The following is a 492,296-nucleotide window of genomic DNA, read 5'->3' as shown; positions in this document are numbered from 1 at the left end:
GCCTGGCAAACCCCACAATTCATTTCTAGGCAGCTCAGGTCCCTGAAAAGGCTTTCCAGAAAGCCAGGCAACATCCAGGGGTGAGGCCACAGCTGCCCCATCCTCGATGGATTTTAACCACTGCAGTATCCCAATGCAAGGGTGGTGGAGCAGGAAATAAATCAGAAAGCAGCTGCACTTCAATTTCAACTAAATTCCTTTAGACTGTCCCTGAGGTCTTTCACAAGGATCAGTAACTGAACTGCTACTGAAAAATGTGTTACATTTTGATGACGGAAAGTGACCCTTTCAATTTAGCCACATCCTTTTGGTGTTAGAGGCTGAAAAAAAGAGACAAAAAGAAAAATCCCTTTAAAAATTTTGTTTATGTAATGAGCAGAGTGACAAATTAATATTTTAAGGCTAATTGGAAACCAATTCTAACCAGACTGTTCAAAGCAACCCCATGGTTAAAAGTGTTTGAATATACTCAATGAAACAAATTATGGTAATATGGTTTTACTTTGAAAGGGAAATAGAATAAATGGAGTAAACACAAAGCCAAGCTAGAGCCTAGCTGAGGATGCCACCAGGTACAGTAAGCATCCTCCCCCAGTTTGGAGGAGACAATGGCTTTGAAAAGGGTGGAAAAATAAAATTTATAAATCTGCTGCTGCTCCAGCATAACCCAGTGCTGATTATGGTAGCCCCTAGGTGACCAGAAGTAGCAACAGCCACATCTCTATCTACTCCTTCTCTCCTTTTTTATGATTTTGATCTCGTTGAATGGTAGTTTTGTGAAGAAAAATAAATGAGATTGTAACTTTTTTTTTCCCCTGGCAGAGTCTTTTAAATCTTCATTAAATGAGAGAAAGCAGAACTAAAGAAGTTGTTAAATGTGCAAAAAGACTCAACAGGATGTTCTGTCAATAGTTTAGTGCACAGCTGATACAATAAAACACAGGATATCTTGAGGCCTTTATTAAGCATCTATTCCCAGAAGCAGGATTATTTTGGGCCAAATCTAACATGGGTTTTTACCCTGCTTTTAAAAACCTCCCATGAGGTGCCTGTTCTCTTCAGGCGGCTTGATGTGCCCATCGACTGATTTTGTGCAAGCCCCTCTTTCTGTAAATTAACCTGATTAAATTTTGTCTTCCTCTTTTGACTGTGGAGGATGACTGATGTTATCCTATTTATGACAAACATTTACATATACGTCTAAAGCTATAATGAGTTATATTTTCTATTCAGACTTTACTTTTTGGTTCAAATTGCCACATTTTTCTCTAATTTGTATCATTCTTGTTGCTCTCCTCCAGTCATTTGAATGTAACATCCACAATAGGACACTGTAGACCAGCCAAGCCTCAGCAGTTTTGAAGAAAGTAGAATAATAATTGGTGACTTGCATATAGAATTTTTGCCAATAAATCCCTCAATGTGACTTGTTTTTGTGGCAATGGCATTTTTCATGCTGACTCATTCTTAAGTGGATCAGTGCCAAAAGCACCCTTTCTTCACCAACTTTTCATACACATGTATGAATTTCGTGTCTTCCTAAATGCCTAGGAAGCACTTGGGCCCCTTCTTGTTCATTTTGCATACCAAATTGAGAGTATTTTTTAGTAGAAATAGTTTATCAATGTACATTCTGAAGTGGCTTATTGGTCTTGCAGCATGGATCATTAATTTTGCATTTTTCTTAAAAAAATTATTTCTCAATCAGTTTAATGAGGCTTAGTCAATATTATTCTACTTGGAAAGGTGCAGCCTAGAAAACTGATGAGAAGGCAAGACAAAGCTAAATACTATTAACCCTTTAATATTTGCAGGGATTTTTTTTGTCTTATTTGTATTATTAATTTTTACTACAAATGTACCACAAGGACCAAAGGGGGGGGGGGTGGTTTACCGTTTAAACAAGATGTTTGAATAGAACTATCCATATTTTTTATAAATTATATTCAGAAATTATGCTGAATTTTTCTGAAGCTTGACAGCTTATCTGTCAAATCTTTTAACAGAACATGAGATCCGTGTTTCTAGTCTCCATTATCGCCTTCCCTGCTACACCAGCTGTACCGCCGGGGCTTGCCCTGAAGCTGCCCACTAGCCATGCAATCCAGGGGAGTCCTACGAGCTTGCCCACAGATGGGGCCAGCGCACGTCCATTTTCCACCAGCAGCCATCCCCCGCCCAGTGGTGCCCTCATGTGTCTCCACACGTGAATTTCAAACACCGGCATTCCAGGAATTCGTTCGACTTAGGTTTACCTGGAAACCCGGCATACGCAATCTCTGTGCTGTGCAGTGCCTTTCTCTCTAGCCTAAAATCGGTTTGGGAATTTCCTAAAAGGGAAGGATGTATGGACTGAAATAACTTGAGCCCATACCGGCATAATCTGTGTTTTATTTGCTTTTATATAAAAATGGCTACCGAGAAAATCCAACAGTCTGTTTCAGACCATGGCAAACTCCTAAACTGAGATATGAATTCTCTTTGACCCTTTATTTTCAAGGCTACCAGTAAAAAGAAACTTTACAAATTACTCTTTTTTGTATCTGTATATTCATGTACTGCAGGAAGGGAAAGTTGGCATGGTTTCACTGACATTATGCTTGTCTCCACAAGTTAAGATTAATTTGCTGTTTCAAGGGCCATCAAGCCAGTTCAAGCCTATGTCATTTTTTTAAAGAATAGAAAAATTCAGCTGAGTATCAAGTTTTCCTCTGTGTGGGCACCTTTATATGTACATACAGTGGGCAGTAGGATTCATAGCTAGGGCCATCATTCATTCTTTTCCCTATATTTTTTTAATAGTGAGGAGAAAACACGAACTCATGCAAGTTAACTGCACAAATATTTTATTATTAAATGCTGGAGCTGAAGATTTCCATAAACAATTCACCCAAAGTTTATGCAATACCATCATCCAAGGAAACAAAGTCTGCAAGCTGCTGGTTCTGCACAAGTTTTGCAGCATCTTTTTTTCATGTATGCAACATTAAATTTGTTCATACGACAACTGCAGCATCTGCCCCATCTGTTCAGGATGCTCTTGGGAAATAGCACTTCAAATACATTCACGATACATTTATTAGGGGCTTTTGCAGTCTTTCATTATTTTAGCACTCAAGGCCGTATTGAATCAATAGATTACAGATATACCATGTGCCATGTGCTATTAAATTTTCTCAAGGCACAGCCACAGACAGCCAGCCCAATGACATTGTTCACATCTTCAGAAATTGCAGCAGAAGTTGTCTTATCCCACAGCAGACTGAGCTTTGCATGCTACGCTCAAAGAAATGGGGAAGATGAAGTTGACCGAAGGCCTGGTGGGGGCTGGCTTCTTCTTTAATCTGTAGAGGTGCCATATTGCCAGATGGTCCTAGGAGAAAACCATTGCCCTATGCTTTAAAGGAAGATGGAATACCCCTGACTTGGAAGCAAATTATTTCCCATTTATAGATTCGTTGCGTTCTTTGGCACTTCATCCACTGTGTGAAAAAGCTGTAGAAGACAAGCATCTGAGAAGAAAGTTTCTCCATATAATTGCAGAAAATAGTGCTTCGCACCAATATTCCAGCTCATTTCTAGAGTGTCAGAGTAACCCTCTACCCACAAAGTACAATTGGGCTATTGTGCACCAGAAAGAAGTCTTTCCATACTGTGACAGCCAACCAGCTGAAGCCCAGACATACAAGATTTTAATACATTCATTGTCTTAATGAAGAGCTGTAAATGTAATGAACATGCTCAGGGCAATACAGTGCTCACATCCTCCAGCAGGACTGCAGAGGTACATCTCCATGCTATCTACATATGACTCGACTCTGACCCTGACTCTGCTGACTTGACCCTGTGGTCGAGTGACACTTGGTGTTGCTTGCACAGGGCTAAACTTTTTTCTATGCCCCTTAAAGCTGACTGCATTTGTTCTGCCTGGTGTGCACAGTTATTCCTTGATCTTGGAACATGGTGTTGGGAGTTTGCATGCTCAGTATCATCTGAAAGTGTGTCATGCAACGATACCATGTGGTAGGTAGTCATTAAACAGTGTAGACCAAAGCAAACTGCCAGTGCTGAACCTGTACTCTTGCCCTGTGCAGTTTACTTCTGTATAACATCATGGAGTTTTCTGATCCCAGGTTTTCTATTCTATACATACAGCTAATGTTGCCTGATCCCATGTGTAATTAATCGTATTTGGCCTTTTTAATTTGACTTTTTTTTTGTTGGATTTTGGCTCTTAGTGAGATGATCCACACTCACTGGCAGAAGCAGTACATGCTCTGCAGGATTTACTACCCTCTGCAGACTTTGCCATAATATTTTATGTTGTCTAGATCATTGATTAAAGTATTAAGCACAAAAATAAGTTTCTAGGGGGGGAAATCATTACAATAACTTCTTTTGTTTGTGTCTTTTCATTAATAATAACATTTGGAGATCAAACAGCAAGTCAGTTTTTAATCCATGTAATGTTAATTTCAAATAATGGAAGTTCTTTTAAATCACAGTGTTATTGCTGTATTGACTGGGAAGCTTTGAAGGAATCAATGGCTGTCATGTGAACACAGTTGTCTCTAGCACTTGGAATCACACAGTTTTCTAAACAAAGGAGGAAACACAGACAAACTCCCCAGCAAAAGAACTATAGTAACTACTTTCTTGGATGCTGTGTTGACAGACCTTGATTGTATTTTGACCTCTTAGTTTTGCTAATAAGTTCTAAAATTAGCAATCTCTTTGCTATGGTTAAGAATAACACCATTAGTTATTCAACCAGTCTTTTCAAGCTTTTCAAAACTGATGCAATTTGGACTCTTCTGGAATTACCAACGAGCTAGGACAATGCCTTACTAGCAGCTGAGGACAGATTCTTGCTTAACTGTTAGGACTGAAGTTTGATTTCAGCAGAACCTGGCCTCTTAGCTTTCTTGCAGGAGATTTTTTTTCTCTCTCTATCTTTCGCATGGATACATAATCCCTTTGTTCCAAATACCAGAAAGGTGTTGTATTGTTTACCTACCGTAATTCATGTGTACTTAAGGTAAGATTCTTCCTGGCTTCTTCTCCTAATATTTATGTAAAGTGCCCTTTTACTGCATTTAATCCGGTTGGCTGCTACTACTCCAGCCAGTAACTTTTTCTTTTCTTGCTACTTTTAATCCCCATCATTAATTACTTTGTTTCCCCACCTGAGTCTTTACAAATTGATTTTCTATTTTCTCATTTCCTCATTTAATTTTTTTAACCAGGGTGGCTTTCTGCCCAGTAAAAGCTTTACATGCTAATGAAATCTTGTCGATCTACATATCCAAGTGGCTATCTTTGAACGACTGGCAGTTTCTCTTAATGCTTTCTACTTCAGTGTTCTCTGTCCTTTATGCGGACAATTAGTCTAAGCTTTGAGTAATTAGCTCTTTTAGAGTTTCACAGATGAATATTGGTGCTACCATTGCCTGTTTAGGCAAATGGAGTGTAATCAGATTTTAATGAGAAATACATAAACAACAGGGTAATTTTTAGAGTGACAATTAACTATTCTTTGTCAAGAGAAGGTCTTATAATGAGTCATTCCCTTTGGGAGGAGGCATACTGCATTAAGTAGCTTTGAAAAGAAAATAATCCTTCTCCTTGAAGTTCATCACTTTTTTTTTTTTTCTTTTTTTTTTTTTTTTCTTTTTTTTTTTTTTTTTCTTTTTTTTTTTGTCCCATGCAAACTATCTAGCAAACATTCCCTGGTTAGAATTAGCCGACTGTATTTATTTTCCACCTCGATGCTTCATTTGTAGATCATAATCTTTAGCATAAAACATATTGTCATTTGCTAAGATCCAGATGTTTTGCCAACTCATATATAGGAGAACTTACTTCAGGTGTGCTTTACCCTATAGCTTTTTAAGGCCAGTAGAGACAACAGGTGTGAATCCTACCAGGTGTGAATTAAAATAGGACTTACACCCAGGCCACATTCACCTAAATTTAGAGCATCAAGAAACCAAACATAGTCCTATGCTGATGACATTATATAAAACAGGATAGAAGTCAGTGCTGTAGGTTCTCTGCTGAAGAAGTTGTGTTTTTAAAATAACATTATTTTATTTTTATACGAAACTTAATGGTGTATCTGTTTCACCACATGCCTTTTTAAAATACCATTTTTGTACTTAAAGGTAACCCAGCCACTTAACTCTTTTAAATGACAGCTCACATATTTTTAAATATTGTTAGTCCTTGCCAGAGAAGTTCTCTTATACCATTAGAAAGGTTGCTGAAGTTCATACTTTACAGTTTCACCTACATCTATTTAATAATTTACAGGATGGGAATTGCAACACTGAATTCGGTTTCAACAAAGCACTTAACTTTAAGGATTTGTTTAAGTTTATCGCTATTTCTCAGACCACTTAAGTATGTCTTGAAGTTCCAGTGGAGCCTTGGTATGTTTAAATGGTTTGCTGACTAGAGATGAATTTAAGAATACACGTTTGTTTTCTGGGGTTTTTTGAATGTTTGGGTTGGGTTTTTTTTCTGGAATAGAAACTTATTCTGCAATTTAGCATACATTTTCAGCATTTCTCCTATTCAATGTCTAAGAATGATAGCTGTTTGAGAACTGTGACTTTAAAATTATCCAAGAAAAATATGCAAATATTTTTATAGTTTATCATTTGAACTAGAGAATGAATCCAGAGATCCAATGCCTTATAAACTTTAGCAATTTTTTAAAATGTACAAATATTCCTTATAGGGGTATGCTTAATGAATACATAACAGATCCCTAGAGCTACTGGCATAACTTCACAGGAGTTATGTCAGAATTTTATACCTATACAGTATTTTTGCAAATGAATAAAGTTTCAATAATTAATTTCCTTCTACATGCAATGCATTGACAAGCGTAGGTGCCCTCCTATCTACCTGAGCCTCAATTACTGTGTGAAAAAACAGGGTGAGAGTTTCTAGAAGCAAGAAGGTACAAAACCAATATAATCATAGAATCATAGAATCATTTGGATTTCAGAGACCTTTAAGATTCTTAAGTCCACCTGTTAATGTCCACCAATAAACCATGTACCTAAGTGTCACATCTACAGCCTTTTAAATACTGTCAGGGATGGTGACTCAACCATTCCCATGGCAGCCAGTTGCAATGCTTGACAACCCTTTCCATGATGAGATTTTTCTTAATATCCAATCTAAACCTCCTCTGGCATGCCTTGAGGCCATTTCATCTTGTCCTGTTGCTGGTTTCCTGGAAGAGCGATCCTGACCTGGCTACTCCCTCCTTTCACGTGGTTGCAAGGAGTGATATGGTCTCCCTTGAGCTTCCTTTTCTCCAGGTGAAGAACTCCAGCTCTCTCAGCTGCTCCTCACAGGAATTGTGCTCTAGACCCTTCACCAGCTTCATTGCCCTTCTCTGGACACACTCCAGCACCTCAATGTCTTTATGTAGTGAGGGGCCCAGAACTGAACATGGAATTGGAGGTGTGGATTGGACTCGCCAGTGCTGAGTACAGGGGGACAATTAATGCACCTTTCCAAGCCATGAGCAGCGTTTTCTTTCCAGGAGAATGCTGTGGGAAGCAGTGTCAAAGGCTTTACTAGAATACAGGCAAACAACATCCACAGCCTTTCTCTTTTCCACTAGATGGATTACCTTGTCACAGGATGAGATCAGGTTGGTCAAGGAGGACCTACACTTCTTGAACCAATGCTGGCTGGGCCGGATCCCTTGGCTGCCCCACATGTGCTGCATGTAGCACATAGTACTCAGGATGATCTACTCCATGACTTTCCCCAGTCTCTGGGTCATATTGACAGGTCTGTAGTTCCCTGGCTCCTCCTTCCAACCCCTCTTACAGCTAGGTGTCACACTGGGTAGCCTGCAGTCAAGTGGAACATCTCCAGTTAGCCAGGACTGATGATACAGGATGGGAAGTGGCTCAGTGAAACTTCTGTCAATTCCCTCAATACCCTGGGATGCATCCCACTGTGGCCCATAAACTTGTGTGTCTCTAAGTGCTATAGCACGTCACTGACCATTTTTCCTTGGATTATGGGGGTTTCATTCTGCTCCTCATCTTCCAGCTCAGAGGGCTGGGTGCCCAGAGAACAACCGGTCTTACTACTAAAGATTGAGAAAAAAAAGCATTAAGTACCTCAGGCTTTTCCTCATCCTTAGTCACTATGTTTCCCTTCACATCCAATAAAGAATGGAGACTCTCCTTAACCATCCTTTTGTTGCTAATCCATTTATAGAAACATTTTTTATTATCTTTTGTGGCAGTAACCAGATTAAGTTCTAGTTGGGCTCTAGGTCTTCTAATTTTCTGCCCTGCATAACCTCATGACCTGACTTAATGAAGTAAGTAATGTAAATTCTGACATGAAAAATGACTGTTGAAAACAAGAGGCAGCTAACCCATTTAAATGTTTTAATCCATTAAAATAAAATAAAATAAAATAAAATAAAATAAAATAAAATAAAATAAAATAAAATAAAATAAAATAAAGCAGAAGTTTCCCAACTGCAATGAACCAGACTCACAGCCAGGTGATTCTGAGTGCCTCCATTCCAATTACCATCTGAACTGGGTGTTACAAATCTATCTGCAATGAGAGAGAAAGGGCTCATAGCAACCAGTTAGGAGCTGCAGATGAGACAATCACATTGGGTGACCCTAGTAGAACATGGAACTGGAACTAAGCAACTATTTGAGCAATAGCAGAATTTTATTTCCAAATCAATAGAGCAATACAAAGTGAAGCAGCAGATGGGAAAGTGTTACATGCTTTCACATCTACATAATTCACCACTAATGTGCAATACATATAAACGCTTTCATGTGGATGAATTCAACGCTGCACTATGAAGAAGCAGCACATCTGCGGGTTAACTTACAGAGTATCTGTCAGTAAACAGGAAAATCTTGTTCTCGATTTCACATCTTGTTCAGATGTTACATATGGAATAAAAACCTGATTTGGCAGCATCCTATTTCTAATTGTGATTTGGCTAGTCTGGACCAAATTTACAGCATGTGGGGTACAAACAGTGCCTTAAGTATGTTGAATGCATGCCTTGATACTTAATTGTCCTTCTCTACTTTGTTTTGCGAATCTGAGGAGCATTTTATCTTTGGCTCTTCTATGTTTTGTTGAGTGTCCTTTTTTTTTTTTAACCAACATAATGCAAAGGAACTTAACAGTGGGAGTCCTCTACTTATGTTAGAATCTTCTTTATGATCAAAATTTTAAAAAAGTATTACTGGGAGAAACAAACCAAAACCAAACAACAAAAAAACCACCCCCCCCCCAAAAAAAAAAAAAAAAAAAAAAAAAAAGAACAAACCCTCAAAAAAAACAATTTCAAAAAATGCAGCTGTGAAACATGTTTCTCCTAGAAGCATTATGGGAACATGGTGCTTCACCATGACAAGTTCAGTTGTGGTTTGGGATGCTAGGCTACATTATCTTAGATACAATATAAATATACAATATAAATTAATTTGGCTTAATCTTACGCATAAATCACCCATCTTTAAAGAAATGTTTATTTTGTAGAGCAACATATCTTAAGAGAACTAGGTAGGGTTGAAATTATATAAGAATATTTCAGTAAGTTCTCATTGGATTTAAAACTGGATTGCAAATCCAGCTGCAGCTAAAAATTGCAACCATGTGAATTCCTAGGTAATGACAAAGGTCATCAGAATTTAGCCTTTTTATTGTGTTGTTTTACCTATCATTAGTAAATGTCCCATTACTATGGCACTTGAGTTCTCCCCAAAGCAAGTTCAACCCACTGGAATGATAATACAAAGTATGAGTGGCACCACAGGAAAAATGAGTCAGGCAAAATGGTACAAAATCACTGGATAATAAGAGAATGTACTGTGTACATATTGACGGGATTGTTACAGAACAATTTCTCTTACTAATCTTTCTAATAAATTTGGAAAACTGAGGATTATAGGGAATTACTAAATTGGTGAAAATCTGAGGTTTGAGTTTCATTTTATCATTGTTAAAAACAAGAGCTCAAGACTGATACTTTCTTACTCCCAAAGAAAACTACCACAGTTTTTTAAATACTCAATGCCATCTTTTTGCTGCATGATCAATACTTCACACTCTGAGGACTATGCCTCCTCAAAGAGCAAAGCAAATGCTATGAATTCAATATGTTAGACTAAAGTTTGGTAGGCTAAGGATTATATTCATTTAAGAGAATGCTATCAAGTCAGAAATTAAAGTAAATCCTCTTGTTTGTGTCATTGATTAGAACTATGTGGGTTCTCTTTTAAGGCTTCTATGCCCACCTATGTGGGTCTTGTCTATTTTAATAAGGACTAACACCAATCCTGTACCGTCTGATTTCTTCTACACTTTCCCTGACTGAACCATCAAAGAGTTTGCACACACTTCCTACCAATACTGCAATACTAAGACTTGTGCCTTAAGAATCTGCACATAAGTTTCTTCTTTGTACTGAATATTTATATTTATATATATATGTATGTCTGTCACACCATCCTTTTTCTTCCCTGTCTTTTGATATGGATGTCTATGTCTATACTAAAGGATTTTCCTACTTGTTCCCATTGAGCCTGGAGTAAATACAGCAAATACTAGTGGTGAATATTACTGGTTTACTATCTTAGGTATAGGTTTCCTGAGATGGTGCCTCGCATGTCAGGAAGAAATGGCAGCAGTGACATATTTCCCTTGAGGACAAGACATAAAAGCTGCCTGGATCATGGCCAACCAGCCTTGGCACAGACACCATAGGTATATGTTCTCAGTGCATGAGGCTGCTTGGGCTCAAGAGAAGTCTGAGCAAAAGAAGGACTTTACTTCTAAGCCCTGCAAAAATGCTAACAAGAAATATACTAAGCCAGGTCCAGAAAGCACAGATACAATAATGGATTTAGAAAACATGTATTCTCCAGAGGAAAGATGAATGTGAGTGACAGAGGCTCTGGAAAGAAAACAGTTTATTCCAGATCTCCATATGTGCTGGGCTGTATTAAGGATATATACTGGATTTTTCCCTTTCCTGTATCTGAAGAGGACCACCCCTGTAGTTAGATGAGACAAAAATGTGTATAGGTTGTTTGCTAAAAAAAAAAAAAAAAACATTTTCTAAGCATCATTTTATTCAATTTGCTAATAATTTTCAGTTTGCTTTCAGAAGGCATTTTTCTCATTCCTATCATGATTACTGTGACAATGAGAAGTTGACCCAGGAGATATAGAACTATCTAATTGCAGTCAAAGGGAGTAAAAAGTATTTATTTTCTACCTCACAAAAAAGTTTATCTTTGTGGTTCTTTAGAAATTTCTTGGCCTGCTGTATTTTTCATTCCAGCACTCAAGATCAGAATTTTATATCCCTTTTTTCCTATAGCAGTCTGTACAAGATCATCAGTGCCATTTCATCCCTGTATTTCAGTCCCCACCTAAAATATTTTCTCTGGTAGTATTTTTAATAACATTGAAAGCAGCACCCATTATACTTGTGTGCTCTCACTCTTGCAGATAATGCAGAAGACCCTTACATGCACTTTGCAGCTGTGTACGAGCACTTTAATGCTTCCAGAGGATCCCTCAACATTCAGTACATACACTCATAGAGAGTCTGATTCATAGTCTCAGTCCTTTAGGATTAGGGTTTTTTGGACAAACAGAAAAGTGGATATCTACTACCATTTCAGGTTCCCAAAGAGACATGTAAATGAAGCCTGTTTTACAATTTCTCATTTCTCATCAGATAGATCCAGAAAAAAGCATAAAGAAAAGGATAGATTTGGACACAACATTGTATTATGCTGGAATTCCTTACAAGAGGAATATGATACCACAGTCTTCTTCAAATTGTCTTCTGAAGCGTGTGAAATGGCAATGAGCAGTGACTGATATTACACTTGCATTATTTACAACCCTTTAAAAGGCAGATTTAAATTATTCTTTTAGTTACTATGGTAATCTAGGAGACCTTTGCAGCCTCCAGCTTTCTGAGTAAGGAATGAACTGTTGCTTCAAAACACTTTCAGTATTGCCACGGAAGATTATTTATGGTGCTCTTTTTTTTTTTAATCTTTCCCTTTTTTATTTGTTTGGTTGGCACCACATTAGATTTCTGTCATCTGGAGTGGTGATTTCAACAAAATAATTCTACCACCAGACCTGTAGACAACATGGGTTAAAGACTTTTATCTTCATGTATAAGGATGTAAACCTAGAACTGCCTCATGTCAGATCATAAAAATACTCCTGATTAATAAAAGATGAGGCAAAAATTTGGAATTTATCTTATTGTATTGTTACATAGACTTTTTCTCTCCCTTTTCCTATTTTTTTTAAGTCTTCTTTGGAGGATTTGCACGGGAGGTAAAATCTAAATTATTCTTACAGATATGCTTTTTATTTTGGAACTTATGAAAAGTATTGACAACTACTACCCTTGAACTTCACTGCATAGTACTAAAAATTGATAAACTGCTTTAAAATGTTACTCTATCATTCAATTTTCGTGCAACTTGTGTGCAAATAAATAATTTATTTGTTTTAAAAAAGAAATGGCACAGCTGTGAAAGGTGAGAGTTTGGGAGAGCCATGAGACTCAGAGAGAAGGTGTGATGGTAGGTATTTTGGCGCTGCAGGTTTGTGTGTGTCCTCACCAGCCTGCCCACACCTCAAATGAAAGCATCAGCAGGATAAGAAGGCATTTCCTGTCTCTATGCTCCTCCACCTGCTTACTGTCCAGATACCTGAGTTACCTGTTAGGTGTGGCAAAAGTGGGTTGGAGTTTTGTGATGCATGCGTCAGTCTTCAGGGAAAGCAGCCTGACATCGCCTGTATCAGGCAACGGTCATCCCAGTGATAACAGCTTTCACACATTATTGACTTGGATTTGATTTGAATCACAGATAAAAGGATTAGCTTGAAACTTGTTTTCTAGTTTATTCTTTCTTGTTTCAGTGTCAGTGGATATAATTTGCATTCCTTTCATACTAGGCATACCTCTCAGTGTTGATTAGAAAATTATGGTTTCAATTAAAACATATGCTTTTAAATCTTCTACTGTTGCACTTTTTCCGAGTTTGTAAAGGTAGATGCTGCTAATTATTCAAGAAGCTTGAGTAGGTTTTGCATTCAAATCACTTTCTTCATCTAAACTCCTCCATATACCACTTGGAAGAAATCACAAAAATATAACATAACTTTTAAGTTTATGTGAACAATCATGTTTGCAGTGGAAGCCACAATTTCAGGACTTCTGGTAGCTTGAGTTGCTTTCCTGGAATTTAAATCCATTACTTATGCAGCATCACAATGTAAGTAAAATTCATATTGATACAACCCACGTTACTTCCTAGAGAATGGCATTGAAATAAAAGTTTGGATTTTTCCACTTCATTATGTCTCATTCTTCAATTTCAAATTACTCTAACATGCTCTTTAAAGAGAAAGCATATGGCATGACACCGGATTTTGAGTTGTACATAAATTGTACACATCTTGTTGATCTGAAGGAAATGTTGAACAAGTGAGCAAATATAATTAGAAAATTAATTAGGCTGTGTCTATGCTGAGAATTTGGCTTGAACCCTCAAAGCAGTTTTGAATCAAATTCCCCAGTCGTTCATACTTGCTGCACATTGTTGCGTAAAAGGAATGGGGCTTGTATATACAAACTGTATTTCCTTTGGAGAAACTGAATCTCAAGCCCCACACCAGGTGCTCCCCAAATGTGCTCCATCCCCACGTGGGGGTCCAAATCACAGCATCCTAACATCAGACAGCTTATAACCACGTGTGTGCCAGACACGTTTGGTCCAGAGCGCCCCATTAGACCTACTCAGTGAGAAGTTCAGACCACATTTATTGAAGGAGACTCTGCACCTAATAGTAGATCTATTGATCTTCTCCTAATGCATCACGATGCTGGCTGATATCCACATGGTCTCTGTTCTCTCTGCATGTATAGGCCCATGCAGCCAGAGGAGGGGATGTCTCCGCGTGCCTTTGCAAACCATTGTGGAACCCGTGTGCTGGGACAGTTGCTGTGGTTGACTGAACCACAGCTATTAAACCTTGCCCTGGGACGTGCTGATCATCGCTCTAGCAGTGCTGTGGGGCTCCTGTGTTCTCAGCAGGCCAGCTCATGCCTGCCCACCAAAGCCTGCGTGCCCATCCTCAGGGCACTGTTCCACGTGCTGGATGTGATTCTGCACGGAGCTTCCTTAAGAGCAGGAAGATCATCCAAAGATGCCGCTCCCAGGCTCCAGGCCTGTTCCTTTTCCCCTCGGAGGAATGTTCTAATGATGGCATGTGAAATTATACAACGCTATCAGATTTCAGTCAAATCGGACCATAGGTCACGTACAACACAGAGATGTCTGGAAAACAGATGCTCCTTGTAGCTTTGGTTATCTAAATGTGTGTGGCTGATTGCCTTTTTCATGTTAATGAATAGAAATCATGGGAAACCTCCACATAAGAGTTCAAAATAGAGGTCCGAAGATGTTTTGCAAACACACTTAAAAATGCAACAGCTCTGAAACTACAGTGAATACTTGACACAAAGATTCGTCTCCGTCAGTATGCATAATGTTCTCCTTATTGTTGTTGATGAGATATTCAGAATAAGATTCTGAGGCTTATTTTTAAGCCTATTTGTGGATTATTTTTAGCAAGCCGGTTTTACAAAACAATCCTAACAAAAAGCACACAGTGTAGCTCTTTATAGCCTATATTTCCTATTCCTCCTTTTTTATAGCTACTTTAGAGTATGCCCATCTTATCACATAAAAGGAAAAACACTTTCATTACTGGGAGCTGACTTTCATATGAAGTAGCTTAGCTCAATACTTTTCCACTAAGTAGAAAAATTAATCCTCCGTTATTAAAAGAAAAACTGTTTTCATTTTACTCTTTTCTCTTTATCAGCTGAAGAAAAGATGAACAGAATTCAAACATATGTTCAGTATTTCAGCTAAAAATCTACAAGTGTATTTGAAAAAAGTCAAACTTCAAACAGGCCAGAAGATAGTTTCTCTCTTGTGACACAAGTTTGAAGGACACTTGCCAGACACTGACACACCCACTTCTTCAGCCAGAAAATCTTTTAGTGACTAGAAATTACAGTTCAAGCATAGATTTAAGCGCTAAGTACTAATGCCCAACATTAATGCTCAGCCATCTCTACAGCCACAATGCAAAAGGGCTTTGCTTTCTCTTTTTCTGTCTTGCAGTTAGTTCAGCTGCTTGCCTGCACTCATCTTTCCCTTTCTTATCAGACATAGAGACATTGTAAGACTAATATCTATAACAGCTTGTTCAAAAAATAGCTTTTTCCTGCAGGGTACAGAGGATTGGATGGCCAAGCAGTAAAATTTTCTATTGTGAGATCTATTCCTATCCTAAATGAGGGAGAAGGGAAGAAATTATTAATCTCCTTTAAAAGATAAATTCTGAACAAAACCTTGAAATACTTCCTAGCATTTCACAGAGTTCCATTTTCATAAAATTGATCTTACTGCTTAAAACATCAAGCAAATAAAAGGAAAAAAATCTTAAGTTAGCAACTCTTGACTTTCCCAGCCTAAGAGAAGTCACCTTCAGTGTGCTAGAGACCTTGCTGGTTTTCAAAATGTCTTAAATCAGCTAAAATAGTCCCGTTGGAGTCAAGCAAAAATTTACACCACCTAGTCCTAATGTGACCTCAGCTGGAGTCCCGTGGGCAGCTCTGCCCATCCATGCTTGAGAGAGAAGGGCTGAAATTCCAGTAGTTGCAAATGATATTCAGATAATCCAAGGAAAGGAGAGCTTGTTTTACGAGAGTAAACTAAAAGGCCTTGGGTTGCTTAGTCTAGCAAAAGGGTGACTGTCGGGGAATGTGATTCATATCATGTGCTTGGACTTGTTCCAGGCTGTGTGGATTCTGACCAGCAGGCCAGAACACACGTGCTCGTTGGTTAATGGGAAAGCTGAACAGATCAAAGTCACACTGGAGTCTCTCCAACAGTGGCCTGCTGATGTGCTTGCCTACCTAGCAAAGCTTTTAGTTCCTTAAAACTCACAAAACCTCACTTTTCAATCCCTTTTACAAATTCAGCTGAACAGGAGCCATGGCTTCAAAAGATACTGAGTTTAGAGAGGACTGAAACAGGCCGACTGACAGGCACAGACAGAATCAATAGTTTCTTAGGAAAGCAGCTATGGACACCTCATTAAAAATGTATAGTGACAGTAAGCATATCTAAAACAAGGAAACAATGGGGAGACAGAGAGGTGAGGGGAAAAACAAGTGATACTTGCATACATTGAATAAGCCAGGAGAGAAAACAGCTCATTTATGTCTCTGATCGGCAGGAGCAATGTGTTACCTTTTGAGCTTCTCCATTAAACAAGTGTAGACAGAAAGAACCTCTACATAAAAGATACAATAAACAGCATACTGCATCATTATTTCATATTACAGCAATCGCTCTTTAAGGAATTGCACTGCTGGAAAAAAAATCAGCAGTGTGGTTTGTGAATCTGCAACACTGTTTGCCTACAGTAAGTGGCAATACATTTACATTTACAATACATCTTAGCATTTACACACTTGTTTTATGAAGGCTGGTTCACTGAAGTACCTAAAAAGAGAAAGACATGGGTGTCTGTGAAGACCTCTACCCCTTAACTTCTTAAAGAGCCTTACTTTGGGAATGGTTATTCAACAGGCATCTAAAATTAAGCTACAAGTCTGTTTTCCAAGATACATGAATTGAATGTGAGACTTACAGTGAAGTATCTTCTCAAATCCTCTATTATTTTAATCAATACCTTACTAACTGTAGGAAAGCATTTAGTAAGAAACTGTAAAAGTAAACACTTTAAGAAAGCGCTTCCTTACTTTTTACACGTGCACTGTGAACAACACAATTTCCTGGTCCCCAGCATTGTAAAGTGTAGATCCCTCCCACATACATTCAACATTTTAACGTCCCACTGAGACTTTTCTATCTAGTTAAGGAGATGACTTGAAAGGCTGAATGATCAAATAGATTTAAATAGCTGCTGTCATTTGTGAGTTTACATAAGAAAATGTTGAGGTTTTCTTCCTTACATGTCATGAGGGAATTAAACAATCTTTGCAGTCAGATTAATTTACAGAAAAGAAAAAAAAAAGTTTAAGACTCTATAGAGTGCAGACTTGAAGGACTTGTAGTCAAGAGTTAAAATTTATTTGAAATACTGAAGCATTTGTGTTGTGCGTATGGATTTTAATCAGCAAGAGGCATGGGTGACACTTTCTGTAAGTGTCCAACTTTTACTTAGCACTAGATATCAATTGTAACAGATGTCAGTAACATACAGGAAGATTTTCTAAGGGTGATGAAGGCAATGAACAATGGTAAAAGACAACTCAGTGAGCGGTGGGGGGGGGGGGGGTCCTGTACCACCTGCAAGAGGTGGATTTCCAGGTGGCTTCTACATGTTTCTGTGGAGCATGGCTTCTGAGACATACACTCACATCAGGGAACTGGAAAAAAAAAAGAGTGCAGGGGATCCCATGTAACTCATGGTCAAGTACAAGGAGGGTTGTTTCATCATGTCAGTCAGCAGGGTGATGTATGCAGCACTCCAGGTGGCTCAGAGACACCTACCTCCAAATTGCTGAAGATGGAAGCTTCTCTGCCTTCCTATTGCCAAAGCCAGTACATGCCAAACAAACTGAAATATAGATGCTGGAACTCTCTGTGGTCCATGTCTTCTGGATTTCTACCACTGAACACAAGCATAAGAGTGAACGTACCATAATCATCTAGAAAACATGTCCCTGTGAAGAAACCATACGGAGATGCAGAATTGCAGTTTGACAGTTTTTATAAAGGTGGGAACTTCTTTTCAACAAAAGCCTAACTCCTTAACAAGAAACAAAACAAAAAAAGTAAAGAAAAAAACATTAAGACCCAAACATTATATTCTAGGCTGTTTTGCAGTCTAGTTCTCCACCGAAAGCCTGTCTAATCTAGCAATTTTCTCACAGTGACTTCGGGCCAGTAACTGGAAATGGTCAGGAAGACCAGCTCGCTGCCATAAAGCCCCCACTGAACTGGTCCACTGTTCAAGATCAGGTCTACCTAGCAGCATAATTACGGAAAAGTTTTTGGGTGTACACAGTGTATTTCAAAGAGAATGATCTATTTAATACTTACAGTATTCTAGCACTTCTGTGAGACATTAGAGACTGGGCAGCAAAGCATAGTCTGGGCAGATGGACTGAATGATTCAATATAATGAAATCCTTTCATTTCCAACATCTGTAACAATGTCTCAATTTCAGGCATTTGTGACAGTGATCTTTACTTGCTGTATTTTGGATTAGTTCTCCATCTGATGTCCTTTCCAAGTATTAGCAGACAGAATAATAATAGCTCATCGTTATAGATGGCAGCAGGCGTAAACGGTAGGAGACACTAATTATCACCCTTTTGGTTTACAGCAGCAGAGACCACCATTAAAAGAAAAAATCCCAAGTAAAATATAATTCTTCACTATGAAAACTTCTTTTCCTCAAAAAAAAAAAAAAAAAAAAAAAAAAAAAAAAAATTTGAGATTATGGCAAATTTTACTTTTTTAGTTTTAATGAAGTATAGAGGCAGTCAGGAAAAAATGTTTTTGATCCTCCAATTGGCAGATTACATTTGAAATGATGATTTGTGGTATGTGGAGAACAAAAGGAATGGTGGTTTGAGATGTACCAGTAGAAAGCAAGCACAGGAAAAAGGAGAGTACTAACTCAGATGGAGTGTCCGCCTATATGTTGGTAGCAGCAAGTTCAGAGTAAACTAGGACAAAAGGTCAGATGGCACAAAGCCTAAAATACTCCTTACACCTCTGTCAAAACCTAATTTTTTGATGTAGCCATGTTATCTTTTGCTTTTTGCTGTCACTTTGGTGTGACAGTAGACTAATATCAACTCTTTGTTGCCGCAATTGCTGTCTCTTATTTTCATTATTACATGTATAAATCTGTATTTTATGCCACAAGTATTTGGGACATTATTGCAGGGAAGATGTTCAAAAGTGTAGTAATTCGTGGTATCAAATAAATTCAAAGCAATTGAAGAACTGTTACATTCATCATAAGCATAAGGTTCTCGATCAGTGTCGTGCCTCCCAACTGTATTACTCTTTCTATGATTAGACAATTTTTGTCAAGGTTTTAAAAAAAGGTAATAAAAAGATCATGACAGTCCTGAAGTCCCCCTTAGAAAGACATGGTTTAGGTAATCTTCTCTCAAAAGGAGATGTGATTAAAGCTGAGGCTAAAAGAATATACTAGAAACATTTTTAAATGGTTGAGATAGAATTGAACTTAAATCATGTAATGCTGATTTACTCTGGAGATCTTTCAATGCCAAATCTGCATCTTGAGGTAATCCTGCAATAATTCTGTTTTATCAGTTTCATCTATTTTAGATTTTTCTATTTGTAATCCTGAAATTGACCAGAGGTGTTAAATATAAAGGCTGCATAGAAGCCATTTGGGAAAGACTATGCATTAAAACCAAAATCTTTTATCCCAAAGAAGATTTGACACTGATCCAACTGACCTGTCACAGCATAAACAAATTGCTGCTATACCACATCATCTTCTACAAAACTGACCTGTGTGATTTATTGGCTTGTGTGTTTGTAATCTCATCCTCGAGGTTTTCAAGGCTAATGATTCTTCATCTGCCTATTGCTGGAAGCTCCTAACAGCCTCAGCTATGTATCTGATGTTTGATATATACTGAACCAATCCAATTTGATTTTTAATGCAGCACTCCAGCTCTGCTTTTCAACAGTATCTCATATCAAAAATTGGATGAAAGCTCTTGAAATCTCCCTTCTGATGAGACTCCAGGAAGGAGAATTCTGGGGCACAGGGAGGCACACACGCAGCAAAGCCACCTGTGGCAGGGGCTTCAGCTGAAGTGTTCAGCCTGGGTATCCTCAGGCTATTTGTTGATTAAAGATACTTCTGCATAAAGCTTGTTCTAACACAATTTGCCGTTCTTGAAAAAAGCTGTAAGTCACAGGTTGCTTGACAGTTTAAGAAAGCACTACCACTGGAAGAAGGGGTCCCCAGTCTCCTCCGCTCTCAGTGGCTCATTCCCACCTCTGCGCCACCCTTTTGTGGACACAGCTGCTTCCAGAGCTCCGTGCCCGGTGGGATGAGATGGGCTCAGGTCTGGGCCTTCGCCGGGCCTGTCACCCAGCCTGGCGCATGGCGTAACCGCGCAAACATGTGCGGCCTATAAAGCAGCCAGCGAGCAGCTGGGGACTAGTGTGAGCTTATTTTGGCTTAAAGAGTTCCTCAAGTTACAGGCTTGGCGATGAGCCACACGCTGTGATCGCTATGAAGGCTGGTCAAATCCTGAAAAGACCCCCAGGAACATCACAGGGACTTTCCCTAGTGAGGTAAACAAATAACATAATGTCAGATTAAGCTCAATGTCTCTAGATAACAGGCGTGTGAAGAGAAACTTGGAGTTATTTGGAATTCTTATTCAGGAAGGTCACCTGTTTACCACTAGGGACAGCTCAAGTGAAAGCCTTTCTTCAGTATGCAACTATATTCAGAATCAAAACCTGTCCTTATTTTGCCTGTGCATTGAGAAAAAACACGCACAAAAAAATTTTAATATGTACCCATTATATTAAAGGAAAACAGGCTGCAGCAGTACTTTCACCATCTGTCAACAGAACACAGTACAAAACAGAGGTTGTGGGTATTGAGAGGAAGGCAACAGGACTGATTAGGAGTGCAGACAACCCATGCATGAATAGATTGAAATGATTGGGAGAGTTTGTTTCACAAGGCAGACATTGAAAAGAGAACATGATAATAGTAGTTAAAGTAAAGAATGGTACAGGCAAGATACATAAAAAACTTTGTTGAGACAGCTCTGTTCACTGGCTCAACACACGACTATGGAGACTTTCAGTGAAATTGTAAGGTAGCAAATTAAAAGCTGATAAAAATGAACACCTTTTAGCCCAATATGTAATTAGAAGATGTGGTGCTGATGCAGGCTGTGGGGTGCAGGAGGTAATTTGAGGTTTCTTACTCCTCAGTGAAAGAATAAGCTACTTAGCATGCAGAGTAAGGTAAAACCCCATGAAGGTACAGTTACTACAGAGCAACACTGGCTGCCACCAGCTGCCATCAGACACGAGTTTGCTGTCTGCCCCGACTTGTAACCATCTACCTCTTGTCTACTTGAGGAGCTTGCCTTTTAATAAAGAACAAGGCTTTCATCTTCTGAATTCTGTGAGAGATGTCTACTCAAAGTCATGTACATTCACATTATGGGATTCATTGCATGCAGGCATGGAATCGCGTAGAAAAGGATTTCCTAAGACAGAATCATCTACAAAGAGGCTTTTGCTGCACACAGAGGAGATGCATCATCACAGCATGTGTCTGTTCTGCTTTAGGACAGGTAAAGTGTCATGTCTAAAGATTTAGGCCAAGTTGATGTACCCAGCTCTGGGTACAGATCTGAAGTGACAGCTCCCATTTTCCCACTGTTGGGCCAGCAGTGAAGACCAACACATGAAGTCATCAAAACAAATCACCTTGGAAAACAAGATGTAAGTCTGTATTTGTCATAATTAAATAAAAAAGTCAGTGCATAAAACACTTCATGGCATGAACACACACATACACATACACGTTTCAGAACAAACTGCTGACAAGTGACATTATCCTGTAGACAAATGACTCGCTGCACACAGCAACGCTGGATGCAGCTGCACTTCACCCATGGGTTTGGGATAGAGACCTCACAGACTCATCACAGCATGTGTCCATCCATGAGCTAGGGTTTTCAGATCTCACAGGACACTCCCGGGGGGATGGTCAGCAGGATGGCAGAACAGGGTGGTCTGTGCACTGCTTGTCCACCACTCCTGCCCTGCAGCACCTTTCCCCTTTGAGAGAAAGGAAAACAGCAATCTCTATAATTTTAGTCATGAATTAACTACTCTGTTTTGGGGGGGGGGGAAGTGAGACCCAGAGAAGCTGTAGGAGAAACAGTAAATCTATATTGGTTTCTACCAGTTTAAAATTCTGTCACATCAGCATGGCCCACTAGTTCTCTAAACCCCTTTTCCTCTGTCCAGCTATAACAGGCCAGACATGCTTCTCCCACTCAGTCCCCTACACTCATATGTCCAGCAGCCACGGAGGTTCCTCTTCCCCCTGCCTCATATAAAAATGAATGATCGCAGAAGCAATCAGGTTGGAAAAGGTCTCTTAGACCTCATTGAGTCCAACTTATGACTAAACACCACCTTGTCAACCAGACCATGGCACTGAGTGCCATGCCCAGTCTTTCCTTAAGTGCCTCCATGGACAGTGACTCTATGGCCTCCACAGGCAGCCCATTCCAATGTCCAATCACGCATTCTGTGAAGAAATTCCTCTTAATGTCCAACTTGAACCTTCCCTGGCACAGCCTGAGGACAGTTCCTCTTGTCCTGTCACTAATTGTCTGGGACAAGAGACCAACCCCTACCTGGCTACAGCCTCCTTTCCCACAGTAGTAGGGAGCAATATGATCACCCTTGATCCTTCTCTTCTAGAGGCTAAACAACTCTGGTTGCCTCAGCCACTCCTCATAAGATTTGTGCAACCTGACTTGTGGCAGCAGCTCTGTTGCTTCATTTTGGAATTACCTGCTGCTGTCTGTTTATGCAGCATAACCTTTTGTACATGGCAATCTCCTCTCTTCTTTAGACCAATTTATTTATCTTAAATAATGTTTGGGGTTTTTTCTTTTACATTTCTCTGATGATTTGGCTTCGGAAGGCATAGAGTTACCCAGTCTAGTTATGGTCAAATTTCTGCCTTCCTGTGGTATAATTTTGAATGCATATTTTCTGACTTCTACCTTTCATCCTCCATGTTTGTGAGGAACAGAGCAGCCTTGTGGTAATTTTTATATATGACATGCAAAGTGGACCCATGCTCTTGTAAGTACTGAAGAATTTTTAACAGGGCTTCAGTAGGGCTGAAAAGGATCTTGACTTGAGGATCTGAGCTTAGTTTTTAGCACAGTCTCAGCCAGATCATGTCACTTTAGTTTGGTATCAGTTTGTTGACATTCTGTGAGAGCAGAAGACAAAACAATCACCTTTAGCAGAGTCCTGGCAATTTGATACAGACCACAGCAACTGTCCATAGAAGGCTAGGACCTATTTGTCGGAGAGTTTACCAAATCATTTTTTACTCTCAGGGTAAAAAAAATCTATGAAATGAATCAGAAAACAATCTCAATTGATGAGAATCATCAATTTTTCTACGGAGATCTGTGGAGCTGTTTGCACAGACCAGGAACCTTCCTGAAAGTCTGCAGATGACTGTGGAAGAGTATATTTTTGGGATTTTATGATGACAAAGTTTTGCCAAGCTAGGTACCGATATTGTCATTATAGCATTTGGTGAATGGCAAATCCTTCTAAATTATCCTCTCCTTTGAGTGTTGAAGCTTAATCTCAGGATGATGTTTTGATAAAACAATCTTGTGTTCACAGACTAGTGAGGGGAAGAGTTACACCCAGACTGCCAGTATGTTGGGTACACAAGTTGATAGAAGAACTGTAGAATTGGCACCCTGAAGTTGTCAGACCTCACACTTGTGAGACAAGATACAGCTCACTTGGTACTAATGGTGTCTGTGCCAAGGACTGTTGAAGTGTCTTGAGTTTGTGGAAATGTTGGCAGTAGCACTGAACAGCATCTTTGTATTTACAGCAGTACTAAATCCAAATGACCTATTCAGAAATGTAGAGGTCATCACATTAATTTTGTAACAGTTTTTGTTAAGTGATATTAGCTATAAAAAAGTGCTCAAAATTGATGTTATTTTAGGCATGTTTCTCTCTGAGGAGAGCTGAAGACCATTTTTTGCTCCTAATCTCAATGTATGTCCTGTCACTTTTTGAAGGAGAGCTACAATAAGCCAGTGAAGTCAAGCAGAAAATACTGGACATAAGTGAGAAAGATAAAAAGAAATCCACTATTTCTCCACTTGGCTCAAATAAACTGAAACTGTTCAGCAGTTGGAAAAAAAAAAGGCTGTGTGTTTTGTCAGCAGAAGCACAAGGTTCAGGGTTTACCAAAAGAACCAAAGCAGAGACAAACTGCCTAACTCTGCAATGTCAACACAACTTACATTCAATAATTAAGTGTGGGACTGACCTAATGAGACAGGCAATAACCATATTTCAGGTTCAGTGGTTCTCAATAACCGCACTGGAAGAATACAGCTGAGACTGGAGACAAGAAGGTTATTTTTAGAATCACTAATACTAGGGCAGTGATTAGAAATAAGATCCTTTTCTCAGGTAATAAGTGCTTTAACCAAGAAGTGCAGTTCCCAATGTTTTGAGTCACGATTGTGTGATGGAAGTCAGGACCAAAATTTTATATGGGGACATACCTTTGCTAAGCAACAAGCAAAGATTAACTGCTTTCCTGCTTGAGGGAAGAGAAAAAGGATATTTACTAAGAGACTTTCCATATTTTCTACAGTATGATTAAGAAGCCTCTATCTACTCCTTTGGACAGGGAAAAAAGGAAAAAAAGAGAGGTTTTGGTCTCTCTGAAGAGTTTGTAAAAAAAAAAAAAAGCCAATGCAATGATCAATATTTTTGATGAGATATTAAAACCTGTCTAGATGTGTGTGTATTGTTGGTTTGTTGAACTTAAGATGAGGTTCGAACTAATCCATTGAAGTTTTGTGAACTGCTGTTTATATGCGTTCATCAGTAGAAGCATTAATGGCAACTAGAACTGCTAAAAATTTGATACATTGGATATTGCAATGGCACTTCATGTAAGAAATAAATTCTGTTGACCCCAATGACTGTAAAATATCTCTGGGTTTTTAGTAGTACACAGTGGGATACAAAAAAGCCTTCCTGCTGGTATGCTAAACTGTTCTATGATCAATAAAACTGTATGAGAACATGAGACTGGATAAATAAAACTGTCCCTATAATTAATGTATTTCTCTTATCCCGGAGTATTGCAGTGCTCTTCTCTACCTCTGAACTTCTGTGCTCCCCCTGCACCACTGTCACCATCTCACATTTTTATCATCTGCTATTTTGTTCTGCCTTCTCCCTTGTTGTTTTTTTGCAGTGTGTCAGGGACACAGGAGGAGGGAAGTAGTGCTGTGTTTTTATCAAATGGCTACAACTGGGGGAAAAAACCCAAACCCACTAACCAAAACAAACATCTTAGCTCTTACCAGTGACCCATTGTGAGAGCAATAGAGAGGAAGGAGACCTTGAGCTATTAACATTGCGGTAATTCTCTACATCTACTTGTTCCAGCTGTGCAGCTCATCAAGATCCAAAGCACTTTTGATACAAAATCCGAGGTCTGACAAGAATTCATACTGTGCAAAATGACATTTTGTCATGGGTTTTGTAAAGAGCGTATTATTCTATTCCGTCTGGGTGGAGCAGAATTGCTTATCTTTGCTCAAATGGGTCAGTGTCACTTATCAGATGGTGGAGTGCTACTTATCTCTCTTCATTGTTTCACTACTTCCATGGGAATGTCTTCTGCTAATGGACCATTAAGAGCTCATCAATGACATTACACATTACACTGCACTATTGTAAGCTGCTCCTCACAGGGAGGAGGAGCCAAACCATCTTAACCTAGATAAAAAGGAGCCACAGTCCCACTAGGAATCCAGTTTTTCCACCAGATCCCTGGAGGAAGACCGGACCCATCTGACCACTACTGGACCCTTTTTCTTCAACAGGACCATCTCTACTCCAACAGAACCACATCTGTCACTCCAGGAGGGCTTACTTTGGACTGCTTCCAACACCCTGATCAACAGGGTGTCAGGTTGTATTTCTGACTCTGTCAGGGTTTTCTAGGATTTCTTGTTTGTTTATTTGTCTGCTTATTCTTCTGTACTACAACTTCTGTATTTTTATATCCCTAGTAAAGAACTGCTATACCTATTCCCAAAATCTTTTCCTGACAGCCTTTTAATTGCAAATTTATGATAATTTGGAAAAGGGGGGGAGGGGCTTACATTTTAAGGGAGACTCCAACCCTCCCTGGCAGATACCTGTCTATCTAAACCAAGACACATTTGCCAACCAAAATATTAATGTGTCTTTCCTTCCCTCTTGCTCTTCTGACACTCCTTTGCCAGTCATGTTTTCTCACCTGTGGGTGAGTGAGTGCATGAGTGTGCCCCAATACTCAGCACATCCACTCCTGACAACAATGCCCTTTAATGACATTTCCTTTTAGACTTTAGAAAACAGAATCCATTGAAAATTCACAGACTTGGAGCAGTGTAATCTTCAGAACAGCTGATTTCCTGTGCCCATTTAACCATATGAAATGGCCGTACTTTAACAGAGATCATTGGTACTCACGGACAGAATAGCCCTGCTCAGCAGTAATCTCAACACATCTAGTAAACCTTACTGCATACAAATTACCCTAATTCTCAGTGTAAGTTGTGTTGTGATACTGATTTTCATTGTTTTGACCTGTTGTGGAGTAAGGATAGCTCATGACTGCTTACAGCATGCAGTAGCCTTGCAGAAAGGAGTATGTGGAGAGAAATCCTCAGGTGTCCTTAGAAATAAAGTTTGTTTTTGTTTTATGTTCTCAAGAAAACCAGGATTTATTTTCAGCCGCTACAATGCAGAGATAATGCCCTCCTCCAGAAGGGAAAGATTGGCTGCTCCCCGAGGCTGGGACAGTGGCTCCCTGAGCTGGGTGGGTGGCAGGGCAGAGCCTTGTCACCCAGGGCTGTCCCACAACCCCAGGCAGGAGCAGGGCAGCCAGGGACACCGGGGCAGCCCCAGCCCTGAGCATCAGGCACCTTCCCAGGAATGGGCTGAGGCTGGGATAGGACTTCAGCCCCGGCTCAGTGTGCCCCAAACAGCATCTGGCAGGGTAGAAATCTTATCAGCAGGATACTGAACCAAAGCTAAAGTACAGCAGCATCAGGTTTTCCAAACTTCACAACTGTGAATTCTTATGATTTCAGAAACATCCTAGAATAAATACATTTAATTCCATTCAATGCAGTTCCTTTAAAAACTCTTTTACGTATATCTAAATAAGTGATCCTGCATATGACATGAAAGTGTTTGCTAACCTCTGGACCAAAAGCCATTAAAGAGCTGCAAATACAGTTAATTTGCTACTGAAAGTAGTTTGTCAATTGCTAGGAGGAGGTCTCCAAAGGTTAAAGAGATATATTTACAGGAATTTAAACAGATTCATTATTGCTGGGACTGTTCTGAAAGTCCTGGACGTGTTGAAAACTAGCGTTGCCTACTTAGTTTTACAGAGTGAAAGACAACTGAGGTCAGTTCTTCCTTTACTATGCATTAAATTTTATAATTATGGTAACACAGAAAGAGATTTTATGGGGAGCGGAGGTGGAGAGAGTTGCTATTTTGAAAAGATTTATATCTGGCCAGCTGAGAGCAAGGGTAGGGGCATAGGGAAGTTTCTGTCAGAGAGATTTCAGAGAGTTTAGGACTGACTGAATGGATGACAAAAAAATGTAACTTTACAAGATAGAAAATACTAAAGAACTGTACATTAGACAGTATATTATGTAGTTCCTTTAGTCAATGGAATGAAAAAAAAATAAAGCAAACAAAAACTTTGGCTTTTTCTTCTGAACCACTGTTATGCTGAGCACAAATGGCAATTCACTTTTCCTACAGGAGCAAAAGTCCGTGGTGATGTACGTAATTGTGCATATACTGTGTACTCAATACATAAACAATTCCTGTCTTCTCTCCACAGGCACATTCTCTCCATGTTTTTCTGTTCTGCTGAGTGTGCAGCATGGCAGTTGCTGTACAAGTTCTAAAGGGAAAAAGATTTGAACTAAACCATGCCAGACCAGATACTGATTTGCTTCAGTGTTAAGCAAAAGTATGTTTCTTCATCACTTACTGAAGAGAATGGGTGAAGGAAGCCTCATTCTTCCCTCTGTTTGAAGATGCACTTTGGTTTGCTGGAAGACAGTAGAAGTTTGTCCTAGATCTCCTGCAAATTATCAAGTTCAAAATCTAAGTAATTTCCTCCATATACCAAACACGAAGCAGTTTAGTGTCTGGTTGAAGGCATCTAAATGAAGCACCTCCACTGAAAGCTTAGTTCCCCAGGGTCCCTGTAGGGAAAGTGGAGGGAGACAGCCCTCTAGAGGTGTCTGTTTTGCCCTATTGAGATATGAATTCCTTTCTGGAGATACCATTATGGGAAATATCAAGAATCTGCATTGTCATTCAAATATTTCAGTAAAGTAGCTAAAATGAGATGGCATGAACTTTTCCTGAACAGAAATTCCCTCCCTGAGATTTCTGTTATCCAAGACTTTGAACTGTTGTTCCCAGATGTCTTTAGTCTTTAGAACTTAGTGCAGGTGGAGCATGTACACACACCTTCCCTAACATCCCATCGTCACCTGCACCTCAAGGACCCCTGAAGTGAGCACAAAGAAGAAGCTTGCATGGCCAGGTCAGGGTGATGTGTGAACAAAGCAACCAAGGCTCTTTGCAAGTTTTTCTAGGGCAAGGGGAGGAGAACAGCGATATTAAAAGGTATATTGTTCTGGAATGCCTTTGTGTATTCCATACTCTCTGTGAGCAGATCCTCCAAGGCTCCCAGTTGATGCTGAAGTCCCTGAACATCTACGAAAACCTACCTTAGAGTTAGAAGCTTGATTACTTCTGTATGTCATGGCCTAATGACACTATGTTCAGGGACATGAAAAGCTTATTATCTATTTATGAAAGGCCATGTTTACAGCCTTGTAAATAATGCAGATAAATTTTATTTAATAAGGACAATAAATTTTAGTTCTGCTTCCTGTATTAACAGTAAATGGCTGATGTTTGGAATTGCTTGTGCAAATGGTGGTTCCCACAGAACAAATAGATCCTAAAAGGTCAAATTAAATTAATTCAAGGTTCATCTTGCCCTAAGGGAGTCGTACAAGATGGCAACACTGTGATTTAGAGTCACAGAGAGACTGAAAATAAGGAGAAATAACGCTACTTGTAAATCATACCTCAAAACTGTGTAAGTTCTCCCCTTCTGTATCATCCTGGCTTGAAAGTCCAAATGATTTTTACTGAGAGTTAGACTGCGTGGTGTGTATGGCATCCCAAAAAATATAGCCCGTATTCTTAAAGCTTTAATAAAGCAGTAAAAGCCCTAAAGAATCATACCAGCACAAAACATTTCCACAGAGTTGCTTGCTCTGGGGAGGAAACAGTGATTTGGGGTATTGCCATGACCTGACTGTACATGAGTGCTTGCTTCAAAGCCGAGTAGTGCAGAAGAGTGCTGGGCACTGATGCAGCTCTGAGCCAAGTTCACGGAAAACATTCCACTTGTCTTCAGTGAAAACTGGACTGAGGCCTTGATTCTGTGATAAGAGGATGGTCTTTCTCACCCATGGTAAAATGGCAGGCTGAGTTGTAGTCAGCTTGATTATATTTTTCCCTTTTGTGGTTTTTCACTTTGTAGATGCCCTTGCAAGCTTTTATCTCTTCTAGGAGTCCCATGAGACAAGAACATTCATGCTGATTTCATGGAATGGACTGAAAAGTTTCAAGAGAGTTTCAGAGAAGCACTTTATGCCTCTGGCTAAAATCTGAAGTACAAATCTACAACAGAATAGGGAATTAGCTAAGAAAAACACACAAAAAAAGAAAAGAAAACAAAAGAATTTTACAGGAGATGAAAACATGGCAACAGCAACAAAAACACATTTATCACTGAAGCCATGAGCTATTAAATTTTATTCTCTGTAGAGGGAAGAAAAAATTAGAATTCTACTTAGGTAACTACAATTGAAAGGCATGGAAGTAAGGGTTTGAAAACAGATACTAATGGATCTAAATATTCACTTTTCAAGATAGGGATTAGAAAGTTCATCCTGTAATGCTCTCAGAAAACTTCTTACCTAAAGTCACCATCATTTTAAGAGGAACCTCGTTACATGTTTGTTACTTGAGAAAAATACCCAAAACTACCCATATAGACAAAGTTTAAACGAAACTAGAAAAAAGTGAGCAAAGAATAGACCCTGATTTTTGTCTAACCACTTTTTTCTGAAGATCTCCATCACAACAACATCTGAGCATTCATGCATGGCAGCCAGACCTTCAAAATATCCATGGTAAATACTAGAGGTTCTCTTATTTACTCTTAGAGGATATTATTATTTCCTATCACAAATTATTTCAGACTGGAATTTAACCTCTTCCAAATGTGTTCTTTCTTTCACTTTCCACTGTGGACTGTATTAGTAGCTGGAGAGCACACTGGAAGGAAAAGTAGCAGGATAAAAATGAATGGTGTTTATTTTTCTTTGATTAGATCGAACAGCAAACAGTTGTGAATTTGGGTAGACAAAGAACTTGTTGTTCCATTTTTAGGTGAGATTAACTGCTACATAACATGAAAGCTTGCACAGTGGTCTAGAAAACTGCTATAAGACTAAAAAGATAATAAAATGTTTTGGACAGAAATACAAACAGTGGTGAATAATGAATATCTAGTGATCTATAATTCTGACAAAGGTTTTTCTTTGAGGCAATGTGTTAGAATTACATGCACATACACATAGCCTCAAAATACTGCAGTACTCAGCATGATTTATGTACTTGATAAAATGCCTCATAGTAGCCCAAAAATAGAGTTGCACCAGGTGCACAACAAACAGACATGCTACTTTTAAAAAACTGAAATAAGCCAACTGGAGTGGGAGCCAATGAGAGCAGATGATCGACATATTTATTTTGAAAGCAGCCAGAATGCCTCAACCTTCTTCAGTCACAATATCTAAACTAAGTCATGGCAATCCCAGATTCAGCTAATCCCTGTTATGACTCTGTTATCAGGTGAGAGTAAGAGTAATTCTTTTACTCAGACCATCTTTCTTACTTCTCATGACTCTTACCATTGTTTACTTTTACAGTCCGTGGTCAGATAAACCTGAGGCTTCTTTAAGTCATGACCTAAGTTCATCTAATTTGATCTCTAAATAAAAACACAGAGAAGTAGACAAGTAGCTCAAATAGCCCCAAGCTCCAGGAATACAGGGAAATAAGACAGTGACACAAAGAAATGAATTGATACAAAGTCCAAGGTAAGGGGACGTAATTGATCTGCTAGGGCTGAAAGACAGGAAATACTCCTCCTGCCAATATAGAATTTTCTGTGAATGAGGTGGACCATACTGTGAATTAAAATTGGACATTCCTTCTCACTAACTTTTCCTAAACAAGGGAAAATATCTTTGAATATTTATATGAAAATTTCAGATTTTAATTTAAATATTTGAGAAGTAGAAAAATAGAGTAATTTTAACTTATCGACGAGATGCAAATTTTTTAAAAGAAATAATCTGGGTAGCAAAATTAAAAAAAACAAATCAAAGAATTATAGAATCCTAGAATCATAGAACGGTTTGAGTTGGAAGGGGCTTAAAGAACATCTAGTTCCAAACCCCCTGCCATAGGGAGGACACTTTTCAGAAGACCAGGCTACTAAGGCCACCATCCAGCCTGGCCTTGAACACTCCCAAGGGATGGGGAGTCCACAACCTCTCTGGACAACCTGTTCCAGTGCCTCACTGCCCTTATATAAAGAATTTCTCCCTAATATCTAATCTCAACTTACTCTCCTTCATTTTAAGGCCATGATCCACATGATGTCTAAGTAAAGGTAATAGTAGAAAGGAGGGGAACAGAATAAGCCCAGATCTGGTGATAAATAGCAGTTTTCCAGAACGTAATTCTAGTATCAGACTAAGATTCAGCCAAGTAGAAATACTGCTGATGTAAAGTTATCATTACTAAAAGTTTGAAGGGAGAAAGTGAGTGTCTTGTTTAATAGCTGTAAGGACAATGTACTACTTATACAAATTGGTATCTTGACTTTCAGAATTTATGGATGATGAAAGCAATTATTGAAAAACTAGACATGTGGAGGTATTTTGTAGTGAAGACAAATTAGGACAGGATCAGAGAGAAGAGTCAGATAGGAAAAGAAAATACCAGAACAAGAAAAAAAATTTGGACTTGACAGAGGAAAAGCAGAAATCAAAGGTTTTACGTGAGCAGAGAAAAAAGTTGGGGGAGTGTGACAGGTAGGTGAAGTACAGGAATCAGACACAGGAGGCAGCTTCATGGAACACCTTAACCATGACACAGTGATTTTACCTTGAGAATAGGTTGGTGGGTGTAGGTAGAGAAGGTTAGGAAACCAGAAAGAAATCAGAAGCACAAAGCAGGTACAGGGAGACTGGCAGTGCACAAAGTGGGCATTGTAGACTTGAAAAGCAAGCTGTTGGTGTGGGTTTCAGTGGATGTGTTGTGTTTGCTATGAGAAAGGTATCAAAATGGAGACCCGTTTAACAATGTAGATCTCTCCTGGAACTGTGGTAGTGTACTTTTGTTGATTAGCATTTTAATGACTCATAATAAAATATAATATGCGGATGTAATCTGTGCACAAATGCTTGAGGAAATGAAAGACTGACTAACAACCATTGCATAATTTCAACATGGAGAAGTTATTGCCCAATTCAGATGTTAAAAACCATGCAAATAGAAATGCCTTGGTCCTACTAGGTTAATGTTCAATTTGTTTTATTACCATTTCAAACATAAAGGAACACAGGCAATAATATTTCTGATTTGGATATTTAACCTTTATTCCAGTAATTTCTCTTCTGGATGAAATGAAGCCTAGAGCTAAAGCAATCTAATTGAGAACAAGGTTCGTCACCTAAGTTCTGTGATTATGCAAGCATCTTCACATAATAAATCTGGCAACACTTTCCCTTAAATCAATATTTCCAGGACAGAAAGGTCTGTGGTAGACCTTCAGTTCCTAATTTATTGAACATAGCCATTCTCAAATCCTGAGTTCCCTTAGATCAACAGAAGGCAAAGCTGAGAACCACCATTTTTTCAGTAAAAAACAGTGAATTTATTGAAACCTAAGCTATATCTGACTACAGCAACAGGGCCCCCAGCTGAAGGTGTCATGTCAGCTCCTAAAAAGAACAAAAGCATCCTGATTTAAAAAAAGGCACTTTAAAAATAATCCTTTTCCCACCCCTCAAAATATTTGATTTGCCTGCTTCATCAGAGTAGAAATGGATTTTGAAATCAGTTTTCCCTAAAGCTGGCAAAGGTTGTGTCTTAAATGACTTTCCTTGCAGAATGGTATTTAATGTTCCCATGAATAGCATGAAGAGAAGGGAATACAAAGTACCAAATCAGGGAAGAGATAGTTGAGTAAATAGGGAATTTAAGACAAGGAACCATTAAGCACACTCCTATTAGTTCAGGAGTGAGTCCTTTTCAAGGACAAGGGAAAAACAAAATGTACAATGCAGCTCCGTGGCAGTAGGTTTAACATTTTAATAGCTGGCACGCTGCCTGTATCTGATGCACTTGTTCAAATAGGCAGATGCTGGATTGGATAAATGGAAGGGCATGTAAGGACAGGGAGTCTAGCTCCTTGCTGCATTTATTATCACAATAACTCACCAACTACAGAACGTGGGAAGAAAATTCCCTGGATGTTAAGAGAGGCTTTACACTGACAACCTGGGGTGGAGGTTGGTGCTGTGATTAATGGACACCAGAGTCGCAGAACAACTGGAATTATTCCAAGTCCAACTCAACCACTGCCTGCAACACTTACTGGTAGTAAAGACTCTTTCTCCCTACTATCAATTCAAATGCAACTCATATGATTTATATTCTCACACAGGTAATTCTTTACCACCAAATTCTTTATTAACAGGTATTTCTATTCTGTACACTTTAGTTTTTATGTAAAAGCCAAATACTTATTTTTGTTGGGTTTTTTTTTGGGGGGGGGGGGGTTGGGGGTTGGGGGATTTTTTTTTTGACTGGTTGTGCTGGATGACCTGGCTCACTAGAGACACCAGATCATCATATTGCCCTATAGCATACAGCTGGTAAAGCCTGGTAATCAGTAAACTGATGACAAGCCAGATCACAATTTTAGAGCAGAAAGATGTCAGGTTTTCCACATTTTTTATTATGTTTTAGCACTGACAATAACTTTTGTCTTACCAAAGCCACTAGGGATATGATTTTACTTTAAAAAATGGAAGACTCTCTATTTCCTTGGATGTGATCCCTCACACAATTTTGTTTGAGTGGATTTGAAACGAAAGCTAATTTTTAACCAGTGTGCATTCTTCCAGTCTTTGGTGGTATCCCACACATTTTCTTTACCTATGATGCTCGTGTTACTAAGAAATAAGATAAAAGCGCTGCCCGTATCACCTGGTTTCTAGGGAACGGCGCTGTGATTCACAGAGCTGCGGAGCGCCTGCTTGCGCTGGGGTGAATCGCAGTCACGGAGGGGGCCACAGCAGCCGCACAGGTACGCAAACCAGCTTCTTGGGAAGTACATCCTCCAGGATCTGTTGCTGCCATGACCAACGTCACAAGTGTCCGTGAGTCAGCACTGCAGTCCGTCCTGTTTAACGCAGAGGCTGAATCAAAAACTTCCGCAAGAAAACAACGCAGCGGCCAACCCGCGGCTGTGATGCGCGCAGGGATGCTCCCGCCGGCTGGCGACATGAATTAAAAAGGAAAGAAAATGTTGATTGGCCCGTGCAGCCCTGGAATTTGGTGGGGTTGGGTTTTTTTTTTTTTCTTTCGTTGAGTAATGACTGCTCTCTGCTACTTGATAGCCGAGGCTGGCAGCGCTATGGCAACCGGGCTGCGGGAAGGGCGGAGGGGAAAAGTCGCTTAGCAACTGGAAGCTTTAGGCAGGCAAGGCTGGTTTAAAGCACGGCAGTTGGAAAAAAAAAAAAAGAAAAAAAAAAAGGCAACAAAAATCCTCTCCTCAAAACAAACCCACAGTTGCTAGCAGAGATTACTAAAATATGGATCTGAGGAGTTAAGAATTTAGAAGAAAATAAGAGAAAAAATGCATGACAAAGCAAATAAAAAAGAAGATAACAGCTTGGGGGGGGGGGAAGTAGAAATATTTCACACTGATCATCCTAGATACAAGCTTCATCAATGCAAACAACAGCTCTAAACCAGCACAGGCTATTCCCTGTCAGATCTTTATAACCTTCCGCAAAGCAGAACTCCACAGGCGTCATCTCCCTGTCCCCCCAGGCCTTGGCCAAGCATGCAGGGGGCTGGTTGCATCCCTAAGCCCGCGCACAGCCCCCGGGCACGGCTCCCGTGGACTCCCGGCACACCCAGCCCACTGCCGGTGGGGCCGCCGCTGCTTGAGGAGGTGGAGGGAGCAGCAGCCGGCATAGTCTTACCCTCTCTGCTTATTATTTATAGGCTTCCTCTGGCATGATAAGGGCTCTATGGTCAAGAAAAAAAAAGTTATATGAAAGGTTATGCAATGCACCAATTCAGATTTTTAGTAATAATTTTTCCGAGATGTTTTTCCAGTGCTCCAGGCACCCTGGCACTTCATTAATAATGCAGTAAAATCCCAGCAACATTACATTAATCACTCCGGTGGGAACCCAGCCAGTCAGGCACCTCTTTTTCAGCCCTCCATCCTCAGCCTTCTCTAAGCACTGTCTCAAACAGAAGTCTTTCACTGCATGCTTGGAAAGTTGCCCAATTTGAGCTATTTTGGACTAACAAAGGGACAATTTCATCCAAAGACACAGAAACCCCACAGAGCTACTGCCCTCCCCCTCTCCAGTGCAATGGGGGTTGGGTGTTTCTGCTGACCATCGCCCAGGCAGGGAAACATGAAAGGAGAGACTGCGTTGGTCTAACCTTCCCCTTTGAAGTCTACCTGGAGGCCAGTGGGAAGCTAACTCACATCTGCAGGTATGCAGAGCCACAGACTCCTCCTGGAGTGTGGGGCCCAGCGGCTGAGCTGCAACATTTGGCGTTGTTTTGTTAATGCAGAGAAATCAGTTTTCCATTGGAAAAGCCTGGTCAGGCAATAACATCAAAATAGAGGCTGGGAATGTGTCAGTCCGGTCAAATATCAGCATAGTCAGCCACAGGCTGGTTGGCAGGCAGGTCTGGATGGCAGAGGTTTTTTCCCAGCCAAGCGACCCAACCGGCAGCCAGCACGAAGGCTCTGCCCGAGCTCCTGGTCACTCCTGTGCCCTGCCTGTCCCTGCAGCCTGTCCACTGTCGGCTCCCCGTCTGCCCCCTCGGACCCCGCAGCTGCTGGTGGCCAGCACCTCTCTGGCTGCAGCCTCGCCACCTCCCGGGCTCCAGGGCTCCTGAACCAGTGTTTTTAGGGCTTAAACTGCTGCAGCATTTTTGTGTTCACGTTTACCGGCTGCATTGTCTCCTCAGCAGATAATGCTGACTAAATTGATACTTTACAAAGGCACAAAGGAGTCAGCTTGTGACTGATACACAATACTGGTTAACAAGACACATACAATGGTGGTATTAGTGGGAGGAAAGAAAAGCTCAACTTTCTGTCAGTCATAGGTTCATTCGAAAGTAAAGAGTTGTTAGCATGCAGAAAAGCTCTTTACATGCATGAAAATGGTACCAGTTTTGGAAAAGGGGAGTAAAGGAAAAATTAATCTTGCTTTAATGCTGCTGGTGGAACTAACTCAAACTGTCTTCCCTCAAGAAGAAGGGAACTCTCTTAATAGAATTAAGAATTCTATTAAGAATTAATAAATTAACCTTTCTTAATAGAATTCTGAAAAGTGTACACTAAAATAACAAGATCAATGAAAAATCTTTTTTTTTCTTTTCCTACATACACTTTGTCCAGAGATGGATACTGTCAACCTGAAGTTTCATGAGGAATGTCATAGATTATTGTAACACTAATGACCAACAAAACCAAAAAAGATTTACAAGAAATAAATAATGTGAAAAGTACATTATCTTTTCCTTTTGTTTCTTCTAATGTTTTTTTAAAGGTCAGAGAGCCCTTGCAGCCAGAGGATATGAGAAGAAAGTATATAAAATGCTTTAAACCCTCCAGTCACATACAGATAAAAGAGGCTGCAAATTTTTCATTAAAAAAAAAAAAAATCTGTGATTCTTGGGTTTAAAAGTCCAAGAAACATACCGGCATACCCTAGCAGTTAGGTCTTCATTTTTTTCTTTCCAATAGCTTTGTGCTTCTCAGATGAGCTGTCAGAGTCTCCAGCACAGCTTGGGAAACCTGCTCCTTTATTGCTGCACAAGTTGTACAAACCCTATTGCAATTCTGTTTTTTTGGAGCAGAAATGGCAAAATGTAATCCAGCTCCTCTCATGATCTTACAAACCAAATATACATTGATTTTAACTGTGGTATATAGAAGAAGGTACCACAATCAGCACAGGACAGAAAAATCCTGATACAACAGTGAATATGTAGATTCACTCATCTCTTTGCACTGTCATTTGGCCTTCCAATTGAAAAAAGTCCCTAAAGTAGAAAAGTCCCGATATTAAAAACGTGTAAGACACATGAAATTGTAAAGTGCACAGGCACTGTCATTTACTGGGCTGCTGGCTGCCGGTGTCACCAATGACATACTGGATTCAGCTACACAAACTGCAGGTGTTAGGTTTGTCTTGCTTTGCCATAAACAGCAGCAAATAATGTATGTGTTGATAAGGACAGGGAAAAGAATTATTTTTTTGTTAAATGGTAACTTTTGGCCAAAAATACTCTTATGATCTAATTTTAACATAATGCTTACCATTTGTTTGCTGTGTCAATATTCTCAATTATAATAGCCCTTGTAAGACAAATGAAAACACAAACATGGAAAAGTGAGCCATTGAAGATTGTTGCAAGAGATGCAAAACAAGCTATACTTGTTCAGGCCACCTGTTTTCTTTGCTAAATTTTGAGGATGTCATCTCTAAAGTTTAATGGTCTTCAACAGAAGTTTCTTGCACTACAAGAAGTCTGACCCTTTTCTCCTTCTATGTGCAGGGACACAGTTATTATGGTTATCATGGCTGGGGAAGCCTGTGAACAAAAAATGTATTGCCCTAGTACCATCTAGTGGAGGGAATGCTGGAGAGAGATTTAAACGAAAGGAGAAGAAATAATGGCAATTATCTGAGGTGGGAGCCAAGCTCATCAGTGACAGTTTGTGGGGGAAAGAAGATGAGAAATAGTTGTCTTCAAGCTGTGCAGAGATTTTTTCAAGGCTCTCTTTTCCCAGCTCCCACAGAAATTAGTGAAGTACCTAGGACTGAAATACCTTAAAATAATACAGACCATCAAGTTTAAGAATATTTTGAAATTATACTCTGTTTTTCTGGAGAAATGTATAGGCAAACAACATGTCAGTGATGCCACCTGCTTCTTATTTGGCAGGAACCATCTGGACAGCAAAGGCTCTAAAGCCAAGAAAGTCACTGCAGTCTGCAAGGCAAAATAGAGAGCTGTAATTTAGATGCCCGAATGTCACCTACAGTGTGATTATATGTGACCCAAGGGCATAGAATAAAAAGGGTGCCTGTAGCTGTAAGCCTTGCATTAGAGGAAATAATGATTAAATATGTAATGTAGGGGCCTTGAATGGCCTCCCACTCACCCTCTTTCTGTTTGCAATTACCCATAGACAACAGAGAAATCCCTTCCAGAGATTAAACTAACTTAGAGGTGTCACAAACAAAGCAAAAGTAGCGAAGAGCCCAGAGGATGCACCTCATGACCTTATTCACAACCCAGACAGTAAAATAGAAGTAAACAGCCCATGCACACATCAGCTGACTTCTGGCTGCTGGCTGCTAATCTGACTCTGCTTTCCCTGATCTTCCTTCTCAGTGTCCCATCAGCCCTGTGTTTACCTTCTCCTCATTTCCTTCTACACATCTATTCGGTTCCTAAAGATTAAATTAAAAATTTTAAAAAGTAAACAAACAAACAAGCAAAACAGAAAGAGCACTAGAAGAGTTAAGTCCCACATCTCATTGTAGCAGGGCAGAGCTCTGCACAAGTAAGAATAAAATTCAATGGAAAGTACAGGTCAATAAGACAAGAAAACATTGGAAATGAAAGTGTATAATTTGCTCCTGGAAGATGGAGTACTGAGCCAGGCAGTATGAAAAAGGGATGACTTCAGTGCTGCTGGACTAGCTGGCAACCCTCCCACCTTCAGACTGAGTGCTAATTTTTAAACTATGCAAAATGTCTCCTGGGGCCAGACAGCATATCTGAAAATGAGACTCAGGGGGTGGAGAGCAGGCTTCAATGATAGGCACTGAACACAAGAGAAGTGCCACAAGGTAGTACTGAGGCAAACAAACACCCCTTTATTTGCATTCCCTAAATTCCCTGAAGCAGCCACATGGCACTGATCAAGAAAAGAATTATCAGTGACAAAAAGAGGAGGGAATTACTATCAGGAAGCAGCGTAACAGTGTTCACTTTAGTCTTGGTCCATAGCTGTAGCATAGTTATGGTTAGCATGATAGGTCCAAGATATTTTGGAATCAAACTTCAGTACCTCACACTTTCATCAGGAGATGGAGTAGAAGGTCTTTCCCATGTAATTCTCCGAAAGATATCATGAGAGCATTATCTCCATAGCAGTAGCTCATACTCCATGCCACTGAGACAGGCAGCCCTACCTGACACCTACAGCAATCCCTCAGAGAACTGTAACTCAGCCTCCACCTCCTTCAGCACCAAGGAGCAGCCTTTGGCTTCCAGCTCTACACTGGAAGACACTGAGGGACCAGTCCAAGTCAACATCCCCCGTACTCTTGATTGTGCATGGAGATGCTAAAACCCCAGTGTGGTTATCTAAAATTCTTGTTGCACATCTCACACCTAAAATGTGGGACTTTCTGTGAGAAGATCCTACTGGGTCCTCTCTAACTCAAAATATTCTATGATTCTATGATTTCATCATTGTAGGATTCAACTAGACTGGTTTCTCTGCAAAACTTTAGCCTAGAGCAGCTGGCATGGCCATGGCACCAATGCTACCAACTGCAGCTGTGCAATATCCCTGAGGCTTATTCTGCCATGGAAAGAGAGGAGGGTGCTCAAGTCAGCACAGGCAAAAGGAAGGGAGGTAAAAAGCAGGAAGAGCCCATCTGTCTCTGCCATGTGATGAGTCCCATGGTACCTCCCTGCTGTGTCTGTAGGCTGCACTGCCAAGTGAATGGAAAGCCTTGTGCTATTTCCAGTGTCTTGCTGGGAAAAGGAGACGACATTCAAGATCGATAATAGAGCTTTGGCTAGGTTTGCTGCGGAACTTGCTGGCAATGTGCTGTGCTGTTCATTGGAAATATCTGGGAATGTTACCAAAACCCCTTTGCTCCCTGGGAATTGCCTTTACTGGTCTGGAAATGGCTGCAGAGTGTCCTGCACAAGTAACTTACTTCCTTCCCCTAACACAAGTGACTGCCTTTGGCAGGAGGGAATCATAATGTTCCTGCAGGATTCTGAAATCCCAGGTAGCTCTGCCCAGTGTTGGTATAAAAGGTTTCTCCCCAGTGTTGGTGTTTTGCCTGTCTCAAGAAGGGAGCAGTGCCTTTTTTGTCTCAGACAGCATTCAAGAGTCTCCTCACTCAAACCTGTTTCTTCAGAATCCTGTCCTACAAGTGCCAGCCTCTAACAAAAACAGTACCTGGAAGGCCAATGTTTGGCCACTTCTTTAGCCTTCTGGATACCAAAATAGACACTAAATCTGGGACTGAGCTGTGGAGAGTTGTAGACCTCTGTAGGCTGCACCGTACTCCCAGCTGAAGTCAATGGGAGGTGGACTTCTCTGCTGAGCTCCTGGCTCTCACCAGGGCCTGGGATCACCTGTGGAAACTAACAGTCTCCAGGACAGCATGGGCAGACTGCGCAAAGCATGAGTTCTTCCATCCTACACAATCTTTCAAAGCTGTCCCAGCAGGTTTTACAGCCCCACACATGCTGTACACATATGCAGCTTCAGGTTACAAAGCCACCACCCCAGCAGGCTGCAACATGGGCTATAAATTACTTCAGACATCTTGAACTGGTCAAAAACACATAAAAAGAAGCATTTTCCATTGGACCATATAGGCACCACATGGGATGAGGTGAGTCACAGGGACAAGAGCTGTGCAGCATGGATCAGTCTGTGCTTACCACTCAGCCTCAGCACCGAGGATTAACTCCTGGCTCTCTTCTATTTAGCAGTGTTGCCACAGGGTCTAAGTAACCTTCTTCAGCCCTATCACAGCTAGAGTTGTAATAACATAATCCTATTATTCTAAATATAGCTCAAGCTCCAGGGATCACTGTGAAATTCAGCCGTCTTCCACAGGTATACTTCCAGACCCTCTGAAGGAAAAGATGGCTGGGTTCAGCCTTTCTTAAGAATAATTTCAGGTTGGTTTAGATCCATATACCGCATCAATAAATACAGTCTAGGCCAAAGTACACATATATAGAGGTGTGGTTCTTATTTCTTCCAATATCTTTTATATTTGAGGAGATTGCAGGTTGCTTTTTTTCCTTTTTTTCTCTCAAAAATACAGTGTGGCATGCACATGGCTGGGGTGCTGTGTTTGAAATTACCAAAATGATAAAATTATTTTGTTAGTGTTAGGCTTTTCAGGAGCTCTTAATCAGAAATAATAAATGAAACATCATAGATCCAACAGTATTCTCTTTATATGTTAGCAGTTAGAGTGAAGTTAGTTCATAAAAGTAAGGGCAGAAGGACTTGGGCAAACACCTATTTACTTTAAGAAAGAGCTAAAAAATAGATTAATGCTGCTTCAAGAAGATGTCAGATTGATATCATGAAATGTCTATAACTAATAGTAAAAACCTACTCAGTTAAATGGATGCCATCTGTGTATTCTGGCGTTTGGTAATATAAACAGCTTTTGATACATTTGGACTCAGAAGCAAAACTCAACCTGATGAAACTTCCAGAAATCATAAAAGACTATGAATTCACAGGTTTCAGCCACTCACATTTCATACTTCTAACTCAAACTTTGTTCCATGACTTTATGACAGGAAAAAGAAGAAAGACTATCTTTGCAGCAGCCAGCAAATGTCTTTGTCATTGACAAGGATTAAGGAAGAAATAGGAGAAGGTTTTGGATGAATGGTGGCTACCAGAGAAGGTGGCTACAAGAGGCTCAGTGCCAGAATGCAGTCCAAAAAGCAGCTGTGATATGGATCCAGCCTGCTATGGGCTGGCCCAAGTCTGGGTCGTCTCTGTTGCTTGGGACTGGACATTGGGACATAAAAAACATTTCTTTCAACACAGTTGTTTGCATTTGAAATGTAAGCTTCTAGTGACTTGATTCAACTGTGAATCAAATATGCATTGGTGTGATCCATGTCATGGGAACACTATTTTAATTTATATGCCAGCTTAAATCTCGGTGCTTGTCTCACTGTAGTAGGTTAAATTGATTTTTCTTAAGACTTTTATAGTTTCTTTTGCCAAATAGAGACATGGAAAAACTTTCTTGAGGCATATTTGTTTATTAAAAAAAAAAGGTGGTGTATTGTTTTCAGAAGGCTGTTTCAATTGGAAGATGATACTCTCCAACTTTAGTTAATGCAAAATCACAGAATCCTAGAAATGCTATCCCGAACACTGCTGGAGTGCAATTGCTTTTCAGAAGAAGGCTGGTGATTATTTATAGAAATTTAGCAACAATATATAATAGTTTTATACTTGACAGATAGCCAAGGAAATGCCATCAGTGTTTAAATTTACCTATTGCCTGTCTCAACACAATGTGATCCAGAATGCTGAAGTTAATAAAACTAATCTATAGGGGGGAAAAATTAAACACAATTGGGATTTGAAATAAAGATAAGTCAGGAATCTGGATTTCTCCAGCTGTCTGCTTTTCAGGAGCACTGTAACTTCCCTCAAATGGCCAGGGACCCAGGAACTGGCAGTGCCTACAGCCTACCATCATCTTGGTACTGTCTGAATCAGAGGGCACTTCTTCCCTTCAGGCTGGTAGGAGTTTGGTAGTGGTGGATGGTGGCAGACTCTGCCATAACCAAGCATGAGCTGCAGAGCAGTAGAAGTCAGATTGCAAGTAGTGAAAGCAGAAGTGTCTGTCTCAGGCACCTAGACATGGGTGGGATACATTACATTCACAGGTGCTTTTTGTAAACCACAAAGTAGTTGATTTTGTTCAAAGCACCAGAGAAAACATTTTTTTAAAAATACAATGTTGATTTTCAGTGTTTTCAGAGTAAAAAAGAAATTACTTGCTCCACAGAGAAAATTAGGCACTGGAGTGCTCTGTTGTCCACTGAAAAATTAGCATTAAATGTTTTAACATTCATTGCAGATGAACTGGGATCCTGGCTGAACAGGCTGCTGTTATATCGTAGAATTGCTAAAGAAGATACTGGCTTCAGCTTCTAAGAAATGAGCTCAAGTTGTAGCATCATGAATGACGCATCAAAAGAGTCCACAATGAAATCCTGATTTATGGCAACACAGTGCTAACAGCAGAAATCATCTTCCTGCTTTGCATTCAGATAGGTTGGAAAGCCCAAAGCAATATGGGTAATCTGTCCAAAAATCTGTAATCATCAGGTTTTTTAGTAAGTAAATGATAAAAAGGATTTTGCAAGATATTTTGTGACAATATTGGCTGACCTAAAACTTCTTAAAATCCCATGCTGTGTATCTGTGCTGAGTAAGCCACTTAGTAATTTATGAACTTAGCAGTGAAGCTGTAAACATAAATAGTGACATAGTAGCTGTGCTTTACTTTATATATGATAATGAAACATTAATCTTGAGAAAAGCTGTCCTTCAAAACAGTAAGCCTTGGTCCTGGATGCTTTGTATTGGTTTGGCTTTTTTTTTGTTGAATTTGTTGAGAAGTCAGTTGGGCACTGCAAAGGCAAAGGGACAGACATCGTAATTTCCCTTCTGCCAGTTGAAAGGATTTTATGGGGACATTGGAAATATGAAATGCTTTGTTGAATAGCTGGCACTAGTGTCATTTTTTTTTAGGAGCTTGGAGAGAGTATGGCAGTTCCTTTTCATTGTTTGTGGAAAACTTTAGCCAAAGAAGGACTTCATAAACAACTGACTTGCACAGGATTTAGTATGTGCAACACTATTTAAACAGCTAATTTAAATGTAAGGTAGATCCCTACACACTCAAAAGTGTTGTTTGCCTTCTCACCTTCTGGTTTCCAAAGACAATCTTGGTCAAAATATACATACAACATATTTTAATAGAAGAGCTGAGCTGGGTTGCTCTTCATCTAAAAATTAAAGGGCCCCACCATCATAATCATAAATGATTCATTACCTTTTATATTTGGCAGGCTTTTAAGGTCACCTCTCTTTAAATTTGAAAATGCTTGCTCACATTCAAGTCTTTCTGCCAGGAGGACTCAATTCATTAACTTGCACTTACATGGATGGCTATTTTACTGTTACTTTAACTGAACTTTTATGCTGGCTGCCTGCTGTGTCCTGAGTGCTGTGAGCATTTCAGAAAGTAGGTGCATGCTGTGAAGGCAGCCCTCTCTGTAAATAATGTTCCAATTAATAAGACAATTATACAGCACTGCAGTACTTTATTGCTATTCTCTGTTACTGCAATGTTGGTCTGAGCACAATAGCAAAGAGACCATCAACATTTTCTTTTTAAGTCCTTCTCTCCAGAAGCTTAGACTTAGAAATTCATACCACTCTGGAAATTCAATGTGGTCAAGAAGCAGAAAGGCATGCATTTTACAGTGTTCTGATATAAAATTGTTTATAGATTATATGAGAAAAATTAAAATGAGAAGAGGGCATTTGGTTTAGTGGGGGTTTTTTTATATGAAATGCTTTCTACTTTACGGGCTGTAAGAATAAAAGCAGACTGGAAATGTATCTTCAGTTACATTTTAAAATGTTTACTATAACTCTCCAAAGGCATTTTAAACTGAAATTTTACAGGTCGTTAGTCTGTTATATGAATGGGTCCTGGAACAAATGTAGATTGAAATTTCTAAGGTCCAGGCACAACCTGTAAAGACCTGGGTAGAATTTAGTTTCCCAACACAAAAGATTCTACATTCCCCTGCTGAGCTGTCAGTGTTCCTCTGAGGAATGCCTGTGGTCTACAATGGCTTTGCTCTTTTCATTTAAAGTTTCCCAAATACCTCGCTTTATGTTTCTGGTCACAGAAAACAGTTCTCTCTAAACTATTTGGTACCTATGTCATGTCTCAGCCCAAAAGAGATGCAAGAAGTAGCATCTCTTTTTCCCTCTGGCCCCCAACACTGTAAGGGTGCCTTAGACTTTGCCCTCCCAAGTAACAATACCTAAATGCCACCGCTGCATTATTTCAAAATGTGTGAGAATAAAATGTTGTCATTTTCCCATGTGACAGCTTTCTCATCAAATAGTTAGAGAATCAATGGAAGAGGGAGTATGTCCAGGGTGAGACCAAGAAATAAATGGAAAAAAGAAAGCAGAAAGAGCAGAACTTACAGCCCTGTGGCAAAAACATGCGGAGTAGGTGACAAGTCTTCACACTCTGTACCAGACGCAGATGCAGTCTTCCATTAACCTATAAATGAATACGTTGGTATAGACACATATGTAATCTGAGAAAATGTCATGAGAATCCTATATAGTGGATTTCAGATGTGATCAACACCAAAAACACTACTTTAAATAACAGCAGGATTATTTTTCCATGCCTCTTTGCAGTTCATCCAGCCATTATGAACATTTGAATTAAGTAAGATGTAGATTTCGTCTCTTATGTATTTGTGGAAAGTCCAGTGCATTGGAGGTCTAATACTCCATTTGAATCCTTCAAGTCTGTGATAATATTTAATAAGTATCAGGTTTGCCCATCTTGTGCACACATGTGCATTTTTCAGATTATCGGGAAATCATGCTCCTTTTCTGTCCTTATCAGCTCTCACAGTTTTACTGCAGATTATTTACCGTGGCTTAGATTTCACAGTATTAAATTTAGAACACAAACTTCAGAGGTTTTTCTAATCTATTTAATCTAAAACTCACTGGAGAAATACCTGTTCTCAGCACCATTTATCTGACAGGTTGAAGCTATCTTTTAAGCTGACCATCAGCCAAACCACATGAATTTGTACCACTGTTGTCAAAGGATGAGGAAAAAATAGTCATTCATGTGCCTGTGTTCACTTTTCCGGAGTGCTCCAAGGTCAGCTGCTAAAACCCCTCCAAATGCCTTTGGCCTCATTTTAAGGGCCAGTGGTGAGGGGATCCACCTAAGCTGGTAGCTTGTCTCCAATTGTACCCCAAACTTCTTTCATCAGTTGGTAAAGTCACTGGTGTTTCAAGATCAAGTGAAATAGCTTAATGTCTGTTTTATATTGTAGTGCCCAAAACTGCTCACAGTACTCAAGGTGAGACTGCACCAGGGCTGAGTAGATATACATAAAAGTTTCCCTTAGGCCTTCTGGAGGTGCAGATGTCCCCTTTGTTGGGTGCCCAACAAAGCAAAAAAAGTGCACTGGTTTCTGTAGGGCCTGACCTAGAGAAAAAGCAATTGCAGAGAGGAGAAGGGGGCAGCATGATGCAGCAGGAGACACAAATAGACCTTGGTAAAGTGATCTTTCTCTGCTGGAAACATTCCTCCTTCTAATGTGTTGCCTCTTATTGCTGTTGGTGTGAATGTAGGAAATGAAAGCTCCTGGAGGAACCCAGGTTTCCCTGTGGGAAAGTGTGGAGGCAGCGGTCGTGGGAGAATTTTCATGTGTGTATGGTTGTGGGGAAGAGGGCAAAGAGGAGGGGGGTGTACCCAAGAGCCAGGCTATCCTGCAGGTCTGTGTGAGAGATGAATGTTCTTGCTCTAGAATTTAAGTGAAAAAAGTTGTGACAGCTGAAGAAGGTTGGGCAAGGAGGCACGAGTGAGCCAGCTTCCACCACTGACCCCTTTTCCACCAGGAGCCAGTGGAGAGCTGCCACACAAAAAACCCTGCTGTCCTGCAGACAGGGCACTAATGACTAATGGGGTTTACCCATGGCAGCCAGGGCTCAGACACTACAGTGGATGCCAACCATCACATCACGCAGCAATTTTGCAGAGGGGTGTCATGCACAGACCCCAGTGCCTGTTATGGAGGTGGATGTGGCTGGAAGTGCTAAGCAGAATGGCTATTTTTGTGCTGCCACTGTTACACAGCTGAACAGCTGTTTCTGTGCTCTGACAGCCACAGAGGGAAGTCCAGCATGGCTTATGAGTGAGAGAGCAGTGAACAATGAAATCTGCATGAGAGTTTGTAATGCCCAGATCAGGCTGTTAAGTTCCTTTAATTTCTTTTGGTAGTTTCTAAAAGAAGCAATAGAAGCAAAAGAAACAGTAGGAGAAACAAGAGTTATACATCTACTGTATAAAAATATATGTCTGTATTTTAAATATCTTACTGTTAGGTTTCTCCAGGCACACTTTTTTGGGTTTGTCTGTGACTTTTTCATTTCAGTGTTGTAGTATTTTTCTGGAAGCACTAACTATAAAATCCGTAAGTTCTTACAAGCTTTCTAAAGGAAGTCCCAGTCTTCTGATGAATTTTGTAGAGAGAGTCTGTTATAGTTGGTCCTGTGTGTGATTACTCTGCAGACTTTCCTTTGCTGTGCAAGCCAAGGACTTTGCCAAGAAATCAGGCCAAAATGATTACAACAAAGTTATTTATAACAACCAGAAAAATTAAGTCTTATCAAGTGACAGCATTATCTTGTGGTAATAGACAAATTCTTCTTTGTTTGAAAAAGCTAAGTTGTATATTAAAAAATCCAGGCTGACAACCAAAGCATAACAGTTGATATGTGGAAGATGATTTGGTTTCCAAGGTTTAGCACATGTATTGCTGCTCTGAAAGCTCAGACAGACCTTTTACATGTCTATCCAGTGGCCAACATGCAAGATGCTTGCAAACCTCCTAATGTTTCCAGGGGATCCATTTCAGGCTGTTGAAAACTTTTAGTAATGCACCACAATAACTGTTTAAAAGAAAAACATACTGTTCGAACAAATCTCCATTAAACTGTTGTCTTTACTTTCATACTTCTTTTATTGCTATTATGGGGATTTGTGTGATTTTTTCCCCCCCTTTTTTTTTTTTTTTTTTTTTTTTTTTTTTTTTTTTTTTTTTTTTTTTTTTCTTTTTTTGGTCTCTCCATTAGGAAGTGGTAGCAAGTGACTCCCTAAACAGAGTTTTTCATGGTTTGAAGTGTACACAAATTGAGCAAGCACTGTGCACAGAAATGGAAAGAACACATAACAGTCTCCTTTTGTTTGCAATTAAGCAGTGTGGAGTCTTAAAGCAAATTCAGCTGCAGCACCTCACATATGTTATGATAACTTATACAATAACTTAGGTCTGCTTGCTGCTCACAAGCAAATAACCTTCACCTGGGCCAAATACATTGCAAAGATTCTGGCCCATACATTAATGACATATAAATGTCAAGGTGGAAGGGTATAAAGTTTATTAGCTTGAGATACAAATAATGAATGGCATCATAATGAAGCTTTTCTTATTGAAACCATAAGTAGACAAGAAAACCAAGAGACAGAAAAATTCTGAGCAGGCCATCAGAGGAGTATTTTTTTTAAAGGCCAGGGGAAGAGCCCTTCCTGCCTTGCCTGGGGTAACAGTCTACCTGGGGTTCCCATTGCCTCCTCCCTACAGGGCAAGGAGTGAAGAACTAGGCAGCCCTAGTCCCTAGGGAAAAGTCAGCCAGGCCCCACGAGAGGGATGCTCAGGGCTGGTGTGGGGACATCCAGCTGGTGCTGAGAGCAGAAGAGACAGAGTTCAGCTGGTGAGAGAGGGAGGAAACCCAACCCTACTCCCAGGTGTCTGTCAAAGGACAAGCGGTGACCCAGTCACTGGGGGCAGCAAGGAAAATGTCAGTGCCAAGCAATAAAACAGAATTTTCCCATAAAGCACCACATAAAGGTGGCTAAGCACTGAAGAAGTTTCCCCAGGAAAGTGGGGGATCCTTGGAGATTTCCCAAATTAGACCAGTGTTGGTTATTCCTGTTGGTTCTCTGACAGAGTGGGCGGCACTGGCAGCTCCGGGGGCCTTTGCTGTGCACTGTCTTGGAGCCCTGCGTGTTCAGAGATGTTCTGCCTGGGTAGAGACACATTGTTTAAAAATCCTGTGCCCTGCAGCAGCACGTCCCTGGCAAATACTTCCAGCTGCCCTTACCGCCCATGCCTCCGCAGGGCCTGCTGAGTGAGATGTCTGATGGTGAAGGTCAGAATATCCTATAAAGTGCAGAGTATCCACCAAACCTTTACCTCCTGCCAAGTCACTTGCTCGTGACTGCAGGGGGAAACAAATGCATGCCCTTGGCAGCCGGGCAGCTTTCACTATGCCACGGTACTTAATCACATGAGGAGCATCGGATGCAACAAGCTTTTCTTCCCACCCTCTGCTTTTTTGGTGGCTCTTTTGCAGTTCTCTTCCCAGACTTAGCACTCATTTCACTCCTTGTCTCACTTTGGGAAATCCTTAGTGTGGCACTAAATCCACCTTTTTGTTTTCCTGTGTGACAAGTTAGACTAAGGTTTTAACAGATAAATTTATTCTGTCAAACTTGCGGCTCCAAGTTCAGTGTTTGTTTCTTTTAACAGAACCAAAAGTTTAGGTTTCACCAGGGCATTTTACCTCCACAAGCCCCTGGTGAAAAACTTTTCAGTGCTTTCCATCTAGTCTTGGTGAATGAGGTTGGCAATTAAAAACAGATGAGAATATCTTTTTGGTAAATACCCTCTTTACCTTGAAAATACTGCAGTATCAGCAGCCCACTGAAAAGTATTTTAAACCATGACACATAAAGTACTGACAGTGTAAGAAAGGCATTAAACCCTAATATTGGGAATGTCAGTTGCCACTGAAGAGTATGGTCAACTATTCAATATATGATTTGAAAGCACTGACTGAAAATACTCAGTTATCAGCATAAAAAGGTCATACACTCACTCTTAAAAAGACAGCAAATAACCAAAGAGTTAATTCCCTTCTAGCTGCACCTCTGTATAGTTCCTCAATTTTTGCAACATTTTACTGACTTTCATTGACAATACCAGTCTTGATCCCTGTTGAAAGGAAACCCATTTCTGTTTAATCAGAAATGTTACTTGATCCTTGAACAGGGAAAATACTGAAAAAAATTTGTGTCTTCTGACCAAAATACACACATATATTGTAGATACGTGTCTTATTGATTTTCTATACAATTATTTAGGCAAAGTCACAGGGGAAACACAGAATATAGCCAAAAAGAGCAGAACTTACAGTCCTGTGGCAAAAACATGCAGAGTAGGTGACAGTCTTGGCTCTGTATATAGAATATAGCCAAGAAGAGGCCTTTTGAAATTTTGGTATATATATATATTACTTCATAGTGATGAATCTTTGAAAAAAAAGATTTTTTTTCAAAACCACATGTGTTTTGCTTTGTGTAGCCCTAAGACTGCTGTGCATGTGTGCATGAGGCTCATTGTACAACTTGTTTTTCCTTCTGCTGTCACACTCTAGCAAGGTATGGAGCAGACTTTGGTAGCTGACAGCAGGTAAGGCAAGGCTGACTATAAACATTAGAAAAAAGTTCTTGCATTCACATCACTGGGATCACAAACAGTGGCAAAGAGAGAGGAAAAAGCCCTTTCCAGCAATTATTTTATTGTCCATATATATTGTTGTGGGAGTTTTCCTTTTGAGCTTCTAGCAATGAATGATATTGTGGGAACTATTACTGTTAGATTTGGGTAATATTTTTTTAGAGAAAACAGTAAACATGACAAAAATGCTGGGGTTTTTTTTTCCCCCCAAGCCAAAACCACTTTTCCCAAGTTTTTTATCTGACATCAGAATCAGGCTGGAATGGGGAGCCATGATCATAAGCATTGCAGACAAGTCTCTGCCACCCCCTGAGTGGGTGGCCAGAAAACTACAGTATTCACTTGGGAAATGGGATAACAGGGTTTAACTTCTGGTATGGTCACCAAGGTTTTAAACTTGAATATCCTGCTTCTTATGAGCATACTGTACCCTCCATGTTATAAGAAACAGAGGATGGAGGGGGGAAACATCCTCAAATCCCCATGTTGACGGCACAAGACCTTGAGTAACTGAGCCCAGCACTTGAGGATAAGCTTCACTGACACTCCTGCTGTTGAATGGAAAATTACTGTAAGTGGGAGATGGCACAGCCCAGCTGTTTTCATTAGCCTTCAATGCTATGTCCTAAAAGAGAGACACAAAGCTTAGGAATATTGCCTTTCAGCACGGTAAATACGTGTATAGCTACTGTATGGCATTCATAGGGGCATTGCAGTCCTGCATAATAGCTCCATTTCAAGAGGTATAAAAAAGGAAACCCTTGTATAATGTTTCATAATCACATATTTCATTCAAAATATGTCTATAAAGCCCAATTTTCCTGTCCTACCAAACTTCTGCTCACAGTAAAGACAAGCATGAGGCCAGCATAAGTCTCTCACATCTTTTGTTTGCCTGACAGGCATGTGGCTGTGCAACGAGCTGATAATCAAAGGCTTTACATCAGAACAGCCATAATTTTTCTGATCCCTTCATAAAACATATAAGCCTTAGAGAAATAATTCAAGTTTGAGTCTATGCTTCCAAGGGAGGTTTGTGGGAGTCTTGGTTTTTTGGGTTTTTGTTTGGTTTTTTTTTTAAGGAAGAAAACATTACCACCTAGTGGCAAGGCTTCAGAACATAGCAAACCTAATATGAAATCTTGGATCAAAAAATAGGTATCCTGAGTTTCTGTGCTTGACAGAAAAAGAACAAGATGAAAAATAGTTATGAATTCAAACAGGCAGCAGAAAACTGGGTGTAGATAAGTCAGCAGGGGGGTAAATTTCTGAAATTCTCGAGTTGAATCCTGTGGCTTGACAGCTGCAGCTAGTGTATGCTGGTGTAAATTATCACCCCACCTGAATTGAACAAACACGGCACATCCTGCAATTAACAAATAAATGTGAGATGAACCCTACAGTTAGGAAGCTGGTCACATGTTTTGCACATGGGCTATTCAGACCAGGAAAATTAAGCTCCAGGAGATGTTAAGAAGAGCTGGTGCTGATGAGAGGAGCTCCCAAAATAAAGTAGCAATCTCAGAAAGTAGAAGCAAGTCTGGCAAAACCAGCAGCATGTATCTGGCCTGAAGGCATAACTCAGCAGTGGGGAAGATGGAGGAGACCAGATATCTTGCAGCCCATAATGCCTGAGACTGTTAATGAAGAACAGCAGCACAGCAAGAACCAACCTGACTTTCTGCTTGATCGTCCTCAGTCAGCAACTCGTGCCTGCTGAGATAAATGGTGACACTTTGTGACCACACTGCTGGAGTCAGCCTGGGAGCGGGTAGCTCAGAAAGTAGAGTAAATCTCTTGTTGCTTAAATAAGCCCCAGTTAATCCAGAGCCATTGCAGGTTATTGTTCACTGTGTCTCACCCATGAGAGCTCCCTATTTCCAAATGATCCTTTTCAGCTAACTACTCTTCCCAATTACTATCTATGGCTGAATTAATCAGGTTTCCCTTTATGCCATCTAAACCCTTTGGTTTAGTTAGACTTATGCACTTGCCAACAATTTTACTCTTTTTTTTTTTTTTTTGATACACTACTGTGATTCAATTTATGATTAGATGGATGTAACTCACTGAAAGAAGGTGCACATTGACTTCCTCTGGAGAAATTCAAGAACTGCCAGGCTGACACACAACACTGACAGAGTTATTAATAACACTCCTAATTTGATAAATCTGGCATTTTTCAAAGATTCTTCTATAAACAAGCATTTAATGCTTGACTGGTATCTATGTTGGAGTGGGTAGAGTGGGATTTAGAAGGAATGCAATCTGTGGCAGATGCGGATTTGTGAAATATCTCGCCTTCAGCATCTCTCTCAAATGATGTCCCAGTTGTGCAATTCTTCCATTCGTCTTTGCTCTTGAAATTGCATATCCACAGAAGACATTAATGATAAAGAAAATTGGTGTCTCTTTTTGTAAACACCTTCTGGTCCTAGCAGTGAAACTGTAGGGATCCAGACACAAATGGAAGCATTTGTGTAACTATTGTATCAAAACAATGGCATTTTTTTCTGGCAGGAAAATTATCTTATGCGAAAAACCTTTTGAAAGGCCACTATTGGAGAGAACAACTGATTTTTATAAGACACCACCAGACAGATCTCTAGAGGATGTCAGAAATTACTGTGATTTCCCCACATTGTTAAAAAATGAAGTTTACTGTGATGTACACTGAGAGAGTTGTCCTCCCCGTGAAAGCAACTAATATTTCTTTTCGGGGAACCTTGTTCTTAACTTACTGAGAAAAAAAAGGCAAACAGTACAGGTACTCCCATAGGTTGCAATTTTCCAGGCATTCTTCCTGTGCCTGGGCACTGTTCTGGTCTCCCAATGGGCTGGTCTCAAAGGGACTCTGAATATGTTATTGAAACATAGGTGCATGGTACTGACACCCTCAATTGTAGGAACTTGTCTGCAGCCTTTTGAAAGATGCAGCCCTCAGTGCTTGGGGGGTAACTGTGATGAAATGGTAACACATCTGCCAGAGAGCTGCTGAGCAGAAAGGAAAGCAGGCTTTGCCTGCATGGCCTGGGCTGGCAGCCTTCCACTGTCAGACACTGTCACAGAATTTGTTCTTCACACAGAAGATGCATGGCTAAGAAATTCTCCTTTAGCCCCTCAGTACTGTAAGTTTCCATGGATTAATGTAGCAAAATGGTGACTTTTTGACCAGATCAGCATAATTTAGCAGGCTCCCAACACACATTTCAAAGACTAAGCTAAAACAAACCAATGAAAGAAACATAAAAAACCAAACAAACAAAAAAAACCCCACCAAAAACCCTGCACCAAAACCACACCAGAAATATCACTCCATTAGGGGTTCCATATACCTTTTATAGGGACTAAGAATAAGGTGTAGGTAAAACACCTTGTTTAGGAAGGAGAAGGCTCTAAGCATACTTTATTGCAGCCTTTGAATACTTACAGGGGGCTTATAAGAAGGCTGTAGAGAGGCTTTTTACAGGGGCATGCAGTGATAAGACAAGGGGCAATGGCTTTAAACCAAAGGAGGGTAGTTTGGATTAGATATCAGAAGAAATCCTTTACTGTGAGGGTGGTGAGTCACTGAAACAGGCTGCCCAGACAAACTGTGGATGTCCCTTCTCTCCAGTATTCAAGGCCAGGCTGGATTGGGCTCTGAGCAACCTGGTCTGGTGAAAAGTGTCCCTGCCTACAGCAGGGGCAGGGGTGGAACCAGCTGATCGCTGAGAGACCTTTCCCATCCAACCCCGTTCTAGAATTCTATAAAAATTATAATTTTCTATGTAGACATTTTCTTATCTCAAATAAAGTTTTCATTCAGTAGCAATTATGATCAACAGTCACTCTTCCCTCACACCTATTCACAAATAAGGATACAACATTTCAGTAGAGAAACCAAGAGGTTGTCCGGGGAAGCTGTGGATGCCCCATCCCTGGAAACATTCAAGGGTAGTTTGAATGGGGCTTTAAGCAACCCGATCTTGTTGAAGATGTCCCTGCTCGTTGCAGGGGGTTGGACTAGTTGACCTTTAAAGGTCTCTTCCAATCCAAACTGTTCCATGATTCCATGTGTTAGGCAAGAGTGACATCTACTGTCCGTCGCACCAGCAACCCAGAGCGGATGCAGTGCTCTCCCACAGGCCAAAATCCTCACTGAGAGGGACGTAAGGACAGGTGGAAGGAGTCTCTGCTCATTTCCCCCCTCAGCTTTTCAGACTGTATTCTCAGTTAAAATGAATGAGAGACAATATTTCAGTAAATATTATTCAATCACCCAGACTTTTGATTGATGAACAAAAGTGGAACCTGGAGCTGTAATTCGCAAGGCTAGGGCACACATGAGCAAAGCAGTATGACTAGCAACTCAAACTGATTGATCAAGAAGGTGGAAACTTTCAGTAATTGGGGGTGTATAACAGAAAGCCAAATCTTCTTTCACTTTGAAAAGGAATCTGCAGGGAACAAGAATCCGGGCTGTGAAATCAAACTTAAATCAAATCCATTGAAGCATTTTGATACTGACAATGGATACAACCTAATCTGTGAACAGATCCCAAGGCCTCCCCATATGGATGTGTGTGCCCTTTGTCCTGTCCTACACTGAAATGGTGCAGGCCTGAAAGAAGTGTTCCTCTTGAAAACAAACCTGATAATTTGCTTATCAGAAGTTAGATTAAACGGTAGAAATACTTTTCAGACCACAAGTCAAGTCAAATGAGTAATTTCAGGATACAATTTTCTATATCAATACAGACTACTTTCTGCATGTGAATTCTCAGCCTAACCAAGCACACAGACATGCACACAGCCATACATATCCAGATCCTAAGCATTAAGAAAGAATGTGAAGGACTGCATAATATTGAGGACAAATTATTGGGGTTCCCAATACCTCTGAGGGTCCAGTCCTTGCAGAGAAATGACTTAAATTAATTAGCTAGACAGCATGATCGAATACGTCTTGAAAAATCAAAAAGGTTTTAATAAGGAAAGAAAATAATACAAACACAAAGAGCAAAGCTGAGCACAATATAGGGACAGGTCCCAAACATTTGTTTCAACACCCTGAAAATGCATGGAGCACCTTTGCTCTCTCTCTTGCCTACTTAACAATCAAGGATGGTTCTATTGGCAAAGGGTCAATAGAAAGAGATACAGGCTTTAATGAACAGTGATAAGGTCCAACAGGTGCTTCTCTCTTGGCACTGAGCCAATTACTGTCAGGACAGCAAAGAAGTTTCTGGGTCTTTTACCTTATAAGAAACACGTGGGGTAAGTCTGAAACCTTTCCCTAAATGGAAACACCTGCTGGGGTTGTGGGGTGCATGCCAACAACTAATAAAATAGAAAAATTAAGCTCTTTCAGCTAAAAGTTTTAGTTTTGCAGCCTCATGAGAAACAGTGAGTGAACAGACAAGTCTGGCTGGTAAACAGAACTCTCTAGCTGTGGAAAGAATTGGATGCAACACAGGGTAGCCTTGCTCTAAGATCTGCCTTTCCTGAAGCAGTAGGACAGTTAGATACTTCTTATTCTTGAAATGATGGCTTAGTGTTGCCCTTGACTTTTACAGCTTGCAGACATCATAGGATCAAAAGATCCTGAAATCAAGCAATTTGGCAGGGGCATCAGGAGGTCCCCAGTGCAATTGCCTGGTCCAAACAGGGCTGGCAATAATTTCAAACCAGGTTTCTCAGGACTGTGTCCAGCTGGGATTTGTACATCTCCAGGGATGGGACCTGCACAACCTCTGTGGGTGACCTGTTCTACTTCTTGGATGTCTTGAGGGAGAAAAGGTTTCTCTTACCGCGATCTCCAAATGCTTCCAACAAAATTTGACAGGATGGAATTTTAGGTTTTTGGCCACAAAAAGGCAGTGATAGAGGCAATAACGGAAGACACAGGCATTTTGAAACACCATCAGGCCTGTGGGCCAGCTGAGCATGCAAGGTGAAGACTACAGACACCAAGAATATGCAGACACCGACAGACTGGCTCAAGCACTGCTTGGGACTAAGAAATGTTTCACAAGAGGTGATTATTATGCCTAGATCTGCACTCTCATCTACACTTCCACTGAACATGCTCAGTGTTTGGTAACTGTGCTGGACGAGGATGTCATATGCAAGACTTATTCTTGTCTTCCAGTGAAAGGACACAGGGGCAAAGGCAGTCCATGGAAATCTTAGCTTTTTGCCTGAGCTAATCTTCCCACAGCATGAAACATTAAAGAAAGAAAAATAAAACACACCAAGGCTAACATTTCCTATCTTGTTGTACAAGGCCTCACAAGTATTTTTGGCATTATTCAGTGATTTTGTTGTTTTGCTCCAAGAAACATTTATGAAACGTGAGGGAAAATAAATCAGGAACAAACTTGTGTCTTTGGAATATACACATCTGACTTGCAGAGCTGTCAGGAAGGGTGTGGATCTGTCCAGCATGCACCCATCTACCCTGTCAGGTCCTGCAATCACAGTGCTACTCCCATGGGGGCAAAGATTTTATAACAAGAAGTAGAGGTGTTGGCATCCACTACATTTTAGCAGTCTGAGTTTCCCATTGAGTGCAGGAAGGAAGTGCTCAGCACAGGAAGGGGAATGAATAGCCGGAAGAACACATGGTGTAGGTGCCTCAGTGGTGAAAACTGCTAAGCTGCCAATGCTCACAGGACATCTGCACCCTGGGAATTTTATGCAGAATCAAAGGAAAAGGAAAGCTTTTGCCAAAGGAAAAACTGTGGGTGTGAATGACAATACATGCATGTGTTTTTGTGCATGTTTTAAATCACCTTGATGACAACTGGTGAATGCACTTCAATGGCAGGCCCTTAAAATCTCTCAACTGCAAGTATAAAACCTCTCTGTTGGAAAAAGAGGGGTGCAACACAGCAGGAAGGAAGTATGTGGCCAACAAAGTCAGATGATATTTATTGGGGGGATTAAAGGCAATTAGTATCGGACCCTCACTGATGCTCATAACATTTTTGAAAACCTCATACCAGTCAACGTGAAATCTGGCAATCTGACAGATAACATCTTTGAAGTCTTCAGTTATAAGGGATCCAAAATATAATGACAGAGTAATTTCAAAGTCATTCTTCGTACAACATGAAAATTGTTCAAAACTGTTTATAGGGAGATTACACAATGGATCACACAGAATTTGTGTAAAAATACAATATCATCTCATGTTTCTCTATGACTGCACTAGTATTTATGCAAAAGACACTCAATGCTGGTTCAAAAATTCCAAAGGTAAAGTACCATACTACTGCAGGCAATTGTTTCAGTAGCTATCCACCCTCACACAGAATTACTTTTTCTTCACTGCCACCCTGGACTGGCATATCTTAAGCTATGCTGATGCCAGGAATCTCTTCCAAAGAATGGGATCATGGCTATCACCTGCTTCTGTTTAAATATGCACTCAAATAAATTAATTAGAGAGAATCTCTAAAGCCTCCAAATTTTGCAAGGCATACCACAACATCTCCCAGTACTCAATTTATTCCTGAAGTTATTTTCCAGCCATTCACAGCTTTTCAAAATCTTTTCCTGAACTACAAACATTAAATCTGAGATGAAGAATTGAAGTAATTGATGCCATTTTAATATTACAATTGAATTACAATGCAAGAACAATATCCAGTCTTACTCCAACATACCACACCAGAGGAGAAAATTGTTTCTTAGACAATGAATTTAAAAATAATTTAAAAACCTCTATCTCTTATACATTGACAAGAACTCATAAATAAAATGCAGAAAATCCTTCATTCATGTGTATGAGGATAAGCTGGGACCCTTGACTTCACATGCTTGGTCTCTCCCTGACTCCCCATATGCCCTTTGTAGCATGTACAATTTCCATGATGCAGAGTGCTGAAACTAGTACCATCTGGCATCCAGTCACACGGTAAACAGTAATTTCAACCCTTTCTTTAGACAATGGTGGTTCATATCAGCTCTTATTCAGGAATTTAGAAGTCCAAAATTAATGCTCACTCTCAAGGTCGATGTTACATTATTTATACCAGAAAGAGTTAAGGAGAATAGATTGTTTATGACAAACAAGGTGAAAGTCGTTCATGTGAAAATGGCAAATACTGAAAGCATCAGGTAGTGAAACAGGACAGTTACACAATCATTTAAAAAGTTCTATTTACTAAACAGTTTGAGCCTGATTCACCATTACAGTACATAATTGCTCATATCTCTAGGTTTACATCTTTTATCATCATGAGAAAGTAAATAATGCCTTCAAATGAGATCTGAGATGAAGTTCAGTGTTGGAAAACATTCAAGTTTTTTTCAGCCTCATCTAAACATTTCCCTCTTGAGATAATAACTTTCCTACCTTTTCACAGAACTTTGCAAATATTTAATTCAAAATCAAATCTGGAATACTTATGCTTTTGAAAGTGCTTTCTTACCAAAAAAAAGAGAAGCCTTGAACCAGCTTGAAGATCACTGCTTCTGAAACAGAGTGGAAGTCCATGCAGTCCAGTCAGCACAAATCAAAACCTTTTGAAGAGAAGATCAAGCAAAACATGCAAATACTGGCACTACAGGAGGTCTCTGCAATCATAAAATCATAGGGTTGTACAATTATTTGTATTGCAAGGAACCTTCAGAGATCATCTAGTTCCAAACCCCATGTCATGAGGGCACCTCCCACTAGACCAGATGCCCATTTAACCTGGCTTTGACCACTTCCAGGGATGGGGCATCCACAGCTTCTCTAGGCAACCTGTTCCAGTGTCTCACCACTCTCACAGTAAAGGACTTCTTCCTTAGAATTAATCTAAACCCTCCCCCTTTAAGGTAAAAAATGGTAAAAAAACCATTTTCCCTTGTGCTGTCACTACCTGTCATAATAGGGTCATAGCAGGGTCTTTGTAGCAAGAGCTACATGCTGGAAAATGGAGTAATCCCATAGAATCTTCAATGTCCACACCGTGATTACACCAGCACCTCTAGGTGGGCCATGCTCCCTCCAATTCACTGTGCACAGGCAGTGAAACCCCTATTGTAAGACAGACAAGAATAAGCACTTCTTCCATCTCCAAAGGAAGAGGAGATTTGTGCCAGACCCTTCTTGAGAGCTGGCCATCACATTCAAGGAAGTGCTGGTCTTTCTCCTGCTTTATTGCCTGGTTATTTGGGGACTATAAAATGCTCCAGATCACACAGCAGGCTGGGTATTTTTATTAACCATAATCAAAAGGAGCACATAGTTTGACATAGGCTTCTTCATTCAAATAATCCTGGAACAGTTAAGGTTGGAAAAGATCTCCAAGATCACCGAGTCCAACCTTTGATTAAACACCACCATGTTGACTAACTTCACACTAAGTGCCATATCCAGTTGTTTCTTGAACATCTCCAGGGATGGTGACTCCTGCACCTCCCTGGGCATCCCATTCCAACATCTAATCACCCCTTCAGTGAAGAAATTCTTCCTAATGTCCAACATGAACATCCCCCGGAACAGCTTGAAGCCATTTCCTCTTGCCCTAACACTGGTTGCCTGGGAGAAGAGGCCAATCCCCAGCTTGCTACAGGCAGCTGTAGAGCTCAAACTGTAGAGGTCCTTTCAGGAGTTGCAGAGAATGATAAAGACCCCCGTCAGCCTCCTTTTCTTCAGAATAAATGCCCCCAGCTTCCTCAGTTACTCCTCACATGACTTAATATCTAGACCCTTCTGAGTAAAACTCATGTTCCTTCTCTGGACATGCTCTAGCACCTCAATGTCTTCCTGCAGTGAGGGGCCCTGAACTGAACACAGAACTTGAGGTGTGGCCTCAGCAGTGATGAGTATAGAGATGCAATCACTGCCCTGCTCCTGCTGGCCACAGAATTGCTGATACAGGCCAGAATCCCATTTAGCTTTTTGGCCAATGGCACATTCTGGATCATGGTCAGCTGGCTCTTGACCAGCATCCCCAGATCCTTTTCTGCCAGACAGTTTCCCAGCCACTCTTCCCCAAAGCTGGAGTGCTGTGTGGGATTGTTGTAGACCTGGTTCGTGCCTGAGATATTTTGGTTTTCTGAAATTCTTTTCCCAGGGAATTTTCTGTAAACAAGAGAAGTGTTTTTGTAAACTGTACTTTGTTTTCATTCTTTCCCTAGGAGGCACTTGTTCTTGATGTCCCTCTGGTGTGACCAATGTGATTGAAGAGGTCTTCTTGTCACCAATCTTGTAAAAAAGTATATAAGGGAGACACATCCCAAAAATAAAGGAGTCATTTTCAGTCTTCTGAAGTTGGAGTCTTGTGTCGCTGTGGTGTACAACAGCACCAGGATTGCCGTGACTCAAGTGCAAGACCTGGCACTTGGCCTCATTGAACCTTCGAAAGTTGACTTCAGCCCATTGATCCAACCTCTCCAGATCTCTTGACAAAGCCCTTCCTCTGACCTCTGGACAAGTCAGCAGAAAAGTGATGGAGTCGTGTAACATGGTCAGGGTAGTTGTCTGTCGTTCATGCAGTCCTTTTCTCCATCAAAACCTGCCTCCAGCTGGGCTGCCCTCCCAATCACATGGTCTTAAATATCTCTCCCAGCCAGAAGACCCATTTGAACCCTGGTTCAAAGAGTCCTTGCTCTTCTCAGAGCCAGATCCACCCATGCAGAAGGGACAACAGGTCCCACCAGTCTCCCAGTTTGGAGAGCATGGGTACCTTTGCTGTCCTTGAGAGGCAAGGGTTTGGTCTCAGCTCACAGTATCCAACAAGCTCTCTGCAGAGAAGTTCCTACCAGTTCAAAACCCTGCTCTTTCCACATCCTTCCCCCCACCTCCCACCTCTCCTGTGCTCTGGGACTCAGAGGATGGGTATTCCTTTAGACAGGCACTGAGCTGGTGCTGCTGCCTCTCCCTGCCTGAGTGCTGCTGGCCTGCCTCCCTCACTGTGGGCTGGAAGCAACCCTAGCAAACCACTCCAGCCAAACTGGGCAGGTTACAGGCAGTCCCAGCCAATTTTGGGAGTGAAACAGGGTAGGTCCCCATGTCCCAAACACGTGTTGGAGGCCAGATGGGAGGACAGGTGAAACCAGGACAGCCCTGCCACTTGGGGACATGGTAGTTAGTCTGCAGGTAGGTGAGAGGGGACAGAGCTGCTCTGGCTTAGCACTTGGGAGCCCATGCTGTCATCACCTGGCAGAAACCTGGGAACAGTCAGAACGTTCCCACAACTTGCCTGATAGCCCATGGGGGCTTTCCCAGCCAGTCTTACTGCACATACCTGTGGAATTTAAAAGCAAACTGCCAGCTGGAGTAAGGTATTTTAGAAACCAGCTGTGAAGAGGAGAGAAAACAACACTAAGGGTTTATAGGTAAAATGCATATTTTGATTTAAAGGCAGGAACTTGGAGGGAGGGCAAAGTGAAGAGAGATGATAGAAGATGGAACAAATTAAACTTATCTGGGATGCATCCAACACTTCAGTTAAATCCACATGCTCTTTCTGCATGAAAATATCTCCTGAATTATAAAGGGTAAGGGAAGGAGGGCCCACATCTTGATCCCTAAGTATATCATTTGTGTCTTTTAAATCTAAGTCAGCTGAAGAGTTGAACACTGTGAGCCAAATTCTATTTAATTTATTCAGCAACACATCTGTGTGAAATATAGTCCAATTACAGGCACTGGGTTACTTTGCCATGGCTGCAGCCATTTGGCTTTTATTTCCAGCAGGCTGTAATTAAATTATCACAATGCAGAAGCAGACAAGTTTCCCTTATATGTGACTGCAATTAAAGACATGCAATCACAACATTTTTTAAAGTGACTCCAATCAATTGGTTACAGTAAAGAATACCATGTAATAAAGCAGTGGCTCCACCATTAAGACTGAAAGATTTCTATTTCAATAATCTAGTTCCCTTCTAGTACGAGTTCTGCTTTTGGATAATTTATTTAAAGTTCATTATGTGTCTACAGCATATATCATTTGCCCTCAGCTTGGGCTGCAGAAGTGCCATTATGGCCAATTACTTAGTGTGATAAAATCTGCCACAGTACAAACTGTTCCTTAATTAGATTTAAGTTTTGGCTAAATTCTATTTGTAATTCAGACAGCAAAATAACAAGGCCAACAGCAAAGACTCACAATCTTCTTCCTTTGGTCCCTGTTGTAACCTGTTGTAACCTTAGGGCAGTTCAGAACTGAAACCACACACCCATGTACTTTTCTTGCAATACTTGTCCACACTTTGTGTTTCCATAACCAGTGCAGGGCTTGGGGTGTGGTCTGGCTTCTGAGGGAGTTCCTTGACCTGCATCCAGCCATAACATAGAGCACATGGATAGTGAAGGCTCCAAAAACCTCTGAAAGCAAGTGGCTGCCAGTAGGGATCACATGGTTGAGTGCCACTGGTGTGCTTTTTGGTGATCCACAGGCATTTGCCCTCTGGCCTCTACGGTTTGCTGGTTGGTGGTGAACAAGCTGCTGACAGAATGAAAGTCTCACAAAACCACAGAGAAAGTGGTGCGTGGAGCAGCTCCCAGCCATGCCCTTCAGCTGGCTCAACAGCTGTGCACCGTGAACAGCGGGGTGGGCACAGCCCTGGTGCTCCCTGCCTGAGGGAGCACAGCACAGCTTATGTAGGCTGTAGCTGCTGCTGTCAGCCTGGTTAACCATTAGTCTCAGCAGAGGCTTCAAGTTTGTTTGGGAATGATGGCATTGCTGCACAACTGTGAATTTTCCCAAACCACTCCTGCAACATCCCCAGCCATGACAAGAGGTTTGAAACTTTTTTGCTCTTTAAAAACCATTGCCAGTGTTTGGCATGCATCTTTCCAAGCTCCAGCTTCAGTTTTCAAAGTATTTTAAATATATTTGAACCAAATGTTCTATACAAATTTGAATCTAAATCCTGCAACCTTTTTCTTCTCTCACAAGTGAGGGAAGAAGTTAGAGCAAGAAAATTCAGAGTGAAAAAAGAAATAGAAGCAGTGATTCAGTAGGATCCATTTTAACAGATCCAGGCCGCAGTAATTTAAAGACAGGCATCATCCTATAAGAAGCTACATTCCTCTGGAAAAAAATGTGCTAGATGTATTCATTTTCTTCCAGCAGAACATCTGCTCCATTTTAGAAGAGGGCACTTCCTCACAGAAAATGCATTTCCTGAATGCCATGTTAACAGTTATTTGCTATGTGCATCAGTGACCATCTCTTTTCTATTGCAGAGGCTATATGCCAGGCTGTCTTTATGTTCCTCGAATCCTGCTCATGTCCTATATTGTATCTTGAAATTGGATGCTTTAGAAAATTGGATGAATTTATTCTGATGTTTCAGAAAAACTCTGTCTAAGACTAATGTCAAAGCAAAACACCATTTAAAAATTTTGCGGGGATGGAAATTTACATAGCAGCTAACGACAAGCCTAAAAATAACTTATTTCTTGGCAACATCAATCTTGTTAATGAACTAAAATAATGAAATATTCCACTATCAGTGGTTTCCAAGAAGCAAGAAAAAAAATGTTAACCAACTCCAGTAGCAAAAAGAATGTGAAAGAATTTCGACATCCACCATGTTGTTTTGTTTTGTTTTGTTTGTTTTTTGGGGGGATGGGTGTTTTGTTTTGTTTTGTTTTGTTTTACTTAACCCACAAGGCTGCAAATGACTTTTATGGAACAGTTATGTTCTGGAAATTACTGTCTATACTTTTGGTCAGAAACACCTTCTTCTTCTCCATTAGACCCCTGGGGAGAGCAGAAAGTGAACTTTGTCTACCAGGGGACACACATCAAACACTGTGGGCCTTATATTACAGCTTCATTGTGCCTGTGTAGGCCCTTTCCTGGAATATGTATTTTAAAATAAAATCAGAACTATTTAGATTTGATAAAAAGCTTCTAGATTAAGATTGGTTCTTATCAACACAGCAAGGTCTTTCCTTATTCATAAAAGTCACTTTCATAGGAGCACTGATGAGCAACTGAAAGACCTGATTATAAGTTGTTTTTAATGAGATGTGAGGAGTCTGATCTGTCAGTAAGCACTAAACATTTCTCTATTCCTTAACAGCTAAGGAGAAAAGATGAATACAACAAATGACAATTTAGCCAACTCCATCACCCAGCAAGACACTGAAGGTGATTTTCCCAAATGCACTGTGTGGAAGTTGGTCTGAAGACTTTGTACCTCCACATTATGTGTAACATGATCTTCTTGGTGGGTTTCCCAGGAAGTTTCCACTTGTGTTTACAGCTTCAAGATGGGCCTTGAAAGAGCAACACCATAATCAGGCTGAACCTGGCACTCACAGATCTGCTCTACCTCACCGGCCTTCCCTTCCTGACGCACTACTGTGCTACTGGGGAGCACTCGATTTTTGGTGAATTCATGTGTAAGTTCATCTGCTTTGGCTTCCACTTCAAAATGTACAGCAGCATCCTTTTCCTCACCTGCTTCAGTGCCTTCTGCTACATGGTGATGGTTCACATGATGGAGCTCTCCGACATCCAGAGGAAGCGGTAGACAGCAGTGGCTTCCACAACAATTTGATTGATGTCACTGGAAGCTGTCAGCCCTGTCAGTTTCTTGATCTCTTCAAAAGGGACACAAAACATAAGGTCCTCATGCCTTAACCCCTTACCAGTTCTGAAAACCTGGGCACAATCAGGAGGCTGCTTACCAGCCTAGCCTTCTTCTTGCCCTTGCTCATGGTGACTCTGCGCTATGTGCTCATCATTTGCACCTTGGCCACTGGCCCCACACATGGGCTTGCTACAAACAAAAGGCTCTCAGACTTGCTGTTGTCCTCTTGGTAGTCTTCTATGTATGCTTCCTCTCCTTCTGCATCTTTTGGGTGGCTCTGTTGCCTAAGATCAGAAGAAAAACCTTTCAAACAACATGAAAGGTCAGGTTAACTACAGTTGTGTCCACTCAGCTGTCACATGGAGGATAAATCCACTCTGCCTGCTGTGTCTCTCAGCCACTGGCTCCACTCAACACATGTCGCAACCTATCGCTTTATGTCATGGTGGGAGACAACTTCCAGAAGGCCATGCTCTCTTTTTCAAGGTGTAATTAGAGCAAATACATCCGGGAGCAAGAACCACATGACCAAGTCAGAAATCATGTTAAAGTTGTGAAGGAGTCCCTTGAAGTAAATTCCAGCAACCCCAGGATGGCTTTGGTGTTCTAAGCTCCTGCAAAGACAGTTGTGGTGGTGTGACAGCAAGAACTGCAGCTGACTTTGCCCTCTCCCTGCAGGAGAGCACTTGTCAAAAAGCTGTCTTGGTAGCAGGTTTATATACACCTCTCTTAGCAACCAAAGAAAGAGAAGGGAAAAGACAAGATTGTAAGATACGTTGAAGGTGAAATTTAAAACCATCCAGCCAGATTGTTCCCAAATACATTTGGGAAACACAGGGTTCTCTAGCTCTGGGCTTTTCTATTGATTACAGAAACATGGAGAGCTCAGTCTGGACATGAGAACAACTCCCATTGATTTCAGTGTTGTCACTGATGTAGTGCTTTGTTTATTACAGCCTAAGTGAAAACAGCAGATATTGTCACAGTTGCTGAAACCACGGAATCGCGTACTTAGAAAGCTCCTGGATAAATCAGATGTTTTCAGATTGGATGGACCTGATGAACTTCATCATAGGGCACTGAGCAATTTAATGCTGGAATCTCAGAGCTGGCCTAGGGGAGGATGGGAAGAATAGGAGAGGAGGACATACATGGTGACTACAAGGATATATAAATATATATAATTGTATATGAGTATATGTATGTGCATATAAGTGTGTGTATATATATATATGGAAAAATGGAGAAAAAAAATCAATTAAATCATATTAGTCTGCAGAAGACAATTACAGACGAGTACCAGCCTGAATCTATCATCTGTGTATAATCCCAGATCATTCTGATTTCCTACTACAACAAATTAACAGGCTCGTACATGAAGGATACAATGACAACACATATCTTGACTCCAGAAGAAGTTTTGACTATCTGAGATGACTCTCTTGTGTGTAGGCTAAGGAAACAGTCTGGAGGAAACTACTTTTGCTAGTTTATGTTCAGAGTCAAGATATTAGTGATTTACTATCAGAGTAGGGGGAGCCACAGAGTGGGGATTTGGCCAGCCTGTCCTGGGTTCAGGGGTGTTTAGTGTTTTCATTATCAAATTGGATGATGAAATAAAGTCCTTTTCTTATATCTACGTATTTACATGAAGCTGAGAGGACAAAATTAAGCTGAAAACTTGCAGCAATGATCTTCAGAGACACAGGTGGCTACTAAACAGTGACAGGGGCAAAGTTCTATGTTTAAGTAGAAATAATGAATTATGCAAGCACAAAAGGAGAAAAAAAAAGAAACAATTATTTAGGTAGCAGTTTTATAGAGAAAGATCTGTGGTTATTGTGAATCATAGGTTGGACAGGAGCTGACAGTTTCAGTGGGCTGACAGTGTCTGCTATGGCAAAAAGAGCAGATGCATAAATAAAAATAGTGTTTATTACGCCTTGTGGATATTTAAAATACTTTGTTAAAGGACCATTCATCAGATATGTCTTTCAGAAGCACTGCCACAGGCCTTTTGACATGTTTTCTGTTTAATTTGTCTTCTTCTGCACTGTTGTCAAAGGCCAAATTTTACAGGTTGCCAGTAGATAGTGATCAATCATGGTCAAGCTACTTGGTTTCACATATGCATGGTTAATGCAACCCCAAAAATTACACAACACAAGGTGATTCACACAAAATAAATCTCTCCTGACATAGATTCATAACATCCCACCTCTCCAACATGGGTAAAAAGTACAAACACGCTGCACAAGTTCTCTTCCTCTTCCACATCAGTGAAAGGACAAGATGTGTCTACCACTCACACATATACATCTGAAGGAGTGGATTAAAAATTATCTTTTTTTGCTCTGTCAGAGCATTTTTAATTCTTGTTCTCAGAAGCTCTTCCTTCTCAAGCCCAGGCCAAGCTTATAACACACAAGCAGAAGCTCTTCAATATAACTACATGTTCAATATAAAATGAAGCAACTGAAGGTAAAAAATTGTGAAATGGAAGTCCTCAAGGCTTTCCATCTCTGACAGCAAAAGCGATAGTCTCAGTGACTTGGAGAGGGGCTACCTCTTTGCCCCTTCCTCTCTTTCCTTAATATAGATGTTGTTTGGTTGCCTTCTTCCTATCTCACCTGCCCATCCACGACGTTTCTTCATTTTGTTTGGGCTAAACCAGCTGATTTTGAAGTGCTAAAGTAGATTAGGGGATGGGCCTGGAGCTGTAGTTCACTGGTGGGGAAAAAAACCTCCAGGAGAAGGGCAGTCATGTCTCCCAGTATCGTGGCTGGGTCTGGAAAAGGAGAAAAGTTCAACCTTAGCACAGACACTTTTAAAGGATTCAAGGACTGCTCAGGTGCTTTGGAGGACTGAGAGATCATTATCTCATGCAACTCATTCCTTTTGCTTACTGTGAAACTCGATAGCTTCTATTTTTAGCTGCTGTTAAGTTTACTGCTGAAACAAGGATAAGTGCCTCAATTGCAGTAAACAGGAGACACTTTTCAAGCTCTGTACACAGTGTGACAATATAGCTACATAAATTACCACACTATTGCAGGCTAATTCACACCAGAGCTATGCTCCAGTGAGCAGGCTTCTATCAAAAGTCTCTGGTAGGCTTGTCTGCAAGGACAGTCACATCAGCTCAAGTACCTACCAGCAGGCTGCTCTCTGCCTGGGACTGCAGAGGGACCAAGAGAATAATTCTGCAAGGCAAACCTCTCAAGGGAATGTCAACTCAGATGACATTAAAGGTGGAACTGTGGAGCTGCCAACTGTTTTTGTAGACAAGTCAAACCTTATTCTTCACAGTGACTCGTGTACTGTCACAGATTGCAGCAAAGGTGTTTTCTACCTTTGTTTGTCCAGGGAGGAAATCAACTTTTTTTTTCCTTGTTATCCCAATTCTTGCGCTCCCAAAAGAAATGAAAGCAAAAAGGCCTTCCTCGTACTCAAACCTCCCAGAGGGCAAAAATACTGACAGTAATGTTCTGCATAAAAGAGAACTGACAAAATCTCTCCTAATCTGGCTGCTCTGTGGAACACCTAAGGACAGAGCTGTGTAGCAGACTGCATGTAGCATCAAACTGAATAGCTGGGTAAAGATCTAGTGGAGAGAAAGGCTAAAACAGCTTGGAAATGGTCTACTTTGGCAATGTCTGTGTTGGATATTGCTGTGACAGAAGGCTTCAATTTTGTCCTGATGTAATGGTGTGTGTGTGTGTGTATCTATATCTAATCTATATCTATATCTGTGCACAGAACCATGATTCACCACACGGAGTGCGGGCCAGTGCCAGGCTCACCACTGAGCCATTTAGACCCCACATAGATGCTGCCATTTTGCTGATAAGGCTAAGTGAGCAAAAGGAACTTTGAATGACTGCTTCTATGGGCCAAGATTTTCTGGTGTGTAAATGCAGGTTGAGTGAACCTAAACTTTAAAGCAGCAAACGACAAATGAGCACATCACTGTTCAAGTCCTACCAGCTCTGAAGTCAGCTTCTCCCTGCCAGCAGAAAAGGAGAAGAGATGTAAAGGAAAATACTTCATGTGTTCCCTTTTCCCTTATGTTTTGTGACAGTAGAGGCATTCAACAGTGCCAGCTGATGCCACTTCACTTTCAACGCCCCCCAAATGAGTGAAGGAGGGGAAAACCCATTTATACTAAAGAAAATGTGCATGTTCTTTAAATAGCACCTGGAAAAGAGTATTTCTGACTAAATGCCTTGATGCCCTAGCCTACAGGGTGCTGTGGCAGAGGGCAGAGTGACTTGGATGCCTCCTAAAGCAGGAGAAAAAAATTGCATTCCTGCTTTCAGCCAGAGCTGTACTTTGGAGAAAGGGAGAAGGAGAGAATTAAAGTTGGTAAACCAAGCTGCATATCTTTCCAAAACAAAATTTAAAGCTGCAATGCTGATTTTTTAAATACACAGAGGAAACATGATTTTTCAGAGCTGCTGCAGGCAAGTATAATGCACAGTATGTTTGATTCATCCTTGCTGGAACCTTAAAAGGCATTTGAATTATAAGGTGCATTGTCTTCTAAGATTACTCCCTGGTTTGTTTACTCCCCAAAATGACTCATATCACTGATTTCTGAACCAAAAGAGAGATGGTTGCCTGCAAGCTATCGTACCAGCGATGCTCTCCACTCTTAAAAGAAAAACAAAAATTCCGAGTGTCTGTGTTTATTCACTGAGAAAAAGGAAAGTGTGGTTTTCAAACTACTTTATGAATTTCCTTCTATTTTCTAAAATAGTGGAAGAAGATAAGATGAAGCAGAAAGAAATGCAAATTTGTACACAGATGTCTAATGCCATACTGAATGCTAATAAAGCAAGCTAGAAAGTATAGTTCCTGGAGAAATCTTCTTCATATTTTTTTTTTTTTTTAAATATAGTTGTATTTCCAGCATGATCCCTGCTACCCAACCCAGCAAATCTGTTAGGTTACTCGATCTTTCCCTTTCCCTTCACTGCATCCAGCTTAATACCCATTCAGTTGCTTAAGACCCATCAGCTTTCTGGAAAAGTGATTAGGAAATTGATTTTGTCCATTCTAACAGTTCTGCTAAAATCTTTGTGGTTCCCATTTGCCCCTGAATGGCACAAGATAACTTGCTGCATCCCAGGGCCTTTTCAAGACAAATCCTGTGCATCTGGCAGAATTGGTGTTTTCTTGGCAGATCTGTGACAAAGTGCTTTGATAGTACCATGAGAACACCCTGTGATATTCCCACATCTCTCCTCTAAATTTCAAGGACTTACATGGTGCCAGCCACTGTGCATAGTGATGCCCTGGACCAGCAGCTGACAAGCCCAGAAAACACCTTCTCTATGAGTGCCTCAAAGGGTATCCAAGGTAAAAGCTCCAGCTCTGCTCTGCTTACAGATCTGTAAAGCTGGACAAAAAAAAAGGAGGCAGCGTGGCACAAAGCAGGAAAGCATTATGGGTGGATTTATTTCCAGCCCCAAATGATCCCAAAGGGGCAATTTTCCACTAAGTGAGCCAGGCTGGCCCAGTCACTTATGGCCTCAGCAATGAAGAAGACCTGGCAGATAGCGGCACACAAATGCACTGTGCAACAATTTCAAGCATAAATCTTTTCGGAAATTCTCTTTTCCCTTCAATTCATGATGGTTTTTTATCAACAGAAAGTTATCTTAACAGACGAGGCAGCAGCACCTGCCTGGAGGAGTTTCCTCACATTACCTTTCTGCTAGTAAGCTGCTCTGAGATATTTATATATCATCCCTATTTTACAGGTGATGAAACTGAAGCACAGGGGAGTTAAGTGACTTGCCTCCAGTCACAAAGCAAATTAGCAGCCAAGTGGGGAAGAGAGCAGTTCTCAGCTCAGAGCTCTTACAAAGTACATTTTAGGCTTAGGGAAAGATTTTCAAGGGAGTTTTGATTGCTCAGTGGTGGCACTTCAGTAATAAAAGCTGACTTAGAGCAGTGTCTGCACTACTCAGACCCTACTTCATCCCCAACATCATACTCAGTATCTTGGAACACTCTTGTTTTCTTTCAGAGAAAGTTTCGGGGGACCAGCTCACCAAAGTCAATTGGCTACCACTGTGTGTGACCTTAGCCAAGAGCCAGTAATTAATAGCTGTATTCGTCCCACTTACAGGTTTCTATCAAGTATTTTCTAATTTGCAGGTTAGCACAAAATATTAGCAGTACACAGGGAAACCTTTCCAGCTGAAATGTGTGCATGGCACCACAGGTTGGGAGGTTGTTCTTTGTGGGGTGCCAAGGTCAGAAATAGGTTCCATAATTAGCCAACTGCCTTCAGCCAGGGGAAGGGTACCACTGCTGGCCATTTATGTGTGCCAGCTCCGGGAGAGCACATGGGTCTGGCTGTCATTCCTCAGAGCTGGGCCAGGCCCCCTCCCTGGGGACACTAATCCAGATCCAGCAGCCCATGTTCTGCCTTCAGAACTTTTCGTCTACTGGGAGAAGAGCAAATGGAATTAAGATGTAGATTTATCATACATCTTCTAAATTTCCATCCTTCCTTTGACTCAGCATGATTAATACAGCTGGACTTGCTTATCAGAGCTAGATAGTTGTCAATGAACACCAGTGAAAAACGAATCTGCCCCTCTACCGTAACAAAATCCCAGCAAACATAGTCCCCATCCTTTTCTGCCAAAATGTGAATCTGCATCTCACTGAGGGAAGGGAAAGACGGTGATGGGGCATCATCTTTCCTGGGAACACTACGAAAATCGGCCGAGCAGTAATTGCAGGCTGTGCCCAAGGGACTTCTGTGCCCTTCTGTACTTCCGCAGCTGGGATCTGCAGGTGCTATAATTCAAATTCCCACTAGAGGGTAGACAAAACTTTTCTAGTAAAAGGTCTCTCTGGAAAAGTACAGAGTATGCAAGAAAGAAGTGTCTAATTTGGTAAAGCCAATCTGTGCTTGAGAAGCAGCAAAGAGTAGGAAAAGGAAGAATATGTTTTTACCATCTGCAAGAGGAAGGTGGGAGCATTGTTCCAAATTTCTCTAAAGAAACATAATCTCACCTTTATACTTTTAAATCAAATACAGCTGTAGTGGCTATGTTGTTATAAATACGTAAACTGTAAATCAGATTTACAGAAAATATATCTTTGTGATTTTCAGAAATACAGCTGGTTTTACCCCTGCAGATGTTGTCTTGCAAACACTGATGGCGGCCAATTAAGAATTTCAGATATTTAGAAAGGATAAATACAGGGAATTAGAGTTTATCCACTTCAGGAGTAAATTCTCCTCCCGTCTGATGGCCTAGCCAGAAATGTCAAATAGTGTCTTTCTCTCTCTATTATTGGCCAATCTACTATTGCAGGTAATGAAATCTTGTGTTTTCTCCTCACATTTTTCTCCAATGCTGAAATGCAGACAGGTTTGTCTGAACCTTGCTGTGGGAGGGAAAAGTATGGCTGCAGGCATCAACACATCTTCCACTTCTTGCTCTCCCTGAAAGAGCAGTTTCTTTCCAGGTGAGATTGGCTGTCTCAGGGACCTCCCTGCACTGCAGATAAGGGCACTGTGAAAAGGTTTTCTCACCACATATCTGACCACTCCAAAGCAAGTTTTCACACAGATTCAACAAGACAATGCTAGGGAAGTTAAAGCAATTCAGAGTTTATTTTCTGAGTTTATTTATTTAGTTCCAGATCAACAAAGACGTCCTAAGACCCCAAAGCATCGCCTCTGTGAGCTAAACAACTTTTTTTGAATGCTAAGCAAAGATTTGCTTCAATCTTCTGAAACACAACTCGTTTGTGCTGACAGAGGTAAGAATCAAAGATGGCCCAGCAAAGCAGCAGAGATCTCAGAGGCATTCCTGCAGCTGGGACTCCTCCCACAGCTAGGATAACTGAAGGCTGAATTAACTATACTTCAGAAGACCAGCATGCCTGTGTTTGCTGTCACAATCACTGCATTTATCTCATCTGCCCCCTAAATAGGTGTGGGCTTTTGAAAGGAAAACCTCTGTTGCCCTTCTGTTCTGGATGGGTCCCCTCTGCTGGTCCCACACAGTCTTGTGGGTGGCAACAAATCCCTCTCTCCAGCTGAGTAAGTTGCTGAAACTGGGTGTCACTACAGGCAGCAGTCTCAACACTTGTCACATCAAAGGGCTAAACAGGCGATGTGCCTGGAGAAGGATTACGTTTGTGGCCTTAATGAGCTAAATAGAGGAGCCCTTTGGGCAGTCAGGTGTGTTTTCACTGCAACAGGACACATGAATCCATGGCAGAGATTTTCACAGCATAGTATTAGGAAAAAAGGAAGAAGCTTTATTCCTGAGATACAGCCATGCCAAATGAGGTTAAACTACATATTCTCTATCTGACTTGTACTGTAAGGTGGGAATGATGGGTCTGAGGGATGCTGGTATAGGCTAAGGAGAAGTATGTGGAATCTGAAGCAGGGCTGCATTTGGTGTCTATTACACTGTTTCACATTCCCTGTGGTTATCAATACCTCTACCACCTGTCCTTGCCATGATAACTGCAAGAACTACTTCAAATGACGCACATCTCATGAAAAGATCTCCTGTCTTCATCACTCTGAAAAATAAAGAATATTTTATTGAAGAAAGCGCTATTGTTATACAAAAGTCTGTGATATGAGGTGAAAAGTAGAAAATATCTTTTTCGGGGATTCAAGAACCTGGATTTGGTAAAAGATGGATCTCAGCAGCTGCGCTCTTTCACCAAGTAGTTGCCTCAGGGTGGCAGTTGATGTTAAATTTTGTACAAAATTTCCTTTTCTTGTGTGAATTAAAGGTATCAAAAGAGAGACCTTTATTCTGGGACCCTGTTTTCCATTTGTTTGTGGGGATTTTGGAGATAATAAAAGCTCTTCAATTGGCTTACAAAGCTAAAACCACACACACACACCTGGCCTCAGCTGTAGAGTAAGTCTTCTGTTCCTGTCTTCCTGGGGTCCATGAAATGCACCGTCTCATCAACGTAAGTTTCCACCCTATTGCTCCCAAGCTGATGAACTAAAGATATTCAAGAGTGAAATGCTGCACCAAGTAGCATTTATAAAGTGATTCCAAAGGATTTTCTACAGTTACAACAGTGACTTAATAATAGATTCACAACATCTGTATCATAATCAGTTCACACACACGCGCAGAGACAAACGGAGATCTATATCTGTGTGTGTAAAGGTACCCATCCAGATTTCCCCTTGGGTTCAGGGAAATACATCAAATCCCTTAGTGTTTCTCCACAGACATGGATTGCACCTTGAGGAGAATGTGTGTATGGGGGGGGTTATCACCCTTGTCACCAACAAGGAACAGCTGAGGGAGCCGGGGTTGTTTCACCTGGAAGGAAGGGGGGCCAGCTTCTACAATTCCCTGAAAGGAGGGTGTCCTGAGGTGGGGATCAGCCTCTTCTCCCAGGTAACAAGTGATAGGAGGAGAAGAAATGGCCTCAAGTTGTGCCAGGAGAGGTTTTGACTGGATCTTAGGAAAAATCCCTTCTCCAAAAGGGTTGTCAAGCACTGGAACAGGCTGCCCAGGGAAGTGGTGGAATCACCATCCCTGGAGGTATTTAAAAGATGAGTCACTTAGCGACGTGGTTGAGTGATGGACTTGGTAATGCCTAGTAAACTGTTGGACTTTATGATCTTAAAGGTCTTTTCCAACCTCAGTTATTCTAAGATTGTCCTCCACCTAGACTGGCAGAGGCAACACGATACTTTTCTGCTACTTATAATAGTGATCAACAATTTCTCCTTGCTGTCCTGGAGACTTCATTCAGTCCAGTTGCTGTCATGTTACTGCTGAATATTATCTGTGTGTGTATGCTAAGGGAGTTTATTAGGAAAGAAACTGCCCTGCCCGAGATGAGAGATTCATTTGACCCCTGAATTAGGATTGACTATCTCAGTATCTAGTTTATTTGGGAAGAAATCAGACATGTTGATTTCAGCTAATCAAATAATTTCTGACAGCATGCTTCTTCCCTGCCAACTGTTGAATCAACAGAATCAAAAGGTTTCATGTGGATGTCTTTAATCTGTTGAAGAAGTTGATAGAAACCAAGCAGGCAGCATGCAGGGAAGCCTCCCAGCTAACCAAGCAGCCCCAGACAGAGAGCAGGGAAGCTGCTGATGATGGTGGGATGGACAGGCCTGCTGCATCCTCCATCAGCATGGACCAGCAGAATCCATCTCCTTTCTTGGCATGGAGCAAGTTTCCATCTGAAATGCTCTGTAAGAGGACAGAGCAGACACAAATCTTGGTATTTTTGAGAAGCAAAATTTACTCCTTTTCTCTGATTTTTCACAAAAGCCAGCACTACTGGGAGCTGTGGCTAAGCCGCTACTCCAGGCACAGATAATACTGATGTGAGTTTCTGGAGAGAAGTGCAAGGCTCAGCTCTAGGATGACAATTTTCCATGACAAAAATTTTCCATCCAAGTCCAGATTATGCAGTGAGCTCACCCATATTATATTCACTAGTAATTTGGGCAATGGAGTAGAAAGTATCCCCTTTAAGCATGCAGATGACAAGTGAGGGGACTACAAGCTTCCTTGTAGACAGCATTAGATTCAAAGCAAATTACAGAAAATGGAGAAATGGTCTGAAAAAACCAGGATGCAATACAAGGAGGACAAATGCAGAATTTATGTTTGTAGATTAATCAAAACTCTACAAACTGGACTATCTGCTTAGGCAGCAGTACTGCAGTAAAGAATCGAATGGCTGCTCAGGACACAAGCTGAACATCAGTCAGATGTGTTCTGCTGTTGTGAAAAGGGCAAACAGCAAAATGGGGTGGAGAAATAAGAGCACAAGCCTCCAGGTAAGATGATTAACCCTGCTGCTTTTGTAACGTGTCTCCTGGGGTGGCATGTCTGGTCCAATACCGCACTTTGAGAAGGAGGGGGACCTGCTGGACAGGGAGCAGAACAGAGGTTCAGAAATATAAAACAAACAAACAAACAAACAATTTTGTGAGATTGAGAGTTGTTTAGTCTAGGAGAAGGACGACTGAAGGAAAAGTGATGGTGATCACACACCTGACCTGTATCTGGAAAACAGAGTGCCCCCAGCTAGGACTAGATCAGGAAGGTGTCAGGCATGAGACAACTCATCCTTTGGGGACAGAGAAGCAGAGTAATAATTTGGTAGAGAAAGAAATTTAAAAGACATTGAAAAAGCACCTGCTGGGTCTGCCAAGGATATGACCCTGCCTGGTGCAGCAGATGAACTGCATGTCTTGAGGAGTTTCCTTCTACCCCATCTCCTAAAATGCCATGGGAAAAAAACCCTTTGAATCATGACAGAGGATTTCAGGAGAGACCATCATCCCACTGCATGCACCAAGACAGTCCCTCAGAGAGGGATTATCTCAGGCCTTTGCAGTGACTGTGCCATGAAAGCCAATGGATTAGACACTGCTGAAGTGGATTAAGCTGGCTCTGAAGTTGGTGGCAATGCGCCAGTTTAGACCTCCTTAGTATATGATGTGCAAAACAGATAAAAGTCTGGTCAGAGATCCCCTCCTCAGATCCCAGCAGGCCATCAGTCATGGCAATATGAAGCAGAAGAGTTGTATGTTGGTAAAATGCAGAGTAGGGGGTTAAAGACCTTATACCAAACAGCCTGAATATGCAGAGCACCGAATTCTTTATATCCTTTAACACATTGTATCATTTCATCAGCAACTATCAAGCAACTCCCTTTTAAAAAATAAAAAGCCAAGCTCAAGCACCAACCTGTACCTCCACCCAGCCTGTATTGTTGGAGAGCCATTTAATTGCCTGGGGATAGTAATAAGCATCATTTAAAGAGCACAAGACTCTTTCAAACACAGGGAAACTGCATGTCTCTCAGGGTGAGGCTGGCAGAGCTGCCTCTGCAAGGGGGAACCAGAAGGAGCTGCCTTCATGCTGGCAGCGGCTTCTCTGTCATGAGGAATAGAATGGGAAGTGCTTGGGATCAGGAGCCTGAACACCTTCCTTGTTGTACAGCTCTCTGCCTGAAAAAAAGGGAATTTGCTGCAAAAAATACAAGATCTTTGTCTTTGAGTAATGACATGCAGGGCGTTTCCTTGTGGATTTCTGCTTCTGTCTGTTTTGTCAACGAACGTCCTCATTTCAATTTGAGTGAAAATTACTTCTGCTTATTGCTATGTCATACTAAAATTCTACCTGACAATTTCAGGTACCTGTTTACCTTACCATAAACAAGTGCTAAACAACTGCAAACAACAAAAGCCAACAACTAATTCACTGGTTAATAATTCCAGTGACTGTATGAAGAAAAGAATTAGATGATCTTGGGAGATAAATTATACTTTTGAAATATGAAGTGTGTCCTAAATGGCTGAGCTCCCTTCCCTGTCCTGTTCGTGCTCCTCTTGGCACCAGGCCCACTGGAAGAGGCTCATTTCCAAAGCACAAGTGTAATTTCTCGAGGTGGGAACTGAAGGGGTTAGGGGTGTAGGTAGGAGCAGACGTGGGTGGTGCTTGTAGCAGGACCACTCAGGGTCCTTTGGCCAAGAGTCAGGCAGGGCTTGTGAGGGAAGAGTATCTGGCTAATAAGAAGGCTCATAATTAGAAGGCTGTGTGCATTAAATTCATGTGTTGAGGGCTGCGATGCTACAAGTCACTTTCTGAAGACAAAGTCTTAATAGAGTGACCAGAGGCAAAGAGCAGACTTTTCTTCATGTGCCACAACATCCTGCAAACAAATTACAAGAGCAACAGCAGCACAAGACCATGTATCTTCAGTGACTGAAAACTTGCTTGTACACTGGAAGCCACATGAGCAGCATCCTTTGCTGAATCCTCTACTGGCACATTACTGAATACCAAGGAGGCTGCTTCTTCTTGGAACTGGAAAAACCCAAGAAAATAACAAGGCAGCAAATCGGTCCTCTCTTTTCAGTCCCACTGAGCTGGGTCATTTTCAGGAAACGGCCTATTACCTAAACCAATTACTGCTGTTGTCACATCTCCAATGAGTTTGGTTTGGTTTTTAGTGTCTGCTGGGAAAACTTTAACTGGTGCAGCTGTTGTGTTTAAGGCCACTTCATAGCTGGGCGCTCCTGTGGGGCTTTTTATTCACTGGTTTACTCTCCTGGCAGTGCTGCACCGGAGTAAGTGAGCACATGCTGGCTTTGAGCAGATAAATTGTCCCATTGTCTTTCCTCTCCCTATTTCCCATGGTGCGACACACCTTCTGAAAGTTCAGCCATCATCGAAGGCTTGCAACAGATTTTATCTTCTATGCCCTGTAGTCGTCGATGAGCACCAATTCACTTTGAGGACGAATATTAGGCATAAAATACTGTCTCAGATCCATATGGGCTATTTTTGGAACCCTATCGAACTACTTCTGCTCAGCCGATGTGGCAGCAGCACTGCTTGTATTTCAGATTATATATGTAATTTTCCTAAGGTAAAATATCCCTTTCAAAAAGTTTCATTAACAGTCTCTATTTCCTACATAATTAGATGACAGCATTTAACTGTGATTAATTTAGAGTTACAGTGCATTTAGGGATTAAAAAATGCTGCCCTTACCATATTGTCTCAGGGAAGAAATACGAAGGGAGAACTAGAGTTGATTTCCCCATGTGATGAAGACACACGATATCATTCTCGACAGAACACAGCATCTCCCAGTGGGTGGTCTGATAACAATGATAATTAGGTATTCAATCACACACAGAGTAAGATCAGCCAAACAAATGCATGTCTGCTAAGGGAAATAACCCATGCAAAGATTATGTGTTTGCTGAAGCAAAAGTAAAACGTATAATGAAAGCTCTTAAGACTCTCGAGCCTAACCCTTGCCCAACAAAATGCCTGTTTTCCTGCATAATTATCAATCAGAGCCATTTCTACTGCACCACACCAGGTGCTGTCATGCCTGAAGGTCTGATTCTGAAAGGAGCCTTTCACTCATTCCTGTGGATTTTAGGGCAGGTTTTGTGAAATGAGGATGGCCCCTGTGCTGGTTTGTGGACCCTCATGCCTGCAAAGCCTAATTACAGTTAGGTTCAGCAGTGATGCTGAGACACAAGAAGCCCTGCTATGACCTCTTCCACCCCAATCCCCACCAAAGCCAATAGCTAGCCCATCTGGAGGTGGGAGGCACTGTCTGGAACCAGACACAAAACAAATCTAAAAATACCAGGCTTTGTTCTCCACTCCTGTATTTCAGACTGGAAGCTTCTCAGGGATGTGGCATGGCCCAGATGAGCAAAGCCATCAGTCATCCTGTGCATCCTGTTCACCCTGCCATCACAGAAGGAAGAATACTGTATGAAAAGATGATCCAATTTGGGTTCATACACTCTGTGATAACTGGCTTTGCTTTGCCTATAGTACAAAGTTTCAAGAGGAAATATTTAATTAATAATCCTGCCACCAACTCATTCCAGTTCTTTTTTTCCATACAGCAACTAAGAGCCACATTAATACATTCAGATGAACTCTATAGAATTTATTATGTCAGGGAAAATGTCAGCACCTCTGACCAATTAATCCAGCCTGCCTGGAAGGCTGTTGAAACACGAGGTGAATGCTGTCTCTTTGGGAAGCATTTCTGGAGACCAGCTTCACCTGGTGGCTGGTTGCTGAGCAGTGAGTGAAACACAACTCCACAGCAGGGACCCGTGTGCCACTTCAGTGCCAGCCCCAGCCAATCTACCTCTGCTGCTGCCCTCTTGCCCCCAGCCAGTCCCCACCACTGCTCACCATAAGCCCTGGAGCCCACACACCCACAGAAAGAACCACCACCTGTCACAACATGGCCATAAAGCCAACACAAGTTTGAGAAAACTGGTTTGGCCTCAGTCAGGTCACTTATCCAACACATCCCATGATTGCACAAGCACTGGGGTTGTTGAAAGCATGTGGTTTAGGATGACAGGTGCTGCCAGCTCTTTTGACTGCAGCGTGCAATTAGAGTCACTTAAGCTGACTGTGGAACTACAGGGTATTTTGATTTCCCTCCCATGATTGTAGAGGGGAGAAGGGGTGAGGACAGCCTTAAAGTACAAAAAGCTCCTTGTTTTTGTGAAGGATCACAATGGTCTACCAGTGGGCAGACCTAAGAGGTCCATGGACATGAGGTGGAGAAATGGCTGGTAAAGAGAAAAGGTCCACAGACTGAGGAGTTGAAAGTCAAACTGAATAATCATCCCGTATCCATAGAGATCCCACATGAGGCCAGATAAGCCATTTAAACATGTGGTCCTTGTTAGTTTATTCTCAATTTTCCCTAGTGCCGGATATGAGTCCTGGGGCCATTTGCATGGCTGTGATTGAAGCCGATGTTTCTAGAGGTCTCTGTGCAATGAGGAGCTGCTGTAACCATGGTGAAAGGTACAGGGAGGATGCAGGGGTGCAGTAGCCACTGGATCCCTCTAGCCGATGATGACACAAGATTTGGGTAAATTAAGGAGCATACCTCCATCTCCATGCAGACCAGCTCGGTATGAGTTGACCTTCTATTAGTCACCATCTCTCAAGATTAGTCTGAAAACGTGTGTTTTATTTTTTTTTTCTTCTCCTGTCCAGAGTTAGAAATGCAGAGGTAACCCCAGTGCACCAAATCCCTGGCAGGCCTGGGTCATGGCACCAGGAAAGCCCCTTTCTGCTTTCCCTCAGGCACTGCCACTGCCAAAAAAGAATGAAAACCAGCCATTGCTGCACAGGTTCCCCATTGCTCAGGGGTATAATGGATTAAGTAGTGAATGCATTAAATGATCCCTAACTATAATTAGCTCCCTCTGTGCTTGTAACGCTACAGCCTCATACAAATGGTTTCTAATGACACATGCAGTGCCTAGGAACAGGGTAATAGCTATTTAAACAGTTGCTGATCCTTGAGCTGGTACGTGACAGTGTATTTTACAATTATTGAGAAACTTTGGACATTTTTCAGAAGTGCTCTGGGCATTGACCTAGAGAAAAGCTTGGTTAGATGAGAGCAGAGAGGGTGCCCTGTCCCTAATTTTAACGGATAGATAATGATCTAGTTGTCAGACATTACTGCTGCCCCAGTCTTGACTGTCCCCGTTACCACTCTTTCCCTGCAGTGTGATTAGCAAAACAGATAGCCAGCTCCCAAATCCTGCCCAGTACAGGCATTCAAGGAGAGCTGAGAGCCTCTTCTGAAAAATACTCCTATATGTACAGACATACATAATGTTCAGGCATGAAAGCTTGCTCATTTACTACTGCATCGTAAACTCATCAGTGAGTAAAGACCCATCAAATGTACCAAGACAGAAAGGCTGCTGGCCACATTGGGCAGCTGGAGCCTCTGTGCATGGACCAGTTTGCAAGCTCAAGGGCTGAAGACTGCTGTTTCAAAATTCAAGACGCAACAACTCTTTTTAAATAATAATAATCTCTTTTGATCTTATTCCTCGAGCTAATGATAATAATGAGATTTTTATTCAAGAACAGTCTTTTGGCTCAAGAAGCAGAGAAAATTGCAGATCTTGTGAATTATGAAGCCCAAAAGCAAAAGCTCAAAATAAAGCAAGTTTGCAAAAGTTTGCAATTTCAGCTACTCCAGTAATAACCAGCCAGCACACTATAGATATTTTACTCACCAAAAACAAGCAGAAAGAATGCCACAGTTTCTGAAAAGCACATCATGCCAAAAAAAAAAAATTCATTTATTTCATGAGATGAAATTTGTACTCCGTTAGAAATTTGATTTTAATGAAGACAGTGTGTCATAACAGTTTTCACCTGACCTTGAAATGACAACATACCTTATTCACTTTGGTGATCAGGTTTCAGTTCAGAGGAAATGGAGAATAAATTTAATTTCGTCTTTTCTAGGCACATGCATTCACACATACATGCTAATTTGAATGTGATTTGCTGCTATTAGAATACCACAGGTCTGCCTCAGCACACAGAGCTGCTGCCAGCAAAGCCTGATCTGCCCACTGAAGGCAAGACAGCGTGAATGACAGAGGGCAAAAGAGGACTCCTCCAGCCATCCAGTTCTAAGAGCTGACACTTGAACCAGTAACTGTGGTTTTCTACCAGTTTCCTAATTCACAGCCACACGGAGTCTCAGTCAGACAGGGAGTGAATGTATATGGTTGCAAAGCTGTACTAAAACCTGCTTCCCTGCAAGGAAGACATAAATACATTTCATTTGAGCTCTTTGCTCAAAGCAATATCAGAGGCAGAAGCAGAATTGCAGGTTTTCAGGTAAGCAGTATTTCTCCATTTTCAATTTGGAGGGTTCAAGATTGTGGTGAAGAACCAATCAGCAGTGCAAGAAAGCCAAACTGGGGATAAATCAAATATTCTAGTAAATTTGTCTGACATGATATAAAATATACTGGAGAGGCATAAATGTGGGTGACAGTGGTATCACCGAGCAGCAGAAAAGAGAGAAAACATGCACATCCCTAGCTTTTGTGATTGTAAATCTGGATTGGTTTAAAACAAGCCTGACAGCCTTTAGCTAGTGCCTCTTTGACTGCAAAGCTTCTATACCAGATCTAATATTCACGTTAAAAAGCCTTAGCGTTTTAATTAATTGTGGGGACACTGTTCAAATTTCACTCTGAAGTGCTTCTGAGTTACAAAGAGATAATCATCTTGCTGAATTTTTATGATCAAACAATGTCTGTTGTGTCCCAGCTTTAGTGACTGGGTTTGTCACAACAAATTGGTCATGTTCCACCAGTTATTGGGATAATGAAGAGTCATACAGGTAACATGTTAAATGCTGTGAGCTGTATCACATTTTCCAAGTCTGAATAAGGTACAATTCCATCTTTTTCCCAGGTCTGGGGGTTTTTTTTAGTTGTTTTTTGTTTGTTTGTTTGTTTGTTTTGTTTTGTTTTGTTTTGTTTTGTAATGTGTTGATTTCACCCTGGATGTTTAATGTAGCACTGGTTTAGTTTAAAGATGCTGTTTCTGGGAAAAGAGAGAGGATCTAGGCTTGATAATACCCTGTCTACCACTTTATGAAGTTTCTTTAAAATATTTTCTCACATGGAATTGGTTAGAATCTGGAAGAGTGGTACTCACCTGAGGTGCTGAAGACACACAGCGATACAGCTCTTGCCTCACTTGAGGTATCCAGAGCTGAACTAGTTACCTTGGGCTACCTTTTATATCAATGGAAAGAAATAGATTTGCCAAAAGAGTAAATAATTTATCTTAGAAACCTCAGTTGTGGGTAGATATATTATGTCTTGGAGGAACTTACTTCTCTCCGTTGGTGATAAAGGGGGGCTTAGGAGGACTGGTTCCAATTTAAGCATCTAACTTTCTGATACCTGAAGTTAGATGATTTTCATGCTTGGTTACCATTTTTTAAGGTTAAAACACTACCAAGAAATGTTATGTCTTGGACTCCCTGTGGAGAGATCCGAATTGGCTATGTCAGACAAGAAATCATTTCAGAGACAAGTCTACCTAGCTCCAATTGGCATAGAATGGGAAGCGAAATCACTGCCTGCCCTTTGTGCTCTCCATTTTCCCTCTGCCCTTTGAGAAACAGTCTTTATTAATTTAAATCAGTTTTATGCCACTATGGAGCTTGATTTAAAAAAACAAACCAAAACAAAATAACACCCCTCCCCTCAAAAGCAACCCTCCAGAAAACCAAAACTAAATAATTTGTTTTTGTATAAAAGGCAGTTTTATACTCTGATGACTCCAAGAGAATAAAATCACATTCAGGCAACAATCTGTCAGGTTATGGGAGCATCAGGTCCCAAGATCTGTTACTAAACCTTTTGGCTTTCATGGAAGCAGAACAACGTCTCTGTTTCATGAGCACAAAACACTGATTAGCTCAGATTAATGAAGATACTATTTGGTTATGGTTCTACTTTCTAAAAGGTTAAGAGTAGTTCACAGTTTTGAAAAATCTAATCCCAAACTCTCTCTAGCTCTCTAAATGTGTGCTTCCTACTCCTGAAGATTTGCATATAAGCAGTAATTGTCTTCTTCAATGAAGGAGGCTAAACAAAGAAAGAGTAAAATAAATAATTTAATTCAATCAAAATTAAATATAAAAGAGAGGAAAGGGTGAAATCAAACATTTCAATGGAGTTATCTAGGTCAGACTGGGTACATTAGCAAATCCTCATTTCCTCGCACTACTGTGCCTTCTCAAACACACAAGATTTTCTCCAACTACAGAAGGTTTAACTGACAACATTTATTCCAACAAATCAATTAAAACTAAAGTAAAACTAAAATCTGATTTTTGTCTTAAGGAAACTTTTGCAAACATGGCATCTGAAAGCACCAGCAATTTTACTGCTCAGCCCAGCCCCGCAAATCGATTGACAAACTGCAAGGATGAAGATTTCTTACAGGTGAAATTGTATCTCTCCGTCCTTTACAGCCTAATCTTCCTGGTGTGCTTCCCAGGGAACATAGTGACAATTTTTGTTTACTGTGTTAAGATGAGGCCCTGGAGAAGCAGCACCATCATTATGTTAAACCTGGCTATCACTGACATATTGTATTTAGTGACTCTTCCTTTCTTTATACATTACTACGCTAATGGAAATGACTGGATTTTTGGAGACTTCATGTGCAAGTTTATTCAGTTTTGCTTCTACTTCAACATGTACAGTGGTATTATCTTCCTTAGCTGCTTCAGCATCTTCCGCTTTTTGGTAGTTGTGCACCCAATGAAATGCCTTTTTCTTCGGAAGCGGAGGTGGGCAGTGGTGACTTGCACAGTTGTTTGGATGATTTCCCTGGTGGCCCTCAGCCCCTTGGCTGTCCTCATTGCCCCAAATCACAGGCAGAACAAGACCATCTGCCCAGACCTGGTTGCTGCTGAGAACTTCAACACAAGTCGCTGGTACAACTGGGCATTGACTGTGTTTGCCTTCTTCTTGCCCTTGTTGACGGTGACTGTGTGCTATGTGCTCATCATTTGCATTTTGGCCACTGGGCTCCACACACAGGCTAGCTACAAACAAAAGGCTCGCAGACTCACTGTTCTCCTCTTGCTGGTCTTCTATGTGTGCTTCCTCCCCTTCCACATCTTTCAAGGGATTCTTCTGGAGCTCCAAGTACAGCCAGTTAGCTGCCGCTTGAAGAAAACAATCCTTTTTTTGTTTATTATAACTAAACCTTTAGCAGCATTAAATACTTTTGGAAATTTGCTGCTCTATGTAGTGTCAGGAGATAACTTCCAGCAGGCGATACTCTCGCTCTTCAAGTTTTGGACAAACAAGAGTTTGAAGTAGAAGAGATTGATGTCATTTAATATTTATGGAGGAAGGATCGAAACCTGCCCTCAACCAGCCAGGCACCACCTCCCTGTCATCAGAGTACTCAGGTTAACCCAGCTGGTACCCAAGGAGAGTTAATCAGTTCTGAGTTACAAACTGATCATCAAAGGAAAAAGTTTATGATTAAAAATAAAAAGTTTTTTAAAGTTTTAAATAAAATACTAATAAATTAAGTGTGAAACTTCTCACAAATGCTTCTGCTCTTGCTTCCTGAATCCATGGTACCTCTTTTGGAGAATGGCCAGTTCCAGAAAAAAAATACTAGTCTATTAGTGGCAGATCCAGATCAGAATGGGACTAATCCTAAACTAACCTTATTAACTTAAAAAATAAGTGTGGTCTGAGCTAGGGACCTGTTTGACTTTCTTCCTAAGTCATGGAGGGGGGTAAGGCCCTCCGGAGATCAAAACCTTTCTTAGACCTGTAGGACATTTTTCTCACTTCCCTGGAGATATTGACAGGGTAGGTGTATGCATATAGCTAATCACCATGTCCTCATTTTATAATTTTCCATTATAGTGGAAAGAAATAAGCAGTTTTAGAGTGTGATTCACCTAATTATTCCTGATGTCTGGATTTGGACAAGGTGAATCGTGACCTAGAAGTGTCTGTTTCTCTCCACTGACCATAAAAGGTAAGTAGATTAGACACAGACTTAAATGTTCGTGCCTGCTTTTAAAGAGCTGAGGCATAGCTCTAGTACTGACTGGGATGTATCACTCTCCAGAGGTGGCTAAAAGTGCAGCTTACACAGTAAGACCCTGTCTACTGCCTTTAGTGATTGCCTGAAGAGTAATGGTGGGGTAATACAAGATCACTCTTACAAGGATTTTCCACACTACTGACATAGAATCTGTGGAATCATAGAGCAGTTTTTCTTGGAAGGGACTTTAAAAGTCATAGGGTCCAGTCCCCCTGCAATGAGCAGGGACATCTTCAACTAGACCAGGTTGCTCAGAGCCAAGTCCAGACTGATCTTGACAGTTTTCAGGGGTGGGACATCCACCACCGCTCTGGGCAACCTGTGACAGTGTTATACCACCCTCATGGTAAAAAATTTCTTCCTTTCATCTAGTCTGAAAGTGCCCTATTATAGTTTTAAACCATTACTCCTTTTCCTACTGGTAAAGGCCCTCTTAAAATGTATCTCCTGATTTTTCTTATAAGCCCCTTTTAAACATTGAAAGACTGCATGAAATCAGCTCATCTTGAACTGTCTCTGCTACAGGTTGTACAATTGCAACTTTCTCAGCCTTTCCTCATAGAAGAGGTATTCCAGCCCTCTGATTATTCTTGTGGCCTACCTCTGGACTCTCTCCAGTGTTGGGGCCCCAGACCTGGACACAGCACTCCAGGTGGGGTCTCATGAGACTAGAGCAAAGGGGCAGAATCCCTGCTGGCCACACTTCTTTTGGTGCATCACAGAATACATTGCTGGTTTGTTTTTCATTCACCAATACCACCAAGTCCTTTTCCACAATTCTTACGAAATCAAAATAATTTTTGCCCATTACATTATTCAGTGAAACTCTTCTTGGTCACACCAAGTAAGGAACAGCTTTGGGTAATAACACACATGAGAGGCAATATGGGATGTCTCATGCGGGGAAAAAAATAGACTTGTACAAAAGTATGAGTCCAATAATTGAAGATATATCTGGAGAGGTCCCAGTACCAGCTGAGGTACTCCAGCCAACAGCAATACAAAAATATTAGCAACACAATATTCAGAGCCCAAAAGTATGATCAGAGAGTGAATCCTCCAATACATTTTTATAACAGCCTTATTTCATGTTTCATTACTTTTGCTCTCTACTCCAAAATGTCCATTAATCAATGGGAACACATGCTGCCTCAAAGCTCTCATGTGACCCTTCTCCTCATCCAACACCTCTATGCATGGGCTGGTCTTCAAGTGACCACCAGACCAAGACCACTAGAGCACTACCCCCATTAAGCACATGCCTGAGTGACTGGCAGACAGCCTGTGACTCCCCCATGGCACAGCGAGCCCATTTCCTGCCTATCTCACAGCCCGCTTGGGAAGAACAACAGCAAACAGAAAGCAGCAGGTTTGCTGAGGGAGTGAGAACAGATAAGAAACCACCCCTGACATAGGAAGGAGCAAGATGGGGAAAGGAACAACAGCATTTCTCTGGGCTAGGGCAGAAGCTGGCCTGTGAAGGAAATATTCAGTCAGAAATCAGAGGAAGCTATTTTGCTCCCAAAGTAGGCCATTGTATTTTAATCCACCATCAGCTACTCATCGAGGTAACTTCAAAAACTTCTCCACAGCGCAGCATGATTTCCCCTAAGTCCACTACCCAGACTCAAATTGTGGATAAGGCTTTATGGTGAAGAAGGAAGCTAGCCATTAGAGATGTTGCATGATGCAAACATCCAAAAGATGTAAAGAAATGTGTCCCACAACACATGCTGCATTGATTTTGACAGTCTTCCAGGGGCAGCTCCTCCTTCTCCACCACACTTCCAATGCTGTTCTCAACCACTTGCTCCCGAGACACCAGACACAGCAGATACACCACGAGAAGGCAATGATAAACATATCATTTAAGCTTTTTTTTCATTTTAAGTTATTCTATCAAAAAACCACAAAGTAAAATCAGGCTTATACATTATCTTTTAAGCCTCTACTGCATATCAATACCTAAGCTTTTTTAACTCCAGTTGACTAGTACCTTAATATCTATGGCATGGAGCCTGGTTCTTCTGGTGTTTGAGCTAGAAAAGGAACTGCCACTGGTTTTGCAACAATATGTTGGTAGGTTTTGCTTTCAACTTTAAATGAAGCTCTGTAATAGCCCCTCTTCAGCTCTATTTGATGTTTTCTGGATAAATTACTGAGCACAATAATTTGTTCATGCATCCAGGCTATGTACTCCTTTTTTAAATGGAGGATGCCTAGAATATTTTCAAGGGATGGGGCATGCACAACTTTGTGAACCTTTTTACACAAACAAAGGAGAAACCCTTTCAAAGAGGAACCCAGGTGCTGCCCTCAGTGTGACAGTGGCAGATGGTTGCCATGTCTTGATACTCAGATTTTTGGCATATCCTGAGAGCAATATTGGGCTCTGGAACATTGCAACAGTGCCATTGAAGAAGAGGACAAGGCTAGTTTTGCCAGATGCACAAACAACATTTAATCCCTACCTCTAAGGAGACACGTCCATTTTAGGAATGCTTTAAACCCCAGCAGATATTCCAAGCCTACCTAATGAGATGCCCCGTACTTTCCAACAGACTTGTGTGGGAGGGCAGAAGGGACAATGAAATGGTGAGGGGGGGAAAACCCATATCAACTCTGATGATACCCTCATCTTCTGTGAATGAATGTAATGCACACACACACACTTTCCTTTTGCTTCTTTAATATTGTTTTCATTTTCCTCTGGCAGCTTGTGCTCTGGGATACCTCTGCAGACTCCACAAAGGCAGGACATGGTGGTCCACCTGCCCAGCACAGCTGTGGGGAGGGAAGGCCCTGCACACAAAGACTTTGTAGGCTGAAGTCACCCACAAAACCAAGTCAGATGGTTACATTTGGTTTAGACATGTCAGCACACAAGGAAGAACATACAAAATGCTCTTTGGTCCTGCCTCAGAGATGGAGGACAAGAAGCTTATGCCAATTTATCAGCTGTGTCTGTTCCCGAAGAGCAAACCTGAACCTCAGTTAAACATACCCTTTTATAAGCACCGTATTGAAAAACTATGACTGCCAGTAACCTTTCTTCTTCTACATGTACAAATCCAATGCAAATAACCACCTAGAATTTCCCCACAGATCCAACAGCAGATTTCCACTTTATAAAACTACCTACCCAAACATCAACTTCAGTGGCTGCTCCTGAGTTTGCATATGCAAACCCTGAGGGACAGGGGCAGGGGTGACTTAACTAAAGAAAGCACATGCACAAGGTTGAGAACATTAACCACAGGCATTAGCTCAAATTAGCCACAGGCATTCAGTCAGTAGCCACAAATTATGTTGAAATTTTGACTCTCTTGTCTAAAGCCTTCCCAAATTCCTGTGATATGTTGGGCCAGGATGACAGGGATGGTGACAACACCAAAATAAATTATCAGAATAGTTTGCGTTGAAAGGGACCTTTAGAGACCATCTAGTCTAACCTGCCATGAGCAGGGACACCTTCCACTAGACCAGGTTGACAACCTTTTCATGATGAGAGCCCCAGAGATGGATCCAACACTCCAGGTGGGGTCTCGTGGGAGTGGAGTAGAGGGGGAGAATCACCTCCCTTGTCCTGCTAGCCACAGTTTTTTGGTGCAGCCCAGGATATAATTGGGTTTCTGGACTGCGAGCTCACATTGCCAGGTCATGTCTAGCCTCTTAACAAGCCGAACCGCAAATCTTTCTCAGCAGGGCTGCTCTCAATATCTTCATCCCCCAGGCTGTGTTGACACTGGGGGCTGCCTCAACTCAAGTGCAGCATCTTGCACTTGGTCCTGTTGAAACTCTTCAGCTTCCCATGGGCCCACTTCTAAAGACTGTAAATAAATCATGGTTTTGTATAGTAGCAGAAAATGAGCATGTGAAGGATTTTTGAATTTTACATAATTCTGCTGGGAAGGTACAGTGGACAACCACACCAATTTGCAGCATTTATTCTCATTGCTGCGCATCACAACCACAATAGAAGGTTTTGCTCCTACTGATCTTAGGAAGTGATTTGAGCAGGCCTTAAGAAAGCAGTCTGTTTTGCTCACTCTTCTGATAGTTGGGCAGTTTCTCACCAGAGATATGGAAACATGGGAGAAACAGGCCAAGTGGCTGCATTTGTACCATCGTGTTTCTCCTCTACTACCCACAGAGGGACTGACCTGAGTGCATCAGCAGTCATGCTCTGGCTCACCCCCAAGCCAGCAGGGCTGACAAGTAATGCAAACACAGAGGAAGAAAATTTCTGCAAGAGTCACCAGTGCAAACCAAAACTCCTTGTCCTGAGCAAATGCAGGTGTCTGATTTTCGGAATGGCTCTGGTACCTTGGCCCCAGAGAGAGATGGGGTCCAGAGATGTTCCCATGACTTTCATGTCACCTTGATCCAGATCGAAAGACAACATCCCTCCTTTCCCACAGAGATATGACTGCATGTTGAAGATCAGGGCCTGGACTTTAGGCACAGAGATGCTGGTGTTTTGGGAAAGTTGTGGAAAACATTTAGGAATGTTTTGGGAGCACTGTGGAAGGTGGACACGTAGAGCTAGGAAGGGTGGCATGTAGACATGCCAGAACTCACTGCTCCTAGGGGGTTTCTGGTAATGTCCCCTTGGGGAAAGATGTAGAGGTTTGAGAGCTTCCTCTTACCTGCCCTTCCTCTTATGTGTGATGGAGAAACAAGCCTGTAGCAGGGAAATGTTTTCTTTCTCACTCCTACCTGAAAAAGCAGTCCAACAACAGCAAAATCTTTTCCTTATATGAACTAAATGTGCATGCGGGAAACCAGGGCTGTTTTACGCCATTGGGGGTCTTCTCTGGAAGAGGCTGATATTGCTGTGCAGCTCAGCTGTGGCTGGGGACATCCTGATGCTGTGGTTCAAGCACAAGAGGGAGGCACAGTTTGGCTGTGAGCCCAGGATAAAGAACCAGAATGGTCCTGCTGATTCCCCAGTAATTCAGCGCCAGACAACCACAAAGACTTGTTCTGATTCTGGAGCCGAATGACCCTCCCATGTAACCAGAGAGTCACTGCATCTCCTCCTAATTGTTTCCCCTGCCACATTTTATCCTCTTAGAGTTACAAGCTCTTTGGGGCAGATGTCTTAGTGAGTATTTGCACAGCACGACCTGAATCCCAAATGGGCCCCCCTGGCATTATGAAAATTCAATCAAGGGCTTCAGCCATAAAAATGTAAACGATGTAGCTACTTATCATTTGTGTGTACAGAGACACATAAACACACATATGCAGATACAAATGCATGGGGAAGCAGTGCCTAATGCAAAATTCTTTTAAAGTAGCTGCACTATGTTGTGCCTTAGACTCTTCCTCTGGATATGAATATACATTTTACTTGTCCCTTTTCTCTCTTGTAGAATAAAAGTCATATGACACTGAGGACAGACATCAACTGAACAGAAATCCCTTTTCGGGACAAAAAGCAACTGCTGCAAAAGTAATTGCAGCAATGCACAAAATCTTCTCAAGCAGTTTTTAAAATTTTTGTGATTTTCAGGAATCATTTTCTGCTGTACACAAGTTAGTAAGATTTTACTGCTGATTTGAAGACCATTCTCTAAGTATGCTTTTTATTTATACCTAATACCAATAGCACCTGAAGCTATTTAGATTTCTTTTTTGCCCCATGGAAAGTAGCTATATTTTACTGTGTGATAAATTATTATGTTGTTTACTAAAATGGATTTGGACGTGTGTTCAAGTGCAGGCTATTCAAGTCTGGGGTATTTGCTTGTGTAAATTTTGATGAAAATTTTGCTCTTAATATATTGGTATTTCAAGATTATTGAAATTGATTATTATTATTTCTCTAATGCAAAATTGAGTGTGTCTTACCATCCCAGAAGTTTAGGCTTATTCACATAAGAGAATACGAGAAACAGAACACGAGAAAGAATATTCTCACCTGACCTGGCTTAAATATATAATTCACGTTACATAGAACTGCATTGCTCTCCTAAGGTGACTATTTTTGACCTATGTACTATGAAGGACCTGGTCTTTTCTCCTCGGGGGGGTGGGGGGGTGGGGGGGAATTGTTTTTCAGTTATCCCATTTGTTTTATTTTAAATGTTCCTTTTTTTCCTCAGTAGTCATTCTGGTTAAAATGTCCTCAACCAACTCCAGCTAACATAAAGGCCCAGCTCTGAGATAGCTGTCTGAAGTATTTTTATAGTCAGTTGGCAGAACTGAGAGCTTGGAGGGACCAATTATTCCCCCACCAGGTGGGTCAGATGAAATGTGCCTTAGAAGTGCCTGCACAGGGAGTTAGTCATGTCCATGCTTCTGAGTTCAATGACGAGGGTTTGGCACAATGTTCATGGTCCACTGTGGCTCCTCTGCAGGTTGATTGTTATTTCCTATGAAAATTTGGCAAAAAGAAAAGGTGTAGGTTTTGATATTGTGACAATTTTTAGAAGTATTTGTGCAGGGCACTACTGTGAATTTTTAAAATGCTCTCTGGATCATCAACTTCAGGTAACCTTGTTTAAGAAGTCTGAATTATATTCAAGTCTCTTGCTAAGTGAGTTACACAGAAAAGAATACAGAACATACTATATTTGTCCTCTATATATATTCTGTGTATTGAGAGGATATATAATGAAACATATAGAACCATGAAGAAATAAAAATATATGTAAAAACTTTTAAGGACAAGACTCAGCTCAAATATGTGGTACATGAATGTTGGGGTACCCCAGGCTCTGCCCCCAGCCCTCAGGGAGCATCAACTACCCCCCTGCACAACATCCACAGGGAATTCACACCATTTAAAGGGCTGATGCTTTTGTGCAAGCCAGGTGCTGAAAGGACTCTGCTGCATGGGGAAGATCAGGTCGAGACAGGGGACTGTCCTAGGATTTGGTTTTGGACACCAAGGAAGAGCAACAAGAGAATTGGAAAGGATGACTGGAGCCCTTTCTACAGCTAGAGAGGAAGAGCCTGCTGAGTTATAAGGGGGAAAAAAGCTGGAGAAAAAAAACCCAAACCAGCTAAGAGGATTTGAAATTTTATTTTAAAAAAATAGACAGGGGGACATCACAAGGAAAGAAGAGAAAGACTCCTGTGTGTCAACACAGGTGCAGGTACACACACACACGCACAGAGTGAAACTGTTCAGAGGGTTATTATGCGCAAGTCCTGTTTGTGCACATTTGAAGTGTCACAGCTCTGTATCCCTCCAAACTTTTTGAATTTGCTGGAGAACTTTTCTGAATGGCCCTTAGAGTAGCTTGTCCAAAAACGATTTCTCATTAGACACCTTTAAATTGCCATAGCTCTGAGATGGGACACGCTGTGACTGACACACTAAATGGGTAATTTAAAAAAATAATAAGGAAATTCCGAAATACAATTTATAGTAGATTCCTCCCTGTAATGTAACCAAACTATTACATTTCTTCATGAAAATTCTGAAGCACATAATTTTCAGTACTGAAATTGAGGGGCTGCCAAGTGCCTGAGAAATATGGGTGACAGGGAGATTAAAGTGAGTGGCAGCCCGCAGGATGACAGCTGCTGGAGAGATATCTTCACCACCTGTGGAACCTGCTCCTGCTCTGACAAGCATTAATGCTCATTCCTAATACTTAGTAATCTCTAAGCTATATGTATAGTTAAAAACTGACACAGCTGAAAATCTGTCTCTGCTGTACCCAAGCAATGCCCACATCAAAGGATACAGCACAAAAATATCCTCTATGTACACAAGAATAATTGTTTACATATTAGTTTAACCAGACATTGTGACATGAACAGGGTGTAGAGAGCTATAGAGAGATGTATGTGGCTTATTCGTTGTGTCCTGAGTCTTTCACTGTATCTTGTTGATTCAGCTGTTTTTATTCTGTCCATTCAATATTATCTTGGACCTCTAAAATTCACAAAGACATACCTACCAACAACAGCAACAAATTAGGAGGAGATTAGAGAGTCCCTTGTCTGCTCACAGTATCTATGTTTAGGTAAGCTGCCCTAGCTTCTCATAATCTAAGTTTATTCAGACACCCGTAAGGGCTCATAAATACAGGTTATTCTCATAGTTTTTCCTGGCTTGTTTAGAGTGTTGTTTCCCTAAGAGAACTGTGCTTTTCTTCCATGCTGGGTGCTCTTGCAAGATCACAAGCTGGACAGTCCCCTGTAATCCAGCCCAGCAGATCATGGGATTCCTTGCAATGACAGAAGGAAATCCATCTGCTGATGATGGGACCTAAAATTTACCTACATCTCAGAGGATGGAAAATCAGTGGCCAAAACCTTACATCCCTCCATCAGCAAGAGCAAAAAGGCCTTGATGGCTGAGGGAGGAAGGACTGTCTCGTTATCCATCCACAGCTCTGACCCATGGTCTGAGCTCATCCACTCGGACCTGCTTCCAGTCAGTGGAATGAGGCAGGCACGCCTAAAGAGATTTGTTTCCTCCTAAGCCAGCTGGCATGAAGCACCTATGGAGTCTCTTACCCAAGCACCTGGATGTCCATTTACATATCTGTGCATGGACAACACCAGAGAATAATAGAATGATTGGGTTAGGAGGGAGTTTTGAAGATAGGCTCATGCAGTCTGGCTCTGAACATCCACAGCTTCTCTGGGCAACCTCTTCGAATGCATTATACATACAGGTGATCTGTATACATTCATCACCCTCAAAACACACTGGAAAGGCCAGACCTTGATCTCACTTTGGTGAGGCCAAAGGCATTTCAGCCTGAGTATCTCCTACAAACAGCCCCATCTCACAATCCATGCAGGGGAACAGGGTCTGAACTGCAATTTTGCCATGGCTAGGTGCTGTGACAGACACCAGTCATCTCCCTGCCAGTTTCATCATCTCTCCCTTCCCTGCAAAATTCATGTACTGGAAAACACTTTCCCCAGAGCCCTTTATTTTCAGATTTGCCTTCATCTTGTTTGCATACTCGTGTGATCCATTTTATTTTTCTTTTAAGATGAAGATTTGTTTCTTACTCAGCTTTCATTTCCAAGGCACTGGTCATTTGTCACAAAGCATGCACATCTGTAAATATTGCCACACCGTTGTCACCCTCACTTGTCTGGCAGATGGTTTTCTGACACAGACTAATGACACTGGAGCTGACTGGGATCACCATTGCCAGCTCTTGCCTCACCAGTGGGACAGTGTATTTGAGTGTAACTACTGCCTTGTTGACAAGGTCAGTGGAAAGAGAACCAGAGCAGTGAACACCAATACAGGATGGTTCCCAGTTGATGCCAGCATCCTTGATCATCCATTTAGTAGCTTCACCAGGACTTGCTCCTCCATGTGCTTTGCAGTCACCAGTGGCACTGGTTATCAGATGTGCTTCTCAGATGTGTAGAAAGTACCACGCCAGAAGCATCCCTCAGAGCAAGAGAGTTTTTTTACCTTATTCTAGGCAAATAAACGTTTTGTTGAATCTGGCTGCAGCTGTCATAGGATAATTAATGCACATATCTTCTATCCATGACTTATTTCAATAAGTATCTGTGTCTGCCCCCAAAATGGCATGTCAGTTACACAGATTTGTCACCAAGAGATAAGCTAACCCTGTCCTCAAATTTATGATTCATGTGCTACCCTAGAAAACTAAATGCTAAGTTTAATTAGCTCCTGGACTAATTACTTAATTTTATTAAAAATAAAATTCTCTAAAGCATTCCTAGCCAAGCGTTTGTGAAACTACTGCTGGTCTGAAAGGTAGTAATGAGCCACCAGCAGAAGATAAAGTCAACAGCAGATCCACTGCCTGGGCAAGCAGCCTTCCTCCAGCATTACTCTGGAGTACCATGGCCAGTGATGTTTATCAGATTGTGATAACTTGGAGATACACTATTAAATTATGACTAAATGCACTACTTTAATTTGAATGCTTCTTTTTTATCATTCCCAAAAGGACCTACGAGATGTTGGAACTTTGTAAGCCTCAACTTGTAAGTAGTCCAAAGCAAAAAACACACCAGAATCAAGACTGCATGCTCAAACCAGGAATGAACAACTAAGTGTACTTGCAGTGGTAATATTTATTTGATATTTTAATATTAATTGTAATTTTAATTAGCATTTCAGTCCTCTGCAGACTCCCAAAACATTTCACTGCAGGCTATTTCCAAAGTGTCAGGCACCTCTGATGAGAGTTATAGTTTTTCTCCCTCCTGACCTGAATCTTTAGGCTGAAACATGAGTGGTGTCTCAATAGCGGCTGGAGGGAAACCCTCCAAACAACTCCAGAATCACCTGACTCCAGAAGCAGAGGCTGAGAAGCAACCAGCAACCCTCTGGTTCCCAGGATCCCCCACTAAGCCTGGAGGGAGTATCTTCACTCAGGTCTCTGCAGAGGTGCCTGTGTCAAAGAGAGACCCTACACCAATGGCTTGCAGAAAAGCAGAGGACAGCTCCACCAATGTTGTGAAATCAGCTGGCCCTAAGATACAAACATCATCTGTCAACGTTTAAGGTAAGCTGCCATTTATAGACCCAATTCCAACCAGCACAAACCTTGCCAGCAGGGCTGCACAAAGCCTCAGAGCAAGACTGGGAGCATATTCACTCTCAGCAGTGTATTTCTTTCTGTAGCATACATTAACAGATCAGGATAGTAAGTGAATTCACGTGTCCACAGTAAAAGCCTGGTTTCACTCCTAGCTTGTTTGCTGGGATTACTTTTTGTAAAGTAATAAACATCACTCTAATTAAAAACCCTGGTTCCAGTCCTGGGCTGCACCCTGTGCACCTCCTCCTAATTGAGGACTGCAAGCACCCACCAGGTAGGTGCTTATTTGCTACATAATGCTTATTCATACACCTGCATGTTTATATCAAAACTCTAGTATTTAAATTGTAAAAGTGGGTTTAAATCCCTTTCAAAAGTGAGCAGTACAACAAAGCAGAGCAGAGAGAAAAAAGCAGAGCCGGTTCGTGCTGGCTCCATGTGTAAGCAGCCTGAACCTGCACAGCGCAAGAGCTAGAGCATTTTAATCCCATGGTATGTTCAGCTACGTATTGGACTCTGGCAGTTGTGAGTAACATTCAGCTCTTTGGAGTTGTGGAAATTATATAGTTTGTGGCTAACCCAGAGCCAGAGGATTTCAGGTGAAGGTGCTGTCTGAAAGATGAGGAATTTCATCAAGAAATTCCTGCCATAACTAATAAGCAAAAAATAAAATATCCCCCTATCCAACTCCTTCTGCCATTCTGCTCCTCACTGTCACTCTCATAATCTCCTTATCATCCGTCTTCTCACATCACAGGTATTTTGAATATTTATTTAGCCTGTGGAGAATTGGAGCGTAACAACATGAGAAGGAACACCACTATTTTTTGGTCAGTGATTCAGTTCCTTGAATCATCAGGATAAACTACATGGCCTTGAAGACTGTTCATCCACTCGAGAATTGGATTACAGTCTCATAAAACAGCACAGTGCTCCTATTATCACCCAAATAAAGCTGCCATAATTCTGGAACAAATAGGTGGAAGTAGTCAGCCACCAAGTATCCAGTGTTGAAGTGAAGAATAATAAGCTGACATACAGTTCTCAAGAAATTCCTCACAAGGAGGCAGATTTAAAGCCCTGAACACCAGGCTTTTACGCACACAAAAACATACACTCATCTTTTATATCACTGTCTTATCTAAGGCGCTGAGGGCTTAGAGGCAGGGTCCAGGTGCAATGCTTTCTGAATAGCTGATGATGACAAAGCATCCACCACATTATCCTCTCTCACAAGAGGGTACCTGACTAGTTTGTCAGCATTTATAAGCTAGGAAAGGAGCTGGTTTTGTTGCAGCTGCCCAAGATTTTACCCGGCTCAATACAAAATCCTGGTTGATTAAAAACATCTCACTGCAGGTTTCTGCAGCTTATGGTTGAAAAATGAGCTGGTAAAAGATAGGTTCTTCCACAGTGTCAGCTGGCCCCTGTTCTCAGTGGCTGAGACACTAAAAAAGTCATTTTAACTTCTGCATGTGTCTATAAATGGGGACAGGTTCATTTTTCCAAACATCTTTGCAGAAATAACTAACAACAGTGGTTTGTAAGTGTGATGTGCTGACACTATTTTTCTGTCGTCTGGATATGGTGATGGAACTGTTCACCCCATAGTCAGCATGGAGGACCATGCATGTACAAAATAAGGATGGAAAACACATTTAAAAGTATTTTTAACCAAAAGATCAGGCCCTTCCCTCTAGAAGTGCTCACATAGCTGTTTCACAAGAATCATTAGGAAAGACCTACCTTTCAGGACAAGGTCATGGTAGTAAAACCTATCATTTAAGACCTGGTCATCCCTCACAAGGACAATCTCGGCCAGTGCACAGGCACCAATAAGGCACACATCCACTTCTGCCTCCCCTCTGCCCTCTCCCTGCTCCCAGCCCTTTGCTCCTGCTGCTTGCCTTGTGCCACTGAGGGACAGATAGCCTGTGGGCCATCTTCTCTCAGATAACTGCAAAAAAACTACCTCAGAAAAACCCCTCAATTTATGAAGTTTCCCGCTGTTGGAGTCAATTGAAGCAGCTCAGCCAGGAGTTTGAAAAAAGCCAAACCTGTATAAGCTGACAGAGCATAGAGGGAGAGAACCAGACAAACACAGGAGCAGGGAATGGGCTAAAGTTTCCCCCCATCAACTTCAACAAGCAATAAAGAGTCATGAAATTGGCCTGTCTGCCTGCAGAGAGGGATGTCAGTGGGCTCTTACAATCCCCAGGCAAAGAATGGGCCTTCCTGCCATACACAAGGAGGCCGTGTCAATCCTGCAAGCAGCATTGTTGGGATTGGTACCAGCCAGTGGTATCCACTATGGATGCCTACACTTCAAATGGATGCTAAAGGCAGGTTTTAAAACACAGTTACAGGAGCAAATCTACTGAGAAAGCCCTGATGTTCAACCTGTTTGGCTTAACAGAGAAGGGGCTGTGTTGGGCTAGTCTGAAGTTAGGTGTATCTTCATGATGAAATCAGTGCCAATAGAAAATTCTTTAATCCCATGAACAAATGCATATCAAGCACAGCCTCTGGGCAGGGAGCAGAAACTGTATTAATTGAGATTCAAAATGAGATGCACAGACACGCTCAATTCCCCAGTACTTAAGATGTTTAAATCAAGGCTGGATGCCTTTTTAAAGGCCATGTCATAGCTTAACGAGGAGATATAGGCTTGATGCAGCAATCTCTTGATACAGTTTTATGGTGTGTAACACACAGTCCCTTCTTGCCTTTTAAATTTTGGAGGGCCAAAATCAACAACAAAAGTTGGATCTGTTTTTTGAACCAGTGTCCCCTGCAGCACACTGGGCTCCTACAGATCAAGCTGTGCTTGCTCCAGTATGCACCCAGCTCTGCTCCCCAGCAGAGGGAGGAAATTGCTTACTGGAACAAAAAATATGGTGGTAAATCTAGGGAGCTGCCTGGACAACCGTGTAGGCTGGTGCCACTACTGTAATGGGAAACACAAGCACAGATGGGGTCAGACCTCTCTGCCCTTGTCTCAGCAGGCATCTTGAGTCCCTCCCATAGCAGCAACCTGCTCCTCCATCTTCCCAGCATTCTCACCACTTGCTGGTTTTATGCCCTCGCTTAGGGCCTTTTTGGTTTTCAGCTATGGAAGAAATCCCTGCTCAGAATCTGAATTGTTAAGGTTTGCCCTGTGTGACACACACTGCTGGTCTACATGCACCATGATGCTGGGACTGTGTGTGAGACACAGGGGGGTGGAAAACACTGGGTATGGACAAGGCCAGTGCTGCCAAAGCATGAACAGTAGGAGATGGAAACCGCACCACAGAGTCCTTCTTGCAAGGTGTACACCATGCACATCTCCATCAGGAACAACAAACCCCTTTCTTTCCCAGCCCTTGCAAACACTTCCCCACACTCCAGACAGGATGGTGACTGTCCTTCAGTGCTCTACAGTCCTCTCGAGTCTCTCCAGCTGGCATATGTGAGGTCTGATCCTACTTTCAGTGTTAAAGCAGAATTTGAGGTGTTGGAGCAAGCAGAGGCGGTTTGCTGTGTGGTCACTGTGCGCTCTGAGGTGTAACGTGGCTGGCCTCGTCCAAGAGACTGTCCAGCAGTCTCCAGCTGCCAAAGGGGATAGGGGAGAGGTGGAGCAGCCTTGGAAGACAAGTGAGAGACCCTAAGAGTGGGCCCCATTCTACACATGATTTCTCTTCCCTGAAGCAAAAAGGGGGCCAGCAGAAGGCAGTCCTCTGTCTAGAGGCCACCCTGCCCTCCGCATCCATTGCAACAATGCCTGAGTGACAGGATTTCTTCACAGAACTCTAGTCATACTTCTCATACTTATCCCCATCCTATTTTAGGACCTGAAGTGCTCAGCTTACCCTTGCAGCTTTAACACAGTCATAGAAGCTCCAGCAGCAAGCTGCTTTTTCTTAATCACGTTTGCTCCTTTTGCTTGATGGAGAAGTCTGCGGAAGCAGTGTGGGGTATCATGACCTCCAGTGGTCACTCAGGTACATCACTGCTTCTTCCCAAGATCCCTCTCCCAAAATTAGAGCCACACAAGGGTGCAGGGGTGAACACAGCTTCCTTTGGGCTGGGGCAAGGTGAGTGCACAGTTGGCTTCCAATGATAATGCCGTACTGCAAGCAAGCAAACCTCAGCTCATTCCAAAACCTGTTTGTTCATAAGCATACCCAGCCAGCAAAGTGACAACTTGCTAAGCAAACAGCTATCCATTAATCATACCTCAGGAGACAGAGATGCTTTCTGAGAGCACCAATGAAAGCAGACTGGTGTGCCCTGTGAATACACACACTCTGAAAGGTTTCTCTCTTTTTTCTCTCTGTCCAGCTCCAGCAGAAGTGGATGGATTAGGGCAGCAGGGTACTAGGAGGCTTTAGGAGCATCAGTAAGCAAGACCCAATAAAGCTGCTTGCTGGAGCAACTGGAGTGACTGATCTTTTAGATTTCCATGGCTAATTCTAGGGAAGGTATTGGTGCTTAATTGAGCATAAATGGCAGATGAGCAATTAAAAAGCAAATTTAGGAGCAATGGTATCAGGATATATTTAGTTTTCCCCAGGGAGAGACAGTGACATAACCAGAATTATTACTCACTGTTTTGCAGAGGAACTGTTCTTTTAGAGCCTGTGAGGTGGTGGTTGCTTTCTCAAGTGCTGAACTCACTCCACTCCCACTCATGTCAGCAGATTGGTTCACAGATGATTTAAGTCTTTTAACCCAAATTACCTTTCCCCCCCTCATGAGTGTTCTTTCCAGGGAGTCTTCCTGAAAAGCACAGCAAGAACGAGATTGCTGAGGTTTAAAACATATTGGGAAAACTTGAAGTAGGAGCAACAAGGCAGCTGCTCCCCATCAAACATTGCAGTAAGGACCTGCCTGCTGAGAAGACATGAATTTCTCAACTCCTGGGGGATGATGGGGACTTCAAAAGGCTCTTTCTGGGGCAGATATAGTAATTCTTTTGTGATCAGTCTTTGCATAAGGTCTTTGTATGTGTTTTGTGAGGACAGATACTGAAGAACAATGTAATTTTACAAAAAGTGGAAAAACATCAAAAGATAAAGCTTTCATTTAAACAGCAGTCCTTACTTTTGGCACAAAGCTACTATTCCTCTATGCTAGCAGGACAGGGCTATGAAATTACCTCTTCCATATGATCATATACCACATGTCTATATGGCACACCACTGAACCCAGACTCTTGTTTTTCTTTAGTCACACTGCTGTCTATGACATCAACACTCCTTTCCCAGGCTGTGCCAACCCTCAACATGAGACTTGAAATCCTCATGTTCTCTGAGTTCAGAGTATACTTGACAAGAAAAACCTGCCTTCTGTCCACACAATGAAAGCAATGACATGGAGCAATGACAAAACTTAGGTGGAGATGTTGGGTGGCTACTGGGAATGTAATCCAAAGTTGGAGATAGCATACCTTGCACACAGGCCTTGCACACAGGTAATATGTGATGCCCAGGCATCTCCATTTCCAGTGGAGGAAGGGTTGGGCTGCTGTAATATCCAGAGGCTGATTCAGCAAGAGGAAATACTAGGCACCTCTCTCCTCTTCTGGTTTAGTTATCCCATGCATTTTTAAGCAGAAGCACCTAATGCAGCAGAGCCACCTTTTTGGAGGACAGATAGGATGGACAGTCAGGTAGTTATGACTTTCCCAAGAAGAGGTGAGGGGAAGCTGAGCTCTTTCAGTTTTAAAAATGCCAGTGGCCAGGAGGTAACCTGTCCCCTTGGCCCCAGGGTGTTCTGGGGAGGAGAACACTCTCCACACATCCTTTTGAATCTGAACATTGCTCAACCTGAAAGCCTAAAGCAGCTTCCTTCTCAGGTAGAGGTGGCTGCTGGGGCATGCATTTGGCATCAGATCTCCATTGAATTGGAGATGGTCCTGGTTGGAGGGACTCCTGGATGCCAGTGAAGGGCATGACACCTGATCTAAGCACTCCCTCCAGCATCTGTTCTTTTTGTTTGGGCTTTCCTTTAGCCAGTGCAGCAGACTGCAGTCAATCTCACTGATTTGTGAGTGGCTCAGACATCTTTGCCTCAGCAGCGGCCACCTCTGACAAGCCAGAGGACAAGGTGAATGGCCAGGAAAGGTAGGAAGAAGCTTCTGCTGCCAAATTTTGCAATTGCAAGGCTGTCAGATTCTACCTCAGTCTAGGCAGATTGACTTCTACCTTTAAAAAGAAGGGGTGAGGAAATGCCTCTTAAATTGTCTCTCATCCGTGTCTGGCTGTGACCATTTTTGTCCCATTGCACTGCAAAGTCAGATGTTAAGGGTGATTTATGCTAACATCTTGGATATTGCATGGAGAAAGCCTGGAATCAATGGCTGGATGGCTACCACAGAAAGCTGAGGGGCTTGAGAAGCTGTCCCTATTCTGGTGTGAAGTTCTTCCTTCCTCCTGTCAGTGTAAATACCCATCTTCTGTTTCAGCACAACAACAACAAAAAAGCATTCATTTAAGCTGTGCGAGGGTGGCCAGGAGAGGAGCCTTTACACAATTAGGCATGGCTCAGAGGCAGTCTAAGTGCTTTAATGCCTCTTTGCTGTTAGTAGCTCCTTCCCAGCTGAGACACGGGGTCTGGCTGTTAATTTGGATACAGCAATTACAGGCTGAGAGCTCTGCTGGGCCAAATCCCAGCCTCCATGTGTAATGTTGATATAGCTATAGCTGTGTTTCTGGCATTTGTGGTGAAAAAATCTTGCCTTTGGAAACACTAGGTTAAATTTTATGCACTTTATTTCTGTCAGGGCTCTCTTAGTAACATTTGCCCAGATGTGAGTTCCTGGTATTCCTCCAAACCCAAGGAGAACAACTACATTTGAGCTCTAACTAGAAGTTGGTGAGGGGTCACTTTTGTTTGGCTCACTTTGGAAACATTAACTTTTTGAAAAATCTCTGTCAGGTGAAGTGCTAGAAGAACTTGGGAGGAAAAGTTGTGGTAGAAAAAGTACACCGTGATACTTAAGAGTTCACCTCAGTCACATTAAATGAGGGAATGTTTTAGGGTTTAGTCTCTCAGCATTAAGTTGGCTGCACATCAACAGGGTGCAGGAACAAGCCTGACTTCCAGGAAGGGAAGTGGGAATTCAGAAAGCCCACGATGCCATTTTGTTGGGCAAAAAAATCTGTGGATGAGACCGCAAGAGCATGGCAGGACCCAGCAGCAGCGTATTGCTGGGAGAAGCAGGGGATCAGGCAGCAGGAACCTGCAGTCACCTCACCACATGAAACAGCATCCCCTCATCAAGCAGCCCACGTGTGTCCTTTGAAGATACCTTGTAAGCCAGTTTTCTTCTGGCATATTATCTTACTCTGTGATTACGTGCCTGTTTATCAAAAGCATAGTCTGCTTCCTAAATCCTTTCTAGCTCACTGCAAGCAGCTTCACCTGTTGTCTCAGCCTTTCACCCACTGGCTGCATGTGATTTTTCCCTTCCCAGCTTCTGCACAGCCCCCTCCTGCTCAGGATATAAGGGCTTGTTGTCGTTTTTGCATTTAAGCAAGCTTTTGCTAAGAAGACGTATCTAAGGCATGCATATACTGTTTTTTAATCCTTTACCTCCTACACACCCCTCTTTTCTTAAACCAAGCTGTTAATAAGAATACAGATTACTGTAGCCAGAATTTATAGTAAGAATTTGCAGCAGCGAAATATAAATTTGAAAAAGTGGCAGCAGCATGATCAAACCACAGCTCTGCTCATAAACATTTCTACAGTGTATATTTTCCACAGTTTGCCTACCACAGTTTATAGCCATAGATATAGTTTTAAATGAGTAGGCCTGTTTTTAAGGATTTCCTGCCTGACAACCATCAGAGACAGCATTTCATGTATCAGTGTCATTAAGTCTGCAGTAACTGTGAGGTCCCAATGTGATTATCATATGTAAATGGAGAAAAAAAGTAGGCAAATCGCCCTGAGAGTCCTGCTGAAAATGGAGAATGCAATTCTCCACATCCTACAGATTCTCTTTAGGGAGGAATTGAGCAACTAGGTGTCCCCCTGAAATGGCAAGCATAAGATGAAAAGACAGAAGAAGTGCCTCTCCTTCTTTGTCAAGAAAATTTTAACCCAGGTTTGAAAGGTGTGGTCTGGTTGCCCTTGGCTGTTTGTGGGAGAGGACACAGCCCCTCAACATCTTGCCTGGGTCATGGGGTGGGATGTGAAGGAGCACAGAGCTGCCTGACAAACAGACAGGCACAGAAACAGGAACAGCCTTGTGTGACACACAGGAGTAGGCACTGAGCACTGCAGACAGTGTCAGGACAGTTCAGGTTTAGGACATGGAGCTGGTAGCAGGTCAAGCTGAGTTGGTGCTTGATTGCTTTACAAACACTCAGTCAGCTTTTTGTACCTTCGGCTCCTGTGCAGATGTCTTTTACTCCCCTTTCTGTCACCTTTTTCCAGCTTAGATTCATGGTGGCACAAGTCCCACCAACAGCGGTCAGATTCAGACTGATGCCCAGGCACTCCCAGGATGCTCCCAAGGTTCTGTAGACCTCCAGTCACCCTGCTGGGATGGTTCAGGGTCAGATGCTCAGGGTTAGTCAGAGGAAAAGCACTCCATCATCACTGCGTGTCTCTCAGAGGGGGCATTTACCTCTCTCATTCTCCTCTTGTGGTGCAAGGCAGCAGCACAGCAGGAATCCTGTCACTGCAGGCAGTGCCAGCCTCAGGGCATGGAGGGGGTTTCTGCACAGCACCATGGTGGCTCTGCACACTCAGCCATCCACTTGTGCCAAATCTCATCTGGGATCACTTCAGGACAACCTTTACTCCTCACCCCAATAGTGAGTGGGAGCCACACACCCTGGAGTGTACTGTCCCTGACAGCTACTGCACAGCTGGGCCAGGTGGGACCATACTGCAGTTTCCTCTTATTTTAATGCAAAATACCACAGAAAGTATCTTTCAACAATACTTTACTAGAGCTACATTTCCAAAGGTTCCTTTCTGAGTCCATAACTTACATATATGCTATCCAAATACCTACCTGCCTCTCTTGCCTTTGACCAAACCTCATAATGGCTGCTGTTTTTGAGATGCTCTTGCATCCCCTGCTCAGCCCACGAGTCATGTCCCTGCCTTCTCTTTCTTGTGTGAAGTTCTACCAAAGGTTTGTCGGGATTTTTCTTCGTAAATTTTTTACGGCTTGTACCCAGCATAAAAACTGACAATTAGGCACGTTTCAAAGGTGTAGTTTAGCCTAAGTACATTAGTCTCAGCTGATTGCAGTACCACTTCTTCAAAAAGCAGTAACTCATCACCAAAAAGGCTTCTCCATTAGTAGCACTTACGCTAGTTGTGCGTATTTAATATAAAATTGCCCATGAGTAAAATGGCCATTATACCTCTGAATTAAATTGACATACACAGGTTATGCAGATCTCACATCACCTTTGTGCCTTCATTCACTATTTGCTGCAAACCTCCATAACACAGAGCCTGTCCTGATGGTTTTCCCTGCAAGGGACGACAGGGAAGGACATCCCAACACCCCTTGATTTCTACACCATGTGGTATTCAGCACAATTGCCCCTATTCAGATAGGGAAATTAATCACAGCCAATGCAAGTAATAGCAAATGAAAAGTAAAAACTTATTAGTCATGTTTCTTAGAGAGGATGTTTCACACTGCCACAGTCTCACACTTCATAGCTAAGAAAGCAGGAGGCGTTGCAGCACAGTCTTTATTTAAAGATCTCTTTCAGTCAGTGGATGACAATGCCTGTAAAGGCAGTGGAGACAAAGCAAGTTACATTCCTAAGTTCATTGCCAGGGGCGTGGATCACAATGTTTAGACAGCCCCCGACACTAGAAATTGACAGCCAGTCTCTCTAGACATGGGGCGGGCTGGTGGCTCTCAGTGGGGAGGTCTGGGTCTCAGACAGGGCACAGTCTGCAGAGTGAGACCCTGGGGAGCAGAGGAGCAAATGGAGAGCAGTGTACCTGATGCTCTCAGCTATGCCGCGGGACTGTGACCACAGACACTTTTAAACTTTCCTGCTTTATCACCTGCTCTAAGGAAATCTGAACTCCTCAAATGCAGCAGCCCCACTATGATCTAGTTAAACTATTTTTTCTGCTGGTCAGATGCGTGGTAGCTGAAGGAAGCTTTGCACTCTCTTCTTATCAAACTCTTTCATAGGGTTTTGACCCAGACTTCTCCATCACTGCTGCTCTTTGTATCTGTTGCTAAGCTATAGCTGCAGAAACTCCAGGAAAGAGTGGAAATCTTTGCCCTCAATTGCTGTCCTCTTCAGAATAGGCACCCGCTCAGCGTAATGAACACACATTTGGGCTTTTTATCACGAATTATTGACTGCTTCCACAAAGCTGTTCAAGGTCTCCGGCAAACATGTGTGGTGTCTGCCAGCCTGCTCCTGCCAGACTTGCCAAACATATGAGATGTTTTCTAATGGAGAATGCAGTTGGCTACACAAGTGATCCAAACTGAGCTGATCTTGATTTGTTAAGGTGCTCCTCAGCACAGGTTTGACCTGGCTTTCCCTCAGACACTGCCTGGGGATAGTTTAGGGGCTGGCACGTTACAGGGAAGGGTCCTAACAAGTTATGCAGGCAAACTTAGCCTGGTTTGGGAGGAGGGAACAGTGTCTGGTAATGCAGTCATGAGTTGGTGACTCTGCCTCCCACAGGCCTGAAGTGCAAGCCACAGCACAGGCACTACTGGCATCATTTACACCCACCCATCCTTCTCTTTTGTGACCATCTCAGGTCCTGCTGTAATGAAGCTTCAGCCTTGGACACAATGCTTTCCTCAGAGGAAATGTCCATCGAGTTCTCAGCCTGAAGTCTGAAGCTCAAATAAGTAGGGAAGGGAGTTCTCCCTCAGCTCGTCAGAAATCATGAATAGAATATGCAACCATGTCCTTACGTACTTACCATCATTTCAGCAGTGGGCCAATGAACTGAACAGCCAGGCCAGGAATAACTGCACGCAGGGTGCTGGCACTAGGGAAGGCCTTTTAGGCTCTTGGGTGAGGCATATTCAACAACAGCATAGCCTTTGTGTGTCTGTGTTTTCCAATGCATTGACCACCTAATGATGTGAACAGCACGACATCCCAGGTTTTAACTCACTATTCTGTTGCTATTCCCTGCACAGTTCTCCTTCAACAGGCTTTTCTTTCTTCAGAATTCTGGTCCCTAAAAGCACGATGTTTTTTATTCCTTAAGGCAGGTCCTACTAATTACAGTAGCTAAAGAATTCAACTTACTATAGTTCTCCCAGACACATCCTTGATATTCATTGCTTGCTTGGCAGATGGCATGAATTTGATTGCTGATTTACAGGATAGAGCTTAAAACCAGTGTGGTACACCAAGACAGTTGGAGAACAGGACACAAGGTCTCATTTCCAGTTTTAGTGAAATTAAATTAGAATTGAATTAAAAAAGGATTAAATACTCTGTTTTAATATAGCAGTTCTGATAAGAGGTCTTTCCTGCTAAATAACAGCTTCTGTTATAAATCAAGCATAGGTTTTGGAGGTCCTAAACTTTATGTGGCTTTCATTTCAACAGATCAGAAGCTGGAGTGAGCAATGTAGATTTAAAAAAACAAACCCTAACCACATCTTACTTTACCATCCTGTCCTCATCCCCACAACTTTTTCTATTTACCACAAACTCCCCCAAATCCCACAGCCTTGTTCCCACAAGGTCTTTCTCCCAAGCACCCAGTCAGCAGAATCATTAGATGATGGACCTCTCCAACCAGAATATATAGTTCCATTGCACTAGACCTGCCTGCCCACGAGCAGCTCTTGGCCTTTCTCAGTCCCGATGACAGATTTGTTTCTTCCTTGATTTAGTGGGTGGTTTAGGCTCAGCCAGCAGTGGGTTACATATGTGTGGTCTCAAGCATGTTTTTTATGCCTCAACAGGAACCCAAAGATGGGGATTGCAACAGATAGCTCCACACAGTAAATCTTCACCTGAGGTCAAGTGTGCAAACACAAGACAAAATGATTCAGACCTTAATATGTGGTACAGAAGGAGGAATAAAGCCCCTTCATATTCTCATGATTCTCATGGAACAGGAGGTGATGTTTTCATCCCTGTTTTCGAGATCTGTCTCATGTTAAGCTGATCCACCTGCAGGCCTAGTGCTTAAGGCACCAAAAAAAATGCTGAAGTGTGAGAGCTGCATACCAAACACTGACCTTGAAACAGCAGCTTGAGTGAAAGGAAACATGTCTCTGAGTACTAGATAATTGATTTAACTTTAAAGCAAATCACTATTAAATGCAAGATCTCTGTGGCCAAAAGAACATGAGGTCAAACCCAAAAAAACCCTCCACATGGAGATGAATTGAGGAAGGGCAATCCAAACAAACCTGGGGACCTCAGCCAACTACTCTCCCTTGGAAACTGGTGTACCCAGCTTCTCCTTGATGTGCACATAAGAGGCTATCATCTCCTTCACAGTCTCTCAGCTCAGATGAAATTGGAACAGAGAAGGCTGCTTACCTGCTATTCATCCTTCTCCTCCACCTTCAGCTCAACTCTGCCCTCAGCTGAACAAATGGGCATGCCAGGCTCTTAGGAAGAAAGGTCAGTAGGCTCAAACCTCCTTGGACCAGAAGTGTTTGCAGGTTACATTTATATATTTTAATCTCACTTCCACTTCCATCATTTATGCATAGAGAGGTGCAGAGCATCCACACACACTTGAACAAGATAGGCACAAGAGCACAGGGAGTGAAGCACCCTGGTGTGGCGGAGACGCCCCATTGGTGCTGAATGCCAAGGCAGAGGGAAGGCAGAGGCTCTGAGCATTGTCCACTCGTGAAATAGCATTTCAGACCATTTCAGGGCTCAGTGTTATGGGTCCCATTGAAACCCTCTGTGCTCCCCACCACCCCTTAACTCAGCACTCTAAGTGCCACTTAGGAGTTTAGTGCCAACTTTTAGGCATTTCCTTGTGAATATCACTGAACCTGTTGTGTCACTGGCTGGTAGCTGTGGAAATATTCTGTAGTTGACTAATACTACCTTGGCCATTGGCCTTTCCACAAGGTCTACTCCTCTGTCTTTAGGGTACAAAAGTCTACAAGGGCACCAGTGACTCATCTCTCAGTCATACAACCACATCCATTAAAAATCCTACAACTGAAATAATGATTTTCATCTCCTTTAAAAAGACATGTATAAAGGGGGAAAAAGAAAAAAAAAAAAGTAAAAGACACTCTGCTGTGGTATCTTTCTAAAGAAATCACGTAAGTTTTATTTCAGCTGAAGGCTTTCCCTTGTTCCACTTGTCTCAGACAATTCACTAGGGACAGGACTGGTTGCCTCTGGGAGGCTTCTATCCACCTCAGAGGCAGGAGAAGGGAAAACTGGGATTATTTCTCTTAAGCCTGGTGTCAATAAGAAGGCTGGAGGTCTTAGGGAAGCTGAGTAGTGAGCCTCTTCCCCTGGATGTGGCTACTCACAGCTGGCACTGATCCCACCAATCCAAACCTTGGAGTTTGTCTGTAAGAGAATGTGGGGTTTTTCCCCATAACCTTAGCCATGACGACACCCAAGTGTCTTTTTCTGTGCCAGGTTAGTTTGCCTCTGGCAGGAGATATTGTGGCCATGAGACACCCAAACTGTCGTAATTGTTCCTGGAGAGTGACAACCCACCTAAAAGCCCCCACCACATTCAATGTCCCACTCCCCCAGCCCACTGTGTGGCAAAGGGGCTGTTAATGGCCCCTCTATCTACATAACAGCAAAATATTAGCATTACCCAAACAGAAAAGATAAACTCTGGGAGTTTGCCAAAGACTTAATTAATAAGCTAAACTTCTTTCCCTCCTCACTGAGATCTCAGTGTTGTCAGAAGGGCATCAAGGATTTCTCTTTGTTTATTGGAATTAATTTACTTCTTCCCCCAAATGACAACCGCAGTTTGGTTAAAGCAGTCAGTCTCACACTAATTTATTTGTTCTGTGAGTACCTTTCAGTACCCACAGAAGTTATCAAATTAAAAACTGTCAGTTTCTGTAGTGGTCTGACCTTTTCAATCTGACAAAGTTCAAAGTGTGGCTCAACAGGTCCTGCCAAGAGCAGCTGCCCACATTGGAGGATCAATGTAAATGTTCCAGCAGGTAAATAGTCACTGGGAGAGCTTGAGAAAATATCTTGCTGGGTGAGCAAGAAAAAAAGGTGTCACGCGTAGAATGAATTGAAAAGGATATAGCATTTTAGCGATATATCCTAGGGAAAAGACAGAGCTCAGGTATCTATCTAATCAAACTCAGACACTGAAAGGTAATATACCTCCATACTCTGAATTCAAACAAGGGGAATAACCAAAAATCCAAGCTTGCTTGAACAGAAGCTATTAACCCTTTATTGCCTGCTTTTTCTTTTTAGTAAATGTCTTTATTCACCAGTTATCTTTAGCAAACTTGGACTTCATCAACACTGAGAGCCATTGTGACACAGTCCATACAAAAGAGTCCATACAAATGTATCCTTGGAGACTGGCAGGGCTTGTGCTTGCTGTTATCTTGCTGCAAGAACTTCTCAAATGCCACAGTGCTCCCTCTCCCCTTGCTCCCTCATGTCAGGTACTTGAGCATCCACAGAGGGAGTGGGGGTCAGCTTGAGCCCCTTCTCCAGGTCTTCCAGCATTTGCCATCTACACAATGGACACATGGCTGCTGGCTCTGGTGAGTGGGAGACTGTGGGTGAGAGACAGGCAGGGCAGAGCAAACCTGACCTCATGCCTGTTAGAGGGGTTCAAACATAACATAAATATACCCCAATGACCTGATCCTCTTTCATCTGACATATCTGAGTAACTCTTAACAGTGCCAAGGCTTATGTGGGGGCAGAATTAGTGCAGGGTTTTAGCCAGACACAGACGTGGTAAATCAGTGCAGGGAAGGATGGCAACTAGCTAAAGCAGCGTGTTAGGAGGCACACCTTGGCCTATTTGCTGCCATTAGTTCTAACAGGGAACTGCTGGAAGGGTCTGGGATTTTGTTTCTCTGTTTGTTTGCAGTGTTTGAAAGCAGCATACGGGATTCCTGTGACTCACAGAAACACATGACCTCTGATGTAAACTTACCAACACATCGTGGTGTATAATTTACTAGTGGTCTTCCCACTAATGATGCAGATTTAAAGCAATAACTGACACATCCTTGTCCAGAGGAACTGTTACAGCTCTCACAAGCTGGCAGGGTACAGAGACCAAATCTGAGGGAGGAATTGATGCAAAGGTTTCTGATTCCCATACAGCTGTAGCAATGATGGGGTTAATGCACGTGGTTCTTTGGGACTTATCTCACATCTGTGATGAGCAGGCAAAAAGAGATGGTGTCTCTTTTGCCCTTTCAAAGTCCTTGATAAATTCCTCAGGGACCAAAGGTTTTCTTCTGGCCTCCTGGCACGACAGTTACCACAGAATTTAAACAGTAATTGCTCCATGGGATGCACTCTGCATCAACAGAGAGCAGCTTTGATTCCTTGGATTTTATTTTTTTAATCAGAGATTCAGCCATTTTACTAATATCTAAGCGGCCAAATTGAAAGCTACATGACCATGCACTCCAGTTACATTATTTCTTACAGCAGTGGGGGTCTTTGCAGTTTCAAGTATTTGAACACAGATTTTGGGAATTTTAACAATGTTTGCCAGAGGAGGGAGGGCACTGAGAAGGGAGGATGAGCAGACAGCTTACTGGTTAATTACAGCTTAGAAAATACCACTCTTCATCCCTGAGATTACTCTGCTTTGATTACTGTACTTCAAGACTGTGTCCCTGGCTCTACAGACCCCTCAGAAATCATTTTTCCAGTGGAGTTAGGAAGCCAATAATAGATGTCACCAGGCCTCCAGCCATTCCTGCTGTCTATTTGGCTTTTTACCTCCATGTGGTTTAAAGTACTGAATACAGTTAGCTTTTGTTTACTGCAAATGCTTCCTTCATGAAGACTAATTCTCACTGCCACCCGTGCATTTGACTTGGTAATGCAAGCCCCTCCTGGCCTCCCTCCCCCCTGACTTGTGCCACTGTAACTTCCTTCCCAAAAGCAGGTCCAGACCCTTTTTGTTCCCTCTGCTGGGCTTGCTTCCCTTTGATGAACTGTAAAGTCAAAGCAGAAAGTAGGTGGCTTGCAGGGATGGATGGTCTATGGTAATTACAAGCATGTGAATGACACATGGCCCAAAGAAGTTTTTAGTGTGCAGGCAAGGCCATGGAAAAATGCCCCTGGGGTGCAATTTTCTTTCCAATAATGAGTTGCATAGGGGCAGATGTTGTCAGATGTGGTCTAGGTTTGGGAGGTTTTGCTTTAACAGGGTTTTATTTTCATTCTGAGTTTTCAGTGATACTTTGGGGTATACTCCAAAAAAAATCTCCAAGGTATTCCCTTGATGGATGGTGCACAGGCATGCATGGGGTTTTTTTTCAATGCTCAACTGACTCCTCATGGACACCTCCCCATGGAGGAGCAAGAAGGCTCCCTGGGTTTGAGGCAGGTTATCTTCCTTACAGCTGATTGACAGTCTTCTCCACTGAGAAGAAAAGTCAGATAATACTGCTGCAGAACTTAAGTCATCATCATCTTGAGGTTCCTTGCCTGGAGGTTTAGTAACAGCCAAAGTTCTGCACTAGATGTATGATGCAACTACAATTCAAAATTCCCACTGGGTGGAAGGACCTCCCTTGACTCTCCAACCCAATTCCAGAGTCACACCATACTGATGGGCAGGCAGCTTTTAAAAGAGAAATACCCGTTTTAAGCGAGAGTGTATCGATATTCACCACATCCTTACAGCCTTGGCATGGGAATGCATCTCCTCATACTGCCGTATTATTTATAGGTTAGGCCAAACACCAGGATATTGAAGCAAGGCTACAAGGCATTTTCAGTTTCAGAAACAGCTCATAAATAAGAAGTTAAGTCTTATATTTTAAGAAAAAACATTTAAGTTCCTGTCCTTGAGCTTTAGAGGAAAAAGCTGAAGAATATACGCTGCACAATGCTGCCAAAATCTATTAATCTGACTCTTCCCCAGCTCACTTCTGTTGTAAACCAACTTGATTGCATGACTACCCTGCCAGCAGAGGGGAACCAGATGGCTGCTGCCTCTGAAGTGGAAAGGGTAAAGCAAGAAGGATGATTTACCTAAAAAGTCTAGCTCGCTCTGCAACAGCTCCTTCCTCCAGCCTTCTCCTGCTCACCTCCATTTCTTGCCACTCTCCAGCAACTGACTGCAAGGAGAAAGGCATCCACCTCTCTTTCTTCCCCTATTTTCCTCCTCCTAATCTGTCAGTTTATGAAACCATGTTCTACTCAGAGTGAAGGCTTGCTTCCAACAAATGAGGAACTGGAGTTATTTACTTCATAATGGCTTTGGTATCTTTGAGCACCAACCTTGAGTCAGCTGCATGCTCCCAAAGAAAACACACCACAGACCCAGACCAGGCTGTAGGAAGGTATTGTGGTTGATCCCATTTTTTATGGCTTCTAGAGCGGGTGCCTTCTCACTTATGTATCCTCCTGCAGACACCAGAGAGCTAACCAAGCCTGAATTCCTGCATGCTATTGAAATACAAGTATTAAATCATTATAATTATAACTTTCTAGCACCTGTTAAGATGCTAAGTTTGATTTTTGAGCTTCCAAACCAAAACAAAATTAATGAGATTTTTGCAGTAGTAAAAATGCCTCCCCCCTTGTTGATAATCTCTGCATGTAGCTCAGCCTTGCTTCCTACTGTGTGCAAATAATAATGTGGCTATCGCTGCATTTCTGCTATAATTTCTAAACGCAATTGGAGCAAATGAAATCAGAAAAGGAAGTTTATAGCACTTCACATTTTTCTACATAAGGTTTCATGCTGTGTTATACACTGTTCATCACATTCTCTGTACTTTATTTGCTGTGAGATATCTGAAATTCTTTGTCTTATCTGATTTATGATTTAAAATTCTGACCTTTTCAGCTCTCTGTAATTTCACTGCCAGCTCACTCAATATGCCTTTGTTTATAGCCTTTCAGCAGGGAGACCAAGAGAAGATGGGAGTTGCTTATGCACTGGAAAGACAGAAATTTCTATTTGCTAAAAATTTGCGTGTGAAAGAAGGAAGCAGAGATATAATTTCAAGACTTTTTATAGAATCTGGAAATACAGATGAGAAAGGGGATTAGACACCCTTTCAAACAGGACTTTCTGCTAAAAGAACGAATGCAGAAGCAATACCTTTCTGTTAATGGCAACCTGTGTGAAAAGCAATTTCAACACTAATAAAACCTGATTTTTCAGCTCCATGGCGAGAGCAGCAGAATGGCAGCACACATCTCAGCACTTTCATCAGAATGGCTGGGAAGGCAAATGAAGCCTTTATATCTGCTACTGGGATGTTATATCAGCTTGCCTCAAGTTCTGCTCCCCCGCTGCCTAGGCAGGTTGCAGAACAAGCTCTAGGGATGCTAATTGGTGCTGGAGAATAGCTGCTAAATTATTCAGGGTACTAAAGACAAGGGCTGAGTGTGAATTGCAGAAGACCCTGATGACATAGAGTGACGGCAATAAAATGACAAATGAAATTCAGCGTAGATAAATTTAAAGTGAGGCACCTGGGGGGAAAAAAACCCCAATTTTGACTTTCCGTACTCTGTTCTGAGTTCTGAGTTGACTGATGATACTTGGAAATGAGATCTTGCCATTGGAATATATAATTTTATGGACATGTCAGATTTGTGCTCAGAACTATTCAGAAAAATCCCAAACTGAATTCTAGGAAATATTATGAAAATACAAGTAAGCAACACGTAACAACACCACTCATATTCACCTCATATGAATCCTCGGTGTATTGAGTACTGTGGACAGCTGTGGTCAGCCCATCTCCAAAGGAGGATGTAGCAGAATGAGAAATGCAGCAGGCAAGCTCAACCAGGATAATCCAAGACATGGGCACTTACTGAACAGTCTTATGCTCTTGCACCTGCTATGGACAGAGGGGAGAGAGACACAGAGAATACAGAGAATCACAAAATCGGGAGTTGCATGAAGATGAGCGGGGACTTGCTGTTCAGTATCTCTCCAAATTTAACAACCAGGTGTGCTTCAATGAACGTAGAAGACGTCCAACTTGAAGCAATCAAAAAGTGGTGGTTTTCTGTTGTCTTCATGAAAATTTCACCATAGTTAAGCTAAATGGTACTAGAAGTTAATATTTAAATTCAAGGAGGAACTGAAATTCAAAGAAGAAAAAAAAAGTCCATGAAAGCCTTTTAAATTCCAAGATGCTAAATTTGGTCAAGAAGTCTTTGACCTAAAATGATTGGCAGCTAGTAGACAGATCATCATATATATATAAACATATATATAAACATATATATATATATATATATATATATATATATATATACATACAGAGACATGTTTTCCTGCATATATAAAAATAAATACATATATTTACAAGAAGCCACTCAGGCCTCTATCAGAGAGAGGATGTGGGTCTAGTTAGCCTCAGTTGAACTCTTCCAGAAAGCAGAAAGTGCTTTTAAAGTAAATCTGTATTGTTTTGGTCATGGGATGATACTGGCAGAGGAAGACGAGCCAGGCAGATTTCTCAGTTACAGAAGTCACTGTAAGCTTCAGTTCATCTAGTGATCATGGTATCATATCAGATAAATTAGAGCCTACAACACAATCTGCTTTAGATTTCTTTAGTTTACCTTTCTTTGTAGTGTACAGAAATAAAAACACAGATTAATAAGTCTATGTTTAAGTAGGTGTTTCAGGAAATGAATCTGCCTCTACCTGTGCCTGTATTTCCCAAGTCTGGGACAATGATGAGTCAAAAGGAGAGCACATTTTGCCCAGGAGTACCAGAAATACATATTTCCTACGTATTAATTCCTTCAGATAGTTATTCTATTTTTGTGATTTATTTAAAGAGATTTAGATGTAGCATAAATAATGTTGACTGACAAATCCTGGTTGGAGTTTATAAATAAAGATGCATCTTTGAAACAAAATCTGGCAAAGACAAGCCTGTCTCAGACCTAGAAGTTTAAATTCAGCTCATGTTCTGCTGAGCTAGCTGCCCATTTGATCCAAATAGAAGATGAAACATGCCATGGTTGTTTATCTAAACTTTACATAAACTGCAATTCATTTATTTGCCTCTTAATTCCCATAAACACATAGCTGAGTAAACTTAGGGTTGTGTAATTTAGATGGTCAATGATGAATCCACAACCCAAAGTCTTGGTCACCATATGACTCACTACTGGGGTAGTAGGGTGGCAGTAGCTGCCATATGATCCATCTGCTCATGTCTCCTTTGCATGGAGAGCAGCAGGCTTGGAGCAGGCAAGGCTATCTTCCAGATCATGGATAGCACAGAAACTAGGTGCTTGTGTAAGCACATCAGAAGTCAAAGAAAGCCTTACATAAAAAACCCCTCAGCACAAGACCAGATGCATAGCTGGGCTCTCTCTGTCTGCACATCCACAGAACGTATGCCCAGCACGTAGGGGTCAATCCAAATTGTACATAAGTGGCCAGCACTGGCATTTTGACAGACATCAGGTGTTTGCACACAGGGGCATGCAGGCACAAGCACACACACAGACACACAAACCCCACTGCTCCCTGGGACCATACCTGGGCTGTGCAGCATTAAAGTTTTCCCAAACATTCATGCTGTATTGACAGTGTTTATTTTGCTGAAGTTCAACAAGGTCACATGTAAGGTTCTGCACTTAGATTGGGGCAATCCCAAGCACAAATACAGGTTGGGCAGAGAATGGATGAGTACAAGCCTGGAGGAGAGTGACTTTCCTTGTTGCCCTGAGGAGGCCTCTCCCTGAGGAGAAGGCTGATGGATGAGAAGCTCAACATGAGCTAGCAATGTGCCCACAAAGCCTTCCACATCCTGGGCTGCATCAAAGCAGTGTGGCCAGCAGGTCAAATGATGTGATTCGGCTTCTCTACTCCACTCTAATGAGACTCCACCTGCAGAGCCGCATCCAGTTCTGAGGTCCCCAACATAAAAAGGATGTGGACCTGCTGGAGCGGAGCCAGAGGAAGGCACAGCTAAGCAGATTTTTTTGAAGATCTTCACATCCATGCTTGCCCTTTGCAATGGGTATCTCTTTGGGTCTCTGATGCTCACAAGCTGCCCCACCCCCCTCTCCCCCCTTATTTCCTATTTCTTTGCTGACTCACTCATTACAGTGACTTTTATCATCACCTTTGTACAGAGGGTCCCCAGATCTTCTCTCAGTCCTTAAATCTTCCCCTTTGGGCTTTGAATGCATCTTCAAATGTTTCTAGACCTATCCCCTTGGAAGTTTTAATTCCGTTTCAAACACAGTCTTTTCAAAAGTGAACTGCTGCCCAATCATTCTCTGGCACAGCTGAGGTTCTACCTTCCCAAAGGTATATTTGGGGATTGTTTCCCCCTCTATGAACAAAGAGGGAAAAGACACATTTCTGGGATGAGACTATTCTTATCCATCATAAATGTCTGAAGCAGGCCAGATGCTAATGCCCCGAAAGGACATTTTCCCCCATCACCCATAAGGAGGTCCCCAGGGGTTGCCTGAGGACATCAGCTGCCAGCTGACCTCTACTTGTGTTAAAGAAGTCTCATTCAATGTATGTCACAGTAAAATGCTGAGCTGCTTACCCAGTGGAAAAATTCCTGCAGTAGCTTCCTCGTCAGAGAAGGGCAGCCCTTACGTCCTCTCACTGCTACACATTTACATCACTCTGGGCTCTTACAGAATGGAGAGATTTATAGGTCATTGACTTACCTCCATATTATCTAATCTCACTCGCTCATGTTCTGAATTTTATTCAGAATGTGAGCGGCATACTCACAAATTTCTTAGGAAATGTTGAAAGGTGTCATACCTTGGATGGAGTCTAGAGGTAAAATAGAAATAAATGTGAATGAAATCTTAAATTTCCCAGCCTTTCTCCAGTCATATGTAATACTGGCCACCAATGCTGAGTCTCAGTCTTGCTTTTAACTGTGACATAAACTGCACATAACAGCACAATAATCTGATGTACTTCTTGAAATGTAACCATGTATGTGGGAAAAAAATTATCTGCCTCCTGGTGGCAAAATCAATTTCTCCTTTGGCTATATAGTAGTATTTATCAGCAATACAGACATTTATCTTACTTATCATCTTGCTGCTCCTGCTTTATAACTGCTTTCACTAAAGTGCAGGACCCAGAAACACAGCAACATTCATTTCCCTCCTCCATCTCTCACCCTACCCAGCAGCACACGTAATTTTGTGCTCAGAACTGGTGAACATGATGGATTTTCAATCTGCAGATCACTTGTCTCAAGTGATGCCCTCAAATGCTACAAACACTGCGAGAGAAGTTTGGGTTCCTACCCATAACTCTCAAGGAGAGACTCTGTTGGTTGGAGATCTGCAAGTATCAGCACAGGGTTTACACATATGACAAAGCCTCTATTCTGAGATCTGTATCCTTCTGGAGCAGAAGCTGAAGGTCAGATAGGCAACTTCAGGACACTGTAAGCAGCACTGGATTATTCTGTTTAGCAGCCTGTATTGCTCCCCAGTAGTATGAACTCCCCATGCCATCTTGCCTTCCCTGTCAGGATCCAGCCTTTGGGCCCTCTCAGACAGCAGCTTCTGGGAGTTTGGTTTCAAGCAGTAGTGTGAGTTTGTGGAGGCTGACACCGGTCTTGCAGGAACTAAGTTAGTTCAAGAACCAAGCAAGCAGTGAGATACCACCACCACAATTTAGAGAAATCTGGAGATTACAAAGCCATTCAGCCCTTTTGTTTCCTCAAAGTGATATGAGTGGCAGGAAAATGGATACTTGCAGTGGGAATTTTATTGGTGACGCTGAAAGGAGCTGCAAAACAGTATCTAACACAATCCTGTTGCAAGGTATACATATAATTGTACATTATATTTTCCTAATTATTAATTCATAGCCTTTCCCTCATCCACTGTGTGGGTCACCTTTTCTTAAAAGTAGGTCAGGTTGGTCAGACAGGACCTGCCTTTCACAAATCCATGCTGGCTGGGCCTCATGCCTTGGCTGTCCTGTACATGCTGTAAAGTAGTACCAGAGGTGATCTCCTCCTAGACCTTCCCTGGCACCAAGGTCAGGCTGACAGGCCTGTAAGATCCTTCTTCCAGTCCTCCTTATAGATGGATGTCACAGCTGTCAACCTCCAGTCAACTGGGGCCTCCCTGGTTAGTCAGGACTGCAGATAAATGATGGAAAGTGGCCCAGTGAGTCCTTCTGCCAGCTCCCTCAGTACACTCAGGTGCATCCCACCCAGCCCCACAGACTTCTGTGTATCTGAGAGTGTAGCAGATTGCTGACCATTTACCCTTGGATTGTGGGGGCTACCTTCTGTTCCTGGTCCCTGTCTCTCAGCTCAGGGGGCTGGGTATCCTGAGGACAACTGGTCTTAAGTACCTCAGCCTTTTCCTCATCCTTTGTCACTGTTTTCTCTCACATCCAATAAGGGATTCTCCTTTGCCCTCCTTTTACTGATAATGTATTTAGAGAAACATTTTTATCGTATTTTATGGCAGTAGCCAGATAAGCTAGGCTCTCACCCTTCTAATTTTCTCCCTGTGTAGCCTCACAATATCCTTGTAGTCCTCCTGAGTCACCTGCCTTTTTTTCTAAAGGTCTCTACTTTACCCCAGGTTCCAGTCTGAGCTCTGTTCAGATAAGTTGGAGTTCTTCCCTGCTGGGTCATCTCCCAGTATGTGGGGACAGTCTGTTCCTGTGCCTTTAGAACTTCCCTCTTGAAGAATGTCCATCCTTCTTGGACTCCTTTGCCTTTCAGGACTGTTTCCCAAGGGACTTTGTAAACCAGGCTCCTAAACAACCCAAAGTCTGCTCTCCTTACCCAAGGTAACAGTTCTTCTGACTCACACCTTACTTCTTCAAGAATTGAAAATTCTATCATTCCGTCATTGTTGTGCCCAAGACAGTCTCCAACCATCACATCACCCACCAACCCTTCTCTGTTCACAAACAACAGGTCCAGTGAGGCCCTGGTTGGGCCATTCACCATATCAGGAAGTTCTCTTCCTCTCCACTGTATTGTATTTCCAGCAGACTGCTAAATTCAAGTCCCACATAAGAGCAAATACTAACAATTGTGAGTCTACCCCCAGCTGCCTATGGAATATTTTTTATGTGTTTCTTCAACCTGGTTGGCTGGTTTGGAACAGACCCCACCAAGATACCAGCCTTGTTGGCTTTTCCCATGATTCTTACCCATAACCACTTCTTACTCCTTTCCAAAGATTCTTACTCATAAACGCTCTTTTCATCACCATCAACAAACTCTGGAGAGTCAGAACACTCCCTACCATACAGGACCACCCCACAGCTTTTGTATAGGCAGACTTCAAGAGCAAACCAGCAGTACGAGGCTGACAGTGCAGCAACAGGCTTCAGCTTCTCATTACTCCCCACACAGCTCAAGAGATTATCCTGACATTTTGGACCGCTTCTTAGTGCTGTTGGAGCAGAAATGAAGTCCAACTGGAAGCAAAAGATTTGGTATTGGGCCCTAACATAATTAAATAATAAGTTATAGCAATATGATTTTCCTCCATGCACATTTTGTTAAAAACACACAGTAGATTTTTACCATGACTTGAAATATTTTCAGTCATTTTTATGGCTATGTAGATAAGATAGAATCTTTAGTGTTTCAAAAACACAATCAGTGTTTATTTGTTCTCATAAGTAATTCATGGACCCAACAATATTCAACAAAACTTCATTTTTAACAGATTTCTTAATGAGCATCATTTTACAGAAAATCACTAACAAATAAATATATGAAAACAATTGCTTTTGACTTCACAATGGTTAAACACATTAAATTATTCATTAAATTGTGCTTTACGTCAATGAAAATCCCTAGGTCTACAAACTATCTTTTAAATAGGAATGGAAGTATATATGATTACTCACAATACAATCTCTCAGTAGCAGAATTCACAAACATTATTGCACATAAACAGAAGGAAAATTCCTAAAGAATAAAGTAATTTACAGACTATTAATTTATTCTGTCATCTTAAATATGGCAACTGATGGGAATTCTTTATTATTTTTTTCTTCTCTTCCAACATTTATTTGAAATCGCAGAGCTAATGATACGGCCAAGAAGAAAGCCAAGGACATTGCAGGCTATGGAACCCATTTCCCTCCACAAAATGTAGACAAAGAAAGTATTAGAGGAACCAAACTGAAAGAAGTGTTATAGTGAAAATCGGGTGCCTTTTTCCCTTTTTCAAGTCTGCTTTTTTTTTTTTTTTTTCTCTTTTTTTCCCTCCTGCACACAGGGAAGATACAACCATCAACTCCAGCAGAATGACTTTATTGTGATTGTTCATCCTGTACTATTATATATACTATTATATATAATACTATTATTCCCCACCAGTCTGGAAACAAGATAATCCTTATCCCAGAACAAAAAAAGGAATAACTCCATATGTATCAGGGGAATAGCAACAGAGGGAAGAAAAAGTGAGATATGTTTTAAAACAGCAGTGCTCATAACTGATACAAGAGTGCAGGTGGGAAACAAGATCCCACTAGGGCAGAAGGACGCATGTGCTAACAAGAAGACCAACTTAAGAAACCTCCTGATTTAGTCATGGATGTCAAATCTGCAACATCTCCACACACAAAGGTGATGTGACCTGTCATTTGGTTGAAAGGGTATTAAACAGTTACAAAGTGTGGCTCTGGATCTGATTTCCATCAATTTTGTTCTGTATTTCTGTTTTTAGTGAACAGCAAGTAGCTGCTGCATATTGTGTAGAATCCCTAGCAAGGCTATGACAGACTCACTATTAACACAACAGCACTGGAAAATACCCAAAACAGTGTTTTTTTCTTGGTGATAAAAAATATTTTTACTGTCAGGACTGATGAGTGGGGAAGAGAGAACAAATTTTCATTCCTTAATGGAGCAACCTTAAGGCCATAAGGCCATGAGATGAGTGCTTGGACTAAAGATCAAATTATCAGGAACAATTATCAGGACACAGCATGTTTCTCTGTCCACTCCAAGCCTATAGTGAATTATAACTGGAAAAGGTAGTGCTGGGAATGTGATGGGAGAGATTAGCAAGTACATCTCCATTAGAAAAGAATGAGATTTCTTTCAGCAACACAGTAGCAGAAGCCAATTTGTCTTATTTAAGCAACAAAATAATGCCAGGAAGATGGACAGAAATCCTGCAGCATTGTTGCTCATGAAGCTTTAGAAAGAAACATGCTGCTCCCTGATCTTATATGGGTGAGTGTAATTATGTTGAAGTTTATGCTGTGAGAACAACAAAAATCTGGAATGACAGAGATATGAAGCAGGACCTTTATTTTGCTTTTGCATTACGTTTTTTCAGGCACGGTGCCCAAGAGGAAAAAAGCTGTGGGCCTTTGTCTTAGAAGTCAGCCTGAAGGCATTTCCAAACTGCTTTATTTGTCACGTGTAAGGAAACTCTGCTAAGAAAAACAGAATTGTTGGTGCAGTTAGTTTGCTGGATCTGCAGCTGGAGCTAGGGAAGACATGCAAGATCCTTCAGTCTCAGGGCTCTGGGCAAGGTCTTAGCTGCTAACTGCCCACCCCTCCCAAAAAAACCCCAAAACAACAAAAGCAACAAACCTACTCCTGCACAACCAGGGCTGTTACACAGGCTTCAGAGGAAAAAAAAATCCAACAAATCAGCTTCAATTTTAACTAAATCCCAAGCTCTAAGGCAAATCCTGTTAACATAGATGCCACAGCACACTAACAGCTCTTCAGGGCCCTTATCTTGACTCCTGGGAAATGACTGATGAAAAAGGTTAGGCATCGCATTAAGATGTTGCCAAACTATTCAAGCTAATGTAAACCACCTAAAAACGGCTTTGATTTTCCTCATTAGTCTTTGTTTTGTATCAGGCAGAAGGAACAGTCTGGAGAACATTTGGTGTGCTTAGACAGCTGAAACTGATACTTACAGTCACTGGTGAGGCTCCAGGGAAGTATTTCTGAGCACTGTCTCCTCTCCCTTGAAAAGAAAACACTGCATTTTCTAAATGAAAAATGGGGGCCCAGTTGCTGTGAGCAGCATGGAGAGGTGGCCTGCTGAGCAAAGAGGTATGGGAGGAAGGGACAACTTTTTTTGCACTAATGACAAAGAGGAAAGGATGCCCTACAGAACAAAAGACAAGTTGGAATTTTTCTTACTTCCTTGTTTACCTTGCATCTTAATGTGAATTTGACCTTGCATCTTTCCTTCCACATGGCTGGCTTCTCCCCTGCCCTCCAGGGTCTCCCCAGCACCCCGAGTTCCCTGTGCTCATGGAAACAAGAAGTGCACCCACAAACCCTGGAAACTGAGCATCAGGTGCCAAAAGCATCCTTCCCCTCTCATGCTGTTTGGCCTCCAGCAAGATTTGGCAATTCGTGCAGGAATGGGGATATGCAAAGTTCCCATCATCCCTGTGTCACTGACCAGAAAACTCCTTCCCTCCACAGGGCTAGGGCCTGCCCAGCCTAAAGCCCAGGTGCCAGCAGCTGTCAGATCACTGCGAATTACCTGCACTGTGCTAAAGGTGCAATAGTGCCAGTGAGCCTTAGCTCTTCATGGCCTCACTGTCCTGCAGCGAGGACACCCAGAGCGAGCTTCAGTCCTCAGCTGTAAAGATTGCAGTTCAAGTCTCAGAAGGTTGGTGTCCATACATGAACGAGGTGTCTGAGCGCCTCTTCCAGGCCATGGGGATCCAAGGAGCACTGCCCAGGAGCCCAGAGAGCTCCTCACTCTTCCGTAAGGCAGGCATCCCAGACAGGAGAACAGCAATCTTCCTTTTCCCTTCTGAATGAGGACGTGGGAGAAGATGCACATGAACCACGAGTGGAAGAGGTATTAGGGACCAAAACCCACCACTACTCACCCCAAAGTAACACATTGACAACCAGACGTAAAGCAGCATATTGTTAATGAACTACATTGATAATGAGGCATCATCCTGGTAGCTCTCTTCACTTCTTAATGCTATTATGATATTTCATGTTCAATGTATCATCATATGCATCAACTCTCAACAGGATCATTAGATTGTATTTTTTGATATTCTGCATAGATAAGTAGCAATAGCATTGTCAGAAGAAAAGAAGATCTATCATGCACAAAAAAAAATCCAACTTGGAAATGAAGGGACAAATTTTCAAATCGAGCCTCTTTTTTCTGTAACACATTGTTTTTTCAACCAACTGGATAGAAACCTTGAATTTTGAAACCAAGCGAGAAATGAGCATCCACATCAGGTACTCTAGTACTTCTAATTAGCAAATCTGTAAGGTAAAAGCCATTCATGCATGCAATAATATACTTTCAGCATCTTGATTTAGCAGCCACGTTGAGGCACTTAGAGAAATTTCCTCCTAATGCTTTACATTTATGCCAGAAGAAGAAGGAAAAAAACTCTCTCAGAAGATCTACGGTGCACAGGACCCTCTTTTTAAAATTTCACTATTACGAATGGAACAACATAAAATCATGGAATAAACAGATGCAGTTTAGCCACAAGAATGGAACACGTGGAGGAAGAACCCATTGAATCTTTGTCGAGACAAGGAAGAAAAACAGATACAGATCTCTCATCATGAAAACAATAAATTTACAAAGAATCCTCATATAGAGTAATAAATATCAAGACTTTCCACATATCCATTATGTATCCTATAAAAATGAAAGCTGATATTTTTTCTAGCCACTAGTGTAGTTAGAGAGAAAACCAATTTAAACTATGCACTCAGCATCAGTGTATTTTAACAGACAATATAATAAACCTGCCTACCTTCACAGACAATGTATCTCCAGGCTTTTACAGCAAATCTGGAAAATGTCACACTAATATTTAAGCTTTTCCTTCTCTCCCTTTCCTCTTCCCTGGAGTTTGTTTGACTCCTTTTGTGAATGTGAAGGCAGATTTCATTGCCCCCAGCCAGATAATCTCTGTGATGTGTGCTCAGCTGCCACGTGGACCTCATTTCTCAAAGCTTGCCTTTGCCACACAGACTTAGAAAGATGGTTCCTACCCAGCTGGGCTCAGTACTCCCAGCACCTGCAGGGAAATAAGCCAACCCCTCCACCACCTCACCTATAATAGATCTCTCACTGCTAGCCTTTGGAACAGAGCAAGAAGTGCCCCAATCCAACACTTCCTGTGTCTTTTTTAATCACCTCATCAAATTCCTCCCTTAATCAAAACACAGCATGTAGAAGTTTGAAGGGCAATGTGTGCGCCTTCTCAATTTCATTCACTAGAAAGTTATGCACTACAGTTGCAATGAACAGTACGAAATAAACCAGCTTTCATGTCACAAAGGAACCAAGCCAGGTATTTTTCCCCAATTTATCATTAATGTCTGCACAAGTTTTAGTAGCTCAGATAGTACAGGGTACATCTGTTAACACAAAGAATCTCTCTCTCTCTTCAACCCATCCTCATAGCTTAGGTGTTTGAAGGAAGTCTTTTCTGACAGGAATCTTATTCTACTGCCATTTAAGAATACTAATCAATACCTATTGAGGAAAAAAAATACATTCTCACTGGCAGAAACCAAGAAAAACTGAGACAAGGAGGGGGAGTTGTCAGACGAGGTCTCATTTACCAAAGCAGTAGGTCTCCCTTGGCTAATTCCCAGATAGCCACATTGCACAAACAATCTGATCCTCTCACTGGTTAGCCAAGATGGAGGAGCATCACCACCTTGCAACCTGACTATTATAATCTTCAGTAACAGCTACTCCTGCTGCCTCTTCCCTTGGCCACTGGTGAGCTCTCTGCTCCCTCAGCAGTCGCCGCTCCTCTCGCCTCTTTAGCCGGTTCTTCTGATGCTCCTCTTGCTTGGAGTACTGGAAGCGCTGCAGGAACAGGTCCTTTGCGTACTCATACAGCTGCATGTCCAAGAAATTCAGCTCCTCTATCCGCTGCCGCACATCCTCGCCGATGTCCACATTGGAGGCCCGTGTTACATTGAACTGGGTGAATGGGGAGATGAATTTCAGGTTGAATGTCCTCTCAAAGAGATACTGTGTTTTCCTCTGAAATTCCGTCAGCCCAAAGAAGGCCATGTTTTTCAGATTGTTCTTGGCGCTTTGGAGAAGAATCGTATTTCTCTCGCTCTCGTTCATGAAAGTCAGGTTGTAGCACCCCACCAGGCTGAGGTCTGCCAGCATGCGCACCTGGCGGTTGCTGGCCAAGTTGTAGCTACAATCCATGAATTCCCGTAAGCTGACTCCAGACCAGTCGTCTCCCTCATAACAGGTAGGCAGCTCGTCTGGTGTTGGGCTCCTTCCATCGCACATATGAAGGGAGGTTTTCCACGTCGCACCCCTCTGGACGTGTTTCCATTCACTCAAGTACCGTGACACTGGATCCCTCAGCATGGTGATGTAATAGAAATTCCTGAAACATATAATTAAACACAGTTTTAAGATTTCAGTAGATTTTCCTATCTATTCTCCAGTAAAACTATTACCCAACACTGGCACCACACCCTTCACTTTTTCCAGTGCAATGTAGGCACTTGAGGTGACTCCTTCTGAGAGAGTAAAATCTTCATAAATACTGTGAATAAAATAAAAGGTAAATTGGGGGAGAGAGAGAGATATGAAAGGAAATAAGCAGTTATCAGAGAAACAGAATTACTTTGACCTATCAAGTGTTCAGTGATAGTTACTTTATATAGAAACCAATTAACTGCAGTGTGCTCCCCTCCACACTGGAGTATTAACCGCCAGCAATATCAGAAACTCTGTGAAAAGTGATTGAAATCATCCTGTCCCTTCTCTTCTGGACCGAGACATGCACATCGGGACAAGATGTACAGGATGATAATCCCTACAGCACTTGGGCACAATCTAAGAAAAACATAAGCAATTTCATGTGGACGGTGCAAGTGCTAAAAAAACACCATGTAGAAGACTGGCATGAGCCACCTACTTAAGAAAACCCCTATTATTAAGTGGGTTGGAGTGAAGACAATAAGAGACCAAAATCCATTCGTATGACTTAATTTTAGACAAGTGCTTGATTGAAATTGGTTATAATTGTGTAGCATAAAAGCATTTGTTGGTGTAAAGATTATTATTAGTCAACCTCACCTGTCAAGAATACAAAAGAGAAACCAAGATATATTGATTTGAAATATAGAAAATAACTACAGAATTCACATTGTCAGTTCATCTTTTTGCTATTAAATTCAGTTTGCGTGCCTTATTTATGGCAATCTGAAAGGGACTGCAATTAAATATGCATCAAGGAGACTTTCACAGATTAATTTCTTTTACTGGCACAATGATGGGATGTTTTACTCAATAATAACTCACCTGAATTATAAGATGATATCATAAACACAAAGCAAAACTGAAATACTTATGATTTTTCTCTGCTAGAATAACCAGAAGAAGATTCATGACTAAAATTAACACATGATCTGATACAAAAATAGGCTCAGGAGTTTGCATGACTCATCTTACTGCAAACTATTTATTAATAAATCATGAGCCCTAAGATTTCTTATGAAAAGTCTGATCTCAGTACTTTTTCTTCACCCTGGAGAAGGATGAAGAGAGCAAGCAAGAAGCAGAGAAGGATGAAGGAAGTAAGCAGGAATCAAGCTTGCTGATGACAAGCTACAAACCAACGTTTTGGGAGCGTCATCTCATACAAGAGCTAACTCCAGTAAAATGAAAAATCTCAACATTTGTAACAACCTCCAAGGCAATTTCTTTGGTTTTTCAAGTATCACCCACTTTCTGCCACTAAAGATCCACCATCTCCATGAACCTTAGGTTAACCACAAAAATATTTATTTCCCCACATACTGCTAAATATGCAGATATATTTCCCAGAGCAGGCAAAGCAAAGGGAAACAGGTCTGAATGCTTCATTCTTATTCATTCTGAATTTTCCACCTACAGGACCTATAATATAGTTTCCAGAATAAGGTTATGAGAACAAACTATGGACTATGTTCCGCTGCAGGGTAATTTCCTGAGCTACTATCTAATGGAAACAGCTGTTTCAAGACTTATTTCACAGCAAAAGCTTTACAGGTGGAAGGATTTAAACTAGGGAGTATCATGGACATATTTGCACTATCACTTGCACTGGAAGCCATGATTTCTGTCAGCATCAGATGATACTTTGAAGGATGATATTTCCAGAATCATTTAGAGCTTGGGACTTCTGACTGCTGCTCACACATGGCCAAACTGCACGTCAGCTGTTTTGGTCCCCTTCAGTACTTACACAGCCCACATCAACAGGTGACTCAAGAATCACACAACCCTTCATACACAGGTATTTCTAAAACCCCTCTTCTGCAGAGCAGGAAGTACCAGAAATCCTCCTGTATGCTCTGCAGCATAGTTCCACTACGAAAAAGCAGTCTTTGGGCACTTCAGGCACAGCTTTCCCTTCTCAGATTGGATGCTCATCTCATCTTGGCTCCACACTGCATGTATGAGAGCACATTAAGAACTACTTTCCCTTTTACAGGGGAAAAAGGGCATTTCACAAGTGCTGTGCAGATAAAACAGCCCAACTCTTAAACACTCATCAACTCTGAGCATAAGAAGCTGTTGTTGCAACATCCAGCAGGCACTGATAGGGTTGTGACCAAAAATGGTTGAAACTCCAAGGGAGCAGAGATAAAAAAAAAAAAAAGAACAAAGATTTAGAGGCAGTAGCAAACATTTACATCAACAAAGATGGGACACTGGCTCAGTCCTCGTATTGCTGTCCCTCCTCTCTTCAGGTAATTTTGGATGTTAATATGTGGTAACAGACAGATTTAAAAGTTGCTCTTGACAGTTATTTATACTTCTAATAATAGTCCTGTCTTTCCTCACCCATCTCCAGCAGTCTCAGTCAGATATGACTCAGAGCAACAACAACAAACAAAAATACCTCCTTTGCATCAATCATTTCCATTTCATCCCTGGATATGTAAATGTGTTTGATGTGCAATAAACAGGAATACAAAGCAAATGCATGGAAATGAGAACAGCACATCTTTGTATAACATCTGCAGCTTCCCTTCTGCATACTGGGCCAGAAGCATTGGCCAGCCTGCTGCTGCTCCTCCTTGTGACCACCTGACTTCTGCAGCTGTCTTCAGTGCCCAGATAAATCTGCTGCTGGTTTCTGAGGTTCCAGAGAGTTGCCTTCTTGTGTTATCCACTAAATGGCTTCTTCATCTGGCAATCTGGTAGACAACCTTGAACAGCAGCTTGACACACATTTAGTTTCTGGGGGGCTGATAACTTCCGCTGCATTCAATCAGTTTACAACCTTCTGATTAACCTTGTGGCTGTGACACTCTGCCACCCTTTTAATCAATCTGAGGTTGGAAGACCTTAAGATTTTTTTCCCTAATCCTGGGCACTGTCCAGATGACACTGTTACATGCTATCCCTGGACTAGGGGGATGCTGCACTGAGGTTGTGCAGTTTTCTTTCAGAGAAAAGGGTGTCATGTCTCTAGAATAATGATACAAGTAAACACATGCAGGCCATGAACATTTGTTTCAGCTGGAAAATTATATAAACTATAAAATTATCTTAGGAAATTGTTTTCAAATTGTTTTCAAATGTTGACATTTATGGAATAATTAGAGAAGTATTTTGGAGCCCTCAGTGCCTCATATACAAGCATCCAATCACACTGGGAATAGCTGAGGAGGCAGCTCATAATAAAGACAAGAAGCGGGTTGTAAAAATATGAAACAGGGATGGCCTTTCTCCCCTGTTCAGTAAAATAGTGTAAAGGTAGCTAACTACTGAATATGCCTGAGCCACTCTGAATACAGATGTGCACTTGTTCTTGTTGGTGTAAATGACCCTCTTGCATCACCCATGCTCCCAGTTACGGCTACGTTGAGCTCCATGGCTACCCACTGTGGGAAACACTAAGCAAAGAATTAAGTAATGACTTATGTTACCCTGTTTGTCAAAGCAAACTCATCACACACATCTTGGCTTCATTTTAATAGACTTAGATCATCGATTACTGAAACTACTGTTGCAGACACCCTCAGTACTTAAAGGCTAGCCAAAAAGAATACACTAGTACGTCAGGGAAAAGATATCTTATAGAAAATATTCCAAACTAATTAAAACCCATAAAAGTTATATCTATATAACATATTTATGTAATCAATATCTATATCAGCATGTGCACGTGTGTGTATGCAAAAATTTACACTGAAATCAGGCCATAACCTGCATTTGTTAATGAGAGAAAAATGATAGTATATGCACAGCTGTGTGTTTGCCAACGTGTCTTGTGACTGTCTCTATGAACTCATGGACGTGTAAGAACAGTCTAGATTCCATTTCAAACACCAGCCCACTGGTCACGGTGTTAGCTCCTCCTGAAAGGAAATTTTATGCAGCTTCCCCAGATAAAGCAATCTCCTTTTGAGCATGATGTACTGAAACTAATGGATTACTGAAGTTGTCAGTATGGGATAGCTGATTTTTTGGACAGGTGATAGTCATGGCAAGGGCCTGATGATCCATTCAAGGGCTCAAAAAAGTAACAGTGTGAAGCCTGGGCTGCAAACTGCTGTTTACCATAGAATTATAAAGTACCTGGAAATTCCTAAGGCTCTAGTCCTACTTGCATGAAATCCAATCTCTTTATTAGCATTAGGCAAATAAAACCTTTAATTAATAGAACAGATAAAATGAGCTTCTAGTTATAACCTAAGAACATGTATTTTTTCCACATTATAAGGTATTTTAATATAAATACTCTAATCTTACAGTAATCCTTCAGTAGTATAGTTTAGAAATTAATTTCAGAGGAGCAGAGTCTGCCATAAGCAGAGGTGATCCCAAACCAGGGCATTTTGCCTCTTCTATCACCATGGAACAGATGTCCCAACTGAGGGAGATTTACTAAATACGAGACGGATCACTGCACACTGAGAACAGAAACATCCTATAGGGCCTCCTGGGGAAGAAGGATGAATGGCATCTTCATAAAAGGAGAACAGAGTGCTCATGGCAGCGGATGCAGAGACAGAAGAGTATCTGAGGTAGAGAAAAAGAGTCACCAGAGAATATTTTTGGAAAACACTAGCAGGCAGAAGAAAGAAAAACCAAAGTGACTGAAATATCCAGGTGCACCATAAAACCATCCACATTCGGATTGTTCCTGGTAGAAAAGAAAATAAAAGCCATGGTCAAGTTTATGTCCCAAGTGGAGATAAGAAGTTGGTAGCTTTAATTGTGGAAGTGAGCGTGCTCCTGAGGAATGGTCTGAAATACCCACCAAAAACCATCTTGTCAGCACACTTCTGCCACCAATGGAGGTTGTGGCAAGATGAAGGCTTTAGAAGGATGAGCATTATGTGAACAAAAGCCCTATACTTCCCAGTTTTATCCTGAAGCCCAGATTCTCACAGGCAGTAACAGCCCACAATCAGTAACCTCTCTTTCAGCAAAGTATCATCAGTATGGGTAATGGTGAAAGCAAAAGGGTAAACAAATGAAACAAAGATAAGTATAATGCAGCACATGTACAATTAGAACATGCAACAGGAATGATGGGGGAAGGCAGAAAGCAAAGAAACTTTGTCAGGCTGAACTGGTCAAAGTCACCCTCCTGAAATGCAGATGTATCAGCTCAAGGCTGGCAGCATTTCTGTGCAGAGTGTCTCTGCATCCATGGTGTGCTTAATTTACAGATAAACTGCCCAAAATAACAAGAGCAGACTGTATACTTATCCAGAACAATGGGACTATAACGAAAATCTATGAAACAGTGCACAAAATAAATGCATGCCCATCTGGCCGCAGGAAACATCATACGGCTTATCCACCAAGCCAGACAGATAAACCCTAGCTGTCCCACAAACTTTTGGAAAGATGATGTAGCAGGAGCACACAGGCTTCTTAAGCTTAGTGTCTGTCACAGGATGCTAGACACTGTGATGGAACAGTTTTCTAAGAAATCCTTTACATAAGTTTGTGACCTTAATACTATTAGCTGTCCTTTCAGGTTTTCATGGGTTTCTTTACAAGACTATTACTGAAAGAACAGCCACCACCATTAAAAAGTGAAGGTTTATCTACCCTTAGCACGTGCATCACCTCCTCAGCATGTAGCAAAAGCACTTAATTGGCTGCTTTCTCAGAGGATCTGAGCACTCACCATTTTTGCAGTTTTTTATCCGGGATGATGAGCACTTTACTTAAAACAGTGGCACATTTACTCCACATTAAAGGAGAACTTAGCAGAGTTAAATAAAAGAAAAATAAAGAAAGCTTGACCTTAATTTTGAGGTATAAAACTACAAAATTTTAGATGCATCTCATTATTCCTTTGAGATTTTGTCCCATGGCTCTGAATCCAACAGGAATAAAAGCTGACCATTGTTTCCTATTTCCGAGTTGGCCACAAGTCTCTGTTGGTTAAACTTATCCTTTTCATTACCCCAGTGGCATAAAGAGCTGCTAAATCCCTATAACATGCCTGCTCAGAGAAGGGACTGGATACTGCTTTCAGGGTAGGACATCTAATTGCAGTGGTCTACATGTAAGCTATGCATCGAGGCAAGCTCTGAAACCAGCAGGGAGCTGCTCAGCACAGGCAGTGGTGTGTGTCTGGCCATGGCAGGGGCCACCTCTGGCATGAGCTGCATCCCTTTAGAGGCTCCCTTTGCATCATACCGTGTACCTTGGCCACAGAAGGAGCTTTATTGCTGACCTGGAGGTGTCTATGTTGTACAGGTGTGTCTATCTGCGAGGTGAACCCTGCTCTTGGAGCCAAAGGGTCCTTGCCTGAAGGGACGTATTCACAGAATGCAAAGTTCAGGCCAACATCAAAAACCAGCCACTAACATAACATTTTGTAATGAGGGAGAAATAACCACAGAGAACCTCCGTTTTACAACTCTTTGTACTTATAATACATCTATCAGTCATGGTATAATGTCTCTTTCTAAACATGCTTATAAGCATTCCCCAAAGTAAAACGAAGTTTTAAAGTAAGTTCAGTATTGTTTCATACAAATCTCCAATGCAGCAGTCAGAAAAACAGTCCATTATAATTTTGTTGTCCTTGCTGATATATCAGTTTATCAGTGTGACAGAGGGAGGGCTGGGAGTCAGACAGCTGGGATTGTATTTCTGGTCCTGGTAAGAAGAGGCTGCTGCTTGGGAAGTTATTTGTGATGACACAGACTGTTATAGGCAAGAGAAATGTGGTGATTGGGCACTGGGAAGCACTTAAGAAATGTGAAACCTTTTATTTCCTTGCATGTTAAGAAGAATACTCCCTGTCACCAACTTCAGTTTCTTTTAGAGTAATTCACAGCTTTCATAACAAAACTCCCAATTTTTCTGTTTAGATATTGCAAGCCCTTTTTTCTTTAAAAATATCCTCTGAAATATCAGATTAAATTCTGTATCCATGCCATCAGAAAAACCTCAGGAAAGTTTTATAGCACTGGGGGTTTTTTTTGGTTTTTGGGGGCTTTTTTTGTGCTTTTTTGGGGGTTTTTTTGGGTTTTTTTGTCCTTTTGTACAGTTCTTGATCAGAAGATTAGTATCCTACACCTGATTAAAGAGTGATAGATGACAGGGAGTGTCTTTAGTGATCACTCACTCTTTGATATCAAACAACTTAACGGTAGTGATTTAGGTGATCCAGAAGGGTAGAAGAAAGGGAGTGAACTTTGGCAACACAAATGCTACACAAACAACATTAGGAATTCTTCCACCTAAAGAGTCCAATTTTCCTTGATGTGAAGCTAGAACAAATTCAATAATGGTGCAGAGCTATGCAAAGATATGAGAAGAATGAGATATTAGGTAAGCTATTTTAGCATAGCACTGGTTCACAGATTCATATAATACAGAAAAAAGATGAGTTTCAAAATTCAGCACTACATCTGTACTGAAAACAATGGTAAAAACCACATTTGTGGAGACTCCAAAATTTTATTTTTTCCTTAAATACTTCAGTAACGAAGACAACTGGTCTCGGGCTATGCAAAATGACTATTTCCTTTTAAAATGTTGTCTGCTTTTAGAGTTAGGACAAGCAATTTTGTACTTTTTTAAAGTAATGAATAATCATGACAATAATAATCACATTCTTGACATATCACATTGCCACATGCCTTTCAAACTTATCAGTGAAAATGTATCTTGGGACCTACTGCTGCAAAAGGATAGTGGGAGTGCTGAGAATTTTTTTCTTGACACAGGAGAACATAAATTTGTAAGGATACAGATTTTAGTGACATATTTCAAAGACGGGTCTAAGACATTAGGTGGAGATCAAACAGCAGCCTTCCAGCACCTAAGAAGAGGCCAGTGAAAAGATAAAGCAAGGCTTTTCACTCCTGTGCATGGTGGGATAGCTAATGAGGGACAATAGTCATAAACTGAAAAAGGTGAGAATAAAAGGGAAAAAAAATTCATTATGAGAATAATTAAGCATTGGAAAGTTTTGTCAGTAGCAGCTCTGCATCCTCCACCCTTGGAGATTTTGAAGATCCAACTGGACAGAGCTCTGAGCAGCCCCATCTATGCTCAGTGGTGGCCCTGCTCTGAGCAGGGGGTTGGCCTTCTCCTGAAGTCACTTCCCACCCCTGGGGCTCTGGGATTCTGAATGACCGAGTAAAGTCTGCTGTCACCAAATGTACAGTCCTGTCAGACAACACAACAAACAAAAACCAACTCGCCAACTGAATTATGCCCATTCTCCCTAGTTCTTTCCTGGCCGCCCTAGGAACAGTACAGAAGATTTTTAGTCTCTTTTAAGAGATTGTGGGGATTTTTAAGTATGTTTTTAACTAGGGCTATAACACTCCAAATCAGCACACCCTGAATTATTGAGCAACTTCATGAGTATTTATTTCAATGACACATTATTCAATACAGAGTCTCCAGATACTGGAGAGGACATGTCCCTAAAGAAATGAATTCTGTTCCCAGGTATCAAATCTGGATCTTGAGCAGCTCCTAGGCTAATAGAATGATGTAGTTACCCATGGTTTAATCCCAGTATTTTAGAAAATGCACATGAATGGCATTTGAATATGTGTGAACTCTCTGAGCTAATAGAGGTTTTTCCTGTGTGTTGCCTTCAGGATTTAGGCATAAATTTTCAAACACAGAGCATAATGTTGGGCATTTTACTCTATATTTAAATATATAGGTAAGCTCAACCTCGCTGGCAGTGAAGAAAATAGAGAGTAGTATGAACAGATATGAAGAAATTCGTTGGTTTATTTAGGAAAAAAAGCTCTCATCACAGTGTCCTACCTACCCTGCCAGCACAGATAACAGCACTCAATTATCCCTTTCCTAAAGCATCCTAGCTCCTTTTGAAATATCCTTTTCATGCCATTGCTCCTACTGAAAATATCTTGTGAAGGTTGCTGCTTACAGTTAGGAACACAAGTCTTATTCCCAGACAAAACCTGGTCTTGTTCTACTTAGATCCAGTTGTTCTTGAGTTAACACTGCAAATACATCAAGGAGATTTATAAATGTAACATCAGAGCAGGAGAAATAGCATTTAGGCTGAAGATCAGAGAGCAATCACACCTCTCAACTTTCAATTTACAAAGCTGAACTACTTTTTATTGTGTCCTCTGATAAAAAAGTCGTAAGAGACCAAACTGCAGACCCCAAAATTCTTGGGTCATGCTTAGATCCCTTCACTGAGTTTCTCAACATCTCAGCTTTTCATTCTAGCTTTTGATAGGGGGCTTGCAAAAGTAAGGAGCCCCTGAGATTTGTTCCAGGTTTTGATCATCACAGCAGTCATTTCCTGGCATTTGAATTTGCAAGACTTCAAATTTCACTAGAATTGTGCAAATTTCACATGAGGCTTTAGAGATGCCTTGTACAACAAACGTTTCTTACCTCCACTGGCAGGGTATTCTCTGATACGCCCACATCGCATTTTGGTATTTTATCAGTTTTCTGGAAAGTCATACTCATTGTGTCACTGGCTCAGATGGTCTCTACCCATGGCAGGGGGGTTGGAACCTGATGGTCTTTAAGGTCCCTTCCCACCCACACCATTCTGTGGTTCTAGGAAGACTCACCATTTTGGCTGGTAAGCACTCAGTTGATAGAAGACAGCTGTTTCTTCCAGCTTCAGATGCGTGAACCATGCACTTTGCACTACCAAACTTAATTTCCCTATTTTTATGAAACCCTCAAGATCATTAAGCAAATTCCAATAATATACTTAAGTTTTTAGTGACAACATCATTAATGGAAACATGAAATAGGGTCGGAGTTAAGACTAGCCCACTGGAAATTCATGGATAACTTTCCGTTAAGTTCCTCTTTCAGCACATCCTGTTTTGTTACCAGCTTCTAATTCATCAGAAAATTCTAATGCTCAGCCTCATGTTTTTGCCTTGTATAATAACTTTGCAGATGTTGGTCTATCAAATACTTTATTGAAGGTAAATTTCCATTCTGCTATCAGAGATGGATGCTGGATATTTACACGTCACAGCTCAGAGGCTGGTGGCCCCAGATTTGGTGCATGCGAGAACACAGAGGTTGGTTAAGATGGGGAAATGACAATTTGTTTCAGAGTGAAGTGGTCTGGAATAGAAATGGAATAGATGAGGCGATTTGATGGAAAAACAAACAAGCTTGATACAAATTGTAAATCATTTCTTGATGAGACACAAATCCAACAAAGTTCCCTCCAGTGATTTTTGTTCTTTGCCTAAATTATATCAAGCTCGGTTGTTCTAAGTATTCCTTAAATTGCTGAAAGGAGTGAAGTAGCAAGAACCTTGCTGAAAGAAATACAAATACAAAATGCAATAATAATTCAAACAATGAGAATTGCATTGTTCTATCAAGCACACGCATAAAACAACCCTCGTACCTCTTAAGAAACAGCACACACAGGAGGAAATACTCTTCAAAAGCAATAGATGTGTAGTGGCTTACAGAATTCTTTAAAGATATGCAAGGCATTTGTGCTCGGGAGAATAAGAAATCTTTTGTGGCCAGGACTAGCAAAGGAGGGATCCATTGCTCACATCACCCCCATTCTATCTCATTACTATTGTGCACAGGTGATTGCTCTGTCTCAAAAGAACCGTGTAAATGTGAGGTACATGTGACCTCTTTACTTACAATTGTTGTTTCTTTTTCGCTGCCTTTGCTATGCCACTGCACAGAAGGGAACATGAAATAAGGGTGCATTTGCACGGTTGTCCCACCCATCTCCTCCCTGAGCTGCCTCTAGCCCCAGTCAGGGGAGGAAGTTCTGAACTTGCTTTTCTTGGGAAGATCTTACAAGTACAGGGGAAATGAGCTATGGAGTTTCCACAGCAGAAGTGGCAGCAGAAAACAAGAGCTGGCCAGGGAAAAGAAAGGTGATGACAGGGGACAAGAGAAGAGCCAACCTGAAGACACTGCTGCACAAGGGACCTGCAGCTTGAGCTGGTTTTGCCAATGTAGCCTTAAAGGGTTACAGAAACCTGTTTGGGAAGAGACCCTCCTGAAGGAGTTTGATACCTACAGTCATGGGTAACAGCTTAGCATAACAGGATTCATAAAATATCCCTTATGCACACAGGACAAACAAAAAAAACCTCCTCACAATCAGGTGGCAGTCTCTCAGCAGCTGCCAAAAATGTTAGAGGAAGTCCTTGTTTCAGGAGTCTCATGGGGCAGGCTGCTGCCTGGGCGACCGAGCACTCCTCCAGCTCCAATACAAAAACGGTGGGGACACACAGCTCCTGCCTATTCAGTAACTTAAACAACATAAGGCCTTTCATAATGGTTCTAAAGGAAAAAAATCCCTACACACTTTCATGCAGAATTATAACAGATCTGTTATCACAAGGGTCCTGGATGCCTGCAGGAATACACTTGGTTGGTAAAACTCAGTTTCAAAGAGCCTCTGAAAAAACAAATCAAATGTAGCCAGATCCTTAAATCTTCTGACATTTACATTTCTTTAGTCAGATTTTGTTGGGTCTAAAACAAAGCAAAATTAGTTATTTTAAATTCAACTACAATGTTTATTTTCATCCTCTTCCTGTTTTTTGAAGGAGCTGTTGCTACCCCATTTTATTCTCTGGCTAGGTAACACTTGCAGCACCAGCATCACCAGTGTTGCTTTGTAACTGGCTTCACAGTTTGTGCCACAAGTGTGACAAGGTCCCTTCCCCAGCTGAGCTTTCTCTGATTTCCAACTAAGAGTTCAGTTGCAGGCACTCTTTTCCAAGTCTGAGACGCTCAGATAAAAGTTCTGTGGGATTCTTCACTGCAATGCATTTTGAATCAGTACAGTAATTCTGCTCAATTAATAAAGTAATTAACAATAAAAACGGCTCAATAATTGAAATCCCTTTGAAAGTATTCTAATTTATTCTCTCTAAGCTTTGCCTCAAATCTTTATTAATTCTGACATCAAGCAAAATGACCATAAATTATAAATGATCATCACAAAATCCAGGCATCACAATCATTTTCTTGTCCTACATGATGAGTTTTTAAAGCCTCCCATAAGGTAAACAACATGACAACACAGATACAAAAGAATTTCAGGTGATGGTACTAATGAATACATTGTAAGAGAAGTGTTCCCTATTCATACATTGAAAAAGTTCACAAAACCCAGGGAAATTACCCAACTGTAAAACAAAAATGCTGGGTTTTTTTTCCTCCTAAAATTCCTTTTCTTGTAATGCAGCTGTATGATTTCTACCTGTAAGCCGGTAAACAAGAAGATGATAGGGAATTTCAATTGAATACTTACATGACAGACTGCTGACTTTCCATTTTACACTGAACTTTGTGTTTTACTAAAATACTTCATAGCATCTGATCAGACCCAGAAATATTTGGTATGAACACATAACTCTAAGCAAACCTATAAATTTTTGGTAATAATAATGTAACTCAAATATAAGCAAAATCGCTATTTTTCTTCTCCATTGAGCTACAGGTATCTTTGTACATATATAAATAGCTGTATACACATACATACATAAGCTCTCCACAAGGGGGCGCTCTAATCTTCCCCAAATCTTCACGAAAGCTTAACTTGCTTTCCAAAAATTGATGTCATAAAGGTTTTGTCTACACATACTATGGTATCTTAGGAAAAAAAAAAAGCATTTTTCTTAGGGAAAAAAAGCTTCCTACCAACTACTTTGTGATAAATTTCATACAAGAAAAACTGTAGTTTGAAAGGGAATCACTTTTTATGCACAATTTCCACTAAATACTTGGCATGCAAAGAACTTTGATCAAGCTTTTCCAAGTTCACCGCTCGCAATATCCAGCCAAAATGAGACCTTTTACACAGACACAGACACAGACACAGACACAGACACAGACACAGACACAGACACAGACACAGACACAGACACAATCACAGAGCCAGCTCACACTGCCATGGTGAAGCAGCCTCCAGGATCAGCCTGGTTCTGTGTTGTACTTTTATTTGTAGGCAAAACCCAAAGTGAGTGACCATGAGTGATTTCAGCCCTGTAACAATGCATCCTGTAGGCATCACAGTTAAGGTACAAATGGTATTAAAGTTATTTGTCCTGTCCTCTCAACTCCCTGAAGATATGAAAAAAAAATCTTGTTTGTCATAGCTTGTTCAATCTGCTTTAATATTCTGAATGTCTTACAGACACAGCATTATAAGTCCTCATCTTAACTGAACTGTAGCTCTGTGATGTTTTTATTATTTACCATACCTTTGACCTTGGAATACCTAGAGGAAATGGGACCATCTCCTTCTTCTGACCTCAAATCTTAATTAATCAGGCTTAGTCACATATGCCAGGCTGTGGACTGCACTGTACCATCAGTTGTGGATGTTATGCTCTGAGAAAGAAGTTAATAAGATGAAATAAAGAAGTCTAGGCTTCTAAACAACTCCTACAAAGGATTCTTTACCTTTCAGGAAAATAAGATACAGGTTACATGAATTCAGTCCTGCAGATACAGCACAATCCTGCCAATCTGCTAACTCAATCAAATGAATCTCTGCACCTTGATCTGCAGCACAAACTTTAAGTAAAGTCTCCATGATTTCCCAGTGATAACACACTATGATACAGTCATGTTTAACCCATGTCCATTACAGAGTTCAGGCTGCCGCAAAACTTGTGCATTCACATAAAATAAAACACCCAAGAACCTGATGGGTCTCCATAAGAATACTGGCTCAAGCAAATCATCATGGATGCCTGTGGCTCTGTAACTTTCCTCTGAAATGGACAAATCCTAATCAATGAAGCACATCTGTACAGTGGCAAAAAGGCACTTCCAGTCCCTTCAGGCCATGAACTGACTACTTGAAGCATGACATTTGATTAGCCTTATTATCTCAACTCATTTATACATAAATGTTTTCAGGGGCCATGAAGCCATCCAGCCTTTATTAAAATCCAGCCACATTCTCTGAACTGAGGTTCCCTTCTCTTCCCTCTTTCCTTCAGCTTTTTGTCTGTAGAAACAAGGAAGAATTCATTTTTCTTTTTTTGAACTGCAGGTTATCATCTTTGCAATTTTATTATTGTCAAATAACCTTCTCCTCATACATTAGTGCAGCAGACTGTTGCCATACCCACTCACATATGCAAATAGGTCAGGGTTTCTAGTCTTTCCCCACAGAGATATTTGACATTGAGACTCAACATGATCTAGCATCTTTCTGAACTAAGGGCCGGGGGAATCATGTGTGGGACTTCATTTCCAAAAGTATTTCTCACAGAAATTAATGAACATCTGTGCAGATGCTGAATGTGAATTCAGGCAGCAGACAAAGCCTATCTGAAACTGAGATTAAGGTCCAGGAATACCTAATGGTAAGCATGTTTATCTTTGGATTTCTTCTTTTCTCTTTGAAGAGTCAGCGTGGTCTTCAGGTCACAAACTTTTCTTGCTTTAAAAGGAGTGGGATGATGACAGGGTTATAAAAGCTATTTTGGCATTAACAAGGAGCAAAGTTGTTGATGTGTATTCTAAGTAACACAAAGGTTTGAACATGAAACATTCATTAGGATTTCTTTAAAGACTGTCAATTCCTTTCTGCTTCATATGGAGTACTGCTGCCAATACAAGTATAGAAGTGATGCAAACAGGAAGGCAAATTTCAGGTTAAATATTATGTTATCATTAATATTTTTCTACAGTTCTAATGACTTCAATATTCCTGTCTTTTATCTAACAGAGATTATGTGTCTGGGTCAATCTAATTTGTGATACATATATTGAATATTATGTAATTTAACATCAATTAACACCTGTGAATTTAAAAAAGAAATCTCATCACAGTTGAGCAACTGAAGATATGCTACCTTCCTAGAAAAATTAGCTAAGAAAGGAGAAAACGCTGCAAACGAATCTGGTTTTGGGGGTTTTTTTGGGTTTTTTTGAAGATGCTCCTTTTAAATGGGCTTTTTCTAACGCAAATTTTTTGTTTACAACTGTATAATTTTTAATAAATGACAAAACCATATATCCCAGTAGTCTCACCAAGTGCTGTTTAGCACTTGTATCCCTGTTCTCCTGCTGGGGATAGAAGCTACTGTATGTTCAGGCTAAAGAACAGCTCTCCTTGGATGAAAAGGAAGTTTGCATGCACATAGACCTTTATTCATGACATATTAATTTGCTACATGGCCTTAATAAATACACCAGCACTAAGTATTCTCATGTAAACCATGACTCCAAAAATAACTCATTTCAGACATTTTTTCATGTTATTTCCAGTTACACTGCTCTTACTACAAGGAACAATAATTGGTACAAGCTGGGTTTTATCATCAAAAGCCCACACTTCTTTGGCACCACTTTGTTACCTTTCTCCTCTATTTCTGCTCTTCGTTTTCCCTCATTATTCGTGTCCTCACACAGCAGTAGCATCACTTTATGCCTAGTGGAGCTGCAGAGGAAATGGAACATTTCCACGTACCACAGAGTGTTGGGCTGATGCAGAAGAAATTCAGGTTTCTCCTAGCTAAGCTAAGGTTTAAGCCCATTTGCTCCTGCACCAAGCTTCTCTATACAGGGAGCAGGCTTCAGGGAAAATATGAGTGGCAGTGGGATGGTGTCACTCAAAGCCCTTGTCAGCCACAGAGCTGTGGTGCTGCTTGTCAGGGTGGGCACAGGAGCTGTGCAGCTGGCTCAGGAGGGCAGGCTGAAGGCTGGAGCATGGAGGACAGCTCTCACCTGGAGGTGTGTAGGTTTAGGTATGTGACTGATTCCCCACAGGCTATTTGCATGGCACTGCCCTCATCTCTGCCCTTCCTCTACAAGCTAACTTTTTTTAACTGAGATTTTTTAATTTTAGCTCATTGAAACTGGAACCCCCCTCTTTTTTACATCCCAGGCACACAGACTCTCTGAGGGCTCAGTTTAGATCCCTGTGCATTAGGTATTTTACTGTTAGCTCAGGTTTTCTTAACAAATCTGAGAGCCAAAAATTATTTTGAAAATCTTGGTATGTAGTCTTCTCCCTTCTGCAGGTTTGCCCCTGCTACTTAGAGTTATATATTGGCATTACCCTATCATTCAGCATATGGCATGTGGCATCAGTGTAACTTCCAATGCCAGACATCCTAAGGCAGTTATAATATTATAGTATTGCAATTGGACTTTGTTATTTTAACCTAGCCTGGACCTAGCTTTGCTTCCTAGAAAGGCTTTAAGACAATCGCGTTCTATAAAAACAGCTGAATTAAAGATGTCATATTAAAAAGGTTTTGAAGAAACTACTTGACATGGCAGATAAACCCACCAACAGCTATTAAATACAGAGAAATCTCCAATAAGCAAAAAATTCTCAAGCCCTGAATTTTTCAGCCAGGGGAGTATATTCAGGGGTATCATCATTACATGCTTGCCTTGTTCTTGTCCTCCTTGGACTCTCCATTTTTGGAGGCAAAGTGTTAGGTTAGATGGACCTTTGATGTGACTCAACTTAGCCATCCCTGTGCTACTTCAAGCCACCCACATAATGGTACTTTTTTCCCCCTGACACTGATGAGAGAAGTATCTCATGTTGACGAGTTAAGTCAAAGCAAAAAAAAAAATATAAATAAAAAAAAAATTAAAAATCTGTACTGTTTTAGTCATATGCATAAGGAAGAATCTGGATGTCATGCTTGCCATAGAAAATGTTCTCTCACCTTCAATAGGAAATCTGTTTTCTGTTTTCTTAAAAATGGATGTGGGTGTTTCAAATGGCAGTTCTTTACCGCTTTTAAAAATGAACACTTTCCATTCATTTAAGAAGAGATTATCAGAAAATATATTATTACCAAGGGTTGGTGGGAGGCAACATCAAACAGCATGTCAGCTCTGAAAGAGAAATGAACCATGGAAACAGACTGAATGCAGGAACCGACTGCTGAGGTTCAGCACACAGGACAGGAGCATCCCACGAGGCCATGGCACAGAATGGCTGCTGAGACATTCAGGTAGGCTGGGAAATGGCTCAGCCCCTCCTGACCACTCCACCACTGCTCCATTTCAGGTCTGCATGTGTCCATGGGGCCTGGCACGGGCGGCATGAACTGGCTAAAGTACATACCAGCCTCCACTGGTTTTATGTGTTCACGTGTGACACTGGACAACACAGGCAGATGCAGAACAAAACAGCCTGGTATGGCACAAAACCAACTTGCTGACTCCTTCTGGACAGCTTGAATTGGCACAGCGGTTTTATGTCAGAGGAGCAATTTGCATCATTGTTCTACCCTGCTTTTGAGCACATACTAGGATATCTAAAGCCATTTGACTGTATGGTCAAAGCAAAAAAAAATTGTGGCTTTTGTCCCTAACCTGTTACAGCCATGCAGAAGTTACTCTGGATTTATGAGTGTGCAAACACACCACGATGATCTGCTTTGTTTTGCTGCCCTGGGCACTTCTGTGTCTGTCCCAGCTTACCAAATCTCTGCCATGTAATACACATTTCCTTGTGTCAGTCTGCTAGAACTATATGAATGAAAGTAAATGACACAACTAAAATATTAAATTCCTTAAATGTTGAATATCACACATGAAATTCAAGGAGTACAGCATATTTAATTACAAAAGCCTATCAATTCCACGATATAAGTAAAGTATAAAAACCTCTGTTACAAAGTGAAATATTGTCCAGGGAGTTGAAAAATGCCAGAAAGAATATTATTTCTGCAGCTTTTATTTTGCCACTATAACACCCTACTTATTTGCAATAAAAAATATTATTTTTCCATAGAACCCCTGCTTTGTTCAGTGTACTGAACAAGCCGTGCTCAGTGAGATGCCTGTTCAATATTTCTTTTTATCATCATCTGAAAGCCCATAGTTCAGTGTTTTATTTACAGCAGATTGCACAGAGTCTGCTGAGGCACAGAATATTGCATCTCCTCATTGCTTTTGCTATCACAATCATCCTTGCACTATGGTGTACTAAATTTCTTTTTGATTAGTATTTCCCACAACTCCTATTACAGTCATATCCTTGCACTTTTGCACACCAAATCTTGATTTCTTTTGGGTCAAAAGGAAACATAACCAAAGACTGGGGACAAATTCCCTCCTTGAAGAGACAGGAAGTACACAGCTGGAATGATCTCATGAGCAATGGGAGAGGCAAGCTTGAGTCTCCTAGGCTCTAGAAGAAAATGAAGAAACATTCCCTAGATCCTACACACCACGACCAGCTTTTGACAAAAGCAGGCCTGACTGCCATTTGGTGTGGCACTCACATCTGCAGGTACCGTGTGTGCCACAAGGATCCTGAAGGAAGGTGTTTCCCACTTGTGCTCCCCAAGAGAGACCCATGGGGCTTTTCGGACTCCCCAAAGCAGGCAACAGTAATGCACATGCAAAGAGACTCCTCAGACACCTTACAGATCACAGCTGTGGCTTCCAATGACAGAATTGAGCAAGGTTTTGAGTATGAGATTCCCAGACTTGGTACTCACACCTTACAGCCTGGGGCCTCAGATGACTTCATCATTACCAACAACTTTTAAATCAGGCCACCCCTTTTCTGTTTCATCTGGAATTCTGAACTGGAACAATACTTTAAAATACCAGCATCTTGAAGATTTAGTAATTTATCTACCTCAGAGTCTTGTTGTGTGCACCTATTTCAAGTGTGCATGGCCCAGGACAATGAAATGGTTGTTGTTTTGAAAACCATTACTGCTAAACATTCCACTTCCTACAGAGATTCAATTCAACAGATAATTCAAACAGACATTTTGTGGATATTTTATGGACATTTTTCAGGGGTTCCCTCAGTCCATTTTTTCCATGGACTAAGGGAACGATACCTGATATTATATCAAAGGATGGGAAGTGGGGGGGTGGTGAGTAATGAAGTTCCGTAGGATAGTGTGGTACCTGGGTATGATGAAAATGGTATGGAGTACTGGGTGGAATGTGCTGGTTTCAGCTGCATAGAGCTAATTTTCTGCATGGTGGCTGCTACGGGGCTGTGTTTTGGACTTTTGCTGAACACAGAGTTGATAACATAGAGACGTTTTTGTTATTGCTGAGAAGGGCACACACACAGCCAAGGCCTTTTCTGCTTTTCCTACTGCCAAACTGGTGAGGAAGCTGGGGATGCATGTGAGGCTGGGAGGAGACATAGCCAGGACAGGTGACCGAAACTGGTCAAAGGGATATTCTAGACCATATGACATCATGCACAGTATGTAAACTGGGGGAAGGAGGAAGAAAAAGGCATTTGGAGTGATGGCATTTTTATTTCCCAAGCCACCCTTACCTGTGATGGAGCCCTGCTCTCCTGGAGGTGGCTGAATACTTGCCTGCACACGGCAAACAGTGAAATAATTCCTTGTTTTGTTTTGCTGGTGTGCGTGGCTTCTGCTTTCCCTGTTTATCTCAACCCATGAGTTCTCTTGCTTCTACCTTTCTGATTTTCCCCCTGAGACCACTGGTGGGGGAGTGAGTGAGCAGCCGCATGGGGCTTGGTTGATAGCTGGGGTTAAACCACGACACTCTCTCACTTTTTATTTGGAAATGGCTGTCTCTTATTCTTCATGGCGTCTTTCAGGCAGTACAAATCTTAATGAGGAAATGACTGACATTAATAAGGCTGTAATGTGTTTTCATAGCCACCACTTAGTGGCAGATGATCAGAATAACTAAGACACATATAATGGACAATTAACAGAAAGATGATTTGGTTTTGTCCACCTATTTCTCATGAAGAAATATATTCCTGAGTGCAAAAACTGTCTCCAAATAGTTGATAAGGAAAAAAATATCGAATTCACAAGGAATATTTAATACATCCATAAATAATACAAAGTTTTCCTTTTTTTAATCCAGAGGACATATGGATGAAATAATAGGTATTGTCAGTCAGCCAACAAGTAACATTAATATCCTTTAAAACATACTTCTAGGCTACACAGAAAACTTAATTTTAAATTCAGCCTTGCACTTTATACTCACTAATGGGCACAACTTAACAGGCAAAGTTACTTGGAGACAAAAATAACAGCTCAATTAGATGGGGACCAGTTGGCCATCTTGTCGCCATTACCACCTTGTACAAAGTTAAAGGCGTGTCTGTGCACTTTGCTGAACAAGGACAGCCTTTAACTGCCTTGCTGAACCAGGACATCAATTATTTGTGGACATTAAAAATGGTATTATCTAATCCATTATGTAGTGAGACAGTTGTTAGCACAGTAAATTAGCTGGATGATAGGTGGACTATACATGCTCGGAATTAAAGCAATCACGGCGTTTTGTTTTTTTTTGACAGGGGTTTGTTCACTCAAAGTGCAAGTAAATGATGCGAATATGAGTAAAAAAATAATTGTCACAATAATATTTAAATTCTGGAGATGTTTTGCATTCATCTGAGTTTGAAGCCTGACTGCTTCAGACCTCAAAAATCCAAAATAAGGAGACATCCCTCACAGGAGCAGAGAAACAAAGGTTACAGGAGACCTACTTCTGTCCAAACACCTGCAAGAGCCCAGGCTGAAATGCAGAGGTGAAAGGATGGGTAACCTCAGTGAGAGGCACTGCATCCCTGACTCATCAAGCAGCATCTGTGCAAAGGTAATCTAGGAGAGGGCAAGCCAGTGTCCTTTCAAGAAGATAGACTTCTTCAGTTTAATTTTTCAGATAAAATTAGTATTTTTGATCTTGAAAATACTGAAATATGCCCAAAATAAAATTATGTGACTCTGTGGGATACAGTATCAATGATTATAAACAAGATTATACCTGATATTTGAATTCTTCTTTTACAATGACTGGAGGTTTTTTTTCAGGCAGTCAAAATTTTGGAGATTCTTTAAATACAGTGGTCTTCTGGTATTTGAAGTCTGTAGGATACTACTGAAATTCTTGACATTCTCTTTCTTTCTTGAACTCCAGTAAATTGAAATACAGACTTTTGTGAGATCTCTTCTGAGATCTACTGACTCTCTGTTGGTCAAAGCTCCTCTCACTTTTCCCGGTTTTGAGCTAAGGATTACACTGTGCTTTGCTACAAACCACTGCAATAACTGATCTCTGTAAATGGTTTTTGCTTTAAATGTCCTTACTCTGGAATCTTGTGAGTGCACTCTGCTAGTGTACTAAGGAGTATCACAGATCTCCATGTTTTGAGAACAGCTGTGTCCAGTCTTCCTAACTCCTCTGACATTTTAATTTAATTTAATTATGTGGATAAAAAGCTTTCTCTGGGGAGTCTGGCACTGGGAATAGAAAACAGGTACCATAGATTCAAACACAGATATTCTTTATCTCTTATCTCTAAAATGTCAGCCTCCCCTATTTCTAATCTATATTGTAGGATGAAAATGGTTAGTGTAAACACATTCAAAGCATCCTCAATTTAACATACAGCCTTTTGACTTCTGTTCACACCTACTCCTTCCCACAGGACTTCTAGGGCAAGACCTACTCAACCTGCTGTCAGTCATTGTGAAGTTCTGAGTCTCAGGCAGTTCATCTGCAGTAAGCAGAGAGGGACAGGTACTTTCAGAGATGATTTATCCCCTCCTAAGACAGCTGTCTTCAAGGCATGGAATGAGTTTGTCTCTGAAAGTGTGTTCCAGTTGAGCTCTACACAGTTATATTCACTTTTGTTGGCAAACCCCTGCCACAGCCACCATCACAATTCTTGATGTCAGTGAGCTCAGATCAAGTGCAACTCAGTGACGGACAGTCAGCACACGGGTTGATGCCTGCACTTAGTAGATGCTTCTTTCCTTACAGCAATTGGTGAACAACGTGGCAACCAGTCACAGTCTTTGATGGCCAGCTGGAAAGGCATTTTCCCTTGGTAGCACACATTATATTACTGAAAAAATTACTAAGTTGCATCATTTCCTTTACAAAATACTGACTTTTAAAAGATATCTCTCTGAGTGCTGCTTGTGGTAGACTGAGTTAATTGTTGGACTGAGTTCCCCAGCTTTGTAAGTGTGGCTGCACAGCAGTCCATTGGTTTATCGCCTTATCATTCAAAACAAATGACGGCCCAATTAATTTTTCAAACTTTTGTGTCAGAGCTTTTGCCAAGACCTGCTCATGGCTGTCACTTGGCAGAGGACATTACGATGCCATTTGGCACGTGCTTGGTAGGTGTGGAGTTACTCAGTTCCTTCTGCTTCCAATAAGAACAAAAAACATTGAGGGGTTCCCTTGAGAAATGCAGCAGTGGGTTGCCTGGGCTTAGGGCTTGATGAGTGATACAATTTTCTCCATAAATTGTAAGCTCAGACACCATGAGTTTTATAAACAGGATGGAAATCAGGCTTTTAAATGGGCATCTATGATTCCAGTAGAAGGTGACTGGCTTCTTGCACAGTAAATAATAGGATGGATTTCGGTCACCACAGTTCAGGTATTAAAGGACTGCAATAAACGACACAAACTGCTGTAAAATCTAATATTGTCCCATAAAATCATGAAAAAAGGGCTACCATTTCTCACCTGTTGACATGGTTATACAGACTGGTAATTAAACAATAGGGAAAAAAATAGAAATTCAAGTCTGGGAATACTGCAAGGAAGAATTCATAATGGGTGCTATTATGATCAATGTTATTGGACGCACTGTTATCCAGTATAATAAATGATGATTAAATGCTTTAAGAATAAAGAGAGCAAGTGGACTAATTATGACAATGACAGTAGTTTGGAAGACAGTAGTTAACTTCATGAAAACAATACAAAGATACTTGAAAGAATTTAGTAAAATAAAAAAATATAGAAATTCACACAGAAAAATATACTCTGAAACAAGTATTTTAAGGGGTGGAAACATTTTAAGCCTTAAAAACATCCAGGCTAGATAGGGCCCTTAGCAACCTGACCTAGTGCATGGTATCCCTGCTCATGGCAGCAAGGTTGAAACTATATGATTTGTAGAGGAATCCTTGCAACTCAAACCATTCCATGATTCTACGAATATGGAATAATATGACAAGTGCTTTTTACACTTATATTTTTGGCAAAAAATGGGAAATTTGTCACTTCACACTGAGAAATATCCCACTGTATGGTATGACTTTGCTAACTTAAGGGTTTATATATCTCAATTAATAACAACATTTTGGGATAAGAAAAAATACTAAAAGATTTGAGGGTATGGCAGAGAAGTTTTGATAGGGCAAGAATAAATCTATGTAGCTGGGCTACATTAGCTTCTACTTCTTGAATTTTGAAATTCAGCTACTGCAGTTTTCTCAGGACAATGTCCAGTTGCATTTTGCGTGAGTGTCTCTGCAGATGGAGACTCTACAACCTCCCTGGGCAGCCTGTACCTGTGCTTGGTCACTCTCACAGTGAAAAGGTGTTTCCTGATGTTCAGAAAACACCTCCTGTGTTTCAGTTTGTGCCCATTGCCTCTGGTCCTGTTTCTGGGCATCACTGAGCAGAGCTTGGCTCTATCCTCTTTGCATCCTCCCCTGGCTCTGTCCTCTTTGCATCCACCCTTTGGGTATTGTACGTGTTGGAAAAATCACTCCTGAGTCATCACTGATCCAAGGCCAAACAGTCCCAGCTCTCTCAGCTTCTCCTTATACCCCCTGTCCTCCAAAACTTAATCATCTTAGTGACCCTTCACTAAACTTGCTCCAGTATGCCCATGTCTTATACTGGGGTGCTCAGGGATGGATACACCAACCCACCCCAGATGTGGTCCCACCAGTGCTGAGCAGAGGGGAAGAATCACCTTTCTTAATGCCAGCGGTTGTAGAATGGGGTCCCTTAAAAATGATGCAGTTTAAAACTTTATAGTTTATAGCACACAAACAAAGCAGCGGACGAAATCAATTAAGGATAAGTAAATGGCTAAACAGTAAGGAAAGACATGACAATAATCTATAACCCTTGTAAATTAAACAGAAAAAAAAGATACCTGGATGGTGGAAGCAGTGTTTGCTCTGAGAAATTATGGCAACTGTGCTAACTTAAGCCACTTGGATTTGTATTAAGCATAACCAGATCTAAGCACTGGGAATAAACGCTGGCAGTAGCAGAGGGAAAAACAATGTTAGAAAATGCAATATGTCTCTTCCATTTTTAACTTCTAGGAACATGTGCTGCTTCCTTTCTGAATGCTAGCAGATGTCAGCACCCTGCAGACTGGTTTCTCAGTGGAGGAGAAATCAGAGTGGATATACTCTAAACGCAAATTGAGTAATTTACATTTAGACACTCATCCTGGAGCGGAGATTGTCATAAATAACACGCAGGCGATCCCTTCTTTCAAGACACTCAGCCGAACGCCAATGCCCTGTTCCCAGGGAGCAACTTCAATCAAAGATATCGGCCGAAAGCAAACTCTGTGGCCTCTCACACAGCGATGGCCTCATCAGAAAGGTGTATTAAAATGTCAGCAGGAAAGAGATGCCAATCTCTGCCTTTCCTAGCACACAATGACATTTTGAAAGCAGTGCCACCTGGTGACACCTGCCAAACAACACTCTGCTGCTCAGCGGAGCATGCACCGCCTCAGAAATACCTCAAAGGAAGATCTGGAATTTAATGAAACCAAAAAGAAGAAATAAAAATTTTTTTTTTAAAAAGTGGCTTTTTAATTTATCTCCTTCTATAATTCCTTGTCAAGTTTCCACATGCAAAAATCTTTTCTCTTTTTCTGAATAGTGGTGAGAGTATGCGATGGTTTAATCACTGGCATCAGTTTCCTGCCTGCTGGCACTGTAATTTATCTCAGCAGAGCGCAGCCCTCCCCTGTGATAAACTGCCGTGCTACCACAAGTTATGAATCCTCTCACTAACAGTGAGGCTGACCCATAGCCAATGGTACCAGGTTTGGTACAGAACAGGTTTTGAGGGACAGTGAAGCTGATGCCAGAGTGATCACATAGCCTTTAAATGCTGCAAACACCCAACACAATCGGGAGTAGCATCTCCTCCTCAGAAGGCCAACGCAACAGTTTCGTTATGCTGGCCACCATGAGAGCCTGTCTGCTGCATCAGGAATGCGCCCCAGACAAATCTGTACATTGGGGTTTAGTTAGAGAAGGTGAGTCAGCCTTCTTCTGGTTCAGATACTACTGTGTCAGAGGAAATCCCACCCTCACTCACTGTATTCTTCCCTCTCCCTAAAACACCTCTTTTTTTTTTTTCTCTTTTTTTTTTTTTCCAGTTTCAGTTCCACATCAAACTATAAACTGTAAGTATAAGGAAGCCAAGAACTGGCAGGCGCAGAGGCAAGCCAAAGCAATACCTTCTCTGTAAGCATCTCAAAATATGGCAGGGCTGTTACACAAAGCAAAAGCCTATTGCTTTAAACTGTCATATCCTTCAGCTGCTGTAAACGTAGTCTTTTATCTGTCCTCTGGATCTATTTTTACCTGCCTATTCCCAAGTACCAAAATTCAGCCAGCAAAGAGAAATCTGTTGCTGCTGAAGGTCTGTGCAACTCTAATTCCCTTTAGGTCTTGCTATGCATGCCATCCTCAGTGTCCACTGAATGATTGACATTAATTACTTCAATCACAGCATGTACACTAGCTCTGTGGAAAAGGATTAAAGCAGGAGCAAGTAGAGGAAATTTTCTGTGGGAGGATGCAACACCTCCAGACTCAGAAGCAACTTCTGCTGATGCAGTGTGTGCTGCTAAAACTGATGCCCATGCTATGACCTACCCGGACACTTGTGTGCATCGAAACCATCACAAGTGATTAAGTCCAAAGAATGGACGTGTCATGCCATCCATGTAGGAATCAAAAGAAGCTGGCTAAATAAATGCTTCGTGTTGAAGGGGTATTTTTCTTCCTCTTCTCACTTGCAAATCAAAAGACTTGATCATAAAAAGATTAGGAGCAATTTCTGAAACACAGAACACCCAGTACACATGCAAATAATAAAAAAGATCAGAACAGGAAAATCACTTGTCAAATTTCCCTCAGACTTCTGGGTGGTTCTTGAGAAACAAAAGTTCATTGAACTGGATATGGGAAGTGGTTTGATATATTTAATCATCTAGTTGCTGAAGATGAGAACAAGCCAAGAGAAGCCAAAGCACCATCATGAGAGGTTCAAAGCTCTTTAGCCATTTTCTTGTTTCTCTTTAAAATGAGGTTTTTTCTTCCTATTTAAAGAGCTATTAAAACAAAGAGCTAATGTCAATTCATGCTCTGGATCTAAATATTTTAAAAGGCAAGCAATAACACTGAAAATATCTGGATGCATATATTCCACCATGAGTCATTATATTTTAATATTTCGGTGTCTGGCAAATCACCGAGTGCATCACTATCTACCCTGTGAGATAATTAAGTTTAAAAGTCATAACAAATGTAAAATAACACATAATGAAACAATCTAAAAGCTATGCATTCACATTTTCCTTGGAATATTTTCTGATTACCCTCTTGCAAATTGTCAGCTACCCAGTGATAGTAAAACTGTTTGAATAATTTTAAGAGAAAAATCAAACACATTAACTTTTAATAATATTTTATGAGACTCATAATTCTTTGGGATGTAATAACCTCTTATCCTACTGCGATTAGTCACTGGGATCCATCATGCGGATCCCCTGGCTACTCAAGACAATCTAAATTTTGGGTAATACTGGAAAAGGTAATAGAGATCCAAAATTATTTTGATCCTTTGTGCTTGTAACATTATCCCTAATGGAACCAGGTTTTTTATGAGAATTAAAATTTATCAAAGAGCAAATTGTGAAGATCCAGAAGATGACATAATTTATAGGAGATAACACTGTGACGGGACTCTGGTACAAGGATTTAATTATTATCTTGAATAACCTCCGTCCTAATGACAGTTGTCTGAAACGACACTAGAAACTGAAACTCCCTACTGTCAAGGCCAGCAGCAAGAGGCAGGAAGACAGTAAATCCCTCAACTTGATGGAGTGCAGGGAAATCTCACATTACTGTTAGCCAGCCCACAGCTCACCAAGCCCACCATCCCAGATGTGGGTGGTACTCCGTGTCTCACAGAAAACCACAACATTCCTCTCCCATTCTTGCCATCGGAACTGCTTGCAGCCGTGCTTATCAATTTAATGCCTTGGCTAATTTCACCCCAAAATAATGTTTGTGTACATAAATCTGTTCTCCGTGGTAAAACAGCTCATGCTTGAGTGTTTAAAATGTTACACTATTAATGGGAGACAGGATGGCAAGAGTAGATGTCCTATTGAAAATTAGCACACTCTCCAATTGCCTGTGTTAGTCCTGCCCGTCGGTAAGTGGTGATTAACACCCCGCTGGCTGCAGCTGTACTTCTCAATATAGCTTCTCCGAGTAGGAGGATGCACAGAGAGTACCTCATTACTATGTCTTTAAAGCTGTAAAGCAAGGAATAATGCAAAATAAATCCTTTAAACTAAAGGTCATAGACTAGAATATGTTGGCACGAACACCTGCTCACACTTTTTAAAGAAAAAATCACGAAGACAAGTGATTTATCTACTTTTATTTTGTTCCCTTTCATTGCAGGTATGCAGAGGCCACACAACTGGATGTTAATAATTCTCAGCCACAGCAGTATGTTTTTATATAATGCCAGAAGAAAAGCTTAGGAGCTTAGCTAACAGGCTGCCTTGCTGGCTGAGACAGTTGAGTTGTCATTAGCTATTTCTTCTCCTTGCCCCAAGCTTTTTGTTCACTGCAGACTGCAGAACAAACCAGTCATCCTGTTTCTTCCACACTTCCAACACTGCAAACTTTCTCCCAGTTCAAGCCCACTTTGTGTGCACATTTAATCTGTTAACTGATAGGTAAAACCTGGCTGTATTGCTAAGCTACAAATTCCAATAACTGCAGACTTATATGAGAGAAAATTACTGCCTGACAATGTAGAGAAATCTGCAGGGTCACCTCCTCAATAGATTTTGGTCTCCTTGCGGATAATGCTTCTGACCAGGGAGGATGTTGGTGGCTACCCTCAATCTTTATCTTTTGCTGGCACTCACACAAGCTCAGAGGCATTGCAGTTGCACAGACAAGGGCAGGCAACCCTGCTGTGTAAAATCTAACAGTGCTTTGTTGTGATTCCATCAATTCCCCTTCCCTTTGCCTTTGCCAGACACACCCTGGGCTCTGCAGGGTGCTGAGCAGGTGGAGGGGGCACTGCCAGGCTGAGAGCAGGCACCCAGTCCTTTTCCAGGAGGACCCAGCACTCCGTGGAAAATCTAGTCCCACATATGAGCAGTGAATGTATCTAAAAATATAACCACAAATGAGTTAGGAAGGGTCTTCTTGCCCTATTACCTGCTGTGGGCATGCTGAAATGGATGCAGCTTCCTCCACCACTCCATCTGTAACAGGTGAAGGTCAGTGTTGGGCAGATGTTGACAAAGGAAAATAATAAAAAAAGAAGAAAGAAAAGACAACTCTTGCTGGTGAAAGAGGTACTGGCTGGTTCGGAAGTACATGAATGGGAAAGGTTTTTATGCAACTGAACCATTGCAAAGCAAAGCAAAGCAAAGTGATCCCATCTCCCACTGCTTCAGGAACTGAGCACAGCACCCCTTCAGATCACAAATGCACTGTCAGGCAATAATTTTCTCTCATATAAATCTGCAGTTACTAGTTTTGTAGCTTAGCAATAAGGACTTTTTTACCTGTCATTTTATGGATTGAAAGTGAGCACAAGTAGACAGATATGCAGACTCAATTGTCCCCAGAAAACACCACCTCTCACTGCACTGAATTATCCTCCCAGGTGCAGGGTTCACCCATATCCAGACTGGCCAAGCAGACTGCAGAGAATCCTTTCAGGAGAATTGGGAAAACATTCACTTTGTGTTTCAGCGACTGAAAGAAACACTATGATGGAGACTGAGCAAGAACTCTGAGAGCTCTGCAGAGCTGTGAGATGATGTCTTAAGTCCTGGCTGGAGTGCTGCACTACTTAGAAGTTGAGGACAGATTTTTCTCTGGTTCCTTGTTGTCTTGCTGCTCAACCAAAAAGCTGTCAGTGATACTAGTCCTGACAGCCTCTGTGATCAACCAACATCTACAATCTACTCCGAAACACTTCACAGTATTATTATAATTTCAGAAACTATCATGTTTCTATAAAATTCACAAAGCACTGCTGAACATAGAACCTGTGCCTTCTGTTTGTTTCTGAGCTGGCTTGTTCAGAAAGCAGGCACAGGGACTCCTGCTGAGACTAGGGATTATCCTTTGTAAGGTCTCAGTTTGAATAATTCCAATGAGATGAAAGCTCTCCTTTCCACAGCAAAGGAAAAAACATCCTGCTGGACCCTGGAAGATCAGCTTCTTCCACCTCCCAAAGTTCCACTGGTACTGCATGAAGAACAGCCAGCGAAAGTCAAATTCAAGTAAGACTCTGGTATGGGCTGAAAGAAAATAGGCAGTGCTTTAAAGAATTCAAAGTTCTTTTGGAATTTGAAAGCTGCATGTGGGGCACCACCCCTTAATTCAGTAGGTTTACTGGCAGATCCTGGATCCCTCAAGATCTGCAGAAGCCAAGGACACCAAGTATCACTGGAGAATGGCAGACAACTCTGTACTGCCCACCCACTGGTGCTCCCTGTGCTGCCTTGAGGGCCTCTAGTGAAGGAGCTCTGCCTTCCCCTCATGTGAAACCTGGAAAAGACACAAGATGAAAAAGGTCAAGGATATGATGGAACCAACCACTTAGGCATATAGCCTGTCCTGGCAACTCACTGAGTGCGTGGCATAATTCAGCTTTCTGAACTGACATTTAATATTTGCATTTCCCTCTAGAGCACACGGGATTACCTGACAAGTCATCTTGCACTACATAATGACCACCACCCATCAGGATAATTAAATTGTCATTTAAGGGGGGTAAGATCATGAGTACAGAGGACAAACCTGATGCAAAAGCCAAGCCTGGACTATTGAACATTTTATTTATCTTTTTACATATTTTAAAAGAGATAAGAATAGTCATGAAACATGTGCCAAACTGCAAAAATTTAGCACAGCTTTCCCTCAACATGCCATTTACAGAAAGAAGGTCAGAAAAAAGGTCATAATTAGAAGAACTAATCACATTTCCAGAATTATACGAAAAAGAATATTTCTTCTTTTGAATATTCGGGAGACACTCAGCCTGGTTATGTCAGAAGGCTTTAGATTAGACTGATAATGCAAATATGCCAAACTTGCCCACCTTTAGAGATGCAGTACAACTAAGATTAAGAAACATGTCACCAAGAAAAGCTCATTTACCTGAGTCTGCAGATTTGCAACTGGAACTGTCAAGGAATTCTTGGGAAAAAAAGTCTTTATGGGAGAAAAAAAGTGAGATAAGTTCAGAAGAGAGAGTCCTGATTGCAGCAGTCCTTATTTAAACTCAGGAAGTATTTGGGGGGTGACACCCTCTGCTTCCCAGCATTGTTTTAAATCTGGAGATGCCACAGGGATCTCTGGGTTTTTTCCAGACAACTGAGTTTACCTTCACTGAAGACCTCTGTCCTCTGGAATGCAGAAATCTAAAGGAAGATCTAAAATATCTATGTTTTTGTATGTGTTTTGGCTGAAATGGTGACCAGAGAAAGCCCTCAGGCAGCAGCAAACTACCTCCCTTTGAAGAAGCTGCACAGTGAGATGGCAGAACCAAACCTGAGCCTCAGCCACTCACCATTAGGGTAATCCTGCAGGGTAACTGCAACTAGTGAAGAGCCAGCAGTGAGGAGGTGCCACTCCAGCCTGAGCCACACTGGCACAAACTTTGGGGAGATCCTGTTACACTTTTTAATATATATTAAGCATAATTGTACTGTCTTTGATCCCATGCAGAATTATTATTCTTCCTTATTGCATGGAAGGCATGGCTTGCCATGAGCCACCAAAAGTCATTAGGGAGATTAAACCTGGCCTGAAGATGAGACAAAGAACTCAAATCACACCTGAACCTGAATGGCATAATTGTGACTTTTCTCAATGAGAAAAATGTTTAATTAATAATTTTTTTTAATTTTTCAAAGATTATGGAGTTTTTTTAAGGTCTGTGATTACATTTTTAAATTAAAAATGGGAAAGGAGTGCAATTTTTTGAGTTCTTCCATAATTTCATCTAGACCCCAAAATAATTAATGCAGTAAGTTACTTGGGAGTATCAATACAGACTATCAAAACCAGTTTAACCTTTTTTAAATCTTCTTGATATTTTCATAGTCATTAACTATTGCACAACAGTACGCTTCTGGGAGCTCCACACCTAATTACCTTTCATGGGTAAGAAAAATTTTATTTAAACATTCATGCCAAATGCATTCTCTCATGAAAGAGTATGTCTCAAAGCTACATTAATGCAAAATCTGCACAAATAAATGCATCTGTGTGATCTGTGGTAACTTTATGATGCACTAGAATGAAGACGACAAAAACTATGAAAAAATCTGACATTTTTCTTAAAAAGAGGTGCTTACAGAATACATGCATAGTTAGCATTCTCCATACACAGAGCACTCAACAGAAAGATTTTCAGAAAGAGCCTCATTCTATGTCATGGCAAGAAACAATACACAACATATTGGTTATTGAACGGCTGGCATGAATTTTTACTGCATATAAAGAAGCATTAAATTTCATCATGTGAGCTACCCAGATGCCTTAGCAAGAAAAAGTGCAAATGATCACATTTTCTTAATTCTGCGGTATGGGTTCTTCATGGAGCCATTCTGCACAATATTTATTTATTTATGCCATATGAAACACAAAACTTCCCAAACAGAAGGAAAGCACCATTCAGAAATAATTAGGGTTCACAAAGTTTAAAGTGTACTTTAATCAGATTTTATATAAACATACAACATTTAGAATAGATGCTTATAACCTGTCTGAAAAATTTTGTGCCTGGGACTGAATGCCAGTCCTGCTAGGGATTGCCTTCAGGACCACACCTGCTGCCTTCTTGCTGTGACAGAGGGGGTCAGCCTGATCAATCCAGGAGATCAATACAGCTGCAATCCTAATGTTTGTTTTGAAGCACGCCTTGCTATTTGAGAACAAATACAAACAAAAAAATATAACTTTCACGCAATTCATTGTATAGAAGGGGCAAGCCACTCTCTTACTACTCTCTAACTAAATTTCAGAAGTTTCACTCCGTTACAACAGCACATTCATGAGCCCTACCAGAGATGTAAGAAAACAAAGATAAGCTGTGTGCAAGTTCAGCACTGGCTGCTGGGCCAGTGCAGCAAGCAGATTTTTGGGGGAAAGCCTGAAGGGAGAGGGAAGCACTCAGTAGCAGCTTGGTGCCGTCTAATTTATCACTCCACAGCCACAGGCTAGAACATATGGTGCTCTCAGTGAAGCACCCGAAGGCAGCTTGGTAGGGCTCTATGAAGATCAATGATACACCAAAGAATACCATTAAAAGACACATTCATCTTTCCCCAATCAATAACAGCCTCAAAATGATCTCTGTGACACACTATTTCTTACGAGCATTGCTGCTGGGCTTCTTCAGCTCACTTGTCATCCTCCAGCTCAAGTCTTATTACTGCCAACTACTCCACATGCTCCCCTTAGTGGAGGAATTTGGCTTCCCCTGAAACTTAACAGACAGAATGAGGAAATATGAAAGTGACATCAAGTTCAATGAAGATACTGAAATGCATTCAGTCTCTTCAATAGCCTCTGATACAAATGGTGCATGTGGCAAGCGATTTTTTTTGTGTCTTTTATCAGATCAAAAAGTCTACTCTTACACACCCTTCATAGATTTTAGCAAGCCATTGCCAAGGGGTGTCAGAACTAATAAAAAGTACCTCAGATCTGAAAAAAAAAGCAATTAAAAAGAAAGACACAGCTGACTAAAAATGCAAAGCACAATTTATCTATATGCGCGAGCAAAGCATCATGTGAATATGTGTTCTCTCCATCAACAGGAATTCTTTCCCTCCTGGGATAGGCTTTATCCTCTGCAGGGAAAACCAAGGGCTTTTCCTGATGCAAGGATGTACTGAAGCAGCATCTTGAGGATGCCAGAGTCCCCTAAGTTTCCTGATCAGGCTGGCTGGTGTCCTAACTCCTGCACAAATGGAACTGCTAGCGGCCTGTGTCCTTGCAGTTCAGCTGCCCTTACGGTAGCTCCTGGAGAGCACCCTGCAACCTCCTGGACCACAACAGGACAGGTCTCTCTGTGGTCAGGGGAACACAGAGAAGGGCCGTATGTCCTTTGCTTCATGGAAAAGTAGATGGGCAGTTTCCTTTTCCACACAGAGGCATCACTGAATCAGAGGATGCCTGTGGGTCCTCAACCCTCCCATCAGGAAATGGTCTTTCTAGGCAATTCAGTATTCGCTCCCTGAAAAAACAAATACTGTGGTTTTGCTTTGGTTGCGAGAAAACAGATGCTGCTGTTTGCCAGGGGCAAGGGGGCTAACACGAGTCCACACATCCTGGGGAAATCCCTTTTATTTTTATTGCTCAAGATACTAAGTCAAGATATCTTAAGCATTAATGCCAGAGTGACAGCGCTCATCTGCCTTATAATGAGCTTGGTCAGTGTGGTTACACAGGGTTTACCATCACAATCTTGAGGGCAGTAACTCAGAAGCCATTTAGGAAAGGCCTCCCACAGTCAACGTCCTGCAGTAGCTCTGAGAAGCTTCCCTCACCTATGACACACACTTGTCCCTAAATCCACACCTGATTTACTGCTCTTTAGCACCATGTGCAGCACGCATAGGAAGCCCTTTGCTTTCCTACCTAGCTGGAGTTTAGTTCTGCCTCATTAAAAGCATCACTGTAGCTATATGAATGAAACTTCATTAGGTTCTTGACAGATATTCATTTGGCAGAGGTCACAGTCATGACACTATGTAACTGTTTTTCCTGGACCTAAAACATAGTCCTGCCCAGCTATAAAGTTCGCATTTGAACCCACTGTGCTGGGAAATCCAAAACACAGGCATATATTTGAATTCAGAATTGCACATGAGGAAAGTCCCAGTGTGGACTGAGCTGAGAGGCTACACCCCGAGAGCATCCAGAATTACAGCGTCGTAACTGAGGCTTTGCCCAAGATGATTGTCCCATCTGATGCTAAAACTTGCAGCTGTGAAAAGGTTTATATATACTTAAGAAACAATTACAGCTAGTGATGCAAAAATAATTCCCACATCAGAAATATTTCAGAAATTAGGAGAAAATATAACTCGATTTTGATTATAATTAGGTTTCCTGTGGTTAGTTAAATGTTTTCTCATTTGCCCTTTCATTCTAGCAGGGTAATCAGTCACCTGGTTCTTTATGAACTGTGCACCATGGTGTACATGCAAAACTGGCTGGAGACAGTCTCAGGACCAGCTTCTGCAAATGTGATGCCCCAGGCAGGAAATAGGCATGGGGCACATACACATTAGAAAAAATAATAATAATAGTAATTAAGGAACAAAGCTTAGCTCCACTTTATTGCTTAAAACTAATGTAGTTATTATACTGAGCAACAGGACTTTTAATTTCTAATTGCTGTATTTATTTTCCTAAACAGATTTCAAAGTAGTTGCAAAAACCTGGATAATTGTTTCGCATGAGCAATTAAATATTAAGACTAAATAAACAATATTCATCAGACAGTTTTGTTAAACTATGCAATTATTTAGGAAAAAAAAATGAATAGTTGGCATTTCTAGCCTTTGGGAAAGGACTCACTTTTGGAGTTTCTTATTAAAAGTGGGAGGATTTTTCCTGTCTTGTGAAATTCAGTTTTACAGTTTAGAGAGCTAGTTAAGACAACTGCTTGTAAACCGAATCTGCATTTGCAGTGAACATGAAAACTCTAAAGAACGTTCATTCACTGCTTAAAACAAACTGCTTTTGAGCACAAGACTCCTCGTTGAGATTTTATCTTCCTTTAAAGGAAAAGGGGAAATTTAGCAGGAAGTTGAAATGGGACATACTGAAAAAAATTAACTTCTCCAAATTTTTCTGTACTTGGTTACATCCCACTGCAGCTCATCTGCTTTGCAGGATTAATCAATAAAACGTATTTCCACTTTTAACGGAACATAGAATTAGAGTTGTTTTAGCAAGTACCCCATTCACTACAAGGAGGTAAATTAAAATGGGTCTTTGTGATTAGACGCTTTGCATAGGTGCCCACTGAAGCTCACCAGCAACTCATTAGTGCTGCTCTAATTCCAAGATCACTGACTGCATTCCTATTTAAACACTGTATTTCACCTGTTTTGAAAATAAAGTTTAATATATGCTTTTGGTTTTGCTGTAATTTTTTTTTCCTACTGAAAGTTGCTCAGAAAAGGGAGGGGAGCATCTACCCTCAACTGCTGCTATGCCTCCCATTTTGCAGTTCAGTTCTAAGCACTTTTTCCTGTGCTGTTCTTAACTTCAAGCATCCAAATGACATTTTTAACTACAAGTGTTTCCTAGATCGAGACATTGATCTTTCATTGTGGTTTATCACTTTGAGACTGGAAGCAAATGAAACCTTTTTTTTAACCTTTAATTGTTAGTTGGCATGAGAGTAGCTTCCTAAAATCATGTCAACTATACCCTAGATAATTGTATGTATTAGTGCATCCACATGTGTTCATTTCAATGTATTATCAGTATTAACCAGCTGTTCCCTCTACTGAGTTCAGGGAATACAAGCAATACTCTAAATGTTGATGTTGTCATATCTAATTGCCCAAAATAAACCTGACAATATTCCAGGGAAAACCACTGCAGGTATCACTACATATGCTCACTGAGGGATATCTAATGAAGAGCCAAAACAGAGCATGGAATGCCAAAAAACACCAGTGCTCACACCCAGGTTTTAAATAACATGGGCTTTACCAAAGCTAGTGATTGCAAAATTTTGCCTTTATAGATATTCCTCTCTCTTGGCTGCATATGAAGTTGTGGCTTCATGTACGCACAAGCAAGCAGCTTGCCTGGTGCTTGCAATGATTTTTCATGAGGAAAAAAAAAAAATTAAGTACTGCAATATCTTTCAGAAAGCGAAAATTTTATTGGGGGCTTACAAAGCCACTCATACCCTAGAAATCCAGACATGTTTTACAACTAACAGTTTTGTAAAAAAAGAGGCAATTTCAGAGCCAGAAACCCATGAGCACAAACATTCACAGACAATTTATAATTCTGTACCATAAATAGCTGGTCCATAATTCATTGACGAAGAGTTAATGAGAATGTTTGTAACTAATACCCATAAGAAAGATAAGGGATGGTATAATGTGGTTTATACTTTCCTACAATACTTTTCAAGGACAGCAGGGAAAGGCTCCTGACAGCAAAAAGCAACAAGAAATATTGCACTGACCTACCAATTTCCTACAATCCCATCAAAGTAATCCATGTGTAGAGACATTAAAGAACAATTTGTCCCAACTGACAGTTTCCAAATAACTAGATGCCTTTTAATTGCTGGCATCATTAACCTTAATAGTATAATTGTATAGCTCCAAATAATAATAATAGTAATATAATTTCCTCTCACTTCCAAATTGTTCAGCAAAAACATGATGCACAGAATAAATTCTAAGAAGGAAGAGAAAAGGAAAAAAAAAAAGTTTCTAACAGATAAGAACAGGAACTCCATCAGTTTTATCTGTCAGCTCACAAGCTTTAAGGAATACCTTCACGTAAAGTTCCTTAGACAAGTAATAAATATTAATAATTGCCAACCACCTATAGGTTTTAAGTGACCTTTTCAAACAACATGTCAGCTCTCCCCATTCTGAGGACACACTGTGGAGCACTGTATAAAACCAGCCTTGTCTTGAATGATTCATTCCAGTGGAAACACAGGTTTCAGCAATGCTACCTGCTACAGCAGCCTCTGCTGAAGGCTTGCTGACATACTCTTTCATTGACAAGTTTAACTATGCATACATAAAAAGGAGGTATGTTCTCTCTCCCTACCTAGTCTGGAGCTCCTGAGACACTCAGGGTTGGATACTGGTCACCACAAGCTGTCTCTGCATTCAACAGAGAGGGAAAGACATCTCTAAAAGGCAATTCAGACTCAATGTTCTCAGCGACTCTCTGGGGGTAATAGGTGGGTTAGCCTGTACCTAGCTGGTGGTGAGATGCATTTGGATTAAAATTATCTACCATGTTTTACACTGAACAGCACATGTGAGGTGAAAGGAAAATTTTGTCAGATAAATCCGACAAATAATTGTAAATAGCCTGTATTATAAATAATTGTGAGTAATTTTATTATAAATAACCAAACAATTCTACTGGTTTTGGCATAGTCATGCTCATGGAAAGGGCATGGGAAGGGCCCAATACATTATTCTGCATTGGGGAGCATAATGTAGCAAATGTCTGATTCAGCACGTGAACCTCTGGGTAAGGAGCACTGGCCTTCAAGGGGAGGCACTTGCTCAGTGTTTCAATACACGCATAAGTGCTGTATTAAATAAAAACCCCATGTTATGCAGTTCTCTATGTCAGTGAAAAACACAATTATATAACCTGAATATTAATATTTGAGAGAAAACACCACTAGAAAGCAAGGCATGAGGAAGGACAGCCACCTGGGTAACGCATGAGGCTTGTCCTCATCTCTGCTCCTGTTCTGGCCATTGTTACACTCTTCCAGTCGTCCTTTGCCATCTTTTTCATCACCTTTTGACTCTTTCCTCACACATAAAACAGGAATAATAATTCTCAGCTCCTGTGGGTAGTGCTTTGAGACCCATTGATAAAAAGCTAATCATTACAATGCGGTTTCTACAGTAACTATAATTGTCCTGAAAGGCATTAAAGTATACAAGGAGGATAATCCTTACATTTTGAACTGTAAAATACTCATGGCAAAAGTAGTTATTTAATGAAAGCGTCACTTCCTAAACAAGTAGGAAGCTTACAAAATCTCTGACTCCTGTACCTTCAGTGCTGCATTAAGTACACTGATTTTTCAGAGGAACCACATCCAACAGCAGTGAACACTTATTCAGAATGTATATTCTGGATGAGCAGTACTGTTATACTACCATATATACTACTTATACATATATACTGTTATACTATACTGTTGCCTGAAAATGTATTGCCCGGGAAGAGTGCAGTGCTTGAAGCCCTCATCAATTCCTATAAAATCCTTATAGGATATCCTTATATGTTGTTGCTGAGTTTAGTCTGACCCATGCTGGGGTTTCTGTGTCTATCCCCTTCTGCTGCACTACAGCAGGCAATAGCTAATCTTCACAAACCTTTCCCCCCTGGAGTATAATGTGATCAGTAAAACCTAGATAGGCACTGGTCTACCTCCAGACAGGCTATTTTATTTCTAGGAACAAAGTCACTCAGCTTCAAAGACATACTTAATGCCCTAAATAGAAAAGTTATGGAGTCGTTGGAGACAGGTGTATGCACAACCTCTAGTACTTTTTAAATTTAGCACTTCTGTTGAATATTGCATTTTTCTCCCCACTCTGTGCTCTGAGTTGATGCTTACATAGGAATATCATATTGTGGGACAGATCTATCAAAAATCAAGAGGATTTGATTCTTGCCATGGTGTACACATATACGTACTCTGACTTTAAAATGAAGTAAGACAAAACAAAACTAAAACTTGATTAACAAATGTTTCTATAAAGGCTCAGCTCAAGCAAAGATATCTCCAGTGCACTATGAATATTCTTGTTAAAAGGGACATTTAAGCACTGTGGCTCTCTAGAGCAGCCTGGTTGAGATCTGTGTGGCAGGAGTGTTATGCACAATACTCCTAACAGAACAGTTGAAAGCTTGAGATATTCCATAGACAACCAGTAACAATCTTGTCATCAATCATCTCCAAATTTTATCCAATCCACTCTCCTAAACTGTTATTTGATATGATTTTGTCTGGAGAGGCTTCTAGGAGAGCTCCTGCTTCTAAACAGGCAAAGGAAAAAAGAGCTATTGTTAATCTTTCATGCTAAGAAAACAAAATTCAGCTAATAAAATACAATTAGCAAATCAGTTCAGTGTAGTGAAATACAGCCAAGCCTGCCGCCTGATTTTTTTTTTTTTGCACTTTGTTAATGCCAATTTTTGTCTTTTTCTTGCATTTTTGTAAATTCCAAATTATTCTCTTTTTAGTTGCATGGCTTAGGTATACTATTAGGACAGAGGCATTGGGGTATAAATGTTCCTCTGTAAAACACTCTGTAAAGCTGGGGCAGATTGTGTTTTTGCGTTGCCACTAAAAACCTCTTTTGTCTTAATCTTCTCTGTAGACACCCTTAAGGCTGTGTACGAGAAGAAAATCATCAAAGAGAAACATGCAGATTGTCCCTTATAAAATGCTGATATCAGCAGACCACAGGCTTTTTGTACACAGAGGTGATGTTTTCATCTATTAATACCTCAACCAAGTATTATTGCTTTTTGTCACCTATAAAATTATGTCTTATTTTTAGGCTGCAGACCAGCAGTCTACGTATTGGGTGATGGCTGTCTATACTGTATTTGCTACGTGCTGCACAGCAAAAGAGTTGACATTTCTTGGGAACAAGCCACAACACTTCATGTTACATTTGATATTCAGGGATGTTCTTCATTAGTTTGTGACAGCTGTTGCCAAGTTTTGGTTCAGAATGCACTGTAAGAGTGAAAGCATACGGAGATCAAAGGTAAGTTTTATAAAAAAAGACTGCTGTAGAAAAGTTAGAAGAGGAAAAAGTTTGCTACTAAAATCACATAAGACTGCAGGACCAGCTAACTGAATTTCCCCTCAAACAAGCTCATTCCCCCTGAGAAGAAGATGAACTAGAAAACTGACTTATTGGGACATCTGAACGGAAAAAGATTCTTCATTCAGATGTGATCACACAGAAGAAACTCTGTAAGGATAGTCATGATCAAAAACACCTTCTTTGTGCAAATAAAGGTGATACCATATGTTAGAAACGTATTTCTGACACTTACAATGAACAATGAGCAGTTCTGCTGTTGATGTACTTTAAGAAGCTACTAAAGACTGTGACTTTAAAAGGGAGGTGATGAACAAGATTAAACATTGAGGAAAAAATATATACACTTCCAGGAGCTCTCTCTTAATTTGATAAAAGGTCAGGAACAGTTTCTCTCTAAACCACAGCAACAGATGATTTGATTGGGGCAAGAGTAATCCCAAGAGCTATGTCTTTTGCCTTTGGGTTTTCTGTTAGCTCAATAAAGCTAGGAAGAGTTGCTCCACATTCCTGTTCAGACAGGCCTAAATAATTGTGCCCTTCTGCAAAGCACTTACGAGCAACAGCTGCAATTCATGAGGCCAGGGCCCTCACAGTGGTTCAGCTGGTGTGTTACTGCCATACTTCTCTTGACTAGAAACTAGTTTTCCAACTTCTTTTCTCCTTTGGCACATTTACCAGTTTACAGATACACGCATACACATTTAAACATTTGTGAAGAAGTACAGTTTAGATTTTGATACTTAGTGGATCAAAGCATTCTGCAAGCACAAAGTAGGTTTGTTGTAGGCTTCCTCACTTGAGCCGACCGGATGGCCACGTTATCCAGCTGGCTGGATTGTTCCTCTATGACACAGAAAGAGAGGACTGATAAAATGAATATGGAAAATTATGATGAAAGAAGAATTAAAAGGAGAAAAAAAAGCTTACTGCTTCAAGTTGTGCCCAAGCAGGAGCTATTACACCCATTTGCCTGCACACACAGTGTTAAACTGCACAGCTGTGATGTGGCTTGGTGGTCTCATTCTGTGTTGGCATTGTCTGGAACTTCAGGGAAGGTACATCACTTCCCCTCATCCAAGCTAGTGGGCCAGTAAATAGCAAACAGCTCATAGTAGAGTACTGTGATCTTTTTGAAAGAAGTATCTGTCTTTTCCTATGGAAATACTGGAATATCATTTCCCAAAAAACATATTAACTACTTATGTCCAGCTTACTATATTCAGCTAAAAGCTTATTATATCCAGCTCACAATTTCCTTCTCCCCCTCTCAACAAAATATACTTACTTCCCCTGAGGTGTTTTATAAACAACAAGCTGTTTGCAACAAAACTCCATGTCCCTTCTAAGTCTCAGCAAAATACCAGTCAACTTTCAAAATCAGTAAAGCCCCACCAAATGCAGTCAGCATGGAGCAAACTCAGTAGACTTCAACAACACTACCAGAGGTTTCCTTCTTGTAAGAGGCAGCAGGTCTCTAATATGGTAAATTCTAGAACTTAACAAGAATGAATTGCACTGAAAATTATGGCTCGAGTAGCAGTCAGACTCCTTAAGAAAAATGCTAGTAGGTCTAACAGCATGCATAAAAATTTCTCTGTCCAACATTCAAAGGATTCCTATAAAAGCATCTGCCAACCCCTGGAGTTCAGATCATTTAAAGAAATAATGTAAGTGAATATCCTCTTTTTAAATTCAGTTTACACTTTCACTCCAGTCTTCTGCTTCTGTTTCCTGATAGGAAATATATCTAAGCCAAAAGGAAAGAATTCACTTTTATGGGACAGCGCGATCTTATTTGGTTTAAAAGCTTCTGATCTATAAAAGACACGATAACAAAACACACAATGTGGTTCCTGTTTACTTAATGCACTATGTCCCCAGGAATTCTGGTACCATCATAAATATAACGTCTTGCTTTTATTCCTTTAGATATATTTCCCTTTTTCAGTAACTCTAACAGGACTAAATTGTTAACATATATTTTGCCTTCTTCCCAATCATATTACCAATCAAACCTATGGGATAGTGAGCAGAGTCAATGCTGTTATGAACATTTTTCCTCTAATAACTCAGTGTGGATGGCACTTTTGTCTTTTGAAAGAGGCCAAAAATAGACTGTTTAGGGAAGAAATATCCGGCACCTGGGTGGATGCTGCACTCCCACCACCCCAAAAGAGCAAAGGAAGGCGGAATGGCAGCAGCATGTGAATGACAGAGTTTAGAACCACTAAGGAACCACATCAAAACTACTGGGAGGAAGTCTAGGTATCCCCAACAGAAATTTAGTAAGTGGCAGCACAATGACACTTTTTTTCATTTTGAGAGCGAAGACAATAGAAGAAACGAGAACCGCAGTGCATCTTTTTCAATCTGACTAGGGATCACACTGCTTTTCTGTTTGCTTTTCCTAACTTTTAGACAAAGTCTGAAACCTGCATGAGAGTTCTTATCTACTTGGTTGAAAATCTGGAAAAAAAAATTACTTTACGCAACTGGAAATTTTTTTATTGAGCTTTTTCTAGGTAGGAAAACATTTTTAATGCCCCTCCAAAATATTAAGACAGCTTTCCATCTTTCTATCACAGGCAAAAATCCTTAACTCCTGCATCAGTGTGCTCAAACCTATGCACACCTGAGGTTACTCCTACAGCTATCCAGTGTCTTATCTAAGAGGTTTGCTTCTTCATAGTAAATACACTATATGTGTATAGTAGATATACAGTAGGTATACTTTACTTACTTCTGAGTCCTAAACAATATTTTTAGCAGAAGTTCACACTTGTATTCATTGATTGTGCTACAACTACAGACTCATGCTGCTTTCTGTGAATTCCTCCATTCCAAAAAACCAGTAGGAATGACGATCCTACTGTGCATGGGGCAGAGGGGGACTGGAGTATGTTCCTCCAAAAGATTTTAATTGCTTGGAAGAGGTCACAAGGAGAAATGGCTTTTCCTCCAGCTCACGGGTTCAAATACCACCACCAAAGTGGTGCAAATGCAGAGTTTAAAATTCTCATTTAGTTCCCTACATGAAGTCTCCTTATCCTTGACTTGAGAAGAGCAAGATGAATTTCACTGATGGAGAATTTCAGGACAGTGCTTGATACATACTGACTTTATAATTAAAAATATACAACTGAAGGAAAGATGGTCATAAAATGTTGCCTAGGGCTACATCTAATACATGATGTTGTTTTAGTTTCCTCCTTACATTATATTTTTATCATCAACCCAGGGAGTTCATTAAATCTGTAAAGCTGTTGGAGGTTATCTGACAGCAGATTGTATTACTAGAGAGAACTATCGATCTAGGGTACTCAGTCTCATTACAGCACACTTCCATAAAGCTTGCAAGAGGCAGCAATCTGTTGCTTCTGCACTGACTACAGTTATTTCTCATGGATGGAATAATGAAATGTTTTCTGATGTATAATCATGACAGATTTTATCTGGAATGAGTAAAACAAGTAAAAGTCAGTCATAAAATATAGCATGGCTGGAACCAAAGGAAGTAAACTCCTCTGCTTTTTCCATCAGATTGACAAATAACCAACATATTGTGCAGCTCCTTGTACATGACATTAAATCTCAATCAGTTGTTTTCCCACTGTGAAATTAAAATGGAATTTTTTTATCTGGAATATAAAAAAGGGCACTGCATCATGAACTCTTGTTTTGATGCACTATCCTTCCCAATAAAGACTAAGAAATGCCAAATGAACTCCCTTATCACTGAAAATGCAATAAATGAAACCTTCGGCAGTACAGGAAATTACCACTTGAATTTTTAAAACAATTATTAAACAGGGTTTACATCATAATATAATGCTTGTAATTGGGATTCATTAGCTTGAAATTTGTGAGGAGGAACTCAGCTTAAGCAAATCTGCAACCCAAAGGACTCGGAGGAACCCTTTCAGCAGGTTTATATAATGAAATACCAAATTATATGTACCAGTTTATGTTACTATATTGACAGCTGGCAGTACTACATTCTGCTAAAGCAGTGATATGGTAATTTCAGTACTCTCAATTTAATCAAATTTTGATATTTGGGGCTGAGGTTTTCAAAGACTAATACATGCACTATTTTTTTTTTTCCTCCAGGAAAAGTCAGAGATAAAAACATAAAAAACAAATAAACAAACCTCTTCTCTGTATTACCCAGTTAATATGTAAGAATTTACAATCCCTTTATGGAGCAGCCTGAACATGATTATGCTTTGGAATAGCAAAACACAGCTTGGCTGCTACCCTAGTGCCAGGAGCATATGCACATTGAGGTGTTACGCAAATGTGGCCATATCATACCACTTCCATAAAACAGTTCATACATGTTGATCCATGCAGGACTAGCTACCTTGGGGAGGGAAGACCAGTGGCAGAAAAGGGTCAAGAAAAGCCTGGGAGTACACTCTTACACAGAATTTAAGATTTAGGGACCTCTCAGCAATGTTTTGCTGGCAGGAGAGAGAGCTGGGTGAGAAAGTCACTGTTCTTCAGTCTGGCTGCTGCTCTGCTCTCTTGCCAAGAGTTACCTGCTACCTCATATACTGCAAAGGTCTGCTTCATGCTGTGGATGTAAAAGAGTCTCCTGCATGGCATATGAGTGAAATAGTTCACATTAAATGCTGTATCTTGGCACCTCAGCCCACTTTTTCCTTACCCGCAACCCGGCACACTTCTAAATATTTAAATTACAAATGCTAAGATGGCCCAGTACAGCTGGTGAATGAAGAATTCTGTATGCAACAGCTCAGCCACCTCATAACAAAGTTTTTGTCATTATGCACTATCTCAGTATAATTACAAAATCCACTTGTGTCAGGGTGAATATATATAACATGCAACTGTCACTCCAGAATCTGGATTATAAATCACATACATGAAAGAAGGAAATTAAAACAACATGAAACTGCTTTACTTCTGCCAATGCTTGACTTCCACATGCTTAATCTGACACAGTAACACTCTTCTGAAAAGAGGGGTTTTTGCCTGTCTACCTCTTATACTATTACCATGTACATTGTACTTTTGTTGCATCCTCTAAATGTCTGTTCAGCATTGGAGTGCTGCTTAGAAATAAATGAAAAAATGTAATTTAACCTGGAAAAGGATACCCTATAGATGAACTGTATGAAAGAAGTAAAAATGCAGCAGAAGATGCTCCATATGAGCTTGTGGCATCAACAAGCAGGAAGGAACAGGAATTGTGCACCTGGGCTAGGGCTTGAGCTCCAGTCACATAATTTCTTATGATTAGAACACACAAAATCTTCCCTGTGCTTTCACTGAGGAGAGCCCACAATAGAGACCTTCCAAGCAGAGCTCCTCCATCCAGTTACTTTGCTTTATGAAATGCATAGAGGTAATAATCTGAGACCTTTTCACCTCTATCAGATTTTTTACAGCAGATTCACTGAAGAAAAACAGGCAGACAGATATGGTACAATCACATAACCTAGAAAAGACTTTGCTAAAGTGCTGTTGAGAGCTGAACAGAACATAACCAGCAATCAATAACCCAAACGCTACAATTTGACAAGCGAAAGACAAGAAAATCTGACATGAAAGACAGCTTGTTGAAGAGACTGCACATATATGATGTACAGCATGGTCAGTTCTATAATTAGAGAAGCTTAGAAAACTCCTTTGTAGAGGTGTCCTTAGATGTTACCAAGTAATTTCATAAACGGTTCCTGGATGCTTTTGCACAGGGTGGTTTCGGAGTTTAGATCACTATATCAGAGCCTTATTTCTGAAAACTTGACCTCAAACTCAGTGGCTGCTTCCCACTGGACTTCAAAATTGGCTGAAGCACAAAAAAAATTCTATCAGGTCTCCTACTGGCAATAAAGCAAAAGCGTGTTACACAGTAGATTTCTTTCTGCCATTAAAAGTGTCCATTTCTTCCATAATCTCTGGACTGCCACATTAAGTTTTTATTTTCTTCTTTGGAATGTAGTGTCTTTGTTTAATAGAGACCACACAAAAGATAGGAAAGTTCCCTTCTTCAACAATGAATGATACAGTGTCTCTGTTCTCTGAAAAATGGCAAGTTGGACTGAGTGAAGAAGTGTCTCAGACAAATCAGAAAAAATATTAAATACAGCATTGGGTTGGATAAATGAAGCAACAATTAGAAGAAAGATAACCTTCCTTCTAACTATCCCATGGGTGGGGACAATATCAGAACATCATATAGCATTCTGCCATTTTCCTTTTACAAGAATTAAATAAAAGTGGAGAACCTATTTAACACTTCACTGAAAGCAGAGAAAAGGTGAAGGACTTCAGAAGTTAAAACTGTTTAGTTTTCAAAATAAGACCAAGAAGAGATTTGATTACAGCAAAGCTCTACCTTTTCAGGGGGAAAACGCCAATATTAAAGGCCTATTTAACCTAATGGGGAATGACTTAACAAGAACCAATGACTAGAAGCTGAAGCTAGATAAATTTAAATGAGAATTAATGCCTCTACTTCTAGCAGAGAAGGTGATTAACCTTTGAAACAAACTACCAGAGGAAGTGCCAGTTACTCCATTTATTGAAATTTCAGATGAAGGCTGTATGACTTTCTGGAAAATATCCTTCGGTCAAACGGGTCAGTGGGTTCCACATGCAAAGCTCTTCCTTGAGTGAAATTTACTTTACTTCTTGAATGCCAGCTGTCACAGCATTACAGCTGTCACAATCCACATCCACTCACATACACATACACATCAACACCTTCACTTTTGTAAGCTCTTTCCAAAGTAAGAAAAGCTCCAGTGTGGTCTACATAGACACTAAAGAAGCCAAGGCTAAATTGTGCCTTATCCCTTCTTTTTCCACATTAAAAGTGAGGCAGGATATGGCTCCCATTTAGCATTTTCACTTGGAGGGGACATTACTGGACTCGTAATACAAAGAGCACATGTTCTTGGTGGACCACATCTCTTAGATTCCAGCCCCATTTAGCTACACACCTTACTAATGGATAATTAGGCTCTCATTATAACAGTTGGAAAGCTACTCAGCGGTGTCAGTCATGCAAACTGCCCCATTGCCTAAACTCTTACCGATGTCTCCAAATGGGCACTCCTCTCCACCTGGAAGAGGCTGGGGGTGGTTTAGGAATAATGACAGTGCTCACCAGGGCGATGGTAAATGTTGCATCCATGTGCAGCCTCACTCCTCCAATCTGCCACAAGACCCAGAAGGACAGAGCAGCAGTCATGCGTTAAGTCACGTGTTTTCAAAAGTGCTTCATTAAATGATGTACATAGGGAGGGTTTCACTCTTGAATTACCACTGCATCACAGGAAATGACATTGTAATAAATGTATGTGTGCTTCTTAACAGGATGATTAACTGATTTTCTCTATTAGAAGAAGGTGGCATTTTATTTAGGTGCATATTTTATTACATTGTCATTGTAACCTCACTGTGAATAGTGTCCACATTTTGCCAGGTAATGCATAGAAATTGCCAAGTAATACAAACTAGATACATCACTACGCTGCAGTCATAATCAACTTTCCACCTGACCCCTCCTGAACCTTTTACTTTGTTTTCCCATGCTCCAGAGCCCAGAAAAGCTCTTTCCCCTTCTTTCCTCTGCTCTTTTATTATCGAATCATAGAAAGGTTTGGGTTGGAAAGGCACCTTCCACAGACCAGGTTGCTTAGAACCCCCATCCAGCCTGGCCTTGAACACTGCCAGGGATGGGACATCCACAAATTCTGAGGGCAACCTGCCCCAGTGTCTCACACCCAATTCACCCCAAAGTCATCCTTTTCTCACTTAGAGAGGTTTGCTCCATGGAAAGTTCATGTGAGGGAAAGAAAACTGTTAGATGACCCATTGCTGTTTGTTCTTGCTATCTGCTGTTTACTTGGGTGATTTTTACAGTAAAGTGGTATAAAACTGGCAATGGAGATTTCACCACGAGCCACATCTCTTCTCCCCTACAAGACACTGCACATGGCTTACAAAGTTGTGATGAGCCAGCCCAAGTGTATTTATTTCAAATACATCCCTTCACTGCTTGATTTTCTACTGCTGGCTGTGTTGCATCTAAAAAGTGCACCCTTTTCATGAACTATTTCTGACTGCAGTGATATCCCCTGTATTTCAAAGGGGGGATATTGTCATTCCACAAATCATACAAAGTATTCTGATTTTACTCACTGCAAAATGTCAACTCCACACTTTTCCCTGATTCCCCCCAAAAAACCCCAAACTTTAAGTTTCTCTTTGTTTTATGCTCATCTTAGTGCACTATGCTTTCCTCTATTTTGGCTCAGGCTTTTCAAATAAACTGTGGCAGGTGATTTTGCCAGGGTTAAAAAAACCACTTACCTGATCTGTCACTGGCAGTCCTAAAGACGGATCAGCGAAGTCTGTCTAAGTAGTGCCTCCCACCCAAATATTTAAATAGCAAGTAGTTTAATATGCTATAATAAAAACCTGCCTGATCCTGACAGCTCCAAATTTTGCAAAGCAGAATGCAGTTGATGGAAAAATAAGCATTAGGCCAAAATGTTCTGTCATTCCAGCATCAAATGACTGCACTACAGTTTTTACATGACCTCCATAACTCAGAAATAGAAATGCAAACTCTTAACTTCCCTTGTGACACAGGTGACTCATTGTATCTCCAAAAAGTAAATCATGATGTATCTTCTACCAGGTTTGAGTAAGTTTTCAAGGTGTTGCATTTAGAAACACTTTACATACTTTTGAGGTATTTATGACCACAGCAATACTTCCTTCTTGTATAAAAGGGAATATTGCTGGCAGGAATACCAAAATTGAATATTTTTACAAATTTATTCATTTACAAGGCCTTCTTCAGCTTGGCTAAAACATCAAAACACTGCTTGCGTTGTTGTCAAAGCTAATGTCTTTCAAATTTTCTGATTGTAACCAAAGAGTCAGATCCAAGTGCCCCTCCCTTAAACCACCAGGAACTGACCAGTGAATAAAAGATAGCTCACCAGAACAGCTCCTTTCTTAGCCACACTTCCAGCCTGAAGCAAACCCAGAAACATATTTCTCTGGGATCTCAACACCTCCTTCAAAGCTACAGCTTGAATAGGGTGCTCACTGAACATTCCCTAATAGGAGAACTCTATTCAAAAATTCCAGTGTAAAAATTTCAAATTATTTTTGTGAAGCTGTCAGTTTTAAAGAGGTTCCTAAAAGAAATGTGAGACTCCCCAGTCTGCTGAATTCTTGTATCCAGCTGGCTCATAGACCTTTCTGACTATCCCAGCATATGCATGGTCTTTCACTATGCATTATCTTAAATTACCTAAAAACCTATATAGCTCACCTACAATCAAAAGATGTCCTGAATGATCATTTTGACATCTGCAAGTTCCTACTGATCATGCACAAGTGTCTTGTCTAGGTACAATCTGCAACTGTAAAAGAGCAAAGAGACTTCCCCAAAAATCTGCTCAGCCCAGCAGGACTGATAGGGAGGGGAGTATATATACAGCAGAGTAGGGTAGCAGCTTAATTTCTGCCCTCTCAAACCTTTTACCAAAATGATAAAAAAATTCTCACCTGAAGGGTTGGTGTCATCACCTCAATTCAGAAACAGAGGAACAAACCCAGGAGATGTTAAGGGATCTAAAGAGCTTGTGTTACATCTTTTTATTCATTATGCATTTTTCCTAGTTATACTACCAGAAAATACAGCAAGGATATAAAAATATGCATTTTTTCCCCCTGAGTGTAAGTCAGACCAGAAGCCAGGTCCTCAGATTTATAATCCTGCCATCACTGAAATAAACTGATGACAGAACACACAAATACACAAAAAAACAAACAAGCAAACAAAAATCATAGTGTTCACTTTATCTCCTCACCTTCAAAGTGCACTCTTTAGGATGAGATGCATTAGAAAGGAGAGAATGCTCTTCTCTTTTTTAAGTACTAAAGCCCAGGAAAAAACCCCATCATTTAGATTTAGAGGAACCACTGATAAATAAATTATAATTCAGCTCTACAATTTTTTAATAAAAAAAACATGCATCCTAAAAAAAAAATTATTAAAATCAGCCTTTGAGCACCAAAATGAGAAATCACAGGAGATTAGACCTGTGTTTCTGCTGCACTGCTATGGCTCTGAAAATACAGGGCCCCTGATGATTTACAACACTGGCACTGTCAATTCCACCAACTGACTACTTACAGGCTCTGCTGCTGGTTTGAAATAGTGCTGAACTTTGGCCAGTGCAGGAGTTTGATTACGGAGGCAATGCCTCCTCGTCCTCTTCATTATGCTGATAAAACAGCAGCTAGCACTTCCCATTAGGCTGAGCTTCTACTTTAATTACAGGATTTTTACTAAAGCTTGTCTTTTGGTGTCACTTCAGGAAATGTGGAGTCTGCATGTGTAATGTAAAAACAACTAATTGATTCTGTACCACTGTGCCTGCATCACCACTTGTAATAGATTATGGCTCCTGGTATTAAAGTCTAGAGAAGTAATATAGTGATATCCACTTGCTATGTAAGTAAATATTCAGTACGAAGAAAGGCCTTTTCCTGAATGGTAATGCAAACATTGAATTAATTTCTTTTATTGTTTTAGATAAAACTTTATATTAACTATACAGAAGTTTGATATGAATAATATTTAGAAAAATGGCTATCTATAGATGGTGACAGATTACTCAAGTTTAAAAACTGAGTCAAATGCTGAATTTAATCAATATGTGATTCTGATGGCAAAGTCAGATTCATGGACATTATTAGAAGCAGACCTGCTGGGAATTAAAAATCCCAATTCCTAACTAGAAACAGGCAGTACCTCATATGAATGCTGATCTTTCCAACTTTATCAGAGATCAGAAAGAAAGAAAATCACGGCACTGCACTAAATTCTCTCATGGGCCATTGCATTCCTACAAAGTATTAATGAAGGTCACAGGCTACAGGACATTACAATGAGTTCAAAAATTAACTGATTTCTGTTTTCATTTCAGGCATCAGCCATTTTCAGGAATTATTAGTTTTCATTTCCCTTATCAGGCCTCCATGGGGTAATCTTGCTTACTTAGGACATCTACAGACACACCCACCAAGGGCCAAAGAAGCAGTTTCAAACTGGCCTTCAGGGCTACAAGTCATATGATTTCTGGATGCCTGATAGTTTTTGATGCAATGATATGTGCCCTAAAAGTCTGTATTGCTGTCAATAGACTGTAAGAGCCCAGATGAACAACTGGAGCAGATATCTCCAATTACAGAATCACAGAATATTCCGAGTTGGAAGGGACCCACAAGGATCATCGAGTACAACTCTTACACAAATGGCTCATAGAGGGATCAAACCCACAACCTTGGCATTATTAGCACCATGCTCTGACCAACTGAGCTGACCTAAGGGTCAGATGAATCCCACCCTCAGTACCACAGCACCTACTCGAGCCCAGAAACCTGGATGCATAATTCCCCTGAAAAGAGGACCAATATTTTCAGGTATAAGCACAAAACTTCTTTCCTAATACTACTACTTCCAATATAACACAGTTAAGTGCTCTGCTACAGCAAAATACATGTCACAACAAAGAGGAACCTCCATGTGCCTTTCTCCTCTGACGAGTGGGTGCAAATGTCTTGCAGCAAACAGGAACTTGAGCTCCTTTACCCTCAGGTTGAACAGTTACTCTCCTTACTGCTTTACAAGCAATACCACACACCAAACCTAGGGTAGCTGTGTTTGAGCTATCACGGTTCTAAACGCTGATGGATTTATTCAGCCACCATTCCCCACCCCATGGGGGATCACTATCATCTCAGCCAACATTTCTAGTATGAAAAACCAATCTATCCCAGAGAATTACTGATCTGAACACACTTTCGACAAATTACCAGTTCTGTTTTCAAAAGTGACCAGCCATACAGATAATGAATGTCCTGATATTGATAGCAACACTCAGCACCTGATTATAAATAAGTGAGGTCTAATTCAGTCCTCCCTTTCCTAAGTGTGACCCAAGTCTGCCCAGCTACTGCTGTGAGTAAAGCTGCAGTTGTCCAAGAAGACTTAAGCAAAATTATTTGTTTGCAGAGAGGGACTAGTAGGTGGCCCTTAAAACACTAAGCAAAACAAAATCCCAAACAAAAAATGGATATATTTTTGCAGAATTTTTGGGGAAAAGAAAAAAGTAAAAAATAATTAAAAGGTGAAAGGCAGCACTTCACTTCTCCTCACTCCCACAGCTTTTCCCATGCTTCAGTGGGCTCAGCAGAGGCTGCTGCATCACCAGCAAGGAGCATGCTGGATCATCACTTGAATGGGAGCCAGCCAGCCATGGCAAGGATAGACTCATGGGCACCAAGCAGAAGAAAAAGTCAGTTTTGAGGTAATTACATGTTGAATGCCCTTCTTCACCCGCAGCTGTTGGGGGCATTCAGCACATATGGTTAAGGTTGATGAAATTTTTAAAGTCACTGAAATTTATAAGGTTACCTTGGCAGGTCACTCAGCTTGAATTTTTTTCTTGCTAGAGTATGGAACAGCAGAGAGCGAGACCACACTGTTTACCGACTGTAGAAGGGGAATGCAGTCATGCTGCGTCAGGAACTGCTCAAGGACCAAAACTGAACCAGAACTCCTCAGTGCTCCAGTGAAAATGACTGAGGGAGGAGACAGACAGTAAAAATTATCAATTGCCTCCTGTAAAGCACCTTATCACTGTATTGGCTCTCTCCATCCCTTTCCTCCAACCTCAAAAGAGAGGGAAGCATTAATAAAGAAAGATGCTACTTCCCTTTCTGGCTGCTGCATGCTTGTGGATGTGGGTGCCTCCCGCAGTGAGCAGGGAACTTCTTATAGTGCTCAGACTAATTTTTAGCTCAGTGAGGAATGTTGAAATATTTTTTGAAGGAAAAGTCCTCTAGCAAGATTTCCTTTTTTTTTTTTTTTTATTTTTTGTTTTTTCCCCCCCCCCCCCAAAGAAACACATTCACAGGAAGGGACCGGCTCACAGAGACAGAGTCATGGCCACTTGCCACTTGCCATTCCCCTTAGATTCCCCAAATATTTTATGATCCCAGGTGTGTGGCTTTAAATATAGCTGAAGTAAGTAGCCTTAGAAAGACATTACTACTTAGAATAGACTGAAACCAGTTGGAGTTCTTATTTTTAGTCAGCTCTTTGGACCATTTCCCACCGTCACAGAACTGAACCCTTGTCTTTATGAGGAGCCAGGCACTTAAGAGCTGTCAAGACTAAATAAGGCTTTTTGGCCTTGGATGCTGCCAGGAGAATTCCTCCCTTACTTACCAATCCCTCTTCTGCTATTCTCTGTTAATAGAGGGGCCTCAGCCACAGCCTCCAATTAAAGTAGCCATGACCCTGCTCCAAAAAGTTCACTCTCAAAAGAAAAAATATATTCTACAAAGTTTCTTGCTTTTTATTTTGAGTCAGTCTAAAGCTGTGTCTGTCACGTATCTACAAGCAAGTTTCAAAACCAGACCTGTACACCATTACATGAGGCAGTAAGACATAAACTGAACAGTACACAAAGTGAGAAGTCATCTGATTTGGAGAATCTGAAATGATCTTTCCCAACAAAAGGATGGGGCTTCTTTTAATTTGTCGCTCGGTAGGAAGGCTCCAGTGTTCAGCCCTGTACAATACAAGTTCAGTGCTATTACAGAGTATTTCCATGCAAATCATTGTGGAATTGCATTGGCATTTTCAGAGAACTAATAATGATAAATGTGTTGCAAGGTTCTTTGCATTTTTTAACAAGTAAAAATGTAGATCTGGGTGACTCAGAAGAGGCAAGCTTTGGACATTCAACGTTTGTGTTAAAAGCAATTGTAACAGTAGGACAACCTTACTGAGTCCTTGCTACTAACATTCCTTCATGACCTGATACAAGAAGAGGTAAATAGACCTGCTCTGTGGAAATCTTATACCTTTTATCTAGAAATTAGTTGCAAATCCTTGATTGAGTATAGTCGTGAAGAACAAAGGTGTAAAGTGAAAAACAGCAATCTGCACTTAGGAGATCTGGTCAAAGTACATAAAAATCATCTGTAGAAGCCAGGATTATTGCAGGAGTTCAAGGAAAAAAGAGGCTATGCATATGCATGGCATTGATACTGAGGAATATTTACTGAAGACTCAAACACATTCATCTTTATATGCAGCTGATCCCAGTGAAGAGTTACATGACATTACAGACACTTAGAACAGCCACATACTGGCCAGGTGCCTGGTAAAATTGATAACTGAAGTATCATTAAACTGATATGTATGCATACTGTAATCTCGATTACTTATGTATTTTAGTATAACATAGAACTTGAAAGAATTAAGTGATGCTTTAAGCATGGCAAGTGAAAAATTGCCGATGTAATTTTTCCTTTTGCAAAACAAGACTTATTTGCAGTGCTAATCCGTCTTGCAACAGAGTAAGAACAAAAGCCAGCCATAATGGGCAAAGGCAGTCAGGTGTCTCGGCCATCTGAAGAGAGGCAAAAAAGATCTTCAACCTCAGGAATAGAGATTGAGCTACAATTTCTGCACATATAAAATTGTCAACTAGGATAGATGCAGGTCACCTCTATGAGATAATGAGCTGAGTCCCCAAGTATTAACCAGAAAGTGAATGGGAATCACCTTATGTTAATATTTTCTATGTAAAGATTATTACAAGATGCTCACCCTATACTATGACTATCAAGAAAAGCAGACTAATGTAAGTAATTTTGAAAAGGAAGCCAGACTTCAGATGTATAAACTGGATAATGGAGGTTAACAACTCTGGTGATTCTGCTGTAGGTTGCTGTATTGTGGTCCGTATTCTTAAGGAAGAAGGTAACAGCAAATCACTGCTGAGACAGAAGTCACAGTGTTTTCAAGAGACCAGCGAAAGTCTATTCAAAGTCCTTTCTTCCACAACAGCTGCAAGTGCGGTGTACTAGAGTACTTTAGATTACTACCCAAGAGTAATGATGGTGTCCACCAGCCATGTGCCTTAACACCACATCCTGTGAGGAACAATCAGACTGCACCATACAAACAGACTAGCTGAGGCTACTGGAAATATTTAGAGAGGTGCTGCTATTGTTGCATATAACTAAGAGGACCTAAAAATTCAACCAACTACATAGTCAAGCTTAATTCAAGTGAATCAATAGGGTTTCCTGACTCAAACGCTTGAAATAGTTATGAGGGACCTGCTCCAGCCTCTATAGCCAGTAAAAGTCTCATGACTGGAAGAGCTCGTTGACAAGCTTGTTGCTACAGCTCCTCCAAAAGGATTTGGGATCTACATTGTTGTGTTCTGCTGCTGGAAGTATTTCTGTTGAAAAAGGAAGAAGATGCCTCATAAGTGAGTGAGTCAACAGGATTAGAAGAAGTTAGTCAGTGATTTTGTCTGAGAGGGATCACGTCAGATACATCAAAGACAGAATTGATAGAAACTGGAAAGTCAGAATTGCATTCAGACAAAGTGGAGCCTAGAGACTAATGGAGCAGGCAAGCTTCATGGTTCAAACTTCTGTGACTTCTCTTGTGCCATCACTCAGTGTTGAGATACTGTGCTCACTTGGCCCAAATGCTGTGCTCTCAGAAAAGTCGGACTACAGCAGGTACTGATTTCTGCCGAAGAAACAGTTAACACCAAAGCACACGTAGTTCTAGTTTAAGTTCTCCTGCTGTCTACAGGAGCTAATTGCAATCACTTCTTCCTTTCCCAAAGTACCAGCAATAGGCGATGGAAACATTTGTCATAATTATCCTTTCTGAAGAAATAAAATCACCACAACACTGCCTGTCTTGAAAAGGTATCAAGATGATCTATTTATATAGAGAGTAAGATGAAGTATTGCTCACACTCACAATATAGTCATATTCACTAATCACACTGGGACACCTCCAGGACCTTCTCCTTTGGAGAACTGGGCAGAGGGAAATCAAAGGAAAGAAGCAGGCTGAAAACTCCTCCCTGCAGTGCTCTTATGTAGGGGCACTATATTTGTGTTCTGTATGAGGAGCTTCAGCAGACCCATATGTTGTTACTATTCCTTTAGCCATCTTAAAGTGTTTAAACTTCGCTGCTAGTGTGGGAAGTGTGTGACAGATACACAGTATTCCCAGTAATGATACAAATGAATGACATTCTATTCAAACAGTTTAGACAACAGTAATAAAAATAAAAAAGCACATTAAAAAGAAAGGGGAGTGTGTATGTCAAATAAACTACCTGTAGGCTTGAAAGATGGAGGGATAATTTAAAGTGTGCTATTAGAGTAGCAGAATTGAAATAAATGTCAGCCAAGTTTCAGGCTAACATGCTCATTATTCCTTTGATTGCAGTGTTTCACAGTATTTAGCATGTGATGGAAAGCTTTCACTTATTTATGGTAAGAAAAGTAGAGTACAAATTATTAATAGCTCATCTCATTCACTAAGTGTTAAAAAGTAGCAGGAGGAGTGCAATGGCTGCTTCAAAAGCTCTTGTTTAGGAAGTTTCAAAGGAAGTTCCACATACAACCCAAGCTAATAAAATATCTTTGAAAGATAATACAGCTTAGTGGCACCACTTTAGGGCAATCTCTCAGAACCTGTCCAGTGATGCAAAAGGAACTAAGGCAGCATCCCAGCCAGTGCTCTTCCATTTCAGTGGCTGTCAGTAGCATACCAGATTTCCAGCCCAACACATATGAGTTCTCAAACTTGATTCCCAAGACAAACCACCCAGAAGAAAGATCAATCTGCTCTTGCTGAACCACAGCTGGAATCTTCAAGTAGCCTGAAAAACTACTAAAGATCTGAGGCTGGCAGAAGGAAGGAGCCAACTGGGAAATAGAGACCAAGCAAAACCAATCAAACCCCAAAAACACCTCAAAACTAAAGCAAAGGTATGTAAGGTATCTCTGTAAAATACATACCCCAGGAACTGCCTGGGAAGCCAAAACACCGGAGCAAAACCACACACGTATTTCCACTACCTGCCCAGAGGGGCAAATTCCCCAACTGTAAGAATCAGGCCATCACCATCCATTTGTGTGCCGTCCTGAGGGGCTGATTAGAAAACCTGTTAGGTTAGGAATTGGATGCGAGTTCTGGTGGAGGTACCCCAGGCAGTCATTCATTGCACCCCCCATACTTAAACTATTCCTGACAGATGTTTGTCCAATCAATTCCTAAAGAGCTCTACAAGCTCCATCTCTTTCTTCATTACTCCTACTGTTGAAAAGTTTTCCTAGTATAACCTGCAGCTGGCACAAAATGCCAATTTTTTCCCCTGAACAGAGACAAAGCTTGTTCAAAACCTCCACAGGTGCACTTAGATACCTGTGTTTTCTTGTATTTTTAGAAACACACCTACTGCTAAGCTTGTGTAAACTAAAATGAGCAATAAGTAACCATGACACATATTTTGAGACTCTCTAAATAACAACGCGGACTGCCAAAGAACCTCAAGTCACACTTTAACTAACTGTATAGAAAAATCACTTCATCCACAAGCAATAAGCAGACACCACTGAGAGAAAAAGCACCATCTGCTTAGCAGAACTCCATGACACTACACAAGAGTTTATGACAAAAAGTGAAATGCCAGGAGGAAAGCAAACTGATTTTTAAAAGTTCTGTGTCTATTACTCGATAGCTCTTCTCCCAGTACGTAATTCTAGTAACAACTGCTCTCCTCAGTGTCTAACATCTCCTTTTATCCTTTTACTCCTTTTAGTTCTGCCTAGCCAAGAGATTTATGGCAGTGTGTTGTGTCCCACCTCAAAGCAAAAAGGGAGTACCCAAGATTCATAGATGCTCGTGGTGGAAGAAGTGACAAAAGTCAGAAAGTCTACGAAAACTTAAAAAGTTTTATTAGTAAATTATACACTTGGCATGGAGATTGGTATAAGTTGGTCCCTTATCCTCTAGTATAAACACACACATGTGGATTTCGAATATGGGGTAGAACAAAAAAGGTAGAAAGAGAAGAAAGACACAAAATGAGAGAAAGGGAAGAAAGAAAAAAAATGAGAGAAGAAAGGAAGGGAGGGAGGGAGGGAGGGAGGGAGGGAGGGAGGGAGGGAGGGAGGGAGGGAGGGAGGGAGGGAGCATATTTTGTGAAATCTGAGTGAGTTTTAGTATCAGTTTCAGAAGAATTGATGGCTTGGGTCAAGAAAGCTGCAATCTTCAGCACAACCTGGCAAAAGCATGCAAACTAAAACAAAATTTGTATCGGGGCTTCAGTTTAGAGCTTCAGAAAGCTGAACTGAACTAGCTTTGGTTTGACCAAACATAAAGTTGTAGCAATAAAATTAGGATAATTAATTCAGCTTGTACATATGTCATTCTATATACAGCTGGCAATTTCTGTTAGAAGGACGAAAACAAAATTGTGTAAGACACTTTGATAGAAATTAGCAGTCATATTGGAAAGACATACTGGTTCACACATACCCATAACTGAAAAAGCTATATCAGTACAGAAACCTGTCCTTAGATTGCAGTATGAAAGAATAATTTTTTTCCTCCACACAAATGATGCTTCATAGTTCTTACAACAAAGCACAGTTTTAGCAGGAAAGATTGAGAAAAAGTCATGCAGCATTTTTACACCACAGTGGTTAAGGCCACTGTTGCAAAGTCAAATCCTTTCCCTGTCTAATTCAGTGTAAAGACATAACCTAAACCTTCTCCATCCTCTTCCTGTTCATAGCTGTCATTCTAGGGCAGCTCACCACATCCTTCCTGCTGAATTTGCCTTATTTTATAAGACCAGTTGAGAGCTTGTATATGCAGAAAGGAAATTGACCTTTAGGCAAGTGGAGTATTCATTTAGAGTTTGCAAGGGTCAAATTGCTACACCAAAGAATTTAATATGCAGTGAAAGAGTCTGGCTAGTCTCCCACTGTGTGGAAGACCAGAGGTAGGAAGACCTGACGAATGAATTCATGCACTTACATGGTGAGGACATTAGGTACCATTTTATAACACATACCTTGGATTGCTTCTCTTGTTTTGGCCTAAACAGTTTGTTTTGTTAAGGTATTATTTGGACCGCTATTTTCTCTTGAAAACAGTCATTTTTGATGAGCAAATACTTTCTTGTAAATCACTTTCCAGCATATTCCCAGTCCCATTTTAGATGGATACCTGTCACATTCTGAACAGCCTTTACACCCTCAGACATTTTCCCATCTAAATGCTAACTAGAGGTGATACTGCCTACTTAGAAAAGTCATATGAAGTCATAGCCCACATTACTATAACAGTAATAAAAGGGCAAGAAAATGAGGAGCTGTGCTATTAAACATGATGAAAATAATAAATGTTGTAGCGTTTGCAAATGGGCTGGGGAGCATTTTGAAGTGCAAGCATTTTTCTTCCCAGTCTAGAACAGAGCTTGGTAATGAGGACCAAGGTGCCAGCAGCAGACTCATTGCACTGAGACGTGCTGGAATTGGTGGATCTTTCCAGCCTGCTTACTGCAGATTAGGCAAAGAGAGTAATGAACTCTCTGCAGTGCACTCGGGCTGAAAAAACTACCACCTGCTAGAGGACAAGACAGATTTCAAGGAGAGACTGGCGCTTTACAAGGAAGATACTGGGATTTTGCTATACCAATAACTTTTATAGGAACGGTTGAGAGTGGGTATCAAGGTCTTTTATAGTCAGGCAATAAAATACTAGAACTATGTGAGAAAATCTTCCACTGTAGCTGAAAAATATATCTGAAGCTGGGGGGGGGGAGGAATCAAAACTTTTTAAAACAAAATGAAAAAATGTCTATTTTCTTCTTGGAGATTTATATATCTTTTTAAACAAAAGAAGCCCTCTCAATTTTCATAGTCTCCTTGTTCAGGTACATCCTTATGGTTCAGATTCATCCTCCTACAACGGACTCCTTCCCGGTACTCAGCATCAGGTTGATAAGTATTGTTTACAACCTGACCTTGCTGTGCATTACTCTGAGCTAATCCACTTAGGTCCCAGCTATCTATCTGCTGGCCTCAATCTGCCCCATCAGCCCCTTCTCAAAACAGGAGATGGAACCTCTCTATGTAAACTCAGGCTAATCCCACATTAATCATGGGAGCTCTAGTAGGTGGGGTGTTTTTTCCCTCCTCCCATCTTCAAAATGTGGAATGATATAGATTAGAATTAATGAGTCCTTGAGGGATGGCAGGTGCAACTCTTCTCTGATAACCAGCTCTTGTGGCTTCCAAGTGGGGACCACACCTTGGGCAGAACATCTCCTGCAGAGGCAGTTTGCTCCCTGGCTGAAGGAAAAGAATATGTCAGACACAAAATAAAGGCCAGTCTATGTGCCAGATATTCATCCATTTAAATAACACCGGGGGGAGAAAAGCCCCAGCAAACCAAAAACATTTACCTGCAATGGTGTAAGATTCTGTGCAGACAATCCCTAACCTTGATAAAGTCAACAAAGGAGGAGAGGAGCACTCACTTGCACTGAAAATAACCATCAGCTAGTACTCTCTCTCTCTACAGTTTTCTACAGTTACTTTCAACTAATTTACTTAGAAACCATAGTCACCCATCTTGTCATGGCAGACATTAATTAACTACAACATTTACGGAACTACAGCAGTCAGTCAAGTATCTCAGTTTTGACAAGCAATGCAGCCAAGGCAAAGCCGACTGATGCAAGCCACTGGATTTCCTTCAGAAGAAAGGCAAAGGCCGTGAAATAAACTTCAGGAAGATCCAAAACTGAATAAAACCTCCAGCACAAGGAGCAAAGCCTGCATTGCTGACACTGCTCTCAACTGCAGCACACTTCATTATTAAAGAAAACCAAGGCACTGTGAGCCTTAATTTCCCTCCAAGAAAAGGAACATGGGAGAGTGGGATTGACACAAGCAGCTTAGCACACTCTGGGTAATTAAGTCAGCATACTCTAGGGTGCCGTAATTCAGCTGCCATAACTTTGAAACACAGGAATTTCAACAGAGGAAAAGACAATTCAGTTTGTACAGTGCTTTATTTTTAATTTGCTGTCATGCAATGATTAGTTTATTCTAGAGTAAAACTTTTATGATTATAGTTTCTGGCTTCTCAGTCTTCACTCCCTTTCAATACATATATGTTTTCTGTTTTCTGGTTAGCTACATCAGTTTTCAAGAAAATGACACCATTATTCCATATGCTTCAGTTCCTTTCTAACAGGACAGGTTTTTTTGTTTCTTCTTCAATAGATTTGATGAATGGTGGCTTTAAAATCCCTCTCTCAATAATCGCTCACATTAATGGAACTCCCCACTCCTCCTAAGGTCATTGGTACACTCTGGTCATGTCATTTTTTCAACTCGGGCTTTGTCATTGTTGTAAACTTGCTTCTTGGGTACAAGACCAAAGCCTTTTTTGGCTTTCTGTAGGGATAGGTCCATACAAACAGATAATATGAGGCAGTGTGTTCCAAGACTACAGAGCTTTGAATATGTCACTCAAAAATTTAAGAGCCATCTTGCCTCATGGCATCTTTGGACCCCTGCACCTCAACCCCTTTACTTACTTTAGCTGAAAGAAGCTTCACTTCCTATTAGCTTTGATCCACTTCATAACAAATCAGAATTAATGCAGGCTAAGGAAGCCAGAAAAAAATCAGAAACGAATTTCCAGCATCCCAACATATAGCCTTTAGGGAAATTATTTGGCTTGGTCTCCAAGTCTGCTACAAGCTGCTAAGACTTCAGTGGACAAAATGCTGTGACCGTAACTAAAAGGAAACAACTGAAAGAACTCAAATACCCTGATGTGATTTAGGTTTAACCAAGGACATAGACATTAGGAAAGGATTTGATTTGTGGTAAACATGAAAAGAAATAAAACTAAGTGTGTGTTGCTATTTCACGACCCACTGTGCAAACATTGCTGTGGGCACAGTGGGTTTTATTGTTCATTAGTAAATAATCAAGTTAAAAATAAGATGGTTGGGAAACTGCTGATTGATGAGGAATAAAATAACATGACATAAACATCTGTCTCCTGGTCTAATATGTGTTAGTAGAGGAAGACATTGCTAAGGCACTTGAATGCTCAATGCCCTGATGAGATAGTGATTATATTGGGAAGAGTGTAATGCAACTACAGCTGCCATTCCCTTTCCCACATGGGGAACGTTACACAAATGTGGGTCTGGATTGTTTACTCCCAGAGTGTCTTGAATCCCGTAAGATTTCCACAGGGCACAAACTTTCCTGCCACATAAAACTCTGCTCCCAAGCAACAAAGCTCTTAGACTCTTGCCTGCAGCATGAATCCCTCCTTTACTGGAAAACACCTTCCCAGTTACAGACAATGACAGCTGACATGCCCTCTCACCTCAAGCAGTCCAAATCTACTGTGTCAAAAACACAGATAGATCTGTGCAACAAACAGCTTTTAAAACTTAAGCATTTAAGAAAAATATCCTGCACAGGTATCCCTACTTCATTAAAAGACTTTTCTGGCAGAGAAAGAGCAACACATAGACTCTTCCACTAAGGCATCTTCTTCAGTGATTTCCTCTATTAGGTTTCACACCTACAGAACTAAATTCGCTACAAATTTTACTAGTGAACACAACAATTTTTTTCAATTTCTACTGAACTCAATTTCTGTCCTCCAAAGAGGATAGAAATACTACCTCTCCCGGCTGCCACCGACACCCTGCTCCTTTGGCCTACCTTCAGAGTGAGAAGAAGACAGGCTGCATTTGCCATGACCATCTCTTTATATTTTTAAACCCATAATGATCACACACAAATAAAAAAATAGACTCTTTTCCCAATTAAACATTAAAATAGTGAGCAAGTACCTAGCACTGCCAAACAGCCTGTCCTCAGAGGTCAAACAGTATTTTGGGTTTTCCAAACTTGGAGAAATAAATATGAATAAAACTACAAACCTGAATAAATACATGCCATAAGAGATGCAAGTAATTTTCAAGATGTCAGCATTTACCTCAGATTATAATACACTTCATTCAGATTTTGATAGGCTGACTTCAGCCTATTTTTATTTATGAGAAAAAATATACAGATTTTGTATTTAAAGAATCTACCTGCCTTCCCTGGCCACAACACTAAAAATTTATTTATGTAAAAATTAGAAAAAAATACTAGTTATTATAAAAAATATTAAAAATTGGCTGAAAAGGAATCACCTTGATTTTGATTTTATATTTTAGTTGAAGAATCAGTAAGGGAATGAAACAGAAGCAGTATTTTCAGAATACAGAATGTAACATCATACCACACAATATTCCACCTGAAAAAAAATGCACACAGAGCAAAAACTCTCTTAAGAGAATATAAATTAAGACCTCTGACAGATAATAAGTGAAACCAGTATGAAACAAGGATAAATAAAGAAAAGTCCAGAATGGTACTGATGTCTTGGATTTATGTAACATCCTCATTAACAATTTAAAAACCAATAAACAGTAAATACCCTAAGCTTTAAATTGATGTATTAAATGGGGAGTAGGAAGCAGCTGCATCGAGAAGACTGAAAAGAATGGGCAGAAAACACTACCTAGGCAAAGCACAAGAGATCTGTGACAAAAATGCATGACTGGCATGTTGTTTTAACTTTGCTTGCTTTTCAGAGTTTGCATTTTGTTCTCAGGCAGCTTCAAGAAAACAATGTATATTTTTAGAATTTATCTTTTTGTTTACATATTTCTCCTCTGGGAGGAGAAAGGTGACTGATGGTGGTCTTAACCAACGAAGTCAAAGAGGTGGCAACCTATGTAGCCAATCCTGTGCCTTCTGAAAGAATTGTATATAAGACGGAGTCAGAAAATTAAATATAGAACTTTCCTGCTGACCTTCTTGCTGCCTGCCTCATTCTTTCGTGTCCCTACCGGCGGGGACACTGGCATACCAAGAGACAGACCACAAAACTGGGAATGAAAGTAGAGACAGGCAGAGAACAGCAAACTAAGATTAATCTGCTATGCAACACAGCTGTAGCAAAGGCACAACAAGGCTGCCAGTTTGCACAGACTGAGCAAACACCGTGAAGTCTGCAGCCAAGCCCATGTCTGGTAGACCACCAGCACAAATGGCTGCACCTTCCCCACGTCTGCTTGCCTTCTGTGAGCACCACCAAAACAAACATTTTACAGTCTTCATCACACACACGTTAAGCTTGAGGTGCATGCATTGACACAAGCTGTACATCACATTCCTGGTGTCCACATTAGGTCTGGTGGCTGTTCCCAGGGGGACTTACAGGACAGTTTCCCCTTAGGAGGCTTTTACCACATTACTAGTAGAGGTGTCCAGCCAAGGAGATGAAGCTATACCTAACCTAAAGCAATACTCCCAAAAGATACATATTGAAAAAAGGATGAGCAATATGGAATGCAATCAGAGCTGATGAAAACACCTCCAATTATGTAATTTAAATTACTTAGGAATATCTGCTGGGAAGTAATGTTGCATAAAGAAAGGAATTTGAAGAGATGACTTGAAAAGTTTCTTTTTCAATTTTCATCAGTCAATAGGCGAAACATTTCTCAAGCTGACTGGGACCTCTGCTGCAGCCAAGAACATCTGGAGGAATTACGTAAATCCCCTGTAACTATGCTGTAGAAAATTAAACTAGAAGATCCCAATAATTGCGAATGATAAAATACTTAGGCAGCTAAAATCTAGAGTGTGTTTTTATCAAATAGAAGAGTTTCTAGCTATACTTTCTCTGCGCAAGCTGAGACTTAAAATGGAGTCTATTCATCAACACTTTGGGAAGCTGAACATCTTGTCATTTGAGAGAAAAACCACAAAAGGTTTTCAAGAGCCACACAAGGGAAATTTCTCCTACTCCTACTGAAACTGAGTAAGTTCTACCCTCAACTTTCCCACTGGTTGGTTTCCCAAACTTTTAACTTTTTTAAATACATGAAGAAGCTTTGTCTATATTTGCTAGAAGTGTAGTATTTTGGGGAGCCAAAAGACTTAGAAGATCGTGGCCACACAAGACAGTCTTGCAGCGGTCACATCCTTATGTTCTAATGACCCTCGTTCTTTTACGATTCACTGTTTTCACATTTTATATTGCTGCATTTTGTTGCTATAGCTGAAGTCCTACTTTCTATATAGTGTGAATTACATATCTGTTTTTCCTGTTCCACACTTTATCATGCAGACAAAAGAAATACATTTCTGTCTACTTTGAGATTATCTTCTCAAGGTCAGTTTCCCAACTGCTCCTGTTGCCAGCCAGCCCAGAATGCACTTATGCACAATGTCTAACTTTGAGCATGATAATCATCCCACTGTATCGTAATTTCCATAATGAAGTCAGAGTAAAAACTCTCTCACCAGCTGCCTCAAAATTAAGAGACGTGGAAGGTCTCAAATCAACTGCCTAAGTTCATAAATCGATTACCACACTCTTTAAAAGCCTGTATTTACTGAAGTCTGTAAAACTACTGAAATCTTAGGAACCCTATTGTCAGCATCCTTCCCTTTTGATATTGCCATTTCCCCCCAGTGAATAAAGTCAAACCACCAGAAACTGAGCAGAGTGCTACTATTAGTGGTGGTTGTGCATATGCTCTGTATTAATAGAGTCAGTTGCCCCAAGGAATTAGCCATCTATATTCAGGGACTAAATGAAATTGTATTCACTGAACAGCTGATGACAGCACAGTTGAAGAACAGGTCAGTTCTTGTATTTAGGACTAAATCTTTGCTTTCTGTTGTAGATGAAGGATATTTTCTATGGGTTAAATAGTATTCAACCCAGACCCTTTTCTCCTTTCACCAATGCTTCAGTCTTCTTCTCTGTAACTGGGACTATGTACAGTGAGAACTGATTTAGGGAGAACTAGTCATTAGTAAGGCAAAATGCAAATAGCAGGTACTTTTGGAACCTATATCAGATCCCTTTCATATCTTAGATGGTATCTTAAAGCCAGGCTACTGCATCGTGACTATGTTATCAACAAGGGGTTCAGCAGTTAGCCTCCTCTCAGCTAAAAGATTCAATGTCCATTCACAGATCCATTTGAATTCAGTGACGTGCTCAGTACAAAGTGAAGGATCAAAATAAAAATGAACATGTACAGAACTGACCTGAAAATAATAAAGAAATGAAACAGCACTGTATGGTCAGATGCTAAGTACAGTCCTTCATTAATTATCTTTTTAAGGTGTTTACTTCCATTTTTATCTTGGCACTACATCTTTCCCCCCTTTTCAATGACACTACTGTGACCTACTTGAAACAGCTCCTACCATGAAAGGGGTTCAAGAGTTACCTTCCCTTTACTCTGAATGTTCACTACATGAAATAACCTCAACTGGAGAGAGCAATCAAAGGGGCAACAAGTACAGATATGTCATTTCCAGCACGAGAGATACAGTCATCAGATGTCACAGTCATATATGCAGCCTTGAAAGGCTACATGCACCAATTGGTCCAACAGATTTCCTTGGTCTGGATAAGCTCTACGACTTGGTCTTTCTCTGGCTCCTTCGGTTTATGTCTTGGGAGCAGGATCCCATCCTATGATTATTTTGCAAAAAATGAACCCATACCCTTTTTTCAGGATTTTTTCTGCCCTCCCTTTCCCTCTACCCAATAATTCTGACGAACACACTTTCCTTCTTGAATGTGAACACCTTTGTCTCTCTTGACTGAAAGTATAACATCTGTAGTGTCCTATAAAGTTCATTGTACACACAGACCTGGTGCAGGAAGCTGAAACATAAATCACTATATCCCACTTCCCTGGCCATTTGCAAGCATTTTACTGACAGATGTGAGCTCCTTCTGTATCTCCAAGGCATGACGGGGTTTGCTCCCACCTTCTGGCCCGGACAACACTCTTCTCCTTACCCGTTTTACACAACCCTGCCCAGGGAAGACCTGCTCCTGTTTCATCCTCTCTCGCTCAGATCCTCTGATCATTCTCTGCAAGTCTGAAGCATTCATATTCCCAGACACGAGTTCTCTTGTTCTGCAACTAGATACTTACACTGCTCCCAATCCCCTGCTTTGTATATCTTAACATGCTCATTGCTTATTCATCATTAACATCTTCATTCTTAACATCTCCTCAGCATTCCTCATCTACCAGTACATGTGGTAGAACTGGCAGGGAATCCACAGAGACCACGGCATTCTGTGAAAAAGTCGTTTCCAGAATGCAAGACTTTTGCACAGCTTTTTCATTGTTCAGTGGTCATGGCTGTAAATACAGAGAGGGTGCAAGATGATCCAGAAAAATATCTGTGGCATTACTTCAAGAAACACCAAAGCCTTCTCTGTTCCCTCAGCCCACAGAAACATTGTGTTCTATTTCCACATCACAGTTTTTTCTACATCTCTGGAGACAACATAACCCCTTTTTTTTCCTTTCAAGGTCTCAGCCCAGCATCACACACAGGCTAATACAGAAATTAAACATTTTTTGAGTAGCTTCACATAAGTTTAGAAATCAAGAAAATAAAGTAACTAGACTTACCCCAAGGAAATTATTATTAGAATAGTTTTCAACCTTGGCACTGAGGTTTTAAACAAAATAAAGTACAAGTAAGTCCTCCAGCAATGACTGTGCCTGCTAGGTAGGTAGGGAATATACCTATTCACTCTGGATCTAACACACTTCAATCTCATTTACAGTTTTCCATTTGATACTTAGATAACTTTATAACATTATTCATTATTAAGGCTGGATTCAAATCAGTAACCTTCAGAAGGGAAGTTACATATCCCATTTGTTACTCAGTTCTCCAGATAAGTGCTTCTGCCTCAAACTCATGCATCAGCTTTGAGAAGCAGTGCTCACTGAAGTGTTGCTAATGCATTCCTGAGTCTGGCTAATTACACACAATCAACTGATTCTCAAACATCAGGATGCCAAATATTGCCTTAAATCACTGCCACTTGATGGGAAACCTTCTACTGCTTGAAGAGGTGAAAACAGTTGAGTTAATAATGAAAATCACATCCAACTTTTTAAGACCAACCTCCTGAAGGTAGCTACATAGAAACTAAGGCCTTTAAGCCTCCTCCTGTTGCACAGAAAATAACTTTAGCTATTTTTTTTTACTTTCTTACAAAATTGAATAAGAACAAGCCTTAAAAAAAACCCCACACAAAGTATTTATATGTGTTCAGCAAGAGTATTGTTAAAACTCTCACCTGACTAAATTTGTATTGCAACACACTGCCTGGAAAACAAAGGTGCTAGCTCTTTCTCCAAGGAACATGATTCCACACGAAATTCCACATGCACTATGGAACAGAATCAGCCTTCTGCAGATAATCCACTAGGACCGTAATCTAAAATCAGCTGCTACCTTCACTCTGGATCAACTAAGTTCCCTTTTGATCTAGGGTCCTCTGTTTGATATTTGAATTAGCTAAAATATTGCTGGTAAAGGCACCCTGAAACTCAGGATAACTAAGAAAGGAATCCGGTTGTGGAAGACTGTTTCTGTGTTTGTTAACTTCTGCTGACGTGCAATAGCAACAGAAATAGCAAGATGACAAGGCCAAGGAAAATAGCAGCTAATAAAATAGACCAAGATGAAACCATCGATACAATAAATCAGACTGTACCACCAACTCAGCTTTGTTTCCCAGGCTAAAAGTAAAATTTAATTAGGTGCTACAAATCTAGATAACTAGCACTTGACCTATATCTGTCAATATAGTCTAATGCCGAAAAACATGGAAAGGATTCATGTACATGGAGTGAGGCATGCCAGGGTTTGATCACCCTTCCTCCAGGCACACACCTGTCCCTGCCCTGTCACCCAACACACATCAGTGCCATCCCCTACTTTACCACCAGGCTCTTGGTTGTGCTCCTCATCAAGGGGTTTAGGTATCTGTAGTGGGACTTCTGGGTAGGTCAACTACATATGCCTGAGTCAGGTCTTCAAAACACCCACATCTTTGTGTTTTATGCTGTTAACACAAAATACACCAGGCATCGTACCCCAGAATTTTTTGGGGGTGAGTAGCCTGATCAGTGTCCTTCAGAGTTATGACTGTTCACTCATTTGTAATCAACCTTTAATAAGGCACTATTGAAACATTTCATTTCATAACCAAAAAAAGGAGGGTGGAAAAAGAACCCCTAATCCCAAACAAGTCAATTCTCCATCAGGCTGGACATCCTTAGACTAAAATCAAGATTGCACCATTTATGTGTTTACAAAGAGCTACATTTGTATAAGACCCCTGGCGAAGATGAAGGAGGATCTTTCAAAGGTCCAAAGCAAACAATTAAACCTGAAAATGGTCAGAATTCAAGATATAGCCTGAACTGCAGTACATGACTTCCTTAGTTTAAGACATTGTTTTGCACTCCTGCATGTGTAACTCTCCCAACACCTTTAAACAGAAGTCAGGCACCAAGATCACAGGTGTACGTCTAGGGAAACACAGTGCCCCCAAGAAAAAAAAGCTTTATAGTTACAATGCAAATGCACATCATCATCGTCATCATCCATGCGTGTGCAGGATTTCCAAGTATTTTTTCGGACTTTCCTGAAATCAAATAAAAATGCAGCACTGGCTACCATTCCTATATGAAGCAGAGATGCCCCCTTGGAAAACAGGCATCTATATATTGACAAGCTGTCATCCCTGATGAAATCAGGAGTAAAGTGCTCTTAAATCATCCTTGGAAGATAAAACTTTTAATGGTAGCTTTGCATTGCTGTAACTGGAAATGGATCTGCAGCTTTGTATTTTAAAGGCTAAATCCTTTCTACTCCTTTGTTCCCTTCTTTATTTTCCTTACCCTTTTCCCTTCCCTTTTCTCCAAATTAACATTTGGAACACTTGAAAATGCTAATTGAGTTTCACTTCATTCAGACAGGAAATAATGACCTCAAGATAATAAGACAAGTTAATAGTCCCCTGCAGGTAAATTAACACAAGACCAAATGCTTGAAGACCTTGAGGATCACAACTGTTAAACTTAAGTATGCATTCAAAGCAATTCTGAGCACCTAAAAAAGCAGGTCACAGATCATCAGTCAAAGCTATTGAAAAAAAAAACCTCTTCAAAGAAACAACTGCAGAACACATGACAATAATTTCTTTTCAACATCTACTGTAACACAGCCAACTAAAAGATGCTTTTATGTAAATATAAAAAACCCCACAACCTGCATGCTCAATGTGTATGGAAAGGTGTGCTCAATGAAGTCATTAACTCATCCCCAAACTCAAACAAATACATTTCAGTAAGCCATCCATCAGAAACAGATACATTTCCATTGCAGTCACACGTATTTTCTTTTTGTAATCACTTTATAGGGTTCAAAATATGAATTTGATTACAGTATATCCATGAAGATGAAATGCTTACAGAAATCATAATGCTGCTTTAAGTCACAAAACAAACATTTCACAGCCCATAAACTGAAAAGTGGTATAAAAGTGCCCAAAGCACAATAGTCACTCCACAAATCACCTTCATGTCAGAATAGACAAAAATGTCTAACCTTAGAAAAATATCCTCTCTCTTTAAAATACAGCTGTTGACAAATAAATGGGTAATTTTTACAAACTATTCAAGTTTAAATTGCTAGCCCTCTATTAAAATAGCAGCAATGTGTTTTAAAAATTAAAATAAGTTGCTGAATCATGTAGAAATTAAAAAATCAAGTAACACTGGTTAAAAACCATAAATGATTACGAGAAATCCAGAATCTGTGTTCAATACAGTTTCAAAGATATTACTGTATCTTCTAATCCTTTAGCATACTAAATTATCTTAGTGTTTAGAAAGGAGAAAACCTGTTATTTACAATCTTCTATTTTTAATTTGAAGTTTTTCCCTTAATTACTTTTTGTTTCAGCACAACTAACAGGTGTCAAGAGCATATTTTCTTTGCTTGCACAAGTTCATCTACAGTTAAGACACCAACTCTGAATTGAAAAACCTGAAAAGCTCATTTTCCTCTTCCAACACATGAATATAAATTACACGGTAAGGAGGGGGACCTGGTAAATTGAAAATCTGCAGGACGTGCAGAGACATTCACGGCTACCCAACAGTACAGGTAGGCAGCAGAGACCTTTTTGACAGAACATTGTCTCCACTGCAGGACTGCTGCAAACATAATATCTTCTAGGACACACTGGTGAAGTTTTTGCACTGATAGCTGACTAGACACCAAGAAAATCCAGTCCAACAGTGACTAGAAACAATAATGAAATTTAGTAAATCTGTTGCTTCGAACTGGAAACCTGACATTGACAGAACTATGGTAATAAGGACATAATAAATGCAATCACTATAAATATGATGTAAAATTCAAGCTTTTCTTTTAAAGCACATATTTCCTTTCAAACAGGAAGGGCACAAATTATGAGAGAAATAATAAGCAAACATGAAATATATCAACATTATCTGTGTAATAAAAACTAAAGAGAATAATTTGATTGGAGCTCGTCAACGATTATATCACTTGAATTAATGTTCTGCATAAACAGTATGCTGGGTTTGCAAAGCGAGGTCTCAAAAACGAATGTGAAGATTGTTTCAATTAGAAAAAAACTATATATTAGTGAGTTTTCCTGTTCTTTGCTTCTTCTGGAAACAAATGCAAAATAAGATTTAAAAAAACCCACTTAAAACATATTTGTTTATTTTATCACTACTGTCATTAAATTAGGCTGTCATTAGAGACTTTAAACCTTCTGTTTAAGCTGGTTCACCCTTCTCACTTCTGTGCAATTCTCTAAGTGACTCAGTTCACTTTTCCAATGATTTTGGGTTTTATCGTTTCTGAACATTACAAAAAACACACTCCAATGAATTTTCTATATGGTTTTGTCTGTAGTGGTTACATGCATCACAGCAGTACTTTCCCAAACAGCCCTGATACTATCTTGTGGTTTCTGAACAAAGTTTTTCAATCTAAAGGCTGCATCATCCAGGTTTAGGATGGTCCCTGAGGAACCTGAAATGGCTTCCACAGAGACTTCATGCAACTACACACAGGTCACAGTTACAATGAATGACCCGAGGCAAAGAGAGCAAGGTGTTCCGGAAAAGACTTTGTATTTATCCCAACATTTTGCTGCCAGTGCCCCAATCTCACATACATGCATATGCATTGCATGCATACGTGCAAATGTATCCCACACCAGTAGAGCAGCAGTGGTACTAGTGCATGCATCATTCCAACCTAAATAGTTCAGTTGCTTTCTCCACAGTGTCATTCTCATTTTCAATAAAAAAATGATTCCCCAGAGTCCTGTACAACATCTCAGGGATCTGTTGCCTTCAAACTTAAGAAGAGTTCAGACTTTTATAAGATGTACAGTGGTGGACACCAGTTTTTAGTACCAACAGGGGATAAGGTTTAACCTGAACAAGGAAAAATTAGGCAACTGGACCACAATTAGAATAATACAGATCAAGCTAACTAGGTGTCTCTTCTACTAAACTAAAAGTATATATTGATTCTTTTTCAATCAGTTTAATAAAGTTAACACTTATGGTAGGTCTCATTCACATCTCAATCGAAGCCTCCAATTGGTTTGAGAAACCTAAATCCATGTATTTTGCAGACTTTGTGGCATCACCTGAAGGGTATTTACCTCACTGCCTAAAAATGAATGCCAAAAAGATCTGTGGAATACTTACAGAATGTTATGCTACCATATAAAGCACTTTCTATAAGCGCCCTTGTACAGAGATAGAGTGTATTAGAAAAACTCAGTTTCATAACTTGAACAAATTCCAACTCCAGATGTGGCATTATTTTTTTCATCCCGAGGTATCATAGTTGGAGCTGCTCTGATTTGCTGATTTATACCAAAGAAACACAGGTGCTGCAGTGACTTGTTTAGGCAAAGAGAAGAGAAAATAGTACAGCATTTCCATACGAAGTTCTGAGGAAATATGCATGACTCAACCCAAATTTAATACAGGTTCATATTGTTCTTGTTTAGATGCACATATGTAATAGCCAAATTTAATAACATCAGAGATCTGCTCACAGAATTCCAATGCTCAGTGGGCTTAGTCGAGTTGAAAAACTCATAAATCTGCGGGAATATATTAGACATTGTTACAACTAAATGATGTTACAACTACATGACAATGACTGAAACAAGGTAGTGAAAAAGGCAGTTAATTTTAGTATTTCCTTATGTAGTTTGTCAGTTCATCTTTCACAGTCATAAATATTCATGGGAGAGCAGAAAAAAAAAAGTTAAAAGGATTTTTTGTTTACTAAAAAAAAAAAAATTTGCCTTCTTACTGGGAACTCTCACCTTCTTCCTACTACCAGTAGCTTTGGCCACTCACTTTTTAAATTGGCTTTTTTAAAAAAAATTAACCCTTCTCCTTACATTCTTCTTCATCAGGGGAAGAAATGGAAATTACCAGCTCTTTAGGTTCCTTCTTTAACAGCAAGTGTTCTGTTGTTATGCACATGCATTACTAAATATGACTACTTTGACGTGAATTTATGAAGACTGACTTCTGTTTTTAGAGCCTATGTCTCTACCTACAATCTGTCCTTCTGCTCATCTGTTGCCTAGTCAAAACTGTCTGAACTTGAGCCAGTTTGTACATTGTTCTACAGTGCATGCCTGACTGAGACTTTTTACTTTAACTAATATTCTAAGACATTATTCCTTGCAGAACTGAATAAAAATATTCTTAAAAGGAACAGTATTGATTAAAAACTTATCCTACTGCCATGGAGAGAAAATGTCCAGGGACCAGATACACACTGGGCTCTTTCCCATAAATCTCCAAACACACTTCACCCTGTAGGTGTGATGGTCCCAACTAGAAGCTGTCAGCAGATTTTGAGAAAGTTTGTGGTTCTTGGTAACCTTTCAGATTATAACCCTCGCTGGAGCAAGGAGCGCAAAGTGAAACCAGGTGCCACTGGGAGATATTTGGGATGAGAAGACATCGAACACTTCAGATCCCTTATGCATCAGTCTGGATCACCATATCAATTTTTATCAGGTCTACTTGGTGTCTACCTGCAGCATGAAAGGACAGGACTTAGAGAAGGAAATTATTCTTCACCTAGCTTCTTTTCAAGTTGGCCAACTGAAGACCAAGCAGACAGCACTCATTTTTTTTCATACACGGACAGTTGGTATGTTTGCCTTTTGTCTCTCAGAAGTATAAGGCCGTCATTCCTAGTGACCATCAGCAGTTTCCTGAAGATTTGAACTTTTTGCACACACTGGAAATACATTTAATTCATAGTTTCACATCAGTTTTTTCCAGCTTTTGAAAAGCAAGTAACAGTATTCTTTTAAGAAATAGGGCTGAATCCAGCTCATAATAATTATGTGCATAACTTAGTCATGTAGACTACAGCAGGGGAGTAGGGAGCATCTTCTCAGACCACCATGATTACATCTCTTCTCCAGATCAAGTAAGTCCCTCTCAAGTATAACTGGAATATCTTCTTGACTCCATTAATGCACAAGAAATATGTACATTTTGAGAGGGAGACTAAGCCCGTTCAATTTGTTCAATTACTGTGAGAGAACATGGTACCAGCCTGGAAATGGAACCTTCAGTCAATCAGACCCAAGAATGGATTTTGCTTTTATCAGTAATGGTGCAGTTTACATCCATATTGTGAAGAACCCTGAGCTGGGAAGATCAGTTCAGCGTCCTCCTCACCTATTAAACCAGCTTTCTTGTTACCTGCTTTCTTACTCGGCCCAGCTTTCACAGCACAAAAGGTGAAAGCTCTGCTGAGGACATCTCAAAATCAATTCGCTTACCCGGGAGTTGGTCAGGCCAATTCCCTTACCAGGAGATGAGGTCATCCATCTCCAAGCTGCTCAGCAACCAGAACCTGCGTCCCTGACTCCCCAGCCAACAGTAAAAAACTAGCCTTCCACCAAAATCCATTTCAGATCTGCCTGTATCTTGTTTTCTGAACATCTTTTGGAGATTTATACGCTACCTATCTAAATCCATCTGATAACACACGCAGGGCCCGAATCTTCCATGGGCCACTGGAGTTAAGCATTTAGAGACCTTAGTGAATAAGCAACAAGTGCAAGAATGCAATTAAGTATCTCCTGAAATTCATCAGACTGGGTGTCTGTCTGGGCTTAAACTCTAGGTATTGAAATCTTAACACAGGGGTTAGGAGTCTAATCTCATCCATCATCATCCACAAATCATGAGAGCTGCAGCATAAACAGCTCATGATCCAGGCCTCAGCTGAATTTCTACAAAAGCAGAAGTTATCTGAAATCTATAGCTTCAACCAGCCTATGTAACCCTGAACTAGCTGTATATATAAAGTGTGGGAAGCAAAATCAATAAATAACTCAAAAGGTCACCCAGTCATGAGTATGCACAAATGCCTTCTTGACGGATACGCTTAACAACCTTCAGCACTGCCAATGGAAACTGTGGCATCACCTCATCCATTCCAGCATTTCACTCCTCTCACCATAAGATATTCCTAATATCTAATATGATTTCTTTTTTTTTGGTAGTGAAGTTTGTGATTTTGTTGTCCTGTCCTTTTCTCTATGTAGCAGAATTCATGCATAAAGACTATGTTTGAATACACAGATTTCCTCAATTCATTGAACATCCCTTCTTAAGTTTTCCAACTATCACTGACAACAAAATTATAAATCTCTACTTCATAATGTGTAATAGCTGCTTCATTAACTCAGATAGAATAATTACAATCATCTGAACAAACCTGAATTACACTCATCCAACTAAGCAAACCAGTATGATCCAGAATGCTCCCAGTTTCAATTAGCTATTAGTTATTTCCTATGCCTGAAAGTACTGTGACCATACTGACATAGTATTTGAGGGTTGCTGTTCAGTTCTCCAGACCAGTAACCACATTATAAAAAACATCATAGAATATGGAAGTCTCCTGGAAGAGACTGAAGGACTGAGGGTGGCTGGACACCTCATCGTGTTTGCTGGTTTGTTTGAATTAAAACTGAAGGCTTAGAATAAGAACCTGACATTTTCCCTAAGCCTAACTTAATATTAAATAATTGTGCAGAAGGCAAAACTTTCAGGACAGAAACATTCTCTAATCCAGGGGAAAGTAAGCAAAATGCAAAAATACTTTTTTCTCTCATTAGCATGAAACCTTAACTAATCAGGGCTTCTGATCATTACATTTTCTCATTTCTTTTAAATGAATAAAATATACCTTATGTAAAAAAGCATAGCTCTGTATCTTGTGTCTTGAGTCCGTCTGCCCTTAATCATCAATAAAGCCCAAAATTTTTTAAAAAATGCAGTATAATGAAGGAATGCCTATAAATTTAATCGACTATGACCGATTGCTCACCACTTTCCAAAAGCTAGGGAAAAAGGAATTGAGCTGTAAAATTTGTTCTGGGCAGGAACTTGGCATCTGCTATCAACTCAGAGTCCAGAGAAAATTAACATCATGAATTTCAAATATATTGGCTTATCTCGTGTAACTCAAAGCCCACAGATTTGATTTAAATCATCATGGACTAAATCCTGCCAGGCAGTCAGACCCATGCATGGGACAGGAAGGATTCTGGCAAAGAGGGAAAAGGGGGTAGAAAAGTTCCAAAAGATGTTGCCTTGGTAGGGTGAACTGTTTAACATCTATTTTCCAATGCTAGAAGTAGATGTAAATCCCATTTAATCCATTCCCATGTCTCTCCCACTAAGTACTATTTAATAAAAAGCATTTAAGTGCTGCATTCATCGATCCCATCCTTTTTGACTGCACAAAGTTTCAGACACGATGATAGGTGAACGCCTTTTGATGCTTCTCTTAAAATTCTATTTTCATTTTTGATTAGGACTCACCAGCAAACAGCAATCCTATTCTCTCATAACCAACTCCCAGCTTTAGAAGATATGCTTGAAGCTAAAAGAGCATGAACTCCCTACTCTCCAACAAAACACGTAAGCAACATTAGTAAAGAGAATCAGAACTGCAGAAGGAACACCCTGTAGCCCACACAGTCCCAAGGAAGATCATACTCTTCAAAGAGCAGGGCTGGAAAGGTTAGATTCCTCATATTTGATAGAACAACCTCATCATAAATCAGTAGCAAAATGGAGAGAAGTACTGGAATTCCTCATTAATAATTTTATCCCAAACTACAGACAAGTTTACTTTAGTTTAACAAGAAAATATCTGCTAAGGTAATAAAGTGTGTTTCATAACATTGTAAGATCGAAGAATTCACAGAATTTACAGTAACAATGAGAAGGTGAAATACCTTCTCATCAGTATTCTGCAGCATTTTGTTATCTGAAATGCTCTTTTCAAAACACTTCTATCAGTCATCAGAGATTATACTCTTTTGGGAAGAACGGAATTAATGTGGCATTTGCCTTACCTCTCTTCCAGCTAACTCATGCTAGAGCAGTTCTGATGTCTTCTGTGTTAACTTGCACACCTGCCATTGGCTTGGTATCAGAAGAAAACACTACTCGCTTCTACACAATGAAAAATATTTTGGTTTCCACATTTTCAAGGAGCAGTCAGAACCATTTCATCAAACCTGTGAAAGGGCTGGGATTTCCAGAGTGCGACAGGTTCTTTCATGACACAAGCCAGGTCTAAAAGACTGCTCAGTGCTCAACAGCTCAGAGGAAGATGCAAAAGTGGATGAAGTGCTTAGCCTATGGTTTTACTCATAATATTAGATACTGTTTTGGTAATCAAGTTTGTAGAATAGAGTCGTCACCTATTTTCAGTTTTGTCACCTTCCCCATAGTGTGTGTTGCCTTTTTCCTAACCTGGAAATTAAATTCAAGATAATTTTAGTAAGGAGGAAATACAAAAGGAGATCTTTATTTAAAGGCCTTCAGAGGCAGTTATGGGAAGATGTCCACAAAATCCCACCCCTCCCAAGGGTGAGTACATTTTCACAGGTTTTAGGAAATTAATATAATTGATAAAAATCACCAATTAGGAGGACAAGTTGTGGCGCAATTCCACCCAGGTCAAGTCTGTTCTCTGGAGCCCCACCTCGGCACTGGCTGTACTTTGTCCATGAGAAGGTATCTCAATGTACCTGAAGAGTTGTTCTTGGCCTTGGTTCACAGGAATAACCAAGATAGCACTGGGGCCTTGTACCTCCTGGGGCTTGGAGCTCTGGAATTTGCCTTGTCTTTCTGCTTAGAGAAAGGCCATGGAAAAGTACTGGGAAAACGACTCTAATACAATAGACTACAGAGCTACAAATACATGTGCAAAGAATATAGAAAACATAGGAAAAAAGACAAAACCCAAACCAGCATCATGTGTGTATAACTGCAATTATTTTGGCAGAATAATTCATAATTGAAATTTCCTGGCACCTCATGTTCCCTGTACAGCACCATTTGAGGAACATGACAGCAGTTTGAAGACAGTCTCCTTATCTACAGTATCTTTCTACTGCCTGTCTTGACCTGGGGAAAAGGTTACTCAGTCTTTTGGAAGAACAATTTGTAAGATGAGTCAAGGATGAAGGCAGGACTTGGAGATGGCAATTTCGTCTATAGCAAAGACGTAATGTTTTACTTATAATTGGATAGCCACTCCAAATAATTCAGAAGTCCCAAACAGTTCTTCTTATTCATACAAGTTTTAGGTGCAGTGATTTCAAAGACAGTTTAGTATGTGGTGCATATTTTGCACAGCAAACACCAACACATAATTATCTCCCATAATTATTTAAAATAGTTCTCAAACAATTTCTTTTCTAAATTACATTACTGTGCAACTGGAACCATTACAAATGATCATATTGTTTAATTAGCCGGTTTCTCCTAATTTCTTCTACATTTCAGATTTTTAATTAACATTTCATAGCTCTTAAACTGAGTGTAATTACTAACAGCTCACATGAACTCCAAACTAAAATTAAATCTTTTAATAAACTGCTATTCTGAAAACTGTAAGGAAATTTAATGTTTAATAATTAAGCATTTGTTTGGCTAAAATCCTTACCTATTCCAAATCAAGAATTAGTTCAACAGTTAACATAAAGATAGAGTAAAATGCCCAAGCACACGGCAGTCTGTTTCAGAAAATAAAATAACAACATAGAAAAATAAAGTGTATGCTGCATTGTATATAAAAAAAATGCATGTTCCCATTTTCAGCTTCTAAAAGAGAGGGAAGGCAGAGTTTTGACTTGGTTGAAGATAAAGGCCACAAAGAAGGTCTAAAATGGCAAAATTAATGGTGGGGAGCTACCATTTTGGCAGAAGGCAAGGCACATTGATTAGTATAATCAGTGAAAACGCTTAGGGTACAGTCCAAGGTTTGGGAGGTATAGCAGGAGACTGTTCCTAAAGATGAAAAAAAGATATTAAAGAAGCAAATATTTTAGATGTGATAGACATTATTGGGAAATTATGGGGAAAATGAAGTGAAAGTAAACTCAGCAAGGCTGAAAGGAAAGCAAAAGAACCTGCGATTTTAAAGAAAGGAATAAGTATAAAGGGCAATTGCCTTGAAAAGTGGAATTCAACCTGCCCAGGGAATAGGTTGAAAAGGTCTCCTGGGAGAGAAGCAGAAAGGATGGAAGTGTTCTGAAGAGCTAAAAGAATTTTATTAAATACAAAAGCAAGGAGCTATGCTATTGCAGAGGAAGGGTACAGAGTACAGTGATAAAACAATATGACTGCGTTTAGAACCCTTCAGCGACCTCAGAATAAAAAACCCTATATGGAAAGCTTAAATAAAGACACCTATTTATGGACAAGGACAGAGGAACAGCACCAGCATGTAGGAGTAACTCTGAAAAGGTTATGACACAGTACAAGTTATAGTTTGTAAGGGACTTAAGAAGCAACAAAAAAGGTTAATAGAAGGAATAGACAGTGAAACACTTTATTTCTGTAATAGGAAAAGAAAGCATACAATGGATGAAGCAGGGAAGTCTTAACTATACAACACCTACCTTCTTTCAGTCATTTATTCTCCTCCACCCCAAATTAATTAACCCTGCTTTAACAGCTGAACAGGATTGCAAAGAAACAAGCTGGGAATTACTGCGTAATAGTTATCTGAGTCAGGCCAGCATCTGAACTGTCCCCTACACTCCTTTAGGAAGTAGGTGAGGATGTCTCTGAACCTAATCCAGCTCAAAATATTGTCAACAATGTGAATTCGTTTAAAGGCAAAAAAGATTTGGACTGAAATTCCTTCTTTAATTAGTTCAGAGCAGGAATTTCTGCCAAAGTCTCCTTTTTTGGTAACGTTCATATAGCAGAGTATTACATGAAAGTCTAAAATAGTGTCCTTAATATTTTGTTGGAGCTGTTCCCTCTTGCACAGTGAGCTTTACCAGCAAATGAAACAGACAGCAAGAAGAAAAATACTCTCTAATTTAGATGACTGGGTCCTAGTCCTTGTCAATTATCCAAAGTGAAAGCATGCCGGTAGGAAAGGCAGAGGATGAGATCTAGTGCTTAGGTATATTTCAGATTTGGAAAATTTCTGTTTGTGCCGTTGAGATAGAGAGGGGAACTGCATAAAGTTCACCCACATCAAGGGTGAATGCTCTAATCACTAAATTAGTTATGGGATTAACAAATAGAAAACTTCCAATTTAGCCTTGGATTTTTTCCAGCCACAATTATTTGATGCATTCAAATGCTTCTGAGACTTTAAATCACACTTTCAGCAAATTTGCAGTTTCCTAGTAAATCTAAACATAAAGCCCTAATGAATATTGCCTGAAGGTGAACAGAGAAGGAAAGAAAATTTATAATTAGTTGAGCCAGGATACAATTTTCTGACAAAATGTTCAGCTGGCAGTTACAGCCTTCATTCCTGCCACCCCACTTCCCCCCAGCTTCTTCTACTGGAGCCTTTCTGCTTCCAGAGGAAACCTCCAGCTTGGAAAGCACTTTGCTTCCTGCATGGCATGGCAGAACTGCAGAGTAGTAGCAGCTACTTCACCATAATACCATTTACATTGCATAAATACAGAAAATCAGAGTGTATTATTTCATAAGAGATGCTTTTAAATTCTGTATGTTCCTAGCACTGTTCTCACCAACCTGTCTTCCTTCTCATGCTCACATTTGTAAAAATAACACCAAGTTATTACTCAGTCTTTGTGATAGAAGGCATATGTAGAGCACTAATTGGCAACAAAGTGTGAGAATAGTGTATTAACTAAGTCTTGAAAATATTTCTTATTCACACACTTATTTTTATCACTTTGATCAAGCTCACATCTGATTCAGCAATTTTGCCCAAGCTGTTGTTCAAGGAGCAATGCCATAGCCAGATGGCAATGGTAGCATCTACATCGTCTTCACATTCAGTGCTCACTGAGAAGGAGAGGAATGAAGCCACATTTAATTCTCAGAAAAGGTCTGGGGAAAGCAGTGCAACTGTTCATCAGATTTGGACTTCACCACTCCTCCTGACTGCAAACAATCAATGTATTGTAGGGGATTGCAGCCAACCATTCCAGAACTGCCAGTCTGTCCATTTTTGGTGTCTATAAAATACGTTGTCAAAGCCATCTCCACATCCTTTCCTTAAGGAGACTAGGAATTGATAGATTTTGGTGGAGTTACCTTTCTTCCACCTTTCTTAGAGTTTTGCATAAGGAAACAACTGTTACCAAGCTATCATTTAAACTGCTAAATTTATGTGTCAGGAATATTTTATTTTCTCCTTATGTTTTAAGTCAATAATCTTAAATGTTTCTGCTATGTGCCAGTTATGTTTTGCTGTTTGAAAGTGAAACCTAAACTACCAAATATCTTATTTTTCACTGTAGGACAAATCCATGTTTGTGGTAAGAGAAATAAGGTTCTGTGAGCAGCCGTCTAAAGTTTTAAATGTTTGTTTGTCATCTGGGGTAAATGTATAACCAAGATTCTCTGAAGAGCATCTTCAGTATCCTTCAGGCTCTAAGAGGTTTTCTCCCAAAAGGGGAATGTTGGCTTAGGAAAGCAGAAGTCTAGCTATTCCCTTCCAGTTAGAGCATGATGGGGTGCACTCTTCTACATGGCCACATTTTACACTCAGCAACCCCATTAAGACTCTTCCAGAAATGAAAGTATTTACATTATTGACATAGGAATGAGCAATAGGCACACAACAGAATCAAGCCAAACCTGAGGAGCAACAGTGACAACTCACTAAATAGCTCAGCCCCATACTGAATGCATGTGCTGCATTACTTGAATTGCAGCTCAATGTTACACAGCATGTGATAGAAAAAGGAACTCAAACAGGAATCTCCTTCTAAATGGAAAAAAAAAATCACATAGAACTAGATATATTTAAAGAATTCCTAAAGGAATTCCAATATAATTCAATTTTATTGGTTCATAAGCAGCAGCACATTACAGGCAGCCTGTGATTAATATCACCTACAGAAAATGAAAGGCTTGGAGAGAGCTGTAATAGTGGTTAATACAATAGAGACAGCAATTTGTTTTAATGAAAGTTACTCTTGGCCTTCAACTAGTTCGAGAGGCGAAAAAACCCCCTCAGGATCTGCACTGCCAAACTTGCAAACTTCATCTTAGGTGCCTAGAAAAGCACTCCTCAAAGCGGTGGGAAAGAGGCAGGTGTCCCTGAAGGCTTCCAGAAGGAAAACCTCTCTTTCCAACTTCCAGCCTTTTTGTCATCAGACAGATTTACCCAACATATTTTAGAAGATTCATCTCTAATCCCAGTAGCTAATGCTGTATTATTAAACATTTCACTTTCATTATGAAATAAGTATTTGTCAATCTTCCTTGCTTTCATTCTGGATATGATTACCCTTCCAAGTCTCTGCTGCCAAAAATTAATGGCTTGATTTCAGAGGTTGGTAGATGTTAAATTACTGTAGAATTTCTGCACAGGCAACGACCTACCACCAATAATAGAAGAAAAATATTGGAAACATACACAGAAAAGTTGCAAGAAAAACATTATACACTTGGGAAAAAATAGTAAATTTAGAATGTATGTTTTTTCTCTCATTATATATATATCTGCCGAATACCTTGATCAATTACTAAAGCTGAGAGAAACAGAATAAGCAAGTATTCCTGGCTGGCCTCAGTTATTGTAACCAAAATAAACCAAGTTACAGAAAAATGTATTTCCAATTTCATCTTGACAGAGAAAGAAAATGAGGTTCATCTGTGTGCTTCTCAAGTTCTTCCAAACCAAAAAGCTGTGTAAGAGTTATTATTAGTTACATAAATCTTGGAAGCTTGTTGCAATCCAGACGGTGATCACTAAGGACTATAGAGCAGAAATCACAGTAAAAATTTAGCAACAAAGTGGTTTATCTAGCTGAAGCAATAATGAGCTGCCCTACACTCCTCCTGATAAATTCAGCTTCCACCTGTCTGGTCTGTTTTAGTTCCTTGTTCCCATCACCATGAGATTACATTTGACCTGTGGGATCAAATGAACAATTCTGTGTTGGGTTTTTTTTGGTTGTTGTCGTGGGGTTTTTCGGTTTTGTTTTTTGTTTGGTTTGGTTTTTTTACAGAAAAGCCCATTCATCTTTACAGAAGCCCATTCACCTTCACCTGCTTCTCTCTCAGAAGCCTCTGTTGCTCCACTCTCCCTTTTCAGGCATCACCAGCCCTCCTTCTCTAGTTACCTTCTGGCATCCAGCTTGTATGGGATATATATTGCCACAGGAATGATGATGTTTCAGCAGAATTCAAGACCTTTTCATGTCTCTCCTGTGACAAAGCTGTTTGCAATTGCTCCCTTTACATAACCCACGCTGCTGGTCCCTGGGCCTGGATCATTCCAGTATTTCCTTCCCTTCCACCTGCTTTTACTCTACAAGACACCTTTGGAAAATACTGAAAAGTATCCCCAGTGACATTCACCACCACTGATTCATCTACTCTTCCTTTAGATCAACCACTCTCTACTTCCTTTTAATACCTTCATTTTAACTGCAAGAAATCTCACACTGACAGTCACTGAGACCTTTTAGATGTCCAGGATTTGGTCCTCAAAATCCCAAAGGGTTTCCTGTCTCTCCTTCTCTCTCCACATACAATACTGTTGATTTCTTTGAAAAAAAACAAATGAAAACTTTTTTTGGCCATTTTCTTTCTTTCAGTCCTACTTTCCATGGAGAGAAATGAGCCAACCTGGCTCTGCCATGGTCCCCATCTTTCTCTCCTATAAAGCCTGCACTTCCCACCTGTCTTAGCAGCTGGGATTCATCTCACCTCACTGTTGACACATCTGCACTGTAAATGTCTGTAATGCAGCCTGTTAGACTCACAAAGGTAATTTTTTTGCCTTTCCATCAACAGGGAAAAATGTCCCCTTATTGCACAATTCACCTTCCCCCAAGTCACCTTTCACAAAAAAGAACAAATGAGTTGTGCCCCCAAAGTCTCTGCTTTTCTGCATCACCCATAACAGGAACCCCAACAATGAAGTCAGATAGATATGGCTGGTTAAAATTAAACAACAAAACAAACCCCCAGCTTGCATCCATACCTGTCTTATAGTTGTCCATGCAAGTTCAACATGACTCAGAAGCTTGTCATGCCTCTTCTGATCATCACCACAGCACAGATCTTCGTCCTGCAACTCATACATCAGACTTAACTCTGATTTTTAAAAACTCTTTCTTTTAGTCAGGAGATCCCTAAGTTCTGCACATGTTTCCAACTTAAAGCGAAACTGCTCTTCAAATCTCTTCCCATGGGTCCCCATTGCCTCCAGCCTCCCAAAGACAGGCCAATGGTACTCTGTGCAAACGTTTATCACATCACCATTTAGAGCCAAGACTGACACGCAGCATTGTATCAGTAACTGCAACAACACTGTATTGCTCTACTCCTTCTTCTCCTGAAATAACTCATTCTCCCACCTTAAATTAAAATCACTAATTCTTAAGGACAGAGATAATATTTCTGCTCTGCATTTACCTATCCTGCAATGGGATACTGTCTCATGACAATGCCTTTGAGGTATTATAAATATAAGTAAATAACAAATACACACAATAACACAATTACATTGGTTTTGCTTACAGCTATGCAATTTTTCTTGGGCATTAAGCAAATGAAAAATTAGACCTAGAAAATGCTTCTGTGGGACTCCCTCAAATAAGAATATTTCCTCTATTAGAAACGCCACATAAAAAATAAGAGAAGAGTAATAGAAAAACATTAGCAGATTTACGGAAGGACCAAAAAGCACAGATATAATTATATCTAGTTTATTGCTAATTTGTAGGGCTCAGAATATTTCTGTACATTTTCTTTCCTGTGTTTTCCTGATTTGGTTTTAGTTTCTACGTTTTGCTGTAACTCACACACTTGAACTCGACAGCATTAGAAAAATAAGGCAAGACTACAAAGTTGTCTTCACAGATTTATCTAGCTCTAGGAAAAATATTACAAGAATGTCCTACTTATTTTGATATTCTGCAACTGTAAACCTCCCCAAGTTTACAAAAGCAAGGTTTTAAGAGCAGTTCTTTCCATTTGTAGGAGGTTATTAAGTTATTCCCAACTGTCAGTAAAAATCAGAAACTGCCTTTTTGGATGGCAGGCAAAAAACTATGCAAGGTCACCCCTGCAACCAGAAGTTTTTAGGATCTCCTAAGCTATTTTACAGCTCTGCTTATAAAAAATTACAATAATAGGTTTATTGTATACAATAAATAAAATCATTATATTAATGTTGAAGAAGCACAAAGATATAAATGATGCAATTTTAATACCTAGACTATCCACTACCATATTTAACCACATAGCTACTAGGTTATATATGTACACATACTTGCAGGCAGGGCAGGGGTCATTTGCAGATCTTTAATTTGATGACATTTTCTTTTCTTTAAGTGTTGTTGATTGAAATCAGTGTCTTATTGTTGCACAGCTCTATCTTTTGTTTACTGAAAGTGATTAAGGCAACCAGTGGCAGTAATTTTTCTCAGCCCTATAAAACAACACAAAATAACCCCTTCCAGTTCTTCATTTATTCATGTTGCATAAAATACAGCTGGAAATTCACTTAAATTCCAGTACTGCAGTTCATATGCAGACAACAGCCAGCTGTTGTCAAGGGAGTAAAACTTTTAACACACCTTGTCCACATTACAAGAGAATCCTGTGTTGCTTATGGGATATAAGGTTTTTTTGTGCTAAGGCATGTTCACTATGAATTGGCACTTGCTCCATGAGCTGCTGAGTTAGCCACTGGCATAATTCTTTGGTCAAGCAGACTGCATCAGCTTGACTAAAATTTTAGGTTTGTCAATAGGAAAACTAGACAAAACATACACATTCAAAAGTAAGAATGATCCTAAATGTGTTTTTTGTGATAGTCTCTATGTCACATTCAGCAAGGGGAGTTTTAGTTTCCTGAGATGTCTAATATTCTTCTCACATTTTATTTCCCAAGTAGTTACTGCACTCTTTAAATGACTTCTAACACTGAGAAAACTCAGAAAATATAGAGCAATTCATCCAATCTACATTTCACAAACTTAAAAAGGAATAAAAATGTTGTTAAAGCTGCATAAATGACAACTTAATCCCACATCAGGTAGAGGTAAACATAGCAAGAAGCCAAATTAAATGCCATCTCTTTCTCTGTTTTTCTTCTTGGACTGCCACACACCAAACATTTCATATGATCTATGAGGTTTCCAGGATAATAAAGCAAAAAAAAAACCACATTTGTATAATTCTTTTTGTATTTACAGCAAGACAAATTGTCTTGTTTTGAAACACCAGGGCTGATTGGAGTTGTACAACAGGGTATAAAATTGTCATTGCAGCAGTCTATGTTTGCATATAGGCAAATATCATACTGACAGTACAAGAGAAGTTCACTGTGCTTTGAAAGAACTGTATCTGTACATTGTTGTCTGAACTAAACCCCTGAAATCTTGCTTTACATTTCTAATTTTCTAATTTTACTCTGTTTCCAATGTGTACAGATTGATTCATGATGCGAATGCAAATCTGGAAAAACACCAGAAAGTTATTTTTACCTATGTTGTTTCGGCTCTACTAAGATGTTTTGGTATTTACACAAAACAAGTTTGCTGTTTGCAATTTTTCTTCTGTTTATTCTGTGCAAAACTGAAGTGATAGCCACCAGTGTTTTCAATGGTGGTGCCCAAAATCATCCTTCCTTATTTAAGCTTATGGCCTCTCTTAAAACCAGACATATTTTAGAAGACATTGGGAACGAAAGCATTTTCAACAATTTGATCATGTCCTGAAAATCTGGCATCTTATAGACCTAATAAGACCAGATGCTTTCACATGGCAGTGTACACAGTTCACTCCTGTTCCAACCAAATCCGAGGGCGCCCAGCATCTGCATGGAGAGAAATCTCCAGTGTGCTCACAGCTGCTCCCCCACACCCTGAGCTCTGGGCTGCTGCCTCAGTGCCCAAGACCAAGCAGCAGCTCCTTCTGCCACACTGTGCACTTGTGAGCAGCAGACAGGACTCATGAGTGGGACCTGTCCACTTCACAAGCAGCACAAGGAGAGACGTGGGGGCAGATCAAAGGGTCCACAGAGCTCAGTGCCAGGAGGCCACAAACACAGAAGGTTAAGGTGCAATCATGGATAAACCCCTAGCATGCACCAACTTTTCATCCATGCACATTCTAATCCAAAGGGGGCAACTTTCAACATGAGTGAATTTTTCTTTTGTTAATTTGTTCAATGTCTTTTTGAACCTCTGTAAACTTAGAGCATTCATTCACTGTCACCCAAGGGGAAAAAATTCTACAGCTCAAATAAACATTGCATGTGGAAATATTTCTCTGACAGAGTTCTGCTCATTTTCGTCATCTATCTCTAGAATTACAACTATTGACAAGATTTGCTCACTCTATCCAAAGCACTCTCTAAAATAAAAACTATCTATTTCTAAAAATCTCCTCCTCCCTGAAGTGAGAGACATGAACAGCAACTTATCATTCCTTTCCAATGCAGAGCAATGTAAGTCTAATACAAATAACTGGAAAAATTTCCCACCTTGCTTGGTGAAGGCATATAATGCCCTCCAACATCTGTATTCCATAAGGAATCTGAGTACAAAAATTTTCGAAAGTGGGACAGTCCTCTGGTATATCAACCATTCCTTTCAATTTATATTGTCTGTAAACGTGCTAAAGGTGTATCCTGTCCCTTCATCCAGGTCACTAACAAAGACGTTAAACAGTACTGGTCCCATTATCCTGCCTTGGGGCACACCACTGGTTACTGGTCCCTAGTTGGACTTTGTGCAACTGATCACAACAACCTTTTATCTGTTCAGCCAGTTTCTAATATACCTCAGCATCGACTTATCTAGCAAATTAAATCTCCAATAGACAATAACATAAACATTGCCTAGTAAACCAGATGTCTTGGTGCAAAGTGCATCACTTTGTAAGCCAAATACTTCAGTCCAGCTCTGTTCACTTTCAGATGCAAGGGGCCTGCTGTTCAGAAAGCAGTGGGATACCCAGTGCCATAGGCATTCTCGGTGGTGTTTAGACTTTCACTATAGATGACAGCACACTAATGATGCTAGTCTTTCCTTAGCTTTTCTCCCCTGAGATAAAAGATAAGGTCCTCAAGCAGGATGTAACATGTCCTAATATAATACTAAGGCTTTTATCAGTAGCATATAAAAAATTTGATTCCCTTTAGTAGATCATCCTATGGCCATATGGATTTTCTGGGACATACTGGTCATTGTGATGTCTGTCAGACATCACGTTCTTCGCAACTACACTAGGAGTGACAGAGCTTATAGCAGATCCTGAAAGAGGGTCTTCATGGTTCAGCTGCTTTGCAGGGAATATGCCCATGATCATGGTGTCTCCCTCTGAGCCCCGTATGCCCTGTCCAAAACCCACAAGATTTTTATAGAGCCTGACTGGGCCACTGGTCACGTCAATCTAAAACCTGAAGAGTATTCCATAGGCCTAGTCCGAGTCTGATACCTGCTGCTTAGAGCTCTGCTGAACCTGTGGGATCCACACAGTGGGACAGGATCCACAAACTGGCACACCACGCTGTCCATGCATCACACATCCATCTCGTGGCGGAAAGACTACAGCACCAGCATTTTACAAGTAGCCAAATTCAGAGGCTATATAAATGTGGGATCTAGAAGTTTTTAATCTGTTTAGTGTGTCTATGCTTTAATTTTTTCAGTGAAAATGGGATTTCAGTTAAGGAAAAAAATCAATAGCAGCTCTGCCTTTGAGCCCTGTTTCTGAGGGCTAAGTGACCCTTGAGCCTGGTAATCCATAAAGGGCCTGTTCCCCATTCTTCTCTATTTCTCATTTCATACCTTCGATCCTCCTAAAATCTCCTTTCCCCAGGCACTTAAGTCTGTGATTAATCTGGATATTTTACACTTTGCAGTGTGTGAAAGTCAGGTTTACTTACAATCATAAATGAACTAGGCTATAAATAAAGTCATCACTGTACACTCTGATTCACAGAGCTCCTTTTCAGGTCGGTTTTTTTCATATGTCTTAAGCAGCTGTATTACGAAATGGCAGTCTCAATTAAAACAGGCTGAAGAGACATACGTCTAACTTCACCTTGTGCAGTTATTTGCCACCAGACAAAATGAATATAAAACTGCCCCTATTCTCCTACAATACAATTCGAAAACTTTTGCACCCACAAGTCTCAAACAGCACACTTTCCTGCTAAAATCTTATAATTAATCTTTAAAAATGAACCCATAATTATACTTCATCTTTAATAAAGTCAAGTAAAATAAATAAAATCAGATAAAATGCAGATTCTTAACCAAAGGTATTGCCTGGTTTCCAAATTGAACAGTTGCAAATGTAAGATAACTACAAATATCTCTCTTCCTCATTGTTTCAATTCTAAAGGAATTACTGAAGAACTGCAAGTTCACTTCTGTTTTGCCAGGGATTATGGAGAATTTCACAATACGTTTCAGAAAATCCCAGAGTAGCACAGAATCCCAAAATATTAGCAGAGGATAAAGCAGTCTGACATTAGACTGCTGTCTGCTGATGGAGCATAAAAGCCACACAGGTGAGAAGTAACTGATAATTTGAGAAGACCTTGGAAAAGGATGATTTACATCTGTCATGTGAAATAAACTATATACTATGTAATATTATATTATACTACAATATATAATAAAAGATATTGTCTCTCCCTGAAAATCAAAGCTCTAAAATGCATGGGAAAAAGATTCAGATATGAAATGAAGGCCCACAGAAGAATGTACTAGGAGGAAGAAGCAAGGGGAAAAAGAATGTTCTGCTTAAAACACCAGGTTTGTGTAAATCTCTCATTGCAAACCAGAAATTAATCATTTAAAAGATGATTTCTACAGGTGCATAGGTGGGGGGCATTTCCTTTATTTTCTTTTTGCCAAGAGAGATTAAAGTTGATATGGGAGGAGGGTGCCAATACTGCTATCTCTTCACAGGCTCAGTTCAGGGATCACTTCAGAAACTCTGAAGAGTTGGTGGTACCTTGAGTTTCCTTAGCAGAAATCAATGGCATGTCCTACTTAAAGTTCTGAATGCAGGTAAAATATCCTTCAGTATAGGTATGTTCCTTCAGTGAGTGTCCTGATGTATCTCAATAATGAAGGACTACTTGTGCAGGAAGGTGAATGCAATGCTCACTGCAGAAATAATGCCTAATTTTTCCACATTCAGAAAGGTCTTATTCAATGTTGACATTAAGCCCATTGAACCACTAATTTCAGCTTGGAAGTCCATTAGGAAGTAAAGCCTTTTCCAACAGACAAAAAAGTAAAGTTATGCCCTCATTCAGGAAGGCAGATGGGAAATGAGGAAACTGCAGGGAAAAGCAAGAAAATGAAACTTTTTTTTTAAAAAAAAAAATCAGGAAAAAATAAAAGAAGCAAAAAAATTCAAAAGATCTTTTACATCAACTTTCTTCTGTTAAGAAAAATTCAGGAGAACTTCAGTAAAACAAATAAGTCCCACACACCGTCTGGAAACCCTCTGCAGTTGTAAGTTACAATGATGAAAAAAAGGAATAACGAGGTTAGTACAGACCTGGTTCCATCCTGCCATACTGGATGGATATTACCATAATGATTTATAACATATTCCAAGAGCACTCTAGGAAAAATTATTTAAAAATTAATTTTAATGTACCTTTAGACACAAAAGATTCACATCATAAATACAAATTATCCCAGGTTAATAACGCTCTTCTAATGTAAAACCCAAATGCATATCCCTTTATGTCCTGTTCAGCATTATTTTTTGGGGGGAGTGGGGATGGGTTTGGTTTGTTTTGGTTTTTCTTCTCTTAAATACAGTCATCCAATCTAAAGCTTTCATGTAAAACTTACACGGATGTTTATTATTGTGCTGGAAATAAAATAGCTGGAGCCATTTAGCTCAGTCTAGCATGTGGAAAGACAGCTGGGGGTAAAACAGCAGTCTCGGCTTTCCTGGGGCACTGACAGACACATCAAACACTAAGGGTCAAGGAAATCTTCACCTTTTCAAATTACATAGTGCCATTAAAATCTGCACAAAAACCTATTTGCAATCTATTAGGAAAACATAAGATGATTTCTTTCAAAGTTTTTAAATATTGTTTTTAATGTGTTTCTCTGGAAAGCACAGTAATTCATGGCAGTGCTCACAGAACCAGTCCAACACAGAAGGCTGGTCATCCATCTGATTTAACATGAGCCTGTAGTGGCCAAAGAGAAGTAAATCTTGACACATTTCATTTTTACACACTGAATTGTCCAATCACATCCTATCTACTAAAAATAAACCAACCCAAAGTCATATCTCCAGTGATAATAATTCCTTCATGCACTTTTTGGCTTTAGATACCGTGATTACAGATACAGGCACTGGAGGAAGTGTCCTTTTCTTTCAGTCCCACACGGAGTTTTGTAGTGTTGTCTATTAAAAACACAACTAACTTTTAACTGGACACAGTTCAGAAACAGAAGGTAAGCAGTAACAAATAAACACGTGCTCATGCTGTTTCAGTCAAGGGGACCAGACAATCTGGGAGAATAATGCTTTGGAGACCTTCTTCACATCCCACAAGGTTCTTCCAAGGAAGAAAGAAGGTCTTTGTTTTCTAAGACACTTTAGAGGCAGTCACTGCCATGCCAGTATCACCATACAGACTGGATCTGACACTGCTCCTAGCTCCTTGGCACACATCATGCTATGGATTGAACAAAAATGTAGGCATTGTCAAAAGAAGAATGTAACCTCTTGGACTATTAGATGCACTAGTCAGGAATACACAATCACTAGAAAAATTAAAAGGATTTTAAAGGAAAGCAACTATGTTTCAAGAAACAGACAATTCATAATACAACTGTCCTTTCATTGACTGTGTACTATGTGGATTAAGTCCTGTAAAAGAACAAAAACACGGGAAAGTAAGGAAAGTAATCTGTTAATTTTTTTCGATTACATAAGAAAATGAGTATGATTATTTTTCATGTTGCTCCAAAGAGGCACTTATTTTTCTCATTAGTGGGATAAATTAAGCTATACATTCTGATAACTGTAAAGTAGCTAATTTGTTTTCATAAGTTTTTACAAAATTTCAACATGATCAAATACCATTTATTCGTAACTAATGATTCGGGAAGCCTCTGTTGCCAGATCCTTTCAACAAGTCTGCTTTGGGCATGCTAATGACAAGTACTTTCCTATGCTTTTAATCTCTGCAGCATTATTCCCAGAAATTTGTATTGAACATCTTAATACTTTTCCAGTGAAACAAGCTGAGGAGTACTTAAACCACTTAAATGACACACTGATGTCAGCATGTCGACTCCTAGTACAAACGTCCCACTTTCCTCCATTTCAGGGCTCTGAGAGTCGATCAGGTTCACCAGCACTTGTCATTTTCTGTTCCTTGAAGCACAAATAGCTTTCTACACAGGAGACTCCCAACAAAGCAAACCAAATACACAAAACCAACCAAGCAAGCAGTCCCATCGTGTAACAGCCTATCTGCTGGGCTTGGAGGGAATTTGCACTTAAATTCCTTTTCTTCACATTTAGGAGTGGGAAAGCAGGAACTAGATGCAAGGAAACAAGAAGGAAAATTGCTGCTTATATCTAAATGCCCAGACTTTGTGGAAACATCACAGGAAATGCTCCTATTTTTTGTCACAAAACTTACCACACGGGGAAATTTCCTCAAATGTCCTTTTCTCAGGGCAAACTGAGAATCTCAGCCCTTATTTCTACACACACACATACTCTGATGTATAATTGCTTCTAGTTTCCATTAAGATCCAAGTTGTGTGGCTACTGCAAAACAAAAATGTATATTCATTACTAACCGAGCAGAGGTAATTCGTGCTTGAGGGTAAGTGACAGACACACCATCTCATGATAACAAGCCGGTTTGCATCGATCACAGCTGGATTATTGGGTTGGAAGGCAGATGCCTTGTGTGCTACCACTCCTACAAATCAGACCCCTTACAGTCCCTAATTTTTTCCCCTCAGATTAATTTTTTTTCTCAGACCTAAAACTTATTGGGATGGTCCTTCTTATTATACACCAAGAAAAAGCTGGTGCAGGGGTGGAACACCATAGGTTTTCAGAAGCCTCGCTTAATACCCACACTCTTCTTCAAATACAATGAACCTGTTCCTCTTGTCTTTTCTTTGTTCCTTTCCAGGCAAGCAGTGGCAGTATAACAAACTGAAAGTTTTGTAAAGTGGTGAGCAGAAGTTATAGAGTTCTAGAGTCATTAAAAAAAAAAAAAATTAAAAACCCTCAGAGTAATGTAGCTTGCAGCTGCCAGCTAAGAAGGCCACATGAGAAATCAACTCCTGCATTTTCCCAGCAAAAAGACTCACCCCACACTTTAGCACCTCACTAATAAGTCTATTTATGAAAAATAAAAACTAAAATTAAAAAAAAACCCACCAAAACAAACACAAGGAAGAAACCCAGAGACACAGCTTGAGAAGTTCTCAAAAGTGAGGTAATTAATCATGGACAAGCTGAAAAAAAATCTTTGGTGGTAAACTTTTAATCAGCACATTTAAAAAAAACCTCAAGCCTCTATTTGGAAATATGGATTGAGACTCACTTTCTCAGAGTAAAACATACCGTAGATAAGCCATCTCATAAAATGCATTTGAATCACTTTTCTATTTCATCACTCTGTTTTCAGAAGTTGCAGTACATGAACACGTTTTGATGACCCAATATCCTGATGTTTTGGCAAGAACTTTGCTTTACTGCCTGCCTGTTTAAAAGCCAGGCTGTCAAAATTATGCAGCATTTCAGCACTAAACCTGGTGTATCTTATTTAAATAATTTATTACATGTCCTCCTTGTGCTCCTCTAGCTTTCTCTGAGGCTCGTGTGGCAGATGGTTCAAATGGCGTGACACACGCTTGGTGTAGAGAAGGAAAGAGACAAGTTGGATGGGGCTTTGAGCAATCTGATCTAACGGAAGGTGTCCCTGTCTGTGGCAGGCTGTTGGGAACTAGATGATCTATAAGGTTCCTTCCAACCCAAACCATTCTGTGAAATCATTGCTGGAACCCTGGACACGGCCCCCCAGAGCCAAGACTCGTGTTGAGGAGAGCCATGTCTGAATATTAAGTTGTGTGGGTTTGGATGACTTTATGTACTTTGTGGTATCTTTTCTCTGTTATTTCTCAGACCTTTTCTTGCCCAGGCACTAGGAGAAACTAGGACTCTGGTAAAACAGTACTACAGAAACTGAGCTGCAAGTATATATTTTTTTCCTTTTCTTCCTTTTTTAAAAAACTTTTTTCATTCTTTTGAAATCCTTCTTCTAAGTTTTCTTCTTTAATGGAAGATTTTCAATTTTACATCCAGAAAAAGGAATTTGAAAATGACCAAATGAATTATACTTATAGGAAAGCTGACTGTTAGCAACAATATTTTAAGCAAATGCATTATATAATATTTTGGCTGAATTTGTGTGCATTCTGCACAAACCACCTAAAAGAGATTTCTGTTTCTCACCTCCCATGTTCATTGATCTGCATTTCTCTGAAACTTTAGGATTTCCAAAACAATTCACAAACAAACAAACTAAACAAAAGGAAAGACAATTGTTCAGGCTTCTACTGTACTTTCTGTGTTAACTTGTCACTTATAAAAAAAAAATTGAAAACACTATCAAGATATCTACACAAGCAATGTGTTGAAATGTGGAGAAGTCAGTAAAGTACAGAATTATGTAACCCCAGGACATGGGATATTTATTTTGCCCACCTCTGTGACTTTTATTTCTGTGTTAACACTATATTAACAAAACCTTTGCAGTACTCTGCCCTGCACAGTAAAATACTTTAGGGAATTGGCATCATTTTGCTCCACCAAGCATTTACATTAATTTTGCATTATGCATGCAACCCCACACTTTCCCATTTACTATTTACAGAGTAAACTTTAACTAAAGTCAATAATAAACATTAATAGCCTCCAGCTGTATGTTTACTAAGATATTCTCAAGTACTCAATGCATAGCAAGAATAGCATGATCATTTCACAAACCATTTCATCTCAATGTGAGGATATGTGTATGTCCCTGCTATTACAGGAGCAAGTCTACAATACCAATATCTAACATAACACTGAGAGGACATTCTTTGTTTTCTAAATCTTGTCAGCTCTCATATGCTGGAAGGCGTTGTGGGACTAACTGGATCATATTTTTCCATGAAAAATATCACCCAATGGAAGAAAAAGTGATGTTACTTTGGGGTTTTTTGTTTGGTTGGTTGGTTGGTTGGTTGGGTTTTTTGGGGGTTTTTTTTTTGGTTTTTTTTTTTTTTTTTTTTTTTTTTTTTTTTTTTTTTTTTTTTATTTATTTGATGGAAAGGCAAGGCTCCCCTGTTAAGCAACCTTTGCCAGAGACTAATTCACTGGAAAATTGCTTCTCTATTCCTAGCTCTTTCTCCTCTTGAATTGCATCTGATTGTCTCCACTGGCAGATTAATACACACACGACAGACGTAGCCAAGAATTACTTTGTCTTTTCTGATTTCAAATTACATATATTAATCATTGTTCTGATTACTATTTTCAATATTTGAAGTCTATTTTTCTAATGTTATAACTATCCCAAATCCTTATTGGAAATGTAAAATTTGTCAATGCACATTTTCTCCCAGCTTAGCCACGATTCTCTAAGGCCTTTACGCAGCCAAACACCGGGATAAGAAACAGCTCCACATAAAGAACCCAACACCTGAGAGGAAAAAAGTTCTTTCAATTACTCTAGGAACAAATGGTCAATTTCTTTGGATGGCCAGAGATGGGCGGGTATCAAATAACAGAAAAGTCTTTCCCAAATAATAACCAAATAACTGAGAGAAGAAACTCTGTTACGGTAGTAAAGTCTGTGATTTTTTCAAAAAACTTACAACCAAATTGACTGTGTGTTAAAATGCACTTCAGATGGAATAATCAGTAGGAATAGCTTACCTTTTAAATAACAAGGAAGCATCTAAATAAGAGCAGCTTAATAGAAATCATGTTAATAAATTCACTTCAGTGACATTGAAAAAAAAATAAAAACAAAAAAGTTCTTTTAGTGCAATTGATGTGCTGTCTCTTTCAATGAAATTTTCATTTGCCAGTCATTATCATTTTGGTGGAAGACTAAATTATTTGCTGCTTGTCAGTGAGGGGCAGAGTGTAGACGAAATGTAAGAAGTTGACAAGTTAGATGATAGAAATGAATAAAATTTATGTTCCTATGAACCTAATGGCAAGTAATTATCTCTGAACTGGCAGTACAAATGTGCTTTTTCATCATGAATATCTGACGTGCATTAGAAATTTCCAGAAGACATATTTTTTATACAGTAAAGCAACAGAGTGGAAAACTTGTTAAATATATAGCTTCTGCACCCAGCATTTAATAGAAAAGTTTAATTGAGTGGTGAACCTTACAGATACTTTTTAATGCCATGTTAAAAGGGAGGTGCTAAAAAAATCCAACAAAATACCCCATAAGTCCCTAAGCCAACATTCTAATTTTTTGGGGTTGTTGTTGTTGGGGTTTGTTTTTTTTGTTTTGTTTTGTTTGTTTGTTTTTTGTTTTTAATATTTACCAGAATCCCAGATATGGCTGCATTGTATGTTCTGCAGCACACATGCAGCATTTAGAAAGCTGGCTATAAGAGATTGAGTGTGTGTGTGTGTGTGTGCGTGCTTACATAATACAACAGCCAATATCATGAAATATAGCACCTACCAACAGTATTAAACTGTAACTCGGCAGCCAAAAAGTTGCATATATCAGAATTATGGCGGACTGTGCTATTGCTGTTCTTTCTCATGTGCTTATGTACACTTACGCTCCCAGCACAGCAGTCTTGATTCATACTTTTTCTAATCTAAGACACGGGCTGTGCCTCATTTGGATGCAGAGCGCTCTAGCCAGCGTTTTGTGCCTGACCCTGTCCCTTGATTAGCACACAATATTCGGATCCTGCTAGAAAGACAGAATGTTTAATTTCCTTGCAGACGCTACAACATTATTCATCCCTTAAGTACTTAAGTGGTTCACTAATAATTTATCCTCACAATATCCCTGAAAGATGAACAGTTGGTATTATCCAAACTTACAGATAAGAAAACAAAGCACAGGAAAATCAAGGTCAACCATACCCGTTAAAGGGAGATGGCTATTTTGAGCATCTAGACCAGGCCATTGCTGAATATGCAGACACAACACGGCTACAGCTGCGAACATTCATGAGCAGCTGGAAGGAGCCACCAGAAGAAAGCATAGTGAGCTCTTCCTAAGCGAATATTTTGCCATTTAAAGTTTGATTCTAGCAGTTTTGTATTAAAAAAAAAAGTAGTTTCCATATGTAGAAACATCAGGAATTCTTAACACACCTTGCGCATTATTACTAAAAAATTAAATGCATGTATCTTGGAAGTTTTAAGAAACAAATCAGGCCTACTCAATATATTTAGTTTCAAAGTACTTTTGCAGGAACTTAGTATTTTTAAGTTATGTAGGAGTACTACAAGTTCAACCTGTACAAAAATTATCTCAAAGAACATCTTATATACAAGTGGGCAGGATTTGCTAACTGATTTTTGGAGCCGATAAATCTAAAAGTGACTAAGCAAGTATGTCTGATACTTCAAAAGTGTTGTTTTTGTATAATTATACTTCATAGAAACCACTGAGGACCGCCTTGTAACAGAACAATGCGGAACAGGACAAACAGTCCTCCACAGAACTGACAACTCGAAGTGGATATAAAAAGCTACATTAGGCAGATTGCCTTGTGCTCTTCAACTACACTGTACTGAGACCTTCCTTCCCAGGAGGAAGGAGGGAGGTGTGATTTGAGAAAACAGCACTCTCAAAGGATAATGACTACTCTCACAGGTGCCATCCCAATGTTCTCTTCCCCAAAAGAAGCCCCTGTGCTCTCTCACAAGTGATTCTCTCAAGGTTCTTCCATCCAGGGGCCTAAGAAGAGGGTATAGCCTGCTTGGATTTTCTCCCATTTTAATACAGGCCCCCATGACAGGTAACATTAGCCTTAGGACACATAAGTGTCCTATTATTAAGTTGGCACCTCAGAGAGTACAAACAATGGAAGGAGTTCAGTTAAGTGAAAATCAACTTGGCTGAAGTTTTCAGTCAACAAAGAAGAAAATTAGGTTTTTTGCAGTATTTGTCTTCACTGCCTGTCCCATTATCAAAATTTGCTAAACTCTGCTTGAGAATATCAAACTCTATAGTACAGCAGTCCTGACAACTTCAGGGTTGAAAGGGAAGCATTTCAAAAAGCAGAACCCCCTCAGAGCTTGGTTCCTGAGGCTGGTACTCTGAATGAATTTTCCATTGCAGCAGATGAGAAACACAGAACTTTGAGAAAGTTTGCTTTCACTGCATTATTTCATGATTTACAGAAAAGGCATTTTATTGACAACAAAATTACAATATTTATGTCTTTAACCCACATAAGGCTACACGTTATTATCTGACATCCATCAAAGACCAACAGGTATCAAGAAATGTTAACTTATATTACTTGTGTGTGACAGAGGGACAGTGTCAGGAAATATGACAGGACAACAGCATTAGTGCACACACACCTCCTTCTGCTCACAGAAAAGTTAAATATAATATGTTTCCTAACCAGAAGTATCTAAGAAATCAGTCTGTACCTAACACACAACCTAAACTGCAAATTTTTCGCCGGGTTTATTGTACATGCGGTTTTCCCCACCAGCAGGAGGAGCTCCTTGCTTGGTCTTGTGCAAATCATTGTCCCCACAACATCTTTGTCTCTAAGTTGGAGAGACACGGATTTCACAGATGGGCCACTTGGCAAATAAGGAATTGGCTGGATGGTTGCACTAAAAGATTTGCAGTCAATGGCTCAATGCCCAAGTGGAGACCAATGAAGATTGGTGCTCCTCAGGGGTCTCTTTGGGACTTTTTTAACAGTATTATTTGGGTACAGTTTAACACTGGACAGTTGGGCGTAAGTGCAGGTTTTCCAATGATACCAAGCTATGTGATGAGGTCGACATGCTGCAGGCAAGAGAGGGACGTTGACAGGCTTAGGAGATGTCTGTGTGAAACTCATGAAGTTCAACGAGGCCTAAGTCCTTCACTAGGGTCAGGGCAATCCCAAGCACAAATGCAGACTGGGTGGCAAATGGATTGAGAGAAGCCCTGAGAAGGACTTGGGGTGTTGGTGGATGAAAAACTGCACATGACCTGTCAATGTATGCTCACAGCCCAGAAAGCAAATAACAAAAGAATGTGGCCACCACGTCAAGGGAGGGGATTCTGTCCTTTCCTCTGCTCTTGTGAGACTCCACCTGGAGTGCTGCATCCAGCTTTAAGGCCCCCAAGACAAGAAGGACACGGACTTGTTGGAGCAAGTCCAGAGAAAGGCCCTGAAGATGATCAGAGGGCTGGAGCACCTCTCCTGTGAAGACAGGTTGAGAGACTTGGGGTTGTTCAGCCTGGGAAAAAGAAGGCTCCGGGGAGACTTTAGGGCAGCCTTCCACTACCTTAGGGCAGCCTCTGCAAGAGAGCTGGACAGGTTGGGTTTTTTTAAAAGCATGTAGTGACAGGATAAGGGGGAATGGCTTTAAACTGAAAGACGACAGGTGTAGATGAAGTATTAGGAAAAAATTCTTCACTGTGAGGGTCTGAGACACTGGAACAGGCTGCACAGAGAAGTTGTGGATACCTCATCACTGAAAGTGTTCAAGGTCAGGCTGGATGGGGTAAGAGGACTGGGACTGGATGTCATTTAAGAACCCTTCCAACCCAAACCATCCTATGATTCTATTATTCACTAAACGAAATTTGTATTAATTCAGTTTGTTGGAGGTTTACAGCCTCCTTGGCTACCCCTGAACAGAGAGCAATTGGCAAAGAATTTAGAATGCATAAAGGCTTACCTGGAGGTGTGGGAGGGAGAAGGAGGAGAAAAAAGAGAAGAAAAGAGGAAGAGGAAGAGGAAGAGGAAGAGGAAGAGGAAGAGGAAGAGGAAGAGGAAGAGGAAGAGGAAGAGGAAGAGGAAGAGGAAGAGGAAGGGGAAGGGGAAGGGGAAGGGGAAGATGAAAAAGGAAAAGGAAAAGGAAGAGGAAGATGGAAAAGGAAAAGGAAAAGGAAAAGGAAAAGGAAAAGGAAAAGGAAAAGGAAAAAAGGAAAAGGAAAAGGTCCTCAAATCAACAAACGAAACCCAAGGAAAAACAGCAAAGGCACTATGGTTACTCCGTCAATTTCTGGATGGAAAAAACACAAAACAAAACAAAAATACCCCCAAACCCACCAAACCCAAAAAAACCAAAACAAAACAAAACAAAAAAAAAAAAAAAGGCAAAAGCAAAAACAAAACAACAAAAAACAAATAAAAAAGCCCCACAAAAACCACAAACAAACAAACTAAAACAAACACAAAAACCCCCCAAACAAACAAAAAATCCACCAGTAACCTAAACCACACATTTGGGACTACCAGTATGGGAAAAATGAAAAAAATAGTGAAGCAACTGCCTGATGTCAGTTACTGAGTTAACTGCCTGAAGTGACAGCACCTGGGTTTCCCCCCCTATATAGCAAAAAAGCCATAGAAAGTTAATTTTCTGAAGTTATAACACTTTATTGATTTAAAAAAAAATCAGTTTGGGTGTTCTAATAATAACATATTCAGTTAAAACATAAAGATCTCATGCCTGTTAATAAGCGTAGAAATATGGACAAAAGCAATGTTTGAGCTGGGCATTAAAAATGAATCCTCAATCATTGAGAAGTGAAAGGTTCCCTCAAGGTTTCTATTACTGTTTCTCAGCATGTCTACACATGCAGAAGCAATTTGGTGCTCCCAAGCAAAAATACTGAAGGTTTAAGGTCAGTCTCTATTGTCCTAGTAGGAGAGAGAAGATAAAGCACTGAACAGCAGCTCTCTTCAGTTATCTAGGATTACACAAACCTGAAGGATTCTTTTTATTTCAAACCCATGCTGGGCAAATTGGGTTAGCTCTTAAATCAGAAGACTCTGTTACACACCTTTCGGCAGATACATCATTACAGCTGTCACTGCAATTGTTTTCTTCTATTTTCTTTAGAAACCATAGGCAACTGTACAATTTTAGAAATTTCCTCTATTACATAGAGATACCTGTTTCTCTTCCCTCTACCTGATTTGAAGGACAATAGATAAACTCCCTTATTCAAGTGAATACATGATGCTTTCACCTTTTCCTTTATCTTCAAATTTCTCTTTTTTACCCTTACCTCCAATTTCTAAAAAAACTGTGCAGTGGGATGCCACCTGTGTCCCTTGAAGTATTTCAAAATCCACTAATTTTACTCCATATTTTGGGCACAGCACTTCCAACTACATCTGAACACTTGGTATTTACTAAGTCAGTCTGTGAAGATGGACAGAGACATGTTAATTTTTCTCTGTCACCTCTTACATCCACGTGAGGATGGACACAAAATGCCCTGTGGAAAGGTCATCCACTTACACTTTCCTATCCTGTATATCCACCTTTGGCAGGATCAGTCCTGTCCATCATTTTTGCACCAGAATACCAATAAGGAGGGCTTGTACAACAGCTTTTTGGACTTACCCTGCCAGTGTCCAAGTCATTACCTGACTCTCAATGAGTCACTGCCCCATGCCCATCCATCTCAGTAATTTTCATCTACTAAACTTTTCCTGACCCCAGAGTAAGCCACATTTTCATTCTGCCTAAGGACCCACCCTGTCATTTTCTCCCTGGCTGACTCTTAGGCAGGGAAGCAAAGTGCAATCAAAGCCTAGCACCCCCATCTTCCTTCAAATTCTTCATGAAAACACATCTTCTGTGGTCTTCTGCAAAACAAAACACCCTTGCACTAATGAGGCCACTGGTTACTCAGGACTACGCAGTAACTACTCAGCACTACTGATTTATACATGTGGTTCTTCCTAAAACACCCTCCTAAAAACAAGAAACTCCTTTGTCAGCAGGCTTCCTGAAGCTACTAAGCAAATTCATTTTACTTACCTGTTGAATCCCTCCATAATTCCAAAATTGAAGCTCTCTGGTTGGTTTAAACTTTATTTGTAAATACAGCCTCGATGATTGTATAAACCTCTGGCTACTGTCACGTACATTATTACAAATAGCTGTTGCAGCCTTCTGCTCCTGGGTTATAAACCTGATTCGTTTAAAGAGAAAATTATAGCATTTCTCAATTCTCTGAATAAACTCAAAGGATTATCAGAGAGAACATTTTGGTAACGGTATTAGCAAACCATGCCTAGTGTAACCACCACCTTGACAATTTTCCTGCAACTTCGGTAATTCTTTGAAGATTCCTTTTGGAGTTAAAATCATTAGCAGTGATCTTTCTTTTCACATGAAACAAAGCGCAAAGAACCAATTTAGCTCACTAAAGAGGTAAGGTGACTAATTTAGCACTAAAACTACCTCCAAAGTATCTTTTGCAACTCCATTACCTAATCGTGAAGGGGCCTATCTTCCCCTGTTGACTAGAAGGGAAGTATAAGCAATTGCATCACTAATGCTGGTATTGCACCAAGTGTGCGAAAGCAGGTAAGGTGAGTATATGCCTCATGCTTGTGCCATCAAGCTTAAACCCAAGGTCTATGTCCTTTGTAAATAAAAGGCAATTAAAATCTCAGCATTAACCACTTTTTAAAAATATTTTCATCATTTTAGAGGATGAGTAATAGCTTCAGACCCTACTCTATGATCACCAACCTACCACATTTTGGAGAAAAATAGTAAGTTACAGTGCTTTTGCAAAAAAGTGGAATAGGATAATTTAAGACTGATGACACATGCTGGAGACATGTTCATCTCCACATCAGCAGAGCACAGCCCACTTCAGCAGGTTGAGATACATGAAGAATGGAATCTGTGAGAGTTCGTGTTTTGAGTGTGAAGCTGAGCTCTTTAAGACGTGCCTGAAAAGTTCCAGTTTCTAACCATAATTCTAGCCTGGGCTTGTCACTTGTTTACATCAATCGAGCCCTTCGGCCTATTCCTTTCTCTGTGTATTTTATTTTATCACGCAGGGAATAGTCGCTGACCTCATTTGGACTACACTTTCCTCTCAATTGACTTTGAAGAAAAACCGTATCAGCATCAATAGGCAAATTTACTGGTATTCACCCAAGCATGACAAAAGGTAAGAGCTCATGTTCCCCTGCCCCGGCATTCATCAAAGCCAGAGAGACACACACAAAAGAAAGGGCACACTCCAATGACACACACCCAGTGACGGGAAACCTGCCACAGCATCAGCCCAGTGCTTCTTGGTCACAGCACATGGCAGTCATACCGGCTGCTTAGCATAAACCCCTGGAAAGCTGCTGATTTGCTGTAATGCATATTTAACAGCCAGTCACTGCAAAAAACAAATTTTGTCCAGTTGGTCATGCCCACCTTTTTTTTTTAACTGGCAAATATTTAATTTGATAAATACTATCAATATTCAAACGCTTGGTTTCAGGAGGGAAAAATACAAATAATTTCGATTATTTCAATTTTTTAGTAAAAAACAGACTAGAAAGCAGAATATAGAAAGACTAGAAAGGAGAAATAAGAGAATAGAAGGAGAAAGTGCTGAGTCTGTTGGTCCAACACAAGTGTTACTATTTTGGGGATTCTTCTTATCTGATTGAGGATTCAGAGAAGCTTCCTTTTTCATCTTTTCTTTTGCACTGTCAGTCGTGATAAAGGAATGAAGTGGGGGAAAAAAAGGTTACCCTGCAGTGTTGAGCACACCACTGACTTTACAGGAGAAAAAGGAAAAACTGTCACCTAAAATTGGGTGTCCTGCTCAGAAGCAAAGCCTCTGATCTGTGCCACCCTGCAGAACCAAAGAACAGACCTACCCAAATAACTCTGCGGAGTGCCGCTGATTAAAGGGAACCATCTTGAAATGGGTGGAGAAAGAACAGCAGAAAGAACAGAATAGTCAGAGCAGCCCAGGCAGCAGAAAAAAAAAAAAAAAAAAAAAAAAAAAATCCCTTCTGACTTGCAAGAGAAGAGATTTCTTCTCCCTCCCCTTCCCAAAATTAATTATTTTGTAGAAAGAAAAACAACAGCTGGATAAAGGAGAGAACAGTGATCTAATGTATGACAGGGAATCAAAAAATCAAGACAAGGCAAGGCATGAACGAAAGGATTAAATAGAAGGACTGTGCTGGATTAGGTATTTCTGTGTCTGGTGGGCTTGTTCAGCATTTGAATCTGCTGAAACACTTTTGGTATTTTTGGAGGGGTTGTGGGACTGAGCTGGGCTACCCTTCAGCCGGTTCAGGCCCTTAACTAAGATGTGTGTGGCCCCAAAAGGGTTCCTACCAGCATAGCACAGGGGGAATGAATGAGCAGAAACTGCTTTTTTTAATTGGTAGAGCTTCCTGAAACAGTTTGTACTGTGTATGGAAAATGTTCTGTTTCTGCAGCTGACAATGGCAATTTCAGACAAGGAACAGTGAGGATGTGGGTACTTAATGGCAAAATGTTGGTTCTGCAGACTTCAAGTTCAGCTGCTTCATAGCATGGCAATTTTAACTTCAGCTATTTTAACACTGTTGCTAACACCTTGAAATTTTACATACTACAAAACCTGCAACTTTTGTTTCCTGCCACACTTTCAAATCAGTATGAATTGAGGGAGTGCTCTGTAACACTGGAGCAATGACCTTCTGACATCTCATCTTTGTGTCCCTCTGCAGCATGCCTGTACAAGTCACACAGACCAATTCCATTCAGAGATCCTGCCACAAGCCCCCTTGTATTCCTAAACAGCAGTGTATGTTCCTCATGCATTAACCACCCACTACTGTGTCCTTTTATTTCTTTTTGCTTCACATGTTTGACGCGCCCGGCCAGCTCTAGTGATGCATGGGATGGTGGAGCAGGGACGAGGCTGTGGAATTCCTTGGCACTGTCCTGGCAGGAGCCTTTCTAGGAAGCATGAGCTCATGCTACACCCTTGCATCCACAGCTTTCTGTCATATGGCTGCCAGTGTATCTCACTGTATGGACTGATGCACGGGTACTCCATGAATTACAGAACTTTGATGTGGTATTTCTGAAAAATCATGAGATCTGCCACTTGGTTCTGTTTACCCCCTCATCACTGTAATTTTCAGTCCTAGTTTGTGACAAAGCACCAACTAGCAAATGCTGGGAAATATCATACTTTTACGGACTAAAATGTCATGCTTAACCCTATCTAGGAGAGCACCCAGCAGAAATTCCTTGAAAAGCGATCAGCCCAGCTCCAAAAGTACATCTGGAACAGCATGGTGCTGCATCTTTGTGAGTAACCAGAGATGAGGCCTGCAGAGAGCACATGTTGTTTCTGCTCTCTTTAACGGGAAGATCATTCATTTCATTTCATAATGACCACCACTATCAGAATGCATGTCAGTGTTCAGATGAAGAGGACATAAAATGGTAAAAATTATGGTGAGATGAGAACATTTTACTAGTTCTGAGAGGACAGACTTAGGTAGCTATTTTGTGTCATTTACATCACTCTCTTCTCAGTTGCATAGCCATGTGAAGCAAAAGGAAAGGATGAGTGTTTGTTCCAAATTCGTGGACAGATCTAAAATTAAAAGCCTAAAGTAAGACTGCAGCACCAGAGCTGACCATAAAAAGCATGCCTGGGGAACGGTGTGCCCAAAGCTCTGCTGCTCCCAGTTATGGCAGTATCCCGACTCCATTATCAGCTACAACTAGCTGATAATGCACTTGAACACAGGGACTAACCCAGTGAATTCTCTAGTTTATCACCTTATCTTTCAATAGATGGCAATCTACTGCGACCACACCCCTGCCTGACCCACAGTTCCCATCTCCGAGCACATTTCCCAACAACCGCATAGGAGTTTATGCCACTCAGGAAGATGGGACACTGCACAGCTCCAAGCTGAACTTTACTGCGCCAAATGATAAACCTGTCCATGTGTATTCCATATACTATCATTTTCCTAGATATTTCAAAACCATATTGCTTGATCCTATCCTCTGGTGATACCCATAATTGCAAAAATCTCAAGTGTACACTTCAGCTATCTTTATCTGTCTGTCGCTGAGTTTTTTTGGGGTTAGCGTTTCTATAGCACCATAGAAGTTGATGTGTAGGACCAGGTGCTCACACAAGCCTCAAGAAGAATTGTTTTATTCACTGATTGAGGAAATCGTACCTGATGTGTGTCAGGACAGGGTCCTATCTTTGTTCCAGGGGGTAACACCTAAATTCTCTGCCTCAGGAGAAGAAAGTAAATAAATCCACCATGCTATGCTGCTCTTCAATACGCAGAAAGCTGGCTGCTTACATAACCCTCAGTACTTGAGAAGCTCTTCATTTGTCCAGCTAAGTAAGCTTTTATTCTCAGATCATTCTTCACCCATCTCCCTCCAAGTGTGACACAACAAGCTACAACTTGCTGCTTTGCATATTAGCAGCACACAAAGACCCTGGGACGTTTCCTGCAGCATTTTTTGATTAGAGGAAAAGATTTTTTTAATCTCTTTTGGACTGAGCAATCATCCCAGGTACTAGGTTGACCCAAATCAGTAGCAGCAACAAGACCATCTAAAGTTATGCCTGACACAGCACTACTCCAACCAAGGGTGTAATTCTGTGCAATGCTCACTATGGCATGGTGCAGTGCTGGTCAGCATCTGGCTTGTAAACTGACCATAGGTCTGTAGATCAAATCAAACATTTTAATTATCTTGTATTTTGCATGAAATCATTACATCTCCTGTAATCACCACCTGTAAAATTACGGTAGAGATAGGGAACTTTATAACCGTCCCTGAGGCAGCCAGGCATTTTATTCTGCCTCCTTGGTATCATTCATGTCTTACATTCCTATTAAGCAGCCAGGTCTGACACCTGTCTCTTTAACCCACTCCCACAGATAACCACATACATCTGCATGTAAATGATTAACACTCCCCTCTCATGAAGCCACACATCTTTGCGCTCCAGTGAGAATAACTGCTTATACCACTGCAAATAATAAAATGTGTCATTCAATCCTTGTAATAAAAGCCTAAACTCCAATGTGAGGTGACGTGGGTGTAAGTCAACATCAGCAATTTGGACTCAAAGGCAGTTTAACGTTATTCATAGGTTCAAAGATGAGTAAATCATCTCTTCTGGCTCCTACACTCTACCATCATCCTAGTATTCAGACTTCTGCCAACAATAACCTATCACACAACACTCAAACCCCACAGGGATCATTCCTCATTGTCTACTTTCTCCTCTTAATTTTGGCACATAAATTACACTAGCTTTGGTTGACAGGGAAAAATGCAAAGCTGATGTGTAGAACAGTGTAAATAACCCATATATAATAGCTTTAAAAAAAGTTTACTTCTTTAGTCATCCTTACTGTGGGCCACATGTAACCTCACAAAGGAGTACAATATTCCAGAAGACATTTACCAGTGAACTCTCATCCAACTGTAGTGTATCTGTACTTCCATCTTTTAATACAGTGAAGGCTTCTAACATACTTTAGGCAAGTGTTCTGCCCTCTGCCACAGATTTCCAGCCCTGAATAACTGAGCTCCAGAGGTGCACTTTTCTCCTAACTGTATCCTACCATGAGATATTATTATAAGCAAGGGAGAAATACTGAGGAAACAGACATTGCTTTAAATTGGGCTGGAATTATTTAATTGGAAAACAGTTTTTCTTTGTATTTATTCATTCTCATAGGATAGTATGATTTGTTTCTAGTTTTAAAAATCTGTTCATAGATCCATGATGCATGACCTTCCCTTCTTCCACTGGAATATATTCTTAAACTGAGCTCATACTGTATTTTACACTTCACAACTGCTGCTAGAAATGTTCTTGCTCTTTTCCCAGGATCAAGCAAGCCTTCGATAGAGGGAATGCTTACAGGTAAAGAAACCAGATCTTCTACCCTCAAAGTGCTCCTAATGCTGGGTGAAGAGTAGTGACATATGGTTCTTGTACCTTTGTGATGCCATTTTTTTAAAGAAGAGAACTACGGTAATCAAATCAAACTGCTAAATTTATTGAAACAACAAAAGAAAAGGACATTCAGAAAGATAGGCGAGTATCCCCTCACAGGGAGGAAGTGCCATACCAAAGCATTTCAAGTGTTATCCAACTACTACTTACACAGACCTTTTTGCGAAAACACTCTCGTTGCCTGCAGTTTATCAGCCTTGCCCAACCCACCCAAAAGGTGATCTAAGGGCTCATATGCCATTTCCATGGGAGATGGGACATTAAAATAAAATATATTCCAGCTCTTTGATTCCCATTGATTTTGTGGGTAATACAATAACCAGAATGAGATAGCTGAAACCAATAAAAACTGATTTATAGCATTAAAGGCATTCTTTATAGCACTTATTTATGGTACATTACATCTGAAATCCAATTTCACAGGCTGCTGTTTGAAACTTTCTGTTCAATCATAAATACACTACATACAGCATAGCTCAGTGCCACAGAGTCAGATTACACAAATGCCTATGTTCCCAGAAGGAACTGCACTTCTGCTGTAAATGAGTTTGACAGTAATTTTTCCCAACCAACTTCCAACCAAAAAGTTCCAGGCAGCACTCAATAAATTTAGAATATATGGTTAGTCCTTAAGTCATAATAAACAACTATTTATTAACGTATTACAGTTATTGAAAAGGCGTTAACAGAAATCACAGAAAACAAACTTGGCATATGTTGTGTGATAAACTGCTGAGTACATTTAAGCATTGTAGCAGGGACTCTGTTTGAAAGGCACACACACAAGCAGGCACGTGTTCCTTTCCCATTTATGGAGACGGGAATGCTACAATCCTGCTCATCTAATTTTCAAAGAGTGAAAAAAAGGAGCCTCCTCAGTGTATCTCAAAGCTGCTCACTTCAAAGGCACATACCACATTCGGGTCACTTACTGTAATCCCTGTCAACAAAAGGGCAAAAAATCAGATCTGACTTTTACAGAGACACTGTCATTTGAATCTGGAGCAAGTTCTCATTTATTTGAAAAGACTTCTCCCTGAAAGTAAAATCATTGCAAACTATGTATGCCAGGCTTTACACAAATCTAAGTTGAAAGATGTTTTCTCTCTGTCTCTGATATGAAGGCAGACTTTGTCTTTGCGTGATGTTTCCTTTCTTGGTTATAAAAGATTATTTTTAAAGATGTAACTACATTGACATGTTACAAAACAGAGTACCTGTGGTGTTACTACTTTAAAAACTAATGGACAAAAAAAAAAGCATACTGTGCCATATGACATTTTGCTCCTCTAGAGACCCAACTCCACAGAGAAATAGAGCAAGACAAAATCATATCTCCAAACATATGGAAGGACTTCTGATCTTTGGCTCCTCAGCTATAAAGCCACAGACTCCTGCAGGGAATAGAAAAGATATTAATATTGAAGAAGCAGACAGAGGCTGGAGACCTAGTGAAAGTAACAAAAAAAAAAAAACAACTTTGACTTGGAATACGTTCTGGGGGCAGGGAGGGGAGGATGGGAAAGGAGAACCCAAGCCCCAGGTTACCAGCTGAGAGCAGACCTGACCTGACACATGTACTTTACTCAAACTTCTACTGGAAGCAGAAGGGAGGAGAGGACACTTTCAGTGAGGAAACCTGAGACTGCAAAGCATTAATAATTTAATCCAGACTTTCACATCCAGAACACCAATTCAAATCTGATCAATGTCAGCGGTGACCCAAACTTATTAAATGGCCTGCACATTGAAATAATCTGATAGACTTAATTGGCTTCTAGTGTATATGAAATAAACCTTTGACATTCATAGAAAACTTTACAATGATTGAAGGCAACAGATGAGAAACACTCCCCCAGAACTGTCTCCCCTCAGTGCATGCTGAACAGCTTCCAGGAGAGACACTCCCTCACACCATAAACAAAAGGAACCTACCCGGCGTTAAACCAATGTAAAATATATACCAATGCGAATTTGTCAGTGTGTGGTATTTTTCCAAAGAGCAATTACTGCATAACATGGATGTTTATTTAATTTTCTTTGGTTTTGTGTGGTTTTGCCACTGAAAGAAGGGTTTGGCCACTAAACCCATGTATTGAGTGAGACTGCACAGTTGGCTGACATGGATATGAGCAACCATTTGACATCTTGGATTCCCCTAGATTATAACCCAGATCCTACAGCTGTAGCATAGCGGAACCAGGGATGAAAAAGGGCAAAATGGATAAGAACTGCAGATTCTATTATCCAGGTCCTGGTCACAGGCAGAAAAACCTTCTGTTTTCCTTGACATCATTTAAAATGACTTGTACCTGACTAAATACATAACTTATGTGATCTTCAAAGACTTCTGGACCTAAAACACAGACTTTTTGAGCCTTGTGGAAAAAAAACATTTATATACACTTCACTGAATTGAAATAATACCCTATCACCTATTCTGAGTTTTCATAAAATAAAATTAACTAGACTAGATAACAAACTATTTATATCCAAATCAAGACTTCACTTCAAGATGACGTATCTAAGTATGTATTTGCGATTTTAATGACGTCTCCAGACCAAAGCCCCTTCCATAGTCTTCTGGCATAAAATGAGCAGTACTGGTACAGAAATTATTTTTTCAAATTTTCAGCAATCCAGTGTTTTGCTTACAACGCAGTTTAATTTGTAGAAGAATTTATGATGAGTCTGATCAGCATATTAAATGCAGCATGTTAGCACTGTGATGAGCTTTCCAATGGAAAAATATTCCCCTCCAGTCCCCCTCCAAATTACCCTAAAAATTCCGTGATCTATCTCAAGGACAGATTAGTAAGGGCACCAAAATTTTGCAAATGTTTTTTGAGAAAACATTTCAGCTAGTCAATCAAAATTTTGCAAATGTCACTAGAAATACTTAAATAAATACTTAAGTACTTAAAGAAATACTTAAATAATTGTACAACCTTAAACATATTATTGGATACAATGTATAAAGCTTAGAGAAGTACTTAGAATACTCTGATATTTCTGAATTCTGCACTAAACCATTCTAATGGGAAAAGAGTGAAATTTATATTGGATGGTTCAAGTCCCACTTTATGTAGAAGTTCAGTTAAGATGATGTAATGAATTTGAAAATTAATTAAAACAATAAATCTATTTTATATTACAGATTGCAAACATGCAAACATGATCAGTTCCGGTAAAGTACAGTCTTTGAAAAAGAATATACAAGTTGTTATAGGGATACAAAATTAGAGTGATAATGGTAAAAGACATGAGAATATTACTTAAGCAGATAAATTACTAAAACTGTAAATTATGTTATATTTTCATGCTTTTCCTATAAGACAAAATCAAATTCAAAGATAATACATTTAAGTCAAATTAAAGGAACTCTAAAAAAAGATTAAACACAATACATTCCCACAAGATAAAGAGCAAGTTAGGCTGCTATAAACACAAAAATACAATGCTAAACCACAATGGATTATGACAACACCTTGAAGTTACCCAAATGTCTTTTTGTTATTTTCTGTTAAATGAAATGCATAGCTCCTTACACACACAGAATATGACAAATGTAATGCTGATGCAGCTGTAATGCTTCACATTGACATTTGGCTTTTCTTACCTGAATAGGAAATTAAAAGCACAACAGACACCAAAGTTAACATCTCATGAAATCTAACTCTTCCCGCTTAACCAAAAAAAAGCAACAAAGAATCGCAAAACGGAGTCAGCTGCAGCAGAAATTCAAACTTCACTGACCTGCCTATGGGGTAGACAGATGAGTGGACAACAGAGCACACTAAACCTCTTCAGCAAATCTTTAGTCTTCAAAATAAGGGCAATTAAAATCCACAAGTCTTTTCCCCGTTTATCCTTTGTGTTCACTGTTGTCAGGGTTCAGAAAACTTACTAAAAAAGGCAGAAAAATAACTGAAATGGAAACATAATGCCTGGATAAGACCCCTTGAGTTCTCAGATTCACTTTCCTTGAATAACAGCTACCTCTCCCATGCCCCCTCTCATGAATGGATCATGCCCTGTTTCAAAAACAGCCAAGAGGGCAATTAGACATACAATAGGTGTACAGCCCAGGATAGATGTCAAAGATATGCTGTATGTGAAGCCAGTATCTCCCACAAGAGAAGTTCAAAGATGAAGGAAAGAGGCACATTGTATATTTTACACTGAAGGACGGCACATAAATCTCAGAGTACCCTACCTAGAATCCCACCAAACCTCTGAGATGCCAGAAGCCTTGTCGACACTGCAGAAGGAGGGCCAACATCTGATTCTCTGTCCCACCAGTAGCTCCATTTTCTTTTGCGTTCATCCCATCCAGCCTAGACTGGACGAAGCAAAATGATTTTGGGGGAATTTTCAAAGCACTTGAAATGGCTCTGTTGCAATAAACAAGAACAGGGCTTTATAGCAAGAAACTGAGCAGGCATGTGAATGCCACAGCAGGCAACAGGAGCCACGTGGCCATACTGGAGAAGGCCAAGTCTGCTCAGTGTCAGAGAACTGCTTGGAAGGAGGAAGATGAACCATGTGCCTTTTTGTCCACAACACTGTCTGAGAGCAGTTCCTACAGTAAACTATCCTCAAGCAAGGCAAACCTACACCTGGTAAAACCATCTGCCTCTAGGAATGTGATGCATACCCCAGGAATGCTTTCCTCGGGAAATGACGAGTGACTGCTACAATTGACTTTTATCATCAAAACTAGATGTCTTAGTAACTGGACAAAAGGTGGAGAGATGGCCCAGGGCCAGCACGAGAAGGGCAACAAAACCATTGGGAGGAACATTTTTATCTCTCTTATGTCAGCCCAGAATTGCACAGTCTCAAAATCCTCTGGGCCTGCAAGGAGGAAAGGGGCATGGACTCTGAAATAGCCCCACAGTGCCCTCCTGCTTCACACTGAGATAACTGGAGTCCGACAAGCCATTAGCTGGCAAAAACCCAGCCCAAATCTTTTCACTGCTATTTGGTTCTAACTTTCAGGGAAATCTAAAACGTATCTTTTCCTCAAGTTCTAAAAGACAACTAAAAGACCTTTGCCAATGTTTTCCCACTGGTATGTGGAGGAAAGTCTGAAAATCACAGTACTAAAAGTACACAGCACTCACAACCTGAATTGACAGTACTTCTACCTCCCATAAAAAGACCCTTCTTGCATTAAAGCAGAAGTGTAAGGAAAGAAGATATAATGCACCAATAAAAAGCAAATTTAAAATAGTATCCTAAATGCTCCAGAACAAACAATTTTTGATGCATATTATGCATTTTCCTAATTTTTCCATTTCATTAAAATCTCAGTTCAATACTGTGCAATCTACTACAATTCAGGGACTGAAAAAATGTCAGTCTCAGCAAATCAGGGTTAAGATTAAATAGAATAATGTTGAAGCACACAATAAACAATTACAATTAGTAAAGCAAACTAGACTTTGTGTTTCATTTTCATTTATTTCACGTCTAAAGACTTTATTTATTTTTTATTTTATTTTTAAAGATTTTATTTATTTAAGACTTTATGTTTTATTTACTAACTCATAAGATTGAAAAATTTGTAAGGCACTTTAAATCATTGATTACCCTCATAATCTAAAGCCTAGAGGCTCCGAATTTGTTCATGTAACTCCTATCCAGCTGTTAGAAAAAGAAAAGAAGGGAGACTCTCCAAATCAGCCACCATCATGCAACACAGAATCATCACAGAATCAGAGGATGGTTTGGGTTGGAAGGGACTTAAAAGATCATCAGGTTCCAACCTCCCTGACATGGTCAGGGACACCTTCCACTAAAGCAGGTTGCTCAGAGCCCCATCCTGCCTGGCCTTGAACATTTCCAGGCATGGGGTATCCACCTATATGAGACATGTGGAAATTTAACCTTGATTTTACACTCTAAAATTAGAAATCTCGATAGTAGCTGACAAGAGGAGCCATTCCCTACACAGTGAGTCTGGGATAGAGGATATTTCCTTTTGTTTCTGGAGTACAGGTAATCACAGAGGGCCATATGCTATAATTAGAAATCATGCATATTTGGAGGGCTTCACCACTTCTGCAAAATGTTATCAACTTTTAATGAAATAATCTCTACAGCAGAGTGATTTTTTTTCTTATTAACCATGACAATTAGACAAAACATACTTGCTTGTTAACTCTAAATCTTTCAGGGAACATGTGTCATATTGTGAAAATTTTAAATTCTCACTTTTAATTGACTTTTCCCTAATTAATAACCAAAGTGTTTCTTATGTGTTTCTATTAATGAAGTCCATGAACTCATTGCAATTGGGAAAGTTACTGCATGCCAAGAGTGCTTCATAGTTATTCTACGTTGATGAATAATTTTCATAGCCAGGTAGATCAAAGCCAATTCACTTAACTTTCAGTTAGAAGTATTTTTAAATGTTATTGTTTGCAGCAGTTGTACCAGGTGGCAACCAACATGCCCTGCTCTTTTATGAAAGTTCACAACATCCCTTTCACCAGTCACCTTCTCTACCACAATCCAGTATTAAATATTTCTGAGTTTCTCTGACTGACAAAACAAGTCATAACTACTCAGAGCAAATATCACCTAATATGCCCAGGCTTGCAAATATCATTAAACTGCATCAACATTTTTTCATATTTTAAAGCAAATTTTTAATGTTTATGTTGCCATTAGGCTCATAGAGGCTTGAAAGGATTAAAAGAATAAAAATAAGTATCTGACGTCAAGTAATGACCTGCAGAAATAGCACAGAGGTGTGTAATCAGTGCAAGTGAAGCCACTACTTGAGAAACAAATAGTAATCTGACAAAGCCTTCTGCTGAACAATGAAGCTCAGTGGAGCTGTCTGGCAGTTAGGAAAGTGAGATCACATTCCCACTGTTGACTCCACACTACTCACTAGGATTTATTTGAGTTATACTGCTTGAACTCTGACTGTAGGAGCAGCAGTGTACAACTGGTCAGGTATAAGCTCATTTTGACTGTGCCTTTCTAATGCGATAGGGTGGGTGTACAGCAACCTCTGGAATTTTCAAGGATGTTTGTATTGAAAATTCTCATCCCATGTACAAGCCCTTCAGATACTGATGATTTGTTGCCAAGAAGCTCCATTGGTTCCCACTCTATGCTTTGCAGTTTCTTGACTGCAGAACTGAAGATGCAGGCAGGAGACTGACCTTCTCTGATGATTTCCCTGCAGCCACAGGCTATAAAATGTTCCTACTGAAGTTCTCAGAGTCCAAGGAGAACTCATACTGCACTTTCTTCTCTTCCTAACAGATGGCCAGCAGAATAACCTGGACAGAGTTGACAGAAGGCTGACAAGGTGAACAGCAAGGCATGAGAGTGCCAATTTGTTTAAACTGGACAAAACACATTTTCAGGCAAGTCATTTTCCTAAACAAAACAAACGCTGAAAGTGCCCATTATGAAAGAGAAATGTTCTCAGACAGAGTAAGAAATCTAGGAAGAAGCATTTCAGCCCATGAATTTTTAAATATTCTTTTCTCCAAAACAAGAAGAGGAAAAGGGGAAGAGTTTGAGTTCCTGCAAAACTAAACTCAGAAGGAGGAATTGAAGGCTAAGTTCCTATTTTACAAATAGGTGCTAAAGTATGATGGTAAGACAGTTCAAACTGAATTGCACAATGGCAAACAGTCTGCCTCTGGGCAGAAGCACTGTGGAGCCTGCAATTTATGCTGTGAGGGAAGAGAACTGCAGAAGAAAAACCTCATGAAATCAAGTGATTAGTCAATAAAATGGCAAGTGAAGTTCAGTGTAAACAAGTGTGGTGCACATGGGGAAAACAGTAATCTGAACCATGCATTCAGCCTAGCAATGAGATCTTAATGGGCTGTTTCCACTCAGAAATGAGACTCTGAGATAACAGAATTTTTTATGAAAACATAAGCTCTGGACCAATCAACTGCATTTACTCCAGGGTTGGTGGGTCATCCCAACCAGATGCCTTTCTTTTCTAACAATGTATTCAAATGTCTTTCTCCAACATACTTCTGTTGCAAACATCAGATTCTAAGGCTTGGGCTGTAATTTGCTTTGTGTTTCTGCAATATAACCATAATCGCACTAGAAAGATTAAAATGCTTTATTAGGCCTATTTAGGTAAATCCTTCTATGCAATTTATTATCTTCTATTAATATAATGGTAAATTATTCTTCAGCCATCCTCACATCTTAAAAACAAAACCAGAACACTCAACATTACTTCTCCTTTTTTAAAAAAATACAAACATACCCAGGACTTACCATTCACTGAAAGGGTTTTCCCTACTACTCGAAATGCTTATTCATTTAAAAACCACTCCCTGGAAAACTTTCACAAAACAAAGGAACACTGCTTATTTGGTTAGGCAGAGGAGTAATGCATATTTACAGAACTGTGAGACTCAAATACTACTGTTGCAGCAAAGCACAAAATTGAGGTCTCAGAGCACACTGGCAACCACACACTGACTCCTTTTCCATTGCCCCTGCTTGGTACGAAAGGAGAGATAAAGAAAGAAATGAAAACACATTTTGCACAAGCTTCATGCTACTGAGCCTGTCAACTCTGTTAATCTCAGCAAAGAGAAGGGTCAGAGCAGCCTAGGAGCTATTTAAAGTGTTCAAAATCAGGTTGGACGGGGCCTTGAGCAACCTGATCTACTGGAAGATGTCCCTGAACATGGCAGGGGGGGGGTTGAACTAGATGAACTTTGAAGGTCCAACCTTCAAATGATTCCACAATTCCATGTTTCTGTTGAAATGAAGACTTAGGCAGCAACAACCCAGGAGTTCCATGCAAGCAGCCAGAGTGAGCAGAACACAGCACACCTTCCCCACTCTCCACCCTCACTCTCCTACTGTCAGGGCAGGGGATTGCCCAAAAGAACAGGAGGGAGGACAGAGATAGGACCCCACTCTTCATTCCTCCTCTGTGACTCCATAGCACCATTGGGACCATTGTTGAAAACTAAAACAAGTACCTGAAAAACTGGAATTAACATTCAACAGGAAAGGTGCAGCTCATGCCATTTATCATATTGTTTTGTCTTTTCCTCCTCCCAAACAACTGTCCTCTCCCTGCATAAAAAGGAAACCTTTTTCATGATAAGGTAGGTTTGTGCCATGAAAAATCTAATGAGTGGATGAAACAGCAATTCATTATCTATTTAAATATTGCAGACAGTTAATCCAGCAAAAAAAAATGGAGCATGAAGCAGATGGCCCTTTACAGTTCTCATGATTTCTTACATATCCCCTCCCAGTGCACAGTCATTCTTGTGTTTAACATGAAATGCACAGCTTTCACCATGTGCACATCATGCAACCACTTATACAACCTCATAAATGTTACATGTGATAAGACTAATTATTTTTTATGCCTTTTTTTAAAGGAAAAGCTGTATCAAGTCATGGCAAAGTATTCTCAGATGTCTTGAAATAACTTGAGGTAGCTGCCGATAGTAAATGATAAATCCACTAAATGCAAATATTTCTTCAACTTACTTTTTGGACATATAATAATATTCTGGGTTCAAGAAATGACACAGGAAAAACATTTTGATATTGGATTTGGGTGTAATATTTCAAGTGTTTAGTATCTTGCAGAACACGTGCCAGGAAAATAGGTATCTGAGCTCCTCTCTGCTTCATTAAAGCAATTACTGTTTATACTGAAAGAGCAACTGCGTATAGGCAACTGCTGCTTTGGATTTCACAAAAACATATTCTCTGCCACTGAAAAAAAAGAGAAGGTAAAAATCAGTGATTGTGATATTCTCTTAGTTGTTTGCATATGTGACAATCCAGTCCAAAGAGGTCCATATTCCTTGCAAAAAACAGACTATGCAAATATCTTAAAAAATACACTTCCTCAATTCTGTGACCCAAACAAAGTGAAAAATTTCTAAAAATAATTTTTGTTATTAAAATGCACTAAGATGCTAACACACCAAATGCAATTAATATGCCACAAATTATATCCGCTGTGTGCGAAAAGCCAACATGAGTCTCATACACCAACTAATCACAATTACAAGTAAAGCAGCACTTATATACATATTTTGCAATGAGGCATTGCCCTCTGGATAAAAACCAGAATGTAACCATTATCAAGTTTTATATTTTTGTTCCTTTTTTAACTGCTATATTGGTACTAAACACCACAGTGTAATCCAATGTTCAAACCGTGCAGCACCCAGGAACAGACAGGAATGCCTAGACAGAGCCTGAAGAGCCTCCATGGAGAGGAAGCTGGGAGAAGCAAGAAAAAAATCTGAAAAACTACCTGAGCAGAAAGAAAGGATAAAGCAGGACAGGTCAGAAGTGTTTGGTGATAGAAAGCAGGGACATGGGCACCCAGAAATACACTTTGTTCCAAAGCTGGAATTAACCCCAGGACTTCCAGCATGGTAAGCCGGTTTGTATGAAGCTATTGAAAAAAGTCTTTCAGAGAAAGCAGCTACTGACTGCTAAATTAAGTTTAGCAGCAAAGCTCTGAACTGTGCAGCCGTTCTAAGTTGTAGTATAGGATGTGCACAAAATATTCTATCACCTTCTTCATGAACTGTTGAATCCAGGTGGGGCAGTGCTCTTCCCAGGCCCCCTCCCTCAGGGCTATCTTCTGTTAATGGCCCATCAGATGCCTTGCCCATGACTCCTAGGTAACTCCCTCCGGGAGTTATCTCTGTTTAATGGGCCATCAAGGACCCGCTGCATGACTCATCACCCCATTGTGAGATGCTCCGCCCAGGGGGAGGAACCAAGCATTCTCATCTGGATATAATCTGGGGTTTGGGACAGTACAAGCAGCCCCTACCCACTGGATTCCCAGAGGACCAGAGCTACCAGACCTTTCTATGGGATCACTGCTTCAGGAAGACCACCTCATCTGAACTGCTTCCATCACTCCGCTCAGGTTGTATTCCGACTCTGTCAGTGGTCTTTTATATTATTGCATCTATTTTATTTTACTTTTCTTCCTTTCTTCCTATTCAATTGTATCTCTGACTTGGAGCCTCTCATTTGTTTTGCTTTCAAACTACTACAGCATCTCAAATTTTTTAATCCTTATGATGATCTATTTCTGTACTGAATTATTTGCTGCTTTCTTCCTAATGGATCTTCTAAAACTACTGGAAAGTGCAGGCACAAAACTGTGTTGAAACAACCTTGTGGTGACTCTAAGTCAAGCACTCCAGAGATATGACAGCAGGAATCTGGTTTCATCTGCCAATTTAAATTACTCCCCTCCATGCACACAAACTACAATTTGGTCTTTAATTGTCCCATCAGAGTAGTTCATGGATGTTGGATTCAAATGGTGGGATCTGTTTGCAGACTGATGCCCAACAGATTCCTGCTGCAGCAGTCTGGCTGTTCATGACAGTTTCTGACAGGCACAGGAGGAGGTATGTGGCTTTTTAGGCAGACGTTATGCAGTGATTGAAAACCATAAATGTCAGCTGAAAACATCCTTAGGATAGGTGAAACCACCTGACAGGCACAACAACTGGACCACGCTGATACCTGCCCGAATACACCTCTTTACTACACCGTTTGCAAGAAAACCTGATGCGCTGGAAAGTAAGTTGTTGCAAATGTTTTGTACCAAAGGCATATAATGACAAAAATAGTAATAGCAAGGTGTAAAAAGAAACCATTGTGGGGGGTACAAAGAGACATTACACTGATCCTCCTATCACGATTACATGTTTTTCAGATAGCATGAGTCCATATGACGAAGCCCCCAGGCTAAGTCGACTCCTGAAGCACCTGAAGGTTGAGTTTGAAATAAGTAAAAAGCTCTTAGAGTGCTCATAAGATTGCTTAGCATTAAATGGTATTTTACAAAGCAAAGAATTTAAAAACCCAGGTCCTACTTGCCCAATTGTGATCAACTCAAGCATAATAATTTCCCCTGTAAGTTCCTCAATGGCTCGCACCAGGCAAAACATCACTGAGGCACCAACCAAACTCACAAATTTGTGAGGCAAACAAGTCTTACTGTAGGAAAAGAATTTTTTTTTTCACATGGCCAAGATTATAAAAATATACTAAAGTAAGTATAGAGAATAGGATGAAGAAGACTATCATAGCAGGTTATTATATTTGAGGGAATGCCGTGCTATCTAGTGAAAAAGCAAGGAAGAGATTCTGTATAAAAAAAATAGTAAGAGATCATTTAATTGGAGGCTGTGTCACAGGCACAAAAATTAAGTTTGCATGCTGCTTTTGCAAGCTTATTATGGTCTTATTACAATTTCTGTGTTTGCAGCAAATTTTTATTAATATTTCATGCTATACTGAAGTAAGATAGATGCATTTAAACTGAAAATAATTGGTCCTCTGCTGTATTTATTTATATTCAGCAGTTTATGTTTGTTTTTCGATTTCATATATTTAATTTGCATTTATTTTGGCTAGCATAGAATATTTAAAATGGGTATTATAAAGTCAAAGATATTCTTACAGTATGAAAGAGATTTAGAGAGGAAAATTTTGTCACTTTAAAATTGGAGCAAGCACAATTGAATAATGAGGAGAAATCGGAACCATCTAAAAGAATTATAATTAGAGCCCAAGTCAAAGATGACAAATTTCACCATTTAGAGAGATCATGATGAAAATGGTAAATATGAGTTGTCATGCTTTAATTAAAAAGGAGTGAAAATGGCATGAAAGCATTCATTGTTAAAATGTTCTTAGCACTGAAATTATTTTTATTGATTAAAGTAATTATTAATTCATGAACAGGCTCTAAAATGTTGATACTGTAATTCACGAAATGAAGAAAGGAATATGCCATCTCATTTATTCATTAAACTCTTGTACTTCCAAAAATAGATTTTTATAAATGCATGATAGCGAAAAAGAAAAAAAAACACCCATAGCCCAACCTGAGACAAACTCCTGAACACATCCAAACTTACAGACTGCAGAGCCTCACTGAGAATTCTACCCTTTGCTGTTTGCCCAGCATTAAATTACACCATTGCTGAACTACTCACTGCATCTGAATGGCTTTTCAGCAGAATTGCCTTCAATGTATTAGCCTGGTGACAGGAATAATACTGATACATTACAGAAAAGGTCTCTCTTCCCTCAGATCTGTCCTATTCTTCCTCCTGGAGCTTTTTTGTGCTTGGGTGGTAGGAAAAAAAGAAGTGTCCATATTTCTAAAATGCGTAAGACATTTTAGATCTACGTGCACAAGTTGGTGTGGATGACAGGGACCCCCTGAAAAAAAACCTGCCTTGACACACACGAGCACGGCAGCTCCCACCTGTATCAGCCTTGCTGTGCATATCGTGTTATTGAACAGTAAATGGCAGCTTCACTGGAAGCACCAGCCTGACAAAGTCCAGGAAGCATTTGGACAATGTTCTCAGGCACATGGGTGTGATTTTTGGGGTATCCTGTGCAGGGCCAGGAGTTGGACTTGATGATCCTTGTAGGTCTCTTCCAGCTCAAGAGATTCTGTGATTCTGATTTTATGAGTTTGTTTTTTGTACGGAGGGTCAGGAGCCATAATTCTTACCCCCTGCTGATGGTAGCTCAAAAGACCTTATTCTCAAAAGGGCAAAGTTCCAGAATTCCTGGGAACTGAGTGTGGTGGGAGGTAAGAACTCTATGAGCATCTCTCTGGCTTGCTGTTGGCAACAACCTACACACACCAGAGACAACAGCCATCCTCAAGAGAACTGTTCTGGCATCTTCTAGAACACTTTCCCTGTGCTAAGAATTTCAGGGTTGGCTGCTGACACCTGAGTGGGCAAAAGCAGGCACTGGGGGAAGCCCCTGCAGGTGCCCAGAATGGGAATTCACAGTCAGGTCAGCAGCTGGGCTGACTGAGTGACATGGGGAGCTCTGCACAGGGGGAGTGGGGCTGGGAAGAGGTGTTTATAATGCCCTGCAAGGCAGCCTAGGACAATGTCAAAGCCTTTTCTGCCTGGCTGCTGTACCCTTCAGACACAGTTGCAGGGCAGAGGTGTCATAAAACTGGCCTTCTGGTCTGTACTTTGTGTCATCTGACATGCTCTGAAAAGAACCTTGCAAGCCAGACTCCACATCAGCCTGGACAGGGTCTGCTGTACTCAGCCAGTGTGACTTCAGGTGTATTCCAAGGGTGGCCTTCCCCTTTGCTGACAGTCTGCAATGCTTAAACTCTTTCTTTTTACATTCGTTATTACTACTTTTTTTCTATTTATTGTTATTACTTTTAACTCTGTTTCATTTTTCATGCCACCCTTATGATATAGGATTATATCACAATAGCACATTGCTTTCACTCTCCTCTCCCACCCAGCCCTGCTCCAATTTTCCACTTATTTCTCATCTCTGAGCTCTGGGGTGGGGGACACTGCTGCACCTGCAGCCTCTGTCACCCCATCAGCCCTCCTTGATGTGCTCAGCACTGGGTACTCATCCTTCCCAGCACCTCCTCCCCTCCCTACCCAGACAATCCTGATTCAGGGCAACATCTCAAGTAAGCTCATGGACAAGCCTTTGTACCTCGTGTCTCACCAGCAAGTCCCCTTTCTGGTGGAGGAAAGCCTTGATGATGGCCCCAGTGGGAAAAACAGGCTGATGCTGAAACAAAGGTGTTCCACATTGCAGTGCAGGTCTCTGACAGCCTCTCTCACAGATAAAGTCCTACTCCCAGCTCAGTGCATTTTACCCAAACAGAAACATCCAAAACAGGCAAGAACTCACTGCTTTTTGGAAAAAAAAAAAAAAAATTAAATGTATTATTCATTGAAAAAATGACAATCTTCTGAGGCACAATATCCCTGTTGGTACTGGTTACAGGGACACTGGGATGATGTGGGGTGACGTGAATCCACAGATACCCAGTTGTCCTGTGAAGAGGCACGATCAGCAAGAGAGTAGCTGAAACAAGTGGATGGAGTTGGGAGATCTGCATCCTGGTCCTTCTCCAGACTCTGCTTCACCTCTACCTCTAGTTTGATCTTTGCTTTTTCAGTCAGTCAGTATCAGTTTGTCCCAGTGCTGCTCCATGTCTCTGAGGCACCCTGTGCAAATGCATTTCAGAAATGACTACTCATTGATATTAATTAAGAGGACAGTTAAAGGACTGCACTGGGGAAATCTCAACCGAGTACTGCCAGCAGTTGCTTTGTCAAGCCAGCAACAAATAACTGCAGCAAAAAGCCAACTCACGTGTCTTTCTTCAGCCATGACATGCCTATGCAACATACAATTATCCAAAGCAGCTGCATACACAAGACTACAGTAAACCCTAGAAGATAGTACATGCTCAGCAATTCAGAATCCCAAGGCTTGGCCTCTTCTTCAACCTCTTGCCCTGCAGAAGAGAAAACAGCACACATTACTGTGCTCTGTGCTACAAATAATCTCACAAGTGGCCTCATTCCCAAAAGAGGAAAGTTCTGAAATTCCTGGGAACTGGGTGTGGTGGGAGGTGAGCAATCTCTCCTCTTATCTAGACATGACTATGAGCATCTCTATGGCACACTGGTCACAGTAACCTCCACACGCTAGAGACAAGAGTTATCCTCAAAGAGCTGCTCCTCTTTCTTTCCCAACACTGCCTGCAGCCCTGACAAAGCCTGCTGGTCCCTGCAAACCAAAACTGCCTGCGCCTTCTTTCCAGCAGCCATGGGCCCTCTCTCCTCTAGTGCCTGGCAGGGTGCTCTCCCTCCTCTCCTGGCTCAAGAGCAGTTAGTTCCTCTGCACATCCTTCACACGCTCCAGAAGCACCACCAACGGTCACACTCATCCCACCACAGCTATCAGTCTGCAGGCTGAAAATCCATCACAAGCAGAAAGTGCCTGCAGAATCTCTCATGGGTTGTCATTCTTGCCTTGAAGCTGGGCTGTGCATGAGCTGAAGACAAATTCAGCACGCACCTGTTCCTGACATCTGGATATTCACATCTGCACAAAGCAACTCTGACCAGTAATTGCACTGTGGCAGCAACTGCCCCCAAGACTCATCTAGGAGCTCAGCTGGTAGCAGACACAGTGCTGGACCACCTCTGTGGCTCTGTAGCCCATGCAAGATAAAATCAAGTGTCCCTGCAGTGAGGCTCTGACCAATCCCTTCCTGCTGCACAGGCTACAGGAAGTTAAAAGCTCAGCTCCCCAGGTTCCCAACAGTTAACAGAGTAAGTTATACTAATGTTTTTCAGTTTCCTCTGAGTCTTTCAGGACCTTCTTTGTAACTTCAGGTGTCTGCTGGGAATCATTTCCTGGTTTAGCTTTATATGAGGACATTAACAGAAATTATGAAGTTACATTTCACACAAATAACGTGGAAAAGGAAAGCTTGCTCGGTGAAGTCAGTGGAGACTCACAGATACTCACACATGGGATACAAGCTGGGAACCAGCACAGAATCCACCTGAAGAGCTGGAAAAGCCACATCTCTGGCCACATCTACAACCAAACACCCATGAGACGTACCCATTACACGTTACGTGTACAGAGGCACACACCTGAGGCTGGCTAACCGTGGCCAAGTGCTGAAGAACCCACTGCCAAGTTTCTGGCCCTACACTGTCACTCCCCACCTCTCTGCTTGTTAGGAACTGCCCACAGCTGGCACAGAACAAGTCAGAGGGGCTCTGTGACCTCACAGCCCTGTGGAGCCATGCCCTCCACCAGGGCTCCCCAAGGTCCGTGAATTCCCGAATCTGCCCACTGTTGAATTCCCTGTTTCTGCATGAGCATGGAAGGAGCAGAAGTGGAGAAGGGTGGACCTATTTTGGGAGGCAGCACTGTGCATGGGAGTGCAGAGCCACTCAGGTCTTTCTTCTCAGAAATCTATATCAAAAGCTCCTATAAAGACTGCATAAAAGAGCCAACTGCAAGTGCCTTCCGACTATTTTTGTCAGGCGGCATTCTATCAAAAAAAATAGCTTTTCCCCTCTCCTTTTGCTACAGTTTCATTACCACTTAAAACACCATTTCCAATCTCTGCTACTGCCCTTCTGAAATCAGCATGCCATCCCTAGGCTTATCCCTAGTGAGCCAGGCTTATCCTCTTCCCCCTTCAAATCTAGTTTACAGCTCTCTCAACAAAGCCATGTCAACTCTTGAGCAGAGATCCCTTTCCTCTCTGAGACAGGTGTACCCCACTGCAGCCACCAGGCCTTTAAGCTGACCTGTGATCAAAACCCTCAAAATTCTGCTGGTAACACATGTCAGATTCTGCACTTGCAACAGGGAAGCCCTGGAGGTAGGTACAGGCTGAGGAATGAGAGGCTGGAGAGTGGAAAGAGACTGCTCTGCTCTGTGCTGGTGTGGCCTCACCCTCAAGTCTATGTGCAGTTTAGGGCACCACAACAGAAGATACAAAGCTATTACAAAGCATCCAAAGGAGGGCTAAAAAGATGGTGAAGGGTCTGGAGACGACACAATATGGTGTGGCTGAGGTGACTTACCCTACTCAGTCTGGAGAAGAGTAGTTTGAGGGGAGACCTCACAGTGGTCTGCAGCTCCCCCATGGGGGGGAAGTGGAGGAGCTGGCAGTGATCTCTTCTCTGTGCTGACCAGTGACAGGAGCCAAGGGAATGGCATGAAGCTCTGTCAGGAGAGGTTTAGGGTGAATATTAGGAAAAGTTTCTTCACCCAGGTCAGGCACTGGAACAGGCTCCCCAGGGAAGTTAACATGACACTAAGCCTGATAGAGTTCAAGAAGTGTTTGGACAACGCCCTTGGGCACATGGTATAATTTCTAGGATTGGATTATTCTTGTGGGTCACTTCCAAGTCAGGAGATTCTATTATTACTCTTGGTAGGGGGGTTAAAAAATATATCTGTGGTGATATTTAAGGCCATGGGTTCTCAAGTGGTGTCTGATGTGAGGAGAGTGGGTTTGTATAAAGATCCATCAGCTGTGAGCCAGATGGATACCAATCCTGCAACAGGATATGACTGTAAGCAGGATGTCAAAGAGATTTTAATTATGCAACAACTTAAACCTAAGTAAGAAGAAAAAAAAGATGGGGGGGAGAAGCTCATTTTGGAGATGTCAAGAACACTTTGTGTGACAGATTGCTAGATTCTTTTGTTTAGGAGGCTAGGCAAGGGTCATAAGTGAGAAATAGAGGGAGCACAGCAGCTACTCATTTGTTTTTAATACTCACAATTTTTCTTGCAGATTAGCTTTTCATCACACTGTAGTCCTCAAGGAAAGAGCTACAGGGGTATTGGGTATGGCACACCATCCTCAAATCACTTTTGTTTATTTAACTCCTTCCATAACACAAGCACCCCAAGCACAAACTTGAAAAAGAGAGTAAAAGTTTGGTGAATTTTGAGTTTGTCAATGTATTTTAAGAGTTCTTCTCCCAATGCACTTCTCTGACATAAGACTGTAACTACAAGCCATAAAACACTATGAATGGACAAGAAACACAAGCACCGTTCCCAGTTCACAGGCACACAGTAACTTTGCAAACTGGCACTTTGGGGCACTGGAAACAGAAATGGAAAATACTCCACTAAATGGTAAAAAGAATGCCTGACCACTTAGGAAGGATATCCTCACTGTGCATATTCTGGACACATTTAGGTACTGTACCTACACCTCTGAGCTTGTAGCAAGTCAGCCACATACCACACACTGTCAGGTCCACAGCACACTACCCAGCCTACAACTACTAATACTGATAAAAATAAGGAGTTCAAAGAGTGCTAAAAGCAGTGAAATACAAGAAACAGATGGCCTGTAATGGAACATATTTGCAAAGACAACACTTGAACTCCAGCAAAGAGTACTGTCAGAGATTGCCAAGAAGCCACCTGATGCCCAGTGTGATGCTATCATGCACACGAATGGAAGACACAGTAATCCCAACGTCCAACCTTTGTCCCTTCCTGAGGCCAACAATCTCCCAACCATACAATTTTGACTTTCTCTATAAGATTTGCCTTAAAAAAGACACATAGGACATGAATAAGCCCTATGATCCTCAAGTTCCCACAACACAATGGGAATAATCTCTGTCATGTGAAATAGACACTTAGGAAATCCTGCAGAGCCCTGTTTCATTGAGGACCATTAATACAGCTGAGTAAAATCCTGCCTAGCAAGTTCTCTGGAATCTGGAATGCTTTGGATCCTCTAGAAGGCTAGACATCAGAGAGGCTTTTAAAGCTACAACTGCCAGCCCTGGGGAAGAAATTTTGCACTGAAAGTTGCTTCATGACAAACAGGACAACTCAAATAATTTCCAAAAGCTTCTTTAGCCCCACTGAGTTTCTGTAGACATAATGATGAAGAATAGAGACAGTCATGTCTTCCCATATGTTTTTACAGGAAATTATGACACAGCCTTAGTAAATGGATATGATTAATCATTTATAGAAAGTCTCATTCCTGACAGCACAGGAAAAGAAAAAGGCGTAAGTAAAGTAAAGATTCTCACATCTTTTCCACACCAGGAAAAAGACTACCAAAATCAAGACACACAGAGAAGGCTGTTCCTCCTCCTGAAGATGGGAAATTGGTTCTGCTAGAACTGAAGAAACTAAGAAAATCTAGAAATCGTCAGCATTTGGGCTACAACCAGTTTTCAGAAGCATTACTGCAAGGGAGAAGACCTGCACACCTGCATTACTGAGAGAGAGAAGACTAAGCAAACAAAGGAGAGAGTGGCCAGAAGAACTTCATTTCACACATGGCTCTGGCTGTCAGATGAGAAAATCTCACCCTTTACTGCCTGACCTGTCCTGCTGCTATCTAAGGTACTTTGCTTTGCACTGTAATTTTTTAACACTGTTTTTAACTACTGGAACTATAATACCCGTCACCATATTTATTTCTTCTGGACAAAATTTTTCCAGGTAACTCACCCAAAGAGACACAAACTTTGAAGAAAGAAAAAGAAATCTTAAGATAAAATGCTTATGTACAACTCATTTCTCTAAAAGTGTTGGCAGCTATTTGAGTTTGCATTTGGGATAAACACTCGATTGCCTACAGTTTCACAAAAGAGAAGAAAAATATTAAGGAAGTATAGTTTACTATTTTGAATTGAATTGCCCCATAAACAGAAAATATTGTTCTATTTGTTCTCTGTCCAACATGTCATTTTTGCAGACTTTTGTTTTAGTTGAAAATATAATCTCATGTGACATTTATACTACAGATTTTAAATACAGGTACCTGCCAGGCCTTGAATCTCTTCAATGAGAACAGGTGAATAAATCCAAAGTCTTTAAAACTGCATTTACTAACTTTTCATTGTCACACTGGAAAATCTCAGTGAATAAAGTATTCTTCAAAGAAGCTGCTAGATCATTACATTTAAAACATCCCAAACCATTTCCTCAATCATACATTATAAAGTGCATTTCTGGAATTCAGTGATGTCCACACTAAATAGAAATGTTTAATCATTTGTAGAAACATTCTCACTTCTGACAGTGCAGGAGAAGAAAGGGTCATCAGTGAGGCTGGGGTTCTCTCTTTTGAAAAACATCATTGGAAATGCACGTGATTCCATAAGCCTAGGCATACCCTGGATAAGATACACTTATCATTAGCATGCACTCAAGCAGCTCCATAGGCTGCCAGGAAAGCATCCTTGCACAGACTTGGTGTGCACAGGAGACAGCAGAACAGAGAAATGGTGTGCTCCTGCCATCATGGTTAGGACTGGTACTAACAAAGCACTTCTTTAATTGCTATTTTGGCACTGTGGAGTAAATGGTCTTAAGCAAGGAGGATTTTTTGAGTGTGTGCATCCCATCGCTCTTCTTCCAGCTCTATCCAGAGTTACTCAACCTATCACACATAGGAGAGTTTACCCTTACATAGTTCTAACTCATTGGACAATTCATTATATTTGAAAAGTGAAGGGCACTTACTTTGCAAACTTCATTAAGTCTCTCAGGAAGGAGGTGCTACCAGGACTCCAAAGTCTTTGGAAGTTAGAAGCCTTGACTTCTGCATGAACCCTCTTATCAGAACAGAAATCAGATTCATGATCTTTCAAGAACAGAAACATGAAGCAAACTGAATGATCCTACAGAATTAAACACTGCTATGAAAAGCTGTTGAAAATAAAGCAAGTAGATGCTGTAATCACAGACCTGCAAGCATGAGATAGCAGTGAGTTAGTCTTTGCATCTTACTTTTACAATACATATAAAACCCAAACCATTTCCTTCTAAACTGCAAAAGCAGATTCCTCTGTTGATAGGGATGCTAAAAAAACACCTTCTATGACAACAGAAGTAAATTTTAAATACACCAAACTATAAATGTACTAATCTTTAATTTGGCATTGAAATATGATTAAGATTCCTGATTGAAATTAAACAAGAAAAAAGAATTGCAGTCTTACATGTCTTCACTGATAAAAACCAAGGAAACCTCAGAGCACCTTCTCACCACAAGAATATTTCGTCTTCCTCTCCTCCCTTGCTTAATTACTGAAATCTTGAGGTACAACCTGTACAACAGACACAATGCAAAATAAAACTGCTCTACCATGTATCATCAGAACAAGAAACCTCATCTGTTTCTAAAAGTATGTGCTATTTCTTCACAGTTACTAATTATTAGGTAAGATAAGGAAGAATTCAGAAAAAAGAACATAAAAAGTCCAGAGCAGTTTAGCACTGGAACAGCAAATTAAAAAGTATCTCTCATTAATTTCTTCTCCCAGTTTTACCAGCAAAAAACCCATACCAATTAATTTAAAGCATAAAAACTGTCATATTGTGCATCAATTCAAGTTCCATAGCATCTATATGCATCGAAAACAAATTTCCATACAGTGTGGCAAAACATACATTTGCAAGTCTCAGTAGGCAATCACATGGCTGAAGGGAAATGCAAATGTATTTTGAGTCCTGCTCACAATCTACTGATCTTTTGATGAGAAGAGAGGCCAGGATCAACCAAAAGAAGGCATGTAAGAAAGTTTAAAAAACTTTTTTTTTTTTTTTAATCTCTGTATCTTTCAGAAGTTTGGTATTGATTTCTTTGATGGAAAACTCAAAACTAGCAAGAACATCAGACCCATTTCCTTGCTTCCTGATAACAGGAGGGTTGATGTAGTCATATTTATGGACATAATGTTGAGTGCTCATATGTGTCTTTTTATTCAGAGGAACACACAGATTATTCACTTAAATGCATTTAAAATGTGTATTTCCTTTTTATAAGATGCTTTCAGAAGCCTGAAAACTTTAGCAGCAGAAAAACACATAGACTTACCATAATTTAGGGTTGTTTAGGAACCATGCATCTCTTGTAAATCCTACAGAGCTCAAACACAATCTGAATAAATAGTCACTAAAGAGATTTAATTTATAGACCTCAAAGACCCTTGATTATCAGATACTTCACAGACTTACTAGCAAGCCTACTACATTGTATTTAAATAGCAGATAAAGAAATAGGAATGAAAAGGAAATAACCTACTGGTTCTTTTGTTCTAAATATTGTTGGCTTATATTCAGTATACAGTCGAATTTCTTTGGAACAGAACTGCAGGTTTTGCACTGCAATGTAAAAATCCAAACAAAGTAAGACCAAGCCAAGCAAAATCTCCAGCCTCACGGAGTCCTTGTTGAATTTGCAACTAAACCCACTTTTAAAGGAGAAGGGACAAAGTTCAGGCTGCGGCCCTTTGAGCACATCTAAGTATGTGGCCAGAGCTGCTGCTCTACAGAACCCTTGCATCACTAGAGATAATTCTGCACATGCCTTTGATGACTTCTGCTTACTCTCCTTACCTGAGCAAACTCCAAGCACGGATGCAAATGGCAGGGAGGCCTTTGTGTGTTTGGTTCTTTGTTTCTGAAGTAAGACCACAAGACATAAGGGGAAGTGCTTAGAAAAAGAGATATTCTCATTGATTGATGTGTAATACACTGCACGTTCCCTGCTCAGCAGGAGCATTGCATTTTTCTCCTAGATGGTGTCTCCAACCACAAGGAAATGCTAGGAGCAGCCAAGATCCTTTCAAACAGTGTCATCTGCACCAGTCAAAAATATTTGCCCTTTTCTTCCTTGCTGCTACAAAATGGGGAGAAATTGCATTTTTCAAAACCCAAGTAGAGTGTATATAAATAAGGAAAAAATAAGCAAGCGGATTCTGGACCTTGAAACTTCTGAACTCCATCTGCACCCTCATTCACTTTCCAGCATGCACCCCAGGTGGAAAATGAATGCACTGGAAACGTTCTTAAGGACTGCAAAATACGGTTGTGAGAAAAGGAAAGAGAAGTAAAGTGAAGCAGAGAATTCTGGTTTTATATTTACAGCTTTCTAAGCTTTTCATCACTACACTAACTGTATGTTTGCTGGTAAGTTTCCTATGCAGTTCAAGTAGAAAAATTGAAAAACTGAGAAAAAGAAATCCCACTGCATTCAACAGTGTATCAGACAGTGGCAACACTTACATGACAGACGCATTCCTGGTGAAAGAAAAGGCTGACTTTGTATTAATTTTTCTGCCTAAAGACTAACAAGGGAAACAAAATAGGGAAATATCCCTCCAGCTTGCTGTACCAGGAACATTTTGTTTAGAAGAACGGACTAAACTGTTCCCATTAACTGGCTCATTCAACAATGCATAACTTGGGAAAAGTGCTTAAAAACAAAAGCACTGGACAAAATCAAGGGAATAATTTCTGTTTTCATCCAGTTTTGAATGCAAATATAACTTAATGAAAAGCCTATGTTAAAAGCATGATGATCACAGGATTTCGGAATCCTCCCTGAGCTGTTTCTGAACCCCCTTTCTGCTCACTCTCTAAAAAGCCATGACCAGATTGCTAGTCCAAGTAACCCACAAGCTGACAGTTAGCAGGTAAGAATCTTCCCTTCTTTCCAGCTTTGAAACTGCCTGCTACAAAAATGACCATGATTCCTTACCATCTTAGGACTGAGCATCATATTTTCTACTTATAAAGAATATTTTTAGGAAGAAATTAAATTAAAAAACCAGTGAAGAGTTCATGAAAATGAAAGATCCCATGAAAATAAACAAGGAAATATTTCTTTTCCTATGACTGCAAAATATATTAGGGCTGTGGAAAAATTTCAAATTCATACCTGGGTAGGCAATAGAGCTGGTAAAGTGAGTCCCAAAGGCACTAAACTTTAGAAATTGTAGGCTGGTGAAGAAGAACCTCGAGACTGAGGAATGCTCGTTTAGCCTCACCTCTACCTTGCACCAGAGCCTTCACTGAAGTCAACGTGCTTTGCACAGCACAGAACGAGACACACAGCAACATCTGTACATTTTTATTGCCTAAACTAGGGTCTGACATTTTTTGAAAATAATTATGATTATCTTTTAGCAAGACATACTTAGTGGAGATTGAAGTAATTTAAATGATTTCTTGAGAAAGTGTAGCGAATAAAGTAAATAAAATCCTACCGTGAAATTCCATCTTTGGAATTGAACCTGTTATTCTCAAGCCTGCAGAGGTTATGAAAACATGCTCTGTATCCCCACAGTAACTTGAAAAAAGCAATTTAATTACTTCCATCCTATATAATGAAGTTTTATCTTTATCTTTGCATCAAATCCAGATGTACCCTTCATTTTCATTTGCTATTTTGATGGACTTACTTCATCTGGAAGTCTCTTTTGTCTTCTTAAGAAGTATCAACTAAGAGCTCTTCCCATAAAAAGTTTTTTGATTGATGAACAGATGCTTAGTTCCTAATGATATTTCTGAGGTTAGTCTACTCTAAATGAAACAGATTAGTGAATTTTTAGCTGCTGAAGAATCTTCTTAAATAAAGGTCACAGAACATCTCACTATGCAATTAATAAAGATTCAGCTAGTAATTCCTTGATCAAATATTAGTATTTTTGATTGGTCCCAGAAGAACTATCCTTTTTTAATGCAAACCTGGCACATGAATCAGAGCCACAGCTGCTGCCTGATATAATCAGTGTACAATATTCTAATCCCATGAACTCTGACTCAGCAAGCATCTGCTTTCCAAATAAACTTTATCAAACAACGTTTTTTGCTTCAGAATTTTGTCAGCCAAGATTTAAGAGGAAACAAATTTAAAACCCTTTTGCAGATACACTTTTAAGTCAAGTAATATATTTTACCTCCTTTCCAGAAGATATTCCCTGGGAATTTAAATGGTTATGACACTAAGATAGACTGTTTAATTAGTAAAGAGGACACTGCTAAGTTTTTTTTACTGACATTTCATCCAGGCTACAGTTAGAGGATTTGTTGGATCCATAAAGCTTGATGTGAAAGTTTTAATTGTTAGTGTTTTACTGTACCAATAGTCCCTTGAGTAGTAGGAATTAAGTAAATTTAAAACATCTATGTTTAAGTCTGTACATTGATTACCTGTCTGCTTCTAAGCACACATAGAAAGACATAAATTGTGGAGGTCCAGAACTACCATTCTCTCCTACTACCTTGCAATTAAAATCACAATTTTGTGATTGCAAATTTCCCATGTAGTTTATATAGACTGAGAACTTTCCTACCGCTGACAGAAATAAATTTCAGTTGCAGATTCTTTCAGAAATGAACAATATTAATACCAAAACACATGGACCTTTCAGGAGAGGCAGAATGCCAGTTTCTTCTCATCTTTTTGCCTTAATGCTTTTTGAAGTGCAATCATTTGGATGAAAACAAGCAGTAAAATCATTCTACATAGCTGAGGGTGAGCCAGAAAGAAGGAACATCACAGCAACATCATCTTGTAAAAGGAAAAGCACAAAACTGTAGAAACGATGACATGGAACATTGTAACTTTGAGGTCCATCTAGCCCTCCACTCAAACCAAGACTATCACCAACAGCGTGCCATTAGGTCACCTGGAGTTTTATCAAACCAAGTCTTGAAAAACCTTCAAGAATGGGGATGTTGGATGACCTGTCCCAGTGCCACATGATCCACCTACTCAAGTTCTTTTTCTAATGTGCAGCCTAAACAGCCTCCTACACCATCTGCTGTTGCCTCTTGTTATATTCTCCATCACTACTTAGAAGACCTTGCCGTATCTGTAAATGCTTTTCAAGGCATTTCTTCACTATTGGAAAAGCCCAGTTCCTCCAACATCGCTCACACAGGATGCAAATTCTAGCTCCTGCTCATTGCAGTAGCCCTCCTTCAACATCTGTCCAGTTTCTCAACATCCTTACAACACCCAAGTCTTATGTGCTGCCTCACAGAGTGACATAGAGACGAATAAAAGCTCCTCTCAAACAGTTGATCTCATTCCTTTGTATACACCAGTGAAGAACTGTAGAAGAGAGATGGTGTAAGGATGTAATTAATAAAAAGGAGCCTTAGCACAGCACACACATTCACACACCACTGACAGATGCAGGTGCACAGGTAAAACAAAACACAGAATACAGGGATGCATGCTCCATTGCTTTTTCTCCCAAATTTGAGGCAGGCCTAGTTTTCAAACAATATTGCTCTGCCATGAGGAATATACTTTCTCTTCACCTCCTTTATGTGTTCACTTTTACTGCTAAGGGTTTGCTATGCTATCTTTGCCAGTTATAACACGACTTAGTACGTATGGCTTATACGGCTGCCTATTTCAGGGTGGATTAATTCCCCCTTGAAAATATCTCCCTTAGTCAAGTGAAAGTTGAGGGAATCTAGAGTTCAGATTCACTATGTCAGAGCTCTACAGTGTAGGTGTCTACAAATGAATGAGTCATTTGGGGTGGATGCATACAGCCAAACACTTTCACGATCTTTTTTTTTAAACCAATAAAAGAATCACTTTCAAAACAATCTTACATCAAACCCTCTAAGTTATTGACAGGTTTGAAGATAAACTACTACAAAATAAAACAGCTTAAAGACAAATTAGTCCTATAATTGGTTAACTACTGCTCTTTACCCAACACATATTAAGAACGTTCCATATGCATTCAATCATTATGGATTCATTAAAGATAATTGCCACATTGATATAATCTAAAGCTATTTTCTAAAAGGAAACAAACACAAACAAACCTACATTGTAAGATTCCGTCTTTCTCCAAGTGTTACACAATTAAAATAAACCCTCTGTATTTAAAACTAAATGTTAGAATTAGCATAAGCAATCATAACTGAGGTAACAGCATAAGAAATATTATTTCCTATTATTTCTAAAAATTGCTAGTAAGTTTAGAGTACTACTGTCCTAGTTGAAAACAAAGATATGATTAACTAGTACAAAAATAAAATAGCTAATTTTGGTGGAGGAAAGCTTTATAGAAGTCTGTTTTAATGCCATGGGAATGAGAAATCCCACAGTCCTAGGACTGACTTTTTAAGCTTATTTAAGTTTTACATTCTCATTTTCCAAAAGCTACTTGTACAGCTCAAATCAGCTCCCAGTTTTATGTCATACTAGTTTTACTAATTCTGGACTTTTCAGGGTTTAACTCCAGCCAGCAACTAATTAAATATCATGCAGCTGCTGACTCACCCATCTCATCCTCTGTGGGGTGTGGATTGAGGTAAAACCAGTTTAATAATTGAAATAAAATTGTTATTGTTATTATTGTTGATCACATCCATTGGAACCTCATGAGATTGATCTTGCCAATTTATTCTTAAAAACTGGATCTCCTCTTCAGTCTCTTGACCTTGCTTTGCTTTAGGGCAAAACAGATTTTCTGAGGGATTTGGACTATTTTCTTCCACTTCTCAAAACTTCCTCTTCTGTTACGTCGCGTGATGATGCCATCACTGTACTGCAGGTTTTCCCAGCTTCACCCTGTTCCAGTGCAGTCTGGATCAGTCCATGGTAGAGGGCAGGGCTGTGTGTCCACCCCTGGGAATGCTGATTCCCAGTGTACTGGACACACCCACAAGTGAAAGCAAACTGTGGTCTGCACTCTGCCACCAAAAGGGATTGAGAAAAATCCATTAGTGATTTCAGCTGTGTTTTACCACTTGGCTGCCTTTGCCTCAAGTTCCTGTTGAAGGGAGTAGGACGTAGCCACTTTGAATTGCTGGAACTAAGTACTTGTCCCTATTATCCCACACACTCTGCCACTCCTGACTATCCAGTCTCAGGACAGATTTCTGGGTGGCATTCTTAAATAGTTTTTTAACCTTAAATAAGACCTGAAACACATTCAGAAGACATAGCAATAGGAACAAGCTGGTTTGAACATCTCAAGGATATTCAAAATTCTGAAGAGCTATTGTTATTATCCTGGAGGAGAACGAAAAGAGAAAGGGAAGTCTCTCTGCCATGATTTGGATCTCAGAGGAGAAAAGGTAAAAGAAACTTATTTATAGCTTCCTGGAGTACGGATATGACTGCAATGCTGAGTACAAATACCAGATTAGTTTCATGACCAACAATTCTATCACATCATAAACCAGTATTTGTTACAAAGTACAAAGTGACAGCCTTAGTCCAGTTCCCACACGTATTGAACAACACAACAGGGAACATGTACTGCAAGTAAGGGATTACATAACGCAACTTTAAGAACAGCCACATTGACTTTGAGAGCAAAGAAATCATTGTGACCAGTAACTGTTAAGTATAATGAATTCTTGTAACAAATTTGTTCTAACACATTCTAGGCTGATTTGTCCTTAACTCAATCCACTGAGCCCCACCTTGGGCATCCAAAGGACTGTCCTGGCTCAACCCAGTTGGCAACTAAATATCACACACTCACTCACAGTCTACACAACCCCCATGGGATGGGGAGGAAAATCAGAAAAAAACGTAAAACCTGTGGGTTGAGATAAGAACAATTTAATAATTGAAATAAAATCAAATATAATTATAATAACAGAATGAAAAGAGAGATTTATAAAAAGAGAGCGTAATAAACCCCACGCAGAACAAGCAAAGCACAGCACAGTTTCCCACCACTCACTGATGGGTGCCCAGCCCATCCCCAATCAACCATCAGTCACTCCCAACCCACTCTCCCAGCTTCCATACTGAGTGTGGCATTCCACAGTATGGAGTGACCCTTTGGCCACTTCAGGTCGGCTTCTCCTGGCCATGCTCCTCCCAGCTTCTTGTGCACCTCTGTGCTGCCAGAGCAGGGGAAACTGAAAAGTCCTTGACTCAGGGTAAGCACCACTTAGCCACAACTAAAACTTCAGTGTGTTACCAACATTATTTTCACTCCAAATTCAAACCACAGCACTGCAGCAACTACTAGGAAGAAATGTAACTCTACTTCAGCCAAAGGCAGGAAAGCCTACATTATTACTTTTAATCTACTACACACTCAAAAGCTCCTACACTTCTATAATTATTAATAACAAGTTATTAGCTTTGGTTTCAGGCCTCATTTAATGATCCCCAACTAGAAGGTCACACTCATCATCCTGCCATCATTCTCACTGAGGATTTAAATTTCATGCAGATACTACAGGCAGAGATTCAAGTACTGTAGAAATCCATATGACCTCATGCCCTTGGAATTGCAAAACAAAACAGAACATCTTCACAGGGTTCCCAAAACATTGCCCTCACAGGGGAACAAAAGGAGCAGTTGGAGAGAGAGCCTTGAAAATCCCTAGTCTTCCTTCCGCCAAAGAGGTATGAAATGGCAGGCAGTGTGGGAGCCAATGTGACTGCCCTGGAGATGCATGCTCCAGCACACAGCCCCAGAAAAACAGAGAAGATGCAGATAAGGCAGGGCAAAGGAAGTGTCCAAGAAGTATGTGGCCCGCAAAAGAAAGGGGAAGCAAGAGTTCCCTGGCCATCAAAAGAACGAGCAGAACAGGTGAAAAGGGAAGACAAATATCAGCACTGGATACTCATTAATAACATGAAAACGTTATAATGATAAAGACTAACTGTATGCTGACATCACAAGGCAGGTGTGGGTATCAGGGAGGTGAGAGACTATAGAAAATAACTGACAAGTCCAGGAAAGAAAGTAAACACTCAAGTCACAACATTTTATTTATTTCAGATTTGTGTTTTGATATTCATTTGTTGAAGGCAAGACTTTTTTTGAAGCATCAATCATTTTTACAAGATGTGAGAAGTAGTTTTTCATCCAGACTCTCTTTTCCCATTTCCTTTCTCCTTGCCTTTTGGAAGACCAACAGATCACTTCACTAAGCTATCTATTGCTAGCACTGTACAGCAAGACAGCAATTTGGGGTGTACAGGCATGCCCTGCACACTCTTCCACAACAGCAAAGCAGAGAGAGGAAGGGGAGAGAACCTTTCTTCTGAGGAACTGAGCATAGCAAGAAGGACCTACCTTACAGAGACTGCAGTGTCTGCAGAGAGAAAGTCACAGCTCAGGCTGCAGACGCTGCAGCTTCACAGAGACTGCCCAGAGCCAGCAGCCAACATTCAGACCCCAGAAAGCCAGACATTAGGAAAATTACTCAGCATCAAAGGAGTCAGTGCAGCATTCACTGCTATTTAGAGCCATTAAACTGCCTAGAAGCAAACACCTTTTGAAGAGACACAGTGGTTTGAAATGTACAAAACTGCTATATACTTTCTTTTCATTTCCTCTTATCTACGTGCTCTAGGTTTTTTGGATTTAAGAAGTTACTTATTCTAGCTTTGACTCAGATAAAATCAGCCTTGAGTTCAAAAGCTTTTTGTCTCCTTCAGAGATCTTATTATAGGATAAAGATCTATGTACATCTACCTCAAAGGTCTGACTCAAAGCTTTGTTCACAGAGCAAATGAGGAAAGCAGGAGTAAGCCTTCATCTGGAGAAGACCTTGTTTTGCCATGAACAGGTTCACATTTAGGATCTCCCAGAAATTAACTCTGCTACTCTTGACCTTGCCAGAGCAAACTACTGCCTAAGCATGCACAAGGACATGTCAACATTCTTGGAATATAGAGATGGAAATCAACCTCACTTCAGTCTAGAAATTCATGGGAGACTGCCTGTGCTTAAGACAGAGCAGTAAACAAGAGTGTAATTGTCCAGTGCAATTTATTCCTATCCCACGGCTTCCCTTCCCAGGAAATGCTTGTAGTTTCCAGCAGCTGTGTAGGAAAATAGGGCTCAAGCCTGACTTAATTGAATTCCCTTGAAAAGAGCAGATACTGGCTGTATGAGGCAAAAAATGGCAGCAGCTGGAACAGGAAGAGATCTTCCCTGTGATTTGGGTATTCCAGGCAATTCACAGCACAGTAGGTCTGATTAGGTTGATGGTTACTGATGAGATGTTCCTTCACAGAGCCTACTCAAGTGACCTAACGTAGAGTGATCCCGTATGGAAGAGTTCACAGAAATGTCTGTGACTTTCTGTGTTTAGCAGAAGGAAAAAAGTCAAGTGTAGATGGTGCCTGTATGATATGCTGTAACTGAGGAGAAACTCTAGGCAGGAACTTCTGTGGGAAATACAGAGACAGCTTTTAAGGCAGAGGTAGAACACCATGTACAGTACCAGACTCGTCACACACTGGTTTACTGGAAACACAGTGAAGTCCAGTACCTTTCCTTCAAATTAAATCACTTGTGAGGAAAGGATGAGTTGGAAGCTGATTTTGACTGCATTAACCTGCCAACTCATGGCACATGTCATGTAACCCAATTCTCTTTCCTCTGTAATTCCCTGAAGACACTCCAAGACAAGTGAGAATGACTTTGAAATGAGTCCTCTACAGTCAGGAATCACTTGCATGAGAGAAAACAACCAGACAGAGCCCAAGCTTCTGAAGCACAAGGGTCTGTAATTACTCAAACAAAAATTGAAGAAAGGTTGTTTTTTTCTTTAGAGACAGTTGATAACACAGGTCATACTACACTTAGGTCACTGTTTATATTAAAATCTTGTTCCTCAACTCCACAACAGATGTGTGCTTTCATCAAAGTTTTCCACCTTTTTTCCCATGTTGACAACAGAAAAAGCTTAAACTGACAAAGAAAGTGTATCCTGCTTTCTTAAAAACACAAGCTTCCATGAGCAATCAAGCAGTTATTTCCAATCCCAGATCTCCATGCCCCTAGGTTTCCCCAGCATCTTTTCTTCCAGAACTGTGTGCTCTAAATTGTATTTGCTACAATTATGAGATTGTCGCTGGAGCAAATCGGGATGCCTTGGTCTTTAAAATGCATTTAGCCAAGTGATAATCGGCAAGCACTGGCTTGTAAATGTTTACTGCTGTTTCGTGCATTATTCCTCCCTTGTTAAACTGCTGCAAAAAGATTACACGCAATTTAAAACTTGATGGATGTATACACACCAGAGCAAGAGGCATACGAAATTGTTACATTACTGCTAAAATTATTGAGACCATGTGAATACAGAAAGCTCCATAAAATCCTGGAAAAGCCTTTGATTCAGCAAAGTGGAGTAAAATCCAAACAAGGTGCCAACATCATGTTGTTCAACTGGACACAAGTTTCCATACTCAATGAAAAGACTATAAGAAAGACCAGTATTTTTGCTTTGTTCAGAACACCAACTTAGCCCATTCCTCTTTTTGCACTACATATAAAGCAGTTATCAAATCTAAAACACCACCTTCTAGTTTTTTCCTTAGCTATATTAATAAATCTGTTGTGAAACTTTAGCTTCATGAATTTAATAGTCTGGGGACACTGCAATAGAAAAGGTCTGGAAATTTTGCAATAAAAATGTAAGAAAATGTTATTTGTTTTAAAATAAGCCAGAATAAAGTTATTTATCATTACAATTCTGCTACATTCTGTTTGTTTTATTCCATTATTCAAAAATTTGAAGCAGCACTATTACTTTTTTGTTAGACTGGGTGGCTACAATCAAAATGAATTTTCTGCCTCAATTCACCCTTTTATTCCAGACAACTCTAATTAGGCTGTTCTCAGGAATGGAAATGAATGAAGTAAACAAACTAAAAGATATTTTCTGTCCTATCAAAAACCCCATAAATCCCTGGTCTCAATGAAATGAATATGCAGTAACCCCAAGCACATGGGTCCATTGCCATTCCAGACAAATTGGAGGCACTATTGCTCAGATGGAGGTTCAGAGACCACATTAAAAAGTTGCTTCAGCATCCAAGAACAGGCTTGTTCTGAAAATCCCATGGAAATTCTCTGCTGGCATGAAGTAAGATAATACATACACTGAACAGTTTCTCCTCACTGGTCTTTTCCAAAGCAGCAGCCTAGCACTCAATTCAGGCATATGCAGATAGACAAACAAATAGTCACAATGGGCAAGATCAGGAGGAACACAAACTGGGTCAGCTGAAAGTGGAAGCTATGGCGAGGGATGAAAAGTCATACTGTGCTTGGCTATCCCAGTCCATACTTCACCCGTTATTCATGATCAAACAGCAACACAGCTAAACTTCATCACAGCTAATTTAGGTGTCAGAATTCAGGTCTCAATATTTTGAGGTTTTGTCACCCTGAGTGCACCCTTAAGTTTTAAGATCTACACAGAAGACAGTGGATCAACAAGCAAGACCTGTTGCCCAGTGGATGTTTATCAATCCACTCAGATAACAGAAAGGCCAGTGACAATTAACTACAAATTTCACTGGCTATTGACATGAGAAACTCTTGTCTGAAAAGGACAACCTGATAGCTAGCATAGAAGTATCAATCATGCAGACCAGCATATCAGACAGCAGAAAAGTCATAAATCTTGAACACCACCCAGCCTTTGGGAAAAAAACACCTTTTGGTGTTGAAAGGTAAGCTGTACTTCATCAGCTTTATATTTTTCTAAGAAAAACAAAAATAAACCAGTTTGACAGAGACAAAACTGTTGTACCCTTAGGGATTGATTAGTTCTTGTATATATTCAGCTGCCACTCTACACAAGTGTCCCTGATACAGATGTCCAACTGCAGATAAAACAAAATTCAGAGTACATCTGGTGGGCAACTACCTGGCAGAGTAAGGGACAAGTTCTGGCATGTGGGTCTTTAAATACACAATTTGTTTGTGCAGCATTTGTGCAGCATCAGCTCAAATCACAGAACCAGCACCACCCAATCACTCCTTACAGCTTTCCAAGTGGCAGCTGTGTGACACATCTGCACTGGCAGTGCTGGCAATGCATCTGTGTTGTGGCATCTATCAAAAAGGCAGTGCTTGTTTGGCTTGTTTACTCCTCAAATTCTGCTTATTGCTCAACAATCCCAGGATATGCTACTCACTCCTTGCACCTTCCACAATCAAGAGAGAATAATACCTCCACAAGGTGACTTACCTTAAGCAAAGAGGCAAAGGAGCATCTTCAGGCATTTGATTCAAAATCTTGATACACTAATAGCAACACTATAAAGGAAAGCAATTTTGAAATTTTATTTTAAGTACAAAATCCTTATAAACAGCTGAATGCGCTGAGGAAACAAAAAACACAATAAGCATTATTCTTTGAACTCAAACGTCCTACCAGCAGGGTATTTTTGAGCAGTGCTGTAAATGAACAATAATTTTCAGAAGATCTATTAGCTCCTTTCCCTTGATGACATTAATTCTGAGGACATTAGAAGAGACAGTACAAGACCCGAGACAATCTGAAAGAATCAAAGCTCAATTAGTAGGAATTAGAAAAATTGTACTGTTATCTTCAAGTCTGAAAAAAAAAGGCTTTAGGCTCAGTTATGGAGGCATTAACACACCAAATTAAAATTAAACGTGAATTAAACGTGACAATGGTATTACAAAACAAATGCCTGGACATTCTAAATGGAAGCAGAAGTAGGGGAAAAAAAGATCCCTCCCAAAAGAAGCATTAGCTTTTAAAATGGTGTCATTTCAGCGTCTATGATAAATTAATGGAACTCAAAACTTTTAAAAGTAAAATTTGCAGGACTAATATTTACAAGGTTTTTAAACACTTCATGTATGTCTGGACACTTTAAATTTCTCTGCCACACTTGAGGCATGAACAAAGCAACTGGTTGCATCTTCCTGTATATTCTGTATTGTTTTACTCCTTAAGTTATCTAGAGATTTCTTTTAATGAAATTTGCTGTCCTGATATCCATGAGGGTAGAAAGAGATGCATTAATGTGAATTTTGGAGAAAAACACAGAATGAACTACAGTATGTAACTGAGCTGGCCACTAAAATGCAGGTAAAAGCAGGCAGCCAGGCAGATCTGGGATTTCCAAGAACAACAAACAGAAAGCAGTTGTCTAATCTGCAAAGGCAATATCCAAATGCCTATCCCACATCAGGAGGAGTGACTCAAAGCCAAATGGAGTAACACCTTGCTTCTAGATAAAAAGCTATTGGGGATTACTTTAATAGAGAACACTTAAGTAATCATGTTTGATGGGTAAGACTGCATCATTTATCAAAAATCTATGCTAAAATTTAATTTTCCATGTGAGTCAAAGACAGCAGTGGCAGCACTGCTTGCTGTTGCTGATCTGTGGCTGCTGATGCCTTCTGAAGTGGAAATGATGGATGCCACATGTTCTAGCTGTGATTAAATTTGCTTTGACAAAGCAGCATGGAAATCTGATTTTCAATAGACTCTTGCATTTCACCCAGTGCTGAGTAAACAGATACACAACGTAATGCTATATGGTTGTCAAGCTGATGGCTAATTCATTCTGCCAGTCCAATCAATCTACCCATTAAAATATTACCTGTCAATATCAAGTAGGTTCAGCTTGGAAATTGCATGGAAACGGGAAGCTGTTTAGAAGTAAACAATGCCAAAGCCAAATGTGTCATAAAGCTATTTCTCCAGGTCCTCTCAACAGCTTCAGTCAGCCCAGTAAAAGGTCAGCAGAAGTCTCTTGCTTCAGCATGCTCAATGCTTCTCAAACTTTTTACCGTGCCACAGGACAAAGGTACAATGTACCAAAACCCACTCTTGCTGCGCTGCTGCTTGAAGAGAAGGAAGCAGAAAATCACATAAGAATACAACTTACCTAAATACTTTAATCCCAATACTAGGAAAACCTGCCCCCAAACTGCTGTGAGTGGGAGACATCCTGCATACCTTGACTGATAGGGGATAGGATTTGGCAAAACACAGTGCTGAGATTTTTCACTGCACTGAGCACAGGCACCCTCACATAACCTTTTAGTTTTACCTTTCATTTGGAGGAAATTAGGATATCACCCACTAATCTTCATCGGCAGCAGTTCTGTGGACATTCCTGCCCTCTCCGCAGTGCCTGAGTGCTCCTGCCAGCTGTCATAACCACATGCGTGATGCTCCCGATATAATCTCTGCTTTCAGCATTCAGCTCCTCACCACACAGCAAATCAACATGGCAAGTACTCTGAGTATATGCTGAGTATATCCTCTAAAAGTCCCCTCAAAAATATCTGTGTAATGATTTTTTTTGTCCCTTTCTTCTTTTTTAACACAAGGATGTTTAGAATCACACTATGGTTATTAAATTGTAAAACAACTCCTAGCCCTTTGACAGTGTAAAACAAAGCAGTAATTAGTAAGCTTAATTGAATCAGGATGAAAAATAAAAATGTTCCAATAAGAACTAGCAACCATTTCCTATTCTTCCCATTCCTCCGCTATTTGGACCTTTAGAACTTGAAATAACAAGTTGATCTAATATAATCTCCTTTCTAAAAGAAAGAAGAAAGATTTAATTCAAATTATACCATAAGAAAGCTGAAAGCTCTTTGTTCATGGTCACATAATATGACGGGAATTGCTTGACTTTGACAGAAAATAATAACTGAATAATGTTTGTTATTTACAGAAAATTAAAATATACTCTAACAGAAAATTAAAATATACTCTAAGTTCTTTTAAGTTTTTTAGGAAACTTGTTTTGTTTTCAGATAGTTCTGTTGAAAACCATCTTTATGCAAAGTATTAATTTACCACATCCAAAGTAGGCAACACAGCCACAAACAACTGTAAGAAACAAAGTGAGGAACTAAAGGAGAAAGGATTTAGCCTACCTACACCAAGGTCAAATCTGAAAGCTTTCTTTCACTTTCCTCCAGGTGAGTACAACACACACTGAGGTCTTCTGCATGCCCTATCCTAAGAGACAGTCCTAACTACAGAGAGCCCATGCCTAGCAGCATGCTTTCACATTCACAGGCATTGTCCTCTTTGCACTGCCCTGGGGCTTCAAACAGAATTATGTCCCTTGAAATATATTTACAATCTCTTCTCTTCTTCATAATTTCATTACTTCTCCTTTATTCAGAAGAGATCTTGTCACTCCTCTTTTTCCTTCCTCAGGTATGTAGAAATTCCATGTTCGACAAGGAATCATCTCTCGAGTAGCCAAAATCAACTGCTACACCAGATAACAGAATAAATGCACTTCAGAAATAATGTCTTGGGAGGCAAACCTGAGAGCTTGTGTTTTTCCTTACTGGAATTACAAAGTCTTACTGCTTTGAAGAAAGAACTAAAAATCCCTACCCACTCACCCTAGATCAGCAAGCAGGTCATTTCTGCTGCGTTCTTGCTGACATTCCTTGCCGGAAGACTATGAAAACTGAGCAGTCCGAGGCATGGTTACATTAAGTATTTGTGGTGGATGATATCTTCATGGCTAAATGATACACTAGGCAAATAAGAAGAAACATCACACAAGGCATGTGGCAAGTTTCCACCAGGAAGAACACAGAAGGGGCAGTTGGCCGGTGTAGACCAGCTCAATGCTCCAAGGAAGAGACACAACATGTTCAAAGGTCTAAAATCAGAAGTCCTGGAACACTTGAATCTGCTGTATAATTTTTAATGGGACACGAGATAGAAACTAATCTCTACAGGGCCCGTCACAAAGACTGTTACAAAGTTTCTAAGAGAAAAAAATGGCGTGAGACAGCAGAATAGAGGCGAGAAGCTCTAACTGGCACGAGAGTCATGGTCTGAATACTGCATAGTTCTGATTCACAATTAAAGTATTAGATTGGCTCTCTCTTAGTTTATTTTACTGTAAAGGTCTAAGACTTTGGCCCAATAAATTAGGGCTGGAACCTGAGGCACCTTCATCAGCAGTTACTCAATTATATACTGTACAACTAAAAACTCCAACGAAAAACTTCACTCTGATGTGCTTCAAAAATGGTTCTTAAACTCATGTGTGATTACTTTAAGCAGTTTCAAGAGCATTTTCCTAATTAACTCCTCCGTGTGCCTAGATTTCTCTGAAAATTTTTGATTTTTAATTATTGAAAATAATTTTTGAAGAACCAAACCCACTGCCAGAGCGTAGAAAAACATCAAACATATGCTCTGGGTAAATATATAGCAAATAGGAAAGCATTAATTTGAGTGTCAAAAGAGACTGGACAGGGAAAAAAATGAGGCCCACTGAATAACAGTTAATCATGTCTTAACTAGATTAGCATTACCACTAAGAGATAAATTAATCAGAAGACATGAAGTAGTACTGTCCCTCTCAACACCAACACAAACAGAACCAGCAAATCTATCTTTGACAAAACAGAAACACCTCTTGTAATTAAAGAAAAAGCAAGGTAATATTTAATGAAAGTGGAACAAAACACTATCACCAATAGCAGATGGAAGGAGAGATGGATGAAAGGCACAGAAAGAATAAAATTGAGATGTGAAAAAAACCTATAGTTAAAACAAAAACTTCTGATAAGAAAACACCTCAACATGTCAACCCCAAACACTTTTCTTAAGGAAACTTTATAGGAATTAACTCACTACAAGTAAACTGAAAGACTCGGGAGTGAATTAGCAAGATGTTCACTAGTTTTATCATGGAACCAGCTACTAAATATTTGTTTTGGTTTTTAATTATTTTTAAGACACTTATTTGCATTCTAATACTTTCGCAGCTATGGATACTTCAAAATGAACGAATAGGCTTTAGCATGTAGACTGTACCAGAAAACATTTGGTATGTTCATTTTTCAGTGAAAACTAAGTGTAATTTCTCATCAGTTCGTATCCTACTGCTACTAATTGATTAGGCAACATTTCAGAAAGCAGCCACACCGAAGGAACTTGGGACTTGAATTTCAGAAGGGAGAGGAAGTGAGAAATGGGCCATTCAGTGTTTCTATCTTGAAAAAATACAGTGTAATTTTCAAGCAAGCATCTTTAGAGGTTTTTGCTCTGTTCAACACAGATCTACTGTCATGGGTAGCTGACGTTATTCTTGCAGAATTGTGTACCATTAAGGTGTTGAACAGTGCAACAAATTTCTTGTTATCTTGGTTCTAGATAGTATGATGTGTTTCTCTAGGACAATAACAGACTTGCTGCATTGTGTACTATACTTGTTTTGTTTCCATTTTTTGATTCTACAAGCAACCTTTCTGCTCATCTGGGCAGACTTCGCAATTTACCATTATTATTGGTTTCCCATTTCAAAAAAAAAGCTGTAAATTTAAATTGCTTTTATCATGATGCAGTGGTAAACCAATGCTTTGAAACCATCTATAAATTCAGAAAGCAGTTTTCCAGCCAAAGAAAATCAGACATTTGAAGAAATGAACATAATTGAATCCAGAAAACATGCAGGTTCACTCTTCCACAAATATTCACTTGATTCTAGATTATACATTCCTTGGAGAAAAAAACCCAAACCCCAAGTCAAAATAATTTATTGATTAGCAACAGACTATGAAGGAGGATGAGCCAACATTAATGCATTACCAGTGATAAGGACACCTAGGAAATATTTTATGCCACTCACTAAGATAACAAAATAAAATAACTTTTATATCAATTTTTTCTTTGACTGAGAGCATTTTGATGCGTGGCATTGATTAATACATTGGTTATAGCTCTAAGTTTTCATCTGACCACCCAAAATCAACAGAATTTTTATTGCTATTCAACCACTGCCAGGCAAAAACACAGGTAAATATAAATCACTATGTTATCAAAAGCCCACAGAAGTCAGAAACTGGATATAGAAAAAAAAATTTAAAGTTTTATCCAGGAACAGTTTATCAGTGATAAATAAGCAATATGCTACTGAGTCTTGCAACATAAATCAGGAAAGAACTGGCTGAGACAACGTTAGTCTGACTAACACCTTAGTTAACAGTCCACATCAGAGACCTCACTTCACCCTCAGTGCTCATAGCTAAATATTTAGTCCTTCTAACTCTGCAAGCCTCTGTCAAGGTCAGGACAGCTCTCCTGGCCACCGCCAGTGCCAGAGGCAGAGGAATGAGGGAATTGTCACACACGTATCATTACCAGCCGCTGTGTAATCTGTTGGCTGCACACATCATTATCTTCCACATTAAAAGCATCATAAGGTTAAACAATATAGCACATACAGCTTCCCTACCAACTGATACACACAGGAACACACTCACACATAAGACACAGATGGATAACGCTGGGCTGTAAGTGCTGGGCAAGCTCCGATAGCTCTATCATCAGGTATTTTGCATACACAGTTTCAGATTACAGTGAATTAATATTACGATTTTTATCAGCAGATAAAATTAATTCTTTCATTGTCACATATTAGCTCTCTCTTTCATCGTGAAATTCATGCATGAAGTACTGAGGACACAAGCAAGATGTACAGCCATAGCAAGAGTATGTTAATTCCCTCAGACACTATTAATGTTTCAAAATTTCAAAAATGCACAAATCTTTTGCACAGTACTTTCTTTTCCACTACTTGTTCACTCAGAACACTCAGACTTGAATTCCAGCTGACAAAACATTTGGATTTAAAGTTGTTTAGTTAAATTTTATCTAAGTCTCTGATCTGGAATATAAGTGATCACTCTTAAGTTTGTCTCAATTTTTAAGTGACTTAATCAAATTAAGGCCATTGCAATTCTAAAGCAGAAAGGTTGAACAAGGATTTGATCTAATTTAGCCAACTCAAACTTGGCCACTTAGTGAAAGAGATGGAAACTAATTTAATTAATCTACTTTAAAAATCAATTTGGATTAGTTTTCCTGAATGACCCTGTGTAGACAACCCACCAATCTCCTAACACGGATAAAAGTATTACTCTGCTAGCCTGCACATATCAATATGAAATGATTAGTTCTCAAATAATAAGCTGCAGAATCAGCTAACAAATACACCAGCTGACAGCAAAATTATTTACTTCTCCAGGCCCAGCATGGAGAAGAGAAGGCTCTGGGAGACCTTCCAGCAGCTTTCTAGTATCCAAAAGAGGTCTACAGGAAAGCGGGAGAGCAAGTTTTTATAAGCTGATAAGACAAATTGTAATGGATTCAAAACATAAGAGGGCAGGTTTAGAATAGATATTAGGAGGAAGTTCTTTAATTCTTTACTGTGAGGCCCTGGAACAGGTTGCCCAGAGAAGCTGTGGATGGGCCATCCCCTGAAGTGTTTGAGGCCAGGTTGAGCAGTTTGAGCAACCAAGTGTAATGAAAGACGTCCCTCCCCATGGCAGGGGGTTTGGGACTAGATGGTCTTTAAGTAAAGATCCCTTCCAACCCATTCTATAAGCCTATGATTCTGGCTAAGTACTGATAACTGTTTCTGAACAAGCAATGGAGCAATACCAACCAGCCAACATCAGCCAAGCACACTGTTCACTTAATTCCAGGTCAGCATCAGTGACAACTTTCAAGAGAGTCAAACAAAGAGGTCAGATGGGGTAAGGCCAAGTGTGGCTGTGTCCTGTCATCCTCAGGTGCTGGATGGATATTCCCAGATCTGCATCACCTCCTACATGCCCTATACTCAACAGAAGTAAACAAGATAGCAGGTAATAACTGGGGAGAGGGACATCGAGAAATCTGTCTACCCTGTTGTTGCTTGGCATCTGCCTTGTGGTGTACATTGAGTTTTCAGTGAAGGCCAGATTCACAGTTTGCATCCACATTTGCATGGCTTTATCTGTTGGAGTACAGAGAACTGAGATTTTCTACGTTTTTCAGAACCCTATAATGACCCTATAGTTCTCCATTGCCTACTGTAAACCACGAAATTATCAGTTATGGGTAGGTAAGCCATTTCTGTTAAATGTTAGACTTTCAGATCACTCTACAGCAGGTTCTTGCTCATTTCCTTAAAATTTCTCTCAAAAGTTTTCAAATGAAAATACTGACAAGTTGTTTTAATTGGAAGCAAGCATAAAGTAATTTGGTGCCCATACACAAGTTTGCCCAGTATCATCACATTTGGAGTTCCCATTTTTCCTGCTCTGTTTGGGGATCCTAATTTTTAACACACACATTTGAGAAAACACAGATGAATACAGACATCACTCAAATTTTCTTCCTCCTCTTTAAATTCAGCAGATATAAATATACAGCTAACAAGTAAATATTTAACAACTAATAAGCATTCAGCCATTAGAATGATTCTTGTCTCCTTTTGCCTTGTGGCCTTTATGCCCTGCGATGCCCCCTTTGCCCGTTGTGCACAAGGAGGGGAAGGCATTTTTCTACTCTACTATTAACTGAAACATTATCATAGATTAAACATCAATAGCTTTGGCAGGGGCAATAAAGCCACAGAGAAGCACCAGCACCAAATGCTGCTGGTAGAGAGTAAAAAAGACTTAAGGGAAAGGAATATAGTCTCCTTCATACCTACTCCCCTTGGGTATGGACTGAAAAAAAGCTGTATTTGACTTACATGCAGCTCTTTTGTGACATCCTAACAGTAAAATGCAGAAAAACCCACCAATTTTTATATGCATTCTTTTATATACTAACACTCCTAATCAAATACATGCCTCGTAATTATTTGACTCCCTGCCTTTCAGTTTTTATTGTTTCCCTGAATATTTTGACTGCATTAATCAAATAATAAAGTCAACAGGAAATGATATTTTCCTCATAAGGAAAATACATTTTTTAGTGAATCAGATCACATTTGTCTTTCTAAAATTTACATTCAGATGCTTTTCTGAGAGTAATTTATATTTTAAAAAAGGATGCCAAAACAAATGTGTTTTAATGTATCCTCAAAAGATCCCAAGTTTAATCCAGGGTCCATACTGCTCTTTAACTACCTATAGCCTTTGCAGTGCAGTATTTTACAATATGCTCATGCCTAGACACAAAGCAGAATTTTAAAATGGGATTTCAAAGTGTGACATGAACCCAAGAGGTTTTTCTTCCATTTAAAACCTGTAGCATTTTAGGAGCTCCCATCATCTCTTGACTCTCTAATGTTTGTATATTGTAATGAGCATTTCCAAATAGGTGATGACACACTTCTGAACAAATTATATTCAGGAGAATCATGTAAATGGACTGAGGATAGAAAATTCCTGAGTAATTTGAAGAGTTAGCCCCCATACTGCCCATTTAAGCTCCAGTGTTAACAAGCAGCAGCTCTACAACTTTCTCATACATTAGAAAATCACCACCCTCTGCCATCATTACTCTCTTAAATCAACTGTGTAAGGTTCTGCACATTAGATATCTGTCTGCAGGTGCAACTGTACACACTCACATCTAAGAATAGCTGTTTGACCTGAAGACAAATCCAACTGCGAACCACAAACTTTTTTATTACTGAAACAAAAACATAAATGGATGGAATAAGGATGCCCAAGTGGCTGTTTCATTAAACTGGATTCTCTTGCACCTCTTCAGAGTATTGTAATGGCAGTCACCAATTCTGGCATTCAAGGACAGCAAATGATTTATAGCCAACTATACTAGACTAATTAAAAGCATCTTGCATAGTGCAAGATGAAAACACCATCATCTGCTCGAAGCAGGGCACAGGTGAAAACCACACTGCAGAAATATTTACAAGCAAGTTTCTTACTTGTTACAACTGAATACACAGCAATCCAAATCAGTATTCCCAGTGCTCACATGGATGACAGATTTGTCATTCAGAACAATCAGAACAAAGGGAAAACAAGATGAAAATAAATCAAGAGCTCTATATTCAATAATACTATCTACACTCCCACGTAGTTCTTTTCCTGAGTAAATATAAAAGCCCTTGATTATAATTACAAAAAGCTAACAATTAACCTATTTCAGGGTAAAATTTACCAGGTGTTTTTACAATTCTCTATGCTGAAAAGAACGGCTGACTTCTAATGAGACTAGTGCAAATAAATTTAAACTTTTACCACCACTTTATAGAAACACCATGGGGAAAGCATTGAGGATATTGATGGCAGTGTATTTTTCCTTTCATTCTATACACTTTAGGTATAATTTAAGGATTCTCTTTTCTTTGGCACAGCAAGTTGCCACTACCTCTCTTTTGAAAGTTGCAATCTTCCCCAGGTATTGCTAGATGCAATCAGCAGGAGTTACAGCCAAAGGCAACAGGCAGAGTTCATATACTGTCTGTCCTGGCCAAAAAAGGAGGCACACAAACAATAGGAACAGTAACCTTGTTTTCCTAGAAGCAGTGTACAACCAGGCTTGCAATTAAGACAGAAAAAGGTGTGTGCAATGCTAGAGTAATACCTTATGTGCTGCCTAACTTCCTTGGGAATGCTTATGAGACAAAGCAACACCTGTTCTTGGTCAGTAGTACCCCTAAAAGTGCATAAAGGAGGCTCAGCAAGACCACTCTGTTATTGGGAGAGACTGCCGAGTAGATGTGGGTAACAAGTGTCCCTTACCTGTGAAGCACCAGATTTTCTAAATTGATCAAAATTTGTGCCATGTGTTATTATTATTTCTTCTACAGAACTTGCCTGGGGTTTTCAGCTCAACTTGAAAACAGATAAACAACTTCAATAAAAATCTCAACAAAGAATCTACATTTCTGCAGTAAACTCTCTAGTTTGTTGTTTATTTTTCTCCCAAGCTTTTGAGTAATGCAGCACACAGCTTCTGTTCACTTACAACTATATATAAATATACCAAGCACTTCATCATACTTGGCAAATAAACAGAATCTAATTACGTATTTGGTTTTCATCATGCTATAACACATGCTAACAAGGAATAAATGATTGGTACTTCTTGTCATCTATCTCAAAAGCAAAAGCTACAGCAAGTAATATGCAAAATTTAAAAGTGGGCAAGTGGAAAAAACACAGAAGTATTTAAGGTGCCTCATAAGGTAGAGAAAACTAAGATAGGGAGGACAGAAGTATGTAAAGTACATAGGGCTCACAATCAACCATTGAAGACATATTACATTGACTGCTTTCCTTTTATTATCCAGAAAAACAAGGCAATAAAGAATGAAACTGAATGACAAAAGTTGTATATATAGAATTAATAAAGACAGAATTTTAACATATTTTTCATTTAATAAATTATTAAGGGTGGGGTTTTTCAAATTTCTAAATCATGTATAATGAACCATGGAGGTTGCTGCATGTATATATGTGCAGAAAAGATATTGACATATGTACGTGCGTTATCCATGAAATGAGATTACATACTCAAAGGAACACTTGATTACAACAATAAGATAAAAAGATCATAAACCCCTGCAGTGCTTCACAAAATAATCCATGACAGACGCTCACTGTGCAGTACCACCAGATGTGGGATATTGGAAAGAAGATGTTACTGGTTTGTTCTAACACAGCTGCTCCTGATTTTCTGGAAAAATCTGACCTCTTCAGAAATTATTCCAAAGCTGAAAAGGGTTTTGAAATGAACAAAGGAAAGGGTAATACTGTGTTGAAGCAACCAAACATAACTACTTTTTTAGGCCACAGAAACAAGATCTACATAGAAAAAAATTCTTCACAATAATAACTTTAGACTAATAGAGAAAAGGACAGTCGCTCATATGAATGCTAGGGATGTTCATGGATAACACGGGAAAGGCTTTTAAGCCAGCTATTTACAATTGAAAATCTGTTAATTAATAGAAAGCCTGAAGGGATAACAAAGGATTGATGGCACTCTAGTAAAGGATGAAAGGCAGCACCTCCCTCTCAAGGAAGACTTTTTAGAGGTGTCATCAGCAGAGGACAATTGCCCAAAATTCACCATCACCCTGCCTGCCCCCATTTTCTCCAGTGCCGCTACAAATCAGGCCACTATTATTCCCTGGGGAATGCTGCCAGCTTTCAGCCCAACTAGATGGCAGAGAACAGATGAAAAAGACCCAGAAGGTAATGGGAGGCTGTTGTGCCAGGGAGGGACCAAGTCAGAGTCTTAAAATCCCCCTTTAGTCATGGATCCTGGCCCTGTGAGGCAGTTCATTTCTTGAAAGCACATCCCATGAGTTGAAGGGAAAACATGTGACGGTAGTGAGACGGGATTTTGGTTCCATTATGCCCCCTCCAGAAGTTCACTGAGAAGGAAATGCAGCTGGTGCTCCCAACCAAATCCCAAGGTCAGTGAAGATGTGAGTTCTTCCCTCGCAGCGCTGGCCAACTGCTCTTTGGCCAAGAAAACACCAACCAGCACCCATCGGGATCCCACAGGTCACCCAGAGGAGTTGGGGACAGAAATCACAGGGACACCATGGCTGCATGAAATTGCCACCTTTAAGGGCAGTTTTTCTTCCAGCACAGAAAGGTGGCCCCAGGAGGAGACCTTCCAGCTGTCTGCATGTGTGTGTGAGTTAAAAGGTACTGTAGAAAACACTCCAGCTGTCACCCAGCTGCACAGCCCTCCATCCCCTTCTCTGCAAATTCATGCAGTGGTTGCATCTCCATCAGGAGTAGCCAAAATGTCATTTAACAGGTGAGAGGGGTAGCTTCTCAGCCAAGCCAGTATGGGCAAATCTAATGTTTTATTTGGGAACCCAACATATATTCCCCTCTAGTGCTGAATTACAGCTTCAGTCTCTAAAATCTACAGCATGGACAGCAAACTGCCCCTATTTCACTACTTGCCCTGCAATAGCCTCTACACAAGCCCCTGCCTACATTTTCAGCAGTGAAATTGCCTGCTTGCAGCTTTCTCACACACACGTCACAGCCCTCCAGCTCTGCGACACTCAGACAAAGGTGACTACACTACCAGCCCCTCACATCTACATTTGTTGCTCATTTTTGTTTAATGCACAACTGAAAATTGCCTTCTCCTTCTTTTTGAACTCATTTTTCGGTGTGAGGCAACCAACCTCGGACTGTGCTGCTCTTTGAATCAGCCCTTCTCTTGACTCAGCATTGACCATCGAAGATTCAGCACGCGTGAAAGGTCACATCATCAGATCTCCTTATCTTTAATCAGACATCCATATCCCCCTCTGCTTTAATCACTTTACATATTATTTTTGATCTCAGTAGACTTTTTACGCCCTCCTTAATTTTTCTTTTCCTTCCTTCTGTTCCCTTATTTGACAGAAAGCTCATCTGCACACACAGAGCTATTACTATTTATTTCTGTACCTATGTTATTTAGGCCTGCACAGGGTTCTCAGAGAATAAAATCCATGGAAAATTAAATTAAATTAATGAAATAAAATAATTAAAATTTTAAAAAGTATGTCATGTACTCTGCAACCTCTTACACTACATTTTTGAGGACAAGCAAAGGAAGCTGAGACTAATTTCAGATAATGAACAGAAAAGAAGCAGGAGATGAGAAGGGTGCAGTCAATAATCCTTGATGGGCTGGTATACTGTAAAGATTGTTCAACTGTCTTTTACAACTGAGTGAACCTTTTACAACTGACCACACTGCTCTTTTGAACTCTAGCCTCCCACACACAGCAAAAGAAATGGAAGAGCAGTCTCACTGAGACCAAACAGTCTTTTAGCTCAGGATCTTCAGCAACAGGACAAAGTGATCACACAGAAACACATTCCAGGGATATGATCCCAGCTGGATGCAGATCAGCACTGTACTGAATCACAGGTATATCACCTGTGTGCTTTAACAGAGATTTTTCTGTGTTCAGTGACACATTTTTATTCCATTTTACTCAATTTCACTTTCTTTTCTGAACCCATGTAAATGTCTGGAGCATGCAATATCCTCGACCACACAACACAGGAGGCATCCCCCTTTGCTCTGGATCTGACATCCATTAGCTTGCTTTGTTGCCTCTGACATCTGGTGAGAGACATCCTGAAACTGTTCACCTTTTCCATCTGTGCTTATTATATTCATTGCTCAATCCTCTCATTCCAAGGATGGTAAGTCCAGCTGTATTTAATAATTTACTTGTGCAGAATGCACACCATTTTTTTCTCTTTATTATCTGTATTGTACTTTCTGCAGTTCTATTTACTCATTGTCAAGATGGAGGGGGGACAGAACCATACGAGTTAGAGGTTTCTGCAGCTCTGCATGCTTTGTTTTTTATTCTCCACACAATCACCCCCAATATTCTGTTTCTTGGACTACCACTGAGCACAGAGGCAATGTTTTTATGGAATTACCTGTTATAATTTCAAGATTTTTTTTTTTCCTTAATGGAAACAGAATGTTCAAGAAATCGCTGCCACTCACACAAAGTTAGGATAATTCTTCCTTTTCAATGAACTCTTCAACATTTCATCTGCCATCCATCATCCAGTCACACAATACTTTTAATCACATATTTCAAATTAGCATTAAATTGAGTAAACATCCTTTTTACCTGTTAGCATCACTTAGTGAGCTTGCATAACTTTGGTTATATTAAGCAGAAAATAAGCTTTCAAAACAAACAACAACTACCTCTTAGCTCAAGTAGCATTATTCCACCCTCCAGTAAGAGTTTACTCAGATGATTTATTACTCACACACCGCTGTTACACAGTGCTGTAATGCCTTGGTGTGTTCCATTCTGCCTGGGTGCAATCCAGATAGATTTTCCTTTCTCCTCTCCAGGTAAATTTGATCAGACAGGCTCAAAACAACATTAACAACGTACTATTTTTACACTATCCAACAAAGCTAAGAAGCATTTCACGGGAATGATTTCAAGTACTCGTAGATGCTTTGTTTTCCTTGTAATTAATTCAACTCTCTGCCTGCAATACACATCAGCAGCTGACACACCAGAAGATACAGCAAAGCAGCAGCATGTATAGGTCACAAAATAATACATTAGTGAAGAGAAAGGTGAGGTGAGTTAATGGATAGTTTTCCCTTCTGTGATCCTCAAAAAAGAAATATTTACCCTTCTAGAGAAATAAAAAGGGATCTAAAAATCTGCAACTGACGAGAATTTCTACTAGCTCACTCATGAAATTTAAACTTTTTTTACATAGCCCCCATTTTTTCCTGCTCCAAAGGCTGGGGGGATAAGGGTTTTATTTACCTGTTTATTTTCTTTTCCACACCTAGGAGCTTCTGGGAGTATTACAGGTTTAAAAGTAATAGAACCACGCCTAAGGTGCTGGCAGCACAAGGCCAAGCTATGGGCCCCTGGAATGCAAGCTGCCAGGCTGGGTTGGTGCCACAGCCATGCAGTGGGGTGCAGCACAGGAGCAGCTGGGCACCTGGCAGTGGGTGCACCCACTTTTTGGTGGGTGGAAAACACCCTTTTTGGGCAATTCTTAAACCACCCAAAGAAGTAACTGCAAAGTAGAAGCAGAGAGCCACAGAATGGTAAGAAAAATCAGTCAACACTCAGTCTTGAGCAGGTTAGAAAAGATGATAAATTTCAACTGAGTGAAAAATTAACTCAGGAAGCAGAGCACTGTTTTATGTGCAGGATTGGTTTATCCATCCAAACAGCAAATCAAAGTCCCAACAAAACAAATCCCCACTTGCTCTTTCTGGATGCACAAACTGGGCACCACATGATTGCAGCAGAGCATTCAAGATCCCAAGTCTGGAAGCCGATTCCCAAAGGCAGACAGAGCTAAAAGATGTTTCATAAAAGTGCAAAGTCACAGGCTGACTGTCCAGGCACAGAAACTAAACACAGGCACACCATTCTCTGCCACTCCTTGCTCACCACTGCACATAAAGACACACCACAGGCAGGTGCCCAGAAAGGAGCACTTGACAGGCAGCACCTGGCTGGTACCCAGCCAGCTCTTCAGCTTGAAGTACACATCTTCTAAAAATAACAGTGGGCATTTATTTTTTTAAAAAATTGTACGTTCATGCATCACCAGATATTTTAGTTGCCGGACAAAAGCCAAACTGCCCTGCTGCTAGCAGGCTGTGTCAAAATGGAAATGTATTATACAAATTATTGAAGTGTTAAGTCATGCAGTATGTATGCTGCCCAAAATATTAAAGGGTCAGAAAACTGTAGAGTACAAATATATGCATCTTTAATTTCAGGTTAAGATGCACACTTCCAAACTTAGGGAACAAGTTTACATATTTCTTACTAGACTTTTCTAAATTCCTGAATCCATGTGCCAGGTGCCACCCCAGTGGCTGCTATGGGTCATGTAACAGGTCTAGTTTGCTGCACATGGTCCAGCTTCCATGGTGAGGAAAAGGAAGGGAGTCCTTAGAGAGGAGCTCTGGGCAGGCACACCCTGTGAGTGCCTCTGGCTGTAACCATGACATCTGTGTATATAATAAATGCAATTTATGTCATAGCATATATAATAGTTTATATAGCAATATGTCTGTACTCACAACAGAAGCAATGATAGTAAGCAGATCTTGTCGAACTAAGACATCTGAAACTCAGCTGAAAACTAGATGTCTGATGCTAGTGGTGTCTATTTGTCACTAACAAAATTTTTATTCATAAGTTGACATTACAATGTTTATTCTATCTCTTCGTCCATTTGTGTACACTCCTAGGAAAAGACAAGTCAGCATTGCCTTCTAACCAATTTCCCTTTCTTCACACAGCACTGTAGAAAAGCAGAAGACAAAAGGATTGCAGAGTTGTGGCAATTTTTGTATAGGCCGTCCAAATGTTACCTACTGCAACAGATGTAACATAACATCACAAAATAAATTTTAGGGTTTCTTTTCTTGATCTTAAAATGCTAATCATGGAAAACAGCCATCATGGATATTCAGGGACTACACCCATACAGGCAATGTTAGGTGTACACAAGAATAAAAGAGATTAGACTCCTAGAGGTGTGGATCAGATTCTGCTGTGGAGTACCTTTAAGAAATTTCCCATATTCTTTTTATGCTCGGTGTTCCTGTTCTCATAAAACCTAGATTAGGGCAGTCTAACGGAGGCATGTTCTTACTTCAGAAACAAAGTGATTTGTGGTGTTTCACTTCAAAGGAAGACTAGTTCTAAACACTGGAATATGGCATTCAACCCCTGAAATCCAGCTACCACATCTTTTACAGACTCATTTAACTTTTTGCTTCTGATAGGCAAGAAACTACTATTTAAACAGAAAATAAAGGAAAAAGAAAGAAGGCATTTCACCTAAAGGTGGGAGAGATTGATTGGAATTAAATACCACAAAGATCCAAGAAAAATAGTTTTCCTTAATATAAGGTTGAACTGCTACAAGTGACCTTGTAAGCTAAAGTACACCTTGATTTTAGTATAGTTGTTCCTTAAAAGGCTGCGCAAATCAAAAGCAATGAATCGTTTTTCCCCACAGCTATTATAAGGTAGCACTCTCAAAATAAAATTTTTTAAAAGGCAGGAAAATGAACTATCTGCAAGTGAACAGGAAAAATACCCATTAATGGGACAGTGACGGTGAAATATCAGTAAGCCAAAATTGTGTACCCAAACCAATTTATTACTTTTAATTGCTTCATTTAACCCTCCTCAAAAAAAAACCTAAAAGCAAACCAAAACCTAATGTATAAGGTTAAAAGGCAGGCAATATTTTGCAGGTTGGTTACTAGAGAGGAAATCTGGAAACTGGAATTTAAATCGAGCTGAGCAATGACTAGCAGGGCACGAGGACAACCTGAAGAGCTTCTTGCTGCTCTGCACTTGTTCTCAGGACTGAAATTCCTTCTCTGCTTTCCCTCTGGGTAATAAATATGTAAATACAACCTGGTGGAAGAAGTATAGAGTGTGGGAATTAAATAAGACTCATGGTGAGAGCTGAAGGAGCTGGTTACAGAGCAGCCAGGCTATGCTAAATAACCTTTGCTCTCCCTGGGTACGGTCTACTGCAGAACACTTTCTGATAGAAACCTACTAAAATAGTATGTGCAGCCACGGCTTCACTCCTAATGTCCCAGCATAGATCAAAAAGAAGGATTCAACTAAGTCAACGATGGAGAAAAACTAATTTCATGGTAAAATAATTCTAAAATATATTTAAGGTACATTGGCAAGGCTACTTTAAAGGGAATCTGCATTACAAAACATGTAAAGGAATTGAAGACTATATTCTCATGTTCTTCTGCTGCTAAAAAAACAGTTATTCTTTATCACTTTCTGACAACGGCATTTTATGTAAACAGTTTTTTGAGAAGAATACTTCTTCCTTTCTTCACTGTTTTGGTATGGGTTGTTTTTTTCTTTTTTTAGACAGAATAGAAAGCACTGCTGCTTTTCTATCACCCAGAATTTCTCTTTTCCTCTTAAGAGGTCACAGAAAAGTAGAATGAAGAGAAAAATTGAAACTTATGAAGAAGCAACTGCTAAATATGAATCCCTAACATCTGCCTACGAGAAATTACTTAGAACAAATGTAAAACTCTGTTTTCACTTTTACAGATGACAATACCAGGGGTCACTGCAGAAAACCTGTCAAAGCAGCTGCAGCTAAATTTTGCACATTTAGAAAGTGAGAAATGGAGGGTAGTTCTGCACTCCCTGCTGCAGCAAAAACATCTCCTGGAAACACAGCTCATTTGTTAACAAAAATGAAACAGCCAGGTTTTCAAACCTGTGCTTTTCCAAGCACAGCATATTCAATGTTTGAACAACACCTGTGATCCCGAAATGAGGGACTTAACTTTTGACTAGAAAATACAATACCTGAAAATAAATAACACTTCAGATCCTGATCGCTGGTGTATTCACTACCAGGTGAAAAAATCCCAACAATCTATCAAATTGGTAGTACATGAGTATTTTAAACAGAAGTGCAGCATATTTAGTTTTCAAAAAACAGAATTTTTGGGGAAAAAAGTGCTAAGACCAATAGACAAGAAACGTACATACATTTAACAAAGAATTTATTGAGGCCTAACAGTGCCATTTGAAGTCCAAATTTCTGATAGTGCTCTTTTATGTTTGCAATGCCAAATTGCCTTACAAAAATTACTTATCAAAAAACCCCATTTGAAATATAGTATTTTTCTCTCATTTATGTATCTTGTAACTAGAGAAGCAAGTCCTTTAGCCAGAGAAAGTTATATTATTTAAATCGTATCACTTTTCTGTAATTGTGTTGTTTTGTTTTTATTAAATATGATGCTACTAGATTTATCATAACTTAGAAGTAACATTGAATTTTCATATTAGAGCAAAAAAGGAATATTAATTTAATTTTCATCATTAAAAAGAAAAACAAAAGAAAAGCTGAAATGGATCACACGTGTAAATAAATTGGTTCATTTTCATTTCATGCATATTGAGAAATTAAATGGTAAAAAATGATGAACTATGACACCACTCGATTATAATTTCTTTAACACTTGTTACTGGCATGATGCATTTCTTTGTATGAATTTCAAAATTATTTACCAACCCTGTGGTCACTTGCCCTACCAAGCCTCTGTTTGTTTAGGAAAAAAGCTATGGAAGAAGACCATAACTGAAGAAGCATTTTTCTTCCCTTTCTTTTTAAAACCAGTTTCACACCACCAATCTCTTTTATAGACACAAGTCTATAACAACAACTTTGCTGGTTGCTTTCTGTGTAATGTTTCTCATCCCATCAGATGCTGGAAAAATGAAGGAAATCCCATAAATGCCAGGTTGTAGGGGATCTTGACACGTGCGATGTGATCTGCACTGCAGCCAAGTCAACCCTTATTTGATTCCTGATACTGATCCATGTTACCTGTCCAGGGAGCACCACTGGCCACTACAGCAATGCTGCTGAGATCAAGCACTACCTACACTCCACAGCAGTAAAATGCAATCATCTCTGCCTGCAGTACTCCCCACCTAGCAACAGACTTTTTTCTGCCATGTTTCTCAGAAGAAAATTTTAAGATTATGGTTATTTTCACACTTATAGTTAGGATTATTATTAGCTCCTTGGTTTTCTCGCCTTGAGCGGATTTCCCAGGTGATAACAGAGCCTTGCTCAAGCACTGTCTTAAGCCACAGACTGTGCTGCTTCTGCCTATGTTCTGTATTCATTTCACCAGCTCCCCCTCTAGCCCCCTGTTTGTTTTGCTAATGGACTTGCTGCCACAGCCTACATAAAAGTAATGCTAATATGATCAGGAAAATTCAAGTCCCCAAAATGCAATCTCAAAAAAGTTTTGCTTTCTGTAATGGCTTACAGAAAGCAAAGTCAGAAAGCAAGTCAGAAAGTTTGCAGCTGAGAAAATTCCCAGAGCCAACAAAGAAACCCAAAAGACAAGATTGCACACTGTAGCTTGAACACCAGACATATCTGTGTGGGAATCTAAGGTGTTTGTTAAAAAAGAAGCAAACTATGCTGCATTATTGTTTATTCTGAATTTTAATAATTTGCTTCAGATAATGAGAACACACTGATGACCTTTTATAATTAGACTAACAGACTCCCCATGCAAAGCACTTGAGTCCTATCCGTTGTGGAGCGTTACTTTTGGACCACATGACTGAGCTCAAATGTGGCTCTAGACAAAGCAATTAATCTCAATTTATCCCAATTTCTCTCTATGAAGTTATATTGTTACTCTTTTATCTCACAGACACTATGAGTAGTGTTGGTAAATATTCTGAAGGTGAAATTTTCCATCAGTGGTCTTCCAAACACTAATCAACTGTTGGCCCAGGATGGCTGTTTTCAGTTCTCCCTGTCACACAGGAGGGATGACACAAGGCTCTTGCTGAAAACAGATGTGTTTCAGACAAAATGCTTGCAAAGAGAAAATCACTACGTGCAGCCAAAGAAAGGAGGGTAAAACTTGCCAAAATTAATATTACAAAAAATATTAAGCTCTTCTAAAAAAGTAATTGGGGAAATTTAAGAGACTAGGATAGCCTTGTACATATTTTACCAAAACTCGTTTTCTATGGTACCTCAGAGGCACATGATGATGATGATATTTCCACGGCTGAATTAACATGGCCAACATTCCGCAAAGCAAATAGGCTCCTATTGATTGAATTAAGCATGGGATGAACTTAAGCTGTTTTATCTGACCCTCAGTGAATGTTTTGCTGGCTGGGAATGTCCTGAAAGAGGAACAGAAGTGCTTGGAATCGATATTGTCCAAACCATTTTTTTTTTCACTGTTATCAAGGACAACCCTGTAATTAAGAAGCAACTCCCTTAAACTGTCCAGCACAGTACACAAGGATGACTGCCCAAGACAACTTCTCAGAGGTACAGTTTGCACCTTGCCTCATGGGTTTGAATAATGCTATCACCCAAGCAGACTCTCAAGTGTATGTACAGAGCTTCACTACAAATAAATTTTTGGTCCAAAGAAAAATGCCTTTCATACTTACATGACGTCATCCTGATGAACTCAGGGCATAAGCAGGCATCATCTTGAAGAAGTCAGGACATATTAGATAAATTACATAAAGCCAAGTTAGTCTTGAGGTGTTAGGTTTCTAATAACCTTAATAACAAGCAAGTCCTAGCTACATCACAGAACTATAAGTAATTTACTTTAATCCACAGAAATATAGATTTACCTAATAACCACTGCAATATTCTGGCCTGAGAGATGATGTCTCAACACATTCCAAATGCATATTCACTAATTTCTTCACATCAGTAACTGTGACACATTGCCACAATGTACCTGTTCCAACACAGACCTCCTTTCCTAGATATGAGTTTTGCAAAACATTGTGTATGTGCTTGGCCTTATTGTACCTTCGCACTCTTTCTGTATTTATATCAAGGAGGGAAACAGTTTTCCCTGCCCAGAATTCCTAAGAATTCAAAAAAACACCCAAAAAACAAACAACCTCCTGAAATTTAAATTACAATAAGATGTACAAATGGTTACTAACCAAAAGAAGAATCAAAATGTTTACCTTGAATTTCTAAAAGAGAACTAATTAATTGCAACACCTCAACACAGGTTTTCTCTTTTTTTGTTGTAATTTTTTTCCTTTGTTTGTTTGTTTGTCTGGGGTTTTTTGCTTGTTTCAGATCTAGGTTATCCCTATGAAATATGAACTTACTATAAGCCGGCCCTAAATTTATGGGAATTTGGAGTTACAAGTCATTTTATAAGAAATAAGCATTATAGTAGGATGTAAATAAGTTACAATGATGTTCAGCTAAACAGGTAAACAATGCTAAATAGTAAAGTAAAATTATATAAAGTGCTTGAAAACAAGTCCATGACAAATGTTTGAATCTAACAAGCTTGTTCACATGAGCTGTTTATCAGAATTGCCACCTGTCTTGGCGAAGACTATTGATTATTTAGTAATTCTAGTAATTAAATGGTTTAATTTCTAACAGTAACTGGCAAATGATTTGCAAATCATTTTTGGCTCGTGTGCTCCTTACTGAGAACCTCTTCAAAAAATTAGATAAATTGAAATAAAAATGTATTTTAGAGGAGACATTTACCTATAAACCTGATGCATTTCTGTTGTGTATCTCACACCCTGGAAGGGTGCACAGAAAGGACTTCTCAGAATGAGTAATAGAGCACAGCAGCTTGGAAGAAATGAAGCACTGTAATTTTGCCTTTTTATTCATACTACTTCAATGCCCTGCAGACCCACTGCTACTCACCAAGCATTTGAATAATGTGTGGTTCCTCAAGTCCTGCAGCTTCTTCATGGAACATCATCAACTTCATAAAAAGGAAAAGTGTTTCGGGTAAAAAGCAACTGCCCAGGTTAGATGGCGCATTAAAAGTTATTTCAACTGCAAGACAGAAAGGGTAAACTGTGGAAATGTTTTTTAACAAAGGAGATTGAACATCATGAAATTACATGAGACCTGTGAGATTGAGATGTTTACCATTTATCAGGCAAGATAAACCAGGCAAAGCAAACATTAGTTAGAGATCAGAACAGAAGACAAAGTTCCTCCAAGTTCAGAAAGCATTTTATGTGAACACTGTTCCCCACCAATATTCAATCAGCTCCAGGGCAGACCCCCAGCAAAGTAACACTAAACAAAAGCAGTGACAAGAGACAAATAAACCTAAGCCAGTATTTATGGTTTATACAAGGCCTAATGATCATTTAATACTACAGTTTGGCTAGGAATTGATGCAATGTGAGGAGTAGAGCAATACAAAATGGTTTTTTAGACTAAGAGTATATTCATTGCTGTAATTTCAGGATAATATCAAAGACATCAATCTTAAGGAAAAATACTTTGTAAGCTTGGTTCCCTTCTTGTTTTAATATTTGCTTTATAAGTAAGTACAGGATCAGAAACTTGGGTTAAGATTAGGTAGAGCCTGCTTGGAGCTGATGATGTGCATGTTAATGAAGATGCGTTAGAGGATGTGACTTCTTCTACCCTGCATTCCAAAGATGGTTTAACAGAGGACCACCAGCATCTATCTCTAAAATATACATGCACAGACCCTACAGAAAACCCCTCATGTATGCACAGGCACAGGAAAGAAAACAAAGTGCCTTCTGCTCCTAAGGCAGAAAAGTAAGCTAGGCTTAAAAAACAGAAGAGCAAGTCCAGGAAGCAGCATTGTGAGGAGAAGTTAATGGAATTCCTGCTCCTGAACTGCCCTGATTTGTCACCCTGCAGCTACCTTATTAGGGAAGGGACAAAACAATTTGGACCAGAATACGGGAAAGCACAAGTGTTCTGTTCTGTTTTAGTGATCCTAAACACTATAGTCCCCTGTGAGACTACTGTGCTGAGACACTCAGGGCAGTGTCTGTGCTGCCCAGGAGTCATGGGGAATGCATTATGCACATCATTCATTCTGTCACTTGCATACAGAGTGATCTGTATACACTTCAGAGGTTCCTCAAGAGTGGGATACTCAGAAATATTCAAAATTTGTGTATGATGTACAGACATCTCTCTGCTAAGACTGCTTGTACTGCTAAAGTGTGCATAAGCAGACTTTCAGGCAATAAAGAAATTTAATTGGAGTTACATTAGTTAAAAGTGCTTATATATTTGGGACTTGATGAAAATTTGGGAAAGGTTAGTATGACACAAGGAGACTTCAACAGTGAAATTCTTTGCAGGCACCCCTTCACATCTATCAGCTTCGTTTGGATCGAGCTCTTAGCTTTTTAAAGAGAAGAGAATCAACTTAAAATCAGGTTAGGATTAGAACCCAATGGCTGTATGGAAGAAGAGGCAATTCTTTTAGCAAGCTTAGCAGGACAACCAGGAATTAAAGAGAACACTTTACTCAACCTAGGAAGATGCTATAGAGTCCTGGGGAGGAGAATCCATGAACTACTTGCATTCAAGAAAGGGAAATATTTTTAGAGTAACCCAGTAGACCAAAACATCATAAAGAAATGGACAAAGGCAACAAAGAATAAAATAGATATCCTTAGAACAAGGTGGATTTTGCTTTTACCTTTAAACTCTGTATTTGAAACAAGTAAAAGGAAACTGAAATAGCAACGATGAAACTTTTGAAGCAAGTATGTGAGGGCAGAAGCAAGGACCCTACACTGAGAATGTTCCATGCATAATTTTCTGATGCGGAAAAAATAAGCAGTAAATCAATATGAAAAATCCAAATAAATAATTTTTAGCAACCATAATGCCAATCTTGCCCTTCTGAAACCTTATGCAGCTATTCTTCAACCAAAGGAAGATACTCTCTAAGACCAAAGATTTTTTAAATCTGCTTTTCTGTTCCTGACAGTGTCCAGTAATGAAGACTGAAAGATCATAAAAATAGGCCAAGCTTGTAATGCTTTTTTCTTAGCACAGTGGAGATTTCAGTTCAGGGATTTCCTGATACAGAAATGGTATCTTTGTGTTTAATAACCCTCAACAATTTTTTTCTTTCTTTACCTTTTATTTTTTTTCAACACATGAAGATTTTTAGCATTACAGAAACAGTCTCTTGCCAAAAAAAAAAAAATCAATATTTCATTAATTAATGTGAAAAACTGTCTTAATGTGTTTATGTTGAACCTGTCACCTGCTGACATTTAATAACTCCAAGCTCTTATACTACAAAAGGTAATGACAATCATGCCTCATTATTCAGCCAGAACTTGGTTTTGCAAATGCCCAAAAGATCCCTTTTCCTTGAAAACCTAGACAAAAAAAAATTGGTGCAAGACAAGTAACAGTAGATTTTTTAATATATTGATTTCTTTCTTGTGCCTTACTCTAGGTGATTGCTCGGAACACAATCTTAAGTGTTTCTTGCATATTATGTTCAGAGTCATGCTGAGGCTTACATATATATTGGCTGCATCATAACTCTATACCACTATACTAGGTTTATCATTCTGCAAGCAATAAACAAAAATGGTAAGACATCCATGACTGCACGAACAAGAAAGGACAGGACAGCATGAGCAGCCCCAAAACTCCCATCAGAGAGATAATGATCATGGGGAGCTTGCAGAAAAGGAGAAAAAGCATGCCATAGATGCTACCAGTTAATTTTTAATTCTTCCTGTACAAACAAAAAGCTAATGAAGTTCCCCTGCTTGAACAGCATTTATAGTTACAGTAACTTGTGAGACTTTCTTTTTTAAGACAGAAAATACAGCCTTTGTGAAGTCAGAGCATTTGTTGAAGTTGTCAGGTTTGTCCTGTGGTATCTTTATATTCCTTTTCCAAATTTTGAAAGGCTACAAAAATAGCATTTGTCAGAGACCCTACACTCTGTGTTACTGTAAAACCATAGCCAAGTGTTAAGTAGTTAATATGATCAAGTAGTTTTCCGTTTACAGTTTCATATGACAACTCGCTTTTTAGTTCTCTCTCTATAACAAACACAAAAAAGGTCATAAAAAATGTTACGCAAAATAAATACCCATTCTCTCTGTAGTGGAATATCTTAGACTCCAATTTCTGATGGCTTCAAAGTTCTCAAATGCAAATCATAGCTTTCCTTTTTTTCTATTTTTTTCCCTGAAATATTAAGCATTTTTTATCCCTTGATGAAAAGTGTAAAAACACAAAACCCACAGGGGAAAACACCCATGAGACTTTCTCAACAATAAAATATATACAAATGGCAGACTTACGCAACATTTCAAAATGTCAACAATCCTTTTAGATACTTAAGGAACTAAAAACAAGTGCAAATAAAGCAATTCATTTCTCAAACACGTCTAGATTAAATATTCCTCTCGGAACAATATTTTTCTATATGATTGTGGCAAAGTGATAATTAATCCAGCACAATGGATCATCTATTGCAGCATCACAAAAGTATCTTACACAATCATACTGCACACATGCAAACGTCTATGTTTCTTTTACAGGAGGAAAAACAGCACTGTCTAGATTTCTCAAATTCATATTAGGAAAATGAAATCAATTAGAACCTACCCACTCAGCTCTGGTACAGCCACACCCGCAGCACTGGTTCCAGTACTGGAGAGAGACCAGCAAAGATAAGCACTGATAAGATGAAGGGCCTGGAGCAGCTCTTCTCTGATGAGAGGCTGTGAGAGCTGGGACTGTTCAGCTCTAGAGAAGAGAAGGCTTGGAAGGTTTGGAGGATCTCATCAGTGTACATAAATAAGGGGAAGGTACAAATAGGAGGGAGCTATCACTCCCTTCCCTGCTACTTCCATCCCTACTAGTGGTTGGTACTGGATACTCAGCAAAAGAATGTACCATCCCCTTTCATAGAGCAATTCTTTCCCCAAACCTCCAGCAACCCCGGTCATCTTTCTGAAGATTGTGGTTCAGGGATCCCCATCATCATGCTTAATAGCCTTAGAAGGAAGTATCTGTCATGAATTTGTCTAATTGCTTTTGAACACATTCACTTTAAGCCTCCACAACACTCTTGCAGCAATGAACCCTGCAATATATATGTGCAATATAATTATGCACATAATGATGAACTACTTCCCTTCATTTGTCTTAAAGCTACTGCTTGATCATTTCACTGGATATGGCCTTGGTTTTGTACTATGAGAAAGAGAAAATAATAACTCCTTCTTCACCTTCTCCATGATATCAATGATTTTGTATGCTACACTCTTAATTATTCTGAGTCATTCTTTTTATAAACTGAAAAATTCTTTAAAGTCTCTTTACACAGAAATTGTTCCTTCTCTCTGATGCAAGACCTCTTGGACTTATACAAGAACATGATGCTTTTCATTTATGCTTTCTCCTCCTCTCATGATCATTTCCAAACATTATCAAAACCCTCCTACATTTCCTCCTTTTCAAGCTGAAGAATGCAATTTACTCTTTCTGTGTGCAGAATCTGTTCCATCCTTTATATAATGCTATTGCATCCATCTTGAGGGTGGGAGACCAGACCTGCATCCAAGTAAAAGCCATGCACTGTAACAAAATGGCATTTTACTTTTTCAAATGCTGATGCCACCTGAACAATCCTATTTTTATCTTAGATTTTAAAATCTAAACTGTTTCTAGATGAAGGTAGAAAATGGTTATGAGAAACGGCCCAGACCAAGAGAGAACATATTTGAATTTCAATCCAATCAATAGACAGCTTTTTAAACAAACCTCAAAACGGTGTGAAGATGTTCCTCTGACAAATACCAGCCAAAAGGATCATAGAAGCTAATAAAAAGTCAATACCACCTTGAAGAAACGTATGTTTGTGCTGGACCATTTATTACCATTAAATGGGGTGCTGCCAGATAGCTTGTTTTAAGCCAGCCATTAGCCTTGCCACACACAAGCCTAGTTTTCCTCAGTCTCTTGACTTCACCCATGTTCCACACACAAAGAAACTGTTTTCTGGATGCCGAAACTAGCACTGCAACAACAGACACTACAAATAAAGCATGGCAGTATTATTCCATCAACACTCATCTGTGGAGTATCATGTTCTGCGGCCAAACTCAGGCCATGAGTTTTAGAAGGATTTTTCTTTTCTTGAAGGCTTCAGTCTTACTCTGCTGCACCAAAGTGCATAACCGTCATGTTTGGAATGGATCATTCTAGCAGGCAGTTATTTTCTACTTCCAAGGATATTTCTTCAGCCCCTTGCTCCAGATGGCTTCACTACAGGTCTCAGAAAAATTCCTCCTGAACTTGTTCAAGCCTGGTCCAGAGATAATGATCAGAGCAGTTCCATCCTCGACACATCTCATGAGCACTGTCTCCCAGAACTCCTGTGAGCTCATGGCACACTGCAGTCACCATCTGCACAGAATTAAGACAGCTCTACGCTAAGATAGAGCAGTATATTTTGCAAGCACTCCTCCTGCTTCTTTGAAGTCTCCAGCACTCTCCTTTTCTCAGACCATAGAAGGAAGACTGTACTGCCCCTTGAGACAGCAGGAAAAAGGACAAGTAAGCACTTCTGACAAGAACTCCAAAGAATGAGGAATGTGAAAAAAATAAATACATAGGATAGAGAGGAAAGAAAAAATAACAGGATGGAAGGGAATGCAAAATGACAGTGGAAAGAGAGTATGAAGAGAACTAGAGCAGAGAAGGTGGGATATAGGATGACAAGCTTCCAAAAAAACTATAGAAAAAAGACATGGATATGAACGTTTATAGTTCAGAGTATAATATCAGGGAGAAAAAAAGAAAGCTATCATTAGCCCTGAAAAAAGGGTTATGAGTGGGAATATACTGACTGGACAGTAATTCTTCATGAAGTCAGCTCTGTTCTACCAGGTTTGCATTCTTCTTTGATCTCTCTGGAATGATTTATCATTTTTCAGCATTAGTATCCAAATAAGGGAGATTCTCCTGATTTGGCTACAGTAAGTAAATGCCTGAGTGAAGTCACTGTAAACACCGCTCTGTTGTCAGTTTAGCTCTCTACCATCTTCTAGGAGAAAGTCTAAATGACATGGCATTCTCTACATCCTGATACATGCCTGCTGCAAAAAAACCCTGAAACAGCACAAATGATCCATCAAGGGGAAGGAAATAAGAATCCACAGAGAATCAGCATATTCAGACTTTTTAAATTTGGAAATCTAGAATGCTAAAACAGAAAAAGCATGCTAAAGTTACAAGTTCACCACTCAAAGATCAAATATGAGAAAAGAAACCCTACTTAAGTAATGTTGTCATCTCTGTTAAATGCACTATGTAATTACATGATCATGTGCTCTCCTTTTCCATTAAATTACATAAAGGATAGATGAATCTGAGAATGTCAGTGATATTTGTCTACAAAATCAGCCATATGGATCTCTTTATTTCTGCTGTCACACAAGTTAGATAGTGAGTAATGACTGAGACAGCAGACTTGAGAAGAAAAGTAGATTCAGGGTGACTTATACTCTCCAGAACTGGAAAACTGTGGTCTCTAGCATTGGTGTGCAATCCCTGTATGATGTTGATCAAGGCTTCTCTTTAAAGATAATCGTGAAGATCCAAGCTCTCCTCCACCAGTTAAGTCAGGTCTCTACATCAGATGATCCAGTAGTCTCTATAAGATGCCTTTCTACATCTTTACTACACCCAGTATGACTGTTTGAGGTCTGATGCATTATTTAACAAATCCAGATAGCTGTAACTGCCATTGATACAAAAACACAGCAAGATATTACTAAATAAAAATGTTCAGCTACAGAGTTCCCAAATTCCTCTGGCCAAAATTATTTATTAAAATCTCTGTGCCTTACTTCCTCATATGTGTGCTGGGATGCCAGCACCACTTCACTGCACAGGGATGCTCTAAAGATTGTTTGCAAAGATCTAAGAGGTTGCTGTAATCAGGGAGGAGATGGTGTTTTTTCTAATGTGCCTTTGATAACCTGACATCTTACAGCAAGGGCTACAAAGAACAGCTCAGGGAAATGAAAAGATTGCATCTGCTGTAGGATGCGTCTGTCGTACATAAATGACGCACAAGAATGCACAATGAACATTGAGCATATAGCAAGTGCCTGTTCACTCAACACGACTAATCCTTTGGGATAAATGAGATGGGAATTTTTGCCGTTGACAACATGTTTGGGGAGTCTTCATATTTTCAAGAATGATTTCTTAAAATGTTTTAAAACTTCTTTTCCATTAAAAAGAATGATAAAGATTCATATCTGTGCTTCTAAATACCCACTAAAAACAAGGTAAAAAGTAAAAAAAAAAAAAACCAATACATCATTTCTGATAAGAAGAAAAATATAATTCCTTACCTATGGGGAGCTAAGAAACAAAGGGGAGAAAAAAAAAAACAAAATGGATTTTTAAACATGAGCAATTCAGACTGATTTTGTCTCTCTCTAACCCACAGAAGTCATCCACAAGTCAAAAAAGTCTGTTATAAAAGCAAATGACCTATGAACGGCTCTTTAAATAGAATGCTGCATGGCTTAAGCACTTAGGTATTGTGAAAATAAATAGTTCCTTCAGTTGATTGCAGACTTTTTATTACTTTCTGAAAACTACAGATACAAAACTCCACAGAAGTGAATACGCAACACAGTGAGTCATCTGAAAAACAAATTAGTTCCATTTAATTCGTCAAGGTTACTTTATAAATTAAGTCTAATGAAATGTCTGAGTCATTAATGCTAGAAACGTCAGAGGAATACATTCTGTTTATAAATTTTTGTGATTTTGAGTTATATGAAAGTGTGTCCAGTTTTCTGGGTTTTTTCCAAAAAAAAAGATCACAGAAGCAGGTGATCACAGAAGCGTGTATACTGTATGTAGAAAGACATTAATAATTCCAATGCTCTGACTAGGATACAGAAACAGTCACATAATTTTGTGTTTATTAGGGCAGCAAGAGCGCAACCAATGACAGATCTAAGAAGAGAGATCTTAAACATCATGTGTGGGTGAGTGCTGTGTAACTTTATCAATAACTGTACTTGAAAAACAGATTATCTGAAGATGGTTTTCTCTACTGTTGCTTTCTGAGGAGTGTCATGATCTTTCTCAAACCTGGGCTACACAGCGTTTGCACAGGGGAAGGGGAGAATACACTCCCCAACTTCCAAATCACGGTTCTCATTTGGAAATGCGCATCGCCTCCGCTGCTCCATATGGAAGTAAGAGCGACTCAAAGCACTCGTGCCACATGTAGCTAGGTCAGATGGTTGGTTACGATTAAATTCTGCCTCAGCTTAGTGACCTGAATAAATTCTAAGACATACGGAACAAGATGATAAATTCTCACCCAAGAATCCCAACCACTTTCTCTAATAGCTGGATGATGTAGAGTGATTCAGTGTTACTCGGGGGACTCTCTTAAAAGATAATCTTAGTCATGGCTTGTATGTTGATTTGGACAGAATAACTCACAAATTTACCACTGGGATTGTGAAAGGCACCAGAAATATTTGTGATAAATGACTGTAAAGGAAAAGTAACCTCAGAAAACCTTGAGAAGTATTCTCTCCCATTCAAAACTATCTTGTTAATTTTACTTTAAAATATTTTACTCAATGTCATGGACAATTTGTTTTATGCCCTAGAGAATGTACCAGTGATGCTGACTAATTCCCCTGTAAATATCAGGTGATCCTGGTTCAGCACTTCACAGCACAGAATTATTCTGAAGACTAGAAAAATAGGCTTTCCAGACTTTTATTCCTTAATCTATTTCTTTACAATATGTACTATACCATCTGCCATCACTAAAGCACAGTAATTCACTTTTGAATACATAAAGAAGTTTGAGCCGAGCACGTATCCAGAACATTATCCATTTTTTCATTTATTCTTATTTGATGAATCTATTTTTAGATCTTCCTGCTGAAGATATCCTGATTTCTGCTTAGGCATACTATTATCGGGCTCTCTTTAAGGAGAATTAGGGTGCAACTTAGTGGAATCTAACACTTTTTCCTTCAGTCTACTAACACATATTACACAAAAAATCAGTCTCATTCATACCCTTTTTACTCATTTCAAATGAATATATATATATTTCAAAAGTGGCATAGAATCCCAGGGATACTGGGATGTAAAGATGAAATGTTGATACCCACATAAAAGATTTCAATACAAAATTTGAGCTGATTTGTAGTATGCCCACTTCCACTTAATCTATTCAATTACTTCCATAAGGTAGTTATGAACACAAGCTACTAAAATAATTTGAAGATGGCATCTTCTATTATATACTACTGGCTAGATAAATTAGCACTAAATATCAGTAAATAATACTGCCGGGACAAACTTCGTAATTAAAAGGATATAAAGGATTGAAAAACTGAAGCATTAGTATTTCCTGTATTCTGGTATTCATGCGATTGTTAATATACTTTTGCTTTACATGCAAGTCTGTTTCTTTGAGAATAATGAGTCAGCAGTACCCTGGCAGCCAGGAGGGCCAACCATGTCCTGGCGGACATCAGGCACAGACATCAGCAGCTGGGCAAGGGATGGGATTGTCCCACTCTGCTCTGCACTCACCTTGAGAGCTGGGGGTAGTTTTGGGTGCCACAATATTAGCAAGATATGAACCTATCAGACAGCATCCAGAAGAGGGCAATAAGGATGCTGGAGGGGATGGGGCTGGAGGGGAAGCAGTATGAGGACTGACTGAGGTCACTTGGTCTGTTCAGTCTGGAGAAGAAAAGCCTGAGGGGAGAGTTCACTGTGGTCTTCAACATCTTCATGAGGGGAAGAGAAAGGGCAGACATTGATGTCTTCTCTGTGATGAGCAGTGACAGGACTCAAGGAGAGAGCATCAAGCTGAGTCAGGGGACGTTTATCTTGGATATCAGGAGAAAGTTTTTCACCCAAACAGTTTCTGAGCACCGGAACAGGCTCCCCAGGCAAGTGGTCGCAGCACCAAGCCTGTCTGAGTTCAAGAAGTTTGGAACATGTTCCCAGATATGGGGTGATTCTTGGAGTGTCTGGCAAAGGGCCAAGAGTCAGACTTGATGATCCTTCCAACTCAGCACATTCTATGAGTCTATGAACACTAAACGCAATATACACCGATTAGGAAAATAATCAGAAATTCTGTAGCAGGTAGATCCAAAGAACCATTTAGTGGACCTTGGTGCACATATCAAGTGTGATGCCACCTCCACTCTTCATCCTCTCCCTGTAACACAGTTCCTAAATTCACTATTCCTACGATCTTTCAACATACCAGTTTCCTAAGTATCTTTAGGGTATGTTGAACATGGGTTCAGTTGTTTCTAGAACTGAGCAACTGCCTACCCACCTGATTACACCAGATTGGAAGCCAGGAAACTACAGAAAGCAATACAAGAGCTCCCTGAGAAGTCAGTTACAACATCATACTAAGTACCAAATTCACATGACCATCCCCAAACCAGAACTAATAATTTTCTTTTTAAAACAGAGCTGCTAGAAGAGAAGTTCCCTCACTCACTAGCTTCCCATGCTCACCTCTACCCACAGGCTGCAGAATTGAAACTCATGCATTTACTGCTCTGAACAGCTCTGCACAACACCAGGTTAGACTGAAAAGGCCAACTTTTCTCTGTATTCTTGAAACTTGGCTAATAAAGCCAAGAACTAGGGAAGGAGGGGCTGTTTTGGGCCGAACAGGCTGGGGCAGGGTAGGTCCTGCAAGAGTGACCTGTGAAAGAAGGTCACAGCCACATCAGCAGCTGACAAAACAGACCCGTCACCTACCATAACTACTCATCTTATTTCATGATACTGGTACCAGAAATTACAAGTTAATATAAATCAGCAATAATTTCCCAGTTCATGACTGGTTTTGCTCATGATGAGGAGGCAAAGGCTCTCCTTTAGTGCGTTCATCTGCACCTTGGAGGATGTTCAGCTTCTGTGCTTGCAGAATTGTATGAACAAGTGAGATGAGAAGAAAGCTTTTTTTTCAAGGCCTTGATGGATCACATTAGGTTATGGAGTCAGAACACCAAAAGTGCCATCCATTTCTGAATTAATTTAGATACTCTTGTAAGTTTCTTCATATAAATTACATACTTTTGGATAGTAAGAAATACAGCAACCAGCCTGTGGAACAGTGGCACAGCAATTTACTGTGCTGTTACATGAAAGGTGCTGAGGATATCAATTCCTCAGGCTTCTGGGCACAGAGTGAATCTCCATTTAAGATCCATAAGAAACCACAGGGACCCATAACCTTCCACATAACATGTCATACACGAAATTTTCCACTCAGCTACAGTTCTCTACAGCTGGTCTTCCAATTTTATCCTTTCAAGACAAGTTGAAAAATATGAATTCAGTGTAATGAAAGTCCAAAGCTCTCCACCTCCTGGTTTAACATTTCTATCAAATAACAAGCACTGTATTCCTTTCCACGTTTTTTTTTCCATAAGTCTTCCACTTCTATGTTTCCTGTATGTCATTTTTGAAGCTTTATTTTCCACAAACTTTCTTTTACAATGTATTTGGGTAGAGAGGCTGGAGATTAAACTCACCTCCTCTCCTAACCAATTTTAACATTGTTCTGACTGGTACTAAGCACAGCACCAGCATTTTCAGGCTCCTATCACAATGATTTCCAGATCTCTTTTCTGAGTGCTAATGGATAACTTACAGCCCATCACTGTGTTAGCAGCAACGTTTTTATCCCCTTTACGCTACTTTGAATTTATCGCTACAATTTTATTTCTTGCATTATTGCACAGTCACTGAGTATCATGAGATTCTTCAGTAATTCCTTGGTTTTAATTTAATGCTTTAATTATTTGATACTACAGAATTATGTCTTTTTTATGACTCTGTCATTTTTCCAGATTCAGAAATATGTTGAATAGTATATATTCAGTGAGATTCCAGTTAGATCCCAACCATAATCTGCTGCCAGATTTGTGGCAACCTCCCCTGAGCAAAGAAATATCATGTTAACTCCATACACTGTCTCACTGCCAAACTGAGTTTACTAACAAAACTCAGCTCAACATACTCCTACTCAATGAAATAATGATGCTATCTCCAACATCCCAAAGCCTCAAAGAAATTAATGAGTGGAAAAATGGGAATCAGAATGTCTAAAAGATGAGGGAAGACAAGGGATGACGGTATTCTCGGGATTGCCGTGACACCGCAGAGCTCTTCAGTTGATCCTCCTGCTTTCTCCAAGCACTTTCTCAAACAGGAGTTAAAACTCCAGACAGCACCCATGTGAACAACTGGGTATTGCTTTGAGAAATATTCACACTGAAATACTTGGGTTAAACTGGAATGCCATGACTAGCATCTAACCCAGCAGCAAGAGCAATGATTTTCCTCTACTCCTACTCACACAATCCTTTGGCATCAGTTCCAGCATGTCTTTTCATACACTGACTCAACTCACTAGCCAGAAAGAGGTTTTATTTATTTTGCTAGCCTAGTTTCTTTCCAAGCCACTGAGTTTAACCTTTAGGCAAAGCAGTGTGGTGAACATCAGAGACACTGAGTGGGAGCACAGCTCCTACTTCCTTTGAGATGAATTCTTCCCATCCCATACAGCCCCACACCATCAGGGCAGGGGATAGAGCAAGTTACAAGAGCAAGGCTCTCTCTCCTTCTCCCATGACATATTAGATTTTACCTCCAATTTAAGAGACAAACATACTCACTCAAAACCAAAAGTTTCCTTTTTAAACTGAATCTTCACTGGGTTACCAGAAAATAAATGAGAAATGTTTTTTAAATCGTACTAACAAATGTCAAGATCACATCTAGAATTACTGCATCAAATTTGTCATCACCAAATTATCATTTATTCCTCTAGGAAATATTAAGATTAATTGCCCGCAAATTCCCAAAGGCACAGAATACTAATAATATTACTACTAATGTGCATTTACTTTAATTAATGTGTAAACAAATCTGTGGTCTTGAGACTGAAATGTCCACTCAGTGTTCCAGGGAAACTCTCACAGGGTATTGTGATCAGAATATTATTTTTCTATCGATATTATAACAATTCTTGGCCATTACTTAGTGCTTAAGATCTGGGCATTTCAAAGAGAATTCCTACTCATTGTACAATCTGATCATAGTAAGAGTTAGATGGAGGCAAAGTTTAGAGTGATTAAGGCTGCTAGAAGTAATTTTTTTCACTTGAGTGAATGCAATCAACATCTAATTCCTCTCCAGAACCATCATCTGATGCTTATCAGCTGAAACTATGATATCAGATACCCAATCCCAACTTCATCGCATCCTCATCAGACAAATCTGCTCAAAACCAGTGAGACTGTGCTCCAACTTTCTAGTCCAAGCATTAGCTGCCTTCTGCTACTCCATGACATTCTGTTAGTCACATTCAGTGGCTGATACTGCTCCAAGGTGTGCGAGTTAAGTAACCACTAATTCATCCTCCTCTCAGCGACCAGGCACTGGTGCAGCTAAATCCCCCAGAAACGTGCAGTCAATTGTTATTAGATTATTAGTAGAGCCTGCCTGACCTTTGCTATCTTGAAATTAAGCTGCTCAGGGACTGAAATAAGCATCTCATTTAGGTGCACAGTAGTAATTTCATCTTAAAGTATAATGCCTGTAAGCCATTTATAAGTATTTTCTAAGGTATCTGAGACTGTTACTTAGTAGCTGACATTTCCAAATTACACACTTTCTGAACTGTTCCATATGGGGTAAAATGGCATCTAATTCAGCTTTTCATGCTCTTAGCTACATGGAACTTACCTTCCTTAATGTTATAAAACTTTGTGCACATGTTATTCAATCCACCTTGGAGGGAGTTAAAGTGTTTCCCTCAAATGCCTAGAACAACTGTTTTGTCTACAGGCAGTAGTGCTCAAAATAAAAATTATTAAACTGCTGAAGCACATTAAGTTGTCTCTCATCTGTGCATATGCAGATTTGTTGGAAGTAGGAATTGTTTACCCTTTTTCTAAAGCTTTAAATTTGCAGGAGGTAGCTTTTAGCATCCCATTGCATCTGATCATCAGGGTATTAAGACTCATTAATTCTGGTGATAACACTTGATTCCCTATATTTTGTTCACCTATGTAAGTAAAAAAGTTACAGAATTGATGTAGTTAGACCTAATTTTTACCAATTTTTTACAGAAATAGAGTAAAAAACTTCCAAATCCCTGCAATAGACATTAGGGACTGTATGAAGGAAAAAAATAATTGCCTGCTTCACCTATAAAATGATAAAATACTACTAACCACATACTATATAAAATATATTAATATAAAACTTGGTTTATGACGTGCCTACTTGAATTATACCATCATTCTGTGTTTTCATTTTGTGTTGCCAACACTGTTATACGAGAATCTTTAAAATAAAAAGAGGAGTCTAAGGAATGATGCAACATCTTAGGAAGGCCACCATTACTCCAGTTGTGAAATCTCTTTTAGGGATCTGAAGCAGTAAGTGGTACGATGCTGTAAAGTGAACTCTACTAGAAAGAGACTTGGTTCCCCATTTCTCTTGCTTAGAGGAAGGAGGACATAAAGGCTGTTTTCCTGATGTTCTCTAATGACTGCTTCATCCTTTGGCAAGTATAGTCAACAACTGAGCTTCACTGATACTGGAGAGACCACAACAGTCTCCTTTACCTCTCATCATGAGCTCTGATGCTGGTAACTGATAACATGCAAACAGACTGTGCAGCACTCAACCAGAAGATGACAGTAACATGCCCAAGCTCAGTTATGGACAAATACTTAGATCTTAAAGTCCTTCAACAGAAAAACTAGGGGTGAAAGAGTAAAGAAAAATACAAATATTTTTTGTTTTTTTACAGGAGATCAAAATGGAGACCTACACAGCTGCTATTCCACAGAACATAAGGAAGGTAAGAGGAAAACAAGTATCTGTAGGTGCTGAATAACTGGCCTCCCTCTCACAGAAAACAATGAAAATAAGTCTCAACTGCCTTGCTTCCTCCTTCTGCATGTCCCAGGAAGGAATTTGATGGGGTGGCATGGACAGCAGAAGAGTTTTGAAGCCTGTACTTACATGAACCCAGACCACCTCATCCAGACCCAAACCAGAACAGGAATTGCACCCAGCCATCTGTACTCTCTACTGAGTTGCAACAATCTCTGACATGCCAGTACAGCATCCTGTTGTTCGTACTAACAAGATCAGCAAGTAATTTGCCTTGTAGCTGAGACCAAAAGAGATGAAAATGCTTTTCTGCTCTCACAATAAACCAGTCAGTAACTCCAAGGCTTGTATGTAACAATTGCCAAGGGTAGATGGCCAAAGGTTTCAACGGATATGAAACTTGGCAGAAGGCAAACAAACATGGTCCCAGCCAAGGGCAAACTGCAGGAAGAAAAAATAAAATCAGGAGGACTAGTGGACCTGGGCTTTGGAAGAACAGTAAGAGAGTAAAATCAGATCATCTTTGCCTGACATGCTCCCTAATTGAGATTTAGATGTATGCACAACAGGTGTGTAGTTAAATATACATGAATTAATAAAGATGCTGCCTGCCATTTGAAGTGGCACTACAGCATCTGTCCCATCTCCTGCCTGAGGCTCGAGAGTGACCTACAACCATTACACACACTGGACTGTGGGGAAGAATACTCAGCTCTACAGTTTGCTTGGCAGACATTTCCAAGTATCTCTCTTGTTGATAAACCAGTAAAATGTACTTGATGTAAGTAATTAACTATTTCTCCCTGGTGTCTCTGCAGTGTAACCATAATGCAGAGATGGTAGCAAACAGATGTCACAGGAACCAACAAATGCAGGGGCTTAAATAAGTGTTCGGTACTATTTTCATACTCAACTACAGCAGAACAAAGAAATCTATGAACTGCCTATGCCCAACAGGACAACTCCTATAAATGCATTTCCAGAACCAAGACAGAGAATTCATGAAGCCTGCAAGGACACTGAGGCCAAGGAAGTAGGAAGACGTTTCCCTACAGTCTAGAGATCATGTCTTTATGGTCACTAAACCAACAGTATCGAGCCAAATCTACCCTACTGCTCTAACAGAAAAAAATAATCAGAAAACAAAACTGAAACTTTACCTAGAATAGAACCGTAACATTATTTAGGCTGGGAAAGACTTTTAAGATTGAATCCAACTGCAGTGATCCCGCACAAAACTGCAAAGTGTCCAAAACTGTTTTGAAAGGTTATCAAATCATGCCAAAACTGCAATTCTTTTGGATCCTCCCTTCAAATTTTTTGCCACTTTTACTTGTTTACATCAGGGGCAAATATATGACCTGTAAGCATTGAATAAAGTAGGGTTTAATCCAAACTTCCATCACAGTTCAATCAAGCATTTATTGAACAGCAGTTGTTATTAGCTTTTGATATTAGGTATCCTACAAGTTAGTGTCCAGCCTGAAGTTTGGATTCTATTTTCTAAAAAAATATAATAAGCAAGGTGTGTGTCACAAAGCAATAAGACAAGCCTATGTGTTACCTTTTAACCTCCATGTTTTGTACTAATTAGTCAATGTTATGACTTGAGATTGTTTTTCCTATGAGAACCTAAAAAGAGAGTATGAAACACCATTTGCAGAATTAAACCGTTCTGATTAGAAGTATCATAGCTACTTTTATAAATATTCTGTTTCAGACAGTGTAAGAACCAAGTGATCACTGCGTATACATCATACTTCTCAGAAAACCTTTGAAAAATGTTGTCCCTCAAAAATAAAGTACTCTAATTAGCTTCCATCCTTAGGTAGCCTACCCAGAGAAAAAGAAAACTTTTTATACACAGCAAAGATGATCTTCCCTGTGGCAGAAGGAAAGGGGAAGGGAGGATTTTTACCAGCTTGAGCCAGAGAAACTTTATTTATCTTGTTGATAAGTTTAGCATGGTAAAACTCATATCACTGAAGTGATTGTCCTATCATTGCGTCATCATATTCTGAACCAGCCAGTTGTAAGAACATGACAGGACTTCAAATACTTTGACAGGATTGCAGACAAGCAAAATTTAAATATGCATGAGGTGAATCAAGCACTCATTTACAGGATCACTTGGAAACACAGATCAGTGACACAGCTCTCTTGCAGTTTTGGGGTTTATTTTATTTGAACAAGTTGGATTAAACTTCACATAAAAATATATGTACTCTTCTCCTGCATTAATTTTGAAGGTTGGAAGGATAAGAAAAATTAGCATTGGTAATCACATGCAAACAGATCTGACATAATTTCATTTGAACAAAAAATAGGTTATTTAAAATAGCACAAGCAGCAGGTCTGAGATGGATTAGCAGTAAGTAATCCTCCCAACACTTCCTTGTAACAGCTGATTATATTGTTTGCAAAACTGCAGGAAAGTTGTCCTCTATTTTTCTAAGAAATACTCATTTTAATTAAATTTGTAACCATCTTATCAGACTGATGATCTTATTGCCCCCATTAGAGCCATCATTAACATCTTACAAGAAGATTCTTTGCACTTTTTATTCCTTCTGCTGAAGGGACCACCACCTTCAGCTACTGTGACATTAGAGATGGGCCTGCATTACCCAGCCTAACAAAAAATAAAAGATTCCAGCATTTATGATTATGGAATGTATTATATTTGGAAGATACCTACAGATGATAACTGCATTACAGTGCAGAGAGGTGCTTTCTGGGAGAATATAGCCATTTCAGGATTTTCTTTGATGGAGTAAAAGCTCAACAGTCTGCATTTGTTCACAGCTGGCCAAGCTGAACTGATTCAACAAAATACTAGCAGTGATTTATTTTATGCTAATATCAATTTTTTAATCCATAGCATAGCTACAGACCTTCAATATGGGGGTCCTATGAGTCCCATAAAGGCTTTCAGCAAACTGTGTTGCCTTTGCAATATTTTCCTCCAAAAACAGTGTAGTTTGTAAAGACAGGTAAGATACTAAGGTGCAACCTTTAGAGTGATTAAATGCCTCTTCATGAGTCCAATAACCAACTGCAACAATTTTCTGCAGGTTTGCTCAATCTCTTGTGGCGCAGGTGTAATAGCAGTTCTCATTCCATAAGTCTGTGTTATTTATCACTGCTGTCCTTTGTTCCTGAAAGAACTGAAAAGATGAGGGATTTCTACAATCTCATTGGTACAACCTGTGATACACACTTTAAAATGCAGAAAGAAAATTATTTATCATTTTTTCCCTTTTTTCCCCTAAATCAACATTAAGATTTTTCTACGTCTTTCTAGTAATAAGCCTGTAACACAGTACTAATTTCTCTTGATCCGAATGTTTTTTAGAATAAAAACCTCACTGCTTCCCTCCACCTCCTAGCTATAGATGCTTTCCTTGGTGCCCTTTCCCTTAGTCTTTCTAAAGGAACTCCCAATTTTCTGTCTATATCTTCCTCCCAGACAATTTAAAATACAGCTTTCCTCAGTTCTGGGAAATTAGCCTTTTTGATATAAGCTTGTGATTGGACTTGTGCTCTATTTTCCTACACTAAATATAATCGGATTGGAATTACTGGTCCCTAGGCAACCATCAGCTTCTAATCCAGTGGTTATTTCATCTTTATCCATCAAAATGAAACCCAAAATTGACTTATCATATATTCAATGCAATACCTTTTTGCTTTAGTGAATTATCCTCTATTTTCTAGCAACAATAGCTTGTTTTATGTCCAACTGCACAGATCTTCCACTAAATGTCTCTTAAATTGAAGTTCCCCCATAAGACCAGCATTTTATTAACTGTGAATTACAGAGGTACTTAAAGTAGCTTTTCTCTAGTATCATTTGATGGTTGGTACAGATCCCTCTGGCAGCATATCGATCCACACACATTCAACACCTCACAGTTACTTTCTCAGTAACACTCAGAAAGGTAATGAAGTCCTTAAAAAACAGAGTGCTACCTGACATGTTATTCCCTCTATCCTTCATACAGTGACTCTAATTCAGTTCAAATGATCCTGATGGTTATATAAAACTTCTTATCACACCTTTTGCTTCTTAATATAGCTACCATCATTGACCAAGGAACCAAAAGATATATTCTCCATATTATTTGGAGCTTCACAGTAACTTTCTTAGATGCAACAAGTTGCAGTCTGTATGTATTTGCCGTCCTTACCAACTGCACATAAAAATGGTAACTGAAAACTCTCCTGGCTATTTGTATTAATTTTTCAATCAAGGTCATTGATCTTCTTCCTGCAAGCTGCAGATCACCTTGTTTCTGTCGCTTTTCTGACTGTAGATACAACATAGACTTCCACAGAAATGGACTTTCAGCTTAACCTCCCCAGGTTAATACCTCCTGCTTAACCTTCAGAACTTGCTGGAGTAACAAAAGAAGGACTGCATAAAGGCTCCCAAATTATATCTTAAATTCACAGGATGATTTTGGTCTCTCTCGCTCTTTTTTTTTTTTTTTTTTTTTTTTTTTTTTTTTTTTTTTTTTAATATAAAGCATACATTTATCTTCCTAGGACAATCCCTTTGGGAACAATTAAGAACATGCCTGGTGCATACCTTTGACTTTGTTAAGCATCAGTGACAAAAGATCAGCAATACTCTTTTTTCCTAAATCAAATAGGTCATGCTCATTTAAAAAGAGAGAGAGTTTAAAATCAAGTCATAATATAGTGGTTTATTAAAAGGCATGGGTTTTCTGATAAATTAGTCTTCCCCTGTATTCAAACTGAGTGTTCATACGCAAACAAATAAATCCCTCCTTCTATGCAAAACTGCGTTACATGGTTTTATTTGAAAATTAAACTTAAATACTGCCCAATAAAAATTGTTTTGTAATCCTAATTATTATTAGCTAGTGTTATGGATTTTTTAAAAGTTCAAAATACAGTTGTCTCCGGTTTTAATAAGAAAATATCTAGCTTGATTCCCAGCTTTTATCTCCTTGACTTTGGTGTTCTCTGAAAGGAAGTTGGCTATTGTCCATCTTAACTCATGTAACATTTTGTTGCTTATGTTTAATATAATTGCAAACATGACATGCATTCATAATTAAGCCCAAAGGGTAAGCCAAGAGCCTGAGACATGCTGGAAAATGCTAAAATCAGAGTGGCTAATCTCTTCAAGAGCAAGAAGTGGAAAATACACTACTAATGAAAATAAACCAATAAAAAAATCTATTATAGTGCAAACATGCTGTGACACCATTGTCCATGACATTGAAAAGTATATAGCCACTTTACTAATGAAATTAAATTATACTGGTTATAAGAGACATGAGTCTGCACAGCCTGCTTAATGAGTCTAAACCTAATCAGAGGAACCTGTGATAGTCTGGCCCTGTCTGGACAGACCTGAAAAGCTGGAAGGCTTTCACTGCTACACAGCAATAAATCTTCAAAACCTTGCAACACCACTTCTGCTCCTTCCTCTTCCTTCATTCAATCTGCTGAAAATATAGTATCGAACATTACCCCAGGAAGCCTTTCCAAAAAAATCCCCAAGCACTTGAATAACTGTGGATGCATCTCAGAGACCTTCTTTGGCACTATGACCTTGTCACAGACAAATTATATATAGCAGTCTTTACAGCTCTGGGCTGTGAGAAGGGGGAACTAAGAGAGAGTATGTGCATGACTGATTGAAGGGGAGTAAACGTTTGCCTGGAAATTACAGCATCCCAAAAGTAACATGAAGAAATAACCCTAAAAACCAATGCCCAAAAGCACCATGAGGAAATAAACCAAAAAGGGAAATAACCAAAAAATGGGACATGAGATGAAATTATTCAAAGCCGTGCAAGTTTCAGAGATTCATGTACTGAACAGGCCAAGAGACTGGTAATATCTCCTGGCATGGTGGAACAATTTTCTTGGAGGAAAGGGGGAAGATCCTCTAAAGACCTGGAAGAATATCAGCCAACAAGACTGACAACAGTGCAGAAGCACTGGAGCCCTTTTCCTCATCACTGGACCTGGGACAAAACTCCGTGTTGGTCCCTGACTTGGACCATGGTCGGAACAACTCCATCCAGCTCAGTGGTTGAAACCCAGCCCAAGAAGCCTCCATCAGCCAGGGATGAAAGAGCAGGGGCAAGATCCCTCTGGATAGCCACAGTGTGGGCAGCACAGCAGGTAACTGGAATAGGTCTTAGGTAGTGCTGTAATCTGCTAATGCTTTATGTAGTGTTTTCTTCAGTTTTACTGCTTTGCTAACCTTGGGTACTTTAACCAGCTAACAGAAGAAGTATTTCAATTAAGCAAGGGTTTGTCTCTTTGGTTGGCACTACCACATGCACACTCATTGATCGGCTGTCACCGCTCCACCGGGACAAAGCTCAGCAGGCAGGAGGCACTGCAGGTATCCAACGCTGCACATCAATCCCTGTGCTCCAGTGCCACAGCTGCCCCCTGACAAACTGGGAGAGCACACAGGCAGCGTGAGGCTGCCCCTGCAGTGCATAAATACCTGCATTACTAACTCAGTAGAAAGCAACTTCTTCTCGGTAATTCCCCCCCCCACTGCACAAAAGACCACGATACTAACTCTGTATTTATTTTACAAACGCAATGTGATGCTGGCACAGATGACCATGGTCACTTTTAGAATACAGCATGTTATGCCTTGTTTCCTTCTCATAGAACATAGATAACCAAGAGAAACTGTGCTAATAGGCACCAACAATCACGAATAATAAAAAAGGAGACGAAACAAAAGTAAACATCTGGCTGACTGAAGGAAAAAAATATTAAAAACACTCACAATCCTATAGAAGAAAATTCCTAGATTTCTTATAGGGCAATGGGTGACTAATTACCAGGAAAGCATTACCAAGCTAAGGAATACGAGGATGTAGCAACTTCAGGGAAAAAAAAAAAAAAATCTTCAATATTTGGTATCCCAGAGGATACAGAACAAACCGGAACAGCATACAGTATTATGAACTTATAAATCCACTGTAGTAAAAATATCAAAAGAAATCCTGCCCTTATGAATTATGAAAAAAATCATATTTAAATGCAATGGTATAAGCATAATAAGCATTATACTGGATTTTACTGATCATTCTCATCCATATCTAAAGGAAAACAACAATGGACGTAGACAATTTTGACGGGGGACAGATTCTGAGAAAGAACCTAATAAAAGTGCAATACGCAGAGGAAATACTTGACAGCAACTGGTATCAGTCTATCCAGGCAATAATAGGAGAAGAGACTGTAATAAGTGCACAAAGTCCCTTTTCCCATAACATGTTTCATCCTTTCCCCACTTCTATAGCTCGAGGTCTACAAAATCTACCATTTTACAGCAAATACAAAGGACTTAAGAGTTGTTCTGAGACTGAAACTAGAAACTGGAAATCCGAAAACAAGACCAACCCTCACACAAGAGCACAATCTTTTATATTGTGAAGACTATGAACTGCAAGAAGCACTGGAGCTGAATAAGACAGTCTGAATGAATTAACAAAATGTTACCAAAAATGGACAAAAGAAAATGAAGCTAAAACTATCAGACACAGCAAACTACCAGTAGAAGGGCTGATTACATGGGAACTGCATTAACTTAAATACTAAGTTGCCCTAAGACCAGCATGAAAGGTGACAGAATTATGTTCTCACACGCTAAACCTTGCTTGTGCGAACATTGAACTCAGAAAAATCCACTAGTGAGCAGGAGTACTAACCTTTGTATTTTGATAATAGAGTGAGAAGTCTCATCCTACACATATGATCACCAATTATTTTAACATTATAAATTTTACGTGATTTTCATATATTATGGAAAATCAGACCCTGACAATGCCTCTATTGAAAAAATTAAACACCCCAAACAAAACACATAAGAAGGAAAAAGGAATTGTTGGCATCTTAAAATACATATTTTCAGCAAGACTACAGAAAAACATGGAAGGTATTATCAAACTTGCAATTCAATGTCCAGTCTGCAGTCTCCACTCTAAGCCTGCTTACCACAGCAAAAATCAACAGACATCTTTGTCAGGAATTTTCTCACATAAACAACTGTAAGAGGACTGCATGAACACGAGTGTAAAAGGACAATCAGAAAGGTAAGTTTAACAACTCTGTGCATATTCTTCCCCAGCAACAATGTCAGGCAATAGCTGCAGGCTTTCACACAAGAAACATGACAGCTAGCAAAAATGGAAATATTCCAGTTTCACCTAAGTACTGTTTGCCTACCCAGCTTCTTACTAGGCAGCTGTAAGTTGTGTGAGGAACAGCAAAACCGCAAGCCTCTATTTCTATATTTTTTTCAAAAGCATAGGGAACAAGAATACTAAATAATTCTCAGCACAAAGGTGTTAAATAAGTCAATTAGAAGACATTCTTTCTTATGCAAATAAATATCAAAGAATTTTCATTCAGATTTTAAACTAAGGATTAAGAGAGCAATTATTCACCCAATCTGTTCATTTAAGAATCCATCAGCTAAAGAGATTAGCATGCCTGATGGTCACAGAATATGAGACAGCTTTGTCCCTATACCTGCATTCGTTCCATAAATAAATGCAGTCCTAGCATGTATTAACATTTCTGAGCTGTCACCTGTGAAATTTGCAGTAAAGAAAGCATTCACTTCTCCCTTGTAACATACAGTAACTACAGTGAGGAAAGCCAACTCAAGGGATTAATTTTTAGCAAACTAATCATTGTGAAAATGTAGATAATTTTTCTTTACAAGACTAAATAAAATAAGTGAGAGACTATTTAAGTCTCACTATTTAAAGTGTGACTATATGATAAGGGGCTTGTTACCAGTGACAATCTATGGCACAATTACATAAGATATGTAAGCTACATAAGCAGCATTCTACAAAACTCACAGTAAGTATTGAGTCATTTCACTTCTCATTCACAAGTTCAAACGGCAAATATGCGTCACAAATTCAGCACAATTTCTTACTGCTTACCATAAACCAGAGAGCTCAATCTACATAAGGGTAATATGACAAATCTAATCTGCATTCTATCTTTTTTCCCCCATAAAGAAAGACATCTATTAGAGCAACAGAGTACTAGAAAGGGCGGACAAAGGGCCAAGCACTTTTCCTATAATAACCTGCAGAATTGCTGGAATCATATGGAGAAGGGATTAAGATACAGCAACATATTACCTTCAAAACATTCTCCAATGAGGGCATGTTAAAAAATAGAGTCTGACACAGCCATAGCAATTTCTGCACCAAGGAGACCTGACGAACCTTTGCATTGTTGGAAAGTGCATATGCATAAGAAGACACATCTTTTACAAATGTCTAGGAAGCAACATTGAGCCTATTTCATATCTACAGTGAAACTGCACATGAAGTCAATCCAATTTTCATGGCATTCTTTATGTCCTGAAAACTAATTCTTTATTCTGAGTTTTCCTTTTTTGATATTCTGCCGTAACAGCTTTAGACAGAGCACCACAACACAGCACAAATCCTCTCAACAGGATCATGCTTCAGGCATTTTATTCACAAAGATTATTTGCTAAAGCTGTGCTCATGCTTGCATTAATTTTTTTTGTAGAAGTAGAATATATGTGCAGCATAACTACATTTCAGTGAAATACACGTCTGATCCACAGACTAAACTGCAGGTTGTCTCAGTTCTGAATAAGCCCTTACACAGCCAACGAAACCAGGGGATAATAAAGGAAGGTATTCACCCCACCACATAGCTTAGGAGGCATTCTCCATGTACTTGGCCATATAGCAGATCCAGATACTGCAGACACTTGTGGAGGAAACTTGTCTTTACAGTATCTATAACATGTGAAGGTATGTACCAGGCTCTTCCTTTTGCTCTACACATGCAGCAAAAGCAATATGTCGTTTTTCCCCTTGATCCTCTCTTAGCAGGGTGCTATCAGGACTATCAGTAAGCCTTGAAAGTGTACTCAGTCAACTTAAACTCATTTCCATTATTTACTGTCCCTTGCCTTCTTGTTTCTGTGCCCATTTTCTGTACAGGCGACTTCAAGTGTGACACATTCAAACTCTCAGACTGGGATATAAATCTCAATATTTTTTGGCAAAACAGTGACTAAAGAAACTTATTCAAGTGGAACACTCCTCAGTACATTAACACACTTCCAGGGAAAACTAGAACTTGTTTCCATTACAAATGGCTAGGATTACGAGAAAGGACTGCTTTGTACTTACCAGGAATGACAAGGGGTTTTTTCTAATAAAGACATTGATATGCCCAGATCTCCTGTGAAGAACAATCCCAGAGGTAACTCCAGGTTAGCTGGCTCTGCACAGTCTTGGACAAAGCTGCTATCACACTGAATACCTGCTGAAAGGACACTGCTAAACTTTTCGGCTTTTTAGTTATTTCACATTTACAGAAAGGCCACCTGAAAGGCTTGATCCTGGGCAACTAGGACTGCCTCCCACACACAGCATATTTGACAAGCATGTTGAATCCCCTGGTTCCACAGGAGGAGGCTTGGGAAAAAGCAGAGACAGATGAATTTTGTGACTCCAAAAAAACCCCTGAGAGTCATGCACAACATCAGGAAGGGACTCGAGACAGACACAGAGAGAAAATTTACTCCCAGTGATATAGGGGCAGAGAACAAGGGAAAGGAGACAGAAGTCTCTCAGATCCCACATCCCTTTCATAATTTTGATCCAGGAGAAAAGCTAACAAGACAATCCGCCAAAATGTTTGGCAAGCCCATGAGATGTATCAAAATCAAATGTATCGAACATGGATTATTGCTCTTCTAGAAGGCAAATCCCTTGAGAGAAAAGAAGGGATCTTGTACCACTATGTGAGTTAATGTAAAATTGAACCCATGGAAAACAGCAATCATGTGCTTCAGAGTGCCCTGAGCTTTAGTGAAGTCAATATTCTTGAAGGATGAGTTCCTCAAGAGAAAAGCTATCACACTCAGTCTGGTGAGGTGAGAACAGAATGTCCCTCAAAACACTTAACAGCCCTTATATCTGCAAGGAAGATCAGGTCGACCCTGGACAAAGGAAAGGTTCACTATTAAAGCACTTCCTCTATTTCCTGAAAGTGGGATAACATAACCTAGAGGCAAAGCCTAGAACTGGGTGTCAGATGTGGGTTTGCCTCTCTTCTAGAGCTGGAAGGCAGGTCCTACGAATCATAAATGAGCTCTTACAGCTAGCAAAGTAACTTGTGACACAGATTTTGGAGTGACAGAAGGCACAGTTACTATGACAAACTTCATAATTTACAGAAGAGTTAGTTTACAATATTTACAATTTAAGTTTGTACATTCATTCAAAAGACAGGAGAAGTATCTAATAACATTTTCAGGAAGGCATTTGAAACCTTCTTAGATAAACCTGTCCTTTGCCAAAACGGAGGTACAGGACTAATGCCTCCAGCTATTGAGTCTCAGACTGATGGTAATCCAACACAGGGCTTGTAACTCAAAGCTCCAAGTGCAATCTGCACATAGTCTGGTCTCATCTCCCTCTTTATCCCTTTTAAAAAGACATATAGCTAGAGATAGGTAAAAAAAGACAGACAGACAGACAGACAGACAGATAGATAGATAGATAGAGATATAGTTTCTATGTCTTTCTGTTTTGTTCAACATGATTTAATTTAGTCCGTCAGTGAGTCCATGCTTTCATTCACGAAACCATCTACACATACTGCTCAACTTAAGAGGAGCTTCAGTTATTTCCAGGATTTGATCAAAAAGCACACTCCATAATGGGTCAAACCTGGACACAAAGTGGTCTCTCCCACGGGATGTTTTCTACTACCCCACCAGCAACCATAACTTCCATAAGAACAGTGACACCCTCTGAACAAATGTTCAGTCCTGTCACCAGGACAGCTGGATCCCAGTATGTACAAACTTCAGGACAAATGTCAGTAAAAATGTACAGAGGCCACTTACAACAGAACCATCCTTTGCACAATCTCTCCTTAATAGCTCTGGCAAATTTTCAAACCAAATACAGGAAAACCCTCAGTAGGTCTGCACTGCCCTACTTCCATCAACATCAATGAAGCCATGAAAATTTAAGGCAGCAGAGGATCTTGCATCAGAAAACTACATGTCATCCTTCTCAAAATCTTACACTGCAATCCACATGAAGCAAATCATCTTTGCATAGTCCAAATGCTAAGTATCTGCTTTCCTTTGCTCTTCACTCTGCTTGGAATGGAAATCACACATTGCAGATGTTTAGGCAGGAATACAGACTCTCAAGGGTTCAGTTTTGATGTTCACTCCAAGCTTTAAATGCTTAACTAAACCTGTCAAAATCCCTTGTTGCCTCATAATCTAAGCACAGAACACCTGGACGCATACAAATTTTCACTACTTCTTGTGTCACTGATCAAAGAGTAAGATGATGAAAGAAAACATTCAAAGGTTTTAACTCTATTTGGATAAAACAGGCATGAACAGTTTGGACTCTCGGCCAAAGCTTCTTTGAATATTAAGAACTACATCTGGCAAGGAATTTTAGAGTTAATTTCACATTAAAGCCTAAGAGCCTATGCTTTGTGCAGAACACAGAAGAAAAAAAAGCTTAACTTTTCTTATTGAAAAACAAAAATTGATTTGTACTTAAGCAAAGAAAGCATAAATTTATGGGGCTGAATTATCAGCCACTCACTTTTACAGGGTACTGGAGGACACAGAATCAAAACTGAGGACTCTGTGGATGCTGTTCCTCTAAAAAAGCAATAGAGACACTCATGGGGCCAGCAGGGGGACCAAAAGCACCAAAATTATCAATAAAAATGAATCCCAAGTGTTGGAGAAAAAGCCCTCCTTCTCTATGCCTTGACACACAATTTAGCACAGCAAGTTATAAAAACAGGGTGCTCAGAACAGATGCATCAGTTGAGTCCATCAGCTTCATAATTTTTTCTTTTCATATTCAACATTGAGGCTGGCTCTCTCTTCATTTTCAAGAACACAGGCAGCCAGTGCCACCTGGACACCTCACCTTATCCTTGGGTGTGACTGTGATCTTCTTGGCCAAGTGTTTGCATTCTGAGTTTTGTCTGGAATTTTCTTGCTTTTCCTTTTTCCCTTGCTCCTTTGCTTTCTTTAAAAGTTCTACCAGAACCCTTTTCGTTCCCACCATGACATTTATCTCAGACTGCCCAGGAAAAGACAGTCGGCTAAAAAGAAAGAATGGATGAACAGAACAAATACTGATTTCATTTAAAATGTACACTTTAAACTTGGAGCAAAAATATTCTTCCATTATATGTCACTGAGCATGACTAAGTATGATTCGGCTCCAGGTAGATATACCTAAACATTGGTGACTTGCTCTTCTACTCAGCAGAGATTTAATTGCTACATTCAGAGAACCCTAAAGGAGAAATTTGGCTCTCCTGTGACAGACACCAAAGACTGGTCAGCTAATTCATTCTTAAGGCTCTGTCACTAGGGTTTTATCTCCTTGGACAGGAAAGGCATGCTTGAAGATAGATAACTAAATTACTGGATAAATAACTAAATTACAGGTGTTTTCATGCAGTCCCTCAACTTGGTATGGATAGTTAAGCTTTAATAACTGAAACAGTGCATCTGATTGTTGGGTGAGACACCACCTCAGAAGAATTTAAGCAGTTCATGCCACTGGAAATGCCAGCTGAGGGCTCTAGATCAGACCAGGCTCTGCTGGTTCCAGCCCACTCATGTACTGGACCAACTCAGACATACTGTTTGCTGACAAAATGTGGGTGTGAAGTGCTGTCAGTATTATCAAACCTGCATAATGTAAAGGCAGATAACATCCTTGTTACCCCAAGCTCTCAGTCTTACTACAGTACAAAAATTAGATCTACTTGAAAGTTTTAATCCAAAGTTTTGATCTTCATATTGTTCCCCACATTGATGCTGAAGTATGAGCACTGTTTAATAGCCTCCAGCATATATTCCAGAAAGACAATCTTTTAAGAGCTGCAGTTGTAGAAATTGGGCCAGCATCCAGCTGTCTGACAGGTCTTTTATTGCTGCTGTAATACATCCAAAATGCAGAAATGTCACATGTTTTAATTCTATAACTATTGATTACTAATGTCGCAGAATAATACACTTTTACATTGTCAAAATAGCCAAATAACACATTAAGGTCTAATGAAGCAACTTAGCCAAGGCCCTTCCCTCTATTTCAGCATATTTTCATACACTAGATTAATATAGATATTTCTCATTGACACTTAGAAGAGAAATCATGATTTCGTCTCTAAACCAAGGACCTAGCTAATCCACAAGTAGACTGAGAAAATTGTAGAACAGAAAAGTCAGTCAAACCCTATATTGAAAACATGAACTTCCCGCTTGAGAGCAGTAATCTTAAAGTAGAAAGCTTGTAATTCACAGATGTTATAAATATACACTAAAGAAAGTTAATTACCTTAAGTAGTGCCATGTAAACTACTTTATGGGGCACACAAAAAATACAGGTGACACTTATGACATAATTAAATGAAGATGTTAATGGCTTCAGCAGTGTCCTGTGTGGGTTAAGTATGGATGGTGCTTAAAGTGTTTGTTGCTGTAGTAATGGTGGTAGTAGTAGTAATTGTAGTAGTGCTCAGCTTCCTTCTCCTCTGTTTCTCAAGGCACACCAAACTAAGCCTCTATTCCAACTTACTCAGCTCTCTATAATGCCCCATAAATGACAAATGCCATAAGTAGAAACAGAAGCATAAAAACACTTTGTTGTATTTACCTTCAACCAGTTGCATAAAGCAACAGGCACTTAACCAGCACCTACTTCTTCCCATGGAATATCCTCTGCCAACACCTGCTGCTGCTTCCTCCTATGAGGACAGAAGAGTTAGACTTAAGACCTTTTTGGTCTTCTCAACAAGGGCTTTGAAAACACCTGAAAACTCAGTAATAATCCTGTTAAATATAGCTCTCTAAGGCAAAAGATTAATCTAGCAGCACAATATACCAACATTTATTGTTCAGCATTCTAAATGACTGCAGTTATTATCATATTGTCATGAACCAACTGAGATGCACCAACGAAGCCTATGTAAAAATAAATAATGTTATTTAGACCCTTCTTTAATTTTTATATAAAATCTTTTCGAAGATGTTTGATCTCCATTTGATCTAACAAGGGTGGTCACACCTCTTACTCCCAAGGAATCCAATCTCATCCAGGTTGAAGTCAGTTTGATTACTACAGGCTTTCATAGATAATCTTTTCACACTGCAAGTGAAATATAGAAACAACACCCTGAGAAGAAGAAAAAAGCAAATAAGACCAGTATGAGTTAGCACTGAAAGGCTGTGGAACAAGCTGCTTTACCTTACTAGATAATCAGTAACACTGTTTTCACATCTTGATAATGTTACAATTACTTGTGCAAAGTGAACTGCAATTTTTATACTTCCCTCCCTTGGTTAGTGAAATGTCACAGTATTTAGGGTTACAGCAAAGTAATACTTTGGTTCATCAGCACTCCTACATATAATACTTGGGAATAATGACCATAAGGACCATTACCATTTTTTAAAGGAGTAAGCCATTAATGCATATGTGCTTGAATAATTTTGTTATACAGCACTTTATCTTGCAGAAAGTATTTTAGAAGCAGGGGGGAGAGGGGCAAGGCAAAAAAAAAGCCAGGACCAGACAGAGACATCTGAGTCTTTAGATTTCTAATTTGCACACAATCATGAAATGTGTCTTTTAGAAGCATTGAGCATCTATTTCTTATTCTTTAAAATAAAGCCCTGCTTTGCATAAACAGACAATTATTATAAGACCAAATGAGCCTACTGCAGAATGGCATTATTGCCACCACACCTAGACACATCACCTTAAAAATACCAACAGCTGCCAGGCAGTTCTGACAGCCCCACACACGAATACCAGCTGGAAGCAAAATGACATTCAGAGGGATTAAGGGCCCTCAGTCCCAGCCCCCAAGAGCAGGAACCATTTCAGCTTTCCCACTTTTCCATCTCTCAAGTCCCGCTTTTTTTTTCTTCCAAGCAAACACCATTTGTCCCTTTCCCCTTGCCAGAACATTGGCAACACGGTGAAAAAGAAGCGAGCAGCAGAATGTCTCATTTTTACACTACAGATTTCTTACTTTATACAGCAGATTTCTTATTTTAGAGGAACACATCCAAAGGCAGACTTGTTACTAAGATTTTGCGTTGTAACAGACATCTCATGTTTTACACAGCACTAGATACTAGTATATTGACAGATATAATGATTGGACAGTTCTCTGCCCCCTTCAGTCTGCTCCCTTTATTCAGTCTTAACACCTTGTTTAACAGCATTTCCTCTTTTAAAGTCCTTTTTTTTTCACAGGCTAATATCAGTTCTTAGTAAATTTGAAACTAATTAACCTGCATGCTGGGCTTTTTGCTGTTACCAAATAGCTGATGGACTCAAATACAAGCCAGTGTTGTTACTGTTTGGAAATCAAAATTATTTGTGCTGACTAGTCTGCTGTTGTGAGATATTTACAGCAATACAAGCATACTTTTTGTGGTGTTTGCCTATTATGGAACTCAACCCACTTTGTACACAGTAGATACTACTACAAATTTAAAAATAAATTCAGATTATTTCTTTTTATGGACATACTGGATCTCCACTCAGTAAAATTACACACACTATTTTTATTCCTAAATGGTAAAAAACATTAGAGATAACTCTTGGAAGAGGTTTTCAAGCACAACTTTCACATTCTGAAAAGTCCATACCACATTTTTCACTTCAAAAAGGACTTGGTGATCCCTCTTGTCCTCCCTTCATTTCATTCTCATTCAAGTGCAATGAAGCAACATGAAACCATTTTGCTCAAAAGCTCTCCATTCTCCAATCTTTTTTTGCACTGCTGTTGCAGGAAGGACAGAGGCCACAGTAAGGAGCAAACAAATAGGCATGAATAACTAGAACGGTCACAGAGTAGAAAATAAAACTCAGTAATTTTTTTTTTCCATCATTCCTACAAAAAAACTTCATCTCCAAAGCCTGGAATATATTTAGGCCTTAGGAAATGCTCTAGAGATCAACTCCATGCCCCTTAAAACTACAGCTGCAGAGATAAACATGACTTTTAGCAGCAATAAGGCAGCTACTAACAATACTCCAAGAATTTGTGTATTTCAGTAGTTACACTTTCTGCTCAACTATGCAGAGGACTAGCAAAATAAGGCAAACTATTGACCTGTATCTTGGTTCATTCCCAAAGTTCAAAAATCTTATGCAGTCCACTGCCATCAGATTTGAAGAGCAAAGAAACAGTCACTGTGGCAAATTTTAAGATCTTACATTGCTGATTTCTGGATCCATCACTTATCCTAATTATACAAATTGCTCAGCTGCAGAGATTTACCACAGCTGAAATAATAACAGTTTATAATATCGCCATTTCATCAGGATAAAATTGGAGAAGACACTTTTTCCTAACCTAATACAAAAGAAACTAAATTAACTGACATTTTGTCTTCGAAAGACTATCATCTGTGGTTGCATTAGTTGTGCGAGATGAAATGGTGGAGACCAAGCATGTAAGAGCATGAAGCAGCATTTAAAAGTCTGAAATAGTTTTGGAAATGAAGATCCAGAATGCTCTACTTGACCATCTCTGATTCTGTAGATCCATGTATTCCCATAGACTGACTACAGTAACTACTCTGTCACTATCTAACTGAATGGGACAGAGAAATTACACACTAAAAGTCAACTTCTAGACTGGAAGTGGACGAGGAGGGTTGTCTGGAATTTTTGTTTTCAGTAGTGAAAGCAATGGCTTTCTCTCTAGTATCACTGTGTATCTACTTCTCAAAATTCTTCAATTTTATGCATCATCACTCTTGTGGCTGAGCACAACAGTTTCTCAGAATCCAGTTTATGATTCTGAGTCTTATCACTGTAAAAGGCCAGTTCCCAGTTGCACTCACTTTTCACAACACTATGAACTTTGCTTTCATATCATGCTTCTGTGTCCCACTTCAGGAGCAGAGTGAAGACCAGCAACTTCTACTCAAAGCTTCCCAAAGACGAGCGTCCAAGACAGTACTCAGAGATGTCAAGAAGGTCAGGTGAAGCAACAGCCAGCACCTCAGCTTCCTTGACCAGTTTCCAGGGGAAAAAAATAGCTAGGAAAGCGCAAACAAAAAGGCTTCTCTCACATCTGACAGGAAAGACTCTCCATAAAACAGGAATAATGTGCTCATAGAGGTACAAGCTTAAGTGGGTCATGGGCTGACATCAGCCGACATCTTGCCCAACCAGGCATGTCTCTGCCTAAAGTATCTTACTGAAGAAGTATTTTGGGGACAAAATATTAGTTTGAACACAAAAGCACTATTACAGTTGATTCAGCTTTGAATGGTGAAGCAAAGGGTTCTGCAGAGATGGACAGGTGGACAATAAAGAAATTGAAATGTCTCTTGCACAGGTGTTGTGATCATTGATTTTTTTTCCTTTTTTTTTTTTGTGATCACTACTTTACCTACTAATTTTCAGAAGACTATACACCAGCAACATCAACTAAAATTAAATCCAGAAACTTACATACAGTTTGAAATATTTTTCATCCCAAGCTCAATGCAAGTTATTGGAGGGGGGAAAAATGGGCAAATTGATTTTTTTAAATGGTGGTTACGTAAAATGATACAAGAGATGCACCAGAGACTCTTGCTTATATCAGAAAACACCGGAGAAGAAAGAAGAGGAAATATGGCCTATTGGCCCTATTAGACCTAAGTGGGAAAGGAAAACTATTTCCCACTGAAAACTGTAAGGACCCATGACTTCATTTGCAAGGACCATCTAGAGAAAACAAATACAGATATATTAATGTTATGGACAGGAACTGGTAGCACACAAGGTGGAAAAATTATTGAAGAGGCAGGTTTTGCTTTCATTTCTTTTCCAAACAAAAGAGATTTTAACCATGTTTTCAGAAGATGAGAAAAGGGAGGCACCATCAGAAAGACGACACTGGAAACAGTACTGAGGACTTATTTATCTGTGAGGTATAAAGCTATTGATAAAAACTTCCAGGGCTGACTCCCAGCTGGCTGTGCCAAACTGTAATGTAGCTGTTCCTAGTGTGATAATTGCGACTGCTAATGGCCTCAGTTCCCAAGACTCAAGCATATAATAGAGATACAACTTAAACCACACCATGAAAGACAATGAGAGCTGAATTCATTCCATTCTAACTCATCAACAAACCTTACTAATGAGGTGTGCTACTCTCACATTGCAGGAGTGCGTGCTGGACAGGTCTGACGCTTTTCAGTTTGTAGTCCTGTCACAGTGTAAACTGAAGGTAATTTCAGTGGAAAATACAAACCCATCTCCTACTGTTTGCATTCAAATCTCATCTTCACTCGACAAGAATCAACTCCCCACCACGACCTTACAATTTACACCGGGAGGCACAGCGTTTCCAACTGCGAGCCACCAAATGAACTGAGTGTTTTCCTAGATACAAACAAGTATAAAATGTTCTGTGGTTCACTGTGGAGATGGTATTTCGACTGCACCATGTGCATCATTCTGATACACTAGGTGACCCTGAGTAAGGACAGAAGATGGGGGAAGGGAGAGCAGATATGTTGGCTTAGGATGGGATAAAGGAATTATAAGAATCATTTCTGCACGAGACGCAGTTGAATTAATGTTTAAACCAATTAATTATGTCCCCCACCTCTGCAAGTTGTAATGCAACTCATAACAACTCACAGTGTCTTAGGCTTCCACATATTAAATGTTCAAAAAGTAAATCAAACTGTGAAGGATTAATATTTATAAAGTATAGACCAAAAAGCATTTACCGTGGATGAACCATTCACTCCCGTACCCCCAAGAACAACTATTTGAGCCCACTAAGCAGTCTACTTTCAGAACAATTCCCTGGAAAAATGGATTAATGGGAACACTCAATGTGAGGCTCGCAAAGAAGCGTGGCGAATGTGATTTCTGATCAACTGTGTAATTCTACACATGTATCACTCTCCACAGTACTTTACCATGTGAACACATTAGTTTTATCTGCTTTTAACATCATAACATGGGCACTGTATCAACTTCTGCACAATATTTGTTCTATAAACAAAACTCCATAAACTCTGCTGCCCAAAACTCACTGAACTCATTTAGGCTGGAAAACTCTTCCATAAAGAAAAATACAAATATTCCTGTTATTAAACAGATGAACGCAAATGATCACAAAACCTGTGAGTTTCGTGTGAACAGATGACCTCCTCTGAGCTCCTTCTCTGACATTGGATCAGCATCTCCTACAACCTCCCAAGAGGTCAATAAAAGACAACCAGCTTGAGGCATCCACAAAGAGCAACTATGCCTCTCACACTGCATCAAAGGAAATAAAATGTATCATGACATTAAAAGCCTTTATAGAAGAACCCTTTAATGTCCCTAAGCAATCAAATCACTGGGTTCCACCTCCTAGTGTTTCTTCTACATAGTGGAAAGACAAGAAATGTACCCAGATGAAAGGGTTTTGCACTTGACAGCAAAATGAGTGTTCTGAAAGTATACTAAATCCCTTAAACAATAATTAAGCACCAAATGAACCATTTAAAAATTCACCACTACCATTAGAACAAATTAAATTAAGCCAAGATGAACATATTAAGTTTTCTCAACCCAAAAGCAGATAACTTCACACAGTTCCTCTTTAGCTATGTGCAAACTATTTTTCAAAATATCTGACCGTAAAGATGGGCCAACAATACATGCAATTAAGTAAATGAGATAACTGGGTAACTTATATTCAAAGGATAATGGCAAACTAGCTCTTCATCTTTTCCCCTACAGTAGTTATGACACTCCATTTCCAAGACTTCTAGTGACAAAAATTAACAGTTTTCACATTCTTACATATCCTAGTACCCAATTTACAAAGCTGTGCCCCTTTTGATTAGCATCTGTATGTCACTTGCTGATCCTTGTGGGGGAGAAGTGAGTAAGGAGGAAATTTCCGCTGGATTCTTTAAGCATCCAGAAAGTCTACTTCACTGAAAACTATTTTGTTCATATATGTTGAAATTTTTGGCATTACTTTGACCTTTATGTCAATGAAAACAGCAATATCTGGGCAGCTGAAAGACTTCAGTACAGTAGGTTACCTTCTCTATATCATTCAAACCAGGAAATGACCAAACACAGGGCCATTACACAGGGCTGTAGGTTAAATACGGATGTTTGAGTAATACACAGAAATAATCCAAATTTCAATACTTTTAGGTGGAAAAAAAGGAACCCAAACATTTTCAGACCCACATGCATATTTTACCACATATAAGTGAAAATAACTTGGTTTAATTCTGTAAAGAAGGAAACTCTTCTCTTAGGGAATTTATATCTGTAACCCATTAGTGACCATGGCAGTGATAGATAGTGTTTGTTTGCAAGAATATTTACAGATTCAACACTTTTCACTCCTAACACTGGAACGTTTTTTTCCTTTTTACTCTACAAGCAATAGTTCGTAGAGCAAGCTAAGCAGGGCCGACATCCTTTCAAATGGTCATCATGCAATGAGGTATGAATTAAATAGCTCACATTTTTATATAATGGTAAATGTAAGTAAGGATTATGCATTTAGCTTTAAAGAGTTTAGAGATAAGTTCAAAATCATAAAAATATGCCAATAATAAAGAAAAAGTATCCCAGTGTTTCCCACATTCCAAATGTTTCCAAATATGTAAGCTTGTTCCTCATTTCACAAAAATATAAAACTGAAGTACCTTTGTATGAAATTGCCCCTAAACCAGCTTCCCATGAGATAATCATTGATTATTCAGGAACACAGCAAGGCTGCAAAGTTTTTAAACTAGAAAAATGTTTGACAACAAACCAATTTTCAGTACAACTACTATTTATCTTATTCAACAACCAGCTATAGACACTGGCACTTCTAACTGCCTTCCAGAATCTGTATGAAATTGTTTTCATATGCAATTTCAGTGTAAACTGATTTAACAGCAACCAAAAAGCCAGGCAAAATACAATGCCTGAGAAGACTTCAGTATTGAGCCTGAGCAGCAGTTTATGCTATTGATGATACCTAAGAGTGGCCTCAGATGTGCCCTTTCCACACAGCTGTTGTATGAAGAACAGAGCATACTGTCACTGTTCTAGAAGATGCAAACTCCCAGGACTAACTGACCAACATGACATTGCAAGTAACATTGAAATTTCAAATGCAGTGAAAGATAGTATTTTCAAGGAATTTAGGCATGTCATTTCATTGCCAGCTGACACAGACTTCACATTTAACATTAATCATACTTCTATTTATGCTGTTTAGAAACCTAAATATCCAACCCACTCATTCTAACCAAATCTGAAAGCTACGTAAAATTAAATTCGACTGGTTTATCAAAACTTCACCTTAGTTTCAATTCAGTGATTAAGTCATAATTCTATTACACATTTATTTAGATTGTATCTGGAAAGAAAGCATATCAATAGGGTAAAGGATATTGCAAGTAGCTTCTGAGGTTTCTACTTAATTCTTCAGTATTTACAGCAGAGAGAAAAACGCAAATAAACAGACGGAAATTGCTATGAAAGAAAACTAACAACCTCTTTAAAAACACCTGAGGGTTCTGGTGGGGCTGGTTCCGCTTTCTTTTGATTGCCCCATAAGAGCCACAAACTCCTCAGACATGAACCTAAAACTTACAATTTTTCATAGTTTGATAAAAAAAAATTTATTTGTGTTAAATGCTGTTGCAAACTGACAATTAACAGCTCTTCATTATAATGCTGTTTTTTTCACAAAGACACAGAAATGCCAGAAGCAAGTGTAACTCCTATTCTGGCTGGCTCATAGGATACCTATACTTGGCAGGAACAAATTAAAATCTCCTAATCAACCTCTCTACTCTGCTGTAAACTCTACATACATTTTTTTGTTGTGTGGTTGGTGGGGTTTGGGTTGTTTTTTGGTTTTTGTTTTTTTTTTTTTTGGTGGGTTGGGTTTTGTTTTTGTGGGGTGGATGTGTTTGGGTTTGTTGCTTTTTAAATAAACAAGCCATTATTACAAACTACTTAATCAAACTGGACTTAAAGGCTTTCTCCAACCATCCAAAAAGATAACCATGCACAGGTTTGTTGGGAGGGCAAGGTAAACCATTACAGATATTCAGAAAGCACACTCATTAGCAATGTACACCATATATCACTGTCTTTGCTGACAGCTATCATGCATTACAAAGCTCTCAGTTATTTCTAGGAATTGACATACACTCCACCACTTGAGTCCTAGCCAAAAATACTGGTTGACAAGACTTGAAATACATACAGCATGCCTAAGCTATCTAATAATGAACAATTTCAACCCTTTGTAGAGACAGGACATAAATCAATCTTTTTTTTCATTGAAAACGAAGCTGACAATCCATCCACTGAATGGCAAAACTTCCTCCTTAGAAGCAATTAGACCTTTTGTCTGCAAGGTCAAGCACATTGAGAAAGATCTACTGGACCACAGGTACTGATGTCAAAGTGGTAAAATTGAAACAAGTGTCCTGTGGCTTATTTCTCTTTCCCCCTTCATGAGAAAGAGTTTCTATTGCCAAAGATTCTTTTTTTAATCTTGTCCCCATTCCCAAGTTCACTACATCTTTGTCAAGGCTACAAAACCTGGAGCACAAGCGTAAAATTAGGAACAGCATCTTGACTGCTAGTTTTGGGTTTTGTGGTAGCCACAATGAAACACTTATATTATAGTTAATTAGTCTGCATTTTGAAGACCCTGAAGGATAGAGTACGAAGAAACGAAGTGCTTATAGTATTCACAATATGAACTGCCCTACAGCTACTGGCCAACCTACACCTGCCAGCAGAGCAAAAATATACAAGATACGACTGTGCCATACAGCTACAGCCCATGGCAAACCTTGTCTTGCTTTGACACTGGTGACAAGAATACCTACTTTATGAATGCATACATGGAAGAGGGAGATCACCATCAATATACCTGCTGTAGTTTTTGGTGAACACCTGCCACGATTATGTCACAAATACCAGCACACAGCATATTAACACATCCATGCCCAAGCCAAAAAAAATAGCAGACCTAATGGGTTCACAAATATGGTTATTTGTCATCCAAAGGTGACAGCTGGCAGAGGCCACAAGTGGTCAAGAAGTGGCAAAAAAGTGTGAAGCTTCCTTTGCTGAGCAGAAGAATTTGAAGATTTGGGAAAAAAAAAGGGTGGCATCATGAGAGGAAGAAGAAAGAAAAAACACCCACCCAGGATTCAATCCTTTCTATACAGAGTCAGAAATAGAACAGCAATAGGAATTTCTCCCACAAAGCAATAGAAATTCTGATGACCCTCAGGCCACAGGGCACTGGCCTTAAAAGCAGGTCCTGTGCTGTTTTCATATCCCATTCTGAAACTGCCAGCTGACTGTGCAGCTGTTCCAAAAGTTATTACAAGAGAATGACTCTGGCACTGATGTCGCCTACACATGAAAATTACTGTTGAAATAAGAAGAGGTGGAAAATGGAGAAAAGATAACAGATGTTGTTCACAACATCCAGGAGACCTACAAAAATGCAATACGGTTCAGAAAATCCATATTAAGGCTCAAACTAAAAAGTCACTATTTCTCACTTTAAAAAGTGAAGGCAGTTGTTAGATGCAGAGAAAAGCATAAGCAACCAGAAGTACATCTGAAAAGAATTAACATAGTTGAGGGGTTTATTACTGAGAAGGAAGCCTAAGCAGTGAGACAGAGTACTCGAAAGTACTCACAGCATGGATTTTGGGTGCCTGGGAAGCCATAACTCTGCCAAATTGGTTTTTACTGGTAGGTCGTGATCAAAAAGTTCATTCCAAAGCTGCTGGCCTGCAGAGCACACCTGCAAGACCAGTGCTCCCCAGATGTGGGAACACCTGCAGCAACGAGGAAGAATTTGGGATTACACAGCAAAATGAGCTGACACCTAAACATAAGAAGGCTCCTTCTCTTTTTTGTAAGTAAGGATACAGAAAAAGAGAAAAACCACCAAAACGAATACTTCCAAGAAGCTTACAGACATTGGGATTGCCATTATTTCACTGATTCCAAAACACAAAGCTGCTTTCTTTTAAAGCCAAAATGAAATTAGAAGACAACATTTCAACACAATCAGAAGTATTACTTGGTTAGAATCAGAACAGGGCACTCTCACGTGCCAAGCAAGAGGTCAAATATACAGCTGTGAGCAACAAGGAACTTATTCAAGCACCAAGGGAAGAAAAGACGACAGAAGCTGAGGAGACAAAAGTTGCCAGACATCTCTGAAGGGAAGAGAGACTTCAGATTGAGACTCTTTCCCACAAACCCCACTGCTGGATAACTCTAATTTTATTCAGAAGCTATGAAGAAGAAACTGCTACAGACCAACAAAAAGCAGGTGTTCTAAAATGTCTAAAGGATTTCAAAAACTTACTTTCCCCTTCCCCCTTCCTCCCAGCATAATTTATTTCTGTTATGTACACGGTGGACAAAGATAGTGATATGCTTATTGAAATTACAGTAGTAGTTCAGGAGTTAAGATTGAAAAAAGAATGCACTACAATAATGGTAATGTAAAGTGATTTTTTTCTCCTCTTTTCACTGATCTTCATATAAAGCTTTATTTAAATGTTTTCAGCTTCAGTACTGGTTAATCACTTTCACAATTCTTTAACATGAAATTAGTCCCCCTTTCTCATCTCAACAACTGGTGGAAGGTTATGCCAATCCAAATGAAGCAATTATGTCAGAAATTAAGTCAAACCATTTACATTTTTCATTCACTGTAACAGTCTTTAAGTGTGATTAATCAAATCAACCTTCCCTTTTCAGCCAGAGCTGTAATTGCTAAGTGCATATTAAAGCATATTATATATGACATATGATACTTAATCTGAACACAAATTTTTATTAAGGTTTAAGTCAAACTTTGTTAAATGAGTTAAAGATATCCACTGAATATATCTTAACATTACATACATGCCCTAAGGGAAAAGAAAAAATATTACAAAATATTACAAAAATATTTCAAACCCATAGATAATCCAACTGCTTTGACCAAAAAACCCCACAAAGAGTCACAGAAATATCATGCTTGTAAGAATACATAGAATATCTTCACAGATTCTATCATGCATTTTAAAAGGAGATAGCAGATAATTCTAGAATCCTAAACAATTCTTTTTCAGCAAAAATGTACAAAAATCCTTCACAATGATAAAAAAAACCTACTAATTCTGTGAATAACTCCTTACTGGAGAAAGCTGAAAAGGCTTCTGTTATTTTGATAATTGTTGACAACTGCTGAAAAGTCCGTTGCTATTACTGTCCCCTAAGCAAACAGGGGCCAGAAAATTACACCAGTAAGGGATCTAAAGGATGAGAGTTGATATTCTTATTCAATACCCTGATGTTTACCCTCTTAATTTTGCATGTATTGATAACCATATTGATGCTTTCTGATGTGGTTAAATAGTCCTCTTTGTCCTACTATATGTGTAATTGTGAACCTATTTTATTGACAAAATCTGGAACACAACAATATTGTCTCAGAAAGGCAAACAGGAAAAAGCAGGTTGCAGAACCTTTGAAAAACCTTCACAGTCTAACAAGGAAAAAAAATCACTACCAAAACATGACAGAGTATCACTTTTGCAGGATTTTCTACCCACAGAAACACCATGTGGGATATTACTTTAGTTCAAAAAGAAAAAAAAAATACATTTGAGGGTATAGTAACAGAATCCATCTTCAGCACACTGAACAGTCAAAATGCAACATACCTGAGGATGAACAATTATGAAGAGTTTATCAATTACCTTTAGTATAGTATTTTTCCTATGCAATAATCCTCTACAAAAAGCATTTGCTGCATCCCAATAGACTTTACTGTTTACATCACAGAACAGCTAATATAATCTGTATTAATAATGAAACACTATTTTATATATGTGTATGTAGATAAATAGAAGACATCTATTCAGTGTCCTGTGCCTTAAGTACACAATCAGTCCTCTTAAAAATCAAATCTTACCTGAAATAACTACACTGTTGCATATTACAGGAAAAAGTAATAATAATAAAAAAGGTAATACGATGTTTTCCATCCAATTCACATTATAAGCCATACATTTAGAATGTAAACACACTTGTCACAGGGCCTGTGACAGCCCCACTGGACAGTACAGTCTGACACCTACACATCCCACACAGGATCTAGCAGCTGTGATGACCAGCCAGCTGGCTGACACTGCATGGAACAAGATAGAGGGGAGAGGTTAGAGACAGGCAGAGGTTCCCCACCCAACAGGGAGAAAGTACTGCTTCCTTTCCTAGCTTGAGCAGTCACAGGATAGGAAATCTAGCACCTTTGGGAACCTTATTTTTCTTTCCAATCTGACAATTAGCCAATAGCTTCAGAAATTGTTTTAGGGAAAGGAAGTAGCATTTGACAAGTCAGCTGACAGACAGAGAGCAAGCCTTTGACCTCCACCATGTCTCCATGCCTGGAAACCAGGATGAAATGTCCTTTTGAGTAAAATTCACATAATCCAAGTGGGAATTCGTTCTATTCAATCCTCATTTTTCATTCACTAAGAGCAGTGTTTCTTCCATGATAGATATATCCAAAGTATCTGCACAATGAAGAATAAAGTAGTTGCTAAATGTGGATTTCAAGAAGTCTTAGCTGCTATGAGATGTCTGGATGTGAAAGCTTAATGCAGACTTACCTATTCCACTGTGTGATACCTACATTCTGTCTGGTACCTGAAATACATTTTTAAACTTAATTCAAGGCACAGTTAAGCCACCATGCAATTACCACATTCTCATTTGTTTTTCCCATTAATTGTTGAATAGCATTTCTAATTGGATCTCACTAGTTTAAAATATTAAGCAGAAACAAGCAAATCACCTAATTCCACCCATGCTGCATTCCTGTCATTACATACATTTGAAATCACCAGTTTAATACCTTTTCCCCCTTGCACTCATCTGTCATAGGCAGCAGTGTACAAGGGGAAGAAGAGAAAGACGAAAAAGGCAGAAAGGAGAACTAAAAAGGTGCAGTACTGTAAAAGACCCCTACGTCTCCATAACACGGCAAGACAGCATTTCATAGTCTGACTATGAGTCCAATGGTAAATAGACTTACACTTCTGAAAACAGGAACTTAAAATTGCAGTTTGCCTTGTACTGCTCAGGTGAGGGAAATATCCTTCTCCACCCAAGCACAGCTCAGGATCCAAAGCATAAACCATTCATGAAGAAAGAATCATCAGATTCTAAGCTGTTGGTCGTCAGAATGACACTTTGCATGTATACTATGCTGTTATTTGCTGTACATACAGAAACATTTCTCATCTTCTGCAAAAGATTTCCTTTCATGAAACAGTCTACCAAAAGTGCTACTTGTAACATTCTACAGTGTACCACTCTTTGGTTAAATATACTCAGATGCTTCATGAAGTCTCTGGATTTACAAAGTTTTCTTTGAAGCAGCATTAATTGCAAAAAGGTTTGTGACTTTTTTAAATAAAGAGCTAAGAGAGCCAAGAACAAGATGATTAGTAGTCATAACATTAATCTTTTTGCCGTACCTAACAACTTAATTTACTGTATAAGACACATACCCTTGTGGAGTTGCTGTTCTATTGAGCTGACATTGATGTACTTGCTAGGAAGTTACTTCTACCTATTCTGTTCTCCTCTGAGATATAACAGATGGGCTCACAGGAAATTGAATCTGATAGGAAACACACTCACGGACTTCAGTGAGCTCTTACAAGGCTAAAACAGAAAAATAAGGTTCACAAGTGACAAAGGAACTCAACACATTTCATTTAAATACAAATGCTTCTTTGACAGTGGAAAAGAATTCCCGCTTCAGCAATGAGTTTTAGAAAATATACTGTCTTTTGATATTATTATTATCATCACTTAATAAAGATGTATTTTAACATTTTTCAGGACAGACTTTACATACACTGCTTTCTTCGCTGGCAAGGAACAGCGCCACTCACAATACACATTGAACAGCAGATTCCGGCCCTTAACTCCCCAGCACAGTTGAGCAGCTTCATGCTACATTACTTTGGTAACGCAAAAAGAACCCAAAAATAGAGACATTTTTAACTTGGACTGTCTGAGTCTCCAGGGAAATGAGGCTTAAGCAGTCCCTCATCTGTTCACTTGTCACATTTAAATTTGCTGGCCAATTTCAACTAAATTTGATAAAGAGTTTGGATACTCAAAAATAATTAAGTTCCTGCAAATTCTACAGAAACTAGAAGCTGAGTACAAAAGGGACATCTACAAAATGCTTATAGGTGAAGGCAAAGAACTTTTAACCAATCTATTATACATCACCTCATTAATGAAATAAAAACACTCCACATGTGTGCGTTTATGCGTATTTGATTATACATTCACTGAATATATTCCAAACCTTAGGGGGCAACCCGCTTGAGGAAGGGGGGTGGACTAAATGATCTTTCCTGCAAAATGTTTGGGGATTTTTTTGGGGGGGGGTTTTGTTGGTTGGTTGGTTGGTTGTTTTGTTGGGGTTTTTTTTTTTTGGGGGGGGGGGGGGGGCATGTCATATGTGTAGTTTCAGAGAAGCCACACCAAATGATATCAAACAGGGATGCCAGAAAAGGATCTCAGGAGGAAGAATACTTCATTGAAAGGTGAGGGAAATAAATCCAAAGGCAATTGAATTTTAGCCATTATGCTATTAATGGTCCTTTTTTCTTCAGTGACCTTCAGAATTTCACTGAAGACTTGTCACTTCACTCTCCATGTGCTATTAGCAGAATCATTTTGGAAATAATCACTAAGGTTACAAGCTACACAAATGTCATTACAGTAGTGTAAAACACAGTTTTGATAGCAAAGACCATTCCTTTAACCTTTTACACTGATGTGAATGCACCCACATGAGGAGTTGCATAGCTTTTGAAAACACATACTCCTTATTAAATGAAGAAATAAATACAAAAATGTAGAGATGAGTCTTAGACCTGTCATTTTGGTGAAGCAGAGTACTCAAGAACAAATTTTGAAACAACTACCAGGGAGAAATAGTGAGAACCAGTAAACTACAGCAAATGGGGAATGCAGAGACTTCCAGCCTTACTGAATGCTCCAGGAGAGTGTTGTACAAGCAAAAGAATAAGAGTGGGGTCTGGGGGATCCATGGCTGGGTCCTCCCCACCAGCAGACCACCCATATGCACATTTCCTGGAGGAAGTGTACACTCTTTCGTGAGAAGAAGACAAAGGTGCTGTGTAGCCAATACATCCATTCAGGGTGGAAGCCTGGCAAGGAGAAAAGTGACAGACCACAGGAGCAGGATCAGCCCCTACTGTGGACATGCAAAAGGAGGCATCTGCAAGTGAGTTTGTCATCTTAACTCATCTTAGAAACTGCAGGCCATCAAATCCATTAATTCATGAGGAGTGGAACAACCTCACCCTAGTCAAGTCAAATAACCTGACCACACCAACAAATGGGGTAGAAGAGGGCTTCAGAAGCCTAGGAAACACCTAGACTGAAAACCTATGTTCTAGGCAAGCTCACAGAGCCGTCTAGATGCTGACAATGGCAGTGACAGGCTATAGGAATCAGAAGCTGCAAGGCTAAGAAAAAGCATCACTGTTGGAAAACATGGAGACCCCACAAAGGTGAGTGCTTGGATGGGGAACAGGATCCAAACAAAGAATTATCATCGAGTTAAAATTTGAAAGAGTGTAAGGAAAAGCAAACTTGATAGGGTTTGGATTAGCATACCAAGTTCCTAAAACCCCTGAAGGGCTACTCTGGCACAGTGTATTTAGATTCAGCACTCCTGCAGGAGTATCAAAAGCTGAAAGGTTCACTACTATTGTGCTTAATTTTGAAAAAGAAAACAGCATGAAAATATCACAAAAAGGAAAAGCTTTGTGGGTAATCTCAACACTATTTAACAGCTTTGTAATATAAAAATGATGCACACTATCAAAGTATTTGAGAAAATACAAGCAAAAATCATATGGCTGAGCAAAATAATAACAGGCTGTCAGAAGCCAAAAAAAAAAACCACACCAAAAACGTGCCTATTGAAATTACAAAATTATAATTCTGACAGGCCAACAAATTAGAGACAATAAATCATGCCCAAAAATACTTAAGGAACAATCTGGAAAAGACAAAAACTAGTAATGCCACTTTTCAACTGTAAGTTCCATCATACCAGAACACTAATACGACTGATGGACATCACCCTTTGATAAGACCTGGGTAAGTACAAAGCAGTAAGCCTGGTAAATGACTCCAGAGAAAGTCAGAGGAACTATGTTCCAGAATACATTGTTACTGACTACACAGACAAACAGGACATCTTGCAAAAGGCTTAAAGCTTTTGTAAATTGGTATCACAACTGGCAAACCTTCAAAGAAGATTCCACATGCAAGAAAAGCAAATTAGAAATCCCATCTAATACGTTTAAAAAGCAAATGGATGTATTTTTTTGGACTAAAACCTCTTCAAGCAATAAAAAGCAAAATTCACCATAGGCTAGGAGAGTATTCTGGGGTCTTTGCCCAGTAAAAATGAAAGTCAATATCCTATTGCCCAGAGGAGACTTTAGTTTAAGTCAGTGCCACCATTTGTATATTTTACTGGCATATTTTAACTAAAAAGCATTGGGGTAATGGCCATTTTTATACACTTTGACAAGGCAAGATCCCTTAATTTTGTCCTAACCATCAAAGCTATACTCATCATATGTACTCATCGTATTCAGAATAAGATTTTTAAAAGGGTTTTTTGCCTAGCAAAGATACAAAGAAAACTTGGCTTTCATATATGACTAATTCAGAAGACAGACCTACTAGTGGATATTTATATCATCCCAGATTTTCATGAAAATCTGTAGATTACAAATAAATCTTTATAAGAAGTTTCTGTTACATAACCAAGCTGTGTTACGGACTTCAGAAGGCATCAAATGAACTAATCTCAGATCTTCATAGTGAAGCAATACTTCAATTCCATCTCCTTGGCCTTAACTTTCAGGCTAGGTAGGAAAGAGTGTAAGCAGTAATATATATACAGCAACCCAAGTTTGCACCTTTTTCTGTAACATATGCAACCTAGACATAATATCCCAGGAAACCATACTTTAAAACCTACATACATTCTACATTAACAAAGTAAGGCAGTTAAATGAAAGTCCAATATAGTAAAGGTAGCTAGAGGCAAAGAGAAGAGAGCAGCAGGGGGAAGCAAGATATGATAGTATTATATATCCCCAGTGACATGAATAATTTTTTTTGTTTGCACTTAATCTTCATATAGCCTTTTTCCCCAGCTCAGAATTTCATTTATCACTGTATGCTGATAAGCTGTCAACAGTGGCAACACTTTCATATATTTTTGTGCAAGAACAATAAAAACATGACCCTTATTAAGGCTTCTCAAAGCGGGGAAAAAGCTAAAATGCAACAGTAATTTATATTATTCTTATTTTCCATCAAATAGAAAGGGAATTTATTCCACAGAAACAGCATATTCGAAGTTTCCCTTGGGGCAGGAGAGGGAATGTTCCTAAAACAGAGACAAAGTGGCTACTTTGCAATATGCCATAATAGGTTAACCAAAGTTCGTGAAAAGTTAACATAATACATGTTTTACAGGATGAGAGAAGCACTGAAAAGATTTCAGAATTATCTTTTGGGAAGATACAGACAATGTTATTTTTAAAAAAGCTTTTCATCAGGAAGAGCTTCTGAATCAAAACAATTCTTTCAAGAACATGAACCAAAATCTGCCTACAGAGTGGAACAGTATCTGTAATAGAACTCACATTTATTTCCATTTTTTTTGAAGAGGTTAATTTAATAGTTTTTCTCCAATACAAAAGAACACGAGAAATAGAATTTGAAGAGTATCTAGGATTCCCTGCACAGCACTTAGAATATGGAACAAAATCTTTGAACAGATCTCACTGCTACAAAGAGACATGTATTGAAAATACATTTAAAAATTTAGCCATGTACTGAAGCTGTTGGAGAATATAGACTGTTCACCATCCCAAAATCTGTAGGCTAACTCTTGAGTTCCATGGTGCTGGTTGAGAAACTCCAGTTACTTTTACAGAATACCCTTAGAAACAAATCCCCAGATAAAATGCACAGAAAGTAATTACCTTTAATACTGTAACAATGCCAACAACCAGTATTTCCTTTAACATGTTTAGCAAACAAATTCCTGGGACAGATAAAAATACTTTAAGCAGTATTTGGTCTTCTCAAAGCTATGCAATAGAGACTTCTACATGCATCCTTAACGTATCCAGGTCAGTATCATGTATGAGCATACCTACACAATCATTTCACAATTCCCAAGCTGTGCACACTCCAGTATTTTATTAGCAGGTGCACACTGTGTACCCACCTTACAACACATGCAAACATACAAATCTATACAACTAACCAAATGAAACTTTTCAAGGGTCTTACTGATGCATGTATTATCTTGCAAATGCAGCATGTTAGGCAAACCTTTTGATTTTCAGCTGATAGATCCTTCAGCAGTTTTTTTAGCCCTCAGACCTGCTACTCAGACAAGGAGTAACCCATCCTAACACCTTAGGATGGGTTTTGATGGCACATAACCACCTCTGGCTAGAATGGTGGCACATATAACCACTCCTAGAAGCTTTGTTTTTTCACTTAGAAAATCAGTCCAAGAAAATCTGTCACTATAGAGCTTGAACACATTAAGAGCCTTCACATATTCTAAAGGCAGGCTAAAGAATGGGAAACTCTGCAAAGTACCAAAGTCCCAAGGGAGAACCAGGTACATCACACCCCCATTCTTCCAGCTGCTGCCAGTGACACAAAAGGCACTGGATGGGGATGCTGTTGCATCCACCATTCCTCCATTAGCAGAGGCACCATCTTGCCCTTTGACTTCACTTAAGAGGGAAGAAACTTAACTTTCCTTCCCTCTGCAATGGCTGCTATCCCTAGTTTCTAGTTTCCAAGCAAGAATCATGACACATGACAGTTCCTGGGAACAACCGTGCCCACCAACCCAGAGTAAACACAGGAACTTTTAGCAGGCCTTTGAAAAACAGCCCAGTGGAATGAGTGAGTTCCATTATTGTGATTCAGGTAACAGTTTAGAAAATGCTGTCTTCCAACATCGGTTTCACACCAAGAACTTCACAAATTAAATTAATGGAATTTGTTGCAAAATTGTGGTGACACACATGAACACCTTTAAAAATTAACTGTGTTAAACATACTCAGCGTTAAAGAGACTTTGCTATTCATATACATCATGTTGTTCACAAAAAAAAAAAAACATGGAAACCACTTGGAGGGAAAGAGGGTCTGTTTATTAGAACAAGGAACTCTTAAATGAAAATACACAACTGAGCTTCATGCAGTGCAAGCAACAACAGTTACTAATTTTAGTAAAATTCTCACAATTATTTCTGTATTAAGCTTTAGTCCATGTAGACTACCCACACATTGTTTGTATTCTGTAACCATTTGGTTATAACCTGATTTAAACAAGAGTGTATAATATACACAAGATGACAAGCATCTACACGTGGAATTTACTCAGATGGCCTAAAAACTAGGATCATGGATAACAATTAAATAACCTTTTGGACTACATAATCTCCATCACCAGCAGATCAACTTAACCCACCTGGGTAAATGCTCAAGACTTCCAGGACTCTTGCAACATCAGTTAATGTATTAATTTTGGAGTAATTTTTGTATGTGAAGATTTTATTGAGGTCATAAAACCCACTTAATTCTGACTTGTGCCTGGAGATAACCTGATGCTTACATCACCACCTGCTTTAAAAATAAAACCAATTTTAGTTCTAGCCACAGACCTACCAGCTTTTACTTGTTCCTAACAATAGCAAAGGCAGCACAGTAATTGTGTGAGAAGTCAGGAACCAAAAAAAGAAGAGTGAAAGGAAAAGACGTATCATTTTACAAAGAACATATATACTGAAACTCTTAGAGGAAAAAAAAAAGTAATAAAAAACCCCTCAGTTTTGCCTGACATCAGTTTTTAGTGACCTGATTCTCTTTGGAATGCAGAGTCGTAACTTATCATGTCTTCAGTTCTCCTCTCCTTTTATCTAATAATACACACAAGCAACAGTCTTTTGAAACTTTTACAGAAACACTGTCAGGTACTTAGTTCCTGCTGAAGATAGAGTATTGAACTATACAAAAGAAAATCAGCATGGTAGAAGTTATGTATGTTTAATTTTGGGGATAACAAAACGGCAGGAATAAATAGCCACAGTAAAGAGGGAGTATCACAAAAGAATGCTCACAAACACAGAGCTCTTAGCACATACAAAAAGATACAAGACAACTTGATAGAAGTTCAAATCAAGCATTAAAACAGTTGAGTGTATTCCACATTCTGGCTGGGGTTTGGTTTTGCCTATTACAGGTAATAAGTAGTTACCAACAAACTTCCTTAATAACTGACACATGGTAAAAAGATTCGCACTGAAAAACCCAGCCTAGGTGACCTCACACAGTTTAAAATGTGTCATAAATTGTATTAATGATAGTATTCCTTTAAATAAGGATTTTGACAATGCCATCTTGGCACACAAGGTTGAAAGACATGGCTCCAAATTTCAGTTATCACATGAACTAGTCGAATCTCTGAGAAAAGGATGATAGAAAGGGAAGACAATACTGTTAAATCTAATGTGGCAAAGAACAAAGCAAACACATAACTGGTATTGTTCTAGTCAACTTATCTTCACATTTAGGCTTCAAGTTCCACCACAAGTTAGAACACCAAAGAGGACTGAAGGAGTACATGCAGGAGGAACTGAACAGGAGATTACCCATTCTTTTCTTTACTAGTGGCACCTAAATGTTTTTTTCTACACCCCAATGGATTGTGCACCCATTCCACTTTGCATACCACTGGTCTCCAGCACCAAGCTATCTCTTACCTAAGTACTAGTCCTGCAGAGGCACAAGGAAAAGGGAGCTATATATTCACCTATCCAGGATATTAAAATGCACAACGGAGACAGCTTTCTTGATCTTCAGAAGCAACCTTGAGTGGTACTCAACCACAGCTCAAAAACTACAAGCTGATAGTAGACATTTCTCTTGGCAGCATTTCTAGGACATCTTATATAAGCAAATTGTCTGGATTTTTCCAGTCTCTTTTGTTGTGTTCCAGACTTTGCCCCAGATAATGAAGAGCTGACAGTAGATCTGCCTTGCTATTTCAGTTCTACCACTGAACAGCTGGTGTGGAAATATAGGCAGCAAATGCTATTACTCAGATAGGGTGAAATTACATCTTATAATTCAAGTCATTGTCTTTAAAACAAACCAAAAAAAAAAAAAAATCAATAGGCTATTTCATTGTCAACTAACGAATCACTGAATAACACCGAGAAACTTAATTACTTCTCCCTATTAAAATTATTTTAACCAGAGTGGAAACCAGGATTTCTCCTCTGCCACACACTGCTTAAAAAGTAAATCTGCAACAACAGAAAGGGGAAGCCATAAAAACAGCAGGACTCCTAAGAAACCACATTGAACACACATCAACACTTCCTAGAGAAGAGCTCTAGAACAAGAGGAGCTATCATTTGTCCTCATAATCACAATTTTAACTAAAAAAGTACTCTCCAGACCCAATTTATTGCAAAAATAACATACAGTTATTGAACTATTGTATTGAAGTGTCACCAGCTGTTACATGAAGCCAAAACCAGATATCAAACACAGATTTTGTATTAAGCACTCAAAGACAAGGCAAACTTTCACCACAAGAAGCACCATGCTACAAGGTTATCATAGTAAGAGTGATACAACTAAGCTTCTCTTCACAGCTGGGTGTCCACCCCAGAAGCTTCAGACTACATAGCCTCATTCGGCCTTTCCAACCACGAAACCTAAACTGACTAGTCAAGTACAGCCTGTTGCACAAAGACTGAGCTCCAGAACCAAATGCAAACAGGACACCCCAAGCCCAAGAATGAAATAGCAAAAAAAAAAAAAAAAAATACAGAGGCCTTTAAGCACATTCAAGAACCCCAAAGTATATAGAAGGTGACTCTTAACATTTAGTTCCTGCTATGTCTAAGCTCTACCTGTCTCTCTTTGGTGGCTTCCCACAATGATGAAAGCAGCAGGCTCAATCTGGGAAAAGAAAGTCAAATAACAGTCACTAGAAACACCATCTATTTAGGCTTCATAAATCCTTCCTTTTTCCCTCTTAGGTTTTTTTTTTTTTGCCCCCTAATCTCAATACAAAGTTACCCTACTTAATTTCAGATTCCTTCAACTTAATGCTCAATTCAGAAAGTAAAGTAATTTGGTAGGAAATGAGGCAATTTATAGCTATTCCCACTGCTCCTTCCTCCCAGCTCGAGCATGTATAAATAAACATATAAAGTCACTCAAAAGGAAACAGCAACCCCCAAACATCCACTGCTTTAGAACAGCATCACTTCTGGCTGCACTGGAAAAGTGTGGCCCACCAAAATTTCTTAAAGAACACTGTCATATAACACAACCCCTATTTACTGCTAGACTGGCACAGCCCACCCAAACCTCCTCAAACACAGATGCTGGCCTGAACTTAGTAACAAGTGCTATACCCATCAACTATGTGGGAGAGTAGCCACTGTAACTCCTTCATGAAGGGGGGGGGAAAAAAAAAAAAAAAAACAAAAACCTACACAAAAAAAACCCAAAACCACCAGCCAAACTGGATACCTTTTCTCCCAAGTAGTTAAGAAAACCAAATGAAACCAATATCAAAAAGAAATAATGCGATTTATTTTCTGAAACAGTACTTTGCTCCTATGACAAGCCTCCAAAGCATCAAAGCATATATGTGGTAGTGAAAGGAGTCCCATATAGACTCATTCCTTTATAATACAGGTTGGAGTGTATTTTTAAATTAGAAGTTCTCGAAAATATTCCTTTCAACATCTGTAAGTCAGACATGCTTTCTACATAAGAACAGTTAGAAACATCACAGCAGACTAAAAATCAAAATTTATGCTCATTTATTTATAGTTGAGTTACTCTAAGACTTTGATCAAGGTAGAGCAATAGATAGGAAACAGTATTTTCAAAAAGCTATTGGTTTCTCAGTTGCAACAACCAACTCAATTGAGGCAATTCAAACTTCATTTTTCAATTTTTAACATTTCTGAAATGCTCAATGTACAGCCCAAAACTAACATCTCCTTATTATAACTGGATTTCAATAGCTTGCAAGAAGCAGCATTTTTCTCAGCTCCATTGAACAGCTTTGCTGATGCACACAGCACAGAAGAGAAACACAACCGTGAAAAATGATAAAACAAGCCACTTGGAGAGACTCAGCATCTTGGTTCCTGTGAAAGCGCTGAAAGGCATAAGAAACGAGAGATCTCAGAGAAAAGGCGTTGGCTTGTGATTATAACTACAAGTAGGAATACAACTGTGGGGGTACGTGTCAATTGTAACCATGTCCATGTTCCCCTCTCATTTTTTCTTAACACAAGGACAGATGAGAAACCTCAAGTGTACTGGCTTGGCACCCTCCACACTGCCACAGGATATGCCTTGCCCAATGCCCATCTGCCACTGCAGAGGGCAGGGTGAGTGGCAGACTTGAGACTTGAAAGAGATCTTCATTTATATATTTCCTAGAACAGTTTGTCTCCTACATATCTATGCATTGCAGGTGCACCCATTGGTGCTCAGATTGCACAAGTGCTTTTTTAACCAACAGGAAAATACTGGCAATGCTGAGTATTTCACAAGAGAAAAATAACAGGACAAAAATATTACCGAGGACACTTAAAACTGGGAACAAAAACATAACAGAACACGAGAACCTCCTCTTTCACAGCTATGAAAGATACAGTGCTCTGGTTTGCATCTCCTTTCTTATTCACTAGAGATCACCTACATGTTAATGGCAGCTGGAATCCAGGTCCAGCACAACCCTACTCACACAAGCTACTCTTTTCCTCTGCCCCTTAAGAAATTATAAAAAAAAAAAAAAAAACACGGGCAAGTAGAAGTAGTTTATTTCTGAGGCACTCAGACCATCAAGAAAACAAAGAAAACAGCTCCCAGATTCCAAAACATAACCATTCATTACCTTGATGGAAAGAAAAACCTTGTCTTCTACTATGCTACACAAGGTGATCTAACATTTGAAGAGTGCAGCTCTTCAAATCCATGCCATTCAGTTGGAGTTACTCGAAACAAACTAATTCAGCTTATCAACACCAACATCACATACAGACAGAGCTTGTCATTGTGGGAACTGGGTATGTGTTTTTTGCCTTTACAGTATCTCTTTTTTTTTTTCCTTCATACACCACAGTGTTTTAATTGACTTACAGATGCTGGACACCCACCAAGAAACGATAAGGAAACATGATTTCATTCTGACAACTGACTTTGTACATACTCTTTTGAGATATTATTTTGAATTCAAAAGCTTGTCTGTAATCTATTCAATGACTGGACTCATCAGCTCAAAATGAAAAAATATGAACACAGAAGACACAGATTACAGATGTATGTATCATGGTAACCACGAAATGTCAACATTTGAGTTGTCAGATCTTGCTTTGCAGATATTTACTTTCAAGTTTCACTTGACTAAATAGGTGATACTATAAAAATATTTTTCCTATCTCTTCTGAGCTGTTTTCCCCTCTATTTAAAGGGAAACTTACAGCTGAAATTATTCAGCATCTGTGTGCTTTATACACTATACAAAATTAAGTAGTCATTTTCCTATAGGGAAGGAATACAACAAGCATGTGCTAGCATACTTGCACATCTGTTATTCTGAACATTTTTTTGTTTGTTGCTGTAGGGTCCCAAATCCCCAAATAATTATTGCAAAGGCCCACTGCAATCCAGTTGTATAAACACAAATAAGCCTAAGATAACGCCCCGGGCACCAAGAGTAATGACAGAGGTGGAAGAGATAGTTTAGTCAGGCATGAAATTGATTTTATAATAGCAAATATCTGTTGCCTTCCATGTGCTAAGTAAATAATTCTAAAGAAGAGAGTAAAGATAATAAAAAAAAAATAATCATTACCTGCTCCTACTAAATCAAATGAAAGAGTGAAACTTGTTCTTACACTGACCCTGAAACCTGTTTAATGGCTAATTAAAGCAATTACTCCTAGCATTACAAAATCCTTAATCATCAACAACTTCAGATGCAGAGGACATTTCTTTTTTTCAACTTTCTTCAAAGTTACTAGCATTTTCTTTAAATGAGAAGTTTATATCAGCAGAACTTTCACCAGTAGCCCCTACACTGTTAAACACCAACACAAATCCCAAACTTTGACTAGTCTGGTTAACAGAAGATATTCTTCACAGACTTCACTAGATTAACTGTTCAGCAAAAGAAGTATCAAAATATTCCGTCATTTCTGCGTTTTTCTCAAAAGACTTCTGTACAACACTTGAAAGTAGCCTTAAAACAGTCTTTTTTTCCTCCTATTCAGAAACAAACTTGATAGCCAACAGAAATCCACTATTATTGCAAAGCAATTACAGAACCCCTCTTCTGGACCTCCACGCACCAGCATCTGGAATTCTGCACTTCTTCACATTGCTCAGTCTTTTAAGCTTACCTCAACTACTTTTCTTCTTGGCTCCAAAGCCATCTGACACAGCCTCAGCTTGCATTCCTTCATTTGTAAGACCCAGCCACAGTGTATTAGTTTTAATCAAGCTTTATGTACAGCAACTTCTCATAGCCTTTTAATAGCAACTCGTTCTCCAGTGTTGTTCCTGGTGGTCTACTGGAGTTAATTACGCTGCTGTTTTGAACACTGATCATTTTCAAGTTACTAAATGTTGCTGTGCTGTAACAAGACGCAGAACAATAACCGTAACTAATGGCTTGGCCATTATGAGGTGTTCAGCTTGACAGTATATCTAGTCATAAATTAGATTACCAAAAGGTTAACAAAAGGCAAAGGCAACTTTATTAAACTTTACCTTGAGCTTTGCTATTTCTGCCTACACTTAAAAAACCCAAAACATTCTGGAGTAGATCATTAAGCCATTCTATCATTAGGGATAGAAATACAGTATTAAAATCAAGAAAGAAACTCGTTCAATCCAATTCAGTTAATATCTAAAGCAATTCTGAGTTGAGGCAGGGCAAGTCCCCAAATGAATCCCAAGTTGGAACAAATTACTACATTGCTAAAACAGAAATGCTCAAAACACTTGTTTAATAGTGTCTTATATCCAGTTCAGAACACCTCAATACCCACATTCAGCCATTAACTGACATCTGCAGAAGACAAGAATGAAGGATCAGGAAACACTGAAAGGGATCAGCTTCTGGCAGAACAGCAACATCTTTCACTGGCAGTAAGTGCACTTTTCAAACGTTTCTGTATGAAACCCCTTTAACTTGCAACTAACTCCTCTTGCCTTCTCTCCTCTCCTTTTAGGTGGCTATGGCATGGCAACAGTTAGAGGAATGGAAACCTGCAGACACACAGAAATGTTCAGTTGAAAAATTATTATATACATTATTTGAAAAATTACCTACCTTTTTTCCTCAATTACAAAACCCATTCCTAATGTGTCTAAAAAAAATTAGGGGGTAAAAAAAAAAAAGGAAGGCCAAGTATTGGGCAACAGAGTCCAGAAGAGATTAGTAAGCTGTCATGCACGTTCCATCAGCTACTTCATTCATGCAACAACAATCCAGAGAGACAGCTTAAATAATAATTTATTTAAGGGACAAACTTAACTAATTATTCAAAGTAAAAACACTTGTAATTATTAAAAAATGTTTTATATATAGGGCTGCCTTATTAAAGAAGCTTAGGTAGTTTGTTCCCAAAGTTAATAACAAGTTCCTTTGGTGTCACCAGAGAATTTTTGAAACACAAGACAATTTCACTGTTCCTTAACAACCTGTGTCAACTCAGTTCTACTTTGCAACTTCACCACTTTTTCATGTGGCAACAAATCTTCTGAGTTGACTTGTACCCCACCTCCTCCTTTTTTCTTTCCTTCTGTTGTTGTTGTTGTGAAATAAAACCCACATTGTTTTCAAGTGTGCTTTTGAGTTCACTGACTACACACCCACCAAAAGATACTGGTGGATCTGCAAGCAGAACCAAAGGCCTGGACTATCACACTCAGGCACACACCAGCAAACGGAATGTGCTGCTCGTCTTCCTTCAAGCTGACTTGATCACAGAATGGGTCACACTGGAAGGGACCACAGTGATACCTCTTCAATTTTCACTTGTTTAGAGCAAAGATTTCCTTATGCTTTCAATCCAATGTCTTCTAGTGAAACACATCCTGTAGATAGGTCTACTAGAGCAGGCCCAGGACTCAAATTAGAGTCCACTCAAAACCAAGCTTTTATCTTTCTGTTCCAATGACATCAGGCAAGTTTCATCTACATAAAATCCAAATGAACTTTCTTTCATAGCAGTAATGAATATCATCATAGCTACTTTTCTACTGCATGAACTTCACTTGAAATTTTTAGTACAGCAATTACAGTCACAGGAAGCGAATTATCCCAATATCTATCATTTCAGGCATGATGGCTATACTTACAATAGAATTTACTTATTTTAATGGGATATTAGAGTAAACACATGCCACTAGATTTTCTGTTTCAGGGTGTTCTTGATATGATTGAACTGTTTTAATCTTTTATCAGAAAGAAGTGAATGCCATTTCACTCCCTCCCACACAAAGCAGCATCTCTGTCCGACAAATTTGAACTTTTATTAATCTCATATACATTCATAACAACCCTGCCTAATCTCCACAACCTTTGCAACATCAGGGAAGGGCCCATAATCCTAGTTTGCCAGGTAAAATACTTACTGCAGATGTGTATAATGACTTAGTAATAAAAGAAAGATCTAGCACCACACTGACATTTTTGTTAACCCAGGTTTTAGTGGGCAGTGCTTATTTTGACAAGCTAGGGTCTCTCTTCCTTCCACCCACTCCTTAAATTGTTCCCTGGGAGAAGAGACCAACAAACCTCCATTCAGGGGGTTTTAGAGAGCAGCAAGGTCTCCTCTGAGCCTCCTTTTCTCCAGGCCAAACAATTCCAGCTCCCTCAGCTGTTCCTCATAGGACTCCTGCTCTAGATCCTTCACCAGCTTTGTTGCCCTTCTTTGAATATGCTCCAGTAATTGATACAAGGGACACTTCAGCCACCAAATATGAAAAAAGCACAACAAACAAAGGGCTAAGCTTCTCCATAATAAGGCAAAAAAACAGTCAGTAAACAAGACATCAGTGCAGAAAAGTTATCAACAGAGCAATTCCGTAAGCGATGTGAGTGCAATAGAAAAGTCTCTTCTGATGGTTTTGTTGAAGTTTCGTGCATTGATGGAATGGCCTAAACAAGCAACATGGATATTGCTTCTTTTAATAGCTTGCTAGAGTGAAGTGGTATTTTGCTAGAGGCAAAAAGAACTGAAGAGAAAGAATTAAAAATAAATAGGCCAGAACGAAGCGTATTTTCAATTTCAGTTGCAAAACCAATGTAGCAACAACTTTCTCTTCTTTTAGTATGAAAAATAATTATGGCATATTGCAATGTCACCAACATAAAACAAAGACTGAACACAAGGGTGTTTGGTGCTAGCTTTTTTATCATTTCAAGAGAAAACTGCTCTACTGAGAAGTTTATGCATAGTAACATGAAAGTAGAAAAACCAGCGTGTAAATCTGATATGCTCGATCTCTAGATTTGAGTTTCCACTGAAATAAAAGAATACAATCTTCACAACTAACTGAAAACTTAAAGATGTCTCAAAAATAAGGCTGCTTGCTTCTCTTGCTTTTAGTATGCTTTTATTTACACACAGTTCAGCACTTGTTCCAAAGTGACTGTGCGTACACCCCAAAAAGCAGTAGCCTAGGTCATGAAGTCAAATTAAAATTCAAGTATCAGACAAATAGATCTACTGAACATAATAAATGCATTTTTTATTTTGTTCCTGAAGCCCCCAGACACTGGAAACAAACCTTTGGGCAAAACAACCTAGGCGTTGACTAATATTGCTGTTAGGGATCTGCAAACCTTAAGAGAAAAAGAAAAATAATTTTACTGCCATTTCTTGGTTTTACTTCTTGCCAGGTCGCTTAAAGACAATTGGAGGTTTTTCCTCTCTCCACTGCAATACTAACACATCAGTTCTCAGTTCTATTTTTGCAGGCTGTAATAAACTACCTCTACTCTTCACTTCTCCTCTGGAAGTCACATACTTTACACATTTTTCTGAATAATGGTTCCTCTTTGGAGATGAGGAGTTTAGTGATATGAATGAGTACATTTCAGACGTGGGAATTGAGACTCCCAACTTTTCCTTCCCAATATCATCAACATCAGCTCCGTGGGCTCTTGAAATTAGATACACACCAGCTAAGCATTAAAAAATGGCTTAGAGGAATAAAAAGTATAAAAGTAGGTACTAAGATTTCTATAAAGATACTAATTATTATATGTTAGAATAAATTATCCTGTCTCTTGGTTTCTCCTTTGGAAATCACATACTCCAGACCCTGAGTATTCTTATTTCTTTCTCCTCCTGTATCGTGTTTACCTGTATTGTGTTCTTCTCTCTTACAGTGCCCAAAATGGGGCAGAATAATTCAGAGGGTTTAGCAAGGGTGAACAGAACAAAAACTTAACTGCTTGTGCCACATACCCGCAAATGTTGATCCTTTTTATGCAGACCAATAAAACTTGACTCTCATCAAAAGATGAAAAAGTTTGACATCATCAAATAGTGATCAGCTGCAGCTTGTGTTGGTTGCAGCTGGGGTAGAGTTAATTTTCCTCACAGTGGCTGGTAGGGGCTGTTTTGGATTTGGGCTGAACACAGGGTTGATAATATAGAGATGTTTTTGTTATTGATGAACTGAGCTTACACAGAGCCAAGGCCTTTTCTGCTTTTCCTACTGCCAAAGAAGCTAGGGGTGCACAGGACCACTTCTCCAAACTATCAAGCTTCCTTGAAATTCTGAAACCATCCCTTCAACATCCCAGCAGATGCTCTCACCTCTGTCAGAAACACCCATATAATTAACAAACTAACTACTGATGTCTTCAGACAGATTAGCCTCAGGACGACAAAGTAATACCCTGCAGAAGTAGAATACTGAAATCTGTTCTGCAAATAGTTTGCAAACAAATCCTGGACCCAACTTGCATTCTTCTTCTCTGAGCCATTCTTCCCCTGTCTAACTTGTGAATATCCCATTTCAGGAGCTCACTTAAGGTCATATGGATGGCACCTAATGTTTCTTTCCGTACCTTCAACAAAACTTGATATGCAAAAGTCAGGTGACCCAATCCCACCTCTGAACTTCTCATTTTCAAAGAGAAACATTACCTTACTCAGAGCAGCAATGCTCTGCTTTCTGTTAACTGAGTTTTTATTAGATTTGCTTAAACACTCCGATTCCCCAGCTGATCCTATCCACTCTTTAAAGTTCAAATTCTGAGTCACAAAAAGAACTGGAGGGCTGGTAAGGTCAGTCCAACTTCATAACCTTAAATATGCAAACCAAATGATATGTAAGTCAGGTCACAGATGGTGTCAGATGATACCATCATAAGGTTTTGAGAACAGAGCACATGACATTAGAACATCTAGAAGAGGATTGAAACAGAATTCCATTTTAAGAAATACATCTATGGAGCATAGCCTTCATTAAATCACTAGAAAAGTACCCTGTTGTAAAATAAATTAGTGTTTTAGCTCTTTGATTTGTACATGGTTTGGGGGTTTGAATAGCACTTTCCCAAAACATGAAATACTTAGCTTGACTTCAGTTGATCTTCAGGTCACTTAAATCCAGAAACTTGGAAGATAAATACATGCTTAACTCCTGGTCTCATCAAAAGCCTTTAAGGTGGTAAACACATTTTGAAGTCTGAGCCTTGGTGTCTCTGATTCTCAAATCCCCTTCTATAAAATTGCAACGATTTTTCTTTGCTATTCTCCATTGTATGAGGGCAAGCTATTCAGAAGAGATTATCACAAAGACTAAGCAACTAAATTGGTTTGGTTTTTGTATTTTCTGTTATAGATTTCAATACTCTTTAAATGTTCTTCCTCTAGCAGTACCTTTTCATGCAATGCAAGACATATATTTGTACACCTTTGTTTCTGAAAGTATTGCTCTTAACGCTGGCACGAGTGCAGCAGAAACAACAGTAATCAATTTGATTTGGCCTTATGAAACAAGTGTCATTTTGATAAATGATCCTAATTAAGTTGATATTTCAGGTAGAAAGTGTATTGAGTTAATGTGCTGGCATCTCTCTAGTTACAGTCAGACAAGTACAGATGTTGCAATAAAGCAGCAGCAGTACATTATTAACTTTGCAAGTCACTCAGTCTGCATGCACAAAGTTTGATCAAAGCCACCCAACTCAGCAATTGAAAGAAAATGCTGATTTTAGGTTTTAATTATTCAGCAACACACACAAGTAGTAGTCCCAGGAAGTTTCAAAGCTATAGGTCATTCCTTGATGATCCCTCTCCAGCATGGAAATGATTAATTAGTATGGTGGCAGCACAATTGTTTAGAAAACCTTGTTCAAACACCGAAAGACAAAACCTGTGTTTCTTCTCTTTTACATAAATCCAATTACCGAGTGTCCTGTTAAGGCTAAAAGACATCATACATTTACATAAACCTAATTACCAAATGTCCCGTTAAGGCTAAAAGACATCATACATTTACATAAATCTAACTACAAGATGCCTTGTTAAAGCCAAAAGACATCATATGTTTATGCATTACTTTCTTATGCTGTGCAAGTCTTTGATCTGTGCCTCGTGGTTGGCAAATACAAGTTTAGTTTCCATTTAGCAATTGTAACAGATAAAATAAACACTAATCATCTGCTCTGAAGTCAAAGCAGTCTTAGATTTTCCCCATTTTTCTACTGAGTCCTCTGCAGCTCTAAATCAATTTACTGTGCTTACAAATTTGTACAGACTTGCAGTTACACTTCCTAGTAAAAGCCAACTCTCTTGCAGTAAGGGAGCAGCTTTGTCACCTAGCTAGGACAAGCAGCTATGATGTAGCTAGGCAGGTAACCACAAGCACCGGTGGGCTGCCATGCAACTTTGTCACTGCGAGTTTGTGGCACTCAAGCACAGGCTGGAACTGACTTCTGAGGTAACAGCTTCCTCCTCAGACACCACAGGGCTACACATCCACTTCTGGAATCCACAGGGAGCTGCTGCCCCACTGTGCAGCCAGTAGTGGTTGAACTCAAAGGTCCCCTCTCACTCTGAAACACATCTTCTTGGAAACACTTCCAGAAGCATAGAAACTGAAAAGGACCAAGTGCTTCCTACCTCCAGCAGGTTTCAAAGGAGTTTGAAGAACCATGCTACAGCTCCACAGCTACTCAAACCTTCAGCCCTTTGGAAGTTGTCTTCCCTTCTTTTATCAAGTTTGGCCTGCTAAAAACAAGCATGTAAGGCTGAAAATACCTTTTGAGGTTTCTTATATCCAATTACCCATCTCCTCAGGGGTTTCCTCCAGTAAGACAGCTGAAAGAAGTGGTTTCTCATCTTTTTTTCAGATCCACAGAAAGATATCCTCTGGAGAAAAAGATTCTATTCCTAAAATCTACCTGTCAAAAATCAGGATAGTCTCCACAGGTGTTTACCCCAAAGAAATAACCTTGACATTAGATCAGTCTACTTTCATGTTGTAGACCATGAGGCAGGGGGGGATCAGTCACCATGGTTGTAAGATCCTTCAGGCTGACACATCAACTAAGACAGCCTAGAAATGGATGTACCATAGGCATGACAACAGATGAAAATAACTTCAGGCAGCCATGCCTCTGTCAAACTCAGATACCTCAATACAAACACAAAAAATAATAAAAAACTGCACACCATAGAAAAAGACATACTTCTATTTATCAATTTAAATGGGGGAAAGGGTAATAAAAGAACAAATTCAGTACAAATGCAGTAAATTCAGCTGGCTACAGCAGTAGAATGCTCTTCTCTGGTCACAACAGAATGGACTATTTAGGCATCATTATAGAAAACAGGGCAAATTATACACCTATTTCATTAATGAAACCATATCATTACAAGCATTACCACTCTTAAAGAAAGAAAAATTATTTATATCCACAAAATAACCAAGAGAATACCAAGAAAACATCACTTTTAAGCATTATTTTTAAAAGGCATTTCAATTTTCTTTGAATTTTGCCAAAAAGGTACCTAACACCACCATATGATCTTGCTGGATTGATGAGGAATACTAGGAGTTAATAATTTCTCCTACCTCACAAGAATTGTTCCAATGTGGACAGATCATGTAAGGCAGTCAAATAAGTCTTAATGCTTTAAGATCATTAAGCACTAGTACTAGAGTCAAAGAGGTTAACTCTTACAAGAACGTAAGCAATTCCAGCAAATGACAAAGTGCTCTGTGGACTCGTATCCACTCTTCACAGATCTGTTCGTGCTCACTCTTTCCATAAAATAGGGAACTACAAAGAAAAACAATAGATGGAGCTTGGTTAACAACCCCAAAGCTTTGCAGGTGGTGCCCCATACAGTTACCTACAGTGTTGGTATAATAATGATAGGTTAAAAGATTTCCAAGAGTCAACAGTCTCATTTACAAAGGTGACTCTACCTGTCAACATCTCTGCAGAAAAAAAAAGTACTCTGAGATAGCTGATGTTTCCTAGGCATCAAAGATATTTCTTGGAGCTCTTCTTAGAGGGACTGATCATGGCTGTAGAGTTGCTTCCTGCAAGAAGGAACAACCAGGTTCTGCCAGTGGTAAGACTCCACTGCTGATGCAGAAAATTAAAAGACTATCACCATGAACCACAGCACTCAGCTGACCAACAAACTAGCTTGAGTGTACAAACACAGCTCGAGGGGATCATGTCATGCAGGAGCTGATCTGGAGACTGCACCCCAACTCTACCAGCCACTCTTACAAGAAGAGACCTCTAACTAACTGTTCCCAGGATAAACACCTTGACTTCTTCCCCCGCCAGTATCAGGCTCCACAGTCACCTGACACACGCCTTTGCCTGGTTCTGATACAGAGACAGTGCCAGTCTGCAGTGCTGGAGTGGGGGTCTGGCAGGAGGGAAGCAGAAATGCTTAATCTCTTCTCAGTGCCAAGGATATTTTACTGGCATAGTTGCCATGAGTTTTGCAGACACTATTTGGCCAAAACTTCAGATGAATAGTATTTTCCCCCGAACTGACCCACGCAAATCAGAGTTACAATCTCACTTGTGAACTATGCAAAAACACAGATGCTGACATCTGTCTCTGAACTTCCCTGTCTCCACTGAGAAAGCCCAAGCCAGACACAGAGCCCAATAAAGAAAATGCATGCAGCCTTCTGTGGCTACCTGTAAAGGAGTTAAAACAGTGTCTTAAACATCAATAGCATTGAGAGGTCTGATACATTGCTCTGGTCACAACCTGGCTAACACTTTCAGAGAGTGAAAGGGAATACATCTTCAGCTCAGGGAAGGGGGAAAAAAATAAAAGGGTGCTAGAGATACTTCCTGACATTATTCTAGTAGTAAAACTACCGAAGACTACCACTGGGATCATGCACTACCATGCATTTGTTCTCAGGTACTGCAAGAGGGTACCCCTGAATCTCAGCTGGGCCCAGCATCAGCTGTTTTGATTTCAGGTTGGCATATATCCATTTAAAATAAAGTGCAAATCCTAAGGGAAACACATAGTAAATAACTGGGTTTTTTCACTACAAAAATTAAAATTACCAAGGCCATAAAGATCTTGAAGAAAAAAGTTTCTGTATCACAATGACACCTTAATCATGGATAAATCTTTTCAATCTTAATTTTAAACATTCCTTTAGACACACTGCACATATAAAAGGGACAGAATTCAATACCAATAACATCCAATGCTTAAATAATCCACTATTTTGTTTAGTAATTTTGCTATTCTGTTTCACCACTTTGCAATGAAAGAAGCATCTGTGCACTAAGCACCACTCAAAAAATTCCTAAAAATAGTATATTACTCCCTCTAGACTAAACTTTCTTTTGAATTTTTTTTTCCCTGCCACAGATAGCTAAATCTTCCTGCATCGGTGACTCGGAAGCAAGAATTTGTAAAAGTTGCAATTCATTTCACTGCACCATCTTGTGGTTAATAGTAGCAGCCGCAACAAGAACGATCCACAGCAGTATCGTCAGGTGTTTACAAGACCTCTGCGCTGCCCCACGCTTTTAGGATTTAAACTGACTTCTTTAAAGCATGCCATGGAGAGTTATGCCTCATTTCCTCAGCCAGGTTACAACAGAGGGCAGAAAATTATGAAATTTCTTCATTTCTGAGTGTTTATTTGGCTATGCAGCAAGTTTTAAACATCCACAATCATACAGCCTTGTTATCCCACTTAACTCTGGATTTTACCCTTCCCTTGACTATGGTCCCTACAGACAGCTGTACATTACAAATGCAACAAAACCCTGACAAAGTTCAGGCAAAGAAGATGACAATCTTGTGGTATGTATCACCAGAATGTGGTGTAGCACCTCAGACCTTTGCCTGTCAATTCTGAGATGGCAAAGCATATTTTTCAATACCAGTTGAAAAAACTTCATGCACAACAGCTCCTTTTATATTCACTTCATTGAGAAAACCAGAAGGCATTTGCAAATAGCCACAGGCACTGACTACAGTGGTTACATCCCCTTCTAGAAACTCTTGTGCTTGACGAGGAGGCAAGGACAATTTTCATACAGGTGCATGAACATGAATATACATGAGCATGAACACATTTTCAAAACCACTCCAGCATTTTTATTGTTTTCCAGCACTCTTGGGCCAAACTGGAAAAAAAATGACAAGCAGAGGTCTTACAGCCACATTTATAAATGTCTTAATGCTGCTCTTGAAAGTAAATAAAATGTGAAGTACATGGAGTTCTTAAAGGGAATATGACTATTTTACTATAGGGCAGAGAAGGAATAAAAAACCAGTGAACACTTCACTAAATAAGTTGACAGAGTCTACCAAAAATGAGGTTTTGATGACTATTAATGAATATTCAAACGGTTAATATTTGGGAGGCATGAAGGCTTTGCAACTAAATGACAAAAAGCTACATTGTTTAGCACTGTTCAATAAAACCACTTCTAAAAACTTTACAAAATATCAATAAAGTATTAACTTTCCAAGAGCAGAGAGCTATTAGCTCATTCCTAGCAGTGAATTTAAAACATTCTCATCTCCTTGAAAACCATTAGCCATCAAAATATTTATGCACAAGCTGTTATTAAGGCCACTTTACTAAAACTAGACAGTTTTTCTATTCAACAGCAGCAAATGAAGTAAATACTGGTATAAATACAGAAAAGCACTTACAAAAATCACAAAAAGGAAAAGGAGCATCCTCAGTACTGATGATATGAAAGAAGACCCCTCAATAGGCTAGGTTGAAATAGCATAGTTGTTCTTTGGAAAGTTACTAACACAATAAATCTGTATAAATACCTTCAAGTGTGCTAATACTGATTCAGCAACACTTAAAGCCATCAAAGCAATTTATTGGCTGTAGTGGTGTGATGCTGGCCAGATTCCACCAAAGCCACTCTCTCACTCCCCTACACAGCTGGACAGGGGAGACAAGTACAGAGAAGGGTTAATGGGTTGAAACAACGATGGGGACAGATCACTCACCAATTACTGTCATGGGCAAAACAGACATGAATTTGGGATGTTAACTGAATTTATTGCTAACAAAATCAAAGCAGGATAATGAGAAAATAAAGCTTAGAAAACACCTTTTCCCCATCCTTCTGTGCTTCCCATGCACTACTTCCTCCCCCCAGTGGTACAGGGAGACAAGGAATGGGGGTCATGGTCAGTTCAACACACACTGTTTCTGCTGCTGCTCAGGGAGAAGAGTCACTGCCCTGCTACAGTGGGCTCCTCTCTCCACGGGTCTGTAAACCCCTGCCAAGACCCTGCTCCAGCATGGGTCTCCCCACTGGTTCACAGCCTCCTCTCAGGCATACACCTGCTCCAGCGTGTGCTCCTCCATGGGCTGAGGGTGGATCTCTGCATCCCCGTGGACCTCCATGGGCTGCAGGGACACAGCTGCCTCACCATGGTCTGCAGAGGAATCCCAGCTCCAGCACCTGGAACATCTCCTCTGCCTCCTTCTGCACTTACCTTGGGGTCTGCAGAGCTCTTCCTCTCACGTATTCTCACCCAGCTCTTCTCTGGCTGCAATTACAACTACTCAATATAACTTTGGGGTTTTTTCCTTCTTCTTAAATATGCTATCACAGAGGCATTACTATCATTTCTTATTGGCCCAGTCTTGGCCAGCAGCAGGTCTGTCCTGGAGCCAGCTGGCATTGGCTCTGCTGGACATGGAAGAAGTTTCTGGAAGCTTCTCACAGAAGCCACCCCTGTAGCAGCCCCATGCAAACCCAATAGAGTAGCAGTTAAAGCAGAATAATGAGCTCTCTTTTAGTAACCAAGTGCAAATGAAAGAAAAATTAAGCATGCTAAAACTAGGCAGATTGTTTTTCTCCTCAAACAAACCAGCCAATTAACAAATACTGTTTCAACACAGCATTGTTGGGCCACAAAAACCTCCAAACTTCTCCATTAGCCTACAGACATCCCAATCAACTTTTATCCTGTACACTCACTGCATGCAAGTACTTCACCTACAATATTCAAATCACTGAACTGAAACCTTTCATTATTCTATTGTGCTCATGCTCTGCACTAGACGAAGATTCTGGAGCTTGTTCAGAAACAGCCATCCTTCCCTTTAGCTGCAATAGCAGCAGCACAAGGTACTGCCCAGACTCATATCAAAGGCATTTAGTACCTTCCTGCATATATATCTTGACAGTTCTTAAGTAAAAACCTAACATCACTATTCCATTATAAGTTAATTTGTTTCATAAAACAAACTTAGGTTTTTCTTAGGTATTTCTTTCTAGAGTTTACATCAGCATCCTTGATGTTGTATTAAAATGCTTGTACTGCCCAATCTGGAAAAAGCCAAGGGAAATAAATTTGCACCTACAATTTATTTACAACATTAATTTTAACTACCCAATTGAAATTTATATTTAAATACATTAAAACCTATGTTAGAGACTAACCCAACCAAAATCTCTTTTGCAAAGCTAAAAGCTTGCTGTTTAAAATGCAGCATGTCCTCTAAAAAAATTATGACGTTGCACCACTGTCTAACACGTGGAACTACAATTCCCAAATTGGTAACCCAGTTTTGCCAGCACCATCCTCTTCTGCAGGATAAGAGGCAGATTTTTTTTTTTTCATTTTATTTTGTTCAACTGGTTCCACTCATTACACAGATCCTTTATAGTTAAGAATTTGACTGAGAGCTAAAGAGGCAGGAAAACTTTATGCACTTTCACATGAAGAATGAGCATTTTGAGGTGGACATGACAACACCTACTCATAAATCCCACATATACAGCAGTATGACAACATGTGACAATGAGAAACAATGGGATTAATTACCACAGTGGAGTTTCAAAGAGCCTTTTGAAAGATGAAGTTAAGACAATTTCACCAACAAACAGAGGAAAAAACTCAGACATCCTAGTGCACTATTAGCAGGCGGCATTACAGGCAAAAGTAAAAGGTTTACCAAGCATGAATACAGGAAAGCAGAAGGCTAACTTTCTTTTCAAAAACATATGCAGCTTAATATGAGGCAAAAAAAGAGAAGACAGGTTTGTGTGAGAGGAATGATCCATGACATACCCTAATAAGATGGATCGAAATGCACTTCTCCATTTGTTATCTTTTTCTACAAGGGTAAACAAATGAGGGCTTGGTTTCATTCACTAATAAAAAGCATATGTACAATTTTATATCTTAACATATTCTATTTAAGCTCACACCGCCATTTAGCTCTGATGAGCACTGCATATATTTCACATCCAAGTGAACAGTACAATTAATAAGACAAAGTAATTTTACAGAAGCTTCTCAATTTACTAAATCTATATTAGGTTCTAATATGGATGTAAAGACAAGATCTGTTACTTTGACTGCTATCTGCGAAATACAATTAAAGCCTTATTTGTTGAAAAGCACTCTCAGGCACAGACACAGGATCTGATGGGCATGCAATTAAATAAATTATACTTTCAGAATAGTAGAATAACTCCAAATGCTAGGTAACATACAAACAACCTTCTAGGAAAATCAAACCATGTGCTGGTATTTTCCAACATCATAAAAAAAATCTACACGTCATTTTACTTGAATCAAATAGAAGCCTTTCGATCAACTAAGTGGCAATATTACATCCCTTGCTGGCTCATCTTTGTCATCTGGTTGCAAATTATTTTTAAACAATACCTAGCAAATACCTTGCCTTACTCTTCCAGGATCTGGATCAAGATGAAGAACATTTCCAAACATCCTAGCAGAAGTAAGAGGTGGTAAAAAAGTGGAACCCAATACCTAGAATAAGCCATTAGCCTTATCTTACATCATAGCCCATATCTGGTTGGATTTATTACTTTTCCTCTGTTTTTGGTACTCCAAGTCCTATTTAAGACAAGCAAAATCCCTAAACAAAACCCAAGAAAAAAATGTTCATGACTGCTGAACAAAAAGTCCAGAGTTACTATGATAAAAGAAGTCTGTGGATTCTTATTGCCACATTTAGATGCACAAACTTGTTCCTGCCACTTTCCATCCTACCTACCACCCCCTACAGTGATTAGCATATCTGGAAAGGAATGAGGCATCCCTGTGGGAGAGGAGAGAGTCTAGATTCCAAGTGGGAACTATACCGTATTAAAACTCAAACTACTTCAGACTTGTCATGTTTTATGACATAAAACTTTCATTATTAAAGAATCCAACATGGATCTCTTCTTTGCTATGAATTTCATGCTTCCTCTTTCCTGAGTTTTGGTTGCTTATGCTATATACAGGGCACAAAATGAAAGCCAACAATAAACACGTGCTAATGTATTTAAGAGAATCGCTGTCCAGAAATGAATTATGAATACAGAAGTATATGCACACTATATCAGCATTCATATTAATCTTAAATATCTCCAGAAAGCAACTATCAAGACAAATGACATTCAAATGGGCAAGGCATTCCTATTCCTTAATAATTTCTGACAGTACTGAAGGCTTCTTGGAGTGAAAATTAAAGCTTTTTATAGCCTATTAAATATTATAAATTCAAAGTTATCAAATAAGGAAAGCATCTTCAGTTTGAATGGCTCAATGAAACTGAAATTGGAATTGCTGTTTTAAAAACACTTGAGCTAAGCAAACAAAAATAAGGGACTGGAGAAAAACAGGCAGTATATGTATCATTATGTAATTTGTCAGGTTGGCCTCCTTTAAAATACTACATAATGCAAAGCTCTAAAATACCGGCATCAGCGTGAACTTAAATGCCACACAGCAGATCTAATACAGAGAGACTTAAAGGAAATGGAATGGCTTCCATAAAAGATAAATAATAGATTGTTGTTGCTTGCTTTTATGTTATTAAAAAATTGTAAGTCTCTATGGCATGTCTGGGTATACTTAGATACTCATCTATCCTCTATGCTGAAGAGGGTAGTCAGTAAAATAAACCAATAAAAAGTCAACAGAATAAGTGGCAATCAGTAAAAAAACATTATATTCTGTGTAAGTCTTCAGTAGTGATTGGCAGAGTTCAGCTACACCAAAACTCAGAAGGGACTGATATTAGTGGACTTGTAACAATTAATGCAATAGGGATGCCCAATTGCTTCTGGTCAAAGAGTTGAGGAAAAGAGAGAGAGCATAATATTATTGCACAGTGACCCTACAGAATCTTTTGGGGTTTATTTTGTTTTGCTTTGTTTTCCTGACTTTGCTGCTTGGTTGATTGGGTTTTCTTTCTTTTAAAGGTTTGGTAGTGAAGACATCTAGACAGACCAGAGAATTTCACCTAACATGGCAACTCTTATTTTTTCTGTATGCTTTTCTCTATGCTAGTGTGCATCTTGCCAACAATGACACTTTCCAAACATCAATTAATCAAACTGTATATGAGATACTAGAAAGCTTCAAATTAGAAAAAAGGCCACTAAAACTATAAGCTATCCAGCAAGTCTGCTTTATACATCACCAAATCAGAAAATAATTTTGGTTGGATAGGATTCTGGAGGTCTCCTATATCCAAACACCTCCCCAAAGCCAGTCTGATCAGATGGCACCGGCCAGTGTCCACTTGTGAATATCTCCAAGCACAGAGACTCCAACACTGAATGGGACATCTCAGCCCAGTATTTTGACCATCCATGTGGTTAAAAAAAACCCAAACCCGAAGATTTCTACTCTCAAGACACACCATTTCATATGCTTCTCTAGCTGTCTAGCTCTTCCAGAGGTTGCCAAGGCTGCCATGCTAGTTGCCCACAGGGATGCACCCCAGTGGACAAGGTGACCCCACCAGCAGGCAGCATCATGGCTGTGGCTGTCCTGGAACCACACTGTTGCCTTAGAAGCCTCTCAGATCCTGCCTCCCAATCCTGTCAACCTGATCCCCCTTCCCTTCTTCCCAGCCTATGGGCCTACCCAAAAGTCTGGCCACTTACTTGACTCGCCCCCACTCAGGCACTTGTATCCCCCCCACGAGGCCAACTCAGCACCTCACGCCCACTGCTTGGCACACCCAACTGCTTCATACGCATCCTGGGACTATTTTCTTTTTCTCTGAGGCAGCAAACATGAAATATAAAGAATGCACACATTAGTAACAGCAACATCTGTGCAATACAGCAGACAAGCATCTCCTATCTTCAGAACTCTACTGGCAGGAATGAAATCCACAGAAAACCGCAAGTTGTCCAGAAAAGCAAATGGAGATGACAAAATGTATTCACTAATAATGGCCCAGGCAGGAACACAGAGGGGATGAACAGGTCAGGAATATGAGATGTTCTCCAACACTGTATGAAGAGCCAAAAAAAAAAAAAAAAAGTTCCTCTTGCTTACAAGAGATGTATTACTTATAAGCATGTATTTCATCTGACCATTTTCTTAGCGGGAGGGTCCAAAAGCCCACAGGATCATCCCTTTTCTGACGGCTATGACAACAAGACTTGGGTTTTTTTGGTGTCTCACTCAGGCGTTGCCTCAAGACAGCATGGCTTTCTATTTCAAATATCAACTACCAGCCTTCAGGCTGGTAGGCTTTTCAAATCCCATGACCAGGTGGTGGGATTGATGCTTGGGTGGGTGGGAGATACATAGAAACAGAAGGAGCAAGGAAGTAACTGAACTAAAACAGGAAACAAGAGTGAGGTAGGAACATGACACAGAACAACAGGGGGAAAAAACCAGTAAGAACAGCAAAACAGAAGCCCAGAAAACCGGGGAAAATGTTCTGCAAATCACAACCATGAAGAAAAAAGAGGAGACGGGGAAAGAAGCAGAGAAAATAATCCCACAAAACAACAAAGAAGAAACAGCAAAAAATCCTTGGGTATAAAGTAAATTGGACTTTTTTCTGGTTCCAAAATTGATTTGTATTGCCACCTATTAAAATTAATGCTCCAAAGCCAACACAGCCTTTATGTTCTCTGGGTTAAAAGAGTGTGAGCTTTTTTTTTTTTTCCCCCATTGGTATTTTGAGTCTGTTTCTTCCTCATGAAGGAAAAGATTAGTCAAAAAGTATTCAAGGATGGGTGATTTCTCTGATGCTTTTTGACTCCTTAGGACTGTATGCCTGGTGTTTCCAGATGCAGACTTCCTCCCTGCTGGAAAGCATCACCTGTGAAAACTGGTGAATCCTAACTGCAGATTGTGACAACAAATGGTGAACCATGAAAGGGGCAAAATTTCACATCAAATACGATCTGAGCATAATCTAAAGCTGCAACTGTGCGTGATATTTCTACAGCTGCTAAGCTCAACTGTTTGATTGTAACCCCCAGCACTAATCAAGCTGGCAGAAGAATCAACAGTCTCACCCCTCCTAGCCCCAGTTGTTATCCTCAAGCTGTCTTCCTTCCCTTATATCCAGCTGTACAAACACAAATATAGCTAATTTTAATTGAGAGAGATTTCCCAAACAATTCAATTTACAGCCACATGAGCTTTGGGGTTGAGGAAGGCTGGGCAAGGAGAAACAAGCCTTGGCACAGCAACTGAGACGAGAGAAGTGACTTTTTTTGAGGAAGTGCCAGTTTATCCTAGCTGGAAGTCTTCAGCTGTAGTTTCATGCCCATTTTAAAGCAGCTCACAGGACTACTATCCATGTGAATGCCTACAAGATCTCCTTGAAGACAGTAAAGATAGAATGTGCTTAACCACAGCACAATTACTTTTTAGAGATTAAAACAGGGAGATATCTGGTACCATGTACCTAGTCCCATAATAACCCCTTTATCAGTTTCCTTAATTTTAGACGTTTTAGAAACAAAGAAATAACCTTTCTTTTGCAAGACCACATTTCCAGAAATGGCTGTATTGGTCCTGCACCCCAGTCCCTATCAAACTCTCCACATTGCCATGAAGTGGGTTGTTCCCCCACAGCTGTATGACTAAGGGGTTTGGACAAAGCAGCAAAGCATCAGTTCTTTCCTTCCACATTTACCAGTGCCTTGAATTTATGCTAAGTTCTATTTGATCTAGCATACCAATCAATATATGAAGATACTGCAGGATAAAACCAGAAAAGCTTCTCCTGTGATGGGTATTTCATTATAGAACAGACCACTCAATGAGATCTTCCCAAAGACTCCTCTAACAGCATCCTTAACATTTCAAGGATCTGAATTAACACCTTGTAGAACTGAAGTATTAATTACACAACAGTTTGAGAGACGTTGACTACTATAATAAATTGCTGTGGGCATGAAGAGCTTTGATTAATCTTACTCTCCATATGCTTATACCTAACATTAATTTACAATATCCTTCAAATAAAAGCCTGCCACATTTCAATAATCTTCCAACTAGAAACTTTTAAATGGCACATATTTTTTTTCAGAAGCTACATATGGCAGATTCAGAGCAGATATTAAACCTTTTTATCACAAAGAATAAGCTTTACAGTTCTGCTATACATAAGGAATTCTTACTATATGATTTGTTTGAATCTTCAGTATTCTAAAATGTATGTTTTTGACTACTCTGCCTTAAGAAAGCAATGCTGTATTTCACATGCAAAAAAATACTTTATTAGTCTGGGGGAGTTAAAGGTTTTAATTTTTTATCAATAAGGTAGAGAGGAGGTTTGGGTTCATTTGGGGGGTTGTTCTGATTTATTACGTTTTGGCAGGCAATTTTTCCCACTTTCTTACCATTCTGTACAATTTTTCAAGATATAACACTAAACTGGACACAGAGGCACACAGGCCAGTACATTCACACAAATAAGCATACATATAACACATGACTAGATATGAAAAATCCCCATGGAACTCATCTTTGTACATAGGTGAATGTTATAAAAATCATTCACTCCACACCAAAAAGGTTCAGAGGTAGACGTGGGCACCAGAACAACCCAAAGGAACAGGTTACTCTCAAGAAATACAATAAAATCTAAACTTGTAACAAGAAGATTTTTACCGGGACTTCTTGCGGTGATGATCTAAAGACAACCCTCTCAACCTAGACCACAGAATCACTGAATGGTTTGGGTTGGAAGGGATCCTTGAGGATCAGCTAACCCATCCTGCCTGCCACAGGCAGGGACATCTTCCCCTAGAAGGGGCTGCTCAGATCCCAAGATCATTCTGTGATACAATGAAACACACACATGATACGGTCTCAAAAAGCAACCTACAAAATGAAGAAACATAAGAAAATTACACTGTGTAGAGCAGAGAGAATTGCAGAGTACAGTCACATGCTTATGCATAGTTAAACATTCATTTCTCCAAAATAAAAGTCAAAATTTTAAGAGATAGTATAGACCAACGTGAAGGTTCTTTTGCAACTTTCTTCCTCCATTATTTCAATGTGCACAGACAACTTTAAAGTTTGGCTATCATTTTAACAAGAGATTCACAGAAGGACCGATTTTGTATAATAATTTCAATGACTTATATGCTTTAAGGTGTAAAAAAAGGTATTGACCAACCATTCACAACGCTGGCAACCAGAATCTGCTTTGTGTACTGGTAACATCCACAGAGTTGCCAAGGCATTTTGATTAATATTACAGGGAATCAAAAGCATTCAAAAAAACCACTACCTCCAATTTTGTTTCAACCTTCAGCAGGCTATCTAAGTGACAGAAATACAACAGTTACATAAAACAGAGAAAACAGACAGAACATTTGGAATACCTTCTAAGCTTTAATTCCAAAAGTATTTCTTAAATATTAAATTGTCCCCACTTTATTGCCCACTGAGTCAAATTGACTTCCCACCAAGATTATTTTTTTAAAAAAACTATTCCATTCGGTAATATCAATTCCACCAGAAATGGACTTCAATATTGATACAAAGCTGACTGCTAATACAATAATCTCCCATTTTCATTGTAATTTATTTCAAAGCAGTCTAAAATGTAGTAAAGGCAAAAAACATACCAGGAGATTTTTTTGTCAAATTGCTTTCCCATGCATTTTACATAAAGAAAGTGCCTCTTAAATAGCTTTATGTGTTTAAATTCAATTTAATTTAGTTCAAATTTTTTTAAAAAATGATGATGATAATATAATAATTGGCAGTCTTACTGGAGACTCAATAATTGGAAACACAGCTTTGGCTACACAGCTGTGTAGAAAACAAGGCAAATGTGGGTTGTGGATAACAATGCCTTCCCTGAAAACTCAGCATTCAATGATTCTGCCAGACAAGTGCCTTAAGTACTTCTGGCACCTCTGAATGGCCCTAAATGAATTTTCTTTCCATGACTTTGTCAAGCTGTTATTCAAGAGGCTGGTTTCAAAAGGAGCAATGCCTAAGGTAAATAATTAACACCTTTTTTTTTCCTCACAATACCAAGTAATCTTTTTAAGCCACAGAAAGCATACCAAGAACACTGAAAGAGGTCTCTATCTTTTTAAGTTACCCTGAAGTCTCCATGCAGACTCCTGGGAAGTTTACAGCTGGAGAATTTGTTTTCAAGAAGCTAAGGGTTAGTGCTCTGTCAGACGTACTTGTAGAATACACACAACTTGAAGTGTTGTGATAACACTGAAAGTATTTTCTGCAATACAAATTTGAAATTGTTTTTATCTCTGAATAAGCCTTTCCATAATAATTACATATTCTCATGGGAATAATAAAAAGTTACAAATACAAGATAACAATGTTGTAAGTGATTACTAACAACATTTCCATCAGACAAGAAATAAACTGTATGCTCTTATTCACACAACTTCTAATCAAAGACAAGAATCTCTTGAAAAGTGCCGAAAAGAAAGCGCTCTTGCTGGTGAAGTACAAAACTAAGAAATAGAACGTAACTCTAAAATGCAAAAGAGCCAGGAGATGAAGATTTTCTATTCATTATATATGACAACATATTATTTTTCAAGAACGACAAAGCCCTCAAAAGAGACATACCATACCAGCTTGGGAAAGGCTGTGGGTAGTGTGCTGATTTTTACAATTTTCTTCACTCCTTCCAACAGCACAGTCTCAGTACCTCTCCACCACAGCAGGCAACAAGGGGCTAAAATATGACAAGTGAAGAGAGGGAGAGAGAACTAACTGCTACGTACCACAGCATGGAGAAAAAGGGAGGTAACAGAACAACTTTTTGAAAACTTAAATAAAATTTTGAAACAGTAATTGTCCTTTGAACAGGACAAAGACTCAATACATCCAGCTCTGTCTGACCCAGAGAAAATGGTTCAACCTAGTATTTGGAAGCAAAGAACCACCACAAAAGTTAATTTACAATTGCTAAAGTGGCTAAATTGTTAAACGTGTTTAACAGATTCACATGTCTAAGAAATATTTCTCTACTTTACAGAACACTTAAGGCTATCAACCTCTTTTTTTGCATATTTCCTAGTTGTGCATGAGGTAAGGTAAAAGACATTTTGATTAAACTTGTATATACAACTTGCTTCAGCTGCTGACAGACACAAACATAGAACTTCCAAGCATTTTTGGAAGAAAACCTACTTTGATCCAACATTACCTTGAGAAGAACATCCCAACTAGACTTAAATCCATCACCAAGAATGAAATATACACAGAGAGGTCTCTCATGCAAGATACAGATCAGATATTTACTAGAGTCTCCATTTGTAAGGATTACTCATTTATTCCAATATTGATTACTTTCATTCCTTTAAGTAGTAAGTAGCAGTATTTTTAATAGTATACAATAAAATCTGGCAAGGAGCATACAAGAAGTTAAGTCTAGAACAGGTGGATCACACTTCTGGTTTGAAAATGAAACATTGATAGGAACCTCTTTTAACTCTAGGTTCTAATAAGTTGGGCCAAAAGAGTTTAAAGACAAGTTTCTTCAAACCACTAGATTTCTTTCAGTATTTTATTATAAGAGGACAAATCGGTCACAGAGTATGGCTAAATGAGTCCTATCATACACCATTATTGTTGGCAAATAAGTTTTTTCAAGCTTTTGCCAATAAGGCTAAAACTTTTCTTGTTTACTGCCTGTATAAGGCTTAGGAGATATTCTGAAGAAGAACAACAGTAGATCAACAAAATCAGACCTAGGTATATAGAAAGTAGGGTAAGGGAAAAATTTCTGTGAAATCAGTTGAGTGTCATTCCAAGAGAAAGACTAATTTTAAAAACTCTGGTTGCAATTGAAATGCTTGAAATCTTTAAGATGTTAAATGGGACCTTTCATAGAAGATCACTTGGATGTCAGGAATTTGCCTATGAGAACTCAAGCAAACATGATAAAGTCTGAAAAATCAGAGCTGATAGATGTGAACAGTCCCCTAAGGCATCTAGAATTTAGAAGCAGCTTTAATTTTCAATTATAGAAAAGATATATTGAAACAAAGTACCCATGAGTATACTCTGGCTTGACAGGGCTTTTCTTTTTTTTTTTTTTTTTTTTGGCAGCTGTCACATCAGCTCCCCCTGCAGAGCTGTCGATACAGCATCACCCACTACCAGAGAAACACACAGTACACTGCTTACAGTGCTGGACTTGTGACCAACGCAACCACAAAGTCACAGAATGCCATCTATCACAGGTTTCTCACCCTACTGATAGGAGAGAGGAATTCCATCACATAATTCCTCTTCACATCTTTTCTACTGTAGTTGTAGCTCCCAGACATACAGAGGCCAAAGCACATTCATATATTGAGCTCGCGGCTTTGTACCAGCTGGCAGCTGGAAGAAGTGCTCTGACTAGAAACCAAAACTGGACAAAGGAAGTTTGCTTAAATATAAAATTAATGAGAAACTTTATTAAGGTTTTTAAGATTTTATTTCTGCCAATAAGTTTTCTTGTACACACCTAAATCTGAGTGCACCCATACTTTCAGAACATCTTCCATGATTTTCAGAGAATCCTTTCCCTAGTCATTGATTAAGAAAGATGCACCCCAGGGATAAATCAAGTTGAATTAGGCCAGAGATCCTCAATGTGGAATGTGGTGGTTTTTATTCTTATTTCTCTTGCCTTCCTGTTCCTAAGCTCTTTTCCTTACCCACCTTTTCCTCTTTTACATCTGTCTGTGATTTAATTGGAGTAAAAGACTACATCTTCTCCTGGGGATCTGCAACTACAGGGGCAATCAGAAACAGCATCTTAAAAAGACACATGCTGCAGTCATCTGTTTGGCAGTTCTCCAAGTGGCTAATAAAACGCTTTTCTATGCCAACCTAAGCCAGAAGCTGCAAAGTAAGGGGTCAAATACTAAAACACAGGATCTTTTCCTTTGAATCTTCCAATTGGATTGTAAGCAGCCCTGCAGAGAAGGACTTGGGGATATTGGTAGATGAAAAACTGGACCACAGCCAGCACTGGGCACTTGCAGCCCGGAAAAGGCAGTTCATAAAAAGCAACCTGTCCAACAGGCCGAGGGAAGTGATCCTCTTCCTTGTGAGACCCCACCTGGGTACTGCTTCCAGCTTTGGGGCTCTCAACATAAGGACATGGACCTGCTGGAGCGACTCCAGAGGAGGGCCACAAAAGTGATCAGAGGGCTGGAGCACCTCTTCTGTGAGGAAAGGCTGAGACAACTGGGGTTGTTCAGCCTGGAGAAGGCTCCAGGAAGACCTTACTGCAGGCTTTAACAGGGGCTTATAAGAAAGGTGGAGAGAGCCTTTTTACCCGCAGTAGTGACACAGTAGCAACAGAACAAGAGGTAATAGTCTTAAATTAAAAGAGGGTAGATTTAGATAGGATTGGAAGTAATGAGGGTGCAGAGACACCACAGCTGTCACAAGGGAACAGGCTGCTCAGAGAGGTGGAAGGTCCATCCCTTGAAACATTCAAAGTCAAGTTGGATGGGGCTTTGAGCAACCGCATCTACAAGATGACCCTGTCCATGGCAGGGGGTTGGACTAGGTGATCTCCCAAAATCCATTCTAACCCAAAACATTTCATGGTTCTGTTATTCTCTATTCTTACACTTGCCAGATCATCTCCTGACTTTAAAAGGGTGTTGATTTTTTTTATGAGATACACAAACTTTGCGGCAATGAGAACCACAGAAAAATCCACACAGAAATTAATAGCCTCCAGTAAACAGAGCCTGGGGCTCAAAATGAACAACCAGGCTAGAATAAAACATTGATTAATGTCTTAGGAAGTGAATATCATCTATTCTCTTCACTAAATTAGGCAGGACTGGGGGGGATGGGTGTTGAGGGGGCAGAGAGAAATGTACAAGTGATTATGCAGCCAGAGATTGTATCATACTGCCATACTGCCCATGCACAATGGGACAAAGGGGTAAATTTAAAACATACCATCTAAACTATGGTATTTCTTAAGCATGATGTCAATTTATAAATGTTTATAATTAGCACTGCTGTCTTTCTATCATTAAAGCAGATTAACAATGAATTTAGAAACATCTTGAATCATCTCATATAATTCATGATATTACTATTCAAGAAAGTAGAAGACATCAAAATACTGATCATTGTATTATTCCACTTTACTTTTATCAACATTTTATTCTTTCATTTAAAAAAATCCTCAAATGTTACCTATAAAAACAGTGTTTTATTAAGAGTTCCTATTTGAATGCATTAGGCTTCAATTAATTTGTGTATGCAAGCATTCACACTACTGTTAACGATTCAGCATTAAAGGAAAACAAGAATTTTGCCTGAGGAACATTTATGTACTTACAGATGTGTATAAAACTAAACTCAAAGTGCCTGTGTTTCTCCACAGAGACAGACGCAGCCTCCACTGGTAAGGCACTTAGGGTATAAACAGAGACACTGATTTCAAAATGTTGAAACACGCAGTACTGTTTCATTCCTTCTAGGCATATTTCAACTTTTCCAAAATACATCAAAGATATCTAAGTTACTAACATGTAAAAAAACCCTGAAATTAACTACAGATGCCACAAAAGACATGGAATTCTCAATTCCATGTCTGTAGTTAAATCACACATCTTGGATGTGTAATGCGACCTTCAAATCATGAGGCATCAGTAATACACACCTTGCGCAAACAGAAATTAATACAGTCCTCGAAAACACACCAAGTTGAACTTTTTAGGAGGGAAGAGAATAACAATCATTTAATTCGTTGCTTACGTATATACTGCTATTAATATTTAAGATCACTTCAAAAGTGTAACTGGGCATGCAAAGTAATTTTTACTCAATCCAGTGGTTCTTAGAAGACATTCAGGGTCAAATAAGATACAGTTCTTAAAATGCAAGCAATGAGTTCTGTTTCAGGAACCCTCAGGTAACATCCTCTGCTTCCTCAGGGGTTTTGCTTGGAAATACAGCAGGTTTAGACAAAACTGTATCTTCATCTTGCCTTCCAGCCAGTTCCAAGTGCCTACCGTACCCTAAGGGAACTAGAACTCTCAGTTAGTGAACTAGGGGAATAACGTAATCAAAAAGCCTCTCCACAATGTTTATACAGCTGATGCCTGCCTTCAGCTCTGAAAATGGAGTCCCTCCTTGAAGTTTGGCACCCACAACTTGTAGTCACTTTGAAAGAACGTTGGTTTGAACAACTTAGTAATTCCAGTATTACCCTCACTTATTCTTCAAGCTATTTGGTTTCGATTTCACAAAGCCAGGCTTTTTTTCCTTGCTTAGTGCTTCCATTATTTCGTTTATTCTCTTCCCTTAAGTGATTGACTCTGTTTTCCCCTGAAGTACATTCTGCTGTTCCCTCTCAATCCCTCAACTACCTTTATACTTATAAAAAGTTACACATAACAGACCATTATCAGTGAGCAAATATACCTGATTCATTCCACATACAAAATACATAACACTTTTTAAACCTACGCATTCAAAGCATAATTGCCGCTTACAGTCATCAAAGCACATGGATATTGTAAAACTGGCTCTTAGTAATGCAACACAACAACAAATAAGTAATTTTTAAAAAGGTTAAACGTTACAGCAACTGGGAAAATCAGCACTGATTTTAAGGGCAATAACTATTCACTCTCACTTCCAATCTTCAACAAAATAATCTTCCTGACCGTTAATGCAAATCTGAAGATGTCTGTTCATTTCCATAAACATTTGTACTGAAAATTATTAGCTCTTGAAATCATAATGCTATTCTTTGTGGTCAAAAAAATAGATTACCATGAACATTAGCTCACCTTGCATAAAAAAAAAAAAAAAAAGGAAAACAACAAACTAATGTTCAATATTCTGCTTTTTATAATCCTTAAAATTTCAGAAAAGCAATCTCATTATCCAGTAGCTCAACAGTGATTTAGTTCCTGCTGTATTCCATAAATAATGTCCAGTCACAGAGAAAAGAAAAAAGTGATCTGACAGTTAGTTTAAAAAATAGATCAAACACATTTTATACAATTATCTACAAGAAGAAAATAATTACTGCTATTATAAATCAACTAGACCTTTGAGTAGGAGATGCAAACCTTCCTCTGAAAAATTACTGATTCAAATATAAAAAATTTTGCAGAAGGATACAACATTTCATGTGGACTTCCAGCTATGTCATTCTAGCAGAATACTATTCCATGTTTTATAAACATGATATTTAAAAAAAAAAAAAAATTAACCAGGAGTATTATAGTAAATATTGAAAAAAACAATCTGAAATCTGTAGGACTCAAACAAAATACCATTATCCCTGATTCCCAATGCAAATAAAAGACGGACTAAGCTGCCTTCCTGTTCACCATGTTTGTGAAATTACTATATCTGGGGAGGGCAGAAGATTTAGGTGCCAATCTTGAAAAAAAAGTCATTCTGGGTAGATTAAAGCACTCACAATTTCAGATAAGGAAGGATTTTAATAGATTTCAAACAGTGGCATTGAGGCCATTTTAGTGAAATGCTGAAAGGAATTTGACACTTAGTAACTCAACAAAACATCTTAAACGACAGATTTGTGTAAATCCATAATTTCAAAAGTGCCTCAAAAACTGTAAATATCAAATCAGCTGGTCATTTTAGATCCTACTTGAAAGGATAAAGTTCTGAAAGATTTATCAAATAATCTGAAGTCTGTGGTTCTGTGATATCTCTGAAGTAATTAGCTGAGCTTTGTAAGAAGGGAGGGATAAACGGATCTTGTCTTAAAAGTAAGCAAGTCATTTTGATTAATTGGCAAATTATTTCTGGATCACTCAATGAAGATTTCTACTAGAAAGTGAATATATCTTACATTGTATTAAGGAAATCTCCACATTTCTTTAATTGAGAAAAGTTTTCTTTCACTAGTGTCACTTGTGGTGATTTCAGGCTGGCCTCTGAATCTTCGTAACACAAACTCTAAGTTTAGTTAGAGGGACTGCTTCCAGATGAAGCATTTGAGCCAAGCAGTCTGAAATACTGAGCTCAGTGGAAACAAGCAATAATCTATTTAAGACTGCTCAGTGAGCTGACCTCCCTATTTATTACTATTTCTCAATAGCAGCACAGGAATTTGGGAAGCTATAGCTAAGCATTCATTCCATCTTCTGGAACAAGGATGGTGCTGCCATCGTGACTTTAAATCCTATCCAACTATGGCTATTAACATTCTCTGCTACTGTTAGAAGCATCTGAAATAAAAACAAACAAACCAATAAAACCACTCTCTTTGAAGGAAATCATTTTTCCCCTTCCCTTTCATCCAACAGCCAGAAGATGCAAATGCAGGATATATTATTTGATAGGACTGCCCAACATATGTGACTGAATTGCCAAAGCATGCACCAGGGACACTTCTGCAATTGTAAATAAAACTCTGTGTGCGCTGGGGGAACAGTTTGCCTACAGGCTAGGCAATAACAAAAAGACACATTTAGCATTTCCTAAATTAGAACAGATGAACTTAGAGTTTCATTTACCCATGTCTATAAACATAAAGGGCTCTTAAATCCATATAAATCAGAATTTTTGTTTTTCTCAGCTTGTCAGGATTGGAAAACTATTCTTTGAGCAGAAAGCAACTGTGTTAAGACAGTTATGCTAAAACACCTTGGTAATTGCAGTCCTCTTTCCACCAAGATGACATGCCTAGGTGCATCTTCAAAAATGAGCACCAAATAACCTATAGCTAATCTGCAAGAACAGAATCATTCTCAAGCTTAAACAAATGAAGTCTCAAGTCTCACAATAAAATCTGCATATAGGTTTTGCATAAGTAGAGCATGATGTAATTAAGTTTACACCCACTAAGCTTATCAGTTAATTGCACATTTTATCAATTCCTCAAGAAATTTAAGAGAAAAGCAGTTGTTGAAGAAACATTAGACATTCATACCATCAGCTGCAGGTACAAAATTTGCTTCTAATCATGTCAAATAAAAATGTTTTACAGTATCATTATGCCATTGTTATTTACATCCAAAGCAGTCATTAATGACGGTGGTACTTACACTGCAGTGGAGAAAAGGAAATAAAGCAATGGATTCCCCACCTGAGTTCCTAGGAAGCACAAGGAAGCCCTGTACTACCACTGCAACTCTGGAGCTGCTTTTCCACCTGCCCCTCCTTTGCTGTTGTCCCCACAGGCACTTCAGATTGAGAAGCACATAGTGCCAAACAATATTTGCACAATACTATTAAATCCTTCATCTAGAGAGTGGGAGTAGAGGAGTACCTTGGGCCTTTCTCTCCACTCCCTTCTCTACACTCAATAGCCAGTCACTGTTAAAGAAGAAAATAATAATCTACTCTTATTTAAATAGGGCCAAAATCAGTCTTGACCTACTTTCAACAGAAAAAAAAAATGAGGTGTCATTAGCTTAAAATTTCTTCTTACGCACTTCCAAAATATTAAGGACATTTTTTTGTAACGAGTTCTTCTCCACAATACACTTCTTACCCCTTCTCTCTAAAATACATCCACACATATATACAGGAACAACACAAAGGGTGCAAAGGAAAATGAGCTGACATAATTGGAATAAAATACCACCTTGATTGCTCTGATCAAAGTTACAAAGGAAAAAAAAAGGGTCACTTAATAGCTGTAAAGAATGTGAAGTCATTCTCATTGGGGGAATACTGAGAGTAAACAAACATTATTTTCCTGCCTGTAACTGATAAAAACGGATGAGTACAAGCCACTGTGGCAAGCACGCAGGAAAACAGAACCATGGCAAACTCACACTTAATATTATGCTAAAAAGATACAAATTCATGTTCATCCTTAACAGAATATGATGTTTTCACTATTTCACGAGGTTACAGTTTACAGTACACATAAAACTCCCTGCAATTCATAAAATGCCATGTGGCAAAGACTAAACCAGCAGTTTTCAGGAATGAGATGGTAAAGAAAGGAGATGTCTTCCCTAAACACTGAGCACTCAGCCATTAAAAATATAGTAAAGAAGCACACATGTGACAGATAGGGACAGATGGCAAGTAGGAAAGCTACAGGGCAGCTAAGATTGACAGTGTTCTTGACAGCTTCAGAAAGCAGAACCACAGTAAAGCATCAAAAGGTGACTGAGTAAGGTTATTTTCTCAGGGACTCTGAGGAAAAATCTCAATATGGAAAATGCAGATTGTCTCAAGCTGGGCAACCACTGCGAGGGAATGAACAGGGTTTGAAAGAAGGACTAAGGAAAAGCCAGCACACTCGAATGGCATGAAGCAAGCAGTAATTTGTTTTCCAGCCTCGTAACTGACTCTCCTTCACCTGAGGTTTTCCTGGTTTTATTTGGTCAGGTTTGCTGTATTTGTTTAAATAAAGTCTTTATATTGAGGGATTGAAAAGTTCAGTCCCTATGCTTGATATAAAAATGGGATGTGGATGCATATAGGAAGCAATTCCAACTAAATGCACTGTCTGATTCAGGGTCCTAAGTTGAATTTCTGAAGAAAAAAAAAAAATCCATCATTTTTTTAAAAAGCCTTGTAGCTGAAGATTTAAAATTACATTTTCAAGAGCCAGTGCGGTTTATCTTAAAAATGCCAAATGAAGGTAAAGGATTTCTTAGCTTTATACATATTTAGGAACTCACAGGTAGTATTTCTAGGCATCACTACCATATGTACCTGTGCTAACAGCTGTACACTAAATAAAAAGCTGTCAGAATTTGCAGATTCAGAACTTCAGCTGAAAGAGATCTACCATAGCAGATGTATCTAAGCACATCTTTTTATGTGCAAGTACTTTTCATACCGACACCTCATCAAGCCAAAGATGCCTTTTCATTATGGAAAAGATTAAAAGGTGCATATACATGCAGCTCACAGAAACTTCACACAAAGTTTACTGTTCTCCATGATGATTATTTTGATTCAATGGATTTATAATCCATCTATTGCAGAGTAAATGTCTGCATGAGTCTGAGCCTGAGTGCTGTATGGGCAATTACAACCAAGAAACTTGAAGCTGATGTGACAAACCAAGTACCTGCAGAGGCATGAAAAAATTGGGGCAGGCAGAAATTTCTTGTCTCCTTACCTCAAAAGTTTGCATTTTGTTCAGGAAAGTTACAAGGATTTCACTTCTGTTATTTATAAACTGTTTCCCTATCAATGATTCTCAAAATGAGCACTGTACTACAAGGAGTCCCTTAATGTACAAGCTTTGGATAGGCAACTGCTAGGAGTTCAAGAATTTGAGTTATTTCCAAAACCAGGAAAAAATACTAGGCTCACCTATTGTAAGTTTCGAAAGCTGGGAAAAGCAGTTCCAACAGTCTCCATTACACCTCATTGCCAAACCACAGATATCCTTCTGTTTCTTCTCTCCACTCACATACAGTTCTGAAAGGCCCCAGCCTCTCAGAATACCCACATTTACATTTGCTCCGATTCCACCACCGCAATCCACCTAAGGTTACAACACAGTGCATCTCATGTCCTTTTTCCCACCCCCCACCAGTTCTCCCTCACATAAGCTTAAAAAAAAAAGGATGCCTTCTCTATGCCTTCCAAATCTTTTAATTCCCATGTCAAACTCAGAATTCCTTTCTTGAGGTTTTCCATAATTCTAACCATGCCATTCTCCTTAACTTTTTCTCCCAACTTTTCCTAACCTATGTGTGTCTGATGATCAACTTCTTGTACTGAATTTGTCATAATAAACTAAGTCATAATAAACAAATAAGCCAATAAACAAATCAACCATTTGTAACCCAGGGTTCAATTAGATTTTGGACTACCAAGTCTAGCATCCTGGTTTCAGTGTACAGTACAAATACTTAAAGCCTCATTGCCAGCAATAGCGAAAAACAAACAAAACAAAAATACCAAACCAACCAACCAAACAGAAAAAAAAAAAAAAGAGAGAAAAAAAAAAAGGCACCCAAACCAAACAACAAAAAAAGAAAAAAAGAGTTCAAGTGAGAGCAGCAGGACAAACAACACTCAGCTCAGATATGAAACCTTTTTTTATACAACCAGCCTAAGCTCCACACTGAAAAGGCCAAGTGAGACCCTTGGCTTACTAGCATTGCTGCACAAGCAGAGATAACACTAGTTAGTTTACAGCATGAATTTCTGCACAACTTTCAGTTACATCTTTACAACACAGTGTCTTAAAGCATGAACAATGATAGAGAGCATTTTATTGTTGGAGAAGTGCGTAGGCCATTAATCAGTTCTGAATAAAATGGGGAAAAAAAGGCTAAGCTTGCTTTAATAGCTTTTCAGTAACAAAATACTGATTCTGAACTTCTCATTTAAGAGATTCTTCTTCTCACAATGGCATTTCAGATCTAGAAGTCTAATCTTAAGTGTTGCAAAAAAAAGAGTGTATCATAAGATCAAAGAATAAATCTTTAGTTCTTCATTTGGAATCTTTCCTTAGGATTGTGACTAGAAAAAGGTAGGAGAACAAGAAAAACACATACAAAGATAAATATGGTTACCATTTTTATCTGAAGCATACCAAAATCACTCAACTTCTCTTGCAGACATGTTTTGGACCCCTTTCTAGATACTACAACATTATTCAGGCATGATTTTCAATTACAGAAGCCACGTGAGCCTCCCACTGTGCTGTACTAGGCAACTATTTGCTAATTCTACTTCCTGTAATAATTTCTCCTAGTTTTCCCACTGTAGATGCTAAACTTATTGTTAAATAGTAGGAGTCTTTAAAAATTACTTTCAAATTGTTCAAATGCCAAGTTTTAAGCAGAGGGTCACAGCTGTATTTACTAGTTTGCTTGCTTAATTCCTGAACTCTTTTCAATACCATCTAGTTCTAGAAACTGGCACTTTTAAATACCATCTGGTTTATGTCTTTTTTTTCCATCCCTCCTTCTTCTCTTTAAGCTTGTTCCATAATTGCTTCTACCAACACTTCAATTTGAAGAGAGATCCTTTGATACATCCTCCATAATGAAAGGTTCCAGTTCAGAACTTCTTCAAGCTCAAAAATGAACTTGGATACAAGAGGTAAGACAACAGCTTCTTTTTTGATAGAGTTTTATTTCTAGAGCATAGAAGGAGAGATCATCTATTAGTCCTGTGCATTCTCCATTGAGCTTCTTGTTCATGGTGTGTTCCAAAAAGATTAATTTTATACCTCCTGCAAATTGTTCCTCAAACACTTTTCTTAGCTGACTGTATGCATTCTTACCTTATACTGCCAGAAATTAATGCAGTTTTGTATTTTGCTCTTGCAGACAAAACTTAACTTTTAAAAAATGGTGGAAACTGCTTTGTGTAACCACTTTTTACCCTGATGTTTAACTATGCTATGCCTGTTTATTTTTGGATTTATTATCTTTGACAGGTGCATGCATCTCCTCCAGCACTCCCACATGGTATCTTCAAGTAGTTTCCATGCTACTTATAAGGATTTTAATTTGATAAATTGTGTTTAATATGGTTTTTAATTTTAGGTAATTTTCTTTAAAAAACATAACCCCCAAAGCAGGGGATTTTCAGAGGTGGAGGTAGATGATCCTGCGAGAAACGCAAATACATCTTACAGAATGACAGTAACACTTTGAACCAAATTCTGCACAGAATGGTCAGAAGCACATACAAAACTGCTTCTCCCTCTTCTGGTTTCCAGACTAACTGCTCCATGAAACACCCACTGACTGTGTCTAGCAATTTAGTCTCCGCATCAGTCATTGCCTCAGCCACTGCTGCTGCCACGCAGGCACCAGGCTGTCCAGGGAGCAATACAGCTAGGAGGTTAGAAGAGAATGAAAGGGCTCCAAAGACAAAGAAGGGGAAGAGAACAACCACATAATAAAGACAGCTTGTGTGCATTTACACACCACATTGCTCATGGGACTCCAGGACTTGGAATAACATGTTTATGATTTTTCATGAGTTGCTGTTTCTCTTAATTTCTAACCCGTGATTACAGAGAAAAGAAATAAGAATTCAGATACTAGAAGTGAATTCAAGAAGAAGGTAAACAAATCTCTACTAAAAGATGATGAGAAAGCATATGCTAACTGCTTAAAATTAGTTCTCAAAAATTTGAAACTAAAATTTGACTACTGAGACTGAACAAGCCACTGCAGAACCAATACACCTGTTGAAAATTGGCTCAATAGAACTGTGTGCATTCCTGTGTCTTGTTGCAAACATGTTCTATTTGGATTTCTGTGCATGTTGCTTCTCTCATGAAATCCCTTTTTCCTCTGTTGAAGGCAGTGGTATCTCCCCTTCTACTTGTTTAGTTCTCCTCCTTTACTTCATACATTTGCAGTCCCATCAAACCACCACCTTTTCTCCCCAGGTTACAGAAGCATTAACACCTCCCTCCTTTGCCTCTGTGGCAGGGGGACAAAGCCAGGGCCCATCTGCCTTCCTACGCCTGCTGGGAAGGACTCCCCTGCTCCAGCCTCAGGATGAAACAGGTGTCTTGCACTGCAGAGCTGGGTTTCTGTACAGCCATCGGACAGTTAATGGCAAAACACAACATTTTTCTGCCAACACTGTCAAGAGTCACCTTAAATACCTTCTTCTCCAAGTCATTGCAAAAGTAAAAGACTGAGGCATGTGCTATTGAGACAACATGCAAATGTTTAATGCTTTATCCTAGGACAAACTGAAACCAAATCAAAAGGAAGCAATTATAAAAGCCCTTTGCGCAGCAGCTTAAGGGAAAGGACAGAAAGACTGAGTTACACAAAAATGCATCTTTTCAATCCCCTGGCTTTTCAGGTAGGGGGAAAAGACCATTATTCTTCCTTATCTGTTTCTGTGTACCGCTAGGAACAGACAGAACAATAAAAGAAAGAATTTAGGACAGATTAAACTGGACAGTTCTGGTAGTTCTTGCAAAGCCAAACAGCTAAAAGCCCTTTTGAACTTCGACAGGGCAGACAAGCTCAAGAGCCCATTCCAGCCTGCAGCTTGCCAAACATGCTGAGCAGAGAGGAGCCCTACTCCAACCAGCTCATTCTGTATGCAAAGCAAGCAGGTACAATGCAAAGGGGATGTGAGTCACACAAGAAAAACATAAAAAACAAAGGCAAAAGAGCTGGCAAGATAGAAAGGACAGCAATATGGGAGAGTGGGCAACATTCAGGTTGCCAAGAAGGTAAATCAGAAGTGCAGAACGTCACCTGAATGATACAAGTAGTAGGTATCTTGACAGAAAAAAAGATAAAAATAAAAAAGTGATTGTGAAAAAGAAATCTTTAATATTCTCCATGTCCTTTTAAGCTCTTCTGCTATCCATATGTAGAGTACAAAGTGAAAATCCTTTAAGCATATAGTATAAATTTACCTCCTGAAAGGATACACAACTTGCAATTTGGCTTAAAATATCAATACAACTCCAATTACCTTCTTGCCATAATGACTTCCCAATTCATTATTTTTTGTATTTTGCTTGAGTTTATGCTTAATATTTTCATTGAAACTACCTGACAATGTTCTGGAATACAAGTAGCAGAGGATGAAACAAGAATGATGAAGTTCTAGCATCCCCACTGCTCTCCTAATCAAACCCACAGTTTTGTGTGGCCACACTTAAGCTTCCCAGTCAACCTGTAAGTCAGATGCAGTCCATCAGTTTTCCTATTACTCTACTGCAAGGCCCAGCAGCCATTTAGATGGCTGGTACTGACCCATATCACAGTGGGATTCTTTATCCCATTCTCAGGTGTCTGGCAATTTAATCAAAATGAAAAGAGGTATAGCCTGATAAAAAAATAATCTGCACGAGTTAGAGGCAGTGCTGCAAAACTCAACACACATTTGCATGGTCCTGGAGAGCAAAACAAAGGCTTTGCTGAAGAAAGAAGCATGTTAGAGAGGGCCTGAGCTGTTTAGGAAAAGTAATTTCAGTTACTCCTTTCATTTAGGCAGCTAAATTCTCTGTTTGGAAGAAATAATTGCAATGAGTGTTTTCAGGCTCTAAAAGCCTGACAAAAAGGCATGACCACTTTAACACAGTTGAGCTGAAGCTTGTGACACAAGTCTGTCTTGAAAACAGGGACTTTAAATCTTTACTTCATAGAAGCAAAGTGTTAAACAGTAAAAAATAAAGATGCACACATGAACTAATTATTTGAGATCACATCTTCTGAAATTTTTCTGCTTGGTACTTCAAAACTTTTATAATCCACTTTAAATAAATGTAAAGTTCTTTGCCCGTGTATTTGCTACTTATTTTTTTGGATTCTGTATTTGCCTACAGAAGCTTTGAAACTTGCACAATAAAATCTTATAAATACTGAAAGTTCAATCCAATAACTCAGGGGAAAAAAGGCAAAACAGTTCCATTCTTTCATTACAAACTCTGGGAAGTTATCTCATGTTAATACATGAGAAAGTTTTACACTATCATTTAGCTGTGAACAGTTTAATAGCATTAACACTGTAGATGGAAGTTAGAGCTCTGAAGAACGCCATCTGCAATATGAATATGGAAACAATAAAAATGTTAGCTTTATGGATAAAAATACTTTGAATAGAAATGGTTGACTCAACATACCCCGAAATAAAAAAAAAAAATTAAAAAGACAAACATACGGCTGCTTCTTATTTACTGAACTGCTACTCAAGTTCTAATTTACCTACTAAAATCAATTTAATAAGAAAATATGTACCCTCCCAGGCACTAGAGAAACATACCATCCCATTCTTACATGAAACATACAAAGGAACATATTTTTTGTAACACATGCTCAATTCCTACTTTACACTGGATATCATAGAAACATCACAGCCTATTAAAAAAGTTACTGCTGTAATAAGCTGTAATAACTCATGAAGATCAACCATGGTAAGTGTTTCACTGTGAGGGTGCTGGGACTGAGAAGCTGTGGGCATCCTATGTCTGAAAGTGTTCATGGCCAGGCTGGATGAGTCTTTGAACAACCTGCTCTAACAGAAGGTGTCCCTGCCCACGGCAGGTGGATTGAAGCCAGGTGATCTTTGATACCCCTTCCAAGCCAAACCATTGTATGATTCCATGATTCTAAGCAAAATAAAAAGCTTGCTCCGTAGGTGAAGTAACACACAAGACAGGCTGAGCATGCAGTGGACACAGCTCTGTAGAAATAGATCCGGGACTCCTGGTGGATGCTGTTATTCAACAGCCACCAAAATGCACCCTTGGGAAGTGAAGCAGGCTAACCAAGAATCAAGCTCTGTAGGCAGGAGCGACTAAGCAGGTTGAGGAAAGTGATTTCTCCTCACTCCACCTTTCAGCATTGGTAAGACAGCACCTGGATTGATGTGTCTGATTTTGAGCTCACCAATAAAAGGCAGATATTGGTACAGTGGGAACTGTCAGCAGAGAGCCACCAAGATGACCAAGGGGCTGGGACACATGACACATTGTCCTAGGGTGATTTTGTGATGCTTGTATCCCCAGTCATCTGTTCTGTTTGTGCTGTATATTGAGTTCCGTGCCTTAAAGACTGGTTCTGAGGGCGAACCAAGGAGAAGAAGCACACAGTTTTGGAGAAACTGCTCACTCCTCCACATTCCACTCCTAGACTGTGTTGGCTGAGGCAGGGACAAACAGTGGGACGAAGACCTCCTTTGCTTTTAGCTAGCCTTAGCTAGCTGAAGCAGAGAAGTTTCCTAGACTGGTTTGGGGGTTTTGTTGGTTTTTTTTTTCTTTTTCTTAGGACTGTTTAAACCTGCTCTAGACTGAAAAACCCAAAAGAGCATCGGGAGCTCACACCTGTGGCCCACCAGGGCCTAGACCTAGGCATTTGTCAGTGCCAGAGGAACTAATAAGAGACAAAGCAACACAAGCTATAATCCACAGCAAGGACTTTCTGAATTTGCCATCTCACTTCTGAACAACGAAAGGTTTTATTGTTTCATATTATTCATTCTTTATGCTTGCGGGCACTCTGTTTGTTAAATAAATAATATTTTTCCACTTTTCTCCAAAGAAGTTCTTTCCTGGACCAGTTGGAGGAGGGGCTGTTAAAGTTTGCTTCCCAAAGAGACTATTTGGGACTTTTCTCCCAAATTTACCCTAAACCAGGACACACATAAAGAGTGGCCAAGTGAGGCTTGCTCAGTCTGGGGACTAGGCAGCAATCAGGCTAACCTCATTACTCTGTTCAATTTTCATGTGTGCGTAAATAGAAAAGTCGTAACCTGATTCTTTTTAGATGCATACAGCAGTAAGACAGGAAGAAACAAATACAGTTTGGAAAACAGGATATTCCTGCTAGCTGAGGAGAAGAGCTCTCTTTCCCATGAGGGTGGCCAGACACTGCAACAAGCTGCTCAGAGACCCTGTGGCACCACCATCCCTGGAGTTACTCAAAATTTCCAGGCATAGAAACATTTCCTAGAACAACCTCCTCTAGTTAGACTGATCTTAAGCAGGGGTTTGAGCTACATGATTGCCAGAGGTCTCTTCCTACCTAATTCTATAATTATAATTAAAATTATTGTTTATAATAATAATTCTATAATAATTCTATAATAAATCCAAATGACTTGTAGTAGAAAACAACATGAAGTATTTCATTAAGTTACTCTTCTCATCTGGACCTTGTTAAGTCAGCAACAGAAATGACATAGCTTTAGCCTTACAGGTGTTTCTGGCATAAAAACAAAGGTTTTGCAGTTATAGAAGTTATTCATCACTCACTCTGGGAACTTCTTGGAAAATAATGGCCCTACTCCTATCACCAAAAATTAAGGTCTAGTTAAAGGATGAAAACAACACCTGACAGCTCTGCTATTAGGGATTTACACTGCCGGAGCTGAAGATGTTTAATTTACTATTTGGCTCTCTTATTACAACACCTCTCTAACTTGAGAGAACCTATACCAGAAAAATAAAACACCTATGTAAAACAGGAGTTCAAACTACTAGTACTTGAAGTTTTTCATTACCTCTGTATCCTTCTCTTCCAGCAAGTATAAAAGAAACATATGGAGAGCTTTAAACCCTAAACCATTTGTACTGCAAAAAACCCCCCAGCTTTCAAATTGCGTATTTTTGATCCTTCCTCAACCTCGCAAAACTGCAGAGTTATTTCTGCTCCCTGCTCTCTCCTGCTCTCTTCCAGACTTCACTCTCACTTGAAGCACACAGCTTACATTTACACTGTTTCTCCTCTTTCTCCTCTTCCTCAGAGGAGCTCCTCAAGCAAATACCATCAGTTGCTATTCCTTCTATCCCCACATTCTCAGACAGAGTCTGTGTGCAAAGACACATGGAATTAAAGTCAAAAATTGCAAATAGACACTTTAAAGTATGCAAATACACAAACACTGAGATACAAATGTATTTGCTACTTAAACAAAAGCCAGCTCACAAATCAAATGGAAATCTGTAAGTCAGCAAGTTCTTTACATTGATATAATTAGAATTTAGATGAAAAATAAAAAAAAGTTGGTACTTTTTATTAGTGTTTTGTGAAGGGCTTTATTCCACTGACCTCACTTTCAAGTTAATTTATTTGCAGAAAGTAAGTGGTCTCAGAGGTGTCAGCTCCTCCACATACATCCTGAAGGGACCATTTCCTTCCAGGATCAAAGTGCACCATGTGGTGAGACTTCTCATCACCATCAAGTTACTTGACAGAAGGGGAAATATACTCTCAAGTCAATTACGAATATCATGGTTTGTTCCATCCTTTGGAAACTGAGCATCTGCTCATTGCTTTACCCATTCCAACATTATTCTTCATATGGCATTCAAAGTTCATCCACTACTGTGCTAGTATGTTTGTCATTTCTATCAGTTTGCAAACACTCAGAAACACAGTCCATCCTGCATGACCCTGTCACTTTCACAACTGGCATATAACTGTATTAATGAAATACTTCTAATGTGTCCCAAAACCACATTTATATTAAGCATTTTCCAACAAATTACCAATTATTAAAGAAAAAATGGGGGTAAAGACATTAAGTTTAAACACTTTTTTTTTTTTTAAGATGACTTTATTTAAGCTGTGGGCCACACTCCATATTTTTAAGAGGTACACATAAGACCACCTGAGAGTAAGCTTCATAGCAGAATCAAAATCCTAATAGGCCCTATCCTTACAAGAACCCATTTTATACCTTTTCAGTCAATTCATATTGAGATCTCAAGCACTGACCATGTAACATACCATAAGTACTTCAAGAGTTATTGATTTTGCTACTCCAGCAATTTCTCTGAAAGAAGATTCATGCCATCTCAAACAAAATCCCAAAATACTTCTGTTAAGTTTTTCCCCCTAAAATAGTAGCTGTTTCAGGGCTGAGTAATTGTAACCTAGCGGCTGTCCAAAGAAGACTCTTAATTCATGCCATTAACCTCCTACACAGTGTTTAAAACCTTGCTCAGCAATAATTGAGCTTTTAAGGAACTTAAAGTTACCTTCTGAGGCAACCGGGAACATTACGACACCCAATGTAGCATAGAAATTTGGGTTATAAATACTTCTAGGAGAACAGGCAGCAGGTTGAATGCAATACTAAAAATATTAACGAATACAGGCTTTCTCTTGCTCTCATTGCGTCTCATTCTGCATAAACAGCAGCAGAGTCTTTACATTATATATAAGCTCAATTCACTGCCATGGCTTCACCAAACTCTGGGAGAAGATGCTTTACTCTTGCTTACTTAGAAATTAAGACATTGAAAACTGTCAGCACACCTGAAGGTAGAAATCATTCCGTTCAATCAGATCTTTACACTTTCCATTCAGCTTCTCTCTGATCACTAGAGCTGAGCTGGCAGAGATTTTGTTCTCCACTAAGAGTCCTCAAAAAAAAAAAAAAGAAAACTCCACAAGCAAACTTACAATTCTATCCCTATTTTTGCCACTGGCTGAGTCTACAGATCTGATCTCTCTCAGTCTAATGGTGTTACATAGCAACTTTTCCCAAACACAAAGTAACCTTTCCCATTCTGCCTCAAACCCACACATATCCTAATGCTCTGTAAGAATTTAAGCAATACCCTACTCAAGAGAATTGGAAACTATTCTAAATTAGGCAGCTGGTTAATAGAAATCAAGAAAGCATCATGATACGAGAAAGTTAAAACAGCTGCTATGTCTTATAACACTGCACTGCCCCAGGGGATACTCCTGACACTTCCACTCTTTTCCTCTCCCACAGGACGTCTCTGCCTGGCTCCTGCACAAAAAAGAGGACAGCTCCTGCATTGTACAGAAAACCTTATTGGACAGCCTATTTTCCAGAAAGAAATCCAGAAAAAACCAAATTTGCTTGAATAAATGACTAAATTGTCTTCCAGACAACCAGAACTGCAGTTCAGGTGATCATTTTCATAGCATGCACCTTCCTGGCTCAAAACTTACTCTGTTCCAGTAATCCATAAATTACAATGATGGATGAACAAGAACTATCCATTCCCATTTGAAATAGTGCTGACCACTCTTTTATCATTCCTGGCAATTAACAGTAAACATGAGTTCTAGTCATTTTTTGTAGGCAATCTGCTGAGATTTATAGCAGTACCTTCAAAAGTCTGAAGACAAGACTTATCTTTGGGTGAAAGATTTTTCAGGGTTGTGACAACCTTGATGCAGAAAAGTTCTGGTACATCAATCATATGTCTGCTATTCTGACAGGGAAAACCTCACAGGTGACACATACAGAGCAAAAGTAGTTAAGGATAGTTGCTAGTTGTTGCCACAAGTTCTAGACAAGTTGTCTGTAAATGAATAGAAAAAATAGCAGACAGTATTACTATCTCGATCAATTTGGATCAAAACTGCCTAATTTCCCTCTAAAATACAGTAACGGATTTCAAGTAGGAACATTAGCAAGGAAATGTTTTTCCAAAAAAAAAAACCAAAAAGGACGACTTTAGGTAACATCTCCAATTACTCCCATATACCAAAAAACCCCACAGTCTAGAAAAAAAAAATTATGTGACAAGGGCAAAACTCTCTCCCTGGAAAGCAATTCTGAGAGTTATCAAACAAAATATTACAAAGGGGCTTCATTCTATTTGATGTTTGCATCAGTAACATGGATGCTGAAAACAAAACCATTTTTACTAAATGTGCCAATGATGAAAAGCTAGAAAGGACAAAAAACTTAAATCAATTTTACAAATGAAAGAAATTGACAGAAGGGGAATGAAATCCAGTGGGGATGAGCACAAAACTCCTACAAAAAGACAATGGAAAATATATGTAATAGTCTTTAATAAAATGAATAATGTCTAAATCCCAAGCTGACAGTCAATGTCAGGCAACTGCAAAATGGTAAATATAAATGAAGTGTACAAGCACAACTTTCAGAATAAGCCAAGTAATCTTTTCTGGTCCATTTTGTACTGCACTTAAGAGACAAAATACTGTACTCCCACTGAAACACCACTTCTCTGACAAAAACCAAAAGAGCAGGCCATTCTTTGTGTTCCTCCAAAAAAGACAGAGTGAATTGGATTTGGTTACTATTTAAGCAGGGAAGCTTGAAAGAGGGCTTCCTAAGAACCAAAGTACCCAGAAGGCTACTGCAGAGAAAACGGGATCAATTTGTTCTCAGGTTCTCAAAAGACAGGAGACGCAATGGGCTTAAAATTGAAGTTAACAAGATTCACACTAAGCACTTGGGGAAGACAACACCACTTTTCAATTTTAAGGACAATGAAACCCTTGAGCAGATTACACTGGAGACAGGTAAGGAAGTAAAAAAACCCAGTCAGTAGCAGGACAACAGGAAATTGTTTAGTCTTCGTGGTTCCTTACATTTATTAAAAAAACTATATAAATTTACTGGCTCCAGGACTCATTTCAGTAGAAGATACTAAGGTACACTAGAGAATTGATGCTTTTTTTTCAGTTTAAACATTTGTGACTTTTCATTCTCTTCGCTCCACTATCTTCAACATAGTCTTACTTTTCAATTAACACTCTTACATTTTTGTGATGATCAGTTACCACAGCTGCAAAGACCAGAGTCTTATGCTCTATTATAGCTAGAGCTTAAAAAACACACAGTAGTCAAATAAAGGAATACAAAAGAAGGAAAAGGAATCCTACTAATACTTTCTATTCAACTCTCCCCATTCCAGGACTCATGGGTTTACAGCTGATTTACACTTCCATAGAAAAATGTAGAATATGGTAAGTTAAACAGGACAAGGAAATAGAGAGTATAATGGAAGTGAATTAATGAAAATCAATAGTTTTGAAGACTAAAGTGCATTGACAATAAAGTTTATGGGGTTTTCACAACTCAAGTGATTTCAGTGTTTCATATTGGAAAATTAGACAAAACTTTCAATAAAGTGTTCTTTCAAGTGTGTAGTTTAAAAGATTGCGTTCCTAGTTTAATCAAACTTCAAATAAACAATAATGAATAATTATTAATTATATTGCAGGCATCATCAGCTAGGGATAAAATGTGCCTTGATAAGGACTTCTCAGGTTCTCTCAACCCCTCCTCCATAGAGCAGAGGCAAAGCAAGCCCTACCTCACACCCTAAGGACTACCTGGTAACCTAACAGAGGCAGACTATCGGTTTGGACAATATCTCTGCAGTATTAGAGGTGGAACTCTTCTTCTCTAGTTTTAGACACAAGTCTCAATTCACAATTCTAGTCTTTCCCTTGTTATCAGTGAATGGAATAACTGGCCCTTGAGAAGACAATTCAGCAGGTCTCAGACATGTTTGAGATCCTTAAAAGGGCTGCCTGTGTTATTCTATTTCTCCCCACTGTCCGCAGAGGCAGCCTAATGTCACTCAGACTTGACATCAACTCTTCCTTGGCATACCAGGTTAGACATCTCACATTTCTCTTCCTATTCTTTCCTCAAGCAGTATTGGCTGAGATTCCACAGTCTCAGCATCTTGGCAACTCTGAAGGAAAGCCAGGTTCTGGGGGTGGAAGTGAACACAAGCATCACCAACTTCAATGGCTTCCAAAGAGGGCAATGCAAACACATAAAAGAGCGTTTCATTAAAAAAAAAAAAAAGTTAAAAGATAAATTTAAAAGGCACTATCCAGAGAGCAACATTTGTAAAAGTGAAAGCTACACATTAGTATGAAAAACTAATAGCCTGGCTCTGTAGACACTTAACAGGTATTTTAGCAGAAAATCTCACATCCTGAAAATGAAAACATGCAAACATTTGAAGAAGTATAGTCTACGGGTTTTTGTCTTGGTTTGGTTGTTTTTCAAAGTAATGCCATTCAAAAGAATTACTTCACTTTCTAACAAAAGAGGTAGTTCTACAACTTGATGGTAGCATCCAAAACGTTAATTACAAGCAATTTTTCATATTGAAGCTGGGACAAGGCACACCATACCATTAATTCCCATTCTGGGGCACAGCATCAGTTTTTGCCCCATGTTCCGTCTTGGGTCCTGAGACTTCAAAACTCCAACATTAGAAAGAGGAAAAACTAAGACAAATTCTCTTCAAAACCCTAAGGTGATTTAAACATACTGTCCATGAAAAAGACAATGACTGAGGAGAGGTTGTGCTTCACAGATCTTTCAGGATCTTTACCATGATCATCCACTCCTTGTCAGCTAGCCCCTTCCCCCATGAATTCTAATTATAGTTTCTTCATGAAATCTTCTGAAGATCTGTATTAAAAGGTAGAAATTAATCTAACTTTTACTATTTTTAGCCCTCTAAGAAACAAATTTTCACTATCATACACTATAAATCCTTTATTCCCTCCCTGTAGTAAAAGACAGACCACATATTACAGGGATCTGAAAGAACACATCATGTTAACACCTGCTAAGCAGAGAAAAAACAAACAAATCTGGAATACACATAACATCTTCACTGCATCAAATATCTGGCACAGGAGATCAAACACCTTGGAACCAAATCCATAAGAGTTTGTACTGCCAGCCACAAAGAAAATCCACTGCCAGATATTTAACGAATTTAGCCTAATTTTCTGACACCAGAACTGGAAGGCAGAAGAGAAAAGTTGAGCTATTCAAGGAAGTCTAGTGCTTCAAATGTATTCAGAAGCTTTAAAGGAAGACTTAAAAATATTCAACATGCTTTATGTTAGACTCGTATGCTAGTTTCTTGCCTATTTTAGTAATACAGTGTCCTCAATTCTCCATTCAGACATTTAAAAAAGACTTAGATGCATGCCTCTAATAGTACAGAAAAGTAGTTTGAGCTTGATTCCAATTTCACCAGGAGCAAAGACATTCACAGCAGAGATAATCCATGCTTCAGGGTTATTTTTTCAGAGCTCCTTGAGATGCAGGAGTCAAGCTACATGGTTATAATGACAAAACAAAAGGAAAAATGTAAAGGTGTCTCCTAGCACAGGTTATAATACAAGAATGAACAAGTATTAAAACAATGCAATAAATTATTATTCACAGCGCTTTCCTCATTTACGTAAAGACAAATCAAGAAGTGCAATCTTACACTAGCCAAAAAAATCCACTAATTAAGCAAAATCAGTAAACAAAACCTTCGGAAAACAGTATTCACCTACAATAGCAAACTACCACTACATATCTTTTTTCAGTCAAAGTAACTACTAACTACACACTGAATAACCATTATGACTTGCTGTGTAGTTCGACTTGAAGTTTTGAATTTACTTAATACAAGAACAGCTTCCCGTAATAGTACTGAAGCCACTACTCCCATTTTATTGCCCATTCGTAATCTTTGCAATTGAATTAAGCACTCAGTTGTTTACCTACTATTTTCTTCATGGGAGAGAAAAGGTGGACTTCACTGGCAGACTGTGTATTTTGTGACATTTTTACAAGAATTACTCTTCCTCCTCCCCCCTCCCTTTTACATAGCAAGTTTCTTGAATATTCCTTAAAGCTCTACAGCTACTACCAAGTAATTTTGTCCTTGAAGACATTCACAGCATTTCTTTTCCACCAGCAAATACATACACTTCAGCTAAACTTTTTTTTTCATAGAATTTTATTAATTACCTGAACAGTATTCTGCAAGTACAGTCCAAGTCCACAACCATCCACAATAAATTCAAATAATCCTGACTGGAGTCCTTCCAAATGCAACTAGCTCTGCCGTATGGGAGGGCCTTTGAGGTTCACATCAGATAACCTTCAAATTGTTCAACAACGACAATAATCATCAACTCTATTGTCTTGATGAATAAAGCCCGTGAAAATGTGCCTACAAATGTCATGGACTATACATGTTCTTAAGTGACAAGATACAAACCACAATGCGGAAGTGATTCTACTGAAAATTTAAAGTTCGTGGAATCATAAAATCAAGATGAATACTAAAATGAAAGAACGTAAGGTACCTGCCAAACTAGATAACTTTTTAAAAAGGTATTCTTCCTACATTTTCCTAAATATTTTACAGAGTTGAAGTTACAATTATTAAAGTACAGAGGTTTAAGAGTGAATTCGGCTCATAACTTCTTAATACACATGTCGAAAATCAATCAAACAAATAAAAACGGGTTCTAATGCTAGCCTGAATAATCTGATCGAACGGTAAATAGACCAGAACAAAGACCAAAACTTACTGAATCACCAAGAGGTATCTCTTATCAAGAGAGATCACCCATCTGACAATTATTGCATGTTTAGAACAGACAAGATCTTTCACAAGACCCAACAAAACTACACTGTAACATGCAGAGAGGAAGCATACACACAGAATTCCCTTTCCCACTGTTATCAGATCATCAAAGGGACATTCACAGTGCGATTTTTGCCAGTACAGCGTTCCCTGCACAGAGCCTGCCACGCATGGTCGCCCGACTTGGAGCTTGGACAGCGAGCGAGCGGTCAGCACAGCACGGGAAGCACAGACCCTGCCTATCCCTCAACACGAAACACGGCTGAGAGTTTAGGGGCTTCTGGATACTTCGAACAACGCTAGTTACAGCATTCAGCAGCTGCAACGATCCATCAGGTTCTGCAGAGGCACTCTTCTTGCTGCAGAAGAGCGTAGTGATTTGTTAAAGCCAAGTTTCGAAAGGACAAACGGATAGGAGAAACTTGGGGGAACACGAGCGGAGTTTCTCTCGCGTTAACCCGTACGAAAGGCAGCTGCATGCGCGCTACGTGGAATCAGCACGATGTAAAGCGAAAGCATCACAGGTAACACCGGGAAGGCAAAAGCCCACAGCAGAACCTCCCCCGGAACACCAGCCTTGCCCCGCCGTTTGTTTCTTACTGAGGACGGCAGCGGACAATTCTCGCCCAGGGGCTGGGGAGCGGGATCGGCTGCCAGGGCACCTTCCCACGGCGCTGGGAAAGGCGGGATGTGATTGGGAGCATCTGGAAAGCACGCACTGACCTGAGGGTGCGGTTGCCGGCGCAGCCGCGGCGCTCCATGGCGGCGGGCACGCAGCTGGTGAGCTCGGTCCAGTCGGCGTGCAGCCCGCAGCTCCAGCCGGTGGAGAAGCGGGAGAAGAGCCAGGTGTCCTTGTCGCCGCCCGGGCGGTGGCAGGCGCACTTCTTCTGCCCGGCCCGGCAGTAGCAGGGCTGCTCCAGGTGGATGTTGCGCACCAGGTGCCGCCCGAAGGTGGTGCCGCCCGTCTTCTGGATGTGGAGGAAGACGATCACGTCCCGGCCCCGCATGTCGAACCGCACCCGCCGGCACAGCTCCCCCCGGGCGAACGGGAACTTGGCCGCCAGCCGCGGCATCGCCGCCGCCTCCTCCTCCTCCTCCCGCTCCTCCGGGCCCCCCCCGCGGCGGGCGGCGGACGCCGGCGGGCGGCGGGGACAGGCGGCGCCGGGGCAGGCGGGCGACACGTACTGGTAGACGATGAGCAGGAAGAGCAGCGCCAGCAGCGGCGGCAGCAGCCACCTGTTGAAGCGCTCGTCCATGGCGGTGCGCGGGGGCAGCGCGGCGCGAGATCAGGCGCTGCCGGCCGCTGCCGGGGCGGCCGCCCCGCTCGGATCCCGCAGCCGAGGTGCGCCCGGCTCCCTTCCCGACGGCATGGTCCTGGCAGGCGGCGGCCGCGGCTCGCTCCGCTCAGCCCAGCGCGCCGCGCCGCACCCCGCCCGAGGCGGCCATCCCGGGCCCGCCGCCCGCGGCTGGGGCTGGGCGCCGAGCGCCGTGCCCGGAACGCGCTGCCCGGCGGCGGCCGCACAGCTCCGCTCCCGCTCCGCCGCAACTCCAGCCCAAACACAGCGCCCGGCTCCCGGCGGGGCGCGCCCCGCCCCCGCCTGCCGGCCAATCGCGACCGGGCCGGCCGCCCAGCCAGCCAATGGGCGGGTCCAGCACGCCGGCCCTTCCGCCAATGGGAGCGCGCGGAGGCCCGGCGGGGGCGGGGGGAGGCGCCCCGCTCTCCCCTCCAGGTACCGGACCGGGACCGGCCGCGCGCGAGGCGGGGCGGGAGGCGGTGGCAGCCAATGAGAGTGCGGAGGCGGGGCGTCTGACAGCCAATGGGACGGGCGGAGGTGCAGCCAGGTGAGCGGGTCTCCGTTAAATTCCTCATTTCCCATCACTTTCCACTAGGAAATGTGTGTCTGGTATTGTTCGCGGTGCTTCGCCCGTGATTATAACCCCAAGTGCTTCATACAAGGAGGTCGGACTGACCTCCTCACAAATTAACTAATTAATTGTAGCTTAGCTGGTACGCGGCACTGCTGGTTCTTGCAGTCTTCGGAGCACAAACTCCCTAACCATGAACCCCCTTTGCAGAACACTTTTACCTCCCCGAGGCAACAACATCGGTTCCCCGGCAGCGCAGCTGCTCCATTTAAATGTTAAAAGGTTACTTTTCAATCTCTCTCATGTATTTACAACAATTCACATCCTGAAACGGTGTTATTTTCCCTAGTGAAAATTATCTTTTTTTTAATAGATGTTCAAATTTTTAGCCCGCAGATCACACTCAGCTGAGTTTTGCCAAAAACAAACAAACAAAACAAACAAACAAACAAAAAAAAACACCCAAAACCCAAAAAAAACCCCTGCTGTTTTCCCTGCAGTGTGCTCCCCATAATGTTAAAAGTCTTTTACAAGCACTTCATATCCAAAACCAAGCCTCATATGGCTCCTGGATTACAATATATTAATATGCAAAGCATTTTGTCTTAGAACTGATTGCACATCTCGCTTATTTAATTACAGAATGCCTTTATTTACTGAGGGATTAATTAGATCTCTGACAGTGCTAAAGCAACTTTTTTGCCCGACTCTAAAGACAGCTTCACCTCCACAAGATTGATAACAGTGCCTTCCCATGGGACCACTTAACTTCAGAACTTATAAAAATAGACAAATGTATTTTAAACTGAAGATTTTTATATAGAAACCAAGAGTACTTGGATTTTTTGGTGTGGAGTATCTGCTCCCAATAAAGCTTGGCAGTAATCATAAGAATTACCAGGAAATAGTCTAAACAGAAGGAGCTCAAACTGTAAATGTAGTGAAGTGTTCACAAGAACAACAGCCTACACCACCCACCTCCAAACATCTACCACACATGCATTCACACTCCCAGTGTCCCATAGTAGTGTTGCGGTATTACACCAGTAAAAGTCTGACAGTGGCAAATTTTTGGGTCAAAACATGAAAAGAGATGATGCACTTCTACCGTCAGTGAAATCTTTTAAGGACAATGCCATGGGTTACTTGGTGAAATTCACCCTTGTACAGCCATGCACCATGGTACTGGAAGTCCTTTCATCCTTTGGAAGAAGAATTTGGAGTCTGGTGTCAAAAAACACCTATTTAGCCTTCTTCCTCTAAAGACAAGAGATGAACACTCATTGACTATTTTCTACATATTGAAGAAGAAAGCAGATTTTTCACCTTGAAAAATCACCGTAATCTTTGCTAGCATGAGCAGCAGAGCACCCATCTCTCTAGGGAGACCAGACTCTCTTCTCTGCTTTGGCCACCACCATGCTCACCTTCTTTCAGACCCCCTGTCCCTCCAAAGTGTGGACTTAGTGAGGTTGTCTTTTAGCCTTTTTCTTTTACTAGGTGACACAAAACCTATCCCACAGAAATTTAAACATTTATATCTGTAAGATACAGAAGCATTTTGTTCTCATCTCAGCCTATTCATTACTTAACAAGAAATATGGCAAAATTAATTTGAAATAAAAGTGCTGCTAAAGGATCTAGACTCAAGTATCTCTTCTGATGCTTTTAGCATGATACACAAAGATCATAAATTAAGATTTTCTCATTAAATACCAGATTGTTTACACTGTACTTTCATCTCCATGAAAAGGAGCTCAAAACTAAAGTTGCTAAACAGAGAAACCCTCAATTTCAGTAGAATTTTAAATTCTTATTTATTTAAACTTACTCAAGACAGTTACTGATTCATGAAGACTGATTAAAAAATGGAATAGATATACAATAAAAGTAAAAGTATTTACAATGATGTTTAGCTGAAAAACTTGACTTTTAAAAGGTTCTCCTTTTCTCAAACTAGAAGTTATTACTTGCAGTGCCACATGAATCAATGTTTTTATGCAGCTTTCAAAGACAGGCTTTTACTTACAAATTTGAATGCTCTTAATGACGGTCTGTGAAACACTTCATGTGGTGTCACAAACCACGGCACAACCAACAACATAGAGTTTTCATTTGGTAGTATTTTATGTTCTCTTTATAGAGGCCCACGTTACTGTGCAAGTCCCTGTGGGATTAAGTTCTAATAAAATCATTTAGCTTCTTTGCAAGTCCGTGGCTATAACTCCTTAGCATCAATGAAGCAATGAAAAGGGTCATTTTGAAAACAGTCGTGTTCCCACTGATTTAATGGGATCATGACTGGGTTCAAAATGAAGCCCTAAAAGTTGCAAACACTGCTCAATCGCAACATTTTCTCTTTCAAATGTAACTCATCTATACATCTCCAATAAGACTTTAACTACAAGGAAAATCCAAAGTCAGTTAAAAGCTAATTTTGAGATAATCTTACAAAACCAATGTAGTTTATGTGGATTTCACAATAAAACAGTTACATGTAAGACTTAGGATTCTCTAATTTTTTTCGTAATTCTCTAAGATCCTATGCTGATAGCAGATACCTCAGAGTTCACCCACCAAGCATTCAAATAAAATAATACTGAAATGACATATTCCTTGTGACAATTTCAGTAGAATACTTTCACCTGTTAAAATTTACATGCTAAATCTACTGTCATTTCTACCAGAAACAGGCTAATATGTGAAAGTGCTGCACAGAAAAATATTTTAGAATTCCAGTGCAGTATGTCCCTTGTCCTTGGCAATTCCCAGGTAACACTCAACACATTTTCCAAGTTGCTAAAAATAAAAATTGGCATACTTACAATATATTTTAAAGGATAATACAGTACTTGCTAGTCTGAAGCAACTGGCATGTGAAATATTGTCAGTGCCAACATCAAGGTTTGTACAAAATGCATGAGTAAACAAGTGATATTTTATGAAGCAAAGGTACAAAAAAAATTATTTCATTTAGCAATTACATGTCTGACAAGGTTAACATCTAATAGATCTGTTAATGTAAAATTAAAGTGACACCTACCTCACACTGGTTTCTTTAAATTATTTATCACTGCTTGACCTGAGCTGTTTCAATACTTGTAGCCAGTTGAGGTTTCCAATAAACCAATTTTTCATCATGCAGCAAGTCCCAGGTGTTTCCCTTATCACGAGGATAGAAATTGTTAAATTAATAAATGAATGCTAACTTCAGTAATTTGTCTGGAATTAATTTCCTTCAATGTTTAAAGTGTAAACCCCCCTTATTTTTCATCAGATTAAATTCTACTATGTGCACTTATCAAACTTTCATTTCCATGGCACACTGAGTGCCTTACTCTCCTTGTAAAACAATTTATGCATCATACTGCCAGCAGTCCTTCTTCTTGTAAAGTTGCAATTCAGCATAAGGCTTGTTACTTCACACTTCTCCTCCTGCTTGCCATTCTTTTTCTGGATGTAATAATTTTATTAAACCTCTGGCCACCTTTAATTTCCTTTACTCAGAATGCAACCACTACAAAAACAATGTTTGCAGTCAATGTCTCATACGTGCCAGTCCATATGCAGGAGCTTCTGCAAGTCATTCCTTACACCCCATTGCTGCATGTTTTCCTTACGAGAGAAATGATCAGCTATCTTATGCTTTGAGTAGTCATAATTCCACCTCCATAAGATGCTGACCTTGGACAACTGGAACATCCTACATTGCTTTCAACATTCTAGTATTTTTCTTTTTCTTTTTTTTTTTGTTTGTTTGTTTGTTTGTTTACAGCCATATAACTCCTCATAGAACTAATACAATACCTTTCAATACCTTTATTTAGGTTACAATGGTTGTGAAGGTAGTTTCCAATAAAGGAACATATCTGAAAACTTTGAGCTACGTTTTTTAGATAATACCAAAACAAGATATTTAAAGGCAGATTCCCTTTCGACCAGGTAAACTTGGTCACCTTTTGTTCTTTCACTCCTGGGCTTTGCAACAGAGGCATCTAGCAGAAAAAAGAATGATGAAATGTTCTAACTATGTTTGGGCATGTGCCAACTAGCACGCTATCAAACAAGTCCTGAATATAATTTGGGAGTTAACCATTCCAGAAAGCATTTCCAACCAGCACTCCACAATTATAGCTTCAGTGTAGGTCAGACAATATCATACAATTTGGCCTCAGTACCCAAGACAGGTTCTGAACATGTTTAATTTACTAATGGAGACAACACTGTTGAGCATTTGCAGGTTTCAATTTAAGCAAGAAAAATTTGTGTTCACCCTCTTGTATTTTGTACTGTGGTGTAACCAGGTTACACTTACAAAACTCAGTGTGAAGTTACAGTGTGTTAGCTAGCACAGAAAATCTCTGGCAGGTAAGACAAAATATGGGCTTACTGGAGTCCACTGCCCAGACAAATGGAGTGGCACTCAGGGAGCCTTGCTGGTATCTAGCTATAATCCCAACTGAAACGAGGATGATGCTAAGTTAATTTGACAAAGGGCCTCTGGCTGCTCTGGTTGCCATTCAAAAGATGTGTGTGGCTTCAGGATGTGGCCAGATAGAGTTAGTGACTGGGAAGATACTTTTGAGTGAAATGAGAAATATTCCAATTATTGAAAGATGCAATATCAAATGACAAGCAGCCAAAAGGAGAAAGCAAAGAGTATGAAATGCAGGGTGGTTTTTTTATAATCCCAGACCCTAAACACAGGGTGCTTGTGTATGCTATCTACAATCAGAATCTGCAACATGAAGACAGCATGAGGAAAGCATTTCACAGGACACAGGAAACTCTTCTCTCACTTCTGTCTCATTTCTATGTTGTGTGCATAGAAAACCTTAAGTGTACCTACACATATTCCTTCCAGCCCTCAGCCTTCTGAATCCTACAATATTTATGATGAAAACTCTAGAGTGTAGAGAAGCTTTTGGGTACCTGTTACAGATGAAAGGCATGTCACCAGCACAACATCCACACTTATTTTTCCACATTTAGGTCCAGAGGGAGATGTTTCAGACTCAGTCACTCTGATAACCACGTGAAAGATATCACTACTGAATTTTCATATGGTATTTTGGTTTTCCTAGTAAAGAACAGTCTAGCAGCATGTGATAAACTCCACTGTTAAAAGATTAGAGTGTCTGTGAAGTCAACACGCGAGTTTTCATATTGCAGCTTCCTCTCTGATCAGGGAGGTCAATGCACAGAGAGATACAGCTCTTCTGAAATTGGTGCATGCTTCCTCCTGCCAAACGAAAACTAATAAATATCCCTATCAACAGTCCCACCAAGACCCCAAAAGGGCTCACACGGCAATGTATGGGAATTGCAGGGCTGTGTAATACTGCCACCTGGTGATAAGCGTCACAGAAGCATTTTCTACTCCTAGCATCACACTGAAGGTTTTTGCTTCCTTTCAGGTGCTCTGAATGTGCACGGGCCCATCAAACGTCACTTATTCAACTATCAGTTTATTTTGAGCATCTCTGCTTGTGCTTAGAAGTGAAATTACTGAGGTTTTCAAAGTTATGAAGGCCATATCTTGTCTCTTCCTTCAAAACAGACTTCTAGATATGCCATGACAGAAATAGACTTATCTTGATCCAAATCCCCATCACAGCTTGGGTGTCTTCAGAGAAAAAAATCTGAAACGTTCCCCCTCTCTCTCTCTCTCTCTCTCTCTTTTATTTTTTTTTTTAATCTTTTCAGTCTTTGGGGGTAATGTAAAAATAAAAAAAAAAACATAAATAAATTTTTAAAAAGCCCCTAAGAGCAAAACCAAAAAGTCCCACTAGAAACAACAAAAAATTTTCCAAGAAGTTTCCCTCTTCAAAATGGAAAAAAACCCATTTCTTTAGTGCATGATCTCTGAGTCCTTCATCTGATCTCTGTGGGATACAGGTGAAAAATGAAGAAAAAACATGGCAAATGGTAGATCAGGCTCAACTTCTAGCACCCCTATCTGGCTTTCACAGCTGTCTGCAAGTCTGAACCTTTCTTTTATAACTGACCTCCAACTCCTTAGTGAAAATCACAGCAAGCTGAGAACTGCTATCACTTTGAGTTGCTTCTATTTCACACAAGACCTTTCTTGGATTCTTTTCAGAAAGTCAACCTGGACCCTTTGAAGTTTAAATTCAAGAACTTCACTTTTTAATGTGCTGCTATGAGAATTTTTAGAACAATTCAGTCCTTTTCTTTGGGGATTTTTCTCAACTCTTTCTTATTTACCTATAATTCTGCAAGCACCTAAAAGCATGCAATCAGTGGTTCTTCCCTAACACACAGCCATAAAAAGACTTAATGTTTTCTCTTTGTGTATTCATAATATATAGGAATGGTAATATTTATTCTTAAAATTTTCCTCCCAAGATTAGTGAAATACTGGTCCCATCATCAGTTAAAATTCAGCTGGATTTCTGCAAAAGGCTGAGAGGAATTCCCATTTAGTGCTGAAGGGAGCTAAGTTATTTCACAGCTGAGGCTGCAGCAGAATTACTCCTATTACCTCAAGTCTGGCCAACCTACAACAGTCACAGCTCAGAAAAGTGACTAGCCCTGTAGGGGAGAGGTTAGAAACTCATATTCAGTTTAAAGTCTCGGTTTGAGACATCCGTCTCTGGCACTAATTGATCTTATGATCTTGGATTAAAGTATGTTGGGAACTGTAATTACCATGAGAACCTGGAATTTTCACCTATAATGGCAACCTGTGGCAGCAAATGTCAAGACAAAAATAGTTCTCCTAAGCCTCAGCAGAGGGAAGGATCTGTTGGCCTTGAAGTCCATTTGCAACAGACCAGTGACTAGGTGAGAAATATGAGAGGGAAGAAAAATTGTTCAACATTGTGACAGGTTTCAGATGAATAAACTGTAAATTCAGAGGGAGAATTGAGGTGAAGATTGCTGGAGTGTTCAGATTAAGAATTGGCAAAAAATAAGGGAATAATTCTTTGGCTGTCAGAAGAAGGAGATCAAAATACAGATTGGTCAAAGCCACTTGTTTGGCCAAGGGGTCTAAGGGCACCTCACATTGAACTGGTTCAGCGAGAAGCATGTACCCATAAATTACCAACACTGCATGTCATCTTGTGGCAAAAAGAAAAACTGGAATATAATAAGAATTGCACTGGTAAGAGAAGGCAGAGATGGTCCACAGCAGTGTGGTCACACTGTGGCTTGCAGACCATTGGTGGTGAGTGAAATCCCAGAATCTGATCTGTAAAATAATTAGCAACCCGGTACCCTTTTCCATGGCTTTGTGCAAGCATAACTTAGAATTGACAAGCATTAAAATGTTTGAATTGATGCTTATAACATAAAAATTTACATGCTATAAATGTATTTTAATTAAATACAGATGCTTTCAGCACAATTATCATCATCTCTCCCAGCTGCTAAGAGATAGTAGGATGCAAGTTGTCCAAACATTTTATAATTGCTTTTCTTTAATAAAGTGGTTGGGAACCCCAAATTTATTGCAAAACTGTGGGGAAAATAGGAGCTTACACTTTCTTTTGAAAGGAAGACTCTTCAAAAGATTATTTTGAAAAAATTTCATGGGGCCTCCAGCAGGCAGGATCTCACTTTTCATTTTTTAATATCACAGAGTAGACCTATCATTTAACCTTAATCGTTTCAGAAGGCCCAAGTTTATGAACCTACTACACTATAGTAAGTTCTTGTTGACAACTGCCAGTTATCAAAATTATAGTATGAACAGCAGTATATCAAATGCGAATAACCACTGCAAGCAGTGAATTTCTGATTTAACTTTATTTAATGTAGGAAATCAGGGTCAAGGAATAACAAGAAACCAAAATAAAGCCACGTTTTCCAGACAGAAACCTATCTTTATCACAATTATAACTTTCCCTTAGTTAATTCTGTGTGATTACCATATGGTAAACACATAGAATTGTGACCATTTTATTTAATTTACAATGATCATTTTACTTCAGAGACAAAGTTATTCAAAAGAGGATGCATCAAGATAGCATTCATCCAGCACTAATCTTGGTGCCTTCTTTTTTTCTTCCTTTCTGTGTCATCAGCGTCCCATTAATCTGGAGATGCACATTTCTCCTTCAGCAGTGGTAGGGATGGGGGCGGGGGGGGGGGGGGCACGGGGGGAAGCTCATCCCACTGCTCTTCCCAGCAGAAGGAGACAGGAGATAGAGGTAGCAGCAGCTGGCACATCAAGGGTTAAACAATTTGCTTTTCTTTAACAACACTTCATTTTTGCCCTCAAAGTTTATCTACATTAAAATATTCTAAATGTAGTGTGTTTCTGTAAGTCTAATTATATGCGGCATGCGAAAACATATTTAATAATCACACTGCTAATTATGTGCAATCACTTCAATACACAGGTGCAAAGCTCCAGAAATATGCATATTTTAATCACCTTGTATATGGCTATAAACCACAACTTTTCATTTAAGTGTTCAGTGACTCCTTATTTTTCTGGGACTACACTTCCTTGGATTTTTGACTGGCTGGTGCCAGAGAAAGAAATATCCTAGGCTACTACAAATCTGGAATTTAATTTATATGTGTATGTTCCAGTGCTAAAAAAACTGTAATTCCTTACTTTTCCATGAACATTTTAAAGCACACATTTTATAATTTATTGATAGATACAGCTTGCTGACTTCAGAGATACAGGAATCATAATTTTTATTTTTCTTCTGGGAGCTTTAATTCTCACTGTGTTCTTTTAGTATAAATTTGCCTGGAAAGTCACATATATGTGCATGGAAATATGTCTTCTCCAGTTTGGATTAAACTTGAAGGACTTTCTTAATGGTTTAAAAACAGAATGTCATAAAAATTTTGAGCAATAAATTCACTTTATTTTTGTAATAGCTTGTGACTGCATTTTTTGCTTCTCTTTGATTTACATGTAACTGTTATTTTTTACATTGATTTTTAAAGCTGCCTTCACAAAATAGATTGCAATTATCTCTGTGTGTAAATCATAAAACCTGAAAATTTTATATGCTCAGACTAACTAAAAATGACATAAAATATTAATTTGTGCAATTCAAAAGTAATATTTCTATTTTCCTTTTAAAGATATTTAGCATAAATTACTGGAAAGAATAGCTTTAGATTACCTGTCCATAAGTATTCTTTTTCACTTTAGGAAGTGAGCTGAAATGACCCCTGACAGACGTGAAACACTCGTCTGCTGTCTGCTTCTAACATTAACAAAAGCACAAACCAATAGGAGGGACACAGCAAAATGAGAAAAGCAGCACTGAAATTTGTTCTACTGGAAACAAATCCATCATATTTCACACAATAAAGCAGCCAGCTTGTTCTGTTTCGCTTTAGCTACACAAATTTTTAATTAAAGTAAATTACACTTAAGAGTCACAGAATAGCTGTTACGGGTATTACGCACGCCAGCCACTGTAGCAGCGTTCGACGAGGTTTTCACTAAATCAATAAGCCAAAAAGAGACTCTTCTATGAAGTCCTTTTTACAAATAGTGCTACAGCTTAAGCTGGGTGCCTCTAAAAAAGGACCCCAAACGAAGAAATTGCTGGGCAATTATACCCTTACAAGTTTCTCACCCCTCATGCAACTGACTGGACCAGGAGTAATATTAAGCTCCTAATGGGCACAACATGAAGCACAGGGGGATCCATCTAAATACGAGGAAAAGCTTCTTTACTGTGGAGGTGACAGAGCACTGACATGGCTGCCCAGAGAGGTCGTGGGGATATGCAAAACCTGCCTGAACATGATCCTGTGCACCTGCTCTAGGTGAATCTGCTTTAGCAGGGGTTTAGACTACATGGTCTCCAGAGGTCTCTTCCAACTCCAGTCATTCCATGATTCTGTGATTCTGACTAGGGTCTTCCCATTCTTCCTTAGGTCCCTTCACTGTCTCTACACGGGCCATTTCTCTTCTTCTCTCTAAGGCTGCAGCTTCTGATGATGGTTGCAATTTCCTTATCTTCTGACTTGAACAGGCTCTGGGGCACTCTTTCACTTGACCATAACGTATGTTCAAAATACCCAGGTGAAAGTTCACAGCTCGCAGCCCGCAACTTCAGCAACTTTACCCAGTAATGCTAAGCAAGTTGTGTAAACCAAGTTCTGGATAAGCAGCACACCAAATCGCACCACATAGTTTAGGCTGGATGACTGCACCGGAGGCCAGCTTGTTCTACTCATGCATAAAGCAGGACAGCTTTAAGGTCACCTCATGTTGCTCAGCACTTGTCCAGTCAAGAGTCACAGCACCATAAAAGACAGGTGTAATTATTTCCATGTCACCACTCTGAAATTAAAACAACACAATGCACAGGGTTTGGAAAGTAATTTTTATTTGGTGAAATATTGGAATGGGTTGGACAGTAGGCGGTGGTTGCTCCATCCCAGGAAATATTCAAGGTCTGTGGGGATGGGGATCTGAATAACCTGATCCAGTGGAAAGTGGTCCTGCCCATGGCAGGGGGGATTGGACTAGGTGATCTTTGGTGGCCCCTCCCAACCAAACTATTCTATGATTCTGTGATTCTTTCAAGAAGTGCATTGTAGTTTTTGTTCTGCATTAGAGGTGCGCTAGCATTCAATGGGAAATGAGGAATAAACACAAGATTTGTCCTGCCAGCTGCTCAGTCACACAAAGCCTGCAAGCCAGCTGGTGCTGGCACCCAGCTCTGCTGTGACCCGAATGCTGCTCCATGTAAAACCAGGAACAGGGAGTTACTGCACAAGTTGCCTCTTCAAGAACCCATGCTGCCTTTCAAGACAATCGTTTCTGCTGAGTCTGTAATTCAGCCTGAGCCAGGAGCTGCTGTCAAAGAGCCCTGCCTCCCAGCACATGCTGCCACTGGAGCATTCTGGATGATGCAGTCTGCACTCTGCACAGGTGGAAATACAATTGCAATTCTGACCCAGTTTAAAAGGGATAGAAGACTTTGTTCAAAGAAACACTGCACTTGGCTTTAAGTAGACAGAACACCATGGTTCTGCTGTCCTCTCTTCAGTCAAAGGTGACTTGGTTGAGTGCACATTCAGGACTCACTGGCTAATTTCCCAATTTACATTTTTTTAGGCATTCTGGAAAGGATTCAGAACTCTGCTCACATATCTGACTAAAAAAGAAAAACCACTGATATACTTTGTCATATAGGTACATTTTATCTTTATATTTTCCACCTTGTATGCAGCAATAGCACCTTTTGATCCCTACATGGCAGGCCTACAGTTCCAATCCTACTACCCTATTCTGGGAAATAGTGTATTTCCTCAGTGAATACTCCTGTACCTTCATGCTAAAGTCTCTTTTGGTGCTGGTGTGGCACTATGTGGCCAGAATTGTCCTGAGGCATTTCATTGCACACACCAGATTATCAATTAATCGAAAAATACTCAACTTTGTGCATTTTGTTTATAAATATTTTATCTTCTGAAGTTATAGTCTCCCAAACAGTTGCATGTGACAAATCGTGTCTAAAATACATGTGGCTATTATCTGAATCATCAAAAATGGTGATTTAATAACCTTATTGAACATTTTAGGCTTAATTACATATCATCAGCATATCACCTGTGTTCCTTTCACTGAGTACATAGATTCACAACTTACAACTAAAGAAAAAAGGAAAAAAATGTCCTTTTTTTCAACACCCAAGAACCTCACAGCCTGTTGTAAGTAAGAGATTAATTATGAGCACAGGTCAGTTAACAACCAAGATCTTTAGTTGGCATCAGAAGCACCAACTCATGCTACATGATGAGCTTGACCCAGGAATAATAAGCTAAGATTTAGCATAGACAAACTCAGGAAAAACCCTGCAACGTTGTAGATAAGCACTGTTTTTATCCACTGGGGCAGTTAGTTGTTCAGATTTGGCAAGGTAGGAGGCAGGGCAATACAAAAATCAATACAACCACACTGTTTGTTGGCACAGCAAAGCAGTGGCATTGCTTATGAACTTGAGCCGATGTATCCAAATGGAGCCACATTCCCCATTATGACCACATTTTACTGTTCTCCACTACACAGTACAGACATGCCCAGAGTTTTGTAGGAAGTTTTTGACCTGGTCTTAAAAGCATATTTTCCAGATCTCTGAGGTGGATAATTTTAAATAAGAGGCTGTAAGTCCTATGTTTATTTCACAAAGCAAAATACTGCTTTTTTTTTTTTTTTTTTGCTTTTTTTTTCTTCTTTTTTTTTCTTTTCAGTAGAAGTTGGAAAGAGAAGCATCCTGGCAGCAAATCATTTACTATTGCTGCAGCTGTATGCATGGGCATAGCAAAGCAACATAAATTCTCATTGTTAGAAAGTTGCCACTGAGCAGATTCTGTGAGCTGTTGAAGCCAGGCTTATGTTACTTCTGCATCATTTTTTCTTTCACTGTCTCATCCCTGTAAATCAAAATGAAAAGTTAACAGACTATGAAACATATTTTGTATGGTCTGCTCCAGAATAACACTATATTGAGATATGCTAATCAAATAACTATGGCTGGTCTATAATGGAATGGACACAAAGTGATGCAGTACAGCATCTTTAGCCTTTTCAGGGAAACACCTCAAATGCCTGTCACAGTAGTGACTTTGACAGGTTCTGAAGAGATTGGCCTCCAATCTCACACAAGATAAAAGGATGCCAGCAGCTACTGCTCAGGAGGCCACCAATTAATAACCACATAACAGGAATACCTTTCGATTAGTGTTTGACATTTACATAACCCTCCAAGTAAGGCAGAAAGGGAGCCTTTCGCCATGGAAATTGTTTTCAATCTGTTAAGAAAATAAAGTTTTATTTTCAGCTAACTGAATATGCTGATGAAGCTTAACTTATTTTCACTTATTGCTACAGTTTTTATAAAATAGACATAGCTTACTGTGACTTACAAAACATTTGCATCTTACTGAGAAGCATTCATTAATCACTCCCTCTATTCACACTGAAACTACTATGATAATCAATTCCTATTTGCACAGCTGCGAAATGAATAATTTTAAATTTTGGCTCTAATTGTTTTTCTGTTCTGCTGAAAAATGGTTTCAGTGAACTAAGGGGTTTTTTCACACACACACACAGAGATATATATATATAAATATGTATATATGGAATGTATGTACAAGAATGGCCAAGTGTTATTTGAAATACTTAATTACATAAAATTCTGCGGTGGAAATGAAGATCAAGTCTGCTCTCCATCTACTAGGTTTGCATTTTGCTTAACAGATTAAAGTCTGCCTTTCTCAAATATACAGAAACAGATTTTTTTAAAGTGTGTACTGACTCTTCGTGGCTAGAATGTAGTTAAGCTACCAAAGCAAAGGAAAAACTGATAAATATGCAAAAACTTTTATAAGGAATGCAATGTTTTCTTACAACACTGTATTTCTTTTCAAGGAGCAATCCAAACTGCATCTTAAGCAATGGATTAGGTTACCCTGAAAGGTTGTGCAGGTGCCAGCCTTGGATTTTTTTCAACACTTGACTGGACCTCAGACCTAACCTTGTTCTGAGCTGGGCTGAGCTAGAGACCTCCTGAGATCCCTTCCAACATCATTTCACCCACCTATGATCATACTTTTAAGGCCCCTAATAAAACAATAGCCCTAAATGTGAGAGCGAGATATCTCAGCAGAGACTCTTTCTGTCTAACAGAGATCTCTGAATTTAAGCAGAAAGGATCTTTTCTCAAGAAAAGTACTGGACTAGCTATTTCCTGTAGTTCACCACAGACTAATGATCTGACCTTTGATTCAGAGCTGCCACTTTATCTTTCCACTGAATTCAAAGCTAGATGTATTTCCATAGTCAGTGCCAACAGGCTTTATTTATCTTCTTGTCTGGCAAATCATAAATTGTCACAACTCAAGATGAAACAAGTACAAGTTTAGGAGTTCACATTTAAGCAACAATAGCAGACTCTTCAATATAAATATAAAACAAAACGTAACAGAGCAACTTTCAATAGAAAAGCAATTGATAGATTAGGGTAAGGTGGGTGCATCCATCATCACATTGTATCACATGGAGATCTGAAAAATGCATGGTAAATGTATATACATGGGGAATGTGCTATGTACATCTCAGTTTTGCTTGAAGAAACCTCAAAAAGGCAACTTGTTACTCCTTTAACCATAGGATTACTTGGGCTGGCATGTTTTCTGGTAGATGGTCAATATAAACCAGCTATGGCCCATTCTGTGAAGAACAAGCGTAGCATGAACTCTTCTAAGTTCATCAAAAGCATTTTGAACTTTACTAGGGAGTGATGGAAATATGTTTTATCAGCTCATCACATGTGTACGTACTTTCTATGGATGGAAGAGTTTGGCCCCATACCTGGGTTATTAGCACAGAAAGACAAGGGGGTCCAAACTTACTCATCCATACAGTACTCTGGCCATGCAATCCCTGTCAGCAGTAGCAACTCCTGAACTTTCAGTATGAAAGAAATGAAGTGTATCACAGCCTTTCTCCATAGAAAAGATGCTGGATTTTGTTATTTCTAATGGCCTTACAACATAAACCATGATAAATATTCCTGTGGTTTACATTATTTCTGCAGAGGTGTATTAAGGCTGCACTACAAGTTTTAGGTAAGATTTACTTAACCTTATTAACATTAAAGTTGGCATCATTGATGTGACACAATGGTAGCTGGAAATAGTCTGAGGTTTTACAACAGCACAGACTTGTGTGAACAAGTCCAAAAAAAATCTACCACAAAGGCCACAGGCTGAATTTAGATATGAATGTCCGTCAGGAGGTATTTTTCATACTTTGACATTATAAAGACCCAGAAGCACGTTAAATACAGGCATTCTGTGAAGGCAAGTTTCTGTACCATAGTTTGAGAAGCACTAACCATCCAAACTATAAAATGCATAGCCTGCTCCCTGCAGTTATGCCCTCACCAGCTTCCACCACCCAAAAAGCAACTTTGAGCAGTCAGGAGATGATTGTGTGCAAAAGATATTAAAGTGCACGCAGCAGTAAGACATTCCAGGTTTCAGCTTTGACTTCCATGAGTCACATTTTGGAAAAGGCAATATCCCGTTTTTAATACAGCTGGGGGGGGGGGGGGGGGGTGTCTTCCTCCAATGGACAACTGTGCAGAGCTGCTCTGTATTAGCATCCCACAACACAGCTCCAGCAGCACCAGCCTCTCTTAAGTCTGGAAAACTGAGGGACCGTAGCAGCGTTGTTGAGGAAATGGAATTAACTATAGAGATTTTGAACACAGAAAAAAATTAGGAATTAGAGAACACGAGTCTGAAAATTCCAAGCTAGGCAGAAGGTAGAGGCAGGATTCCCGTGAAGCTCATGCTTCTTACCGGAAAAAAAAAAAAAAAAAAAAAAAAAAAAAAAAACGCAGATAAGAAACAAAACACATCTCAAAATAGAATTCGGTTTGGAAAACTTGGAGGAAGGGCAAATTAAATACCTCCCTCTCAGAGGAACAGCTGCATGTGTATGTTATGTCTGAAGCTGCTCACCCAGAGTAAGCCTTTTACGATTCGTTTGTAGGCTGGTGAAGGCCGAGGGGAGCACTCCGCTAGGACACGGCCAGCGAGAGCTTAAGAGAGCGCCAGGGCAGGCGGCTGCTGTCCCCGGACACAGCCATAGCCCTCCTCAGCCTCCTGCAGCCACCACCACCCAGAGCACCCTACGCAAATCACTTACTTGCACTAAACTACGCGAAAGAAAAGAAAAGAAAAGAAAAGAAAAGAAAAGAAAAGAAAAGAAAAGAAAAGAAAAGAAAAGAAAAGAAAAGAAAAGAAAAGAAAAGAAAAGAAAAGAAAAGAAAAGAAAAGAAAAGAAAAGAAAAGAAAAGAAAAGAAAAGAAAAGAAAAGAAAAGAAAAGAAAAGAAAAGAAAAGAAAAGAAAAGAAAAGAAAAGAAAAGAAAAGAAAAGAAAAGAAAAGAAAAGAAAAGAAAAGAAAAGAAAAGAAAAGAAAAGAAAAGAAAAGAAAAGAAAAGAAAAGAAAAGAAAAGAAAAGAAAAGAAAAGAAAAGAAAAGAAAAGAAAAATAACGGGACTGCCCCAACGCCGGCAGGAGGGGCGCGACAGGCGCGCCTCAGGGCGGAGAGGGCAGACCGCTCCTTCTGCGCTTGCGCACTCCGGGGGCCGCGTGTCACAGCCCCGGCCGCCCCGCTATTTATATGCCGTCAGCCACTGATTGGCCTCCAGGCTGACCAATAGCGCAACGCCGGGGGCGCGGCGCAGCCAGTAGGAGAGCGGCATGGCTGTGTGGGCGGGGCGAGCGTCGCGGCCGCCGGGGCCGTGCGGGGCTGGGCGTCCCCGAGCACCGCTGCTCCTCATGGCGGGCTGGGCGCTGCTGCTGCCGCCGGCGCTGCTGCTCTCCCTGCTGTGCGCCCGGCCGTGCCCCTGCGGCACCGCTCCGGCCTCTTCTTCACAGCCTGTGACCGCCCGCCTGGCGGCGAAGTGGCCGGCGACCCCGCTGCTGCTGGAGGCGAGGTGCGTGCAGCCTCCTCCTCTTCTTTCTCCTTCTCCTCCTCCTGCCAGCGGCCGCCCTGTCCTGGCTGTCTCCTGGGGAACAGGAGGGCGGAGGGACCCCCTTTTCCCTCCGCTGAGCGGGAAGGGGGGGCTGTCAGGGTTTCTCTCTGTCGGAGGGTGTGTTAAAGCACTTTGTGGATGTGAGGCTGGACGGTTTTCTCACCTCGGAAAGTGTTGCGGACAGTGCTGCCAAGGCTCTCCCGCGCTTTGTACAAGCGGCTTCGTATTTGTCCTGCTCAGGAGTTTTGCAGGTCGCTGGGTTGAGGAGATGTAATGGGCCAATTACACAATCCCTGCCTCCCACTGAGTAACATCTTCGTCTGCCCCCAAGTAGTTAGCACGTTAATTAAGTGATTATAAAGGTACTAGTGTAGATGTGAACCTGTAAGAGTGAAACTCGGTGGTAGTTCAAAAGGTATTGTTATCTTGTAATCGTAACTTCAGCCTGGAGGAGAGAGGGCTTTGGGATGACCTAATTTCAGTCTCCTGAAGGGAGCCTACAAGAAAGATGGGGCGGGAGCCTTTCTTACAAGGCCATGCAATGAGAGGACGAGAAAGAATGGCTTCAAACTGAGAGTAGGTTTAGGCTAGATGTGCGGAAGAAATTCTTCACTGTAAGGGTGGTGAGGCACTGGGACAGTTTGTCCAGAGAAGTTGTGGATGCTCCATCCCTGGGAGTGTTCAAGGCCAGGCTGGATGGGGCTTTGAGCAAACTGCTCTAGTGGGAGGTGTCCCTGCCCATAGCAGGGGATTGGAACCAGATGATCTTTAAGGTCCTTTCCAACCCAAACCACTCTGTGTTCCACAATAGAAAGGAAAAATGTTCTCCAGTTTTAGATGCTTGTGGCTCCCCTGCCCATTTGGCTTAAATTTGTTTTGTTTTTAAACTTACTTGCTGCTGTTTGGAGAACACCCATGATGGGGAGAACTGCAAGCTTCTGTAATCAAAGGAGAGGCAAACTTCCAAAGTAAAGATTAGAAAACAATATAGTCATGCTAGCAAATGGAACTTTTTGGTAGACATAAGCAAGGGGAGCGAAAGCAACTGGTGATCCCTTAAAGAAAACCACAAACCGTAGAAATGTTACCTGTGAATCACAGAATGGTTTGGGTTGGAAGGGACCTTAAATACCATCTAGTTCCAACTCCCCTGCCATGGGAGACATTTTCCACTAGACCAGATTGCTCAGAGCAACCATTCAGCCTGGCCTTGAACTCTGCCAGGAATGGGGCATCCTCAGCTTCTCAGGGAAACATGTTCCAATGCCTCAGCACCCTTACAGTGAAGAATTTCTTCTGTATATCTAACCTAAATTTTGCCTCTTCCAGTTTGAAAAAAAAAATAAATTGGAAGAGTGGTATTTGATATAAAGTAAACCTTACCTTTTATGCTTTGTAAGGATTAACTCATGTTTGAAAGTGTTTCAAAGATTGACCATCTTCCTCCATGCACAGCGAAGTAAATGTTGTTGATGAAAGCCTGTAATTTAATGAAAAACTGTAACCTGACAGAGAGTGTGTTCTTATTTGTATAGTTAGCTGCTGTTAAATAAAGTTTCTATACTGAATTGATTTCATTTATAAGTGTATATTGGAATATCTGTGGAAAAGTAAAGTTAATGTTTTGGGGGTTTTCTGTAACAAGAGAACAGTCTGCATGCTTTACAGCTCTGATTGTTGAGTTTGGATGATAGTACTTTGTTCGAAATGTCTTTTGACCAAAATACAGCTCAGTTCAGTGTTTATTCTATGGAGATAGTCATTGAATGTCTAACATTTGGTTGCTGATGGATATTTATTATTTTAAACAACTGAAGGATTTTACTGTGGTACATCTTTAGACAAAATCAACCTATAGAAAATTCTGTTTTTAAACAGTGAATTTATTGCAGAAGATGGTAATGAGAAGTTTTGGCAGTTCTTGGAAACTGTGCGGGAATTAACAGTTTATAAGCAAGGAGGTAAGTTAAACAGCATGCTGATTTTTAGTATATTATCTTGTGCTGTATTTAACTTGAGACACAACACATTAATTAGTTCTAGGGCAGGTCAAGCCTGACTCTTCCATTATTGCTTACTAGGTAGGTTTCTTTCAGAAAGTTGTAGCATATTTTCCCCTAAGAGCAATACTTGCGGAGGAATTAAAAAAAAAAAAAAGAAAAGGAAAAAAAAAAGAAAAGTGAGATGGACTGAACTGCTCTTACAATGTGGAACAGAAATGTAAAGATTAAAGATACCTACCTGCTTACATGACTTGCCAAGAGCTTATAGGATATTGAGACTTCATGTTTTCTGTAGGATAGATGCCTGCAGGGCATAAAATCACACAGATAACTAAAATGAGAATGCTAGGAAATGCTGAAGGAGAAATTTAAAGAATTACCAGAAAAGGTTTAATACTTGTACATGGCAAGTATGGAGACTGTTTTCTCACATCAGTACTGATGTTTTAGAATAAAGGTTTGTCACTGACAAAACACGACTAAAAACGCCTTCCATGATTAGACAGAAGAATATTAAGTTGTTAGAAATTTGGAGAGAAGACCAAAGCATAAAGTCCAGCAAAAGAAACATAAAAAGCCACCCCAGAAAAAACCTCGGAGAACAGTTTACTAGAAATGTCCATGGTAATGAAAAATTGGGAGACCTGCAGGGCTTTACACCGGGTTGGGCAGTATTAGACCTGCTTGGTAAGTCAACAGATGAACAAGGCGAAAAAGGCTTCAAAACAAGCAAAGGCTGCTTCATTTTGCCCTTTACTTACAGAATAGTACAACTCTATAGGCATGAGTCTGAGCCCCTAACACTACCACTGGAAGAGACTTGAGGGAAATTGAATGTTAAATTAATAGTCAAAAGATAAAAAATTGTAGAGAGATCATGCAGAAAAGGGCAGTGAGAAGTGCAGGTACATGAAAAATGCTGTATATGGGAGAGAGGACTTGAGAAACCTTTCAATGGTTGTGACTGACTAAATACAATTTAAAAAAGATTGTGGTGTGCATGTGATAATGTTACTTGAGTGCTCAGCAGTGCTCCAAGCAGCCAGTAGACTTAAAACATTAGTAAGAAGGGAACAGGGTCACACATGGTAAATAATTTTGCTGCTTTTGATTCCATGATGTGCTTTATGTCAAGTAAAGTGTGATTTTTGACTTTGCTATCTCCCTGTGTTTTCCTTATCATTTCTTTAGAATGGAAAAAGTACAAGGAGAAAATGAACAAAGAACTGTGATTTTAATTGTAGAGTATCAACTGGGAAAACTATAAAAGAACACCCAAAATTACTGTGTGATGTTGATCTCAATGTCAGAAGTGTGTACAAAACCAGAGAGAGTTACTGAGAAGAGAATGCCCAGGTGATGAATGCTGCTAAAAGCCATTCTATATAAAGCATGAGGACATGGAAAATGGAGAGCGGTGCAAAATTTGACCTGTGGTCAGCTACTAGTAGCGTTTGTTGAGGCTAGTGCTGTTGTCTAATGTTGTTGAAGGTCTTTGTCAGCACACAGGATAGTGGCATGTGTTATACCCTCCATAAGGCTGGGAATGACACAAAACTGGGAGGAGAAGCTGGAAGGTGGGACTGTAATTAGAGGGACCTTGGCAGGCTGGAGGGACAGGCCAGCAAAAACATTGGGAAATTCAGCAAAGGTGCTTTACAGACTCCCTGCATGTGGGCTGGAATAATTTCAGCAACAGCATAATCTTGGTGCCAACTGACTAGAAAGTGTTTTTTTGAGAGGCAGAATGGGGATCCTTGCAAACAGTGAGAAGGCCAACTACATGCCAGATTGCAGCAGCAAGAGGTGAAAATGTTTATTCCACTGTATGAGACACTTGTAAGACTGAATCTAGAGTACTGGGGCCATGTTGGGGCTCCCTGTGAAAAGAAAGACAAGAGTCCATCATTGGAGCAAATCTAGGAGAGGATCTCTGCAGTGGTTAGGAAAGTAGAGCAGACTTCTGAGGAAAGGCTGTGAGTGAGCCTGAGAAAGGAAGGAGTAAGGAGACATCTTGTATCTTCAGCTTCCTACTAGAGATATGTGCAAAGAAAATGGAACCAGGCCCTTCCTGAAGGTGTACACAGCAGTATGAAAAAAAGCAAAGGGCAGAAGTTGAAACATGGAAGTTGTGGTTAGATACTGGAGGAAATTTTCTGCCCTGGGATTGGTTAAACATTGAAACTGCTCCAGGAGGCTCTGGAATCTCTACTCATTGAGATAATTCAAAATTCTACTGCATGAGGCCTTGAGCAGCCTAGTCAAGCCTTGAAATTATATCTCTAAGTAACAGTTTGGATAAAGTGACCTCCCAAAGTAATTTTTAACTTACTCTTTTTTCTGTGAGTGGTTTAGATGCAGTTGGTGTTGCCTTAAGACTGCTGTATCAGATGATGTGTCAGGGTTGGTTTTGTTTTATCAGCCATCTCTTTTTTGCTTGCTTGGACACACTTTCCAAGGAGTTTGAAGCTTTGATGACGTTTATTATTAGTGACACAGATGTCTGTTGAAATTAGCTGTTAGTTAAATACCTACTTCACCTGGATAAACTCTGTGATTGAGGATAAATTCTGTGACTAACAATAAATAAATTACAGTAGAATGATCTCCATGACCTATCATGCCAATGAACTGTTAGATGCTGGCAGTTGGCAACCTTGAGACTATACTAAAATACTACTTTAATGAAACATATTGGGAAGCTGGTGTGTATATTTATCTTTATGGCCAACACACAACTATGACAGTAATGCAGGGAAATTTGACGTTCTGGCACCAAGTGGCTTTCCTAAAAGTGAAGTCGTAGTTGGGGTAGTCTTAATCTAAGGAATGGATGCTCTTCATGAACAGAAAGTCTGCATTAGATGTTTACAATAAACCGGTCAGTTTGAGCGGAGAATCTGCTGCAGTGGCACAGTTTACTGCGAGGTGTGTAATTGTTTACCTCTGAGGAGAAGTTGGTTCTTGGTATGGTGTGGAATGAGTTCTGTCTTAGTAGCTGCATGTCAAGACACATTGATGTAGAGGGATGTTCATGATGTGTTAAAACTGATGTAGCAACAACTACTTCAGTAAATTAAAGGATCTGGCTGAAAAAGGATTGACTTTTCAGTTATTCTCTGAGTGATGCCTAGTGTAGACAGCACGAATAAGCAGGAAATAAAACCATTGATTGTTTAAATTGAACCATTTTCATAAAAGGTAAAGAATTCCTAGATTTGAAGCTGAAAATCTAGGTTTATAAAGGAATTGGATGATAGATTTGTACCCAACATACTGTTGGATGTTTCAGAAGAGTAGTAAAGTGTTACAGCTATAAGGCAACTTAAAAAATCAAATAGGGTAGCTTGCTTTTTTTTTCTAAATCCTCCCTTGGTTGATTTTCAATCTGGGTGGTTTTTTTTGTTGTTTTTTTTTTTTTTTTTAATCAGTTCTCAGGATTTGTTGTTTTAAATTTAGAATAATCAACATCTCTTGTTAATTTGCTCATTTAAAATATTTAGCATTACAAAATTAGCTTTATTAATTGTCTGTTTAGCTGCGATATTTGCAGCAGTTTAATGGATTTGGTAGGAATTATGTGCATGAAATTTGGTGAAACATTTAGTCTGGTGATGTGTTTGGCGATTTTTACTTTTTTCTTTTGTAATATGGACGCAAATAAGCTTGGGCAGCATCTTGATTATACCACATGGAGAACAGGAGAAGGTTAGTGATGGGATACACTGTATCAAATTAATGTGAGGTCTTCCAATAACATGGGCAACATTGTTTCTATCTACTTAATGTGCAACATATTTTCTGCCAGGCTTGTGAAATGCTTGGAAAGGCAGATGATGCTATTTTGAGCTGCAGGTGTGTTATAGAGAAATGAAAGCTGCAAAAATTTCATACTAAAACCAGCACTTACAAAACACTGAAGATGGCATTTTAAACTTGCTGCTGCTTTTATATCCCTAAAGGTTAATTTATGATCACTGAGAGAAAGTAAGTAGCCAGTTCCCTGCCGGCTAATTATCACTTGAGTGTTTACTGTCTTCCCAAGTGCTTCAGTTTATATATTGAATTTTCAGCAACCTCATAAATATATATTAAAACCCAAAACAAAACCGACATGCAAACATATTTTCTCTATGGAAGCAATTTTCTCTGAAAAATGTAACAGTGTATCTCATATAAACAACAATCATGTAAATTATTTTTTGCAATCTAGAAGACTACACATTATTCACAACTAAATTAGACAAGCATTTTTTATGTGTATATAAATTTTAAAGATTCCAGAGGAATCAGTTTCACAAACATGGCATTTCTATACTAATAATGCAATAAAATAACATATTCCCTCTTTATTGGCATCTTGCTTGAATGGCACAGGTTTGGCTGGCTAGTGATTGCCTGAACTGCTGTTACCTGGGATCTCTAATTCCCTAGCTCATCTGTGGATCCAAACATTCATATCTATGCAGTTGGAACAATCCTCATACATCCATCCCACCAAGTAATTATTCCAGCACACTCTGTTCTTCTGATTAATTATGTCCCTTATGTTTACTCTCCCTACCTCCTGTGCCTCAGTTCTTTGAATTCTCCTGTGGGTTACTGGCATATATTCAGATTAATTTTGTGCTGTGTGTACATGAGGTCTGAGGAGCTGTGCTGTAATACTTTCTTATCTTTTGTGACTGGCCTGGTTGTCTCTTTTAATTATTTTTAACTTACCTGTGATGAAAGCTAACTGCTGTAAATTGTGGATAGTAAATGTCAACATTTAAACATGAGTCTGCTTAGCTGGCTGTTCAGTTCTTGCTGGAGTCAATCTAACCAATTTGGCTACAGGAGCTGTGAGAGGTTTTCAGCAGGCAAATTCAGGCATCTTCAGAGTGAAGTTTTCAGGTTTTGTTGGCCCCTAGGCTATATATCTCATGGCTGGGATGAAAGTTCACAGATGTGAAGCTCATACATGTCCATTCAGATGCCTGCACTCTGGAGCTGTATTCTGTTAGTGTGGTCTCCTATTTACTTTTAAATTGACTTTGTTAATGATTTAGTGGTAATATGCTGTAATGCAGGATTTTATAACCAGAGAAATCTGCTTCTTTGCGATTCCCTGTAACATCCTAAGAAACATACTATGACTTCTACTCTTTTGACAATGTTAAAATGAGCTTAGAGGGCAAGTAGTACCAAATGTCAAGGATTCAATGCTATGTGAAAACAATTTGCAAAGCTCAAACCATTGTTCTGTTTAACTGTAGTTAGCTGAGTTGTTACAGCATGGTTCTAATAACACCAAGGTCACAGGTTCAATCCATGTACAGGATCTAAGAGTACACTTAAGTTCACTGTAGTGTTAAACTTGAGGGTCCTTGTGGATTCCTTCTATGTCAGAATATTCTGTCTATGTAATAAACTCTAAAAATTGGTTTTGCATTAGGTGGCTCATATAGCATTTGATATGAATTAATGTATCTTGGAGAAGTTTTAAGTACAGTTGTATTCTAAATGAAACCAACAGTGTTAATAGAAGTTGAGGTAGTAGGAGTGGATGCATGATTTGATAAATATATCCTTGTCAATGTTGTACAGACATTTTTGTAGGATGATAAAAATTATCTGCCTTTTTTATTTTTAACTTATTAAAATCATCATCATCATAATCATCTTCCAGGAAAAAAAATTCAGCTGTTTTAAACACAGCAGTGAAAGCACAGATGAAATTTATAAGCCAAAAAAATTAAAGACTTGTGGTAAAAATATTTTATTGAGGCAGTATCTTTAGAATTATGTACTTAATAGCTCTTCATTGTCTTCAATAGGATAGTGTGGGGCAGAGTGGAGAGGCAGAAATTTCGGATTTAATTTTCTTGTTGTGGAGATAATTTCAAGAAAATTTGAAAATACAGTTATTGAAAAAAAGTTTCAATCTGGAAGGATTTGTTGCTTCCAAATGTTTATATTCACTGTTTGGAATGTGTGAGGCCAAATTTATCTCATTTAGAATAACAGAATCATTAAGGTTGGAAAAGACCTCCAAGACTGAGTCCAACCTCTGGTTGCTGCTCTGCCAATTAAACCATAGCACCAAGTACCACATCCAGTCACTTCTTGAACACCTCCAGGGATGGTGACTGCACTACCTCCCTGGGCAGCCCATTCTAATGTTCAACCACCCTTTCAGTGAAAGAATTCTTCCTGATGTCCAACCTGAACCTCCCCTGGCACAGCTTGAGGCCATTTCCCCTGTCGATACTTGGCAGGAAGAAGAGGCTGACCCCAACCAGGCTACAGCCTCCTTTTGGATGGTTGCAGAGAGTGATAAGATCTCTTTTGAGCCTCCTCCAGGCTAAACATCCCCAGCTCCATCATCTGCTTCTCATAGGACTTGTGCTGAAGAGCCTTCACCAGCTTTTTTGCCATTTAGGTTCTGCCAGGGCTATGTGGTGTGTAGAGAATATAGATAGGTTTTTCATCCATTGAATTTAATGTAAGACAGTAACAATTATATGTCATGGAATAGACCCAGCCAGCAGCTAAGTAGCACATGTCTACTCTCTGTCCTCCACACTAGGATGAGGAAGAGCATTAGGAAAAGGTAAAACCTGTGGGTTGAGATAAAAACAGTTTAATCATTGAAATAAACTGAAATATAATAATAATAATAATAATAGCAACAGGAAGGAAAAAGAGATGAATAAAACTTCTCTCAAGTGATGCACAACACAACTGCTCACCACCCACTGACTGATGGCCAGCCTGTCTCCAAGCAGAGATTGAGAGCTTCCAGCCAACCTTCCCAGCTTCTATACTGAGTGTGGCATTCCACGGTATGGAGTGACCCTTTGGCCACTTCAGGTCAGCTTCTCCTGGCCATGCTCCCTCCCAGCTTCTTGTGCACCTCTGTGCTGCCAGAGCAGGGGAAACTGAAAAGTCCTTGACTCAGGGTAAGCACCACTTAGCCACAACTAAAACTTCAGTGTGTTATCAACATTATTCTCATATCAAATCCAAAACACTGCACTGTAGCAGCTAGTAGGAAGAAAATTAACTCTACCCCTGCTGAAACCAGGTCATCATATAGAGTTCATGGGAAGGAGCTTTCTTGAAATGCAGGTTATACACTTTTCTAATGTCAGGGTTTTCTAGTGAATTACAGCAAATCCAGCCTTTCTAAATAATGACTTTTAAGGAGGAAATAGCAGAAATGAGATACTAGAGGCTTTAAGAGCAAAAAAATTTTTATTTATTTATTTTATTTTTTTTTTTTTTTTACAACCATGACAGAGTTGTAAAGAAGAAAATGAGAGGATAGAAGCTGCTTGGTTATGAAAATTGAGTATGCCTCTAGAATGAGAATTGAAGGTTAATTATTTCCAACCAATGTTCTGTATTATCACTTCTGTCATTTCCGTACACCATCCACCTACCTTCTTACTCAGAGTCCTAATTTTGACCTTGAAAATACAAGATATGCAGGGAGGGGGGAAAATATTTCACATGTTGTATCCATTTTCATACTCTTGTTTATCATATATTTTTGAGGAAGAAATAGAATATGTGAAAGTAGCCCAAAGAATGACAGCTTCACAAGATTTTTATTTATGTAAGTTGCATGGTTGGAGTGTTTCAAAACTAAATGTGAGGAAATTATCTGTAAAATAATGCTGTATTCAGGACTCTCCATATAGATTTTTCAAGAAACATAATTGTTGAGTGGGTTTTTATATTGCTGAAAATAACTTTGATATTAACTACTGCTATTGAGCTCTCTTTTGTTGTCCGTTTGGGTTTTTTTGGTGTTTTTTTTATATTAGGCCTCTGGATTTGTAGGAAAGGAAACAGTTATTAGTGGACAACACTGAAGACTTTTGAATGCCAAGAAGCACTGGCATTAATGCTTGCTTATTATGTAGTGTAGGTAGATAGACCACATCATTTAGGGCTAAATATTAAAAGTTTGTCTTTTCTTTTGGTTTGTTTTTTCTTTTTTCCTCTTCAACAGATTCAGAGTACTCCTATTACAATTTAATCTTGAAGAAAGCAGGACAATTTTTATCCAATTTGCAAATCAATCTATTGAAGTTTGCACTTTCCACACGGGCTTATTCTCCAACTGTTCAGATGTTTCAGCAGGTAACAGTATTGCCTGATATATTTGGTACATGATTGAATGAGGTAATTTGGCTGAACAATGTTCATTGTTACAGTTCAGTAAAATATATGCCAGTATCATTTGAAATCTAACATAGTAAAGGTGATGCTTTATAAGCTGGTTATATTGACAGGAAAAAATATTGATATTCAATTGTATGGATAACATTCTTTTCAGGGTAGAATTTTTTTGCAATTGTTCATTTATTAAAATTCTGATCGTGAGGATTTTTTGCATTGCTTCAAACAGTCCTGTGGGAACTCAGACATTGCTGGAGTAGGGCACTTCCTGTAGCTTCAAATAATTTATATTTGTTATTTAGTGGATCTCTCATATTTCTCATTATTTTAGTATTTGAAAAGTTGAAAAATTAGAAAATACATGATTTATTAATTAAAAAGTGAGAGGTCATAAATTCACTGTGCCTCTAAACCTAAAATTGCAACTCCTCCTTTTAGCAATGCCACCTTTAGGCTAAAGTGAGAAATCCATGTTTCTGAAAGGTAATATGCTGTAATAAAGTTAGGGAGTTTTGCAGGTGTTCTCTGGAGGAACATCATAATCTCAGATTCATGTCTTTTTTGTTTTTACCTTTCAGCTGGTGAATCCAGACTCACTGACATGCAGTCACATGATTCCCATTTCATATTGGAATAGCAGAGTAGAGCTTTTTAAAAAAAGGCAGGGGATGGGAGAGTGAATCAAAAACCGACATTATTTGTTTGGGATTTATTGGTTTAGAAGTCTAATCTTTGGATGTTAACATGATTGCTGATAGGAACCAAAGTTAAAGATATCTCAGAGTACAGGCTGTGTTTTCAGCCTGTGGAGAAGATTTCTCAGTCCTGTCTTTATAGAATATGAATGTACTTTTCATTTGCTGGAGTATGACTGCATTTAATAGACTATGCCTCACAAAGGTTACAGGGTCTTAATCTTTTAATATTTTTCTTTTTTTTTCTTTACCCCCCCACATGTACCCAGTTTTGAATGGGCTTAATTAGAAACACAGCTTAATGGCAGCTGTTGAGTTATTTTAATCAAAGGGATGTGAGTTTTAAGTGCAATCAAAGCATTCTGGTTGAGTATAATTGTTGAAATATTAGATTGCAGCTGATGAACCTCCACCAGAAGGCTGCAATGCATTTGTGGTTATCCATGAGAAGCACACCTGTAAGACTAATGAAATAAAAAAGCTGCTGAAGAAGGCTACTAAGAGGTAAATATAATGATCTGGTTTAAGAGGAAAAATAGATTACTAAAGAGCTTAATATTATGAGAGTTCATCAGTTATGAATCAAAGTAGGTTTTGAAATAAAATCATAGACCTTTTGGTCCTCTAATCACGTGGACAATTTTGGTTTTTTTCCTTTTTTTTTTTTTCTTTTACATGGAATAGTCAAGTTTAAGTTACCGTGTAATTTCTGTACAAACTTACAGCTTTGTATGTCTGACACAGTACTCTGCTGACAGACCTTCTCTGTAGCCAGTGTCAAAGCACTTGAGGTTTTCTGGGTTGCAAGGGCTTGGCATAGGAGTAGAAGAGGAGTCTACCTCAGCTGGCATAACCTTTCCTCACCTTGTGCTAGACTTCACACTTACCAATCCTTTCTGCAGGTTTTGTCCTGTGGTAACTGGCATCAATCCAGAATTGGAGCTCTGAAGTAAAATGTGTACAGCCTATCAAAATAACAATTACAAAATAATGAAAACATAGTATTTAATCTCTATTTTTTTAAGAAAAGTATTAATTTGTGTTTTTTTCAAGACCTGCATGTAGCATTCTTTTCTTAGTTGGTTGTTTTTTCTTCCCCCTGCAATGGTCTCCATAGTATACATTAGTATCCATACCCTCAGCCATTTCATGGAGGTATGCAGAGCTAAAAGATTATTTAGTACGGTATATTTCTTGGATTTTGCTTTTGGTCAAATATAAATTGTGGGAGGAAACTCTGAAAACCTGTAAATTTGTCTCTTTGGGGTTGGTTGCTTCTGAAAATAATTTTGTGTTCTACATGTGTGATTTGTGGTATGTTCTAAGCCCATTGATACAATTACAACCTACTAAATCATTGTCTTTTGCTTATTCAATAGCCAAGGTTTCTGTAAAAACAACTCACTGTCTAGTTTACAATTTCTCATTTTTGCCAGTTATGTTCTTCTAAAAAATGTCTTTTTTTTCCTAGATAAAAGCCAAAATATGCTACAGATAATTTAAAATGTTGTTGAATTCTTGTGACCATATATTAAGACATCATGAGACCATAACATTTTTTTGCAATGTCTGAATGTAGTAAACTTTTAAAGCAATTAGCTGGATTTAGCACATTCTTCTCTCTGGACATATTATTCCCAAATGTAAAAAATTCTGGAAAATCACAATACTAAATAATAGAATCCTGAATTATTCAGAATTGAGAGATTTAGACTTCTAGAAATCATTAAGAACTTGAAACAAAACTGAGGTTTCTTTTATTTGATTGGTCTTCTATTTTCTTATAACTTTGCAGTCAGTCACATCACACCATTCAGAGTTGCAGGGACAAAATCTTGACGAATTTTCCCTCCTCACCACCCCAAAATAGTTGTGTCACTTAGATATTTAGCGTTCCTGGAGTAAGACTCTCAGAAAAACATGTTCACATTCACATGTTCAGGTAGTTGTTTCCACTGTTAGTTCCATTTGTACTCCGGGTAGCAGATGCTTCACCTATGCTGGTGATATTTAGGCTAGGTGATAATGATAGGGCTGTGCTCCTGTTATTTTTTATTCTACCAGGTGAACAAATGATATAAGGGACAGTGTGCTGTGTCACATCTGGTTGCTCTAAAGCAGTCATTCTTTTTCTGACTCTTCATGGAAGAGTTCTTTTTGATTTATTGATTCTTCTTTTATTCCAAAATACTTTCCTTTGTGTTCTATTCTGTGTCTTCTGTCTGTCATGACTCTTCCAGTTCAGCCAGGCCAGTTTAAGCTATGCTTTCAGTTGTTCACCATATTTGGATGAGGATGCTAGAAATGTCCTGATTTTAGGGACTGATAATTTCAAATCTCACTGGAAGAGAAAGAAGAGGCTATAGCATTCTTTGTGTGTGGATTCATCATCTCAACCCAACATTCAGGAAGTCTCAGGCCAAATATTCTGCATGTCAAAGTTAAGGTTTTGTTTCATTCAGTCCTTAATGCAACAGCGACTGTGATGATGTCTTTTGCATTTTCAGCCATGTTGCAATGGACTGTGTGGCTCTAATTGAAAGTATTTTTTTGGGGGGGAGGGGTGGGGGGGCAATGGCTCCAGAGCTCAAGGGCTCTGGGCATGTCAAAGAACACATGGTTAAATGGTTGGGATTGCTTATCTTGCTAACTGTCCAAAACACAGCACTAAGGTTTCTGGGGCTGTCGCTGTGAAGAGCAGAAGCATTAATTGGAGTCACATTTTGCTCAAAACAATCAGTGCCTTACATTTGTCAGTACGTGTTTGCTGTCTTCTATCAGACTGCTTCTGCATCCTGTCCTGGGTACTATCTAGACAAGCATATAGTTGCCTGTGCTACCCTAGCAAGTGTTGAACTCCACATCTGTGTAAATTTTTTTCCTCTTTTTCTTTTTGCCTGCCCAGCTGTTCTTCCTTGTCTTTCACGCAGCCTTCTTATGAGCATCTCTTATGGCAGAAAATTAATTACCTTTCAGTTCTAAGAGCAGGAGAATCAATTCCTTGTCGCTACTATTCAGTGTTGAAGAGAAACAAAGAACAGAGGCTTATCTTGGATTTACAAGGGCTGAACACTTTAATTCTCTACCCAAGGTCATTAGAGGAGCGCTATGCAGTGTTTTTCATTGCAGCACTTAATATTTTCATGAAGCATGTTCATTGTGATATGAGATTGTCACTATTCAAATCATGGCAGCATTCAGTAACCAACTTGGTTGGTTGAAGTAGAGTGGATAAAGTTAGGAAAAGAGAAGCGCCCTTGGTTGAGATTTTTCACTCTCTCCATGACAGTGGCAGCTCTTGTTTCTCTGGTTATGAGAAGGAAGTTGCACAAGTCACATCTCACACATATGCTTTCGTTGGGGCAAATCTGGATCAGTTCTCCCACTGAGCTCACTCATTCAGGAGTTGTTTCAGACTCCTGGATCTCACCCATTTGGTCTGCCTTGTCCTATTATAGCTTGGGCCAGCTTTCCTGATATTTCTGTGACACACCCAACTACCTGCAGCCAAGTTAATTCTTAAACTGGGCCCCTCCTTTATTTCTGCCTTACAAATGAGGTCCTTGATTGCCTATGTACCAAACTTACATAGGACATCGATGTTAAAACCCTGAGTAACCTCATACAAATTGCTCCTGCTTGAAGGGAAGGTTTGCAGCACGTTACCTCCAAAGGTTACCTGTCCAGTGATTGAAGAGACGAGCTCTTCATGGTTTGCATCATGAAGCCAATTTTATTAAACACGCTGCTGATTAAAATACCTTTCAAGCATAACAACCATTTCTATGTTTCTTAGTAACACTGCTTAACTATGGGCTAGTACAGACTTAAACAGGCTTGTACTGTCTTGCACACAAACATACATACATACATACGTACATACACCTTGAACTCTTCCTTCTTCAGGGTCTTGCCTTGACTTGCCAGGGCTTGTAGCCCTCTAGCGCATCAACTTCTGTAATGAGTTCAGCAGTACTTGGAATCCTTCTTCCTAGCTGTATTCCCACAGTTACCTTTGCAGTGTAAATTATTCTATGGTTCTTTACATTGAAGATGTTCCAAAGATCCACATCACAGAAACTGTGGTGTTCTGCTCGCACCTTTCCGCTATGGTTCTTCAGTGAGTATCTACCACACACCGTTCTGTACTGTGTGTTGAATTAGAGTTTCCTAACATGTCTTGGGGATGCTTGGAGACCGTTTACTGGTCTGTTGACCATCAGTGCAAAGGCAACTTTGAAAAAGTGTGCTCATTGATAATTAGTACTTTGAATGTATTACTCAATCATATCCTCTGTTGCTTCTTGATCTTTCCCAGGTTTTATTCAAAAGGTCTTTTTATTTATCTAAGAAATCATTGCAGCATAACTTTTCTAGTCCTGGTTTTCAATTAGGAGGGTAGGTAGGCAGTCAAAATTTGCAAAATTAGCTAAATTCTCAGAGCCTGATGGTTTCAAAATAGTATAACCCCAGTTAGCTTCCAGGTGTGTTGACAGCTTTCTCAAACTTCAGAGACTCTCCCTCTGCTACTCTGTTACTCATGGATTGCTCTGTGCATCTCTAGTAGATGCAATGTATCATTCTCGTTAAAAGCTTTTACTGATGCACAAAATCTCCAAGTGCTAAGCTTTTCATATCCTTTGTGTTGTGATTTGATAAAATATATTTCAATTATTTATAGTTGATGCTGATTTTTAAGTTTTTTACACTTTAATTTGTGAATTTGTTGTTCTGGGTTTGTTTGTGAGCAATTATTATTTTGTGATGACTTTAACATGGCTTGTGTACTTTTTAGCATATAAACATTTATTAGTTTTTAAATTATGAAGTAGAAAAACTGCCACTGTTTTAATTAATTTTCTGACTTTATAATATCACAATTATTTGTTTTAAAACCAGACCCAGGCCATATCTTTTTAAGGGAGACCATAAATTCCCAACTCTCAAAGGGGATGGCCCAGTAGTTATTCTATATGCAGAAATGGGTACAAAAGACTTTGTCAAATTCCACAAGATTTTATCTGAGAAGGCGCAAAAGGAGGAAATTGTTTATGTTCTCCGGCATTATGTTCAGGTATGCAATTTAAATCAACATTGTTTCAGTAAACTGTTAGTGTTCTGTCTTTGCTTTGCTTGCTTTTTGACAAAACACATTTTCTACATTTAGTTTTGCATTTGGCTGAATTTTATGCAATACATTTTCTAATATTAGAAGTCCCTAAGTAAGTTATACGCCAAATACAAACTGTGAAGCCAGAAAAGCATGGTAATGTTACCAATCCTGCATGCAAGCACTGATTGCATCACTGATCTTGAAATACCTCTTTTTTTGGTTATATGTCTGGGGTTTGTACAGTGTACAAAGATCTCGGGTGAATCTTGGTGCAGCAGACTGAACATATTGGTAATTAGCATTAGAGAAATGGAAAGTAGAATAGAGAATCAAACTGAGAAATTACCAATTATATTTTTACATATTCTCCATGTAATCTCTTGTTCACTGAGATACAGCAGCATGGGCTGTCATGGCCAACATCACTGCCCAGTTTCAAATGTTTGTGTTTCAGTGTCTCTATTTGAAACATAATGTTTCTGAATTCTTTCTTAACTTATTCTTCTCTCGAAAACAAAATAAGAAAAATACCAGTACATGGAACTGTATTGTCCCCAGTTTTGATTATTGGAAAGCTTTTGTGATTTATATTCAAAGTACAACTCTTAAATAGTGTGACTAATCTGAGAATAATCTGATGGAGTGAGAGGTTGCTGTGATTTATGTAGACCAGGCATTTCAGGGAGATGAGAAATGTAGTTTGCAGATGACTTTGAGTTGTTTGCTCACAGTAATGAAATAGAGAAATTGGAGGAAACCGGTCTTGGATTCAAAGTCATATGGGGAATAGTTTTTATTGAACTTCATTCTTTTATGCTTTTATTTCAATAAATGCCTACTTGTAATTAAGTGTCTCATTGCTCTGCCTGTCTTATGCATCATGGTCTCCCCAAATGCATGTTGTCTTCTTGCCTGCGCCTCTTCTCTCCTCAGACCTCTCTTCCCTTTTCTTCCTTCCTCACAACCTCCATTTTTGTTCTTTGGTACACACTGGGTTGGATTCTCCTTCCTTTTTTACATTAAATGCCAGAAGAGGGAGCATTGATAACGGGAGAGGTATGGTCTTTCTGCTGTCTCTTTCTTTTTTTAACTGAGTATCACTGAGACTACTTTGAGAGGACTCTCTGGTCTCTCACCCTTGAGTTTTGTTTAGAAGATGGATGGAGAAGCCTCCCAGCCCTGCTGGGTTTTCCCTTGTAGTCTGAAGGATTCTCAGTACAGAATGGTTCTTGGAAATTGCAAGCTAAAACTCAGAGGCTTTCTAGAAATTGCTGCTGTGCATGTGCAAATTGCATTTTGGAAAGGGGGTTTTCATACATTTGGGGCAAATTAGGACATGTATAATAAGTAAGAGAAATACTGTATGAGTATAATAAGTGTATAAGAAGTAAGTATACTTTGTGTAATTACACTGTTGAATGTCAAACTTCCACTCCAAAGTTAGAAGTAGCTGTTGTTTGTTTTTAATGAGTGGCAACCTGTTTTTAGCAATGATAGTTTAATACATTTTATTATTACTTCTTGCAAAAACTGATTAAATGTTTTATCAAAACTTTTTTGAAGAGTAAGTCTGATGCAAAAATAGAGAATTTCCTCTTAATGTCCTCAAAGTCTGGCAGCATTACAAAGACATGAGTAGCAGTTTAAAATGTGAACTGTGAGGCATTAATAATTGTGTAGGGTGCTATGAGCTCTACCCGTTCTAGTCCCTCTTCTAGTATTGTGTGAAGACTATGATTTTAACCAACCTTTCTGTGATTTGCAGGAAATAAAGGACATGGTCACATTCTTTTACATGCCTTCTCAGTGGACTGTCAATATGCCTTGCACTTTGAATTGAAAGCTGAATTTAAGTAATGACTTCATGACATTTTGAAGTTATAATATTAGATATTGTTAATCTCCATTAAATACATTTTTTAAGTTATGTTTTTTTCTTCTGTTAAAATAATATCGTCAAGCAGAAACCAAATTCCAGGAAAATGTATTTATCTGGATATGGTGTGGAACTTGCAATAAAGAGTACAGAATATAAAGCAGTAGATGACACGCAGGTTAAAGGTATGTGGGGTTTTTAGTTGTTTTGATATCTTGTTAGAAATACTGTTGAAATGCGTTAAAATCTTCAGTTTGTATGATATTCAGTCATTAATGTTTTGAAGGTTATGCTTAATTTCTGTCTAAAGAAGGAGATCTCAGGTATTAGGAACTAAGAAATCAAAATAGATGAGAACATTTGTAAAGATCTGTGCTCTAGGATACAGTCAATTTTCTGTCCTCCAATTGCTGTTTTCTGTGGCTCCTCAAAACACAATCTGGTCTTCTTCCTCTCAGTAATTTTAAGATTGTTTACCTTTGTACTTCAGTTATTTTATGGTTGTTGACATCTCTCATATACTAATGGCTTGAGTATCTACACATTAGTGTTTCAGGGCTGAGGGTTTTTTTTTCTTAAAATCTGTGGAAATACTTTTACAATCTTCTGTAGAAAAGATGTGATGTACTACCGAATTTGGACCGGTGCATTTTACAATGTACTGAAATGAGACATTTACCACAGAAAGTGGTAACTACAGCATGGTGACACAGAGGAATTACTTTGCAGGGACATTCACAAAATAAAAGGCAAGTTAACTCTCAAAGAAAGACTACGGTTTAATGACTTTTGAGTCATGTCAAAAAATGATTTAGTTTTTTTAAAGGGCAAGAAACTGATCTCTGACTTATATCAAATGCCAGCTGGAGATTCAAGTGCTTTAAGGTCATCAGACTTTTCAAGTGTAAGTTTGGTAGTAGTTGACTGATAAGAGTTATACCTTATCCCTTAATCAAACTAAGAAATGGCTGTTTTGGGAAGTGAACTGTTCAACCACACCCATTTCATTTTATATAAAAATTGTTTCCACTGAATGAATTATATTAAAAATTTAATTTTAATATTGCAAAGTTTTGTAGAGTAATTAATTTGGATGCCATAAGTATGAATTTAATTGAAACATCTGGGAATGACAATTTTGTGATTGTTTGTTTCTCTTAACTGTTTTATAATTCATAAAAATATAAAACGACTATAACTTTCTTGGCTTACGGTAAACACATGTGTTATGTGTTCAGGAGCAAATGAGACAAAAGAAGAGGAAGATGAGGAAGAGGAGGAGGAAAGTGATGTCCAAGGATTTCTCTTTGGCAGATTAAAGTGAGTTGATATAAGTTATAATTAAATTTTTATGTTTGCTTCTGGAAGCTCAACCAGTTGGGTTTTTTCATAGAAGAATTGAGATTTTTGTTGGAAATTATTTTATTTGGTGGAAATTTATTTTTTTATGTCTTTTGAATGTAAAGATGAAATGGTTGTTTATTCTGTTAATTTCAATGTATTGCTTTTAGTTTTCTAATTGTCTTAGAATGTATACAGTAAACTTTTTAAATTAAAAATATCTGCCTGGGTAACACTCACAAAAACTTAGAACCTTATGATTTCACATTTGTTAGATAATTAGAATCAAAATGTTGGTTTTCAAAAGTCAAGAGTAGCACAAGAAATCCAAACCCATGTGCTGTATCTCCATAAGATGTTTTTAAGAAGAGTTTCATAGAGTTAAGGAGTGATATTTCTAGGAAGACGGGCTTATTATAGATACCATCTCATTCTAGAGTTTGTGAATTTGTGTTCTCTTCCAGCAGGAACTCTTACCTCCAAGCTGCAATCTGTTAAATGAAATTGAATGTTACCCTACTGAGCACTTCTTCTAGTCCTCAGTTGGTGGATTAATTTTGTGATTTCAGTCATCCAAAGTGCTTCTCTTTTCCTGTAACAAATCCATGTAGTGGATCATATTTTTTTTTTTCTTCAGCAAAAGCCCTCGAGATTGTGGCTCTTCTCTAGATGTCATTCTCTCATTATTTAAAACAAAAAGTAAACTTGTTTGTAGATATTGTCACTAAACTGTAAATCTCAGAGTTCAGAGCTGCTAATTCTGTCTAAATTCTTGAGAGCCCTTCCACTCCCTTCCTGCCTTTTTGTTCTCAAGCACATTGAGGTAGAAGCACACTCAGATCTTGAGGCTTCCCTGTTGTTTCACCTATGTGCTTGAGATTCTGCACAGCAGGTAATACCAAATGCTTATCTCGTATCTTTTTCTGAGCTTTTTTCTTCTTGTATTTTCCTAGGTTTAGCTATACTTAGTCTCTTGATTCTCCACTCTGACTGATTTGTGAAGCTGTCAGATAATTCTGTCTTTTTGTCATTGTTTCTAGATTCATTGGTTTTTCCTCTTCTCCCTTTCATACAGGAGGTGAAATAGATGTTTCAGTAGTCTGTAAATTGTCCCTCTGTTACAGCCGTGTCAAAAGTTTTACTTTTCTCAGCTGTAAAATAGTTATGAATGTAAGCAGCAGACATAAAATGTTTAGAAATTTAATGGAGATTTTTTTTTTCAAGGATATCTTGTAGCAGGCTGAAGTATTTGCCCTCAAAACTTCTTTAACTACCTAGTATGTTTTCAAAACAAATAGCTCAGCTTTTGTGTACCACGTTCTTTGGGTCTGACAGATGATTTGTGTGCTCAGTAGATTGATTTTGTCAGTGCTGTCAATTTATAGAACATGTTCTCAGCATTGTCTTGCCTATACCTCTTGTAGTTACTGCCACAAAGAGTGCATTCAGTTACAGTCAATATATAGCACAGTTGATGGACAGTTAGGTATACATCATCCTATGGTAAGCTAAATGAGCAGTTAGCTGGATGGTGTGTTAATACTGTCCAGTCTTTGACTTCATTTATTCCATCTAAACTTATGTGGCAGGTTTTGAGACAGATCATTGCAAAATAAGTGAACTCCTGGTATTTAGTAAGAATTTCCTTAAGGAGAGAGTTGTCAAGCATAGGGACAGGCTGGCCAGGAAAGTGACTGAGTTGCCAGGCCTGGGTAGATATGGCACTTAGGGACACAGTTTAGTGGTGGACTTGACAGTGCTGGCCTAATGGTTATACTTCAGGATCTTAAAGGTCCTTTCTGACCTAAATGGTTCTCTTTAACTGGGGTTTAGCCCTCAGAAATCACCTTTTCTCACCCCAAATTCATATTTTTGTTTCAAGAATGAGTTAAATTTCATTCTTGGTTGTTATCCTAAGAATACAGTATTAGCTGTGAGCAGTACTGTGGATAAAAGCAGACATTGATGGATGCAATTGATTCTTTTTTGTAATGAAATGTTTTATTGTAGACGAATGCATCCTGATCTGAAAAACAATCTGATAGAGTTTAAAAAACATCTAATTGAAACTACTAACAACATGGAACCACTGAAGGTTTGGGAGATGCAGGGTATGTATTGCATTTTTTTTCAATTAACATGATACTCTATTTAATATTCCTTTGTTATTTTATTGTATTGACATTATGATAAAAGCTTCTTTTAAAAGGAGACATCATTTCATAAAAAGGCCATAAATGCTTCAAGTATTAAAAAGGCATGTGCTGATACCTTGTATTGTATGCTAGAAATTAAAGGAACGCTGAAGTAATTTCATAAGATGGAGAGATATATTGCCTGTTTTTCTGTCTGATGTGTCATCTCAGGTATTAACTTGTTTTAGATTTTTTTTTAGAGGTCAGGAAAAAGATATAATTGTGACATGACTGCTGAGTTGGAATGAAATGCATGTTAGGACAGCTTGTTTCCTTTAGTTTATAAATTGTATCAATGTACTAGAGTTCACATTGTTGTATTTTTTTCATATATTGTCAGATGGAAGAACATGCTTTTAAAAGTTTCCTGTAGAAAAGGAAAACAAATATGTTGATTGCTAAAGCTTGTGTACTGATGACTTGCAGGACATTCTGTAGCTTGAATGAGATTGTAAATTGCTCTAAAATACAAATCTCTCATAGAACGTCACAACATTTAAGTTTACACAAGTACATTTTCCCCCTTACATTCTTCAGCTTTAGAGGACAACCTGATTAAAATGAGTTTGCCTATATGTTAGTGCAGTGAAGGAGACTGAGCAATCATCTGATGCTTCAGTTTCTTTTGGGACCCTGATGTTACAGAGCTTGCTAGCAATGTCCAGTCTGATATTAGCTGTGTGAGATAGTTGTAGTTCACTTGCAGTCTTTTACCAATGAAGTTCTACTGCAGGATTTATCTTTGCCCAAAGTTAAAAACAATTGAAAAATACTGCTTTAAACTTCTCTTGAGAAATCTACTTTGGAAAAAAACATAGAAAACGAAAATAGTGGGTTTGACTATTTTATTTTGTGTGTGATTGAATGCCACTTGGCTGATATAAAAGTTGAAGGAACCATGAAACTTCAATCCCTTTAATGTCTACCTTCAAAAGACAGTACAAGGTCTCTGTTTAGTGGTGGTCTTTTCTATGGTGTTTTGGCTATATATATATAAAAAATGAAACTGGTGCTGCTCCTCAAGAAACCAGTTCTTAGTATTGAAAGTGAGTGTTGGGATGCTGTTAATATATGTCAGGAAGACCTGTAGTGGCTTATGGTTCAGGACCTTCAGTCTCCAGCCCCCACATTTTTTGGTGCAGTTGTTTTGATACCCTTACTGCTGACATGACAGGGTGCTTTCTCTGTTTCATCCTTAATGACTAATTATAGTGGCTGAATTAATGGCTCAGCTTCTCTCTGATTTCCTTTAATTAGCTCCAAAGTAAAAATCTAACTAAATTTAAGCAAAACTACTTCAGCTATAGGGCATACTTCTATTTATAAATGAACCTAAACACCATTCAAGAGTTGTCTTTCAAGAGCTTTTATATTTTAGGTAGGTAATTAGTAAGTACTTTTTCCTCAAGGTGCCTTACACTGCGCTCTCAGCTGTGTTAAGGTGCTGCAAGGGGAGATCTGTGACAGCCCTGACCAGAGATTACCAAGGAGATAAAAAGATATCAGTTGGCCTCAGTGGTATTTGAATATTTGTATCCTAGCTGTTCACCATAAAATGGAAATTATTTACAATTTATGAAGGGTTTTAAGCATATGACCCAAGTTCACAGTTTCCTCACTGTAGTAACAGCAGCAACTGGCTGTTGTTGCTTCAGCTGATCACAACTTATGTGCCTGTTGAAAGGGTTCTGAAACCTTCTTTTAGTAGTAGTTTTTATTTATATTTCTTGTTAAAAGTATTAAGAAATAGAAGTTAACATGTCACCTCTTACGTGTTTTTTTCAGCCAAGAAGTACCTTATCAGGCTAAACTAGGAATGTCTTATTCACTTTGATTCAGCCTCCTTTTTTTAAAATTCCTAATTGCTTCAAGAAGGTGGTGCAATGTTTTACTAGGCAGCATCCTCTATGACTTTTGGCCCAGCATTTTTTATTGTATATGGCATCAGCTTTCTTCAAACTGAGTAACCTGAGGCTGTCAGTTTTTGCTTAAATGTCTCAACTAGAAAATTACGAGGAAAAACCATCACTGCATGATTTAGTTATACAGATGTGTACAAGGTACATGGAAGCATCTAGTATAGTACTGCCTGACCCCGTTTGGTACCAAAACTGGATTTGTCATAGTCTTACATGTAAAAATTCAAGTTAGACTCCAGAGATAGCTAACTGAATTCCATCGTTGTTTTTCCAGTGGATATACAGATTAAACTGTCCCATTATCTGAAAATTGTCTCTGTTCTGAAAATGAGATCCCTTTAAAAATTTGCTAGGTGTTTATGAGAACTGAAATTTTACAGTAGTTTGACTTTACATTCACAAGTTGCCATTTTCCCTGAGAATTTGGTGCTCCTTTTGAAAATTGTACAATTTACATGCTCAATGCAGCTTTCTATATTAAATATATCTGTTATCTGAAAAACTTGTGAAGTCTTGGATCTGGAAAGGTCTTGCTCTTTCCTGCAGTTATGGGTGTCTGTGAACTGGTGTGTATCTAGGTTTGAGTGTGATACTAGTCTTTAGATGATGGAATAATACTTAGTGATGAATGGTCTGGGCTTTTTCAGAGTGTTTCTGTAAATTTAGAAATTACATATACAATGTGTATGTTCAAGAAAGTCAAGCAGAATTCTGTAGAAAAGCCTGAATTTAGTTTAGTATTTCCAACTTTCATGTGACCAGTTTTTCAACCTTAATAATGTAACTTTCATAACTGTTGAATCAATGACTGAAACATAAAATATATAAGTAGTGAGAACGTGTATATGGAACAGTTTTGTGACTGTAGGCAGTAATGATTGAGTGGTGTTCACAGTGATTTTTTTTTTTACTTTTTTTTTTCTCCCCCACCCTAGATCTTAGTTTTCAAGCAGCTTCTCGAATTATGTCTACCCCTGTTTATGATGCCTTAAAGGTAATGAAAGACATTGCTCAGAACTTCCCAATAAGAGCCAGGTATGTTATTTAAGCTTTTTTTTTTGCTTTTTTTTTTTTTCCAAATGCTATTTTTATGTTTGCATTTGACTGTAATAACAGTAATACAGATTTATATCCAAATCCTGCAGTCAGATATTCATGTTTGACAGCTTGCTAGATGGATTCCAGGCAATTTCATAGAGCAGAAGATAACTGCAGGGAGAGCTCATGATCAGTCTCTTAAATGTTTCCTGTCTGATGGAGATATGGCAGAAGATGCCATGAGGACATGCTAATCATTCAGGTACTTAGTCCTCATGGATTTTATTGGACTGATATTTTCCCAGGTGAAAACTTTTGTTGAATTAGGAGCAGAACTAGTCACAGTGGGAAGAGGCAAAATACTATTAATCAATTTCTTGGGCATCCACACCTATTAGTTCTAAGCACAGCACTGCTGTTGAGATTGGGCCCTGGCTATTGTGTGGTAGTGTTCTTATGAGGAAGGTCTGTCTTCCATAACAGATTACTTAATAAAAGATCAAGATAAATATTAAATAAATGGACCTGTCCTGATTTTAGCTGTCCCAATATGAAAAATTGTAAGCCAATAGTATTGTAATTGAGAAATGCTTCTCTTCATACTTAATAAGTTCTTCATGTAATCCTATCAGCAATATTTGCTTGAATTACTGAATTAAATGTGATGCTAAATAGGGTTCTTAACTCAGCATGCTTTCACATTTTGCCACTCTTGTTTAATTATCACAGTATTTCATTGTCACCCGTGATTGTCTGTTAGAGAAAATCTACACCATAATGGGAAAACTACCATTGTAACATCTTGTGTCAAGGAAGCAAAATGCCTTTTAAAATGCCTGAAGCATAATTATTACAAAATAGTATGGTATAAGTTTGCACTCAGATTAGCAATCAGAAAATTCACCTTTCCGGTAGGAGATAGTGGAAGCATACATAATGTCACACTTCAAGTCCAGTTCTGTTCTTTAAAGGACAGGAAAAAGTCATTCTGAAGTGTGCCAGATGACATTTAAATCATTGATTTTACAAGTCATTAAATGGTTGCATTCCACTCCAACTCCCGTCGTGTATTTGTGGCGTTAGAGAGCTCCATTTACCTACTCTTCAAATATTTTCTGGGTAAAAATAAAAGAAGAGTTTGAAATTATTAAAAAGGGAATCACTCTATCTGTCCCGCATGATTTATTCTAATGTGCTACTCTAGCATGTTATTTTTACATGAGAGATTAAAAATATTTAAACAATTTAAATTCAGTAGGTCTACATTGGCAATGTAAATCAAAGGGGCATTGTGTAAAAACAGTGCACAGAATATATTTCATTAATAGTCTAATCATGCTTAACTGGATGAGTCAAAATACTATTTTGGAAAAAAACATCTAGAATAAACAGGCAATGAAGAGATATTGCTTAATCACTTTAGATAAATAACCGATCATTATAATAATACTGTTTTAAAACTGTGTAAGTTTCAGACAGTTTTTATACTAAAACAAGCATTTTTTGTTACACAAAATTTGGGTTTAAAAGGCTGTATACAAATTTTAGAACTGTAGTTATGAAAATAAAGTACTACATGTTCCTTAAAATTGGGGTTCCTTAGACCATAAAAGATCGGTATACCATTCCTCTGAAATTTTCTTTCACTTTCTGATTTACCACCTGTACTTTTGTGTCTCAGTATTTCCAGCTGAAAAGATTAGTCTGAGATAGATTTTACAAAATGTCATCAGATGTAGACAGTGTATCTGACATATGTCATGGCAATATTTTAATAATTCATTTTGTAGGGTATTTTTCATCTTTGATTTCCTGTATACTTGTCCTATTATTGTGTTCTTAAAGAGCTGGTAATTAAGTATGATAGTGCTCTGTTACTTGCAATTTATTAATCATTCACAAATGTTAACATTATGACCCTGTGGAAGGTTTCCTTTTTTCCCCTCAACATTCAGTACTACATTAGCTACATGTTCTTCCAGGTAAGAGTAAAGATGCATTAAATTATAGAGATAATTTCGGCCTTAAGTCCATTTAAGAACATTCCTGCATCATGTAGAATGATGAATAGTATCCATTTACTTTCAGCCAGTGAAGTGTTTCTCTTTAGTGTCTGTAGCACTTGACAATTACAAAAACGTAAGTAAAAATTTCCTGAAGCTCTGAACAAATTGAACAAATGACAAAACTCAAAATGAACAGATGTCTTTCACAGGTATCCTTGTTACCTCAGGTTGGTAGGGTGTCCTTTTCAAGGATCAACCATCACGCTTTCTCCATAAAATTATGCTAGAATCCTGCCTTGTCAGCTGTCATGCAGGAAGTAAGAGCTATTTAATGATTCCTTGAATTGCTTTCCTATTACTAGAACAGCAATCAGTAAAACTTACCTTTTGCTGATGGGTATTTTACTTCCTTGTTCATGTTGGACCAGCTTTGTATTTTCCTTTTTATTATTTTCACATTTATGTTTTGTTTTTCTGCCTAACTACTTACACTAGGAGCCATTTGGAAACATATAGGCTGTCCCTTTTATCTGGGAATTTTTTAATCAACTGAGTGTGCTTCTGAGAGTTACAGGCCCTACTATTTTTGCTGAGTTCAGCATGATAAAATTCAGATTTTTGGAGTATTTTTGGAACTAGTTTTTACTTAAGAACTCTCTAATACCAAGCTTGGAAATCATACAGTTTGCTCCCACAGTATGTCTCTTTGGTTACCTGGAAAGCTTGAATAGTTATTTAAAGTAAACTGATTTTATGTCTTATTTCTGATATATTGTGAGAAATGTGGTGTGTACTAGCAATATCTATTGTAAGTCAGTTTCTTCGAGGGGGAGGTGAGGATTTGTATTATTAAACGTTTTATTATCCACAAGTTTGAAGCTGACTTAGCAGGGTCGTTCTCTGTGTGCTTAGTCAACTTTCATGTTTAAGATGACTCCAGTTTTTCTTGAAGCCCCATACAAAGTCACTAAAATGTGTACAGTCCTGTTTTGAAAAAAATGTTCATACAGGCAACTGGAATATTTATGCTGGCATTTATCAGGACAGTCAGATTTAGGTTAATATGGTTTAAGTTTTTTAAAAACAGGGAGAGATTAATTTGCCTCTGGAAGTATTTTACGATAAGCCTGATAATTATAAACTTCACACACAATACACTGTGGCAGAGGAAGATAAAATAGTCTTCCAGAACATTCATGAAAGGTAAAAAAGACAAATCAATGTGTTACCTTCAAAAGATGGAATGACTAAGGTCACTAAAACTTTGTCTATCTGTGAATGCTTAACATTTTCAACAGTCTCTATCTGCAAATCTCTTTTTTCTAAGTCTCAGCTAATTTTAAAGTGGTCATTCTTTGCATGTTTTCCTTGCCTTTGTCCAGAAAAATCCATGGCTCTCCATGCTGTGAAGTTGAGTACCATGGAGACAGTAATTTAACTTAAAATATGCAAATATGGTATGTATTCAGGTAATGATTTAGATGACCAAACAACTTACTTGTTTATAATATACATCCAGAAAAAACCAGAACAAGCCATTAGGAAAGATTGAGAGTGGTAAAAAATACATTGATGGTATTACTGCGAAAAAAATGTAACCTGAAACAGAAACCTGGGTTTACTAGAGCAAAACAGAACAAGAGTTGTCTTAAAAATTCAGTACTTATAATACTGCATTACTCTTCTTTTTAAGACTTAATTACAACATTCTTCACTTACAGTGCATTGGATGTTTTCATTAAAATACCAATTTCACATCAAATAATGCTTTTTTAAAAATATGGTGGTTGAGTCATACAAATATTTTGCTTTAACAGATCACTGACAAGAGTACCTGTAGACAAGAAAGTGCAAAATGAAATAGAAGAAAATCAGAAGGTTTGTTTTTATTTCTTCAGATGAACATTTGAACTGCTATTGTATTGCGGCTTTTGGAGATTTTTTTACTGTAGCAACTTTCAGGGTTTTAGAGAAAAAGAGCTAACTGTTCTAAAAATCTGTTGTGAGACAGGTAACATTTAAATATGCAATTCAAGTATTTCACTTTCTGCTGTTTGTGAAACTTTTTCCATTCTCTCTTTTGGTTTTACAGAATTAGGCAAGGCCAAACAGTTTTCATGGACTGTAGAGTTGAGTCACAGATTGTGTGCTGGGAAAGCAAAATAGGTATCAGTTACTTTTTCTATAGCTTTGGTGTTGAATCTAGGCCTGCTGCTTATGTTATGGTCAGCACATGCTAACTTTGAGCTTTCCACACTCTCAGAATCACACATGCGGCTTTTCTGCAGGGTGTTCTGAACATCATCTGTGGCAGATGGTGGTTTTGTTTTCATCCTTGATTCACTGCATCTTTTGTTCCTTGTACCGTATGAGGAGTCCTTGTTCCTGTGATTTGGACTGAACTGAGATTTATTCTGAGATGCCACTTAATATTTGTTGAATTCATTATGTCTGTCTCTGTTTGGTTTGGATTTTTTCTTTCAAGCTGAGTGTTGCAGTTAAATGTCGGTACCATTCTTGTAGGACTGGTCATGTGAAATGACACCCATAGTACTGTCCTTAGTCTTGATCTTCAGAACATGTATTTTCATATGGTATTAAGAGTGACCAACCACTGTAGTGAAAGGGATTTATACCTTACTTATGTCACTCCTGTGCTTTTGCAACATTTCCGTGTATCATTTAGCTTTGTATCCATTTAGGCCTTTTCCTGTTGCCTTGCCAAGTCTAGTATGTCCTAGGGAATACCTTTTCCAGATTCTTTCACTTTCCGAAACAGTGAAAGTGAAGAATGTCCTTCTTGCACTGGTGAAGCCTTCTCATAAAGAGCTTGTCATTTCTATTGTGGCAAAAAATATCACAGGAATGTTTTTAAATTCTATGCAAAACTCATGGAAGGCTTTCCAGTCAAAATATTGTGACAGGCTTGAGTGTTATATCCTAGCAAATGGTTATGCAACAGTTGTGTAGGCCTTTGTTTGTCCACAGGTGATTAAACATGGGGTTGGTATATTGAGAAGACATTTCTTGTATTTCAGCAGTTCAGCTCCTTGAGCTGTTCAACTTTCTTGTGTGCAGGGTATATCTTTGATCCTTGGGTTTTCAGAGAGATCTTAGAGTGGGCTCAACTGCAGGCCCCTTGTTTCTTGCAGTAGTGAGAAGTTCTGTAGTTTTTGCTGGAGGGGAGAAATCAGTGTTTGGACTTCATTGCTTTCTGTAAAGAGACAAGATACATTTTTTCCTATTACTCTTTCTTGTTAGGATTACAGTCAGCATAAAGCAAAACAAATCCCAGATGACCATAGTTCCTCCAGAGCATGAGTGTTGGTATTAGGACTTCTCCTGTTTCTTGATGAAGTCTTTACAATAACTTTTCTTAATTTCAGCTCTGTTAACACAAAAATCAAAACTAACTGCTTATTTAAAAACTGTTTCTCTACCACAAAATGCAGGAGATAAAAAAAAAGTAAAGGTCTGTCAGGAATTAATCTGACCATTGCTAAATATAAGGATTGGAAGAAGTAGCTTAAAATTTGGATTTGAAACAAATTACAATGGATATCTGTGTAGTTGGTCAGCTGAATGACTCCTATGATTCCATTAATGTATTAATTACATTAACTTTAAGAGGATTTTATGCACCTATCACACTAAGTTTTAATTTCATGTGATGTCACATCCTTCCTGTAGTTTAAAGGCCTTTAGACAGCTGAAAGCTAAAATTTGTTGAATAAAAGTAAGGAAACTTCCTCAACACTGCTGCTTGAGCACAATGAATTGTCATGTGCATTCTTGAACTGCAGTACATCCATCTAGCAGCAGGAGAGATATGATCCCATGCTGTGTGTAACTGGATGATTCCCTCTCAAGATAATGAAAGTTGAATAGGAAATGCAATGGGAGGAAATAAAGTTATTAAAAGTGAAAGACATGTGATGATTTAGGTGTAATGAGTTGATACCTAAGCAAGAAATAGACAAAGAACTGCTATAGACAAAAGAAAAAAATAAAATCTCATTAAACTGAACTCACAACTTGCAATGCAATAATTTGCTGAAGTTTAGCATGAAAATACTACATGAATATTATCAGCCTTAAATTCTAGTATTGGATGCCTAAATACTCCTTCCATCAACATTTTTATGACGAAGTGGATGCACTTCTAGATAATCAAATATCTAGCATCAAAATTGTATTAAGAATTTCCTCTCTGATTTATCTGATTTATCAATATCTATAAGTATCTGAAGGGAGGGTGTCAAGAAGATGGAGCCAGGCTCTTCGTGGTGCTGAGCAATAGGACAAGAGGCAATGGACAAAAATTGATGAACGGGGAAGTTCCACATGAACATGAGGCAGAACTTCTTTACTTTGCAAGTGACTGAGCACTGGAACAGATTGCCCAGAGAGGTTGTGGAGTATCTCACTGGAATATCTCACTGGAGGTATTCAAGAGTGCATATCTGGACACAATCCTGTGCAATGTGCTTTAGGATGACCTTGTTTAGGGAGGGAGATTGGACCAGATGGCACACTGTGATCCCTTTCGACCTTTACCATTCTGCAGTTTAGCTCAGTTATTTTCCTATTTGCATTTCCTACTTACATTTAACTGTGTGGAAGTGACCACATTGCTTTACAGAAATAAAACTATTTTCAATGTTCTCTCATTTTTGCTCTCATTTGTCCAGGTTTATATCAGGAGTGATGCACTGAACCTGAGTGGCTTGCTGTAGGCATGCTTTTCTTGAAGTACATGTTTTGTTCACACTTAATTTGTTTAGCAAGTGGGAGCTAAATTGGAAAAAAAATGCATCTTTCTCAATTAGTATTTTTTGTGTTTTCTACTTCTCTGTTGGGTGTTAAGGCAGGCCCTGAAATCTGATTGCTCCTTTTGTCATGAGTTGGAATACACTACTGCTGTTGTTCCTGTCACTTATCTTGCTACAGACTGAATGGTGGTGTGCCTCAGAGCTCTTTGTAGGAAAATGATAATGCATGCTTTACTCCCTAAATACAACCTTCCTCTTGTGTTTGTCTATTGTGGATCTTTTTTCTTCTTTGCCAAGCAAAGATATGCTATGCTATCCCTTTCTCATCTGTGTTTTTTTCTGTGGTCCCTTTGTTAGATGAGATTTTAAGTTTCTAGTCTGTTTTTCCTAATTCTCTGAAACAATTCAACTGCACGTTTTTCAGAATTGAGAGATGGTAAATCATTGAGAAGGCTGGTTTCAAGTGGAGGTCTGAGGGACGTACGTAAGGTCTCCCTTTGCTGAATGGATACATAGAAATTATTTAAAGACTTACAAGCTGTGTTTCTGTATGTGTGTATTTTCACTTTCTGTTGGCAAACACTGAGAATGTGTCCTTTTCTCTGCCTTATACAGGTAGGTTGTTTTCTGAAATGTGTTTAATAGCACTCATAAAATATGTGGTCAATATTTTTCCAACACTCAGGTAAAAGAAGAAATTGTGTGGAAGAGATTTGATGTGTCTGTTTTGCAGAATTACTTAAGGGGGGTTATGTGTGTTAGTGTAGACATATACCCAAATAAGTAAGCAGTACTTTTTACTTTTTAGCGTTTCCATGAAACACTTGGAATTCAACCTGGAGAAGCACGTTTATTTGTAAATGGCCTTCCTATTGACCTGGATTTTCATGATCCATTTAGGTAAGATATACATTTTGTTTGAAGGTCACAGAATTACTAATAATACTGAGACCTGCTTGTGGTCCTAATCTCAGCTGTTTCGTTCTGGCGTCAAGGAAGTGTTCCAGTATGAAGAATATTGATTTCCTCTTGGAATATGTTTTCTTATTTGCTTATAATTTTACAACTCACCACGTAAAATTAATTTGGAAATGGAAGGAATCTAATGTGTGCTTGTAAATAGGTGTGAAAAGCACTTTATAAAAAAGTAAATAATGCTTTCATATCCCTGTTACTTAAAAATCAGGAAAATATAGACATGAAGGCAGTTGCAAAGTCTTGCCAGCTGTTTTCTGCTGTGGAGTACTTCAGGATTTTTTTTATTCTCAAATTTGAACTTTCAGATTGAAGCAGATATTCCAGAGTCCTGCTGGGTCTTCTGGGAGGTTTTAGGGTGTGGCTTTATGTTTCCTCTGTGCTGTTTTCTGAGTTCTGCCATGATACAGGTTTAGAGTTCATCTATGTCTCCATCACTTACTGCTTGCTTCTCTACTCACTTGCAAAGCTGCTTCTTAGGGTACCCCAGCTTGGATTTCTGCCTTAGGCAGAAATCCAAGTTCTTTCAGTGCAGCAAGAAAGCTTTCACTCTGCTGTCCTGCCACTTCTTACCTAAGATGGATAAAATTGCTTCATATAAAATGGATCTGAATGAATAAGAGGATTGTATAATCTGTTGTAATTATGTTTTGAAATAAATTAGAGACATACAGTGTTATTAACTAATGTTGTTTTAAACATTAGGCTGTGGGAGAATATAAAGAGAAAACATTTCTAAGACTATTAAATGAAGATCATTTTCGTTTTAAAAATAATTTTGATGTCATGACAAGAGTTCTTTGTAGATATTATGTACTTTATTTCCTGAAAAAGTATTTTAGAGACTCTTAAACTGGAAGGAAAAGTGATGCATGGCCTTCATGAACTTGGAATCAAAGGGGATACCCTGAGTAAATTTATGAGATTGCATATACATCCTACAGATAATAATTATGCACTAGATATTCGTCACTCTTCAATAATAGTAAGTAACTAAAGTTATTTATTTAGTGATTACATGTTTGATAATTCTCTGTACAAAACAGTTTTTCTTTTCTTCTATTGCAATTGAAATACTAAACATAAGGCCATAAATCAATTAGCAGTTTAAAATGTTTTCAAGGGCAATATCCCTTCAATATTTTTATGAGTAATTTTATCTAGTTTATACCTTATTAAAATTTTAAGATATAGGGTGCTTGAAGGAAAAGAAAAATCTATCTAAAGTAGTTGCATACTCCAAAATATAGAATTTGTCTTTTATAGCAATTAATGTAGCTACAAAATACTACATAATATCTCATATTATGCAAGAATTCTAAGTGTACTTTACAAGTATGATAAGTGAATTGTGGACTACCTAAATATATTATTTCTAGTTGTCCAATGACAGTGATTTTTGCCCTTCTTCAAAATTTATGCAGGTTTCATTGCAAAGGTTATACCCCAAGGGAAAAGGCACTAAAATATTATTTTCTTGCACCTGAAAGAGGCACATTTCACTCTTCTGTTTGCCCCATCTTGCACAGAAGGGACTAGCAGAACAAATCAGCCACATGTTAATTTGTTATTTTGATCTATCTTAAGTTCTGTTGCTGCAGGTTGAAGATAAATACTGTACTTGTATTACAAGATGGTTATGCTGTGTTACACACATCTGTGTGATACATTGTTATGATGTTTGCATTGTGAAAGGAGTTTTCACAGTTGAAAAAAATGATTTGATTCACATCCTTTTACACAGTACTAATGGCCCTTTTTTCTTTTCCATCTAGTATTAGTTTTATTGTGTACTGCAGATGAAAACAGTTTGATTAAAAAGAAAAAAATAATGATAAAATGTAAAAGCTATTTTCTCTTATTATTTAACAATAGGACGGGAGACATTTTATAATAATATTATTCCCACATATTTTTCTCAGTGTTCAATGCATGTTTTCTAAATGGCAGCCCTTTTTTTTTAGTGGATTAATAATATAGAACAAGATCACAGCTATAGCACATGGCCTGCAAGCTATCAGGAACTGCTAAAACCCACATTTCCTGGATTTTTGCAGGAGGTTAGACGCAACTTATATAATTTGGTAAGTTTGGAGAACTTTGGGTTTTTTGCATAGTGTATGTGTTAATAAGTTGGCAGACAATTTATTAAAAAAGCCAGGTGCTGGATTTATTGTGAAATTTTCTGTGTGGATCTGCGAAGAGTAGTGGATATTGCTTTATCTAGTGAGTCATATGTGGTTATTAGTTTGATTTGCAGATGGATCTGGGCACAGTTTTGTGAGGAGTTTTTATATCCCTTTCCATGCTACGCATAGAAAATTCACTACTATCAAAGCATGAGGGAAGGTAATGATAGCTGTCTATGGTTTAAAGATGGTAAACTGAGGTAAAAAGATATTTAAGTTATAAAGCATACTATTTATTAATGTCTTGTAGCTTAACTTTTCCTTTGTAAATAGGATTCTGTATCACTTAGTAAGCTGAGGAAGCAGCTATTGCTGATTTAAATTTAAATTTAAAAATTACATAAGGTAATCTTATGAACGACAGAATCATAAAATGGTTTGGGTTGTAATGGACCATTAAAGGTTATATAGTCCTTCTCTCCTGCCATGACCAGGAATCAAAGCTTCATCCAGCCTGTCCTTTAACAATTTAAATGGTGGTCTATCCACAGCTTTTCTGAGCAGCCAGTTCCCCTGTGTCACCTTTGGTGTCACACCGTCCTCATTTCTTCATGTTCAGTCTAAATCTGCCCTCTTTTAGTTTGGAACTGCTACCTCTCGTTCTATCACTACAGTGTCTCTACTACTGGGATCAAACCCCTCTCCTTCTTTTAAGTCTCCCTATACTCATAGGAGAGGTGCTCCAGCTTCTGATTGGTTTTGTGGCCCTTCTTTGGACCCACTTGAGGTCCATGTCTTTCCTGTGCTGGGAAGCCCAGAGCTGGATGCAGCACTCCAGGTGGGGTCTCACCATGGCACGGGGACAGAATCCCCTCCCTTGCCCTGCTGCCCACACTGCTTTGTATGCAGCCCAGGACACGTTTGGCTTTCTGGGCTATGAGTGCACACTGCCAGCTCAAGTCCAGCCTCTCATCCACCAGCACCCCCCAAGTCCTTGTAGGGCTGCTCTTGACCTGTTCATCCCTCAGCCTGTACTGATAAACTGGGAGTTGCCCCAGCCTAGCTGCAGCACTTTGTACTCGGCCTTGTTGAAACTCATGAGGTTCCCATGGATGCACTTCTTGAGCCTATCTGGGTCCCTCTGAATGGCCTCCCATCCTTCAAGTGTGTCAGCTGCACCACTTAGCTTGGTGTCCTCTGCAAAGCTGTTGAGGGTGCGCTTGATCCCTTTGTCTTTGTTGTAGTTGCTTGAAGTGATGTGAAGTTTGTGTATAAAAAGACAATGAAAATACCAGCAATAGGTAATAAAAAATGTATGTTTATAATGAAGTGTAAGATATGTATTATGTGAAGTAGATTGCATTATGTATTCAGGGTTAAATATATAAGCCATATTATAGAAATCTGTAACACACCGTTTCACTCTAATCTGAAGGGGGGATGTTCAAAATTTTCAAAGTCATTCTGCTTCATTTCAGCTACTCTAGCAAATTTGATAAATTGTAAGGGGAGTTTGCAGTGCAAAGTTGAATAAATGAGGTACAGATGTCCAATTAAATCTACATAAGGATAATTCACCTATGTAGATGCATCCCAGTTTTAGATTCTATGCATGCCTGAAAGATTTGAGTTTATACTCCAAGCTACACTAAGTGAAAAAGTGACTACAAAGATGGGTGAGACAGGAAGGGGGAATTCTTTCTGAAAGCTCCATTTTTTACTTAAAGTTTTTAGCCAAAATATTCTGTTGATTTATTTTTGTTTGGTTTGCACAACAGAGGAGAGTTTGTTAAAAGATGTAACAGATAAATAAGCATTATATCTTTCTAAAAGAAATATGGAGTTTATTAATAAAAACAAAATAATGGCACGGAGTCTTTAAAAGGAGAAAAGTGGGATCACTTGGTTTGAAGTTCAGTAAATAGTTAAATCCTATTTTCACCATTTGGTCCAAATTCCTTAATTCTCATGTTATTTTCATTTATAGTCTTAATGTTTTCTTACAATGAATGCTCTAAAAAATTGAAAACAGCTCAGGCATACAGGTCCTTTGGAATTTAATGTTCTTGTCTTAGATTTTATGTCTGAAGAAAAAAATAAAAACAGACATGATATGTTTTCTCTTCTTAGGTACTTTTTGTTGATCCTGTCCAAGAAGATACTGGTGATTATATGAAGTTAGCAGAACTATTCTATCATCATGATGTACCACTTAGGTAAGGAAAAATGAAAGTCTTGAGGAAAAAAATCTTAAAATAAGGATGCTTTCATTTTTTCTTCTTTATCTTTTATTCTACTAGACAGGGATGTGAATTCAAGGTAAGACCAATGCAACAACATTCTAATAAGGCACACTGTTTACCCATTTGTGTCAAGCTTACTCAGGTATTAAGTATTCTTAAGCAAATAGATTGCAAGGTAGAACATACCTGAGCGTGAGTAAAATGAACCACAAAAGTCTGATAAAAGTTTATCGTGTCAAGTAGTCTCACTGGGCGCCCTTGCAAAGTTGCATTCTAATAAAAATATTCTGTATGTAAAACATGCTTTCAGTGAATTTTTAAAATTCAGTTCTTTCAATTGTAGTTGCTTTATCTAATGTTGTTTTGATATACACACTTGTATGTAATATATGCCAAAGTGAGATTGTCCTCATCAAGTTTTGAATTTCTGAAAGTGAACTAGTCATCATTTGAGAGAGAGACACTTCTGAGGAACAGTCTGATTGATCTGAGATACCTAGTTGTAAGAAAAAGTGAACTGGTCTCAGAAATGGCTGTTTATCTCCACAGTTTATAAAAGAAGGATATCCAAAGTTCAGCAAGATGAATTACATGTTAAATAATTTCAATCTTCCGGTGAAATGGCTTTTTGTGTCCTCAATAAATTACAGGTGTTTCATTTTACTTCAAAATTTTATTAGTTCTGAACTTTTGTTGTTGTTGTTGTTTTTCTTAATTTTTTATCATTCAGTTACAAAACCATAATGAAAGACAGATTGCAGTGTTCTGTGTGTTTTCAGAGAAAGGTTTAGGTTGGAAGGGACCATAAAGATATTACGGCCTAGTCTCAGGCCAGGCTTTTTACGTGAAAACAGTATCAATGCACTACCTCCAATAGGCTTTTTTACCTCTCAATCCTCATATTCCTTTAGGTTTTCTTTCAGTTAATGGAAATTTAAGGATTAGTACTAGATATGTTTAAAACTGGTATGAGTGGAAAATGAACAGCAATGTCAGGGTGGTGGAAGGCCCAGAAGGTTAAAAAGGCAAGAGAAGGGCTAGTAGGAGTGGCACACACTGATGATGGGACATCAATACCCTGGCGAGATATCCCTTCCAGGAAAAATAAAAGACTGGCAATGCCCAGACTAAAACAAAGACTCATTAAGAGATGATGGCAGGAATGTAAAGAATCAAAACCTTCATACAGGTAAGGAGAGAAAGTACTGTGATTAAACCCTATTGACTCACAGAAATCTAAATTATTGTCAGTTTTATAAGGTGTATGTAAAGTCAGTACATAGTTGGTGACCTAAGCATACTGTAGGGCTGATGAAGGATGTGTGGCTGGTATCCTGTGTCACCACACAGTCATGGAAACACCACCCAGGGACAGGGTTTTTATCTCTATGTGCTGGGCAGATCAATTGAATGCAAGCATTTTGTTCTTCTATATTTGTATTAGTATGTGTAAAGCAGATATTGTGTTAAAATATATGATCTCTTTTTTTTTTTTTTTAATAGAATTGGAATTGTTTTCATTTTAAGTACAAAAGAAGAAGTTGATGGAAATGAAGACACTGGAGTAGCTCTTTGGAGAACTTTTAATTACATTGCAGAGGAATCTGACACCGCTCAGGCCTTTCTGTCGATAATTAACGTTAGTTCTTTCACAAGAAATCAGCTATTTACTTCTGGTTTATAATTAATAGATTTTTTTATATAGTTAGGATCTTGCTACCTTGTGATAACATGAGACATATGCATTTACTTTATGCAGAAATTAAGTATTAAAAACATGTATAGCATTAATAGTCTATAGAATTATTTGCAGAAATACTTTCCTCTTGCAGAAACCAATTTGCTCTTGTAATTTTGCTTATCGACAGGCTTTCTTCAATAATATAAAAAAGTAGATGCATGCCTTGCAGTTTTTAGTATTATGAAAAATTATTCTGTATTATTTGTGTTAATGGGCATTTGTGTTCTGTGTCTTTTGGACTACAGGGATTTTAGTGCCTAGAAAATATCATGGTGTCATGGACAAATGTAGAGAGCTTAAGATTAAAGGAATTGAAGTAACTTGGAGTAACTTGAAAGTGAAATCCAGAAATGTTAGGGAGCTGACATAGATGATTAACAATTATCCATGACTACATCAAAAACTAGAATTTACAGTGTGCTTTTTAAAGTGTTGTGTTTCTCTCTTTACTTTGTTTCATAATATAAAAAGGAGGGTCATGATAAATATAATTGAAAGATAACAAAAATAGAAGCAATAAAATAAGGTTTGAGATAGTCAGAGCTATAGAGGAAAATATTGTTCCTCATTTGAAGAGAAATGGATTGAATAATATTCACTTCAAATGTTTATTGTATGTATGATGAAAATAGTAAAATATCACTCTATGAAATGAAATAACTTTGGTAAGGAAAAATTATCACCAACTAGTTTAGGCTTGGATTGATATGGCTTCAGGTAACTACCCATGTTAGTTTATAGAGAGAATTTAGATTACCTCTCTGATTAGTAGAGAGAAATAACCTTTCACATTTGGCTCACATAGGTGTATTTCTTTGGCCGCTTCAGATTTAGACTAAAGGTATAATTATAGATCAGTCAGAACAGTGCTCTGATAAAAAATTATGCATATGTGCAATGGGGATAATTACTAAAGCAGTATAAAAACTGCAGTATAGCAGTAAAAGTAATCTAAAGTTAAAACAGTATAAAATTTGCTTGAGCACTGTAAAAAGATTATACTCAATATTTATTGTTTATTTACTTCTATTAATTTTTTTGTTTCTTTTGGTTATAATTCTTACAGATGTACCATGAAGTGAAAGATGGAAATGTTCTGACAGTAGATGATGTGAAACGTGTTCTTAGAAGTGATTACCCCCATGCTGATGTTCAAAGTATCCTGGATGTTCATTCTGAATATGATGAAGGGAGGAAGGTACGTTGGGAACTATGCTGAGTAAGAAATACTGCAGTGTATACAACTCACTTATTTACTAAGCTGAAGGGTTGCTAAATGTTAAAGCAAGTAAATACAGCACCTTTGAGTCAACTTTTTCTTCAGCCACCATTCAGTCATTAATGGAAATATTGTAAAGGTTTCTGCATTACTACTCTCACTATGAAAATTTACTCTTGTCTGCTGCTTTCAGGAGCCACAAGTATTTTTCTAGTAGGCATATCAAGGGGTCTCTCTTGAATTCTGCTTTCTTATCAGATAAAGCTTAATTTACAAACATAAAAACCTTCTGCATTTTTTAAAGGGTTCTTTCTTTGGTAAAAACTGCTTTGACTGTCTCAGTGTTCTCTGATGTTATTTGCTTCATTTTTATTTTTCTTTCCTAAGAATGTTAAGCGAAATAAAAGACAATGTCTCAGCAAGATGATAAAGCAAAAGTTCACAACAACGTATATGGATCTATAATTTCTTTTGTCATTCTATTTGACAAATGAGTCCCATCTGTCCTGTTTGGTTTCCAAACTCTTTTTGTTTTGTCCCTACTACTGATGACAAGGTATGACAGTGAAGAGTGCTTGGAGATTAGAGTTCATCCTCTCTTGATATTAGTTCCGTTTTTTTACTACAGTCAGCCGCAGTCTGTTTAATCCTGTGATATTTCTGATTTGATCAGGCAGGAGCAACCTTTTATAAGAAGAGTGGTCTGGGCCTGCTGCCTCAAGCGCTGTTTAATGGCGTGCCCTTTCCCAGGGAGGAGATGGATGCGGCAGAGTTGGAGACGCTGATTCTTCAGAGGATTTTTGATGCCACCGGCTTCTTCCAGCGGGCAGTGTTCATGGTATGTTTAACATTTCTGAATGCCTGCAGGGTGAAATATTTGATATTGATATGAATTGTTTCAGTCATGTTTCTATATTATGGCTTTTTATAATGAGATGGCTTGAAATTAGTAATATCACACCTGCAATTACGTTGTCACAATCATTTGTGGTCATGGTTTTGAAGCAATATATTGAAATTATTCAAGGCTGAAGGATCAGCTAAGCATATAGTCATTATATGGAATTTTTCAACCAGAAACTGAGAGTGTACTGCAGTTGTGTGTTGAAAAATATGTATCTGATATTTTGAAATACTGTCTGTGTGACATTTATATGGTTTTGCCCTGACATTGTCCATAACTTGGTGTATATAGAAACTTTAAGCTCAGTTGAAAGATTGTACAAATACTTGGGTCTTTGTTTCTCTTGAAAATCTGTCTTAAAAATGCAAATTTCTCATTTTTCTCTTACTCCAGGGTTTGTTAGATGATCATGTAAATGCAGTGGATTTTCTTATGAATCAGAACAATGTAGTTTCCCGTATAAACCCAAGTATTCTTGGATCAGAAAGAAGATACATACATTTCAGATCCACATCTGGTAACTCCTTTTCTTGGATGTTGTTATGATTTGGTTTTTTTGTTTTGTTTTCATTTTTTTATGTCTAATACTTTGTGTTTTACATGATGCAGTTTCATTTCATGTGGAAGACTTCTCTACTTTCTCCTTTTTGGACTCACAAGATAAAAGTGCTGTAATTTCAGATAACATGAAGTATTTAACGAAAAAAGGTAATTAATTTTCTCTATAGGTTATCTATCTGTCTATAGATGGCTATTACAAATTGTTGAAATTTACCAGTAAAATATCCCAAACAAGTCAATATACCAATGATTCCATGTAAATTAAATGTTTCTCAATATCGCAGTATCTTCTTTCAGGAAGCAGAGCGTATCTGAATATTATAAATATAAGTTATAATTAACAGGGTAGTTAGTTTTTGTAGCTTTGAAATGGGGATGGATGTTGTGGCTAGTTGTTTTTGTTTTACAGACATGAAGTTAAAAAGCTTTACAAGACTTTTTCAGCTTTGAAGATAGACTCAGCTTCCATACATATGATTTTACTTGAGGAAATTGAAGTCTGTTCGGTTTTCAAGTGACTCTTACTTGCAGCATTGTCAAGTGCAGAATGTATAGAGTTTGTACGTTTATACCAAAATTAGGTATTTCTAAATTTAAGAAATAATTTTTTGTTTCTAATGTGTTAACATGACGTATCTCCTTATCTTTCCTCATGTTAGATGATTTAATTTTGCTAAATGAGCCTTTGTCTTTCTATAGAAAATGAATAGAATTTGTATTCTGGTGAATTATAACTAGTTCATAATTTTTTTTTGTTAAAACTCAATTTTTTTGGTACATTTCAAAAGCTTTTTGATATAAAATATTCTCATTGCATATTGCAAGTACTTTTCCTTGAGTCAGAAGAAATTACAACAATGGGGTCATAATTATGCATGGAATTTTACAATAGTCTGTGCCTTAAGAAATTCTAGAAGTAGACAATTAACAGCTTCTCATTTGCATCAGTGCATCAAGAGACACAATAACCCTGTTAATAAAGTGCTTTCTTTCAGTGATTTTTTTATGTGGTATTTACGGAGTTTTACTTAATTCATTATCAGAAAGAAATGCCAAACACTTAAATTTCTTTAAAATAAAGTTATGTGACTCTTATTTGATTCTGTGTCTACAGCCACAGGGACATCCCAGTGAGCTGTCAAAGGAGTGGCTTTCAATCTGTAGGCTTATTTCTAAGATTGAGATCTCTTGTGTATAACCCATAACCTTTAAGCTGGAATCTGCATTTCAAATCTCTCTCCCCAGTGTGTTACTCTGGATGACAGCAACAGTTAATAATAACCTTTTCCTAGCATCTCACAAGAACTTTGGAAAATTTCTGTCTAAATGCATTATGTTTTAGGGGATGTATGGGTAGACCTGAGTAGACTGATATTCTTCTACAGATAATTTTGCAGAATTTTTCACCTACCATTTCTCCTCTATGACAAGTAACAAACAAGAGACCATAGAGCCAGGAAACCAGAAATTATCTGCATGTACACTTACTCAGTAGTTTACTTTCCTTGGACTGTATTTAGTATATTCCCATTCTTGTCCAGAAATGATAAGTTTTTTCTTGCCTGTAGTTGAAAGAGTTTCCCTTTGCTGCCACGGAAATTGACTGGCCTGGTTTATGCGGTCCTGCAACTACTTAATTCTTTTCATTTCTGACTATATGATCACCCTCCATCAAATGTTCATAAGTAACCTCTGGTAAAGCAGGTTTTGTTAATTGGAACTAATGATTTAGGCCCCTCTTGTCTCAATGCTGCAACAATGTATCAGCTCTGTAAATGACTGTCTCCTGTTAACATGATAAATTGCCTTCTAAGAATCTTATTTCAGAGGGTGGAAGATTCTAATGTGGCAGAGATTATTCTTACAGTTGAAGTCAGCAGTCAAACATACACATGAATTTTGAAATGACAAACAGAATTAATTTGTTTTTCATTAGTCATGAGAAGACTCTCCAGAACTTAAAACAGGATTATCTTTAATTTTCAGATGAAGATGCATTGTATGCTGTTACTGTCTGGATTATTGCTGATTTTGATAAGCCAGCTGGCAGACGACTGCTTTCTAATGCCTTGAAAAGCCTCGTGAGTTTCTAGCAAGTTTTATTAAAATAGTTATTATGAATATGTTCTTAACAACTCTCTCTGCACATTCAAAAATCATACTCTTAAATAAAAGTGTAGCAACTTTTTTGTTGTTGCTGTTGTTGGTCAGGTGCAGACTTAAGAGATTGTGCTTTTGTTTTATTCGATTCCTGAAGGGAAATTATCATTTTGTTCATGGACTCTTGAGGCAAGAGACAGACAAACTGTGTCACTGTGTATTAGGAGGGTGAATTCCTTCCCAGTTAGACTTTGTCCCATCAGGTAGCCCAGAATGTTACCTGGAAGGACTTTAGGATACTGCCTGTTGCTGTGAACCATTGAGCAGCGTTCTCCTGTATTATGTGGCATAGTTGTGGCCATGAAACAACCATTTTTCCACGTACTGTTAGTGTGCTTCTAAGATCAATTTTCATGTGTGTTTTAATATGCTAGAAGGATCATCCACATTTATGAGTTTGCTTATTTTTAAGTTCTTCTGTGTTAATAATAGGATTTAAAGTATGAATGTCTGAAATACAAATATACTTTAGAAAGCATAAATGTCACCTCAGTATAAATGACAAAAAGACCCTGTGTTTGGGGGCAGGTTAAAAGAGTGCTTAAACTGAAATCAGGAAAGCATCATCTAGATTTTCTAACCAGGAATGAAATAGGAACCACCCTAAGGGAATTAGAAAATTGGGATGTTGCCAAGAGAATGTGATAACAGATAAGTAGAAAGAGGCTTTAAAAAAGGTAAAGAAGAATATGCAGGACAAGTCCTTGTCACAGAAAAACATTTAATTTCTTGGACTGCTTGATTTATGTCTCAGGCTTGACAGATGTACTCCCGCTGTAGCTTTTTTTTTTTTTTTTTTTTGACCCTCTTCAGCAGGGGAAATGTGCCACAGCTCCCATCTAAGAGGCGAGAATCACCTGGGCAAGCCCCCTTGTGTTGGTGAGGAGAATCTAAGAAAAGCTCCAAGACATTAGATAAATCTCATGTATTGCTTGGTCTAGTAATTTTCAAATTGCATGAAAAATAAAATGAAACAGTATTTTTTTATAGTCTATTGATTTGTATTGAGGTTGTTCACTCCTTTCTAGTCCCTTTTATCTCAAGTCAGGGTCTAGCATAATTCCTGATAGTAGCAGAATTGGCACAGTCACTACTTGCTCATGACATGCCATCGGCATTTGAAGAAAAGCATGCAAAAATCTGGGGGTGAAAATGGCTGAAGGAAATTCACTTCTAGCTATTCCAGCTAATACATGCTATTTTGAAAACTCTGATAGATTTTTACTTCCTTTGGAAAAAAGCTTGAGCTGTCTTAGCTGGAAGAGACCTCTCGAGGTCATCCAGTTCAGCCTCCCACTCAAAGTGGAATTATTGCCTGCATTACATTAGGTCAGCTGTAGGTGTGTTTGAAGGATTTTTGAAAATCTCCAAGGAAGTGACTCTGTCCCTTCCCTTTTCAAGTTACTCTGGTGTTGCACTGCCTTCCTATTGTAATCCTTTACTGCCAGGCCAAAATTTGTGAGCATTACCCCTTGTTATACTCCTTGCTGATACCAGGGAGGGTTTAGCCATGTCATGTTATTCACTCCCCCTTCAGTAGCTGTTGGCTGCTATTCAAGTTCTCTGTAGTCTCCTCTTTGCCAGTTGGAGCAAGACCAGATTCTTCAGTGCTTCCTCATAGTTTTCTGACCATCTTGGAAGTACTTTATGGAAGCCTCTCCAGTGCTGTATACCAGTAATTGCATTCCTTGGTTTTTTATTACTTCCTAAATTGGACTCCATTTACCTTTTCCTCAATTAGTGATGTTATTTGATCCTACCTTAGAATCATCACACTCTCTGGTAAAATTTGAGTGGCAACACTGATTTTAGCAAGTGAAAGATTTTGCTGTTGCTAATGATTATAGTGATAAGTGGATAAATTCTTTTGCATTTATTTTATGCTTAGTTCAATAATTTTTGAAAAGTAGAGAGACATCTATAAAACTAGTTCTGAAGTCTGTAAATGAACCCTTGTGTATGTCCTTTGTTAAAAACATGCTTCTGCAAAATGCTCAAAGGCAATTGTTCTATTAAAAAAGCTTAACCCTTCTATTTAAAATATTTGTCACAGAATAGGTAAATCCTTACTAATCACATTTTTACTCACAGTTGGAGTTCTGAATTAGTCATTGATGTATCTTTTCTAAAGACAAATAGCTGCAAAAAATGAAATACTTAAGGGCATTTCACATAGTTATAATTGATATGAATACATTAGGTAACAGCAGATGGAACTGTAAAATTACTTATTGTTCTGGGTTTTTCTTTGCAGAAAACAAGCAGTCATACACGAGTTGGGATTTTGAACAATCCTTCATCAAAAATACAGGAAGATAACACAGCAGTTGCAAGAGGAATTTTGGCTGCTTTTTTAACCCAAAACAACAGCAATTTAAAAAGTTTCCTAAGTAAACTCAGTAAGGAAGAGACAGCAAAATCCCTTGCTGCCGGAACTAAAATTGTTAAATTCCTCATCCCAGTGAGTGCAAACTAAATTAGATTACTTCCTTTTTTATTTTACATACATCTTATTGGAAGGAGGTGGTGAGAATAACAGTGTTTGGTCAAATGCCATGAAGTTTATAACCCACATACAGTTTCTTCTCAAGAAGATTCGGATTTTTGATGACTTTCATATGGTTGAAGAATTGAGAATTTCTTTAAAGGGAGAAAATGTGAGAGTACTGAAAAATTCAGAATACGGGTACCAGCTAATTGAGACCAAAATAGTTTAATTTTCAATTTTTGATTCTTTTAATCACTCTCTCATTTAGTTAAAATTGCAGTATTAATGTTTTTCAAGAATTTAGACTTCAGAGAAAGTTAAGACTACGTGAGAGTGGAGCTGAGTTATGAAATAGCAGCTGCTAACTGCTGTTTTTTCTCTCAGAAGGAGTTGTAAATTTTCGTCTTTTTAAATAGGAAGAGATGGAAGACTAAGAGAACTCTCTGGAACCATATTAGAAAATGAATATTTTTGAGTCATGCTCTTGTTTCATTGTTTAGTAAATTTTGAAAGACGTGAAGGTCTCTAATGAAGCTGTGTATGCTAAGTGTGTTACTAATTAATGTAATTTTATTAATTTTATCTGAATGAAACTGTTTGCTTGGTCTGTATATTACTAATGAGGAGATACATATCGGAATTATTTTGACAGGTGAAGCACATTTCCAGTGTAAATTTTGTCATATTTTTCCCCACTTTGAAAATGGATTTTTGTGTCTTTCTGGATGATGTTGGCTTCCCCAAAGCACATTCAAATAGTATGCAATAACCGTATTAGAATGACTGTTAGGTTTTTAGAGTAATACAATTTTTTTAATATCTTTTCCTAAAAGTGGGAGTATAGTTGAGTTGTTAACAGAGTGTTACTTTTCATGCAGCTGTTGTGCTGGATCATGGAAAAATTGCTTAACCACAGGCTCAGCTTTGCTCTCATGGTTGTTCACAGTTGCCCCAGGGTACAAACTGTGCTCCAGGTGGTTGTGAGACCCTGGCTCACCACCAGCAGTTATGTGCTTACACCGAAGCTGAGGTGGCTGTTTTACTTTGATTTCTGGTTACCACATAACTTGAAGAAAATCTTTGATTTCCTCACTTGTTACAGAATTTATTTTTGCTGAATCATTCCAGCATCTCATGCTTTACCTTTGCTTTAGGGAATGGATGGTGATACTTTTGAGAAGAAGTACAACACTTTAGGACTGGATTTAATTAAAACTCACCAGATGTTCTGCCAGGAGGTTCTGAAGCTGCTTCCTGGGCAAATGGCTGTTATTAGCAATGGCAGGGTAAGAAAGAAATGAAGTCTCTCAATCCTTTTTAGGATTTTTTTACTTCTAGAACTTCAATTTTAAACTAAAGAAAATGCGTTATATTGATTTCCTATTTATTCAGACAGTTGTTAGAGAATGGTATGAATGTTTGCCTTGCTTTTTTGTGTTTTATTCCTAATTTGTTCATTAGCTTCATTCCATTGAAGCTACTATGTGTGTATGTCATTCCCACAGCTATTTTAGAATTAATCTGACAGAATTTTCAAAATAGGTTAATATCTGATTTATTATTTGTTATGTTTAAGAATAATTTTTGATCCTGAAGTTACCTTTATTTTACCATGTAAATAAATATATATAAATTACATTGACTAGGTTAGTATTTCAAGCTCTAAAACACCACATTTTTATAAATACTGTTTTATGGTCTTAATTCTTAATATGCAGATAAAAGCATAGTAATTCTGTTGTTTCTATTTCTTGTCTGTATATGCTGAAACAACTAGCTTTAATTACAGTTCGTCAATAGATTATCTGTGATCCAAAATGTAATGTTGTATTCAATATTTAGTGCTTGTTAAATGACAGTCAATGCCTTACATTGCAAACACAATTTACAAACTACTTTTTAATTCTTCTATTTTCGATTTGCTATTCCACCATTTGAAAGAAATAGAAAGAAAGCTCTGTTGGCATCTCATTACTGGAAACTCTTTAAATTGTAAGTTTAGTTACTTTTATGCATCCTAAATGCTTCTGAGATGCAACTGAAATATTGCTAAGAAACACACAGGAAGCATTTTTGTTGATGAAGCCTTAAAGAATTGTTGGCTTTTTTGTGTTAACTCTCTCATAACTAAATTAGTGAATTTATTTTATAAATTATTATTAATGCTTTTCATGCCTAAAAATGTTCAAATAATGTAATATTTTAAGTTTTGGGGAAATAGGTTTCATAAAACTATTTGGATAAATTTAATAATGTATATTCATATCTTTGGAAGTGTGTTTTCACTCTAAAGGATTACTTTGAAAAAGGCATGAGGTATCCTTCTTTTCTGTCCTTGCTATTTCATCACAGAAGTTTTTGCTTCTATGAGCAAATTAATTTTTTCTAATTATGGCTTCTCCTAAATTACCATGGTATTTCATAATTACATTATGGTTTCATCTATCTCATGCATCATTAATAAAAAAATCAGAAGTGGAATTTGTTATATAACCTCTCATTTATAGGAAACAGTTGAATTTTGGGGAAGGGGCATTCAGCACCAAACTTATATCATGACATTCTGCGTCCTGGGAGCCCTATAGACTATTGAAGTTGTCTTGGGTCAATTTGGCCTGATAGACTGAGTAGGAAATCCAAACAACATCCTCAAAGCTATTTTCTGGGACTTCAAGGCACTTTCTTTTCTTTCAGACTTCAAAATGTGTAGCAAGCCTGTATCTTCTCATATTAGGCATTTTGTATCCTTTCCTATTCTTTCTATCCTTCTGCTTGGTGTGACAAGTTGTAGAAGCGGATTGTGTTTATAGAATTAAACAACTAAAGAGTGGTAGACAAGTAGTAACTTGAGTTTAAAATATTTTACTTTAGAGAGCTTTTTCTTAAACTTAGAGTTATTTCTAAATAGTGTATTCCTTAACAGAAACATGTGTAATGAAAAATAGCATGGATGTTTCCATTGCAGTTATTCTTTGAATTGATAATTAACTGTAATCATATAACTGTAAAAGTCTAATCCTGCATAGTTACTATATAGTTTAATTAGATTTATAATTAGCAGTATTGATGTATATGGGGATTGGGGTTTCATATTCAATATTGTCACTCATTTAAAATATTGGTTTATTTTTACTTACAAACAGAGCATTATTTGGATATTTTACACTTAACTTTTTTTTTTCTCTAAGGTACTGGGTCCTTTAGATGAAAATGAATTCTTTGCAGAAGACTTTAGTTTGTTGGAAAAGATAACATACAGTACCTCAGCAGAGAAGATTAAAGCTATTGTCAAGGAGATGGGAAACAGTAGTAAAAGGTAAAATTCTCTTGCCTTGTAACATGTATGCAGCTCTGCTGAATTACTCCAAATACTTGCCCTACTCTCACTGTTCTTACATGCAAGAGAACAGCTAACAGTAAATGATTCCTACTAGGTTTTGTTTACATAAGAGTAATTGTAAAGAATAATAATAATAAGCTTGATAAAATACAGTGCATCTTAAGCCAAATCTGAGTATTAATATTTGAAGTCATTGTCTTCGGAAATTGTTAGTAAGGGAGCCTGTACAGGCATGGGCAGATATTGTGCCCTGTCACCACAGTAGATAACATTCATACGTCTGTTCACTGAAGAAGGTAAAGATGATATGAGTTCAGGCCATCTTCTAGACTAAGGATACAGCTTGTGTACAAAGGAAAAGCAAAATTATATTCTTCTTACAGCGTCTGCCAACTTCCTGAGTGTCATTTCTGTTATCTAGAAGGGCTGGCACAACTGGAAGAATCATTACCAGAGAAACAAAATCAAATAAGAGGTAGAACTCAAGGAGATTAGTAGTGAGAGAGAAAACATATTTAGACAAATACTGTGACTTAACAGGACTGAAATGTAACTAAGATTTCTAAGGAAACTTCAGTAGGAAATTCCAATAGAAAAATTGAAAGATGTGGCCAAACTTGAAACCTGGTCATTTATGTCTGTTCCTTGATGTTGTCATAAATGGGAAAAATTTAAAAAAAAAAAAAATAGAAATTAATAAAGGGCTAGAAATGTCAGCAGATTTTAATATCATATACTCACTTCTCTTGATAATGGATCAGGTCTCCTTGGCAAATTTGTGACTAATAAAAACTTGTCGTTAATTCAGGTTTAATTTCTCTTGTGGACTAAGCCCCACATTTTCATCAAATTACACAGATTTGAAGACCCAACAACTGAGAAAAAACAATTGCTGTGATGCTGAATGATAACTCTGTGAATTTTGCATCTCTTAAAATTAAGAAGTGTGCATTTCACAAGTCTTCTCTAAGGTTGTAGTGGTCCTTGGACATTGTCATGCCAAAGGTTTAACTCCAACCTACAAGTCCTGAGGTGCGGGCTTCCTAAATAGCCATTATGCAAAGAGACTGACATTAAAATGTTAATGTTTTACTCCTTTTCTAATGAAAACCCAACTATATGTGCCTTACTTAATACAGTGGCAGTGATTTGATTATGAAAATAGATGCCCTGCTGTCATCTTTGCCTAAAACTGAGATGAGACAAGATGTTGAATTACTCAAAGAACAGCACAGGTCAGTCATTCATGATAATGCACTTGGAGTAATTTTTTATTAATATTTGAATGTACTGATGATTATGTAGAGTCTTTGGAAAGTTGACTAAGCATTCTAATTTTAAAACTGTTGTATGAACAGTCTGCTCATCTGCCACAGCATAATGAATCTTTACGTTTTTCTTATAGTAGTAATACCTATTGATTTCCCAACCTTATTACCCTTGGCTGAAAAAAGAGCAGATGGGTACATGTTTTAAAAGGACATATGATAATACAAAAACTGTGATCAAATTACTATTTTTTTTAAAATTTTTTGTTGTGCTTTTTTCAAATCTCTACTTGTTTTTTGTTGGTAGAGTTCTCCAGTGTGTGTGCTGATGGGCTCTGTCCCTGTTGGTGAAGGCAGGAGTGAAATCCGTGGTTGCCTTTTATAAGGGGCCGACACCTTTTTCAAAGTTACACTAGTAACAGTCAGCACTGTGCTGCTACCATATGTTTTGTGGAAAACAAATTCCAGCAGTCCCTTTTCTGTGTTTACAGTGTATGACGTGTTTGGTTTTTTCTTTTTTAAAATGAAGCTTACTGACATTTCCTGCCTGTAAATCCAGAGTACTTTAACTAGGATCTGCTTGACTTAGCCTAATCAAGTCTATCAAACTGAATTATTTTCTGGAATGCATAAATGTAGTTCAGCCTATCAAGATTTACACTTCTCAGATGCCATTTTTCTCCTTTTTCAAAAATTATGTCACCATCATTACTTGTCTGATCCAATGATTCCAGATCTCTATGAAGGGAACTGCAAACAAGTGATAAAAAGACCCTTTTTAAAGTCTTACTATGTTTTATTTCATCAATTTTGTTGTGGAGAATGTATCTAATTAATAACCAGTATAGAAATATGTAGATTAATGCTATATTTTTTATTCCTGTTCACATTTAGCTTTTCTAATTGTATCACAGGGAGCCATCATGATTATTGCTTGAAATGAAGGAAATATTTTCTTAAACAGTAAAATATTAAGTGCTTCTGATATTACAAATTCATGTCTAAAGTTTGTCATTTCAACAAATTCAGTTTAGAGTTTTCATGTCACTTGTGTTTAATACTTTTTTAACAGTGTAGTAAAAATCGAGCCCCAAGAGGATGACCCATTCTATGACGTTATTGCTATTGTGGATCCATTGACAAGAGAAGCACAGAAGATGACCCATTTATTGATTGTAAGATGGTGGTCATTTCTTTTACTTTGCATATTTGTAGTTCAGTTGTTACTAAACTTGTTCTAATTTCCACATACAGTATAGTAAAGGGTAAACAAAATTTGGTTGTTTTTTTCTTTAAAATATGTGTTTAGTTATTTTAATTCATAAAATAAGTTGAGGGTGACCTAATTCATCATTATGAGTATCTTATTTGAAAGTAAAATTCAGATGCCCCATTCCCAATCTTCTTAAAGTGAGTCTGTAAGTGCTCTCTACAGTAAGTAGAAAGAAAGGAGGAGATTGTGTGCATAATTTTTTGCTTCTCAAAATCTCAGAGGTATGTGCTTCTTTCCATTAAACCAGATCACCTTAGTTTTCCTAGGCACCTAAATGAGGTGGTCTAAATCTGACCTGTAATATCATCATAAGAAGATTGGACTATAAACCTTTCAGCTCTTGGAGAGATAATTCTCAGTTGATTAATACTACCAAGTATATCTAGATAGGCTTCCATTGTGTGTAGCTATTGATCTTCTAAAGAGAAACTGTCCTAAAAACACAGCTGCTAAAATTATTTTCTTCTTTCACCTACTGCAGAATATCACTGTGTCTCAGGTTCCTTTATAGTTTCCCATAAAAATGTAAATTTTGTCTTCACTTTATGGTCTGTTACAATTCTGAAGCCTCCTACTAGTTTTTTCTGCATCCTATTCTATCTTTTTTTTTTCCTGCAGTAATTATGCAAGTTTCATAAATTCTTAAATTACTTTTTCCTGTCCCATTGTCATACCCTTTTATATCAAATCTTGAAGCATCCACTCACTCTTCATGTAGTGGAGCAAACTAAAACATTTTTTAAAATTCATGAAAAATTTTGCTATTTCAAGATTCTAGAATACCAGCTTTTCTCTAGTACCAGATCTTTCATTTCACCCTTCTCAGTTAAAAGGAAAGCTTGATATTACCAAATGAAAATATTTTCATGTTGAAATGGACTGGAAACTCTCCATTTAGGCAGAAGTTCATATTATGAGTATAAATCACATCAAGGATCTTGTAGCTCAGAGCAGAAGCCTCCATTCCTCTGAGCTCAACAGGCTCTCTTATGCATGCCTGGGCAAATGACTCCCATGGTGTCCCAAACTGTTCAGCTATTGCAGATCCTGCTTGGTTCATAGGAGCTCTAGTTTTATTCAAGAAGCCAACCCTTAGGAGAGAACAATGATATGATGTTGAAAGTAAACAAACCAGAAATATTTTAATGTAGATTAAACTTTCTAATAATATCTTTTAAAAAATTAAAAATAGCCTGAAAATTATATATATATAATTATTGTTATTTTTACCTGAAAAGCCACCGTCTCCTGCTGTAGAAACCAAACAGACATACAAATACAGCAAGCCCCAAACTCAAAGTTCTTAAATGAACGCCTTTCTGATTAGCTTACTATATATAGGTGATTTAAATGCTATAAACTTGAATCACTGGTATTTATTTATATTTAAAGGCTCTTTTTTCAGTTACATAATTGGATTAGAGCTGAGTATATTGGATTGGTGACTATTCATGGTGGAAAATTTGTTGAGTAACTACCATGGCAGAACACCTGATTCTTGCCCCCTTCTGCATTGAATATGTCCATATCATGATTGGGTGTTTTCACCCTGGTGAAACTACTTTATTACATTACTTTGTGTCTCTTAATAGTCACTTCAAATGTATCTTTTGGTATTTTTTATTAAAAATACAAACAAAAAGTTACTCATTATTTGAAATTGGGGGAGGTGTGAATAACTATAGGTAGGTTGTAATCTAAACTTTATTGCCTAGTCTGAGAGACTGACAGTTTAAGGAGATAGAGGAAGGTATGAATCAGAGCACGAATGAGAGCTCAGTCAAAGCTGCTCTGTTTTTAAAACATGTACTGGATTATATCATAAGAACTGCTCTAATCCTCTCCAGAATGAGGCAGGTGGCACTTTCCATATAGTCTGTGTTTTCCTTTTTTTCCCCAAAGTTTTGTTACAGACTTCAGCATCAAATATTTCCAGACAAGGCAGAGTCACTGTCTACTGTAAATATTTAAATACCAGCCATAATTTTACCATGGTTGGGTTACATAAGTTCTCAGCAGATTACAGACCTAACTAGTCCTGAAGTTATGAAGGAGATCTCTAAGGCAATGTGAGAAAAGTAGAAAATCATTCTGCTAAAATGGAGGACAAAATTAAAGGGTTTTTTTCTTCATGGTTCACCAAAAACAGGAGGAAAAATTATTTTATATACTCTTAGGATTATCCACCTTTTTTTTTTTCGTGTTCCAGTAATTATCCAGTAATTCAAAAACATGGAGAAAAAAAATCAAACCTTTTATTTTTTTCTTTCAGTTATCTTTTGGCTTTTTTTCTTTGTTCATTCTGTCTTCAGAGAGGACTTATTATGCCATCCCTAAAGTAAAAGGAATCCCTGAAGGAGCCCCTTTTGATAATCTAGTCTGATTTCCTATGTGATGTCGGTCACAGGGCACCTTTTTCACAATTATTATTTGAAGTAGAAATAATTTTTTAATCAATTCCTAATTTAAATATTACCAAGCAGTTGAGTACAGATTAGAGCTCCTACTGAGCTTTTCCAGTGGCTAATTAACCTTACTGTTAAACTCAGACTTGGCACTGCAGATTTTTGTTTTGATCCATGCTGTAAGCATTGATGTTCTCATCATTTTGCCAGTTCTGTTGAGGATTCTGTTATAAGTTTGTTTTCAGTGCAGATGCTTTGTATTACCCTGAAGTTCCCAAACAATTCCAAGTGACTGCTTGAAAAATCATGGGGTACTGAGTTAATGTTCTTCAGATGAGTAGTAGTAACTCAAGTAAGTGTCTTGCAAAAGAGTTTTTATTGTGTACATGCACGATAAAACTACCTCTTTAATAATTTTCAGGCCTCCTGAAGTAATTCAGCCATGTTTTACAGTGCTCCCTGAACTAAATTTCCGTGCTCTTTGAATTTTCTTATTTAAAGTAAACAGACTGAACTCTTCAAGTATCCTATAAAAGAGTCTTCCTAGTTTTGTCACCATTTTTATGTGTTGACTCAAATGCCCTGGTTTCTGGTGTACTCAGAAGCCCTAAATAATGGAACCAAGTTCAGTATTTCAGAAGTTGTATTGTTGAAAAGCAGCAATAATGAATTATTGTCTTATTTGTCATTTCCTATTTAAAATCCTTTGAAATGTTAATTAAGAATGGCTTTTTTTTTTGGCCGCTTTACTAAATTTCATGGTCAGCTGATGAATTGGGATGATGCATCAGCCTTCTGCAGGATAATTTCATTCTACACACAAAAGCCCATCAGATTACTGAAGAATTATTCTTCCTCATGAGATGAGAGTTTTATTTTGTTGTGTTGTGTTTGAAGGTGAAGCCTGTACAGGCTTTTATCATTCTTTTTATTCTGACTGGTAGATAGATATTTGAGTCCCTTTGACCTCTATTTTGATTTTGGTGGTCTTAAACTTACGTCGTGTAATGCTTTCCTTTCTTATCCTTCCAGTGCTCTTGGGTTCTCATTTCCTGCTTCTTCACTTGTTCACACAAATATGCTATTCCCTTGTCTTTATTTTTATTCAGTAGTTTTTCAGTGACGGTGTTCAGGTGGCACAAAGGATGAGAATAAGAAACTAGGAATGGAACAAGTCCCTAGGGCTAAGTAAAGTTACAGCGTTCTAGTAAAGAATGTGTGTAAGCCATGGGTTGAACTGAGGAAAGAAAAACTACAGTCATTACAAAAGAGTGATTTAATGATGACTATTGTCTTGCTTTGTTCCCAATTTATTTGCTGTTGTAGTAATTTCAGATATCAGCCTTACTAGTATTGGTGTTGTAACCTAGCTTTTATATCTTATTGGCCTTTCTAATATCTATAAATGTAGGCACAGCTGCTTTATGCTTTCAGATAAGCACTTTGTGTCAGAAACCACAGAAATGAAGGTAACTTGATAGAGGGTTTTGTGAGTGCTTTAAAGAAATTAATAACTTTGTTAGCTTTAAGCAAAACAGATTGCTCACAAAAATAAGAAGAAAATACTGTCCTAATATTATGGTTCTATGGAACAGCATCCAGAACATTACTATTTTAGAAATGAACAGATGAAGAAACTGAGAGGGAAAAAAAAAAAAAGTATGTTAACTTACCAAAATGCTTTGAAGTTAATTGAATGGTTTAATCTATTGTTGACATTTAAAGTTATTAAGTAATTGAGTATTAAAATAGTTCTCTGAACTTTACTATATTTAACAATTTCCCACATACAACTATTTTAATAAGAGTGAAAGTAGTTGTTTTAAGACTGGTTGTTGAATTAAAGGCATGTGTTATACTTAAAAACCTTCAAGTGTTTTAAAATCACAATGTAACAAGGGTGATAATATCATTTACTCAAGCATTGCAAAATGGGGACAGCTGCACTTGAAAACTGCATGGGTAGGAGAAGACATTAATATTTTGACTATCAAGAGTATCATGTGCTAAATCATGCAGTTTTAGGAAAGGTCATATCTTTATTTAGAATATCTGACAATAACCTTTAATATACAGATATATTTACATCTTTGAAAAGTTTTGGATTTCTGCTGAAACTTGAGAAATGGCAGGTTGTCACGAGGGTAACTTTGGCTTATTTTCAAAGTCTGCCGATTACCAAGAACCGTTTTTTACAGAGATCTTTTTTTCTGTAGGTATTCAAGGACATTATCAATATGAAACTCAGGTTATTTTTGAACTGCAGATCAAAGCTGTCTGAAGTGCCACTGAAGAGGTTAGTAGTTCATAGCTTTTCTTGCTCATTTTGGAAAAACAGCCTTAATGGTTTATATTTTCTTAAGAAGTAAACATTGCTTTGTGTTTCTGAATTCTTTTTGTTGACTCATTTTTTCATTGAATATTACCTAAGCAGTTTGCACTTGTTTGGAGAAAAGTTCTTGTTCTAAGGTGTCAAGCATGGTATCGCAGGGAAGTGATCTAGTCCATCAAATGCAGCTCTCATTAACAGCCTTAAATAAATCAATGGAGAGTCATTTATGCCTATGAAAACTTGCAGAGGGGGATTGTCTGTCTTAAATTGTTCCCTTCTTTACAGCCCACTGTTTGTGTAATGAATTTTACAGATCCAGTACTCCTAAGAATTAAATTCATCTGAATAAATGTACAGTCTGCATTTGTTATACTGAGATGTTGTTATATTTCATTGAGAATATGATAGCCTGAATGTATCTACTATAAATTGAAGTTTCTTCTATCTGTATGTAAAAATCAGGGTTCACTAATTCAGTGATAGACATTTACACTGAAATGAATTCCCTCCAAGAGGATTGCTTTCTCTCTCAGAGAAATGTTTAAGCATGGCCATCTCCTTGGCAGGTATTTTACCTATAATCCTAACACCTATATTACTAATTACCTGTGAGAGAGGCTGGTGGTAGTGGGTTGGAGTGGGTTTAGCCAGTGGGTTGGAGAATTAATCATTTTCTCACGAAGCAGAAGTCTTTAGTTTTTATGCATTTTGAGAGGAATTACTCACATCTCTTATTCCTCAAGAGGGTCTTAATTGCCAGTCTTCTGAGTGTTTTCTTGTGTGAACATCATTATGATTGCTTTTGAAGATGGGCACTTTGCAGGTCTTGGTGCCTGGTTCTTTCCTTGTGCTTGGGAAAACTTTTACATGTGGAATAATTGGGTTAAGAGCTGGAGTGGAACACAGAAACTCTACCTTTCCTCTGGTCTGTCTTTGCTCCTGCTAGTGGCAGTAGCCGTTCTCAAAGACTTTTCATTCAATAGAGTTTTAGTCCTTCTTCTTAGTTCAGTGATACAGACTCTGAGAATTCAAGGCTGCTAACACTCAAGCTGTCTAGTTGCATCTCTTGGGTATTCACTTTCATAGCCTTTAGAGTGTTAATGGAAAATAGGCACATCCACAGCAAAATTACCAAAAGTGAAATAGGTCTGTGTTCATCTACCAGCCCATCTGAGATGCTGTAAGTATTGTCTGATGATATTCCAAAAGACTAGGGAACTACTTTTTCTCCAAATGTTATCATACTTGGTAAATATTCACTATATTTGAAAATATTTTAGAAGAGCTTCATGTTTGAACTTTGTATTTCAGTAAAAGTTGGGGTTTTGTCACACTTCTTTTTCAACAGCTTCTATCGTTTTGTTCTGGAACCAGAATTAACTTATGGAATCAACAAGCACCTTCCTTCTGAACCTGTAGCAAAATTCTTAGAATTGCCAGAATCACCTCTTTTGACCCTAAACATGATCACTCCTGAAAGCTGGTTGGTTGAAGCAGTTAACAGTTCCTGTGACCTGGATAACATTCATTTGCAGGAAGTAAGTAATAGTTTGCAAACACTGTAAAACTTGTGTTGGCCCTTCTACTTCAAGAGAGAAGTGGTAATGTTGGACGATTTGTCTTGTGTCTGTTCTCTGGAAATACTTTCTTTGGTAATTGATTATTTAGTCAATAATTTGCCATTTCTATTATCATCATCTTTTCTTGATTTTCTTTCCTAAAAAAGTAAGACAAGTCTTAAAGGAAAGCAAAAAATAGAAAAAATCAGAATGCAAAGTACAAGTTAAAGCAATTTACCTGCTATGTTGAGCTTTGTATTTAGAGAAATACAACATTTAAGATAAAAGTAAAGCAATTAAAGGATTCTTTGTGTTTCCTGGTTCTTGTAACCTAGGTCAATCTTCATATAAACTGGAATATATGACTGTCTATTAATGCAGTTCAAAATGTATTTCACCCTCTTTTAGTTCACAATTCTTTCAATTATTATTTAATTCTGTTTTAATCCCCTATCTTCAAAGTCATTAGATTTATTTGAATCAATAAGCTTATGCAAAATGTTGAAGGTGTTTGATTGACCAAAGTTGAGTATTTGGAAAGTGTATTGTGAAAATAAAGTTGGGATTTACTTTACCAAGGCAGAGGTGCCTCAGCTTCCTCGACAGTCAGTGAATCCTTCCTCTTTGTCTTGGATACCTGTTTTATAATTGAGTGAAGTTCCTTCTGGATGGACTTTTCTTGGGGTTTTTTTGACTGTAGAAGTTAGCTTGAGGTAAATCCCACACAACATGTTTGTGACTATAATATTTTGCTTTTCCCACATAGTTAAGTGACATAATTTATTGATGAAGCATTCCTTCCATAGATAAAAGGGGCCGTTATAGCAGAATATGAACTGGAATATATATTGCTTGAAGGACATTGCTTTGATGTGACAACTGGACAACCTCCTCGAGGGTTACAGTTCACTCTGGGCACAAAGAAGAATCCTGTCATGGTTGATACTATTGTGATGGCCAACCTTGTAAGTACTTGGTACAGGAATGGTCATTACAATTGCACACTTCTTGTGAGAATTCTTCATAAGCATCTTGTTCTTTAAATCCATTTCTCTGTGTTGCAAGCTTAGTAATGCTAAAAGTAACAGGCACATCTTCTGTTGAGCTGAGATGAGCACATCTATGCTTAAAGAAACAGGCACATCTCCAGATGAGCTGAGCTCATCCCCAATTTCCTGAGCTTTCCCCCCTGCTCCTCTCCTGTGATGTAGTATAGGTTTAAATATAGCCTAATTTTATACTCTTGCTTGAAGTGCCTAAACTGGCAGCCTAATTGCCTCTAGTAGGTGGTAGGAGGCAGTTATATTCAGGTTGAGATTCCCTGACAAATGTAAGGTCTGATTCACATTCTGATTAGAATAACCCTTTTTGTTATACAATGATCAAGGTAAAAGGCTCCCATTTTAGATGCTTCAGATAAGTGCTTAGAGCCTTGGTGGGACATACCCACATCTGAGACTTCCTCTCATCATGCAAAGTAATTATTTTTCAAGTTGGCAGTCTGTACAGCAGAAGACCATGTGACTTCTGAAGTGAAAGATTTATTTTCTGTTGGCTAAGGGAATTTGATTGGGGAGGATTTTGATGAGCAAGACCCTTTACCTCTCTGCTGTTTTCTCGTCTCTGTAAATACTGTATCATAAGGAAGGAAATGCTTAATAAATTGTGAATCTTTGATTTTTGCAATAGTATTGAATAGTCTCAACAGTAGATGATGAAACTTTTAACAAGTGATGAAACTTCTAACAGTTCTTCGCATTTCAAAGTTTGCTCTGTGTGACTTGAACAGAGCAATAGCTGCTTACCATATTCCTGACATGGGAAGGAATTGTGTTGACTTGGAAAGTTGTTCCAGACAAAAATTTTGAGTTTCAAAGAAGCTTTTCAATTTAAGGTCTGTTCAGTAATATATTTCTTTTCTGCTCTTTCATTTGCTGTCCTTAGTGGAGTTTTTGAATGCAGCTCAAATTCAGCTAGAAACAAATGGAGGCACTGAAAGGCATTAAAACGGACATACAGGAAAGGTGATAGTTGGTTGCATCACTGACACGCTTCTTTCAGGGCTAGTATAAATGTTGAATAGTTGCTTTTTGTATATGAAGATGGTTGAGTCTGAAATGCAACCAGAACAAATGCCTGCCTTTTTTTACTTAGGGGTATTTTCAGCTGAAGGCCAATCCAGGTGCTTGGATGCTGAGATTGCGTAAAGGAAGATCTGAGGAGATTTACCAGGTTTTTTCGTAAGTATGAATCCATCACTTGGAAACAAAAATAAATCTGAAAGTGCAGCATATTTTGCAATGATCTGACAACACTGAAGGAAAATGAGCAAAGATAGCATTAAAAAGGTATAAGATGTAAATGATGATTTAAAGTTTGTAAGAGATACCTTATTTCCTTGTATTGTTAGTTGTTGTTTGATGGCTTCATGTTTTTTTGAAGGCATTTCAGTGTGTAAATGCACAATAAACCAAAGCTGCTCAGTTACCAGACACTTGCCCTGTCAGTTCCATGCGTGGTTAGCATTATCACACAATGGCTTGCACCAAATCTGTAGAAAATGTCACTCATGGTTTTGTTGATTAATATTTTGGTATTCCAAACATACTTAACATGTAATTTCAAGAGTATGTCCCATAGAGCATTGCTGTCCAGAACTATCTTGATCAGCTGGAGGAAGTACCACTCATCATTTTTTTCAGCCCTGCTGATGCCTCTAAATGCAATATATTTATAGATGGCATCTTTTTTTAACAGGAGCATTGTAGTCATTTCAGTTGTAGACTTTTTTCTTCAATTAATTCTGAGTGTTTCTTAGTTGTGTAAGTCATCTAAGAATCACTGTGGTTACATCTCCACCTTAGGATATCAAAGCACCCTTCATTTTGAGACCCTGGCTGCATGTTGACTGCACCACATTTCCCTCTCTTGGGAGAAACCTCTGTCCATAGAAGGAGAGTTGTATTCCTGTACCTGACATTTAGATGACACCTCTATGGCTTATAGATCTACAATTTCCATGGTTGATTTTCGTGTAAAGGAATATATGTGCTCACCATCATTCCAACTCTTCCTTAGAGGAATCACCTTTTCCCCATGTTTTATGTGAAAGCACAGACCTGTAGCATATGAGAGCTTTCTCTTCAAGCTTTAGATCTAATCCCTTCTAGAGGAGCAGTATTGTTTATTTAATTTTAGCTTCAGTTCTTTCTTTTTTTTCTGTTATCTCTCTTCACCCTCAAAGTAATTGTGTGGCTTGAAATAAGTCTATTTCTTATAAAATATTTATAATTACTTGAAGCCCATGAATACATAGTTCCATATGTTGTTAATTATCAGCTACTATTAAAAAATAAAAAACTTGACGAACCTTTGTGGTTTTGAACATTTAGTTAATATCAGTGCTAGAGGGAGAAATAATTAATGGGATTTGTTTGCATTTTTCAATTTTTTTTTCCAGAAATCACTTACAATCTGTTGAAAAAGCTGAAAAACACAGTCCTTATCCTTAGAGGTTCACCTAATCTCCATCAACTGTGTCTATACCATTTGTCTAATTTAGCATTTAATTCTTAAGAAATATAAAGTGATTTATATAAGATAGCATGGTTTAAAAAAATAATGTAATGAGATGTAGTTGAGCTAAATAATGAAACAAAATGAAACAAAACCACTCTACATTCTAGCCTGGGTCAAAGGAAATTGAAATGATCTGCTGGGGTTTTGCCCATTTTTCCTCTGTAACACAAATGGGCTTAATTGTCCTCAGCTAAGTTACTAAAAACTAATACCTCACGAGGAATCTAAACAATGCACTTTATTTAATCTCATTATTCCAACTCTAGACTTAAATTGCCACAGTAAAAGTATGTTTGCAGGGCTGCACCAGGATCTTTGATATTTCTTTTACAGTATTTAATAGTATGAAGTTGCCATCAGAACTTAGGCAACTGTTTGATAGGATGGAATTTTGCCGAGAGCTATTGCAGTATATTCTCCGTCCATATATGTTAGTCATACCCTCTCCTGTTGAACTGTGAGATGAACCTGTTTTCTTTGAGGCACAGGCCTGTACATTATAAAGGGAGTTTTAGAATGTTCTATATCTCAGTATTTATCTTACTTGCTTCTGTCATGGTGGGAAGTAATTTATTTTTACTAAATGTAAATACACAATATTTGAAATAAGCTGCCTCTTTCTTCTAAAAGGCTGCTTCTAACAAGGATCATTATTTTGATGCAGTCAAGCTTGTAAATCAATTTGTTATTAATAAATTACTATGAAAATTAGAAAAATAAAGATTGTTATACTAAGCAATAATCTGAGCACTGCTTATTATTAGGACTTTTACATTGGTAGGAAAACAAGTAGGTATTGCAAGATAAGATTGCAGAAAATGATTTATAGCTAAAGATATATCTAACATCCTGATAAATGCGTTACTTTTTCAAAAGGCGGGTAGATATAATTTATTATATTTTGATGTCATGCAGACTGCTTAGCTGAAAGGTATATTCTTTATAACTTGGGCATGGAGCTGTATATTTGTTTCTTGAACTTGAGGTTTTAAAGGATCTCCATTTGTTGAATGCAAATTCTTTTGTTCCCCATATGGAAAATTTTAATTTGTATTATATTGGTACTTAGTTTTATTTGTCTTAATAGTATCTAAATGTTTTAAAACATGTTAAAGTTGTGACATAAATAGTCTTTTAGACATGTTTAGCTTTTCACAATAGCATAACAATAAGGTAGCTATTATTACATATGTCATAGTGCTGTCAGTATGCAAGATTTTTGCTTGGATTTAAAAAGGTTTTTCTTAGTAGGACAGAAATTCATCAGACTGGGTTCTGTGCTGAGTAAAACAGTGGGCGCTCAGTAAAGATGGCGCCCACAGGGAGGTATCCATGAAAGAGATTTAGGGAGACAAAGCAATGTTGTTGAATTTACATCCAAACACTGAGAATGTTTGAGACTTTGGAAAATCCCCTTGATCAGCAGAATCCTCTGTGCTACCTACAAAATTCATAGCATAGGGATTTTGAGGCAACTGAGCGAATAACAGAGAAAATTTTGGTTTTGTGAACACTGGGGAACAAGGGGCCAAGCTGCTGCTATCAGCAGTTTGTGTTTGGATGAAATTTTACTATTTTAGAACTTTTTAGTGACACACTTTATTTAAAATGGAAATAAAATCTGAGCACTATACAACCCTGTGATGAAAAGACCGTTGTTGGGTGGGTGTGCATATGAATGATGTTTTAAATGTGTGAAAATAAAACTACAATAGAGAATAAAAAGTTCAGATAATTCTGAACGTTGTTTTGTTCAAGGATAGGCCATCTCCATGAGACTTAGTGATTACAGGCACACTTTACAAAAAAATGTATTAAACAGAAAATTCAGATGAATGTGGAAAATCCTGCAGTGTTTAGGTAAGTGGTTTGATACACATTGAAACAAGATTTAAATATTTGTTTTCTAGGGAGAAAAAATTAAGCCTAAGGGGTAGCAGATTACTTTCTTAAACACATTTTTTGTGTGGGTAGCTTTAGTGAGAGGAACCCACATAATGCTGATAAAAGACAGAAGGGGTTGAAGGGGAAATATATGGGCTATTGAAGTGTAAAATTTAGAAAATTTGAAAATTATGTTGTTATTGTCCTGTATCAGAGTAACATTTTTCATATTAGCTAGTCTGTGGACTGCAATACAATTTGGAGACACCTGAATGGCTTTAAACTGATGTTGAGTAGGGCAGGGGGCTTGCACAGCCATGTCTTCAGGGGTACAGTTTCCAAAGCCAGCCAGTTAAAAGCCAATATTCACTACCTCAGCACTGTGATGAAGCCTTCCCTACACTTTCTAAAGCAGATCTATTTTTAAAATACATTTAATGCCCTCACACAATTTCTAACATGTTTTCCATATTTGAAAAATAAATTGTTTTTTAATATTTGTACATTATGTATGTATATAATACATAATAATGTGTTTATCTCTAGGTTACTGCAGTTTTTCATTGATTAGTAAATTTCCTGTGAAAATTCAAATTAAAAAGTGAAGGCAATGACTGTGGACAATGTCCAGTGATGAATAAAACTCGAAGTTTTTGAAGTTAAAATAAAATTAGATGCAGGTGAAGTGATTTTTTTCAGTAAATATCGGCAATTCTAAGCATTATTCTCTGATTAAACCCAAGTAACAATGCATATTTTAATGCGACAGTACATTTGCTTGTCTTTTTTTCTCCTCACAGCCATGAAGGAACAGATTCTGTAGCTGACCTGACAGACGTTATTGTGGTATTAAACAACTTCAGAAGCAAAATTATCAAAGTTCAAGTATGTATGCAGTGTTTCCTTGTATGAAATATGACTTATGCTTACGTGTCTCAGGCTATATTTAATTGAAATATGTATACTGAAATACATAATTTAGACTTTTGTATAATTAAAGAGAAGGATGTGCAAATTAATGTAGTTAATTTGATCCAATCAGGTTATACTAATTATGTGGGAGATCTGTTAAATAGCTGTTAAACATAGATAACATTCATCTCATCTAGCTACAGGTGCCCAAGTGTGTAGTCTTGGGGACTTAAATTCCCTTTCAGTTTAGCAGGAGAGAGTCCAAAGGACTGCTCATCCCAGCTCATATATGGATTCAAACCAAGAGAATGACCTCTTGAGACATCCGTTTCTCTCCAGTGACTGAGGAGAGATTTTACACAAAGTCCAGATTCCAGAGTGGAAGTCAAAATTAGGTAAAATCGAATTTTACCCTGGGCAACCAAATTTGTGTCACCAAAATTACGTTACTTTCATTACATGTATCCATAACAGCCAATGAAACACCACTTATATGGAGCAGAAAGATCCTTGTAATACTATATATTTTCCACTATCTTGTAAATATTTTAAAATACCAGAAATGAGTCTCTTCCACAGTCCTGTAACTGAAAGTTTCCAGAACCCAGAGAAAATATGTAAGACTCTGGAGCATGATGAACCTGTCTTTAAACCACAGAGAATGGATAAAGGGTGCCTAATTTTCCTATTTTGAGCCATAACAGGAATATTATTCTGTGTGGAAGGTGGTATTTATTAAGCTTAAAACTAGAATATGTAAGCTCTGCCATTCGGTTGAACTCTAAAATCACTTCACTGATGTGTAGGATGGGGCTTCAGGAGCAATGGCTGAAAAGACTCATGAATTAGTGTCAACAGAAATCTCTGTTAGCTTGGCAATATAAACTTGTGAAATTAATATGATTAGAATCGAGTATCTTCACACATTCAGGGTGTAAGAAGCTATTTCGTTTTCAAAAGCAATTAGATTTCTTTTAATCAAGGAAATTGAGGTGGTAAATGAAATTAATCTTGAGCCTTTATAAGCATCTGGGTAAGACAGCAGAAATTGCTTAAGTTAGATGGGAGAGCTTATGTTTCAGTGACAAATTTGTCACTTTCTCCTTGTGAAGGGCTTCTGAAAATGACAATTTCCTCTCAGGTAAGTTCCATTGTGAGGTGCTGTGCTTCTGCCTGCTAATGGCTGGATCACAAACTCGCAAGGGAGGAAAAGGAGATAAAATTCACCACACTTGTAGTTATTATTTGTATAAAGTTGTACAGAGGGCTTGAAATGTGCTGGCTGATTTATCAATCACCATACTTAGTGGCTCTAGCCAGTGAGTACACCATAGTTAGATATCTCAATGCAAGTAGTAATTACTATCAGCTACCTTCCCAAGTTGCACAAACGCATTTATTTTACTGACTAGGTACAGAAAAAGCCTGATAAAGTGAATGAAGAGCTTCTTACAGATGGAACAACAGGAAAAAAAGGAAATGTGGAATCAGTTGCAAGGTAATGCATAATTTGCTTCTAATTCAACTGTTCCAGGACGTGTTTATCATTATTTACAGCAAGTAAATTTTCTTACTTGATAGTGATACAAATGTATAAAAAGGCTCTCCAAGGGATTTATAATGTAAATAAAAAGGGGTAAAGACAAGCTATAATGTCTTGTAAATCTCCTTTTTTATTCCCTTCTTAATCCCTCCTTTGCATTTCCAGTTTCCCTTCATTTTCTCCTTTGGCTGTTTTTTTTTTTTTTTTTTTTTATTTTCCTGTGGCAGGGAATCAGTCTCAGTGTGAAAATCTCAGCTGGTTATGTGGTACTCAGATATGTGAAACTGAACATCAAAAAGCAGGCCAATGCTGCTTGTCTGCTCCTAGACATAATTTATGAAATCTCAAGAAGTGTTTTTACCTTTTACCTAGTTTGAGTTCTGTAAGTAATTGTAATAAGCATCTCAAGCATTACATTTGGGGCTAATAACTTTGTAGTATTTCTAATTTGCTGTTTTGAACAAGACTCAAAAAAGTTTTTCTTCAGTTTTCAGTGGCTTGGCCAATGGTTGTCAGTCACAGACTGCTAAAGAAAATAAAGAAAAAGCATAGCAGTTCTACTTTATCTACTAATCACTTGGCTCCAGTCAGTCCTGTACACACACTTCTCTTGGTTGATCCAGGACTGGCTTCTGTTACAGCTTTAAAATGTCTCATAAGGTCTCTTGTGCCACAAGTACCTACAGACCTAAGACTACATTGAGTCTCTGTTGCTGATTTTATGTTTATCGCCATTTATCTGCAGATGATTTACTGTTTGAATATAATAGAATCATAGAATGTTAAGGGTTGGGAGCACCCTTAAAGATCATTTAGTCTCAAGCCCCCTGCCATGTGTAGGAACACCTCCCACTAGACCAGCTTGTTCAGAGCACCACTCAGCTTGGCCTTGAATGCTGCCAGGGATGGGGCAGCCACAGCCTCCCAGGGCAACCTGTTCCAATGTCTAACCACCTCACACTAAAGAATTCCCTCCTGCTATCTAACCTAAATTTCCCCTTCTTCAATTTGTACCCATATTGACTAGATTCAGAAACCCTCTCAGACTACTATGCTACAACTCTCAAACATTTCTTCCACTCTAGACCCTCGTTGCTGCACAAAGGTGCCTCCCTTGAAGAATGATGTTAGTTGAAGGAATTTTTCATTGACTTCAAGTTTCCCACTTCTAATTGGCCTCAAAGGATGCATGTGCAGAGATCAAAATCTTCACTCCCTCTAAGAAGGTTACAAGGCCAGAGATCTCTGAATCTTCCAGGTCATTTATCACAGTGGCATTTATCGTGCTCTGAGCTTGGCTGGGCGAAGGAAGCGCCTCACCCAGTGAAGTGTATTTGCTCTTCCCAGTGGTTCAAGGTTGTGGCTCAAGGGCATGATTTGAGGCTGACTGTCTGTCAACCTCTTGCCATCTCGGATCTCGGCAAATAGCCTTCCTTTTTGTTATCCCAGTATGAAAAGAATATCCACCAGCACATTGTTCACTGCAGGAGCCCATGTGTGCTCTAACATGGGAGATGTGCACACCACTTTGCCCAAGCCATTTCATACTTGAGCTGCCCTTCTCCAACTGACTGCTTTTCCCATGTGACCTTACAGGTCAGCCCAGCAGCTTTGGGAGATTTCTGCTTTCTGTAAAGCTTTGCAGAATCAATATTTTCAAGATCCTTGCATCAAACCCTGATTTTCTTTTATCACATGTGATGGCTGCTTTATAAAGAGCTTGACATTCTTTCAGTCCTGCTATCACTAAATGTAAGACTTGGGACAAAAAGTCAGGAAGAAAGGAGACAGACTGCTTGGACCTGTGAACTGCAGTCTGTTTAGCCTGTGAGAGTTCAGTGCTGGTTGAGAGCTTGTCTGTCTTCTTTGAAGATGTCACATCATGCAGACAAAACCACTCCACTGATGTCTCTTTCACCATGCCTGAGTGAAAAGAACGTGGGTTTCTGAAAAGATTATTCACACCACTTAAACTCATTGCAGCCTCTCAGCTATTTCTGAGGTTTCAGCTTTGTATCAGTGGAGTGATCTGAATTCTTTTGAATACATTGGAGATCTGAGACTTGTCTCATTTGCTCTTAAAGATTATGAGGATTCCTATTTTTACACTTTCTAAAGGATACTTTAAAAAGAGATATAACCAAAGAAAAGGTAATGGGGTTGACTCATGCATTCTAAGTGTGTGAGGAATGACTCACCTCACAAAAAAGACTATTGAGGTAAATTTCCAACAGTATCAAATGGCTTGAGAACCATTTGATAACTGTAACCAATCTGGCTCTGCAGTACTGAGATCTGTGAAGCAGTGCCTGAGGGAAACTGCAGCCGCCATCCCCTGACTCTGTGTGCTGGAAGGTATGTGGTTAAAAACCACCTCTGGCAGACTTTGGTATTCAAAACAAGCTAAGAATGCTGTGCAACAGAAACAAACCTCTGGACAACATACCTCAAATACATAGGTTAGCTTTTTAGAGAGAGGAGTCAGAGTATATCTGAAGAAGAATTCAACAAGTGTTATAAAAAACACTGGGAAATCCCATCACCACAGACCTCTGAAAGTTATGAGAGTATTCTGGGGAAGACAATAACTCCTCAGCCTTGTCATCTGCTGTTGGGATAGCACTGGGCTAAATAAGTGATTTGGCCTTGTGTGGCCTTCTTTTTCTTATGCTCAGTCGGTGTTTTAGAGGATATATTCAGTTTAACTACCTGTGGGGCTGTGCAGGCTTCCTTCACATCCGGAATATGCATTGGTTGTTCTGCTGTAGAATGCATGTGGATGAAGCTTGGAAAATAACTATTTCTGATTTTAAAGATTACCAGTTCTCAAGATATCCTGGCTGTGTGTATTTCTGATTTTTTTTTTTTTTACTTTGATAAAACGTGGAATTCTTGTCAAATTTGGCTTCTGTATGAATGAAAATATTGGAAACTGCCAATTGTTTTTTGTAGTGCCATCGTTTGCTCTGAGTGACTGGGTCACTCAGTGACATTTTGCTCCCAAAAGATTGTGGTATCATAGGCGTGTGGAGTGGAAGTAGAATGTAAGTGTATTAGTTTACTGCAGGATGTGTATTTCTTTTGTGTATTTTCTTATTTTTGATTCTCTATGAGCTTAACAATAATTTAGTAGGATTTTTTTCTGCTTAATGTTTACTTTTTGTAATTATTTATAATAATTCTTAGATTTTCAGAAGAAATTCCAGCAGATGAGAAGGAAAAGGAAAAAGATATTCTTAACATTTTTTCTGTTGCTTCAGGCCATTTATATGAACGTTTTTTAAGGTAAGGAAAGGTAAAAGGGAAAACAAGAATTTCATAGCAATACTCTAAATTTTCTTAGTAGAACTAAGCAACCTAAACAAACTGACTTTTTCAACAACATCTAAATAATAAATTTTAAAAACAGAGAAAAGTTGTATACAGTGAGGACTAAATTAATCTTTGAGAACAAAGTGACTCAACATATAGATGTTAAAAAATACCATTATTCTTTGAAGACAGAAAATGTCTTTTGTGTGTGAAGTACAAACATAAAAGATGAGTTTCACCTCTCTGTATAAAGACACAACGAAAAGTGACTTCCTTGGAGTTGTATCTATTTGTGTTTAGTACAAACTAGATTTACTACATGGACATAATATGGCCTTACTTTTCTCAGGGTCCTTTCAATGAGCAGTGATTGCTTTCAAGGAATTCTTACAGTGTTGCCTGCTCTGTTCACAACCATCTCTGTTACTTTTCTGATTTGAGTACTGGTTTAGTGATTTGATTGCTGATTCATCTGAGGTCTCAGCACGGTGTTTCTTTCCTTCAACCTGCAACCACCTTCATAAAGGGAAAGATACATTTACTTTAAAGGAGAAAAAGGAATCTTAAAACATCCTACCTGCTGCTTTGTCTTATTTTTGAGTTCATTATGTCTTGATTTTTAAGGCAGACTTGAACTCTTGTAAGGTTGTAAGGCACTGCTTATCTGTCTGGTTACACCAAAGGCCACAATAGTGAAAAACAGTTGAACCCAGAAGAGTGATTCTTACCTTAATAGTTATTAAGGGTTTTCAGAAGAGGATCTGACATGAACTTTGCTTTTTTTCTTTTCAGCAACCTATTAAACTCAACCAGTATATTCTAAAAGAAGTTATTTCAGTAGCCAAGTTAATATGAGGCTCTAACCATTCTAATTTTTACAGGCACCTCTCTTAGAATACAACATGTTAATAGATCCACTTTTGAAATTGTTCCTTCTACTATTGCTTAGCCAATCTGGATCAAATAAAGCCATCTCAAAGTGCCCTTGAATACTTGCTCTTTAAAGGTTTTAATTAGAAGTAGATAAAAATTTCTACTTAAATTAGGTTAAAGAAATTATACTTAGAGAGTTTTAGTACTTTCTAAGTGCAGTTGAAATTTAATGACCTGTGTGTATGTGTTTGTTTATTGTAGACTTATATTTCCACAGAATTATGATGCTTTCTGTCCTACGTCATACAAAAACACCAGTTAAATTTTGGTTTCTGAAAAACTATCTCTCCCCAACATTTAAGGTAGGAGAAAAGCCTTCCTCTTTTTTTTTTTTTTCTTTAAAATTTTAGAGTAATTTTTTAAAATTGAAATTGACTAATTATATAATTCAAATAAATTTTCACAGTGGAAAATAATCCCTCAATCTATTAAATACCACTGTTAGGTATAGGGTTCTTCTCTTCTGCAACATGAAGCCCAGTGATAAATTATAGTCATTTATTATCTTCTGATAATCTCCAAGAGCTTGCATGAAATGCTATTTCTATTGGTGTAACTGAGGACACTGCTAAAGCTAAGGGAACATTTTAAAATAATAGATCATGTAGTCAGTAAGACCAACACAGCTGAAGCTGTGTTGGAGCATTCACTCCTTTTGAGTCCTTGTGTGTCTCATATATGTGCACCTGATGGGTTTTTGTTCTTCTTTCTGTTCTTTTTCTAGGATGTAATTCCTCACATGGCTAAAAAGTATGGGTTCAAGTATGAGTTGGTCCAGTATAAGTGGCCCCGCTGGCTTTATCAACAGACAGAAAAACAAAGGATTATCTGGGGCTACAAAATTCTTTTCTTGGATGTTCTTTTCCCGTTGGCTGTGGATAAAATAATATTTGTTGATGCTGACCAGGTAAGCCAAAATAATGGCGTATAACTGTATGAGGAAGTAATTTGGGTTTAAATTGATCCAGTTTCATTCTCTGTGGCCTTTTTATTCAGATGTTAGTCCTGAAAGACTGTTGCAGTCATACAAACAGAACCAGTGGTGTTGCAGAATGTAAATGCAAGAATTTCACTTGCCTTCAGTCATGTGGACATTAAGAGTTTCCCTACACTGAGTTGTCCTAAATTGTTTGTGTGGAGAGAAAGGCACTTAGAGAGATGTGTGTGATGTTAAAGGTGCATTTCACTAAAAGCATATTTGAGTGATTCCATCTCTGGGCTGACTGTGAGAGGAATTCTCCCCTATGGCCAGTGTCTGAGGTGATTTGGACCATTTGAACGACTTCTAGATGGCTGAAATTCTTCAAGATGAATCCTATCTCGATTTCAAATTTGCATGCAGTCCTTCATTCAGGAATGAACATTGTATAATGTACTGAAAGGCAAAGTACTGTCTCAGATGAGGCATTGAAGTGTTTATCACAAGGTTATTAAAAACATTGAGACAAATTCTGAGGTATTTTGGTCCTTTTCCAAAGCTCAAGGATAAATTAAATTTAGGTGTAGCAATGCAGACTGCAACTCTCTGCAATTTCATCTGGATACACCATCTGGGAACACTGGTTGTCTGTCCTAACTACTCTAAGGACTTCTCTGTGCTCCCAAATAGCTAAAACGTTTTTATAACTGATAAGTTAGATGAGTGGGGTTTGGTGGAAGAAGGATTGATTAGCAAATAAAGGGCATTTTACAATGTCATTAAAACTTCTTTTTGAAGGTACTTTGCCATTAGATACAAGGATTTTTCAAATGATGCAGTAATTTTGGAGTCCCCAAGTTGAGTAACAAATAAGGAGGATTCTTTAGAAGGGACATGACTGGCAGATTTCAAAAGTTATGTTTCTTAATTAAGGAATTTTGTATTGGGCAACCAGAAACACTGGTCTGTGAATTAAAAAAAATATTGCCAGTTATATAATTTACTCAATAAATGTGTTAGATGGCCACGGTCAATATTATAATAAACATTAATAAATATTTTTTCTTAAACAGTAATTTGGTAGATATGTCCCAGTGGAATAGTTTATCTATACCCCACTGTTGTAGCATCTGAGGGATTTTTTAAATTAAAATGAAACATTGTGAAGCCTGCTGCAATACCTACCCTCATAGAAACAGTACTAAATGATAAAAAATATTCTTGTTGAGATTGTGAGAAGTGACCTGAAAGAACTCCGAGACCTCGACCTAAATGGAGCTCCCTATGGATACACTCCTTTCTGTGACAGCCGCAGGGAGATGGACGGCTACCGCTTCTGGAAATCAGGATACTGGGCTTCACACCTCGGGAAAAGGAAATACCACATTAGGTAGGACAACCCCTTACACACTTCTTGTGCAGCTTGTGAATTTGATCCAAATCTGGATCCAGTGGTGTTGGTGTTGATCACTGAGCCATTCTCAATATGAGATGAATAAGGCAGGAATTCTGATGACATTTTGATTTCACCATTTTATGGTAGTTTCAGCCACTTAATAAAGAAAAATATCCCTTCAGGATAGGAACATGTTTTACTTTCTTGTTACTTTTATTACTGTTATCAAAAAAAAGGTGAAACCCCAGAAATCTTATTTCTTTTTTTTTTTTTTAATTATTCTTTTTAGTGCCTTGTATGTTGTGGACCTGAAGAAGTTCAGGAAGATTGCAGCTGGAGACAGGCTTCGGGGCCAGTACCAGGCTCTCAGTCAGGATCCAAACAGTCTGTCAAATCTAGATCAGGTATGTATGGCTTTGAGCATTTTTGGGTTTATTTTCTTTATCTTTCTCAATATGTATGGAATACCTTGTATCTCAACATAAATGTTACATAATTCCAAAACTATTTGCCATTTACTGCTGGTTTAGCCCATTTTCAGGAGTGTATATGAGGACAGTTAAGAAAACTGAACACTGATGTTTAATTTAGAAAATGAGGAAAAAAATCCCACTTACAGGACTTTTCACCTTTATTTGTAGTTGTTCTGTGTGCATTTATGTTTTTCTGATGATAACGCTATATTCTGATAATGGTAATTACATCTTGTTTAGCAAGAGCTTGTTTCCTTTTTCTTCTTTTTTTCCATTAACCTAAATTAAATTTTCTTTTGTAAGTTAACTGCATATGCACTCTGGTGGTTGCTGTACCTGGTCACCCTGGGGTGGTTGGAGTTTTTCTCACTTTGGGTGAATCTCAGATGGCTTCATAAGTGAGACTGTCCTGCTTTTGGTGTTTTCCTTGTGGAATTACTAAGGCACAGAATATTTTTACCTGCCTCTAGCAGCACTAGGATCCCATGGCAGCAAAGCCCACATCGCTGCTCTGCAAGCAAGGTTCTTTCTTACATGAAGACATTATTGCCACTTGCATTTTTTTTTCCAGAAAAAAAAGTAAAAATTGAAAATAGCAGTTCTTATGATACTGGACAAAGAAAAGTGGAAATGCAGCCACACTAAAAACTCAGACTAGATTGACACCTGGAGCTGGAGCAGCCTTTAGCTGTTTGTTAAGAGCAAAAGGTTGATAGAACAGCAACAGTCAGAGTCAACATCTTTCTAGACAACAGAATGAATTACTGGCCCTGATCACTCATGCAGAGTCCTGGTGTGATAGAGCTGTGTGTTCTCCAGTCTTACCCACATGTACAAGGTGTCTTTCAGCAAGACCTGTTAAGATTCAGAGGTTACAGGGTTTCCACTGTAATGCTGGTTTTCAGAAAATTGGTTTTATCTAATGTTCACAAAATATTAAGACTTCTCATTTTAAGATTCTTATATTTCCAATTACAGCTTTAATTCGTGGTAGCATATATCTCCTGTAAGCCTTTGGATCAAATCAAAAGCTACTTAAGGACCAGATGTTAAGGTAGCTAAATCTTGGCATAATGGAACTGGAATTACTTTGGAAATTGAATATTTCAAAGTAATATTTTCATAATAATCTGGTTTGACTGTATTGACAGGAACTACTTGCTGTCTTCTTTGCTACTTCTTACACAAAATACAGCAATACTCCTGAAAATACAAACCACAGTGCAATGTATTTGAGACCTGGAGAGCTTTCATCTACTGAGAAGGATGTATTATAGCTCTTTCATTAATATTTTAATTTTAAATACCTGTCTGGAGTGCTCACTGCACTTCTCAAAGAAGCAGCAATCTCAGCTCTCTGCTAATCTGCCAGCAGTGCCATCTTCATGGGTGGTAGTTCAGGTTCTTAAACCACAAAAGAGAAGTAGATAGAAGGGGAAATGGTGGTTTTAAATGCCAAGGAGAGTAAGTATAGAGCTCCTAGGGAGAAAAATTACACATCATAAAAAGAAGACTTCCAGTACAGTAATTTTGTTTAGAGGGTTTTTTGTTTTTTTGTATTCATTCTTTTTTTTTTTTTTTGTTTACTTCAAATCCTGAAACTAGTAGCTGACTTTCTACTTTTTACTGCATGTAACAATTTTTAAATTCACAGCTTCTAAAAGTACTGTAATAACTCAGGAATTGTGATTTCATTTAGAAAGTCAGAGAGGCACAACAGAAAACCAGTCTCTTCTTTTGGAATTGAAATGGTAATAAACCATTCCAAATGGTGATAAACTATCTTCCAAAAATTACAAGTTGTTTAAAAAATAAAGCATTTCAATTAATGTTGAATGTCTTGGCTCTCTGTATTCCTATATTTGATGTAATTTTTTGGTACTGATGTCTATATTTGAATTAAATTATACATCTTTCATAATGCAGCAATATGTGCTATTTTATTGTCATGTTTAACAATGTGAATTGGCAAAATAAGATGTGACTAATACTTGAGTGCTGACATTCATTCTAAAATATAACGTAAGGGTTGCACATGTGAGGGAGCTTACAAATGGGTGTAGCAGTTATTGCCCCTGCTGTTTGTAACTCCGGCAAGAATAGGTGCAGTGAGCGACTGCCTGAGGTGTTTCTCTTTTATAAATGCTGCTCCCTGCATTCAGCCAGATCTTGGTTCAGAGTTCTCATGACAAGGCTACCTGACTATGGAGTAAAGGTCAAAAACAAATCCTAGAAGTGAAGTAAGGAACATAGCCAGAGTAGCAGTTTAAAGCTTTTCCTTCTCAAGCTCATGTTTCTGGAATACATTTTCCTAGAAGTCGTCTCAATTTAGAGTAGTGGCACAATCTTCTGTTTTTTGAGTCGGGGTTTTTTTTTTTTTTCAAATTTAAGGAACAGAAAGCTGGTTTGAGTTTTGCTTTTTAGAGGTATTTATGGTATGACAGGCAGTGTCTGAACCAGGGGTTATTAGACAGAAGTATGGCTTGTGTCAAGGTAAGGGAGGACAGAGGTAAGGACCAGAAAAAATTGTTTGACAAATGAGAGGTGGAACTGGCCATCAAAGTGAGGATGACTAAGTATTGAATCTACTTGGAAAAGAAATAGGTGAGCCCTTAGAAGGAAATGTAAGAACTATTTGCAGAAATGGTAAAAGCAAAAATACTTTTAAATAGCAGCTTGATAATCAGTTACATTACATTCAGTGCTAATATATGATTTTACAATTTTTGTACAGGATCTTCCCAATAATATGATTCATCAAGTAGCCATTAAGTCTCTCCCTCAGGAGTGGCTTTGGTGTGAAACCTGGTGTGATGATAAATCCAAGAAAAAGGCTAAAACAATAGACCTGGTGAGTTGATCTGGCTTAAATGGGTTGTACAGATTCACAACTTTTCTGTGATTTCTGGGCTTTTCAGGTTGTGTGTCATGTCACGAAGGCAGCCTTGCTGGAAGGCGCTGCAGCATTCCATCCCTTCCCCTGAAACATTTTCTCCTCTGAGACCTCTCCCACTTGCTCTGTACCAAATCTGCTTACATTAAAGCTGAAAACTATACCAAAAAATTTAAGTGTTGTCTCTTAACTGGATGGGATTGAGGCTTTTCATGCCCATGCATGTACTTTCCTTATAATTTTTCCATAGTAAGCCAAGTTACTGGAACTGTGAGAAAGTGCTGTTACCTGTGTGGGCACTATGGGCTGCTGTCATTCTCCCCACGTAAAAGGTTCCTCCAGAACCTTAACCATTATCATGGTTTTCTTGGTCTGTTTCATTGATATAAACAGGAGATAAAGCAAAGTTTGAAAAAGTGCTCAGGACACTATCCATGTTTAGGAAAAAGAAAGTTTCTTCTTTGGGAATAGAAACAGAGACAAAAATCTTTTTTCCTGTCATTATTATTATCTTCATCCTATTTTTCCCCCATTTTTTTTTTTTGACAATACACACACACACAGTTTGTGATGCTTTAGATATAATTTGAAAGAAAAACAGACCGTTGGAACTTGGCGTGATTTTTCAGTACGTAAATAGTTTTGTTTTCTTTGTGTCTTTGCAGATGTTGGAATGAGTTTGTTTGTGCTCTAAAGACAGGTGCTCTCTGTTCAAAACCCACATCAGGCTCAGTTTCAATGTGCCAATTCCAAGCTTGCATCTCCCTGGGCAACACTGTCTAAATCTTAGTAGCCTTGTGCCAGCTGTGTCTGTGCTATACTTGCAGTCAGCAAAAAGAAAAGTTTTTACAATTTGTTTTAGCTAAATTCTCTGAAAAGGTGTTATTTTCACATTTGCTTTGTTTACATCTAATATGTTTTAACCTTTCAGTGCAACAATCCCCAGACCAAAGAACCAAAACTAAAGGCTGCTGCCAGGATAGTTCCTGAATGGGTTGATTATGACTCGGAGATCCGAAACTTAATACAGCAGATTGAAAGAGAGAAGAAAAATCGAACATCATTATTTCAGAAAGGTGATTTACATTCATATTCAGCTGTTAGCTTTTAAAAATTAAATATTAGTCTAGTTGAAATTGAGATTGGGGTCAGTAGGCACAAATCTTCTATTTGTGTAATTTCCCTTGTTCTTAGAGAAATGGTGTGGGGTTTGATAGTTGTGTGATGCTTCTTTACACAGGAGTTATGCTGCCAGGACAAAACCTCTTGTTTCATGTCAGAATCTAAGAGAAAGCTCAGTGGTCTCCTGTTCCTGGTCCTCAAACACAACCAACAGTCACACATAATTTTAGCCACAAATATTAAATAAAGCACATTATCTTAGACTTCACTTGGATAATCTAAAGCTCATGTCTACTAAGCAGTAGGGAACTGAGTATTAATTTGGCTCTGCATCTCTCATTCCAGGCTTATCTACTCAGGCCTTTTTGCACTAGACTAAATTCTATTTCAGTTAGTTTGGGGGTGGGGTTTGGTTTTTTTTGTTTGTTTGGGGGTTTGTTTTGGTTTGATTTGGGTTGTTGTTTTTTTTTGGCTTAATTAGTTTTAAACTGAATTAGTTAAATAGCATGAAAAACCCAGACAAACAAAACCCAAAACCAAAAAAACCAAACACACATACAGGACTCCCAGGTAAGACTTGACTTCTTGGACTAATGTGAAACAAGATGAAAAGATGATCTCAGCTCTCAGGGTTGATCAAAAAACTTAGCAGATAAATATTGAAAAGTCTTGAGTGGAGGAACAAATTCACTTTTCCTAATAAAGAATTCTTAGTGGGTTTTATTCTTTGTGAAGGCTTCTGGTCAGCTTCTAGCAAGGCTCCAAAAATGAAGTTCATGTTGCTGAACTACTGATTAGCAGGAAATGGAAAGTAAAGGGCTTTCTTCACATCTTACAAACCCAGGCACTGTCTCTATGTAACTCTTTTGTGTATTTTGTTCCTCTTTGGTTACAGGTCTCAAGCATGATGAACTTTAGCACAGGCCATGACCAGCAATGGTGACAGCTCCAGAGTCTTCTGGGAAGGACTGAATGGAATTTACAGCAGTTACATTGGCACTATTTGCAACATTCTTTAATGTGAAGTCAAGTATTTTATAACTTAAAGTGTTATTTAAAACATTTTAAATGCAATACAGAAATGAGAAATCCACAGGTTTCCTGGGAGTTTGGGGTTTTTTTAACTGGTATGGAGCAGCTTTCTCGACGGCTTTGCTTTTCTTTTCCTTCTCTAAAGTACAGTTTGCCCAGAGGACTTTGGAATATGAAGAAAGATGTATTCAGCACTGTCGGTCTGGGGGAGGACACACACATTTAATAGGTACTTGAAAACTGTTCTGTGCATATTCCATGCATCAGGCTACTATATTTAAGTATCAAAAATTTTGGTTATATGCCCATAGTTTTGTCCCTCAAGAAATGCTGTGGTCACAAGAAAGAATTTAATAAAAAAAATAAGATGACAAACAAAAGATATACACAAAGATAACTCCATGTGGAAGCTAAAGCAAGGAATGACACTGTTCATTTATTATGCAGGATTGCTGCACTCTTACAGATTTTTAAAATTAATTTTTGATTCTTAGGGCTCCTTTTGGCTACTTAAATAGTGTGTGATAAAATTCCATTATGGTTTTGGTTGAGGTGATTTTCCAACCAGCGGACATTGCATCAGAAGGTCAGTACCTGAACGCTGCTTCTGCTCACTTTTGATTATCATCATCCTGTTTATAAATGAAAATAAAATAATAAAATACCTGAATATTTTTTGACTATCATTGGTGTCTCCTGTAATTTTCTAAACCTGTACTCACAAAACAGTTGCTTTAATGGGATACTGACATTTTGATCCCACAAAAATTGCAGGGAAAAGTTCTTGGAATACACATTATTTGAAAATGGGGAATTTGTGTCTTAAAGTGAAATCTGGTGCCTTAAATACACACCCTGTTGTTCAGGCTGTGTTGGTTTGAAAACGGGATTGGATGAGACCACACATTCTTGTAAGAAGTCTTCCACTTTAAATGCTTGAAATTATAAAAGACCAGGTAATTTGCACTAAGTGGGTGAATCAGCAAGGACTGCACATTATTTCCATAGCAGCAAATAACTGAAAAAACAATAAGAGAAATTAAGTAGATTTTGTATCCACTGTCATTGTTCTCAGCTGCTGGTTATTTACAATTTCTTACTGTAAGAGTGAGTATTTAAAATCACACCTTGCTGATATTTTCCAAGCCAAATTACTAAGGAATGTGAGACACGCAGATATTTTTACAGCTCTTTATATTTCCTGTGGTTTTTACCTTTATGTATTTTGAACAGTTTTAACATGTCACATACAGATTTTTAGGTATCTGTTGAGGGATTTCCTTTGTTATGAAGTACCCAATGGAGTATTTCCTGTGTAAGCCAATAGCCAAAGTCAGTAAAGCCTAAAGTCAGTTCTCTTTATGTCTGTCCCGTTTCAGTGCAGGAGTGTTTTGTTATGCTTGTTCTCTTAATTACTTCAGGAGATCATGCAGCAAGTCAAACGTATTTGAACATAAACTTTTAAGTTGGTATTTTTGTACCATGGAGATGGATTTGTAATAATAGCAGATGCCTATGTACCATTACTGTAAATTCCATGCTTAACAAGGAAGTAACTGATCTGCCATAGCAGAGAACAAAACCCCCAAACCATTCTTGAACTTTTGGCTGCATTATTTTATTTTATTTTCAAAGTATTTTTCTGAGCTTACACTTTCCATCCTGCTGCCTGTCTCTGCAGCAGCATTTCACATGGATCTGCCTTGGCATTCCAAGCTTGAAGCATATATTGGAAAACTTGCTTTAGGACAGAAGTTAAAGGTTCTTTAAGAAACCTTCGTTCTCTTTAATTATGATTATCTGTGTGAGAATGTTATGCAGTATAAAAAGTGGGTAATTCATGCACTGATTTCATGTTCATTTTCTCTGTAGCATCCTGTTCTTTTTAAAATTGGATTACTTCTACTGGGTTTAAAAAAAGAAATAGTTCTTTAAATACTATTTCCTTGAGATTGCTTAAATGATTAGAATATAATTTTATAAATGTAATTTGCTGAAGATATTTTGAAAATGTAAAAGGTTTCATGCAGTTTTCTACAGTGGTTTATATATTTGTACAAAATGTTCTAGTGGGGTTTTTTTCTGCATACTACTACTTTCAAAGAAAGCTCTTTTTTTGGGATATACAATGGTTTATAAAATAAGAAAGGTCCCACAAATAAATTCACTACTTTTTTCACTACTTTTTAAAGATCTCTTTAAGGCAGCACTTTGAGTCATTAGCATGTCATGATATTTTTAATACTAAATCAGTGGACTGTGTATGTTGTACAAAATATTAAAAGGTACCACTGGCGAAAAAAAAATGGATTATTTTCTGTTCTCCCTTTTCGTATTACACAATAACCATTTGGTACTTGGTTAACGGAGCCAAAGGGAAAAAATAGCAGCAAGTCCTCAAGTGTCTTTCATCTATAGAAGGTGTTTTTGCAGGGAAGCAACAGCAATGTTCAAAACAAGGCAGCTGCTGTGAGGTGAGGTGTAGAGATGCAGACAGGTGAGTTATTATTTCCAGTCTGTGTGCTCTGCCCTGTGAAAGGGAAGAAAACACATCCTGCTTTAGAGTGTTGCCAAAACCTGGTGCAACTCTGTAAATAAGCAAAGGAATATTCAAACTATTCAAATGAAGGGGT

At 39.1% G+C, this 492,296-nt stretch overlaps 3 protein-coding genes and 1 pseudogene across 6 annotated transcripts; 3 read left to right on the top strand and 1 right to left on the bottom strand.

Moving 5' to 3' along the window:
• Positions 1–61,702: 61,702 nt before the first annotated feature.
• LOC136285769 (2-oxoglutarate receptor 1-like) lies at positions 61,703–65,671 on the top strand (annotated as a pseudogene).
• An 18,765-nt stretch (positions 65,672–84,436) lies between these two features.
• On the top strand, positions 84,437–85,411 carry LOC136286020 (2-oxoglutarate receptor 1-like). Its single transcript, XM_066177468.1, has one exon. The coding sequence runs from the start codon at positions 84,437–84,439 to the stop codon at positions 85,409–85,411; it is 975 nt and encodes a 324-aa protein (XP_066033565.1).
• Positions 85,412–121,979: 36,568 nt separating this feature from the next.
• HS6ST3 (heparan sulfate 6-O-sulfotransferase 3) lies at positions 121,980–394,819 on the bottom strand. 2 transcript variants are annotated; one of them, XM_066176366.1, is made up of 4 exons: positions 394,320–394,819; positions 275,886–275,899; positions 192,259–192,277; positions 121,980–127,180 (listed from the first exon to the last, which is right to left on the bottom strand). In XM_066176366.1, the coding sequence occupies exons 1-4, from the start codon at positions 394,817–394,819 to the stop codon at positions 126,475–126,477; spliced, it is 1,239 nt and encodes a 412-aa protein (XP_066032463.1). In that variant the 3' UTR covers positions 121,980–126,474. The 2 variants fall into 2 exon arrangements, with proteins under 2 accessions (XP_066032463.1, XP_066032462.1); XM_066176365.1 differs by lacking the exons at positions 192,259–192,277; positions 275,886–275,899 and having other exon boundaries at positions 394,287–394,819.
• A 16,922-nt stretch (positions 394,820–411,741) lies between these two features.
• Positions 411,742–491,941, top strand: UGGT2 (UDP-glucose glycoprotein glucosyltransferase 2). 3 transcript variants are annotated; one of them, XM_066176362.1, is made up of 39 exons: positions 411,742–411,899; positions 413,817–413,899; positions 421,944–422,074; positions 423,200–423,312; positions 427,708–427,882; positions 429,886–429,982; positions 431,036–431,117; positions 433,149–433,249; positions 436,188–436,287; positions 440,114–440,174; positions 443,877–443,968; positions 444,878–445,028; positions 446,008–446,127; positions 448,303–448,388; positions 449,919–450,054; positions 451,223–451,354; positions 452,049–452,213; positions 452,673–452,796; positions 452,889–452,987; positions 454,827–454,921; positions 457,255–457,461; positions 458,643–458,774; positions 460,677–460,804; positions 461,968–462,063; positions 463,169–463,271; positions 467,991–468,070; positions 469,455–469,644; positions 470,472–470,630; positions 471,820–471,905; positions 475,929–476,013; positions 477,453–477,538; positions 480,770–480,868; positions 482,046–482,130; positions 482,553–482,735; positions 483,977–484,137; positions 484,433–484,547; positions 487,351–487,467; positions 488,441–488,585; positions 489,527–491,941. In XM_066176362.1, exons 1-39 carry the CDS (start codon positions 411,742–411,744, stop codon positions 489,547–489,549), a joined length of 4,581 nt encoding a protein of 1,526 aa, XP_066032459.1. In that variant the 3' UTR covers positions 489,550–491,941. The 3 variants fall into 3 exon arrangements, with proteins under 3 accessions (XP_066032459.1, XP_066032460.1, XP_066032461.1); XM_066176363.1 differs by lacking the exons at positions 433,149–433,249; positions 436,188–436,287; XM_066176364.1 differs by lacking the exons at positions 483,977–484,137; positions 484,433–484,547; positions 487,351–487,467; positions 488,441–488,585; positions 489,527–491,941 and having other exon boundaries at positions 482,030–482,130; positions 482,553–482,639.
• The last annotated feature ends 355 nt before the right edge of the window (positions 491,942–492,296 follow it).

The sequence above is a fragment of the Chamaea fasciata genome, unplaced genomic scaffold (assembly GCF_029207755.1).
Source record: "Chamaea fasciata isolate MVZ Bird 193981 ecotype frontalis unplaced genomic scaffold, bChaFas1.0.hap1 SCAF_2, whole genome shotgun sequence".
In the NCBI taxonomy this organism is placed as follows: Eukaryota; Metazoa; Chordata; class Aves; order Passeriformes; family Sylviidae; genus Chamaea; species Chamaea fasciata.
This window is presented reverse-complemented; position numbering and strand designations above follow the sequence as displayed.

Excerpts from the sequence above, each read along its gene's own strand:
- LOC136286020 (XM_066177468.1), top strand. The coding sequence starts at position 84,437 with ATGGCATCTGAAAGCACCAGCAATTTTACTGCTCAGCCCAGCCCCGCA.
- HS6ST3 (XM_066176365.1), bottom strand. The coding sequence starts at position 394,819 with ATGGACGAGCGCTTCAACAGGTGGCTGCTGCCGCCGCTGCTGGCGCTG. Across the intron at positions 127,181-394,286 it reads GCCGGCAACCGCACCCTCAG|GAATTTCTATTACATCACCA; the intron begins GTCAGTGCGTGC and ends TATATGTTTCAG.
- UGGT2 (XM_066176362.1), top strand. The coding sequence starts at position 411,742 with ATGGCGGGCTGGGCGCTGCTGCTGCCGCCGGCGCTGCTGCTCTCCCTG. Across the intron at positions 470,631-471,819 it reads CTATTGTGATGGCCAACCTT|GGGTATTTTCAGCTGAAGGC; the intron begins GTAAGTACTTGG and ends TTTTTTACTTAG. Across the intron at positions 484,138-484,432 it reads AAAAGGAAATACCACATTAG|TGCCTTGTATGTTGTGGACC; the intron begins GTAGGACAACCC and ends TATTCTTTTTAG.